The sequence below is a fragment of the Schistocerca gregaria genome, chromosome X (genome assembly GCF_023897955.1).
Source record: "Schistocerca gregaria isolate iqSchGreg1 chromosome X, iqSchGreg1.2, whole genome shotgun sequence".
Taxonomy (NCBI): Eukaryota; Metazoa; Arthropoda; class Insecta; order Orthoptera; family Acrididae; genus Schistocerca; species Schistocerca gregaria.
In genome coordinates, this window is record NC_064931.1 from 319,067,600 (window position 1) to 319,644,315 (window position 576,716).

Here is a 576,716-nt window from a genome sequence, read left to right on the forward strand (position 1 = left end):
GAGGGGTCTTTCACTGCTCACGATTCTTCGTGACAGTGACCTCAGAACTCACCAACTAACAAATAAACGTCTTTTATTATTTACGTACATGGAGAAAAACGCTAATCAGTGCTTTTATAAATACAGTGCACTGTATACATTGGGCGACAATAAAACGTACGGTGGACTATTTGTCCTTTCCTCAGTGTTCACTGTTGGACTCATCCTCAGGGACTGATGTGAAGGGTAAATCACTCCCCAAGATCTTCGCCTTAACTTTACGTTTGGCGCCTTCTGCTATGCTATCTACGTTTGCTGCTCGTAGAAATTGACTCGTTTGTTCCTTGCTAACTCAGTGAAATTTTATCGATTCCTTTTTCCACTGCCACTGCTGTTTGCTCTTCAAACAGACTCATGGTTCTGAATATATCAACGCCTCCAGAACACTAGACTGTGATTCTGCAAAAGTCCTTTGTTGGCCACACCTTCTACCACTTTGCGCTTTCTTTCTTTAGTTTGGTGGCATAACATGCCAAGGCTACCAATAGTCATTTCTTTATCTCCTTTATCAAGGTCACGTGCACGGCTTTCTAACTGCTCTGGCATGTTACAGCAGTCATTACTACCCCTAACAACATCTGCACTTCAATGTCAAGGTCACTTGTAGCTGCTGCTGGCTAAACTGTGAACACTCACCTTGCCAAATTTCCATTACACAATGGACCGTCTAATAATCTGCCTCTGGCCGATCCCACGTTGCAATTGCCGTATTGCGACCCTTCCTTCCATGGCACCAACTTCTATTAACCGATGAGTATGTTATGCAAGTGCCGTCTGCTGTGCAGAGTGCAGAGTCCGTACTGGCAGCACTTTCCTCGTCGGGCAGAGATGTTTTACTGCTTCACCGTCTCTGACATGCAGATGTCCCACCCGTTCCCGGAACCTCAACTACATCTCTTACCTGTAGCAAACTTTCTATTGTGGGCTTCCACAGTTGTAGAATAGCACGATGGTAAAAAAGACTGCTTTAGCTGTATTATAAGTCGTTATATATAGGATCCAACCAATTTTACAGCGTTAGAGACATATCAGGGACACATATTTATTTCGTAATTTATTTCGAACTATAACCAGTAGATGATCCAAAATTCTGTGTCCACAAACAGAATAACTTTGTGAACTCGTGCGTTGTGACCTTCAAAAACGAATTCAGAACAGAACTACGTAAATATATCCTGCCGTCTACCAACAATGAATGTTGGATCATCTACTGGTTATTGTTTGAAAAAAATATGAAATAAATATATATCCCTGAATGTGTGGCTCTAATATCACGAAACTAAATGGATCATAAACACAAATTTGTTGTACAGCTGACGTGGTCTTTTTCATCAAGACCTCGTAATTGTCCCTACGCGTCGCTACCAAATCCTTTCGAATATAGAAGAGCAATATTCGTTCTAAGCCGGCAGCGGACTATTCAGTAGTCATACGAGAGTCAAGATATTTTATTCCATTCCATCTATATACTCTGAATTCCTTCATAGTTCCACTATTTGCTTGATATTGGTTACCGCTCCAGAAATCCATTAGAAACTGCCTTTGAATTTTAGTTTAACAATACTCTTTTCTAAGCTAGACCTTAACTTCTGATAGAATGATACGAGATCTAGACATCTCTTTAGCCTATGTAACATCACCCCTTTTGAATGTCCTGCCACATAATAAATCTGTTCTTGCTCTGACCAAGATCCCGGTAACACATCCAGGAATTCCTCCATTAACAACTTTGGATGCACATTATCGTGCGGATCGAAGTAATTTAATTTTCTTCAGTGAATGAGGGCTGCGTCTGCTGAAGTATCAGACGAAACCAGCGCACTTATTCTTGACAACTCTGAGAATGTTTTTTTTTTTAATCATTTGTGCATCCACTGATCGATTATGCAGATCTTGTTTTCTTTAAAGCGATGCACACTCAATTCGCTCTGGAGCCCGAGCCTGATTCGCCCCTGTGAAATGTCCTATAACCTAATTACTTGCTTCAAAACTTATGCTACTACATAGTCTAGTCAACTCATCATTAATGTCAATTTCAAACTATACCTTAACTCAATCTCCACCATGAAGGGGTCTTTGCATCGTGTTCCAATAGGATACAAAATTTTGTAACTGTTCACAAAATAAACTTCGTAAAGTATTCACTAACGTCATATATTACATCTATATTTTAGTTCCTCATTTCCAGGGACACATGCGAATTTAACAGGTGTACATTGTCATTTATTTTGTTTATTGCTGTCGTTAATTCTGTCTGGAGATTACCTAATGTGGCAGTTAGTGACAACACAACATTTTCCCCACTAAGCTTTGTTTCTGGGGCCAGATGCTTCGCCACTTCATTGGTCAATATTAATTTGTGCCTGCCAGCACTGAATACCTCGAATTTATTCCCAGTCTTTCCACTTTCACTTCTGTTACCTCTGCAATGTTTGGAGGTTCTACTTTCATCGCCTAGCAAAGCAATGTCTTGTTGAATACATATTTGGACTACAATCAGCTGCACTGCTTAATTCTCTATTAACACTCTCCACGGTAACTAGCTCATCACTTTTACCTGGGTATCTACTGAGCCTTTATTTTCATCTGACTTTTGTAATCAAGAGTTACTAACGTTCCAACAGTCAGTAAGAAATATGAGAGCTTAGCTGTTGTCGCCGTTGTAGGTGCATCCATTACTGCTGCCGTTAAGTCAGCTGTTCCGTCGCAGTATGTTGAATCTGTTGCCCGGCTGTCTGGACACCTGACACGCTCACCATCTCACCATCTGAAGTCTGGCCACTTGATGCCCGGTTGTGGTGTCGCAGATCACCGTCAAGATTTTACGACCAACCGTATATCTTATCTGCACATGTACAGTACTTCGGATGCCACAACCCTCCATCCATGTGCCAAAAGCATGATCTGCTTCCAACACAGCTGTTTTATTTAAACATTGCTTTCTCCTATCTCACACTTAGAGGATGCCTTACGAAACCAACACACTGTATTCCTACACATTATGTGCACTTGTGTATACTATTCTGAAAAAAAAAACGGTTACTGTTTGTTCGGTCTGACAACAAACCGATACCTGGACGCTCGTCCACCATTCTGCAACATTTCAAATATCCTCATGTCGTCAGTTTAGGTTTCACTGTGAATCTGACATCTGTGTTGGTGATGAACTCAAACAAATTACATCTGCCGTCTCTGAGACAACATCGAATGAAAAACCCTGTATGACAATGTACGGTTGGATGTAAGTCACTGTTAGAGTAGGCGGCATTTTGCATGGGTGCGTGGTACGATGTTAATACTGATCTACATGACACAGTTGTGTCCATGTCACCCAACTGCATTGCTGCAACCTGTGAAACTTATCTATAGCTCAGTTACCCGAACATTTTGCTTGAACTTGTGCACACCTGAGGATTTTAAATACAGCTTCCAGTAAAGGGAATCGAATTCATGTAGACTTGAACTGTACTGTAGTGGCCCAGTGTCATCATATTAAATGGTTGTAAATTCATCAGTCTATCGAAACAAATTCAGAAATTACGCCTTTCATAATTCACAGAGTCTGCTAAAATGCGAGTGTGCTGTTACCAACGTTACAAATGTCACACCATAGAGTTCACTCGTGTAAGAATTTATGTTTCGTAAATACTACAACATATGTAATCTATGTTGGAAAGACGTAATAATGCTCACTGACATGTGGGACTTCTCACATCTTCCAAAGAATCTTAAAAAGGCAGTAAATAAATAGTCTCACATTCTATAAGTAAGAAAGTATCACAAATTATAAGTCGCGACCGAAGAATCATAGTCAAAGTCAATAGGACAAGGCTTCAGAAGGGAATAGCTAGCAGTACATCACACTCACCTACCTTCACACATGGGAGAACCGCGTTGCACTGCTGTGTGGCTTCAAGTAGATTACGCTACTAGCAGTTTATGTGCACAAACAAAGCTTATTGTACCATTAGGATGAAGCGTCACACACCTCACGTCTACAGCATTAAAATGCCTTGCAGTTTTTCTTCAAACAATGCTGTGTCCTAAGATGCTCAGGATTCTTGGGGCTGCGATGTCAGACCCCAAGGGTTAACAAGTATTCACTCTGCCTGTAATTACATATTGCTATATGACGTACTACATGGAGACAAACTCTAATGTATTTATTAACATGGAGAATTATCCACTGTCTGCCACAATAAAGTGCACAATTGGCTCTTGTCTGTCTCCAAAGGCGCTGCCTCGAGTACCAGCACCCCAGCCACCAATGCATCAATTTTGGTTGGCTTTCTTGATTAAAAGTTAAATACACTCCTGGAAATGGAAAAAAGAACACATTGACACCGGTGTGTCAGACCCACCACACTTGCTCCAGACACTGCGAGAGGGCTGTACAAGCAATGATCACACGCACGGCACAGCGGACACACCAGGAACCGCGGTGTTGGCCGTTGAATGGTGCTAGCTCCGCAGCATTTGTGCACCGCCGCCGTCAGTGTCAGCCAGTTTGCCGTGGCATACGGAGCTCCATCGCAGTCTTTAACACTGGTAGCATGCCGCGACAGCGTGGACGTGAACCGTATATGCAGTTGACGGACTTTGAGCGAGGGCGTATAGCGGGCATGCGGGAGGCCGGGTGGACGTACCGCCGAATTGCTCAACACGTGGGGCGTGAGGTCTCCACAGTACATCGATGTTGTCGCCAGTGGTCGGCGGAAGGTGCACGTGCCCGTCGGCCTGGGACCGGACCGCAGCGACGCACGGATGCACGCCAAGACCGTAGGATCCTACGCAGTACCGTAGGGGACCGCACCGCCACTTCCCAGCAAATTAGGGACACTGTTGCTCCTGGGGTATCGGCGAGGACCATTCGCAACCGTCTCCATGAAGCTGGGCTACGGTCCCGCACACCGTTAGGCCGTCTTCCGCTCACGCCCCAACATCGTGCAGCCCGCCTCCAGTGGTGTCGCGACAGGCGTGAATGGAGGGACGAATGGAGACGTGTCGTCTTCAGCGATGAGAGTCGCTTCTGCCTTGGTGCCAATGATGGTCGTATGCGTGTTTGGCGCCGTGCAGGTGAGCGCCACAATCAGGCCTGCATACGACCGAGGCACACAGGGCCAACACCCGGCATCATGGTGTGGGGAGCGATCTCCTACACTGGCCGTACACTTCTGGTGATCGTCGAGGGGACACTGAATAGTGCACGGTACATCCAAACCGTCATCGAACCCATCGTTCTACCATTCCTAGACCGGCAAGGGAACTTGCTGTTCCAACAGGACAATGTACGTCCGCATGTATCCCGTGCCACCCAACGTGCTCTAGAAGGTGTAAGTCAACTACCCTGGCCAGCAAGATCTCCGGATCTGTCCCCCATTGAGCATGTTTTGGACTGGATGAAGCGTCGTCTCACGCGGCCTGCACGTCCAGCACGAACGCTGGTCCAACTGAGGCGCCAGGTGGAAATGGCATGGCATTCCGTTCCACAGGACTACATCCAGCATCTCTACGATCGTCTCCATGGGAGAATAGCAGCCTGCATTGCTGCGAAAGGTGGATATACACTGTACTAGTGCCGACATTGTGCATGCTCTGTTGTCTGTGTCTATGTGCCTGTGGTTCTGTCAGTGTGATCATGTGATGTATCTGACCCCAGGAATGTGTCAATAAAGTTTCCCTTTCCTGGGACAATGAATTCACGGTGTTCTTATTTCAATTTCCAGGAGTGTAGTTTCACTGTACATGTTCCAGTCATTGTGCTGGTTTTACTGTTTTCACTGAAAGAATATCCTCCATCATTACGTTTCTAAATCTTATTCATAATTGTTCAATATTTCACTTATCAGCTTGAGCATGACAGTTAAAGGACAGGACACTACCACGTTGCATCCCATATCCATTGTTTTCATACTTACCATGAGTTTAACACAAAGGTGCTACAACTATATTTCTGATCCTTAGGATAAAAGGCGGTAATAATTTCACCACTCTTTCTGTCCTTAACTTTATGTTTCACAACCTTTTCGCCATGGATCTCTGCTTTTTCACCATATATACGAATTCTGCTTCCATTTCACCATTACGTGTGGACATTATTGCTCAACATCGAGTTAAAAACACTCAGGTATTATGGCCAATTCTCTGGCTGTTATCGTCCAACTTTCTTCTAAATCTACTGATGGTACATGACTTTCGGATTGTGTTGCTTCATTCTGTCACGTGTGTGTTTTGCTGAGAAAATACATTTTGCAATCATCATTTCCTATCCTCCACCTCTAATCGGTTTCTCACACGCTTCATCACTTTACACTGTGGACATATTTGGAAAGGTAGTCTATTTGTAATCTTTCGTGCCTACCAGAATCAGGCAATTTGAGAGTACGACGGTGATCGCCACATAAGTGTGAGGCTGTAGACTCATTCCACCCTCAGTAGTTCTGCATGCTGATTACTATATGTTAGCCCTACATCCCAATTGCGGTAATTACAATGTCGAAATACAATTTGCTATTTTTTCGCATCACCACCCATCATCTTAATCATTTGATATGTTCAGTAATATTCACCCTGTAACTGACCCTAAATTTATTTTGCATCCTGAGGCTTAATGCTCACCCTTTCTAATCTTGAAATCGTTTGAATGTTTTCTGTATGTCGTTCTTGTTACCTCCACAGAAAATTTTAAATATTTCCTTCCTACGAAATTGTTACTTTAGTTTGTTATGATAGCCCATTTAATTCCTGTATATCACGTGTGCTTGGACCATATGGCTTTTCTCGCCACTATATCTGAATACAAGTATCTACATTTTCTATATTAGCATACATATCATATGCCTAGAGGCCTGCTCCTCTGAATTCTCAAAATAACACTACTCTGAAGCTCAAGACACATCATTCCAAATGGCATAGGTTTTTATTCAGCTACATATTCTGATATAGGCTTCCCCATTGTCAGGCCCAGCCATTGCTACCCACTTTGCTTCAGGCTAAGCACAAATTCTAAATCATACAGCTTTTTCACATTTTACCACTATATTCGAAACAAATGTGGCGTGCACTTTCGCAGTAATTCATCCCATACTTCAGCTTTCAGACATTTCTCATCTCGTAGCAAAATTATCAACCATCTAATTGTAAAACATACTCCTGAACTTATTTCCACTTTCACCTCTTCTGCCTGTGCCAGTCATATACTGGTTTATCTGCATTTATTCTCCAGTGCTGTAACATTTCGACTCAGTCAACCGTTCCTTTTACCTTTCTCGTTAAATGTACTTCTCATATTTGAACATCTGCCTTTGGATGATCAACTTGACTCACATCACCCTTTTCTCACATTTCTGTCTCAAGTCAGAATACGCTGTCAGGAAAAATACCGCATCCCCTAAAAAGGGTTGTGCGAAATAGAAAAAGGTTGGTAGGCGTGTTTCTACATAGTAAAGATAACGTTTATTAAAATTTCGCGCCATTCACGTAAGAGCGGCGCTAGTGGTGCCACTTGGAGAATACAAATTTTTTATTTAAATACACACTGTGGTGGTAGTGAACATTAGTTACCGTTGAAATTGGATGTGGCGAGTTGATGTTAGTCAAGAATGGCTTTAAGATGACAGAACTCCATTATCACTGAACTGTTATAAATCAGTTGCTTCAAGGCTAACTGCGAACCACGACTTCAGTGCAGTCAAGCGAGACTCATTGGAAAGCTGGGTGGAAATCTGTTGTGTTTCCTGATGAAAGCTGGTGCCACCGATGACCACGTGTTCGTTACAAGGATGGCAGTTGAAGGACTGTCACCAACCTGTCTCTATCCTGGACACACTATAATAACACCTCGAGTTATGGTGTGGTGTACGATCCAGGGGCATTCTCGTGGTTTTCCTGGGCACCCTACTAAAAATTTGTATGTGCATCTGATGATTCGACCTTTTGTGCTGCCATTCATGAACAGAATTCCAGAGGCTGTTTTCCAACAGGATAGGACTTCCCCACATATTGCTGTAGTAACCCAACATGCTCTACAAAGTGTTGACAAATTGCCTTGACCTGCTCGATCACTAGATCTGTCTTCAATCGAGCACACATGGGATATCATCGGATGACAAGTCCACCTTCATTTACAAAGAACATTAACTGTTCTTTAATTGAGCGACCAAGTGCACTGGCATGGAACTCCATCCCAAAAACTGACATCTAGCACTTGTACAACATAATTAATATATGTTTTCATGCTTACATTGAACGTTCTGGTGGCTACAATGCCTTTTAATGAACCAGCATTTCACATTTGAAATGGCTTATCTCTTGCTTACATTAATCTATGATGGTGCAGTTTTAATCACTTAAATATTACTTACTCAAATGTACTCCCGAAATTTCATTACTATCTGTTAATTATTTTTTGGTATTGCTGTTTTTTCCGTCAGTGTATATTACAAAGTGAGAATCTGCTCACACTTCTAAGTTTAAAAGGCAGGAAATAGACAAGAGAACAGACCAGAACCAGAAAGTAAGAATGGCTCTAGCGAGGTGAGGAGCACACAGTTGAAATGTTGAGAAATCTTGCAAAGAGTGAGAGGCTTCGTGCTTTTTTCCGTAAGGATATCATATGATCCCTGTTCTCCATGCATCTGCTTCACCTTCATCTTTCTCCAATCCGCTTTCTGTGCGATAACGTCTACTATATACCTTTCCTGCTGCTCTTTGAATTCTCAAGCTGTACAGCTTTATACCTCACATTTGCTTTTCAATATTACTTTCGGACCTGCTGTACCCCTCCAAACGCTTTTTCATCTGGCTCCTTTTTCTCTAAGAACGTTACCACTACCGACTAATCCTTGCTTTAAATTTTCATGGAACACAGTTTAAAATTTACCTCACAGCAATACACATTGAGAACATTGATGATAACCATCAGGTTTACATTCAGCACGGTAATTATTAAGGATATGTAATGCCCTACATCAATCGTAGCTGTCATAGGTAATGTCACTTTTAGCCTTGTGTATCTTTCCATTAGTCTCGAAAATTTTCCGGTTGGATACTGGTCAAACAGCCCTGTCATGTTTACTTGGAAAACCAGAAAAATACTGTCTTGCAATGTCCGATAACTGAGAACTGCTGTCTACTAACAATTTACTGTCAAAACAACGTATACTTAATTCACTCTTAATAGTATCTATAAGCAACCAGCCATTATCTTGTAACTGAATACCTAACTGGTCTTTAATTTCACCTGATATTTTGCGTTCAAGAGTTATTAATACCCCAACAGTCGGTAAATAATATGAGAGTTCAGTTTCGTCTCCTGCAGCTGCTGCTGCTCTGCCAGCTGTTTCGACGTGGTGTGTTGAACGTGGTTCGCAGCTTCCTGGGCACCTGCCATACTTACCGCCCGAAGTCTGCACTGAAGGCCACCAGCTGTAGTGCGCCGACCACTGTCGAGATCTTATGACCAGTTGTATATCGTATCTATTCCCGAAAGGTGCTTCAGGCGCCACAACACTCCATCTGTGTACTGAAAGCAGGGCGTCTCTCCAACAAAGCTCTTTTACTAAATTATTGCTTCTTCCTATCTCACAAGTGGAGAATAGCTTACCAAACGTATATTCTTGTTGTTACTTATTCCATAAATTTTCCTTCATATTTGTTGTATCTTTATACACCATTGTACTTTTTATACAACCTTCTTCTCAACCGTTTCACAGACGCCCAGTCACCATTTTGAAACATTTCCTGTACCCTCTCATCTCTCATGGTCAGATCAGATTACGGTGAATGTGACAGCTGGTTTGCTGTCGAATACAACAACATTTCATCAGGCAGCGCTGAAAGAACATATAATGACAAACCATTTGACAAAGTTCGGTGACATATAACTCACTGTTACCATAATTTTACAGGCGTGTGTGGAACTGTGTTAGTACTGACCTTCCTGCCATTACCACGTTCACCCCTTCCAGCTGCACTGCTCCAGCCTTTGAAACTCACCTGATCGTACCTTTAGTGCAGTCATCGGCACACTGTGCTGCAACATGTGAATTATCTCATTTGTCGATTGTGAGTTTTTCGTTCCTGCCAGTTTGGATATCTGATTTTAATGGCACAAGCCCCATACTTGCTTACTCAGTGAAACTTTATCGTTTCCTGTTTCCATTGCCATTGGTATTTGCTCTTCAAACAGCCTTGTGATTCTGAATACATCCCCTCCTCCAGAGTTTCAGATTATAGTTGTGTGCACATCCTGTATTGGCCATTGTTTCTGTCACTTTGCACCCTCTTTTCTTTTGTATCTTGACAACACATGTCAAGGCTGCCTCTCCCCATTTCTTTATCACGTTCGCTCACGCAGCCATATAACCAAGGTTCCGTGCTCTCAACTGACACTACAACTATCCTTGATGCCAGTTTCACGTGCAGCTACTGCTGGCTAACCTGTGAGTTCTCAGCTTTCATACCGATTCCAAATTTCCGTTAACCAGTTGACTCCCGTATTCCGTTCCTCTGGCCAATCACATACTGAGGCACAGCTTAGATGAATAGGTCATCAGGGACAGATTGGTTACCATACTCTGAACGTTCCTCCCACTGTACCATCTTCTGTTGACCAGTACGTGTGTTACGCAACTGCCTGCAGCTGTGCATAATCCATAGAAGCAGAACGTCTCCTCACCGAAGCGGCACTTTCTGCTGTGCGCGATAGCTGACAAACAGATGTTCAACTCATTCTATGAACCTCACATACCTCACCAAATTGTCCCTAGCTACCGCTACCAATTCCTGACGAAGATAAATCAGCAATTTTTGTTCTATGTCTGCAGCAAAGAATTAAACAGCCATACCAGAGTCAAGCAATTGTATTCCCTTCCACCAAAATAGGCAAAATTCTTTCATAGTTCTTCTGTCTGCTTGATATTCGCTACTACTCCAGAAATCCACTAAAAACTACATTTGCATTTCAGCGGTCCAATAAACCCTTAAAAACTTGACCTTAAATTCTGATGCATCGATACAAGGCGTAGACACACCATTGGCACATTTAAAATCATCCCCTCATGAACACCAAATCACAAAACAATATCCTAGGATACAAGGAATACATCTAAGAACTCTGTATGCACAATTTTGGGTACATATTTGCATACCGAAGGAAATCATTAATTTTTTACAACGAATAAAAGCTGTCTTGGCTGAAGTAAAAGACGAAACCAAGCCATCCATTGATGACAACTTAGATATTGCTTTTTTATCTTCAATCAGTTGTGCACCCACTACTGAATTATACATAACATGTTCGCTTTGAAACGATTCACGTTCAGTTTGCTCTGCAGCTAGAGCTTCATTCATCTCTGTCTAACGCCCTTTAAAATAATTATCCTGATGCAAACTTAGGCTATTACTTGCGCTAGTCCACACATCATAAATATTACTAAATATTAGTTTCAAACTCTGCCCTAACCACATCTCCTCCTGAAAGGTGTGACATCGAGTCTCATCCTTCCACCATTTGAAAGATTTTTGTTACTGTAGTCTGTAGCGTTTGTCACAATTACTGCATACTGCCACCATATCAGAATCTATCCTAGTAAAGATCTTTTCCAGTTGGATCTCTAGGTGGTGTTCTGACACCAAATAATACTCTGTAAACTGTGTTCCAATCTTCCACTTTACTTATGCTTTAAATCTCGTCTTTTCTCAAGACACATGCGAATTTACTGCTCGAGCATTGTCATTTACTTTCATGATTGCTGTAGTTAATTCCGTCTGTAAAGTAACAAATGTAGCAATTAGTGCGAAGAACACTATGTTCTGCTCAGCAAGCTTTATTTCTGGGGCCAAATCCTTGGGCACATCGTCCATCATTACTTGAGTATCATCTATGCCTGCCATTTATGTCGAATTGTTCCACATTCACTTGCGTTACCTGTAGAATACATCGAGGATTTTCTGTCATCATCTCGTAAAACAATTCCCTTATGGCATACACATTTGTACTAAAATCGTCTGCATTGCTTAATTCTCTCTTATTAGTATCATAGCAGCTATTCCATAACTTGTAATTCGGTATCTTCTGGGTCTTTAATTTCATATTACTTTTGTATTCAAAAATTAATAACGTTCCAACAATCGGTATTGAATATGGGAGCTTAGCTGTTGTCGCCGTTGTTGGTGCATCGCCTGCTGGTGCTGTTGCTCAGCCAGTTGTTCCGCAGTGGTGTGCTGACTCGGCTGCTCGGCTGCCTGGACACCTGCCACCCTCGCCATCTGATCCCTGGTTGCAGTGTCGCTGTCTGCGGCCGAGATTTTTCGGCCAATCGTATATATTATCTGTGCTGGTAAATTGCTGTTGGCGCAAAAACACTCTATTGGTGTGCCGAAAGCAAGGCGTGTCTCCAACACAATTGTTTCATTAAAGCATTGCTTCCTCCGATTTTACACTTGGAGTAGACCTTACAAAACAAACATACCGTGTTATTAATTATTGCGTAAGCTCTCCTGCTTATTTTATTCATATGTATACACCATTTTAAAACGGACTTTTACAGTTCGCTCAGCCTTATTCCAAACCGTTTCCTAGACGCTCATGGAAAATTTTGTAAAATTTCAAATATTCTGTAGCAGGCAGTTTAATTTTTTAACACGTGTCCTGCTGCTGAGTAAAACAAAATTACATTGGGTGATTCTCAGAGAACATGGAATGACAAATCCTTCTTCACAAGGTACACTCAAGGTAGGTGGCAGTTTATAGGGGTGCGTGGTTCTATGTTAGTATTGACCTACTTGACAATATTGCGTCCATATTAGTCAGCCAGAGTGCTCCAACCCGTAAAACTAATCTGAATGTACCTTTAGTGCTGTTTCCGCACACTGCGCTGACTTACAAAGTCTGCGTAACGCATTGTTCAACACAGCCACGCTTCGGGATTTTAAATACAACTACCAATAAAAGGAAACTAACTGTGAGAGTCTTGAACTACACCATGGTAGCCTAGTGACCTCAAAGTGGCTGTACATTCAGCAGTACACTGAAACAAATTCAAAAACAGCTCCTATCAGAGTTCACAGAGCCTGCTTTGTTGCAAGTGTTTCATTAGCAGTGGTATGCATCTGTATACACCATTTTGAAACCGACCTTTACGGTGCACTCAGCCTTATTGCAACCGATCGTAACTTACTTTCTGGGTAGCCCTCGTACATTGGCTGATTCAGAGAGAACATGGAATGACAAACTCTTCTTCACAAGGCACAGTCACAGTAGGTATCAATTTACAGTGGTAAGATTTTATGTTTTATAAACACCAAAATCCAGGTAATTTATGTTGGAACGAGGTAACTAATTATTTTTACCATGTGAGATTTCCAAGACCTTGCAAAGATAGTTAGAAAGGCTGTGAATAAATAATCCGACATTACCCTAGCAAACAAATAGCAGAAAGTCCGAGTCGTGACCAGAGAATCATCGTCGATCACAATAGGACAACACTTGAGTCGAGAAGAGCTCGCCAGTTCACCACCCTTCACACACAGGAGTACTAAATAGCAGATGCCTTAAACTTTATAGATGAGCTATTCATGTCTACGTCTTCGTAGTTTATCACCAGCAGATTGTTCACTGCTTCCGTGACGTCGCTTACTAGAATGGTATGTGTGTAAACAACGCTTATTGCGCCATCGAAACGAAGTATCACAGGTCGCACGATCGTCCCAATCAACCAATGAGTCGCTTATCCTCTAATATTGACTTGTGTCCCACACTGCTCACAATTCTATGGAACAGTGACGTCAAAAGCCAACGTTTAATAAATATTCACTCTGCCTATAATTACATCATACTCTATAATTTACGATCATGGATTTGAAACTCTAAACCATTTTCCTTTATGAATAGGAAGTATTCTCTACTGTGAGCCACATTAAAATGTGTAACTTCCAACTGCGTTCGCTGATGGATTCATCAAAATGTATTTTTTAGTCATAAAATCCTATATACAGGATTTGTTACTAATTACGTTTCTGAACTTCAATTCTTAAATCTATAATTTGTTACCTACCAGCCTCAGCATTAGCATTAGAACAGTATAATGCCACATCTCAAACAGAAGGTAAGATTGATACTTACGTTAATATTAGTGGTTAACAATGTCCAAACTATAGTACCAGTATCATTTCGAATTGTAATTTTCTTTAGTAACAATATTTTTTCCAATAAGCGTCTAATAGGGCCTCTTATTTTCAGTAGCTTTGTATTAATTTCATTCAGCACCAGATAATATTACTATCGCTTCAGTAACTCAACTAGTTGGTTCCAGCTGCCATCCGGTCATAATACATTCTAGTGTGCCATGGACCAGCAATTCGGCCAGTGTTGTTACTATAAGCAGCTCCTTGTGAAACTGCGTTCTGGCGACGCTTCATCTGCAACTGGGACCGCATCTCGTGGTCGTGCGGTAGCGTTCTCGCTTCCCACACCCGGGTTCCCGGGTTCGATTCCCGGCGGGGTCAGGGATTTTCTCTGCCTCGTGATGGCTGGGTGTTGTGTGATGTCCTTAGGTTAGTTAGGTTTAAGTAGTTCTAAGTTCTAGGGGACTGATGACCTAAGATGTTAAGTCCCATAGTGCTCAGAGCCATTTGAACCATCTGCAACTGGAGTCTGTCAGTCACAAACAAATATAAACTGGAGTGTAGAGAGAAATATCCCCACCAGTAGGAGAAGGATCTGGCAGCCTACAACGGGTAGTACATCAGCTGGTGCGGGACTGTCTGCCTTATAGGAAGAACGTGCTACATTATTTATGAATGTGAAATCTCAGTCGTCGCAGTAGAGTTGACAGCTTTGATCATTCCGACACCCTGATACGAACGAGTGGATAAACCTAAAATCTCCAACCATTACAGCACACGACAAGCATGGACGTAAACGCAAAAGATGTCTAACATTCTTTTGTGTTAACACTACCGGGCAGTATTATTCATGTGCGATCTGTCACTTTTAAAGAAAATTCAGTTTTTTGCGTAATTTACTGAACCAATAGCATTGCTGGAAGACCAGTCCACTTCCCACTAACCCACTAACCATACTGCATCCGATAGCCTTACCTTTCCAATTAACTGAAGCCAACTGGAGAGAGTTTCTCCTTTCTTCCATATTTATTCGCAAACTGCAGATACGAGGGGGAGGTGGCGAAGCAGAGCAGGCGGCATGGGTGACGACGCCCGTTGCGGCGAGCCGTACCAAGCCTCGGTCTTTGCAGCAGACGACTCTATCGTTGAGACTGGAACCTTTATCGTGGCGAGGACAACGGCCTGCGCAGGGGAGCCAGCAGACAGCTCCAACGTCCCATCAGGTCATGGCACTGTTACTGCACAACCTACGGCTGGCGGCTGCTCGTTGCACCAAACACAGTCGAACATGGATGACACATCTGTCGCTGCTGTAGACGATGACACCGCCATCTCTGCGACCGCTATAACTACATCATAGGCTGCAGACGTCGAGGGAACTGACACGCTTTCGTTGTCGCTGTCACTTGCAGAAACAACGACAGGCAAGTCAAGTACCACATCACAGGTGGCTGTTGTCCTTTCTGACTTGAAAACTGTTTTGGATCAATTACTGGCCGTCGTAGACGTCTGATTTGTTTCTCAGAATGCTGAGTTAAAAGCATCTATAGATAAGGTGTTGTTGTTGTGGTCTTCAGTCCTGAGACTGGTTTCATGCAGCTCTCAATGCTACTCTATCCTGTGGAAGCTTCTTCATCTCCCAGTACCTACTGCAACCTACATCCTTCTGAATCTGCTTAGTGTATTCATCTCTAGGTCTCCCTTTACGATTTTTACCCTTCACGCTGCCCTCCAATACTAAATTGGTGATCCCTTGATGCCTCAGAACGTGTCCTACCAACCGATCCCTTCTTCTGGTCAAGTTGTGCCACAAACTTCTCTTCTCCCCAATCCTATTCAATACCTCCTCACTAGTTGTATGATCTACCCATCTACTCTTCAACATTCTTCTGTAGCACCACATTTCGAAAGCTTCTATGCTCTTCTTGTCTAAACTATTTATCGAGCATGTTTCACTTTCATACACGGCTACACCCCAGACAAATACTCTCAGAAACGACTTCCTGACACTTAAATAAATACTCGATGTTAACAAATTTCTCTTCTTCTGAAAGGATTTCCTTGCCATTGCCAGTCTACATTTTATATCCTCTCTACATCGACCATCATCAGTTATTTTGCTCACCAAATAGCAAAACTCCTTTACTACTTTAAGTGTCTCATTTCCTAATTTAATTCCCTCAGCATCACCCGACTTAATTCGACTACATTCCATTATCCCCGTTTTGCTTTCGTTGATGTTCATCTTATACCCTCCTTTCATGACACTGTCCATTCCGGTCAACTGCTCTTCCAAGTCCTTTGCTGTCTCCGACAGAATTACAATGTCATCGGCGAACCTCGAAGTTCTTATTTCTTCTCCATGGATTTTAATATCTACTCCGAATTTTTCTTTTGTTTCCTTCACTGCTTGCTCAATATACAGATTGAATAACATCGGGGATAGGCTACAACCCTGTCACACTCCCTTCGCAACCACTGCTTCCCTTACGTGCCCCTCGACTCTCGTAACTGCCATCTAGTTTCTGTACAAATTGTAAATAGCCCTTCGCTCCCTGTATTTTATCCCTGCTACCTTCAGAATTTGAAAGAGGGTATTCCAGTAAACATTGTCAAAAGCTTTCGCTTAGTCTACAAATGCTAGAAACGTAGGTTTGCCTTTCCTTAATCTAGCTTCTAAGATAAGTCATAGGGTCGGTATGGCCTCACGTGTTCCAATATTTCTACGGAATCCAAACTGATCTTCTCCGAGGTCAGCTTCTGGCAGTTTTTTCCATTCGTCTGTAGAGAATACGCGTTAGTATTTTGCACCCGTGACTTAATAAACTGATTGTTCGGTAACTTTCACATCTGTCAGCACCTGCTTTGTTTCGGATCGGAATTATTATATTCTTCTGGAAGTCTGAGGGTATTTCGCCTGTCTCATCTACTTGCTCACTAGATGGTAGAGTTTTGTCAGGACTGGCTCTCCCAAGGCCGTCAGTAGTTCTAATTGAATGTTTTCTACTCCCGGGGCCTTGTTTCGACTCCGGTCTTTCAGTGCTCTGTCAAAATCTTCTCTCAGTATCGTATCTCCCATTTCATCTTCATCTACATCCTCTTCCATTTTCATTATATTGTCCTCAAGTACATCGCTCTTGTATAGACCCTCTATATACTCCTTCCACCTTTTTGCTTTCCCTTCTTTGCTTAGAACTGGGTTTCCATCTGAGCTCTTGATATTCATACAAGTGGTTCTCCTTTCTCCAAAGGTCTCTTTAATTTCCCTGTAGGCAGTATCTATCTTACCCCTAGTGAGATAACCCTCTACATCCTTACATTTGTCCTCTATCCATCCCTGCTTAAACATTTTGCACTTCCTGTCGATCTCGTTTTTGAGACGTTTGTATTCCTTTTTGCCTGCTTCATTTACTGCATTTTTATATTTTCTCCTTTCATCAATTAAATGCAGTATTTCTTCTGTTACCCAAGGATTCCTACTAGCCCTCGTCTTTTTACCTACTAGGTCCTCAGCTGCCTTCACTACTTCATCCCTCAGAGCTACCCATTGTTCTTCTACTTTATTTCTTTCCCCCATTCCTGTCAATTGCTCCGTTATGCTCTCCCTGAAACTCTGTACAACCTCTGGTTTAGTCAGTTTATCCAGATCCAATCTCCTTAAATTCCCACCTTTTTGCAATTTCTTCAGTTTTAATCTACATAGGTAAGGTATCTGATGCGAAATTAGATGAGTAAAGTAATGAATTAACATAATACCAAGCTCATTCAGCAGACCCGAGCTCCAGAATCTGTAAATCACCATTTGAATGCTCAGGCTCTCTACCTTCAGGATCAGAGAGATGTTCTAGGCATAGTGTTTACATATAATAGAGAAGAGTGGGCAAATTTAAAAACGAAGCTGGATGGAAAAGATGTGGCCATAGAGAAAGATTTGAAAAATGCTCCCATTCAAAGAGAGGGTCAGAGTACATAAATGGAGTCGTTGAGGGAGAAATTAGAGGAAACTGAAGTCATCCTTTCAGGTCACTCTGAAGTGGCCACATAAGGTGCAGCGACCACCTTAGCTGATAATACTCCGCATCTCATGTTGAGGATTCTCAGCTGGAGTGGTCTCCGCACCTCTAGTGGCCACTTTTTCAGACAGCGAAATTACTCAGGCCGGCGTTGTGCAGGAAACGGCGTCACCACAGGCGGCCTCCTTGTCGGATACTAGTGCATGTCCAAGTTACCTTTCTCTCGCACTTGCGTCAACGTCTTTGGATTGCTGGCTACACACCAGCGGATTTTAGCGGCAGGCCACGGATGTTTCCGACGGATTCTGAAGAACCTGCTACGCCCACCTGTGCGTCAGTGGAGACATAACCTTCCGACCTCATCTGCAGTTCGCGATACTGGCAATCTGGCCTCTCGCCTGATACAGAGGCATGGGAATCTCTGAGATGGGCCTCCTTCAGAAAGTCCATGAGTTTTCGGGAAGCCGGTGGCTGATGTGCTACATTGGGAGCATGGAGCGCTCATGCTGGATACCCTGAAATCATTTTCACACGATTTAAAAGGAACTATAGATTAAAAAAATAATTTTATCTTTAGTTATGGCTTCATACATCAGTTTCATGATAAAGTACTTACTATTTAGTTGATGGTCATAGTTGTTACAATATTTTGCATATAAGAAACACACTGCGTGAAATTCGAATGCATTGCAATGGAAAATATGGGCCAGTCTGAAGCGTTTGGTGCATATATATTGTTTTGTATGGAATTTAGGTACATGCTGAATTTGTTTTATAGGCGTACTTGAGAGGAGATCAGCATACAACGCCAATCTCAAGGAAAAGGATCGTATATAGTGCGTTCGCTTCAGCTCGCGTGTGCTTAAGAGTGAAATATTCACCACTTACCTCAAATCTCAAAAATGGTACGATATATAGAAACAAGATTTTGGCAAAATATAGCACTCAATAAGGAGCATATGGTTAACAGGCAGACCTTTCTTCTCTACAGTGATATACGAGTTACTGCCGACTTTTGCAATGGAACGATGTATTTTTTTAAGATTCATCGGTATCTGGTGAAATGAGTATTAGTGTGGGGTTGCCACAAGATAAGTGCAGAAATTACACGTTTATTTTGATGTCGTGAAATACCTTGCTTGTGAAAAATGACACATGAATATTACTCAAACAAGGAAGTGCCAAACGAAGATATAACTACAAAACGTGCAAGCCGACGTCATTTCCTGATATGATCGATAATCGGACATAATACATCGTAAGTAACATTACAGTTCACAATGGAAATGGAGAAGGACGGACTACTTCCGTTCTTGGATGTTTTAGTGAAGAGAAAGGCAGATGGCACATTTGGACACAGTGTGTACCGCAAACCTACGCACACTTACTTATACCTACAAGCCAGCAGTTGCCACCATCCGACTCAGAAGAATGGAGTGCTCAAAACACTGGTCAGATCCTGATAGTTTGGCCACAGAAATAGAACACTTACGATAAGTGTTCAGCAGGAATGGGTACTCCTCTAGAGATATCCAAAAGGCACTTCAACCTGCCAATCAGCCAAAGGATCCAGAAGAGGCAAAGAAGGTGACATACTTGCCATACCCCGGACCTATCTCTGCCAAAATCAGCAGGAATCTCCATGAACTTGACGTCAAGAGCATATTTTGCCCACCCACCAAAATTGGGGCTATGCTGTGGCATGTAAACCACGACGTGGGACTACGCAAGTCAGGTATTTACAACATACCATGCCAGTGTTGGATGTCATATATTGGCCAGACCACCAGAACTGTGGACATACCAGATTCAGATAAGCAACTAAATCAGCCATAGTACAACATTGTCTGGAACTTAGTCATTCAATGGATTACACTGATACCAAGATTGTGACACAGACCTCAAGATTTTGGGACAGTTTCATTAAAGAATCCATTGAGATTAAGGTCACAGATAATCTAATCAACCGTGACTCAGGATACCAAATCAGCACTGCCTGGAATCCAGCACTTGAGCATGTGAAAACTCAACGCAGGACACTCCGAGATTCTACAAGAAATAGAGGTGGAGACCGAGAGAACAGCCGTGAGACAAGGTGTCCGACATTAGAGACCGGACTTGACACACCCCGGATCATGAGCTCGACTTCAGATGACGGCCAGGCCGGCGCGGACGGCGGTAGGAACAACGGCGACCAGAGAGGGCCAATGTAGCCGAGTCTGGCGAGCGCGGACCGCAGACGGAACATACGACGCGGCCCGGACCGATTATGGAGCGCCCAGCTCCTTCTAGGCATAAATACTGCACTCGATCGACCTAAGGACCAGTCTCAGATAGCACCTGAAGAAGACACCGAAGCACGCTGCAAAAATATCGTGCGAGGACGACGCGAACATCCGACTGGATGCCGAATATCCAAGATGTCGATAGATCGCCGGGAAAGCATGAAGAATTACAAGATTAACATATTTTGTAACGAACTGTTTTCAGATGTGGAAAGCAAACCAGATTATAGTCCACTCATGATGCTTAATTTCAATAAAACGGAACGGATTTGCTGACTAAAATACGCATTTTATTGCAGTTGAAAAGACAAATATACAATAACTTCAGTTATTTCGGGACTAATAGGAGAAAGGCGTTGGCCTCTTAAAAGAAGCGTGAAAGGTGGAGGGGGAGGGGCGGTCAACTGTAACAACCAACACCATAGTGAGCACGAATAAAAGTGTTGTTTATATTATGTTCATTACCGTACGCTTTTAGCCATACCTGTGTTAAGCTCATTATTTTGCTGGTGTCAAGAATTACTAGACTTCATAGAGACTCGAGAAAGCCCCCTACCTAATATAATCTATCTTAATGATTCGCAGAGCAATGACCAATGTCTGGAAAGTTGCCATTCTTCACTCAATTTTTTGACCTATATTATGTGATTTTTCTTTCGAGAAGTTATATGAGCAAGTATCGTAAAAACAACTGACGACTGCCACAGTTTTCTTCCTAACATTTTTTATACTTTCTCTGAAAGATATAAACTAGTGTCAAACAGTGAAAATATAGTACAATATATAAAATACCTATAAAACGTCGTTTTGAAAAACGTACGTGTGGTGAGGTGGAGTCGCAATTCCTGAAATCCGTCCCCCATGGTCACTGGCCTTTCGAGCACGCACCGCAGGCCTGGTCCATGTATACATGTAATCATGTACATGTACACATCCGCCGATTTACCCCCACACACGAAAGGAGAAAGCTCTGGAGCAGATCGGAGAACAGCCGGGGTCAGCAAGTTAGTGGGAAACGAGGGGCCTCAGATCCGTCACAGATGGCCGCAGTACTACCCCACGATTCTGGTCTGTCGCAGAGATCTGGTCTTGTGTGGCCAGTTAATTGTGTCCTCACTACCGACATCGATAGGGGGGAACTCGAATAAATTCATTCTCCTCACCAGAAAGGGCAGCAACGGTTCCATTGAGAACTTTTTCACAAACCTTAGTCAAAGGAGAGATAATAAATATTGCATCCACAAATAGTTTACAGTCTTGTCCTCTTCGTATACAAGTTTCACCCCACATTGCGGACAGTTTACTGTAAGGCGTTTAAGTTCGAAACTTCATCTGGTAAGCTTTCTACTGAACTTTCAGTCCTGGTATGAATCAGTAAATATCAGCCACCGTCAGTTTATGCGAGCGTTTGGTCAGCATGTTGCCTCCAAGGCCAGTCTGTCGTGGCTAATATGGGATGCTACCACGCTGACATCGCGCAACAGAACAGGGAGTTTTTGGCCAAGTACTGAAACTGGCATGTCAACGAACGATTTTTTTTCTTTGTCTGTCCACCCTAAACAAGTAGTGGCTTTGAGAAAAATTAGAAGACCTTGTGTTGGGACACTACATGAGCTTTTTCTTGTTTCAAGTGCACCACCTGCAGCCTTCCCCAGACACTGAGGAAATTGTGTCTTTAATCTATCGTCAAATGGTGGAGCAGGCACGGAAACACCTATTGACTGTTCCTGTTGTTACTATCGAGCAGTCACTCGAGTTCTGGTCGGCTTTGGATGGATTTCAGGAAGAACGGAATCATCGACTGCGTGGCCATGAAGCGTAAACAGAAAAAAATAATCTGTCACAAATGAGCAACGTTCATAACCAGAACAGGTCAAGGAGAGCAAGTGATTAGCCAGGACAAAATCAAGGTGGGAACAACCAGCTGACAAAACAGAAAAAGAAGAATGACATGTCGGTACAGTCCACGAATAGTAGACGAAGGAAGTGCAAAGAAAACAAGTGGAGACATGGGCTTTCACAGAACAATGGCGCAGTTGTGCCACCAGTAATTGGTACTGTCATCATTGAGATCGCAAATGAAAACCAGGTGTCACATATCTGTTACTCTTACGCTTGGGTCACAGAGATGCGGGAACGAGGAGTAGCCAGACTCTGGACGAGTGTGTAACATGCGGCAGAAAACTCCACGGAACGTTGCTTCAAAGTAGTTTGAAACCTGGTCTGATTATACTGTTCGTCCAAAATATGGCTTTGGGTCTAACACATACCTAAATTCTGGAAGACAAAGCATAAGTTGATTTCCCAATCTACCGGCAATACCTCAGCCGACCCGATGCCATATACACTCCTGGAAATGGAAAAAAGAACACATTGACACCGGTGTATCAGACCCACCATACTTGCTCCGGACACTGCGAGAGGGCTGTACAAGCAATGATCACACGCACGGCACAGCGGACACACCAGGAACCGCGGTGTTGGCCGTCAAATGGCGCTAGCTGCGCAGCATTTGTGCACCGCCGCCGTCAGTGTCAGTCAGTTTGCCGTGGCATACGGAGCTCCATCGCAGTCTTTAACACTGGTAGCATGCCGCGACAGCGTGGACGTGAACCATATGTGCAGTTGACGGACTTTGAGCGAGGGCGTATAGTGGGCATGCGGGAGGCCGGGTGGACGTACCGCCGAATTGCTCAACACGTGGGGCGTGAGGTCTCCACAGTACATCGATGTTGTCGTCAGTGGTCGGCGGAAGGTGCACGTGCCCGTCGACCTGGGACCGGACCGCAGCGACGCACGGATGCACGCCAAGACCGTAGGATCCTACGCAGTGCCGTAGGGGACCGCACCGCCACTTCCCAGCAAATTAGGGACACTGTTGCTCCTGGGGTATCGGCGAGGACCATTCGCAACCGTCTCCATGAAGCTGGGCTACGGTCCCGCACACCGTTAGGCCGTCTTCCGCTCACGCCCCAACATCGTGCAGCCCGCCTCCAGTGGTGTCGCGACAGGCGTGAATGGAGGGACGAATGGAGACGTGTCGTCTTCAGCGATGAGAGTCGCTTCTGCCTTGTTTCCAATTATGGTCGTATGCGTGTTTGGCGCCGTGTAGGTGAGCGCCACAATCAGGACTGCATACGACCGAGGCACACAGGGCCAACACCCGGCATAATGGTGTGGGGAGCGATCTCCTACACTGGCCGTACACCTCTGGTGATCGTCGAGGGGACACTGAATAGTGCACGGTACATCCAAACCGTCATCGAACCCATAGTTCTACCATTCCTAGACCGGCAAGGGAACTTGCTGTTCCAACAGGACAATGCACGTCCGCATGTATCCCGTGCCACCCAACGTGCTCTAGAAGGTGTAAGTCAACTACCCTGGCCAGCAAGATCTCCGGATCTGTCCCCCATTGAGCATGTTTGGGACTGGATGAAGCGTCGTCTCACGCGGTCTGCACGTCCAGCACGAACGCTGGTTCAACTGAGGCGCCAGGTGGAAATGGCATGGCAAGCCGTTCCACAGGACTACATCCAGCATCTCTATGATCGTCTCCATGGGAGAATAGCAGCCTGCATTGCTGCGAAAGGTGGATATACACTGTACTAGTGCCGACATTGTGCATGCTCTGTTGCCTGTGTCTATGTGCCTGTGGTTCCGTCAGTGTGATCATGTGATGTATCTGACCCCAGGAATGTGTCAATAAAGTTTCCCCTTCCTGGGACAATGAATTCACGGTGTTCTTATTTCAATTTCCAGGAGTGTAGATCAGTACTTAGACTCATTGGATCCATCGTGGGACCACTCCATTATCCAGAAGAGGATCTCCTAACTAAACTAGTAGTGGCATTGAGAAAAGTTAGAAGAAAGGAAGGCAAAACGTGATGGACCTACCATGAAATCCACTAACGGGAAAGATATTGACAAAAGGATTGTCAAGTCTTATGTATTGTAAGATGAGTTAAAAATATATTCGGTGATCACTCACACTTAGTCGTTGACCAAGATACAGGAAAATAAAGAGGCGATTAGCAGTATTAAAGTGTTTGCCGGCTAGAGGCTTCGCTCTTATAAATTAAGTCATGTTCTCAAAGAAAGTAGAACATTGTATTTTTTACACTTGCAAACCGAACAAATATCTTCATATTGATGTGGGAAAGGAACTAAAGGAGAAAGAGTGAGTATAAGTCTGAGTGCTCATACTTTTAATAATGTGTCTACGGTATGCAGAGTGTAATTTTCTTCTTATCAACTCAAGAGAGTAATGTAAATCGGAAGGAACTGTCCGGCACTGCATATCGAGAGAAAGGTACAACGTAGGCGATCTCAGAAGTAGGAAAAGAGTGGCTCATTTCAGGGAGAGTGGGAGTACATCCGTATGGTCATATGTACCGCAGTGGGTACAGAGGTTACAGAGGTGCTAACAGTGTGACTCTGTTCCCGTTAAGGATGAAGCGCCTTGAGGAAGGCCTTCTATCTGTGTCTGGTATACGAGCGGTGCACAGATCACCTCCTACACTGATGCTTTTCATAGACAGGTCGATTCTATCAGCTATTTTTTTTTCAATCCTCATACCCTCACCACTTGGTAAGCATTTTCATTTCACATAGCGCCAGTAGATAGTAGCCCACCCGCTAAATCACACTCTCAGATACGGATATTCATCAGGTACAATCAGTAATGTATTTGAATTGAGTCTTTATTATTATTTTGCTGTTGTTGTGAATATATCTATAATGTACGACAATGGGGACAAGGAAGACGAGGTAAACTGAAAGAACAAAACTGTAAGCAACCGGGCCGATGGAATCTGTGTCAGCTCGACAGTAAAAGTTTCAATTAAAGTGCCGGAACGATGATGAAGAACGTAAGAGAAGAGAAGGCGGCGAGACGACGTCAGCCAATGGTGCGCTGATCAGGACAGCACCACTACAGGAACGGCCTCTACAAGAAGAGAATATAAGTGCCCCTCCTTTGACCCTATAAGCTACGAGTGGGCAGGACCTTACAGAAAGAGACAGAAGTAAGCAGAAGTAGCGATTAATCAAATAAGAGTATGAGACATTGCTACGTCCTAAGGCTAGTTTGAAAATGCGACATTACTGCACTACACACAAGTGGACACACCGTCAGCACAGACCAGAGGTATCAGCTGCAGCTACCTATTAGGACAGCAACTAATGGCACATTTCAGAAGGAAAAACAAACGAGTTACATGATAATGGAAACCAGCCTTTTACTTCGTAGACACTTTGTCCATCGTACTCTCATTCAGGAATTTACATTATTTCAAATGATATGTCACCCTGACGAAGGAACATCGTACTTTCTTAGAAACAACAGTTACCAGTGTGCAGAATTTATGGAACTATACAGTAGATAATTAAGCATTAGCAGATAAGTCAAAGTGGAGGGAAATTTATACTCTAACGTATACACAGCTCATTGTGTTGAAAAAGGGGACGAACGCGACAACCAGATGCTAACTGAGGCAGAGTCCCTGTGAGAGAGAAGTCGACTGCAGGTAAAGAAGGAGAAAACATATTCCTAAAAATAAAGTGAATGAACATATAAATAAACTTGGGTTCTGAACAAGGCTGGTTTGCAGCTCAGCCTTCATAGCTGTATATTAAAAGGGTCCCATCCTGAGATTCCCTGAATCAGTCAAAGTTATTTGCCTGACTGAGGCAGTGACTACCTCATGTCACTTCAGACGACAACAGGTGATGGCAATTGTTTGATGCCTCCCAGGCCACACATGAAGAGCAGATAGTATGATGAGGAACAAAAGGGATGTGAGGGATGTGTTTCATTGGACACAGCATTGACAGTGAGCCCCTGTTTAACCACATACAGTGAACATACTTGCAAGACAGTAGCAGCCATTGAGTCACACATGTGGACCCCATCTGTAGCTTGAAGACTGATGACCTGCCCCAGTCCAGTGTCTGGGCTGCAGCAAAAACCTGTTGGATCACTTCTCGGCCTCTGCGGAGGCAACACAGCTGACTGATTCATGACGGCCAAGCACACGACCTACCTGTGTGTTGTGAGTAAGCAGTGGTCCCCGTTAGAAAGGAAAAGGAAAGTTAGGCCCTCCCAATCCAGAGAAGACGTGAACGCACCTGACGTAGCATAGTCAGACTTGGGAGCATGAAAGTCTCCAGGGTTTCATTATTCCAACCTTCATACCACACCGATATCAGATGTTCCACTCTCGGGTGGAGGGGCTTACTGTTTTCCCTGGTTAGAAGTTAAATAATGTTAAAATCTATCAATACGGTCAGTAGTCTTGAAATTTGTATCACTTACCTTCGTATATGTCCAGATGGCAATTGACCACGCAGAGACACCAATTCGTTGTAGGCCTCAGAGGTCTTGTGCCCAAACAGGTCCAGCAACCGGATCTTCGAACGCCAAGCCATGCCTCCAGACCGGAACACTGGAAACGTTGGCTCCACACCCTCCAGTTATGCTGGCATCTGACACCTTTATGTGTATCATGGAAGTGCACTGTGGGAAAGTGGTCGTGGTAGCAAAGGGCCTGAGAAGCTATCTCCATCCCAGTTGTCTTCATAGGTAGCAGCAAGGGAAAGTGGCCGCCACTTAGTCAAAAATATCTTTTCATCACTTGGGAGGCAGCCTTGCGCAGCATCTAATTGCCATATGATATCACGAATACTAATCTGGATCGTGCAGAAAATCCAATTGTTGGTAAAGCGCAATTACATGAAGTGCGACGCTCCGTTCTAAAACAACGAATACATCAGCAATGAAGTTCTAAGTCACATCGCGCCGCGTCTGATCCTGCTTTCGCACTTGAATTCCCGTGCTTTCCTATTACTATGATGGAGGCAGAACCCTCTCAGTCATTATCGCTCTCTCTATCTCTCTCTATGAATTAGTTCTCACTGTTAGTGCTTCCTTGAAATTCGCGTGTATTTCTCTTGTACAATTCCTGGTGTACAGCAAGATTGAAGCTCGCAGATTACGTTAATGTTTATAATGAATACCGTCACAGCTTTTGTAACAGGCTACCTCAAATTGTGTTTTTCTTTCGTATGAAAATATTTTCGAATTAACTTTTGAATTGGCCTCTCACTTTTGGTAGTTTTTCTATGACGCTTTCTATAACTCCATTCAAAGCTTCTACTCTGACTGAAATTATTTTGTAACTGACTATTCAGAGAGCCGAGTAGTAGGGGCCACACGCCATCCAATCGTGGATCTTTCTCGAGCGCCACGTGATCGCCGTTTTGGCAGTTCCGTTCGTATGTGAAGCGCCTTGTGAAGATGCACGCCGATAACACCGTCACCCGCTACTGCAATCTGTCAGAAACAAAACAGTTGTAATCGGAGTGTGGACAACCGTACCTCATGCCAGTAGGAGACGAATCCGACAGCCTACACGGCTAACGGCAGTACATCAGCAGGTGAGCACTGTCTCTGCCTGACAGGGGAAAGGTGGGAGGTCGTTTGTGAGTCTCAGATTTCACTGTTTGGTTGAATAGTTGGCCTCCAACTATCTGAAGCACTACTCTGAATTCACAGGCGCTATGCTGCCGTGCTACCTTTGATTGAAGTGATTGGTAGATGGCTCTCAAGTGTCTGAGGAGACCCTTCATGGCGTCCAGAATGTTCCTCTATAGATGTTCGCCCGCGGTGCATCTCGTTATCATGATGTACGGTATCTTCTAGGTTGTCTCCTAGACATGTACGCTTGCAGCTCGTAAGCTGATATTTTGACTGTCAGCAAGTTCAGCTTGAGCCATAGCACTTCATTCCGTGTAGGAGTATTGCCAAAGACGTTCCTGTCCTGGTCTGTAACACGTTTTCTTTAATGGCATATGCCCGGACTTTGGGCTCCAGGTCGCTGACTGTTGACGTTCACAAGTCTCTGAGATACACTGTCGTATTTTCAGTAAGTAGCTGGAATAAGGACTATGCCCCGATAATTAGTACATGGCGTACTTGACGTGAAGGATGTATGACGTTCTCCTCCTTAAATTCAAGGAAATATCTGGTAGGCTCCCCTCCACGTTACTGCCCTCTCGTACATTTCTTCATTCTGTATCATTGCACGCTTTTATTTCATTATATGAAGCCTCTCTTGTCACCAGTGTCACCATTCGCTTATCATATTCGCCTTTCTTCAGCAAATATTTGGCAGCCCTTTTCATTACCGCTATCCAATCGTAGTAAGACTAATATCGCCACATCACCTCATTCGGTGTTATGCTGCGAGTACCTGTCACGCGCAGGAGTACAAGTCTCTTTGACGAAGAGCCTGTGCTGCCTTTATCTTTATGCCTTTATAAGCCCGTACGCTCAACCTGTTGCAGCTGGAAGCTTCTTTGGCAATTTGTTGCTATTTTGATCACGATTTTAGTGCCTCTCTCGTAAACGATTTGCACATTTCAATGGAAATTTTTATTCTCGTCGATGTGTTTACCTAGGTACCTGCAAACTTTTTTTTCTCTTCGTAGTTTGGTTATTTATCTGACTGTTGTGATTGTAAACTTGGGTAATGTTTCTTTTAGTACCATATAAACTGCCTTGTGTGCTGCTATCGTTAATTTATTTTCTGCGTCCAAATGTCTGAGGTTTATAAAGACCTCCCCTATGAATTTCTTCTAATTTACCACGTGTGTTGGTAGCTACTATAACTAGCAGATCTGCGTAGGGTGTGACACCTCTAGTGCTAGTCGTATTTTGTAGGCCAACATTCCAGGACTCTGGGCCACATAAAAGACCAGCAGGCTGCCTTTGGTGATGTTTTTAAAAATTTTGTTTCTGGAGCTTCCGGTTTTACCTTCCTGTCTACGTAGGAAACTCTTAAGCTTTTATGTAGACATCTCGAAGAGACCATCTGCTTTAGTCTTTAGAACAGGACATGCTACCATACGCCCCAACTACATCAGTCGTTATTCCTGTAATTTACTATTCATCTGAGGTGTTCACAATCTGCATTGCGTGATTTACAGCATCACTGGAGAAGTTCCCTTTCCTGAAAGCGTACTGAAGGAGCCTCACCAATTACATGTCTCTGATCCCTCATGTGGAGACAGAAAAGCTTATGGTGTGCTTTTTCTTGGACATTTACCAAACAAATCGGCCTGTAAGATTTCCGTTGTCCTGGCCCTTTTACTTCGCCCTTTTTTAGTATAATGATTTAAGACTTTCCGGATTCTGGGCATCCACATCTACAAAAGACATTCGTTTGGTAATATTGTTAGATATGGAACAGTTGTGGCATAATTATACGTGGTCCAGGTGCTTTCTTCTGCTGTATCTTCATTATCGAAAACCATCCGTCTTGCTGGAAAAATGGAATCACACTTCTGTTATTCCCATGATGCTCTAGTAATTGAGAGCGAAGATACAGCAAAGGTACCTGCTGTAGGTTCTGCACTCATATCTCCCAGTCTGCCGTCATCGTGCCATCGCATCATCCCAATGTTGATAATAGCGTCGATGATTGAAACTGTGGGAAACCAGAAGTATCCGTTACCATTTAATCCTTGTCGTATGCCTATCATTTTTCTACTTTTGTTTGGTGTAACAGGTTGTTTGTATTTCTGTTTGACTGATCGATAGAAACTCACCATTCTCTGTTATTATGTTTCCCTTTAGGATCTCTGAGACTATCTTCTCTCCTACCTGGCTCGGCGTCTTGAAGGGAATAGGCAGGGCTTCTGGAAATCTTCAACCATTTTCACTTCCGAACAAGTGTCGGGATAGCCTGGCCTTTCGTCGTCTGCAGCGCTAGCACCACTTTGTTAGCTTTTGTATCAACATCAACTCCGCTTCCTTACTGTGGTTATATGTTGAATTCTGCTTTAAGAAGTTCACAATTCACTTTGCATAGACAGTCTATTGGCCCGTGCTGGCTGTTAGAATCTAAGCCATTACCTGCATCCGTAATTATGAAATAAATAAGATTATTATCCGCCGCAGACCTTCCAGTTGGTAAGCTGGTCACGACTTTCTGCTATGGTTAACACGTGTGTATCTCTAATGTAATCTCATTGCTGTTCACACATTTCGTACACAGGCCGCGGAACAGAATAGAAACATCTTCAAATTCTCATGCTAGGTCCATCACCATTAATTTTCTTTTTTTAATCCCTATTGCCATCTGTAGATTCTCCAGTGATCTGTTTCTATTCAAAATCTTTTTCTGAATAGTGTTGCACGCTGTCACATTGCGCTACTATAATTTCTTGCGTACTGTAACACTCTGCGTTCTTTACACTTTTAACTAGTTTCGGATTTAAGAGTGTATTGGTCTTTAAATCTTCCTTTTTCTGCAGGTATGCATAATGTACATTTCTTACTTTCCTTTCTTCTTTGCCTCTTCCAGAAACTTCAATCCTTCTCTCTAATACAATTATCAGTTTTTTGTTACTCATGTCATCGTGTCTCTTGTATGTATGGTCAGTCACGTTTTTCGTATTTGTGGCCATGTCTCTTCTCTTTCTACCTTTCTCATTGGACCAGAATCATTTGCCGATTTCTGCATCCTGCTATCTTTTCGACAGAGGTTTCCGTTTGCTATAAGAATGACAGATAATTTTGTAGTCCATTTAGTCAAAGGGGTTTGGTTTAATAGTTTTCTTCCTGTACAGTATTTGATCTTCTTCAACTGTCGACTTAATATTTGTTACGCACATTGTTACTCTGCTGTTTCGTCTAATGCGCCTTAGCAGGTTACTGAACGGTTCAAAATCCGTATTCCGTTGTTTGAATTTCGCACTCTAAGAACCTTTGGTACACCACACAATTTCTGCCTCTTTGGCTTTTCACACATGGTATGCACACTAGAGCTCACTTGCTATTTGTACAGCCCTCTTTTAGAAGGGCAGATTCTTCACAATGAGACCGGGTCTGCTTTTTCTCCTTACGGTACTTCGTAACGTGTCAATAGTCATGTCGTTACAGCATCTAGACGATTCAACATGGTCCTATACAATGGTTGCTGGAAATCCAGTGTATGTTCTGTTCTGAGTAACATAACCTACTCTCAGTTTCATATAATTTACTGTCTGCTTCCCTCATCGACGTGTTTAAAATGTGACCTTTAGTTGGTATAACAACTGCTTCCTAACTGTAGTTACCTCCAAGTTCAGTTCATGTGTTGGTGTTGTTGTGATCTTCCGTCCGAAGACTGGCTTGATTCTCCTTTCGAAACACAGTCATTCCAATCAACTGGCTAACGAAGTTTTTTGCTGTCTCTGTTGGAAATACAGTGTCATCGACAAACCTCAAAATTCTTTATTTCTTCTCCTTGAACTTTAATTTCTACTCTAAATTTTTCATTGGTTCCCTTTTCTGTTTGCTCAGTGTACAGACCGAGTGACATCGACGACATATTACAACCTTGTCTCACTCGCTTCTCAATCACTACTTCCCTTTCAGACCTCACGAATTTCAGAGAGTACTGCAGTCAACACTGTCAAAAGGAAACCTCTCTACAAATACTACAAACGTACGTTTCCATTTCCTTAACCTATCTTCTAAAATAAGCTGTAGGGTCGATAGTTCTTGGTGTATTCCTAAATTGTTCTGGAAACTAAATTGACCTCCCTTGAGGTCGGCGTCTACCATTTTCTCCATTCTTCTGTAAGCAATTCGTCTTAGTATTTGGTAACCACGACTTACTAAACCATAAATTCTGTAATATTCACGCTTTAGAGTTTCTGCTTTCTTTTAAATTCTAATTATTATATTGATCCTGAAGCCTCAGGTAATTTCAAATGTCTCTTATGTCTTTCTCACTTGAAAGGATTTTATGATGACTGGATTCCTAAGGCTATCAGTAGCTCTGACGGAATTTCATCTACTGTCGTGGTCTCGCTTCAACTTAAGTCTTTCAGTGCTCTGTTAAATTCTTCTTGCAATGTAATATATCTCATCTCATGTTCATATACTTCCTCTTCCATTTCTATAATATTGCCTTCAAGTTCATATCTCTTGTATAAAATCTCTATATACTCATTCCACCTTCCCTTCTTTTCTTACGATCTGAGCTCTTGATATTCACACACCTGCTACTCTTTACTCCATAGGCTCCACTATTTCGTCTCTCAAAGCTACCCATTCGTCGTCCTCCGTATGCTTTTCTCCTGTTCTAGTCAACTGATGCCGAAAGCTCCCTATGAAACTCTCAACAGCCTCTCGTTCTCTCAATTTACCCAGCTAATATCTTCCATCATTTTGCAATTCCTTTAGTTTTAATCTACAATTCATGACGTGTAAATTGTGGTCAGAATCCACAGATGCTCTGGAAATGTCTTACAATTTAAAATCTAGTTCCGAATCTCTGGCTTACCATAGTATAATCAGTCTGACACCTCCCGGTATCTACAGGTCCCTTCTACGTTTGCAACCTTATACAACCTTCTTTCGTGATTCTTAAAGGAAGTGTTAGCTGTGGTTAAACTGTGATCTGTACGAAATTCTACCAGGCAGCTTCCTGTTTCACTTCTTTCCCGCACTCCATATTCACCTACTACTTTTCGTTCTCTTCCCTTTCCTACTATCAAATTACAGTTCTCTATCATAATTAAACTTTCATGTTACTTAACAATCTGAATAATTCCTTTTATCTCATCAGACATGAAACTATTCATCATTTGTAGAGTCAGTTGACGTGTAAACTTGTGATATTGAAGTAGGTGTGACACTGTGTAGCCAAAGGCCCTGCCGCAGTGGTAACACCGTTTCCCGTCAGGTCACTGAAGTTAAGCGCTGTCGGGTTGGACTAACACTTAGATGGGTGACCATCCGGTCTGCCGAGCGCTGTTGGCAAACGGGGTGCACACAGCCCTAGTGAGGCAAACTGAGGAGCTACTTCGTTGAGAAGTGGCGCCTCCGGTTCGTAAACTGACATACGGCCGGGACAGCGGTGTTCTGACCACATGCCCCTCCATATCCGCCTCCATTGACGCCTGTGGGTTGAGGATGACACGGCGGCCGGTCGGTACCGTTGGGCCGTCCAAGTTTAGTAACATTGTGTATATCTTGGCTACGATAATGCGTTCGCTATGCTGTTCATAGTAGCTTACCCGCATTCCTATTTTCCTATTGACTGTCAAAGCTACTCCTCCAATATTCCTATTTAAACTATTTGATACTGTACTTATAACCCTTTATTCACCAGATCAGTCGTCCTGTTCCTGCAGTCTTCGAAATTTACTAATCCCAACTATCTTCAACTTCAACCTATGTATCTTCGTTGTTAAGTCATGTAACCTAGATACACGATTAGGGGATCTAACGTGCTATGCTCCGATCCCTATAGAACACCAGTCTAATTTCTGCTGAAGACGACCACTTCCTGAGTGGTTTATATCCAGAGATCCGAATAGGAGACTATTTTATCTCCAAAATATTTTACTCAGAGGGTACCATAATCATTTAAGGATACGGTAAAGCTGCATGCCTCGAAAAAAGCTACGGCTGTAGTTTCCCCTTGCTTTCAGCGATTCACAGTATCAGCTTAGCAACGCCGTTTTGGATGATGTTGCAAGGAAATATAAGTCAGTCATCTATACTGTTGTCCTGCACCTAGTGAAAAGGCTGTTGCCCCTCTGCAGGATCAAACTTTTGTCTAGCCTCTCGATATATATTCCTCTGCTACGGCTGCACCTACGGTCCTGCTGTCTGTGTCATGGAGGCAAGCAATCCACCACCCCAACGGAAAGGTCCATGTTTCATCCGGGAAGGGGGGGGGGGGGTTCGCTTCATACATTGACTCAATTAATTCACTTTTTGGCGAGGTCACTATGAGGTCATAGAATATCGTCTTCGGTCTCCGTTTCCTTGGTGGCTCGTACATCATTTTTTCATTTAGCTCCGACTTCCGACTTGCGCAAGGCGTTCGATACAGTTCCCCACAATCGTTCAATGAACAAAGTAAGAGCATATGGACTATCAGACCAATTGTGTGATTGGATTGAAGAGTTCCTAGATAACAGAACGCAGCATGACATTCTCAATGGAGAGAAGTCTTCCGAAGTAAGAGTGATTTCAGGTGTGCCGCAGGGGAGCGTCGTAGGACCGTTGCTATTCACAATATACATAAATGACCTTGTGGATGACATCAGAAGTTCTCTGAGGCTTTTTGCGGATGATGCTGTGGTATATCGAGAGGTTGTAGCAATGGAAAATTGTACTGAAATGCAGGCGGAGCTGCAGTGAATTGACGTATGGTGCAGGGAATGGCAATTGAATCTCAATGTAGACAAGTGTAATGTGCTGCGAATACACAGAAAGAAAGATCCCTTATCATTTAGCTACATTATAGCACGTCAGCAACTGGAAGCAGTTAATTCCATAAATTATTTGGGATTACGCATTAGGAATGATTTAAAATGGAATGATCATATAAAGTTGATCGTCGGTAAAGCGGATGCCAGACTGAGATTCATTGGAAGAATCCTAAGGAAATGCAATCCGAAAACAAAGGAAGTAGGTTACAGTACGCTTGTTCGCCCACTACTTGAATACTGTTCAGCAGTGTGGTACCGTACCATTTAGGGTTGATAGAAGAGATAGAGAAGATCCAACGGAGAGCAGAGCGCTTCGTTACTGGATCATTTAGTAATCGCCTTAGCGTTACGGAGATGATAGATAAACTCCAGTGGAAGACTCTGCAGGAGAGACGCTCAGTAGCTCGGTACGGGCTTTTGGTGAAGTTTCGAGAACATACCTTCACCGAGGAGTCAAGCAGTATATTGCTCCCTCCTACGTATATCTCGCGAAGACACCACGAGGAAAAATCAGAGAGATTAGAGCCCACACAGAGGCATACCGACAATCCTTCTTTCCACGAACGACACGAGACTGGAATAGAAGGGAGAACCGATAGAGGTACTCAGGGTACCATCCGCCACACACCGTCACGTGGCTTGCGGAGTATGGATGTAGATGTAGATGTAGAATTTTGTGTCAACTTACTGCTGTCCTATACCGTTCCATTTTCAGTTATTAATACATTGTTTCCTGTCTACATTTTCTCGATTCTAATCTCGTTTCTTTTTCAGATCAGTAGCTCTATTAGACGAATCTGTATTTGCTTTGCGTATGTCTTGTCCTTAGATAAGCGTGCTACTAAGCTTGGCTTGCATGCTTTCAGTCTTTGAATTTGTGGCGTCTGTCTGATCGAGTGTAGCAGTGGCTGCCGCAGGCAGAAAATACACTGCCTTGTCTTGGTTTCCTGAACCGAGCCTAGCATTTCTTAATGCCACGTCGGACTTCATTGGAACGTAGCAGCGACTACGAGGACGTAACAACTTCATCAACACACAAAGATCCAGCAGCGTAGCCATATAAAGACTTACAACCAGGTATACGAAGCTGTAGGCCACTATGAAGCAACGGATCGAGGAAACGTTTTTGTTTTGTTTTGTTTTTTCTTGGAAAAAGTATTTTCGGTTCCTATTCTAAGATTTTCGTGAAATACTTGACATGTATTTAACGAATCTGACAGTTCAAATAATGTGGAACTTCTGTTTTGCTCTTCCGTCTATGAAATAAATTTATGATCCTGTTTTCAGCTTTTCCATTTCATGACGATCTTTCAGAAAAGAAGAGATCTCTCTGTAATTAATACTATTGACCATGGAGCGCCATGTGGCAATTTACACTTAAAATAATCTGTTCTATTTATCCTACGTCTTATTTCTATTTGAAACACGTCGGGAATCCGCGCCGACTTCTTTCATAAGTAAGCAAGCACGCCATTCACCATTCCGCTGTTTTATTTTCTTTTAAACAATTACCATGTTTCTGGGAGGCTACGATGCCTGGCTGACTTTCACCCACCCGCTGTGTATTCGCTCTTGGTATTTCTCGTTGAGTTCAGGGATTTGCATACACTGATTAGCCAGGACTTTATGACCACTGACCTACTATCAATACAAACCCGTCCATGTGACAGCAGCGTCACCTGGCGAGGAATGACTGCTAGTTACACTCATGCACGGTGCATGTAGTATCAGTGAGCGTGCTGTCCGTGTGTAGAAAGGGAAAGGCGCACGATATATCTATGTTTGACCGAGGGCAGATGGTGATGGTCGGTAGGCTCGGCACGAGCATCCGAGGTGAAACCACGTCCAGACGTCGTCGGATTGGGCGACCACCCCTCATTACAGTTGTCGTACGTCGTAGGCTGGGCAGAGTGGTAAAACAGGACAGGTGTCGTACTGTAGAGGAACTGACATCAGACCTTAAGGCTGGGCAGAGTACAAGTGTAGTTGAAAATACTGTGCACCGAACACTCTTACTTATCGGCCTCATCAGCCGATGACCCATGCATGTGCCAATGTTAAAACCGCGGCATCGGCAATTATGACTGAAAAAGCACGTGACATTCGGCACTGGACGTTGGCGCAGTGTCAGAGCGTTGCATGGTCTGATGAAACCCGATACCTTCTTCATCATGACGATGGGAGGGCGCGAATCCATCTTCTTCCAGGGGAAGAGCTCCTTGACACCTATACTTCGGGATGGAGTAAAGCTGCCGGTGGCTCCATTATGTTCTGAGGAACATCCACGCGGGCATCGATGGGTCCAGTAAAGCTCATGGAATGCCCCATGGTATAACGTACTCTGTTTGCAAAACCACGTACACAACTTCATGACGATCATGTTTACCGACGGCATTCAAATCGTGCACCATCGACCAACGACCTACTTCCTGAAATGCTTGTGCCTCGCCTGGACGCTACATCGGGCTTGTAGTCTTCTTAGTACGCCAGTGCCATTCTCTGGTCATTTTATACTCCCAGCACTCCTTCTCTGTCTTGATACACAATGCGTCCCTTTGGTCTTCTTTTGAAGTCTACATTTCACCGTTTTCAGCACAACTGTGTGCAGCGGACAGTCTACGCTACACGTGATCACTCTGTCGTCACGTGGCTCTGCAGCCATATTTCTCTGGCAGTGATATTGAAGCAAACTGTTTCTGTAGGGGCCTCACCTTCTTCCGTAGGGCATGGCATTAAGATTACTTCAGTGGTTTTAATTTATTAGCCCCCCGTTGGTTTCTTTCTGAAGGCAAATTATACAGAGCCGCCACTACTGTCGCGGTAATTACCAGAACACACTTTTCAATAAACATTACTAATGATGACGCAGTTGAGTCTTTTTATCGGTTTTCTTGTCACGTAGCCAGTACCCAACACCGTACTCTGGAAATAAACAGGTAACTTCCATGTGAACCATCTGAACATGAGCCTAAAAAGGTTCAAAACAAGTTGATGGAACAAACAAATTTTCCAAAGAATGACTGGTCGCAGTTGCCTGCATTTGTATTGAAATGGAATATTACACCATGCACAACATTATGTTTCTGTTCGTAAATGATATTCTTTCGGTATGCTTAATAAAATGGTAACAAAACAATACCCCCACAAACTACCGACAACACTGCAGATACCATTTACACGTAATACTGTGTCGTCCTCCTCAACACGAGGCTTTGCTGTAACCTCTGGCATTTATATTCCAGGTCGTGATAACTACATTTACTGTAAATTATGAGGCTCCACAATATGCTTTACAGCACAAAAACTACTGACTTACAAATTCCAACTATAAAAGGTGTTGTTGTCTTAACAGACGAAGAGAATTGCAATGAGCTTCTTGCGCCTTTCTGTTCCTTTTTGTAACACTAATACATTTCACTCCTTTCCTATTCTATTACATGCTTAAGCACCTTTTCGCTCATTTCTATGTGTGATTTTAATAGGTTAGACAGATTTTTTTCTTCTTGATTTTGTTTAAAAGTCAATAAGAGCAGAAAAATATTAAAACGGACTTTACGGAAAACACCAGTAAATCATCATACCATCAGCAATAATAGCCCACCTCAACAACAATATTGAACCTTAGTAACAAGGTCTTTCCGAAACTGTGAAAACAAATAAAATTTAAACAATGTTGCTGCAACAGCTGAAACTTAAAGTCAGTCACTGCTGGCATGAATTTAACTGTTCCTAGCTATCGACTGTGTACTGTCTTGTTGGCCACGTTAGTGTTTTACCAGAACGGAATTTTACAACAAAATCACGCCGAAGGTTAAGAAGGAGAAGTTGTACTTCAGAAGACTTCAAGACTCAATTTATCGAAACTGATGAAATCATTCTGCGATGTGGCTTCTGCGAAGTAATATTGCAATTGATGACAAGCATCATACAAGCAGAATAAACCAGCACATCCAGAACACCATATATATAAAGGACATAGAACTCTGAAAGTCGAAACCTGGTACACACTTTCAGCTCAGGATCTGAAAAGTACCCATACTGAGTGAGTTTATCGCGAGTTTTTCCATAGCACTAATCAAGTCAGGAATTCCAATCAACAAGGTAAACAATCGTGCGTTCAAATCATTTATTGACGGATACACACAAAGGTCAATACCCGATAAGAGCACTCTGAGAAAAGTTACAAACAGCCAAATTATGATAACATTTTACAGAAACTATAGAGGTGGTCGGCAAACAAGAAGCGGGATTAGATCCATATGAAACTGTTGGTGAGCTGCAAAGATGTCTTCTGAATGTGTTGCTTTTTCCATTATCTGTTGAGTGGGTAAAACCTTTTGCTTTTTAAAGGGTACGAACTCAAGAAGACAAATGTCTGCACTATAACACAGTCGTTCAACAATTGGCAAGGTGCATACAACACGAAAACTTCAGGCTTGTGGTCACTGATCAAACACGCTACGTGCACTCGGCTTTTCAACAACTGAAGAAGGGCATGTGCCCCAACCTCAACCATGTGACATGTATTGCACACGGTCTGCACCATGTTTTCGGAAGTTTTAGCAAGAATTACTGTAGAGTAAATGGCTTAATTGCTGCTCCGAAGAAGATTCTGGTAAAGGTTCCCACTCATTATGTTTTATATCAAGAAATGACGAGGATCCACCTCACACAGTTCCTGTCATCGTGAGGTGGGGTACTTGGACAAAACGTGCAGTTCTCTTCTGAGACTTCTCTGATAAAATGAATCACCTCATATGTGCGCTAAACGCAATGGACACAGCGGTGAAAACAATCAATCAACAACAAAGGCCTGGATTTGAAACTATTTGTAGTATATGTTATTCAGCGTTTGGAAGAAGACGGTATGGAGAAGGAGGAAAAGTGGAAGAAGGTAATGAGTGTTATGGATATCCTTAATTAATTTGTAAAAGACAAACTCGAACTAAATTTGAAAATCTATACATATGCGGAAGCCCTTGCAATTTTGACTGAATTTCCTTTATGATTGCTAACGAGATATGCTCCATTGGTTTCTATAGGTGTCGGGTCGAGTTTCTCAGTATATTACAAGCTATTCAGTTCAGAGCGCCACGACTTATTTTCAACAAAACTGAAATGATTTGTGTAATCCAGTGTAAGAGAACCCTGTAAATCGGACAATGAAAGTTAATGTAGCTGCCTTAAACCCAGATAAAGTAAATTCATTAGCACCGTTTTCTACGTAATTTCAGAACCTTTTTCCCCTTTTCTCACCATAATATAAACCTCAGATTACTTAAATTAGTGATTTTTTTCTGGTACTCTTTTCTCCTTATGTCGTAACATCCTTTGTCTACATGACGTGTCTACATGACGTGTTGCCCAAGGAGTTAGGAGCGAAATTTTCAGATATTACAAATCAATGTTTAGTTTTCATTAAAAGTGTTCTTTTAGTCACTGTATTCATTCAGTAATAAAGGAAGTCTATTAAAAAATATGAAAAAGGAAATATTATAATATTAAATATTAAAAAGAGCTTGCTTTTCAAATACTTCAAAGAACAACTTAAACAAAAATAGCCATACATTTTCCCTTGAAGTGTATTATATCAACATTTATTGCAGTCTGAAATGGGATAACAACATAAAAATTACAAATTCCACAAGACATCATCATCATCATCATTTAATACTTTCACAATTCGCAGAAAAAATATTTCAGCAGGTACAGCTAAGGCCACTTACTAAATGTAATAGCAGGTAACATAATAGAAGTCTGATACATCGAAAAAAATGATAAAAATACTTTTTTGAACAGTAAAAGAGATTATCTGTAAATAAGATGTCAGGTCCTAGCTATCGTACTCCCTACTTGATGAATACTAAAATGTATTCTTACAAACTTCAAAAATATTTTTGGCAGTACTTTCAGAAAAGAAGTAGAAGCGTTTTCCTTAACCTTAAAGTTGGACACACACATGGTCACAAATACACACAGACATGTACAGATACAGCCACATGAAATGTATGCACATGGGCACACACACACACACACACACACACACACACACACACACACACACACACATCAATTTCACACATATTAAAACAAATACTATTGAATTACTACAACGATAAAGTACATTTAAACAATAACAATAATGAAGGAAGAACTGGTTATTTAAATTCTGAGGTATACTGGGTAATAAACAATTCCACAAAAGTTTTATGATAAGAATATTATTTAATGAACTGTAAACTATCGTCACACTCTACAATGCAGTCTGCAGGAAACACAATGTCGCTCATTGGCCCGAGGTACATTGATGCTTCAGTTAATAACCACTGAGACAATCTCATTGTTTTTATTCATTGTATTTTATTTTTATACATCAAACCAGTGCATCTGTATTATTAACACATAATTTCGTAACAACTGATACTCTACAATAAGGAACTGCTCCCCTTCAATTTAAAGTACCTTAGTGTGGAATGTATGGTAATTGTTCCTTCCTTGTGATCCAGTGCCTTGCGTCGTTAGTTAATGTTGTGAATCACATATTCATTATATCACAAGATACTGATAAAGTAAGTTCATTATCTGTAGCAGAAGAAATATTTTTATGGTTGTACATATTTCATAATATGTGTGGGTCCTATCAATATGTTCAATAAAAGATTTCGGAACGAATGTTGCAAAGACCTTTTCTGTGTCGTGCCTCAAGTGTTTTGCTGTCACCTTGAATATTTTGCAGTGATGGTATAATTTAGATGTAGTACATTTAAGAATAAATATTGTGACATGTAGGAAAATTTAAACTTTCTTCAGTTAATTCTCCACTAATCAACACAGTTGCTCATATAAATATTCCTCTGTAAATAACTCTTCATAAATGTTTCAGTTTGTGAAATAATTAATATAATAATCATTCTCTGCTCATATGATATCAAAGCTTTGTAGATACATCAATGAAGTGAGTATTTACAAAAAGGATTTTTGCACGCAAAAAGTACACATAAAGCTGAAACCTTATTATGGTTGGAACTTCATACTGCACATTCGCATGAGCAGTTATTATTAAGATTATTACGATAGATAGTAATCTTCCATAACCTATGGAACATCTCATAAACATAAAAACTTAAAATTATCGTCTTCATTTAACATTTAATCGAACATTTATTAACTATCTGCGACATTATTCGTCACGAACACATATATCTTCCATGCCTTACTGGTTGCATCAACGTTTCAGTTAAAACAATTAATATAGTGCAATGTGCTTCATAACTACTATAAAATACGAGTAACAACAAATGTGGCAGGATCAATCTCGTATCACAATGTTGCAGTGCTTTAGAAATTCGACGTGTCTGAATAAGTAGCTAAATTGTGCTGTTAAAAAGTGAAATAAATTATTAATTGGAATGTTAAAATAAAGTACACAAGAAATTGAACAACATTAATCAATGTAAAACAGTTACACATTTGTTTACAAACAAAAATTCCTAGAAACACATTTATTTAAAAGGAATATTTTACTAATACACAACTTTGAGTTCTAATATGTCTTTGTTATATGAAATATTCACAACTGAGTTTCCATAAGAATAGATTTTTTTGTAAAAGTGCTATAGGTCACATATATTTAGTACGTGCAGGACTACGAGTAGTTTTGAGGGCATATTGCTTCATTATTGTGCAAATACACCTAATCCAAATGTCACTATATTTGCTGACTTTATAAACTAATTTCCTCTTTGCACCATCTGCATATATTACGTAAATATTTGTAGACTATGAATGTTGGAGAATTTAAGAAAAATATCCTCGAAAAAGCTACACGGTATTTTTTCAGTCATGTTTTTTCCTAGTTTCTATAGCTTAGCGAGAATTTAGAGTGAGGTTCACATATCTGTATTTGTGGGGTAGGGTGGGGTGGAATTATGACCAAAATAGAGATCTATTCTTGCTATTCTCTTTTTATTAGGACCGTTATTTCACAATAGTTTTCTAGTCATGTTCAGATAGCTTCAGGAGATGACATCTTCATCTAGAACATACAAAAGCTCGTTTGATCAACCTGATACATGTTACATAGATGCGAAACTTAAAGTATATTGGACGTTTCTGACGACATTTATGTTCAAAGCCATACCTGCTTTTCAAAATTACTTCTGGATTATTGATACACAGGTTTGGAATGTAGAAGTTACTTTTGTTTCGGTAGTATTCGTAACTAGTCCTTGTGAAGATCTGTTAAGATAATGATTTACCGAGTGTATTGTGTTGAAACAATTGTTTCTGTAGCAGCTATAGATTAAAATATTATATTTATGCTAGTAAATTCATGTATGTAGCATAGTACTCACTTTTGGTTTGAGTAAAGATGTGACTCTGAGTACCGACTGAAACTTCCAACTTTCAGACGTACTTTCAGTCAAAATATGATGTACTTTTTTTAAAAAAAACTAAGGGTAAAAATGTTTGAACATTTGAAGTGAGGTATCACAATGATAGTAAATCCAGCACCATATATCCTTGATTTCTGTAAGGCATTTAGATTATATTAGAGGAATGAGGCACAATTCCGCTTAAGTGCATATAAGTTAAACACAGGAATGTATTCTTCGACTTCGAGGATCGATAGAAGGTGTATTAGAAATTAATTTCAGCAGCTTAAGTAATCTGAAAGTTGATTATTTAGTATTATATAAACGTTTTCTGTACTTTACCACTTATCTCAAAGCAGCATCCGTTGCACCATTTTGCTCACGTAGATTCCCATGAGGAATATTACGGCTTCTATTTTGCACCAAACCGCGTCTGAAGTCATACTGTGTCGTATACAGTAATGACTGACGATGCAGTTTTGCCCTTCTTTCACGTAGTAATATATGTCTTCCAGAGCTGACAGTGTTTAAATAAAATGTGTTTCTTTTTGATAATTTTTTCTTGTTTCACACTACTTGAGATTCATTTTTGTTTCATAGTGCACTGTTCATTCTTAAGATGGCTCCAGTGATGTGTGCAAAATAAGTGGCCTTCCACTTACATTGTTGCATTAACAAACTGAGACCAGTATAGCAGTCCTCAGCCTTTACATTATCATTTCATAAATCATAAGTCATGGAAAATAAAGAGACACTACCGTTATGTACAGACACATATTCTAATAACCCAGTAAGAACAAGTGCATGTAACTGATTTTACACAACCAGTTGTTGATGATGTTTATTCACCAGGTTCTTGTATTTATTTTACAACGTAGAAAACATATCTTGAAATTTTTGGCACTGCTCTGAAGCGTTACTGGACAACGCATTCTTAAGAAAGCGAGACTGCTGCCATCGATTTGCTCTACGAAAGCAAAATTTAATTTCACTGCGTGCACTAACAGAGAATACATGTGAATGTGGATTATCTACTACACTACAGCTTACATTGATTACTATTACAATACATTTGACGCAATATATTGCCAGGTAACAAATAAATATTCAGTAGCCCGTTGACATCACAATAGCGCCTACATACATTACAGCAATTCATATACATAAGCAACTTCTACTAGTTATCTCCCTCTCGATGAGAAATCACGTAATTTATTATCACATATTATATCAGTAACTACAGTATGGTTATCACATGAAGTAATTACTACATAAAGGAGATACTGATTGTATGGCACCCTGCTGAGGCTCTGGGCAGGCGGCTGACAATAAACCAAATGGATAACGAAGTTTTAATAGAATACAGAATTAGATGGCACTCTTTGCTTTCATAAAATACTTGATAATTTATTTCATAAAGGGAGAAAATACAAGGCAGTTTTTACATCTCGTATTTCTGAAGGGTAAGTAGGTACAGCCCAGACGGACAAGAACATTTCTGCTCGAGGAGAATAAAAATACCGTTTTCCACTTCTAGTGAGCCATCTCAAAATTGAACAAACTCAACAGTAAGAGATTGTTAGGCTATATATTGGTCTTCTGTGAACTTAAAGAACCGTGTCCATCGGTTTTTCCGTGACGTCTGATACCAGTCTCATAAAATTATAATAATGTAACAAAAGAAGACAGCACTATCCTAAATGTCTTTATTGAATATTTAAATTAGTTCAGCTAGAAACATATATATTTTTAAGTCGACATGCCTCAGACTATGAACGCCTCTACAACCTTTCAACAAAAAGTATGTAACAGACACGTAAACTTTTTATACATTCAGATAGAAATATTTCATCTCGTCTACAAGGGTCGGGACATTAGGATGAAAGCTATGAAGCGCCCAAAACATTGAAACAGCACAGTGCAATGCGTTTAGGATTGGGATCTCGCTCTTGGAACCACGTGAGGTATTGTAACAGACGAAATAATTGAATTTGATTTGTTTCTGGACAGAACGTCGCTGTTTAGCGACCTCGTGCCCACCGTAACAGCGCGTCCGCCAAGACGTCTAGATGAGCCTTAGTCTGAAACAAAGAGAAATAAAAATTACTAAGATTTGCGTTCACATTACACATATTATAAGTAAACCAATTATGGTAAATGTCGATCTTCAATAAATAAGGAATTCTCATTCATTTCTGTAACACATCAGTACTGTCGCTTAACGCAGTAAGTTATTAGATATGTGCAACCGACGAAATCTTCTTGTACTGTACGAAGAGCTTTTACACCTAGCAAAGGTGAAATTTTAATTTTTAACTCTCTAATTGAGGAATAACCACTTGCTTAGTCTTAATTCACTACAAGGTCGCAACATAGTTAATGTCTGACGATTGCTTAACATTGGCTCCTTTTATGATTTCTTCTACATATACCTAGATGCTCCTCAGGAAAAAGTGCCAGTCCTGCCTGGAACGAAGATCACCAGCTCTCTCATTACACCGACTTCGATTGGAATTGTGGACGGAGACATCAATCAGTGCACATGAGGCTTTTTAAGACACGGTATCAGCTGAAGAAAAGAACATGACTGTCAGCATTTGGTAAGTATAATTGCTGTAAAAAAGGTTCCGTTGAACTTTCTCCACCAATCTGTTGTACACCGAGATTCGACAAGACTAGGCAATGCTTATCCCTAAGAATCATCTGTTGGGCCCAGTCAATATGCTATGCTCTGCTATCGACACCGCACTAACTACGGCAAAAACTGACGTTACAATAATCGAGCGATATGACGCTGCAATAACCGCAGGCTTTTCTCTGTTTTAAGACGAACAGCGTAAAACCCTCGTCAGTTCCTAAGACAGGTTACTGATGGATTCCCTAAAAAGGTTTGTACGAATGTGTGGACGGCACTTAAATCAAATAAAGAGTCTAAATTTTCCTTCGTTGTTGTTCAGAGCAGTTCATCATTCCGACCATCATATTACAGTTAACAGTATATTTGTCAAAGCAAGCAACTTCATGGTACTAGCAGGGCGAAATTTGTCAGTTACAGTGTATATATAGCGTAAATCAAAATTAAAACCAAAAACTGATGAGAGAGAAAAGCATATGATAACAGTAGAAAAACAGTACAGCAAACTTGCGTACACAAGCGAGCAGTTCGCGATATAATTATCAGTGTGTGTTTACGAGCTGCTACTGACTTCAGTATGATATACACTGCCGCTAAAACAAGTTAGTACAGCCAGTTTATTCAAGATTTATTGTTGCAACAGAGTTTGTGGAATACATGAAATGATTACAGATGAATAGCACAAACGGTTCTGAGGTACACCTGTATTAGTGTGTGGGGAAGCCTTCACTGGCGCCAGTGCAGGCGCTGACTCTGGTACCCAGTCAACCGTACAGATGGCAAAAACTGTCCGGGGATACGTTACGCCACGCCTGCACGACCTGTTCGCGTCGTTCGCGTTGTTGTTAGTTGACGAGTCACACAGTTCACATCTCGCCTCGTCATATCCCGGGCCACGGCCTTGACGCAGTGGATACACCGGTTCGCGAGAGATCACCGAAGTTATGCGCTGTCGGGCGGGGTCGGCGCTTGGATGGGTGACCATCCGGGCCACAATGCGCTGTTGCCATTTTTCGGGGTGCACTAAGCCTCATGATGCCAGTCGAGGAGCTACTGGACCAAATAGTAGGGCTTCGGTCAAGAATACCATCATAACGAGTGGGAGAGCGGTGTGCTGACCACACGCCCCTCCTATCCGCATCCTCATCTGAGGATAACACGGCGGTCGGATGGTCCTCGTAGGCCACTCGTGGCCTGCAGACAGAGTGCCCGTGATATCCCACACGTGCTCAATTGGAGACAAGTCCGGAAATCGTGGTGGCCAGGAAACAGCTGTGCCTTGCAGAGGACATTGAGTTTTACAGACAGTGTGCGATCGAATATTATCCTGTTGGAGGAACACATCGCCTTCTTGTGGACGAAAGGCAAAAGAAACAGCATAACAGCACTCTGCACGCATCGAACGCTGGTTAGCATCCACTCCAGAAAAACCAGAGGTGAACGAAAGTTGTAGCTTATCGCACCCCAGATCATAAGCCCTGCGGTGTGGCAAGTGTGTCTCGGACGAACGCTCTCCATGTCTACGTCGCAAACGACCATCACTTCTGTGCAGGCAGAATCTGCTTTCATCGCTCAAGACTATGGTGTATCCTTCCACCTTCCAATTTATCATCTGACTGCACCAGTCGACCCGTGCAAATCGATGCTGTGAAGTGAGTGGAAGACGGGCTAAAGATGTGCATTCCCGTAGTCACACTACCAATAACCGGTTCGCAACAGCTAGTGTTGACACGTGTAGACTCAGAAGCCATTTTATCTGTGCTATGGTAGCAGTACGACCTGCCACAGCTGCCTTAACGGAAAGGCGAAGGCGGGGCGTTTGTACGGCGTGAACATCCAGAGCCTTGTCTACGGGTATGACAATGTTCACAAGATCGGTGATACCAGCTTCGTTACACGACTAACGCAGCACTTGTGTGGCAATTCTCCGAAAGGACCATCCCGCCACTGGAAAGGCTACAGTTTGACCCATTTCAAACTCGCTCATTTGGCTGTAGGAAGTATGTATGCGTCTACGGGGCAAGGTTGCCTGCTTGCTTCGCACAACTGCACCACACTGTGCGTACTGACTGTGAGCATTCCGTATTACAGGGGAAACGCAGGTGGCGCTCTGGTAGCTCTGCTGCTACGCTATCTGTTGGCGAACGACTTTAACCCCATTATCAGAACCTCTACCGTCCTCCAGGTGACATATGCCGTCATCGGATCAAAATCGACATCGTCTCTTCAGGTGTACTACATTCTTTCCCAGTAGTCTACACTACTGTCCATTAAAAATGCTACACCAAGAAGAAATGCAGATGATAAACGCGTATTCACTGGACAAATATATTATACTAGAACTGACAAGTGATTATATTTTCACATAATTTGGGTGCATAGATCCTGAGAAATCAGTACCCAGAACAACCACCTCTGGCCATAATAACGGCCTTGATACGCCTGGGCATTGAGTCAAACAGAGCTTGGATGGCGTGTAGAGATCCGGCTGCCCATGCAGTTTCAACATGATACCACAGTTCATCACGAGTAGTGACTGGCGTATTGTGACGAGCCAGTTGCTCGGCCACTATTGACCAGATGTTTCCAGTTGGTGAGAGATCTGGATAATGTGTTGGCCAGGGCAGCAGTCGAACATTTTCTGTATCCAGAAAGGCCCGTACAGGACCTGCAACATGTGGTCGTCCATTACCCTGCTGAAATGTACGGTTCAGCTGGGATCGAATGAAGGTTAGAGCCACGGGTCGCAACACATCTGAAACGTAACGTCTTCTGTTCAAAGTACCGTCAATGCGAACAAGAGGTGACCGATACGTGTAACCAATGGCACCCAATACCATCACGCCGAGTGATACGCCAGTATGGCGATGACGAATAAATGCTTCCAATGTGCGTTCTCCGCGATGTCGGCAAACACGGATGCGACCATCATGATGCTGTAAATAGAACCTGGTTTCATCCGGAAAAATGACGTTTTTACCATTCGTGCATCCAGGTTCGTAGTTCAGTACACCATCGCAGGCGTTACTGTCTGTGATACAGCGTCAAGGGTAACCGCAGCCATGGTCTCCGAGCTGATAGACCATGCTGCTGCAAACGTCGTCGAACTGTTCGTGCAGATGGTTGTTGTCTTGAAAACGTCTCCATCTGTTGACTCAGGGATCGAGACGTGACTGCACCATCCGTTACAGCCACACCGATACGATGCCTGTCATCTCTACTGCTAGTGGTACGAGGCCGTTGGGCTCCTGCACGGCGTTTTGTATTACCCTCCTGAAGCCATCGATTCCATATTCTGCTGACAGTCATTGGATCTCGACCAACGCGAGCAGCAGTATCGCGATACAATAAACCGCAATCGCGATAGGCTACAATCCGACCTTTATCCAAAGTCGGAAACGCGATGGTACGCATTTCTCCTCCTTACACGAGGCATCACAACAACGTTTCACCAGGCAACGCCGGTCAACTGCTGTTTGTGTATGAGAAATTGGTTGGTAACTTTCCTTATGTCAGCACGTTGTAGGTGTCTGTAGCACGTCATCTTCGTGGTGTAGCAATTTTAATGGCCAGTGGTGTATGTGAATCAATCGCAAGTTCTTCTCGTTAAGCAATAGATGTATTCCACCGGTCTGCATCGGAGTGGACAGGGATTCTATATACACTAAACCAAGCTCTTCTTACTTCACGATGTGGTATGGCGTCAGAGAAGCTATGTAGCTGATCACAAATGTTATATTAAAACATTTAGTGCTTGGTACGTCTCAATGCATACTCAAAATCTCGGTTTGATTCTTCTTGAAAAAATGCTAAGTCGATATCGGGGAAGATTATAGCAAATTGTCCACCCGTTTAGATAATTCTGAAAGCCTTAGAACGGTGGTGCTCCGTTAATGGTGATAACTAAGGCAAACAAAATACCACACCTCACCTTGACGTGCCGGTGTGATACGTTATAATCAAAAACGTGGCGTAATGCAGGCACAGATGCAAGGTGTCCAAAACGGAAAGTATGCACGCAAAGTTATGTGCGAGTGAGCAGATCCGTCTATGAAATTTCAAGTTAATGATCAAGAGATCAACTTACAATACAAATGTTTCAACCATCCGCCTGTGTACCGCATCACTCCCACAAATTCTCTAGTATTATAAGATATACTGGCATGGAGACTATGACTTTCCATAATCTTAACGTTGATTTACCACAGAGAAAAAACGTTCCTCTGGATCAGTGTGTGTTTTTCATACCTATATGTTAAGACCAATGTGCTATGTGCTAGGAACTCTCCAAGCAAAACACAAATCTAGTGTGAAATTTCCGTACTCAAAAAGTAAAATCAGTCGTACCTAAGTATGTTTGAAACACAGATATAAGCGCTGTGTAGCTACCAGATTCTTCTTTCTTTTTCCTCATAATATAAATTTAATTTCTCTGTTCAGACATGTCACTCGAAGATAAATGGCAGCGCCTTACAGCCATTACCTAGGGAGGTGCCGTAGAATAATACGACGATTATACCACCGAAGTTCTCGATCAAATCTCATGGGGTATTGTTATTTTGTCTTTAAATTTGCAGTACAGGTAAACGCCTGTATGTAAAAATACAGAGTGTGCACTTTTTACTTAGTGAAATGCTAGGAAGTACTCTTCCTATCTTCTTATTGTGAAATTCAAGACCTTCACTCAACCACGGCTCTTGAAGCTTCGCATATACAGGGTGTCGCATTTATCTTGGCCACCCTAAATAATTGTCCAGGTGCAATTCTGTGTGTGTGTGTGTGTGTGTGTGTGTGTGTGTGTGTGTGCGCGTTCGTTAGTATGTGTGTGCGCGTGTGTGTGTGTGTGCGCGCGCTCATGACATGAATAAAGTGCTCCATGAGTGTGTTTGTGTGCCGCATATACACACGACACTGGGCTCATCGGTCCTCAGTTGTCTATAAGAAGGCAGTAACAATTTTCAGAAAGACCTTTGGCGATAATACTGGTAGTATGGACCCATCACCATGGACTGTACAGCGGCCTGGGTGAAAGATTTTCAGAGGTACCTTCTTCCATTTCTGATATACAAAAAAAAAACACACACACACACACTTATTAGTTGGTTGTCATAATTCTGTGCATCAAGTACTATAGATCTTCTACAATGTAATGTATTGCACATCTGTTGCCTAGCTAACTGTAATGTAGTGTGCTCCGTAGCTTAAGTAGCGTGTCGCTGGCGCTCTAGTATCTGTTTTCTATAATACGTGGGTGTGACAGCACAATACTATTTGTACGAACACGCCCAGATCTTAATCCCCTAGTCTGTATAAGAGATATACGATGTTGAAGGTAGCATTATCGCGAATTACTTTGACTATCATCCTTGGAAGAGAATTTTAGTTCCACTAAAACCACACATATCGTTTAGTTGTCATAACCTACCAGCGTCCTTATAAATCTCTAACTGCTGTAACCCGTCTAATTTTCATTGCCTTTTGCCTGCAACTCAGAATTGTGACTGGACATACAACCATCAGTCGCGACCTCTTTCAGACTCAGTGATAACGCCGTCTTTGTCACCTTAAAGGCACTTCTGACTGACATCAACTCGCCACTTAGAATCACAAAGGTAACTAACGCTCATGATCGTTATAGTGTGAATTTAAGGCATATCTGTTACATCCTCATAGTGGCGCTGTTGGCGACTGGCACGAAATCTGAACAGACATCGTCTTTCAGATGTAGAAACACGCCTACCACCTTTTGTTTATCTCTGATGGTCAATTATGGCCTGGGGGACGTCTGCTGGTACGTATTTCTTGATTTAAAAACTTTACCAACAGCCGTAAGTTTTGGTTTATAGCCAAACATAAGATTATGAGTATTAATGACAATCTAGAGATAGAGCACATCATTGATAAAGGTGAGACATTGGATGTCATTTGAAGATATGGAAATCTACATCCATGCGGGGAACGAACATGGAAATCTTTTCAATGATCAAACTGAATCAAAGAATAAATTATTTTCGAAAATTTTCACGAACTATAGCGAATTGAAGCCTGATATATGGAAAGAATGGTGTATTGATATCATCTGCGCTTGTTAGGTCTTCCCATAGTTTGTTACGCGTTGTGATTCTGTATTGCAAGCGTTCTACATACCAACGATTTTACGTTGTATTGGCCATTACCGTTTACTGTCTTCTTTTAACCTTTGACTTAGTAGCACTACCTGTGACCTGTGAGCAGGCTCAGTCAATGTCAACCGTTTACAGGAATCTCTTGCATAACGTTAAGTTGGCATGCAATACGTACTTAATTGATGTCTTCTTGAACCTTCACGATTATTTTTAATGCTTTGTGTCTTTAGATAGGATTTAGGATTCCAGTTTTATGGCACCATTCGGTAACATCGTTAGTACTATAATACCGTGTGGTCAGTAATTTTTACTCTGTAGTACCCATTGATATGATGAATTAGATAATGGGATTTTAGTAGCGTTGCACCAATGTAGCCTCATTTGATGGTTATGGTTAGGTTCAGGCCTTGCACTAATATCATTAGTGTACACGTCTAGATACAGGTAAGATTATTTTATGATACGTTACTTGATACAGCTTTTTGTAGAATGTTTACTGTATTTTTACTGCTTCATGTCCCTACTGCTTATATTAGGTAGATGTGTGAGGTAATACACTACAGGCCATTAATATTGCTACACCACGAAGATGACGTGCTACAGACGCGAAATTTAACCGAAAGGAAGAAGATACTGTTATATGCAAATGATTAGCTTATCACAGCATTCACACAAGGTTGGCGCCGGTGGCGACACATACAATGTGCTGACATGAGGAAAGCTTCCAACCGATTTCTCATACACAATCAGCAGTTTACCGGCGTTGCCTGGTGAAACGTTGTTGTGATGCCTCGTATTCGTTTCCGACTTTGATAAAGGTCGGATTGTAGCCTACCGCAATTGCGGTTTATTGTATCGCGATATTGCTGCTCGAGTTGGTTGAGATCCAATGACTGTTAGTAGAATATGGAGTTGGTGTGTCCAGGAGGGTAATATGGAACTCCGTGCTGGATTCCAATGGCCTCGTATCACTAGCAGTCGATATGACAGGCCACTTATACGCATGGCTGTAACAGATCGTGCAGCCACGTCTCGATCCCTGAGTCAACAGATGGAGACGTTTTCAGGACAACAACCATCTGCAGGAACAGTTCGACTGCGTTTGCAGCAGCATGGACTATCAGCTCGGAGCTCGCGGCTGCGGTTACCCTTGACGCTGTATCACAGACAGGAGCGCCAGCGATGGTATACTCCACGGCGGACATGGGTGCACTAATGGCAAAACGTAATTTTTTCGGATGAATCCAGGTTCTGTTTACAGCATCAGGATGGTCGCATCCGTGTTTGGCGACATCGCGGTGAACGCACATTGGAAGCGTGTATTCGTCATCGCCATACTTGCGTATCACCCGGCGTGATGGTATGGGGTGCCATTCGTTACACGTATCGGTCACCTCTTGTTCACATTGATGGCACTTTGAACAGTGGACGTTACATGTCAGATGAGGTAAGAACCGTGCCGCTACCCTTCATTCGACCACTGCGAAACCCTACATTTCAGCAGGATAATGCACGACCGCATGTAGCAAATCCTGTACGGGCGTTTATGGGTACAGATAATATTCGATGCTGACCTGGGCAGCACATTCTCCAGATCTCTCACCATTTGAATACGTCTGGTCAATGGTGGCCGAGCAACTGGGTCGTCACAATACGCCAATCACTACCCTTGATGAACTGTGGTATCGTGTTGAAGCTGTATGCGCAGCTGTACCTGTAGACCCCATCCGAGCTCTGTTTGGCTCAATGTCCAGGCGTATCAAGGCCGTTAGTGTGGCCAGAGGTGGTTGTTCTGTGTGCTGATTTCTCGGGATCTATGCACCCAAATTGCATGAAAATGTAATCACATGTCAGTTCTAGTACAATATATTTGTCCAGTGAATACCCGTTTATCATCTGCATTTCTTCTTGGTGTAGCAATTTTAATGACCTGTAGTGTATTTACATACGCTCGTTCATTTTCTTTTCATAGAGATCAAGTTATCTACATGTAGCACTTGTTGCCATTGGTATTTCAACTCCCGGCAAATGGTATAGTTGACAGCTGAAGTGCTATCGTTAGCATTTACAAATCTTCCATTCTGTTTTCGGTACCAGCAGCAGTTTTGCCGTATTTCGAGGTTTATATAATTTTCCTGGCTCCACTTTACTAATAGTGAATCATTTTTTTTATTGTTTATAATGCAGCAGTACATATTGGCCTAAATAGAACTACCTTATTCCTATATTGAAGTAATCTGAGCTTGAGGTATAATAGGTCTTTGTTAAGTATTTTACAGCCATTGGTTAGTATATATTCCTATCAGTAGTCCAGTGGGACTGTATTACGTAACTGCTTGTCATATGAGAGATCGATGTGACTGATAACAGGGCACAGCGAGGTCGTAATTTTGGTTGCGTATACCAAGATATTGGTCATTGTTATTTCTGCCATCATTTCTTTGACGAAACATGTTCACCGATACGGGGTTTTCAAAGATGTTCACCGTGATATATTCGGACCGTTGAGTGAGACATATAGTTTGGTAGCGACTCACTAAATTCGAGTGGGACGCTCTCTGTCATAACTTTAGTATCGTTTCGGCTAGAATAACCCCAACTGATACTGCCACGTCAAGGTACAGTCGTGCGTAATTATTGGGGCTTATTGTAGTAAATTCATGTTGTTGTTTTGGGGACTTTTCTTTTGATGATAGGTGTAACTTCCACTTAGCAATATTTATGTACTTCTACATTATTTAAGCCCTTATATGTTGCACCATTGTTTCCGACATTATACAGTTCCTTTCCTACATGTATTGTTATCCAAGTTTTTTTAGCAAGAATTTAATTTTTCAGCCTTTCTATAACGCTCTAATTGTTTACCTGAAGCTTACTATCTAACTCTCATATGAACTCGTAGATCTTGCTTTTTGCAACTCTTCGTATCTGTTTTATAGCAGTCTACTACCATGAAAGACAGCATTTAACAGTTATCATGTTTTAGGTCATTAGTATCTTTTACGATCGTTTCACACTTAGGACAACGAAATATTTAGTGTTTCCTGGGCCTTTTACATCCAAATTGACACAGTCCCAATTAACTTGTGGGAATTCGGTATGTCTCGACCACACCTGACGAGTAGGATAAGTATCCGGTTAGTTTATCAGCGTGTCCTCCATACAGTTTAGAGACGTTCCAATGACATTTTTACTATTGATGGCTTTTGGTATTCATAGAGATAGATGGTACTTTGATTTTATCGATACTGGATAAGAGTTGGTGGTTATGATTGTTTGGATTTCATCCATACTGGATGAGAGGACTTAGTGTTTTACACTATAAACGAGTGGTTGTGCCGATATATTTTTTAACATAGATGGTACTGCTTTTATGGGCTTCAACTTCGAAAATATAGTGGAATTCGCATACTCATTCACCTTTTATTCGTTTCTCTATCCACTTACCATGTCACTACACAACTTGTTAGTCTTAGTATTTAGATGGTTTGACATCTATACATAGATCGTGTTAGGAATGCTTTATACTACAAATGATATTGTAAGAAGTATTCAGCCATGAACTTTATGGACTCGCCCTGGTTTAGTAGGATTTGAGTTCCTTGTTTTTTAGTTCACTGTGGTAATGCAAACCTCTTCAGGGATATAAATGAAACCAATCATATATTTCATTCTTAGCTACCAGTTAGTTGTCAATATTCGCAGTGTTCGATATGCATGCTATTTTTTCTTAATATGTCGCTTTCCATTGGATTTTGTGTCAAGTTGTTCTTGATACTGTGACAACTTCTTGTCTTACCATCCGGGATATTGCGTAGGCCGTAAATATGCAAATTATCGTAATTCATACGTTATTACGTGACATTCTACTTTAAATGAACGATTGTGACTCATATACACTAGACGATCCATCATCTAAAAGAATTTTATGGAATTTCATTATTAAAAAATGATGCACTTTGTTTGTACGAAACTCTGGACTGTACGCTGTCTAGTACTGATTTTTTTAATGATTTTGCATGCTCCGTAGTAAATCTGTCATGTCAAATAGTTTTATGAATAATAAATGTTTACACAAGTTTTAATCTGTTGTGCTAGATATACAGAGAGGTTTGTTTTAATGCTTTTAGCAAATATATACATATGTTTTAGCATATTTGTGCTGGACGTACACATAGATTTGATCTAACGTTAATATTTACATTGTTTTTAAGTTTAAGCGCCATTATGAATACCTGTCAACTGTAAACTTGAACTGTACACCCTTATATCACCACATGTTCACTCGGCAATACTAAGTTGCCTAAATGGAGTATGGGGGTTTTCCCTGAAATACGCTGTTGAATCTGGTGATCGAGAGAATGATCCAATAATAATTTTCAGCTCACGATCGTCATTCGTGCTGAAACCATGCCCCATACGGACTCAGTTTCTACCTTAAATTATTTAAAATTCTTATCTCTTGCCGAAAGTATAGCACCTCTCATTTCATGGGCCCTTTTTTCCGGGAACCCTTAGATTTGTCATGAAGGTCTTTATTTTGTGAGCTACTAGTTTTAGCCAACTATCGGAGGTAAGTAAAATGTAAGGTGTACATTCTGTCAGTTGTACTTTAATCCATGACAAATTTTTAAAAATACTACTAAAAATTAGCGCTGATATCTTCATATTCATGTTCAATTAGGACAGTTACTGAATTCCGATATGAGTATTTGGGAACCAGCTGAAGTAACGTTTGTCCTGATTGGAATGACGTTTACGCAAGATGTTATGATGGTGAGAAGTAGCTAATCAGAGTTCTCCTATATGTATTTCGACAGAAGAATTATATCCTTGAAAAGGAATAGCTCCCATAACGTTATAGGCAATGGCTTACTTGCAGAGCTCAAGAGATTAGTTACTGTAGCTCACACTGTTACTAACATTGTTCCAGAGTTCAGAACTGACCTGGGAGTGAATACTTCAAGTAAGAGTTCTGTAGTATATCCTTGTTTTAACTTTTTATTATTAAAACGAAACCACCTGTGGAGTTGTGTGCAAACAAAGTCACCTTAAGTGGAATAGGAATATTTCAACTGAACATTGTAATGCGTTTCCAGTATTAAATCGTAAAAGGAGCGCTTTCCAGTTAATGGTTAGAAAGAATTGTTAGGGCTGACATGTGAAACACATTTGTATAGAGAGACTATAGTAGGAAGATGACTTCTTGAATTCTTTATCTTCTACATTGTTTATTCGTTTAAAAACGGAATGCAGCTGTGCTCCATTGTCATAATTCATTTTGCTAAGATGTTGTGGTTAATGGATCATATTTTATGCTTCAAATTCTCACAACCCTCTCTACTTCTTATGTGGACTTGTCGAGAAAAACATTTATTACCACTTTTGCCGAATATGTTTGGGTACGTTTTATAGTAAAACTAGTCTTGCTTACCATAAATTTAAATGCAACATGTAGGTGTGGGTTCTTAAAATAGGTAAATACTCATGAAATTTGTTGATGTATGCAAGCAAACAGAAATCTATACTTGTTGCTAATCACCCGTTAATTCGTTCCTTTTAATTTCATATTGTACTTCCACCTTCATTTCCATAAATTTGCTGCAGTACGTAAGTGTGTCCCTTCCTAGCAGGTAGGTGCCCGTGATATTAAGCGATATACGCAAGGAAATAGGAATCCGTATGCGTTGCTAATCATCCGTTAATTCATGCCTCTTGATTTCATACAGTACTTTCACTGACACTGCAAACCTTGCGAAACGGTCTAGAAATATTTGACTGTATTTCGATGTGCTAATTGGTGCGAATGGTTGAGTGCAGCAGACTTTAAATATGCGAGTCTTGGAAGGTTATGTCGGTAAAACAGTAGTCTGATTGTGTCGGTACTTCATTGTGAAACATGGCAAACACACTTGTAATTTTTATCATTGTCAATGTTATGAAAAAAATATACCAGCTATACCGCACATAAAACGCCATATGTGTTACCTAAGAAAACTGGAATCATTTTCATGTTTTCGAAGCGTAATGACTGCTCCATTATACGAGAGGCGTTCAATATGTAACGAAACACTTTTTTGTGTAAGCAGGTTGGTTTTATTCAGGATTCCAATACACCGTATTATTCCACACACTTTCAGTTACAAAATGATATTTTTCAACGTAATATCCGTTCAATGTGACGGCCTTACGCGACCTTCCAGGGAGGGCCTGTATGCTCTCATGGTATCACTCAAATGGTACCAGTCGGAGCCAATGTCTTACTACATCAATAACTTCCCCATCAACCACAGACTGCTTCCCGCAGAGTACAACCTTCGGTGGACCAGACAGATGAAAGTCGGAAGGTGTGACATGCAGACTGCAGGATGGATGAGGAAGAACAATCCAATGAAGTTCTGTGGTTCCTCTCGGGTGTGCAGACTTGTATAAGGTCTTACTTTGTCAAGGAGAAGTTCGTTTGCATTTTTGTACCAACGAACACGTTCACGTTGGTTCTTCAGATTCCTGAGGGTAGCACACAGAATAACACCTTAATAGCCCAGAAAGTCGTCGCCATAACTTTACCGGCTGAGGGTGCGGCTTAGGACAAGTGGTGTGGCGCCACTCCATAGATTGCCGTTTTTCTCCGATTCGAACTGATGAACCCATACATTTTTTATCTTGAGACTCTTCCACTGGGGCCGGCCGCTGTGGGCGAGCGGTTCTAGGCGCTTCAGTCCGGAACCGCGTTGCTGGTTCAAATCCTGCCTCGGGCATGGATGTGTCTAATGTCCTTAGGTTACTTAGGTTTAAGTAGTTCTTAGTCTAGGTGACTGATGACCTCAGATGTTCATTCCCATAGTGCCTAGAGCCATTTTTGTCTTCCACTGGTCCGTGTTTGCATACAAAGGTGGTGACGGTCGCAGCGAGCACATGCCTTTGAGTAGCCCAGCTGATGCACTAGTAAGTCAATATTATCAACAGAGAAATTCAGTTCAAGCGCGGTGGTTGATTGTGCTCCGTCGACACCTCGAATATGAGTGTCCGCACGTTCCAACATTGCAGGAGGCACTGCGGTGTGTAGCCGGCCAGCACACTGGAGATTTACGTGGTCTTGTTGCGATGATGACAGACGCCCCGCCTAGGACTCACCGTGGCTTTGTTCACTGCCAGGTCTCCATAGACATTCTGGAAGCGCCTGTGAATATCTGGGATGCTTTAGTTTTCCGCCAAAAGAAACTCAGTCACAGCGGCCTGCTTGGAACACACGTCTGCTACAGAGGACATTTTGTTTGCTACGTATAGTCTCAGCAACAATCGTAACTTTATGCAACTATGGGAGCTGAAGCGAGAATATTCCACGACGTCCCACAACAAATTCCACATTTCTTCAACCGAAACTGGCCAAGGGAAAAACGTGTTGCATTAATTATTGAACGCCCCTCGTATTTCGGGCCTACTCCCGGATATATTAAGCTTATTTTTTCGGGTATTTACCGTTCAGGAATCTTCAGAGAGGGCTTCTGTTGACGACAGGTTTTTAGTGTGGTCCCATGGTGAAGATTCATTACAAGAATTTTTAAACCATCTTATTATATTCACAGATAAATCCAGTTTACAATGGATATCTAAAAATAGGAATACCTTTCATTCTAGGATGTTTTACTTCGGCAAAGATGGGATGTCTCTTTGGAATACTCATTACATTTAAAACCGACGCATACAAGTTTATATTTACGTGTAAATAGCTGCCACAATCAATAAAGACGATGTGTGTTCTCAGAACTTTGGTTCACAGAGCTGACGACATCAGTCTGCAGGACGAGCTACTGCACTTAAAGCGATCTTTTAAAGCTAACGGATATTCTCCACAGCAGATAAGTAAGGCGCTATGAATGAAATCGAAGGTGGGCGTACGGAACACAGAAGAAGACACAGAAAGGTTTGAATTCAAACTTTCCTGCCACACACGGTAAGCTTATCGTTAAGAAAAGGGCACATTCTCTGCAACCACAAAATAAAGGTGATTTTTTGCCCTCTCCCGAAGACAGCATCACTGCTTTAAAGATCATTTGATGGTAAGGAAATCTGAGGTTTCTAAGATCTTCTGCAAGTTTGGCCTTCCTTACATCGGACGGATGACTAGGACGGTCCATGAAAGATGCACAGAATACCGTAGGTACACTCGGCTCTTACAGCACAATAAATCGTCTGTGGAAGAGCGCTGTATTAATACTGGTCTCTCTATGTTTCACGAAAACGTCGGAAGTCTGGGGTCGACTTCATCTTTTGGGGACTAGTTGGTGAAAGAAGTTGATGAAGTTAGTTTGACGACGAATTTAATTACTTGAGAATATGGTTACACTTTGGGTAAGTCATGTCATCCGGCGCTTTCTTTAATAAACCTGCAAAGACATCGCCACGTTGCAACTCACCGTGATACATCGACTTTCCAGATTCGATCGATCGCCTAGTCACAGATCTATCCCGGGCCTAAGTGTACTTCCTTGCCGCCATGGACATACATGACAGGGAGTAGACATAGCGTCACAAAATTTAAGCCGATATACGCCATGCTATTTGCCACAAACATTCATTCGGGTTTTGATAAAAAAAAAGCCAAATTGCGTCGTTCACGGGTGCACTAATCATTGTGACTGTAGTGTGTAAAGGAATTCCAGTTCATTTTCAATTTCACTCGTTGTAGTGTTACATACTTCTCATTGAGGGTATTCGAAGCGTATAACAAAAACGACGCGACATGGGTCTTATTACTAAATTAAGTATGCACATAAGGCCGGAAGTGTCTGAAAACGCCTTCCTGTGTAATTCACGAAACCGTTGCGCGTACACGACAGAAATAACGAACAAGAATCAATCGTCTGCTAATGTTTTGGGGCATCTAACAGGGCAGCGCCGGTTTCAAAATAATGCACAATAAGTCTGTAGCCTCTCCTCTCCTTATTGTATCTCCATGGTTGCCACCGAGCAACGCCTCTGGCGCCTGTGTATCTTTGACCGCACGCTCACTGGCGCGGTCCGTGGGTTACAAAGGACACAGCGTGTGGTGTAGCATCATTCATTCGCCTTATTCAGAAGGAAGTTGAACGGTATGTAGTCGAAATATTCCAAGAAGAATCCTAATTTAAGCAGCTGCGCTCCCGAAATTTAATGGATCAAAACTGGAATTCAGTGATGGTGGCGGGTATTATTCGAGGTTCATAAACATTACAAGGAAATGGTTTGTGAATTGTGCCACAGCGTCATGACATCTCATATGTGCCCGTTGGTTGTTACACGTCGACTGAGGACGCGCGACGTCAAGGAAAATTTATCTTTATGGACCTCAGAACGTTATAGTATTTTTGTAATTATGTGAAACTGGCATTTCGCAGCTGTTAAAATATTTAAAGTATCTCCATAATGAAGTTATTTTATTAATGTTGTTAAAGGACTTTCAGTATCAAACAATATTACATCGTGTAATGTATCAATGTAAAAAATTTTACAGTCACTTTCAGTCAGCGAAATTCTGCAACAAGGGTAATATTATCACTAGAATAACGCATATTAGTACAGTCGGTATTCAGAGCAGGCTAGGTGCGATGCGTGTAGGAATTGTTGAAGGCTATGAATTGTCAGAGAGCGGCGCATTGTGGAACAATCACTCGTAGGGACACCATAATCGACGTGCGGACGACCTCGCTGAAAAAACCAAAGTGATGTTTCCTACAAGACTGGATTTTCTAACGCGAGTTACACTTCGATTTACACGATGATCATATTCTTCTTATACTTCCACGAATCAATATCGATGTATATTCAGTGTTGTACTCTGAAATTACTCAGTCTTCTTTTCCGTATAAGTATTGCAACACCTAGTTACCGAGCGAGGTGGCGGGACTCGCATTCGGGAGGGCGACGGTTCAATCCAGCCTCCAGCCATCCTGATTTAGATTTTCTGTGATTTCCCTAAATCGCTCCAGGCAACATGTATTTGAATGGTTATAGCACGAAAACGATACTTTTCTCAACATGAGTTCCAATTCAGAATGTTATATACTCAGTCCCCTCGATATGTCCTGTAACTTGAGAACGCCTTGTATAATTACGATGACGCTAATATTATTATACACATGCAGTAGATAAACACAGTTGACGAGAGAACAGTCTACACTTAAAATTAAAGATGCGCTGACGAATTTCATTGTGAACCGTCACTTGAATTTGGGCATAATAGGCTGAAATTGCTATCATGGTAAATAAATAGCTTAAATAACAGTCCAGGTGTCAAATGTTGTCCTTTCCACAACAATGCTGGCACAATTGAACGTCCGACGTGTTATGCTACTTTCGCGGTAATTTTAACGTGGCTGTGGCAAACAATTCTTAGTCAAACTCATGAGGGTATTAGTGTTGCAGCGAACATGGAATGGACAAGTACAATTCTTTTCTGCAGGCAACCGTAATGAATAAAAGATGATGAATTGCTGTGAGCGTCGTATTCTATCCGCATACTCTAAATTCAAACTAAATGCGACGTGGCGTCGGTAGTTTTGAAGAAACGAAGGCATATAAAAGAAATATGAAGGAGTTAAACTTTGCGCTAAATTAAATCTGCTGCTCTCTGCGGAGAAAAAGAAGCACTGAGTTTTACTAACCGTCTTGTAGAACATGCACGCCTGGCGGTCTTCGTCCTCCCCGCTGGGACAGTCGATGAATCCGTCGCAGAGGACGTGGTCATCGATGCACCGGTAGCGGCCCATGCGATCCGGTGTTGGGCACGCGAATCTCTCCATCCCGTCTTCCGCAGGGGGACATTCTGTAACAAAAGTACGGAAATTAAGAAATTAGTTCCAAATTAGCCATTAATGTCAGATAACAAATTAATCTGGGTCGTCTCTCCCTCGACGGCAACATCGGGCGATTAATTTTAGCTGAAACTATTGATCCATCATCGAGCTCTTCACTGTAAATGTCCGAATATCTCAGTTTAGTTGCAACGTACAAATCATCATAAAACTCGGTTCGAACGAGACGTTGTCACAATTTTTTTGTGACTCTCGTGAAATAATCGAAATGAGTCAATAGTTATCTAGAGTGGAAGTAAAATTTTACTTTAGGATGGCATTTAATGTCATCTCAGAGGGTAATGTGCGGCAGACATAATGGGTTTTAGAAATAACTCTCCGCCGTTCCGGCGGCGCACCGGTGAAACGGCCCTACGATCGCCGTGTTACTCATGAGCCAATGGCATCACTTGACAATGTATGGAGGGGCATATGGTCAGCACACCGCTCTCCCGACCGTTGTCGCGTTAGCAGATCTGGACCCTCCGTCAAGGAGCCTCAAGACTGGCATCACGAGACTGAGTGGACTTCTGTCTATTCCTTTTTCCGAGGAAAAATACCTGACAATGCCAGAAAACGACCTCAGTTCCTCTGCATGGTAGCCATTTACAATTACCGCCCGGCGACGGAGGCGGAAGGTTTTAGAAATTGTGTGTGAATAACTTTCTTTAGTCCAGAGTAAAAGAGTAACCGTAAAAATAAAAGGCTTTCCTGATGATTTTCACATACTATTTATTTGAGTACTAACCAGCATTCGGCTTTATAGACCTTCGTCAGTTGCCACTTGGCACAATTACGAACTTCATTGTTTGATTAAGCGTACGATGAACTGAAATTTAATCTTTTTAAACAATTTGAGACATGTATTTGCAAATTAATTCAGAAAACCTTTAGACGAAACTTCGAAAATAAACTCTGTTTTTCTTAGAGTTATACGCTAAGGCCAAAAAAGTAATACTATACTCCTGGAAATGGAAAAAAGAACACATTGACACCGGTGTGTCAGACCCACCATACTTGCTCCGGACACTGCGAGAGGGCTGTACAAGCAATGATCACACGCACGGCACAGCGGACACACCAGGAACTGCGGTGTTGGCCGTCGAATGGCGCTAGCTGCGCAGCATTTGTGCACCGCCGCCGTCAGTGTCAGCCAGTTTACCGTGGCTTACGGAGCTCCATCGCACTCTTTAACACGGGTAGCATGCCGCGAGAGCATGGACGTGAACCGTATGTGCAGTTGACGGACTTTGAGCGAGGGCGTATAGTGGGCATGCGGGAGGCCGGGTGGACGTACCGCCCAATTGCTCAACACGTGGGGCGTGAGGTCTCCACAGTACATCGATGTTGTCGCCAGTGGTCGGCGGAAGGTGCACGTGCCCGTCGACCTGGGACCGGACCGCAGCGACGCACGGATGCAGGCCAAGACCGTAGGATCCTACGCAGTGCCGTAGGTGACCGCACCGCCACTTCCCAGCAAATTAGGGACACTGTTGCTCCTGGGGTATCGGCGAGGAACATTCTCAACCGTCTCCATGAAGCTGGGCTACGGTCCCTCACACCGTTAGGCCGTCTTCCGCTCACGCCCCAACATCGTGCAGCCCGCCTCCAGTTGTGTCGCGACAGGCGTGAATGGAGGGACGAATGTAGACGTGTCGTCTTCAGCGATGAGATTCGCTTCTGCCTTGGTGCCAATGATGGTCGTATGCGTGTTTGGCGCCGTGCAGGTGAGCGCCACAATCGAGACTGCATACGACCGAGGCACACAGGGCCAACACCCGGCATCATGGTGTGGGGAGCGATCTCCTACATTGGCCGTACACCTCTGGTGATCGTCGAGGGGACACTGAATAGTGCACGGTACATCCAAACCGTCATCGAGCCCATCGTTCTACCATTCCTAGACCGGCAAGGGAACTTGCTGTTCCAACAGGACAATGCACGTCCGCATGTATCCCGTGCCACCCAACGTGCTCTAGAAGGTGCAAGTCAACTACCCTGGCCAGTAAGATCTCCGGATCTGTCCCCCATTGAGCATGTTTGGGACTGGATGAAGCGTCGTCTCACGCGGTCTGCATGTCCAGCACGAACGCTGGTCCAACTGAGGCGCCAGGTGGAAATGGCATGGCAAGCCGATCCACAGGACTACATCCAGCATCTCTAGGATCGTCTCCATGGGAGAATAGCAGCCTGCATTGCTGCGAAAGGTGGATATATACTGTACTATTGCCGACATTGTGCATGCTCTGTTGCCTGTGTCTATGTGCCTGTGGTTCTGTCAGTGTGATCATGTGATGTATCTGACCCCAGGAATGTGTCAATAAAGTTTCCCCTTCCTGGGACAATGAATTCACGGTGTTCTTATTTCAATTTCCAGGAGTGTATATTTCCTGATATCGAGTCGGACCTCCTTTTGCCCGCGTAGTGCAGTAGCTTGACGTGGCATGGAAACAACAAGTCGCTGGAAGTTCACTACAGAAATACTGAGCCATGTTGCCTCCACAGCCGAGCATAATTGCGAAAGTGTTGCGGCGCAGGAGTTCGTGAAAAAAAGACCTCTCGAGTATATCCCTTATATATTCGATGGGATTCCGGTAGTGCATTTGGGTGGCCAAATAATTAGCCCGAATTGTTCAGAATGTTCTTCAAACCAGTCGCGAACTACACTCCTGGAAATTGAAATAAGAACACCGTGATTTCATTGTCCCAGGAACGGGAAACTTTATTGACACATTCCTGGGGTCAGATACATCACATGATCACACTGACAGAACCACAGGCACATAGACACAGGCAACAGAGCATGCACAATGTCGGCACTAGTACAGTGTATATCCACCTTTCGCAGCAATTCAGGCTGCTATTCTCCCAGGCAGACGATCGTAGAGATGCTGGATGTAGTCCTGTGGAACGGCTTGCCATGCCATTTCCACCTGGCGCCTCAGTTGGACCAGCGTTCGTGCTGGACGTGCAGACCGCGTGAGACGACGATTCATCCAGTCCCAAACATGCTCAATGGGGGACAGATCCGGAGATCTTGCTGGCCAGGGTAGTTGACTTACACCTTCTAGAGCACGTTGGATGGCACGGGATACATGCGGACGTGCATTGTCCTGTTGGAACAGCAATTTCCCTTGCCGGTCTAGGAATGGTAGAACGATGGGTTCGATGACGGTTTGGATGTACCGTGCACTATTCAGTGTCCCCTCGACGATCACCAGAGGTGTACGGCCAGTGTAGGAGATCGCTCCCCACACCATGATGCCGGGTGTTGGCCTGTGTGCCTCGGTCGTATGCAGTCCTGATTGTGGCGCTCACCTGCACGGCGCCAAACACGCATACGACCATCATTGGCACCAAGGCAGAAGCGACTCTCATCGATGAAGACGACACGTCTCCATTCGTCCCTCCATTCACGCCTGTCGCGACACCACTGGAGGCGGGCTGCACGATGTTGGGGCGTGAGCGGAAGACGGCCAAACGGTGTGCGGGACCGTATCCCAGCTTCATGGAGACGGTTGCGAATGGTCCTCGCCGATACCCCAGGAGCAACAGTGTCCCTAATTTGCTGGGAAGTGGCGGTGCGGTCCCCTACGGCACTGCGTAGGATCCTACGGTCTTGGCGTGCATCCGTGCGTCGCTGCGGTCCGGTCCCAGGTCGACGGGCACGTGCACCTTCCGCCGACCACTGGCGACAACATCGATGTACTGTGGAGACCTCACGCCCCACGTGTTGAGCAATTCGGCGGTACGTCCACCCGGCCTCCCGCATGCCCACTATACGCCCTCGCTCAAAGTCCGTCAACTGCACATACGGTTCACGTCCACGCTGTCGCGGCATGCTACCGGTGTTAAAGACTGCGATGGAGCTCCGTATGCCACGGCAAACTGGCTGACACTGACGGCGGCGGTGCACAAATGCTGCGCAGCTAGCGCCATTCGACGGCCAACACCGCGGTTCCTGGTGTGTCCGCTGTGCCGTGCGTGTGATCATTGCTTGTACAGCCCTCTCGCAGTGTCCGGAGCAAGTATGGTGGGTCTGACACACCGGTGTCAATGTGTTCTTTTTTCCATTTCCAGGAGTGTATTTTGGCCCGGTGACGTGGAACGATGTGATCCAAAATAGTTTTGGGAAGATGAAGTCCATGAATGGCTGCAAATGGTCTCCATGAAACAAAATGTAACCATTTCCAGTCAATTATCTGTTCTGTTGGACCAGAGGAAACTATCCATTCCACGTAAATACAACCCACAGCATTATGGAAGCACCAGCAGCATGCGCAGTGCCTTGTCAGGAACTTGTGTCCGTGGACTCGTGAGGTCTGCGAGACATTAAGATCATACCGTCAGTTCTTACCAACTGAAATTTGGACCCATCTGATCAGGCCACGATTTTCCAGTTGTTTACGATGCAACCGATATTGTCAAGAGCTCAGGACAGGCGTTGCAGGCGATGTCGTGCTATTCGGATGCCATAGCCCATTAACACCAAATTTCGCCGTGCTGTACTAACAGATATGTTCATCGTACATCCCACACTGATATTTGCAGTTATTTCACGGAATGTTGTTTTTCTGTTAGCACTGACAACGATAAGCAAACTCCGCTGCTATCAGTCGTTACTTGAAGGCTGTCGGCCACTACGTTGTCCGTTGTCAGAGGTAATGCCTGAAATTGAGTATTCTCGGCACACTCTTGACATTTTCAATTTTGGAATATTGAATTCCCTAAAGATTACGGAAATGGAATGTCCCGTATGTCTAGCTCCAAGTACCATTCCTCATTGAAAGTCTGTTAATTCCCGTCTTACTGCCATAATCATGTCAGAAATCGTTTGACATGAACCACCTGAGTACAAATGACAGGTCCGACAATGCACTACCCTCTTATACTTTGTGTACGCGATACTACCGTCATATGTACTTTTGCATATCGCTTTCACGTGACTTTTGTCACCTCAGTGTATTAATGCAATCGAGAGTTTTAAATTATATTGCGTCCTCGTGCACATGGTAATGAAAGTTACTTTTTGCAAATGTGCCAGAAATTATTGAAATATCGCACCCTTGGTACCGCAATATTGTTCTTCCGGTGATGTCAGAACGACAAAACTGTAAAAGTGGCAAATACATTCATTATCTACGCCTGTGTGACCATTGTGCTGCATATGAAATTGGGTCTTACACTAAATCCGGACTACAACTTTTAATGCCAGATCAGCCATCGTTTGGGTAACATGTCATCAAAGTACTTAACGTTCCAATTGAAGCAGACATCGTCGTTACCCGCTTCATGAAATGTCTTTCAAAACGTTGGCTCGCGAACGAGTGTACGTGTTTGTAAGGTGGCTGACAGCAAGACTCGTGAATATACCTTTGACGAATGGTCGTAGCTTACGTAACGTAAAGAGGAGAGAACATGTTGTATTTTTCAAAGACTAAATACTGGTGTTATTAACTAACTTAAACCCCCAATAAAGGGCAAGAAGATATAGTGGATGATGCCTGGACATGGTACATGAAACCAGATGGATTCCATGTTAGTGAGAGAACAGTTTCGAAGTCAAGTGAAATTCTATGAAAGCTGCCGTGGAACAAATATAGAATACGGCCATAATCTTCAGCTGATGAGATTTCCTCAGAGACTGTGAAAACAAATAGTAAAATATCGCTCAGGCAAACGAGGTAAAAACAGATCTAAAGAAGGCACTGACAGTATAACAAACTTCGAGAAGAAACTGGCTACAAGACACATCGAAGCATTAATCTACATGATGAATTACAAAGCAATGCATTATAAGTAAGAATGTAAGTTGTCAATGTCGCAAACAGCATTTTTGAGTTAAAACGAAAATGTACATATACAAACCTGCATTTAAAGTGAAGTGAAACGCAAAAGGAGAGCTACAAAAATGAAATGAAATAAAATATTAAAATTAACAGTGACAGAAAAATATTCGCAAAAGAATGTATTCAAAAGGTGGATAAGAAAGTATGAATACGGGTAATGCAGAGAAAGACTGCTCGTAAATTATTTAACACTTGAAAATCAAGATAGACCAATATAAGAGAGTAGGGAAATCGACATGACTTGTGTGATTAAAGAGGGAAATAGCTGAAAGTGAAAAATAAATGCCCATGAATATAATCCAAGGAGTTTCTGAGGAAGGCGAGGTACAGAAGGGGTGATATTGTACAACCCACAATGAAAACCGAATTTGAACAAGCAGTCAAGGACTTGACGTCAGAGGAAGCGCCTTGTTAGGCAGACTATTATAATCAATGGTAGAAAAAATAAGAAAAGCTATTTTAATGTAATTAACAAACAGTTCATGACTGATGTTGAACCAAAAATCTTAGAATCTCAATATCAGTTTCAAAGAAGCCGGCCGCGGTGGCAGAGAGGTTGTAGGCGCTTGAGTCCGGAACGGCGCGACTGCTACGGTCGCAGGTTCGAATCCTGCCTCGCGCATGGATGTGTGTAAGTTAGGTTTAAGTATTTCTACGTTCTAGGGGACTGATGACCTCAGATGCTAAGTCCCATAGTCCTCAGAGCCATTTGAACCATTTTTTTCAGTTTCAAAGAAGAACGTATAGCGGATGTGCCACTATCATATGACATTAAGACGGACATCTGACGCCTCCAAAATATTAAGCCTAATAGTATTCCATCTTAAGATTACAAAAAGTGGGTAAAATCACCTATAATATTAGTTTAGATTTCTTAGAGACTGCCACAGCCTGGAAGTTGTATTGGGGTTTAGATTATCAACGGAAAAAGGTTTGACTTCGCTGTAATCATTGGTCGTCTCATTTACAGATATCGAGAAAGCTTTCAATCTAGTAATTGGGATGCTGCAGCTAAACTTTCTAAAGTCTGAGAACAGTCCGTCGAGACCACTGAACAGTTTCATGCCAATAAAAACCAACACCAAAAGAACAAACACTAAAAGTAAAAAGTAGTTAAAGTGTGCAACATAATGACGTTTCTAAACATTAACTTTCAGCAGTGTATCAAAGAACTAAAGGCAAAGAATAAAAACAGCACTGAAATTAAAGTCATACTCTACAATACTTTATAGTTTTATACATGTGTGATATCTGTTTATTCAGACATGTCGGAAAGAACAGACACCATTCATGATCCTGAGTGAAATAAGTGATTTCTGACTCGGCTGCAATTAGGCATTAAAATTACAGTGGTGTCCAAAATTAAAGCACCGAACGGAAGTTTTGCAAGGTTGCGTTTATTTTGCCACACATCTGTACATACAGGTGATAGAAAAGTAGAAACAACTGAAGGAACACAGAACCTAAACAACAGCAACATCCATAACGGCAGACGAAAATGTTCATTTTTTTTCCACGTTGCCGCAAGTGGTTAATGTGCTGGCTATGTGACCACCTCTGGTAGCAATACAGGCCTGACAACGACGGATCCTGCTGTGAATAACGCCACCAAAGTAATGCTGTGCATATAACGCCCATTCTTTCTGCGGATTTGCTCGCAAGTATTGGAGAGTGATTGGTGGATGCTGAGGTGATGCAGCTCGTCTCCCTATGGGATTCAAATCGGGAGAGTAAGCAGACCACGTCATGGCTGCAATGTCTTCCGTTCCAAGAAAACGTCAACCACTCGTGATCTATGAAGTGGAGCATTATCGTCCATCAGTACGAAGTCTGGACACACAGAACCTCGCAACAACCAGACATTAGATCCCAAGACCTTGTCTCGATACTTGACAGCAATTAAACCTTTCCTATTCACCCATATAATTTCAGAAGAGATGATCGAGTGATCAATATAATCCGTGCACACACCATTAGCAAACGTTCTCGATATAGGTCCCTTACCACCATGTTCGGGTCCCGAAATCGTGTTCCACGTTCCCTTCAGATGCGAATCCGTCAAAAACCACTCTCCAGACCAAATCGGAAATCATCTATGGAAAGAAGATTGGCCCAATTTTCGACTGTCCAGGTGGCAGGTGACAATTGCACTCTAGATATTCCCTTCTGCGAATACGCGTCAGAGGCACACATGCAGCATGTCTGCGACAATAAAGACCACACTGTCGAAGCCTTCTCTACACCGTTGCCTCGATACAACACGTACACAGGATGCTGTGAGGTCAGATGCGAATTGCTGCTCAGTAATAAGGCGGTACTGTCATGTCCTTGCAGACAGATAACGGTCCTCTCATTCTGATGTCACATGTTGTCGGCCCACCAACTGTGATACAGTTCCGGTCTCTATAAATTGTCACCACATCCGAGAAACGACAGAACGATTCACGTCAAGCTGTCGGACCACATGTGATTGCGATTGTCCTGCTCCCTTTCTTCCTATGGCCCTCTACCGCAGAGAGTTGGGTCCGTTGGCTCTGAGCACTATGGGACTTAACTTCTGAGGTCGTTAGTCCCTTAGAACTTAGAACTACTTGAAACTAACTAACCTAAGGGCATCACAAACATCCACGCCCGAGGCAGGATTCGAACCTGCGACCGTAGCGATCGCGCTGTTCAGACTGTAGCGCCTAGAACCGCTCGGCCACCCCGGCCGGCGCTTTGCAGCAGCCATATCTGCACGTGTATTGTCTTCCTAAAAAAGCCCATTACCTTCCTGTCAAAGAAATGACGGTAGCATAGGGATAACAACGTACGCAATGCAAAGAGCATTGGCAAGTAACCACACCCTGAAGCCTTAGGGGGAACCTGTGTGTTATGGGCGGATGCTCCCCAGAATAGGCCTCTCAACATGTCTACGCCGTAAAAGTGTGCATACATCACTCGCGTGCAGACAGACTCTAGTCGCATCACTGAAGACAACAGAGCGTCATCCCGTTCTCCAGTCGACTCTTTCACGACACTAAAGTGACCGTGCTTGGTGGTGCCGCGGTGTCAAAAGTGAACTAGCCAGACGCAAACGATATCTGCTTGCTGCTGCAAGCACACTGTTCCCAACGGTCCTCAGTGACACAGCAGGTGCAACATGTTACCGATTTTCTTGACTGCATGATTATGGTCGGCGAGTGCTGCTCGCACAATGCGTCGATCTTGGAATGTGTCTGTGGACGGACTTACAGAACGCTGCTGAAAGCAGCGACACACCACCAGCACAAAGTGTCCAACATGTGCACCAATTCGTCGATATGTCCATCCATTTTCCCGAAAGACCACATTGCGATCACTTTCTAATGGCTGAAGCTCTTCAAAAGGAGTACGTCCTCGCTGGTGATACGTGGTTTTCTCCTAGAATGAATATTACAAAAACACCTCACCTCTTAACTCAGCACATTTATTGCCTGGAGTGTCAAAGTACAGCGTGTAATGGCAGGGCTCCTGGGCACCCACTGATTCCCAATGGCCAGTACAAAAGAACCATACTACAGCCCTTAGTATCCACATAGTACAGTGAAAAACAAAGAAACTGGTACACCTGTCTAATGTCATGTAGGTACCCCGCGAGCACGCAATAGTGGACTCGATTAATGCCTGAAGTAGTGCTGGAGGGAACTGACACGTTGAATCCTCCAGGGTTATCCATAAATCCGTAAGAGCACGAGAGGGTGGAAATCACTTCGGAACAGCACGTTGCAAGGCATCCCAACTATGATCAATAATGTTCATGACTAGGAAGTTTCGTGGCCCGCGGAAGAGTTTAAACTCAAAGCAGTGTTCCTGGAGCTACTCTGTAGCAATTCTGGAGGAGTTGGGTGTCTAACTGACCTGCTGGAATTGCCCAAGCCTTCGGAATGCACAATAGGCATGAATGGATGTAGGTGATCAGACAAGTTTCTTACGTACGTGTCATCTGTCGATGTTGTATCTAGACGTACCAGGGGTTCCATATCACTCCAACTGCACAAGTCCCAAACCATTACAGAGCTTCCACCAGCTTGAGCAGTCCCCTGCTGAAATGCAGGGTCTATGGATTTATGAGATTGTCTCCATATCCGTACATATCTATCCTCTCAATACAATTTGAAACGAGACTCGTTCGACTAGGCAACATGTTTCCAGTCACCAACAGCCCAATCTCCCTGTTGACGGACCCAGGTGAGGCGTAAAGCTTTTTGTCGTCCAGTCATCAAGGGTGCAAGAGTGGACCTTCGGCTCCGAAAGCCCATATCGATAATGTTTTCGTTGAATGGTTCGCACGCTGACACTTGATGGCCCAGCATTGAAACATGCGGAAATTTGCGGATGGGTTGCACTACTGTCATGTTGAACGATTCTCATTAGTCACAGTTAGTCTCGTTCTTGCAGGACCTTTTTCTGGCCTTAGAGATATCGGAAATTTTATGTTTTAACGGATTCCTGACATTCACGGTACACTTGTGAAAAGGTTGTATGGGAAAATGCCTATTTCATCGCTACCTCCACGTACAATACGAGACTGGAATAGAAGGGAGAACCGATAGAGGTACTCAGGGTACCCTCCGCCATACACCGTCAGGTGGCTTGCGGAGTATGGATGTAGATGTAGATGTAGATGCTGTGTCCCATCGCTCGTGAGCTGACTATAACACTACGTTCAGAGTCACTTAAATCCTGATAACCTGCCATTGTAGCAGCAGTAACCGATCTAACAACTGCATCAGACACTTCTTGTCGTATATAGGCGTTGGCGACCGCAGTTCCGTATTCTGCCTATTTACATATCTCTGTATTTTAATATATGTGCCTATACCAGTTTCTTTGCCGCTTCAGTGTATATAACATGGTGCCACTCCGAGCTTAATACTTGAGAGTGTTGCATATTTTTTCCGGCATTTTAAGTCAAAACTTGTAAGAGATTCTATAGACGGAGAAGAAGATTGAAATGTTTGAGTAAGAGATCTAAATTTAGCTGACATGAAAGTGTTCTGTTCCCACATTTCATAAAAAAGCAAGGTTGCTAAAGCAACAATAAGACATGTCACATCAAGATGAAGATATATCCATAATTACTCCTGTTGACATTAAAAAGCAATACATCAGAAACTAAATTCTAAAAGTAGAATCACATGGATTGCAGAGTAGAAGATGGTAAAAATAATATAAGACTTACAAAACATGAATCAAATCGCGTGCACTAAGATAATCTGGTACTGTAAAATCAATAAATAAAGATGTGTTGAGAAGCGGAAAAGAGAAATAATCAGTTAAGTGAGATGTCAGAGAAAGGATATAGTTCACTAATAGCTCATTTATTAGGACACTGAAGATGGTACAGCAGTGTCCTGACATGTAAAATGGGGGCATATGGAAGGAAAAGTAGTTTGACGAAAAATTTTATTGATTCAAAGAAACAGTTACGCTCTTATGCTGAAGTAAAGAAGTTCGTACTGAAATTGTAATTATTATGAAAATGGATTACACATATTGCTAAACAACTTGACGGTGAAGGATGTACAGAAAAGCACTATTTAGTAGCAGTGGATCCCTTGGGAAAGAATTTCGTAAATTGGAACTAGTGAGGGACATCTATTTTAAATGGTTCAAATGGCTCTGAGCACTACGAGACTTAACATCTGAGGTCATCAGTCCCCTAGAACTTAAATCTAACTAATCTATGGAAATCACACACATCCATGCCGTAGGCAGGATTCGAACCTGCGACCGTAGTGGTCGCGTGGTTCCGGACTCAAGCGCCTAGAAGCGCTCAGTCACTGCGACCGGCCATCTGTTTCACTCCAGCTTGACAGTGGTTAGTTAATAGTCTAGTATTTTCTGGAATGTGATACGAACATCGACAATAACTAAAATTGGTCACAGTTATAGGACACATTACCGCTTGGTACGGACTATATATCAATATATGCAACTAATCTTTTTCCTCCTTGCTATAGTAGGGTCTACATGATAAACAGCTGACATTTGCGGTGACACTGATCTCCACATTTTCAATGACAACGCGTTTGGTTGACGATTTTTCAGCGCTGGCGTTATAGCGGTATGACTAGTTGGTTGGTAGGTTTGGGGGAGGGTAGCAAACAGCGAGGTCATCGGTCCCATGGGGGTAGGGGTGGACGGAGAGGAAGTCTGCCGTGCCCTTTCAAAGGAACCATCCTGGAATTTGCCTTAAGTGACATAGGAAAATCACGGACATCCAAAAACAGGATGGCAGGACGCTGGTTTGAACTGTCGTCCTGCCGAATGTGAGTCCAGTGTGCTAACCACTGCGCTACCTGGCTCGGTAGTATTACTGATACTGATGATATCTACGAAGTAGGTGGTAGAGATCGTATAGTTAATCGCCGTGCGTGAACTCAAGAGGATACGCTCTATGCCGAATGGTGCACAGAAATATCATTCAACTATCTAAATTTCATATCATGTTACAAATCGGAGAGTATAAGGTACCTTTCATGTGTCATAAAGTTAACCTTCCGATTCAATAAATAATCACCATTCCATCGTTGTCCGAAGAATATTAAGCAGAGGACCTGAACAGGAATGCTCAAACCCCAGATCTGAACCGTGTTGTATAATATGGGTATGGATTATGGCGTTGATTGCGTTCCAAATCTATTTGCTCAATATAATTACGACTGCTACTAGAGTGACGTCAAAATACATATAACAGGAAATGGAATTCAGTCCTTTCAGTCCTTGGAAAGTTGGTGGAAAGCCACGAACGGGAAATACACGATGTACTAGTTTTAAAAAGCTTTTTCACGTAACAACATATTTGGCTGACGCCTTTGAAGCGATCGAGAATTAAAGTACTTTCACGAATGGAAGTGGTGCGCAAAACATGTTCATTAATTAATCGAGCGTCCATATATAGGATGAGTCAGTGAAATCATACCAAAATTTTACAAGTTATAGTGGATGCGAATATTGAAAGTTAAGGCAATTGGTTAGTTGAATGTAACCATTCTGTTAGGCCCAGTTAACTCTGTGCCGTCACTATTGTTCCCAATAACTTTCCTAGTCTGACGGGTGAATAGATCGAAGAGGTATTTCATGAACGTCGGCCTCCACAATTGCCAGGTATGAATAAAGCATGGGTGTAATAAGTACGTTGAAGAGTGTCGTAAAACAGCAGAGAAAGGATTACGCAAAGCAGTTACGTTATTTACCTTAAAAAGGATCTCCAATGACTACAAAACGGTTTTGGAAGCTTTATAATGTAGCTGAAAACCGTCGACTACAATTTTGTTACGCAAACAATGCACCGCCTGTTATGTCCTCGATTTGACGGAACACTAAATTATAATCTTCGTTCTTTTTCTAATGAAAGCGTTGATGACGGAATGTCTTCGATGCACGTCAAAACGTAACGCAGACAGATAAGTATTGTCACGGTAGTGGTGGCCTACAGCAGCAAACATAAAAGTAATAGTAGCAGGCTTAGTTATCTGTGACAATATATGGCAAAAAATTATAACGTAAACTTCATCGTCATTTCTATTTTTCGCCCGTTTTGTCTTCGTCTTTTCAGTGAGTTAGTACAGCGGACATTCAGATCAAATCTACTGCCCTCTCTGACGTCAGTAAATGATGACGTCAAGTTCACGTTAGCTGTTCTCCAGTTCTTCTAGTGTCTTAGACAACCAACATTATTTCGTTCATGAGATTTATCACTTCACTTTGAATGCAGGTTTATATATACGTTTATCGTTTGAACTCAAAAGTGCTGTTTGCGACATTGATAACTTACATCTTAAATATAATGCATGGTTTTGTAATTCGTCATGTAGATTAATGCTTCGCTCGATCTTGTTGCCAGTTTTTTGTCCAAGTTTGTTCTACAACAAGTGCCTTCTTTAGATTTGTTTTTACCTCGTTTGCCTGAGTGCTGTTTCACTATTCGTTTTGTCAGTCTCAGAAGAAATCTTATCAGTTGAAGGTTATGACCCTACTCTATGTTTGCTCCACGGTACTTTTTATATAACTTTTTGTCGTTACTCCCGCTGACCCAAACAGTACTGTGGTGTAATAGGGACAAATATTTTTGGCGGAAAATCATAGTGAATTTTTGTGACCTTGCCATCAGTTATGTACACTTTTTCAACTGTCGTATGCCTCTGCGTCGACGTTTTTTGCTATGGGTGGCCCGGAACAATTAGGTTGAGTCATGTACCTTTAATTATAACCACGAAAAAATAAAGTTCCATCACTAATTTTTGTTTGTTTGCTGGTGCATGTCCGTAGTCTTGTTAGACATTGAAATCGCAGGCGGAGCCAAAACAAAATACCGCAATTCAATTGGATTATCGCATGTTAGTTTGTTTCCAGCATTTGAAGGGGAAAAACGCTGACATTTTGAACGGCACAAGTCACCTCCCACTGGATTCCACGACTTCTCACACCCATTGTAAACGCTGAATTAGCATCGAAAATTCTGCAGTTGTGTCAGAGCTATCCAGATAACATCATCAGCCACCTGCTCACAACGAGCGAATGCTCGTTACAATGCTACGACATCGAGACAAACGAGCAAAACAAGCCGTGGTAAAACGTGGGTTCACCACCGCCGAGAGAAGCGAAGGTCCAACCGTTACCTGGGAATGTGATACTGAAAATAAAGCCCTTGAGTGAGAGTTCGCAAAAGACCAGTAATGTTTACGGAATTCGACGCCTACCATGCAACCATAATACTGGCTGCTAATAGCAACAGGGAGAGTAACAAAGGAATCCAATGGTGAGAGCAGCATGAGGCTACTGAGAGTAGCTGAAATGCTTAGCCGACTAGTAACTCACAGCAGTGCTATACTACTAGGGGTGTTGATACAAAACAGAGTACTGGCAACGATAAATAAAGCAAACATTGCTTTCTATTTCCAAGAACAGTTGCTGAAGTTGACATTTTGTCGGAAAGGAACTCAAGGAAATTCGCAGATTGGGAGAGAAGTGGCAGATGAAATATTAGCATCTCTGCAAGATGAGTCAGTGGAATGTGTGGTGTCGTGTACGCTCCACTGTGCAGACAATGTACGTGAGGAGTACAATGATGACGATACGTGCTGAACAAGTGAAAGTGATGCTGATAAAGGTGTGGAGTAATATGGGTCATAATCCTTGGCCGACAGGGACCACAGATAATGTCTAAGGAACGGGTACTAAATATAATTACATTCAGGGGAGATCATCCGCAGCATAGTAATAAAAAAACATATGAAAAGCAATATGTCACTGTAACGCATAAGAAAAATTTTATTATTCCCTGTCTGCAGCTACGCCTTAAAGGACAGCCAGTTTCACAATAAGCTCCACGAAAGACAGTTTCGCATTAGGTTGCAAGCCATCACATTCCATCAGTTCTCAACATCCCTTTACGTCAATATGATTCTATATGCATTTGTTAAGAATGAATACCTAACTCAATGTCCTGCACGGTTTGTAGCTGCGAAGGAGCTGGCATTCGATTTTGATGGTCTGAACCTTTGCGATCACAGTGATGTGCCATTTTTCATTCGATGCTCACAGTGCGAGTTAATGGTTAGTTTTCCACATTTCTTGAATGTCGATGATGTCCATTTTGAGAAGTGTAAAACATACATCCCATACGAGGTTAATCTCTGCATTTCCTGGACACTCATGTTCGGTCGGCCTCCTGATAGACATGGTGAGTCATTTGCAACTAACATTTATGTTGTCATAATTGTTAACGGATCACTTACTGATGAGGCATACTAAAACTGGATTTTCGACCTCCCACTCATGGTGTTTCTTGTGAGTGAAGGACTCTAGTGACTTGGTGCTAACATACTGTAGTCGTAAGGAGCAAATTGTCACAGGATCATACAAATGAAATCCCTTGCCAGGGTTGCAGGAAGTTGTCGAGGCGGAGAGTCGTTTGAAGCTGTTCAGTCGGGTGTTTCCTTCTCCACTGGCCGCGCGGGTTAGCCGAGCGGTCTCAGAATTCTTGCACGGTTCACGCAGCTCCCCCCGTCGGAGGTTCGAGTCATCCCTTGGGCATGGGTGTTTGTACTGTCCTTAACGCTAGTTAGTTTAACTTCGTTTAAGCAGTGCGTAAGCTTAGGGAACGATGACCTCAGCAGTTTCGTCCCATACTCCTTACCACAACTTTCCAACTTTCCGGCTCCACTACCAAGCTTCGCCACAGCAGCACAGGACGTCACACATGCTGCTCTTTGCCCTATCAAATTTTGCTTCACTCCCCTTATTCTGCTGTTCTGGTGCTCTGTGACATGTTTGTCTTTCCTCAGGTGAAGAATCCATTGTGTGGCAGGCATTAACCGATAGATTAAGAGCTGATTTTCGGTTTAGCACGTCTTCTGAACTCCAAAATTTCAGATCTCTGTAATCAAAATCTTGTACGATCTCTATATCACGACAATGAGGTTGAACGGTAGAGTACTCATGTAGATATAGAAATTATCCATCGTGGAGAAAAATGCTACAACCTGAATGGTAAATACACGTATGTACTAACACTATCGCCCAACTTCACAGTCACAGATCAATTTTTCGATGTGGCGTCTAAAACTTCACGATTAACCTCATACAGGGTGATGTTACAATGAATGTCAATCCAAATAATCTCCGTAATGACGAATATGAGGACCATAGACTAGAGGTTGTGCAGTACAATAAATGTCAAATGACATATATTTATGGGAAGTCAAATATAACCGAAAGTATCCCTTCTATGGTCCGTCACTGGTAAGCCATTCAGAAACCCATATATACAGGGTGTTACAAAAAGGTACGGCCAAACTTTCAGGAAACATTCTTCACACACAAAGAAAGAAAATATGCTATGCGGACATGTGTCCGGAAACGCTTACTTTCCATGTTGGAGATCATTTTATTACTTCTCTTCAAATCACATTAATCATGGAATGGAAACACACACCAACAGAATTTACCAGCGTGACCTCAAACACTTTGCTACAGGAAATGTTCAAAATGTCCTCCGTTAGCGAGGATACATGGATCCACCCTCCGTCGCATGGAATCCCTGATGCGCTGATGCAGCCCTGGAGAATGGCGTAGTGTATCATAGCCGTCCACAATACGAGCACGAAGAGTCTCAGCATTTGGTACCGGGGTTACGCAGAAAAGAGCTTTCAATTGCCCCCATAAATGAAAGTCAAGAGGGTTGAGGTCAGGAGAGCGTGGAGGTCACGGAATTGGTCCGCCTCTACCAATCCATCGGTCACCGAATATTGAGAAGCGTACGAACAATTCGACTGAAATGTGCAAGAGCTCCATCGTGCATGAACCACATGTTGTGTCGTACTTGTAAAGGCACATGTTCTAGCAGCACAGGTAGAGTATCCCGTATGAAATCATGATAACGTGCTCCATTGAGCATAGGTGGAGGAACATAGGGCCCAATCAAGACATCACCAACAATGCCTGCCCAATCGTTCACAGAAAATCTGTGTTGATGACGTGATTGCACAATGGCGTGCGGATTCTCGTCAGCCCACACATGTTGATTGTGAAAATTTACTATTTGATCCCGTTGGAATGAAGCCTCATCGGTAAAGAGAACATTTGCACTGAAATGAGGATTGACACATTGTTGGATGAACCATTCGCAGAAGTGTCCCCTTGGAGGCCAATCAGCTGCTGATAGTGCCTGCACACGCTGTACACGGTACGGAAACAACTGGTTCTCCCGTAGCACTCTCCATACAGTGACGTGGTCAACATTACCTTGTACAGCAGCAACTTCTCTGACCTCGACATTAGGGTTATCGTCAACTGCAAGAAGAATTGCCTCGCCCATTGCAGGTGTCCTCGTCGTTCTAAGTCTTCCCCAGTCGCGAGTCACAGGCTGGAATGTTCCGTGCTCCCTAAGACGCCGATCAATTGCTTCGAACGTCTTCCTGTCGGGACACATTCGTTCTGGAAATCTGTCTCGACACAAACGTACCGCGCCACGGCTATTGCCCTGTCACTGCACTGACTGCAAAACCACGTCCCTGATGAACACTAACCTGTTGATGCTACGTACTGATGTGGTTGATTATAGTACTGTTGAGCAACGAGTCCCATGTCAGCACAAGCACTGAAGTCATTACCTTCCTTCAATTAGGCCAACTGGCGGTGAATCGAGGAAGTACAGTACATACTGACGAAACTAAAATGAGCTCTATCATGGAAATTAAGCGTTTCCGGACACATGTCCACATAATATCTTATCTTTATTTGTGTGTGAGGAATGTTTCCTGAAAGTGTGGCCGTACCTTTTTGTAACACCCTGTATATGGAGAAGATGTTCGTATTAATTGCTCTCACCTGAGCACATCGATTTTTTCCAAACTCAGGTGTCAACGAATGTCCGGTGGTAGGCAACATCAAAAATTTGTCTGGAAAATTACATTTCACCGTCAGCGAGCTACTCTTTCACACTGTGTAGGAGTACGCAGGCCCCAAGGGAGCCAGTAATGCAAAGCGTTAGAGGGATGTGGGCGCGAGAAGACGCGGAGAGGTGGTTGGCGCCGAATGAGGGTGTCGAGACGGCGGAGCGCGGGCGGGGCGGGCCGTCCACTTCACGTCGGGAAGCGGCGGAAGGGGAGAGCTCGGTCCTCTCGCCTCGCCGCCGGCTCATGCGCTGCGTATACGCAAATTCGCACGCAGTGCGAGGGCCTGCAGCGCAGGGCTGCGGCACCTGCACTACCATGTCTCCAACTTCCTCGAGAGCAACTTCGCTCATTTACTGTGGGTTCTGCAGCCTATGAACTGTTAGTGTGGCACAGTCTTAGACAGCTGTACTGCAGCTACGCTGTAACGCTGAGCTCCACTTTTAAACGGAATAAAGAAGCGAATTAGTATGTCATTATAAACCGGTAGGTACTTTATTTTTACGTATCGCCTGAAAAATATTACAGTTTAAATATTTTAGGTGATTACTTGTTTTCTTCAGCAAGTATTCTTATTTTGTCTCAAAGCTACAACTTATCACTAGTTCCTACACACGCTTTATTTATCTGCTGTGACAACTACTCGCCTGCATATTTAGTTTCCTGCACTAATCTAGGAAATTTTCTTAGGGGTCCAGGCAGTTTTATTCTGTGCCTTTAAACATTTGAGGGAAAGTTAAAGAATTGTATTGATCCCTGAGGCGTGACAGGACGGTGCACCTGGCTATGCAGTCCTTCGAAACACCGGTATCCTCCTTCCGGTCCTGATCCAGTAGACCGTTTTATTTTGTTACAAATGCGCTTCTCAACCTACATTTTGCCAAAGTGTTAAATTCTACGGTCCCACAAACATAACGCATTACGTTTAGTTCCTCCTATACTAAGTATGATTGTAGCCTTTTTTCAGCCTAGAAAGCACTTTCCTCAACTAGTACATGTTATTGTTCAAGCAGGATTGCATCTTTTATCTAATACTATTAGGCAGTATCATTTATCTAGACAAGTTAAAACACATTCTCTCATACATTTCATAGTACTTCATGTACACTTCAGCGTGTCTATTGAGTCGTGTCATCAACACAGTATCCTAATTGTTACGTGAACAATGTTTAGATTATGCCCGTCTACGTACAAATGAGCAAGTGGACATATAGTTTCGCCAAAAGGGTCCCGTCTTAATTAATTGAGACGCCTTCAGTGGCGTAAGGTAAATATATAGTCTCACTTAAAGGTCGTGTCGTGTGACTAGGGCCTCCCGTCGGGTAGACCGTTCGCCGGGTGGAAGTCTTTCTATTTGACGCGACTTCGGCGACTCGCGCGTGCATGAGGATGAAATGATAATGATGAGGGCAACACAACACTCAGTCCCTGAGCGGACAAAAGATCCGACCCAGCCGGGAATCGAACTCGGGTCCTTAGGATTGACATTGCATCGCGTTAACCACCTTTTTTTTTTAAATCTCATTTTGTTCTCTGTTGTTCGTTGCATCTGCTCGGGCCGGACGTCGCAAGACATCCCTTTAAGCTCGTTGTTGATCGGTTAACTCAGTTTTTTTATTGCAGAGGGCAGTTAACCCTCTGACCGAACTCGCTGAGCTACCGTGCCGGCACCACTCAGCTACCGGGGGCGGACACATAAAGGTGATAATTATAATTCACATATTATATCGGTGCACCTGTAAGTACCCAGTACTTCTTGTACTGGGACCCGGTTGCTCAATACGAAGTCTTTTGTGTACATGCTTGCTGTCCTGGTGACGCTGTTCATACAAATACATCGATAATAAATCTTGTCAGCACGTTGTCAGCACAGCATACGAATATTACACAAATTTTTTCACCATATTATGATGTTGCTTTTTGTCATGTGATCAACTATAGAGTACTTAAAAATGATACGCACTGATGAGCCAAAACATTATGACGTGTTGGAACGCAGTACAGCCGCGATTCTGCGTGTCATGGATTCGCTAAGTCCTTGCTGGGCCTTCGATGGGATATGACACTAGATTCCTACGCATAGGTCACGTAAATCCTGTAAATTACGGGGCGGTCGTTTGTAGGCTCGTAGCTGGTACCCAGTATTGTCAGAGATGTGTACCATCGAGTTCATGTTAAGCAAATTTGGTGCCCGAAACGTGAGTCCGTGGTTCACTGCAGTTAATGAGGCGTTCCCTGAAAAAAAAAAAGACTTAATGTCCCTTAAGACTTTTCTTCCGTTTCCTGCGGTAACTGCATCTGTACGAAGTAGTGTTTGTGCTCACAAATTATTACTACTCTCCGACAGACGCAAAGCGCTCTAGAAACATTTGACGGCCGTGCTGCTCCAAGTCGTTGTTCCTTCGAGCGCCCAACAGTTAGCAGACAAATTACTCGCAACTCGTACCAGTGGTGCATGTACTCTGTGCTGCGACGTATTTGTCAGAGACGGGATTTCTGTACCATGGAATTTACGTTTCCCAAGATCCCATAGGACGTAAACAGTGACTGTAAATGGGAAGTGACTGCGATAGGATATCCAGTACGGAGTGTGATTATGAGAAAGAAAGGTGGAACAAGGCCCATGTTCTAGCAGCACAAGTAGAGTATCCCGTATGAAATCGTGATAACGTGCTCCATTGAGCGTAGGTGGGAGAACATACTGACGAAACTAAAATGAGCTCTAACATGGAAATTAAGCGTTTCCGGACATATGTCCACATAACATCTTTTGTTTATTTGTGTGTGAGGAATGTTTCCTGAAAGTTGGGCCGTGCCTTTTTGTAACACCCTGTATATACACTCCTGGAAATTGAAATAAGAACACCGTGAATTCATTGTCCCAGGAAGGGGAAACTTTATTGACACATTCCTGGGGTCAGATAAATCACATGATCACACTGACAGAACCACAGGCACATAGACACAGGCAACGGAGCATGCACAATGTCGGCACTAGTACAGTGTATATCCACCTTTCGCAGCAATTTAGGGTGCTATTCTCCCATGGAGACGATCGTAGAGATGCTGGATGTAGTCCTGTGGAACGGCTTGCCATGCCATTTCCACCTGGCGCCTCAGTTGGACCAGCGTTCGTGCTGGACGTGCAGACCGCGTGAGACGACGCTTCATCCAGTCCCAAACATGCTCAATGGGGGACAGATCCGGAGATCTTGCTGGCCAGGCTAGTTGACTTACACATTCTAGAGCACGTTGGGTGGCACGGGATACATGCGGACGTGCATTGTCCTGTTGGAACAGCAAGTTCCCTTGCCGGGCTAGGAATGGTAGAGCGATGGGTTCGATGACGGTTTGGATGTACCGTGCACTATTCAGTGTCCCCTCGACGATCACCAGAGGTGTACGGCCAGTGTAGGAGATCGCTACCCACACCATGATGCCGGGTGTTGGCCCTGTGTGCCTCGGACGTATGCAGTCCTGAACGTGACGCTCACCTGCACGGCGCCAAACACGCATACGACCATCATTGGCACCAAGGCAGAAGCGACTCTCATAGCTGAAGACGACACGTCTCCATTCGTCCCTCCATTCACGCCTGTTGCGACACCACTGGAGGCGGGCTGCACGATTTTGGGGCGTGAGCGGAAGACGGCCTAACGGTGTGAGGGACCGTAGCCCAGCATCATGGAGACTGTTGCGAATGGTCCTCGCCGATACCCCAGGAGCAACAGTGTCCCTAATTTGCTGGGAAGTGGCGGTGCAGTCCCCTACGGCACTGCGTAGGATCCTACGGTCTTGGCGTGCATCCGTTCGTCGCTGCGGTCCGGTCCCAGGTCGACGGGCACGTGCACCTTCCGCCGACCACTGGCGACAACATCGATGTGCTGTGGAGACCTGACGCCGCACGTGTTGAGCAATTCGGCGGTACGTCCACCCGGCCTCCCGCATGCCCACTATACGCCCTCGCTCAAAGTCCGTCAACTGCACATACGGTTCACGTCCACGCTGTCGCGGCATGCTACCAGTGTTAAAGACTGCGATGGAGCTCCGTATGCCACGGCAAACTGGCTGACACTGACGGCGGCGGTGCACAAATGCTGCGCAGCTGGCGCCATTCGATAGCCAACACCGCAGTTCGTGGTGTGTCCGCTGTGCCGTGCGTGTGATCATTGCTTGTACAGTCCTCTCGCAGTGGTGTCCGGAGCAAGTATGGTGGGTCTGTCACACCGGTGTCAATGTGTTCTTTTTTCCATTTCCTAGAGGATATATATATATATATATATATATATATATATATATATATATATATATATATATATATATATATCAATGTTTGTACGTGTACAGCGCATCATCGGATACCTCAGGTTCTTCTCTTAGTAGCGAAGTTGAACTAGGTCTTACAGAATTTAGTCTCGATGTTGTTAAGAGGACTGCCTTCCTTTTTCAAGGGAGTCCTCACTAATCGCTTTATCTTCTGAAATGCTGCCAAGGAACAACGGTGTTACCGACTCGACTGGTATCTACGATATTGGAATGTCTGTGCTGTTAAGAAGAACGATCCTATGTTCCTTTGGAATGAAAATTTGTGCCGGACGGGGACTCATCCTTATTAGTAAGGGAGAGTTTGTATCTTGGCACATATGTCAGATTCTCACCTATAGCGAGATTTCCAGTACAACGTCAATATATTTTCTTATTTTACTTTTCAATAACAGCATTCACGTTTGGTTTTCCGCAGTCTTGTTCTGAAATTGCAAAAATTACTCCAGAGGAGTGTTCCTAAGTGCTACATGGTCATTCTCCAAACAAAAAATAATCTGTATCAATTTAATGGTGTTGCAGTCGAGAAGATATTGTGGGTAATACATTTAGTGATTTATGTGTCATATTATTACTCTACAGCATCCCAACAATTAGTAAGTGTAACAAAATTACGTAGAAGTGTTACAAAAACGTACACTACGTGATCAAAAGTATACGGACACTTCCAAATACATACGTTTCTCATATTAGGTACATTGTACTGCCATCTACTGCCACGTGCTCCATATCAGTGGCCTCATTGATCATAAGACATCGTGAGAGAGCAGAATGGGGTGTTCCGCGGAACTCACGGACTTCGTATGTGGTCAGGTGATTGGGTGTCACTTGTGTCATACGTACGTGAGATTTATACACTCGTAAACATCCCTAAGTACAGGGCTTCCGGTGTGATAGTGAAGTGGAAACTTGAGGGGTTACTCACAGCACAGAAGCGTATAGTAGCCCAAGGGCTACTATTGCAGTGGTTGACCTCTACCTGCGGATTATGGCTTGGAGGAACCCTGACAGCAACGCCAACACGTTGAATAATGCTTTTCGTGCAGCGACACGAGTCGTGTTACGGCTCTAACTGTGCGCAGTAGGCTGCATGATGCGAAACTTCACTCCCGACGTCCATGGCGAGTTCCATTTTTGCAACCACGATACCATGCAGTGCGATACAGATGAGCCCAACAACATGCCGAAAGGACCGCTCAGGATTGGCATCACGTTCTCTTCACCGACGAGTGTCGCATATGCCTTCTGTGGTGTCACCGCCAGACGCCACACTTGCTAGTTGGTAGCCTTTAAATCGGCCGCGGTCCCGTAGTATAGGTCGGACCTGCGTGTCGCCACTATCAGTGATTGCATACTGAGCGCCGCCACACGGCAGGTCTAGAGAGACTTCCTAGCACTAGCCCCAGTTGTACAGCCGACTTTGCTAGCGATGGTTCACTGCCTACTTACGGTCTCGTTTGCCGAGAAGACGGTTTAGCATAGCCTTCAGCTACGTCAGGTGCTACGACCTAACAAGCAGCCATTATTAGTTACCATTGATATTGTAAAAAATGTACCGTCAAGAGCGACGTTCATCCTTAATGGATTAAAGTTAAGTATTCCACCAGCTACGTCCGTTGTTTCTACATTCTAATTTCCTTGTCCTGTTCCAGACCTCACGCCAGCCTGCGTGAGCTAAATCGCGTGCCTTTCGGCCTCCTTTAGTAACACGGTGTTGGCTCTCCTGCCAACCACAACACCTTTAACCTGACATTCGTCGGAGATGTGTTTGGAAGCAACCAGGTCAGGCTAAACGCCCTAGACACACTGTTCAGCGAGTGCAGCAAGATGGAGTTTCCCTGCTGTTTTGGGGTGGCATTATGTAGAGCCGACGTACGCCATTCATGGTCATGGAAGGTGCCGTAACGGCTGTACAATACGTGACTACCATCCTCCAACAGATAGTGCAAGCATATCGGTAGCATATTGGCGAGGCAATCGTCTTCATGGACGACAATTTGCGCCCCCATCATGCACATCTCGTGAGTGACTTCGTTCAGGATAACGGAATCGTTCGACTAGAGTGGCCAGCATGTTCTCCAGACATGAACCCTATCGAACACGTCTGGGATAGGTTGAAAAGGGCTGTTTATTGATGACGTGACCCACCAGTAATCTACGCCGAATCACAGTTGAGGAGTGGAACAATCTGGACCAACAGGGCCTTGGTGAACTTATGGACAATATGCCACGACGAGTACAGGCATGCATCAGTGCCAAAGGATGTGGTACTGGACATTGCAGGTACCGGTGTGTAGAGCAATCTGGACCACCACCTCTGAAGGTCTCACTGTATGGTGGTATAACATGCAATATGTGGTATTCATGAGCAATAAGAAGTGCGGAAATTGTGTTTATGTTTATCTCTGTACCAATTTTTTTGTACACGTCCGGGAACTCTCGGGACCGAGGTAATCGAAAACTTTTTTTAATGTGTGTATTTACAAAATCCGCACGAAAGACATCCTCAAATACCACATCAAACAGCAGAAAATGCCGTAAACTGCTTATGGCTGTCTCTAGTGTGCTTACCGTCATGCGATCTTAAAATCGTCACTAGACTGAAACACCGACGATGGGACATCAGGTGTTACTAGATACACAATTCTTCAAGTATAACACTCTCCACTAATTGTAAATAGAAAAAACTTTATTTCGAATTTTCAGTCTCATCTTTGTGATATTAAAGCTAGTTCTATTTCTATTCAGAGTAAACCATCTTTTAACAAACGTTGGAAATTGTTTGTACACGAGAAAAGTGCTTCTGATTGGAACAGCTTGGTCTGGGACCGAAGAAACAGCTTATGCAACGGTAGGCAACTAAGTAAATGCTGTCACGCAACATACTTCACTGCCCACTGTTGGAACTGTAGAATTGTTTCAGAGAAATTGAAATTGTCATTGATAATCACAAGCAACAGTAATCGGAGTTTAAGAAATTACAGTTAGCTTTTCGGCTTAACTATGTAGAGCTATAAGAAAAGTGCACGTTCGAGGACCGTACAGTCCAGATTCGGTATGACAGTCGGGAAAAATCGCCATGGGCATTCAGGCAATAATGTCAACGACGTATCGGGATGAAGATGTCAGTTTGGTGATAGACCGTGTGCTACAGCGGGAATAACTCTGTAACTGCCTGCTGCAAATCCACTTCCAGCAACAGGATTGGACTCTTCAAGGCTTTTTTGAAGTGACCGCTTGGGGAGAGGTCAGAACTATAGGGCGCGTACTCGTGTGTGTCCCATTCTTGCGTTACAACATATGCGATTTGGGGACATGCGCTATTATGAAACAACAACCATTCCACAACGGCGATTTTCGACGGACTTGTTGCCTCACACACATTCATCATTCTCCGATAGATATCTACCGGTGTTTGTCTTTCGGCAGCCAAGAAAAGAATAACAGGACGTAGGTCCTGTTTGGCTGCATTTGGAAATCATGTTGCCATAGGTCACGTTTCCGCATTTATCGCACGCATCTCAGAAAGACACAAATGCCACACTAATACTCTGTCTACATGCTTATACACCCGCATCAGAGTTGAAATACGTGGCATACATGGTGTAGCAACGCCCTCTGATGGAAAATTTTTGATAGCTCCTTATGTTCGCCTTGTTAAAAATTTACCTTTCTTTTGTTGTATGAATTTGAAGCGTAACGGAAGACGATATCGTTTTCACACTTTTAATTCTTTATTAGCAAATGCGTAAATTACCTTCCAACTCTATTAACTCAACGACCTGTTCCCAGCTGTTAATTGTGTCTTCCAAAAACGTCCTAAATCGGTAAATGTGCTTCAGAATGTAGCACCTAATTTGATCTAACGATGCAGTATCAATATGTTGCAATACAGTTGTGTACAAGTAGTTCTGGTACGACATTCTTTAAATGAGACTCATAACACAGGTCTGCGACATAAAAATTGTTTCAGATTTATTAAGTTATTTTAATAGTGTTTTCAACGCTGATTTCGGGAAAAATAGTGAAGAAAGTCCATGACATACAGTTACTTCACAAACTGCTTGTCTAGTTTTAGCTTTCTACGATATTTCAGCACTGTAGTGAGTTTGAATTTTGGTTTTTAGGCTCTCCATAAACTGTTATTTAGCCGCTTTTATACTAGTTATACGCAAAATAAAAAAGTAATTGGGATAAACCAGCAATATTTTCATGTCAGTGCCTGTCCGTCGCGCTGCACCTTCCACCACCGTCACCAATCAGTGAGCTTCTGCTATTGTCCTTCAGTTCACAGCTCCTCTTCACCCTGTGATGTTCACGTGTTGTTGTTACTAGTGCTTTAAAGCAGTTACTGTTTTCTTATGTTGTAAAGTTGTTTTATGGACAATGGAAAATGACTACCAGAGGATGTATAAACTCGCCAGATTCCTTCTGCTACATTTGCGGTAAATACAAAGTTAAAAAGCAGCAAAGAAACATTTCCGATTTGGTTGAAAAGTATGTTTCTCCTATTTTGGTATAAAGTTAGGTGATCAAGGTAAGCCTTGCGCCCCACCCAAGTTTGTTCAGTGCGTGTTGAAGAACTAAGGCAATGGTTTCAACGTAAAAAGCAGTCGTTATGTTTTGGAATTCCAACGGTTTGGAGGGAGCCCAAAAATCATAGTGATGACTGCTGTTTTTGTTCTTGCAATCTACTGGGTTTCAATTTGAAAAACAAAAAGGATATTTCTTACCCTAACATTCAATCAGCCATTCGCTCGACTACAGTGGCCAGCATGTTCTCCAGACATGTATCCTATCGAACACGCCTGGGATAGGTTGAAAAGGGCTGTTTATGGATGACGTGACCCACCAACTACTCTGAGTAATCTACGCCGTAGAAAAATAAATGTACGAAACCATTTTCTTGGTATCGATCGAGGGATACAGTGTTTGTATCTTTCAAATGGTTCAAATGGCTCTGAGCACTGTGGGACTTAACACTTGAGGTCATCAGTCCCTTAGAACTTATAACGACCTAAACCTAACTAACCTAACGTCATCACACACGTCCATGCCCGAGGCAGGATTCGAACCTGCGACCGTAGCAGTCGCGCGATTCCCCACTAAAGCGCCTAGAACCGCTCGGCCACCGAAGCCGGCTTGTGTCTTCCTTCTCTCAAGAATGTGACCTGGTGTTTTGCAGTGATGTTTTTGGATTTATGACACATTTCAAAACAGAACATGCTCCTGATAAGTGGAGACTTTTTATTGATTTGTCAAAAAGTAGGTTTAAACCAGTACTTCTACACAATGGCAATAAGTATGCTTCTATACCAGTTGGACACCCGCTTCACTTAAAAGAGTGTTACGAATACCTTGAATTTGTTTTAAGCAAACTCTGCTATTCAGACCACAAATGGACAGAATGTGGAGTTTTAAAAGTGATTTCAATGCTGCTTGGTCAACAAAGTGGCTAGACAAAGTTCTCTTGCTTTCTCTGTGAATGGTACAGTAGAGACAGAAGGCTATACTACATAAAAAAAGTTGGCCCTTGAGAAAACCTTACAGTTAGGAGTTGAAAATGTTGAGAGGAAAAGTCTTGTGGATTCCAAAACCACTTCACATTAAGTTGGGGCTGATGAAACAATTTGTTAAGGCATTGCCAAAAGAAGGTGCGTGTTTCAGATATCTCTGTGGACAGTTCCCTGGTTTATCCGAGGCAGAGCTAAAGGAAGGAGTCTTTGTCGGACCAGACATTAGAAAACTAATGACAGATCCCAACTTTGTGGACAAAATGGAAACAAAAGAAAATGCACCATGAAAATCTTTTAAATTAGTTGTTACCAGTTTCCTAGGAAACAAAAGAGATACAAACTACAAGACCATCGTCACAGACATATTGATAGTTTTAAGAAGCTAGACTGTACCATGAGCATTAAAGTTTATTTTCTCCATTAAAATCTTGACTACTTCCCTGCAAACCTTGGTGATGTAAGCGAAGGGCGGGGTGAATGATTCCATCGAGACATAAAAGAAATGGAAAGAAGATATAAAGGAAGATGGAACATGAACATGATAGCGGACTACTCCTGGATGATAAAAAGAGATGATCCTCAAAGAGTCCACAGCCGGAAAAGCAGTAAAAGGAGCTTCGAAAGAATGCAAAAGCGTTATTATAAGAACTTATCAGCTTACGTTGTTGGAATTTGCAGCGTTTTCACACTTTGACTTCTTTGTTAGTAACTGCATAAGTTACCTTCCACCTCTATTAACTCAACGACCTAGCAGAAATGAAGCCCAGAACATGATTTATAAATAAAATAAAATTTTATAACGTTGGAAAAAATGTGATAAATTGCTTAAATTTTGTTATTATACCCAAAAATATTCCCTTTTTGTGAGAAACCCTGGCGTGGTAGAAAAAAAATGGATTGCATTTTTGAAATCAACGCTGAAAAGTACATAAAAGTCAGTTATCAAATTTCAAACAACTTAATTTTTTTTATAACCTGTGTAATCAGTCAGCTGCCTCTTGTCCCTCTGTGTAACACAGTATAGCAACTGCACCATAAAATCATTATGTTTGATTGTTTTTGTTTCGGATTCATACTCAACGAGGTAAAACTCCATCAAGATTTGGGTGACATTTGAATCCAGTTGTCCTCCATATATCTTCATTTCGCTTATTTGTATTTAAGGTGCATGATGACAATGGTTCCAGCTAATTATTATATCAATGTTCGTCCTCGATACTCGACCGCCTCTTAAGATCTCAAGTTTGTTGTGACTCTGGTAAACGATAGATAGTGAAACAGGCTCTCGTTCTCTCACTTGAGAGGCACTAAATCTCGTGAAAGACTGCTTATCGAATCCATGAATAATAATCAAGAATTCTGTGTACGTAACTTGTATAGTGATACATTTGGAAATTAAGAATTAGTTGGCAGCTTGACATACAGCGATGTTACAAGAACACATTCAGAGTGTTGTATGTCTTTTTCAGAGTTTGGCCAACGCAAAGACTTACTGTTAGGAACTAGGAGTTTTGTGTCTACTTACGGCAACAGTACCGCTGGCGCTACGCTCTTAGGAGGTCTGGCGCTGTCCCGGCGGTCGATGGCTGCTATTTTTCACTGTTTACTACATAAGTAGCTTTCTCTGGCGTGAGTGAGGTGAAAAATAAATGTACGAAACCCTTCTCTTTGATTCCGGGATTTGTTTAAAAATAACCATTTTCATCTTTCAACGAAAGCAGTACAGACCCAAGCATCGCAGCTAGTCTGACGAGTGCAAACAGCATAATGAAAAAGATACCTATAAGATCACTACAAATAATACGAGGGCGTGCTGAAAAGTGTCTTCGAATATATTTTGTGAATTTCTTACCTGAAAGCTCTTAAAGCTTTTCAAAGTAAAGAAACGTTGTAAACATTCTACATATTTATTTTTTATGTCTACATATTTATTTCTCAAGATAGTCACCTGGGAGACGAACGGATGATTTTAATGACAGAGCTACAGCCAGACCTCTGCCTACACCCCTTCATAAGTACGAATTGAAATCCTCTAAGTTGCTTTTTAAGTTTAGGAAACGGATGGGCCAAGTCGGGAAGAATGGAGAATGATCGATGACACTGAAAGCAAGTTGGCGGAACTTTGCAGACGTCGCAGTTGTTGTGTATGGTCTGGCACCGGCATGCTGAAGGAGAGGATGCTCCATGTGTGGGCGAACTATTAGAACTCTAAAATCCATTACAGTACGCTATTTCTCACGCAGCGACATAGATACGCTACACATCGCCATGCTACACGCAACGATTCGGAATCCTCTAGCGGCAGAGGGTTGCGAATATGTAGGCATGAAGAATAAAGACTTAAACTGTTAATAACGTTTGTTTCACTAAAATATCCTGAAAAGTTTTCACATAAAAATCGGAGGCATTACTTTTCAGCATGCTCTCGTGTGTTCAGGCTGTAATCCTCACTGGTGCCGGGACGTTTTTAACCCAATTAAGGAATGTTCTCAAATATGCATCTAATTGTAATGTACGAAATCTATGTCAAGATCCTGCAAGCCACCTGACAGTGTCTGGCGGAGGGCTCTTCTGGTATCACTAACTCAATCCCTGTTTCCCTTTCCATTCGCGAAAGCTTCGTGAAAGGAATGATTTTTGGTAAGCATCTGTATTGGCTCTTATTTCTCGATTTTTCCAGTCGTAGTCATTTCGCGAGATGTATGTGGTAGGAAATAATACGCTGTGCGATTCTTCCCGGAAAGTAAAATCTTGAAACTTCAGTAGTTACCCTCTGCGTGATGCACGAAGCCTCTTTTGCACCATCTGCCGCCGGAGTTTATTAAGCATGTCTGTAGCTCTCGCGTCGACAAACAATCCCTTGACGTAACGTGCCGCTCTTCTTTGGACATTTTCTACCTCTTCTATCAATCCTACCTCGTAAGGATCCCATATTGATGAACAGAACTCAAAGAATCGGTGAAAGAAGCGCCTAATAAGTCACTTCCTTCTTGAATGACTCGCATTTTCTTAAGACTCATTCTATGAATTTCTGCCTGGCACCTAATCTTTCCACTTCTTGTTTTATGTGGCCATTGAACTTAAGGACGGTCTGATACGATACTCCCAGATATATTACGGTAAATAAAGTTTCCATGAGTTTGTCGTCATTAGTGTAGTTGTACAGTAGTGGATTTCTTTTTCCAATGCGCAATATGTTACATTTATTTACGTTCAAGGTCAACTGCCAGAGGCTGAACCATACATTAGGCATTGGTAGGTCTTCTGCAAACTGTTACTGTTTTCTGCCGTTGCAGCTTTCTTATAGGAATCTCATCATCTACAAACAGTCTTAAGGAGCTTCTGGCGCTTTCTACTTCATTTAGGTACATTTTAAACAGTAACGGCCGTTTCGTGCTTTCTTGCAGTACTCTGGAAACTACATTTACGTCTCTCGATTTTATTTCGTTAAGAGCAACGTGTTGAGTTCTATCTGCAAAGAAGTCTTGAATCTATCACCTATCCGATCCAATACTCAGTAAGCTCGTATATTTTCCACTAGAAGGCAGAGCAGGACGATGTCAAATGCCTTCCTGAAGTCAAGGAACATGGCATCATCGTAACCGCCGTTACCTACAGAACTATGTATCTCATGGAGGAGCAGGAATCCATTGTGACTTTTATGCAGGAATTTTTCTTTCTACCGAAGCGTGATAATTCTTGAGCATAAAACATGTTCCTTAATTCTACAACAGATTGACACCAACGGTACAGGTCTACAATTGTGTGCATCTGTCCTACGACTCTTCTTGAAAACGATAATGACCTGCGCTTTTTTCAAGTTACAAGTTACTCTTCGTGGCTCCAACAATCTACGATAAACTGCTGCTAGAAGAGAAGCAAACGGTCTTCCGCATTATCTTCGTAGGATCTTACAGGAATCTCATCTGATGCTGAAGGCTTTCCACTACTAAGCGATTGTAGTTGCTTTTCCCTTCCACGGTCAGTTATCTCAGTATCAGCCAGTTAGATGTTCATACGATGATTGAAACGAGGCACCATATTACGATTTTCCGTAAGATTGAATTGAGTGTTTCTGTCTTCTCTCGGATATCTTTAATTTCCGTACCAGTTTTGTCACTCATGACTGATTGGGTGCTCTCGAAACCCTGACTGATTTTACGTAAGACTAAATTTTTAAGGGTTTTTAGTCACGTCTGTTCACAAAATTTTATTTTCAACGTCAATGAACGCGTCTCTCACTAATTTCCTTACTCTGATTTTCACTTAGTTCAGCTTTTGTTTGGCAGCTGGGTTTTGACTTCTCTTACATCTGTGACCAAGCTATTTCTTTGTTTACAGAGCAATTTCATAACTACGGTGGGTTTTCTCATCCCTTAAGACCTTGCTCCGAACATACTTGTCTAAGACGTATTTAACGACGCTTTTGAATTTTTCCCATTTATGCTCCACATATTCTCACTTAGCACTGAATAACTAATGTTGAGTACTCAGATACTCTGAAGCCTGTATCCTGTCATCCTTGATAAGAGAATATAGTTTCGTACGATTGATTACGTTTCTTTTAATATTCTCAGGCATAGTTGCTATCACAGTTTTCAACAAACTTTCTGTTCCTAATACTATCTGGGCATTATAATCTCCAGTAACTGATACAAGTTCTATGACATATGTCTGAATGCTTCTGCGGTTTACTAATATATTAACCTTTACTGTAACCGATCTACAAGGACGGGCGTCCTCTGGAAATAATATGCCTGCTGTATCTTCGATTTTAGCATGCTATTGGCCCCTGGAGGCTAAGGGTCCCTCAAACGTAATAAACCCATGTGCATGCCCCACATACACCACTTCCCTTGTAGTCGCTTCCTGCATCTAATGCACGCCGAAACCAACAAGCGGAGCTCTACAGTTCTCCAGCCGATAGCGGAGGTCGAGAAATTCGCATCCATTGCGGTTACTGAATTGTCTGAGCGTCTGCTTGAGACCTTCCACTCTGCTGGAAACCACAGGACTGTGATCGACCCTGGGAACGATTTCACAAATAGTGAACATACTGTAGCTTGCACCCTATTTGTGTCGGCAACTGCCTTCAGCGAATCAGTAATCCGCGGAAAGGAACCGAGATTTGCCTCCGAATCTAAGCGGCAAGAGTTACTTATGCCGGCATGTGCCACCCTTTGTAGCCGGTTGAACACAGTGTGCTGGTGAAGCCTCCTCCACGCCTCGAAAGAGACCCACACGACAAAGATACAGAGTGGACACTGGCATTCTTTCTCAGAAAGCATGCTATTTCCCGGAAAGACTCCATTACTTACCTAAATTTGTAGGTGCCAAACGATTAGCACCCCGACATTCAGTGCATGTTCGCAATGGGAAGGAAAATCGGCCGCTGGCCCAGCACGAATCGCAACCTGCGCTGGTTCAGAAGTATTATCAGCAGATCGTACCTACAGCTAATGCGTAAACAACCAGACGTGCGGCTCGTTCCTTCTTTCGCCTTCTGCCCAATGACACACGAACAAACGAATGTTCGCCACTTACTACCGAGTGAAGAGGGACGGATCAGATGTTGCATACTGGAAGACGCACCAGAAACGAGGGCAGTAGGGGATTACAGCAGCAGTGAAGGTGTCACAGGGGAACCAGTGAGAAGACCTGTGACACCTTTGTGTCGCCGCAGCTTTTAGCAGAGCCAACAGCCTGTAGACTATGGCCAATGCAGCTTCCAGCTGTTTATGGGCAGCATCAAAATTTCCTTTTGTCTTCTCATAATAAGCCCAGTCCCTAACCATATTATATTGCGTAAAAAGTAATAACAATAACAAAAAATAAGATCTCAAAGAAATACCAACAAATCAGTCAGGATTAACTGGAAATGCAAGTAGATCCCCACAAAAGAGATAATTACTCGACAGTGGCGATCCTGATGTTGGAATGTACACAACAGGCAAACAAAGAGAACAAACAAACTCTAAAATCTGCTCTGCCGAGATATCACTATAGCCTAGCAAGGAACTCCTTGACTGCGACGTCGCAAAAAACAATGATGATTACGGCATTTGACGCACCAAACATTGTCTGTCATGCAGCCACTATAGTGGCCGCTAATTGCAGCAAGGCGTGGGACTGGAGGTATAGAATGGTGAGCACAGCATGAGACTGCGGAGCGTAACTGAACAGCTTAGTCCACGAGTAATTCTCAACAGTGCTACACTGTTAGTGATGCTGAAAAAAAGCAGGGTAATGGCAACGATAAACAAAGCAGACGTTGAATTATATCCACAACAACAGTTACTTAAGTTTACATTTCGTCAGATAGGAACCTAACGAAATTCGCAGAGTGATAGAGAGGTGGCAGACGAAATATTAACGTTTCTGGAAGATGAATCAGTGGTATGCGCATGACTGTGCGGGCAATCTACATAAGGAGTCAAATTGTGGTGATACGTGTTAACATGTGAAAGTTACTTTGAATCAAGTGTCGAGTCATGTAGATCATCATCCCTGTCAGACAGGGAGGCTAATTTCCCGTCTCCAGTTAAGCGTAGTAAAGGGCAATCGATGTCAAGGAGCAGGTACTAAACGTAATTACGTACGTGGAAAAAGAACCGCAATATAATAGAAAACCAATTACCAACAGATTTCGAATAAGTCCACGGCAATATGACTGTGTAGTGCTTAAGGAAAAGTAAGCGCTTGTTACAAAAACTGGTGTTTGAGCGTTTCAGGGAAGCTCGACACATTTTACAGGATGTGTATGATAGGTTCCTACTACGTTATGCACATCAAAGGCATCCAAGATATGCTCAATAATGTTCATGTCTAAGGGGTTTCGTGGCCAGCGGAAGTGTTAAACACAGAAGAGTGTTCCTGGAGCAACTCTGTAGCAATTTTGGACATGTGGAGTGTCCCACTGTTCTGCTCGAATTGACAAATTGCTTCGGAATGCACAATGGACTTGAACGGATAATGTGATCGGGAAAGATGCTGACGTACATGTCAGAGTCGTATCTAGACGTATCAAAGGTCCCATATCACTCCAACTCCACACCCCCCACCCCATTACAGAGCCTCCAGCAGCTTCAACAGTTCCCTGCTGACATGCAGGGTCCAAGGATTCATGAGGTTCTCTTCATACCGGTACACGCCCGTCCGATCGATACAGTTTGAAACGAGACTCGTCCGACCAGCCAACATGTTTCCAGTCATCGATAGTCCGATGCCGGTATTGACGGGCCCAGGCGAGGCGTAAAGCTTTGTGTCGTGCAGTCATGAAAGGTGCACGAGTGGGCCTTGGGCTCCGAAAGCCCATATCGATGATGTTTCATTAAATGGTTCGCAAGCTGACATGTGTTCATCGCCCAGAATTGAAATCTGCAGCAATCTGCGGAAGAGTTTCACTTTTCTCAAGTGGAATGATTCTCTGCAGTCGCCGTTGGTCCTGTTCTTGCAGGATCTTTTCCCGGCCACAGCGATGTCGGACATTTGATGTTTTACCGGGATGCTAATATTCACGGTACACTTGTTAAATGGTCGTACAGGAAAATCTCCACTTCATCATTACATCGGAGATGTTGCGTCCTATCGCTTGTGCGCTGACGGTAGTACCACGTTCAAACTCACTTAAATCTTGATAACCTACCATTGTACAAGCTGTAAGCGATATAGCAACTGCGCCAGCCACTTGTCTTCAGAATGAAATTTTCACTCTGCAGCGGTGTGTGCGCTGATTTGAAACTTCCTGGCAGATGGGTGTATTGAATTGAGAAGTAGATCTAATCTAATGTAATCCCAAACCAATTATTTGTTACCAACACATTTTTCTTATGCAGGCAACAGGTAGATTTTACCAGTTTTAAAATCCAGTTTTAAGAAAACTGGAGAACCTATCGGCAGAAGCAGGTAGTGCCTACAAACTGATCTGATGAAAAGCTCATTCATATTCAAATGTATGGAAAAAAGACTGTAAAACAGAAACCCGAAATAAAAAACTTGAAAACCATTGGGCTGGCAAGGCATTAGGCGCAGGAAACAGACCACCTGGCTAAAAATGTTCAACATGTTAGAACAAGAGACGGCCAGGAAAAAATTAAATCTGGTAAATACAAAGAAGCAGGAAAACTTGTCTTTGGTCACAATCCACAAATCACCCAACCAACCAAAGCATAGTTCGAGAAACTAAATCGAAGAATAAGAGAATATGGAGTGTTTTCCAAGCGTATACTGATGACGAAGCCACCCACATAGGGGCCCGAGAGCAGGAGGTTATTGAAGAAAGAGGACCGTACAGGAACGCAATGAAAAGCAAGATACAACGCAATACAGAAGACAGAAGAACGTAGTCAACGGAAACCTAGGAGTGTAAAAGAAAGTTTTCTTATGGAATGACCAGAGAATTGGAAGGAAATATCCCACATAGAAATCTTGATATGGCCTACAGAACAGCAAACATGTTTTTTAACCAAATCAAACCAAAAATCTCAGGTGCTGTGGAAAACAATGAGGGAAAGTTCCTTCTGGAAGGCATTGTAAAGAGAGGGAAAGAGCACATTGAGGGACTGTGTGGTGGAGCACCTTTATCGCAGGGTGTAAAAGGAAAAGAAGAAGAGACAGACGAAGATGACAAAGGAAGGAGACGATTTTCTGTAAGAAGAATTTGAGGATGCTCCTAAAGACCAGCGAGAGAGCAAAGCCATTAAGATTTATGATATTTCTGCAGAAACAATCAAGAATGATGGCGTCAGAATGGAAATGATGGTGCTGAAACCAATTAGGTGCAATTATATCACAGGAGAGATACCAACTGACTTTCAGAAATGTAGCGTGGTTCCCTTAACGAATAAGGCAGCAGCTAAAGAAAATGTGAAGGTACAGAACCTTAAGCCTAATATCACAAGCAAAAAAAATTCTCATACATGTAATTCTGAGGAGAGTTGAAGAGAAGATGGAGAATATTCTGAGCGAAAACCTGTTTGAATCGGGAGAGGATTAGGAACAAGAGAGGCGATTACTTCACTGGGGCTTATTATTTAAAAGTAAGTCCATGTGGTCTTTATAGACCTGGAAAAGACATTTGACAATGTTATCTGCCAAGATATATTCTGAGATCTGAAGAAAGCAGGTGCAAAATACAAGGAAATGCTGGTTATGCTCAGATTCTATAAGAAAGAACTAGCTGTGATTAGGAATTTTGTTAATGAAGAAGAAGCAAAATTTAGAAAACGTGTGAGACAGGGATGCGCTCTCTCCCCTCTTACATGCAATGGTTATATCCCGGAAGCTATAAACCAAGATCAAGAAACAGCTGAGATGGGGATCAAAATTAATGGACAGAGGACATACATCCCGCATTACGCAGATACGCAGATGATATTGTTCTGGTATCAGATGCGGAAGTGTTGAAGGAGACGTAATGTCCACAGAAACCTCATTGTAGTCCTTCGGAATGGAGTTGTACCTCCGAAATGCGTTGGACTCAAACAGTCACATAAAATGTTGTGACTCAGATGGCGTATTACTTCTTCACACAATCTTCCAGAAACTTCATCTGCAGATCTAATCGTCATATACACAAATAATACTGTGAAGGTTTTAGTATTAATATCTATCTCGGGTGCAACAACCTGCTCTCGGTGCTGTTGATAGTAGTTCACAGATATCTCTGTTGTCTTATTTCTTCTTCAGCCTACCGTTTGACAACTGATTTTGTGGTAGTAACTCTGTACTCACCCGAGCATAAATTCTGTTCTTACTATCAACAAACATAATTGATTTCTAGTACATCTAAATTCATGTTACAGTTACCTTTGAAATGTCCACGCTATTTATTTCTCAGAAACAGATGTCAGTAGAACCTGAAGATTCTTTCTACTTCTGTACATTCTGCAGCCTATTATATTACATAGATATAGTTACAAGTTATGCGTGTCTTCTTCTTGGTTTTGGCTCGTATCTGTCACTGTGTCGCTTCAGATTCTGTGATAGTCATATGAGCACGATAATTACGACGTTAGAAAGAGAACTTAGTTGAAATGAGCTGGTCAAATCCCCTACCAGTTGGTAATAAACATAATTTTCAAAAATAGAGTGTACAAAACATGATCCGCCAAATTCCAGCAGCACCTGCTCTCCATGTTTCACGGTGAATGAAAGAATAAATAAACAGATAAATAAATTATTTAAATTTTTGCAGATCAAAATATAATAGAAGGTCAACGCTGAAGGATAACTGGCATCAACATGTTGTTCTACGCTTTGTTCGAAACAGAACTCGTGCTTACGGAAAAAGTAGCAATAAGTCTATGGCTGTAACTTTAGGAAATATAGACACTGCACTGGAAATGCACTGGAAATGCACTGGAAATGCATAATAAAAAGTTCACCAGCAGAAAACCTTTTTCTGTTGGTAACAGATACATGCATTAGTTTCAATTACCTTTTGTCTGTGTATATTAAAGGGTATTAATAGACAAAGCCATGAGCAAATATATGTGCCCATGGCTGATTATGACTAGCTTGCTTGGCAGTGAACGCCATGTAAGCCAGCTACAATTCCTTCCTCCCCCGCCCCCCTTCCTACATCTACAAGGAGGAGGCAGAAAGTGATGAACTTTGTGATTAATATAGTTCACCTTGTGACCAGCATGTACTTACTGCAGTATTTTTTTCCAGATATTCTTATTTTAGCAGCACAGCGGCGCCTCCTTGCTACTTCTCCTACGCCGTAGCCACTTCGCTACATCCACGCAGATCTGATCGCGTTCATCGAATTTCCAACGACATAGATGTCTGCAAACGGCTGTCGACTTGTTGACAGAGTGGCGAAGTGATACAAGTAAGTGCTCCAGATCTGGTTACAGCCGGTTTTGTCGTCATGGCGTCGGAACTACTCTGACCTCAGTCTAGACGGGGTCGATAGCTCATAGGATATAACGCATTTTCCTTCCACAGTTTGCGTTAGCAGTCGCTCCATAGCCAGAGATAATCACAACACACAATATTCCTGCGTGGCACATTAAAAATTTCTCTAACTATTGTTTGAAATATTTGATAGCCATGTTCACCAGCGGAAGCTACGTAAAATATTGTGAATCCGCAGATTTTCCCCGCGTCTTATACGTTTATGCTATTCACTGTTATGCTGCCGAACATGATCGTCTTCACTGTACGATATTTCGGCGATTCATCTGGTCGCCATGTTCAGATGCGATCATTGAGTACACAATCACGCAGGAACTGTATACGTAAAATATTACGTCCACTGTGTTAAGCGATGGGTTTTATTTTTAAATTAACACACGTCTCAACACATCATGAGCTTGTCACGTGTGCAATAGTTTCGCAGTATTTCTATACGTTAAACTGTAATTAATTTTTACGCTAACTGTACGATATTTGACACAAACTTGCTACAGTAAATCGCCATGCCAGAAATGACTCCCATGTGACGTAGATTCATGTTTCCAATCTTACTTTCAGGAGATTGGTGCTCCGACGTAAGAATCTATTTGGTAGCTCAAATCGTCTGTATGCTGGGTATTAATATAACAGTTTCCGATTTAATTGGAATGAAGTTAACCAATCAGCCCATTGCGCGCCCAATTCCAACCATATGCCAGACAGAGTTAGTCAGTTATTCTCATAGCGTAAGTGATAGCTCATGAAATTTCTCATTCTTTGGCTTGAGTTCAATTCTTACTACCATGCGACGATCAATTTTTGTATTTCTCTCCTGCTCGGTTTAGGGAAAACAAACGAAGAACACCTTTGGCGACTACGTCTCTGGCAGGTTGCTTGAATATGCGCACGCAATGGCCTGATTGGCTAACTTCAGTGCTAATTAACTCGGAAACGCCTCAATGTATTGAATTTTTTTCTTAACAATTACTTCCCAGCACAACCTACCCTGCAGCACTCTTAGAAGCTTTTCAGAATGTTTCTTACCAGCCTGTATAAGCCCATGAGCTTTACTGCATGTAGTCTGCTGTAGTGGTTGGCGTCGCTGGATGACGTGCTGCGGGATGCCAGCTCGAATTTGGGCCACCAGTAATTACTAAGTGTTTATAATTTCTGGAAATATCTTCAAATGTCTTATGTTTGTGATGTTTGTATATTCTCGAATATTTGATATGTGCGTAAGTTCTGAAATATTCGATGTTTACGTAAGTAGCTGCAAACTCCGTCGAGGATTCAGTTCTATTGTGGCTGTACGTTGTATTTCGTAATAAACTTGCTTTCAGTACTACGTTCTGTGTTCCAATGAGTTTCCTGCATTTGGATTTCGAGTTGAGTGTGGTTACGACATGACTATACACGCGATGAAAAGTATCAAGGCACATTTAGCGGACTTGCATGTATGCCTGCTTGAATTCTGCAGCTGTTGTCTCTGTCTATGAAGTATCTGAATATCTATGGAGGAGTGGTAGCTAATTTTTCCTCAGGATCCGAAGCCAGAGATGGTAATAACGTCGGTTGCTTGCGTCTACAACGAGGTTGACGTTCTAACTCAACCCAAAGGTGTTCCATTGGGTTCAGGTGGGACTTCTGGGCAGGTCAGTCCTTTCACAAATGTTATTGCCCTCAGCCCATTGCCTCACACATACTACTTTCTGAAAGCATGCATTGTCATGCTGATATAAACAGTTATTGTCACCGAAAGTTTGCCTTACTGTACTCAATACACAGTGCTTTAAAATGTGTTCGTGTTCTTCTGTATTTAGGATTTTCGTAAGCACAATAAGGGAACCACACCCCATCCACGAAAAACAGCCCGGTACCATAACACCACGCCCTCCTTGATTCACTATTGAAACTACATATTAAAGCAAGTTACTTTCTCCAGGCATTCTCCACACTAAGACGCTTCCACTGGATTGTAACCGAATACAGAGCTATACATTCCCCAGATTACTAGTTTGGAGTCATCCACCGTCCAGTCTCGTCTCTCTTTACACCACCTCAAGTATCATTTAGCACTGCCGAGTGAAATGTGCAGCTCACGAAGATCAGCTCGACCATTGTAACCTATTTCTTTTAACTTCTACTCACTGCCATTGTGCAAGATAAACTGCTGCTAGCACTAAGGCCCTCACGTGTTTTTTTTTTTTTTTTTTTTTTTTGGCTGATTTCATGCCATTGTTACGACTATCCCCTACAATTCTTGGCGGTCCGTCTTTGTAGTACATGATGTCTGACTTCGGTTTAGCTGTTGTTGTTCCTTCGCAGTTACGGTTCACAATGACATAATCAACTGCCGACATGGGCAGCTTTAGAAGACTTTAAATAATCCTGAGTGATTCGTTACTTAGGTGGTAGCCTATGACTAGTCCACATTCTATGTTAGTGAGCCCCATGAGTTGCATATTGCTAACGCAATTTATTTCTACAGGGACGGGGGAATATCAAACACCTATACTCAAATTGCCCTCATTTTCACAGATTCTTCCTGTTTTTATTTATAAATCACGAGTAGTGAAGCTAACGGTAATGAAAGTGCGAGTCTTGTAGCGAGGTATGTAGCATTGTGGAAGAAAGAATTGCTACATTATTCCTTCTTCCTAAGTTTACAACTAATTTAACTATCTTACTTTCTTGGAAGCAACTTCAGAAGAAAAAATAAACTGACAATGATTTTAGATGACATGGAGAGAAGTGCAGGAAACGTCTGAACAATATATTTCAGATCGCACGTGTAAATGGCCTAAAAACTTGTAAAACTGAAACTGGGTGGTGTTTACTACGTCAACGAGATAAAGGACTAATACCCACTTTTGAACATGTTGACTAAACGAGCGTCAAAAAGAAAGAAGGAAAGAGAATGAAGAAAACACAAGAACAGATGTGTTCCACATCTCCTTCTAAGCCACTGAATCAATGTCAGCTAAGCTTCCTGTGCATATCACTTACTGTCTGGAAAGAACCACTATGAGGGTAAGAACCACAAGGCGTTCAAAAGGCTGGATGTGGGGGTGGAAAAGTGTAGTAGCTCACGACGTGCAAGCAGACAGACTGTATTCATCAAGTATTTGAAAACGAGAGCATTTAGTGACTGGCGACAAACTTTATACATAATTTCAAACCTTTACGAGACATATTCTTGCTGACACTCATCACAAATTTTCCGAGAGGAATTTTTTTTATCGTTTACCACATTTTCACTTTTCATACACTAAAAATACTGCATCAGACATGAAATTTTAATTAATTTTACTACTTTTTTGCCGAATGAGATTTTCACTCTATAGTGTACTGTGTGGCAGAGCACTTGCGAAGAAAAGGGAAAGGTCCCGAGCTCCAGCCTCGGTCCAGCACACAATTTTAATACACTAGGAATTTTTATTACATCTTTACCACTAATTCTACTCGCAACACATTTTGCAGACAGTATTCAACTATACCTATGAATGTACCTGCAGAATTACATCTTTGTATGACACATAATCAAGGATATATGAAGTCAAAAACAACTAACAGCGTGAAAAAGAACCCGCAGGTGAAATTTCGTAGAGATACAGGTGAAATGCGTGTACTGATATGAGAGAAGTATGTTAAATATATCTGAAGCGTATGTGACAAGAGCGTACGTGGGCAAAGCCACAGGTTTTCTACCTAAACCCCTATATCGATTTCAGCCGAAGTTGGTACACATATTACTTACAGTTTGGAAAGAAAGAAATACCGCGGAGTTAAGAACCAGCAGCCTCCTGTTTGGTTTGGGGTTATAACGTGAAGAGAGATGGGGTTAGGGGCAATGGACAGAGCGATATGGGGAAGGAGGAAATTGGTACATATGTGGTGGACAGGGAGGGGGAGGGAGAAACGGCAGAGGAAGGTAAGAGAAGGAGGTGGACCGAGAGAGAGAGTGGAGGATGAGATGGACAAAAAAAGGAGTAACGAGGAAGTGGACCGAGCGGGTTGGAGGTGATACACAGTGAGAGACAGAGGTGTAGGAGGAAACAGACAGAGAGGGGAATGGGGAAAAGGACAGAGTGGGGAAAGAGGAGGAGATGGGCAGGAAGAGGGGGAGGGGGAAAGAAGAGGTAGCAGAGAAAGGAAAGTGAATCAGATGGACAGAGAGAGATGGAGGAGAAAATGTAGAAGGGGAGCCGGGAGGAGCTGATGGACGGAGTAACAGGGGGAAGAATGGAATAAATATATATCTGGGCAACGCCGGGTTCTAAAGTAGTAATAGATAAAGGAAAGCGAAAAATTAATAGGAGGCTACACGGTGCCGACAGGAAGAGCATCCGGCCTCCCCTAAAATTAACCACGTCAAATCTGAAAATCCGAGGGTTGTAACTTAAAAAGTGGCAACTATTTATTCACAACCGATACAAAAGTGTTACTTGTTTGCACCTGTAACTGTCCTTCAGAGTAGTCACCAGTGTTGTGTAGAAACCGTGGCCAGCGATATCTAAGACGTAGTATAGCGCTATCAGAGCCTGTTCTATTGATGGTGCGTATGGAGCGGTCTACTGCCTGTCGAATCTCTGGTACAGTTCTGAAGCGAATGCCACGAAGTGGTTCCTTCATCTTCGGAATCAAAATCAGAGTCACAAGGACTTAAGGCCGTGGAGTATGGTGGATGGTACAGTACTTCCCAGTCCCATCGACCAAACAGAGCAGCCACAGCTTGCGCTGTATACGCTCGCGCATTGTCGTGCAAAATGATGGGTGGGTTGCGCAGAAAGTGTCGCCGCTTCTTTCACAAAGCTGTTCGCAGATGATGCTCCAAAAGCGAACAGTACTACTGTGCACTGATGGTCTGCCGTGGAGAAACGCAATGCGTACACGAGAATCACCTTAACTTTAGACCGCTGCATTCGCACCATCAACAGAATAGGCTCCGCTAACGGTATACTAAGCATTTCACATTGCTGGCAACGGGTTCTACACAACGCTGGTGGCTACTCTGAAGGACAGTAACAGTTGCAAACATGCAACTCTTTTGTATCGGTTGTGAATAAATAGTTGCCACTGTTTAAGTTACAACCCTCGTAAACATGCCGAGTCTGCGCCGTTGCGGGAAAAGTTTCAAGAAAGAAGTGAAAAATAAGAATGAGAAACCATTAATAGAAGGCTAGTAACAGAGACTAACAAACATTTGCACTCATCTTTACGAGCACAAAAAACGCATGTGTCCTCTCTGGCACAAAGCTAGCTATCTCCACAGGCCCATCTCAGATGTTCCTAAGAGCAAATGTAGATGTAAGGGACTCATCTAGTATCAATGGCGTTTAAAAACATAAAGTGAAGAACGAATTTCAGAAGGCAACAGCGTCTTTGTGTATATTCCACACACCGATTGTTTCAACATATGTTACCACCTTATATTTGCGATACGCATACCTAACACGAAGAGATGTTTTCCAAATCATAATTTCAGTCATACCATACTAATGGGTAGTGACTGTGCATTGTGTGAAAAGCTTGGACAAGGTGTTCGCTAAACAAAATTGTCCGTTTCATCTTCGGTAAATTCAGTCGGCTGGACTCAACGGCACCAGGAACCCTCCAAAAATGATGAAAGTACCTGTGGACGGAATCTTAGGTACAAAATGTCTCATGGACTACGGTCATAGAACCTTGCAAATTCACCAGCAACTAAAGTAACCGGCCGTTAAAGTCTTCATTGTAAAATTCTATGAGTGTCCTGAATTTGTAGTAGAAAGTGCTCTGCCTACGTATCACTGGGAGAAACCCGAGAGATTAAGTTCTTTCTGAAACATAGTTAAAATGTACAGATTAAATTAGCGATTACTGATAATAATAGCTAGAGACCTGAGGGCTTTCTTGGCACGTGAGTAATATGCGAACTGGTCTTATTGCTCACAAGCTTTGAGTTTCAGAAGCACTCGGTTGTGATCGGAGACTGCTGTGTGCGTGCTACTTCCGACGTTCTGCACTATTTACGGGTCTTGCCCAACTTTACAGATCCTGCCAGGCTAGCGCACCATGGGTGAGATTGTCACAAGCCCTATTGAATTCCTAACATCTCATTGTACTCAACTGCGGCTGAACAGACATTAATATGCCAGTTAGAAAAGCGACTGCGTCTACTTTCATTCAGGGACAGTATTTTGGACTACCTGGGATAGAAAGAAAGGTTCCTGCATTCATGAGACGAGATATATGAAATCGAATTAGATGGATCAGTGCTAACACAAGTATAGCTAAACAACTAAGACATATCTGAATTGAATTCTAAGTCATTAATTTGACTATAGCCGGGGAGGGAATCGAGCAGTAGCTTTATTGTAAACTTTAAGTTTACAAACATTGTCGGGGATACTGAAGAAATGTCACTCACAATAGGAAAACTATCTTCAAAACTAAAAAAAAAAAAAGATTTTCAATGGAAATCATTCAAGTCTACGCACACTTGCTGATGAAACAGTAGCAGACTTCCACAAAGAGTCACAGAAGATGTTAAATGATAGCAACTAGCTCTGCAAAATGATAGAGAGGGATTCCAAAGCTAATCATAGCAGAAATGACAGATGTCATAGTTTAGTAGCATTAACTGGGAAAAATAACATATTCGTCCTCCACACAAACTTCGAGAGGGCACGCAAATAGAAAGTAGACTAAACAAGGACAAAGTTGAGGAAAAAACTATTTAATTACACTTTTTTCAACAATAAAGAATTGTAGAGCATACGGTGGTACTAAATCACTTCGGAATTTCCGATGGTGATAGTGCCGTACGATTTAGAGTGAAATTAGGTACAAAACTAGAAATAGGTCAAAGTTAGACACATAGATTATAGAAATATATTTGAAAGTAGAGAGTTATATGTCATTAGGTTAAGCAACAGATACAACACTTTAGATAATGAAGGGAAGAACGTCGTCCTCTTCTAGCAGAAATTTGTCGTAGGTCGCTGGAACAACTTGAGGTTCCAAGCGACTGGAGAAAAGTTGCAGTTAATCCTGTGGCAAAATTATGTAGCAGTTTTATGCTAACGTGTTTATGGTGTATCATCCTGGATTCTGCAAACTAGAAATTGGGAAACTCAGAGTGCTGTGTTCTTTCATAAGATCCGAGGGGCCGTAAATAGTGGCATTCAGACTTCTGCCGTGTTTTTTGTTTTCGGAAGACACAGGTACTGGCCCTTTACTTAGGTCCCATTTACCGCGAATCTCTCGTCAGAGCAAAGACCTAAGAGACTGGAATAAAGCGCATATGACCCCTGTATATAATGAGGGAAAAGTAACTGACCCACAACATGACAGAGCAATATATTTAACACTGGTTTGCTGCAGAACTCTTTAAAATATTCTCAGATTCAATATTATGAAGTTCCTTGAGACGGAAAAAATTCTGTCCACAAATGAACACTGTTTGAGGAAGCATCGCTCGTGTAATACTCGGCTTGCCCGATACTCACATGATATCCTGCGAACTATGGATGAAAGGCAGCAAGAGTATTCCATATCCCTTGACTTCCGGAAATAGTTTGTCACGATGGCCCACTGCAGACTGTTAATGAAGGTACGAGCAAACGGAATATGTTCCTAGATATGTGAGTGGCTCGGAAACAGTAAGTAACAGTACCCAGTTGTGCTCGATAGCGAGTGTTCATCAGAGATCAGAGCATCGTCAGCTGTGATAGAGGGAATTGTGATAGGACCGCTACAGTTCTCTGTATACATCAGTGATCCGATGGGTAGGGTGAGTAGCAATCTGCGGCTGTGTTCTGATGATGGTGTGGCGTGCGGGAATGTGTCGTCGTTCAGTGACTGTAGAGAACTACAAGATGAATTCTAGAAAATGTCTTGTTGGTGTGATAACTGGCAGCTAGCTCTAAATGTAGAAATCTGTAAATTAATGCAGATGATTAGGAGAATCCATCCCGTATATAGTTCGAATACAGCTTTAGTAGTGTGATATTTGAAATAGTCAGATCGATTTGATGTCGAGACCTACAGCTGCAATGTGATAACAGACATAACGAGAACGTAAGGATTGTAGTAGGGAAGACGAATGGTCGACTTCGCTGTATTGGAAAGTCTTAGGGAAGTGTGGTTTATCTGTGAAGGTGGCCGCAAACAGAATACTATTGTGACCCATTCTTGAGCACTGCCCGAATGTGTGGAATCCCCACCAAGTAGAAGTCAGGCAGAATATAGAAACAATTCAGCGCGGGCTGCAACATTTGTTTCTGGGAGGTTCGACCAACACGCAGGTATTAACGAGATACTTTGGAAACTCAAATGCGAATCCCTAGAAGAAAGGTGACGTTCTTTTAGAAGAACGCTATTGAGAAAATTTAGAGAACGGGCATATGAAGCTGACTGCAGAACGATCCTACTGCCACCAACATACATTTTGCGTAAAGGCCACGAACATAAGATAAAAGAAATTAGGTTTCGTACGGAGACGTACAGATTTTCCCTCGCTCTGTTTGAGAGTGGAATAGGAAGAAAATTATTAGTAGTAGTACAACGTACCCTTGGCCACACGACATACGGTGGCTTGCGGAGCATGTATATAGATTCAGATAAGATCATGGTTTTCATAAGTCGGTTGTCTGCCGTACCCCTTACATTTCTGTCATGTCATAATGTTCGAACACAATATATCTTCCAAAATCCTGCTGCATATCGACGTTAATAATATGGGCCTGGATTTAAGTCGATTACTCCTACTACCTTTCTGGAATATTGATGTGTCCTGTGCAACTTTCCTGTCTTTGGGTAAGGCTCTTTCGTGGGGCGAACGGTTGTATATGATTGTTGAGTATGCAGCTATTGCATCAGCATGATCGGAAACTAAGCTGGTTGGTATACATTGCTTACCAGAAGACATTCTTTTATTAAGTGATTTAGATTGCTTTACTACTCTGACAGTAGGCTGAAGTTAAAGACATTAGTCAGGAAGAATCAAGGCGCTAAGAAGTGGGAAACGGAAGTTCTAAGGAATGACGAGATACGTTTGAAGTTCTCTAACGCTATAGATACAGCAATAAGGAATAGCGCAGTAGGCAACACAGTTTAAGAGGAATGGACGTCTCTAAAAAGGGCCATCACAGAAGTTGGGAAGGAAAACATAGGTACAAAGAAGGTAGCTGCGAAGAAACCATGGGTAACAGAAGAAATACTTCAGTTGATTGATGAAAGGAGGAAGTACAAACATGTTCCGGGAAAATCAGGAATACAGAAATACAAGTCGCTGAGGATTGAAATAAATAGGAAGTGCAGGGAAGCTAAGACGAATTGGCTGCAGGAATAATGTGAAGACATCGAAAAAGGTATGATTGTCGGAAGGACAGACTCAGCATACAGGAAAGTCAAAACAACCTTTGGTGACATTAAAAGCAACGGTGGTAACATTAAGAGGGCTACGGGAATTCCACTGTTAAATGCAGAGGAGGGAGCAGATAGGTGGAAAGAATACATTGAAAGCCTCTATGAGGGTGAAGATTTGTCTGATGTGATAGAAGAAGAAACAGGAGTAGATTTAGAAGAGATAGGGGTCCAGTATTAGAATCGGAATTTAAAAGAGCTTTGGAGGACTTAAGATCAAATAAGGCAGAAGGGATAGATAACATTCCATCACAATTTCTAAAATCATTAGGGGAAGTGGCAACAAAACGACTATTCACGTTGGTGTGTAGAATCTATGAGTCTGGCGACATACCATCTAACTTTCGGAAAAGCGTCATCCACCCAATTTCGAAGACGGCAAGAGCTGACAAGTGCGAGAATTATCGCACAATCAGCTTAACAGCTCATGCATCGAAGCTGCTTACAAGAATAATATACAGAAGAATGGAAAAGAAAATTGAGAATGTGCTAGGTGACGATCAGTGCGAGAATTATCGCACAATCAGCTTAACAGCTCATGCATCGAAGCTGCTTACAAGAATAATATACAGAAGAATGGAAAAGAAAATTGAGAATGTGCTAGGTGACGATCAGTTTGGCTTTAGGAAAAGTAAAGGCACGAGAGAGGCAATTCTGACGTTACGGCTACTAATGGAAGGATTTGTCGACCTGGAAAAAGAGTTCGACAATATAAAATGGTGCAAGTTGTTCAAGATTCTGAAAAAAGTAGGGGTAAGCTATAGGAAGAGACGGGTCATATACAATATGTACAACAACCAAGAGGGAATAATAAGAGTGGACAATCAGGAACGAAGTGCTCGCATTAAGAAGGGAGTAAGACAAGGCTGTAGCCTTTCGCCCCTACTCTTCAATCTGTACGTCGAGGAAGCAATGATGGAAATAAAAGAAACGTTCAGGAGTGGAATTAAAATACAAGGTCAAAGGATATCAATGATACAATTCGCTGATGACATTGCTATCCTGAGTGAAAGTGAAGAAGAATTAAATGATCTACTGAACGGAACGAAGAGTCTAATGAGTACACAGTATGGTTTGAGAGTAAATCGGAGAAAGACGAAGGTAATGAGAAGTAGTAGAAATGAGAACAGCAAGAAACTTAACATCAGGATTGATGGTCACGAAGTCAATGAAGTTAAGGAATTCTGCTACCTAGGCAGTAAAATAACCAATGACGGACGGAGCAAGGAGGACATCAAAAGCAGACTCGCTATGGCAAAAAAGGCATTTCTGGCCAAGAGAAGTCTACTAATATCAAATACCGGCCTTAATTTGAGGAAGAAATTTCTGAGGATGTACGTCTGGAGTACAGCATTGTGTGGTAGTGAAACATGAACTGTGGGAAAACCAGAACAGAAGCGAATCGAAGGATTTGAAATGTGATGCTATAGACGAAGGTTGAAAATTAGGTGGACTGATAAGGTAAGTAATGAGGAGGTTCTACGCAGAATCGGAGAGGAAAGGAATATGTGGAAAACACTGATAAGGAGAAGGGACGGGATGATAGGACATCTGCTAAGACATGAGGGAATTACTTCCATGGTACTAGAGGGAGCTGTAGAGGGCAAAAACTGTAGAGGAAGAAAGAGATTTGAATACGTCAAGCAAATAATTGGGGACGTAGGTTGCAAGTGCTACTCTGAGATGAAGAGGTTAGCACAGGAAAGGAATTCGTGGCGGGCCGCATCAAACCATTCAGTAGACTGATAACAAAAAAAAAAAAACTACTCTGAGGATATTTACTTCTACCTTGTCTTTCGGTATATGCCCTGCAACTCGAGTTTTTAAATTTCTTTGCACGGCAATCTCTTGTTACATTTATACCTTGAAAATGACAGTTTGTGAAACTGTCGAAATGTCGGCCTTTATCTAAGACGGCATCCGGCTGCTTTCCCGTAATCTGTTTCAACATAGTACTACCAGCCTCCCATTTATAACATACATATCCGCCAATACGTTTGCAAATAAATTATTATTGTTTACCTTCCTTTTCGAACGAATACTCAAAACACGCTAACGTGCCTCGAATCGACAGTTAAATTTACTGTTGCGTATCCCATGGACAATATTTTGCACTTTTGGGCACAGTTTGCAAAACGGAACAATATGATAGTTCTACGGGATGTTATAATCGATGGCTGAGTTGAGATATACTTTCAGCTGGACCATTGCGTTCTCATGTTAATCGAATTCAGACCATTACGAAGGCTAGAGGCCTTAGTGATACAGCGTCTGTGAATGAACATTAGTTTTATTCCGCGAGTTTCTAAAAAGAAACGGGGACCGCTGAAAGAACAGAATATGCATATAATGTATTTTGTTTGTCCGTTAGTTAAAAAAAATGGTTCAAATGGCTCTGAGCACTATGGGACTTAACATCGATGGTCATCAGTCCCCTAGAACTTAGAACTACTTAAACCGAACTAACCTAAGGACAGCACACAACACCCAGTCATCACGAGGCAGAGAAAATCCCTGACCCCGCCGGGAATCGAACCCGGGGACCCACCGTTAGTTCAGTCACTAATTAGAGTCAAAGCTTTTGTTTATAGTAACGTGCTTCGAACACAGCCTGAGGTTGAACTGGCGCCCACATACTAACAACGGAGCCCGCAGGAAGATTTGTGTTTCAAAAGTCACGACTCTCTTTCACCAGGTTCATTGCTGAAACGTTATTTGTAAATTGCGACCGACTTCCATCATTATTTAAAGCAACGCCATTAAATGTTTCTAATGTGATCATTTTCTGTACAAACTGCTTAGTTTTATGTTCTTACAATTAGACAAAGTGCCGAGCTCTTACGATCTGTGTTAGTAAACACAAAATATTCGTGGACCTTGTAAATGTGAGGAATGAAATATGCCTAAGAAAAAGAACAGATGCAGAGGAGACAATTGCAAATAACCTTGTACCTGCGATAACACACAATCCACCAGCCACTATGAGGAAGATTTTATGGGCGAATGGGATCTGCCAAAGAAGAGTTTTCGGGTACTACCCGCCAAAGCTTTTCATACTTTCAATAGTTCGTACCATCAATAGCTTAATGATGATGACTTTTAGAATAGTTCATAATTATCTGAATGTTATCAACGAAAACTGCAAGGAAATGCTCCGTATATATGCAAGATTTTGCTTACTCATGAAGCATCGTTTACAAACCACGGAAAAATCAACATTTTGTGGTCAGTTGGTAAGCCACGCTCACTAAGAAAGCTAGATAAACAACAACCTTGGTCTGATAATGTGTGGGGCGGGATTTAAAAAAATTATTTTACTAATCCTTGTTTTCTGGACGGGTCTCAAAACAGTCACTAGTACCGATAGTTCTTAAAAGATACGCTGCCAGTGTTATCGTAAAGAACCCCATTGGACAAACGGATATCCATGTTTGAAGCTACATCATAGATGTCGCACCTATTCCTCAGAGGCAACAATGGTCAACAGTGGTTTTGATACAAAGTGTACGTTAAACCTATCTCCTTACCGTAATGCAATATCAAAGGTGAAACCAGAATGTGTACATGATTTCAGAATTAAAAGCTATAGGATGGAAGCGAACAACAGCTGGGTGATTAACTGTACAATTTTTAACTTCTTCGTGTGGAAAAATAAGCGCAGTTACATTTTTGTTCTTATCTCTAATGTGAACTATTGTTTAAATATAACATATACCACTGTAAAGATGTGATAGGTTTAATGAAACATTTAAACATACCACATCTGGCTGTAGCGTGGCACTTGTTTGTAGACGGTTCCAAGACCAACCTGAAGGCTGTACTATTACATAATGGCAATACATTTCCATCTATACGTAAATATTTATTAGACGTACTTGGATCTGCTACGTATAAAGAAGACAACTAGAAATTTTGTGTGTTGACTGGTTTCTTTACTAGTCTCCAGAGTGGTTTCGCCATATATTGATCATTCCTTTGTCTTTAAAACAACCGTGCAACAAATAAACATTATACAGGGCCCAGGGAAACAAAATGCGAAATTCATGTCTTTGATGGGCTCGCAAAATGTCTTCCTCTTCCGCTGTATATGAAACTCTGGCTTATCAAGATCTTTGTTAAGGGGCTGGGCAAGAATGGTAACAGTTTCATACATATACGCGAAGCCTTCCCTGAATTAAATGATTTTATTGGGCTATAGGTTAGGATGTTCCTGAGCGATTAAAAGTTTGAAGAAAAATGAAATCAGCCAGAGGTTGCACCTTTGTGTCCTTTTAACAATGTCGTTGAGAAGAAAACTGTCATGTATTAGTGGAAAATCTTATAGAAGATTAAATAGTCCTTGCATACGGAATGTATCTAAGAATGCACTTCCTTCATTTGCATTTAGATTTCTTCCCGGCCAATCTGGGATCGGTCAGTGACGAGAAAAAAGAAGGACTCCATCAGGACATAGTTCGGATGGAAGTCCGCTACAAACGTAGACAGAACTATACAATCATCAGTGATTGCTTTGAAGGATCTACAACACACAGAAGGAAATTGCCATCTGAAGGACGCAATTATCCAGCAAATCATCCAGGAAAGGAATGTTGCATATTTGTTTGTAAAAATGGGCATTAGACCGACGACACCACTGAAACTTGGTTTAATGACATGAAGTATGTTATACAGATTTAGTGTAGAAGTTATATAGACCACTGTAGTGCCAGCTTTTAGACATAGGTACCTTAAAATCTCTATAACTTGAGATTGGGGGCTGATGGTGGAAACTAACTATATTTTCAGAGGCAGCAGGTCAAAATTAATTACTTTCACCATGTTTCAACTCTGCACCCGAAAATCATTTTTTGTTGAACACTATAATCACACACCTTCTGTTCGAGCTCTGATATCTCTTCTTTTATTTTGATGATCATTCCTACCTATGCAGGTTGGGCTCAACAAAATCTTTTCGCATTCGGAAGAGAAAGTTGGTGACTGAAATTTCGTAAAAAGGTTTCGCCGCGACGAGAAACGTCTATACCGTAATGACTTCCATCCCAACTCGTGTATCATATCTGCCACACTCTCTCCCCTATAACGTGATAATACAAAACGAGCTGCCCTTTTTTGCACCCTTTTGATGTTCTCCGTCAATCCCACCTGGTAAGGATCCCACACCGCGCAGCAATATTCTAACAGAGGACGAACGAGTGTAGTGTAAGCTGTCTCTTTAGTGGACTTGTAGCATCATCTAAGTGTCCTGCCAATGAAACGCAACCTTTGGCTCGCCTTCCCGACAATATTATCTATGTGGTCATTCCAACTGAAGTTCTTCGTAATTTTAACACCCAGGTACTTGGTTGAACTGACAGCCTTGAGAATTGTACTATTTATCGAGTAATCGAATTCCAACGGATTTCTTTTGGAACTCATGTGGATCATCTCACACTTTTCGTTATTTAGCGTCAACTGCCACCTGACACACCATACAGCAATCTTTTCTAAATCGCGATTGTAAATTAAACTTGATTATACTAACAGACGATTCAGAAGTCTTCTCACTCTCATTAAGTGAAATGACGAGTCCTGGTTCGTGATTTGAATTTGAACCTATTGTTAACCAGACAAAGTTTGCGTCTCTGATCGAGACTCGCCTAAGCATAAAGGGACCTAATATATCGAAGTTTTCTACAGTATCAGTTTACAAGGCCGAATGTCCAAGCCTGAAAATAAATAACGATACGTTTGGCACTGCACTAGAAACCCCATGAAGCTTATATTGTCCTTGACAAATAACGACGAAATGTATCTTATTAAGTGCAGCGCACAAGTGCGAAACTCCATGAGGTAAAGCTGTGGTGATGGACACGAAATAGAACGCGTTACCCATACCAATTGTTAACTAAGCACAATCACAAGTAAGATATTAAATACGTTCACTAATAGCATGATATTGAAAACCGAACGACGAACCAAATGACTTTTGTCTGGCAGGGATTCGAATTCGGCAGCTTTTGCTAATGTCTTATAGCTTCGAACAGTTATGAAATATTAATTACTTCTTCACCAGTAGCGAAATATGCACATTTTCGCCAAGAGGTAACGCAACGAAGAGTTCTCTGCTGCCTGGGACAATAACCCCCTCATATCGTCGTTGTTGAAACCAAAGAAAGAGGTGTCAACTATCAAATTACCTTTCACTAGAAGTTAGGATCGCGCATTTCTTAGAGACCTGGAGGGATTTAGCAACGTGATGAAACAACACGATAATGGGACAGCATCATCTCAGACGGTTTAAATCCAGAGAAAATTTGGAATCGGAACTCGAACCATAGTCCTATACAATCAAAATCTCAAGGTCACTTGAAACAAGAAATTAAGGATCGATGACCGTACGTAACGATTGGTTTGTGATCTAAAATAACATTACTAGTGTAAGGACATATACTAAAGAGAGAGATTCTGCAATGAGCGACTTCCGCCTTAACAGCCATAACTAATCCAACTCTGTTCCAGTCAGTACCGAATGGTTGTTTAATGTTGATTTGTAAGCTCAGCACAATCCTGCTTTCTGTATTTGGCGTTACTTAAGATGACGAGGCTACGTTTGTGGCTGTTTAAACTTGTACCAACACCGGGCATCGAACACTCAGCTTAGTCTTTACAGGCTAGCCTCAATCCAACCAACCATAGAATATAACATGTGTTAGGATCATGTTTTTATCATAATGGGGTACGCAGCACTTGTTACAAGGAGTGTTGACTTCCACTCGAACTGTTGTCAACGTCATGCAGTGTGAAAGCAAAAACTGTGATATCAAACCCACCATTTTCCATCCTTTTTAAGCCATATTTCGACTGTCTGCTGAGAGAACCAGTCTGACAGAAATTCAGAGACACTTTCGCTCACTTTCTAACCAGCCATTAATAGAAAAACATTTCAGAAACATATTTGCGAAGGGGCTCGTATGTGTCTATCATGGTAAATCTAATTTGGCACCATCAGCCAGTGACCTCTTTACGCAGACCGGTGTGGACCCATTGGGCTCATAGCTGTGATCTCCAGTGGACTTTTCTGCCCTCGAATTAGCAAGTATAACATCATCTAACGTCGCGGATGATAAATACCATGCATCAGCAGCCTTGGTGGCGATTTTCTATGGCATGTTGCTATATACGTATTTGCTGTAGTCTTACTTTATTTAAGTTTCTAATATAGCCCTTGCCATTAAAATTTGAATATTTCTCATCTTTGACTATATAGGGAACGTCGTTTATGTATTAGAAAACGGAGTCTACAACGAAGTAAAGTTTAACATTACTGACTTGCTGTTTTTGTATTTAATAAATGGGTTGAAACAGTGGAAGCAGTTTGAAACTCCTGTGCCTGCATGGAGTGTGTGCTATCGAGAAAGTCAGGTTATATCGTTTCACGTAAGATTGTTTTGAGATAAATTAATCACCACATACAGGAAGACAAACGCGTTGATGGAGGACGTTTCTGCGATATACTACTGTGATCAATGACGGTGTATCCGATAACTGGCAAGAGTGATGACCAGTTAACGTTCATGTTACACTTGCCACCAGTAGTCACATTGAGGTTAAAAGAAAGGAAGTGGATCGTGTTACAAAGTCTCAACGAAAAACGAGATTACACATAAAGTAGAAACTCTTAAGTGAGAAGGAAGGGGAACTAAGTCGTCTATGCCATTTCAAAGGATTGATCCTGGCGATTTCCACAAAAGTTTTCAGGTGACCACCATAAACCTAAATCAGTGCTACCTGATGGCGGTTTGAAGTACCGTACGGTAATTGCATAAGGAGAGAATAGTGGGTAAGCCATGACAACAACTATCTCAAACGGTGGTCTGTATACGCCCACAAAATGTATTGCTATTGATATACATCTTGTGGCATAAAAAAAAATGTTTTGTGCTACAAACTACTTCACAGAAATGTGTCCTTTGCAGCTGATATTTTTTACCAACTAATTTTATGTACTATAGTCGCAGAACGACCTGGAAGGCAGCATGAAAGAGGTTGGCTGGCAAACACGCCTGCTGCACGTCTTCTAATGTTACACACGCATGTGTTTACCTTTCTCGCCCATTATCGCTGAACCACCAAGAAAGTTAATTTTGGTTTTCTTTGTTTGTTTTGATTGAATGTTGCGGTTTAAACGCAAGTCACTACATACATGGGAACAGAAAGCCATTTACGCATCACCAGACGGCTTTTTTAACGAGGTGGAGTATATAGTTGACAATTTCACTGATATTTCTGTCTATTTTGTTCAGTAACCTATCAGGAAACGCCATTAATGTGCCCTCCACTAATACAAGTGGTGAGTCATCATAATACCATACAACGAATGGTTATTTTAATTAAACGTGAAGTCTCTTGCCATACTCGTCTAGCTTTATGTAACTACAATGTAAGTACGGCAATGTTGCTGTGAGAGCAGTTGATGAATGAAACTAGTTAACAGAGTATCCAGTGATAAGATTTCATTATCAGATTTGTGTATTTTCAGCAGTAATTGCGTAGTATTTTATGTCTTTTAGCTCTAGATCTGCTGGTTACTGAATATGGCAAGACGTCTCATGATGACATAATTTTAAATACGTCGACCTGAATGCGATAAAGCTGTTTGTAGCTCTGTCACATTAGAGGTAAAATATTACTCTCGCGCCAGTTTGGAACTGCAAGCTACTGCCTCTTACTTCTTATAGAGCTTCGACATTTTCATGGAGCAAGCGACCAACTGCAGCGTTCATCGTCTCCTCAACGCCCTTGTGGTGGCTGAAGCAGATAATTCTCAATGTGGGCAAGACGATTAATTGTATTTGCAGCGTGAAAGTAACCTCTCCTTTACGTCAACATATATTTGATGAGTCGATGGCACACCAAAGTGTAATTCATTCCGGATCTTTGAGTGGCATACGCTGAATATAGCATGTGAATCTAGCAAGATAATTTTCTGTCATTCCAAGAAGAAAGCATCACCAGACGTGTTCTGCCAGGTTATCATGACCCTATCATATCCGTAGCCGGACAATAATGTTTCTACAGGCAATGTCTTTCTTCAATGGGCTGAGAATTTAGGAGTGCATCTTATGGGTCAACGATGGAGCTGCTTATTTACTGTTTATGTGACATCATTAGGAGTGTTCTAGTATGTATGGTGAAGGAGAAGAATGGAAAGTTGCCATAGCAATACATGTGAAAGAAAATCAATGTTATCCACTAAATTGCAGACCCATTTCCTTGACATAGACATGTAGCACTGCATTTGTACATATACGAGAGTAGTTCGGAAACTAAGTTCCGTTTGGTAATAAAAAATGGAATAGTATACAGATACACAAAGCAATTTACTTTACAAACATCTAACACAGTTTCATTACCTTCTAAGATATTTTCATAATTTTCCAGGCATTTCTGAGCTCACAGTGACTACGTAAAGATGCATAGAAAACCATGTCCCTCACCAAGTATGAGGGCCTAGTGAGAGATTTCGCCTGACGTCATGCAGGCCCCATAACGCAACTGCCAATCGGTTCTTTCTTCAAGACAGTTCACAGCCCCACTCTACAGGGGCAATGAAGATGCTCCTACGGTCTTTTCAATGGGAAGTGTAAGACACGCACAGAAAACTAGCTGATCCTGAGTTTCATCTCTGCTCACATGAACCGTTAGCTTGAAGGCAACATTTTGACACAGTCAAATGGTTCAAATGGCTCTGAGCACTATGGGACTTAACATATGTGGTCATCAGTCCCCTAGAACTACTTTAACCTAACTAACCTAAGGACATCACACAGATCCATGCCGAGGCAGGGTTAGAACCTGCGACCGTAGCGGTCACGCGGTTCCAGACTGAAGCGCCTAGAACCGCACGGCCACACCGGCCGGCTGGCACAGTCAACGAGCTGCAGGCCAATGTAGAGTGTTGGAGGAAAGCACAGATGGCTGCCTTCTATGTTTATTTCTAAGTAGGAACGCTGACTATGCAGTCAAGTAGCTGACACGTGTAGCTGACTGTTGCCAATAAAACGTATTTGGTTTTCACTGTGGTTTGCATTTTGCGGCTGATCAGAACTTACTTTTCGAATACTTTATGAAATACCTCAAAATATATTACCTATTGACATCAAACCAGGATGTATTTGGAAAGAGTAAGTGTTTTGCGACACAGCTGGACTTTATTTGCAGATACAGTGGCTCTCAAATTTCCTCAGTATTTATTGAGTTCCAAAAAGGCTTTTTATATCATTCCTTCCCTAAATAAAGTTGTGTGATTTTATCCAAATGATTGCGAGGAAGGTTTCTTCAAGCTTCGAGAATTTGATAAAGAAAGCAATTTTGAAGGTTATAGATCTAGTAACGTTCCTGGCGGTTATTAATATAACCAACGTAACTGGGAAACATCACACGTCGTGGCGAAGGTGAAACAAATGTTGGGTTATTGACACAACCCTTTGAAGAGCCAAGAGGTCTACTAAGGAGCATCACGGTTGTTCGACCCCTCCTGGAGTACTGCTGAGCACCTGACACGATTAATGGAGGATATCGAAAACTTTGAAAGAAGACAGTTGACTTTCTAGTTTTGGGACGTAGGTGAGAGAGTGTCGAAAATACTTCTCTTTATTTTTCCTTGAGATTGGAGGAGTAAGGCGTTAGGGAGACGAGTTGGGGACGCAATATTAAAACGAACGATATTTCACTGCGTCACGTTATTTCCACGATATTTCAACCGTCACCTTTCTCCTCCGAATGTAAACAGTTCTTGTTACCACTACCGTACAAAGGATGTTACTGCAACTGAATTGACACAAAAGAAATTAGAATTCGCGCATCAAGATTTTGATGTTCGTTTTCCTCGAGCTTTGTACATTAATGGAACGATCGAGAGGCTGAAACGACTCTGTGAACCCTTTACGAAACACGTAACTGTGAATTACAGAATAATAGTGTATCATTACCATGTAAATGAAGTGCATCAGCAAAACCTAATTATCGCCATGCTGCACTTATTGTTTCAGAGACTGTGAGTACACGTTACAAGTGCTCAAAACGTGAATGATGAACAATGTATACACAGTTATTTTGCAAGATTGCCACCAGAAGTGTTTACTTTTAAAATCCATTTAGTTATGTTGGTAAAATACGTAATTTCTTAAGGCGTGATCTAATGCAGAGCGCCCACTAGAAAGAATTGTTTTCTGCGTCATGCGATGGCTAGCTAGTTGAAAACTTTTGTGGTAGCTACGTTTATCATGAGTGTATTCTTTAACTTAATCTGTGTTAGTTTACACGTCAGACGTGGGTAGGGTGTATGAAACATTTGATCCTTCAGAGGCTGAGCGTGGCTTTGCGGCTTTGGTCTGCACCAGCTGCGGCTCGCGAGCAACAGGCCAGCCAGGCTGGACAGCTGACGGGCTGGCCGGCAAGCTACAGCCTGGTGCTGAGGCGAGACCAAAGCGAGCGAGCCTTCGGTGGCAGGGAAACAGCCCCCTCGCCAGGGGCGGGCCAGGACGGGCGCAGCGGATGACTCTGCCTCTGCCCCTCCATTTGAGGTAAATATGTTTACTTCCCCTCCTGCTGTCAGTGTAAGAGCGCCAAGCAGAAATACACGTCAGGCCGTCTGTTGGAATGACTCATTGGGAGAGGTCAACTCAAGATACTCATCGCTCTTATTGAAGAAGGTGGATGCCTCATCAGCGATGCTGGCAGAAGGTAAGGCGGTCGACGTGCTACTGCAACGAGATGGTGGTGGAACTACCACCCCCCAAAAACAGAGCTCGTGGCTCAGGCAGGTAGAGAGTGGACTCACAGCAGGAGGAGAGGTAGCTAATGTCTAAGAACAGAGAAAATTCCTTTGTGAACCGAAGCAGCTGTGGCGAAGGACCACGTTCCCCGGCTCCAGTGACACCGCCGAAGTCTGAGGGACGCTGGACTGCAGGCACGATGCTCTGCCGTCTCAGCGAAGCCAGTGTTTTGTACCGGCTGGCATTTGCAGAGCTCCATCTGAGTGGGTCGTGGGAAAACGTAATTTTCACTGATCGGAAGGTGTTTTCCACCGGTAACGACGGTAGAAGAGTCGTTTACAGGCCGCAAGGGACTCTCCATTGGCATGAATATGTAACCACGACGAGAAGAAGTGGGTGGCTATCTGTTACCTGCTGCTGATGTATATAAGGATAGAAGGAAATCTCGACAGCGAGCAACATACCCTGGCACTGGAAAATGTGATGCTTCAGTAAGTGCGAATGCTGTATGGAGAAGGGGACTTCACATGGCAAGAGGGCCATTCCCCGGTTCGCTAGACTGCTTTCGTTCAGCAGCAGCTTCGCTGTTTGGGGTCAACGTCACGGACTGGCAGACATGGGCTGCTAACAAGAACCCTATGGAAAACATGTGTTCTGAGGTCCCTAAAATGTTTAGAGAACTGGTCACAAAACCAGCCAACTGCAGCTGACGTTCTTCAGGACTGCGTTCTTGAGGCCGGGGAGAAAGTTGCTTTTCCAGGCTGTTACATCCGACCGTTTACAGATTGTATGCCAAGACGCATGACACAAGTAAAAGATAATGTGTGATTCTAGATAGAGTAATAGAGTCCTTTAAACGTTTTGTTATGTCGTCTGTTCCTTCGTTTTTCCTCTCTAAGAGCCAGTGGAAGATCGCTTGGCAAAATTGAGTTAGTTTCCCTTTGAGTGGCCCATGTAACTGAAGTGATTTTTTTTGAATATACTGTTTGTTATATATTCTATTTTTATTTCATCTGTACCCTGTATAGATATTTACTAAGTAATCAATTTAGACTCTCACTTCCCCTCCTTCCATTAATACTCTCTCCGTCCTCCAAAACTTAAGCAAACGACTACGTCTTACACTTATTCATTGTTAATTTCTCCTTCATTCTCTCTCTCACTCCCACCCGCCTCTTTTACATTAATAGTCTACAATTCAGAGTTAAGTGCTTGGCAGGGGGTTCTTTCAACCACTATCACATTATTTCTCTACTGTTCCACTCTTAAAAGGCGCGTGGAAATCATGAACAACTAAACCTTTCCGTGCAAGCATTGATGTCTCTTATCACAATGGTCATGTCTCCTATGCAAGATAGGGGAATACAAAATATCGTGGCATTCAGCGGAGGAGTTTGGCGATTGAAATTTAGTGAAAACATCTTTTCACAATATGAAACGCCTAATTTTCGAAGATTTCCATCATAAATCGTTAACAAAAATAACTATATCTGTGGCACAAGCTCACCTGTTTCGTGATAATACAAAACGAGCTGCCGTTCTTTGATTTTTTTCGAAGTCTTACGCCATTCCTACCTCGTAGCGACTCCGTACTGAGCCAGAATACTCGCGAAGAGGATGGACAAGTATGTTGTAGACGGTCACTTTAATTTTTTTGCATCTTCTGCGGATTCTGCTAATAATACGCGGTCCTTGGGTTCCCTTCCCCACAATACTTTCCATATGACGATTACAATTTAAGTAGTTTGTGATAGTAGATCCTAGATATTTAGTTGAATCTACAACATTTAAATATGACTGATTTATCGTGTAAGCGAACATTAACGGAATTAATTTGGTATTCATGTAGAGAGAACCTCGCACATTTTATCGTTTAAGGTCAGTTGCCACGTTCTGCTCCGAGAAGATATATTTTCAACATTATTTTTCAATTCGCTTTGCTCTTCTGAGGAGTTTCATGGCGGCATTATCTGCCATAAATCTAAGAGAAATTTTCTGATTGCCTGCAAAGAGGTTATGTGTATTAGAAACAGCAGTAGTCCTACGTCACTTTACTCGTGGAATAACGTTCATCACTTCCGTTTCACTTGGTGGCATTTCATCAGTTACTTCGAACTGCGGCCTTTAAGACAGTGAATCAAGAATCCAGTCGCACATTTGAGACGATAGTCCATAAGAAAACAATAGGGTTGGAAGACGCTTATGGGAAATGATATCAAATGCCTTTTTGGCGCTCTATAAATGCGGAATCAATTTGACAGTCACTGTATGCGGTACATAATGTGAAAATAGTGCCGGCTGTGTCACAAAAGAATTATTCTTTCCGAATCCATGAGGGTTTGATGTCAATTGGTAATATATTTCGAGGTATTTCGCTAAGTTGGATCAACGTGTTTGTTCACACATACTGCTGCATGTGGATGTCAATGAAATCTATCTGTAGCTCAGTAGATTACGTTTATTTCCATTCGTATGTATTGCGATGGAAACTTTCCACTCTTCTTCCTCACCATAAACACTATAATACCTCAAATGATACGGTGGGAAAAGTAATTCAGCCGCTGTATGACTGATGCACAACATACACTTCTACTTTTTTAGTCCACTCACGAAAGACATTTCCAGTAGAAACATAATCGTCCTGCAATGAATGTGATAGGTTCATGACAACATGGCAGAACATGCACGGCGGCGCCGTGATGATTTCGTAATTTCATGGAATAACAGAGAGCTATATTTCAGTATTCACTTGCTATACTCAGGGTATACCAATCAAAGATCCTGAATGAATTCCACTTTGGTGGGCCTTCGACTTATCAGATATCAGCTACTATCAATCTTCTTGTCCGCATAATGAACTACCTGTGGCAGACAACACAAGGACGATGAGGAGGCCATGGACGCTGCAGTTGATCGCTTGCTCCATGAAAACGCCGATGCTCTATAAAGAGTAAGATGTAGTATCTTTCAGTTCCAAACTGGCGCGAGAGTAACATTTTACCTCCTCCATGACAGATCTGCAAACAGCCTTATCGAATTCAGAACGACGTGTCTAGAAATTCTGCCATCATGAGACGTCTTGCTGTATTCAGTAACCAGCAGATATAGAGCTATGAAACATAAAATACTCAGGATCTGCTGTTGAAAATACACATTTCTGGTAATGAAATCGTATCAATGGATACACTGTTAACAGTGTTTCATTCAGCAACTGATCTTACAACCGCCTTGTCGTATTTACGTTGTAGTGCTGTAAAGCTACTTGAGTATGTGAAGAGACTTCACGTTTAATTAAAATAACCATTTGTTGTATGGTATTAAGATGACGCACCAGTTGTATTAGTGTATCTCTGACCTTGTACCAGACTGACACTCTCAGCAGACAGTCCGAAAATGGCTTAAATGGTACAGAAAAGGGTGGGTTTGATATTAAGGTTTTCGTGTTCACACGTCATGTCACAGACTACAAGACCACGAATAGGTTATTCACAGCGACAGCTTAAGTAGAAGGCAACACTCCTTGTACCATGTGCTGTGTACCCCATTCTGACCAAAACATGATGTTAACTCTTGATAAATTCTGTCGTTGGTTGAACTGAGGCTAACTTGTTGAAGCTAAGGTGTGGGTTTGATTCCCGCTGATTATACAAGTTCAAACAGCCACAAACGCACCCTATTCCCTTCCTGTAATGCCAAATACAGAACGTAGGACTGTGTCGTAGTTCCAAATCAACATAAAACACTTCCAATCCCTACTGTCTTTAACGAAGTTTGATTAGTTAGAGGTGCAAGTCCCTGCTTTTAGCTGCTCGGTCTCTAGTAACCTGTCTTGCACTAATAACGCTATTTTAGCTCACAAACCAATCGTCACATAACGTCATAGAACATTAATTTCTTGTTTCAAGTGACTGGGTTGGTATCCGACCTCCGATTCCAGTTTTTCTATGGATTTGAACCTTCTGAGATGATACCGTCCCATCGTTTCGTTGTTTGCTCATAATACCAAAGTCCACCAGATCTCCAAGAACAGCGCGAACCTAACTGCTAGTGAAAGGAGATTTGATAGTTGAGATCCCTTCGTGTGGGGTCAGTATATGAGGGGGTTGGAGTCCCAGGCAGCACAGATCTATTTGTTGCGTTACCTCTTGCCGAACATGTGCACATTTCGATACTGGTAAAGAAGTAATTAATATTTCATCTCTATTCGTAGCTATAAGAAAATAGCGAAAGTTGTCGAATTCGAGTCCCTGCCAGGGAAAACACATTTGGATCGTCGTTTCATGTTCCATTATCATGCCGTTGGTGAACATAATTAATATAATACATCTGACTGTGTTTAGTTAATAATTCGTGTGGGGAGTGGGTTCTATTCCGTGTTAATCAGCGCAGCTTTATCTCATGGAGTATCGCACCTGTGCGCTGCACTTTATTACGTGTCAGGAGCAATACAAGCTTCATATTGTATCCAGTGCAGTGCTAAACCTATCTTCATTTGTTTCGAGGGTCAGACATTCGGCCTTGTAAACTGATACTTGTGAAAACTTCGATATTTTATGTGTCTTATGCCTAGTCGAGTCTCGGTCAGACACGCAAGCTTTGTTTGTTTAACAGTGGGTTCAAATTCAGATCACGAACAAGAACTCGTCATGTCATTTAATGAGTGTCATAATACTTCTTCTATGTCATTTTTGTGACGAAGTTTAATTTACAACTGTTAAGGAGTGTCTCTTTTGCAATAACGTGTTTTCTAATATTTGTTGTATGACGGTAAGGTTTTCATTGGAACTGACTGCCATAAGGGGCAGTGTACTGTAGTAGTCTCTTGTGGTACCGATTGAATCAGTCGACTGTACTGTAGAGTGTTTAGAGGACCTACAACGCAGATCTGTTACGTCGGTTCCAAAGAGTCAGGTGAGGGCTATACATTGGAATTCAGGTGTGACATGCATTTTGTACTTTAGAGTGTACTCCGGAAAGTGTGAAATCCTTCAACGTACTGAAATGATGAAATTAATACAGACATAGTTATATGGAAGACATAAATGCCAAAAATGGAGAACCCGCAACGTAATATTTATGGAGAGTCAACTGAAATTTTGCGCCAAAGAGGGAATCGCACCTAGATATCCTGCTTATTTCAAACAGTTACTTAATACAAAAGGGCATTTGTGTTTGCTTCAAAGCATGACTGAATATTTTATTGACTCTGCTGTTTCACCTACGGTTATCGAACACTTCGGCCAAATTTCTGATCTTAAAACAGATACTGTACTGTCTCTTGTGTACTGTGCTTACGTGGCTTATTTTCGACTACTATCTAATGCAGTCGATAAAAACCACAAATTGTCCGCCTCGGTAACTGCGCGGTCAACACGACGGGTTGCTAAGCGAAAGAGCCCAGGTTTGATTCCCGGCTGGATGTTCTCCACACTGGATCCTAGTGTCGTGCTGACTTTAAATTCGTATTGTCATAATTGACTCTCCACTGTTGAGGTGTCTGTATAGGCACGTTCCGAATGCCAATAAGAATTTAATAATAAAAAAATAAACCTTTAGAGAACGAAATATTGGTAAACATTTGCTCACCACGTCATTCTCACCTGACTTTCCTCAAATTACGTGGCAGCCGGCACCACGCTGTCTGTTTGCTACGGCCATGTAGCACGGCGACACAATCACTCCTTATCTCGGTTATTCTTCGTGTTTTTTGTCTCTATATATCGTTAACTTAATACCCAATAGCACTAATTTTTGGGCTGCTACATTGAATGGGCCCATAAAATATAATTTTAAAAATCTCTTCGTTTAGAAAGAGAATATCACTTACTTATTCCTTTGGCTCTTGACATCCTATGAAACACGTGATGGGTAATGGTTCTCAAGGCTCACATCACCTACAAATTTCCCAAACTAATTTGTAAATAACTCTAAAAAAGGTTTATAAATAACTCTTTCCTGAGACGCCAGGTACACATAAAATATGCAACTAATTCTGGCTTTACATTTGCACCCTGTGATATACATTTTTAATAATTAACACGACATAAAAACTGAAAGGCATGTCTGCATATCAAAGATATAATTATGAAAAGGTTAAACTGATACCAAGTACATATTTCATTTAATTGTTTGGAGTTAGCCGGCCGCGGTGGTCTCGTGGTTCTAGGCGCGCAGTCCGGAACCGTGCGACTGCTACGGTCGCAGGTTCGAATCCTGCCTCGGGCTTGGCTGTGTGTGGTGTCCTTAGGTTAGTTAGGTTTAAGTAGTTCTAAGTTCTAGGGGACTGGTGACCACAGCAGTTGAGTCCCATAGAGCTCAGAGCCATTTTTTTTTGTTTGGAGTTAAAACAGAAAGTGAAATTTCAACTTGCATAATGTCGTTAATTAAATTAACCACTATTGCTGAAGCCAACGGAACATTGAACTTTTTCGATGACCTCTGTCAATCCTGTCTGGTAACGAATCCATACAGCACAGCAATACTTTAGAAGAGGACGCACAAGTGTCGTGTGGGTAGCCTCTTTGGTGGATTTGTTGCATCTTCTGAGTGTTCTGTCAATAAAACGCAGTCTCTGGTTCACGTTATCCGCAACATTATCTACGTTGTTATTACAATTTAAGTTGTTCGTAATTCTTCTCCCTATTTATTAAGCTGATATCTCTTAATCAAGTGTGCTCTCAATTGCTGCGCTGTATTGGGCATCACCAGCAACAGTTTCCTCTGGTTTGTTTCTAGTGCTTACTAGCGAGAGAGGTCTTTGCTCGCGACTGTCTCCCTTCTACCAGCGGTTGTTGTGCGGCTCCTCTTTCACTTGCTCAATTGCGGGAACACCATTTTCCGACCGGCCAGTAATCTTGCAGATTCTCCGTTGCCTTGAAGAACATTACTTGCCATTAATCTTAATTCTCTCTACAGGGTTACCTTTAGTACTGTATAATATACAGAGTTTCAGGTGTTCTTTCTCCCACTTTAATGAGTAAGTTTTATGGATATGGATCCAAAATCGTTTCCATCATATGACTCAAGTTCTACAACGTTTCATACCACGTTAACACATGGAACGTATTATTGCATGAAATGTTCGACGCACCTTCTTGGCTTGGTCTGCATCCGTTGTAGTTCTTAGACTCACCACTAGTGTTTTGTGGTCCTACCCCATAGATAGGAATTAAGAGCTGAACCAATTCCCAAACTTCCATTTTGTCCATTCTACAGTGTTATTTGTTGGCGCATTTGCAAGCACACTGAAGTCCAATACAAGATGCAGAGAACCGTGCCATAAATTTGAACGGCTTAGAAACCGTATACAATTCCTCATGTCTACATAAGCGCACTTGAGAAAAAATGCTATTGATCCATGTTTCAATGCTAACGATGGGCATTTGGAATATTTTATATAAGAAAGATTATTCTGTCATATTCCCGTACATGGCATTAATTTGTGTTTCGCATGTAAACCCATGTTTTCGCGTATTCAGGGAACAACACAAAAAGGAGACGCAACACTCCACGATCAGTTCTAGAGGTCCGTACGCTGGCGACCGGGAGCTGTGTCATGCTGTGCCACTGGCGCCACTGTGGAGAGGCATAAGGTCAGCACAGTATACCGCCGGCCGGTGTCGGCTTTGCAGACCAACTTCTCATTCATGTTGCCTCTCAATTGGCATCACGAGCCTGTTCCAGCCCTCCCACAAAAGAGAATTACCAGACAGTATGTTATGCCTGGAAATGGAACCGCACCCTACGCATAATAGTCAGACGCGCTTTTCACTCTGCTACGGAGATGGGTGGAATAGGATACGACACGGTTTAAAAATCTTACACAACCTGCACGTAGCTTTCTGTATCATAATTTATCCCTGCAACCCGTAAGACTGAAAATAATGCCTGAAGGTAACAGAAACGGGTATGGACAACAAATCTCAAACTTCGGTGAGTTTTAAATCAGCAGCGTCGAGGGACAAAAACCTGAATACATTGTGACGCAATTAGCACTGTGGTGGCGTATTGGTATTTGACAATAAAATAAGCAAACACGACCACAATTTGCACAACGCACTATTCAGTTTGTTATGAAGTATCAGATAAACATGAAAATCGTCTTCTGTGAATGTTAAACTAAATATTATTGATCGCGTGAAGTATGGGGATACAAAAGCAAGTTTATAACGTTAGTATGGTGTAGATCTATCTGAAGGAACAATCAAGGTATGGAAGAAAGAAAAGTCTGAATTTAGAAATTTAGTTCAAATGGATCAAATGGCTCTGAGCACTATGGGACTCAACTGCTGTGGTCATTAGTCCCCTCGAACTTAGAACTACTTAAACCTAACTAACCTAAGGACATCACACACATCCATGCCCGAGGCAGGATTCGAACCTGCGACCGTAGCAGTCGCATTGTTCCGGACTGCGCGCTTAGAACCAAGAGACCACCGCGGCCGGCTAGAAATTTAGTCAACGCAGTTGAAAGTAATATGGAAACGGACAGATAAAGGACGAAACTACAAAAAGAATGAACTGAATAAATATGGCAGTTGTTAATAAAGTGAAGTGGACGTTTGCCGCTTTGCGGGATAATATTAAAGATCAAGCTGCCAAACGTTACTTTGACTTCTATGGAACCAACACTACTTTGCTTTTGACGATTGGTTAGCAAGTTGTGATTTTCGTGACGAATTATTAAAACGAACGTTGAAAGAAAGAAAACGTCCTCTGGTGTTGATTCTGCTTCACCGTTTCTTGAAATAGTCTGCAAACTAATTTTAGTCAATATGAAAATTTTAATAATTGTCTAGTATATAACTGTGATTAAATGGAACTTTATTATCGACTACGTCCTACAAGATATCTCAATATAAGGAATTCTGGAATAATAGCGCGTTACAAAAGGAAGAAAGACTTAATTACCACCCTCTTTGGAGCAAACAAATCGGGAGGCAGTTCTCTGAACTCCCTTTTTATGGACAAGAAAAATAGCCCGAGATGTTTCAAGCATATAGACATATCATCTTCACAGTTAACTACATGCATTCACAGAATTCTTAGATGACATGCGACGTCTTGATAAAGTAGTTTCACGAAGAAATGTTCCCGCTAGTGAGAAAGCAGCTGCGATCACTTCAGCTGAAAGAAGAAGCTCGACTAATTCTTGACCATTGTCCAGTTCATTCTCTTTCTGATGTGTTGCAGTTAGAAGATAGAAACGTTGAAATATTTTTTTGCCTGAAATCACAAAGGCATCAATGCAGCCGCTGGATCATGCCATCATCCAGGCATTTAACGTTCACTACTATTGTAGACGGCTGGCTTCAACAGCAAATTCACATGTCGAAACGAAAATGTTGTTCAGATATGTAAATCTGCTGATTGTCAGCGTTCAGTAGCTCTTGCGTGACAATGCTACTATCTGATCACTATTACGAATTGCTGGAACTAGTGTGCCATTGAAGAAAACGTAATAGATGAATAATATAGTGACACAGGTTTCAACAGCAGTTACATACAGTCTGCACGCGATGTTCTGCAGTGTAATATTGATCTTGAATGCTTAAACCGCCTGACAGTCGTCTGCCACGACCCGATTTTAGAGGTCATAGATGAGAAAGACATTATTGGTGCTGAGAGTAGTGAATCGGTTGAAGGTCAGGATGATGATGAAGAAGAAAGTGTAGTAGATGTTTCTCGTATGTGTGAAATGTTGAGTCACGGGATTGTCTTTGTCAATAAACATCACAAAAGATGCTGAAAGTGGCCTCTGCAGAAGACGATGCAGCTCTACGGTCGATTTATCAATGTGTGAGGCACTCATAGCTGTTCTGCCTGAGGAATACCAACCATAGCGTTTTCAGCGTTATGCAATAGCTGTTCCAGTGTGTGAGTACACCTGACCCCTGGATTCACCCCACAGGTAAAAATCACAGGGTAAGACATAAGGAGATCGAGCTGGTCAGGAGATTTCATTGTCTGCTAACTGTCGTTTCAGCACCAGGACACCTCACGCACTTGTAACGTGCTCGTCGAGGCGGTGTGTGTTGTTCCTCGTCTTGATGAAATTATCCTTACAGTCGTACATCTTCTGTGAGTTTTTTTGTGGACATACCGGTTATCATTAAAAGCTTAAGGGGAATCGCATCAGACATTTCGCATCAGGCACTAACCTTGTGATTATGCAACGACTCTTCAGTGTACTGAGTGGGCTTTGGCACATATTCTGTGCGTAAGCATATCTTTCAGACTGAAACATGCCTCATCGAAAGGAACAGAAAGTGGGGATCCAAAAGTAATGATTCCACTCCACTCAGAAACTACCGACACAACGCAGCAGGTGAAATTTCGTCTGGGTACTTTAAAATATGCAAACCCGTAAATATATAAGGTTCTGGTGTTCAAACCCTCTACGGATAGTTACTGGATCTATTTGCTACAGAGCCCGTTTCGCGCCATTTCACCACTATGTTCTGCTTTGCAGACGTTGCTCTAGATTTTACCATAGCGATTACGCTCTTAAACTCTTCCGTAAACAGTCTTTCACACGTTTTCCATGAATAGCACCCGACAACGAACATGCTCTGTTTCATCATGAGCTCCATTTTGTGTTTCATTCAAATAGTCATTAAACACGTTTGCTCCTCTGAATTACTCAAAAAATTACACAGAGACGTACTTGATACAGAGGATGCTCCATATAGTGACTCGCAGCTTACCTGTATCAGCGCGAAGGCTTCCTTCAACCTAAACATATAACTGTGCACAAAGTAAGTGATTTTATAGTATGCATATCTTTCGTATCCTTCAGCGGTACACCAATAATGGAACTCTACCTACACAGGTGCATTACAGAACTCAAGGAGAGCGAACATATTTATTTTCTATGACCTGTAACTACAATGCTTAGATATATTCAGTGCCCTTAGGCCCTTTCTTTAAGGTACGTCTTGTATAGAAACCACAGTAACCCATAATATAATATGGTCCCCCACACCACATCGAATTCTTAAAATCTAGTAGCTAGACAGAAAAATATCTTCAAAAATATTTATAACGAACGCAAATTGTTTTCTCGTAAGAAAACATGCCTACTTCTCCAGCCTCCCAATAGTGATGGGCAACTGAAGTGAGGTGTTTGTGTGGCAAGATGTTGAGCGTATCGTTCATAATCATTCAAGAACAGAGAGAAGTGTGAGGGTCTTCTTCATGTGTTCGTTGTTCCGTTAATCGGTAGAACGTGATGCTTAAAAGAATGTAAGAGGAGACCATTTTCCTGCTCAGATCAGACAGGAGGTGGTCAGTGTGGTGGCCGAAGTTCCATTTAGGCACAGAGGGCTTTTTGAATATGAGTAATCGTATATGTCATCCACACTTGTGGAGTGCTCGTCAGACATTAAACTTCCTACTAATATTGTATGCTTCTACAACACTGAAGAAGGCACCCACAAGTTATTATTGCTTACGATGGCCTACGATGGTCTACAGTAGGATTGTGTTATCAGTTGTCCAATGATATACATGTAGTTCTTAATGGAAGAGCCTAAAGAAAATACATGTTAGTCACCAATTCGCCAAGGACTCCATTGTTGATCACGCAAACCATTAAATGGGATACTGAGCTACCTGATTCTTAAAGTACGGTTCTACCCTCATTTCAGAAAGAATGTGAAAAATGTACTATCCTTCAGGTAATCCGAGCATCCCTTGACCTATTAAATGGTCACAACATTTTTTACAGAGTTCATTTCCTACTACGAGCATTTTCCAGAGCTTTCGACTAATTGTACTCCATCATCTATGTGGATAAGCGTTAATTGCACGCTTGTTCAATGTTGAAAATGCAATTTCAACTACCCACCCCTACGAACTCTTTGCAGAGCATGATGTCTAGCTGTTAAGTATGCACGCCATTCGAACTAACATAATATTCTACTACTGCCTAAGTAATACCTGCATTGGTTGTGTGTAGGCTCCCACTGGTCAGTACAGCGATCTGGATGACGTATTTGAATTCGTACTGATAGCCTCCCACCTTTCAGTTATACCCGCAGTTCACTTAGTTGAGTTCAGGAACTCCAGCAGTCATCTTTCTTACTTTGATAAATAATTTGTATTTGCTTTCGTTCAAGCAAACCAAATTGCAGAAAGGCTTCCGCTGTTAGCCAGTACTTAAATTTCGCAGTACCACCCGTCTGTTCATGATCAAAGAGCGGGAATCTACATTCCACTATGGGACGGGCTCTCTTCTGAGTGAGTGTGAAGACTTTCGTGTGACTGTATTCAAAGAGTCAGTGGTACGTTCACACATTCTGACTGTGTCTTTCAGACAGGGTGCTGGAATACTCTCAGATCAATCAGGTGAACGGGAATAGTAACAGATAGTTATGCACCTTAGCGTTTCAATGCTGTAAGCAGAAGTTCTATAAACCCATTTTTGGGAAATCTTAAGCTGTCCGTTCTTCACAGAACTATGTGCCACTCAGGGACTCATATCCGGTTGTTCCCTTTCATGGACAAATATCCAGTTTTATTTTTGCATCAGAGACAGTTTCAATCAGACAGGCACAGATAAGGGCAGACACTGCTGCACAATGAAAAGTTAATTCACCAGATTCTTCACACTTTTCTTCTTAGACTCCAGAAAAAAAAACAGAAATAAATCGAATATAGTTTACAACGTGTAGCAGACGAAGGAAATGTCTAATGATTCGTAATATTGTGAAGTGAATCGCCGCAGTCTCAAAAGAGAGTATTTAGTATCGCTTAAGATAGTTATTGCTAATTTCTCAGGAAATATCTTCGGATATTCAAATCTCTGAAGCAGATGTAATATCAATCAATAACTAAATGCTGGAACTGGCATTACCACGGAACATCATTTCTTAAGAAGGAATCGCATTCTAGTCAAGGATCTGAAAGTTCTTCATCTTTTGACGCCGTATAGCAAATAAAATTTAGTCTTTTGATGATGCAGAGAATATTTCTCCTTTTTATATTAATTACGATCTGTGTTACAAACATCGGCGACGTCATTAGAGACGATGAGCGTTCTGTGATTACATTATACAGAGATACCGATCGGCTTGGGCGTTCTCATGAAAAAAGGCCATACCGCGCTGTTCTTGGATATCGTATCCAGCAGGTCTACAGCTAGAATCAATCGCTCATGGTGTCGGAAACATATCCATTTTAAAAAGGTAAATTTAGGAGTACTGATAATGAATCAAGGGAAAATGTAAATAACCGTAGAAGGTGTCCTCAATCTTTATATCTGTGTAACAAAATGTACACACAGGAAGTAACTGAAAACGCTTACGAAGATTAATCTATCACGGGTAAGAACTTCATTGATCGAGGCAACTGTGGTAAGAAAATAATGAGAGCTCCAGGGGACAGTAACGGTGCAATCAATCAAGACTTAACAAATAATACACGTTGCGGGCCCCATGATAGAATGTTCGAATCCTGCGACGAGCGCGGCCTGACGCTGGTACACAACTGAATTGAGGTCTGATCGATTTTGCAATTCAGCCGCAGGCTTCTTTTGTGTACTCTACATTCGACCCACTCTTGTGTTCCATCGCGATGCGTGTCTAGGTGCGAGGGGGAGTGCGTCCGTGCACGGGCGCGCGAGGACACACGCACGATGTGTGTACACGGCTAGACTGCGAACATCCCCGCTCACGCACGCTTGTGCGACGCAACGACCTGCAGATCACATGTCTTAAGACGGAATGTGGTGAGCCTTCTTCAGGGGTAGAATTATTCCGAAATACAGACAGGAGGACCTGGGATTAGATGGTTTCTTTTTATTTTCTGTTGAGGAAAGTAATACAGATGCTAAAATGGAATACATATAGATCGAAAACTCCACTCGGCAAGTGACTTGTAACGTTCGTGCAAAGAATAACTTTATTGAGGCTTTATATGAAGAGTTTCCTTGTTACCAGTAATTTATAATCCACGGATGTATGTAGGTTTTTTTTCCGACTTCCCCGTACATTAGGAAATTCAAGCTATCACATACGAGTTTATCATTCTTGCCGGCCAGAGTGGCCGTGCGGTTCTAGGCGCTACAGTTTGGAACCGAGCGACCGCTACGGTCGCAGGTTTGAATCCTGCCTCGGGCATGGGTGTGTGTGATGTCCTTAGGTTTGTTAGGTTTAATTAATTCTATGACCTCAGAAGTTAAGTCGCATAGTGCTCAGAGCCATTTTCTTTCTTGTTTCTTTAATTCGCCAAATCATTTTTCATTAGGTCGCTCCCTCGGTCAGTCTCCCTTACGAGGTATCCCACAGAGAAAGTCCTTCGTCCAGTTGCCGTTGTGTCGTGTAACTATGTGTCCAAACCATGGCTCTGAGCACTATGCGACTTAACTGCTGAAGTCACCACTCGCCTAGAACTTAGAACTAATTAAACCTAACTGACCTAAGGACATCACACACATCCATGCCCGAGGCAGGATTCGAACCTGCGACCGTAGCGGTCGCTCGGTTCCAGACTGTAGCGTCTAGAACTGCACGGCCACTCAGGTCGGCGCCCAAATCATCTACACTTCAATTTCGTAGCAGTAACTGTCACGCCAACTATTGTATTTCCTTGTATCCACATTTGTGATCTTCGGTGTGGCCGAGCGGTTCTAGGCGCTTCAGTCCGGAACCACGCGGCTGCTACGGTCGCACGTGCGAATCCTGCCTCGGGGATGGATGTGTGTGATGACCTAAGGTTAGTTAGTTTTAAGTAGTTCTAAGTCTAGTGGCTGATGACCTCAGATGTAAGTCCCATAGTGCTTGCAGCCATTTGAACCATTTTTGTGATCTTTGGTACCATTTTTATGCACGCCCAGCGTCTTACTATGAGTCTTCACTTAAGTCTTAAATATGACACTGTTCGTTCATTTAACCACCCTCTCCGTAGCCTGATTTTATTTTTATGGTATAACGAGAATGGTATGCTAGAGTACTAAGAATAATAGAAAGTATTACTCTAAAATGCAGTTCTCGATATTACGAACTAGCCTTTCGTGAGATATTACACGTCTTTCACCAACAAATTATTATCGAATTTCATTTATACCGTATTGATAGCCAGGGAGACAATTCACTTATTGCATTCTCCCAGATTGTATGTACTCGACGTGCTCAGTTACGTACGTTATCATGTATTTACTCCATAGGTCAAACCTGGGCTCTCACGTGGTCATGGAACATGACACTACGTACTGTGACTAACAATTAAAAATCGTAACAATACCAATACTGGTGACTTTCAGAATGTAACAAACATTGCCTTAGCTTGCAATGGCCCCACGGGATTAGCCGAGCGGTCTCGGCGCTGCCGTCATGGACTGTGCGGCTGGTCCCGGCGGAGGTTCGAGTCCTCCCTCGGGCGTGGGTGTGTGTGTTTGTCCTTAGGATAATTTAGATGACGTAGTGTGTAGGCTTAGGGACTAATGACCTTAGCACTTAAGTCCCATAAGATTTCACACACATATTTTTTGTGTGCAATGATTAGGAATATTTTGAATACATTAAATTTAGTTGGCTAGATAATGATATTTCTCTCTCACCCTCCTCTTCCTTTTTCTTACTCCTTTTCTTTCTCCAACTTCGCCTTCAGCCCTCCATGTCCCACCCTTCTTCCTTCTCTCCCTTCCCACTCCTGCTCGCTTGTTTCCTTCATCTCTCTCCCTCCCTCCCTCCTCTCTCTCTCTCTCTCTCTCTCTCTCTCTCTCTCTCTCTCTCTCTATATATATATATATATATATATATATATATATATATATATATATATATATATTAGTTTCTAGCAGCGATTTCCAAATTGGGCATGGCTGGGTAACACTTCAGGGCGGCAATCTGTGCCGCAAACATGTCAAGCAATTATTTCCTTTATGTGATCCTTCTGCTGACACCAAGAACCGACCCCTCTCTTTTGTTCCCAAGATTTACCCACCCACTATCTCCACTCCATATATATATATATATATATATATATATATATATATATATATATGTGTGTGTGTGTGTGTGTGTGTGTGTGTGTTAGTTGTGAGTCTATGTGGGTGTGTTTATGTGAAGTAATGAAGTAATTGTGACTGAAGGCGATGTTATTTAGAATGTTGCTTAATTTGCTGAACAAGCGTAAATTACCTTCTCAGCTAAAACTGCCCTTAATATGCCCATTTAACTTACCTCTGTACTGAGATGCAAACTCTAAAAAGTGATTATTATTCTGAAACCTTTCAAAAATGTTGATACAATAAAAGAGAGAAGATAAAAGTAAAAGTTAATGTATGGTGTTTCTGGCCCACTATATATGAACTTGTGTACTTTACCTGTATGCAGGGGCTGACGATGGGTGGGGTGAGTAACAGCTGAAGGCACATGCATTTTTTTAAGTCACATCTGTCCCAGTCACATTTTGCAACTCCTTCCGAAACCAAACATCTTTTATGAGAAACACAAGAATCAGAGGGTCTACTCAATTGTCTTTCCCTCTCTCTCTCTCTCTCTCTCTCTTTCTCACACACACACACACACACACACACACACATATACACACACATTTTGCCTTCTCAATCGCAAGCCAGTACTTTGACAGCTTTTAAAAACGAAATGGCTAAATAGTATCCACCAGTTGCCATGTAGAGCCAATCATCATATTTTCGTCCTCCACTTGGTCCAAGAGACAATGGACCTTCCAATTAAGTTGCAAAATGTTATTTCCATCTCTATATTGTCTGTATTGTGGCTCTGTAAGAATATTTAACACGTGTGGCTAACTTTACTGACACTACTGTTGTAGCTTAGAAATTAAGGCATACTTGATGCCTAAAACACGACCGTGGACTCAAATGAGGCGTCACAATGTTACTTCCGCTTCTATATTGTCTGTATTAATGTTCAATAACAGAAAAACACTTGTACAAAATAATATCCCCGGACAGCAGCATGCTCACTGTTAAAGTAGAAACTGAATTAATGAAATTTACGTTTGTAGCCAGTTTAAAGTTCATAAGTAATAATTCTCCAAGTCCACAAGTTTCCGGAAATCAGCTGCCATCCCTCCGACGTCGGCTACATGGTCAGGGATTTCAGATCGGCCCATCAGCTTTTTAGCTGTTTGGCAGAATGGTCGAGCCATGAGCAAACTATGTAGCACTCATAGAGCAGCATTTTCCAAGGACAGTCATAGAGAGAGTGGACTGCCTGCCTCTGGGATTTATCCCGTGACTGCCATGTTCAGTGCACTAACCCGGAGTGCAAGCAATAATATGCTGCTTCCTCGGTTGGAGATGCGATTTTAATGTATGCACCGGATTACAGACTTAGAAGTGATGTCTTTAATGTCAAGGACCCATCTCCAGAAATTTGGTTTCCTATCATAAGGCAGTCTAGCTATCTCTTCAGTCCTCGGCTAAAGTATAGTGTTTGCATCTCAGACAACATGTAAGCCTCAAACTCAGTAACGGATACCTGCCGATTCTGAACTACAAATTTCAGTCAAAGACTCAGTACCCTTTCCAACTGTTTCCTTCCTGCAGTCAGTGTTTCATCAGTCATCAACGACACCAGTGCCATTACCAACCAGCAAAGTGCACCTGTTCTGGAAATCGGAACATGAGGCCAAAGTGTATCAATCACCTTTGAAGATGTCAGTGGACTGCACCCACGTGAACCATCGGACATTGGGGTAGACATAGCATATATTCAGTCAATACTTCCATACTGCAAGGAAAATCTCTCTGCAATTGTCAAAATCAATAATGTACGCATCACGTTGTAGATAGATACACGGTCCACCGAGACCATTCTATTGTAAATCATGCTACAGCATTGGGGCGCCTCCCCTCCAACCCGTTTCTACCCAAATGCGAAGTTACATCAATGACGTTACAAAACTGAATCGACAATTCAAGTCACAATTACAGTATCGGTCACACAACGTCACAGCCAGGATTTTGTGGTGGACGCTCCAGGAGCAGTCAGTCTCTTAGTCATGGACAAGTTTAATGCACTGGTGTTAGATATTCACGACTCTGTCCCCACAGGCAACCCCCTGGGTACAAACACTTACATCAAAGACTTTTTTACGAAATTAAGCTGTGTATATACACAACCTTCTTTGGATGTTAGCGACTCTGAACCTTACGCGGCTCTCCTTAAATTGGCGATGCTAAAAATTTTGTAAGGATGGAAATGTTCCTTTAGTGCCCAGGGATAAGCTTCGGGGGCAATTATAGCGCCTACAAGATGAGGGCATCCTCATTAATGTCCCAAACAGCTAATGGGTCATATCTGTCGTCACTGTTGGAAATCGTGCTCACTCCTTTTCAAGGCTTCAGCCAACAATCCCGACAAACCTGCATGCTTCCTGCAACAGTAGGATATGTTCATATCGATTATAATGTTGATATTCAATATCGACGTACCACACAACATACTGATCCCTTTTCGTGCCTATCGCTGGTTCAGGACCTAGTGTTTGAAAAGGATCCCTAAGTGTGTTTCCACCTGGATCCCCTGCAGAAGAAGCCATGTCCAATATTACACTGGGCACAACGCTGATCGAACGTTACACCACAGGGCTACGATATCCTCTACCTGATACGCTGCGATAGGCCACCAGATCACTAACAGATACTGCAGCCACACGTCCATGCCTACTGGCACTATTGGAGTGAACTCTCCACACTGACCGACATCCTGCTGCTCCTAGGAGAATATGGCCGCACCTGAGTGGCCATTTCTGCAACTATCCAGCCGCGCATTTTGTCGCTTCTCCACGTTGGGCACTTGGGCAATGTCCGCCTGATTAGATGCATCGTAAGGTGCTCGCCTCGCATGCAGCAGGCCAAGGTTCGATTCCCAGCAGGGTTAGAGACCTTCTCCGACCGTGGAACGAAAAAAATGGTTCAAATGGCTCTGAGCACTATGGGACTTAACTTCTGTGGTCATCAGTCCCCTAGAACTTAGAACTACTTAAACCTAATTAACCTAAGGACATCACACACAACCATTCCCGAGGCAGGATTCGAACCTGCGACCGTAGCGGTCGCGCTGTTCCAAACTGTAGCGCCTAGAACCTCTCCACCACACCGACCGGCCCCGTGGAACGGATGTTGTGTAATCCTAATCATGTGCTATCCTCATCATGACCAACGCACAAGTCGCCCAATATGGCGTCGCCTGAAACATGACTTGCATCCGGCGGCCGAACTTACCTGGACGGGGCCTCCCGGCCAACAATGCCACTCGATAACTTCATTTTTTTTATGCAGGACAAAGTGCAATGTGCTCACTAAACGTCTGGCCCACAGCGTGTCTCTTGGCACGATATGGACTTTCCAGTCCTTGGTCCAAGCTCCATTTACATTTTCCATAACCTTTATCAGACCACCCTTGGCTCATTGAAATACACAGAGGCCGCAGGTTCCCATATGTTTCCCACATATCTACGACATTAAGTAGACAATCTACTGATACCTTTTCTCTAATTGTTTCCAAACAAGAACCTCCTGACACCATTGTCACAGCAGTGGTCCCCAAATTATATCTATGAAATTTTCCGCTCTCTTCACCCTAGTTCACACAGCACGCTTGCCTTCTGCCTCTAATGGACTAGCAGAATGTTTCGTTAGCACTTTTAAAACACAAACGCCTGCACTTCACTGTCACCATGCTCTGCACCAGGCTCTCACTCTTTTTCTGGCCTCCTAAAGGTCAGTCCCACAGGACAACTCGTCTCCTGCTGAGAAACATACTGGTCGATCTCGGTGGTCACAACTTTCTACCCTTAAACATACAATTGGCATTTCCCTACTAGGTGGTCTAACTACCACCGTTGTTCACTTAAAGACCCAGTTCGTGTTCTTGTTTTTACCAACAGACACCAACATTAGTTTCTAGCAGCAATTTCCAAATTGAGCATGACTGGGTAACACTTCAGGGCGGCAATCTGTGCCGCAAACATGTCAAGCAATTATTTCCTTTATGTGATCCTTCTGCTGACACCAAGAACCGACCCCTCTCTTTTGTTCCCAAGATTTACCCACCCACTGTCTCCACTCCAAACAGCGCCAGGCCATTTCAACTATAGCTAACAGCCAGCTCACTGGATGCGCCCCCTACAGCTCCACAAACCACCTCAGGACTGACATCAATGTATGACCGTCCTGAGGTGACGTGGATATAGCCACTAGACACTCGATAGGGAGTTCATGAGTACTCTGCATCTGCTCAAACAGTATTAAAAACTTGGCAGAGGGATCCACCTGATCCGTCATAGTCAAAAGTAAAGTTGTAATGCGCCCACTGTCAAGTGGAAAACACACGCTACTAACTACCTGGAACGAAGCGCATGCGTGAGTATGACGTGAACACAAATCCTTATCGCCTATTCGGCTACAAGACATTATTACTGGTGCAAGGCACAATTAACTCTCAAATTAAGTGCCACAAAGTTATTTACATTTCACATTGTCATGGTAATACACATTTTAGTATATTGCTGAGTCTCCTGCCTTCAGTACCAATGTTTTGTGAGCACTGTCAAGCAGGATAGCTATTTTCCATTCGTCTACGACAGTGGTTCCCAACCTGGAGGTAATTTCCTGAGGGATAAAAACTAAACTATTCCATTCTGTTTCATTCCCGGAAACTAAATTATTTTCAAAAGGTCATTACTACTGTCATAGTTTTGTAAGGCTCTAATACTGACTAAATAAGTTATCAATAATAACTTTTTCTCAGTTAGTAGCATTAATACTGTGGATGTTACGGGCTCATCAAATAGTCCACCCACGACGTAACGATGTTGTGCTTTGTTCCATACGTCGCTGATGATAGAACATAAATATATCAGTAACAGATGCTAAATATCTCAAAAAAATATGTTTCCCAAGTTGTAAATAGCACCTGCAACACTCCAGAAATGCTTCATTACTCGCTTCGAAACAGAGAAATGAATTAATTGGCAGAACGACACATAAGTAAGTTCATAAGGGCTGATATAGTGCTTTCCAATTTATTACTATTATTATTATTATTATTATTATTATTATTATTATTATTACTATTAGTGGGTGTGGTCAGGCACAAAGCATTAAGGGCCTAAAGTCTTCCACTTTTCGTAAGCATAGTGCACACGTTTCAACTCGGTTGATTTTAAAAGGGGGTTACAAGATGCAGGTCCAGCAAGTGTCACGATGAAGTGGGGAAATGCCGGGAAGTATGTTTTCTAACAAGTGTCTACCCTCACCCTGGATAGTTAGCTTCCTTGTCTGAGGAGTTGTGAGCAGCACTGGCGATGCACACGAATTCAATTCTCATTCATTCAACGCCTCCCCCCCCCCCCCCCGCACACACACACACTCCCCATAACACACACCGATACTAAATATCATTCATCTTCCACCATTTTAAAAATAAAAGTGTGCCAAGAAAAGTCGTTCATTCTATGGTTTTAGTTATGTGCTAAGATTCGTGATAATGTGGGCGTGGAAAGGGGGGGGGGGGGCGACAGACGGTAGGGGGCTGGGGGGGCGGGGGTACTAGCTAATGCCTAATTGCACTCAGGCGTAATGGTCTAAGAAAGGTTGGAGACCACTGGTCTATGGGAGTAACTACAGAAATTTGATGCCATAGAAGTTTCTGATCTTAAGGTTGATATCGTGGGATATCGTAAATAAGTAAAAAAAATAGTTATAACATCATTAACAATTTAATGTATTAGTGTACCTGTTACACTGGGAGGATGTTTTAATGTATTTTGGGGTAAATTATTCAACCTTCCAGTTGCGCACTATACCAGCAACATGCATATGCTTATTTGTCTTAGCATAATTGTAAATATATTTGTTCACTTTGGCAACAGTAAACTCAGAGGCGCTGGTGAATGCAAATGTTACTTTTAACGAGATGCTGTGTAGATAACCTAACAACTTTACGAACTTCACATATTTTAATTACGCTTGTCAAGTTGTTTTGAAAAATGAGCGCTTAAACCATCGCTGTTTAGGGCCCAAAATAAAATCAATCCATTCGTCCATCCTTATGAATAATTCTACAGGTGTTAACAAATACGTAAATTTTCTGTGTAATATATTGTAGTGTCACGGAATAGTAAAGAGTTGGAAACGTGGAATATTGTCAAAGTTTCGTTCCTATGCCGAGAGCCAGAGGCAGTAGGTTAGCCAAGAGGTAAGAGGATTGCACATATATCGGAATGTGTCGCCATGCAGGAACAATGGCCTGGTTACACACAACAGGCGAGAGAGAATTGCTTAGCATGCGGGTTTGTGTTGGACGGAGACTTTCGGGCCAGAGGTACAGCATCAGCTGAACTGCGTTTCACAACTTCACGCAACTCTGCCGTAACAACACGTAACTCTGTTACAAGAACACATAAGGGGGGAGTACGACAGATAAATCAGCAGTATACGTGGAACGAATGCATTCACTACAAAAGAGCATGATGTCAGGGCGTCGCTCGTGCTTCCTTTAAATAGGCCAGCTTTGATAGCAACAATGGACTTGCAGTTAGACTTGCAGTGAGATGTGTACTGGGTCGCTGCGTAGTGCTCAGCTCGGTGATCGACATGTTAATCATTATTAAGGAGATGTTGCAGTGAGGGCTGCCCATCCAGCAGCAGATGTGAGGGGACAGTACCAGCTCTGGTCCTCTCTGCTGCAGCTGTCAATCATCAACCGAGGATTAGCAGACATCGCGGCAGACTCGCTCGCCGCCAATGCTGACCACATCAGTGAGCCGTCGTCGAGGTCGTGCAGGGCCTAGGCCCTGTGCATCCGCCGTCACAACTGGGTGAGCCAACGACGCTGGGGGACAGCAGCCTGTTCTGCCCGTCCACTGTGGACGAGCCACCAGGAGCAGCAGGGAAGAAGACGGGGTGGGATAGAGTACACTCCGCACTACGAGAACGCCTCTCGTGCCGACAGCGCCGGGACTCCCACCCGGAGCCTCCTTTCCGCCGCCGAGCCAGCCGGCCAGCCGGGTGCCTCCAGCCACGCGCGGCCGAAGTACGAAGTAAGGACATTCCTCCGCTACGTCACAGCACGCGGCGCTGCGCTAGCAAGACTGGTGTGGCCCGGAGTTGGTGTCATCGCTATGAGTCAGCGAGGACTCGGGGAAGGTCATTGATATCACCAAGCTCAGCCAGCCTGTGTGCGGCCACATTGTACTCGGCAGGAATAAAGGTGTTACGAATTAATAATTCTTTGGTGTTTCTGAGACGTCCACAGTCATTTCCTAGCATCCTGACAACTGGAGAGGTCACTGCTCGGCCTCCAGTCCACCCTAAGTGACTGGGTCCACTGGGGCGCCTACAATATTACGATCTGAAAGGAGTATTCCCAGCTACATTCAAGTTAAAGAAAAGGATAGTCACCTAATCCAAAGAACATGAAATAATACGTTTGTGTGTTCCCAACGTAGTGAGCTGCATAGGCAAATAAATACAAACAAAGAATCCACCAGGCATTAGCCATGAGGTTCTCTCTTAACGAGACTGTCATAAAACTACCGAAGTGTTGCGCTCAGCCCTCATAAGTGTCTCAAAACCGGATGGCCAAAGTCTAGTCTAAAGACAATAGTGCTGAATGTGAAATTTTTAAGTACCACACGTATTACACTACCTACAGAGATATCCCTATCACTAGCTGCGTAGAAAATAACACGTATGGAATGTTCAAGTTTCAGATAGAAGAGACGAGGAAAATTCTTAGACACTCCCCTCTTTAATTCTCTTACAGGTCACAATAATGTGTGGCTGCATGTAAATACGTAATCATGGTGCTACATAACCATAAATTGGTATAATTAAGATACCAACAGGTTCATTTGTTTCACACTGGACGTTCTAGAAGAAGACTGCACTACTGCCACAAGAAAATGTTGCTCACAATGTGGTGGAGTAAAGTAAGCTATGGGACGGAACTTAATTTCCAACCTCATGGTCGAGCTTTCACGGAATTTCGGTGAGAAATTGGAATTTCTTCACATTTTTTTGTCACATGAGAGTCAATTGTTTCGGATTATAACAGTATATATTGGAGTACACGAGTAAGTGCAACAAAAGAAGAACATCGAACTCCTCGTCCAGCTGTTGTGCTCCAAAGGATGTCTACCGGCCACCATGTCATCCTGTGCCTTGCGGTGTCATGCGAATGTGGTATGGAGGGGCATGTGGTCAGTACACTGATCTGCTGCCCAGCTTGAAGACTTTACAGACCGTGAAGACGATCCCACTCGATCAAGTACTCCTCAACTGGTGTCACGAGGCAGAGTGTGCCCCATACAAGTCTGCCCACTGAAAAAAAGTCCTTAGCATTTGCTGGAATGGATACCAGGTCCTCCACATGGGAGTCTTCTACTCTGACCACTCAGCTCCTAATTTTTTACTGTTTTCCAGTTACTAGCCGGACATCTCAACGCCTTTATTCTCTCGATTTGCAGGCATGTACTTCACCGACCTTCTTATACAAATTGGATCTGTACAGTTACGTTCCCAGTACCCATCCATCACTGTAAATCGAGTCTCTATCACATAAGTGTTCTTACGCAGTTGTGAAACTGAACATGCAATCACATCTGGCCTAAACCAATGGCTCACCAGTAAAACACAAGGCTGAGCACATTGGCAACAGTGACCTGAAAGCGTGTGAAACGTCAAGTGATCGGCTCCCCCATCGCCAGCGACCACAAAGCGTATAAAATCATGCAGCAGCCACATTAATGTATTATTCTTCGTTCTCGGGAAAAAATTTGCTTAACGAACAATCCTGGTGAGTAGCGTCGAGGTGAAGGCCGTGTCAACAGATCTGGTAAGGAAAGCCAACTGTTTCTGGAGCCAATACCTTTTCGCCAAATGTTCACAACAGGTAAATCGATGCTGTTTGTTATCTAAAAGTGAACACTTACTACATTTATCAGTGTCGCTTAACCCAATATGAAGGCAACGGTCATTACTAGGAACAAATTATCTGCGAAAGTATACCAAGATGGGCGACTACCATGGAATGAACTGGGACACTAACATTGTTTCTCACTGTCTTCTAGGGGACACGCGACGACAGTAGTTCTATGGGACTGGGATAGACAACCACTGTCAGCGTGCGAGCAAAGGCCGGCTTGTAAGTACAGACCACTGCAGTACATCGGCACCTAATCAGACCACGGCAAGATAAACTTATCTGACATGGTGTAGTTTAAAATTAGGGTAACCAGAGTCAACACTTTAGAGGAAGCCCCGGTGGACGCACTAGTGTGAACAGTCGAGACGTGAAATTACGACAAACAGTGAGCTGAATGTATACAGCAGAAACCTTGGTCTTGATGTCAGAGGGGCCCAAACACGCTAACACCGCAGTTAGTCATGATCACATAGCGCAACAGAAATATGTAACATTTCCATAAAAACCACCCAGACAACTTCTGCAATTTTTTGCCATCATTGCAGGGAGCAGGGACAACTGGGCTACGTAACATTACGTAGACAACAAATAGCTATCCAAAGTGGGAAAGTTTTTGAGAACTGTAACTTGGCGCCGTTTTCATTTCATTATGGCCCACTGGATTTTGACAGCTACAATTTACCTGTTAAGTGTCGCTATGGTGATTTAAGGGAGGGAGAAGCAGCAATATACAAGGATGTCAGTTCCCCTTTAACAAGCGACTGAGGTTAGGATTTGACCAGTAACCCTCCATCTGATGCGGTCTGAGATGCATCAGCTTTGCTTTAGCACAGTGAACGTCTTGGATCCTTAGAGGGCCGTCACCAGCATTTTAATACAGGTCACGTAATAGAGTGTGATACAGTTCGTAAGTCTTCCTAAAGCCCCTCGTTCGTGCAACACAGTATGATATTAAGTAAGCGTCTGCTTCACCAAATTCATCCACCAATCCAACAGCGAACAGTAATGCACAGCGCAGCGGAGACAACGCTCCCACTCGACGGCAGCCTAGCAACAGATACCGAGAATTCCTGCGCAAAAGACAGACAACCTACTCTTTGTAAAACCGCGAATGCGCCACCGAATGACCCGAACCAAACGATGCGTATAAAACAACCAAGGTGAGGTCAAAAAGACGACACTCTCTCCTCCCATCAGAACCAAGTATTTCAATATCAGCATTGGTAATTTCTTCAAGATAAAAAAGGGTGATATCCGTCGCACATTCAGGGGCCACATTGAGAACGGTCTGAAATATAGGGAGAGCAAAACTGCTAAACAAAGCTTCCTCTAAAAGTGCAATATCAGCACAAAAATCATAAATAAACTCACGTAAGGAATCAAGACGCAAATCTGGTTTTATTAACATTTAGGGAAATATAGAGGTAAGCTCGAATCATCAATCATAATAAGAGAGAGGTGAGAACGGCGACAAAGAAATGCAACTTATTTCACCACTTTACCGTCACAATCCATCGCCGCATCAATTGACAAATCTGAGACAGGGGGTCTATTGCCGCGTCCTGGTGAACCTTTATGTTTCTGTCTTTTCCTTTCAATAGCACAATCCGACTGGATTCGTTGTTTCCGCCGGCTGTTTGACAAGTAATCCTCCGTCGCCTGTGAGGTGGGAGGATCGCTCACCACATACAAGTAAACTATTGTCGCGCCCGAATCGGATACTGTCTGTACAGGAGGAAGCCCCACAAAAGCTACCGACACACGTAAAAAAAGGCCATCAGACAGCAGACCGGGCGACACAGGACATAGATCATGTGAATCTACCCCGAGTCACGCTTCTCTAAGAGTAACGAGTTAGAGGCGCTGTCAGGTGAACTAGACAAGGGAAACCGACACCAAGTGTTCCGAGAGTTTGAGAGGTTCAGTGGAAACACCTGTGTAAATCGAAGGACCACCAGAGCCCTCCACTGCATCTCCCAATTTATTAGTCCTGACTCCATATCCACCACCCACCAGGTCCAGGGAGGGAGAGGCAGGACAGGGGGAATAATATCAGCCGTATCCTCCGTTCTGTGTACGATGCCTCTTATTTTGGATCACTCGAGCATCTGTGCAAGACCATTCACATCAGAACCCGTCTTCAGTCGTAATGGCGGATAGTCAACCGAAGCGCAATTCAATACCGTTCGGTGGGTCTCACTAGCAGAAGGCTGCCCGAGCTCTGAGTCATTGCCATTGGAGATATGGTCCGTCACCGTAAACTAAGGCCGCTGTTGAAGAGCAAATAGCAAAACGAAAACCCTTCGCGGACAATTGCTATGAAAATGACCGACCACTCTTGTCACACAAGAAGCACGTCCCCAACTGGTCATTGTATATAACGATACGGTTACCACATACTTGTAAATGAGACGGAATATTCTGTTTCACCGGTTTTTCTATGAGACGAATCCCTCTGCAAAACTGAAGTCTGTGCAGGCTCGATCATCGTTTGAGGCGAACGTTTTGACCTCACTGTACGTAAGTAAAGCGTCTTTAAATTAAACATTACCTACCCTAGGAGACAGGCTGGACACACAAATATTTGTGTATTCAGCGAAAGTTTTCGCTAAGACGACTGTAGTAATTGAGTCATCTGTGATATGCAAATGAACTTGAGAACTACGTTGAAGCAGTAATTTTTCGGCGTCTAAGGGATTCACAAATTCAGCGAAGAAATCATAGAAGTTGATGTCAAAATATGCTGCGTGTACCTGATCCGGAATCAAACCGAAAGTCAGTACCAGGCAATCGTGGTTTCCAGAGAACTGTGCTGCACATGACAGGTCGACTCATGACAAGAAAACCTCACTGTACCTTTGCGTAGAGTAGACCTGTACACCGTGGGAAAAAAGAAGCGGATAGCGCTGCTACGAAGAACACACTTAAAAGAACAACGACGAATTCGACGTAGTGTATACACTCACAAGGACCAAAACGTCACCTATATATCAATTTTGCGATACTCCTAGCGCTGTGGTGAAGCGGAAGTGAGCCACATACTGCCCGTACGTCGCCGAGAGCGAAACTGTGACAGCTAGACCACGACACAAGGTGCTTCTACGGAGGCGGACATTTTGTGTGTAATATCGTTTCACTATTCATAACAGCGAGCGTCTTTGTTTGCTTGAAGTTCTAGTGAAATGAATATTATAAAGTTTATTTCAGGGACAGATAATAGTTCCGTTAATAACAAGAATCCTTTAGCACTGTGGAGGCACTCACTGAAATGACATTTCGGTGAGAAATCGATATTTCCTGGGCTGTAACATGTCATGAGCTGTTGTAATTCATCCCATCCGCTCGATACAGCGGAGCAAGGAGTCCGCCAACTGGTTGCTGCCGCGTTGCTAAACTCTTGTAGGTATCTTTGCCAATTTATGTCTAATCATACAATGCAGCATTTCACGGCATATATTTTCATCCTTGGTGATTTTAGTTTCATGGGTATTAGCAAGCGGTCCAAGACATGTTTCTATGCCCAACGTTTGGTTTTCCATTGCTGGAGGCTAAAACGACACACAAAGCAGTTGCAATCTCAAACAAACTCAGCAAACCCAACTGTTTCCATGGATACCCGCAACAACCGTTCCGTGACATCGTCACAATCCACCGCATGTTCTTTTGTGAGTATTGGGAAATGAGTTCAAGATATCTTCATTTAATGTCACAGTGATTCATCATGTCACCTCACTGTCCCGTTGATATATCGTCATTGATAGATGGAATGCAGTTTAAAATTACTTTTATAGAGAGGTTTAATGAGAAATAATTATTTAGATTCATTGATGATCAGAGTGACCTAAGATTATTACCACCAGCGTAAGAATCTAATCTCCGGCTGCACGAGTTTTGAAAGTGGAAGAATGTGTATTTTAAAGTCGTTATTACAGGGGGCAGCAGGCAGTTACTAACTTCTTTATGCAGCAGGATACGGTGGTTCATCAAATGGGTACTTCAGCCTGGGATGATTATCTAAATGGTAACGGAGAGTTTGCCCGATTGTTAAACCGATTCAGCAGTACAAGGCTTTCAAATGAAATGTTTATATCGACCCTTATATTAACTATTTTCACTGTCAGCTCTAAAATTTCCTTATTTTCAACTATTATTTGAAAACCAATACCCTTTATTTTTAAAAAAATTTTGGTACTTTCATGAAAATACGACGCCCATAGTTTTATGTTTACAAGAAAAAGTTTATGAGGAAATGAATTCAGTGTGGTCTTTTCTAGCTTGACCCCAGGGGTCTAGCTTCAACCATTTTCCTCCTAATTTTAATAAAATAGTTCTGTACTTACAGTGATCTACGATTTCATTTTAGCCCCTGATTTTGTTGGGATCAATATGACTGCTTTTTCACTGCTTGTTCCAAATGCTTTACTCTTATTCACGATTATCTGAAGTTATACAGTAAACCTGCAGCTTCTCCTTGGTTCACGGCCTTATTGCATGCCTATAATGAGCTTTTCTGTTAGCGTTAAATTACATTTCTTAAGTTTAATCACTGCTTGTACTTTACGACATATACCGAAACTTACGCAAATACACGATCACAACTACTCTTCTATGGTAAGCATGAAAATCTAAAACCTTAAAGAGAAATCATTTCTTCACTAAATATCTTTTCTTAACATGCCATTCGTTTCCATTCTTAGAAGATGTACCGAATATACCCCTCTGCATTAATTTATTAATGAAAAGTAATGCACATCATCTTAAGATCCTGTACAAGTAAGTATTGCTTTAAGATGTGCGAACTATGCATTGAAAAGTCTGTTACCACATAAACGTTAAGAGTTAGGTAACAGCGCATTCACAGCTAGAAATTCTCTCGGGTATCAAAGAAGTTTCAAAGGAAATATTCAGATACCTCTTCGGATTTCCCAGCAGCAAAACATTTACCGAATATTTTATTCTGTTTTCTCACACTACTACTGATATCGTTTTGCATTCGAGTGGCTAATGTGAGACTTAACATGTGTCTCTCTCAGGATGATGATCAGATTCGAAAGTTTTCTTTTCATTTCACACACGGACCCCAAAATAAACTTGTTCTCCTAATAACAAACACAGAATAACATCATTCTCTTATTAATGGTTCCATTCACATTGTGGCAGTACATATAACGAAAAACATCGTTGATGACATGAAATACTTTGTGTTTAACCATACAGGTCTATAAATTATATGTAATTGATATCAACAATACAAAGTTCTAAGGGTTTTGAAATTCCCAAAAATACTTGGTTTGGCCAATTTGGAAAAATTATTCTCATATAAAAACTTAAAGGGATTTAGAAGTGGAAACGTTTTTTTTTTAAAAAAGAAATACACGATGCAGTCACATTAATGTGACCATCGCCTATCATCGGCGTCGGCGTGCAATTACCATCCACAGGCGGCAGTTGGCAGCACTAACGTGTCTTGGGGGGGGGGGGGGGGTGATATGGAAAAGAGTGAAGACCTTACCGTAACGAGGAAACGGAGCGATTTATCTGACGTCAAAAAGGTACCATCATTGGCTTTCGGGCCAAAGGTGGAAGCATTTCTGAAACATATAAGTATGTAAAATGATGGAGTACCGTAGTGGTTAAATTGTACAGTGCATGGTGAAACGGCGCTATCCAAAACCGGCAACTGTGGTGCACCACGGGCCATACATGAAGGGGCTGAACGACTGCGGATATGTGTACAGCTGTTGAACAACTGGCAGTCCAGATGGACCAAGGGGCTACGAACAGTATCTCATCAGCGACCGTCAATCCAAAGTTGCTGCTTATGGCAGTCCGCAACAGACGTCTGGTTCAAGCATCCATGCTGACTGCGTTCATCGAATGATCGTATAAAGTTGATCGACGGTAAAGTAGATGCCAGACTGAGATTCATTGGAAGAATCCTAAGGAAATACAATCCGAAGACAAAGGAAGTAGGATACAGTACGCTTGTTCGCCCACTGCTTGAATACTGCTCAGCAGTGTGGGATCCATACCAGATAGGGTTGATAGCAGAGATAGAGAAGATCCAACGGAGAGCAGCGCGCTTCGTTACAGGATCATTTAGTAATCACGAAAGCGTTACGGAGATGATAGGTAAACTGCAGTGGAAGACTCTGCAGGAGACGATACGGCTTTTGTTAAAGTTTCGAGAACATACCTTCACCGAGGAGTCAAGCAGTACATTTGTCCCTCCTACGTATATCTCGCGAAGAGACCATGAGAATAAAATCAGAGATATTAGAGCTCACACAGAGGCATAGCGACAATCCTTCTTTCCACGAACAATACGAGACTGGAATAGAAGGGAGAACAGATAGAGGTACTCAAGGTACCCTCCGCCACACACCGTCAGGTGGCTTGCGGAGTATGGATGTAGATGTAGATCGACGACGAAAGCTGGCAGTTGCAAGCCAACACCGCAACTGCACGCCCAGTGAGTGGCGATTGGTGGCCTTTTCAGATGAATCCCACCATTGGCGTGTACGGCGTGAAATGCCTGAAGGCAAACACCCTGTAACAATCGTCAGAAGGAGGGAGCGTTATGGTCTGAGGAATGTTTTAGTGGCATTTCCCGGGGTCATTTCGACATTCTGGTAGGCAGAGTGGACCAACATAAGTATAACCCCAAAGGTTTGCCTGTAGAATAATTATGGTGTACACGTACATGGAGACAGTGTTTGCGCAGCAATCGCCAACATAGTGTAGCTGAGGCAGAATAAGGGGAACCAGTCCGCATTCGCCGAGGCAGATGGAAAAGCGCCTATGAAATCATCCGCAGGCTGGCCGGCACACCGGAGCAAGACACCAACCCGCCGGGCGGATTACCACTGGGGACCGGCACGCCTTTCCGCTTGGGAAGCAACGCGTTAGACCGCGTGTCTAGCCGGGCGGGCTTAAGTTTGCCGCACCCACGTGGTCACGAGACACCCTGGCTTTCAACCCAATAGAGAAGCCGTGGGACCACCTCGTTCTCGGTGTTCGCGCCTTGGATCCTCAACCGAGAAACCTAGCGGAGCTGACCACGGCACTGGAGTCGACATGGCTCCACATATCCGACGCTATCTTCCAGAACCTCACTGATTCTCTTCGTACACGTCTCGCAGTGGGGTGCCCTGGTGTAGGTGGTTATTCAGGTTTTTATCAGGTCGTCACATTAATAAGACTGGATAGGGCAGATACTAATGGTATTTATCACTACGCGTGAAGAAACATGAGTCGACGATATTTTAGACATGATGTGTCTTACGTAAATGATGTAACGACGAGTAACAAATGGTGTTGTGAAACTGTCGGCACACACATTGTGCATTCGAATATTGAGCGTTGAGGCTGCCGAGTTCATCGTGCTGCTGAACTCAGAAACGATGCGACTTGGGCATACGCATGGTACGCATATCTGAACGTAGTCTTATGCGACCGCAGCACCCTCCAGCGGAAATTCACGACTACAGGTGAGGCGCGTGACCCAAATAATAAACACGTGTTTCCGAAATGAACAGGCTAAAAATGGCTGCTCTTGCTTTACTAGCGATTATCGATGATGAGAGAAGAGGAAAAAAAGAAGGCGGCTGTGAGAAGACAGTAGATTTAACGACGCAGTACTGGGACAGGGTCGTTAAATGTGCTCCGCAACGAGATGAGGTACGTAAACAGAGTGGCTGTTCGCAGTTCAGTTTCAATTTTCAATGTGTTTTCGGTTTAACCGGTATGTTCAATATTATTCAAGCTTAGTGTGTACCGTTAGCTTCCGCCCAGCTTTATTATTATTACTATTATTATTATTATTATTATTATTATTATTACACATGTATGCCCTTTAGACAGTGGATAACGTAAATGCTTCACATTTATTCAATTTTTTCTTGATTCGTTCTTCATTTGACCTCCCCAAAATCCTCCTCATTCTTTGACTGTGTTTCTCTTGCCATTGCTGTGTCCATATTTTTCCTATTTTCTTCCTTCCTTTGGCGGCGTATTTCATGTTCATAATTTTGTTTCTGAATCTGCTCCCTCCATTTATCATTTCACTACTGGTTCCTACTTGTTTTCTGTTTTTTTTTTTTTAATTTCTTGAAACCAGTTGGATTCTTGATTGAGCTGCTTACATCACAAATTCTGTTAATGAGTATGTTGTTGTTCATTCTATGTACGTGTCCATATAATGTTAGTCGTTTCTGATGTGTAAAGTGCTTCTGGTAGTAGAGCTGTAGTGTACTTCCTGATTTTGGACTGTCTTGAAATGTTTCTTTTATTGCAGTGCTTTCATATTAGTTTGTACGCTTTCTAAAGCTGTTTTGTTCTTTGTATGTTGGATGCCATGTGTGATCCTCCTATTTGTACATATAGTCTCCAACATATTTATTTTTCTACTCTGTTAAGCTTTCTACACTTTGTGTGCATGGCTTATATGTTGTTCTTTCTTTCCATATACTGCGTTTTATCATATGTTATCTGCATACCCGTTATAGCAGAGACTTCATGTAAGTGTTCCATTGATTTTTGTTCGCCTTGTTCATTGTTACTAAGTATCGCCAAGTCATCTGCAAATGTCAGGCACTTTGTGACTGTTTTGTTTGCACATGTTATTCCTTGCTGAGTCCCTTTTACTTTTTCTTCCCATTGTTTGACAATTTCGTCCAAGGCCACTTTCAATAAAAGAGGCAAGAGAACGTCCCCTTTTATGATCCCCTGCATCTCGAATGGTACTGAGATTCCCCATAGTAGTTATTTTGGATGTGGTGTCTGTGAGTGTCTGTTTTATGAGTTTCCTAGCTTTTCTGTCTGATCTATACTTTTCTGTTCTGTCAAAGAGTGTCTGTTTGTTTGTGGAGTCGTAGGCCTTCTTCAAGCCCACGAATTGTGACTACAGTGTTGTTCGTCTGTCTGATCTTCGATAGCATTCGCAGGTTCCAAATGTATAGGATCTTCCTTTTCTTAAGGATGCTTGGTACTCACCTATCTTTGTATGACCTTTGCGGCTCTAGCCTGTTGAGTAATACCTTGGAAATAATTTTATAAGTGACCAGAAATAAAGAGATCCCTCTGCAGTTATTGGGTTCTGTCTTTTTGCCCCTTTTGTAGAGTACGTGAATAGATGCACATTTACATTCCTCTGGAGTAATCTCTGTAAAACATATTGCTGTGAGAATTTTATGAATTTTTTTGTGATACATACGTCTTTGAGTTCCCAGATCTCGGAGAAAATGTGATCTTCATTTGGTGTTCTAATGCTTTCCAGTTTTTTTATTATGTCCTCTATCTCTGGGACTGTAGGCGGTATCAAATCTAGATGTAGTATTATGTTCGTTTAGTGTAATTTTTTCCTTAAGAATTTCGCAGTCGAGGAGATTACTAAAGTGGTTTTATTGTTAAAATTTTGCAGTTTTCTTTGGAATTTGTTGGCACAGATCCGTCTTTTCTTCTGATGAAAATATTTGGGAGCTGATTAAAAAATTATATTTTTCTTGAATATCCTATAGAAATGTCTCATGTTATTTCTCTTGAAATCTTTCTCGATGTCATTTAACCTACATTTTTCGTATGTCCTTTTCACTCTTCCAATATGTGTCAGGGATTGTTTCTGGATTTTGTGGAAATCCTGTCACGTTTCTGTTGTTGGGTTTCTGATACAGTTCTTCCGTGTCCGCATAATTTCGAGCTGCGTTCCACCATCTGTGTTTCCGTTTCCTAGGAGACTGTCACCGATGCATTCCCTTCTGAACTGTCTGCGCAAAGTCTGCCCAGTTTTCTGTTGTATTTTGATTGACTTCTTGAATAAATTTGTTTTTCTTTATTTTCAGATACTCTGGATATGGTCTTATACTTTTGTATGTGTTGTCTTTCTGTTTCTTGGGGATGGCTTAATCTCTAGCTGTAACAAGTGATGGCCGGACTCGAAGAATTCTTTACGTCTTATCACGTTGAGAATTTTGTCTGTTTTGGCTACGTGATCTATTTCGCATTCTCTCGATATGTTTTTGAGCGTTTTCCACGATTTTAATTTTCCTCTTGGCATATGAAATTGCGTTGACATAATTTTTAAGTTACAATTTTGTCAGTGATGTACGCAATGTTCGTGCGTTTGCGTGTCGTGTATGGGCCTTTGATTTGTTTGTACTTCTTGTCTTTGCCTATAGCCGTCCGCGGTGGTCTCGCGGTTTTAGGCGCGAAGTCCGGAACCGTGCGACTGCTACGGTCGCTGGTTCGAATCCTGCCTCGGGCATGGATGTGTGTGATGTCCTTAGGTTAGTTAGGTTTAAGTAGTTCTAAGTTCTAGGGGACTGATGACCACAGCAGTTGAGTCCCATAGTGCTCAGAGCCATTTGAACCATTTTTTTTGAACCATCTTTGCCTATATGTGCATTGAATTCTCCACATTTACGAGTGGTCACATTACCCACTTTGGCTATCCGTCCAAGGCTCACGGTCAGATCCAGACTTCCATATGTCGTCGTTCCTGCGTCACAATCTGCACCCTTACACTTCTTTTAATTCACTTACTGGAAGGACAACATATATATCTGGAAGTCGCTGCCTGGTACCGGCGGATGAGTACGATATTGCAGTGTCTGTAATTTTAAGAAGAGCGATGCAATGATCCTTCGGAAATGTCTTAATAACACATCCACTGCAGTATCGTACCTATACGTCAATACGTGGCAGCGACTGTCAATTAAAATGTCCTCCATTATGTTGGGATTACAGTAAGTGTAAGAATGCACGTTGTGACGCATGAAGAACGACATATGGAAGTTTGGATCTGGACGTGAGTCGTGCACGGATAGCCCAAGCCGTTAAGGCGATCGCTTGCGTAGAGCGGGAAATACGGGTTCGATTCCTTATCCGACACAAATTTTTAGTTGTCGGCTTTCCCTTATATAATTGCTGGTTGTACGTATTCGCAATGGCGAATATATTGCATATATTTCATAGCGGCTATAGTCGCCGCAGTGCTGGTTACTTCGGATATGCACGCATGTGCGAGGGAACATTGCATCGCCCTTCTTAATAACACAGGTTACACACTGATCAGTAGAGAGTTTAGAGTGGAATTTTATAGGTTGTGAATAACGGAAAGTCATCAGAACGGGAGTGGAAAACGGACGACGGAGCATGTGGTAGCGCCGGCGGCTGAACGGGTACACTGAAGCCACTGTAGCCGAAGGCCAGTTGTCCGTCAACTTGTATTCAGCAGTGCACCATCGCACAACAAAACCGTGGACCGGACCACGGAGAGAAGCGTCAAAGGCAGGCTGAGGGGAATACAATAGAACAGGTAGGGGCGCGGCTGGCGTTGGAGCAAGATAAGAAGACATGACGCTGGCAGCCAGAGGCTGTATGCGATCAGCACTGTGAGGTGACGAACGGACGGCTGAGAACTGCGGAGGGGCTTGGTGAGCAGCTATTTCACGCCACCGTGGATGCTGTGAAACCGATCCGAGCAGCACTGCACTAGGCGTGATAAGCAGGCTCCAGCAGAAGCAAGCCAGAGCACACATGATTGTTGGAATACGCAACGCATAGATTCATGCCGCAGCTCTGTACGAAGATTCCCAGCGCATTATAGAAATGCAGGGAGCATCTACGGCGACCTACGATGCGTGGCTTTAGACCACGATGTAGCTCCAAGAAGGGTATAGGGGCATGCCATTGTCGCTACCCACAGACGTAGCCGAGAACGGCTTTCTGCTGTGAGCCCAAGAAGAAGGACCTGATGTTGACTACTGAAGTGGGAGAGGCTCATAGACGTGTACGCTACTACGGGGCATGAAATGTTGCTGTTCACGGAACAGTGTAATATGTAAACTGTGCTGGAAGCTATCTGGAACAACCCGGAGGTGAGATATAAGAAAGATATTTAAAAATATTTCTATGAGTGTTTCATCGACAGTCACTCAATGGAAATTTTAATTCCTGTTAACTAACATATGATAAGGACCTTTAAGGAACGTTGAATGGATGAAGTGTCAGATGCTTACTTTCATCGAGGAAAAACCGATCCTTTTTCCGGATTTTTGGCTACTATGCTGTTCTCGTATTTCTTTATAATGTAATATTTGGCTTGTTGTTTAGGATCCTTACGCATTTACATCGCCATGTAACGTTTATGATTACATAAATCCATCCCAAATACATACTGCGATCACGCAGGTCGTGGGGCACCTCCCACTTCCCACTTTGCAAATCCAACGATGAAGACATTGGTTTTTAATGCTATCCCGGCCAGTAATATCGAATTGGCAAGACGCTCCGTCATGCTGAAGATATATTCTTAGGCAGGAAACAAATGTAACCACTAGCGTCTTTGACTCACATGTGGTGCCAGCAAGTAAAGCCTTATTGCACTGAAGCGCCGAAGAACCTGGTATAATATTCAAATACAGAGAGATGTAAACAGACAGAATACGGCGCTGCGGCCGGCAACGCCTATAGAAGACAACAAGTGTGTGGCGCAGTTGTTGGATCGGTTAATGCTGCTACAGTGGAAGGTTATCAAGATTTAAGTGTCTTTAAACGTGGTGTTATAGTCGGCGCACTAGCGATGGAACACTGCATCTCCGGCACTGCGATGAAGTGGGGATTTTCTCGTTCGACCATTTCACGAGTGAACCGTGGATATCAGAAATCAAGGAAGGCATCAAATCTCTGACATGTCTGTGGCCGGAGAAAGGTCCTGCAAGAACGGGACCTACCTAGACTGAAGAGGATTTACCACCGTCACAGAAGGGCAACTATGATTACTGAAAGAAATTCTCATTTACAATAACTAATACATTATTTTCTCATTTGATTTGTAGCTTACTTGGTGGTAAATTTCTTTTGGAATCTGATGTTTATGTGTTCCTCATCCCCTTTGTATTAAACATGCTTATTATGTCCGATGTAGAATAGCACTGTTTAAGGACTAGGTGAATTTCGTAGTGATGGTCATAGCATGTAATATGAACAACCTACGAACAGTCAGTGTTAGTAAACTTGCTATCACATGTTGTGATATCACAACTAATACTGAAATTCTGAATTGATGTAGACTCCTTTATGACACTACTGATCAACTAGTCCTAAAGCCTTCAGCTGAATAACTGTAACAGATCATAGATATTCATAAAATTAGTTATTTGAAATAAGGGAGGTCACTGTAGAAAACTAAAAAATAGTTTTTTTTAAATATGATACTCACTATCGAACATTAAAATTTAGCTTCTTTGTTGTGTTTCAGTACTGGATCATCAACAGCGTGCAAGCCATTCAACGAAACATCATCGATATGGCTTTCGGAGCCGAAGACCCACTCGTGTCCCCTTCATGAGTGCACGACACGAAGTCTTACCCCTCTTCTGGGCTCGTCAACACCGACATTGGACTGTTGATGACCGGAAGCATGTTGCCTGGTCGGACGATTCTCGTTTCAGATTGTATCGAGAGGATGGACATGTACGGGTATGGAGACAACATCATGAAACTTTGGAACCTACATGTTAGCAGGGAACTGTTAAAGCTGGTGGAGGCTCTTTGATAGTGTGGGGCGTGTGCAGTTGGAGTGACGTGGGACCCCTGCTACGATTCTGACAGGTAAAACGTACGTAAGCATCCTGTATAACCATATGCATCCATTCATGTCTCTTGCGCATTCCGACGGACTTGGGCAATTCCAGTAATACAATACGACACCCCAAACCTTCAGAATTGCTACAGAGTGGCTCCAGGAAGACTCTTCTGACTTGAAACACTTCCACTGGCCACCAAATTCCCCAGACGTTAACTTTCTTGGGCATATCTGGGATATCTTGCAACGTGGTGTTCAGGAGAAATCTCCACCACCTCCGTTCTCTTCCAGATTTATGAACAGCCCTGCAGGGTTCATGGTGTCAGTTCCCTCCAGCACTCCTTCAGTCATTAGTCGAGTCCAAGCCACGTCGTGTTACGGCACTTCTACGTGCTTTCTGGAGCTGTAGACGATATTAGATAGGTGTACTATTTTCTTTGGGTCTTCATTGTAATTTTATTACACAGTTCCAGCCAGCAAGTTAACAGAGAATCGCTGCTGGTGTTCACAAAGCAGAGTGATGTGAGGATTTTCACCACTCTAGGCATCGCTACTGCTGCACTTGAATCACGACTGCGGTATTCTCCTTCCGTGAAAGACGCAACCGAATGGTAATTCGACACTGTTTTACCAATACCATTTAATTAGAATGCATACAGACAGATTTCTTTGATTTTACAGATGCTACTGCAACTCAATGTTGGCGTGTAAAATGTAGGAATGCAATATGGTCAGCGTCTCATAGGCATGCATCTCGAATAACCACTAGTAATTCTTAGTCTTAAACAGAAATATGGACAATTTTCAATGCAATCTGAACAGGAAAGACCATGGCTGTTGTATGTGATGCCATACTTAGTGTCTGAAACACCAGTCATGTCTGTCAGTTGCAAAACAGAAAATCCTATTGACGATGTGGCCATTTCTTCCTCAGGAGCACAGTGACTTCTACCGCAGACTGTACAGAACCTGTTCGCAAGGATGCAGTGGCGTAAGAAACAGAAGTCAGTATTGAGAGATTAGTTCCTACTACAATCTTTCTGTACTTGCATTATCACAGATAAAACGTAGTGTCACAGCACTAATGGCACTTCAAACAAAAACTTTCTTATTGGTACATCGAACCAGTTGGTTCCTTGCTATGGTACATAGAACATATTTTATAATTATTTACTTTACAATTTGTCTCATTATTATTGGCAGTGATGAGGTGAACAGCATAATTCTGTGCTATCAGAATACGTTCTCAATACTTTTGGACACAAATATGTTATGTATAAAATGAGCTAGTTTGTTTAGTGACCCTTGTAACAAATCTGAGTTTAGACACTTAAAAATGCTTGACAGTTCCACTCTGTAGTTGTTTCTTATGAAGCATAAAAACTTACAATGAGTGACTCACATTCATTCACTGTTAAACAGAGATTTCGTATACCCAGATATCTCATTTCCTATCTTTGGAGTCTTACTTAAACCTCTGAGTGTAATGTCCCTTTTGTTTAGTTTGAATCCTAAATGCTTTGGACACCATGTATATACCAGTGAAAACATCTGAGGTAACATCTGATCTACTGCGTAGGAGAATTAATGTTGGAAAAACTGAACTTCGGGTTTCTCTTGAGGGACAGATCAGGTTTTACTTCAAATGAGATCACCAACGATACTAAACCACAATATTTTCTTTATCTCGGTGCAATGAAACTCAAGGCAAAAAGATACTCGCAGAAGGTTCCTAATCAAAAACGGATATCATTCGCGAACAAGGAACTTATTCCTAGCTTGAAGCTGCTAGGTTTTGTGCAAATGACCACAAAAACTGAGCCGCCACAAATCCAATACCTTTCCTTTAGAAATCCCCATGTCGAGACACTAAATGAGTGATAACTAGGGGCTGACAGAGAGAGGTCTCTTACTGTGATATTCAGTTCTTAATTACAGCTTCATGCAAGCTAAGTGAAATAACTTTTCTTTGACAGTTCGTTGTAACTCAGTATTACAAAAAGGCTGTCACATCACGAAACCTCATTTTTAAGGATCATAGCCAACGCAATAGTTACCAATGTAGTTAACTAGTTAATTTCACGGGAGCATTTATTGTGAACACTCGTAACGCTACCAAACATAGCATTTGTAGGCCAACACCAATGAGCTGTGTTTCATGATCAAAATAGCCCTTTACGTACTACTATAAACTCGTACAAGTAACAAACGTTTTGTGGTTCTGTACATTCACTTGTGTGAGATCAAGCACAAATAATGCAGTTACGCTAGAGTTTTACAATACCCTGTACATTTATTCAGTTGTCAGGGCCGTGATAGGAATAAATTGTGATTTTGTTAATTATTCGTTAACATTCTTTAAGCGATAAGTATGTATGTAAAAACAACAGAACTGTGTATTCCACGTCATCTACAGAGTATAGTGCATAAAGCTGGTTAACCAGTACATGAAGGAAACACAAATTTATGTTTGAACATTGCTAAGCGTGAATATTTGTCTATTTAAAGCTACTCAATCAATATCTTTTGGCTATAAAAGTTGCTTAGTGCCATAATTCAGAACAAATGAGAACAATATTTCAATATTGATATATTTTGTTGCAAATCCTTACCATATGTCATGCGTGACTTATCATTCGTGCTATTAATAATTACCTTCAGCACCACAGTTAAACGTCCACTCTTTAAAGCAGAGAAAGACGTGCTCCTAAATCACCTGGAACTGCAATGCTAAGCCGAAAGGCACTGTGAAAAGGCAAGCGTCTTACCCGACTCTTTTTCAGGTAAGCCATGTTTATATTAAGGCAGAGGATTCGAACAAAGTTAACACCGAAGCATTTTCAAAAGAGAATTTCCTCTTTCTCGATATCGTAGCCTGTCCATTGAATCTGCTGATCCTATTTTCCTTAAATAAAATAGTCTGATACAGATTTGTACATGATCCACCTGTTTGTCTTGGATTTACCGAATTCCATTTCCTTTTGGGATAATCTTTCATCTATAGTATGATCAGAACAACGTTTAACATTTAAAGCTGACCAATCGCCCTAAACAGGACTGATTTTGGTGTCAAACTTAGAGTTCGCACTTGACGGTCTTCCATCAGAAAATGTTCTAACTAAATGTAATATATTATCATTGTAGACTTGTAAATATAAGTATATGAAGCAGAGAAATAAACAAGTCACCTCTAAAACAAAACATGGTTTATGTATTCTGGAGGCCATCGCCATAATTTCCCGGAAAGGAGATGAACAGATTCTGCTAGGTAGTGTCGCTGTAGTATGCAGCAGAGTGCAACACTGTTAATGGTGATTCCACAGTCTGATATGAAATTTAATACATAACCTCAGCAGATCACTTGGCTGTTCTGGAGATGTTGTAAGGTTACGTGTATGTAGGCGAGCGATTTGACCGTGTGGAGGTGGTATGAGTGGAGGTGAAATTGTTGTATGGCTGAGCACTAGCGGGCTGAAGGCTCAGAGCGCAACGCGGCAGGTCCGACTAGGTGACGGGGACGGGCGAGTCAAGATACATAGACGAACAGCGTCGCCGGAAACTGATAAATTTCAGAGCTTCGAATCTGCACGGCTGTTGGTCGCTTGGTCTGTGTGCAGGAGATGTACCCAAAATGGCGGAGTGTCAGAGAAACGGAAAGCTAGATTCTTTCGGTTGTTTAAGAATCTATAATAATTTATAGTGAAGCATTAAAGGCCGGCCAGTGCGGCTGAGCAGCTCTAGGGGCTACAGTCTGGAACCGCGCGACCGCTACGGTCGCAGGTTCGAATCCTGCCTCGGGCATGGATGTGTGTGATGCCCTTATGTTAGTTAGGTTTAAGTAGGTCTTAGTTCTAGGGGCCTGATAACCTCAGAAGTTAAGTCCCACAGTGCTCAGAGCCATTTGAACCATTGTTTTGAAACATTAAAGCAAATCTGAATATATTTGCAATATCACAGAAATGAGGCATATCCGATGACGTAACAATATTTTCAATATCTTCAAAACTACAGAAGTTGATATATCACAGTGACTAAGCATTTTCACAACGAATCTCAGAATATAACAACTTTTAACCATGTTATGTGATTTCAACAAACGATATCTTATATGATAGCTTTACATGATAGCTATCATACCAGAGAGATATTCATCTGTATCTATTTTATTTATTGACTTATGGTGCCTTTTATAACTTTTTGGTATGCAACTGTTTGTCAGAACGTCATATTCTTCACAATTACACATTATATGAATGCAGCATGAATACCTCATATCCTAACATGCCTATGTAGTTATTTAATGGATGGTTTATTATTTTGTGAGTAAATTTGTTTAAATGTTGATTGCAAGTGGCCTTAAGATACTGTGCCAATTTAAAAGTGTCCATTCACTTATGATAGTGGACAACACCATTGAAAAGAGGACCGAAGAACACTCACGCCAACGAGGCATAAAGAATTGTTTAAATAAATTTTAACGACAATTCGTTGCCTTTTAATGTGAGTGCACTTGCACAAGAGCACTACCTTATTTATTAAGGAATACATTTTTATTTTTAATAATTGTAATTGATCTGAGTGTGACTGAATGCTTATAATATTTCTCTATTCCAACATTGTTATAAAATATTAGTTTAGGGTGGAATGTGGTCAAGTTAAGTCAGATCATGACTGTAGAACTTACGAACGATATATTATTGGTGGGGTGGGTTTCAGGCAGTGGAAAAGTGGACTGTATTGGAATACTGTTGGAGTAAGTGGATTCATGGACTTCTTGAATGAAGAGTTCAATGTTGCAATTCTAGACACTTGGATTTTGCATCACGGTATACAGCCTGTCGTATCGGCTTATATTTGATCGTGGGTGATAGTTTCTGGGAGGCGAACGGTCGGCATGTCTCCGCAATAACCGTTCTTTCAGGAGTGCTAGTTCTGCAAGGTTCGCAGGAGAGCTTCTTTAAAGTTTGGAAGGTAGGAGACGAGTTACAGGCAGAAGTGAAGCTGTGAGGAAGGGGCGTGAGTCGTGCTTAGGTAGCTCAGTTGGTAGAGCACTTGCCCGCGAAAGGCAAAGGTCCCGAGGTCTCGGTCCGGCACACAGTTTTAATCTGCCAGAAAGTTTTATAAAAAACATAGCAATAAGTTATATATTTCCTACATACCGTCAGTGTCGGTGCAATATAGTGTCGACTCTATGTGTACGAATGTACATTCAGACGAATACAATCTAACAAACATACGTACTGGAAGTAATGGTTACAAGTAATATAAGGGGAAGAGAACATTAACACCTTGTAGTTAAAATAGCCCAGTTTTATATATTTTAAGCAAGTTGAAAAGACAGGAAAAAGTGGGTAAGTTTGAGGAAGACTATGATGTTCGTAAACAGTTTGGGTAGGATTAGTGTATGTCGTTAGCTTTTAAAGAACAAAAGTGACATGTTCCTCTTAGACAATGCTTCTGATTTTTTGGGAAACAATAAATCGGGATGTGTCTACGAACAAATTAGTCTATGCCTGCAGGAATGTCGTCCAACGACTACTGTGTTGAAATTACAGGAATTAATGTGCGTTTACAGATAGCGGGATATCGATTTTTCCGCTTTTCATTTGTAAATAAAGAGAGAGGGGAGACCAATTATGGTTCGAGATACCTACTGCCGTATGTCAAACATTGAGATGGCAATCATTCCGGGGATATTGAAACCATTATAAATTTCCTTTTTTGTTCGTAACACTTCGCGCCATTCGCAGGCGGTATTTTCCGTTATGGATGAAATATTCGGCTTTCACTGAAAATTGCCCTTTGTACACCGTGATTTAAGGAAAATGGAAATGGAATGAATTCCTAAATATTTAATTTTCTTCTTGCACATTTAACGGTTTACAGTGTCCGAACTGTCAGACAAGTGGCTACTATTGGTTTTAGATTTTCTTTGACAATATAAATGGCAAATAAAAAGGCGATAATATTAATCACAATTCAGAGGAAATTTACCTGAACGTAGAATTGCTTTCTCTCTGTTTGTACTTCTATATTGACGTTAGGCAAATATTGGATAGATAATAGGTTACTGAGTTAGATACTTCTCCAGCACATGTACATCGTTCTTAAAGAATTTGCTGGCGGAAAGTCGTAATAACTCCACCTCCTTCATGAACCATATATGGTGAACCATTCACAAGATCTTTTAATACACATTTTTGCAATGGTCTAACATTTTATTCCAGACTCTTGGCCTTCCTCCTTACTCGTAGTTGGCGGAAATATAATGGGAAATGGGTTTTCCGACCTCCATCTAGGATCCCGGTCCTTTTAGGTTGCGTTAAGGATGATCCTGTTTTGCGAAAGACTGCTGTTTTATATTCCGTGTAGTTTTTACATGTCATACATTGGTCAGATTCTTCCTGCCTTCTCCCTCTTGAAAGACAGACGCACAGAGTTAATGCTACCTCACCCATTATTTAGTAATTCCCACTATCGATCATATCAGGCGTCAGTCATTTGTGGTTGTGTGAAGGTGCTTGTGATTACAGTGTGTGTGTGTGTGTGTGTGTGTGTGTGTGTGTGTGTGTGTCTATGAACGTGTGTGCATGTGTTATCTTTCCGGAATTACTCTGAAAACCTAGGTTTTAGATTCACTTGCACAGTGCTTATTTGTTGCGGTTTTGTCTTGATAGTGACAGAGTGGTAACATGCCAAAATATCGACAGTTGTCTCCACGTTACCCAGATGCATTCCTGTCAGACAAAAAAAAAAAAAAGGTTCAAATGGGTCTGAGCACTATGGAACTTAACTGCTGAGGTCATCAGTCCCCTAGAATTTACCACTACTTAAACCTAAATAACCTGAGGACATCACACACATCCATGCCCGAGACAGGATTCGAACCTGCGTCAGAAGTGGTCGCGCGGCTCCAGACTGTAGCCCCTAGAACCGCTCGGCGACTCTGGCCGGCCCTGTCAGTCACCTGAAAATGGTGTATATCGGGAGAAACTCAGGTCTCACACAATCAAGTACTTTTCCACAGACTACGTAGTTTCTTGGTCTCAGTTCGTACTTTTCGCTCTGTGAAGAATAACTGGAAAACGTATACTTCCTCCCAATTGGTTTGTTCATACAACTACTCTTCCAACTGCTGACACAGTGCATAGTACACATGTCAGCTTCGGCACAGAAAAAGTTAATTATTGAGTGCGTTTATTAACAATCCCCGAGGAAAAAGACTGTCGAGTGCTTTGCGAGAGTGTGCTTCCAAATACGACAGTTGTGGTATCTATATCGAAGATATTTTAAATTCTGTAATGTTGTTCCTTCTACCTAATTTCCGGAAGGGCAAACTCACGGTCGATCTAATAAAGAAACATGTACAAATTTGTTCGCTGATAATTAAAAAACTGTAGTTTCTTACTATTTTTAAATCCTCTTAATTGTGAGATGCCCATATTGTGTGATCGAGAGGACAGCTGACAACTGGCAAGCACTCTGAAAATTTGCCTGCAAATAAGCGTCAAGGAATAGGGCTTCTTACCAAAAGCTTTGTACTGTTAATAGTTATTAAAAACGTTTTATATTTAATAACTATCTTCCTAGACCCAATTCACTTGTAAACAACGATGACGACTTGAACTCAGTATGCAAGTCGTGAAGAGATCCACAAGAGGTCAGTGTATGAAACAGCTTTATTCACCATGTCGAGATTTTTCCTGTATGCTATAAGGGGCAGTCAACTGAAACGAGACATATGGAAAACAGTAAGTTATTTATTTATTTCAAAAGTAATTCTCACAGTTGTTCATAAATTTATCTCAACGTGAGAAAGACGGTCAAAGGTTCATGGGAAAATGTTTGTGTTAGCACTCTCCCATGAAACTCTTTGTACGGAGTTAATCGAACGCCGCTAATGTCTTTCTTCAGATCTAGAAAAATATGGAAATCGTATCAGAAGAGAACGGGACTGTATGGAGGATGCATAAGAGCTTCCCAGCGACACTTCCGCATAGAAGAGGAAACTGCATGGACAACAAGTCGGCCGGCATTTTTAAGCGAGTTGTTTCGACTGCGCTGCAGAAGTTTCACTTACGCATCCTCCATACCGTCCCAACCTCTCCCTGTGCGATTTCCATGCTTTTGGAGCCCTGAAGAAAGACATTCGTGGCCGTCATTTGCTTCAGCGAAGATATGCACCCTTGGGTACAATCATGGTTTCGTAGACAACTACACACATTTTTCCGTGAAGGCATTGACCGGTTTGTCTCACAGAGGTATAAATGTATTTTACATATATGACTACTATTTTTCAAATAGTAAACGATTGACTTTTTTTTCATCTGTCTCTTTTTAATTTGGCTGCCCCTTACACACTGTGTGACAAAAGTCACGGGATAGCGATATGTATATATACAGATGACTGTAGAATCACGTAAAAAAGGTGTAAAATGGCAGTGCATTGGCGCAGCTGTCGTTTGTACTCAGGTGATTCATGTGAAAAGATTTCCAAGGTGATTATGGCCGCAGTAGGTACTGGGAGATGAAGAAGCTTGCACAAGATAGAGTAGCATGGATAGCTGCATCAAACCAGTCTCAGGACTGAAGATCTCAACAACAACAACAACAAAAACAACATGGCCACACAACGTGAACTGGCAGACTTTGAACGCATAATACTAGTTGCAGCTAGAGGCATGGGACATTCCATTTCGGAAAATATTAGGAAATTCGATCTTCCGAGATTCTCATTCGCAAGAGTGTGCCGAGAATACCAAACTCCAATCCTCGCCTCTCACTGCGGACAACACAGTGGCGATGACCTTCATTTGATGACCGAGAGTGGTGGCGTTTGCATAGATTCGTCAGAGGTAACAAACAAGCAGAACTGACTGAGAGAAACGCAGAAATTAATGGAATAAGAACGGCAAACCTATCCGTTAGGACAGTGAGACGAAAGTTGGCCTGAATTGGCTGTGACAGCAAACGTGCGACTTGAGTGCCTTTTCTAACAGCATGAAATCGCCTGCAGTGACGCTCCTGGGCTCTTGACCATACCAGTTAAAACCCAGCGGAGTGGAAAACCATGGACTGATCAGATTCGTCCCGATTTCAGTTGGTAAGAGCTCATGGTGGTGTTCGACTGTGACATAGACCCCACGAAGTCAAGGACCCAAGCTGCCAACAAGGCCCTATGCAAGCTGGTGGTGGCCCCATAATGGTGTGGACTATGTTTACATGTGTCACTGAATGGAAATAGTTATGTTCGGCTACTTGGAGAAAATTTTCAGCCATTCATAGACTTCATATTCACAAACAATGATGGAATTTTTAGGGATTACAGTGTACCATGTCACCGGCCAACAGACGTTTACGATTTGTTTGAAGAACATTCTGGATTATTTGAGCAAATGGTTCGGCCAACCAGATTTCCCGACATGAATCCCGTAGAACATTTTGGGACATATTCGAGGGGACAGTTTATCCAAAAAATTCTGCACCAGCAATACCTTCGCAATTATGGATTGTCATAGAGGTAACGTAGCTTAATACACTCCTGGAAATGGAAAAAAGAACACATTGACACCGGTGTGTCAGACCCACCATACTTGCTCCGGACACTGCGAGAGGGCTGTACAAGCAATGATCACACGCACGGCACAGCGGACACACCAGGAACCGCGGTATTGGCCGTCGAATGGCGCTAGGTGCGCAGCATTTGTGCACCGACGCCGTCAGTGTCAGCCAGTTTGCCGTGGCATACGGAGCTCCATCGCAGTCTTTAACACTGGTAGCATGCCGCGACAGCGTGGACGTGAACCGTATGTGCAGTTGACGGACTTTGAGCGAGGGCGTATAGTGGGCATGCGGGAGGCCGGGTGGACGTACCGCCGAATTGCTCAACACGTGGGGCGTGAGGTCTCCACAGTACATCGATGTTGTCGCCAGTGGTCGGCGGAAGGTGCACGTGCCCGTCGACCTGGGACCGGACTGCAGCGACGCACGGATGCACGCAAAGACCGTAGGATCCTACGCAGTGCCGTAGGGCACCGCACCGCCACTTCCCAGCAAATTAGGGACACTGTTGCTCCTGGGGTATCGGCGAGGACCATTCGCAACCGTCTCCATGAAGCTGGGCTACGGTCTTGCACACCGTTAGGCCGTCTTCCGCTCACGCCCCAACATCGTGCAGCCCGCCTCCAGTGGTGTCGCGACAGGCGTGAATGGAGGGACGAATGGAGACATGTCGTCTTCAGTGATGAGAGTCGCTTCTGCCTTGGTGCCAATGATGGTCGTATGCGTATTTGGCGCCGTGCAGGTGAGCGCCACAATCAGGACTGCATACGACCAAGGCACACAGGGCCAACACCCGGCATCATGGTGTGGGGAGCGAACTCCTACAATGGCCGTACACCTCTGGTGATCGTCGAGGGGACACGGAATAGTGCACGGTACATCCAAACCGTCATCTAACATATCGTTCTACCATTCCTAGACCGGCAAGGGAACTTGCTGCTCCAACCAGACAATGCACGTCAGCATGTATCCCTTTCCACCCAACGTGCTCTAGAAGGTGCAAGTCAACTACCCTGGCCAGCAAGATCTCCGGATCTGTCCCCCATTGAGCATGTTTGGGACTGGATGAAGCGTCGTCTCACGCGGTCTGCACGTCCAGCACGAACGCTGGTCCAACTGAGGCGCCAGGTGGAAATGGCATGGCAAGCCGTTCCACAGGACTACATCCAGCATCTCTACGATCGTCTCCATGGGAGAATAGCAGCCTGCATTGCTGCGAAAGGTGGATATACACTTTACTAGGGCCGACATAGTGCATGCTCTGTTGCCTGTGTCTATGTGCCTGTGGTTCTGTCAGTGTGATCATGTGATGTATCTGACCCCAGGAATGTGTCAATAAAATTTCCCCTTCCTGGGACAATGAATTCACGGTGTTCTTATTTCAATATCCAGGAGTGTATTTCTGTAGGGGACCTCCAGCGACTTGTTGAGTCGATCCCGCGTCGAATTGTTGAACTTTGTCGGGAATAAGGAGGTCAGACACGATTTTAGGAGACATCCCATGTCTTTCATCACCTCAGTGTATATAAATATTTGAACTAGGGGGATTTCTGTAGCATGCGCAGTGAGGTTATGGAACATACTATTATAGATTTTGTCGCCACCGGGAAACGTGCTGCTTGTTGCGGACAATGTCGAGTTCAGTTCCACACTGAGGAAGTGCGAGCATATTGTTCATCGTCGAGGGAACTGAAGTTTAAACCACTTCTCTTAGCAATAATCGTGAGTTATAGAAAGCTGGATATTAGCTGCCAGTGGCAGTAACTGAGTCAAATACACAAACATTCTATGTTAATTTCATTCCTTCTGGTCTGGAGAGGACCATTCGGCAGTACAGCAAAAGTAGCATACCTTCTACCATTACGTAAGAAACTAGCGTAAGAGCCGTCTTATTATCTCCAGTACCTTCAAACGTTTGGTACAAGGACTACTTGCCTATCCTTGATTTCTGAGTGGCAACTTTTCCTCCAACAAAGGACAGAAAATCATCCTTAACTGTAGTGAGAAATTCAGAATAAGTGCATTAGTGGCTAGGCGAATCACAGTGGTAACGATAATTTCTCAATCTTGGCCGTTATGTGCACCCATTTTGATAACCTCGTCCCGGGCAGTGATATGCTAGATGGATCCAGAAAGGAACGATGTTGCATAAATGACAAACTCCAGGATGGTACGATGAAAAGAACAAGGGCGACTGCCTTCCCTATTCATTCATAAGTCATGCTTGGGCTCTGTCCGTAATGACACTGTTGTCGACTCGACTCCATAGAGTCAGCAAGGTTTTGGACCATGGAGCCTCTAGCCGGCTGACGTACGTGCCCTATCCAGTGGCTAGAAGACAAGTTTACACATTGCGCGGCGTTGTACATTGTGTGTGTTGATGTATTCATGACGTAGGAACAGTCACTTGATCTCCTAATGTAACATATGCTTGTAAGTTAACATTCTGTGGAAGGGACGAGTAGTGATACATTCCATTGAGGAATATCATTCCACTGCCGTTAGATCTAAATTCAAAAATGACTCTGAGCACTTAGAAATACTTAAACGTAAGTAACCTAAGGACATCACACACATCGATACCCAAAGCAGGATTCGAAACTGCGACCGTAGCGGTCGCGCGGTTCCAGACTGAAGCGCCTAGAAACGCTCGGCCACACCGGCCGGCCTGCCTTTAGATCTATTAAAACTAAAATGGTCACGTTCTTGGTAGCTAGAATTTCTTAACACAGGGGCAACGGCGTCTTTTACATGGGTCTCTTTTCAAAAAGGGATTATGCGTGCTGTTAATCTCAGTTCCTCCTCACAAACCCACTGAGGTTTTGCCGGAGTGTGGAAGCCATATTATTCCTGTCACAGGTTTGTTTTTCCTCTGTGTCATTCCTTCGATGTGAATGTTGTTTCCAACAGGTGGGTTAAGAATTAAAGTCTTCATTAAACACTTAGGGAAAATGGAAAGCCATATGTTACGGTTAATATAACGCGAGTTTCACAGGTCTCGTCTCGTAATGCCCTTCACGTTTTGTGAGAATGATGGTAGTTTTGCAACAGTGTGTTAATTGAGAATCACATTTTGCTTTTTTAGTTGCATTATTGATTCCTTCGTTTTCTAAAACTCCTTTGTCCTTTTCCTCTGTTTTGCAATAGTAACACACCGACCAACATTTGCATTAACCAACACTTTGGAAGCAGTTACACATACACGAGCCCTGCTCCCAGACAGTCTCATGCACAGGTGAGGATATTGACTCCATTCTCAATGACCAGTAACTAAGTTAGCGCATTACTTTAAATGCAACATTATTTAACGGTTTCAGCAGCATAAGGAGAAGCTAAGCTAGGTTCATGTGTAACCACGATGGCATCTTCAAAATTTTTACTAACCTCTAATTATCGAATTTCTCTTTCGTTGATGAATACTCGTACATGACACTCATTATTCCGTATAGTGATTTCCGCTTTATAGTTGACATTCTTATGGGGTGCTGTACATTTGCTTTAAAGGCTTTACAATCCTCACATGCAGCACATAGCTTCCCCATTGCATACAGCTTTGTGTAACTGAGTATCAGACGTTTGAAAAGGGATATACGACTGGATACAAACTAGAAGAATATCACCAACGACTCGATTTTAGATTTTAATAATATTCTGGAATTACGTTACACGTGTACCAACCCTCATTTCATGAATTTTTTCCCGGACATTGCCGTGATATCTACAATTTCTTCAGAACCACTCTATTTACATAAAATAGAGGTATAATAATCTTTGCAGTTCTTATTTTCTCTTTTGTTTGGTTGTGGACTAAAATATAAATATGTTTAAGAAACGAAAGTAACATTAGTGTTAATTAAGTATAAAATTTAATTTCACTGTTGGTTTTATCAAGTTCAGATTCAGTCAGACATACACCTACACGAATCGATCGTAAATTCTTTGTAGCCTGCTCTTCTATCACAGTAACTAGGGTGCCATTATGCTAAGTGCGTTAAAGGTGCTTACTGTTTCTTCTAAACCTTCTTTTCTCGATTATAATAAACAGATTATGGTGCGAACATGTCGAACTACTACTTGACTTTATTGTGTTTAGGATTAATTATTCTGCTTTCGAAATCTCGTGGTGGACAGTTTAGTGATTGTATTATTATTATTTTCGTATCCAGGACAGGATAGCACAGTTATTTACAAAATCTAAACATATCTACAATATGTAGAATAGACTTTGTACACGTCAAATCGCTTCTGAGACCCAAATTCGGCATTACCTGGTGTTTGAACGTTTGCTGAAACCAGGTCTACCAGAGTGCAGGCTTCAGGCAACTTGGTCAGACGAAGCGGATTTCAGCATCTTGAAGTTCTCCATATCCACAGGTTGCAAGTCTTCCACATCTGATAAGGTATTTGGAAACCAGCTGCGGGCTCTTCCTTTCCATTATGGTTATTACTTCCAGTTGCTTTGTTTCGCTACAGCTGTATTCGGTGAGCAGAGGGTGATGATGTAATGAAATCAGTTGTTTGAAGAAAAGTCTTTCTTGAAGAAAGCTCTTTCTTTACTTCAGACTAGAACATGATACTCCACTCCTAGATATGGGATGCCGAGAATCATTATCTTGTTTCCTTTCTTTCTTCTCAATCTCTCCCTTTGTTCTTCGTGTAATATCCGAGACTGCTATGCCTTTAAGGTGAGAGATTTAGTGAGTTGGAGTTCGTCTTAAGCAATCAGTTACAATGCGATCTGGTCACTAAGAGCGTTGTCAATGTATCTAGTGGTTAACTTACAACTCACATAGGTTTGCGGTCTGATATAACTATTTGAAATTGCTACCAGTTCGGCAGCTTGTATCTTAGGTTCCTTACGTGTAACTGTCTTGTGCAAGTGACTCCATGAGTGTGTGTATTGCGTTGTTTTTCGTATTTGTCACTGAGGAAATGGCCAGTGTTTATACAAGTGGAGGAAGAGGTGTCCGAGAGTTTGCCACTGACTACTGTATCGTCTCAATAGTCACCCAGTCCATCGAACGGTACAAAATCGAGACGCTGCCTTTTTTATGTGTAGATATTCGTCTCATTCCTAAGATCGTGGTATCAAAGCAAATATCTTATTTCCTTCTGAAGCACAAGGACCCGCAGTTGTGAGCAGAGTCATCGCAGAAGTAGCCCCTAAGTTTACCGTTAAATGGTTCAAATGGTTCTGCGCACTATGGGACTGAGGTCACCAGTCCCCTAGAACTACTTAAACCTAACTCACCGAAGGACATCACACACAACCATGCCCGAGGCAGGATTCGAACTTGCGACCGTAGCGGTAGCGCGGTTCCAGACTGATGTGCGTAGAACCGCTCGGCCACACTGGCCGGCTTTACCGTTAAAGACTGGCCATTTCCCTGAACCATTAATATTTTTCCAATTTCTTCAGAACCACTCTATTAATACAAAACAGAGGTATAATAATCTTTGCAGTTTTTATTTTCTCTTTTGTTTGGTTGTGAACTGAAATATAAATATGTAACAGAAGTAACACTAGTGTTAATTAAGTATAAAATTAAATTTCACTGTTTGTCTTCGGATGAATCGTTCCCGTTCGTTGTTTTATTCACGTTTTCAATTTCTACAGTAATATTACTAAATTCTGCTTCACCCAGCATGCATACCCACATAAAGTCGTTTACAGAAAGGTGGTGCTGAATTTCCTTTCTCTCCCTTTTTTTGATATTGGAATGTAAGGAGAATTAGAATAAATGGGAGAAGACTCACTAACTTGAGACATGCTGACGGTATAGTAATCAAAGCCAAAGAGATGACCGAATTATCATCATCTACATATAATTTACCATATAGTTGGAAAATGTTGACTCTAAGATTAATGTTTCCAAAGCAAATATAATGCACAAGTGGGTAGTCTACCTGGAACACAAATAACATCCATCGACAATTGTTTGCAAGAAGTTAATGAATTTGTTTACCTAAAATTTAGCACCTAGTCAAATTAGATTCGAGGGTGAAAGAAACGCAAACCGAGTTTAGTGTGTCAAGAAACTTAGAAAAGTTGCCAGAATTAAAACTGTGTTGGACCGAGACTCGAACATGGGACCTTTGCCTTTCGCGGGCAAGTGCTCTACCAACTGAGCTACCCAAGCACGACTCACAATTAATCTTCCGCAAGTACCGCCGCCAAGTTTCGTAGGAGAACTTCTGTGACCTTTGGAAGGTAGGAGACGAGGTACTAGCGGAATTAACATTGTGAGGACGGGTTGTGAGTTGTGCTCGGGTAACTGAGTTGATAGTGCACTCGCCCGCGAAAGGCAAAGGTTCCGAGTTCGAGTCTCGGTCCAGTACACAGCTTTAATCTGCGATGACCTCAGATGTTAAGTCCCATACCAGAAATGTGTCGTCCACGTAGAGAGAGCTTCCCATAGCAACGCCATCAATCAGCTCATAAAATTCAATATTAAACTGAAAATATGACGATTAAATCACATGTTCAAACAAGGCCGTAATATTCTTATCAAATTGTTGGCCGATAGAAGATAAAGAATCCTTGCAGGTACCTTCGTGTATAATGATACCACGTCAAAACTAACAAGCACATCCGTACTATTTAGCCTGAGAGTGCTAAGTCTCTGAATAAAATCCATAGAATTACGAATGTGGTGACTACATTTTCCTACCAATTATTTTAATAAGGAAGCTAAATACACTACTTTCATTTAAAATTGCTACACCAAGAAGAAATGCAGATGATGAACTGGTATTCATTGGACAAATATATTATACTAGTACTGACATGTGATTACATTTTCACGCAGTTTAGGTACATAGATCCTGAGAAATCAGGACCCAGAACAACCACCCCTGGCCTTAATAACGGCCTTGATACGCCTGGGCATTGAGTCAAACACAGCTTGGATGGCGTGTACAGGTACAGCTGCCCATGCAGCTTCAACACGATACCACAGTTCATCAAGAGTAGTGACTGGCGTATTGTGACGAGCCAGTTGCTCGGCCACCATTGACCAGACGTTTTCAGTTGGTAAGAGATCTGGAGAATGTGCTGGCCAGGGCAGCAGTCGAACATTTTCTGTATTGAGAGAGGCCCGTACAGAACCTGGAACATGTGGTCGTGTATTATCCTGCTGAAATGTACGGTTTCGCAGGGATCGAATGAAGGGTAGAGCCACGGGTCGTAACACATCTGAAATGTAGCGTCCATTGTTGAAGGTGCCATCAATGCGAACAAGAGGTGACTCCATTCCATCGTGCCGAGTGATATGCCAGTATGGCGATGACGAATACACGCTTCCAATGAGCGTTCACCGCATTGTCGCCAAATAAGGATGCGACCTTCATGATGCTGTAAGCAGAACTTGAATTCACCCGAAAAAAAACTTCTTATGACCTCCTTCGGTAGTAATGAAGCGTTCAGCAATGCCGCAGTCCTTATTGTCACCTTGTTAGTAGGATCTTTGTTAATCTTCCGGTATGCACCAGAACTAAGTAGACCACATATCTTTTCCTTCTACGCTTCCTGAGGTAAAAGGACGGTAGCATTGCCTTTATCATCACGCAGGATGACCGTGTCAGTATCCCCACGCTGCTTTCGTATCGCATATCTTCCTTCCCTAGAAACCTTGTTTCTTTGTGGACGACGCAACAGGTTTCTCGACCGATTTCTTCAGCAGAATCCTCTGATGGTGGTCGGACAGCTGCTTCAATGGCGCTGATGAAAGACAATATCGGCAAAGTCTTTGGAGTAGGGGCAAAACTTAGCCCTTTATTTAAGACATACAACGTTGCTTCGTCCAGATCTTTGCCCGTCAAATTTATGAAAGGACATCTAATAACAAAGTCCACCTGAGAAGGCTGGTCCATTTGGTTGTACTTGGTAATCTGTCTTTTTGTGGCCACTTCGCGAACCCAGTCAGACTTAGCCCATGTCGTGCCACCAATCCAATCACATGAGTCAGGAGATAAAACAGCTGCTACTTTCAAATGTAGATGATACAAGTGTTCAGAAATAATGTCCAACTTCCGACGAGTAAAACGAATTCTTTCTCCGAAAACAGCAGAACAAGCCCTAAGAAAAATTATATTTACTGCAGCGTTCTTAACTAAGTGAACCATCCTCGCAAATTTTGGGACAACTCCATGGTCCCGGCACTTTAGTAAGATACTCAAGGAGCTCAGTAGTTTTGCTCTCTGGTGCCATAGTTTGTCCAAACTGCGGACCCATGAAACCGTCTCCTCCACTAAGAGGTACCTGATGTGCATTTTCAACTTCTCGCGGCGTAATGAATATAACATTAAATTTCGGGCATGGAGCCGCGCAAATAACATTTCCTTCACTGATATTTCAGCCGCGTATCGTCCGGCCATCCTCGGAGTGAGTCACAATACTGACCACAAGATGCGAAGCGCGGCCTTATGTGCTCCGCCGCAGCGGTACTGCGCATGCGGGTTACAGATGCTGGTCGGCGGCAAATTATATGGATTTTATTCAGAGACTTATCAATGTCAGGCTAAATGGTACGGATGTGCTTGTTTGTTTTGACGTGGTATCATTATACACCAAGGTACCTTTGAAGGACTCTTTATCTCATATCAGCCATAATTTTGATATAAACATTATGACCTTTATTTGAACATGTGCTTTTATCGTCTTATTTTCAGTTTAATGGCGAATTTTACGAGCAGATTGATGGCGTTGCTATAGGAAGCCCCTCATCCCTCTAGTAGCTAATTTATTCATGGAAGTCTTCGAGAACAAAGCACTGGGCTCAGCAAGTTGTAAATCAACACTTCTTGAGGTACGTGGAGGACACATTTGTGGTATGACCGCACGGGATGGATGAATTACACTGATTTCTTGAGCATTTGTATTCCATCCATGCTAGCATCAAATTTACTAGGAAATAGAAAAGACGGTTGCCGCCCCTTTTTGGATGTTGTCGTTCGCCGTAAAATTGATGGCACATTAGGACATGCTGTATATCGGAAACTAACAGACAAAAATCTATATCTTCGTGCCAGTAGCTCTCATCCCCCTTCACAGACCATAGGTGTCCTTAAGACCTGAGTGCATAGCGCGCATTGTATATCCGATAAAACCAATTTGCAAGAAGAGGTCGCATACCTCAAGAGCATTTTTAAATGGAATGGATTTTCTCCACAACAAATTCTTAGAGCATTCAATGCAAAACCTAGAATGCACGTATGTGATGGGGATGAAGGTAGTAATTCTTTCAGATCTAGTGTGTTTTTGCCTTATGTGGGTGCTCTTTCCTCGAAGATTGGCCACATTCTTGAGAAACACTGAGTAAAGGTGATCTTCCGGCCCCTCACCAAGACTGCAGCTTTACTCGGCTCTGGAAAGGACGATTTACAGCTTCGTAAAGCGGGTGTGAATTAGATTTCTGGCGGAAATTGTGAGATGTCGTACATAGGTCAAACAACACGGATTGTGCATGAGAGATGTGCGGAGCATCGGACATACACACGCTTATGACTGCCAGAGAAGTTAGTTGTGGCCGAACATTGTATTGATACAGAGCATTCTATGAATTACAGTGATGTGAAAATTTTAACATCCACATCTTCCTATTATGTATCCGTCTTCAAGGAAGCTATAGAGATTAGATTAGCTAATAATTTAGTAAATAGAGATAATGGTTTCAATTCGAACAAGGCATGAAATCCGGCTCTTGGGGTAATTAAACTGCAGAGAAGTCGTCGTGGTGCCACCGCCGCCAATCATACATCGATAAGCGAATCGAATGTCTGTACGCCTTCGCTAGAGGCGGCACATGTGAAAGCCTATTTCTTTTCCGCCGACCAGCATCTGTGTCCCTCATGAATAGTACCGCCGCAGTGGAGCATATAAGGCAGCGCTTGGCATCTTGTCGTCGGCTCCCCCTCACCCAATGTGGCTTCCGACCCATCTTTTATGCTGATGATCTTCTCCTTCGTCTCACTCACCCCCTCTCCAGCCAACTCAATTCCCGTCGCACCGCCATCTTCCTCTCTTTAGACCTAGAACGTGCTTACGACCGTGTATGGCATTCAGGTCACCTCTTCAAGCTCCAAACCTTCACCCTTCCTGTCAATTACGTCCGTCTGATCGCCTCCTTCCTCTCTCATCGCCTTTCCTATATTACCGTCGACAATATCGATTGCTATACTTTCTACCCCTCCGCCGGAGTGTCCCAAGGTTTCGTCTTCTCCCCTCTTCTCCACCTTCTCTATATGGCGGACATGCCGTCGCCCCAACACCTCCCACCCCCCTCCACCTGCTCCAATATGCTGATAACGTCGCCTTCCTTGCCCTCGCTCAAACACTTCAACGCTCCCAACTCCTTCTCCAACCACATATTGACCTGTTCACCACTTGGTGCAACCAGTGGGTGCTCAAGGTCAATCCTTCCAAAACCCAGGCAATCATCGTAGGCAACACCACCCCTTCCGTCCGTCTCCTTGATTTTTACATCACCATCTACGGCTGTCCCATTGCCCTCACTCCCACCCTCAAGTACTTGGCGTCACCTTAGACCTCCGCCTTTCCTGGACTTCCCATCTGCGGACAGTCCAAGCCAAGGCAAGAACCTGTCTCTGCCTCCTCAAACCCCTCTCTGGGCGAACGTAGGGCTTGGACCCCTCCACTGTCCTCCACACATATACTCCTGGAAATGGAAATAAGAACACCGTGAATTCATTGTCCCAGGAAGTGGAAACTTTATTGACACATTCCTGGGGTCAGATACATCACTTGATCACACTGCAGAACCACAGGCACATAGACACAGGCAACAGAGCATGCACAATGTCGGCACTAGTACAGTGTATATCCACCTTTCGCAGAAATGTAGGCTGCTATTCTCCCATGGAGACGATCGTAGAGATGCTGGATGTAGTCCTGTGGAACGGCTTGCCATGCCATTTCCACCTGGCGCCTCAGTTGGACCAGCGTTCGTGCTGGACGTGCAGACCGCGTGAGACGACGCTTCATCCAGTCCCAAACATGCTCAATGGGGGACAGATCCGGAGATCTTGCTGGCCAGGGTAGTTGACTTACACCTTGTAGAGCACATTGGGTTGCAAGGGATATGTGCGGACGTGCATTGTCCTGTTGGAACAGCAAGTTCCCATGCCGGTCTGGGAATGGTAGAACGATGGGTTCGATGACGGTTTGGATGTACCGTGCACTATTCAGTGTCCCCTCAACGATCACCAGAGGTGTACGGCCAGTGTAGGAGATCGCTCCCCACACTATGATGCCGGGTGTTGGCCCTGTGTGCCTTGGTCGTATGCAGTCCTGATTGTGGCGCTCACCTGCACGGCGCCAAATACGCATACGACCATCATTGGCACCAAGGCAGAAGCGACTCTCATCACTGAAGACGACATGTCTCCATTCGTCCCTCCATTCACGCCTGTCGCGACACCACTGGAGGCGGGCTGCACGATGTTGGGGCGTGAGCGGAAGACGGCCTAACGGTGTGCAAGACCGTAGCCCAGCTTCATGGTTGCGAATGGTCCTCGCCGATACCCCAGGAGCAACAGTGTCCCTAATTTGCTGGGAAGTGGCGGTGCGGTCCCCTACGGCACTGCGTAGGATGCTACGGTCTTGGCGTGCATCCGTGCGTCGCTGCGGTCCGGTCCCAGGTCGACGGGCACGTGCACCTTCCGCCGACCACTGGCGACAACATCGATGTACTGTGGAGACCTCACGCCCCACGTGTTGAGCAATTCGGCGGTACGTCCACCCGGCCTCCCACATGCCCACTATACGCCCTCACTCAAAGTCCGTCAACTGCACATACGGTTCACGTCCACGCTGTCGCAGCATGCTACCAGTGTTAAAGACTGCGATGGAGCTCCGTATGCCACGGCAAACTGGCTGACACTGACGGCGGCGGTGCACAAATGTTGCGCAGCTAGCGCCATTCGACGGCCAACACCGCGGTTCCTGGTGTGTCCGCTGTGCCGTGCGTGTGATCATTGCTTGTACAGGCCTCTCGCAGTGTCCGGAGCAAGTATGGTGGGTCTGACACACTGGTATCAATGTGTTCCGTTTTCCATTTCCAGGAGTGTATAAGTCCCTCATCCACCCCATCCTTTTTTATGCCCACCACGTCTGGTCATATGCCCCTCCCACCTACTATAAGCCTCTTCAAGTCTCTGAACACCATGAGCTCCACCTCACCTATCGCATCCATCTCCCAGCCCCCACGTGGATCCTTTGCGACTTGATTCCTTTTTCGCACCTCCTCCTTTTCCCTCGAACAGATATGGATCCTTTACATCTCCCACAAACTTGATCCTCCCCACCCACTTGTCACTGCCATCCTCTCCCACACCAACCCACTGCCATGTCTGCACTCTTGCGTCCCATCTGCTCTCCATCTTCACACTCAACACACTCTTGCCCAAGGTGCCTTCCACCGACTCCCCTGTCCTGATGTTGTCCTTGTTCCCTCCATATACCCCTTCTATCAGATCCTATCCTCGCCTTCTCTTCCTTCCCCCTTTCCTTCAGGGCTCCCTTTCTCCGTCCTCACCAGTTTCCCACTTCCCTGCCCCTCTGCCCTTCCTGGGCCTCCCCTATCTTCACCCTCCCTTTCTCCCATTGGCATCTTCCCCCCACTCCTTCCCCCTGCCTTTCCCCTCCCGCTGGTGGCACTTCCCCCCCCCCCCCCCCCCTGTGTTCAGTGTTCCTGAGCCTAAGGTTGTCGCCAGTGTTTTGTGCAACAGTGTTTTTCGTCGTTATTGTGCGACAGCGTTCCCTTCGGTGTGCATCTTCGTTCGGTGGACAACTGACTGCCTTCATTTGTGTGCTCTGTCAACCTTGCTTACCTGTTATGCGCCATCCACCAAATATCTCCATCACATTCATATGTGTTTGAACTGTTTTTAAGATTTGAGCATATCTGTTTTTATGTCTACCTATACGATCTATGTTATTCTATAGGCCGAAGAGAGGCGTCTGCCGGCCGCGGTGGTCTCGCGGTTCTAGGCGCGCAGTCCGGAACCGTGCGACTGCTACAGTCGCAGGTTCGAATCCGGCCTCGGGCATGGATGTGTGTGATGTCCTTAGATTAGCTAGGTTTAAGTAGTTCTAAGTTCTAGGGGACTAATGGCCACAGCAGTTGAGTCCCATAGTGCTCAGAGCCATTTGAACCATTTTTTTTTTTTTTTTTTTGAGAGGCGTCTGTAAGCCACTGCCGCCGCCCCTCCCCACCCCCCCCCCCCTTTGTATCAAAGGGATTTACAATACAGAAAAAAAACATCTTGTCGTCAGTCTTGTGACTCATTCTGAGGATGGCCGAATGATACGCGACCGAAATATGAGTGGAGGAAATATTACTTGCATGGCTACATGCCCGAAATTTAATGGAGTGACAGGGTTTACACTTTGTCTGTCATGTCCATAGGGGGCAGCCAGACGAAAATAGCGTTGGTACAGGGGCCTTCATCTCGGCCTCATAGGACGATTCTTTGCCTGAGTAGGTCAAGGTGATGGTTTACATTGTGATGTAAAACTGTATGTTCTTCCCCACTCCCCACCCCCATGCACTGCTTTAAATGCATGAAACTAGGACACATGTGTTTACACTGCAAGGCAAGCCCAGTCTGTAGGGATTGTGGACGATGTTTATATGGGAATGTTCCTTTTGTACCTCCCCCTGTCTATCTCATCTGTAGAGAGCACCATTCTTCCTTCTCACCATACTGCACCATGCTTCAGAGAGAGAAAAAAATTCAAGTATATAAAGTTCTTAATACATTAACATACCAAATGGCGAAGAAAACGTACGTGCAGATACATCCTGCACTCATGAGAGTGACCTACGCTACAGCAATAACAATGTTGGCCTCTATGACGATGGTACACTTGCCCACGCCTGCCCCCATGATGGTTGGGGTCTTTCCTCCTGCCGCTTTCTTCACACCCACTTTGGTAGTAATGGCTCCCCACCCATCATGGATATCGATCCTCTTTCCTCCAGACAGAAACTCGTCACCCTCCTTTGTTTCCAGTGACGTAAATCACTGCCATTCGTGGCTATCTGGGGTATTTTAAGACTCGTGCAAACTATTATAGGATGTTGGGTGGAGTTTGCACCTATGCTCTGGACTTTGTATATAGTGTACTTGTGCTGATTAATACAATTTTGGAGGCTGTGGCTGTTCTTCAGGAAGAATGTCAGGAGCTATTGTCTGTAGTGGTTTCTCTGCTCCCCCCAGCTTTCCTAAGCTTAGGTCACTGCAACGCCCATAGCCCTTTGTGGGGTGGAAGCAGGATCATTGACCATGGCGAAGACATCGAAAACTTAATGGCAGATCGCTAACATAGTCTCTTGAATACTTGTGCCCCCACACAATTCAGTGTGGCACATGGAACTTAATCAGCCACTGAGCTCTCCATTTGCAGCACTGGTCTTGTTCCATCCATCCACTGCAGAGCCCACGATGACTTGTGTGGTAGAGATCACTTTCCGATTTTCCTGTCCCTTTCTCGGCGTCAGTCGCCTGGACATTCACCCATATGGGCTCTCAACAATGTTGACTGTGACACTTTCACGACCACTGTCGTTATTAGCTCCCCACTACATAGAGGTACTGCAGCAGCTGTCCAGATTGCAGCCATTCTGTCAGCAGCCATCTTAACAATGCCCTATTCTTCAGGATCGCCCATGAGACTACAGTACCTTGGTGCTCCTCAGAAATCGCTGAGGCCGTTAGAGATCTTAGGTGGACTCTCCAGTGCCATAAGCATCATCTTTTGATAAAGCATCTTTCTGCCTTTAAACAGTTCCATGCATGGGCCCTCCATATAATAAAACAACAGAAGCAAGAATGCTAATAGTATATTTCAACCATTTGACCTGTCCCAGTCCTTCTTATGTTTGCTCAAACATCAGACTCCTCTACAGAAACCAGTCCCCTGCAGGTGTACCTTGTATGTCCTTGAACAGTGCTCTCTTCACTGACCCAGACACTACCATTAAACATGTTGCTCTATGTTACACTGAAGTCCCTGCATCTGAGTACTATCAGCCTGCCTTTCATGTCCTCAAACAGTGGGTAGTGGGAATGCACTTAATTTTACTACACATCACCTGGTGCCGTACACTGCTCCATTGAGTGAGTGGAAACTCCATACCCAGTTTCAGACCACAACCAAAACCAAGTGCTCACAAAACTGATGGTGGACGGCAGTGTCATCTCCTTAACGTCTTCAACCAAATCTGGAGTGATGGTGAGCTCCCATAACAATGGCGAAAAAGCATTATCGTCCTGGTATTGAAAGCAGGTAGCACCCTCTAGAGATAGACATTTATCACTCAATTAATCTCATCCATGTTCTCTGTAAGTTGCTTGAGTGCATGGTGAGCCATCAGCGGAATTGGCTTCTTGAGTCTTGGGGCTTCGACCCAGGGCGGTTTTCGCCAATGCTGTTCCACTGCTGATAATTAGGTTATCCTGGAGTCTGCCATCTGGGTAGCTTTTGACCACCGACAACACCTTCTTGCGGACTTCATGGACCTACAAAAGTCTGATGACTCTATCAGGCGGCACCCCATCATTGCTACCACACATGAGTGGGGTCTCCAGGGCCCACTTCTTATTTTTGTACAGAACTTCTTGTGGCACAGCACTTTTTGTGTTGAAGTTGGTGCATCCCACAGTAGCTCCCATATCCAAGATAATAGGGTCCTGCAGGGCTCTTTACTGCATGTCTCTCTCTTTCGAGTGGCCATCAATGGTCTAGCAGCAGCTGTGCGGTATTCACTATCACCCTAATTGCATGCCAACAGTTTTTGATTTTGCTGTTGCTCGTCTAGTGTGGATGCTGCTGCAGCCCGCCTCCAGTGGTGTCGCGACAGGCGTGAATGGAGGGACGAATGAAGACGTGTCGACTTCAGCGATGAGAGTCGCTTCTGCCTTGGTGCCAATGATGGTCGTATGCGTGTTGGGCGCCGTGCAGGTGAGAGCCACAATCAAGACTGCATACGACCGAGGCACACAGGGCCAACACCCGGCATCATGGTGTGGGGAGCGATCTCCTACACTGGCCGTACACCTCTGGTGATCGTCGAGGGGACACTGAATAGTGCACGGTACATCCAAACCGTCATCGAACCCATCGTTCTACCATTCCTAGACCGGCATGGGAACTTGCTGTTCCAACAGGACAATGCACGTCCGCACATATCCCTTGCCACCCAATGTGCTCTACAAGGTGTAAGTCAACTACCCTGGCCAGCAAGATCTCCGGATCTGTCCCCCATTGAGCATGTTTGGGACTGGATGAAGCGTCGTCTCACGCGGTCTGCACGTCCAGCACGAACGCTGGTCCAACTGAGGCGCCAGGTGGAAATGGCATGGCAAGCCGTTCCACAGGACTACATCCAGCATCTCTACGATCGTCTCCATGGGAGAATAGCAGCCTACATTGCTGCGAAAGGTGGATATACACTGTACTAGTGCCGACATTGTGCATGCTTTGTTGCCTGTGTCTATGTGCCTGTGGTTCTGTCAGTGTGATCATGTGATGTATCTGACCCCAGCAATGTGTCAATAAAGTTTCCCCTTCCTGGGACAATGAATTCACGGTGTTCTTATTTCAATTTCCAGGAGTGTAGTTCGACTCTCGCCATTTGACAGGGACGTGTACCCTGAACTCGAATCTCTCTGTATTTATCTTTTTCCGTTGATACAATGGCTTTACACATCCCGTTCTTAGCTTTCCTCAATGCATGGTCGGGATGGGAAGTGGTATATACTGAGAGCTCACTGGTGGATGGGCTAACTGGTTTTGCATAAATACATACAAACTGCAGTGAACCACACTCCCTGCCACGTAGTTACAAAGTCTCCACTGCTGAATTGGTGGCCACCAAACGAGGCCTTTGCCGTGCTCAGTCTTGCATCGGTAAGATCTTATAATTTGTAGCTACTCCCTGAACTATAGTCACCCATTAGTCACGACTATCCAGGATCAACCTCCATGAAGATGGATCGCTGGTCGTCTTATTCTGGAGTGCTGGATATGTGGGGATCTTAGGGAATAAACATGTAAACCTTTTGGCAAAGCTGGTTACCACGATGTCGATTTGGGAAATGGGGGTCCCAGAGCTAGACCTTCAGTTGAAACTGCCCCATCAATTGGTGGATATTAGGATTTCAGAATGAAGCACACGATACCCCTCCCCAAACAAACTTAGGGCAATAAAGGAGACCATGACAATGTGGTAGACCTCCCTTCGCACTTCTCACAGGGAATCCACTGTCCTTTATTGACTACGAAATTAGCCACACTTGGCTAACCTAGGGGCACATCCTCATTCATGAGCACTCACATTACTGCCAATGTGGTGCATGCCTGATAGTGGCCCACATATACTGTCCAAATATGCATGGTTTGCGGCTTAACACGCTATGTCTAGTGCTAGCAGACGACGCAAAAGTGGCTGACCTGGTTTTACGTTTCACCAGCAAAGGTGGTTTCTACTCTTCTCTTTGAAGAGTGAAACTTTAGCCTCATTGACCGCCTGAGGCGTTGGAAGGGTACCCTCTGGGTGCTCTGGCCCTGGGGACCTCGACGGCCCTAATTCGGTGATACAGCCTGGCTCCTACGCTTACCACCTTGTTGTTCTCTTTATGATTTTATATTTGTAGCTTTTAATGTTGTGTCTTTCAAAAATTTTATCATCTTCTCTTTGTTGCACATTTCTTTCGGGTGACCAAGCGTGAAGTAGTATTGGTCGTATGCATAGGGTGCATTTCCCACAGTATGTCATGCCCTAAGGACATCCAGCTGCTGTCTAGAGAGAGCGGCTCATCTACCTTACGCCCTCTCACTGCTCTCCTATTTCTCCTTGCTTTTCTCTGTGTATTATTGTTTCGTGTTTAAAATCGGACTTCCCGTGATTTGCCTTTTTTATGCTTCCCCTGAGAATTATTACCGGTTCAATACGTGTAGGCTGAATTGATTGATGACCTCGCAGTTTCGCTCCTTTAACTCCAAAAAAACAACCAACCAGGAAAAAAATCTCCAGTAAACATGGGATATAAAATATATACCTCAAGAACTGAAAGCAGTTTTTCGGAGAAGACATTTGTTTCACAGCAGCAAGCTTTGCTGGCCGTAGTGGCCGAGCGGTTCTAGGCGCTTCAGTCCAGAACCGCGCTGCTGCTATGGTTGCAGGTTCGAATCCTGCCTTGGGCATGACTGTGTGTGATGTCCTTAGGTTAGTCCGGCTTAAGTAGTTCCAAGTATATACTGATGACCTCAGATGCTAAGTCCCATAGCGCTTAAAGCCATGTGAACCATTTAAGTAGCGATCTTGAACAAGTTGATGTCACAGTATGCACTTACGAAGCCATGTAAACTGGACATTTATTACTTTATTTGGTCCGTAATTCTACTACCTCTCAAAACATGGAAAAGAAGGAATTCATGTAGAAGAGCTCCGTCTCACTGTAGCAAAGATGAACAAATGCTCATAACTCTCAAGTTATGCATTTCAGAGTTCATGTCGATCCGATTTTTTTTTCTTTTCTGGTTCATACTACCAACTCTGAAATTTGATCAGTGGAGTTCTGGTTCATACAGTATGTACACTGGCAGAAAGGGAAATGCAGCACCAAAAATGGTCCAAATGGCTCTTAGCACTAAGGGACTTAACAGCTGAGGTCATCAGTCCCCTGAACTTAGAACTACTTAAACCTAACTAACATAACCACATCACACTCATCCAAGCCCGAGGCATGATTCGAGCTTGCTACCGTAGCAGCCGCGTCGTTCCGTACTGAAGGAAATGCAGCACCTTCAAGGGCAAGGTTATTTTATTGACAATGATGTGACACATACGTCTTCATCGTAGGAGTACATGCTAACAAATTCAGACCAAATTGCACACACATGTCACAGTGAAGGGTGTCCAAATCACGCATCAATACATAGTATCGTCGCCTCCCCCCCCCCCCCCCCCCCCTCTCCCCATATCCTCCTTGCGGGCCGGAGCGCAGGAGTTTATTCGCGCATGCGCCAAATGGCATCTTGATATAGATTGTGCCGAGCATTTTGCACCGTTTGTTGTAATTCGGAAATGCTTGTTGCTCTGGTGAATGAGTAAGTTCCCATTTCATCATATGTATTCCATTGACGAGAGATCTAGTGAAGTTGCTGGCCAGCCAGTTATTTTACACCATAAAGTGCACGTGACGTCGAATGCGCACCGGTACTTGCCTGCTGAAAAAGCATATCAAGAAATGGCAGTAGCACGGGGACAGCAGCCTGTGTAATGCAGCTCGCACTGATTACCTTACCCTACAGAATAACCAGAAGTTACCGCTAGTTGTACATGAGATCCAGTGCCTGTCATATCATTACAACCACAGAAATATGTCTCCTTGAAATGGGATCCTAGCAGTGCGCAAATATGACACAAAAACATTTTGTTCTCTATTGCTTCTAGGTGGCTCTGGAGCAACATACCCTTGTTGCATTTCAAGAAAACCTGAAGTAGTTCCTATTGTCAACCCAATAACTTTCCTCTAAAAATATTAACATATGTACTCAGTTCTCTCAACCAAACAGTATAGAAGATGTGCCCCTATTATCCTAGTTGGAATTATTTCTCTTTTCGTCTAGTAGTCAGACACGCCATTTTTCCCCCACTCTCTTCATAACTTACTATCTGCCACGTTCCTTTTTTTTTCTCCGTCTTCCACCTATTATTTTCCATTTTGTGAAATGTTTGACTGGAGCGAAAACGAAACTAGCCTAGATATTACACAATGGATTTTTGTCCGTATTTTCATAGCCAAACGAAGAGTGAGAAACGGAGAAACAGGGTATCAGTTTGCCCAACGTGATGTCCAGTTTTGTAAAAAACGATGTAATTGCTTGAAGTAATAGGGATGATAAGAAACACTGAAGTAGAAATTTGAGTCGCTCCCAGACACTTAAGTTTGATCGGTAGTGTAGCCATGTAGATGCCGATAAGAGAAATTTAAAATATTACTCGAACAGCTGCTGTTGGCTATGTAAATGAAATGTCAAAAATATAAACTCACAGCGTAATTGGAAACTTCTCTGCTTCCTCTCGGTCTATAAACTCTTGATAATAACAGTATACCGCCCAACATTTGAATATGTTGCATATAATACTTGCAAATAGAAAAGTTGAAAAAATATCAAATATTTTGTGAACGTATTTGTCTAAATGTAATGTGGCACGCTTTGAACGATGCTCGGAATGATATACAGCATATCAGGCGCCGACTGATAATTTAAGGTTCGATGTTGAACTTAGAATCTTGGAATATTAAAAAGTGCTAGAGGATATTTGCCTAGTGGAATTTCCCGCAGTGGTTTCCTTACGTCATAAATGTCAAAATGCATGAGCGCTACAACTGCTGTACGTGATGGCGAGCTACATTCAAAGACTTGTCAACTGTTTCCCTAATTTCTTTCATTTCTTAATTTTCGACAAACCCTTTCGCAAAACATCTGACCATCCTCTTCCAAAAAGTTCTCCTTATTTAACTGCATCTGCTTCTGTTTCCTTCCCCAATGTCATAATTATTTATAAATGTTGAGATTTTTTCTAGGTGTAAGACCTGTAATACCTTGTCTGTCAAAACGATTGTAATGTAAAATTTGTAGAATGTTTTGTCGGATGTAAGAGAGGAAATGATGACCTTACTCTTCCCAGTATAAGTAAGTACACTACCATCACAGGAAGTAAACATATATCTTGGACGGATCTGAGAATTCTTAAGCAATTCGCTAGTGTGCAAAATTTCTAGTGCCACATTACTTCTCCTTTGACTGTTGCAACCACCTCCACTTGCTAAATTTACTCATTTTGCCCTTCGCTGTCAGACTGAACATCATTCGCTGCAGGGTTGTTCCATGTCTGGTGTCACATGTAATGTAAGCTGAGGGTTTGCGAAGGTGAGTGGGACGAGTTTCCCTGCTAGCTGACGCTCGCCGCGGTTATGGAGTAGCGATGCGAGACACGTAGGCCCCATCAGAGGACGCTACCTTTCACGGAGGGGAGAAGGGCTACAAAGCCCGGCAGGGAGCAGGGGAGGTCGTGGCGGAGCGGCGGTTAGCTCTGGGCGCTGGGCGCAGTTCCCACTGCGGCCGATCGAAGGGCGCGAGCCTCCAGCTGATCGCCGCGCTGCGCTGGTGGGGAGGATGCGCGCGCCACCAGAGGTCGCTGACCTACTGGAGACGACACGCACAGGTGACTTCCACGTGGGTCGCTCCTCAAGATCACTAGCGAGGGTCAACGGGTCAGGAGGCGTACCTATTCCAGCAGTATTTGGCTTGCCCTTCTTCTCTAAACACACCTCTCCTCCCTCCTTCCACAGATTGTTCTAGTGCAACGTTCCCATATAAACAGTTCCTATCAACAACTTCCACACTTTTCGTAACACTGACTAGGTAGATTAGGGAGACACGTAGAAATATATAAACATTGACATATATTACCAGAAAAACCTAAATGAACTATCAGTAACTAGAATAAAGTTACAGAGGAAAAAGAGAGGTACTATGTATGTAACGAATATTTCATCCAAGACCGATTTGTAACAAACAGTGATTGTTCAGTTTAAGGACGAAGTACGTACTTACCACTCACTCATATTTCAGCATTTATGTACTGGGCTAATAAGACAATACTGACGGCGATCACTTTTGGCTCACGTTGAAGCCCGTATATACTGGGGTGACAATGGTCATGGGATACCTTATAATATTTTGTCGCACCTTCTTTTTTCCGGCGTTGTGCAACAGCTCGACTTGGCGTAGACCCAACAAAGAGTTGCCAGTGGAGGAGTTCGTGCACGAACTGACTTCTCGATTATGTCCCACAAATATCCGATGAGATTCATGTCAGGTGATTTGGGTGGCCAAATCATTCGTTCAAATTGTCCAGGACGTTCTTCAAACCACTTGCGAACAACTATGGCCCGCTGACAAGTCGCATTTTCATCCATAAAATTTCCATCGTTGTTTGTGCACATGAAGTCCATGAATGGCTGCAAATGGTCTCCAAGTGTCCGAACACAACCAATTGCACTCAATGATTGGTTCAGTTGGGCGAGAGGACCAAGTGCATTCCATGTGAGCACAGCCCAAACCATTATCAATCCACCACCAGCTTGCACATTACGTTGTTGATAACTCGGATCCCTGGCTTCGTGGTGTCTGGGCCGCACTCGACCCCTACCTTCAGCTCTTACAAACTTAAATCGGGACTCATCTAACCGGGCTAATATTTTCCAGTCGTTTAGCCTCCAGCTGACATCGTCACGAGACCAGGAGAGGCACTGCCGGCGATGTCGTGCTGTTAGCAAAGGCACTCATGTCTGTCGTCTGCTACCATAGCCCGTTAACGCCAAACTTCGCCGCACTGTCCTAACGGATACATTCGTCGTAAGTCACACAATGATCCCTGCGGTTATTTCACACAGCGTTACTTTTCTGTTAGCACTCATAACTCTACGCAAACGCCGCATCTCTCGGTCGTTAAGTAAAGGCCGTTGACCACTGCGTTGTCCGTGGTGGGAGATAATGCCCGAAATTTGGTATTGTTAGCACGATCTTTACACTGTGGATCTATAAATATTGAATGTCCTATCGATTTCCGAGCTGGAATGTCTCGTGCGTCTAGCTCCATCTACTATTTTGCGTTTAAAGTCTGTCAGTTTACGTTGTGTGGCCATAATCACGTCGTAAACGCCTTCACATGGAACACCTGAATACAAGTGACAGTTCCGCTAATGTGCTGCTTTTTTTATTGCTTCTGTACGCGGTGCTACCGCCATATGTATATGTAAATACCTCTATCGAATGACTTCTTTTTACCTCAGTGTATGGCAACCAACAAAGAAAACTTTATTCGCGAATTAAGCGGTAACTACCTTGGTGTCATGAATATGAACAGGTGGACCATGATTAGCAGGTATAATTTCTTGACAGTCTCAGCCACTCACGCTGGAAAACTTAATATTATGATTCGAGTAACCACCAGCTTGCTCGGTTCGCGTGGCTCCCTCCGTCGGCGGTTCGAATTCTTCCTCGGGCATGGGTGTGTGTGTTCACTTTAGTGTAAGTTAGTTGGAGCTACACTAAGTAGTGTGTAAGCCGAGCGACCGATGACCTGAGCAGTTTGGTCCCATAGGAACTAATCATAAATTTCCAAAAATTTTCATGATTGTTCTTTGCACCAATTCACGGTAAATTTCGTGTTCCATTTAAAGAGAATAAATGTAATTGTAAATTTTTAGGATGGCAATTATCTGTTAAAGAGCCACTCTCACCACAATTCTTTCCCATCGTCTTTTTTGGAGGGGAACTTCGATCAATTTGTTTAACTAACAGATTATGTAAGTGGCTATCCCCACCACGTAGGATTTATATCTGGGTCATTATAAGATTGAATTTGTGCTAATTCAAAATAAACTCACTTTGCGTCACTTGCATGTCATCGTGATTCTTCTCCCTAACTTGCACTTAAGGCTCTCACGATAGCAAACACACGGCTAGTTTCTAAGTGATATCATTAACCCACCTTATATCGCACATGGACTTATGAGCTCTGGCGTTTTCTTTGCGTGTGTCAACACCTCGCTGTTTGAAATATTGCAGCACCCGAGGGCGACGCCGCAGGGCCTACAAGTTTGCTCCATTACAAAAGAAGATTGTAGGCATCTTTGAGTCAAATTTAAAACTTTTGTGTCTTAGTGACAGAGATACACGGGATTTCGAAGAAGTGACCCTTTAATTGTGTTGCGCAGTTTATTCACTTAATGTGATAACGTGTTATTTAAAAACATCGTGGCCCACGGGAAGTAGTAGGTTTTCATTTCTTTATCAGTAGTTTCAGCTTATAATTATACCAATATAACTTATAGACAACTTTTCGTATTGCTGAAATCCTTCGTGGAAGGTCGCACTACGTTCTCGATAATTTCTCGAGGGAAGGCATCAATGTCATCCTTGCTTACGGCTTTCGGCACGTCATTATTGCGGAGTCACAGTGAAAAAGAAATGTGTCCTTTATATGACTCCACAGAATTAAATCAGAGGCTGAAAGATTAGGTCGTCTCAGCGGACATGGGATGTCATCGAATCGTGAGAGTAACCGGTGTGGTAAATATCTACCCAATGTCGACACTGAACTACAGACCGCATGGGCTCTAGCCGAATCATGCATGCTAAAACAGTATTGCGTCTAGATGACACTGTTCCTAAACCTGTGGAATGAAGAAGGTGTTATGGCTTCACATCGGACACTCAATGGGCTGCCGTTGTTGTCTTGAAAAAAAAAAAAAGACCTAATGAGTCCGATGTACTGTCCAACAGCACACCATACGATGACCTTTGGCCTACGGTTGGCCCTTTCATGAATGAGATGGAGATGAGGGTTTGTGTCCGAGTAATATCTGAACGTTTGTTTACTTATGAACTCATTCAGACGAAATTTGCCTTATCATGCATCACAAGACGCATAATCCCGGTCAAGTATTTCCAGTAATGCTGAGCCTCCTCGCTTTATCTCCTGGCCGTAAAAATGATGAAACCGTAAGTCCTGTTTCACGATCATCTGCAAAAACGTGCGAGGGATCTGTAACGTTGCGGAATGACGACGAACTGACCGCCGCCAGCTTCGCTGCTGAGCCGCACGAACTGATCGGATATTTTCCGAATTTCGAACATACATTTCCAGTCCATTAAGCTTCACATTGGTTACAAACACCTTCGGACGCCATTGTTTTAACCTCCTGAATATTGCCCTTCTGTGTGGAACATGGAAATAACAGCGTCTTCAATTGTGCAATGTTCGTTGGACCTACAATGCTCTGCACAAGACAGAACTTCTCCACTGCCCCAGTACGCACCTGCAGTGGCCAGCGTTCCATACTGAACTGAATGACATTGTATATGGCTCAGATGGGACGCGGTAGATTTCGAGAGCACATCTACATCTCAGCAGGATGTCCAATTGAACACGTTATATTTCCCGTGGAGGTCACCCTGTACTAATGCTATATGTTGTTAAAGATATTGACATAGGAGTGCATTACCAATATTCTTAAAATTTATGAGGATATTTCTCGAATAATGTCACAGATACCACTTCGTGAAATTGTATAACATAGATCGTGTGCACGTATGTCCTTTTAGGACATCCAGCTCCCCCTCTCTAAGATGGTTCAAATGGCTCTACGCACTATGGGGCTTAACATCTGAGGTCATCAGTCCCCTACACTTATTACTACTTAAACCTAACTAACCTAAGGACATAACATACATCCATGCCCAAGGCAGCATTTGAACCTGCGATCGTAGCAGCAGCGTGGTTCCGGACTGAAACACCTATAACCACTCGCTCACAGCGGCCGGCTCTTCTGTAAGAATACTAACTGATTTTACAAGCACTAATAATATGAACAGTAGGTTGCTATCATCATGAACAAGTCCCAGAAGGCTGTAGATAGACTATACAGTCAAACGTATTCGGACACCCTTATGTAATGCGGAAGTGAAAACCCAGATGTCAAGGAAGACGAAACCACTTCTGTGAAAGGAGCTGGGGTATACTGTGTAGTAAGAAAAGCAGCAACAGCAGAACAGCTCTGTCAGAAGAGCTCAGTGACTTCATACGTGGACTAACCACCTGTTGTCACATAAGTAACAGATCAACCAGGATATTTCAAAAGCTGCCCAAGTCGACAGTTTGTGATGCTATTGTGAACTGAATACGCGAAGGACCAACCACAGCTAAACTAAATCCATGCAGACCTCATGTACTGGCGGCCAGGGTAGTCAAGTACGGCGGAGAGTGGTTGTAAGAAAGTCACATACATTCAATAGAAAGAATCAGTCACTCATCCCACCGCTGTCCGGGACATCTTCGGACAAATCTTGGCTGGTCGTCGGGGCACAATTCGAAGCGTGACTCTTCGCTGAAGACAAATGTACTCCAGTCAGTGAGCCTCCAGGCCCCGATGACCAGTGAAGGCTTGTCTGGAGACACCCCAGGCAGCGGTGGGATACAAATTTGACTGTTACCCGCCATATGGCTCCAGAACCAGGAGTAACGATCTGGAGCACCATTTCATTTCATAAAGGCACCTCTTTGGTTATCGTCAGCAGCTCGTGATCCAGTGGCTAGCCTCACTGCCTCTGGATCTCGGGGTCTCGGGTTCAATTCCCGGCCCGGGGACTGGGTGTTTGTGTTGTTTTCATCATTTCATCACCATTCATGAAAGTGGTGAGACCGGACTGAGTAAAGATTGGGTATTTGTACGGGCGCTGGTAACCGCGCAGTTGAGTGCCCCAGAAACCAAACATCATCATCACCTTTGATTGTCATCCGCGGCACACTTATATCACAGCGACACGTCAACGTTATTCTACGACCCGTTTTACGCCACTTCATAACAAGCCATTCTGGGCTTACATTTCAGCAAGATAATGTCCGCCCACATACGGCGAGAGTTTCTGCTGCTTGTCTTGATGCCTGCCAAAGCCTACCTATGCCAGCAGGGTAACCAGATATCTCCTCAATTGAGAACGTTTGGAAAACTGTGGGCAGGGCCTTCCAAATATCTTGGTATTTTGGCGATATAAGGCGCCAGTTGGACAGAATTTGGCACGATGTCCCTCAGGAGAACATCCAAGAACTCTCTCCATCAGTGCCTTGCTTGCACAAGGGTGGATGACTTACTCAGTTTGAGAAAGACTTCCTCTTAAATAAATAATCCAATTTTTCGGAAATTGTAATTATTTATTATATGTACTTCACATGTACTGATTTCAAAACCATTCGGATAATTCCTCAGTAGCGCTTCTTTATTTGTCTTAGAGTGTAGATTTTATCTATTATAAGGTAAAACTTTTCGTACGAGATCTGATCTTTAGACGGCCACATGAAAAGCGTATATTTTATGCTCTAGTATTATTTACAGTATTGATAAGAAATAAAAGTAAACACGAAGAACTAATCCGTGAAGTAAGCGTGCTTGGTAATTTCAAGTACACAATGCCATAATGTATTATTTGCCAACCAGGTAAAGTTGTTAATAATAGGCAACCAGCAGTAAAATTTTTATAGGTGAAAGATGCGCGCAGAGTATTTATTTCGAAGTAAAGCACTTGGATTTAATACACACAACAGACATGGACGGCAGCAACATTACATAACGTCACATCTCATCCTCAGCGGAGAAGAGCAATTAGATCTTTCCTGGAACTGCTGCTCTTACTCGCAGTTCCACGTTTCTTTTGACGATAATCTATCTTTGCTTACACGGGTAATTCTGCTATCTCAAACAACAAGAGCTTTCTTATTGATTAATATCTACGTTGTATTCGGATATTGTCGCGGTAAACTTGTGTTGATCATCCGTTTCGAGATTAAGCAGGACGCTACAGATGCGTACTAACCCGACTTCAGCATTCTGTCTTTTGTTACAGACACACACAGAATAATGCCAGTGTAACAATTACTTCAAGCGTGTGCACTAAGCTGAGGCAAATCTGAGAGCAGGAGCCAGTGAATGACGTGAGTGGGAGCAACGGAGCGAACGTCTTGTGTTATTACAAATTCTGAGAGAATAAGCCATTGCGGTGCTTGTGATGTTGGTTCAAGTGTACCTAACTAAACATGTGAGTAGTTGATATATATACGACAGAAAAATAGTTACATGAGTCGCACCGCGTTACTAACGTAATGATAGACCACTTACAGCAAGTGCTAGTGATTTAGGATAAGAAAATGCCGCGCTAACGGCTTTAAATTTTATTATTATCTGTCTACTGACTCGAGATAGTGGTTTTGTACTCAAACGTTGCACTTATTTAGAATAGAATACACAACCAAGCGACGGTATTTTTGCTTTATTGTGTGTTATATGTTGAATAAACATCACGTATGACTACGTTAATGCCACGGCTTGTGAAAATTTTGCTCGGTGGAAGACTTGTTCCCGACCTGTTCTGCATAAACTACCTCACGTACGAAAGCCCAAATGTAAATAAACATAAGCAGAAATTTATTATAAGTTGGTCTGAGATACATATATTTTCTGCAGACGAGTTTTTGAATACCGAGGCCTGTTGCTGCAACTTAGATTCGGAGTATGGCATGCAACCATTAGATTTGAGCTGCACATTAATTTACATCGCATATTTACAGACACCTGAAGATCTGTAACATCAATAACTCTAATGATTACAGATCAAGTTCCCGTTGGCAGCGTCCATACATGTTTCCAAACGTAAACTGCAGCGAGTGGGGGCTAGTTTGAGTCTTGATAGAGATACTATTTTTCGATATCTTGTTTAAATGATTTTCCAACACCGTTCCATAAACAAATAACGTACACCTTCTAAGGAAGGAGGCAACGGCCTTGCTGCATTGGATACACCGGTTCCCATCGGATCACTGAATTTAAGCGCTGTAGGGCGTGGCCGGCACTTGGATGGTTGACCATCCGGGCCGCCATGCGTTGTTGCCATTTTTCGGGGTGCACTCAGCCTCGTGATGCCAATTGAGGAGATACTCGGCTGAATAGTAGCGGCTCCGGTCAGAGGAAACCATCACAACGACCGGGAGAGCGGTTTGCTGACCACATGCCCCTCCTATCAGATGACACGGCGGTATGATAGTCCCTATGGGCCACTTGTGGCCTGAAGAAGGAGTGCTTTTCTAAGTAAGGACAATTACCGTTTCAGGAATGTTATTATCTTATCTTCTTGGGGTCAGATGTCCGATGAAGTTAAGAGGTCCGTAATTTGACCTCGACTACTTAGTCTTCAAGATAGCCTCGTTCACTAGAGAGACGTAAACCGTAGTCTTAGCAACATAGCTTAATAACATATATTGTCAGTGATGTACTGATAGATAGTCTTACAGTATGCTGACTGCTGATGGATAATTGACCATTCGGTTCTATCTTGCTGAAGTTACTTTTCGCAAAAAAGCTTCTGGGGGTAAAGACGACTAAACGGAAATACCAATAAAATCACTGCCGCTAATGCCTTTTAAAAGATATTTCCCATTACACTGAAGTGCTGCCATTGCTTTGCATAGCTCGTCGTTTCTGCTAATTCCTCCTCCATTTATTGCGTCTTGTACCTTACTTAACAAGCAACTGTTCCCATCTTTCTCTTACAGCTTAATAACGACTGTACTGTATTTCAGACAGTGAGCATCAGAAGAGCATATACTGACACAAAATGTTGAAGGTAAAATCAGTAATTCGAATTTAGCTGTCATCGGTAAGGATACCTTAGGAAACTCAATGTTTCGTCATTTTAGAATGACAACTGCTCTCTCGCATTTTCATTCCTTAAAGTTAAATAGAATAGAGATTTACATCTACATCTGTGTAAATACTGCGCAAGCCACAGTATGATGCGTGGCGGAGTATAATTTGCACCGCTACTAATCATTACGTTTCCTATTCAATTCACAAATAGAGTGAGGGAAAATGACCGTCTACATGCTTGTGTACGACCCCTAATGTCCCTTATCTTTGTGGTTCTTAGGCCAAATGTACGTTGGCGGCAGTAGAATTGTTTTGCTGTCACTTTCAATTCTTCATAATACTGCTCCTCGAAAGTAATATCGCCTTCGTTCCAGGGATTCCCATTTGAGTTCTGGAAGTGTCGCCGTAATATCTGCGTGCTGATAGAGCCTATCAGTAACAAATCTGGCAGCCTGACCCTGAATTGCTGCGATGTCTTTCTTGGATCCGATCGGGTGTGGGTCCAAAACACTAGTTCACTACTGCAGTACTCAAGAATGGGTCGCACTAGCCTTAATCTACAATGCTTAGATACTCCTTCCGTTTCATATCCCTTTGCAACGTTACGTCTAGATTCTGAATCGTCCTGACTGTGAAGCAGCACACTACTAACTATTTATTCGAACTTAACGGGTTTATTTTTCCTACTCATCTACATTAACTTACTTTTTTCTACATTTACAGCTAGCAACCATTCATCATTCCAACTATAAATGTAGTCAAGTAATCTTGTAGCTTGTATCCTCCTACAGTTACGCCAACTAAACAAATTGCCTTCCAGCAGTTTGTAAGTCAATTATTGAATTGTGTATTGTAAGCTTTTTGTCGTTCAAAAGTAAATAAAAAAATGGTTCAGATGGCTCTGAGCACTATGGGACTTAACATCTGAGGTCATCAGTCCCCTAGAACTTAGAACTACTTAAACCTAACTAACCTACGTACATCACACACATCCATGCCCGAGGCAGGATTCGAACCTGCGACCGTAGTGGTCGCGTGGTTCCAGACTGAAGCGCCTAGAACCGCTCGCCCACACTGGCCGGCAAAAGTAAATAATTTAAGCCCTTCGAAATTTAGTAAAATAGAAAAACTGGAAACTGAGTAGTAGCTATGTGAGTTGGACCTAATGGGTTGGTTGCAAATATTTTCTGCCTATTGAGTTCTGGTGCTACCAGAAATTTTTCTGGGATTGGTGATGACTTTGACTAAATAAATTAGGTTTCCCATGTTTTTCTTACCCTTTCTAACTACATTAATCTACTGTTTCTCGATACTAGGATGGAGATCAATAATTACCATATTCTTCACCTAAAAATCTGTAAGTCTCTTAATTCAGTACCTCCTATTGAACATAGAAAGCCCTATGGTGAACCACTATCCGATTTCTCAGTAAAGCAAACTACTAGTGACAATAAGGTGTCCTAGAATCGCTGCCTACTTTCTCTCCTGTAGTTATTCTCCAGTGACTCGAGTTTGCTACTTATTTTTAAAAAAATACCTGTTTTCATTTATATGGACGAATGGCATTAATTCAACACGCGCATAAATCTGAGTTGTATAAAATTCCAACCACAATAATGCTCGTTTGGGTACACAGTTCCGCTTAGAAGACAATGATATACGTGTATGGTCAAGTAATGAAAAAGCTAGAATACTTTGAAAACCAGCTTTGTTAATAGTGAGAGTAAAGCAGATTGTTGAAATCATTAGTGATATTACAGTCATTTTTTTGTGTTGACGACATATGTGTGAAGAGATGAGACTCAAACCGATACATTATAAACACCATTCTCCATTTGATGATTACAGAAATTTTAAACCGCGTATTAAATGATAGAGTTATAAGGCAACACTCTTGCTAATGGCTAGATTATGTTCGTTTATTGTCAGTGAAGGTAAGATGTAACATGGTTCACGTCCTGTCTCCTTAATCATTTTTTATAGGTGCGGAACTTACACCTTTTACCAGATATTTTACAGTCAAGCACCAGTTTTAATGCGGTGTATTGGTAGCTGCTCCAATAAATTTTTGATCTCGGAGAGGAAGACAGCCGTACTGAGAACAACAAAGACTGGGAACAAATTCAGGACTGTGGCGTTTGATATGCTGCTCTACGTAGAATGTTCTCGTGTTCCTCCCTAGTACTGCATCCGGCGTACATAAATATCTTATGTCCATCGCAAAGTCGTCCTACGTTTTCCGATCAAAAAAGGATCAGAATTTGACATAATTTAAGAGATCTTCAAACTTATTAGTTGTCAATTGAAGGTTAATTGTTTTTGATATTCGAACAATTTTTGTGGAACAGTATTCTGCAATTTCTCTTTACAAACGTCTCTGAGGAACAATTCACCAATTCCAAGGCCAATATGAAACTTAATTTTAGCCAGCAGTAGCTATTTTCCACCATTATCTTTTTTTAAATCTGTATTCCACTTACTTGGATCCACATTGAGTCTAATGATCCACGGATCGATGAAATGGGATCTAGCAGACGCACTTGCACGAGGGCCTTATCACGTTCTTGAATTTTTTCTTTTATAGCAGTTCAAAGTAAAACACTCGTCTGAAACTCGATCTTCGAGTTCTTGGGTTAACAGCTGTATTTTTGATTAGAAAAATCTAAGGCAGCATGACTCATCAGAGAAATTTCTTTCATGTTTCACATATGAGGAACATTAATTCTAGGTAAAGTGTAAAAGGACGTGTTCTACTTTCAGCCAAATTCAGCTCCTTTTGTTTTAGTTGTTTTATTTTATGTAAACGTCCCTGCGTTCAGTTCGAATGAAAGCAACAGATTTTCAACTATCGGGCATTTCTATCACCTAGGTAATTCGTAATACTTACAGTTGCACGACTACAAGTTTGAATAGCTCCATTTTAATACACTGCGTACTGAACACCTGGTTCTCTGGGAGTACTGTTGTAAATTTATTTTTTACCGTCCAGCTCCCTTTTACATTAAGATAAATACCAAAAAATTAAGCTTGACCGAACCGTAGTTGGGGAATTCCTGAAAGGAGACTGTGTAGCAAGAACCAAATTTGACTTCAGTCTTCCTTCATACAGGTACTTTTATTGAGTTTTAGAAATCATGATATTGTTATGGTGTTAAAGCAATTGTACTTGATTATTTATCGGCGGTGCAGAAGATTTTCTGAATTAGGGATTTTACGCATCGTTAGTTTGCCCTGAGGAGAATTCTATGAAAAGACTCAGTGGACTTCCGTTTTAGGAAGGACATGTCAGAAGGCACGAGCTGTGTAACAAAGTTGAGAATTGGCCACCAAACACCAGTTATACTTTCCAGCAACCTAATTTACCGTACACGACTATGGACTCATTTCTTCATAGTTAATACGGTTGTTTTAGCCATCTACGTATTACAGTAATAAACCTATGGTGTCCAAGGATAATAGCAGCAATCGATATTTATGAGAAATATGAAATATACGTCTCTGAAAAATTTCACTCTATCCATTAAAAAGTTAGAGTAATTTCGGAAATAAGATTGGGGTTGCAGAGGATAGAACTGGGAATGATCCCAATCAGTAGGAATCCTTAATGCAAGGAGAATGACACTTTGTGTAACAATGTAAACTGTTCCGGAGTATTAATTAATTTTATTCTTCTCGTGTCTGAGCCAGGTAACAGAATATTTCAGGCCTATTTTGAGGCCCTCACGTGCAGATGGCGGACACGGATAGCGCTAATATCGCGTACAGAAGCTATAAAAGGGCAGTAAATTGGCAGACAGGAATCTCTCAGGTGATTAATGTGAAAAGGTTTCCGACGAGGATTGACAGTTGGAGCTAGAAGCAAGCGACATTCCATTTCGGATGTCGTTAATTAATTCAATATTCCGAGATCTACAGAGTAAAGATCGTGCCAGCAATACCAAATTTCAGGTATTAACTCTCATCAAGGACAATGCAGTGACCGACGACCTTCATTTAACGACCGAGAGTAGTGGCGTCAGCGCAGAGACGTCACTCCTAACAGAGAAGCAATACTGTGTGAAGGAACGGCAGAAATCAGTGTGGAACGTACGACGAACATATCCGTTAGGGAAGTGCGGCGAAATTTGGCGTAAGTGGGCTATGGCAGCAGACGAACAACGGGAGAGCGTTTGCTAACAGCACGACGTCGCCAGCAGCTACTCTGTTGCCTCGTGACCACATCGGCTGGACACTAGACACCTAGAAAACGGTGGCCTGGTCTGTTGAGTCCAGATTTCAGTTCATAAGAGCTGACGGTAGGGTTCGAGTGTGGTGCAGAACTCACGATCCCAAGGACACAATTTCTTAACAAGTCACTGTACAAGTTGGTGGTGGCTCCATAATAGTGTGGACTGTGTATACAGGAATCGGACTGGGTCCTCTGATCCAAGAGAGCCGGTCATTGGCTGGGAATGGTTATGCTCGGCTACTTGAAGATCAATTGCAGGCATTCATGGACTTCATGTTCCCTAACAACGATGAAATGTTTTTGAATGACAGTGCACTACGTCGCCGAGCCACACTTGTTCGCAATTGGTTTGAAGAAATTTCTGGACAACTTGAGTACATGATTTGGTCACCCAGATTGCCCGACATGAATCGCATCCACATTTATGAAACCTGTGCGAGAGGCTAGATTAAATTAGATTAGATTCAGTTTCCGTTCCATAGACCCAAAAATGTAAAAAAATGTGGAACATGTCAGGAAGAATAACATAAAAAAGTAAAACATTTGAATGTAGTACTTACTACCTTGATCATTTTTCAGGAGATTATTTAAACAGGTGAATACAAAGCGGTGAAGTGAAACAGCTAATATTTACAGAATTAACACACTATCTGAATGAAACATGGTTATGCACTATTAATAAATTTATCATATAAAATACCTAATCTTGACTGTTGCGACTAAGTGCTGTCAAAACTGTAATCCAACAAATATATTTACTTAAGATTGCTTAAGTCTCTGTTAAGATATTCATCTATGGAGTAGAAGGAGTTGCCTGTCAAAAAGTCTTGCAAACTCTGTTTAAATCGTGCTTTATCTGAAACCAGATTTTTAGTAGTTGCTGGCAATGTATTGAAAATGTGTGTTCCTGATTATTGGACCCCTTTTTGGACCAAGGTAAGTGATTTTAGGTCTTTATGTAGTACTGATGCTATATATTGAGCTGTTGGTTGCAAATAGAGGTATATTACTTGCAACAAATTCCATTAAGGAATAAATATACTGAAAAGCAGCGGTTCCTTGAACAGATTTCTACATTATGTTCTTGAATTTACACCACAAATGATTCTTATCACACGCTTTTGCACCCTAAAAACATTTGCTCGATTTGATGACTTACCCCAGAATATGATCCCGTATGACATAATAGAATGAATGCAAGCGAAGGATGAAAGTATTTTTATTTATATCTCTTGCATCTGGTATCATTCTCACTGAAAATGCAGACTTGTTTAGGCACTTAAGCAAATCTGTGGTATGTCCTTCCCAACCGAATTTATTATCGAGTTGTAATCCTAGAAATTTAGCACTGTCAACCTCTTAGATCTGCGTGTCTTCATATGTTATACAAACGCTGGAAGGAAATCTCTTACAGGATCCGAACTGCATATAGGAGGTCTTCTCAAAGTTTAATGACAGTGAATTAGCTTCACACCATTTATTAATGTCACTTGACTTGTTACTTATTGCAGTGTTTGTATCACCTGCAAACCAAACAAACTTAGCATCTGGCAGTGTAACAGACGAGAGGGCATTAATGTACACAACAAAAAACCAATGCACCCAAGATGGGACCTTGAGGAACACTACAAGTAATTAATTCCCAATCAGATGAAGACAGACTGCTTACTGCACAGGTATTTTGCAACGACACCCTTTGTTTCCTGTTACATAGGTAAGACTCAAACCATTTCGCAGCATTGCAGGTGACACCATAATATCCTAATATACTTAAGAGAATCCTGTGGTTGACATGGTAAAAGGCTTTTGACAGGTCACAGAGAAGGCTAGTAGCTTCTAATTTATTATCTAATGAATTAAAAACATACTTACTGTAAGTGTAAGTAGGTTTCTCTGTATCGGCAGCCTTAATAAGACCAAACTGTGACTTGGACAATATATTATTTGCAGTTAGATGCTTGAAGAGACACTTCAACACCACCTTTCAAAATATTTTTGAGAAACACGGCGAAAATGAAATTTGTCTATAGTTTCATGGTATCTCTGTATCCCCCTTCTTGTAAAGAGGATTAACTTCAGCATATTTTAGCCAGTCTGGAAATATTCCGCTGATAAGAGATTAATTGCATGAATAACTTAAGACAGAACTCAACTCACATAGGCACTCTTTGATTAACTTTGTTGATATGTTATTATACGCACGGGAATACTTTCATGTTAAGGATTTTATAATGGATGCTGCTTCTTTGAGAGACTTAAATGCCATTTACGTCCTACTGAAACCATTTTTAAAGACTGGTCTCATATACTCTATTGCACTGATCACTGAACCTCACAACCACAAGCTGTCAGTACTAGAAACGAAGTACTTGGTTAAGAGGTTTCAACACTACGTGCATTTGTTACCAAAGTCTCAATTTATTTTGGGGCTATCTGCTCCTCTTCCATTTTGGCCCCACCTGTCTCTGTCATCACTATATCCCCTACAGTTTCATTTTGTTGCCTGATGTAATTATCTTCTTCACATAATTAAGCTGCTGCGATTTCTGGATCACTTGCTACGATATTTTACAGTATTCTTTGCAGTGCATTGCAATCTAACATCAGAGAAGTTCCTAGATACTAGATATAGTCTCATTTTGTCCCATGTGATATCTTTATTCCTTATATTATCCATGGTTTTTTTTTTTTACTTCTGTGCGATTTGAGTTACCTATAGGGGAAAAGAGTTTCGAAAAGTGGAAGCAACATTATTAATGGATGCTTTGTAATTCCGCTTGAGTCAAAGGTACTGATTCCCTAGATTTGTCTACACAGATATTACCAATAGCAGTCTCAGAGCATTTACATATCCTAGTTGCAAAGTTCACAGTAGGAACTAAATTGAAAGATAGTGTTACTGACTGCAATAATTGTTCACTGCCAGAGCTATTCAATAAATCCACATTAAAATCACTAGCATCCACTAATTCCTTGTTTTTTACCATGAGAAGGGACAAAAGAGCATCCAAATTGTAAAGGGCTTATTATGAAAATGTTCTTCGGTTGCACAGGCTTCTAAGTGCTGTTCTGAGCAAAATTTATTATTATCAATATACTTAATATGAAAACAGTTTTTACAAATGTGGCAACTCTTCTTTTCTCCATATTTTCTCTACACCAAGAAGGAGCTAACTTGAATCCTGTAACATTTACCATATCCATACCAGTGGTCACAAGACGTTCAGAGAGGTAGATTACGTCAACTTGTTTGCTCAACTCTAATTCTTCTACGTAAATAAGCAACTCATTAAGCTTACCCCTCAGTCCTCAGAAATTCTGAAGCCATAAGGATAAGTGATTTTGTGCACTGGCTAAGTTACAACTGGATGAAACTAATTTTCCTATCAATTTTTGAGTATCTCCAGTTTCAATCAGAGGCTGTCTGAATGAAATGTGTACATTATAATTTGATTTCTGGCTGCCTGTTTTATCAGTGTGAATGTCATTTTCAGCCTGTCTCTGAACATCTTCTGCTTCTACCCTCACTACCCTAAAAAAACTGCTGATCTCTCGCTTGCAATCACCGGTACTTTACCACTTGTGCCAGTACACTGTTTGCTATTTTTCTGTTGAGGTGAAGGCCATGTCTAGTATAATCCCACCTGCTGATGGACTAAACAGGAACCACACTGATATGAGACCCCATAACTGATCCAAGCAGCCATTCCACCTCTAAATTAACTCTTCAAACAGAAGAGTTTAAATGAGGCCGGTCATGGTGCCGCAGAACAGACACAAGCCCATCGCCAGTGTGTCTCGTTGCTAAAGCTATCTTTACCAGGTCACTCTCAGTTTCTATCTTTGCTGTTGCTCACCCCATCCACTTTTACGACGGTGTCTTCCTTTGTGAAGTTATTGCAAAGTGAACCTACGTCCTCTGTCACCTGACCCAAACTAGCACTAGGTTTAAAAAAAAACTTGTGACCTGATAACCTGACACTAGTTCATCCTGCAACAGTTGGCCAACACCTCTGTCATGTGAACTACCTAACAACGAACATTCGTCTTCTTCAAAAAATTTTCTGACTTCTTACCTTTCAAACTCTTTTTGAAAGGTTTTTGTCTCCTGTAAACTCCTTCATCTACTTATAGCCCATCAGTTTCCAACAGTGTCACCAGGTCAAACCTGTTTTTCCACATTCCCAACCACACTGTCTGAGAACGTCAAATTCCCATTTCTTCTTTAACCTGTTGTTACTTCTCACCTCTCCTCTCCCCCCCCCCCCCTTAACCTTTCCAGATGTTGTTAATTTCATTTAGCTTTATCTTCTCCACCTGTCTCGCTTTCCCCCTATATTTGATTTTTACCCTCCACGCTTCCCTCCAGTATTAAATTGATAATCCCTTGATGCCTCAGAACGTGCCGTACCAACCGATCCCTTCTTTTAGTCGGGTCGTGACACAAAATTGCTCTTCTCCCCAATGTTACTCAGTACCTCCTCATTAATTACATGATCTACCCATCAAATCTTTAGCATTTATCTGTAGCACCAAATTTCGAAAGCTTCTATTCTCTTCTTGTCTAAACTACGTAAAGTGCAAGTTTCACTTCCATACATGCCAACACTCCATATAAATACTTTCTGACACTTAAAACTATACTCGATGTTAACAAATTTCTCTTCTTCAGAAACGCTTTCCTTTGCCGTAGCCAGTCTACATTTTTATCCTCTCTACTTCCACCATCATTAATTATTTTGCTCCCCAAGTAGCAAAATTTATCTACTACTTTAAGTGTCTCATTTCTCTCTAATCCCATCAGCATCATGCGATTTAATTTGATTACATTCCAGTGTCCTTGTTTTGCTTTTGTTGATGTTCACCTTATATCCTCCTTTCAAGACACTGTACATTCCACTCAACTGCTCTCCCAGGTCCTTTGCTATCTCTGATAGAATTACAGTGTCATCGGCAAACCTGAAAGTTTTTATTTCTTCTTCATGTATTTTGATTCGTACTACAAATTCTTCTTTTGTTTCCTTCACTGCTTGCTCAATATACAGACTAAATAACAACGGGGATAGGCTGCAACCCTGTCTTGCTCCCTTCTCAACCACTGCTTCCCTTTCATGACCCTCGACTCTTATAACTGCCATCTGGTTTCTGTACAAATTGTAAGTATCCATTCACTCCCTGTATTTTACCACTGCCCCCTTCATCAAAGAGAATATTGTAGTCAACATTGTCAAAAGCTTTCTCTAAGTCTACAAGTGCTATAAACGTAGGTCAGCCCATCCTTAATCTGTTTCTAAGATAAGTCCTAGGGGCAGTATTGCCTCGCATGTTCCAACATTTCTACTGAATCAAACTGATCCACCATGATTACCCATTTTGCGTTTCCTGTCTATCTCATTTTTAAGACGTTTGTATTCCTTTTCACCTGCTTCGTTTACCGCCTTTTTATGTTTTCTCCTTCCATCTGTTAAATTCATTATCTAATACCTCTTCTGTAACCTAAGAATTTCTACTAACCCTCGTCTTTTTATCTACTCGCTCATCTGATGCCTGCACTATTTCATCTCTCAAAGCTACTCATTCTCCTTCTAACATATTCCTTCCCCCTGTATTTGTATATCGTTCCCTAATGCTCTCTCTGAAACTCTTTAAAACGTCTGGTTCTTTCAGTTTATCCAGGTCCCATCTCTTTAAATTCCTAACCTCTTGCAGTTTCTTCAGTTTTAATCTACAGTTCATGACCCATAAATTCTGGTCAAAGTCCACATCTACCCCCTGGCAATGTCTTACAATTTAAAACCTCGTTACTAAATCTATGTCTTACCATTATATAATCCATTTAAAATCTTCCAGTGTCTCAAGGCATCTTCCATGTATACAATCGTCTTTCATGATTCTTGAACCAAGTGTTAGCTATGATTAAGTTATGCTCGGCGCAAAATTCTACGAGGCGGCTTCCTATTTCATTCCTTACCCCCAGTCCATATTCACATCCTACTTTTCCTTCTCTTCTTTTCCCTACTATCGAGTTCCAGTCCCCACCGACTGTTAATTTTTTATCTCCTTTAACTATATGAAGAATTTCTTTTATCGCATCATACATTTCTTCAATCTCTGCACCATCTGCGGAGTTAATCGACATATAAACTTCTACTATTGTGGTGAGTGTGGGATTCGTGTCTATCTTGGCTACAATACTGCGTTTACTATACTGCTGTTCGTAGTAGCTTCTCCGCGCTCCTACTTTTTATTCATTATTAAACTCACTCTTGCGTTACCCCTCTTTTATTTTGTAATTATAACCCTGCATTCACCTGACCAGAAGTTTTGTTCCTCCTGCCACCGAACTTCACTAATTCCCACTGTATCTAACATTAACCTATCCGTTTCCCTTTTTAAATTTTCTAAACTATATGCGCGATTAAGACATCAAACATTCGACGCTCCGATCCGTAGGAAGCCAGTTTTGTTGCTCCTGATAACGACGTCTCCCTGTGTAGTCCTCACCCGGAGATCCGAATGAGGAACTATTTTACTTCTGGAATATTTTACCTAGTATCAGCACAGCAAGGTCGTTTTCGTTAATGTTACAAGGCCAGATCAGTCAGTCATCAAGACGGTTGCCCCTGTAACTACTGAAAACGATGCTTCCCGTCTTCAGGAACCACACATTTGTCTGGCCTCTCAGCAGATACCCCTCCGTTGTGACAGCACCTACTGTACGGCTATCTCTATCGCTGAGGCACGCAAGCCTCCCCACCAGCGGCATGGTCCATGGTTCGAGTGGGAGGGGGGGGGGGGGGGGGGGAGGAAGGCGTGGTCAAAGGAAATTCGGGTAGGTGTTGATATTTTAGTTAGAGGTAGACAGGCATGTGCCCACAAAACTTGCCGACAGTATCCCAAAATTTTAACACAGATAATGTTGCTACATCCGTGTTTCACTTTCATTTACAAAGCAATATTAGTGGTGATGCTGAAAATACTGCGTTCGTAATACGTTTCTACTCTTCGTGCTTCAGTTTTTATCCGTTTTTCCTATTACTTCCCACTAGGTGCAGTGATCTAATATTCTACAAAAATAGAGAGGTTTTGTGTAGTTACAATAAAATTTTCTTAAATGTGCAGAAGAACCATTGTGTAGTCAATAGCAGCATGGATTTTAAAATGCTAGTGTGAGTTTAAATTACTTGTCACTTCGGTAGTGCGCGAAAATTAGCAGTCAGAAGCGAAAATATATTCCTTCATAAAAGATCGTAAATGTTAGAGTGTTTTCAGACTTGAATTACCGCCTTCTTTCAGTTAAGGAATTTAAGCTGATCAGCCATAACATTATGAGCACCGACCTAAAATCGACGTAAACCCCTCCAGGCGATATCAGCGTCGCCTGGCGAGGAATGACTGCTAGTCAGACACACGCAAGGTGCATGTAGTATCAGTGAGCGTGATGTACGTGCGCAGAATAGGGAGGGAGCGCGGTCTGTCTGAGTGTGACTGAGGGCAGATTGCCATAGCCCGAAAGCTTGGTACAACCATGTCGAAAACTGCATGACTTGTCAGGTGTTCGAGGAGTGCTGTAGTGAGTATATCAACACACGCAGAAACTAAAGTGAAGCCACGACCAGACATCGTGATCTTGGGCTACCACCTCTCAATAGAAATGTAGGACGTCGAAGGGCGGGCAGTCTAGTAAAAGAGGACAGGCGGCGAACTGTGGTGGAACTAACATCAGAATTCAATGCTGGGAAGAATACAATTGTGACTGAACAAACAGTGCACTGAACAAACTTAATGATGGGCCTCCGCAGTCGACGACCTATGTATGTGGCAATGTTCACAGTGCGACATCGGCACATATGATTGAAATCGGCACGTGACCATCTGCACAGGACGCTGGCGTAGTGGCACAGCGTTGCATGATCCGATGAATCCCGATACCTTCTTCATCATGCCGATAGGAGGAAGCGAATCCGTCGTCTTCCAGGGGAACAGCTCCTTGACACCTATACGCCGTAACGGATAACAACCAGCGGCTGCTCCGTTATGCTCTGGGGAACACTGACGTGGACATCCACGGGTCCAGTGAAACTCGTGCGAAGCACCAAGACGATCAAGGAGAATCGTACACTGGTGGCAGACCACGTACACTCCATCACGACTACCATGCTTCCCGACGGCAGTGGCACTTTTCAACAAGATAATGAGCCAAATCACAAGGCCAGATCTGTAATAGAGTGGTCGAAGGAACACAGTGGCGAGCTCCAGTTGTAATGCTGGGCCCCCAAATCGCCACATTTGTACCCGATCGAACACATCTGGGATGTGACTGAACGTGGCGTCAGAGCTCATCGCCCCTACCCGGACATTATGGGAATTAGGTGGCTGGTGTGTGCAGATAAAGTGCCAAGTCACTCCGGAGACCTACCAAGGACTCATACCACGACGCTTTCCCGCTGTTATTCGTGGCAGGGGTGGTCATACCGGCTATTAGGTACGTGGTCATAACGTTCTGGCTGACCAGTATATGTGGTTCCTAATGATATAGAACTTCCATGTCTCAGTATACACAGGGTGCCTTTAACCTATAAGGTCAAATAAGAAAATTTGCAGGCGGCTCTAAACTGATACAAGACTAGTAGTCAGACGTGAATGCTTAGTTATTTGTTGACAGTTTCCATTTTACAGCAACAGATTCAGTTCAATAGAAGATACTCGCAGTCCCAACCGCCAGTCTCTCTGCATGCAGTATCACGACGCATAAAATTCACTCAAAATACCCCTGTAGCACATAATGCTATACGTCACACAACTAGGATCTCACCAACCAGATTCTCTTCAGATTGTGCTGAGGTTTCAGGCTTCATTTATCCTCATAGGAATTAAATTTCTAAGAGTGCTTTCCGCCAGTTCCCCTGGCCAAAGGACATCAGCTCTTCAGCTATTCAAAACTACCCTTTGTACAGCTGCTCAGGATAACTAACATCGAAGTGGAAGGGAGCGTCGTGATGGTGAATCTATGTCGTCTTGCCGAGAAAAAGACTAATATCTCGAATGACCACTCGATGAAGTACATCATTCAAATGGGTGACGAGAAATCAAATCGTATTAGTCGATCTTGTACTGTTCCAGATCTCAAATTTACAGAGTATCTTTGCCGGTGGTAGGAGCGGAGGGTGGGGTATGACTTTCCGTTCCTCCAGGCATGGCACTGCGATAATTACAAATACCATCAAGGTTGACAGGTACTTCACCTCTACACAATAATAAATGTAGAATATACGTCCCTGTAGAAATTAACTTGATAATTGACACAATCAAATTTTAGGTTGTAAACCGTTTCACCTCATTGATTGCATACTAAGTAACAAGAGCATTATTGTTGCTCTATCACTGCTCTTCTTACTGTACCCTCGGAGGTGTGCATTTCATGCGAAATCTGACAATTTTCTCCCAAATTATCCTAAATAATTTCCTCATATTCTTCCATTTTCGTGCAGTTCTTTGACAAGAATCCTGACCAGCTATATGTTGCTTGAAAGACGAAGGTTAACATATTTCTATCCACAGCTTCTGGGCCATTGTATCACGTTGTATCACACATTAAATGCGTGTTTTCAAGTTCCTGTAACGAGTAATACTACATCTGCGCCAACCAGTCAACAGTGATAAATTTCAGGGTGGCCATATTTCAGATTGCTGTGTATTATTTTTTTAAGGCAATGGGACCAAAGTCAGTGGGCAGGAAATGGTTTGCTTTGAATAAGAACAGTTTACTAACACGTAGGTTATACACATTCTTCAGAGCAGACTTTGTGAAATATCAGACAGGGTTCTGAAATATCACCACTACTTTCAACATACATGTTAGGTATGCAGTGTACGAACTGTTACGAGGGATCGGAAGTTGAGTTACAGGTGATGAACATTACAGCTGCATAATTCAACTCATTGACCTGTTTAGTAAATATGAGGGACAACTGAAAATGCTAATTACTGAACTGGCAAAAGTATGTACTTAAGATGGGTTATGCGGATAACTGAGAAGAAAATAAATATCGTGACACGCACAGAAATGAGAAATGGAAAGAAGAGGAGTTTCTCGAAAGAAAAATGTTAAAACAAGTCACCACTTACTAAGAAACATTTATCACTCAAAAGGCAGAAGTACAAGTAAATTTCACAGCGAATTCAGTTATTTATTAAGAAGAGAAAAATGATAAAATTCCAAAGTATCTGCCTCGTAACATGAAAGCACTTCATCGAAAATCTCGTGTGGGTAGGTGGCATTTTTGCCTCGAAATTATGTATGTCAAGGAAGCCAGAAAAGAACATATTGGAAATTTGCGAGATGTTGCGCTGGCTAGAAAGTTTGAGATACCACGTAATGAGTAGCCAACATGGGCGTATTCAGACGATCAGGAGACATAACGCTTCTTAAACTTCTTGCCACAACGAGAAACCATATCTGCAGCTATAATAGCTGAAGCATTATTGTATCCTGATACACAGTAATAACAAATAGACAGGAATGCACATTTACTAGTTTCGGGGCGAGCTAGGCATCTCTGAAGGCGCTGACCTGAAATATGTTTTTCTGCAATAAACAGCAAATAGCTGGCGGCCATGATATAAAAATTGGTATAAAGGCAAATGTCCACAAGACACTTTACCACTAGACACAAATTAATTTATTCTATACCAGTGCATGCATGAAATAGCAGTTCATGCCCAGAACTTGCATAGACCGTCTTTACCTTCGACATGCAGCAAATTTATACTACGTGCAAGTTTACACTAATGTGCAACATGCAGAGAGCTACAAAAAGGTCTCTTGTTGTAAATGCAAATCCTAATAGTTAAAGAAGAGTTAATTTTTCAGGTGGAAGGCGAATAGTAGCCTGAGATGTAGTCAGCCCAAATTACAATCTTGGATAGACTCTGAATTTTTCTTTGCCTATTGCTGTAGCAGGAGGACATATTAGCTCACACCACATGAACAGCAATAGTGTGTGCTGTCTCTCTCCTAATCGCATTACACCTAAGCATGGGAATTCTGCATTATCAGCGAGGACCGGTGCCAAATGGTCGATAATCCGGCACGCGAATTTGGTCATGTACACGATCAAATGTCGTATATTTTATAGTGTACTGCAGCTCTTCTGAAATATTAGGATAAATTCTAGCATTTGCGAAAAAATTCTAGCATTTGAGAAAAACCGTTTTTTATTCCGCGAGCTGATGCGTTTCATATTATTTCTCTCTTTTTTTCGAACAGTTGTCGGATTTACAGTTAATGACTTTAGACAACAGTAATTGTCAGAGTTTTAAAATAGATAAGTGTTAATGAAAATAACCAATCCTATGCCATATTGTTTTGCCAACTTTATTTTAAATGAAATCTGTTACGTCGATGAGCGCCTGAGTGACGAAGGTAATTAAGTGCCAATAGTAACGATAAATAAACGTTTTGTTAGTCACATTACGTTCTTCAATCAGAATAAAATTGACTTGACCTATAACATTGTACTACCCAGAGCAGTCATGTATGATACTCCAAAAGTGACATACTCATTTTATGAAAAGGACATTCGAAGCTCATCAACGCTAACATTCATTCTGTAACACGCAAATGTACTAATATACACACTGCGAATATAATGTTCCTCGAAAAAAAAGGAAAAAGTGTCTAAGGTACTATCTATTAATCTTATGTATGAAGTATTTATACATTCTGTATATGAGAAAACCGACTTACGTGTATATCAGTAAAAATTGCATATTAGGAGGAACCTAGTAGTAAAAAATAATGCGTTTCAGTCTCTGCTTCTTGTTTATGAGACCATTTTAAACGCTATACTTGGCTATGTTCTAAATTCAATGTGTACTAAAAAGAATCGAGTAAAAGCATTTATATCCCAGTTATTTACTATACGAGTCCCATGAAATGTATGTCTAGTCATTAAAGTGGTATGTTTGACTTTTTTTTATACCTATGAAAAAAACACGGCACCTGAAAAAAAAAAGCAACGAAACTTCTCATGTTAGGCTTCTGTTTGAAGTTTGAAACGTTTCTCCTACTTTGTGAACCCTTGGACCAGTTGCGCAAGTCCCCAAATTACGTTCCGAGTTTAATCTGGTTTCCTCGTTGTAAAGGAGACGTCGAAATACCAAGTTAAGTAATGTTTACAAACAAGTTTCTACAACAGCAAATATCAAATATTCGAAACGAATTTACTGAATTCGTATGAATGAGTATTCAGGCACAAATTTGTTACCGACTTTCATCGGTGCGTGTCAAATACCAAGAAAGCTTTGGTTGTCTGTGTTACGTAAGTGGGGTGTTAATACAATCAATAGACCAAGAATTACTTATCACCTCCAGCTACTCTCTCAGCCGGTACAACGTACTTGCTCGTTACAAGTATCACCACTGCGGCTGTTAATAGTTATTTTCTGGTGTTAAATGTAACTTGTCGAAAAGTTTTAATATTGCAGGTTATATTTAGTAAGCGATGTGCATTAAATATTATTGCAACACCTAGTCAATATTAAATAACTTCGGGTGAGATTATTTCCAGTCACACACTTAAATTGCAATAGTAGCCTCTTGAATGAAAATACTGTACACCCAAAATCAGTATAAATTCAACATTATCTCTTGTTACTATACAAAATAAAAACTTCCATTCTCAGAGATATTTCTGCAGACACATTGTAAGTAACAGGCTAAGAATTAACCGTTTATCGGTGTCAGTAGATGCAACATACATCTCGCATGGAAACAGTGCTAGAAAGAAGGACGAAGCCTTAAAAGATTAAGGAGTTGTCTAATAACTTAACAATATATCAAAAATATTTTATTAGATGCAAGCAGTCAACTCCCTACGTTGAATTTCGGGCTGCCCTGTATGTTGTATAATGAGATTTATGAAGAAATGTTGCTTGGTAGTTGAATGTAAATCGTATTTTAGCACTCAGATATGTCACCCAATCAGACACCCCTTATATCTGGATCTCACTACAACGAGAATCACGTATTTCACGTGAGTCTTTACCTTGAAGTATTTAATTTCCTGTATCTCGTAGTGGTTTTTAGCAATACATATACGAATAGCACGTTGGAGCGTTGCTGTTCCCGGTTTATGCACTGTACTTATTTAGACATTTATATTTAGGCCAGTTCATTTCCAGAGATATTTACTGTACAATATTTTCCTAATAATGTCTTAATTTGAGAGTCAGGTAGGTATGAGTGTATTAAAGAAATTTTTATGATTGCTCATAGCCTTACATGTTGTACACTGTTTTTCAAGTTGAATAGTTTAAAACTTGTAGTTATTTTCCTGACTTTTAAGTTGAAAGATACAATTTTTTGAATGTTGTTGAATTAATCCGTAATAAACTAGCTTAACCCGATGAACGGAACAAGGAATATTTCTGGAAACTTATTACTCTCTAATTTTCATATCCGAGCAGCATATTTGTTTTTCTCAAACTTAATAGGAACATTTCTGAAAACGCATGGTCTAGGTATGACCTTACAGAATCAGATATCCCTAAATCTGATAGGAGCGTTACTGAGTTGATGGCATCGCCAGTTTCCTGGTCTATCTATAGCCAACCTGAGCTAGTAGTTTGTCTGAAATAACCCCGTCGTCAGCAGGATGTAAATGCCTAATCAACTTCTTCTTGTATATATGCAGACTGAAACTACGAATGCAACTTTGTACCAAGCCCGGGATTCGAACCCAGACCTTCTGTTCACTATGCAGACGAGCTATCCATTACGCCACACTGGCATAGTGACATTGCATGACTACACGGACTATATACATCATAGATGTTTGAGATTTGAAATTGTCTGTGCAACGGTATCGTTTCAATTTAACGTCCTTTTTCTTATAACTACCAAATACCACCCGTGTCTTCTAAAACTGCATTACATTAGCTCACGTAAAACTTAAAATAAAAATGACGTCTGTTAACCAGGACACGGAGACCTGCTATATAGTATGGATGATATAGCGAAAACCAGTCTTACATGTTAATGACACAGCAAGGTTGTGAAATATCTTTATTTGTACAATAAAGAAAGTATTGGAGGTACGCTCTGGCAGAAAACACCAATGCTTTGAAAACAGTTGCTGAATTCAAGGGAGCTGCATATTTGGCAGATGAAGGCCACGGGCGGTCTCTAGCATGCAGAAATATTTTTTGTAAAACATGTTTTAACGGAATATAGAATCAGAACACGAGAACATCAACAAGTATTGATAAAAATTAACCTTTCGAAATATAGGATACTGTGGTTAAGGCCAAATTTCAGGTTCATGAAGACAAAAATATCAGTAGGTCGCCTGATTGAGGTCCCCGCGATACGAGTTATAGCCTAAAGAATCAGAGCAACACGAAGTGCGCACGAGAACAAAAACTTACAGTTACTGGCATGTTCAGGCACTGGTAACTAGACACTATCTAGTGGCACAGTCAGTTAAGATTCACTTTCTAACAAAATCTGCTTTTTGGTTGGCTTCTGTAAATTTATTTCATCTGCCTATGTATGCCTTGAGTAAATATTATTTTACCTCTAATGAAATAGGTCTCAAACATGTATGATCTATATGTCTTCATGTATGCTGCCCGAGAATACGCGGGGGAGGCAAAGGAGAATGGGGTGATAAGTCGGGCCGCGCTGAGTGGCCGCGCGGTTTGAGGTGACATGTCACGGATTGCACGGCCCCTCCCGCTGGAAGTTCGAGCACTCCCTCGGGCATAGATGTGTGTTGTTCTTAGTATAAGTTAGTTTAAGTAGTGTGTAAGTCTAGGGACCGATGACCTTAGCAGTTTGGTCTCTTAGGAATCACACAGATTTGAACATTTGGTAAGTCGGTTGCTGGTATCATTTCTCCCATCTGAAGCTGCGTTCAAGAACGGGCTGCGTGAAGAAAGACTGTCGAAAATTTTCCGGAAGAGTTTTAATTTCTCTGAATTTACTTTTAAAGTCATTCCGCGTGAAGTTATGGGAGGAAATAAAATATTGTTTCTTGGAACGTACATTCTCGGAATTGTAGTGCTAATTCGCTCCACAACGCAGATAGAGGTTCTAGCATTTTCTGCCACTGACAATGAATGAGCATCTGAGGGCTTGCTAAATGAGTCTCTGTGAGAAAGGAATCACTCTTCTTTACATCCCCTATGTTAGTAGCCCCCGGGAAGGTTTCCAAATTGGTGATTATTATTTTTAAATCATTCGTGATAGTAGCCTAGCATTTTGTGGGATGTTTCTTTCACCACTGAATTACTATTGCTTCAACTTCTTCAACTGAATCGTACCGTACATATAGCTTGCAGGCTATTAGCTTCTGCAGTCCCTTCGCTACAAAGAGCTCCAGATGCGTACCCATACATATTTTACTGTTATTAATATCCACCTGTTGATTACTAAATGAATATTTGAACAAACAGATCATCGAAGAATCAAAAAATCTTACACTTAGGGTCTCTCCTAAGAGCCATCAGGTGTTTTTTTTCTGGTGTTTCGAAAGATATTATCAACTTCGTTTTTGCTATGTATATCTGTAGTCATCCCAAACAAATACTGCTCATCGTATCTCTCATGCGGACTCTTGAGTGTCGACGGAAATTGTCGGTTTGTCTCCCGTTAAGAACAAAATTGTTTATAAAGCCGAATTTTGCATGCCCGTTCGATAGAGTGGTTCTAGGTTAGCCTAGTGCGATTTTTTTATCGACAGTAAAACACGAAGAATAACCAGAATTCCAGGAGCGACAGCACCGGCAGAAATAGTCCAACAGTTTTGGGAAAAAATTGAAAATGAAACTTCAAAACTACGAACTCACAATATAAAATTACTCGTAGGAGACTTCAACGTACATATAAGAAAAATACAAGGCAAAAGTAGGAAATCTTTTGCACACAGACGCACCAGTACGAATGGAGGAAGCCTCATCAACTTCTGCACACAATTCGAGTTAAACCTAATGTCAACCTTTTTCAGAAAATTACCAAAGAGGAAGAAACCAGAGCTTCCCTCAATACACCCACAGCACCATATCAGCTATATCATGTGACAATAACTAAACAAAACCGTAGATAAATCATGAACGTGAGAGCGAGATGGAGACTAATCACAGATTCTGACTATTTTTTAAATCAAAGCCAAATTTCAACCTAAAATACCAAATCCCAAACTTCAGGAAGTCGATAAAATTGAAACAAAATTGCTGTCAGACAACAGCAGCAAATTCGTTAAAAAGCTTCACACAAAGAAGATGGGAAACTGGGACGAAGTCAGAGAAGCATTGATACAAACGGTGAATGAATCGGAACAATCACCAACAAAAGCAAATGTAGATGGTGGAGTAGGATACGTGACCAAGGGATAGATCGTCGACAAACAGCTTTGGAAAAAATTGATCTTCTGAAAAAAGGAGAAAGACTGGAACACATTCAAGGAGATCAGAAAACTGACGTCAAAATAATTCGAATAAACAAACGGAAATATAACAAAAACGAATAAAGACAATAGTTACAAATTTCAACAGAACAATACCAGAGACTGCTACAAAGTTTTCAAAGTTTCCAAGTAGAGATGGGATAATAGCAGAAACGTGTAAACTGGGAGCGGAGCGGGCCTCTGAAACCGTGTTTTATGATGTTATTAAGATTTTTGGGAGAAAGGAAGACCACTGGAAGGCTGGGAACAAACCGATATCTATTTGCGACATGAGAGGCGACAAGACAGACATTACCGAGGTATATCTCTACTTCCACTCACCGACAAAACTGTATCCAAAGCTCTACCGAATCATATAGAAGACCAAGCAGAACACACAACTGACGACTGCCAAGCAGAGTTCAGAAAAAGTTTATCGTGCCCACAGCAAATATTTAAATAGAAAATAATCCTCAGGATAAGAACAATGCGGAACCTTAACGTAGTTGTTACATTCGTTGATCTCAAAAAAGGCTACGATTCGGTAATCAGACATACAGTATTCCTAACATTGGAAGAAGCAGGTATCGACAAAACCATCAGGCAATTAGTCACAACTTCAAAAGTTGAACTCCTAATAAAAGTTTCCGAACCCTTCTAAATTAACACTGAATTTAGGCAAGGCGATCGTCTCTCGCCGAGTCTCTTCAATCTGGTCTTAGACAAGATCATGAGAAAGTGGGATAAGGAGCCAAAGAGATAAAATTCGAAAGAATACATCTAGAAGAAGGAAGAGGAAGTTTCGAGATCAAACTATCACGAAGTCACAGCAAAAACTGGATTAAAAGTGTGATATTAGAAAACGGAATAGAAAATGCTCAGTAAAATTTTAGGTCCTGGAGTAGTAATATGCAAAATAATGATTAGAACACAGTGTAGGCAACCTTAGGTGAACCGTTTCAGTAAATGCTAGGAAACAGCCGTCTCCCACTCCCGGACAACCTTGTTCTCTATCTCTGGTGACTCGAAGGGAACGAGACGTTGAACTCTAACCCTCATCTTAAATTGTTTTTTGTTTGCTCGTACTATCTTATTTCTCTGACAGTTCAATAAGTTCCTTTTCCATGATGTTGCCACGATACATTGTATACATAAAATGGTTTAAATGGCTCTAAGCACTATGGGACTTAACATCTGAGGTTATTAGTCCCATAGACATAGAACGACTTAAACCTAACTAACCTAAGGACATCACACACAGTCATGCCCGAGGCAGGATTTGAACCTGCGACAGTAGCAGCAGCGTGGTTCCAGACTGAAGCGCCTATAACCGCTCGGACACAGCGGCCGGCTATGTATACTTGAACTGGAGCATGTACTCTCTAAGACTGTGTAAGAAATATGATATTACGCAGCTTATTTATTTCATTCCTCGTGTTGGTTTCGAATATTAGAGAAGTACCAATTCTATTACTTAACATCCCTTCAGCACAGAGAACTCTAACTTCCTTTCGAAACTGGGAATATTGTTGTCTTTAGTTAGACTGAAGCTGTTTATAAAGAAGTATTTAAAAAATCAGTACAGCCACAGCTCGTAACAAACATATGATTTCTCAAGTTTTTTTAATGTAATTTATTTCCGTTAAAGGGAAAGCGAAATCTGGTCCTTTATTGTTGTTCATATTTTGTTCAGAGTAAATGAAAACTAACATATTCCACAGGACATTCTGAACATTCAGCTACTACACAATACAGTAAATCTAAATAGAGTGCTCAGAGAGGATGCATGCGGAATACTAACGTATCTGTAGTCGAGCGGGAAGCCGTCCCCTCCGGGACGACTTTGCGGGCTCGGACGGGGTAAGCTGAATTCGAGTCTGTCGCCGGCTCATTAGCTCACGTGCGCCTACAGGAGCAGGGCGCAACCAAAGAAAAAACCAAACGAAAAAGTGAAAAAATCAAGCTCAAAACATGATCGCTACATTAAGTAAAATATGTCTAAAACTATTTCTACAAAATTTTGATAGATATAACTATTATACATATTTCTTCATTCCAAAAATATGTAAAAACTACTTAATGATTAAGAAAATATACAAACCTGAACCATTAATGTCTGGAAAAGAATACAATCTACAACTATCTACATTTTCTTAAGGTATTATGCTTTGTAAACTAGAATGTGAGGTGCATCTTTATCATAGCTATTATTATTATTATTATTATTGTTATTATTATTATTACAGTCTAGATAAGTGTGGGCTCAGATTTATATTATTAATAATATTAATAACAATACGAATAGTTAACTACCTATGTGGGAAGTGTTTCTCTATCACATACATCACTCCAGATAAATGAAAATTTAGAGAGAGAATACAATTTCGCTGTTAACATGAAGTAATAAAATGCCTTTCTTTCATTGTCATAGCTGTAGCATTTATAATTTTGAATGCAGTAAAAGTTACAGCAGGATCTAAATCTGAAACGTTCTTTGTCTACGGTAAGTGTGTTTTAGCACAAACTTATAGGCACTAATAGTATGTGGTTAGCTACTATCACATTAGCATTATGCGTTTCGTACAGAAGCTCTAATCTAATCTTAGAGAAAAAATAAATAAATTTCTCGCTAAAGCTTAAAATGCATTATTTGAATCTACATAGTATTTTATGCATTTCTACTAAGACAACATTATGGTAAAGATTTTCATTAATTTGAGCTACGTAAATATTCTACATGAGGAAAGAAGTGGGTCTGTAATGTTGAGGTGTCTGTGCAGAATTGTAGGACTCGATCACGTGTGCTGAAGGATATTCCGTAAAGGGCCTCTACCTATAAGGAACAAGGCGACAGAGTGGACTTACTAGTTGGAAACATATATATGAGTGAGTTCTTCATTGTTCAAAGCAATTTAGAATCAAAGCCTTGATCGTAATAAGAGATTTGTGGCAAAAGCCTAGCTTCACATGCACAAACAGCGTTACAGCGTTAAAGTTCAGTAGAAATAAATCTACGAAGACAAGAAAAATTACAGTATTAGTTCTGATGTACAGTGGATACGAACTGGCAGTTAATATAGTACTCATTAAGAGATATAAATTATAACTACGCTTCATCCTTACCGTGTTACTGATGAGGCAATATTCTTGCATGTTCAAGTGTATTCGACATCAGAACTAAGCCGAGTGGGCTTGTGTTACATCAGGCTATAATATGTAGTATCAGCGGCAACTTTTTGGTGTCGTCAAAATAGCAACAGTCCCATCTGCTTACACATGTGTTAACAAAGACCTGATATAGGACGTAGTTAAATTACGTAGTTGACAGTATCGAATATGACGCGCATTGTTAAATTACATAGTTGACAGTATCGAATATGGCGCGCATTGTTTGTGATCCCTAAACTAGTGTCAAAGATAAATCACCGCCATTAGTGGGTTTTGTTGAAAACATATAACACGTGGATTACTGCATAGCAAAATAAAGTTAATTTCAAACATTTCTTGTGATTAGTTTAATGCTAACATTCACTGAAATGCATTTCGTCATACAACTTGAGCCTCATAATAAGTGACTAATGTTGCAACTGACTGCTTCATATTTGCACTTAAAAGTTCAGGTGATCTGTCCACTCTAATTGAGTTAGAGGGTATCTGCCAATCTGTGTTTGCAAGTTATACTGAATTTCAAACCTCGTGTTAATAGCAACTGCGCTGTTATTTTCCGTATAAAAATGCCCTTCTCCTATTCACAATAATTTATGTCAATGTTTATTGGTTTGACGAAGACCTTAATTATCGCAGGTAAGGCTCCCTCTTCGTAAGTTAACTCTCCGTGGAATCTACTCACCGTAAACAAGTACCCTCAGGTTACTACTGACGAAATGTGCACTTGAATAATGCAGCCATTTGCTACAGTACTGCCATGGTAATTTGATCATAACAGAATTTTTCTTTCTTCTTTTTATTCTCTTAATGTATCTAAAGTTAGTCCCTGTTGAGATCAAACAGCTCTTACAAGAATTCTAGAAGAATGACAACTGCTGGCCACTCCGGTAGAGTGATGGTTTCAGTTGCATCGATACTCTGTTTGTCCAAAAGCCTGCGACCACTCTATGCTCCTCGTCATAAAGATGTCATCAATCTGGAAAGTAATATTTAGGGCTGACTTTTGCAGTTACTACAGGACTTTACATGCTGTAAAGTATTTAGACTACTTACTAATTCAGATAACGCGATTTCTCTCTTCGTCATTCAGCCAGATTTTTTGCCAAATTGGTGAGTCTTGAAAACGATGGTCCAGTTTGGTGGATAAATGACTGGGATTATGTGAGCAGGGAAGCCTAGTAAAGCCACTAAAGTTTTCACTAACCACTATGCTGAGAGGGTGACATTTTCTGGAAGAGCATTTTAAGATGAATGTTGAATATTGTATTTTAACTTAGTCTCAACTGTTTCGGAAACACTAACGTGAGTTGATAATACCTGCGTTTATTTGGCCATCAATGGAAACTGGAAATAAAAAAAAATCACCTATCGTCTCACAACTTTCACCGAAATTTTGTATGTACACCGTGTGGGCCTGTTGCTATATTCTCTCTGTAATCTGTCGTACTTTATCAAATATTTTGCTTATGAACGATTCTATAATGAAATAAACCATATGGTAGTCACAATATTGCATGACGTAGAGTAAATTACTAAGTATAACTGCGAAGTGAAAGTAGTTTTAACAATAAATGCAACTAATTATAGGAAACCATCCTTAACGACTTGTATTACTTAGGTTTCCATAAGTCTCGTAATGAAAATACTGGAATAATTTCTAGGACAAAGCAGCACAGAATTTTTACCATCAATCCGACTGCGTATTTTAATGATCTCTAATGGACCCAATTGCTTGGAACGTTGAGCTAAAACTATCCTCTTTTCATTTCAAAGGGGGTCAAATGTAGCTGGTCAACTGCTGTATGATGACGAACCGTACTGTAAAACCTTCTTACTCACCGGAAAATGACAGTGACTACCGTCTGCTCCTTGCGATGTTTCCCAGAAAAGTTATTTTTCAACACTGTTGCTGTTTTTAACCTTGAACCTTGTGGACAACTGACGTAACAATTGATTTGTCTAACTCAACATATGGTGTGCACCAATGGTAACCGTTCAGGAATCTCATCTGTATCATCACGAAATACAAAATAATATCTGATGCTCCATTCTAGGATAGAAGAGTGTAGAGATAACCTTCGTTACGCTACAGGGGACTCTTATGTTTTCAGAAACTATTACAGCAACAGTGACCACTAAATGCGTTCAGCTATCTGACTAAATCAGTGTCTTGTCTAGATTGAGAACAAACCACAGAGAGGAACGTGATAGTTCTCAGCGATTTATGTGTAATACAGACCCTATGACATATTATAAATTACTTGGTTATTATTTATTGATTTATCGTACACATGAAATACACTCGAGAATACATAACATTAAAGAGACAAAAATACAAGTAGTACATTAAAAACTGGTATTATATTCTAATGTCCAGTCACATAATTAATTCAAGACTTGATGCTGTGGCCAAGTCGTTTGGGTCACCTAGTTAAGCTCCCAGTTTACACTCGTCAACAATGTGACAGACGGTCGGGTTCGGTGCTCCACAGCAACAGCTGGGGCTGGGCAGCTTGCAGAGTTTTTGCAGGTTGTATGCATGCTATCCGTGTCCTGTTCTCTTCCTCTCTTGCCGTGGGAGTTCGAAGCTTTTGGTCTCTGTACAGGATATCGCACTTCAGGTGTATTATTTCTATTCCATATTTCATGCCATTTGTTTTCAGTGGTAAAGTTTCTATCAAGAAGCTGCTTGACCGCTTACAGGGTCGATTTCTGAAACGAAGTGGGTTTGTTATCAAGCTGGGAATACATTTATGGTCGAGAAGTTGAAGATTATTTATTCTTTTGGGATAATCTTTCTACGGGTTCTCCTGTGTTCTTAACACATGAGGAGCTATGTAACTGAGTGTTGGAAACCAGCATAAGATAGTAGTTCTTATAATTTTCATGGTTGTATTGAGCTGAGTGTCTATCTTATTTACGTGAGGACAGTTTATACACCCTCTAGCACCATATTCAACTGTAGAAAACACTAAATTGAGCGCCCAAGTTCGAAGTGTATCTGTTCATGCTCCCCAGCTAATACTGCAGAGTTTCCGGTTAAGGTTGTTTCGTTTCTTAATTTCCAAGAAGTTTTTTCTTGATGCTTCATGGAAGACAGCGTCCTATAACGAATAATTCCAAGAAAATATGGGGGACTCTGGTAAGGAAGGACTGTGTACACATCTCAAAAAAGTTTTGCATCACAACATTTCCCAGGACTCTTGAAGATAGACGTTGGCTGTGGATGTTGTATTACAGACACAGTACCTTTGACTGTTCCGAGATGTCACTAAACCCGCTTACAGATGTAAAAAACCATGCACCTTTGCAACCTCGACACCACTCAGCGCGATACAGATTGGTCCAATAACATGCCGAATGGACTGATCAGGATTGGCATCACGTTCTCTTCGTGATGAGTGTCGCATATGCCTTCGAACCAGACAGTCGTCGGAGACGTGTTTGGAGTCTGAACGCCGTAGACACACTGCCCAGCGAGTGCAGCAAGGTGGGTGTTCTCTGTTGTTTTGGGCTGGCATTATGTGGGGCCAACGTAAGCCGCTGGCGGTCATGGAGGGCGCCGTAACGGCTGTACGATACGTGAATGCCATGCACCGATAGTGCAGCCATATCGGCAGCATATTGGCGACAATTCGCTCCCCCGTCGCGCACATCTTGTTAATGACTTCCTTCAGGATAACGACATCGCTCGACTAGGGTGGCCAGTATGTTCTCCAGACATTACTGGTATGGATTGAAAAGGGCTGTTTATGGACGACGTGACCCACCAACCACTCTGAGGGATCTACGGCTAATCGCCGCTGAGGAGTGGGACAATCTGGAGAACAGTGTCTTGAACTTGTGGCCAGTATGCTACGACGAATACATGCATGAATAAATGCAAGAAAACGTTCTACTGGGTATTAGAGATACCGGTGTGTACAGCATTGTGTACCACCACCTCTGAAGGTCTCGCCGTATGGTGGTACAACGTGCAATGCGTGGTTTTCATGAGCCAAAAACGGGGCGGAAATGATTTTTTTGTTAATATCTATTCCAACTTTCTGTACAGGTTCCGGAACTCTAGGAACCGAGGTGATGCAAAATTTTTTTGGTACGTGTAGTTCATACGGACCTCCATTTCATAATCTGCCGCTTTGTTGTTTATGTTGAACCTGCTTCGGTTTTAGGAAGACTGAATTTGAGTCTCCACATGAGGAATAATTTACGTATTTTGTTGAGATCATCAGTTATGAGAAATTTCGGCACTTTTGGACTCGGTGTGCTGAACCGCAAGTGCTAGATCGTCAGCATACCCAAACTCCTTTGCGCTGGTTTCAGGGAAATCACGAATATAAAGGTTGAAAATATATGGGATATTACTAACCCATGTGGTTGCCCATTATTTAATTGTCTTTTTTTGCATATGAGATTACCCTAAACTACACGTAAGTGCCTGTCTGAGAGCATTTTATTGATTTTTGTCAATACGGTTTGGCAGAGAAATACTATGATCAGCTTATATCAGAGCCCTTCTTTCTACACTGTATCGTCAGCGGAAGTTAAGTCGACGAAAACTGTAGATGTCTTCATTTGCATCTGAAATCCCGTTTCGATGTGTGTTGTTAAGTTTAGAAGGTGATCTGTGAGCCTCGTGATTGGTCTGAAACCTGCTTGTTCTACAGGCATGTTTCCCGGTATTTTTACGCCTTAATATAAGTCTCTCCAAAAGTTTCTAATAACAACTGTGAAGTGCTATTGGGCTATAACTTTCTACTAAATGTTTATTCGGTTTCCGGGCAGTGATACATTTGAAACAGTTTGGTAGACATCCTGATTTTGGAACTGGTACAAAGTTTTGTCAGCCGAAGCCTAGTCTCTTCCTACAGCATGTTAGAAACGCAGGCTGTATCTCGTCAAAAGCAGATGACTTGCTTGTCCTTACACCCTGGAGAAACGTTTTTAGTTCCTTCAATGTGAAGTCCTGAGAGAATTGTGTACCAACAGGTGTTATTTGACGAATGTTACCAAGCTCCATTTTTATTTTTATTGTGGTTTAGTTTCGTGGGGCTTTCGAAAATCAAATAATTCTGTTTGCTATTTGGTCTGGCGTCACTGAGTGATCTACCCGAATTGGCAGGTTAGTTCCACCGAACGTCTTCAGGAAGCTCCAGGATTGGCGACTTGATTACTCAAAATCCAACTTGGTTACTATTTCTATCCACTTCTCTTTTCTGGATGCGTTCAGTTTTTGAATCAGTTTATGAGCTAGATCAGGATAACAATTCACCATATATGACTCACAGAGTTCTTCGCATTCATGGCTCCACCCTGGAATATATTCCTTACTTAACCCTTTGGCACACATTTCTTTGCAGTAGAGATTACGGCACCAATAAATCTGTCATAATTTTCAAGTGAAGCAGGAATCCGTCTGATAGTTTTATCAAGTTCTTTCGGGAATGTTTGCCAGTTTTCCCTTTGAAAGTTCCATCCTCGTCTAGCAATAGATTGAGTAACCGGAATCTATCTACCCATTTTGTAAATAAATGGTCGGTGTTGCCTGTTTGGAAAGTCAACTATAACATTTGAGAGATTGGTTTTGAGAACTTTTTGATGAGAAGCAGGGATCTGTTTGTAATCTTGTTTCCATGTTGCAAATCTACAGTTAGTTCGTATCCAGGTTCCTCGAATATATATTAATGTTAAATAGGCACTTTTATACATTAGTAATATAATCGTGTATGTAAAAGTATACATTGCTCATTCACGTTTAAATACATGATTCAGCTTGAAAGCGGTTTCAGTATCATATCTTATTACTGTAAATATGTTACAGGATTACAAACAAATTACATCTTTGGAACAGAGCTAGTAACACAAAGATGTATGTAACATTTTCCAGTATGTTTTCTGCGATTTTCTAAATGAAACTGGTTCTTGGAGCAGATGGATTTTTCAAGAAGATATATTTTCTATTCGGTCGTAAAGTTAACACTTCTGTACGAAATTTTACAGCAATGTATATGATACTAAACGCTTCATCGCAGAACAATTTTTCAGATTTGCAGAGAAACTACTCGTAGCTCCTATGGCATATGAGTCAGGTATACATGTTACCACTATTGTCAGTAAACCAGGCGAATTAGCTAATGCAATCATAATTAACGATTTGTTCCGATTGTTCTGACATATTTAAATGTAACGATCGCCTACAGAACCAAGTTGAGCTTACTTATAAATATTGAGTTAACTGATTATGTTCATGGTTCTGTTAGTTGTTGAGTCTTCAATAAAATCACAGAAATGTGGCGTAGAGCGTAGAAAATTTCAAACGTGATTTATGATCTTTTCCAAGGTTACGTGAGGTATATTCAATGACAGTGATCGTTATCTATCTTAACAGGTTCCCAACTATAACGAAAAAATTCATATGTGTATACTAACTCACGAACGTGTTAAGACGTCTGCAGCGGATGCGTTGTTCATATTTATGGGAAAATTTCAATTTTTTGTTTATGGATCAAAAACTAAAATGAAGTGAAATTACATTCGTTTTACAGAGATAACTCATTCTCATTCAAAGTTCATTACTACCTGCGATCATGAAGGAATACACGAATTTATGTTTACATTACACTTAATCTAAATTCACACTTCTTAACTAATACGCACACTTTTGCGTACAAATTTGTAGCCTGAAATTCTGCTAATTGTGATTACATTTCATCACAAAATTATGTCAACTTGTTTCCTAACGTATTCATTTTGCGAATAATTGTAGTTGGACTGTGACATGTTTCCTGTGTTGTCAGCAGTATTCCAGTTTTATCAGCTATTAATAAAATAAAATGAGATGAATACTGGCTTCAATTATGGATGTATGTACCACAGGTGTGTCAATATGAACTCTGAAACGTCATAATGAAACCAGTGAATGTACCATTCTCCTCCTTCCTATAAGCCACGCAAAAGTATAGTCCATAATATCTCTGTGTCGTGGACGTTTTATTAATTCATTGGTTCAACTAAGTATTTTAACGTAGATTCCAAAATCGAGCAACTTACGATCGCCGGAATTTGAAAATGAACTCACAGCTCCCACAGAAAGTACTTTATTGCGTGAATTCTAAAGTATAAACGGAAGTGATCTGCCAGCCCAGGAGAGAGTGTTTATACATAAAAATACACATAATTTCCAGAAAATTTGAATATTCCACTAATATGTGTCTCCCAGAAACATCTCACGAATGTTTTATAATAAATAACTGCAGGAAGCGGGAATCATACAGGGGAACCCAGCCAACCTGGGTCAAAGCTGCACCACGACAGACGAATCACACCATTTCGCACTTTTCTCCTCCATCGCAGAGCAGTGACCTGCTGTTTCAATGTGGATTAAAGATTCTTGGATTTCGATCGAATCGATGATTATTGAGGATCCACGGGTTCATGTCCTCATGGTCACCTTGGCATCCAAATGTTCTTACTTCCGGGTAGTTACCGCGGTTATCGTTCAGGTCTTCATGTTCCTCATATCGAAAGCTACTATCGGCAGTCAGCGCCTCAGGATTGTGTTGGGGGTTTATTCTAAAAATACTGACGACGTCTCTACGCTTTTGTCACCTCGATGTAGGTCATCATCGTCAATTTCGTAGACAATGACCAGCGAGCGATGTAGGATTTTATACGGACCAAATTAGCTAATCCTTTTTTTTTTTTTTTTTTTTTTTTTTGATAGCCCGACTATCAGGACAGGTGTAAAAATCCATGCAAGGCCACATTGGTTGTAGATTAGAGATCGATATTTCGAGTCTGGCAGCTGACCACTGTGCCACAGAGCCGCACTAGGTCACATTACGAACCATTTAGTTCCACTTTCCGATGTGGGTAACCACACCAAGAGGTCGATAACAGTCCGGTGAAATTAGGCAACTGCTGGTGTAATCAGTACAACTTGGCCTGGTGAGAAGGCTAAGGGAGGGGGGAGGAGGAGGTGAAAATGAGGCCTAGGTTTTCGTCACTGTCATTCCTTATAGGTGCTTACATAGCGTCCGACAAATCTATGGGTACTGACTGGTAGCTGCTTCTGAGTCAAACAGTGGCATATAAGTACAGTTGGTGAAAGTGAGTTGTGATAACGAACAAAATTTTCAATTCCATTTGACTGTAATTTTTTATGCACTGGTCCAGAAATTAATCTGAATCCCCTTTAGGAGCTTCTCTCTTCTCGAAGATCTCACTGTCTTCAATGATGCTAGTGCTTCCCTTTTCTCGACTGCAATTGTGTGGTAACTGAGGTATCACCTGCCTCAGCTGCAGAGAGGGCGCCTTTGTTGGGCCCCACTGACGCAGCCTGTGCTCTGCTGAGGTCGAGTGCTGCTTCCTGTGACTCCTCCACTACTGAGGTGTGACACGACAGCAGTCCTCCGTTTCTCCCACACGTCAACCGCCAGAGGCTTCACAGGTTGCAGCCAGGGCCACCTGTTGGTATCGTTGCTGGCAGACAGCCGCTCTGATTGCCTCGCCGGCACCACGTACCTCGGAAGCTGATTTATCTGAAGTCCTTAGTTCAAGATCTCATCCTCAACGAACTGGAGTGTTTGCCGCCACCAAAAGCATCTTCATTTCTTCGGTACATCCATTCCAGCTTGATATATCACTCTTAAATGCCATATTTAAGGACATTGCGACCAGCCAGAATTACAATAGCCCAGCCGCAACTGTGGCGCAGTGCTTAACGGAACTATTTAATAAGCAGGAGACCCCAGGTTCGAATCTTGATTCGACATTCATTTTCACTCGACACCGCTGATTCCACCTAAAGTCTCGATGCAGCTCACATCAATAGTTTCTTTCCTTTCTACCCCCTCTACCTTTATTTTACGTAATTTGGAAGCAGCTTATACGAGAACTTCAACAACATTCAATGTATGGGACTCGATCAAATAGTGTCAAGATAAGAGTGTGGCAAACAACTGTCCCGCCGTCAGGAGAAGAGGTTACACATACGTTTTCCATATCACACCAAATTCAAGGAAAACCTGCAGTCAGGTATGGTTCCTGAGTTTACCGTGCTCTTAAGAACCGTCTGTCTGTGTCCTGCTCTTTTAGCAGTCAGTTAACTTGCTCGGAAAGCTGTTCAGATATTCACGATGTATACGACAGTCGAAAAAGTGAATATCAGTTATAGCGAATGTCGCCAAACTCTTAGAGCAGCGGACAGTTTCATGCTGAAGAATATATAGATTGTGGCAAGCACTCACGATCTCTCTTTACAAACATTACAAAAGGTTCTAGGAACTAGAAGTGGAGATAATAAAATATGCCAAAGAAAACAAAGAGCAGTTGTTGAAAGAAATGAAACTAACATTTGAGCGGCAGTGACACACAATGAAAATGTCACTAAGAGAGATCTCGGAAGCATCAGAGAAATCAACCAAACGAGCAATTGGCGAACACTACATTCCATTACATTTCGCTGAAACTGCAGCATCATAGCAAAGACTTCCGAAATTTGTTACAGTTCTTCGAATGTTATCTGTGAAAAATACGAAGTGATATGGCACAGACATGTAAAATTTTGTTTGAGGAAGGATCATTGGCAAGTCAGTCTTCGGAGTATTCACTATTATCAGTGGAAAATCCACACTGACTTAAAGAAGTGAATAAAAACAACGTTCGTCTATCAATGTTTGATGTGCGTTTTGAAGATCTCAATCGCTGGTCTTGTTTTATAGATGGAAATCTAAATGCTCGCAAATATCTCGACTTACTGCCAACATGACGGATGGCCCTCCCATCCCGCTTAACGAATGGCAGATCACATTAAGAGAGCATTTGTAGAGCATTGGAACGGTCGTTCGGGTAACGCAAATCGTCTGCACACCCACCAAAAGCTGTGGCGAAAATTAAAACAATAGTTGTAGTAGGACATACCCAAAACTCCCAAAGGCATGAAATGGTTTATAATACGGGTCTGTGCTGCCGTTAACACTAGATAAAATTCGACGTGCAGTATTATTTTTCAGAATCACTTCGTAGGGTGTAGATATGTTCAAGATCAAAATTTTGAGGATTTGGTGTGACAGCCATGGTAATAAACGCACCAACCGTACCTGAGTTTCTTGTTTGCTTACATTTGGTGTAATAGGGCCGACGTTTAAGAAATCACCTCTTCTGACGACGGAACACTGATTTGTGGAGCTGTTATCTTGATACTTTTTGATCGAGTCCCATACATGTTACGTCACTGAAGTTCTCTTAGAAGATTCTCTCTAATTCCATGGAAAAAGTTCTATATTTTCATAAATAAAAATGCTCCGTACGATAATTTGACAACTATTGATGATAAAAATTACTTGTCAATCTACGAGAATTCGCCACCTTGGCGAAAATGCATCTCCATTTAATTATTCATTCTGGCTATATTTGGGGCTGCCTGTCTTAGCTACCTCAAGTTGTATGTTCACGTTATGAAATCGTGGTTCTTATAGTAACCAATAGTTCAAAAATGGACAACAACAGTCAGTATTTCCCCGCGATTCATAGAACGATGTGCCTTTTGGCGGATTAACAACGAGGCTTGGTGTGCCAGCCAGCCCGGATGTAGTTTTCAGGCGGTTTCCCACATCTCATTAGGGAATTACCATGCTGGTACCCTCTCAGTCTGAGTTTCCGATTCGATAACATATATAAATTTTTCGCCCACTTCCACATGAATAGCACCACTCACATATAGTTAATGTACACATAGTCGTCCCTGGCGGCCGTGGAATTTTGAATGGAAGACACCTTACTTCACTACTGCAAGCACAGAATTAGTACGACTTCACGATTTCTCTCGTTACTCATTGTAAATGAGTAACAGAAATTAACTAATGTGAAGAGAACACTTTTTCCCTGAAGTAGAATATATATTTCTTTCACCCATGCAATGATGAAGTTTGCTACCTTAATCATCCAGCGGACTAGGTTACGAACTAAGTAGATGATTTTAAACACAACTTCACCAATGTATCTGTTACGAAAATGTGCATAGGTTTTCTGAGCAATATTATCAGTCACCCATCACGACCCATCCACAACTTCTGCAATGTATATGGCCTACCAGTTTTCATTTACACTACTGCCATCCGGTTGAAACAGATGAATCATACGTATTACATTAAAACGTTGCAGATTAGTACTGATTTTATCCATGTCTGTATTGAACTTATTACACGGATATGTCTATAGTGATCTTATTCACGCAATAGGGACCCATCTGAAAAGCCGACGTGTTGAGCGTCCAGTGTTGTGGTTGGGTGCACGACCATCTACGCGTCTCTCTTGGCGGCCGTGTCAAGAGGATCTACAACAACGGTTATCGTCCTGACAGTCAGCAGTGGTTCAAATGGCTCTGAGCACTATGGGACTTAACATCTGAGGTCACCAGTCCTCTAGAACTTAGAACTACTTAAACCTAACCAACCTAAGGACATCACACACATCCATGCCCGAGGTAGGATTCGAACCTGTGACAGTAGCAGTCGAGAGTCAGCAGTGCTCCAGGCTTCGTTGTACTGTCTTGCTGCAAACAAACCCACTTCCTGATTCAAGTTACGTGGCGAGGCTGTGTTATACTGTATGGCTGAGGAAACAGTTTCTGCATACTCTTGGGTGCTAGTCTCATACACGACGTTGATTATCGTTCCCCTGAACCCATCGATTTCATATGGAATTAACAGTCTTGCGAAAGCGAGAAGCAATATTGCGAAATGCTATACCGTAATCTCAATAAGCTAAGATTTGGTGGCTGTTGAATTCCGACAGGTGACGTTAAATGTTTCTCCTTCATAAACTAGGTATAGAACGATCTTTTGACGAACAACCAACATTTCCCCAAATACAGGTAGAGTCAATCCTGTCTACATATTACGATTGTACTGAGATGCTAACCATCTGTATAAACAAGAATCTAGTAAATTTTCCTGCCGTTCTGACGTTAGTTGAATGCCATATTCATGGTGTTGCAATTTTAATCACCAGCTCTCTATAATCCCCAGTGGGCTGAAGCCATTCGCGTATTGGAAACTACACAAAGAAGAAATTATGTTCAGAGTGAAGAAGCACCAAAGAGTAGATATGTATTCCATTGAACTGAAACGAATCTTATCTAGAACAGGAGTGGGCAATTTCTTGGCTCAGAAGCCACTTTGTGGACACGGAGTTTAGTGGAGGGCCACACCTTTTAAAATGATTACATTCATTTGGTAACTCTGCATTTCTGAAAAGACATAAATTGTGTCATAAAAATTAACGAACATAAATAAAATAAAATTATAACACCTTTACTCAATTCATTTCTTGTGCTAACTTCTAATCGTCTATAGCTGCAATAACATTCAATTTTCAATCAGTTTAATGAGACAATCGTTTCCTATCTCTCTTACCAAAGATACTTTTTTTTAAAAAATCTAGGATCATACTGCTTGTTTAGAACTTAATCACAACCTGCAACTTAATTTTTGTCATAGAGCTTCTATATCCAAAAGTATTGAGGTACACGCAAGAAAAACATAGCTTACAAATATATGTAAACCCAAATATAGAGAGCATTCTCCCAGAAAATTGTTTCATACACGGAAATTTTTCAGCCTACAAAGATTTGTAAAAGACAAACACTTCTTTTACAGTGTAGTCTGACTGCATTTCCGTAAGTTCAAGTTCCAGATCCTTAGGTGCTGAGTCAATACAATCAATGACAGGATGAGAGAGCATGTTAAACTGAGACTCAGTTTTCTTAAATTCCTGGCTTCCTGTGACCTCGTCCTCCAGACACTGCAGACGATTCATACTCTTAACAGATGCACTTTGAGGCACGTTCTGTTTTCCTAACATATGGAAATGACGGAAATTATCTTCACTTAATAACCTTGGAAACAGATTTAGTTTTGCTTTGAGTAGTTTTACATGCTTCACCATTTCATGTATAAACAAATCCTTTACCTGCAATGTCAAATTCAGTTAAGTTAGTTTCCTAAACATATTAGCTGCAAACGTGATCTCATATCTCCACTCCTCACATACTATTTTTGTGATGAAATCATGAGATATCTCCCTCGTGTCCATAAATAAGAGGCTTTCATTCTACAGTGCCAAAAAGCATTCGAAAACCTTGCGAGAGCTCTACCGCACCTCACTGTTGTGGCAAATTACGTTTTTATACTCTACTTCGACAAGAAACGATTTGGACAGTGTATGGCGGAGTGACGTTGCTCTTCTTGTGTTCACCATAGCAACAGCAGGGTATACCACATGCTTTAAGACCAGTGTATCTTTACAAAGGCTCCTCTGACACAAAATGCAACGAAAAGCGAGTATTTAACTGTCTGTGTTTTGTGTTTGTAACTTGTTGTTTAAAGGTTACATTATTCCCACTAACAACTCTTGTCCAATCTGTTGTAATTCCTGCCTTTTTGTTTAAGGACAGGCTACTTTTATCCACATAAATCGCAGCACACTAAGCATATCCTGACCAGCGGTTGTCTCTTTCATTGATTCTAGGCCAAGTACTTCCTCTGTGGTGACGAAATTTTCATTAATTCGACGGATAAAGATGAGTAATTGTGCTGTTTATTCGTGATCTGTGTTGACGGCTATTGCCAAAGGATACAAAAGAAAATCTTTCATGCAGTCTTCAGCTGTTGTATGAGTTAGTCACTTCGTCACTGAGGCAATGCGCAGCACTTTAGTCGTTCTTAACGGTGGAATGATTTCAAATTTGCTTCTAAAATCATGAAACAATGTGCCATTACACTCTAGCATACAATGCTTAATGAATTCGTCACCCGAAAAAGATTTGATGTGTTTAACAGGGTCATAGGTTACTATGCAGCCTGCTTCAGCAGCGCTATGTTGAACTGTTGATTGCTTTCTAAATAATGTTTGTTACTTCTTCACAGCTTTTTTTTTCACAAACTCAGCAGCTTTTATTTTGCGTTCTTCCTTGGAAAGTTTACAGCCATATTAGCAACGTTTTATTTCGTAATGTCTTCGGGCATCCTAAATATGGTTATCGTTTCATCACAAAATGAACACAGAGAGTCACTTCCTGTATTAATAAAGAAATAAGTGTTTCTCCACTGTTTATTACACACATGATACTCATCAATGATTTTACACTTTTTCGGTAGGCTCATGGTTTCACTAAAGTTGGGAATTTATAGATTTACTGTTGCATAGACCAAATAGAAGTAAACCAGATCAATCAGAAAAGCACTACGCATCGCGCTATTCGCTCAAACGGTGACACTCGACGTGGTGGCTGATGGGAGCAACTGTAAAAGGGAAATGCTGTTACGGTCGTTTCCGTCTGCCGCCGCACCGAATGTCAACTTAGTTTGCGCGAATAGAATTTACAATGCGCATGTGTACGAGGCAGCTTACCTAATAGGAATCTTCGCTCGCGCGCGGGGAGGAAATTCTATTCAAGAAGGATTTTTCTGTCTTCTGAGGGCGCACAAATATCTTCAGTGGGTCGCTATTTGCCCACCCTTCCTATAGAACTTAACAAGGTGAAATGTGCGTTCGCTGCACAGAATATGTCAAAACCGTTAGCCTGTGTTAGCACTAGAAGCAACAGGAAACATTATAATATAATAACATAGCATAACTGCAGAAATTAATTTAAAATTTAGGTGCAACATGATCTACTTCTTTACTCTGTTTGTGTGTTTATTTTAAGTGACCACATTAGAGTCCTCAGGCACCCTCTCATGCCTATCTGTACATTCTGGGACATTCTCCTGGTACTTGTCCGACCCATTAGCTGAACGGTCAGCGCGCTGGATCGCCACACACGGGGGCCTAGGTTTGATTCCTGGCTGGGGAAGGAGATTTTCCTCCACTCAGGGACTGGGTGTTGTGCTGCCATCATCATTTCATCCCATATGTGGTGTCGCACTCAGTAAGATCTGCCCTTGGCAGAAGAACTTCCCGCCCGCGAACTCCCGGCCATTGACGCCATGCGCTCATTTGCATTTCCTGATACCGAACTTTGCACTACGCATAGTTCAGGAATTTCATATACTAACAATAATAATAATAATAATAATAATAATATTGTAATGAACGTAATAGTAACGCTAACGACCACCCTTTTAGCATTGTTTGCAGTAAATTGCTAATAATATGACGTTCCTGTGCGGTGAGAGTAGCGATGTACAAATGAAACGGCATAGAAACAGTGTAAGAGAATCCAACAAAGTATAGTAAATGTTAGAAGTTGGGCTAATGAAAGAGAAACCATTCGAGAGAAGAATGTAAGAAACAGAAGTAAACAATAATGAGAAAATTTGCCGAAGTTATGATAATGTGAATGAGATGCACTTTCGTAATTGGAGAAGACTTCATCTGTGGTTTTTCGATGGGGAAGCTTCATCTATTCCAACAGAAATACCTCTAGTCTTATCTAAAACGTAGGGAGATTTTTGGATCGGATGCACCTTATTTGGTATTTTTTTCCACATATGTGTGGATGAATGGGAGAAAGAGATTGGGGAATCACTTATAGTAATACATACACATAGCCAATGTATGGACTTACTAAATATTTTACTTATGTTACTGAATGGTGACGGGTATTGGGCATTTGGAGAGACTATCCAGAGCAGTACTAAGGAATATCCATGCAGCGATAGTTTATTGTGCCTAATTTATGTGCTCATCCAGGACTATGACACTAACTTTTAATATTTTTATATGGTAGTTTGGTACCATCCGGGAGTACTGAAAGGAAAGCCATTCGATAATGTTCACTTATGTACTTCCACCGCAATATATCACCTATGGCGTTTTTGAGATTAATTTAAAAACATTGTCTTGAGTCCAAAGAGACCCTGAACTATACAAAAGTCATTGTTTATGAATAATGTGGCCGATGCGATATTCCTAGGGCTAGTATTAAAAATTGTTGGATGTTGTCAACATATATGTGAGAATCTAGCATTATAAATAGTAGGACAGTATACATTTTTGTGAAGAATAACAAGCACCACGTAAGGCAGTCTTTGATTCAGAACATGAAGGAAGCGTAACAGACTACAGAAAGCGATGAGATTTTTAAGGTGCGACGTGCTAAAATATTTTTAGTAGATTATGGAGATACGAAAATAGGTGACCGTATAAGAGACTGTCTGTCGCAGTTTAGGTTTAGTGTAGTACCCTAATGATATAATGTCCGGAAAGGTAACAAATAAAAGATTAAACAACTTAGGGGGAATGGAGCCGGTTAACGTCCTAGACAAGCACCAGTATATGGAAAAGTGAACATCCAGTCACTTTCAATCCAAAAATGAAACGAGAGATTGCTGTGCATTGCAGCTTAAATCCTCGATCCCTAATGCAGAAAGTATTTCCAACGAGACTGGTACTATTTAGAGGAAACATGGCGTGAGGTGTGTCCTAATCAACCAACACAGACGGAAATGTCTGCTTACTCTGTTCCTAGTACTCTATCCTCCCCTTGGTCATGGCGCAGAGGGAACAATTAGAACTACTCATCCATCCAATCTTAACTAAAATGTTACTTTCTACAACGTCTAACGTTGGTTTCATTTGCTTGTGAGGTGGCGCTATTATTTATGGTGTCTGATGTCTTGCCATATACGCCATATTTTGGTTCCCGGTTGGTGTAGTGCTGTCAGCTGAGGGTTTAAGTTGCCATGCACAGCGATTTCTCGCTTCATTTGTGTCCTGAAAATTACGGTGTGTTCGTCTGTCGAAATATCGGCCGGTATCAACACGTTCACCGACTATTCCCTTCTGTTGGCTGAATATTCTGCACCTCAGGATAAAAGATCAAGTTTAAGAAAAGAAAATGGTGGCCGAAATTAATAAGAATTACCTTTCAGGACACAGTATTGAAGTTGGAACTTAAAAAGACGTTTATCAAGTCACAGGTTAACAACTGTCAATATTACGGCAGGTGAAACTACAATCGCCAAGATGTAATTGTGAGTTGTTTGATTGCTCTGGGAGAAGACTCATCAGAACTACAACATATGTAATATTAGTTCGCATTATTACATGTATAACACAAAAGATTTACTTAACTTCATACAGTATTTTGTTACAAGAGGGCTGGATAATTTACAACTATCATTGACTATTAAAGCATCACTTGATGGACTAATTAACAAACACTTCTCCTGACGTTCAGTTTTTAACATTTACAAAAGTACATTTCCACCTGAGACTTGAATAATTCTTTAACCGTACTCAGTGATAGAAACTGCTTGAGCTTTGCTTACGCATGGGCAGGGCGTTTCCAACTTCAGCTCTATATTGGCCTCTGTGCAAGGGCGCTGCTAGGCTTAGAGAGGGGACGTATTTTCTTCTGCCTCTCCCATTCTTGTTGCGGATTGCAGCGAAACAACGTTAACGCCTGTGGTATCGATATACGTTGCCGGCTTTGAAGTGGCATCGCGCTCTCTGGGCAATACCACACATAAAATTATAATATTTGGGACTGGCAGAGCCGAGATACTTTTAAAACACACGTTTCGCATTTGGAGGAGTCTAGTCCTCTGGAAATCCAGACATAAGCATGCAGTGATTCCCAAAATTTCTTAAAGCTAATGCTTGTATGGTTCCTTTCAAAATAGACTCGGGTGATGTTCTTCCCCTTTCTTGCCTATTCAAAGGATATTGCTCCGTCTCAAACAATCTCGTCTTAGAAAAGGTATTAACCGCTAATAGCGCTTCCTTTTTGCAGCGTTTAAAGTTATAGAACATTGACATAAATTAGAGTTTATTCTATATTTTCCGGGATTAACTGAGTAACCATACAGCAGGAAATTGTGTCGGAATATAGTCCAGCACTCATTACAAATGAGTTCACCTTAGTGGGTAACAGCAGCCAAATTATAATACAAACCTCAGGGTCGCAACTTGCTGTTAATGTCTAGTGTTTCTTCTTTCATTTGACGCTTTACAGTGTGACTACTGTAGGCTTAGTAAATCTTCGTCGTTGATCAGTGAAGAGTAATGATTTCGATCAGTATATGCACTGATAATTGATAAGATCTTCCACCGACGCTAATGCATAGGTGTGTAATAAGGTTTTTGTAAGGGCGAGCTGGAATCGATTAATGTACTTACTCAGCTCTAATCGAAAGCGCTGACGCAACACACCGTCGTTCAACACATATTATGTCTGTCTACCAAGTTGTTCTTAATTTCGCTGATTAGTTTGCTTACTTAATTGCTCCAGGGATCGCCAAATTAGGAATTAGGGTATTGTCGTTTTTGCGCAGTACTCATAGTCGTTATTTGAAATAGGTAGTGAGGCAAAAATCGACCCAGTCAATCATTATTTTTATGGAACAACAAAGAATCACTAATGAAGCTTCATACGTAATAGCCACATTCTGAGTTAACCGGTTCTGTATAACTTTGTCCTTATAATTACAAAAAAGTTTTCAGAAAGTAATTTAGCAAAAGCAAATGGAGAGATTTACAAGACACAGTTCCTACAATAATTAAATATGATCAATAATATTATTTTCTCTTCCACTCTGTGCCATTCTGTGGAATAAGTTTTCTCTTAAAGAACTGTCGATATACATTTGTAAATTCAAAGTGGAGTTAAAAAAATGTTTATCCTTTTGTGAGACAAAATAAAAACGCATTCTCCATTGGTCGTCATCTATTGCTGTAAAAATTATTGAACCTGCGGGAAACTATAAGCGAATACCACTTTTGCAACTGATCGAAGGGAAGATGTCACTTCCCTTTAAATATCTAGTATGCCTGCAGAATGTATGTCTTCCAAGAGTCGCTTGAGGTGAAGAATCAAAAGGAATTTTGTAAGTACAAGAACCAAAGAGTGTGACGGATAATAGAGAATAATTGTTTTACGCTTAAATGAGGAGGTACAAGAATCTCAATGTGCGGGCGGTGGAATTAGGAGGCGTGGTATGTGATGCGGTTTCATTGAAACCAATTCCGTTTTCCAGTAGTCCGGCAAAATTGGTCTCATCAGGAATGACAGCTGTATTCAATTGCAAATTCACGTTGGGTCATTCAGTTGCTGTCTATAAGTGAGACGAACAATAATGAATATTATTTTATGGTGGCGATTCTTTCAAACATTTCTGTATCCTGTCGAACTCATTGCAATGACTGAATTCTTACAGCACCGGGTTCATTTCCTTGTGGTGCCCGTAGAGAGCCCACATCTATAGACATATTACCATGACCTACAGTTTTGTTCCGAGAACCTCTGAATCTGGCCCAGTCACGCTTTATTCTCAGTTTTTATTCTCCAGATCTTTTGCCATATGTAAGAAAAACTCATCTTCAGGGCTTTTTGTATTATGCCGTGATGTGAGTCTGCACTTTCAATACGGTCAATAAAGGACAGCAGAAATGTGCTTCATCTTGGTATGTATAAATCATAAGCTTAGTTTGTATCCTTGTTTATGCGCAGGCATACGATGTGTTTAACACAAAGTGTGGTTTACGCAACTGTGTGTCCGCTGAACATTATAGGTGCGCTTTTGAAATGAACGCACTGGTGGTAGTGCAATAACCGAGTGGCTAACAAGGTCTCAATGATTTTGCCTGCTATAGAATAAACAATAACTTTCAGAAATGCAACTGAATTTGTGCTTCCGCAATTCAGGAAATAAATCGATGGTTGTGTACTAATTTTGCACCATTACGAGAGATAATAAATCGAAGGCTTCATCGAATGAGGAGAAAAAGTGATCACAGCTATGGACTCGTGTTCTGAATCTTAGATTTTTTGCTCTCTTCCCCCTTACTCCCTTCCCCCGCCCTTTCTTTATCTCTCAAGCTAATATTGGGAAGGTACCTTCGAACAGACAACGGCTGATTTCTCACTTTAGTCGAAACAAAGCATTTACTGCAATTTCAGTGACCTCGTCGTCGACAGATGATCAGTTTCCACCACTACCGTCCTTCTAATACCAAATGTTTGAAGCTTCTAAATTAGAAAAATTCATATTGGCACAGATAATGAAATAGCTAAGAGCTAGAGAAATCATTTCTAAGTTGTCATCTAAGTTTTCACATATAACTGAAAGCCTACGGATCGGTTTTGATACTGTTAATACCAAACTTTCAGGTCCTATATCGCTACGGACGAGTTCTATTAACTGCACAGACATGTTGCCTTAAATAATGTTACGATGTATAAATTCATAGTTGCTAGGAAGACGTCGACCCCAGAAAACGTATGGAAAGAGAATTAACTGTAACAATGTGAACTAATTTCCGTACATATATTTTCGAGTATGAATTGCAGTGGCAGGCCCTAATGTTATTTTTTTTAATTTCATGTAGAACTTGACTGAATTTTAAGGTTTCGAGTTCGTTTGCCTGCATATATAATTTGAACAGTACCTCATTTACACCATTCTGTGGCACCGGGAGCCACTTGAACTATACCATTTGATAAGGAACAAATTAAGTATTGTGTTCAGAAACACCATTTTTCCATGGCACATTGATAGATATATATGAATATAGTATCTGTTTTTTAGGAAAGGTCCGAAAGTACAGATACAATCTTCATATATACAGGGTGGTCCATTGATCGTGACCGGGCTAAATGTCTCACGGAATAAGTGTAAAACGAAAAATCTACAAAGAACGAAACTTGTCTAGCTCGAAGGGGGGAACCAGATGGCGCTATGGTTGGCCCACTAGATGGCGCTGCCATAGGTCAAACGGATATCAACTGCGCTGTTTTAAAATAGGAACTCCCATTTTTATTACATATTCATGTAGTGCGTAAAGATATATGAATGTTTTAGTTGGACCACTTTTTTCGCTTTGTGATAGATGGCGCTGTAATAGCCACAAACATATGACTCACAATTTTAGACGAACGGTTGGTAACAGGTAGGTTTTTAAATTAAAATACAGAACTAAGGTACGTTTGAACATCTTATTTCGATTGTTCCAATGTGATACGTGTACTTTTGTGAACTTATCATTTCTGAGAACGCATGCTGTTACAGCGTTATTATCGGTAAATACCACATTAATGCAATAAATGCTCAAATTGATGTCCGTCAACCTCAGTGCATTTATCAATACGTGTAACGACATTCCTCTCAACAGCGAGTAGTTCCCACATGCATTGACAATGCGCCGTGTCAGGCGTTGTCGGTGGATCACGATAACAAATATCCTTCAACTTTCCCCACAGAAAGAAATCCGGGGACGTCAGATCCGGTGACCGTGAGGGCCATGGTATGATGCTTCGACGACCAATCCAACTGTCATGAAATATGCTATTCAGTACCGCTTCAACTGCAAGCGATCTATGTGCCAGATATCCATCATGTTGGAAGTACATTGTCATTCCGTCATGCAGTGAAACATCTTGTAGTAACGTCAATAGAACATTACGTTGGAAATCAGCATACATCGCACCATTTACATTGCCATCGATAAAATGTGGGCCAATTATCCTTCATCCCATAATGCCGCACCATACATTAACCCGCCAAGGTCGCTGATGTTCCACTTGTCGCAGCCATCGTGGATTTTCCGTTGCCGAATAGTGGATATTACGCCGGTTTACGTTACTGCTGTTGGTGAATGACGCTTCGTCGCTAAATAGAACGCGTGCAAAAAATCTGTCATCGTCCGGTAATTTCTCTTGTGCCCAGTGGCAGAACTGTGCACGACATTCAAAGTCGTCGCCATGCAGTTCCTGGTACATAGAAATATGGTACAGGTGTTATCGATGTTGATGTAGCATTCTCAACGGCGACGTTTTTGAGATTCCCGATTCTCGCCCAGTTTATCTGATACTGACGTGCGGATTAGCCGCGACAGCAGCATTATCATTTGTTGCAGGTCGTGGTTGACGTTTCACATGTATCTAAACACTTCCTGTTTCCTTAAATTACGTAACTATCCGGCTAACGGTCCGGACACTTGCATGATGTCGTCCAGGATACCGTGCAGCGTACATAGCACACGCCCGTTGGGCATTTTGATCACAATAGCCGTACATCAACACGATATCGACCTTTTCCGCAATTGGTAAACGGTCCATTTTAACACGGGTAATGTATCACGAAGCAACCACCGTCCGCACTGGCGGAATGTGACGTAGTACCACGCACTTACGCCTTTGTGACTATTATGGCGCCATCTATCACAAAGCGAAAAAGGTGGTTCAACGAAAACATTCATATTTCCATATGTACTACACGAATATGTAATAAAATGGGGGTTCCTATTTAAAATAACGCAGTTTATATCCGTTTCACCTATGGCAGCGCCATCTAGCAGGCCAACCATAGCGCCATCTGGTTTCCCCCTTCAAGTTAGACGAATTTCGTTCTTTGTAGTTTTTTTCTTTTGACGCCTATTTCGTGATATATTTGGCCCGGTCACTATCAATGGACCACCCTCTATATAGTTAAGGCTCAGCGGCCATTTGACCATCTTCTTCTGTGCAGATGCACAAACAGTGCCCGAACTCTTACGTGAATCGGCGGTAAAGCCGCGTGTAATGAGTATAATGGGCAGGGGCACTATGAATATAGTGCGGGACAATAAGTTGCGAATGTGGGTCTCACGGGAGGCGTGCCAGAGATACGTCCCTGCAGTTGAACTATCCTCCGTGTCCTCGGTGTCTCAGATGGATAGAGCGTCTGCCATGTAAGCCGGAGATCCCGGATTCGAGTCCCGGTCGGGGCACACATTTCCAACTGTCCCCGTTGACTTATATCAACGCCTGTATGCAACCAGGGGTATTCGTTTCATTTTAATTATATTGACAGATGGTAGCAAAATGTGTAGTATTGTTTCCGAAGTAAGAAGCACCTCCTGTACGTTGAAATGGTGAATGTATAACCACAAACTTAATCTTACTGAAAGTGTTTATTCATGCAAATTAGTGGATTATTAGGCGTTGTAGGCAAGCCAGCACGCCGTCGACGATCTCTGTACTTGCAGGATATATAAACGACCTGCTAGACGCTACATGCTTATAACTTACAGTGTCCATGGATGAAAAACGAAAACATTCTCGTTATCCAAGTATCGGATAGCGGTGGCAAATAATTTCATGATTGACGGACTCATCAGAAGACAGGCACAGAATATCGACTGGCGACTGCAGAACAAAATAGGCTGATCGTTATATATGGACTGTCAGCTTCGTTCGTCACGAATTGATTGGTAAGTATGGACTAACAGATAGTTGGAGCGCCCAATATTACGTTCAGTACTTCCTCGCTGTGCAGTCGGCTTCTATGAGTATCGCTGCGCATTATTAGAAGATTGCCTTATAGATACGGCAGTGATACGAGCTAGTGAAATAGTGATCAAACACAGTCTGCCCCTGTGCCTATAAGCCTCACGTCATAACAAGTGTAGGACAATGGGTCAGTGAGTCCTCTTTTCATTCTCAACTAGCGTACTACAGTTATCTAGCCCAATTATCTAACACTGCCTATACTAGAATTTCTAATTTAAGCTGTTGGTATGTGTAAGTCAGTTGACGTGTACGGCTGATGTGGTTAGGTGTAGTGTGTTTAACAATATGACGGTCAGACACGATTCATTTTCGGGCCACAATATCCTAAAACAGCTTGCATTTTTGGCTATGTATCTTTCGTTCCTCATTACTGATCATTAATTTTAAATAATTCTGCTTACCTGTCGTCTGTACAGGATGAACCTGAACTCCACTGTCAAACTTTCAGATGTTGTAGTATGTACGAAAAAAGAAAAAAAATGACTAGTAAACATAGGCCTCAAGATGCATGTCTTCTGAGCTATAAGTACTTTTCATCCTCACTACTGTCAGACACATCTATTCTGGTGTAAGCTCTTTGCTTTCTATTTTTAGAGAGGTGTTAGTATGGACTAAAACTAAAAAACATGTCTAGTAAATACGGGCTCTAAAGGGCATACTTCAAAGACTAGGAGCACTTACTCGTCTTCGCTACTGAGAAACACATTACTTCTACTGGAAGCTCTTTGCTTTCCATATTTTTCGAGGTGGTGGTATGGACCGAAACAAAAGAAAAATGTCCCATAAACATGGGCTTTAAAGTGCATACCTTAACAGCTATGAGCGCTTGTTCGTATTCGTTACAGAAAAAAACATCTCTTCTACTGAACAAGTGCTCATATTTGTCAAGGAATGCGTTTTAGAGTCCGCATTTAGTAAACATTTTTTCCTGTGTTTAATCCGTACTACCACCTCTCGATGTTTGTCTGTGGAGTTCTATTTCACCCTGCAGACATGTTAAATCCCAGTCCTCACAGGGAGACGTAATGCACTCGCTGAACAGTTGGATTGTCATAATGTTACCTCGGATAATACCCTATGATTGTCAGCTACCATGAGCAACTGTAATTTTGCCGAGTCGCCACCATTTCGGGCTCTTGTGCGGCTAAATTCGGCGTTCTAGTCCACTTTTAGCTCACCATCGTTGATGCCTCCGAAAACGCGCGCATGCAGCAGGCACGCAAAGCGTTCACCTACAGACAGCAACGTAGCTCTGATGCAATCTATGCCTAGCCGATCTCATGATAAAGAGACATAAAATAAGAGGAAAAACGTCGTATGCAGTAGCAGCATCTGTAGAGGAATTATTTCATTCCTTTCACGTGGCTAAAATTTTACATGCTCCGAAAAGAGCAAACTACGATGTAAATGAAAAAAAGCAAACCATTCTGTGGAGTTAAATTAAATGCTCCTAGTTCTTACTGAGTATGGGCAAAAAGTTTCAGTCAATTTGCCACTCAAATTTATCACTTAGAAGTGAAGTTTGTGAGTCTATTCTATTTTTCTTCGTACTGAGCCCGCCATTGATAATATTCAAATATGAACTAGAACGTACACAGTATTGTGTCTGAAATTTACGAACTTCACAAAAATGTTTTGCAACATCCTATGACTTGTATATGGTGTATCTAACTATCTTAAGGCTATTTATCGATACTTTATTGACCCTAGGAAAATTGCCCTCAAACCTTAACGCGGCTTCCGTACGTTGTCCAGTCTCTCAAAATGCGTCGAAGGCTCGTTTCTACCTTAGCCACTGCGCGCATTGTCTCTTTACTGTAAAAACGATAGTCAGAACGTAAAGCTAACAGCTGGATTACCGAAAACCACAGTCAAGTCTGCCGTACATTTAACTGCGATCCTGAGTCACAAAACATTTCAGAACTGTCGCATAGCGGCTAACATCACAAGCTGATTGGCTCTTACGGAAACCGAGAAAACTGCAAAGGAAATGAGCCTGGCAGCCAAATGGAAGGGTTTTCGTCGACCTACACACTACGCAACCTACTCCACACATTCATTTAGGTCTTTATTGTCAATTCTAAGTAACAAAGTAAGTTGGTGTGCGGTGAAAGTGTGCAAGTGATCACCTGACTTAGAATGTGGATCAGTGACGTCGGGTTCTTTTCACTAACGAGTGTAGGTTTCGTCTTGGCCATTCAGGTCTGACGTTAACGTGACAGGGTCATGATATATCATTAATCGCTGAAAGTTAGGTGGACCTAGGTAAGGTGCCTTATGAAATTGAACGAGTGTTAGGTGATAGCCATAACAGACGTATAAAGAAATCGAAGACAGAGACAAGGGAACACATTCCACGCGGGTGTGCTGGATGGTTTAGTTTTAAACATGTAGAGGAGGTCATGGAAGATGAAGAAAAATTTATGTCTAGGAAGCATAATAAGTAAAGAATGAAGATTAAATGCAGACATAGTAGCAAAGATTTCACGAGGCAAATGAGCAGCCTGTGGAAAGAAACAATAGTAAAATAAAAATATTAGCCTTCATTGGAGAGAAAGGTTTACAAAAGGTAAATTTGGAATACAAGATGTGAAACTTCATCAATAAGTAAGACAGAACTGGAACGATCGGAAGAATTTAGAACTTGATGTAACTAAAGTATGTTGAACGTCATGTGGACTGGTCAAGGAAACAATGAAAACATCCTACATCGAGACAATGAGAAAGAAGTGTCTGATAGAAAACATCATGATAAGAAGAAACAGAATGTCTGAGAACACATTACGACGTGAATCACTCCTGGAAACCGTTGATGAGGCGATGGACGGAATGAAGACTTCCAGGGAAAGGCCTAAATATAGGCATTACAAAGTATATCATCGATTACGTAGGATGCATCAGGTAGGTCGATATAAAGGGATACTTGGAAATAGACGAATGGAGAACTTAATGAAACCAACCTATGGAGAATCACCGAAAGAAGAAAATAGGTTTTACAATAAGTAAGAACTAAATCTGGAAACTTGAAGAAAAGAAGATAACTTGAGAATATCAGGAGAGATCATGGTAAAAAAGAAGTACTGTTAAATCATAGACTCCTTGTCGCATATCTCGTGTTTTCGGCCCAGAAGGTTTCTTAGTACAGGGTGGTTGTAATCCACTTTCGCTACTTAACAGGGCAGCCATGAAAAACGAGTGATCACAGAACAATTAAACTATGTGGAAACATTTGTAACTGCACCTGAAAGCGAAATAACGAAGAAACCATAGAAAGAAACACATTTTAATTTCGACATGAGAGGGAACCATTTGTTAATTGCGTACCATGTTTACGATCCAGGTTACAAACGTTGCTTAATGAGACGACGATCTGCACCCAAGGCAGCGTGGAAACGGACTAGAGATATCATTTTACAATTGCTCGCATCATATTTTGAACGGTGGATAATGGAATTTTCAGCTGCCGAGACACAGCTACTGCACTTCTTGAAGATCTCACATTGCCTCCATCATTCTCAGCCTTGACTTCTTCAACAATTTGTGGCGCAAGGGGCCGTCGGTCTCTCCCAGAAACAGTTCCAAAATCGCCAGCTTATTCCAACTTCTGAATCATGTTCTTCTCCCCCGGCGCGTAAAAATGTACTTTCCGTATTCCTTTGATGCGTCAGTTTTTCACGAAGAGCTGCAGCACTGTTGCTGTTGTTTTGACAAAACAGGTTTGTGAGTAAAGCCCTGCTCGACTTTTCTGGACTCTTGTTGACTATATGAGACTGTAATGCACACTGATGCTTGTGTTTCAACCCTACGTCGCCGTACCGGAAAGGACGCCTAACAGCAAGTCATTACAGTATGCAAATCACGCAGCCCATAGTCTGAACATCAGTCCTGTAAAGCTGAAATTACGTTTACGGAGAACGAAAGTCTCCTCAAAGAAACTCAACATGGATTCTGCAAACAGGCATCTTTAGAAACTTTGTTCGCTCTGTTGCTGCAAGAGACCCATAGTGCTATAAATAATGGCGCTCAGAAACGATGCCGTATTCCTTGACTTAAGGACGCAATTTGACACCCTCCTGCGCTGCCACTTAATGAACAAAACACGAGCTTATCGAGTATCGGACTAGATTTGTGACTGGATTCAAGACATTCTTACAGATAGAACTCAACACGTTGCCCTTAATGGAACAGATTGGACAGATGTAATGGTAATTTCCGGAGTACTCCAATGCCGTTAGTATTTACAATGCATTTAAATGGTGAACTTTAAAGCGTCGGAGGCTCTTTAAGACTGTTCACATGTGGCGCAATTGTCTGTAACAAAGTATCAACACCAGGAGACTGTATCGGTTTGCAGAACGACCTGCAAAGGACTGCTCAACGGAGCAGGCTCTCGCAGTACACTCTGAACGTAACAAATTAGTTTACAAAGGAAAAGGAAGCCACTGCTTTATAACTACACAACTGATGAAAAATTGCTGGAACCAGTATCTTCCGTATAATATCCAGAGAGACCTTAAGTGGAATGACCACATAAAACAAATTGTAGAAAAAGCAGATCCTAGACTGAGATTCATTGGAAGAATATTAAGGAAATGTAACTCATACACGTAGGAACTGACTTACAAGGCGCTTGTTCGACTGATTATTGAGTATTATCCGTAAATATGAGATCATTATCAGGTAGGATTAATAGAATAAAAAGATAAGATCAAACGAAGAGCGGCGTGTTCTGTCATGGGATCGTTTAGTCGGTGCGAGACAGATATGCTCAACAAACTCTAGTAGCAGTCGATGCAAGAGAGGCGTTGCATATCACGGTGAGGTTCACTACTGAAACTTCGAGACAGCACTTTCCAGGAAGAATCGGACATCTTGTGATATGACCACGGCGAGAAAATTCGAGAAATTAGATCTAATACAGAGGCCAACAGATAATCATTCTTCCCAGGCACCATTCTCGTGTGTAACAGGGTAGAGGAGATCAGTTAGTGGTATTAGAAGTACCCCCACCATACACCGTTTGGGGCTGCGGATTATGATGTATATGTAGATGCAGACACACGGTAAAGAGTTTTCCGCGTTCGCAGACTGAAGTAGCGACGGTTTAATTTTAACCATCCTGTATATTAAGCCAATTAGATTGCATGAGTTAACTATATATAACTCTAATTCAGTTTCTTTCCTTATCCACTTGTCAGTGCAAGTAGGACAGTTTTGATGATTTAATGACATTAAAGAAATATTTAAAAAATCCGAGCAGGAAAGAATTATCAGCTCTGAGAGCCCGATGTTCTGCCACTTTTGCCGGAAAACCTACCAATAGATGTCGAGATAAAAAGCTGGTCCATATCCATGACAACCGGCGAACGATCCAGAACTGTCTCAGTTCGAGCTAAATGAAGGCATCTCGATGTTTACAGGAGCTTCACAACAGGAAATATCAATGGAATTGGAATAAATATAGAAAAAATAGCCAAGGGATCTGTATACGTACTGCAGAAAGTTAAATAATCAGTGTACTGTGCATTTCAGTAATGTGAGAGCATAAATTATTTCATGAATACACACTTATAGGTTTACTACACAATTACACAGTGTTTGTAAGTAAAATGCAATTTCCCGTGAATAAATTTATTTATAAAGAAATATCAAACCCAAAAAGTGAATGACGCACAGTTTCCGCTTCAGGTACTATCGCCCTACCCGAGAAGCAAGTGCTGTCTTACTTTTTCCAGCGGTCATACACCTGGTGTTTAACTTAAATGGTTTGATAGTCCTTCTGGAATCCTTAATTTTATGTTGCGTGAGGTGAAGTTCCGGCAGAAGGACATTTCTCATTTAGAGCTAGCACCTATCTCCAGCCTTCTGAGAAGGCAGTGTCAGCGGCCGATAAGTGCTGGAATTAACAACATGTAGGGCTATATGTATTACAGTATTCAGAAACAGCGGCATTGTGAGTTTTGAAGGGCTCCAGCTACAGCCGTGTGAGCAGATTGCGGCGGCAGGTTCAGCATATACCTCAGATCAAGTTTCTCGGCTCATCACTTCATGGAAAACCTTACGACTTACAAGTATTAGCGTAACTTTCCCTCTAACAGGGCTCGTACTCACTCAGTGGATGTATCACGTTGCGTTTCATAAACAAAGTGCGTCATATGCCGTCCGTATTCTCGTGTGTTGCTGTTCGCGGAAATAGGATTACTTGGTTCACGTTTAAACGTTTTACGGAGTAGCTACATAAAAACTATGAAGCAGAAGGAAAGTTCAGTACACATTAACGGATAAGCGTAAGACTGTGCAGTATGCTAACAAGTGCATAAACTTCAGTAGATTCGTAACCACCTACGGTCCTCTACAACGTTATTATTTAGATTATTTATTTTAGCTTTCAGAGTTACTGGATAGTGTCTTGATGTTTGGGTGACTGAACGTCAAGGAATTCATTTCACGATCCTAATCCCACTGGTTTTGTGAATGATCTCTTTCGCAAACTATTATTAACTACGAATAATGGTTGTTCCAGTAGGAGTTGTATGAATGCATATCTTAGACAATTTTAGAAGACTGCTGGAATCTCCATAAGATAATGAATAAAAGTAACTGGCAAAATGTATTCCTGACTTTCGATTCGAGCCACTAAGGCATTCAGCTTGTCGTAGGGGGTGAATGGTATAAGTCAGATATAAAAGTCCTGGATTGCTTGAGATTTTAACATTTCATATGCAGAGTAGTCGTTGTACACGTGAATATTTAAATGTGTTTCCTATCTCAAACCCGCTAAACAGTGAAACGAAATATCGTCTTTAGGATATTGACTAAATCCTGAACTTTATTTTCAAACCAGTAAGTGCGTACAACCCAGAAGTAGTTTGTGCTGCAATAGATGGTACCAAGAGGAGGGGCTGTACCGTTTCCTTTCTTACGTGGCAGTAAACTTGATACATCTTTTAATGGAATTCCACACTGTATACATTGTGTTCTGTCTATCTGGACACTTCGATGAGGATGATTAGACCCGTACGTACACAGTTTGAGGTTAACTTTTTTCATATATTTCTGCAACATTAACATGTACCACACATGACATCGTAGCAGCAGAGACCAGGATTTATATGTGTCATTCATATTTGCTCAGCACCCTATGAAGGCTCTCTAGAGTGATAAGCACGCTCTTCTCTTGCATTTAACTACATTTTCATGAACAGTCTCTGATGGTTTAGATTATAGCGAAGTGGTCACTGAAGCAGATGCTCGAAGAATTATAAAAAAATTTTCTGACCTAGGCTGTATCCAATTGTTGTGAGGAGTGAGAGTTTCAGAGAGAGCTTTTATAGGCCACCTACGCCCCTGGACTATGATCGCACACCAAGGACGATGTTTTAAAGTACAGATTAGAAGTAATACCTTTTAATTAGTCGAAGAGATAGTTTTTGAAGTTTACGAAGTGAGCATGACCGTATAACACACCGATACAGTAACATGGTTGGATAATGTGATCCGATGTTAGCTGTGGTTTCTGCATCAGCTTGCCACGCAGAGAAACAATGCGTTCTTCCATTCATTCTATCTCTTTGAAAGTGTTTACTCTGTTTGGTGTGGTTACAAAAATCAGTCAAATCAATTTATGTCATTTTCGAAATAGATCCATGTATTATGAATTTAGAGAGATAATCCGATTTCGTTATCAAATCTTCAACGTCTATGCGGTACATACGACGTTTTAATATCATGCTTTAAATTTATCATAAACTGATGTATCAGTGATGAATGCTGAAGGAGGTCTTGTCCAGATATTGAGATAATTGTTTTCTTAATACAATACGTTCATGTAAACATAAAGCACCATAATAATTACTTTCTTGTGTTTGTAGAGGAAATATTTGTTTACTCAGAGAGACAATATTTCATCAAGGCGGCACACAGAATTCCAATCGCTCATCACACGTCTGTAATTAGAGAATTTATTGTTTTTTGGTGTCTCACTTTACTCCTTTCATAAACAAAATTTGACTGAATTTGCCGCAGCAAAATACTGATGATTCGTTCCCTAATTACAATGTTTAAGATAAATACTATAACATGACATTGCATTTTTAAATAATTTGGTTTTTGATGTTTAATTTATTGGTGCTATTTCGATGTTCAGTATCAAAGCGAGACGTAAGAAGGTGCCATTTGTCTCATGTGCAACTAAATGTACCTGTTTTCAGAAGCAAAGTGTATTACTGATATAATGTTAAAAGTTTATCAGTCGGATAGCGACGTTGTGTTATGAGCTTGTAACTCCGGAGGATTTCATCAATGAAGTTCTTCCAGAAATCAAGTAGCTCTTTTGGACTAATATACATTTTAATATTCACTACCATTTCCAAAAGCTGTATGTGTTACCCATTTCCATGTAATCCGAATATTTTACGATGGCTTAAACGTATCATTCAAATTGTGATTCGTTAATGCCAATGCTAATAAATGCCAGACAATGAAACTTATGCTTCGAAATGCTTTTCTTCGGTAAAACTGAGTAACAATGTAAAGGAAATGCAATTCATAGCAGATATTTAGGTTATCTCTTATTTATAATCTGTGGAAGCCTACAACAAAACAGATGCTATTATAGGACATTTCTCCCATAATAAAAGTACACAACTGCTGAGACAACTAAAGAAAAAGACCAAGGTCAGTTTTGCGTTTGAATAACTTCGATTGTGGTCCAGTGCGTGTGGAATGCGTTAACCATTTCTAATATTTAAAAACAAGTTGAACACTATGGCAATCGGTTACTCGTACAGGGCAGATAGTGGAATTCTGTAATAAGGGAGTCGCGAGTTCCAACGATGTTAGTTTAAAGAGCGATGTAGCGGCGCCTGGCGATGAAAGACGACGCTGGAGGCGGCAGAGTTCATTGTGCGGCAGCGCGGAAAGCGACAGCGCCGGCCAATTTAGTGCCAGCTAATAGAGCCACAGCGCCGGCATCCCACAATACTGCCGCCTGAGAATGCTCGCCGGTTTCGCGTCACAGCTGAGGCGAGTTTATCAACCGTGTTGATTAAAACGTCGCCGCAAATTAAAACTGTACAGTTGACTGGGACACGAATCACATCTTTGTCCTTACCGGGCAATGAACTACCGATAAGCTACCCATGTATCCCCGGCAAACCAACTCAAAGCTGTAGGCTGCCACCACAGTTTCCGTACATTGTTGTAAGACAGCATTACCAACAGAAATTCTACAACTGGAAACTGTTGCCTTAAAGTCTGAACATAGATCCTGACTGATCTTTTTTTAACTCGTTGGCTTGCGATTGTGGAAAGCAAAATTTGTGACAGGTCACTTGGGGCTCAAGGCAAGGAACGAATGATAGACTTAAAAATGAGGGAACGCACAATTGAGGACTTTAAAATGAGAAACTTTCCGGCATGCAGTTCGAGAAATTTACAAAAGGAATCTATATTCCGTCTAGAAGTTAGGATCCGATCTCTCTTGAACAGCTTAGCAATTGAATCATCTAGTTCAATGATGAAAAAGATTTAGTGAGTAAATTAAATTTTCAGCGTGTTCCGATAAGTACTACGGCGACACAGGTCCCACTAAAACTACGATGGCGACTCAATTTGATATGTCATTTATTCAAATGTTCAAATGTGTGTGAAGTCCTAAAGGACCAAGCTGCTGAGGTCATCGGTCCCTACACTTACACAGTACTTTATCTAACTTATGCTAAGAACAACACACACACCCATGCCCGAGGGAGGACTCGCACCTCCGGTGGGAGGGCCGCGCAATCCGTGACACGGCTCACCAGACCGTGCGGCCACTCCGCGCGGCTCTCATTTATTCAGAACCTTATTTATGAATTAACAGATCTTTCAGAAACGGCGGCAAGTATCCATATGGCAACTGTCTGCATTGAGAACGGTCTTGCTATGGAAATATTTAGGCTTCCAGTGTCAGATGACGGTGCTATTAAAATTCTTCTACTTATACTGTCATCAAATAAATACTTAAAATGTTAGAACACTAACATAACCGATCTTTGGGGCGATATTCTCTGATTAGAGACGGCCGTGTTTAAAAATATTTTAATTTTTGTCAGACAAAGACGGTAGGAGACTATTCGTATCTTTCGTGATTACTCAAAATATGAGCCTTACGACTGAAAGGTTTCTTGAACAGTTTCGCTACTGATTGATAATATGGTACCTCTAAAATCGATTCAGCACTTCCTCTCCGATCCCATCGCAGAAAACTAAATATTGAAATCCTGAAGAAAATTACACTCACTAGTTCAAATTTAAAATGCCTAAATAGCGTTCCTGGCGAGTTGCTGATGCACAGTAAAGACGGATAACTGTATTAGTTTAATTCCCCGCTGAACACATATTGGAAATTTATATGTACAATAGTGAACAAGAGGCGAAGGGTGTTCGTCATAATACCAAACAAACGCTATTTCAGTGACCACGAGGGCTAACAATAAATTGTCTGCTAGTTTGCGGCAAAGCTTTATCAGACATTCTGTTCTAGGGACAGTAGTATCAGATGAAAAGTAAACTTCGTGTAGAACAAACAAGATTCAGGAATAAGTAAGTCGAAACTCTTTTACAGTAAAAATTTTTATTGGACACTACATAAATATCCTGAAGTTATTTGCGGTCAACTTCATGAATTACTCGAAATCATCCCCCCAGCCCAGTTCATAATAATCATAGCACATTGCAAATAAATTCTAAATGGATTTATTAAAGTCAGCAAATCAAGTGTACCCATTATATTCAGTGTCTACATTATGGACGGTCCATTTACTTAGGAAAATATTTTGTTTTTAGCTGCGTTGTTACAACTTAAACAGGTAGTTACCGCGAAATTCGTTTAAGGGAAAGAAGCCCATTTTCTAATTCCATCATAGGCCACTTGTAAATCAAGAGGGTACAGCAGCGTACCTGTGATACTGAAGTCATATGCAGATGTGATCGGGATGATGTATAGTAGGGAAGAGCTGGTGGTTAAAATTCTTTTTAAAAAGGAATTTCTAGAGAATCTGCAAGTGACTCAGCAGTATAATTTAGCGCAAATACTGTGTGTTATACTGATTATTTTCCGCTACCAAGAATAACAGTTGCTATAAATCATATCTGTTTGCGAAGTGTAACAATTTACCCAACGACGGGGAGAACTGTTACTCTAGCTGGGTTCAACTGTTATACAAAGTGCATCCGGAAAAACACTGATCACAATGGTACTACTTTAGAGTTATTCTATGTTCCTGTTTCCTAGATGTAATTTGTTATTAATACCTTAGAAAAATATTTTTTGTGCTTAAAATTTAAACTCAGTTTATTACATATCCTTCCTCTGGTAAATTATTTAGAATAACACCATCAGCAATGCACTTTTCGCTAATATGATAGCTGCTGAAATTTGCACAGAATTCACGACGTCAATCTGTACATCGTTTTGGTGGCCTGTGTTTCGAGAATAGTTTAGGATACTGGTTGCAGAGTCAGCCACCTCCTTCGTCACAAGACAATTATCGTTTTACGTATTTCTTATGGTTCTATGTTTTGCTACACTTTTCTTCGCTTGCACTGAGACATGGTTATAAAGAAAACTTTATCGACGTACGCAGAATCCATCTCTCATTCCGAAAATAGCTGTCTGCTGTGCGCTTCTTACAACCTTGCTGACAGACTGAAACTGTGTACCGAACTGGAATCTAACCCGGTACTTGCACATTTGGTAAGGTTACACGATATAGCTTCGCTGCAGCGCACAGTTACAAACCAACGCGCTTCACCTTGCGTAGAGTAAAATACATCTAACGCGACTAGTAGATTTCTTTCCGGAATGTAACTTTGATCAGTTTTGTAAATTCCGGAACGAACTGTATTTCACGCACAAAAAAAAGGTACTGTATAAAGAGTCAGATAACTACGTAGCACCGGCCAGACTGAGCGTAGATGAGCCTGGTGTTTTTTTGCCCGGCGACGCGCCTCGCGGGCGTGGCCTTATACTGTTTGTGGCAACACCCCCGAATATCGATTTGACACACAAAACGCACAAATGTTGTATCATCACAAAGATGGCCGAGGATAATTTCTCACACACGAGACTCATTGTGTTAGACTTAATTATGCCAGATGTTCTGATAACCGGTGCTATATGGTATTATTTTTATTTCCAGATTACATTGAAGAAGTGTATACGCTTAGTACAGCGTAGCAAATGTCTGCGGCCACCAAAACGACCCATTGCACACAAATTTTGATATCTGAAAAGAAATCAGCCAGTGCTTTTCAGGTTAGGGACCCGTAGGGAATACAGCTTGGTATACTTCGCGTAAACGGCTCTTCAAGAAGAGTATAGGTATATGAGAAAGAGTCATGGAATATTACTATCAATATCTTAATAGTTTCTGACAGTGGTGCTGCGCTGTGTCAGCTTTGAATTTACGTGGTTCATCTGGCTGTTGCTTGTTCCACATGTCCAGAATAGTATAAATCGCCGAGAAGAAATGAAGGCGAAGGAAACGTTTCAAAAGTATTAGTCACCTATGTTAGGTATTTGGATAACACCTTTAAGTAATTGAGAAAGGGTGTTGTATGTACACTATCATATCAGAAAGCGAATCAAATACGATCATGTTTCGAAATAATTTTTTTCTAGCTGTTAAGAATATAATATTAACACATTACTGTCACCAAAAACTTAGAGCACAGCCTATCGCTAGTGATATTAACACTTAGTTCAATGTTTCTCTTTTTTAACACTGGTTAACACTATATTAATAACATAAAAATGTTAATAACTCTGCCAGCCGGGGTGGCCGAGCGGTTCTAGGCGCTACAGTCTGGAACGCGCGACCGCTACGGTCGCACGTTCGAATCCAGCCTCGGGCATGGATGTGTGTGTCGTCCTTAGATTAGTTAGGTCTAAGTAGATCTTAGTTCTAGGGGACTGATAGTCTCAGAAGTTAAGTCTCATAGTGCTTAGAGCCATTTGAACCATTTCTGAATAATTCTATAAACAACTGGGTAAGAAATATTTAACATAATGGTTTTTCGCAAGTCCTGTTACAGGCTTCTAGGGGTTGTAGAGGGGATGTAGTAGATATATCTTTGCTAAGGAAACCATGTCCACTAATCTCCCGTTTGAATGTAAAATAATACTGAAGGCCGAAACACTTTCTAATCTCCCGTTTCAAGTTACGCATAGAGCTAAGACAATGATCCGTGACCTGTGTTCTCAACTGGTGCCCATTGCATGGCTCATATTTCAAGTATTTCTGCTCCGGTTTTCTTCTATGGGACGAAGAACGTCCTATTCAAAGTCGAGAGCGCGGGGCGTCCATGAAACACAATAGTCACCCTCCTAGTTGCGAACGTACCATTTAATCGCAGCCGTTACTGGACGAAAACGCTACGTGATGGCATAAGCCCCACAGGGACTGCCGACGTTAGCCTCTTCTTGGTTTGTACGGTTACCGTGAAGCGGGATATTTTAGAGCTCTAGACAGTAAATTTATTTTATATACAAACGGTACATTTCCGGGCATGAAACCCATATTAAAACTGTATGTCCTTTTAACTTTATCTACCGTGTCCCCTCTAAGTTCCCAAAAAGACTGTAATGGGAATTGTGAAACACCCTCTCTAATGTCAATAGAGACTCTTATTGAAATTCATAAAACATGTTAGAATTGTTTGGACACTAAGTGTTATACTTGCGCAGTTCTAGAAGAAACGCTTAATCCACTCCCCTACATGCAACTATGAAAATATTTATGTCAGAATCAACCAATCACAGTGCTCCTTAGGGAACAGCGAAAGAACTCTACTGCAGTCTACTGTATTCATATATACAGGTTTCTCTGTCACATTTTGGAAGAATAATTTCATGAGTAAGATTATACATCAAACCGAGTTTTTGTTTCACGAATATTTCTTTCTTTCGAACGAGTCGTTGGCTTATTTAGCCATTGTCAGGAAACAACTGAATACCGTCCACAAGAGACACTTGCGGTTTCGAAACCAGAAATGGAAAACAAAGATACCGTCAACCCAGTCAGAATCTTGAGCGTTATACTGCATGAGAAATGTCAAGTCGAGCACTCATCTCTCGTATTATGCACATGCATGTTCTATTACAGTGTTAATTCAAATTTACGAAATAGATTATGTCAAAAACAGTAAATAACGCAAACACAAAACTAAAGTATACTTGTTAACGAAAACACACGGTATTAAAGTATCCTATTCAACGAAAACACACAAAATTAAAACATAAAAAAAACGAAACACACACTATTAAAGTACTTTTGTAAGAGTAAATTTCGTAACTAAAGACAAAGTAAGATACAGAGTCCGATAAAAATATGGAAAAACCAAAAACAAAACACATTAAGAAGCCTAATACGATGTAGGAAACGTGTTGCCATTCATAACAGCTTCCAGTCGTCTCGGACTGGATACATGCAGGTGCTGCATAGTTTTAAAGGACATATTATATCATTCTTCTTGCACCCTTCTCTCGAAAGTAAGCCACAAATGCTCAGTAACATAGAGATCAAGTGAATGTGCTCACCAGGGGAGCTGCGACAGTTCATCGCCGTGCTCACTAAACCAGTTCTGGATGTTGCGGGCTGCGTGACCAGGGTCCCTGTGTCCTAGCAACAAACATTATACCATAGGCTGGACCTCATCTGCCAAAACTAGTTACATAAACCTTGTCAGTAACACGGACTTGCGGAGTATCTCTGGGACCCACGGAATTGTAATAAGTGGCTGTAACATAACCGAACCCCCGCCGTGTTTCACTCTTGGGACGTGAACTCGGTCGAAGGTGGAAACAGTGTGAGAAACGACTTAACTGACCAAATGACTTTCCTCTTTTGGTATATAGTCCATGATTTATGGCTTCGGCATAACGCATTCCATCTCTGATGCGTGAGTTTGAAATTCCAGCTCACCTTGACGTTCTCAATTCATTGAGCTCCTTTTGTTTTGTTTTCGTGCTGACAGGGTTAGCGAGTGTGAAACTCAGTTCTGCAGCCCTCTTATTTTTCGTTACAATCCTCTTCAGGAGATAGTCTGTCACGATCACTCAACACTCGCCCTCGCCCTCGCTTTTACGTAGCACATGATGTTTTTGCCGCCTTCTCTCCATGTGGCACAATTCTTGGAGACGGTGCCTCTTGGAACAACAAACAATTCCGATCCTTTGGCTACAGAAGCACCCACCATACGACCACCAAAATTTTTCCCACATTCTTATTCACTTAGCTCCGCTATAATGCACTCACCACTCCACAGAACGACGGCCGGAGTGGCCGTGCGGTTCTAGGCGCTACAGTCTGGAGCCGAACGACCGCTACGGTCGCAGGTTCGAATCCTGTCTCGGGCATGGATGTGTGTGATGTCCTTAGGTTAGTTAGGTTTAATTAGTTCTAAGTTCTAGGCGACTGATGTCCTCAGAAGTTAAGTCGCATAGTGCTCAGAGCCATTTGAACCAACTCCACAGAACGCTGTTATGACCATGGCTGACGCTTGTAACGTATTGAGGACATTGCACAGGTGAAATTCGTGGTCAGTTACAACAACGCAACCTTCAGGCTTGGCCAGTGTCTGTACTTATGTTCAGGCATAAATTTGTCGCGGTGTTTCCACATGTTTGTCCAACTTCTCTACATGCCAGTTATATTGTGGTACAAGTTTGCGATCGTTGGGACTGAAGCACTGTAGTAAGTCGCCGATTGACTGGAACCTGTCACCCTTAAGAGTGGGGTGCACTCTGTAACTGATTAGATACGTGTAAATGTAACCTTACTGGTCATACGGAATTTTGTAACTTCTGATATAGCTAACAGTAAACCAGAGTGTATTTGATAAGACAGACTTTGATTGTGTTGCTGTAAACTACTCATCACACTGTATACATCTGTGTATTTAATGGTATAGTTTCGTGTAAGACATTTAAGATACCGGGCAACCAAATTACAACCACCGGTTATCACGAAGAGGAATTTTTAGTATGTCACACACGCACAAGTAAGATCCACCTGTGACTCAGGCACTGATAGACCTTTACTTGCATTTTGAGCCACGCTGTCAGCAGCGCTTGCCACCGGTCTTGAAAAGGGTTTGATGACGAATTCACTGAACGACAGCGAAGAGTGAGATATTGCTACAGATACTCAGTTGGCTTAAAGAAAAGAGAATTTATGGTATTTAGAATGCAGGATGTTACTGCGAAATGTTCATACTTTTTCCGCCATTTTCGATATTTCTATCCATGTATAAACAAGCATTCTGAATGGACGGAAATCTTGAGCTGCACAGTCATAAAACGATGAAATATGGCTGAATGTGAATTAAGATGATAGATTTGAATGCAAATTGAACACCTTTCGATAAAATGTCACCACGACATAATCTTTTGCTCCGGGGGGAAACGAAAGGCTGAATAGCCACTGATGGCACATTTTGAATTGCACCTGATGGACAGCCGAAATTAATATACTCATCCGACATACGGATATAAACCACCAGTCCCACTTCCTTTCACCGTATTAGATTATGGTGAGACTTAGAAAATAACCCAAGTGAAAACTAAATGCACTTTAGAACCTTCCCACAAGAACCAGTAGCCTGCAGGACAAGCGACGGCCCAAGTCGGTGGGTTAGTGACCTCGATTCCGGACTCTTACATTGAAGACTGCATACGCTTTATAGTAATGATCTCCGCATCCGAAGGCGTACAGTCCTAAAGTGCTAACCATAGTTCTTTACTTTGCAAAACACAAATCTGTGAGGAGATTCTGTTCAATAATCGCATTTCACATTGTCGCGGTTTCTGAAAGTCAGTGGAAGTTAGTATAGACACGGACGCTTCGGCAAAGTCATTCCTTTTGCCTACAGCTGCGGTGGCAATATGGAGAAGGCGCCGGACACTTGTCCACCCAGACGACGGTTTAGCTTCTTGTTAAGCTATACAGTCCTGGATTTTCGATATTGCTCTGTTTGATGAATATACGGAAGATTTCTTCAATGAATTTGTCAATCGTGGCTAAAAGACTTTTTCTACTGACCTCGAAGTGGACAGGGTGTAAAATTAAATACAGTCAGTTGAAATTTACATAAGACTAAATGTTTGCCATCGATTCCGTAATGCCGTATGTAAGTAGCTATTAATTCCGAAGCAGTGCAGACGAGAAATGTAAAACAAGTGAAGGATGTTGTTAGATGACCTTCTGTTAGACAAATTTACAATTACAGCAATAAATTCACAATGGAAGATAGACTGTTACTTTGCAAGGTATGAGGCAGTACATACATCGCATGGCCGTTAATTCACTGACACCCTACTAGAACGCGCTCTTCGTGATTTTGGCTGCTGACGTAAGACTATGTTATTGTATGTACAGAGATTACGTTTTAAAAATTATTTCATAAATGCTGTAACAGTGGGGATTTAAATGAAAAGTGAAATATAAAGGGTTGTAATCACGTGTGCCCACAGGTTTTGTCTTCTTCTTAGATAGGGTTCAATACCTTACATGTTTTCAAGTTGATTGTTAATGAAGTTATAATGAAATAGAAGCCTCAGAGCAGTGAATACAATTATAGCTGTGCTGTGTGTATGTGATTAATTGTTAACGTGTACTCTACAAACAAGTGTCAGCCATTCTTGCAAGTTATTGCAGAGAAACGTTATCGTGTACAACGTATACAGCCAGATGTCATCAGAAGAAATATACATTCCATGTAGAAGCAGAGGGCAAAACAGTAAGGCCAATTCATTGTACGTAAATGCTGGTGGATATTCAGAATATTGGTAGTGTTATCAAAAGGTAAAGATATACATCAGTTTCCTGACAATTTTATCAACGCTTCCTGATAGCCATACAGTTAATGGACATAATCTTTGGACCATAGAAAAGATCAAGTACATTCTGTTGTCCTTAATCGAATTTGTACCTGAAGTATCGTCATTTATGCTATTAATATGCTCTATTTTTAAGTTCGCAAGACTGTTTTTAGGAGAAATTTATTGTTACCCCTCTTAGGCTTTCGGTACAGAAGTCTTACACCGAGAAGCGAGCCTGACGTCCATTGCCTCGTTATTATGCGGACCATGTTCTTGACTGTTTCTCGCTTGTAACAAATCTCCTTCTTCCAGGTTATAGCCTAATAGTGATAAATCTAGATTTTATGCGAAATGAATGGCCTGTAGGCGATACTTCAGTGGTCTCTTATTACCATTCGCCCTGCGTTCCTTCACTCTGTCTATTTGCAACCCGGCGTAAAGCGTGTTTGTGGCCAAACTCTTTCAAATTTTTTATGCATGTTTTGATCTACGGACTGAAATAATTTAATTAAATCAAATGTGAATATTTAACACTATGGCCAAAGTGTCATTATGCAGTACATTCTGATGAAAACGAAGTATACGCAAGTGATAATGGACTAAATTTGCAGTGTCTCAGATTCTCATTCTAATGGCTTTTCCGTGGTGATATCAGTAAAAGGAAACAAGAACTACCATGAAATTAATGCGAAATTTTCCTATTTGATATTCGGTAGAAAGATGAAAGGCGTGATATATATATGTTGACGGATATTTATCTCATCAGAAAAGGTTTACTCATTGACCATTTACTTCAAACTAGTTCAAACCATAATAAAATATTCGCCTGAAAAATCGAGGGAATACGCAAAAAAAGGTTATTTTTTCTATTTATTTATAATTTTTGTAGTCATCGCTGTCATTAATCACAGAACCTAGTACACTCTTATTCTCACACATTCTTGATAGAATAAAGTTCAGTGTAGAAGGAAATATCCAGCATTAGACATCCGTTATTGAGGCAAATCAGAGTCAGATTAAATCAGGATTGTGCAATGGGTATTTGACCAGCTTTCCACTGATGAAAAGTATCATGTAAAAATATTGTACACTCACATTAACATACTACGTTAAAATCGTTGTACGTAACTTGATAACGAATGTAACGTACAGCCAGTGCTACAAAATCTCCTCGGTTGGCCGGAAATTGCTTTGGAACGAGAAACACAGAATTAGAAAGTAGGCGGGGCTACTGGTAATGGATGGTACCTATTTCAAGTTAGACTACGTGAAACGCAAGGAGCGATCTATAGACCTTTCACAATGCTTATTGTGCAGTATTAAATTCAGCATAAAATTTAGTGGCCAGAAACGGAAACAAATTTGGTATTCAGCGCACAGTTGTGAAACTTCAATCTTTACGCTTTCAGTCAAATTTTTACTGAGAGATACTTTCTTAAAGCGCAATTTTAGGGAAGAAGTGAACAACAGTGTTGCATCTTTTAATATTTTAACGACTCTAACGCGCCGTATATTTTAACAAATCCAGAATGGCTCTGAGCACTATGGGACTCAACATCTTCAGGTCATAAGTCCCCTAGAACTTAGAACTACTTAAACCTAACTAACCTAAGGACATCACACACACCCCTGATCGAGGCAGGATTCGAACCTGCGACCATAGCAGTCCCGCGGTTCCGGACTGTAGCGCCAGAACCGCACGGCCACCGCGACCCGCTAATCCAGAATGGTATAATAAGTTTATGACAAGAAAATTATCCTAAAAATCCTTGAAAACGAAGCTACGCCTTGTTGGTTCCTGATATTTGGGTGACCCAAGGAAAGAAAGTGCTTTAAAATTACACTCATATCTAATAATACTACTCAGCCTATCTAGATGGGCCTAATGACAGAATCTAGTTTCTGAAATATTACGCAAAATTTTAAAGGAAAGCGGCACTGTAGAATGTTAATACCACGTCGTAAAATGAGACTGCAAGACATATAACTGTGTTAAAGATTTATGTCTTAGATTTTTGCCTACTGAATTTACTAAAACACCGAAGAACCTGACATTGTGCTTCCTGACTCATTAACCTCTAGTGCCACTGATAATGTAATACGAAAGCGGTTGGCCTTGTGAGTAGGAAAAACAAGAATTTTCTAAGCTATGAAGATAAGATTTACAGATTTAGCTGTCATTCGAGTGGACTATCTTGTAAGAGATTTGTGCTACTGGCTTCTGGTTTATGTTGTAAATGAAAATCTGTCTCGTAAAAGTTCAAGTTTATCGTCTAGTTTACTATCTTAAAAGCATACGAGTATTATTTGTAGTCATTATTTTAGACTCAACCCTTATCTTTCTTACACGACAGTTCGGCATCTGCCAACTTCCAAATGAATGACATGTTCTGCTGCCGTGTACCTCACTGCTCTGTCTAAAACACCATGGATGCGTTACAGAATTTGTATAAAATTATATAAGCCGATCTTGACATTAATCATATTAAATAGGTTGAGTGTGATTTACACTGAATGTCAAGTCTATTAGGTAGTTGACGTAATCTTAGCTTTAGTATGAGTCTCCTTCAGGTTTATTCACATGCATATGAAAACGTGATGTACGTGCATTTAGCGATAGACGAGGTTTACATTCATATTCTCGATATTTATTGCAGAGCGGATAAAGCCATTCTTCTTCCAGTTTCTGCAATACATTTATAATCAGACAGTCAATAAGTTTCAGTGAACATTGAATGTGTTCCTAAATGAAATATGACAGTTACACAAATATAGAACATATGAAATGGACAGTTGTCAAAGTTTGAAACATTCTGGAAAAAGATTTAATGCTGCAGAAACAAGGTAAAATCATGATTAATATGAGCGAAATTTATGAGAAATTTTACTTCTATTTTGATTTGATTAAGTTTTCCACATAACAGGATCTCCCAGTTGATATCGTATGACCTAAATAAGAAAGGGGTCATTCCGAAATGCAAATGAAATGTAAATGAAATACCTTTTCAGCGCAATCTCAAACATCCTTTTATGGTCGTATCTCATTTTGCCTTAGAATCTAGGACGAAAACAGTGTACTGTTTATCAGCTGATAAAATGTATGACCTCATAAAATTCTGAACATAATATATAGATGAAGGAAAAACTCTCTATTACGCTAACACGAATGATGTGCTCATGTCTGTACACTTAGCATGGTGAATGATGTTTTACGATTATGTGTTGGTTTACAGTAAATGCAGGTATGTATCGCTGTTCCTCTTTACCTTAATACTTTTGTGTTCACTTGGAATAAATTGCACTGCCATCCGCTAAGGTAAAGAATGCTATAGTTGGTCAGACTTATGTTATGCATGAAAGTGAACTTTTACGCATACATACGCTAAGATATGAGAACGAATTTCCTGTAGGAAGTTCATATCAGAAGGCTGCAGGTTTCTGCTGCGAATGGCGAATACACAGAGGATGAGTAGATAGTATTTCTGGGCTTGAGAGAAATAGGCATTTGGAACAAACTTGTTACATATATGAAACAAAACTAAATGGTTTCTGAGATGGAACACATTTCATGTTAGTTACTCTTTTCTATACTGGCGTTCTTTCCATCTCCGCTGCCTGTCATCTTCGCCCTCAAAGTTTGTGCGCTGAATATACTTGCTGATGTGTAGTCATGCAGCTGAAATTGGAGTTTTATATTGTTTGTTGCTACAGTATGGATTCGATCGTTCTTGAATGTACCACGTTGTACTATCTGATTGCTTTGCTTCACTGCGCAAGCTGGCGCAAAAAATACTGTAAGTTTCTCTGAACCATTATAAAATTTCAGTTATGGGGTTAATGAATACACAAGGAAGGTGACTTGCGAGGTCCCTCGGTGTAAGTTGCTGCCCACATACAGCAATTTTAGGATACGCTGAGCAATGAATGCAGTCTATTCTTCTTGTAGTACGCAAATCAAATCTTAAGACGATCTTTCTGAGGCTTTCCTGTGGGCAGCTCAGAAGATGTGAATTGTTGAAAATTAATTGTTGTCTACGGAAATCAGTGAACTATTGTAAATGCATTAGGATCTGTGGTAAATTTGTAACATACAAAGTAAATTACAATATCTACTATAGAACAGAAGAAACAAAAAATAAAGGTTCGTAATCATACCATATATCTAGCAGCATTTATCTCGAAGTCCATTCAAAAGATGTCTTCAGTCTTATACATCCATTTTTGTCACCTCCAGATTTGTTGACCTTTGTTTATGGAACTCCTTTTCAACGAATAATTCATTACCATTAATGATGTTATTAAGGAAATATTTAGCTCAAACTTTCTCAAACATTTACTGATTGTTTGGCAGCCATATTAAATGTATCAGAAGTTTAAGCTGAACACTTATAGTGAGGTACATAGCACTCGCCCTCTATTTCCCCTTGGCGTTATTACTCACGGCGACACATCTTCACAAGGGGATATTATATGTCCATCGACCTCTCATCATATATTATGTTTGATATGCACTGCGGCACACCATTCTCTGCATTTCTAGCATCTCAACGGAATCAGTCCGAAGATTCAGTTTATCATGGACGAGGAGGGAGGCAGAAGATTGAATTCTCTTGATGTGCTAGTTTTCGAGAAAGAAGATGGTAGGTTGGGCTACACACTTTACTGAAAACCCATTACCAAAGGCCGTTACCTAAGCCGGAATTACAACCAACACCCACAACAAAAGCGAGGCATCATAAAAACGTTGGTTAATAGAGCAACGAAAATCCGCGAACCGGAGCTGCTTGACGCAGAATTAAAACATCTCACCAGCGCACTGCTCGAGAATGGTTATTCGTTCGCTGAGGTGAAGAGAGTGTGAACACCTCCGCGTAGAAAGCATAGTGATGCTCAAGTACCGGTGAAATCGAACATATTCCTGACCTTCCATAAGGACGTTACTGACTGCATAGAAAAAAAAATCTTAAAAAAGCGGAAGATCGCGATAATCTACAAGCCCACCCGAAAGATACAAGATAACCTAAAATCGAACAAGGATGCTTGCCAACCGCTGAAAAAGCAGTAACTTGTAGGATTCCATGTAGTTGTTCGGAGGTGTACGAGGGTACTAAAAAAATAACGGTGAAAAAACGTCTAGAAGAGCACAAGGACAATTGCAGAAGAGGGGAGATTGGCAGATCAGCTGTTGATTGGCAAGCAGGAGGCCATCACATTCATTTTGATAGGACTCAAGTACTAATTGTCATAAGCGGATACCATGAATAGTTACACAGAGAGGCCATATAGATTGTGAAACACCCCAAGAATTTCAATAAGAAAGAGGAGCGCGTGAAACTGAACGACATCTGGATTACGGTTCTGAAAAAGATATATATCAGCCTTCCTCCACGGCGTAATAGCAGCAGCGGACGATCGCAGGGGACAACCGCCAACTGCGCCGCCGGCCGCGGTGGCCGAGCGGTTCTCGGCGTTTCAGTCTGGAACCGCGCAACTGCTACTGTCGCAGGTTCAAATCCTGCCTCGGGCATGGATGTGTGTGATGTGGTTCGGTTAGTTATGTTTAAGTAGTTCTAAGTTCTAGGGGACTGATGACCTCAGATGTTAAGTCCTATAGTGGCCAGGGCCATTTGAACCATTTTGAACCAACTGCGCCCTCGCATTCAAAACACTTGACGTCACGCCACTTCGCGTAATCACGCGGAAGCGGAATTCGCTGTAGTCAGTAGTGCGCCAGGAAGTGAATCGGACATTCAAACGAGCTACGATCTCCCTGGAAAATTTCCTCCGCAGATGGGGACGAATCGTAGTGTTTTAAAGTGAAATAGAGTAGACTACGGCATAACAGCTCCCCAAAATTTTATAACTGAGATGCCCTTTCCTTTTAATTAATAAGAGAAGTAGCGAAGGAAGAGGAACTGGAAGCCCAAATTGAATCATGTATTGGGAAAATGACGAACGTTCCTTAACTGTGAACTCTCCAGCAATTTTTTATGAGCAGTCTACTCCGTATTGTCTACCATCAATTTCCCCAACGATGACACAGAGTGAACGAGTTGAATTTCAAAGTCCTTATACGTTCATATAAATTTTTCTGAGGAAATAGTAAAATCAGAAGAAAGACGCCCTCTACGTAATAGTTACCAACTAACTTCTCCAATTAACAGCTAATGCTTTCTTTAAGTTGGTTTTGAGGGTGGAAATTTATACAAGCCTAGATTTCCTTTATATGAGAGGACTACTAACGTATTGATAATAAAATTGTAAGCTTATGAATAACGAGCTCTACTGTCGAGTTGAAATTTTTCTGAAAATGATGAACAGTATTCTTTGAGTACTCTGTATTACGTACTGTATGAAAATCTATATAATGTAAGTTGTGATGCGAGTTATTATAGTAAGACATTATTAGAAAACGCGCTACACTAAATACTGAATAATTCTGAGCCACTAATGATATTATCGACAACAATGGTACATCGATGAAGGTTTAACTTTCTATCGAAAGACACACAGGTCCGATTATGTATCGATCATGTAAATTTTTAATTAAGGAGAAGGTTATTAAAGATAATATATCCCACTGTTCAGTATTTAAATTTCGTAAAAATAAGCACACGATACAGCGATCCTTGCAACTGTCTCAGCTAATGTTTGTGCCTTGCGCATTGTTCGCTTTGTTTTGTTTTCCTAAGTTTTTCTACTAAAAAGAAAGCAGTGAATAGTTTTTGCCTTAATAGTGTCTTTTAATTTCAACACTTGTTACTGTGTTTAACAGAGCTAGGCTCACGTGTGTATGACTTTGTATTTGTACGTCACCACATACGTCACTGTTTGCCTGATGCAGCTTGAACCAGTGACTGTTAAATAACACTTAATATGACTGATTGTTCTCAGGTTTCGTGCTGTAAATTATCAATATGCCCATGGCGTTTCCTCCATCTTGCTGCAAAATTCCAATCCACTTTTCTTAACTTTGTGTTCCTTGCAATTGGTGGGCTGTCAGAGGATATAACGGCCAGTCAGTCAAAGGCTTCATATGTTCAAGCTAAAAGTTTAATTATTTGAAATATATGAGATTAATTCATTTTCTAGAAATGTACACATATGGGTGGAAAATTTAATTATTTTTTTTAAAAACGAGGAATTGCATCAAAGTTGAAATAGAATCACAGATGTTGATGGTGCTGGTAGCTTATGAATACTTTATGGTGGAAGTGGATACGTCATCCCTACAATAAGGCCCCATGACGCTGCAGAAAGCAGCCAGCAGTTTTTGAAGACGGGAATGGAGGAGGGAGGAAATTGAAGAATGGGTTGAGGTAAAGCTTTGTTGACTAAGCCTGGAAAGATAAGTCCGCAGTATACAAACTGTAAAGGAGTGTCGACAGGGCAGAACCCTGGGGCACATTGGTAGTCGCGCGAAAGGTGCTGGCGCAGGTGTAGTTGACTGTAAGATTTGTAGGAGTGTTGTGGAGAAAGGATGGTAATAAGCGGGTATAGTTCATGAGTGCACAGGTTTCTAGCTTGAAAAGCAGTCTAAAGTTCTTTAAACTTTTTCGATGTTCTCCGTCAATCCTATCTGTAGGGGATCCCACATCAATGAGCAGTACTCCAAAAGACGACGGACAAGCGTAGTGCAGACAGTCTCTTTAGTAGATCTGTTTCATTCTCTGCGTGTTTTGGAAACATACACGTAATAAACATTTGGTTCGTTTCCCCTAACTTTTTTCTGTTTTTTCGTGTAGATTAAGATATTCGTAATTGAAATCCCTAATTACTTAGATGAATTCACAACATTTGCATTTGTGCGATTTATTGTGTATTTGGGCTCCTTGTAGTATTCACATAGATTACATTAAACGTTTTATTGTTGACAGTCAATTGCAAGTTTTTGCACCATATATATTTCTCGTCTAAATTATTTTGCAGCTGGTTTTTTATCGTCTAATGATTTTACGAGACTGTAATCGACAGCATCATCTGCAAGCAATCTAAAGGGGCTTATCAGATTGTCTCCTAAATCTCTTATAAGGATCAGTGAAAGCAGAAGGCCTGTAACACGTCCGTGGAAAACGACAGACATAATTTCTGTTTTATTCGATGACTTTCCTTCAGTTCTTATGAGCTGTGACCTTCTTGACCGGATATCATGAATATAGTCGCACATTAGACGATACCCTGTAGCCACGCAATTTGATTAGAAGTATTTTGTGCGGAACGGTATCAAAAACCTTCTGGAAATCTAAAAATATCGAATCAGTTTGAGATCCTCTGTCGATAGAACTCACTACTTCATGAGAATAAAGAACTAATTATGTTTCACAAGAACGTCATTATCTGACTCTGTAATGACTGTATTTCTGTAAATCGTTTCTTTCGAGGTAATTCATTATGTTCAGCACAGCACCAGGCTCTTTCACAAATTTCGGAACTTTGTCCACAGAAATTTTCTACGCCTACCTTCTGCTTATTCTGCATGGTCTCGAAATACTCTCCTCCACGATTGATACACGACGTTTCCACTACCGGAAGCGGACTTCATACGTCTTTAGCTAGATCGCGCGAAGCGCTGTCTTCAAATTTTGTTTTATTTCGTCTACGAACGCAGGTTTTCGTCCTTTCAACATGATTTTCAACTTTGGAAATAATAAAAAGTTCGCAAGGGCCAGGTCTGGAGAGTACGGAGGATGAGGCAGCACAATATTTGTTTCATAATCCTGTTGAAAATCGACGTTAGTGAAAGGGGTGGGTAATTCAGCGGATTACTCGGATTTCCTTTCTAGGGTATCGCTGTGACCAGTGCAACTTTCCATTCTATCGGCACAGACCTTTCGGTGACCGAGCGTTTGTGTATGATTGTTAGATTTGGACCTATTATATCAGAACACTCTGAAAGAAACTTTTCTGTTATACAGTCGTGACTGAAGGCCTAGCCTTTATCAAGTGAATTAAGCTGCTTCGCTGCACCTACGTCAAAGTTACTCGAATTTACAGTTGTTCTTGGGGTAAAAATACGCACTACATACTCTTATCTCAGGGATAGGAGTACGCAAAATTATTGATTAGGGGAACATTTAGTAGACCTCCAACAATAATTGGATGACAATGAAAGTTTTGCACAATTTTACCAAGACATAAAACTGCATATTGCAATCGTAATTTGTATAAAATTGCTGTAAGTTATTTTAAAATATTTAAGATAATCAACAACGCGTAATTTTACCACCACTTATACAACTGTTCAAGCAGTTTCTTCAGTAAAGACGATATCTTTTGGTAGTACTCTGCCAGTAAAAGCCAAAAAAACACATTCTGAAAAATATAAACACCCACACCACATGGTTGGATGTCAAGGTAACTTCCTGATCAAACACACTATCGGAATGGCTGTAAAAGAACAGAGCTGCAGTTCTTCGAGACAGGTAGAACGGCGACCTGTGTGCTCCTGTGTCGCTCTTCTTAATTTCGTTACCAGATCTGGAAGGCTATAGAAAAGGCGCGAACAGCGTCGGTTGCTCAGTGATCGCTGTGAAGGAGAGAGAGATACAGACTACACTTGTGAAAGAGCGATGTCAGCATCTTACAGAGCGTGAACCGCACTTAGGCCACCATGATCACAAACTGCTGCTTTTGGAATGGTGACCTAATCGTGTGGTATGGACTAGTGAAGAGTGGTGTTGCACTGTGTATAGCGATAACTTGTAACATATAATCAGAAAAAAGTAAAATACAAAAAGAAGCAGAAATTCAATAACCGTCGTATGAAATACGTGCTGTGATGTGGTTGCCGCGGCCGCGGGAATAACTCAGCATAGCGTCGTTGTGTCACGCTCTGATTGCATTCAGTGAATCAACACACGAAGTGCAAGCTTGTGGGCGAAGAATAAAGTGGGAATTACTGTTGTCGACAGCGACTAGCGTGAGGGTACGAAACAAGATTTTTTTTTCCAAACAAGACACACAGAGCATACTGTGGACATTTGCATTATTGTGCAGGTATTATTATTGCAGTACAGATAAAACAGCACATGGGAGGTGGGGGTAAACAATCAAACGAAATACAATTATTCTGTAGCGAGCGACCTAATACTAAGAGTCCTTTGTTCCACAGTGCTTCGAAAATGTTCGGAAACAACATAAAAATTTTGTCAGTTGAGTTCAGGTTCATCATCTGTAAGGAAATGAAGTCTGAGACACTGACACTCCTACATAAGATGAAAGGAAAGAATATGCCGTTTGATCTGTCGCGGATACACTAGGAACTGATTCACCGAGAAATGCGAGAGGTTAATATTGTAGCACTGACTCGCCACGAAATTCTTTGCTTGCATTATTCTCAACAATGATTCAGCACAAAATACAGCGGGCCTTGCTGCAAACCGGAGTTACAGTTCGTGCATTATGTTTAGTTTAGTTATTTCTGTTATTGAAGAGCGCGGTTCCAGTGTACATAGCGCTAGAGATTGTAGCCATTGTGGGATCGGGGTGTTAAGTTGATGTTCGCGAACGGCTGGAAGGTATATTTGCAATTACGCCCCTGTTCATATTGCTGCTGTGAATTGTCCTGGTGACCAGGTATCCTCTTGCGAAATCATCGAATAGCTTCCCAGGTACTACTGATGTCAACGTCATTTTCAGAGAAACCATTTCAGGTACAAACATTCACCCAATGGTGACCAGCGTATCATGTTCTGATCTAGAGGTGTTTCGCCGCGTGTATTAGTATGTGACTTCAAACGAGTGGATACGGGAGTATGCATCCCGATAATATTTACTCATTAGCAACGATGGTAGACTCGATTGCTCTAGCTGTAGTAACTCTGTCAAAATACAGTCACCCAGCCGGCCGGTGTAGCCGAGCGGTTCTAGGAGCTTCAGTATGGAACCGCGTGACCGCTACGGTCGCAGGTTCGAATCCTGCCTCGGGCATGGATGTGTGTGATGTCGTTACGTTAGTTGTGTTTAAGTAGTTCTAAGTTCTATGGGACTGCCGACCTCACATGTTAAGTCCCATAGTGCTTACAGCCATTTGAACCATCCAGTAACCCACGGAGGGGAAGAAGGAACTGTTAGTTACAGGCTATTCCAATAATAGTCACTTGATGGCAGCTATTGAGCTTTCCTGAGAATACCGGAATTGGTAAAGGCAAATGACTTCACTCGTGAGGTCTGTCAACAGCTGTTGATTTGCAGCATCTTTCCTAGGACTGGTAATGGCTGTCTGGCTCGGAGCCGATTGCAGGTTCTAAATCAGATGGTTCGTTCGTTTTGTAATGATGTAGGCTGCAGATTCTTCGACGTACGTTATACAGTGAAAAAGTGTAAAAGCGCCTTAGAATGGTCAGGAATTCACTAACGGCCACACTGATGGCACAGTACGTGCGGAAAGAGCACCTCTTTTTTAGGCTGTGGCCATTAGATTGCAACAGAAAAATCAGTATCAGAGAAAGTAAGTATTATAACAGACTTGGTACTAAATGCTCAAAGTGAAATTCTTATAACAGTTTCTAACTCACAGGGTAACCGCAGCTAGTAATGCGGCAGTAAGAAAATTTTCAGCAACATGGTGTACATATATCAGAAAGACAGATCGGAGTACCGACGGGAAAGACGGTTTTCAGGAATAAGCAGAACATTAGTTGTGGTAACGTCCTAAATAAATAACGTCCTAAATAATTGGGGCAAGAGTTAGCCGGATAAGTAGACTTAGATTAGTAATCACATGTTTCCACCGACCATCAAATTCAGAGACATCGATCTTAGAGCCATTCAAAGATAGCTTAAACTCAATAGGCCGGAAATACACCGAGCATCCGATAGCAGTTGGTGGTGACATTAACCTGGCAGGTATTGACTGGGAAAATTACCTTATGTCATCGGCAACAAGGACTAAACGCTTACAAAATAATACTGACTAAATTGTCTGCAAACTCGAGCAAGTGATCGAGCAACGTGCATGTCGATGATATATTTAGACCCCTTAGATGCATACAGATCTGATTTAGTCTAGAGGGTAGCCAGTGTGAGGGGAATTACCGATCACGAAGCAGGTACAGTGAAGATGGTTATCATATGTAAAATGGTGACCGAGAAAACTACTTGGTAGAACTGAAAGACAGTAAATAAGAACACCCTTAAGAGACGAACGGAGGACTTCATTCGAATCCAGCAGACGAAGAATAGTTGTGGATAAAAATTAACACACGTCATAAACAGCGCTGTAGACAAAATCATACTAGTCAAAGTAGTAAGAGGCAGCGACGTCCCACTTGGCATAGGTGGTATCGTTCGGAGAATATTACAAAAATAGAGACTACTAAAATTTCACTATAAAAGATGAACTAAGCACGTAGATTCCGTCTTCCTAGATTTCTGAAAGGTATCTGATGCTGTGCCATACCGTCTACTATTGTTTAAGATGAGCTAATATGGCAGGAAGTAAGGAAGGAGGGAAGGTTAACGTTATCGTCCCATGGATAGCGAGGCTACCAGACGGAGCAAAAGCTCGCACTGTTTTAAAGATGGAAAAGAAAATCGGTTGTGACCTTTCAGAGGAACCATCCCGACACGTGCCTGGGGCGTCTTAGAGATATCGTGGAAAGCGAAGAGCAGGATGATCGGATGCGGATTTGAGCCCGTGTGCTAACCACTGAACCACCTTGTTCGGTCACAATAGCACCTACTACCTTCGCAAATGTGAGATTAAGTTGGGTAATACCTGACTAGCTGAACACAGTACACTATACAGGGTAACTAATTATAGTCAGAAACGAAATTGTTATAGGATTGTGCCAATTAAGTGTAATATAAACTCTAGCGTTTCCAATGTACATATACGGCTTATTAATCTGCATCAGTGTCACTATACGACTGTTCAGTGAATGCTCTTTTTGGATCAGTGTAAATAATGCCTGTAACGAAGTGAAAGGGATTTTGGGAAACCATTAACTATAAGGCAGGATGGCTGGCTAGCGACGATTATCAGATCACTGTTGCTGAATAAGTAACCACAATTAAATTCTTAAAACTTTAATATATGGCCTAAGATTTCAATATAATAATCGTATGTATCGACCTTCGACAAGCATTAAACTGAGGTAGTCCAACCTTCCTACGCTGTACAGCCAAACAGTTAAACGTGAACAAACCATTTAGTTAGACTCTGTTAATGAATAGTAGTCTTATACCTGTATATCATTTCTATCTCTCAAGGCAACATGAGGTTTCACTCACAGTTTTTAGCAAATAGGGTAGCGGCCAATGAAAGAAGTTTCCATGATCTCAAAATTTCAATAAGGCACTTCTGGTTATGAAGTCGCTGTTACGAAATTATGTGGAACGACAGGACATGTTAGAGCACTGAGCCAGCTATATCTACAATACCAATAATTTAGTAACCAGTTTTGTGTGAGAGAGTAGTGCTTTGACGTTATTCCGTTATGGTTTTAGTACATTTCTTAGATCCGTGTCGACAATTGACGTATAAAAGTCTTAATTCCTGCTTCGCTTGCTCCATTTCAAACTTCCAGCGAAGTTCAAATGAAAATTTGTTATGATTTACATTCGAAAATACTACACCTGTTTATTTCCCCCAACGAAATAAATCGTGGTAAATAGACTAAATTTCTGTCAAAGAATGCCAGAGTAAGAGAAATAATTTACTGGACCATTTACTTTATATTTCTTTGAAATATAAATAGTTGTCTGTTATACGGTGCAGAGTATTCCTGGATCATGGGAGTAAGTGAAACTACTTCATACCAATTCCATCCTGATTATACATAGACACGTTAAAATTTCAGCTTAAAACTTAGTAAAACTTTTCAGTTTGACTAATTTCTGTACTACAGTATCTGTATTGAAATGTCAGTCATCTCTCTTTCATAGCTGCGTAATTACGATTTACAAAATATCCAATAATAAAGTACATGTAATACGGGAGTAGCTTGTTTTTCACGATGATAGTGCTGCGTTGAAGTGATAGGATCGTCAATATTTTCGTTGTAAATCAAGGGGCTACTCGATATACCCATAATAGCTGTGGATCACTGTACAAGCAACAAATGAGGGCGCCATAGTCAATTTAGATTTCTGTAACTATTCGATTACGCTCCGAAATCATATGTAGCAAAGTTTTCTAACACAGCTGTCACTGATTCTCAGGTGATTCATGTAAAAAGGTTTCCAATGTGATTATGTCCGCACGACGGGAATTGGCAGACTTTGAACGCTGACTGTTAGTGGTGCTAGACGCACGGAACATTCCATTCCAGAAAACGTTTGAGAATTCAGTATTCCTAAATCCACAATGTCAAAATGTGCCGAGAATACCAAATTTCAGGGATTACCTCTCAACCATCGAAAACGCAGTGGCCGACAACCTTCACTTAACGACCGAGAGCAGCGGTATTTGCTTAGAATTGTAAGCGCTAATACAAAATACCGTAGCAGAACGCTTTCGTAAGTAGCCTCAACATCAGTTCCAGAAAGAGGAAAGTAATGTATAGCCCAAAAATCAAAAAGATATTAGAACAAATTAAAAATAAGTCATAAATCCAGTTGATTAATTTTTGTAACTCAATGGGTGTGGCTTGGAAGACCTTTTCTGAACATAACAGAATTTTCGCAATTAATTTGCCGATGTGAGTGATTCGGAAAGCTTACAATTATTAGGTATAACTACCATCAACATACATTCGAAAATAGTACACCTGTTTATTTCCGCCAACGAAATAAATCGCGGTAAATAGACCACATTTCTGTCAACAGAATGTCAGAGTAAGAGAAATAATTTACTGGAGCATCATTTAGATACGGTGGTCGTCTTAGAGAGCATTGGAGGGACACATGTTGAAAAGACTAGGAAAGGCAGGAAAACAAAGAAATGCATCAGGGAAGAGTAAAAACAACAGGAACACTAAATAGCGGTGAGGGGACATGGAGCCAGGCGAATGGAGCAAGGCTCAAGCTGGATTCACGGACATACGGAAAGACGAAGATAACGACATGATAAAAGGCTATTAGATGACATTGTAAGACGTACAGAAGCAACATGGAAGCATGAAACCAGCAGTGACAGTCGAATGGTTATAATGATAATGAATACGTTGTACTCGTATATGTCTCCATGACAGTATTAAACTAAAAGCAGTTATTACACGTTATTAGTAACGTATTCTTAGTGCAAGTAATTTAAGTGTTCTTGTGTTGCGTGCAAGGCAGTATCAACCGTCACTACTTTTATGTTTCAGGACATTGATGATATATACCTCAAGAAATGGAATGTAACTTGATTTTCAGCGAAAGGAGAAATGGGTGTTACTACGCTTATTAATACTATGGATAACGAATAATGAGAGTATGTTTCTGATTAGTAATGTCGAAAAGCATTTCTTCATAGTCTGAAAGACATTGTTCTCAATATCAGAAGAACAACGAACGTAAACAATATAATTGTTTATGAGTAAATATGGCTGTTCGCTAAATATATTACGGGCAGTGTGATGGTAATCGTGAATAAACTCAAATACCTGTTCTAAAACTGACATAACCATTCATAGTTGACGAACATAGGAGACGAAATACACCTCGAGAGTTATTCAAATCGCAAGTGACTATGAAAGAGGCGAAACCAGTCCCCATCCATTAATACACACTCAAAATGAAACATGAAAGGTAAGTAATGTTTTCTTTGTAAAATTACTCTGACATAAAAAGACTGAAATGTCAGACAAAGTGACAACAAACAAAAATTCAAAGCTTTTGTTTTCTTTTCAAGAAAAATTTCTGTTGTAAAGTCATAGCTACAACTTGGCGGCTGATGGTATTGCGCAATTCGTGATTAAAAACAAATTAAACCTAGTGTGGGACTAGATTGTAGCAATTGGTAGCCACGAAAAATTTTTGCTAATACATATGATTACTACTTTGGATTAACCATAGTCGTCGTCAGTGTGTTAACGTCAGTTTAGCGTTTCCGATACTTTTGGAAATGTACCTGAAGGCAGAGACACTCTACATTTATCGAGCAAGCATATAACGTTCCGCTTTCTGACCTAGGAGGATCAGTATGGACATATCGACTGTCATGTCGTCCTCTGCCAATGGCGTCATTTGGATGTGGCATGAAGGGACATGGGATCAGCCCTCCGCCCTACCAGTCGTTGTGTGATTTCTTGACGTTGAGGCTCTAACTCTCAATGAAGTAGCCCCTCATTAGGCCACACGAGGCTGAGTGCACTTAGCTGCAGTCCTTCAACGAAGGAAAATACCTAAGCAAGATCAGGAATCGAAATAGGGTGCATCGCATAGTAGCCAAAGACACCGACGAAGGTGGACAACCACGTGCCTCCTGGTCGGCACACCGGCCAATATTATTAATCCGCTGATCGTAATCGAACTAGGGTCGGCACTCGTCTGCGTTGGATAGACGAATGCTTTATTTTATCTTTAAATTATAAAATATTTGCTGCTGTGAATATTAATTATTGGAAATTCTTGATGGTAGAGGGTTGGGGTTGTTAGGGGGGAAGAGACCAAACAGTGAGGTCATCGGTCTCATCGGATTAGGAAAGGAAGTCGGCCGTGCCCTTTCAGAGGAACCATCCCAGCATTTGCCTGGAGCGATTTAGGGAAATCACGGGAAACCTAAATCGGGATGGCCGGACGCGGAATTGAACCGTCGTCCTCCCGAATGCGAGTCCAGTGTGCTAACCACTGTTGATGGTAGAATACAGGGATTTATTGTCTTTCTTTTCGCGCCTTACATTTTCCAGATTATACTCACTGGACATTGACGCCGATGTGGTGGTTGTAGACTACCCTAAAAGTTATTTACTGTGGCCAGTAGTGCACCATATGCAGGTACTGATATGTTGTCTTCTTTGGCCGTCTTAGCATCACATCACCACGTTCACAGAACTACTGATGGCTCTAAAGATTTCGTCAGATGTCGTTGTTCAAAGACAAAAATAAATACTTCTGTTCGCGACAGAAGTGTCACAGAAAAGTTTCCTAAAATGAAGAATTCATGCGAGAATGCTTGCTGTATTTGTCTACATTGTACATTCGCGATAACGGAGAACAAGCAGCTGCCCTGGAATATCAACAGCTCCCGTACAGAGTGTAAAGCACGACCAACGTCAATTGACCGCCCGGTCTCAGAAAGGGAGCTGAGGGCGAATGGGGAACTGACAGCGGCGAATAGCGAGTAGCGAGTAGCGAGTAGGGAGTAGCAGTGTTAATTGAATGGAGCGGCGCGCCAGGAAGTGGCCGCTGGCCGCTGCCGCTTCATTAGGCAGTGCCGCAATTAACGCCGGCCTATCCTCTCACGCCCAGCATCGATCACACTTATTCTGATACACCGCTAATATGATGATAACCACGCCAGCTGCCAACTACGTCACTGCACATTTATTTAATTACTCGCCGCCTGTGCGCAGTGACAATTGCTGGGAATGACTATCATTCTGTGACGATACATAGCTTCTTTGTGAAAATGTTGTACTTTCTTGAAATTATTGTCTTGGCGTTTGTTTTCACGTGTCTATTTGTATTCTGTGAATATACGACTAACGATCGTCTTCCGTAGCCATATTAGCCAACAGAAAGAATCGGTGCAGCATTTATACTCCTTTTTCTGTGGTGTAAAATAAGGGAATGAATTCAATATTACTTACTGATACAACTTCTAGATCCCCTGAATTTATTAATGAATAGCTTAACGACCGCTAATTCGCTCGCATTTGCGTATTAATTATAATAAAAATAAACCATACATTTCGTCTACTGAAAAATTAATGTAGTATTGAGCAGTTTATGCGCTTCTAACAGTTACTATGTCGTGATGTCAGTTAAATAGCTTTCTTTGACGTAATTCACAAACTGTAACACCTTCTAAACTTTTCACGCAAATTAAGGCTTCTAAAGCATGGTCTTTTCCGAATGTGCTTCAGACCAAAACGCGAGTCTGGTAGCTGGAGTCCAAGGTTCTTTTTAATAATGCATTTTGCAGTCTTGAGGTGAAATTTCCGTAGAAACTTTCATCCCCTGGGTCTAACACATACACTCCTGGAAATGGAAAAAAGAACACATTGACACCGGTGTGTTAGACCCACCATACTTGCTCTGGACACTGCGAGAGGGCTGTACAAGCAATGATCACACGCACGACACAGCGGACACACGAGGAACCGCGGTGTTGGCCGTCGAATGGCGCTAGCTGCGCAGCATTTGTGCACCGCCGCCGACAGTGTCAGCCAGTTTGCCGTGGCATACGGAGCTCCATCGCAGTCTTTAACACTGGTAGCATGCCGCGACAGCGTGGACGTGAACCGTATGTGCAGTTGACGGACTTTGAGCGAGGGCGTATAGTGGGCATGCGGGAGGCCGGGTGGACGTACCGCCGAATTGCTCAACACGTGGGGCGTGAGGTCTCCACAGTACATCGATGTTGTCGCCAGTGGTCGGCGGAAGGTGCACGTGCCCGTCGACCTGGGACCAGACCGCAGCGACGCACGGATGCACGCCAAGACCGTAGGATCCTACGCACTGCCGTAGGGGACCGCACCGCCACTTCCCAGCAAATTAGGGACACTGTTGCTCCTGTGGTATCGGCGAGGACCATTCGCAACCGTCTCCATGAAGCTGGGCTACGGTCCCGCACACCGTTAGGCCGTATTTCGCTCACGCCCCAACATCGTGCAGCCCGCCTCCAGTGGTGTCGCGACAGGCGGGAATGGAGGGACGAATGGAGACGTGTCGTCTTCAGCGATGAGAGTCGCTTCTGCCTTGGTGCCAATGATGGTCGTATGCGTGTTTGGCGCCGTGCAGGTGAGCGCCACAGTCAGGACTGCATACGACCGAGGCACACAGGGCCAACACCCGGCAATATGGTGTGGGGAGCGATCTCCTACACAGGCCGTACACCTCTGGTGATCGTCGAGGGGACACTGAATAGTGCACGGTACATCCAAACCGTCATCGAACCCATCGTTCTACCATTCCTAGACCGGCAAGGGAACTTGCTGTTCCAACAGGACAATGCACGTCCGCATGTATCCCGTGCCACCCAACGTGCTCTAGAAGGTGTAAGTCAACTACCCTGGCCAGCAAGATCTCCGGATCTGTCCCCCATTGAGCATGTTTGGGACTGGATGAAGCGTCGTCTCACGCGGTCTGCACGTCCAGCACGAACGCTGGTCCAACTGAGGCGCCAGGTGGAAATGGCATGGCAAGCCGATCCACAGGACTACATCCAGCATCTCTACGATCGTCTCCATGGGAGAATAGCAGCCTGCATTGCTGCGAAAGGTGGATATATACTGTACTATTGCCGACATTGTGCATGCTCTGTTGCCTGTGTCTATGTGCCTGTGGTTATGTCAGTGTGATCATGTGATGTATCTGACCCCAGGAATGTGTCAATAAAGTTTCCCCTTCCTGGGACAATGAATTCACGGTGTTCTTATTTCAATTTCCAGGAGTGTATTTCTTTATATGCAATCGAGACGTGGAACAGTTTTCATGGATTTTACTTTTTTTTAAAAGATAGAAATATTTTCTTAAAAATTTGTATGCCCTGTTTCATCCCCTTGGTTGTTGCATTTCCAGAAACAGTTAAAAATGCATTTTCTTTTTATTTCTAACACAATTAAGAAATACAGCCTTTTCATAGTTTTAGCTTTGAAAAGGCTTTCATAATGAGTAATTTCATAAAAGTTTTCATCACTTACTTCACCCCCTTGGAGGCTGAATTGGCACAAACAGCGAAAAAGGGATTTTTTAAAAATATCTAACCGAGAAGCCAAATACCAGTTTAAAAAAAAGAAATTAAAATGCAGTCGCCATAATAAACATTTCATAAAATATCTCTCATCCTCTTTCATCCCGTCAGGGGTTACGTTTCTAAGAACGGTGTAATGTGTATTTTTTATTTCTTACAGAGAAGCCAAATAAAGATTCTCGTAGATTTGGCTTCGGAACTGCTTGCATAATGAAATGAAGTGCAACTATTCCGCTAATTGCGGAAATTATTGGGCCTATCTGGGATGGCTATCCACGAGCCTTTAAAAGAGATGTCCCTCCCCTCGTACTATTACGCACTTATGGACAGTCCTGCAGGATTTATGGTGTCAGCTCCCTCCAGCACTACTTCAGACATTTTCAGAGTCCATGCCACGTCGTGTTGCACTTGCTAGCGGGGGTCCTAGACGATTTTATGCAGGTTTACCAGTTACTTTGGCTTTTCAGCGTATATAAATGACTGCATGTATGAATTATATATTTATTGTTAAACTGTAATACCATGACACAACCATTATCGGTTTAAAACTAATAGCAGGGTAAATTACTACTGCCACTACAACTACTACTACTGTTGCTAAACGGCTGTTCAGAACTACAACTTAGGAACTTACATAATTGAAAGTGATATGATCGTTACTTTGTTTGAACTGTAAAATCATAACACATAGTACCAAATGGAGTGAACGAATGTTCAAGAAATATCTGTTCGTCAACGTACGATTTCTTCTGTCATTCCTTCCCCCAAAAATGGGAATGGAATACAACCAGAGATCAACGAAAACCCCAAGGCAGTCACGCATTCTGTTAATAATTCCGATCTAATCCGGCATGATAGAGCACAGTTTCGCAGAAAAAGTCGATAGGAACAGAGAGGACACAAAAACGAGACTTTTCTTTTTGCTCTGCCTTTACATGCATTAGAAAATCATGTGTATAATTAATTTACTAGTTTATGTGTGGGTATGATAGTTAAATTTGGACCATTGTACACGTCCCATAAAAAATTCAAAGGGTTGCTTAACATAAGATTTGTCATTTTAGGTTGAACCCACTGAAATGCCACCACTGCTGCCACTCTTACGGATGTTGGCTTGATAAGCGCAGCAGACCAGAATCTCTTTTTTGTTGGATTACTAAGCTTGAGTCCAGTTGAGAGCACTACTGTCGTTTGAAGTGAAGCTTCACTTCAGTTGCCGGCCACGGTGGCCGTGCGGTTCTAGGCAATTCAGTACGGAACCGCGTGACTGCTACGGTCGCAGGTTCGAATCCTGCTTTGGGCATGGATGTGTGTGATGTCCTTAGGTTAGTTATGTTTAAGCAGCTATAAGTTCTAGGGGACTGATGACCTAAGATGTTGAGTCCCATAGTGCTCATAGCCAACTTCACTTCAGTTGAAGTAGAACAGACGAAGAAAAAGACCCTACTCTTCGTGACGGAATCATAATGATATTGACCTTAAGTAGCGTAGAGCAATAATGAGAACCGTTAAATTGGATAGCTAGACAAGGGACTCAACTCAGCTGCTCTTAAACACAAATGCATGACTACCCTTACATGAACTCAGTGCCATATGGATCGGTTAACATCACTGTTCCTCTAACAACTTTCCTGATGGAAGATGAACGGTCGAGCTATGTACGCTACGTCTGCCATTTTGGCACTCACTCGGTGCGACTATATCTGTTTGCTTTGTTACTCAATGATTTAAACTGAACTTCGAGTTATACAGCTTTCTTTCACATTTCTGCGAGGCCGTGGCAGTGTAAACTTAACGCAAATTTAGGAAATAGCCATTGTGCATTTCAGAGCTCCAGTTCGAGCTTCACTCTTCCTGTGATGACTCCTGAGCGAGGATAACCTTCATAGGGATTACCGGAGGGATTTGGGAGGGGACTGCATGCTCCCCATCAAGCGTATAATCTGAACCGGAGCCTTTAGCAAGAAGGCAGAAACTAAATTCCGCGTCGCGCGAGGCGCCGCAAGAAATCGATTGGCGGCGACGGCGGCAGCCCGCGCCGGTGATAATGGGCTGTTGCGCCAGCGCTGACTCGTGTTTACGCGCCGATCATTCAGTTCCGGATAGCGGATATTTTGGGATGCACAGGCCATTGCGTGCAATCGGCGCGTTTGGAAGATGTCTTTAGGCATGCAGTTTATAACCTGCCTTCTTAGTTGGGCTACTTACAGGGGTTGGACAAAACAATGCAATCACCGTGAGAACAAATATGCTGGTGCTAGCCAGATCTGCAGGTTGCGCTGTTGTATTTGACCACCAACGACATCCATGAAATGTCCTCAATACGTCTAAGGGGTTAGCAGTGGCTAAACAGTGTTCTGTGTTCTTGACTGTATATTATGTCGGGGCTAAGTGAATTCGGATTTGAGCAAATTGCTGATGTTCGTATAGTGGGTGCCTCCATAAACAAGGGAGCTGCAGTGTTTGGTGCTTCAAGAGGCACCGTCTCCAAGAACTGTGCCAGATACAGACAGAGGTGCAGAACATCATGTGCTAAGTAATAACGCAGACGAAAGGTAGTATCCAGTAAGCGTCCCAGATGCTCACCTAAGAAGGACTGTGGCAAAAAATAAGAAGGCAACAGCTACACATGACACAACAGAACTGCATGCCCCATTGGCTAACTTTGTCAGCACCACAACAACAGGAATGAGCGCCTTTCGGCCGCCCTTGTGTTTCTGCTGAGATGCGGAAAATACCGATCATACAATCTTTTGCGAAGGTGTTTCATGACATCAGAATTCCCGCTGCCAACTGGATCATCAGAAGAGCCAACCTGGCCCTAGTCAGGGAGAGGATGCGGGACACTCAACGCAGACTCGACGAGACCTCAAGAAAACTCTTATCGTTCCACCTGTAATTGTTGTTGATGGTCTACCCTGACTCGTGGAAGTGGGCAAACGACGTTAGCTGGACTCAAGCCAACAAAGTATGGCACTCAACCATCTGCGGACAAACTGCTAAATACGAACGCCTTGCGCCTAAACCATTGCAGGAAAAACCGCAGAAAATAATCGTTAACTGCACCTAGAAAATAACTGACGATATTATCTTTTCATTACTAGGAAACTGGCTAAATTTCTCACCAACAACAACGGCTATAGAAACACGACAATTTATCGGAGAATTGAACAGATTGCGACTGCGCTTCCACGGGAATCTGCAGAGGAAATACGACTTCAAACATGCCGTACATTTACCAGGGCGGCTACACCGAAGCCGAACATCTTGAAGGAATAGAGAAAATTAGTTAGGTGGCTGCGAGAATCTTCTGCAACAGTCATCCCCTCAGCAGACAAAGGATACTGTATGGTCCTCCTACCAAGCCATGTTCACAAACAAAAACTATATGACTTATTAGATGTGTGTGTGTGAATCCCAAAGGGATCAAACTGCTGTCATCGATCCCTACACTTACACACTATTTAAACTAACTTCAACTAACTTATGCTAAGAACAACATAGACACCCATGCCCTAGAGAGGACTCGAACCTCAGGCGGAAGCAGCCGCGCAGTCAGTGATATTGCGCCTCTAACAGCGCGGCCACTTCGCCCTGCTGACTTATTAGAAGACGACACATACAGCAGAACTGAACACTAGCCTACCGACCGAGTGAAGACGAAGGCCATTGTGCTTCACCAACACATATTCCCAAACAAGGAGACAGTGAAAAAACTTAATCCACAAGCAGCTGCGCCATCTAGACTTCACCGACTATCTGATGTCCACAAGCAAGAAGTGTCATTTTATCCAATTGTTAGAAACACTGGCGCAACAAAGTATGAATTTGTGAAATACCTGACAGCGATCCAAAGCCCTTTGTGAGCAAATGCCAGCACCACACACCAAATTCGGCGCATTTCATTCAGCAGCTCCACAACTTTCGAATGAGCCAAGAAGTCCTCATGTGCTGAGTTTTGACATGGTAACTCTCCTCACAGGATTGCATCTAAGAGAATCCCTAAGCCTCAAAGGAGAAATGTTTGTGCCAGCGCTAACAAAGCTTTTTGATTATACGAATGCGTGGTGTCCGTTCTTTCGGACATGTCCAAAAGGACAGAAACCAATCATTCATATAAGTGATTTGACTCGATGGGTAATGAATACACCACATTCAGCGTGGATGCACAATCACGTTAGACTTCTTGAGGGAATCTGTAAAGAGGGAGCATGGAGTAAATGGACGGGAACTGCTGATAGGTGGCGCAAGGTGGGAATGTGGGTGGGCCAGGGGCGTACCGAGGTATTTTGTGCAATTGCAGTCAACACTGTGTGTCGGTGGCTCAAAAGTTAAAGCAAATGCGTAATAAGCAGAAGATTCTGGGTTCGAATTCTGAAACCGGCACACGTTTTCACTCGTCACTCCCGATTCCGCATAAAGTTCCGCTGCAGCTGACGGCAGTAGTTCCCTTCCTTTCATATCCTTTCTCCGCGCTCAACCTTCAGTTTACATAAAAGCTGTTTGAATTCTTGCTTACGTCAACCAACTTTCTGGTTCAAATGGATCAAATAGCTCTGACCACTATGGGACTCAACTTCTGAGGTCATTAGTCCCCTAGAACTTAGAACAAGCTAAACTTAACTAAGCAAAGGACAACACACACATCCATGCTCGAGGCAGGACTCGAAGCTGCGACCGTAGCAGTCTCGCGGTTCCAGACTGCACCAACTTTCTGTCTGACGGGAATTATTACTTACAAACAGACGGAGTAGCGATAGGCAGCCCTCTGTCACGAATGGTGGTCAGTGTGTTAATGTGACAATTTAACAGATGAATTGCAGCACTTGCAGGTCGCGTTCCTTACGAGCGATTACAGCAACCGCCAGATACAACGTGCCTGAAAACCGAAGCCGAGACCACAGCTTGCTGAAGACAAAGACAAGGCGATAGCGACGGCGATTATTCCAAATACCGGGAACACATCAGAAAAGATCAGAAGAATAATCCCGAAACACAACGCCAAGTGCGTGTTCCACCTATCGACCAAGACGAAAACCTTATTAGGATCAGTCATCGATGAATTAGGACCACGGAAACCGAGAGTCTATTGCATCCATTGCCACTGTGAGAAAATGTATGTAGGCCAAACATCCGGACATCGAAGGAGAGATGCGCTGAGCATAAACGCCACGCAGACAACGTTCAGCAGACAAAGTCTGCTTTGGCAGAGCACCTACGGACGTAACATGAATACGACGACACCAACGTTGCAACGTCCGTCACCTTCGGGGGCTGTATTCTCCAACAAGCTGTAGAGATCCGACTGCATGATAAACTAATAAATTTAGGACAGCTGACGTGAATTAAGCAAGACCAGGGACCCAGTCATGACCATGACCAGGGCACATTTGGAGTCTACGTGGAGATACGCTCCCTTCACGACAACTGAAGATGACGATGAAGCATTCTCGACACGCCAGCAGACATCCTCGTCCATCGCCGGCTGCGGCGCTGGAGCCGGAGGGTTGTGGGGGCGGGGGGGGGGGGGGAGGGGGGAGGGAGAGGACAGCGAAAAGTCTTCTCGCTTTTTACAGGAATTTGTAAATAATAATTGAGGAACAAATAGCAGTTAGGCTCCTGAGGAGTTCAGCATGGTGCCGAAACGGGCTGTGATAAAAAATATAAAAAATAAGCGTCTGAGGCTGAAAACTGTTACTTTACCTGTATCCGTGATTAAATGTATAGGATGTGAAATTTATTACGCAGAACTGCCACATCTGGCAGCAACAGTAGCTGTCACATGGCTGAACACTGAGTGTTGTGTGCAAAACTTAAGAACGAAAGAAACCTTAGCATGCTGTGTCAGTGCCAAGTAACTTGATGATACCGGGACCACACGTAGAAAAACCTGCCATAGTATAGTATAGTATTGTATTGTATTTTAAGTTAACCGGGGACCTAGAAATGACGGAGAGGCTCCGTCCCTGCCGCAGCCGCAGTGGTCCACAACCCCACGACTACCGCAGTCCACTTCAGCCCTCCGCCGCCCCACACCGAACCCAGTGTTATTGTGCGACTCCGCCCACGGTGGACCTCCCAGAGAACGTCTCACACCAGACGAGTGTAACCCATATGTTTGCGTGATAGAGTAACGGTGGTGTACGCGTACGTGGAGAACTTTTTTGCGCAGCAATCGCCGACACAGTGTAACTGAGGCGGAATAAGGAGAACCAGGCTGCAATCGCCGAGGCAGATGGAAAACCGCCTAAAAACCAACCTCAGACTGGCCGGTTCACCGGACCTCGACACAAATCCACCGGGAGGATTCGTTCCGGGCACCAGGTGCTCCTTCCCGCCCGGTAAGCGGTGCGTTAGACCGCACGGCCAACGGGGCAGGTTATAGTAGAGTATAGAACAGAGTGTAACTGAGAGTAATACTCAATGGCATGAACAAAAATGACACTCCTGTTCAAAGACAGTAATTACACCGAAGTCACCACGATTTATAATTGTCCACTTGGACATTAAAAAAGGCGGGACATGATTCTTAATATGGTGTGTGGTCACCACAGTCGGCCAATGTATGCTTTGCAAGGAGCCCCTCCCCCTTAACCCCTCCACCCACCAACCCTACTGGCTACAAGTTTAGTAAGGAGTTCTTGCAGTAGGGCATTATATTCTTCCACCAGCTCGGTTTCAATTGGCTGGATGGCTGCAGTACGTCTCTTCAACGCATCCCACACATCCTCAATGGGATTGAAGTCGGCAAAACGGGCATGCAGGTCCATTTGCCGAATATTCTCTATTTCCAAGTGCTCCTCTACTAGCGCTGCTCGAAGCGGCCGCGTATTATCACCATTAAAAATGAAGCCAGACCCGAACGCACCCCTGAAAAGACGGTCACGGGGAAGGAGTACAATCGTGAGAATAACGTTGACCGAGGAGAATATAGTGTTCAAAAACTCAGAGGTCATGGCCACATTATGCCTCCGCACTCTATGTAAACCAACAAAACGATCGTGTTCAACATCGTTCCGAGGTACTCTACGTGTTCCCAACTCATGTAAGGGTACACCCAGAATCACTACTCACACTATCACCTATCATCTGAGTACAGTACGCGACCACACTCTTCGTCAGTCCAGTTCCTACGTTCTTGGCACCATTGGAAATGGTTCCGCGGATGTGTGGGTGTCAATGGAACACTACTTACTGGTCGTCGGGCAGAGAGACTGTCCCAGTGTAATCGTCGTGCGTCTACAGAGCGTGAGATTTCGTGCCTTGCAGACCCGTCAAATGTGACTGCAGCTGCACCCGCTGTTAGACGTGGGTCTCTTCTTGCCTGTTGCACCATGTAGCGGTTGTCTGCTGCTGTAGTTTGACAACCTTCTCTCCTTCAGGCAACAGTACCTGTGGTTCGGAAGGCTATGAGCAATAGAAACTAGTGCGCTACAGTCGGAGTGCTTCATCCTTCCAATTTTCCGATGATTCTTCCCCGTCTCAAGTAATCCAAATGTTGTCTCCGGACCATTTTATAATTAATAACACCACCTCAGCGCACCTCAACCGCTCGCTGACTGAAATACTGTCTTTTCTAGTTCCTTGAACTGCCTCTTGTTGTGGGACCAGCCTCATTCAGCGCTATAGTCGCGCTGACCTCACGTCCAGCTCACTGAGTACGTTTGAGAGACTACTGGCAGCACACTCCCACAACTATTAATTTTTCGCAAAGGATAAAATAAATAAAGGTAAGAAATTTAATTTGTAATAATTTTAATGGAGAAAAAGTTATGAACAACCTTTCGTAAATGATGAGTATTAATGAATTTATATTGGTAATGAAAACTAAATTTTGTGTGTCATATGTAATTACAAAAAACAAGACGTGCAATTTTTATAAAGATGACAATAAGAAATGTGTTAATTAAAGTATATTTGATGAATGAGATATTTAAGCCGGCCGATGTGGGCGAGCGGTTCTAGGCGCTTCAGTCTGGAACAGCGCTACGGCTACGGTCGCAAGTTCGAATCCTGCCTCGGGCATGGATGTCTGTGATGTCCTTAGGTTAGTTGGGTTTAAGTAGTTCTAAATTCTAGTTGACTGATGACCTCGAATGTTGAGTCCCATAGCGCTCAGAGCCATTGAGCCAGTAAACCATTTTTTTAAATTTTTTTTTTGAGATATTGAAACTGTACTGAACGGCAAAGGACCAAATAAATAATCATCAAAACGAGACTTCAAGAGTTTTGTGATCGGCCGATTTTATTCATATTTATGCATTTTACGCATCACAGAAATGCTCGTTGAACATGTAACATTGTTCAAAACTTTGTGTCGGCGGGGAATCGAACACAGTTCACCAACATGGCAGACAAGCATTGTCATGAGATGCTGCAACAATGGTCGTCATGCTGACAGGCCATGGTGCACCAAACGTGTGTTCGTGTACGTGCTCGTATTGCTGCAAACAAGCCAATTTCCTGACTCAAGCTACATCACGAGCCTGTGGTATCCTATACGGACGAGCAAACAATGTGTCTGCCTCCTCGGGTGTGAGTCACTTGAGGCCACTAAGATCCTGCATTACTTTGGGTGTGGTACTCCTGAACTAATCGATTCCATATTTACGATACAGCCGGCAGCAGTATCTGTGGAACTAACCAACGGTGCGATGTAACACGATAATGCTGCTGTCAATTACCGACACGAGTTGATTGACACCTCTTCGTCCTACAGGAGCTATAACTCCACCTTGTGACAAAAACTAACATTAAAATGCGATACATAAATGAGAAACCCGCTTTGTAATCTTTGTGGTTATACAGAATGTAGGATGCGTTACTCCTAAGAAAAAATGTGCATACTGATTGTTGCCAAAGATGTCGATAACCCGGACTATATTGGGTGGTGTTGTGCAAAGGCTTCGATATTAAAGATGTCTGTGATAACCTTATGGCCGAAGGGTAAATTAGGAAACTGCCGTGTGCTTCATTTAATGCTGAGTCTGCCATAATCAGTGACGTCCAGCAAGGATTGGACGTTCAAGTGAAGGTATGGGTTCCGAAGAGTTCTGACACCAGTATCGTTGACATTAATTAAAACTTGTTTGACACATGAGTTTCTCATCGTTACGTTCCACATACTATTATCAAAGAACTCTCACAGGAATCAGGAAGTGGAACTGACACCGTAGGCTTACTCACTGCTGGGATACAAAATTCAACACCCAGGACCCCGTCATTTTACTGCAGGTGACGTGACACGTACTTCATCATTGCAGGAGTACATGATAAATTCAGATCAAATGAAATACACTTGTCGCAGTGAAGGGTGATCAAACAGTTGCATCCATACACTGTTTACCTCTCTATGGGCGCCACACTGGCTTGTATTCTCGCATGCAAACTGTCAATATGGTAACGAATGGTATCCTACGATAATTTTCCCAAGTATCTTGCTCCTTTTGTTGCAGTTCTGCAATTTTTCTTACAGGCCCTGGTGAACGAATAAATTCCTGCTTCATCTTGTCCCACACACGTTCAGTAGGCGATACATCTGGTGATTCTACTGCCCAGGGCAGTTGTTACACTCAAAGAAGAGGTCGTTGCATCGCAGCAGTCGTATGTGGACATTCATTGTCCTGCTGAAAAGACACAGCTGGTGCATGAGGTAATCAGCCTGTGCAATGTACCGTCCACTGATTACTTTACTTTGCAAAAACAACAGATGTCACTGCTATTTGTACCTGATGCCACCCCACAGCATGAAACCTGAAATGGGTCCTACATTTCGTGAGCGTATGCACTCTGGAACAAGCAGCTCACCAGGTCTGTGTCATATACCTGTACGTCCATTACGTCCACACATACAAAACGTAGTCTCATTACGGAAGCCCCTGGTGACACAGTAGGTGCAACATGTTCTCTGAGTTCTTCCCTGGATTATGTTCGGTCGTCCGCCGCTCCTCCCACACTGCGCCCTTCTTACTTGCGCATGTACTGCGTGCAGATTCAGTAACTTGTCTACAGGTGTGGGGATATTCAATAGACCACCGTTGAAAGCAGCGACATATCACCGACACATTGTTCCCGATTTATGTAGCAATCCTTCGACACGCCCATCCCAGCTTCCCACAGGCTCACAATGCGACGACCCCGTTCAAATGGTGAAGCTGTTCAAGAGGAGTAAGTATTCGTCTATGGCACATGGTCGTACCCTAGAATGAATGTTACAAACAATGGTCACTTCTACATTCAGCGCAGTTACTGCCTGCACAGTCGAAACGGATGGTGCAGAGACAGGCCTTTTGAGCGCCATCTGATCGTCGGCGACCGGAACCAATTAATCACTAACACTACAACACCTCAGCGTGCAGATACCTGGTGCCACTAAACACAGTCCGTGAGGTTATTACATTTTTTTCCGGCGCTGTATGCAGCACGCTATGTGAGTGTCAGTTTGTGATGAACGCACAGGGAGGAAATACAAGATACTTAATCTTTCGAATTCCGGTGATCATCTTTCATGAATGAATGAACGAAAGTCCCTCTCGATTAAGAATAGAATTAGGACAAATCAGTTTTTATTTAAACAATAAATGAAAATCCACTGACACTTTGTTTAGTTTGTACCTAATGAATAAAAGCTAGCAGCCTTGCCTCTGTGGTAACACCGATTTCCGCCTGATCACTGAAGTTGAGCGCTGTTGGGCTTTGCTAGCACTGAGATTGATCACCGTCCGGGTCTGCCGATTGCTGTTGGCAAGCAGGTTGCACTCAGTCCTTGTGAGGCCAATTGAGAGCCTACTGGATTGAGAAGTAGCGACTCCCGAAGCGAAAACTGACAACGGTCGGTAGAGCGGTGTGCTGACCACACGCACCTCCATATCCACATCCAGTGTCGCCTAACAGCTGAGGACGACACTGTGGTCGGTCGGTATCGTTGGGCCTCCCGAGGCCTATTTGGACAGAGTTAATGAACAAAGCTATATTTGAAATCATAGCTTACACAAAATATTCGCACAATCATTTATCCTTTATAATATAGGACTGAAGAAGTTGTATCGGACGTTTAATCACGAATTTGTCTCTCACATCTATGCACATAGTGTCGTACACGATAATGTGTTTCATTGAGCGGATGATAACCAAAGATATCATGTACAGTAATGAGCAGTTGAATTAGACTCAGTTGCTGAGATGGAGATGGAATGTTCCAATCATTAAGCTCAATGGAACTATTCGGCGAAGGTGTTTGCCACTCAGTGAAGGCCACCGACAGTGGAGTGCAGGATGACCAAGATGCTAGACATTAGCTCAGATTATCTCGGACAGCTCACTGATGCTCTATAACCTTCAGTGATCCCGAAATTGAGCCTTTTTCAAAACATTGATTCCCTGTCGACTATCACGAATTTTAAGATTAGACAAATGAGCAACACTGCAATGCATCCATACCCTTCAGAGCAGCTTCCTCGCTATAGGATACAGAAACCAGCGCCGTACAGTTGTACCACTGGTCACTGTACGTCACAGGACACTGAGGTTACCAGGGAAGCTCGAAGCCCTGACTGATGAGACACTATATACGTTGGCATATACCGATTGAAGGATATGGGAATATTGATGAACACGTGAGGCGATGCATCCTGTTTATCCACATGACACCAATGAGACAGTTAGTGGAGATACAGTCTTGTTGGTTTTGTTTACATGGACCGAAACCGGACACGTGACACGTCTGCCATCGCCACTGCCCGGCGGAAAACATATAAATCCACTTTCACCTATAGTTGTTCTTGATCGACCTATATCTTAAGCAAGATAGTGAACCACCTCATTGTTCCTTAACTGTCATCATTGTTTGAGAAGCGCTCTTGATTGTCTGAATTCAGTCATGACGCAATATGGTGAGATGTGCATGCTTTTGGGGACAGTGTCAATCAAACAGCATGAGGTATGAGAGGTGGTTAATTAGTCATGTGGTGTCTCATGAAGAAGTGTCAGCATGTGTCAATACTATCATCAGTGCGAAAGGTGTGGAGACTTGCCTCTAATGTAGACTCTCGAAAATTTATTTATGTTGTCTCTGTTGTGTTGGACAGCACAATGGAGCTGGCCTTAGGCGTCAACAGGCTCGTGTAGTCGACACTGTAATGACAACCAGAGGTGTATTCCACTCGTTTAGCCTCTATAAATATCGCCGCTACGTAATGTTGCCAGGCAACATATGCAGATCGTTGTCGGTGACTCAAAATTGCGACACGGAGCGTGCGAGCTGTGGCACGCTGCTGCCTCTACCGGCCGCTTTCACAATGAACACATTCTTAACCTGCGGCAGCCAGGAGTTCCCGCAATCGATGAAGCAGCCACTTGTTACGTTGCTAAAGATAGACGAACCAAAAAAGAAGATGGTGTTCAATGACCCGCAATCTGTTGTTGAGACGCCACCACCGCTGCAACTGCAAAAGTTCGTGCACTTTTCAGACAATGATACTTCTTGTAAACACATTCATTTTATTTCACCCAAAGTAAGTGAGAATACCAAAAGATAGCAATTTTTTCATGAGCAGAATTTTAAACGAATACATTTCTTGTACTGTTATCGAATATGTTACAGTATTTTATTTCAGTTCTCTCTTTCTCTAATTCGTACGACATTCACGAAAATGATACGTTTCTGTCACATTAACCTTGTGGTAAGTGCCTTAATTATTTCACCTTCACTGGGCCGCCCACATGTTGACAACGTTCTTTCGAGTACGTTGCAGAAGTTACACTGGGAAGCCTTTACACATTCTCAATATAGTCCCGATCTCTCTCCATCTCATTTCCTTATTTTAAGAACCTGAAGAAAGACATTCGTGGCGTCTAATTTGCGTCGGACAAAGAGGTGTACGCCTGGGTGCAATTATGGTTCCATGGGCTACCGCAAACATTTTTCTGTGAAGGTATTGAACGCCTTGAATCACAATGGCATAAATGTGGTAAGAGTTATGCCTTTAGTTTAGAAATGATGAACTGGTTACTTATTTTTACTCCATCTGTCTCGTTTTCATTTGACTGCCCATTATACATTTGTTTTTGGGTTCAGCCGTACTTAACCTAATCGTAGTGGTAGTACAGTTAATTGGCCATCAAGATTTCCGTCCTCTCTTCCTCTAAGACGTATGACATTCACAGCAATGATACTGGTTTGTCACATTAATCTTGTGTTAAGTGACTTAATTATTTCCCCTTCACTGGTCCGCCCACATTTTGACAACATTTTTTCGAGTACGCTGCACAAGTGTTGCTACGAAAGCCTTACACATCCTCCATACAGTTCCGATCTCTCTCCATGTGGGTTATCCGAACATCTGTTGTGAACTGTACAGCGACTGTACTTTTCAACTGATAATTTGTGAAAACCACTTTGCAATATTTTCTAACTGTTGCATGTGTATACATGTGTATACGTGACGATGTATTGAATTACACGGATAACAAATGAGAGTGTACATTAAATGTGTTTTATCTCTGGAACGATTCGGAATGGAGCACATGACCATATGAAGACTTTGCTTCAAATGATACTTCCTGTCATATCCCTGTAGATTGATCATTCCTCCTGGGACTCCCTATATAAGAGAATATAAGTGCATCAAAGTGATATTACGCCTTGCAAATGAGGAAATACACTTACATAAACGACTTTAGGAAAGGGCATATTCTTTGGCCCGGCACCTGGGAACGAGAAGTTTCTAACCGGTGAAGATGGTCGGCTGTTCGCGTACTACTGTCGTTGCATTAATGAAAAGTGGTTAAAGGTCGGATAATCCACTAGTAGATGGCAAAGTGTAGGACGTTCATGACTCATCGAAGTCTTATCCGCTATGAAGAACAAGATAGTCAGAGATGCGTGGCACATATGGTGACAGAATACAATAACGGTGCAAGCAAAAGAATACAATACTGGTGCAAGCAAAAGTATTTTCGGAGTAATCTTTTCAGCGCAAGTAGTTGAACACTGGCTCCGGTGAAGACGACCTCTGCGAGTTACCACGTTGACCAGACAACATCGACAATTACGGGTGCTGTGGATATGGAATCATCAGGACTGGATGGTGGATCAGTGGAAATGTGACATCTGACGGGTGACACACATTCCATGTCACACCAGGGGGATTGTCATGGCTGGACTGGTCGTCATGGTGCCGTGTTACGCGATACGGGATGTTCACTTCGGATTCCATGGCATCTCTGGTAGCAATCGAAGGCACCATGACAGCTGTCGACTACTTGAACGTAACAGTGGACAACCTGCATCCCTTCATGTTTGATGACTTCCCTGACGACGATAGCATCGTCCTAGAAGATAACTGTTCTTAATACAAGGACAGAACTCTGCTACAATGGTTCGAAGATCATTAAGTTCGTTTTTTGGCGTCCAAAATTGCCTTATCTGGACGCGATGGAACACATTTGGGACGCCATTGGTCGTCAACTCCGCGTCCGAAAACGACCAGCCAGTAATTTTCGGGAACTGTGTGAATGTACGTAGACATCCGGTGCCACGCACTTTCTGAAACCTACGAAGTACAAGTCGAATCCACGTTTCGCAGAAACGCTGCAACTCAGTGTAAATTAACCAAGAAGCGGTTCATAATAATGTAATATGATCAAAGCTTACGTTAGGAAACATCGACCATTTCTATAATTTAATACAATGTTGTAGGAGTGTTGGGAGGGCCTTGATTACAGTACAAGTACAGTGGATCGTATATGTCCAAAAATACAATCTTCAAACAGAAAAGAGATTGCTTCCATAATTAGGAAACAGATTTTGGTCATGAACTGTGCCCCTACACTGTCATAAATTTGACAAAAGGTGGTTTAATCTGTGCTATGGACTGGCAGTTTACAAGAAGCTTCTTATTAGACTGAATCGGTAGAAAAAAGCGGGGGTGTTCTGGCACAACTTGGCGGAAAACTATATACTGAAATATTCTCAACAGTGGAAAGAACTAACAGAACTATGAAAAGAACTCAAACGGGTTCTACGTTGAACTAAAATAGAGTTGATTTAACATAAATTGCATTTACTCAAATCGGCGACGCCAGGCTCGTTTACTTTTGTATCTGTTGTTGTACACCTCTGTAGTGAACTACTCGTGCACCACAACTGGACTGATCTACTGTTTTGAGTCCTACGGCGCAGTTAAATAAGTTCGTATCAATAAAGAGGCTTAAACGATGGTTAGTGTTTAACATATAGTCTCTAGTACGTTCATTACAGTCGAAGCACTAGCACTGTCCTGCGTAACACCACTCTCAGATCCGCTAATAAGCTGACGTCTAGAAAATTGGAACAGGAACACTCAATAAATATGGTTCAAATGGCTCTAAGCACTATGGGACTCAACATCTGAGGTCATCAGTCCTAAACATGTTCGCTGTTCACGTTTACGCCGACTGACTGGCGACGTTTTACCTTATGTGTATTCAATTTTCATTCTGTTTGGAACGCTGGACATAAGAGCTGTGAAGCATTTGATAGATTCTCTTAACTCGACAAGCGTGAGCAAAATTACTGAATTTGACGCGTGAATTTCGAATGAGAAAAGAAAATAGCACGTGTAAACGTGTCTGTGCTACCACCCTCTTGTTTGTTCTACCTCTGTAAACATGCAATTCATGGAAACTGATTAATTCATATTTACTACGGAAACACTCCCGTAACCGACGAAAACAAGCGTTTATATCTCGTGTGTTACGAATGCTACATTTTCCGAACAAAATATTTTGCGGAAAGCACCATAAAATGCAACACAAAGGAAAGCCTTCGTCATAATCAAATTTTCGCTAGTGGAATCATGGAGACTGTCATGTAAACTTGGTGACGTTCTGTGACTTGTGAATAATTGTCTTCACTTGGCTTCTTTCTTACTAATGCGCAACACATGGAGGCCTTACGTAGCAGAAAAGGCTCTGGGAAAAAGTACATATTTCGCAGTTCCCTCAATTTATATGCACCAACATACCAGAAATTTGTAAACAGATTTTATTTTGGCAGCTAATCTCTTACCAACGACAATTAATAATCAGAACCACTCATACGAAGTTGTTAATTACTGTACTCCAATACTTGCAATATTATTTGCTTCACACGACTTGACGAACTTTAGTAAATTAAACTGAAAACAGTCCGTTTCAGTTCTTAATGTTTTCGGAGGCACTGCAAATGCGTAACTAAAATTTTATTAATGTTAATATTTTGAATTGATTTCTACTAAGTGAGCGTCGTTAAACACTATTACTCTGAAGTTCACCTCCATAGCTGATGGGTCAGTGGGGCAGACAACCATGCGAGAAGCCCGGGTCCGATCCCCCGTGGGTGGTAGATTTTCTCCGCTAGGGTGTTGTGTTGTCTTCATCATCATTATCTCATTCTCATCGACACGCAAGTCACCGAAGTGGCGTCAATTAAGAAGACTTGCTCCTGGCGACCGGTCGACTCGACGAGAGGCCCTAGCCACACGACATTTGAAGCCACAAACACCATAAGTTTTCCACAGATCATGGCAATGTGTGGAAAAACCTCAGAGGATGCCCGGAAGGTGGAAGTATTCACTTAAAACTCCTTTTGTAAATGTAAATGTGTTTGTTTAATGTACCATTTTTGTGTCTAGAATAATACATCGTTTCATACGAATCACAGACTCAGATGATATCAGATGCGAACTTTTCGACTTTCCCTACAGGATGGAGAACTGTAACCCTTCGAACCCTAAATAGGTTAGGTATGCACTACACATAGAAACTGGACACTCGGGTGGCAGTGTACATGCGATGTCCATATGGGGATAGAGGAGATCGTCCGTTGGATTACTGTTGAGTTACGTGCCGAAATCTACGAAAGACCAGCCTCGAAAACTTTCAGAGGGGTGTCGGAAGAGGATATTCAGCCTAACATAAATCGGAAAAAATAAATGTGGTATTACCAAACTGCAGGCTTATCCACAGTAAGTTTTCATAAGTTGTTTTGCTTATTAAATGGAATAATGCTAACCTAATATTTGGAACCAAAATATATCTCTAACTGGGAGTAGCAGCGTACCATAATAGCAGATTGGAATCTGTATTGGTCGAACTGACTAGGAGCCAATTGTCGAGACGTATTTATGGCCGTAAGGAACTCTAGCGAGCACCAGTAAAACGATTTTCTACTTCAGTCATTTATTTTCCTACTGCGCACTTTAATGGTTCACACTATCATCTTCAGGTGGACAACTGTTCAGTACCACAGCTGCTGTTAGTGTGCAGAACAAACACCTTCCCGCAGCAGCAGTCGCAGTGTAAGACAGGTTACGATGCGTCTTTTGCTGGTGATAAAATTGGGTTTTTAGAAAAGACACCGTTTATGTTTTAAAAAATGTAGAATTTGTGAGAGTATATTACACTTATAAGCTAATTTGAGACGAAAAAAGGCTGCATACTCCTGATTGTGTCACGTGCTCTCAATTGTTCATTTGTTTACAATTTAACATCCAAAATGTAAGAGATATTCTTGCTTACATTCAGTATGGAGTTAATTGAAATGTGTAACTCGTCGAACTTCGCTTTCATTGCTGTATACCACAATTCAGTAATTATACTAAATGGTTGTGTATATAAATGTTTTTGTTTTTCAATTTTATGTAACTAAACAGTTTGCTATCTGACGATCATGGTGTGAACTATCGAAAAGCGTAGTGGCAAAATAAGAAAATGACTGACGCAGAAAACTATTTTATCTACTTTTATCAACAGTTGCAGTCCTCATGATGCCGTCCTTTTTGGACGAAATATTCAACTATAGTGAGATTATTACGGATTATAAATGTGAAATTGTCTGTGAAACATGGTAACAGTCTGATTTTAGAGACCACCTTTCTCACGATTTGTAGTGGCAGAACGTTTCAGAGGAAGGTTGGAAAATATTGCGGGTACGTTTCCTTATCATGCTATTGTAATAGAAGACTTCAATTTGCCAGCAGCAGACTCGAAGAGTGATGACGAATACTGATGGCTGAGACTGGTTTCATGTGAGACTATTTTGAACGTTTTCTTCTGAAAATTCTAGTTTGTTACAAAACCGTCAAGTCAGGGAAATGTCATATATGTCCTACGATCACACAGCAGTGAACGTTCTCCAAACAAGTTGACGCAGAGGAGGAATTAGTGACCAAAAGCTGTTATGACAAAAATAACTACAAGTTTCACAAAGGAATGTAGGGATATAATTTTGCTTCACAAGAGAGACATAACAAACTGTAAATTACTCGGGCAGTCAACATCAAACAGTCAGCTCTGGGGACGTAGACATCGAACATGCGTACGTAAATTCGACAGAGTTGCACAATTGCCTTGCGTCCTTATGTGCGTGGCAAGACAGATAGGGGTGTGAAAGACCCAAAGTAGTTCAACAGCCACGTAAAGAATTTTCTGCGAAATATTAACAGATTCCAACGTCATCTTCAGACGGAAAAGTTGAAAGAAGTACAGATGAGTCTGAGGAGAATAATACAAGAATCGTCCAAGGAAGCCGGCCGCGGTGGCCGTGCGGTTCTAGGCGCTGCAGTCCGGAACCGTGGGATTGCTACGGTCGCAGATTCGAATCCTGCCTCAGGTATGGATGTGTGTGATGTCCTTAGGTTAGTTAGGTTTAAGTAGTACTAAGTTCTAGGGGACTGATGGCCTAAGATGTTAAGTCCCGTAGTGCTCAAAGCCATTTGAACCATTTCGTTCAAGGAATTAGAAGGCAGAATTTGGCTAAGCGATCTGACCTAAAGTACTTTTGGTCTTACGTTAAGTTAGTAAGCGGCTCGGAGTCATACATTCATTTGCTCAATCACCACACTGGCACAAGAAGTGGAGACGACAGAAAGGACGCCGAAAAACTGAATTCTGAGTTGTATCACTGCAGAAGATTGTAATACGATATCTCATTTCAAACTTTCTGCGGACACTCCAGTCGTAGAACTCGTCTAATCAGATTGCGTGTGAACAGAGTATCGTCTCACTTGTGAGAGTGAATTCGTAATTTCCTGCCAGAAGTATCACAGTTCATAGTAACCGACAGATAGTTATCGAATGAACCAAAAGTGACATCTGGTGTTCTCCAAAGAAATTATGTAGGCCCTCTGTTGCTTCTAAACGATTTAGTAGACAACCAGAGCAGCCCTCTTAGACAGTTTGTAGATTCAGTCACACACCCTGGCTGGTGCTGTTGCCAATGGGTATCATTGTGGGGAACGGGACGTGTGGATGCAAGGGAGGTCCAGCACGTCTCACATGCTGCCGATCGGGCCACTGCTGTTGATGCCCCTGTTACTGTCCGCTCTGAGGCTGACCCCTCACCTTTCGTCGTGTGGGAATTTGTCCCAAGGATGGGATTACTGGTGGCCGGGAGCTCCAACGTTAGGCTCATAATGGGGCCCCTTAGAGACATCTGTCCACCGCTCACTGGTGACGGCTACACGAGTAGCGGTGGTTATGTGTAGTAGAATTGGCGGTTTTTTGGTTCAGAGACTCTTGAGCAAGAACAGGGAAGGTTTTAACCTCTAAATGTGCAGCTGATAAAAAGGACAATCGACAACCTATAAATCACAGGTATTATCGTAGTAAACTGTCGTAGCTGTGCCGGTAAGAACCTGAGCTCCAGGCGCTAGTATAATGCATTCCAACGCAAATCGCTACAGATCTGGCTGAAGATGGAGATCATTTCAGCCGAAAGTTTTGCAAAGGGCCGAAGGGTGTTCCCAAAGGGAAATTAAATACAGTTGGTGGTAGCATGTTTACTTCTGTTAGCACTAGTTTACCTTGTAATCAAACTGAATTAGATAGTTCCTGTTAGTTAGTGTGGGTACAGTTTGTACTTGGCAAACAGAATAAATCAATATTTCATTCCTTTTAGCGACCTCCCGACCTAAATTAAACAGTTGCTGAGGACTTTGGTCATTTTTAAATTGGTTCCCAACTCACAGACTTATAGTTGCTTGTTACTTCACTCTCCCCTTTATATGTTAGCGAAAATTCGTGTGTCAGGTCTGTGGTAGGCACAAAACGTCGTCCGAAATCGTACTAAATGTTTTCTCCGAAAATAATTTTGAACTATTACTCCAGTAGGTCACTCGAAATATATATGGATGCGAAAATGGAGTAGGCCCTTAGGCAACAAATAATCCCGAGGAGATAGGGAGCATCATGACGGATACACGGATTAGTGACCCCAAGGTCGTTGTATCGAAGCTGAAAACCGTGACATAAAAACGTACCAAAAATAAACGCAAATAATATCTAGTTATTAAAGCAGATGGATATTCGTTTGACTCTTTCCTAGGACACAGCCTTCATTGCTTCCGAAATAACTTTGAAAGTGTACATGAAATGTGGCTTAAGTTCAAAGAATTAATATCGGTAGCAGAGGACAGATTTATACCAGAAAAATCAATAATAGACTGATCTTATCCATGTTATACAAAACAGGTAAGGACACTGTTGCAGAAGCAATGGAAAAAAGTATGCCAAATTTAAAAAATGCAAACACCTCAGGATTGGCGAAAATTTGACAAACTTGAAATTTAGTGCGTACCTCAATGTGAGATGCTTTTAATGGTTTCCACAAAGAAACTGTGTCTCTAAATCTGGTAGGAAATCCATAGACATTCTGTTCGTGTGAGAAGTACACTAGCGGCAAGATACAATACCGTTACTGCGGTATAGAGGCCGTAATGTTATCACTAAATCGGAGTTACTAATTACGGTTTTTGAAATTCCTTCTCCAAAGAACACGAAGCATATATTCCAGAATTCGAACCAAGACCTTCGGCAACATGGGTAATTTAGAAGTAGATATCCTCGGTGCAGCAAGGTAGCTTCAATCACTTAATAAAAACAAGTCCTCCATTCCAGACTGTATGCCGATTGGATTCAGCGTATGCTCATATAACAGCTCCATACTTAAAAATCATATACTGCCTCTCTCTCGACGAAAGATCCTTAGCTCAAGACTGAGAATGGGCACAGGTCACACCATTACTGAAAAAAGGAAGTAGGAGTAGGCCGACTAATTACAGATCTGTAACACTGAAATCGATTTGCAGTATGATTTTCGGATATATACTGTGTTCGAATGTTATGAACTACCTCGAGGAAAACGATATGTTGACAAAGAGGCAGCACTAATTCAGGAAATATCGTTCTTGTGAAACACAACTAGCTCTTTACTCTCAAGAAGTAATGAGTGCTGCGAGCAGCGGATCTCAAATTGATTCCATAGATACAGATTTCCAGACATACTTTGACACAATTCCTCACAAGCGGTTTTTAATAGAGTTGCGTGACTATGGCGTTTCACTTCAGTTCCAAGACTGGATTCGTAATTTCCTGTCAGAAAGGTCACAGTTCGCAGCTGTTGTAGGTAAGTGATCGAGTAAAATAAAAGTGATAGATGGCGTTCATCAAGGAAGTGTTATTGGTCCTCTGCGGGTCCTAATCTGTGTAAACGTTTGAGGAGATAATCTGAGCAGCCCTGTTACACTGTTTGCAGATGATGCTGTCATTTACCATTAATAAAAGTCATCAGAAGGTAAAAACAATTGAAAATAATATAGTCACGGTTGCAAAAAGTGGCAAATGACCCTAAATAATGAGAAATGTGTGGTAACGCACATGAGTAACGAAAGGAATCCCATAAATTACAGTTATTCGATAAATCAGACAAATCTAATAGCTGTCAATTCAACTAAATACCTAGGGATTACAGTTAAGAACAACTTGAGTTCGAACGACCACATTGAGAAAGTTGTGGGACAGGCAAAGAAAACAAAAAAAGGCCGTTTTTCGTTGCGGCGATATCTTTTCACGAAATTTCTATCTTCAACATTGTCTTCCGTATGCGCAAATATTTTGTTGACACGCATATACATAGGGCGAAAAGATCACTGTAACAAAATTAGATTAATCAGAGCTCTCCCAGAAGGATTTAAATGTTCGTTTATCTCGCGAGCTGTTCGAGAATGGAACGCTAGAGAAATAGTGGGAAAGTGGGCCGATGAACCCTCTGACAGGCGCTTAAGTGTGAACTGCACATAAGTGATGTAGATGACGCTGCCGTTTACCTTCCAGCAAAGTCGTCATATATTCAAAGCCAGTTGCAAAATTAAAAATAACTGTGTGCTTCGGGCAGCCACAGTTTGCCAATACAGCTTGCAAAAAGAACATTACTACAACTGTATGATAATCTTCAACGGGACACGATCGGTTTCGTAGCCTATAGATACATTCTTAGGTGAACATCTAAACAGAAAAGAAACTAAATGACCATCCATATGGTGGACCGGAGTCACGTCATAACATTACAGTCGCAAATCTATATAATAATAATCACTAAAGATACAATACTTTCAGTAATTAAAGACATCGACGTAGGAAAGGAGAAGACCCAGCCTTCCATCCTTCACTGGTAAAACGAATTTTCCAGACAAATGCATATAGCCTGTTATAAAATGGGCCGAACATTTTGTATATCATCCTCCATGGAAGCGAGGAATAATTTACTACCAATTATAAGAAATTTGGAATGGAGAAATTCTGGACCATAGCCCTCTGCAAACCAACAGACTGAGTACTTACAGATTATCGACACTTCTTACTGATAGCCCCCCGCGAACGGTAACAACACACCAGCCACAATGAGCACGTAACAAACCATTGATACTCAGAGAATACCTCTTGCGTTGCGGCTGGCGACTGGCGATGACAGGGCTACCACGACTTGGAAACATAGCATCCCACGTACTTGTACGCACCGAGCAAAGCTTGACACCCCCCCCCCCCTCCCCAAAATCCCCTGTTACAACGGAGCAACGAACGTTACCAACCACAGCAAAAACTTTACAGTTTGCTCACTAGAACACATACGGCCCCGGACACAAGGGCATAGAAAGATATCCCCCTCCAAAAATGATATACATCACACACCCTCTCCCCTTTTTCATTATAGGTAGGATGACATCATAGACAACATGTCAACGTACACTCTAAGTGAAAACGAAAACAAGAAACAAAACAAAACAGAAAGGAAAAAATGGACAGAAAGCAGTAGATGTGTTGTACATTTACAGACCAACGAATAATTACAGTTTCCGAAAAATTGGATGACTTATACTAGAGAAAGAGCTTCACAAATTATAAGCAGCTCAATAACGCGTTGGTCCTCCTATAGCCCTTATGAAAGCATTTATGTGGCATGGCATTGTTTGACAGACCTGTAGGGACGTTAGTTTGTCAAATGTCCGAAACGCTAGGAGGTCCCTGCCCTCAATGCTCAAACATTCTCAACTGATGAGAGATCCGGCGACCCTGCCGGCCAATGTAGGGTGTGACAGGCACGAGGACAAGCAGTAGAAATTCTAGACGAATGCGGACGGCCACTATCCTGCTCAAATGTGAGCCCAGGATGGCTGGCCATGTAAGGTAACAAAACGGTTCATTGTATATCGTAGACGTACCGCTGTGGTGTAAAGGGCAGCGGATGACAATCAAAAGCGTCCTGCTATGGAAAGAAATGGCATCCCAGACGATCACTCTTGGTTGTCGGGCCGCATGGTAGGAGACAGTGAGGCTGGAATGCCACCGAAGTCCTTGGTCTCTCCAGCTACGTATTCAGCCTGCAATGTTACGTGGAATAGAACTGACTTCGGTGTCGAGTCCCGCTTCGAAATGAGCCCCGACGGCCAGCGAAGGCGTGTCTGGAGACGCAGCGGAAAGCGGAGGAGTTCGAACCCGACAACCTCCCACCGTACGACTCGACAACCAGCAGTGATCGTCCAGGGTGTCATTTCATTTTATAGCAGGACTCTTTTGCTTGTTATCCGCGGCACCCCTAAAGCACGGCGATACGTCAACGATATTTTACGCTCCGTTCCTTTGCTCTTCATGATAAGTTATCTTGGACTTAGATTTCAGCAAGATAATGCCCGCAGACACATAGAGAGATACTCTACAGCTGGCTTCGTGCTTGCCAAATAACATTTTGGCGTGCAAGATCGCGGGATGTCTCCCCAACTCAGAACGTTTGAAGCGTTATGGGCAGGGCCCTCGAACTAGCTCGCGATTCTGGCGATCCAGTGTGTCAACTGGGCAGAATCTGGCACAATAGCTCTCAAGAATACATCCAATAACCTCATCAATCAATCAATGACACTGAGGGTCTGTCTCATACCCTCTCTGTGCAGAATTTTTAGGTTGTTCGACATGATGGTTAATTAACAGCTTTGCTCAAGGTAAATAAGTACTCAATAAAGACCTAGAATTAGTCAAATTTAAATAATCACTAAGCATAACAGCGACGCCACGGCCAATATGCCCCACATATCGTGTCGGACAATTATCTCAAGAAACGCGGTACAAACCCGTGACGCGATACTTTTGACAGCAAGTCTCATCTCTATACGTAACTTTTTCCCGACTACCCAGGTATGAAAAATTCCGATCTTATATTTTTGTTCTGAGCTGTTTCCCACTTTTTCAGAGATCCTACAAAAGTACGAATTCTGTGATAGCCATTGTACTCATTTTTTTCGATTCGTCTGCCCTCTGTAACGTAATAACGTCACCAACATCTCCCTGCAACATACAAAACCCCTCTTTTTTCTTTAATATGGCATTATTAATATTGTTTACGAAGTTCTTGTGGTTTCTATTTACATCGGAAATCTACATCTACATCTACATGGATACATTGCAAATCACATCTAATTGTCTGGTAGAAGACTCATCGAACCAGCTTCACAATAATTCTCTGTTATTCGAAACTCGAACAGCACGTGGAAGAAAATAACAACTATATCTTTCCGTGCGAGCTCTTATTTTATTATTATGACCGTTTCTCTCGATGTAATCGGCGTTAACAAAATATTTTCGCATTCGTAGGAGAAAGTTGCTGATTCAAATTTAGTGAAAAGATTCCGCAGTAAAGAAAGACACCATTGTGATAATGATGTCCACTCCCAATCCTGTATCACGTCAGTGACGCTCTCTCCCCCATTTCGAGATAATACAGAACGTGCTGCCCTTCTTTGAACTTTCTCGATGTACTCCAGTAATCGTATCTGGCAAGGATCCCAGACCGCCCAGCAAAAGAGGACGGTCAAGGGCAATGTAGGCTGGCTCCTTAGTAGGTCTGCTACATTTTCTAAATGGCCTGCCAGTAGAGCGCTGTCTTTGGTTTTCCTTCACCATAACATTTTCTTTGTGTTCTTTTCAATTTAAGTTATTCGTAATTGTAATTCCTAGGTATTTAGCTGAATTTACGGCCTTTAGATTTGTCTGATTTATCATGTAATCGAGGTTCAACGGCTTCCTTTTAGTACTCATGCGGATGACCTTAATTACTTAGGCTCAGTTGCCAATTTCGCACCATACAAATATATTTTCTAAATCGTTATGCAACACATTTTGCTTCTCGAATAACTTTACTAGACGATAAACGGTATCATCATCTGCAAACAACCTAAAACGGCTGCTCAGATTGTCTCCCAAATCAATTATATAAATAAGGAACAGCAGATGGCCTGTAATACTACATTGAAGAACACCAGAAATCACATTAGTTTGCTCTATGACTTTCCGTCATTACTATGAACTGTGACCTCTTTGACAGGAAATCACGAATCCAGGAACATAACTGAGGTGATATTCCATAAGCACGCAATTCCACTACAAGCCGCTTGTGTGTTTAAGTGTCAAAAACCTTCTGGAAGTCTATAAAGAAGAAAGTAATTTGATGTATCTTGTTAATACCACTCAACACTTCGTGTGTGTAAAGAGCTTGTGTTTCGCAAGAACGACATTTTCAACATCCGTGTTGACTGTGTGTCAATAGACTGTTTTCTTTGACGTAATTCATAATGTACGAACACAATATATGTTCCAAAGCCCTTCTGCCTGTCGTTGTTAGTGACATTGGCCTCTGATTTAGTTAATTATTCCTACAGCCTTCTTGAACATTTGTGTGACCCGTGCTACTTTCTAGTATTTTGGTCCAGATATTTCATCGAGCTGGCGGTGGTATATGATTGTTATGTATGGATCTATTTGCGTCATCATACTCTGAAAATAACCCAATTGGCATGAAGTATGGACCGGAAGACTTGTTTTTTTTTTTTAAAGTGATTTAAGTAGCTTCACTACTTTGAGGACATCTAGGACATGGAAGATAACTTGATACTCTCTATCAAGGACTTCCTTGGGCGGGGGAACATTGTGGAGTCTACGCAGCACTGAATAGAAAGCCTCCATGTAACATGCAAGAGGGTGGTTAGAGCTCCGATGGATAACCAAATCAATCCACTGGACCACATGGATATTCATTCACTGTTTCTCTGTTTAGGTGTATACCTGAAGATGTGGGTATCGTCTACAAAACTGGGTTATATCGCATTAAGGATTATCGTATAGCTGTACGTCGTCTTCTTTATGAAAGATATTTGCATTGTGCGGAAATTGGCAAATCTCTATAAATAATGAAAACTGGTAGATCGTTCACATTACCACTGAAAGGATCTCGTCAAATTTCAGTTACACGGTGAACCAAACAAATATAAAGACTGTAGATTTGACTAAATACTGGGAATTAAAATTACTGACTGCTTACACTGTGATTATCTGATATACGATGTTGCTGACCATACCTGCCAAAAGTTCCACGGTCTTTTTGTGGAAGGGCTTCCCGTCCAGTGGCCGGATCTGAGGGGTTTTCTGAATAGCAGTCAGGTCGTAATATTGCTCATGGCAGCAGATTAGGAGTTGTACCTACTTCACTTTGTCTCTTGGGTCATAGAGACATTTATGTAACACCAAAGCTATAAGTGGAGAAATGCTGCAGAACTACCAGTTAATGTTGTGTATATCGGCGGTGTATTTGTGTGAACTTATATTGGCTGGGACTCGTGTACTACGGCAACTCAAAGCGTATTTGATGACCTCGTGCAAGAAAGTAACATTTGATATTATGCGTCATTCTGTAGAGAAAGCACCATATCTTTACTCTACCGCTCATTCTTGTTACGGGATTTTGAAACTGACATTGTGCTGAACATTTACAATCCCAAAGTCTCTACCGGATTCTTCGAAACTGTATACTTCTTGGTTTTCGTTACTGGAGTCATCTGCAGCTAGTAATCCAGATATCTAGAGGCTAAGAGATGGGACGGAATTTGCTTTCCCACGTACGAAAGGCAGAGCTGCTTTTTAATGAAATATATGGTCAGGTCTGATGAGTAATCCAATATCTGGGTACGGCAGTTACAAAATGCCGGTCAAATTATTACTTTAGAAAATATTTTGTAATGGGAAATAAACGTGTAACAACATTTAAAGGTTATAATTTAGTGTCAACTGCGCCGTTTCTCTTTTGTAGCTAGAAAACCACTAAGCAAGAGTAGGCATTAATATCATAATTTTCCTGTCTAATGGGTAATACGAATAGTGATATTATTGTATGGATGCCAGAACAATGGGTTCCATGATCGCTGTTAATGAAGAACTCCATTGTTTTTGGAATTAATATGCTTCAGTTTAGTGTTTTTCTTCTTCTTGCTGTTTTAGATAATGGGAATGATTAAAAATGATCTTTGTTTACTTCAGTACTTCACGAGATTTTGTTGCTTGAAAAATTCTAGTGGTTTGCTGTAACAAATATCATGCACCATGTCGCAAGTTCATAAAGGGTGACAATTATTGAACTGTACGAAAAAAACCCGTAAATTAGCTACAAACTACGGGGTGTAAACATTTTATTGAGCACGTAAATATCATTAAAGATGTTCGGATTTAGGTTATGACATGTTCGATATGCCTGCCATCATTGGCGATGATGTGGCGCAGGTGAATAGCGAAATTCTGCATGACCCGCAAAAGTGTTGGAACATCGATGCTGTGGATGACTTCCTGAATTACTCTCTTCATCTCAGCGATGGTTTTAGGATTATTGCTGTACACCTTGTTTTTAATACAGCCCCACAAAAAGGAGTCGTATGAGTTCTGATCCGGAGAATATTGCGGCCAATCGAGGCTCATGCCAGTGGCATCTGGGTGCCCCAGACCCAAAATGCGGTCCCCAAAGTGCTCGTCCAGGACATTAAACATTCTCCTGCTTCAACGGGGTAGAGCTTCGTCTTGCTTGAACCACATCTTCTCGAAAGCAGCACCCCTACGGATAATGGGGATGAAACCACCTTCCAAAATCTCCACGGAAGGTTCGGTAGTCACTGTGCCATTAAGGAATATCGCACCGATTATTCCCTGACTGGACATTGCATACCACAAAGTCACCCGTTTATTGTGAAGAGTCTTCTCGATCGCGAAATGCGCGATCCTAGCCCCCCAAAAGTTCCAATTTTGCTTATTGACGATTCGCTAACATGAAAGAGAGCTTCGTCGCTAAACAACACAACAATGCGCATACAAATTCCCATCATGCCCCGTGGCCAACCCTGCAATTTCAACCTCCGAAAGCAAACCGTTCAGGAATTATGACGATTTTATTTCAAATAATTCAATAACTATCACCCTGTAATATTTTCTAGCTTCTTCGTGTCACACAGTTTTCATATCGTTACCAGTTTGTGTATGCTGCTAATACGTGTTTTATTTAAGCTGACATCTCTTAGGAAAAACATTAAACGACCTATCGCTGTGCGACTAAGTGCATCATCCTACTTTGGGCTAGTTGTTTGGTATCATCGTTCAGTCTTCCACACATATGCCGAAATATGACAAATGAAGCTGTTACAGTACTAAAATTAATGTAAGAGCTATGATCTAATATGATTGTAGGTAATTCTGAAGAGAGAAGTAATACAAGAAAAGCAGTGTTTTGTTAATGTATCGGTGAACAGCGCATCCAAAATTGGTGCTTGAGGGAGGGTGGTATGTAAAGGGAGCGTGTGGCCTGCGCCATGAGGCCACACCCATTAACAATACAGTGTGACAGCATCACCTTAACGCGGTCTCCCCTCCACACCCCCCAACCCCTGTCCCTTCCCACCAACCCGCCCCTTCTATCGCAGCTGCGTGCACTGCTTTCGCGTCGCGACTCATAAGCGGCTTTTGCAAAATGAGATATACTTAATATTAGCTACTCCGAAAACCCCAAGGGTAAACGTCGATATATTCTACAGCCTACGCACAAACCGTTCATGCAAGAATGTTTCAGCCGCTGCATATTATCAGCAGCGGCTATCATCATTTAACTTCAAGGTTCCTCGTTACACCTAATTATAATTCAATATGCTCGTTCAATAATTCGGTCTCACACTATTTACACGATTACACTGAGCATCTCACATAAGATGGCAACTACTGTGATTTCATAAAACATAGAGAACTTCAGAAAAATGTTAGTGGCATGTCATAGTAAATCGAGGGACTGTAATTTTGCAGTGCGCATATTAGTGCAACATCTCCTACACATCGAAATTATCTGTGTGTACGTTTGGTAAGGAAATTCGGAAGTTCTTTAAAGGAGCTATACGGTGGTACAATGTTTGTAACTGACTGCTATTAAACGTATCCAGGCATAGCACATATCCGATAACGTGTCAGATACGTGGTTGAAGCCTACTGGAAATGCGCACATTCGGCCCATTTATACTCTGTTTGCATAGAAATGAAGGCAACTGTTTAAATGTTCATCACATTCTGTGGATGCGCAATTTATATTGTAAACTTTGTGTCATGTAGTGAGAACTATATCCGATCAAAAATTGACACCTTTGACGATTTTATGGTGTGTAAAAAGGACGAGTGCTTTTCAAAATACAGGGCTTGATAATAAAAGTGAATCATCCATATGGGAATGAGGAACCGTAATGGATCTTTATGTGTTGGGAGGATATATGATGTTATTGCACTGATTACAATTTGATTCAAGTTTCCATAGAACTAGACAATATTCGCCCACTTATCAGTATTACGCTACAACTTCTCTGGCCTAAATGATTCCACAGATTTTTGTCGGGATGGTGACAGCAAGCCGCTATATTCTTTCCTTAGACAAGCTGTACGAATCCTCTTGTAATTCCTTTGTATTCGGGATACTGGCACTGAGACGGCGTTGATGCCCGAGCTGATCCCACACATGCCCTATTGAAGAAAGTTCTGGCAATATAAACTGTGGTTAAAATGGCTCCTAGCACTATGGGACTTAACATCTGAGGTCATCAGGCCCCTAGATTTAGAACTACTTAAACCTAACTAACCTAAGAACATGACACACATCGCCGGCCAGAGTGGCCGAGCGGTTCTAGGGGCTACAGTCTGGAACCGCGCGACCGCTACGGTCGCAGGTTCGAATCCTACCTCGGGCATGGACGTGTGTGCTGTCCTTAGGTTAGTTAGGTTTAAATAGTTCTAATTTCTAGGGGACAGATGACCTCAGACGTTAAGTCCCATAGTGCTCAATGCCATATGAACCATTTGACACACATCCATGCCCGAGGCAATATTCGATTCTGCGCCCGTAGCAGCAGCGCGGCTCCGGAATGAAGCGCCTAGAACTATTCGGCCAAAGTGGCCGCCAATATACACGGTGATCGAAATTATCCGGACAGACCCCAAAACATACGTTTTTCATAGTAGGTGCATTGTGCTGCCACCTACTGCCAGTTACTCAGCAACCTCAACAGTCATTAGACATTGTGAGAGAGCAGGGCGGGGCGCTCCGCGGAAGTCACGGACTTCGAACGTGGTCAGATGATTGTGTGTCGCTTGTTTCATACGTCTTTACGCGAGATTTCCACACTCCCAAATATCCCTAGGTCCACTGTTTCCGATGTGATAGTGGAGTTGAAACGTGAAGGGACACGTACAGCACAAAAGCGTGCAAGCCCGACCTCGTCTGTTGACTGACAGAGACCGCCGACAGTTGAAGAGGGTTGTATTTTGTAATAACCAGACATCTATCCAGACCATCACACAGGAATTGTAAACTGCATCAGGATCTACTGCAAGCACTATGACAGTTAGGCGTAAGGTGAGAAAACTTGGATTTGATGGTCGAGCAGCTGCTCATAAGCCACACATCAGGCCTGTAAATGCCAAACGACGCCTCGCTTGGTGTAAGGAGCGTAAGCATTGGACGACTGAACAGCGAAAAACATTTTGTGGAGTGACGAATCACGGTACACAATGTGGCGATCCGATGGCAGGGTGCGGGTATGGTGAATGCTTAGTGAGTGTCATCTGCCAGCGTGTGTAGTGCCTACAGTGACATTCGGAAGCGTTGGTGCTATTGTACGGTCGTGTTTGTCATAGAGGGGGCTTGCATCCCTTCTTGTTTTGCTTGGCACTATCACAGCACAGGCCCACACTGATGTTTTAAGCACCTTCTACTGAAGAGCAAGAGATGGCTATTGCATCATTCAGCACGTTGCAGCACTTTTCATAATGCACGGCCTGTGGTGGAGTGGTTGCACGACAATAACATATCTGTAATAGACTGTCCTGCACAGAGTCCTGACTTGAATCCTATAGAACACCTTTGGGATGTTTTGGAACGCCGACTTCGTGCCACGCCTCACCGACAGACATTGACACCTCTCCTCAGTGCAGCAATCCGTGAAGAATGAGCTGCCATTCCCCAAAAATCCTTCCAGCCCCTGATTGAACGTATACCTGCGAGAGTGGAAGCTGTCATCAAGGCTAAGGGTGTGCCAACACCATACTGAATTCCAACATTACCGATGGAGGGTGCCACGAACTTGTATGTCATTTTCAGCCAGGTGTCCGGATACTTTCGATCGATCCTCGGTAATGGGCTACATCAACATTACGCATGCACAGATATACATGCCGTGTGTGAACGAGCACTGTCCAGTTGAGAAATGGATTTAGGATACTGTCACATAACAGGTAACACATGACGACGCCGGATGTCCGTGAGATACTGTTGTGGCTCAGAGTTCCCACGTTCACTACCCGCCGTGACCTGAAGTCATTCCTGATGTCACGCCACACCATAAGGCCTGGACAGCTCTGTGCCTATTCAAGTTATTATTGGAAGAGAGGGACATCTCCCTTAGGTGCTGGTGATGATCATCAAGTGTAGTACAGAACAGAGACTCAGTGCTGATCATACTGTGACACCACTCATCATCAGTCCAAACCACTCAAAACGCAGTCGTTTGAGTCGTTATGTTAATGGCAGCCAGTTCCTTAGTCGGGCTATTGCTAGTCTCCGACCAGCCCTGCAGGCTGGCACATAACGCACCAGGATGTGCGTACTTGTGGGGAAAATGCGGCGAACCTCGCTTGTGTTGGTCACACGTGATTGACTGGAACCTTGAAGACGAAAGCACCTGGCTTCAAGTTCCCATGCTGCCCTACGTCGTGCCACTGTCACATCAAAATAACCCACACAGCTGAAAATTGCGCGAATTGAGCAACCATCCAAATGCAGACGTACAATGAGATCTTTTTCAAAATCTGTAAAGTACTGATAACGCTCTTTTACACAAGTATGCGGCATCTCCATGTTCTACACAGTGATCACTCAACATCTAACGCTGATCATACGCCTATTGTACTCTACCAGGCCCGGTAAAAATGCTAAGCACGAACTACACTCATGCACTCTTTTGGCTGTTCTACCAGAAACAGAGAATTGCAAATCTTACTTTCATACTCGCCGATTATATGTACATGTACAAAGTTACAGTTACATCTGACCAAGTATTGTGGGAACTTCATATTTTTCAGACTGTGTAAGTTTTAGTGCCTTGTCAAAGCTGAGCTAGAAGTCATTATATGCTAAATATACACTGAGTAGTTTGTGTGGTATCGTATAATCCATGATTCAAACGGTTGAAATGGCTCTGAGCACTATGGGACTTGCAACTGAGGTCATCAGTCCCCTAGAACTACTTAAACCTTACTAACCTAAGGACATCACACACATCCGTGCCCGAGGCAGGATTCTAACTTGTGACCGTGGCAGTCGCGCAATTCCAGAGTGAAGAGCCTAGAACCGCTCGGCCACTGCAGCCGGCCAATCCATGATTCACAATAATAGAAATAAGCTCCTGTAAAATGAGCTAATCTAAAAAAATATTACAAACGAGAGTCATATATAATACTAGCTTCATGTCAGCCATCAAAGATAGATTGAAACACTATACATTTATGAAACTCAGAGACATCGTTCAGCGTAAATACTCATCTGATGATTAGGCTATAATGGACTCCAGGGAACGAGAACTATGTAATTTAAGATTAACATATCGCCGCTCCACGCAAGAGCGGAGTTTAATCCTTAAACTCACATTAACAATATCTTTTTGCTATCATGTATGATTAAAATTCCTTTCTTGACTTTGTACTCAGTTATAATGTGTCTACAATCATCATTCTAGTATAACATGCGCGATAAGTGACTCACATAGGTCAAACACCTGCAGAAAGTCAGATCTTATACTGCTAGAAAGGACTGTTGGGCCTATGTTTACCTACAAGACATAACAGACAGTGTTTCAACATTCAGTGAGTTACAAGTTACTGAATCATTCATCATCATAATGAATGAAATACAAGCCGTGCCATTTGCCCTCATAATCCTCAAGTAGCATCATTGAGGAAAAGAACACTTCCGATGGACATAGGAATGACAATACCTACTTATATGTCAGCCACACCTACGTGTGAGAGCATACTTTGCCCCCATGTACATTTCAGTGGAGTACACGTTACTGCAAACATACACGGTTGTTTCCTTGACATTATACGTCATTCAATACAAGAGAATTGTTTGAAGTTTATCATTGCAAGAGATTGCATCTTTATAAATCACACGAAAGAATATGCCGTTAACGTTGTGATTATCATGGTTGATCATTCACGTTAGTCGATCATTCAGTAGTGATATAGCACTAATAGTTCCCGCAAAGACTAGATAGTATAGGCGTGACACTAGGGAAATCGTTGGATGGCCTTCAGGCCACAGTCTGCCTTGAAATATTTTCAAATACCCGAAGAAATCTTCAAAATTGATGTACATTGAACATTATAGGGGCCCTCAGACGTACGATTTTAACCGCACTTCTGAGGGGGGCGCATCTGTGGGCACGCCTGAACGCTCTCAGAACTGTGGCGTGCAGGTGCGTGGAGTAAAGTTTAGGGGCACGTTCCTATCCGTGTGCAAGTCGGCGTTTAGGAGTGCCACGCGCAAGCGTTTGCGTTTAATTGGTGAAGCCCGCGCGCAGGTGCGCAAGAAACCGTATCGTGTGAAGTTTCGTCAGTTCTAAGTCCTTCGTAGCGCGAACGCGGCGAGTACGTTATTTGCAGCCATGTTCCGTGTGAAAACGGACCGAAAATGCACTATTATCGCTACTACAGCATTAGGTGTTGCAACTACGAACACGAACATGGACATAACTCAAACAAAACGCGGCACTTGTGTAGAGGAGGACAATTACGTAACAGCCATAATTCTCTGATCAAAAACATTGCGAGACATTTACCCAGAAGACCATCGGAACTATTTAGGAATAGACAGTGAAACAATTGATACATTTTCAGGGAAAAATTGGGTGGAATGTCTCAATAATGAGGAAGAGTGTTTCTGCAGAAGTATGACATTCAGCTACGATTAGATTTCCAGCTACAGGTCACTCCCTTGAAGATTTAAAATTTGCCACAGGAATAGCCACTTCGTCGCTACCTAACACAATTCGAAAGAGGAGCTAAGCGCTTTATGATGCAGTACGGTTAGAGGTCATGAAGGCTAACAATTTAAAGTACAAGGGGCGGTCGAATGGAAACGCGGCAGATGTAAGAAAAGTGAGTCGGTTGTTTATTATTTCAAAAGTAATCGCCATAACTGTTAAAACTTTTATCCTACTAAGAGACAAGACAGTCAATGCTTTCATGGAAAAATTCTAGCCGTTTCCTACGGAACAATGATTGTACCCAGGCATGCACCTGTTTGTCAGAAATAAATCGATGGCCACGACTGTCTTCTTCAGGGTTCCAAAAGTTTGGAAATCGCATTGGGAGAGATCGAGATTGTGGAGGGTGGGTAAAGCCTTCCCAGCGAAACTTCTGCAGCGTAGTCGGAAAAAAACATGGAAACATATAGGCTGTCATTATCGTGCAACTAACTAATGCCGTCCTTCAACATTCCTGTGTGTTTGGACTTGTTGGCGACCATCGATTTCTGCGTAGTGTCCATGTGGACATTACTGGATATTACTGTTGAAATAATATACAGTTTACTTACTTATTTTACGTATGTATCATTTTCATTTCACTGCCCCTTATATTAGTTATTGTATTAATATCTTTTGCCTACGAAATTACTGAAAATTACGTGGAAGAAAGCTCAAACAGACACCAAGTACATTTTTTTGCGTCATCACTGCTTACGCACCAGACGACTTGACACTGTTACTACTCTGTTGGTCGTAAAATGCGTTAACGGAAGTAGTGACTTGATCTGGAACAGAAGTGTGGCAGCCTGCACATGTAAAATGAGATGAAGTACCATGGCATGGTACTGGTAACACCACTTTATTACTGTCTGACAAATCAGTGTCTGTAGCTAGAGCTTACAGCAAACCTTGGCAACTATTGCTCAACAATAAATAAAGGCAAGTCGTAGTAATTCTAAGTTGGAACATAACTGTAATCGAGAGATCTGCCGCTATGGTTACTGTCAAAATATTTTCAGTTCCTTTTCAAATGAGTCCCGTAAGCCCTGTATATTTTTGAAACATTATCACGATTCAACTTCGAGAAAAACTGGTACGCTAAAACCAAATGGTTTATCAGAAGCTTCAGTTTTCAATTATGCTAATTTAGTGGTGGCGGGGGACGGGAGAGGCAAAAGACCTCGGAATTTTCATCCTTTTTCATTATTTCGCATTATAACTCCTAAACCATATACTTTAGCGCGGAAAATACGCAAGTTTGAAGGGCATTAAATTTCCTTTATATCTCCCTGTCCAAAAGTATTTTTTTAGCCAATCGTTACAGAGATACAGTGGTTCAAAAATACAATAAATTTCTCAGATTTAGAAAAATAGCAACAAAACCCATGTCCTCTGCCTTATAACTTTGATTTGTCAGCATTTCAATATCAACTGTGTTAGGCGCAAAGTACGTTCTTAAAGCAGGGATTGTTTTCAATTCATGTAAGTTTCGTTGTACCTGCTCGATGTGAATGTTTGTTGGTGACTACTTTATTGAGTGTCATTACAACGCCCTTTTCTTGATATTAGAAAGCGATTTTCTCGGTTTTGCTCCAAATCCAATATTTTAGTTGTGGTGCTAAGCTAATATGACATCTTCAGTAATGTTAGAATGGTGTTTCATATAAGATTAACGTCTGGAAGTACATGAAGTTGTTGTAGATAAAAAAGGAGGAGTTGCTATGCGTCTAGCTTCCAGTGTCAAACGCAAAAAGCCTGAACATCAACAGTTCCTGGCAACAGTGGAAGAAATTACAGTTTACACGGTTTGTAAAAAAAATTGCGACAACGAGAAACTGATTTTGGCCTCAGTACGTCGGGAAAATGACATGGCTACCACGGCCCCCAAACAAATCTGCTCAGGTAAGACGTCATTATCGTTTGGTTTGAAGAAAGAGTTCCTCTTATGTGGGAAAGAGGTTACTGAAAAGTACAGACGAAGACAGACCAATTTACCAAATTGAAAGTGCAATCCCGTGATCAATGTATTGCTCCCTGAGGTAGTAAGCACAATTTTGTGACATGCAAGACTGCGATGCGATGAATAGGGTCAAAAAACGTAAGACTGTATGAGCACGATGGCTGATATGGACATAGATTTAACCGTGATTAACGCGGAATATCATCAAAAGTATGTTCATAATTTCTAAAAAGTATTTGCATGTGTTCACAAATAAGCCGGGACAACCTACTCTCAACGTAGATGAACAGGAAACAGTTACAAGTGGCCCTTTCCCTTGGACAGTCGATTAATGAGGTCCCTGATAATTCTCCTCCACGTTTTAAAACAGTGAAAAGGAATCTGGAAGAGAAGTATAAAGACAACATAATCACCTCTGCTTCACCCGACAGAGAAGGTGTGCTCTTCCGTCATGCAGTCTGCGTGTGCCCCACTTCAACACTCTTCGCAATTGGGAAGAAGAAAGTAGCACAAGTTTATGAGAAAAACACTTGGCTCTCAGAAATAGTTTGTGTTTTCAAAGACCTTGAAGCAACATCATGTGAGATTCCTGAGACAGGAGAGAAGTTTCTGCTGAAACTGTAAAATGGAACCATCGATGCAAATAGTTTGGAGGAGCCACGATACCGAGTACTCTCACCCAACGTTGTCGTAAAACTGATATTTCAACTGCCACCCACAAGCGATGCCGCCATGTACCACTCCTACAGGACATACTTGCTAGTTCGGACGTGGGTAGGGAGCGAAGAGCGCCTACACAGATTACCATATGCTTGGGACTGGAGTCTGACCAAACGAGGTTAGTACTGTATTTGTCATCTGTTAAATTTTCACCGTTCCTAACTGATATTTGACGACTGCTCTGCTTTGTAATAATTCATTGTGGTATGCCCCATTGAACGTAATTATTTACTTATTTTGTACCCACAAACAACATATCAAAACACAATCAATTTCGGAATACTTTCCACGTAGGAAGTACCTGACTCCTGTACCGGTAAGTCTAAATTCGCTGGCGGACAGGTACGAACGCATCTGACCGGCAGCCTAACTGCACATCTGCCGCGTCAACGACACTGCGTTAAAACGGATATTCTTGCGCGCAGATCTGTGTGGCTTGCCCTAAATCACGCGGGTAGAAGTGCCTGTGTGATGGACCACTATGTTCACTTTGACGTCACAAACAGATGATAATGGTTTGCGGGCGACTTACAATATGTGACTACTTGTAACAAGTTCTGGAAAAACACATACTATCAGGGTATACTTATTTTGCCTGCAATTGAATAGGTTTTGAACACTCTTATACAGAAACCTGCTTATGATACACTCAAAAGAATTCCTCTGACCAACAACACAGCTGAAAGACGTGATTATGAATTGAGTTATGACAATGAAACCATCTTCTATAATCATCGGCAAACGACGACTTCCCCTATAAAACCAAATGAGTCAACTTTACTTGACTAACTATCACTATCACATAAGAGTTTTGTTTTGGACGAAGAAATCTATGAACAACTTCTCCTCGCTAGAACTTTGACAACAATCGCTGGAGTTATATCAGTATATTACAGTGCTACTGAAAGATTATTTCATGGAAAATGCAATATCTTTATCAAACATAAAACCAGGGGCAGCAGATGGTGCACCTACCATGTTTGGGTGCTATATTGGATATGTAAGCCATTTAAAACAAAATGTAGCCGAGGTGTTTGCAGTACACAGCCTCGTCTATCCATCAGATTTAGCTGACACTATTCTGGGCGGTCGATTGCTTCAATCTATGCAATATGTCATTAACGCAGTAAACAAAACTAGAAGCAGTGCGCTAAATTGTATGTTATTTGCATGGCTATGTGAAGAAAATGACGAGAGACATGATCGGTTATTCCTTCACACTGAAAGGCGCTGCTGTTAAAATTTGTTAGTTTGATGAGGTCCTTCTTACTTTTTGAAACTGCTGCAGAGCTTTTGTGCGCTAAAAATGCGATTTTAAACAAAGTTTAATCGAGAGGAAACCACATTTTCCTTATTTAACAGATTTATTGATTAAATTTTATGATCCGTTCTTGTGAAAATTGGATCAATGAATCAAAACAATGGACGGGACGAATTTTACCAGTTTCCCAATTCGTCACAGATAATCTGCAAGTATGATATCGTCTCGTTCTATGTTCACCATTTAAATGTCCTTCGCACAGACTTTGAAATTAGTTTTGAATGTGTGATCTGAGACATTCCTGGCGCATATGCAGCTTACAAGGTTCTCTGGCGAACTGTCTTATCCAGCTGTCGGAGGTCCACGATATTTCGGCGAACAACCGTTGCACCGTGGTGTGGTGCTAATCCATCGTCCTAGGAGTTAAGATTAAACCGAACTAAATTGAAGCTAAATATTGAAAATTAGCTGATAAGGCATCAAGATTATCTCTCTCATTAAAAGCATCTATGTATTAATTATACTAGATTAGCATTTTTATTGCTTCAAAAAATAAATATTTAAAACTTAACACGTTTTTTTTTCAGTTTTTCGTTTACGCTCTACAGTTATACCTATCAAAGTTAGCAGCTCTGTATCAGCTATCAAAAACACATTTTAAGTTGAAGAATTTGTAATAGTTCAAAGTGTGAGAGGCAGGTGGTCTGCCCAAAAGAGATTAAAATGGCATGTGCTCTACGAGAGAAAAGAGTTTGCGGAGCTCTGTTGTTGTGTGACAGAAAATAACAATCTATTACAGACTCAGCTCTGGATAGAACTTAGTAAGGACTATGCACCACTCTTTTATCTGTGCTCTGATTCAGCAAAATTTACATGTGTCAGCGAATCTGTTAGCATACACTCGCCTGTAACAGGTTCTGACCAGTACAGGAATTGCGTCTCGGAACTCACGAGTAGTGAGAACTGATAAGCTAAAATAGTATCCAGTATAAATGCAGGATATTCCAAACTACTTAGTTATTCGAAACCAAGAAAACAAATGCCTAAATATTATTGACATTCTTGTACTCACGATGCTTGTTAAGGTATTACTGTTACTACAACCACTACTACTGCTAGTGCTATTACTTTCCAAAAAGTATAAGATTACTTACGAGTATAATACTAAGAGAACAGATATTTCGTATCGTTGAATTCATCTAAAAGCTGAAAATCAATTATTACAGTATAATACTCAATGTTAATCTGAAGAATAATACATTCCAACTTCCAAAATCTCAAAGTTGTCATCTGAATAATGCACGTTATTAACTCAGGCTGGTACTCGAATGAAATGCTATCATTACGTTTCAATGCTTAGTATGAACGAGAGGTATAAGTCCTTATGCAAGGCAAAAGCCAACGTAAGATATTGTGACCAGATTAATGGTATGAACATCGTCAGTTTAGAGTGAAAATATGCTATCAGAGTAGTGTTACAGTCTGGCAGTGATTTATTGCTCTGTTAACATACTTTAATAAAACTCAGCATTCGGTTATAAGATTCAGCTGTTAATAATGGCTGATCTGTAATGGAACTCCATTAAATTAACTCATTACGCAGATAGGAGAAGTAGCCTTCAATGCATTTGTGCCGATTTTCCATTTACGAGTCGAATATGCGTGGATTAAATAGTTAATAATCTAGAGTTTAAGAACCAAAAGCCATTATACGATGCATGTCTTCGAAAACTGAGCTGTATCGCCCACTTCAAATAATATCTTCACTTGTGTGTAGAATATTATTGCCACGTCCCGTAAAATTACGGAAATATATTTGGATTTAAGAAATGCTAATATTTCTTTGTCTGATAACGGTACAGGCCGACGTTACAAAAATAGGGACAGAAAGAGATTCCTGTGAGTGTTAAAAGATATTTTGGAACTTCGCATTAATTAGTCAAGAGCCGGTCCAGTTCTTATTAATACCTTTATTAAGTTCACAACTGGTATCGGCCATTACATTAGGCCATTTCCAAGCGGTTCTAAAAACTGTGCTGTAGAGAAGCAACGTGAAATGAGCCTTATGCAAAGGCCGAACCTGGACGTGGACTTAATGAAGTTCTTATTAGCAGCGGGAGCGCCTTTTCATTACGTGAACATAGACCTGCGAAATCAGCACCCTCCGAATAGGGGAAAACTAATAATTTAGCATTAATGTGAACATTGACAAATAAATTTATGTTGGAGTCCATTTCAGTTTTTAACAAGGTATGTTGCTGGTGGAAATCTCTGAAATTAAACACTTTTACAGTGGTAAGAGTCTTAATACGATTATTATGCTATATTTGACCACATCCGTCGCTTTTGATAAATTATAAAAATAATAGCATGTGAAAGAGGAGTACGCTATTCACACATAACCATGTATATTGGTGTTATGTTCTGTATTTTCGGATAACTCAGTAAAATCAACTATAAAAATATGATTCACTAAGAGCCGGCCGGAGTGGCCGAGTGGTTCTAGGCGCTACAGTCTGGAACCGCGCGACCGCTACGGTCGCAAGCTCGAATCCTGCCTCGGGCATGGACGTGTGTAAGGTTAGTTAGGTTTAAGTAGGTCTAAATTCTAGGGGACTGATGACCTCAGAAGTTAAGTCTCATAGTGTACACGTGTGTGTGTGTTTAAATATAAACACTTAGTTATTTCTTTCTCGTACGCCGTCTCATTTGTGCATGCGCCTCGAATTGGTATACGTTATGAAATTGCTTGTACTATATAATAATTAGCACTTCCTCAGTTAAACTGATTCTGTCACAAATGTGAGAACGTTGTTAGAAATCCCTGTTATTCTTGAAACTTCCTGGCAGATTAAAACTGTGTGCCGCCGGACCGAAAGAAGAACACTGGGTTTCGCGGCAAAGTGCTCTAACAGGATTCGTTTTCTTTTCTCATCTCGTAACTGGGCCTCTGCCGACCCCTACAGTCCGTCCTCACGCTCGCCTTATTATGCCTCCTTCGGTTAGCTTCTTTCACAAGCATACTTAATTTATCGAATTTACAAAACTATTATTCTGGAAATGAAATATGAACTAAAACTTATGTCCTTTCTGAAGTGTAATTTATGAGTGAACTGATCTCTGTGATTTTTTTTTATATTTTGAGTCTATTTTTTTTTAATTTTGTGTTACCTGAAGAGCTTATGCTGTTGCTTCATACACACGTGGCAAGAAGTGGTAAACTGCTTGGGATGCACTGAAATAATCTATTTGCACGTAATTAATTTCTTATTAAGCAAATTAATGAAGTACAATATTGTGCATTTTCGTCGGAAGTGTCTTCCTATGTTCATGGAGAGAGCAGGTGACGGTATTACTAAAATAAAACTTCTGAATACAAGCTTAATACGTTTCTGTTGTCCCAAGTCATTGCAACTTATTCACATCATTATGTCAAAGTGTAAACAAGGAAATTTTGAAAACACTGTTTGTATTTACCCTCAGATAGCTTTTCTGTTTGGCTAGCAGTTTGACTGGGTGACCGTCCGGGTCTGCCCAGGAACTACACGTCTGAGAACTAGCGGCTCGTGTCATGAAAGCTGGGAGAGCGATGTGCTGACCATGTGCCGCTCCTTACCCGTAGCCATCGGCTGAGGATGGCACGAGGCTGGATAAGTACCGATGAGCCTAACGAGGTTTGTTCAGACGAAGATAGGAAAGTGGTCTTCTGCCAAAAAGATCACAAAATCTTCTAACGCTGCAATTTAGTTTCTAATGACATAGTTCGCAAATGCCGGGATGTTTCCTCTAAAAGGGCACAGCCGATTTCCTTCCCCATCCTTTCCTTATCCGAGCTTGAGCTCCGTCTCTAATTATCTCGTTGTCGACGGGACTTAAAAACTAATCTCCTCCTCCTTGTATAGGTCGCAACATTTCCAAGCAGCTGAGCGTAACTGTAGTGTTTCGTGCTGAAGTATAAACTCCAGTCCGTATAGAACACCTCCTGTGTAAAAATCCGGATCCCGCTGTCCTGTTTATGATGATGATGAAGTCTCATACTTCTTGACAGAGCGTAGTGGAACGATGCCGTTCTAGTCAACGTTCTGGTGGAGGTGGTTTGCCATTGCCTTCTTCCGATCATAATGGGAATGAATGATGATGATGATGAAGACGACATAACAACACCCAGTCATCACAATGCAGGTGAGAATACCTGACCACGCCAGAAATCGAACCAGGGACCTCGTGCTCAGGGAGTGAGAACGCTACCTGCGGACCGTCCTGTTTATAACTGCCAGTTTCTTTCTTGTGCTGTTCCAGATCTCAGTGTGATCTCTGCAAACAAAGGTATGGGCTAGCGTGTCTACCAGATGGCAGCGATCAGAATGTGGGTCAGGCTTTAGATTAATCTTGTACAGTTTTTCCCCCGTAAAATTTTCTCATTGACAATATCATATCATAAAGACTTCACATCAGACATGAGGATATTGTTGTTTATTTTCCTCCAGAGATTTTTTAAAGTTATTTGTTCGATATATCATCTGTGTAGGGTTTTGTATGTGTACCGTAGTCAGTGAGATGTATGACTGGTAAGTGACATACCGATAAGGGGCTTCTCAAGTTAACTCAATTTCGTATCATATTTACGAACAATCGACAGTTGTCAGTTAATGTGTCCCACGTTTACTGGCGCATGTCTTCTTTCGATGATAAGCTAGTGAACATGTATTTGGCCAAGCCGTTCTGGTTTCTCTGCAACATTTTAGAAGTTTGTTTTACAAACATCACAGCACACTGTGAACGGCTATACTCGACCTAAACCGCCATCAGTGCGAGCCGAACTCATTGAAAACAGTGGGACTCTGTATATGCTGCCTCTCCCTAGATACCAGTATATACCTTTCGAAATTTTGTATGCCATATTAGAGGGAAATGGCAGCACACCTACCGTGTAGTGCGTCTTGCTGAGAAAGTACTGATAAATAGCACACTCTGAAATCGAGTTAGTGACCGGTTTACCTTGTCTTTCAGCGTGGCTCTTAACGCAATGATCTATTGCCCCCAATTGAACTTAAGTATGTAATGCAGATTCGGTGTCAAGGTCGTTCCTCACCGGTTCACTCTCTGTGTAGCCAATATGCTTCCATATGGCCGCTGGTGTGTCCTATGGGCAAAATCTTGGCTTGTGTTCATTTGACTTCGCACCGCAGGCGTTGGCATAAGCTTTATTAATCCCTTGAATTGTTTCTATAACTTGGCTTGTGTTGACAAGAACGCTGACGTCAGCTCCGCGTGCATGGCAGTCGGCTTTGATGTTGAAAACTTTTTATTCCATTAGATTTAATAGCCGATATAAGAGTGGTGGTTGGGACTATGCCGTTCAGAGTAGTAGATAAAGGGCAGCCTTGTCGAACAGATTGATTGACCGGCACGATGTTTCTTAACTGACGATTTATCTTTATTTTGAACAGTGTTCTCACTAGGCACTTTCGTACCAAATGTGAGTACCGAAAGTCAAAACCACTCTACGTATCACACTTAATAAGACTTTGTGGTTAATCATGCAAAAAGCTTTGTTAAAATCTCAAATCATCACTGCAATATGACACTTGCATGACCATATTAAATGTAAAATATCTCTATATTCGCATAAAATGTGTGTAATTGATGTACCTGTGCCAGCTCTCGTTTGGTGCGGCCCAGGTATCTTCTCAAGGAGTAGTTTCATTCCGGTAATCATCATACTTGTTAAAATTTAGAAATCAGAGTTAAGCAGAGTAATCGGTCGAAAGTCACACATCGTGATGCTTTGTGAATTTTTTGGCATGAGAGCACGACCACTTGTTTAGTGACTTCCGCCGGAAAGCCATTGTCTGCCAACAGTTCGCCATACATTATTACGAAAGAATTGCATATTGCTTTGCTGGTAAGCCATGTGCTGTGGCTGCTTTGTTCCGTGAAGATTATGTAATTATTGTTTTTACTTCTTCCTCCGAAAAGCCTTTCATGGAATTACTGGTGGTCGTATATTGGAGAGGCAAACTTCCTTCATAGGCGGCGAACACTGATTCAAAATAAATATCCCTGTAGTAGCTTACAATATGCTGCTTAGTTGCACTTCGGTCATTGTTGCTATTTCCTTGTTCACTGTGAAGGTGTTGAAGGATTTTCTGGTTGCTCTGTTGGCTTCTCTTGTCATACGGCATACGAAAATATTTTCTTGACTTATATCAGGTGTAAGGTGAGCTCGCACTTTTATGTCCTCCAAAGACTGCCGTACCAAAGAAGTAATTCTCGTTGTTGTGCATTTTATCCTATGACTGTTTGCTGCCATATTCGTTAGTTCAACGTAGACGTCTCGTAGGTAGTAGGCTTCTATTCGGGCAAACCGAATAATAAATTTTCTTATTTGTGGTTTTACAGTCTGAATCATACAGGTAATACTCCCAGAATATTTTGGCTGGCTCCGGCGTGGTCGTGTCCATGTCTCTGTGGTTGGTTGGTGCAATTCCTAGTCATCAAGGGGCGAAAGGTTTAGTTGTCACTCCTCGCCCCAGGAAGCTTTACTGTTTGTAGAAGAAATGTATTCGCAGTTGCGAATACGAACAACCATCAGCTGTATAAGGGAATGACGGCAATGAAATTTTCTGCTGGACCGGGACACAGAGCCGGATCTCCCGCTTTACGAGAGCGGTCACCGTAACAGGTATGGCTAACAGTGCACGATCCACAACGAGACCAAAACTTCCTCATGTCTTGCGTTGCAAACCAGTACTCGAACAACCATTATCTAATTCTCGTAATTATCGTACAGACATTGTAATTGAAAGTCGGTGTCTGTTACCGGCAGATAAATACAATATTACAGTACCTGTGATGTTAAGAAGAACAATGCCTCGTTCTTCTTAATACGGAAGGCAGTGCTGGGTAGCCGCGCAGTCTAGTGCGCCCTGCCACGGGTCGCGCGGCTTCCTACGTTGGAGGTTCGAGTCCTCCCTCCGGCATGGGTGTGTGTGTTGTCCTTAGAGTAAGTTAGTTTAAGTTAGATTAAGTAGTGTGCAAGCCTAGGGGCAGATGACCTCAGCAGTTTGGTACCATAAGAACTTACCACCACCGCTATATCGCATTGCGGTTTGGTGTAGTGAACCGTGATTTTGTAAACACAATGGTCCGAAAAATTGTATTGGATGTATCTCGTGGTCAACTATGGTCTGTAGAATATCTTTAGTGTCGTAGATCTTGTCTAGTCTACTTGTGGTGGTGCTATTGAGATATGTATAACCTACAGAGCCGGGGGTGCAGGTGGATGCACGTGTCTTTAAGTATAATCCCGTCGTTAAGACACTGAACTCTTCACAGAAATTAAAATTAGATCATTGATCGTTCAGACGCAAAACACATCTTCTCATAAAATTACACTAATTCAAATTTCCCTTACTAGATCCACTATTCCGTCACGAATCAAAGAGCGTCTGCCACTTTTGCTTGCTGAGCCGTCGGGACATAAATATTTACTAAGAACAAGCCGTGTATATTTACCGGAATCTCTCTGCCAGTATCAAGTATAGATTGGGGTTGGCTTGGTATACCCACCTTATACAGTATTCCTGTCCCATATTCATGATGACATCGTATCCAGAGATGTTGGTGATACTATTTGTGACCACCTAAGCCGTGTATATTTACCGCAATCTCTCTGCCAGTATCAAGTATAGATTGGGGTTGGCTTGGTACACCCACCTTATACAGTATTCCTGTCCCATATTCATGATAACATCGTATCCAGAGATGTTGGTGATACTATTTGTGACCACCTCTTGAAGCATAGCTGCGTCTGCATCAGCTGCATATAAATGATCACGAGGGCATTTCACCCTTTCGTCGGATTCAGTTTCGTTAATATTAATAGTAGCTGTCTTATATGCTTGCTCGAATGTGCAGCGTTTATTCTTGAGAGGTGTCGTGGGTCCACGCAGTCGTACTTTCTGGAACTTCTTTTGGAAATTTGTGGTAAGGACTATGGGACCAAACTGCTGAGGTCGTCGGTCCATTGGCTTATGCACTACTTAATCTAACTAAATTAACTTACGCTAACGACAATACACACACCCATGCCCGAGGAAGGACTCGAACCTCCGACGGGGGGAGCCGCGCCATCCGTAACGAGACGCCCTAGACCACCGCACGCCTGGGGAACATTGGTGTCTTCTATCAATGGGTTCCTCTATCTCATCTTTCACGGTTATATTTACATCGTCGATACTGATGTGGTGTTGCCTTTTCCGACATTTTCCACGTCGAAAATTTCTGTGCTGTTTTTCTTAAGGATAATCTTAGTGCGGTCCAGTTTCTTCTCTGATTCTTGTTTTATCGATTCTCTGCTTCCGGTTACGTTTGGCAATCGCAGGCTGCTTGCTATGACGGTTTTTATCAGTTGTCGGCAGTCCTATTGACATATCATCGTTTACAGTCGCTTTGCCATCTTCTTAGGGGCCGACGACTATACCTGATGAGATTGCTGCCGCCGTTTTCGCATGAATACTCAATGTCTGAAAGGCACTATTGATCAGACTACGATAAACGTCCGTCTGCTCGGCGCTCCTCCCCCAGTCTATTGCAGGCCTGTCTCCTGGGTCTTCATTGTGAAGTTGCTGTTTGTCGGAGTGCTCCGTATGTCTACTTGGATTTTCCTTAGAGGCAGCCAGCTCGAGCGTTTGTGCTGTGCTGTTTACCGCCTCGCCGAGTGCGGATGGCCCCATTGTACTCGAACCTGGTATCACTGCTCCTGGCAACGGCGGATCTACAAGCATTTGCCTTATTCTTCCTGCTTTACTGAATCGGCAGTTACGTTGCGATTCGATACGCGAGTATCCGTGAATGGGTGTCCGCCTTTTTGATGTCCTATGGAGCCGCAAGTGAAGCAAGTCCGCAGTTGCCCATTGTACACCACAGGATCCATGAAGCCTCGAATCGTGAGAGAGAAAGGCGCAAGTTTCATTACATTGATCTTAACATTACCGACTCCAATGTCAACATTAAAGTGTTTGTATGCTTCCCATTTGTGTGCTTGCCATTTATTAGCTTTGCAGACAATGAATTAATCTTTGAAACCATCGTTATTGCAAGAGCAATTGACAATTTGGAACACTTCCCACAAGAAAAGGAATACTTTTAGTAAAACTTCCTGTACTTCTTGTCCATAGTGTGATTGTAAAGTCAGTACTCACAAATTGCACCTGTCAGCTATCATCAGCATCAACGGCAATGGAGCCGCATACCACCACCGCCGACAGCGGACTGCGAATAACTGAGCCCACAAGCACGACTCACGACCCATCCTTACAGCTTTCCTTCCGCGAGTACCTGATCTCCTTCCTTTCAAGCTTGAGCAGTTCACTCGGTAGAGCACTTCCTCCAAAGCAAAAGTCCCTGGTTCGACTTCCATCCTGGCACACAGTTGTAATATAACAGAAAGTTTCATATCAGCGCACACTGCTATGCAGAGTGAAAATTTTCGTTCTGGCATGTTTTTCGCGCCGCTGCTCCGGTCGCAGGTTCGAATCCTGCCTCGGGCATGGCTGTGTGTGATGTCTTTAGGTTAGTTAGGCTTAAGTAGTTCTAAGTCTAGGGGACTGATGACCTCAGATGTTAAGTGCCATAGTGTTTACAACCATTTAAACCATTTTTGAAAAGTGTGAAGAGATTGGCAGACAGTGACCTAGCGTACTTGTTCAGCGTGCAACTAAACTGAGCGTTCCTGAAAGAGCGGTGCGATGTGGGACGGCGGAGGGGTGAAGTGGACTGCGGTAGTCGTCGTGGGGTTGTGGACCACTGCAGCTGCGGCGGGGACGGAGCCTCTCCGTCGTTTCTAGGCCCCCGATCAACATACAATACAATACAAACTGAGCCTCTGAGAGATTCTTGTGACCACAGAAGGCCTGTACACTTTCCTAGTGACGCGGGCTCCTGGCACATACGTAGGTGAAATGAAATCATTGCTTTGCAATCACTCAAGAGAGTCAAGTGGAGCGCGTTGAAGAAACGAATAGCGCGACGAACACAAATATAATTCAAATAGTGACCATACTAGAACTGGATATAGAACAAACTGGCTAAAATAATATAGTCAACACAGTCCAGGAAATTAGAATGAGCTTGAACAAAACCAAAATCGAGTAGCGTGGAACAAACTGAAGAATCTCAGCAACGAATCCTGGAAGTGGACAGGTACCCCTGATCACGAAATCAGTGCGTCATCAATGAATACCGGAAAGGGGAAGGAAATTATAGAAACGACTACTGCGTAACAAATGATTAACAGGCGAATAATCCACGAAGAAACGAGAAAAGACTATGAGAAACGACACTGACACTACAGGAGTTAGTAAAAAGAAACATAAAGTTGAAAACATCGATCGAATAGGCGTATCAGCCAAAGCTGTGGCTTTCAGAGGTATGGATCCTGGGCGTATGAACCTCCCAACTCAGCGAGAGATTTTTAATTCTTCTTCTCTGTGCATCCCAAACACACTAGGAATTAATTGAGCAGAACTATATATTGCCACAATAAATGTAAATAAGCTAACGGGTAACTTAAAAACTTCATTATTTCCTAATTTTCGTTATTGCTATGCTGTGGACCTAGCATTGTTACAATAAGTCTGTACATATGAAATCCAGCCAGAACTGGTTGTAGCGTGACAGGTATACTAGTGAGAGAAAGAAATCATTTTTCTGAAATAGAACAATTGGAATCAGGATGTGGAATATCTGGACTTCTTTTTGACACCCTAATGGCGAATATGCATGCCCCTTCTGGATCAGATAACCAAACAAAGAGAGCAAAACTCTTTCAAATCGAAGTACACCACCTGTTGTTTATGCAGGTGAAACGTTTATCTACCTTCTAGACCATCTACCTTTTGAACTATGATTATAAGATATGAAATAGAGCACTAAAGATTAGGTGGACGCAGGTGATGAAGAAAACCATGTCAGACAATCAGACAAACGCAGTTCCAGGCAAATCTATAATGAATGCAGTAACTGATTATAAAAACCAGATGTTTCAACGCCAACCACAAAAGTGAGTGCAGTCATACTCTCAGTTGACTTCTTGATAATATTTGATAGAATAAGCACAAGTACCGTTACAGTATGAATTCAAGAAGTCGGAAACCTCGTTAAAAGACGATACAGTTCGTCCTGCTCGAGAAATTTTATAAATGGATATCTGGTAGATTTAATACACATAAATCGATCCGTAAAACAAGGATGTCCATTTCGTTTATTTGGCGGTATAATATCTTCAAGGTCAAACGCCAACTTTATCTATACCGTAGAGTGAAGGAGGGTTGAGACTGTGGGATCTTAAAAGGCTACGTCTTTCATTTATTTTGTACAAACTGCGGAAGATAACAAAAGCGCTACCGAATGGTTTAACAAAACGAATTTTGAAACAGATGCGACCACAAAGCCTGAACCCTAAGAGTGAGTATATCTCACATCGGTCACAACTTGGACTGAATTAGGTCATACTACATAGAATACAGTGAGGTTTCGAGCGATAGGCATACTTTTTTATTTAACCAAGGCGTTTGATTGTGTCGATCACTAAATATATCTCCAGAAGTAGAATAACTGTGGAATACTGGGAGTAACTCACAATTGGTTCTCCTCTCACTTTGTGAGCAGAAAACAAAAGGTCATTCTCCACAGTACAGAGAACGGCTATTATTTGGGTGTCCGAGTTGGGCACGGTTAAATGGGGGCTGTTCACGGATCAGTACTGGGGCCGATCATGTTCCTTATTTATATAAATTATATATCTTCTAGTATTACCAGTGATTCTAAAATATTTCTCTTTGCTGGTGGAAGTAGCTCGGTAGTAAAGGACGTTTTGTGCAAATTTGGTACTGTCTGAAATAGTGCGGTTCAAGCCATAAGATCATGGATGGTAGAAAATAAACTAATTCTAAATCACAGCAAAACTCAGTTTCTACGGTTTATAACACACAATTCAACGGAACCTGACATTCTAATTAATCATAATTGGCATGTTATTAGTGAGACGCAATATTTCAGATTATTACGTAGATAGATAGTAAACTGTCGTGGAAATTCCATCTTCAGGATATTGTTCAAATACTTAATGCTGCCATTTTTACTATTGGAACAAAATCTGAAATAAGTAATAGTTCGTCACGAAAAGTAGTCTACGTTGCTTATGTTCATTCGCTTATGACGGATGGTATTTTGTTTTGGGATAACTCTTCCCGTTCTCAAAAGATTTTTGGCTCAGAAACGAGCGGTTCGGGCAGTGAATGGTGTAAGTTCGAGAAACTCTTGTCATCCCCTGTTAATTAGTCTCAGTAATCTGGCGTTTGCCACAGCTTACACTCAGCAGTATTCTGCAGCATCCATTTCAATAAGCTACAACGAGAATTCAAAAATGTTAGCTGTAATCCACACTGTTTCAAATCCAACCTGAAGAGATTCATCATGGGTCATTCCTTATATTCTGTCGAGGAGTTCCTTGAAAAATTAAGCTAATTCCCATGTTGCACTGTTAATTACGTTTATGTAAACTTATAGCTTATGTTCTTTTTAGGATTCATATACATTTTCTTTGATCTATTATTACTTTCCTGTTGTAATCTGATGTACTGACACGTTCCATGACACGGAGATTTGCTCCTGAATTTAGTTCTACGGAGCTAGAGCTGTAAAATAAAATAAAATTCTGGACCAGATAAGACACAAGACTTCCATAAAATCTGTAGACGCGTATAAGGACACACTCCATAAACTCAACGTGAATTGGATGGAAGGAAAATAAGCTGTAAAAGCTGGACTGCAGTGTTGGAAAACATATCCAACAAACTATTTCACTGCTCAATTCAGTCAAAGTGGTATCGTGTGGTGAGTGAAACACAGTCACAAATGAAAAGCTTAACGCAATTAAACTTTGTGAAAATTCCAGATGTTCGTATTGTGAAGAAAAAGACATTCTGAACCACATATTTCTGTGCGTCAGATATAAGCAGATAAGCCTTTGGACAAAAATTTAACTTGCCTTAATCAGTAGAACAGATCAAAGATAATATATAGGTAACAGAAATTTTTGAACCTGAGAAGAGACATTGTCTGCCAACAACAAAACAAAATAAAAATGCTGTACTATGGCTGATACGAAACTTTGTTCAGTACATGATAAGTGAAAGTGATAGTGACAAAGAATTGAAGCATTTCCTTCATTATCTAACAATATGGAAGCAGAGAATGAGAGGGTTTAAGAATTAGGTATTTGGAAGTTATTTTTCAGTAACTTCATTACAGAATATTAACCATTTGAAGGTTGAACAGATCTTTCCCTTTTCTACGTACATATGCCTTTATTTATTGGTTTATTAATTGTTTTCCTTTAATCAAGAAGAAGTATTTACATATAACTAAATTTTTAAACTGTAAGGTTACGTGAAGAGAGAAACAGACGTGACTTTAAGAATAAGAAGGATCTTAGTTAGTAAGAAGAAGCAATGCAGTGTCATAGTAGGATAATCCGACGTCAAAGAAGTAGAAATCATTGAGTGAAAAGAGGGTCTGTATAGGACGAAGGAGGCCCATCACAAAAAAAGAAAAGAAATGTTGGCAGAGCACATGTCCATGAAACACGAAGGTCACGAGCTAGAATCCAAGGCCGGCACAGAGTTTTAATATGCCAAGAAGATTCATATCAACGCACGCTTCGCTGAAGAGTGAAAAAATTTAATTTTGGCTTTATATTCTTGATTTCAGGAGGCTATGGCTGTGTTGCTAGACGTAAACTGTTTACTACACTGTTAGGCAAGCCCACATTTGTTCGCTGTTCGGGTATCAACTCATCCCATAACAGTTACTTTTATGTATATTTTTCCAGTGATTGCATTTTTTTTGTAAATAATGCTGATTAGTAAAGCAATTTCCATTAAATCGTTCTAAATTAGGTAATATAGCCGAGTGAGAAATTTTTAATCAATAAATACTAATATATGAGGTGTGCATAACATGATGTATGTACATTCTCATTACTTTAATGTATAACACAATCAATAGTTTTTTGACAGTGGCTACCTTGAAGTGACTTAACATTTGCCACATCTCATCTACTGAAGTAAAACAAAATCCTGCCGAATTCTTGCATCGGCATTCACAAACCAAATGTGGTCTCATCACAGGCATAAATTCAAATATCTGACAAAGGGAATTTGAGAAAGTGTCCCTTTTCAGTAGTACAGCTGAAGTGAGTATTTTTTCCTGGCATTATTGAAATTTATTTACTGTGAATGTTCTCACTTTACAATGATTGCTGACGTTGGATTACCCATTCCTCTCACCGAGGTTTTTCTTCCAAATACCTCAGTCCTGAGTTATGTGCATTCAATGACCGATAGTTATCACTTGATTATCCAAAGGTTGCCGGTGCCTCTCCACAACGCTCTGTTACAAACTAGGTTCATCTATATTATTTTCTTCTGATGCCTCTTTTACCTCTATTAAACAAGGTCCTTTGGCAATTTGGAAGCAATATTTCCAATAATTCATCACTAATTCAATTATACCTCGCATTTTCGTTCCGGTGATCTCGATGGATCACTTTCGTAAATCCCTGCTCTTCTCCGCACATATACCTGTGCTAGTAAGTTTCCTTTTAATTGTTATACTCACTCTGGAAATAGCATTGAACATGTTGTTACCTCTACTAACTATCTCGCATTTCCATTCTGATACAGTGCTGTTACTATTCGCACAAACCTTCATTATCCTAGTGCCAAATGGAGATACAACAATAACCCTGTCAGTGACCTCCAGCTGCATGAGTATATTTGTGTTCTGTATCTATTTATTGACTTCAATTATGTGTGTATTATCGACATTTATCTGACATTTGCGTCATTTCTCAATATCTCTTCTAAAAATTTCTACATTTCACTTTTGATCCATTATGTATTGAAAATTTTGTTTACATCAGTTAGTTAATGTTCCACCAACCACACCAACACCTTGTCCTTCTTCGCTTGTTCTATTGTCAGCTCGGTCTGTGCAGAGCTTTACATTTTGTGTTGACCTTCACCTGTACGTACAAATATGTTTCTTGTTAATAGCAATATTAAGACGATCACTATTATTTTGAGTCTATCCTTTGTATTCGTTTCATTCTATCGGAGCTGTGGTTACGCGCCTTATAATGGTTCAAATGGCACTGAGCACTATGGGACTCAAAATCTGTGGTCATCAGTCCCCTGGAACTTAGAACTACTTAAACCTAACTAACCTAAGGACATCACACACATCCATGCCCGAGGCAGGATTCGAACCTGCGATCGTAGCGGTCACGCGGTTCCAGACTGACTCGCCTAGAACCGCACGGCCACACAGGCCAGCGCCTTGGAATGCTTTCCCTATTTCGTATCGTTCAACGATCCAACGGCTTCGTAAATTTCATTCTTTTACTTTGTGGATATTAGTATATGTTTTAATTATATGGGAAGATGTGAGTTTATACATTTTGCAAGTGTCTAATACATGCAAGCATATAGTGCTGGATACCCTGATACGGCCGCTCTTAGATTCAAACTGAACTTTCATTATTCATGACTTACGTTTCGAAGCGAAACGATATAGGCAAATTATTAACATACAGAGCTCAACGTTGAGAGCCACACTATGTGAGTATTTAATGCACTTCGCATAATTCCCCGTTGCAGAGTTATTTATTTAGAGGCTTATTTGTTAAGCCCTATGCTGTGGAGATAACGTAATTAGTACTGGGTTGTGTGGACTCCAGTTTAGAGGACTATTTATGTAATATTTACTTTTTTAGTCACAGTTACTTCATACTGGAAACCAGGTTTCAAGTGTTGAGCGAAGCTCTTTTTCAGACCTTATACAGTAACTAAAAATTTGAAACTGGAAGAAATTTTACAATCACAGTAAATTGCATAAGCATCAACAGAACATAACCTTTCTATGATCTTTACTAGAATCGTAAGCCTTTGGTCGTCCTAATAAATAAACAACTTAGATTTATAACGGATAATGTCAGTATTTATCAGCAGATGGTCCAGTAGGACTGGCTGTCATGAGTTTTATAATACGTAAGAAGAAAAGCTTGAGTTCCTTTGATGTTGTTGCTTATATGATATATTGCTCTTGTGCTGTTATCTTTCATTCTTTAATTCTTTTTTTCTTGTATCAATCAAAAGATTGTCTTCGCCCGTGACTTGTGACACATTTGGTCAGTAACAGCTGACTTTGATGAAAACAATTTTGATAAAACTTTCATTTATTTCGACAGTATTACGCCACTTTTCCAAAGCTAATTTATGTGTTTCTCCATCATTTGATTTTAGTAAACGTGAATGAAGAACCACACCAAAACCAGGAACAGCACACCTAATGTATTGGGAGAAAGGGACCATCGAGCATTGCAGAGGATGGTTGTACAAAATCTTGTAGGCTGTCGCAATCCGCACTTCAAGTGTGGTACGTATCAGCTAAAAAACGAGTTGGCGTAAACACGTTGAGCGAAATGCGGTTATGTCAGAAAGTAACTGTACTGTAGACCTAAACATCAACATCTTTTCATGCATGGTATAGAGATGTAGACACTGACTTTGTAATGGATCCTCTACGATGTGCACCAAAAATTAAATATCGCCATTACACTTGGCACAGTCCAACTGGCTTTTTTGTATTAATCGATATGAAAATAAAATAACTTAGATTTCGATGGACGAAACTCACACTATTGGTCAGTGACCGCTTGTGCAACTGTGTCCGTTCTGCGTTCTAATAATTATGTCAACTTACCTAAATTTCCGTAGAGCGGTGATTGCACTCCACACAGTTTCCATAGTTTGTTTTCGCTTTCGTACGTAGTTCTATTAACACATACTTAAAGCCAAAGAGTAAGAGTGTATTAAGTATGGGACAGAGTAAACGACGCGACAGCGTTGCTGAATTAGGCACTCAATTCTAATTCAGCGATTCTCCGTATTTCTGCCGCACTTTATTATAATCTCCACATGGATATCTCTTTACTCCATGTGTCGTACTTGTAAATGTGTATCAGTGGCTGTTCTCATTGCGTCTCGGCTTCTATTTATGTACTGCTGAGAACTGCGGCCGGCCGGCTATACGTATATCCGTTTCTCGCGTGCCGGAGCTGGTCTCGCGTGTATGCCCGGCTTGTCGGTATCTTGCGTGCCTTCGTGCGTGTAGCCTACACCGCACACGATTCACGGGATACACAACGGAATACTTTCTCTTGCACACAAGATAAACACTGGTAGGCGAACCGGGGGGAACTTTTGGGTGTGATCCACATACCAACAATGTGGATAATACATGTGTAATTTTTCGTATTCATGAACTCAAAAAATAAATGACGTTTTCTCATTTAACAGATGGGAGTGAGTTCTCTTTTTACAGTCGTGTATTTTGTGGAAAATTTAACTGAAGTGCATAAATTTTAGTTAATAATAGTTAAAGTAAGAGAATACACGAATCCAGGAGTATCTTAACATACAACTGCAGTACAAAGACATCACGTGAAGAAGGGACGAGACACGAAGCCAAAATTACGTCAGAACTCGTGAAAATATAAATACGTATTTTAAACTAGTCGTAAGCCACAGGACTTCCATGTCCTGAAACATGAAGCAAAAATTAATGTACGATCCAGTAGATTGCTGAAATATTGGGATGGAATTAGAAGAAAAGTATATCATCTGGCGTAAGAAAGGGCGTCATTTGTTTGCGGTGGAAGAAGGAATTTTTGAGGTCGGTATTACATTTTTTGTTGACTATTATCAGCAATACAATTTTAGTCGCCAAAGTAGAACGTATTTGAAGGTAAGTAAACGTACTGAGGTTATCTGTGCACTTCGTAGTTTCGGACTAACATGACGTAAACCTAGTGTCAACCAAGATCCTACTTTTTGTAAATTTCAGCCCAGAATCTCAACCTGTAGACTAACTCAGTCGGTCTGTGTGTATCCTCAACACAAATCAATGTGACCGATACCTTACCCGCAGCTCGAGCTCTGTTCGTTCACAACACGCAGAACACTCTCGTTAAAGATTTCTACATTTATGTGATTCTTAAGTTCCAAAATGTTTTCGATGTAGTTACGCACCGTCGGCTAGTATGCGAAATATGTACTTGCAAAATATCTGGAAGATCGATTGCACTGGAGACTCTCTCTCTCTGAGCATTATGGGACTTAACATCTGTGGTCATCAGTCCCCTAGAACTTAGAACTACTTAAACCTAACTAACCTAAGGACATCACTCACATCCATGCCCGAGGCAGGATTCGAACCTGCGACCGTAGCAGTCGCGCGGCTCCGGACTGTGCGCCTAGAACCACGAGACCACCGCGGCCGGCACTGGAGACTCTCTAGCCAAGTGATGTTAAATAGTATACCGACAGAACAGACTCTTGCATTCTGCGTGAGTCAAAAATGCGTCATAGGATCTTTGTTGTTCACGTTTCATCGTCTGATAGTCATAGGCTGTGATACTCTGAATCTGATTTTAGTAAAGCAATGATGTGAGGAAGCTTTTGTTATTATAAAACCATGCCAAAGTCCGGAACTACATTCAGACGACTGGCGGGCTACACAGCCTGTCAGCTGATGTGGAACGTTAATTATTGTAATGGAATGCACATAAAATGGGCAAAATATCCAGATAACGTTCGATTATGTGTTCGGTGATCGTGGTACTTGGATCAGTTAAACAATTAATGTACTGTCAGTTGCAGTCCAGAGTGAGTGAATGTGGAACTACCATATGAATTTAACCAAGGCAAGTGAGATCCTACACTGGAATTCGTAAGAATATACGTAAGGAAGTGTCACCCCGACGACAGAGGTCACTCTCAGCCAACAAATCTAGAATATTGTTCTAATGCAACGACCTAGATCTGTACAATCAATTATCAATAGTCATAGAATGATAAATTATGTGAAAAACATTTTCTCAGTAAATGATTTGAAAAGTCAAAGTAAACGAAGGACCAAAAGAAAATATTGTTATTTCGTCCCTTCGCTTTACAGCCGTCAGCCTGGAGTTCTTCGGAGCTAAACGCTTGCTCTCCATTGCCAACTTTATATACACTGAAGCGCCAAAGGAACTGGTATAGGCATGCCTATTCAAATACAGAAGACAGAAAACAAGCAGAATACGACGCTGCGGTCGATAACGCATGTATAAGATAACAGGTGTCTGGCTCAGTTGTTAGATCGGTTACTATTGCTTCAATAGATGGTTATCAAGATATAAGGAGTTTGAACATAGTATTATAATCGGCGCACAAGCAATGGGACACAGCATTTCCAACACAGCGATGAAGTGGGAATTTTCCCGTACTACCAGTTCACGACTGTACCGTGAATATGAGGAATACGGTAAAACAAGAAATCTCCGCCATCGCAGCTGCCGGAAAAAGATCCTGCAAGAATGGGGCCAGCAACAACTGAATAGAATCCTTTAACGTGACAGAAGTGCAGCCCTCTCGCAAATTACTGCAGACCTCAGTTGTGGACCACCAACAAGTGACAGCGTGCGAACCATTCAAAGAAACATCATCGATATGGGCTTTCGGAGCTGAAGCCCCACTCGTGTACCCTTGATGACTGTCGACATAGAGCTTTACGTCTTGCCTGGGGCCGTCAGAGCCGACATTGGACTGTCGATACTGGAAACATGTTGTCTGGTCAGACGAGTCCCGGTTCAAATTGTTTCGAGCGGATGGACATGTACGTGTGTGGAGACAGCATCATGAAGCCATGGACCCTGCATGTCAGATGGGTACTGTTAAAGCTGGTGAAGGCTCTGTAGCCGGCTGCGATGGCCGAGCGGTTCTAGGCGCTTCAGTCCGCAACCGCGCGACTGCTACGGTCGCAGGTTCGAATCCTGCCTCGGGCATGGATGTGTGTGATGTCCGTAGGTTTGTTAGGTTTAAGTGGTTCTAAGTTCAAGGCGACTGATTACCTCAGATGTTAAGTCCCATAATGCTCAGAGCCATTTGAAGGCTCTGTAATTGTTTGGGGCGTGTGCAGTTGGAGTGATATGTGACTCCTGATATGTATAGATACGACTCTGACAGGTGACAAGTACGTAAGCATCCTGTCTGACCACCTGCAACAATTCATGTCCATTGTGCATTCAAACTGACGTGGGCAGTTCCAGCAGGACAATGCGACACCCCAGACGTCCAGAATTGCTACAGAGTGGCTCCAGGAGCACTCTTCTTTGTTTAAACACTCCCGCTGGCCGCCAAACTCCGCAGACATGAACATTATTGAGTATATCTGGGATGATTTGGAAAGTGCTGTTGAGAACGGATCTTCACCCCCTTGTATTCTTACGGATTTATGGACAGCCCTGCAGGATTCATGGAGTGAATTCCCTCCAGCACTACTTCAGACATCAGTCGAGCCCATGACACGTCGTGTTCTTGCATTTCTGCCTGCTCGCGGGGGCCATACACGATATTAGGCAGGTGTAACAGTTTCTTCTGTTCTTCAGGGAATTATGTCACGCTTCAAGTCCCTACAAGGAGAAGAATGTCATGAACAAGTAGCATCTCACTTAGCAACACTACAAACGCACGATTTTACTGTGTGCTGACAATTTTACTCGACTTTTTCGTCATAAGCACGTTTAGTAAGTTGGCCACACTTTACAAATATTTAAAACTATCTGGTTGATCAGGAACTCGAATGTCTTTCGGTCAGTCCAAGTGTCACACACAGTTTTAACTTGTCAAATAGATAGCATATCCGTATGTTTCTTGCTAGGCGATAGGCTGCTGTCAGGCAAAGTAGTTTTCTAATATGTAAAACTGTCTTTTATTCTAATTTGAAAACAACAAATGGTTTCCTAAAACTACAGTTGTAGTTTTATGAGCTTCAGAACGCAGTAAAATCATTATGACTATGATTATAGCTACCTCTGGCTTTTCCGAGGATGACGTAGATGTTTTAATAGTGTATCGGGATGTTTCATCTGTATGGATGATATTACATTTTATCCTAGTACTAGCTGAGTATCTTCTCACGAGAGTTCCAAACAACTAAAAAATATCGGCTTGTAGAACTGGCACTGAAAAATACATCACTAAATATTGAATGTGGGATTCTCTTAAGACGCGATGCCAAAGGATTATATTTGCATGGGATACTGTTACAAGACAATAAGGGGCATCGTTAAATGCTTCAGTAATGAACAAACTAGAAATATCGCTCTCTGCATGAAAACCCTGAATTCATAACAACTGTATTCGAAAATCTATAGCCATGATTTATTATGTGGGAGCTAGTAGGATCTGAGATAGAAGACTAGGCGGCCTCTCTCAATTCCTCAACGCGTAGGCCACCTCTGTGTATATAGTGAAAGAACTAACAGCAGAAGTAAAGGGTTCTAAAATGTGTTTAGACTCCTTCCTGGTGGCCACTGCCGGTTGTTCGCAACTACGGGATGAAGCAGGATAACAGCAGCAATCAGAGATACTATAACGTAATGACGTCATTGTAGGAAAATTGGGGCCTATGAAAATTACGGGCCCTGCTGCGAACTTGCGATGTCATACCAAATGCCTTGTTTGACATACGTCGCGAGCGCTCGGCTACTACGGTGCTAAGGCGGGAAATCAGTACCTCCCTGGAACGGTGCCCACTACAGTCCTCAACTTTCTCATACGTTATCGAGAGCGTGCGTCTGTTTAATAGCGCGGCTACGAAGCATTACGAGGCGCATTCAAGTTCTATGGCCTTCGCTTTTTTTTCTAATTAACTCCTCTCCCGAAATCGATGAAACTGGTGTTACTTCTTGACGTAATCGCCTTGCAGACGTACACATTTTTCACAACGCTGACGCCATAATAACACGGCAGCGGCGAAGGCTTCTTTAGGAGTCTGTTTTGACCGACCACTGGAAAATCGCTGAGGCAATAACAACACGTCTGGTGAATGTGCGGCCACGGAGAGTGTCTTTCATTGTTGGAAAAAGCCAAAAGTCATTAGGAGCCAGGTCAGGTGAGTAAGGACCATGAGGAATCACTTCAAAGTTGTTATCACGAAGAAACTGTTGCGCAACGTTAGCTCGACGTGCGGGTGCGTTTTCTTGGTGAAACAGCACACGCACAGCCCTTCCCGGACGTTTATGCTGCAATGCAGGAAGGAATTTGTTCTTCCAAACATTTTCGTAGGATCCACCTGTTACCGTAGTGCCCTTTGGAACGCAATGGTTAAGGATTATGCCCTCGTTGTCCCAGAACATGGACACCATCATTTTTTCAGCACTGGCGGTTACCCGAATTCTTTTTGGTGGCGGTGAATCTGTGTGCTTCCATTGATCTGACTGGCGCTTTGTTTCTGGATTGAAAAATGGCATCCAAGTCTCATCCATTGTCACAACCGACGAAAAGAATGTCCCATTCATGCTGTCGTTGCGCGTTAACATTGCTTGGCAACATGCCGCACGGACAGTCATGTGGTCGTCCGTCAGCATTCGTGGCAACCACATGGATGACACTTTTCGCATTTTCAGGTCGTCATGCTGGATTGTGTTCACAAAACCCACAGAAATGCCAACTGTGGAGGCGATCTGTTCAACAGTCATTCGGCGATCCCCCAAAACAATTCTCTCCACTTTCTCTATCATGTCGTCAGACCGGCTTGTGCGAGCCCGAGGTTGTTTCGGTTTGTTGTCACACGATGTTCTGCCTTCATTAAACTGTCGCACCCACGAACGCACTTTCTACACATCCATAACTCCATCACCACATGTCTCCTTCAACTGTCGATGAATTTCAATTAGTTTCACACCACGCAAATTCAGAAAACGAATGATTGCACGCTGTTCAAGTAAGGAAAACGTCGCCATTTTAAGTATTTAAAACAGTTCTCATTCTCACCACTGGCGGTAAAATTCCATTTGAGGTACGGTGCTGCCATCTCTGGGACGTATTGACAATGAACGCGGCCTCATTTTAAAACAATACGCATGTTTCTATCTCTTTCCAGTCCGGAGAAAAAAAATCGGAGGCTTTAGAACTTGAATGCACCTCGTACATTGGTCTCAAATAGTAATTCGCTCCGCGCTGAGGACTTTCACTGCAACTCGTAAGACGGTGCACCACAGCGCCCGTGCATATCGCTGTCCCCGTTGGAAGGCAGCAGCTTGGAATGAGAGTACAAGTATAATGGTGCCTGGGGGAACTTTGAAAAGCTTAACAAAGAAGTTAATCTAGCCTATTTTCTTATCTTTCCTACAACATCAGAACTATGTGTTCTGTAGAAAGACAGTGCCACTGCATATACTTCTCTTACTTTTGTGCCACGATATGACTATATTGTTCGATGGGGCATCTACACATGGTGATGATCAGTTATGCACCCTTCTCTCCTAATGAGATGTGTATGAATTGATCTTACAGTTTCTGCTCCAGTCTGCATTCCTGGTAACATTCCTCGAATAATTTTGTCAAAAAGCATAAATAGTATGAAATATCATCCCGCAAGATGGCATCCAACACCTCTATGACCATCAGTAGGCACCGTTGCAGAACTGAAGAGTAACAACAGAAATCTAAATAGGCAGTATAAGATCCTGTTATCGCCGGCTGAAGTGGCCAAGCGGTTCTACGCGCTACCGTCTGGAATCGCGCGACCGCTACGGTCGCAGGCTCGAATCCTGCCTCGGGCATGGATGTGTGTGATGTCCTTAGGTCAGTTAGGTTTAAGTAGTTCTATGTTCTAGGGGACTGATGACCTCAGAAGTTAAGTCCCATAGTGCCAGAGCCATTTGAACCATTTTTTGAAGATCCTGTTATCGTTATTCTAGATCACTTGTTCACAGCTGTAAGTGCCTGTATTCCTATTCTTATCATGCTTACTCTGTGTAATACCATGTTCTTAGTTATTGCACGACTCGTAAAATGTATTTGTCAGACACAATTTAGTGTGCAGTTTTCCTCTCCAACGGTACAGTGTTATGTGGAGCCAAATGCTGTTTATGAGTACTAACCAGTGGCATCTTCGATGTACGAAGTTTTCAGAACCTGTAGATAACCAAGTTACGAAGGAAAAGTTATCAGAAGGGAAGACCTGGAATTTATTGCCACGTTAGAGAGAAGCGTGTTCTAATGTAAAGCTTCCAGGTAGAGCATAACAAGTTCGGAGAACATGGAAGAGAGATTGGTAGAAGTAAAGCTTAAGGTGAGTCGTAAGTTGTTCCTCGATAGCTACTCCGTTCCTGTCGCTCTTCTAGCACTGACGGCTGGAGCAGCGCTCTGCTTGTTGACCTGCAGGCTGCGAGCGGCAGCGCGGGTTGCCGGAGGGTCTACATAAACTGGCAGTACAGCGCAACGCAGCATTTACAGTCGTTCGAGGAAACACCCTGAAATTCGCTTTCTCCACATGGTATATGAAATTGAAATGTCGTACGATTACAGCAAAATGAACTGTTTGGGATGCAGCGTGACTTCCTCGCGAATGCGGTATATGTCAGGCAAGAATTGTACGGATCCACAAAATTCATTAGTTGCACCGGTAAATTACCAGAGTTTTGTTCTCGCAAGTAGAGTCTGGATTGCGAACAAATCTACCTTTTCCAATACATACTGTTGCATTTACAGAGCCCCTGTCACGATTCGTTTAAGTTCTCCAAATCACTAATGTCAAATGACGGAATAACCACTTTTTCAGTGTTAATAAAAGGGACACATATAGTTAAAATTGAGCTAGGAAGAGACTATCTTCATATGTAAACATTCAACCTTTCGAGCGTCTGTTGAGCGTCAAGAGTAGCCTGGCACTTGTCCGACCTATGGATAATGAGTGCCTTACGAGCCCTATGCCGTTAAGTGGTGAGCGCAATGCAAACAACAATTAATTGTGCAGAAACGTGATGAAATGTCATATTATGAAGCAACACATTCACTGACATAGTAACTGATCGGAACCAGGTATAGAACCTCAAAGACTACGACACTGTAGATACTAACAGTGAGGAAAATATTTTGGAAATTTGTGGTAAGGACTAAGGGACCAAACTGCTGAGGTCATCTGTCCCTTGGCTTACACACTAATTAAACTAACTTACGCGAAGGACAACACATACACCCATGCCCCAGGGAGGACTCGAACCTCCGCCGGGAAGGGGGGGGGGGGTGACCTTCAAGTATACAATCCCCTCGTTCCTGTTTGCTTCAGGTTTCTTAGATGAAGTTACGATAACAACACCACATCTCATTATCGTGATATCTACTCTGGCACGTCCTTGCAGAGGAATATCTCAACCTTATCTCAGTACTTAAGTACTTCCTATTTTTTTTGCGATCGTGAAAGAAAGAGGCAATTCTCAATTATGGAAGCTGTGTTCTGGGCTTCTGAGTAGGAAGCATGGAATCATACTTCCATTTATTTCATAGAGAGACTGCCAAAGAGAGTTTTTCAGATAGATCCCCGTGCATGATCTTCGGTGGGGCATGTGATAAAACAGTTAAATAACTTGAAACCTTAAGCAGTGCTGTAAATCACGGAAGTCACCTCAACGGCACTATACTGAGACAACCACCTGAGTACCTGACGTTGTTCAGGTATATATTTAATCCAATCTTCTACTTGTCGTCCGTCACCGGTAGCTGTGTGGTCAACGCGACAGGATATCAATCCTAGGGGCCCGGGTTCGATTTCCGGCTGGAGATTTTCTCTTCACAGAAACTGGGTGTTTTGTTTTTCTGATCATCATCATCATCATTTCATTCCCATCGACGCGCAAGTCGCCGAATTGGCTTCAAATAGAAAGACTTGCACCCGGCGGACGGTCTATCCGACGGGAGGCCCTATTCACACGACATTTACATTTTTCTACCTGTCCATCTCCTCCTTCCCCCTCTTATCACGTCCATGTCCTCCTTCGTCCTTCCCTATCCAAATTGTCACTGGTGGTACTCAATAGTATTTCCTTTCATATCGTGACTAATATGTGTATAAAATTGATTTGACTTAAACCGTTCTCGAGGTTCAGGATGAGCGTTTTATTTGTGGCTTTGCTCACATACGCGCATGTCAAATATATTTCAGATATATTTTAAATATTTCAAACGTATTAGCATATATATTTCACCTGTATCACTAGCGAATTTCTCCCAGCAGTTTCATTATCACAAATATGAAAATTTTAATGTTGTGTTTCCTGAACTATGTGTCCTACTATACTTTTATATGCACATCCAGCGGCATATGTGGATACTATCTGCGAAATGTGTTGCGAATACAGTAGGTAGTAAAGAAGTAATAGATTAAAACGTCATACTTGAGCGGCAGTTTTACTGCATGAACAGTGAAAATGTAGTATGAGATATACTTTTTTGCTGTCATCACTTTGTGGCGGTTGTTAGTGAGAAAATGTTTCGTAAGAGTTTGAAATTATATAAAATGTCTGTTCCAAGTTACTAAATGCTCCGATTCTCAAACAATGGATGAATAAAGTATTGATATTAGCGCGTCGTGGGTTAGACTGAATTTTTTCCTCCACCGCCAGGCCATTATAAGAAGAGGGTTATTTCTCCCACAGCGATAATTTCCAAACACTAAGTGATGTGTGTCTAGCTATTGGTTGATATTGGTCAGTGCTTTAGGTGAAGATGTGGAACGTAAATACATACATATTCAGGAGTCCATGCATTGAGACTGGCAGTCACTTTGAAGAGTTACTACGAGCTACGTTGCCGTTATGCGGTGGACGCTATGTATTTCCATAACGCAATAAATAAGCGTGTCTGACCATTGGTTCTATGTCTCAATATTATCAGTTGTGAACCTACTATCATCTGTTTCAGAGTGACCCAAAAGGTTTGAGACACTCTGTATAGACACATACGAACATCCATTTTTATAATGTGTATGGATGTATCTTAGAAGGGTAGATAACACTACCACTTGAGTTGAAATTCAGTGACTTGAATAGGTGCTGATGATAAAATAAGTAGCTGATTAGTGGAAATGGAGGAAAAATGAGGTGATTATAAAATAATGTTGTCTGTTAGTGAGAAAATTTTATGCTGAGATCAACATTGAAGTTATTTTGTGCATGCTGGTATGGGACGTATTAATGAAATCGTGTTACTATTCCGTATACTAGATTAAGGTTCCTGAAATGGCCATCATATCTTACGCAAGTGACCACAGAAATGGGCTTCCACTCCAGTAGTAAACTAGAAACTAACTGATTCCTAGCCAGCAAATAAAAATCAACTCCAGAAATCTGGAGGACAGGTAAACACTACATTTACTGGAGACTATTATGACGTCTATCGTCTTGAGCAAGTATTATCTAGCTAGTCACAAGCATTTACTCAATTTTAATAATAGTTAATGACGCTAATGGAACTCTGAAGACTCTCATGTACAGCTACGTTATGAGTTACATTTATGTATTGTGATGCAATAACATTATGCTCTTTATTCCACTCACTTCATACAATGCAAATGATACATATTATTTCGTATGTTTACAAAAGTTATTGCATGCCTAACAGAGCCGGAGTGACGATTTTTTTAATCGGTTTGTGCCCTTTCGTATGTCGCTCATTCAGGCAGTGCCCGCTTCTGACGGCGAGGTCGCTACATCGCGATAAGGCGGTAGCACTTGACCAACGAGTGGCCGGTGATGTTAGATAATATATTCGTCGCTAGACTGTACTTCACTACAACGGGATAAATTTCAAACCTCTGCATAAGTCCTCATACAATGAGGAAGCAATAACTTGTCCACGATTATACAACGGTATATAAACCCTGTATTTATTTCCTCAAGGCAATCAGGTTATCTAATGGGAACGCTTTGCTTCTCCAGCGGCCTGCGACACACAGCAGCAGGAAGAGGAGCAAGTTCTTTCGTATATTCCATCTAGAATCGCTTAGGAACCCACCAGCTCCAGTCGTATTTAGTCTGCTGAGCGATTAAAGTTATTTGGCGGACACTGATTTCCATATCTGTTATTTTAACGTTCGTGCGGCGATAGAAGAGTCGCGGTACGATCTTTCCCAGTGAAACAATTTAGGAAAAAGAAATCTGGTTCATCAGCAAGTCCCCGGTCATCCTGAATTTCGACGCAATTATTGTCATAGATGGCTTTGATCTTTTTACTGATTTAACAAGAAACTAAAACTCCTCAGGATTTTCTGTCAGATCGTTAGATAGACGCTTACCTTAGAATTTTTTTAAACTCCTCACGAATGATTGTCCTTACGCTAAATTCGACCTCGTTCAGCCTTGATTTGTCTATGAGGCTTTGGCTTGTTGACTAATTAAGTAATCTGAAAACTGTTTCTAGTCGCACATGCTAAGCTGAAGTAGCTTCCTACCGTTCCCTTATTTACGACCATAATCATTGAGATCTAACACCCTTATGAACACTAATTCCCTGTTCTACGGTGACTGAGTAAAAATGTTCAGGCCTGTCTGTAACCAGGAGACCATCACGAGTCGGTTCTCTAATTCACTGTTCAAGACAATTTTTGGATAAGGTATTTGAAACATTTTAACATTACTCCATGGCCTCACTACACGCCCCAATAACTGGAGACATCCAGATCGTGAAGGGTAAGATGTAACCTCTCCCTACTGTTTACTGTAACGTGACCAGGAAACTCACGCGCCACCTTCTCCATATTATCCCTCAAATGTTCCGCCAGGACCGGTCTTCAGGCACGGGCTCTACAAAAGCACCCGGTTACCATATTTCATCCAGCTATATCACATATTTTTACTCAAGTTGTTTCAGATTCTTATTTTGTAAAAATCTCATGACATATTATTGTGTTCTTTACAGCAGTAAACCCACATTCATATACCGGCGGTCAGACAACAAATGGTTCAAATGGCTCTGAGCACTATGGGACTTAACATCTGAGGTCATCAGTCCCCTAAAACTTAGAACTACTTAAAACTAAGTAACATAAGGACATCACACACATCCATGCCAGAGGCAGGACACGAACCTGCGACCGAAGCAACCTCGCGGTTCCGGATTGAAGCGCCTAGAACCTCTCGGTCACAATGGCCGCCTTTCAGACAAAATATTTGATACAATTCCAATAAGAGTTTAAATTTTTATTGCTTTACATTCCTATTTGAGACAGAATCCCGCCCGTTTCACTATGTGGGCATTATTACCGTTTATATACGAGACTAGTTCTGCTACCGTTGCGAGTGCGCTTCTGCTGTTAACTAACAGTGTCTTAACAATTTCTTTCTACGATCTACTGTTGCAAATGTTACTTTCTTTACCTACTTATTACGAATTCCCCCAATGAAATACAAATTTTCTGTGGTGACAATATTAAGCAAGGGCCCAATTCAAAGATACACGTCATAAGTTCCCACTGCAATTTCTCTAGGAGCTGAAAGAAGGGCACACGTAAAGGAATAAGCGAAAGTGTGAGATGAACTGCACCCTCCGAAACAGATATGTCTTTCCTGTAGTTGTACACTGATGTAGAAGCACAATAGAGTATTACTTTTTCTGCTTTAAATGGCCTCTGGAAATCTTTCTCGAGTCTGATCCTTAAAGTGTAACGTCACAATGTGTATTGTAATATGTATGGATTCTGTTCAGATTTCACACACACACATACACACACACACACACACACACACACACACACACACACACACACACACTCACTTGACAACTCACAATACGCACTCATCCATCGTCGTTGTAAGTAGTCTCCACTCATTTATTTTAGATCTGATCGTAATTCTAGCTCCAATGAAGCTGTAACACTAAATCAGTGAAGCTATTCTATACTTCCTGTGTCAGTAAGCAAGCTGAATAGCGCTTGTAGTTCTAATTTCAAACCACACGGACCGTTACCCTGTCTGTGGTCAATAGTTGTGCCCAAATGACGATTTTATTCGTATTCTCAGAGATAATATTTCAAACTGCTTCAGAGCCCACAGAGATACATAGCAACAAATAGTCTCCATTTTATAATAATCTCTGTGTGGGCGATGGTTGCTAAGTCTTTCGTCGTAAATGAACGACCACATTTGAAGGAATAAAAGTGTCTCCAGTATTATATGACTGTAAAAACTAATCAAGTAATACACTGAGGTGACAAAAGTAATGGGACACCTCCTAATGTCATGTCGGACCCCCTTCTATCTGGCGTACTGCAGCAGCTCCCATATGAAGAAAAAATGGTTCAAATGGCTCTGAGAACTATGGGACTTAACATCTGAGGTCATCAGTCCCATATAACTTAGAACTACTAAAACCTAACTAACCTAAGGACATCACACACATCCATGCCCGTGGCAGGATTCAAACCAGCGACCATAGCGGTCGTGCAGTTCCAGACTGTAGCGTCTAGAACCGCTCGGCCACGACGACGAGCCCATATCAAGAAGTCGCTGGAAGTCCCCTGCTGAAATATTGAGCCATGCTGCCTCTATAACCATCCATAACTGCGAAAGTCAGTGCATGATTTTTTTGTATGAAATGGCGAGTCGATTATGTCCCATAAGTGACTGATGAGATTCACGTCGGGCGAACTGGGTGACCAAGTGCTTCGCTCGAATTACCCAGAGTATTCTTCAAACCAATTGCGAACAGTTGTGGCCTAGTGACATGCCGCTTTGTTATCCACTATATTCCATTGTTGTTTGGGAAAATGAAGTCCATGAACGGCTGCAACTTGCCTCCAGGTAGCCGAATATAACCATTTCCTGTCAATAATAAGTTCAATTGGACCAGTGTTCCCAGTCCATTCCATGTACGAGGAATGTGTAAATACAGCCTACAACATTGTAGAGCCTTGTCAACATCCTGATTCTATGGCTTCCTGGGGTCTGCGTCACACTCAAACCCTACCTACCATCATCTCTTACCAATCGAAATCGGATCTCATCTGACCAGGCCCTCATTTTCCAGTCGACTAGGGTCCAACGGATATGGTCATGAGCACAGGACGGGTGCTGCAGCCACTGGCGTGCTGTCAGCGAAGGCACTCACGTCAATCGTCTGCTGCCATAGCCCACTATCACCCAACTTCATCGCACTGTCCTAACAGCTACGTTCGTCGCTACGTCCAAGATTGATTTCTGGGGTTATACCGTGCAGTTTAGCTTGCTTGTGAACACAGATAAGTCTACGCAAACGCCGCTGCTCTCGGTCGTTATGTGAAAGTCGTCGGCCGACGTCTTCTCCGCCGTTAGAGATAAGACATGAAATTTGGTACTCTCCGCACATACTTGGCATTATGGATCTCGGAATGTTGAATTCCCTAACGATTTACGAAATGTGATGTACGATGTGTATAGCTCCAACTGTCGTCCCGTATTCAAATTCTCAGTTCCACGAGTGCGGCCATAATTACGTCGGAAGCCATTCCACACGAATCTCCTGAGTGTAAATATCAGCTCTCCGAACGCAGTGCCCTTTTATACCTTATGTAAGCGATACTGCCGCCATCTGCATATGTGCATATCGCTATCCCGTGACTTTTGTCACCTCAGTATAAATTAAATTATTTCATCGAATTTTTGAATGTGTTTGGACCTTGGAAAATTTTAATAATTTTAGTTATCTGTCAGATTATAACGAAAAGAGCACAAAATGTTCCATAATCAAGATGATCGACGTACGTTACAGGTGGGGACAAACTGGTTATCGGGAGAAGATAACGTCTAACGAAGCAGCTGAACGCTATTTTTTTTTTCTAAGGGGCTGGTCAAACACACCAGTAAGCATTACACCAGACTCCTCGCCAAAGGAGCCGAGGCTGCAGATCAATGGAATAAGACGAAACATCCCAAAGCGCTTGGTGGAATAATCGTCAGGAGCATTATAACGTTAATCAAACATTAAGACGGTCACATATCGAGCGAAAGATCCAGGGGATATTACAAGCAGGTAGTGCAAAAGGCCTTATGTACCCAGAACCAATTAAGAACTGAATAAAAGGTTGTCCATTAGTCAATAGCCACCAGTCAGTTTCAGAACCAAGATTCCAGAAGGCAGTGACGCTCGGCAGCACCAACTAGTCACTGACGCTTCACGTACAACAAAACGGTGATAGACTCAGGTGGACACACAACAACTGCAAGTTACGTAGAATTTGATAATACGTACTGGAATAGTTCTGAAAAGTGACTGTCTGCCTCCTTCTCAGAGAGTTAGAGGAGAGGAATTTTAGTGAATAGCGGGAACAAGACCCTTGTCTCTTATACGGTAGGCCAAGTGGCCCATGAGTACTAATGACTTATTTCTAACTGCTGATGATTGATCAGGTAGGATGAATGGCTAGTATTTAGCAGTACAAGCAACTGCCTCTGATAGAGATCCTTCCTGATAAGGGGCTCAGGTCCGACACCTCACTAAACAAGGGTATTTGTTAGAACAATGAATTTATTAAAGAAAGAGTAATAACGTATTACTTCACCAAACGATTCCTGCCCACTACGTGAATTTTACCAATGTTGTGTAACCTGGTCTTCTAAAACCAAGGCGATTTATACCCTCTCATCTCCACTATAAAGACTGACAAAAAGTAAAACTAAACATGCATTGTCGTTAACGTTCGAATGCGTAACGCACATCAAACTGAGTCCAGTTTGATTTGTTGAACCTGTTCCGTAGCGTGACATAATAATTTAGTGCTAGTGTGTGTGCGCTGTTAGAAAATTGATGTAAGGTGGTTAATGAGGATAATAGTGATGAAAGAATAGGAAAGAGGAGAACAAATGTTAATATTTGTATGACTGAATCTCGGATCACGAAGAAGACTTCCTTACGAGTGGCAGCACCTAATATTCCGGAGAGCCTAGAAGAAGGCGAACAGTGCAATTTGCAGTGCCCAAGACTCAGTGGCCCAACGGACCAGCGAAATAATGCGAGCAGCAGGATAACAGAATAGGCAAATCAGGGCGACGAATTAAGAAGAAGATCTCTCTGATTGAAACACAGTGACGTCGTCCAGCAGCTATAGCTGTAGTGTAAGTGCTATGGATGCATCAGCTGTAGTTCCGAGGACATTTACTGCTAACAGAAGAATACGGTATTACTAGCATTTATTGAAAACGTGAATGCTAATTTTGAGTTAGTGAACACTGAAACCGTTAAACTATTAACTCAGCATGTAAACTCCAAAATACCCAGAATGCTAGAGCAAAATCTCTTGTATAATATAACACGAATAATTGGCCGGAAGTGAGAAACATGTTGGAGGATAAACTACTCTGAGGAAAAGCCATTGATACTTATGCATCTAGGATATTTCGAGACAGAAAACGTCTGGGATAATCAATTGCCTCCTCGGGAAATAAGACAGCTGAGCTATCCAAATCGTTCGGGTTTGGTGTGACACGAGTAACGTATAGGAAATAGTTAACTGTGGAAACAGGTTATGCTCTAGGCTGTACACGTTTTATTCATTGAGGGAGTACAGACAATGGTAGACAGTTAAGGAGAAAAGATCAGCTGAAGCTAATCCGTGGAAATAGCCTGATCATATCAATGAAAGAGAAGAATCAAGTTTCAAGGGGAATAATTTGCCTAATTGGTAGTAAGCAAAAACCCAGACATGTGAAATGTCGTAACTGTTGTGATACTGGTCATGTGGCCAAGCACTGTCGCAGCAGTACTAAAGTAAGATGTTTGTAGACTCCCATAGGGGCAGAGGAAGCAAGGAAGTTAAAGAATTATTCGTACCATTGTGATGAGCCAGGATATAAAGATGTGGACTGTGACAAGGTTTTTGGGACATAAAATAACCGATACCCGAGTACGATCAGATAAGCGGAAGGTAGAGATGATTAAGATATTCCCATTACCAAACACAGAAAAACAATTAAAAAGATACATGCTTTTAGTAGGAAACTATACAAAATTCCTTAAAAATCAGAAAAGTTGCAGCCCCCTGTCATAAGTTGCTAAAGGTCAACAAAATAATAATAAGTGGATAAGTCAACAGCTACGAGTAGAAGCGTTCGAAAAATTGAAAGAGAAGTTAATCTATCCCACCATACTGCTGTATCCTGACTCTGAGAAGACTTTTATTATTACGACAGATGCAGCTGGTGAGGCCGTTGGTTTATTGTGATATCAAGACGATGTTAAAAGCGACCTACTTATAGTCAACGTGTCTACGTCACTGAATAAAGCAGGCAGAAACTACTTAGCCACTAAGTTGGAGTGTTTAGAATTAGTAATGGGACCGAAAAAATTTTTGCTATAAGTGTAAGGGGATCCATAATAATAATCGATCAGAAGAGATTAACATGAATCTTTAGTGTAAAAGACCCATTATAGCTTTTACGAAAATGGAGACTTAAACTGGTAGAGTATTCTTTTGAGATTATATAGAAGCCGATCGGTTTGAATGTCAATTATTTGCATTAAGTAGAATGTGACAAAGTAAGAAGAGGCACATGTAAGGGAAAAAAGAGAGCCCGCAGTGAGTTAAGTGAAGACGTGGTAGAGCTAAGTGAGAAACAGAAGGCCCAAATTATGACAGAAGTGCTCTATAACCCATTAGGTGGTCATCAAAAGATTCACTGAGCACTGGATCGTTTAAAGAGGTATGTTTGATGTAAGGGATTGAAAAGACATTCAGAATGTGCGACGAATTCCAACGAAATAACGGCAGAAACCGTATTTATCCAGCCTTTTATGGATACACTCAGTCCAGTAGATGTAGCAGTAGCAGTGCCGTTGGACAGTCAAGACGTAGACACAGTAACAGTAGAGTTCATAGAAGTAGTTTTCTTAAGGTATGGTATTCTTTCGATATTGTTATCAGACAAAGGTTCAAATTTCTTAAGACAAGTTTTTAAGGGAGTATTCAGATTATTTAGAATAAGCAAGACACAGGCAGTTGCTTTTCATCACCAGCTAAATGGAACATTAGAAAGGACACAGGTTGCTAGTGGAATATTTCAGTCATTTTATAGATGTAAATCACAGCAAATGCGATAAGTAGATTTCCCAGAGTATTTCGGTTTTCAATATCGTACCACATAGCAGCACAGGGTAAAACCCTTTTCAAATAATGTTTGGAAGAACAGTTAAATTACCAAGAGTGTTACAATAGGAGGCAGCCAGAATACGAAGTAATTATGATGATTATATTTATTAGTTCAAAACTAGGATGCAAGAATAGCATCGAATAGGGAGAGATAAAATTAAAGTAGACAAAGGAAAGAGCAAGGTCTATTATGTCTAAACGGACAATACAGAACATTTCAGGTAGGCGACATAGCGTAACCGCGTGATGTGGTAGTAAGATGTGGTAGATCAAAATACCAGTATTCCCAGTTCAGACGCCCATATGAGGTAATAAAAATAGAGTGGCCTAATGTAGTAATAAAGACGACTAGAGGGGACGTACATGACAAATGGAAGAAAGAAACTGTATCTGGAGCTGATAATGAAACCCGAAGCAACTGGACACTATTTCTTTCTAAGAGACTGGTAATCTACTTCAGTAAGCACTACAAGTGACATATCGCCCAAAAGCTCCAAGGGTTGAGGTCAGTGAAAAAGGAGGAAATGTTGCAAAACGCCCAACGAAAGAATTGGACGTGGAATCTAGAATGATAATCAAACATCAAGACGATCACATGTCGAGGGAATATTCAAGGGCATTATCCAGACAGATAGTGCAGATTACCATGTTCACCCACAATCAATTACGAACGAAATAAAGGTTAGCTGGTAGTCAGTAGACAGTTTCAGCACTTAGCATTCAGAAGACACAGACGCTCCTCATCAGTAATTAATGGAGCAATTGACACTTCAACTACAGCAATATGGTCATAGACTCTGGTGGGCACACGACAACAGCAAGCAAAGTACTATTCGACATCGTTTACTGGAATATTCCTGAACAGAGACTGCCTATCTCCTTCTCATAGAGTCTAAGGAGAGGAATTTTGGTGAATAGCAAAAACAAGTCCCTTGTCTCTTATACGGTAGGCCAAGTGGCCCATGGGTACTAATGAGTTGTTTCAAAGTGGTGATGATTGATTAGTAAGGATGAATGGCTAGCATTTAACAGACCGAGTGAAAATACAAGCAACTGTCGCTGACAGAGATCCTTTCTCATTATTATTGAGTACATATAACATTCTGATAGGCGGCTCTGGTTCGACACCTCACTAAATAAGTGTGTTTGATAGAACAACGAATCTATTAAAGAAAGAGTAATAACTTGCCACTTCAGAAGACGACTCCTGCCTACTACAAGAGAGTTACAAACCTCTTGTAACATGGTCCCCTGAAACCAAGGAGATCTACTCCCTCTCATCTCTACTATAAGGCTGACAAAAACTAAACACTCATTGTCGTTAACGCCCTGATTGCGTAACGAAGGTCACACTGATTCCAATTTGATGAGATGTATCTGTTCCAGAACACGACATAATAATCTGGTGCCAGTGTGTGCGGTGTTAGCAAATTATTGTAAAGTGGGTAATGAAGATAATAATTATAGAAGCATAGGAAAGAGGAGAACAAATGTTAATATTTGTATTACTGAATCTTGCCGCACGAAGAAGACTTCCTTACGAGTGGCAGCGCCTAAGATTGCTGAGGGCCCAGCAGACTGAGAACAGTGCCATTTGTATGGACCAAGACTCAGTGGACCAGCAAGTTTGCGGATAAATGTGAGCAGCAAGAGAACAGAATAGGCAAATCAGGGCGACGAATTAAGAAGCATTTCTCTTCGACTGTAACACAGTGACGTCCTTCAGCAATTATAGATTAGGTATAAATGCAATGGATGCGTTAGCTGCAGTTCCGAAGGCATTTGTTGTTAACAAAAGGAAACTGCAAGAATTGATTGAAAACTTGAATTCTGCTTTTGAAATAATGAACCAAGGGGATGAAAAATTATTATTTCAGTATGTGAAATCTAAAATTAATAGGAATGCTAGCGAAAAATTATTTCTAAGAGATAATACAAATAATTGGCCAGAATTGAGAAATATTGTAGAGGAGCACTATTCCGGCTAAAGAACCATAGATTTTAATTTGTGTAGTTATTTCAAAAAGAAAATATCCGGGGAAAACAACTACTTCCTGTAGAAATATGGTAGATGAGGTATCTAGATTATTCTTGGTCTTTGAGACGTGAGTAACAGAGACGGAACGGTTAAAGGGTGCAATAGAATAAGTTATGCCCTAGCCATACATATTTTATTGAAGATTTAGCCACTGAGTGAATACAGATTATTGCACAGAGGCAAAATCATTAACTTAAGCTAGGCCGAGATAAAAACCCAACTAGAAGAGAGAGTAATCATCTCAATGAGAGAGGATAATCAAGCTTGAAGGGGAATAATTTGGCAGAATAATAGTACGCAGCGACACAATCATGTGAAATGTTACACCTTTGGCAAAATGGGACATGTAGCCAAACACTGCCACAACTGTGCCAAAATAAGATGGGAACAGATAGCCCACAGGCCAGAGAAAGTAAGGAAGTTTCATTATTAGTAGTACCATTGTGGTGACCCATGACATACAGATGTGTAATGTGACAAGGTAATTATGTGAGATAAATGCCAAAAGTGTGCTGACAGAGCCTTTCGAGCTCCTAAGTGTTACAGAGATACTAAATAGGGGCACACTGGGATCCTATATAGAGAAAAGCTCGAAAAATTCTGGGGGAAAGGATGGAAACGAAACAGGTGGTATTGATGGAATTCACGTGTAGCCAGTGTTAAATCGCCCAAGGTGAGGGCAGTAGGCTGTGAGACTAAAAATGATGTAATGACGGCTTATTGCAGAGATTTCGGCAAGTAATTAAATATTTTCATAGATATAGGAACCCATATCTCTTTACTCAACGAAGATGCGATAACCACAGATCACCAGAAAGTAAGCGAGAGGTACAGAGGTTAAAAGGGGTAACGCATGTTATTATGAACACACTGGGCACAGTGGCACTAAATTTCAGAATAGACAGGAACATGCTAGGCAAACATATAATCCATGTTTTAAGAAAGGGAGAAGATGTACCGTATAATCTGCAGTACAGTAGGGATTCCCTACAAAATTAGAGCTCCATCGTTGTCCATAAACACGAATAACTGTGAACTACTATGACATTTAGTTGTTGACAGTATGGTGTAAGGACGTACGTGTAACCGGGGTGGAGGGAGCCCCGAAACTCTCTGATACAGACAGGGTCACGAGAAAGGAAGCAAGACAAACATCAAGTACAAATATCGGTAGATATTATTATGACGTCTTTCATCTAAAATAGGACAGATTTTCATTTAAAGAGACAGTAAAACATAGATTCTACTATTGCCTGAACATTCAGGCGAGATTATAAATGTCAGCCCATATCAGAATAAAAGAGGAATGTATTACGCGAACACATAGAAAAAGTGATGGATGACTAAATTATAGTAGGGAATGCGCCAGTATTACTAATTCCGAAGGAAATAGATGCCAGTGTGCAACTAAAATATAGAATGGTGACTGAATATCGTAAATTAAATGAGATTTCGGTAGGGGAGACCTTTGCAATCCCGAACATATCAGAAATTCTGGATCAGTTGGAAGAAGGTAAGTATTTTTGAACATTGCATTTGGTCAGTGGGTGCCACCAAATATTAATGGACCCCCAAGACAGGAAGAAAACAGAATTTACTGCCAATTAACAGCAGTGTGAGTACAAGAGGATGCCAATGCGATTTAAAGGTGAACCTAATAAGTTTCAAAGACTGCTGAACGATGCACAGTCAGGATTACGAGGAACAAAGTGCTTAGTATATCTAGATGAAATTATCTGCTAGAAAATTTTTTTTAAGAGAAAATAATAATAAACTATGAGAGATTTTCCACTGACGTAGGGCATACCGGCTGAAGTTGCAGCTAGACTAGAGTAAATTTTTACGGAAGGAAGTAATATTTTTGGGACATAAAATAATGAATAAGAATGGCCTGATGAGCGGAATGTTCAGAAGGTGAAGATATCCCCAACTTCAAAGGAAAAGACACAGTTAAAAGGTGCTTTTGTTTAAGAGGGTACTACAGAAACTTTCTAATAGATTTCAGTAAAACTTAGCCCCTTTGCATAAGTTACAGAAGGCCAACAACAGTTACGAAAAGGGGAGCCAAGAGCAAGAGGTATTCGAAGAATTAGAAAAGAAGTTAATCAGTTCGCCAACACCACAGTACCCTGACTTTGAAAGTTCTTTCATCATTGCGATAGATTAATATAGTGAAGCACTCGCTTCAGTCTTATCACAAGCAAAGATCGAGAGCAACGAATGAATAGCATATCTGTCTAGGTCACTGAATAAAGCAGACATAAACCATTCAGCCACCAAGCTGGAGTGTTTAGCATTAGCACTGGCAAAGAAACTATTTCTACCATAAGTGTACAGAGATTCCCAATTATAAGCAAACAGAAGCTAGTATCGTGGATGTTTAGTGTAAAAGGCCCACTTTCACCGTTCTTGATTTGGAGGCTCAAACTAGAAAAACATCCACAGAAGAACTCAACACCATTGCAGTTGCATTAAGTAGAATACGACAAAATGATTAGGATTCACAAATGAGGGACAGTAAAGAGCCCAAAAGACGGATAACAGAAGTTAATGCGTTACGTGAAGACACAGAATAGGTAAGTGGGGAGCAGAAGAACAAAATTATGAAGGAAGTGCATGGCAATCCGTTGGGTGGACACCAAACGATTCGTTGAACTCTTAATCACTTACAGAGATAATGCCTATGGAAAGGAATGAAAAGAGATATTGAGGAATAGTTTCAAAATGTGTGAAAAAAGTCAATGATGTAAATTTACTGAGCATAGGACCAAAATGCCATTAGCTATTATGAACACGGCTCAGGCCGTTTTTGGTCAATGTTATATCGACAGAAGTCGCTCCAATAGCAACAGATATATATCAAGGTTTGAGGACGATTTGAGCAAGTGTACCGTAGCAGTCATATTCGACAGACAAGATTTGGCCACCGTAGCGGGAAGGTTCATTGAAGAAGTTATATTAAGGTATAGTATTCATTTGATATTATTTGCAGACGAATGTTCAAAGTTTTTAAGACGAGTGTTTAAGAGAGTATGCAAGTTATCAAGAAAAAAGAAGATACAGGAAACTGCTGTTCACCCTCAGATAAATGGAGCATTAGGAGGAATGCATCGGATGCCAGTGAATTATTTCAACAATTTTATAAATGTAGATAATTTCAGCTCTGATAAGTGGGTTTCCGAGAGCATTTTTGATTCGATACACCACACAGCAGCAGAAGATATTCACCTACTGAATTACTGTTCCAAAGAACAGTGACATTGCTAGGAGTGTCACAAAAGGAGGCACCCAGAATAGAACAAAATTATCATTTTGAAGCTAGGAGGCAAGAAGCGCATCAAGCAGGAAGAGAAAGAACAGAAAGGCCAAAAAAGCGAGCAAGGTACATTACGACTTAATAAAACATTACAGAACACTTAAGGTAAGGCACAATGTGTTACTGGACAATGAGAAAGTAGGGCACAGGAGATCAAACAAGTTGGATTCCCAGTTCAGGGACTCATATGAGGTAGTAAGAATTGTACTGCTTGATGCAGTAATAAAGACGCCTAGGAAGCAGTAACTCAAAGTGAATATCCGTAGATTGAAGCCTTATTACTAAGATGATGTCTAAAATGTAAGGGGTCTAGATCAGAATAATTGTTGAAATTACCCAAAGGTCAAGAGGCTGTAGCCTGAACCACACTGTCAGATTTGAAAAGAATCGTAGATTCAATCACCACAAGTGAGTAATGGCACAAAAATAGAATGAATAAACTGGAACAGTCATGTGCATACTCTCTGAGGACTACAAATCATAATCTAAGGAGGACTACCACATTCATGACAAGCAAAGAGCAAGTCTTCCAAAACAAATTTTACTTAGTAAATTAAGTATGGATTATGAACAAACAGTAAATGTAATTATTAACATGTAAGGCTGTCCTATCCATCACATTGAAAATCCCATTCAAAATGACGCATAGTTGACGCTGATTCAAAATTAATTATGAGAAGTAAAGTTTCCATTAATTCATACGGAAGCGTACATGAATACAGTTTTAAATTTTATGGACCTTGATGTATTTGTAACTAGCGATGTTTTAAGTTCTGTAATTAGTATTGCACTAATGGAGAATAAGAATTTTAATGCTTACACAATATCAGAGAAATAATATTTGTTGAGAGAAAGCTACAAGAAACTATGTGCTATGCTGTCACCTGATCAGTTACATTATAAAGGAATAACCAAACAACGAAGTATATGCCGACTAACATTTGGGTGCATTACATTGTACAGCGAAAAGGACTATGAAGTGAAATTTTTATAAGACTGACACATACCTAGTAACTGTGTCAAGAAAATGCTTCGTTAGAAAGAAGTGTATTGGTGAGTTTAAGCACTAATGAGTAGTAATACCTAAGGAGAACGACATGATCGTTTTATGTAACGAGTATCGATTTAAGAATATTAAAAGGAATGAAATATGAAAAATTAAATTTTAGTAAAACTGTAAGGGATATGATCAAACGTAGATACTCAATCAGACAAAGAAAGAGACATAATAACAAATGCAGATATGAACTAATATTGCTCTGATGAAATGTATACGAAAATCAATACATCCAAAATACAATTTGAATTACCTCTGAAGCGTATCACCTAGGTGACTTAAAAGTAGCGGGGTAACGAATACATTAATTGTTTTTGTTACTGTATTTCTATGCTGTGCAAAACGCCGTTGTAAGTATTTCTAGAAAAGTTTGTTTGATGAGTCTGGAGATGGGAGTTGCTGTTGATCTGTTAGTGTAAAACTGACACTATTACATTAATGCCTACACCCAAAATAAATAGAATACACATGGTATCACCAGACAGAAACAAGGAAATGGTCGTATATAAAAGACATCCGAGAAACGCGGATAACAGAGTGGTAATATCAAATAGACGCTAAGAAGTTTTCTTTCGGGTGTAGTGTAAAGAAAATTTATGTAAAACTTTGTAGGTGTATTCTGAATCTATCAACAGCACTTTGAATAATGCACATTAATATACTTTTGGGGAGAGGCGGTATCATCTCAGAAAATTTCAATAATTGTAATTACATGTCAAATGGTTCAAATGGATCTGAGCACTATGGGACTTAACAGCTGTGGTCATCAGTCCCCTAGAACTTAGAACTACTTAAACCTAACTAACCTAAGGACATCACACACATCCATGCCCGAGGCAGGATTCGAACCTGCGACCGTAGCAGTCGCACGGTTCCGGACTGCGCGGCTAGAACCGCCAGACCACCGCGGCCGGCTACATGTCAAATCATAAAGAGAAGAATGCACAGGGTTCCCCAGACAAGCCGACCTATATACGAGACAAATGGATCGCAAACACGATATCGAGAGAAGACAACGCTAAACAAAGTGCTTGGACACTGTTTCTTTCTACAAATGCATCACTAAACTTTACACTTAAGACATCGTCAGAGACATCAAAGGTTGAGGACAATGGAATAAGGGGAAACAATACAACACGCGTAATGGGAGAATAATGAGTGGAATATGGAACGATAATTAAACATTAAGGCTGTCGCATATTCAGAGAAGGGTCCAAAGGACGTTCCAGATACGAGGATTGTTTAGACAGTAAGTTCCAATTGGACACGAAATGTAAACCACCGGTAAAATCCCTTGAAGCTTTGCACAGGTGTGTTGGGAAGTGTCTCTAGTATGCCCGTCGATCGTATCGCGTCGCTCTTTTCAGTTTTGAGTGAACAGTGAGCACGTAAAGATGCGTAGGGAATAACGTCTCCCGCCAAGTAGGAGGGCGTGATTAGAGATTTCGCCTATGTCATGCAGCCTGCATAACACAACTGTCGAACAGTTCCTTCTTCATACCAATTCTAGGCCGCACAGTGCAGTGGCAATAAAGATACTCCTGCTGCGTTTCCTTTGAGAAATGTTTGATCACCCAGATTGCAGTCCCTAATGGGCTCCCCCCGAGTCTCATCTCTGTTCACAAGAACCGCTGGCTATGAAGAAAATTTTTTTCCCCAGACAACGAACTGCAGACCAGTGCAGGTAACTGGCCGAAAGCCCAGGTGGCTGCTTTCTATGATGGGGATATTGGAAAGTTGATACAACACTACGACAAAAAACGAAGTTCGAGCGGCGACTATGTAGAGAACTAGGTGGAAGGTGTACCTTATTCTTGCAAATGAAACGTTTCTGGTTTTCGGTGTGGTTTCCATTTCACTTTCTGGACAACTCTTGTATATAGTTCACATCATCATTTGCACGCACAGTCAATTAAGAACGAAATAAAAGGTTGGCCGTTAGTCTGTAGTCAGTTTCAGTACCAAGCATCAAAAGGCAGTGACTCCCCACAGCAGCACCTAATGGAGTAACAGGCACTTCAACAATGATAAGACGGTGATAGACGGGGAAACACAGCAACTGCAAGATAAGTAGCGTTAGAGATTGTTCATTCTAATAGTGCTGAACAGAAACTGCCTGTATCCGTGTCAAAGAGTTAGAACAGAAGAATTTTAGTGAATAGTAGGAATAAGTTACAGCTTTGTACTTGTCTACTGGATGGTAGGCCAAGTGAATCACTTCAATGGCTGATGCTCGAGTAGCCAGTAGTTAGCAGTTCGAGTGACAGCGCAATCACTCGTCTCTGATACACATCATTTGTCGTTATTATTGAGAGTACCTCACATTCTGGTAAGAGGTACACGTCCCGCGCCTCACTAAAAAAAGTAAGTTTGTTAAACGAATAAATTTGTTAGAGAATGAGTAACAACCAGCTATTTTAGGAAACCATTCCTGCCAACTCCATGAGAGTTGCCAACGTTCTGTAAGCTAATTTCTGCAGACAAGGAGATATGCTCCCTCTTTTCTCTACTATAAATGTTGAGAAAAATAAAGCTAAACCCACATTGTCGTTAACGTCCTGAATGCGTAGCGCAGGTCACTCTGAGTCCATTTTGATGTAAGACATAGACATAGACATAGAAATTTGTTTCCAAGCGTTGCAGTCTTAGAAAATTGTTGTGAGATGCGTAATGGGGATGTTGATGGTAGGAGAATAGAAAGAAAGCAACTGTATCACTAAGCCTCACCGCAAGAAGAAGACCTCCTTATTTGTAGCAGCGCCCAAAATCCTGGAGAGCCAGCAGACTGCGAACAATGCGAGTAGCAGTGGCCAATACTCAGTGGAGCAGCAGAGTCTAACGGACCAGCATGAGAATGTGAGCAGCAAGACAACACAACTAGAAAATCAAGATATGATTCCGGAAGGTCAAGAAGTAATAGTGTTGAAATTCTACGACACTGACAGGGTCGCGATAAAGACATCAGGTTCAAATGGTTCAAATGGCTCTGAGCGCTATGGGACTTAACACCTAGGGTCATCAGTCCCCTAGAACTTAGAACTACTTAAACCTAACTAACCTAAGGATATCACACACATCCATGCCCGAGGCAGGATTTGAACCTACGACCGCAGCACTCGAGCTGTTTCGGACTGAAGCGCCTAGAACCGCTTGGCCATCGCGGCCGGCAAAGACATCAGGAAGATAAGAATAGGAAAACGAGTCTCACTGTAAACTAAAACTCTGATTTAAAGGAGACGATGGGTCTCAGAGAAAGAAAGTTATGAGAATCCGACTAGGAAAATGTGTAAAGAGTGACAACACCTATAGTAGTTAGAACGGATATAGGGAGATGAAGACGTGTACTGTTAATAAGATACCATTGTGTGTGGAAGTCTAGATCGTTACATGTATCTTTAGACTGCATTACATCCCCTCAGAAGCATGCCACCACGATCGTAAACGCCGCTGGAGAAGACGTTATTTCACGTCTATAAAGAATCACGAACAAAATGGTCTCCATTTCCTTAAGTTGTAACTTCCACAGATGATACTACAGGACTAATGGTATACTCACACATGATATGAAAATAGGGACATACATGTTAGATAACTAATGAGCTTGCGGTCTCAAAGCAGTGATGAACTTGCATAATACTCCTGATTTCTAGGAGTCGAACTGATGTTCGGAAAGTTGTTGCTGATAAGAAAATACGTGAAAAGAATAAAAAAAGGAGTAAAACTTGCTTGATGAAATGCCGGGATAGAATTAATGCGTATCCACTGTCCTCTCAATGAACTTAAATTACTGAGATATAAACCCAATAAGGGTTGTCTGCCATATCTCATAGTTGACATGCGTAATAAAGAATAGAGAAATAATACCATACCTTAGGAGAGAGTGACTGACAAATATAAAGTGTCAGGAACAGTCTCTCCGTTGCTGCAATTTTCCCAGGACACGTCACGAATCTAGGACAATCGCTTATTTGGTTGTTTAAATCACGCAAATATCAAACTGGCCTTCTGGGAGCATGAAATCCGACGCGAATGGCAAGTACGAAATTTGGAACGACTGACACTGTCAGGGAACGGTATGGTGGTACCTTTGAGACGAACGTCGGTAAGGTGCTACACTATGAGACAAAACAGTTTGTGGACTGAAGCTCTTCTTCTATTGCGTAGAAAAACATAATATCTTGAACCTTATGGCGCAAGGTATAACCAATGACAAGCTAGTAAAATTCAAGTGAACTACGGAGATAGAAAATACAGCAAAACCTTGTCACCATTGGAGTGACTGGTGAATCAGCCAAAATGTGTAGAAGTAATAAAGCCACCGTGCAAGAGTGTAAATTCTGGAAAATTGTAAAAAAAAAATACCACTGCCAGATCTTAATACCATGACCTTGTAGATGGATATCCCCGCGTGAGCGTAGAAGCTTCTATTTTAATTTGAGTGAGTTGAGATAGCAACGATTAGTCTCTTAAATATTAAAATTTAATTTTCTGACGGGGGGGGGGGGGGGGGGGGTGTTGGTGGGTGGAGAGAGTAGAGAGTATGGGGGATTTTAAGTAAGTAAGATGGTAGGACGTTACCTTAACACTATCATACGCACTGAGTATCCTTACCACCAGTAGCTCTGTTAATGCACTACTCGGATGTAACTACAGTGTATTTACTGGCTGTCAGCAGTTCCTAAAAGAAGGTAAATCACATATTAATATCGTAACGAAATGTTCGTAAATATGTAGAAAAATGTGCTAAACTGAAAGCAGAAGTTTGTTGGCACATTACTGCTTTGATTCCAACAATGTGTAAATGCAGGGCATTAGAGCTTGAACGACGTCGTGCCGGCAGGCTTCCAGTGACCTTCGGGGTGTTTTTAGGATTTTACGCTCGTAATTTCTCTACTGATGTTGCTATATGCTTTATTGCTGAATCCCTCTTTTTTGAGCTATACAGTGGTTCACAACCTCTGGGTAATTACCCTCTCACGACTAATATGAGTCTTTCTAAGGTGTACATAACCAAAAGGGTATACTTTGTTTCAGTCACGAAATTAAATTATTTTTAAAACATCATTAGTGTTATCACCAATTTGTAAGTCTTTAATACTGATCATGCAAGTTGTCAATAGTTACTTTTTCCTCAGTTACTAGCATTACAGCATAACACCATGCAGTGGTGGTCACAGGCACCTCACGCAGACACCCATTCCACACGTACTTTGTACATAGAACTGTACATCTGTGAAATTAAAAGGATGGCCTACGTAAAAACTCTAAATGTCTCATGAAAATGCCTTCTGCAAGTTGTAGATAGTTCCTGATACACTAGAAATTGTTTCATTACTTACGTTGAAACAGATATATGAACTAATTGCCGGGACAACATTATATTTCTGTATACAGAATTACCATCATTATGGTTGTTATTAGAGCGATCAGTCACAAAGCGTTATGAGTTTGAGGTCTTGCAATGTCTGCCACTAAGAAGTAAGGAGCCCAGCAGTCAAGTGATTTTCAGACAACAATATAGTGCACACATTTTAAGTAGCTTGATTTCAAATGGGGATGCAGGGTGTCGGTGAAGCAAATGTCGTTAGGTAGATGACCAGCGCCGAGAAAGAACGTTTTGTAGCAAGTGTGGATAGTTAGCTCTCATGACTGTGTTATAGGTAGCACTCGTTATACACCAGGATTTGCTTCATCATTCATTATAGCACGCATACACACACAAACTAAATATCATTCACCTTTAATCATTTTAAAAACAAAAGTTTTCATTGAAAATTCTTCCTCACTTTTTTTTATTTCAGTTAGGCGTTAACGTAATGATGTGATGGCGGCGGGGGAAAGCGGTTGAGAAGTGGGAGTGGTGATGGGATGGGGCAATTACTAGAAAATATCTTATTTCACTCAGGGGTCATTGTCTAAGAAAGGTTGAGAAGCACTGAGCTGCTTTTAAACAGCGACACGTTTTATGAAAGACTAACGCAACTGCTTCCTTTGGACAGGCGGAGTCCCACAGCTCATAAATATTTGAAGGAAGTCATATTTGGTAACTAACAGGAGCTGCTGATGGAATAAACCTTCATTTACTACCCGTTTATATCAACCGATCATCATTAAGTTACATAAAAGTATGCCACTATTAAAACTTGCTAATACAGTCAGTGGTAAACTTACTATGCTGCCAATATTCCGATTGAATCATCCGGTGTGGTGTGCAGGCTGGCATATTAGTCCAAATGTAAACAGCGTAGTAATTCTTATTCAAGCATAAGGACTTTTTACTCGTGTTGGAGCAACATTTTCAGCCGAATATGAGGCGCCGGCGGCAGGGGCTGTATGCTTCCTCGCCAGCGTTCGAAGAAAACAACGATTAAGTGGCTGCCAGGAGCGATGACGTCAGCAGGCCGCGGCCGCGTGTCAAACGCTGCTGTTTTTAAATGGCCCGTCCCTCTGGTGGCGGGTTTTCACACCTGGCCGTTGTGCAGCATGAACTCAAGCATCTCAGATATTCACTTCATATGTGTATTTTTAAAGTAATGTTGCAAGCCTCTTGCCACTACTGTGTATCTGTTCGCCATCTTAAGTAATGAAATATTGTGTATACCCAGCTCAAGATATACTTGTCTCTCCTTCATAGTTTCATTGTTTTCAGTAATTTAATATTTTCATTCCACCTCTTTATATTCTCCCGAAGACTTTTCAGAATAGATTTCTTTATTTCAGTAAATTCTATCCCACCTCAATTGTCGTTGAGTTGAAATTCTCGCCATTTGTTTAATAGCGCCATCTACATATATTTTGCAGGTTGCTTAACTTCCTTTGTTAAATCATTATCTCTTGCGCCTTAGCTTTATTCTGCATAACCTTCTCATCAGAATATTCTGAAATTGTTATTTCAATCTGCAGTAGCTCTCTTCTCTTACATGAAGTCTGACATTATACTTACCTCAATTCCAGTCTGATGAGTGTGTGTGTCTTTCTAGATTTATTTATATTTTGTGGTCTGCATCTTACAGAATCTATAGCTCTTGGAATCCGAAAATTATTCCTTACCATAATTTTGTAAATTTTATTTTCATTTTATAAAAGGTAGTCAGTTTCAGCTTTTGTACCAGTTAATGCTTGTTAACTACATTTTGTAGTTGTTTTGCTGTATGAAAAACTATTAGCCTTGTGGTGGACTTTTCCACTGCAGTGCACAGCCGTTATTGTCGTTTCCTTGAGATTTTCAATCAGTCCTGATGCTGCACATGCACGTAGCCAACTTCAGTGGACAAACGCCAATGTTGCTATGCCCTGAGTGCATTTATAGCTTCAGGACTGACTGAAAACGCCAAAGACGTGACTATTAATATATGTTCATTGCAGCTGACATTCGCAAGACTGGGTGAAGGAAAAACATATTTTCCTTTTTGGCGAATTCTCCGAACGTGTGAACTTGGCCGGTCCTGATACCTTATATGAAGCATCTGAATGAAGAATAGTTCATAAATATTGGTGCTTTTTGGTATTATAATATCAAATTACTTTCCTGTAGTGCGATTTGCATTCATTTATCAACTTCCTTAGCTGTTCATGTGTATCTTGGGCCCCATAGTTAGAATATGAGTTAATTAATGCATCGAATCTAATGATTTCCATGAAATATCTCTTTAACTGTAAAACAAATCTTAATATTGTGTCTTCATTCCTTCAAATTGTATAGCAGTATTATAATGTTCTTGTTGTATCACATACTATGCCAGAATTTCTTTCCTGCTCACCTTATCGGTATTAACCCAAATGACCCGATTTATATTGTATTTATATATTGGTTCACGACAGTATGATAACCGTAAAATGTCCCCCTTGATATCACTTAGCTTCCCTATCACATCCAATTATATTTTTTATGGTCCAGATGTCATTAAATTACTGTCCATAAGTAAAAATTAATTGAAGAACGTGAGTGTCTAAAGTCCAAGATACTATTTAGGAAAAATTTGCGTGTGAAGCACTGGGACAAAAGACAAAAGCAGAAGGTGGCCTTTAACCCTAAGCCATTGCCTGAGTTCCTTCAGTAAACTGCTCCCAATATTTCTTCATTCCGGCTGAAAGACAGACATCGCTGTAACTGGCATGTAGTACCTAATATACACTAGCTAGATGTGTTCCGAATCGTTTGATGAGACAGGTGAAGGCATTATGTTCACAGCAGTCTCAGCACATTATAGACTGCTTCTGAACCAACAGTCATTAAATCTTTAAGTCACCCTAATAGCGTACGTAGTACACATTGACAGAGTTTGTTCAAATGGTTCAAATGGATCTGAGCACTATGGGACTTAACATCCGAGGTCACCAATCCTCTAGACCTTAGCACTACTTAAGTGTAACTAACCTAAGGCCATCACTCACATCCATGCCCGAGGCAGGATTCGAACCTGCGACCGTAGCAATCTCGCGATACCGGACTGAAGCGCCTAGAACCGCTCAGTCACAGCGGACGGCGACTGATGTCGTTGTTTGCTGGTCTGATTAACAAACAGTTCATTCATATTTGATCTCCAAACAGCAAAACATGATAATTTTGGCCCGTGGCACTTCTGCGCGACGCAAACTTCTGGACTGGACGCCATGAAGTACCTTAGCTGATGTCCTTAATGTCCACTGAAGTTTACTTAAGAATTAGCCGTCTATTTCAGTATTCACCATCTGGACCCGTGCAAAGCATACAACTCAATAAATAATCCGAGCTCGCGTCTTCATCTGGCGTAAATATCAAGGAAGGCAGGGAGGAAGGAAGATTTAGATTTTAACTTCTCGTCGGCAGTGCGGTCATTAAATACTGAACACAAGTTTTGCTTACGAAATGATCACAGTATACTGATAAAATAGGTCATATTTATCAATAATATACAACCGGTCCCTCATAGAAAGGTCCATACCTAAAGACTGGAAAATTGCTGAATTCACACCAATACCCAATCCGCTAAATTACAGGCCAATATCGAATGGTTCGAATGGTTCAAATGGTTCGAATGGCTCTGAGCACTATGGGACTTAACATCTGTGGTCATCAGTCCTTTAGAACTTAGAACTACTTAAACCTAACTAATTTAAGCACATCACACACATCCATGCCCGAGGCAGGATTCGAACCTGCGACCGTAGCAGTCACGCGGTTCCAGACTGAAGCGCCTAGGACCGCACGGCCACACCGGCGGGCTGGCCAATATCACTAACATCGAATTGCAGTAAGACATAGTCAGCACGGATTCAGAAAATATCATTCTTGTGGAACACAAGTATGTTTTTATACTCATGAATTAATGAGTGCTATCGACAGGGGATGTCAAATTGATGCCATAGTTTTAGATTTCCAGCAGGCTTTCGACACCGTCCTTCGCAAGCGCCGTCTAACCAAACGGCGTACGTATGCAATATCGCCTCAGTTGCGGCACTGGATTCATGATCTCCTGTCGGAAAGGTCACAGTTCGTAGTAATAGACGGAAAGTCGTCAAGTAAAACAGATGTAATACCCAGCGTTGCCCAAGGAAGCGTTATAGGCCCTTTATTGTTCCTGATCTATATAAACGACATAGGATACAAAGTATCCGTCTTATGTTATTTGCAGATGTTGCTGTCATTTACCGTCTTGTACAGTCATCAGATGACCTAAACGAATTGCAAAATGATTAAGATAAGATATCTGTATGGTGCGAGAAGTGGGAATTGACTCTGAATAAAGAAAAGTGTGAACTTATTCACATGATTACTAAAAGAAAGCAGCTTAATTTCGATTACACGATAAGTCACACAAATCTGAAGGCTATAAATTCAACTAAAGACTTAGGGATTACAATTATAAATAACGATCACATACATAATGTTGTGGGTACAGAAAACCAAAGATTGCGATTCATTAGCAGAACACTCAGAGGGTGCAATAGACTTCTTACACCACGCTTGTGCGCTCTGTCCTGGAGTATTGCTGTGCGGCGTGGGATACGCATAAAGTGGGACTGACGGATGACATCGAAAAAGCTCAAAGAAGGTCAGCTATTTTTGTATTATCGCGAAAAAGTGGAGATAGTGCCACAGCCATGATACGTAAATTGGAGTGGCAATCACTAAGCCTTTTTCGTTGCGACGGGATCTTCCCACGAAATTTCAATCATCAGTTTTCTCCTCCGATTGCGAAAACCTTGTGTTGGCACCCACCTACATACGGAGAAATGATCATCACGATAAAACAAGAGAAATCAGGTCTCGCACAGAAAAATGTAAACGCTCCTTTTTCCAGTGCGCCGTTCGAGAGTGGAACGGTAGAGACACAGCTTGAAGGTGGTTCATAGAACCCTCCTGCCTGGCACTTTATTGTGAATAGCAGAATAATCACGAAGATGTAGATGTAGAAGGAGGATAGGGACAGGCATCGTCCGTGCCATTTCCCAAGGAACCGTCCCGCCATTTACGTTACTAGCAAATTTCACAGCCTCACATGAAGAACAATGGATTCGTGACCTGAGTTCTACTTCTGCACAGGTTCAAGGACTTCTTTCTAACACATCATATTGGTAGATGGCTATAGAAACTCACTCTGCCGCTCCGATACGACAGGGTGCCAACAGGCTCGACACATGTACTGCATTCGCATTACAACTGGGAACAGATAGATGACATCCGTGGCAACACAGAGGCACTAATTATGGTGATATTCAGCTGCATAGTGCTCTACCGTTCTTTTTGCCATTACATGTCAATAAGAAAAAAAATGTTTTGGTTTACTGTACGAGCAAGGTGGTGAAAATAAAGGTTTAATTTAGTAATTTTAAGAATCCCCTCTCGAAAACCGAGTAAGGTGGTAAAGGGGTTAACATAATTGTTTGCACTGTGAACTATCACATCTAGATGTATGTTTGATATTGGTTTCTCTAAACAAAGGAAACGAGAACGTGACTGATTTCATTCAGTATGACACTGCTGACCTTGCCCCGGATCTGTAGCGAATTGTGATAATTCCTATCTCTATTGACACGATGTCAACGAGATGAAAACTTCAGTTCTACTCTGTAGTTTAAAAGCAGGGAATCATTTGAAAATTATCTGTTCTTCTTTTATTATCTTACGGAGTGAAAGTTATCGTCGGTGATAAAGCTTTTATTATAAAAGATAACATTTTAAAATTTATAAATATTTAACGGATTTTTATGTGTTAAACCATATTCGGATATGAGTTCAGTGGAGAGCTTTCCGCGACGGAAATGAGCGTAGAATGGGGTGTTAGTGTGATTGTGAAGCATCCGTTTTTGACTTTAGCGTTAATAGAATAAAGTGGATATTGACCTGATGGTTGGGTAGAAGACACGATCTGCAGTACGGATAGCGCGATAATGCCGAAAGTTTTAACTGAAGTTGCAGCAATTAGCGACAATTTAGCTGTTACTTTTGTAACGCATTTGTTTAGGGTATGTCGCTCACTCCATCATTGTAATTTGCTTAAACTGCACATGTATGTTTTCACAATCCTGGAAGCAGAATATAACCTTCAACCTTTGGTTCTCGTCTTTAGTTTCCATTCTGCTGATCGATAATATCCGATGATATTACAACCAAATCTGATGACGAGTGATAATGACAGCTGATTCATGCAACCTGGAGAACATGAAGGACATATCATTCCGATGCCACTCACGATTGTACAATGGTCACTAAATATCTTGGCGCCAATGCCTGTATAATTAATTCATGACAGGTACTGCAAATCGCTTACTTTTTCTTATTGACTGATCTAGTGCTAAAAATGCAGTGCACTTCAGAATTAGCGGTATATTAAATCATAATATAATGTAGTGGCAATGAATGAACGCAGTGACCTGAATGCTTAGAATAGTCATATATTCCTGTTACCGGCAAATGTCGGTAGTCAGAATTAACATAGCCCTCCTGTGCTTAGCGGTTTCAAGCAGCTCATTCGACTGCCTTTCTGTTCACAGATATAGGAGCGTGGCCTTTAGCTTCGCCTGTGATCACCGTGTTACTTCCCGTTATATTTGTGCCCCTTTATCGATTGATCAGCTCGCTTTCAAACAAGATACCATTCCTGCAGGTCGTTTGAAACACTCGTACAGTGAGTGGGTTTTCATTCAGTACTAGCCTGAATACCGATATGACACTTTCGTAGAACAATAAAGCTATTACAATCTCCAAGGTTCGAAGTGAGATCTCCGTTTATTAGTGAACGTTGTAGCATCATTGATCATTGTAAACACTCTGATACACGTCATTGCCCCCTATCACCCCCTCTCTTGTGGGACCGGCATATCTGCGACTAACGCTATTGCAGTGACTCCCGTCCGAAGTGAAACTATATGCGCGTAAATAGCGTTACGTATGGGAACCACGCCGTTCAACAATGATCTGATTCCCAACTTGGCGGTGCAGCTCAACTTTACTTGACGCAGTTCACTTAGAAAAGCTTTTAACTGTTGTTTAGATCCTTAAAAGCAGAAACACAATATGTAACTTGTACGACTCTATTACGTAATCCTACAAGGAATATTCCTTTCTCTAGACAGAATTACTTAACATGCAGGATCCTATTATTTGATCCTAGAAACAGCAATACCTTCACTAGACACAGCACGTAGCAGTCATGTTAGCTGTCTTTTGGGAAACAGAAATATCTAAAAAATGTTTTACAATGATCCAAAAAACAGTGGTCAACAGAAGTTTGAAAGTTTTAAGATTTTTACTCTAAGTTTGTACATGAATACCCACGTCTACGACATACTTTGCAAAACAATATGAAATTAGTTATAAGGTACACTGTTCTTGTACCTTACATTAAGGTTCCTTAGTTTTATAATTATATATGTAAACTGGGAGGAATGAGTGTCACAATTTGGTCTGTTGCTCGTCTTACATTTTTCATCACACTCACAAAAGGAGCTATATAAAAGGGGTTAAGAGTTTTCATAGTTTTTCCTCAAGCAAATGCTTTCTTTCAAGTTAAATATACATGTTTTAACATGTTAATACTCTCTTGACATCCAAGAGCCCCATTTGGCAGGTTTATACCCTCTCGATATTATCCGTTAGTCCTTAATAATTATGTGCGTCAGTTTTTATGTCGTGGGCCCATGAATGTTTTATATGTTACCTGGGTCGGAGAAGTACAGCATTTTCCTAAATATGATATGAAGGAACTGAATCCTTATATTTCCATGATCTAAAACTGAGAGTATGTAATGACACCCTCATTCATTAAATCATTCAGGTTTCTGTATTAGAGGTCAAAAACAGCCAGTCTTACGTTTTATGATAAGTAAAACATTACATTTCTCTATATTATTTGCACTAAGTTTATTTTTGGTGGTGATCTGTCAGGTTGTTTGCAGCATTCTTTTTTTGGCAGCTTTTGAAATGAATGAAATTACTAACAGTAACTTCCTCTAAGTGTGTAATGTATAACGCAAGAAGTTGTGGCCCTGAAACAAATAATGGGAACACGTTTGTGTATGTGAGTAATTATTCTCCCACAAAAAATTTGTAGTTATGCTTACCTACCAACATCAGTGTAACACAAATAAGCCAATACAAATTAGTTATATAAGAATAGTCAGAATGATACTGAATAGATATTTTTAGGTAATCTATAAGCACTGAATCCACTTTGTTATCTTTATATATTATTTTGTTCCTGAGTTTCTATGCTGCTAAATAACGTACTTAATGCTACATATAATTTTTACTCTGTAGTACCAATTACTTATTTTCCTTAAATAATGTTAGTAATAGACTCAAAGGTATCTTCTTCAGATAAGGGAGTCTAAACTAATCATAGCATCGGCCAAAACACAAATCAGAGCTTTATATATACGGAGGTCAGTGAATTAAAATGTGCGAGAGAGCATATGGTAAAACTCGATCAGCGAAGAGGTGTTCAGGATCTACCTCACACAAAACCATAACTAAGTGGGTCGACTGATAGAGTAAAAATTTATCGATAAAAACATTACTCAAAATTTTAGTAATAATGCCACAAGCACTCTGCTCAGTTGAACTATAGGAAACACATAAGCCAGAGAAGCCAAGGCCGTTTTTAGAATTGTGCAAGCTGAAATACATGCAGCTTCCATCTGATAAACAACAAATAAAATCGCAGGAAAGCGGATAAATGGAAACCGAAAATTCTTGAAATATCTGGTGTAGACATCCTAATCACCTTGAAATAAGGTCTATAACTAAACATTCAAAGTGTTAAAAGACAAGAAGGAAAAAAAGAGACACATGAATCTACACATACGAACAAAATGAATATCGAAATGAAATAATGGAAAAAATATTACGAAGAAAAAATAACAACCTACTAAGGAACATGGATTGCGCTACGATTTACGTGATACTCAGTTCGTCTAGTCGCCGTTAGATATTAGTAGATTCTGTTCAAAATAAAAACTTCTGTATAATAAGGAAACCCATTACTCCTCTCGGCTATATCTGGATACTTTAAGCATTTAAATCCTCAGAGGATGATTTTGGGAGAGTACAGAAGCTGGCACATAAATCGATTGAACTGAAGAAAACTAGAGAGAAGCAGTGCGCTGTTGACGTAAGTGCTTTGGAAGCATCAGAATGAGGGCTATGGTTATGGAAACTATTCTACACACTTGCAGGAATGAAATCACCATGTATGAGATACGATATAAACATGTTAGTGATTGAAATTTAATGTGCCCATGAAGGGAAGGAATTCACAGAACTTCGTTGTTAGCTGCTATTTTTGTATTTTAAATATTAATGATACCTATAGAAATGTGCTTAATAATCATGTAGTGTTTGCAGCAATTCATATGGTATACGAATTCCAACAGTGCATTGGCAGCCAAAGCTCTCGGAGAAAGACTTTATTCTATCTGAAACTCCTTGCTATATTAGCCAAGGTAGCTAACGTAACTACTGATATTTTTGTCATAGTGAGTTAAGTAGCCAAAAGAGATCCCTTAATTTCTCGATATAAGTTTCTTGAATTCTTAGGTCTGTCTTTCTTATCGACCATTAATTCTATCAGTTTTGAAGGGGCCCCTGGACATATGTTAATCTATGAAACAATGTGTAGACTTATCTATATATTCGGAAGAGTTTTCATGAGGGTGACAATGAGTGCGTAAAACTTGCGTCCAGATTAAGTAACAAGATTATATTTGAGAATAGAATAACAGTTACATTCACCAAATTAGACGAATAGTAAATACATCACTGAAAGACATCACAACGAGTATAAAGAAGAAACCTGAACCATATAGGATGTTAACTTTTATAAATGGTAAGGTATGAAATTTGCCCTAATACGTCAACAGGTGTGTGACACGGAACAGCTCCATCTACACAACGCTGTAACAGAGATTAATGTTTACAAAGTATTAAAATTTAAGATTCGGTAGACTCTTATAAGTCGGACATATTAATTAAGTGTACGATAGTCGAGGAAAGTCGCTACACCATGCTACTTGAATTTAACTCAGACAGATTGCCGTCAAAAATATTAATAGAAAATCTTTACTATTTTATTTATTAAATTTATTTCATGGTGATTAAAAGAGTTATGAAATTGGACACAGGTCCTGTGTTTAGGATTTAATATAATATAGACGTTGACATCAATTAAGAGGAATAGGGTTTCATCATCTCCTATGCACGAGGAAAATGAAAGACAGAGCTTGTAAAGCTTAACTGGTGCCCAATACAAAATTTTTAATATTGACACCATATATTAAGAAGCGACATATTTCTGTCTCATAGTAATCTAAAACTTCCCTAATTTAAGAATTTAAATTTTGATTATTGAAGAGAGATGTGATACTCATTACAGTCGGAAACTTAGGCAAAAACTGAATGCTGCTATCCTAGCTCTCAATAATGAGGCAGGTTGTTAGATTTGTTTACACGCACACTATCATTTCCTCTGGGAACCTTTTTTGCAATAAGTCTAGAAATTTGCAGGGAAAGGTCTTAGCCCAGTAAAGGACCGTTAGAACCTTTCATGGAACAAGCCGTTGTTTTGTATCCTTGTCGTCTCTCTGCGTGTAGTCTCTTACGGAGTTTGTGGTTAACAATAAAGACTCATTGTAAATGTACTGCATCATTCATTCAATGAACGCTCAACATCAACACGATTTGTACTTGCTAAACACTGCCATAACAATTATTCACAAAGTTGAATCTATATTGCAAGTTTAATTTTCCCTACAGAACAGACAAAAAGGAGAGAGCACTCCCGGTTCTCAGACACAGTTTGAAAGGCTCCCTAAGGACAGACTCGTTTTATTCTATAGAAGAATTCATCGCAGTAATGTATAACTAATTTGTAAATAATATTTGAGAGATATTTTTGTCGATTTACTTTTTTAGTTTTTTAGTTGTTAATAATTTTAGTGTTTATCTTTGAATTACTTATGTAGTCGTTCGATGAGCGAGAAGCTCTTTCTCACAAGATGCCTCGGAACCTAAAATAGTAACTAAATAAATGCTGTTCCTGTCTAATGATGGAATTATCTATATTTTCATTTCACATCTGTGTTCAGTCATAATTTATTGAAATTTCAGAACCACTGATTTCTATTATTTTAACAACTTACGCAAATGAACACCTCGAGCTACGAAAAGGGGAAAAGGGAACGGGTGGGAGGACTTGGAAAATGTGACTGAGCTCGAATATTCCTAGTGTTTACTCGAGTACTTAACAACGATTAAATTCTAGGAGTACAATGTGTAGCTATGAGAAAAATGTCATTTCCCAACGTAGTTGAGTTTCCACATTACACTGTAAATTATCGGATTTTTAGGAAAAGTGAAATTAAGATGCGCAAACTTCAATCGAATCATATCCAGTGACTCACTGAGGTGCTCAAACAAGCTTACGGGCCGACCACTGCTTTATAATTTCTTTCTATGGAACAGATCCCAGCTGAAAACCCACGCCTTTGAAGTGATGAGAAACACGTGTGTAACTCACCTAGCGGTTGATAGACCACTGACGTGTGTGTGCTACAGACGAAGCAGTCATCATGGTACCTATTTTAAGTTCTGGTTAGTGGCTGTACAACTTAAAGACTCGAGAAGTTTAGCTCAGTAGACGGAACTTGGGAAGCTGTCGGGTGCTGCACCTGCGGCAGAAGACTGCGCTCCTCCGCAACTGTAATGATTACACAAATGTTCCGCACTTCAATTAGTACAAACTCTAAGTTTTCCCATTACAATTTAGAGCTGCAGTAGTTTCAGAGCTGATGAGGGAGCTTACGAAACAGAAACAGATGACACAAAAAAAAGTTCGCCGTAATGAATTGTGGAAGTTCGGATACATTGGAGTACAGGTTGTTCGGAAATTCTCATTAGAAAGCTTCGACGACTTGTAGAGGGGAGCGAGTACATAACATTTTGAACAGGAACCCATGCCCGAGAACTTACTGTTTCCGTTCTACGGCGGTTTCAATTCAAATGTTTAACTCTTTGAGCGGCAGGTAAACACCACTAAAATTTACCCTTGTGGGGCAAGAAAAATGGTTTGCAAATTTCAAATTTCTTTTACTTGTAACACAGTTATTTTATTCTCTTGACATGTTTCATATAATGAATTTGTAAAAATTCACTTAAACAACAACTAAATATGAACATTAAATGTGGCCACTACAGGTAACCACCACCCCATTAGAGTATAGAAATTCGATATTTGGTGGTTGAACTTTGAAATAACTAGTTTTTAATTTTCGTGGTATATCTTGAAACAGTTCTTGCCTACTCTCAGACACAAATGTACTTTGCACACTGAACACATCCATACTGTTCGCACTGGATTTTTCTTTGAACTGCAAACTGCGCATCTTCTAGATGATGAGTGAATTAGTTGATGTTTACTGCTTTCGTGGCGAATACTTTCGTCTACGTATGGTTTGTCTGATCTGATCTATCTTGCTATACTACTTTGGGATACAGAAGCAAAATTGGCTGCCACTGAAACTATTTTATTAGCCAACAAGACTTTTTGTACACCTCTAGACGGAAGTCTTTATTGGAGAACTGCTCCATTTCCATTTCTTTGTGCAGAATGAACACGTTTGTCACACTGCAGTCTAAAAAGTGAAAAAACAATCCCATCCACCATTTCTTGCTTTTTCTGTTAGTAGCATAGTCTGACTTTAGTCGATCAAAATTATTAGAAACTGATTTTTAGTGGGACACTTGAAATGATAGAGGTAATGAATTAATAGAATCAGACGAGTAAAACATATTTGTCTTCAACAAATTCTTTCAGAAAAAATAGAATAGAAAATGGGCTTGGAATCAACCAAATGGAACTAAGAATGTACCGGATATCTCGTAGCGCAACTATGGCTTCTAAGTGGAGGACTTCGGTTCCATTAGCAACACTGCCAGGGATTTTTCCCTGGTGGGTCGAATGGAACGGGCTACAGTAAGCCTCGTGATGCTCACTGAGGTGCTACTGAGAGAGACTAACGGTCCTAGCACAAGAAAATTGACAATGGCTGGGAGAGCGTTGAGATCACCCCACACCATTCCATGCCGTAGTCAGTCACGCCGTTGGCAGCGCATGACACGGCACCTGACGGAGCCGGCTGGCCTATTAGGGCCTGAATTCGGAGCTTAACTGTTTTTCTATCCATACTACAACCATAAAAAGGAAAAATAGACACAAATGAACAAGAAATACTCTCATTGCTATCTCGTCATGTTGAAAAGGGGCCATGTGTATTACGGGAATTTATATAGGACTTGTTAAGAACAGCCGCTTAAATTAAGTGGTATGTGTATGATTAAAATGCAGATTATACGAACACAGAATAAATGAGCAATTTGTTAACAAATGTACTGAAGCAAACAATGAGAGACGGAGCTCAAAAAGTGGTATTTTATCTGAATACTCCTTGGACCACTGGATATCGCAACGCAACGACACCTGTGTTATCGAGGTTAACTTGCATTTTCTGCGCCGTTTAGCAGGGCTCGCTCTGTGTCCAGTCTTGAGAAGTATAATGCAGTATGTGAACATTCTTTAGTCTGTCAACATGCCAAAAGAAAAGACTGAGGAAGCATTGCGAATTTCCTAGAAGCTGGGTTTTCAACGCGGAGGCTGATCGCCGAATTGGCGTACATCTTTTTGATGTTCTAATATTTAGTCACCATCATGAGACACGTAACACTGAAAATCTCCTTCGTGATGGTCGCCCACGGTCAACTTCAGTATCTGTTGACCGCTACCTATAAGAGAGGTACCCCACGGAAAACGCTACAAAATCGTGCTCTGCATTATTGGAGGCAACTGAGAGGCATGGTTCAGCATAGAAGATACGCATGCGTGGTGCGTAACGCAGTTGAGTAAGAGGGTGCCTATAATGGAATTTAAGATGAGTTTCATGCATTTTCCTAAACCGACGAATGCAGAATTTGTCTGACGCGTGATGATCGTTGCAAAGGAGTGTCTATGTGTTCAGCTCCTAATTAATGTCTCAGGTATGTATGCCATGGGATGAAGAGGGAGATAGGTTAGTGATGCTACTATATATCGATATGTGACGTCTCTTATCGCTACCGTAGTAAGTCGTGGGCTGCGCAGTATCGGCAATGGGTTGAGATTACAAGACGATAATAGACAAACTCGTCGCGCGCACGACGTGAACTTCTGTCTCCACAAGACAGGAGCCAAAGCAAGACATTGAGCTGCCGTAAATGGTAAAGTGAAAGCTATTCATAATGATTGTCTCGGTATCTTCGGCCGACGTTTGTGTAACGATTTTCCAGACATTTCACTAGCATGATTGACTGGTATTGTCAAAGTTTCGCCCTCCATTGTTGGTGGCGGACTGCAGTCAAGACAGCTGCCAGAGATTATATGAAACTGTCGCGCTAAAGTCTTAGGCTTTTCCCTTCTCGTTACCGTAGTGGTTCTCCCCTTACTACCTGTAAAGCTCGTTTGCTGCATAACGGGAATAAGGGTTCCTTTACCTTGAGGCCTTCTTCTATCTTATTGAATATATCGTCATATTAGTAGATTTATGCGTCTTCCCTGAAAACACGTGATAAAGACTATTTGCAAAGCGTCTGAAAAGATCAAACGGTGTCTCAGATGCGCAAAGTGCAGAACGGACCTATTCACACTGTCGGGAATGCATTGCACACCGTCTGTATTGGGGAAGTCAATGTTGTAGTAATTATCGAATAACAACGGTGTTGCAGGTCGGGCTAGGTGGAGAAATCGGCCGTAGTGGAGCATTGCTCTGTGAGACCGACCATATAGAAAATTCGCCAACACGGAGACTCTCGCTGTGGGAAAGATATAACGCGCTCGCTTGCCAGTGGCAGCCACAGAAAATCACAAACATGAAAATTATTTCAACAATAATGAAAAAGGATCAAAGTAAACCAAATCTGGATCCTTGCGAAGTGGCGGACGACCGCTTCAGGTAGCGAGAGAAGAACTTCTACGGTAATGAATAGGGAAAAGGCCTTAGATGTAGGGCGACAGGTGCATATAATCTCCAACTGCGGGATCGATTCCAGCCCGCCACCAGTAACGGAGGGTGAAATTTTGACCATTTAACGATGCCAGCTACTGATGATAGCGCAACGTCAGGAATATCGTTAAACAACCGTGCGTCGTAGAGCTCAAGACAGAAGCCAAAATGCAGTACATCAACAAGTGGTCATGAAATCCTTAACAATTTCATTCTACAGAGGATGGGTGGGACCTGTAGCAACTTGTATGCCTTCGTAGGAACCTTTCCACACAGTGCGTAAGCTGAAGAGGGTGCCGTCGAACAGTGAGAACTGAGCAGCCGTTTCTCTAAATCACTGTGTGAAGATCAGATAAGGTGGAAACGATCCTGTAACAGTACATTGGAGGAACACGTTAGTGACTGTTACCCATCAGCATATTTTAGTTTCACTGAAGAGCCAAGATGTTGAATTCGGTGCATACAGTCGTTATTACGATTATTGTTTGGTTTTCTTTCCCCGGTAAAGATACTGTTCTAGTTTTGAAAGTTCGTCTTTTCCTTCCTTTCTACTCTTCTACCCACAGACGATCGTTACAGGCCAATTTATGGGGAACTCTGCGAGGCAGCCAAATGAAAACGAGATAGACGAGGAAAAGTAAGTTCAAATGGTTCAAATGGCTCTGAGCACTATGGGACTTAACAGCTATGGTCATCAGTCCCCTAGAACTTAGAACTACTTAAGTCTAACTAACCTAAGGACATCACACAACACCCAGCCATCACGAGGCAGAGAAAATCCCTGACCCCGCCGGGAATCGAACCCGGGAACCCGGGCGTGGGAAGCGAGAACGCTACCGCACGACCACGAGATGCGGGCAAAAAGTAAGTAAACTGTTTATTATATGGAAATCAGTCCCCATAACTCTGAACACATTTATCCCACTGTGCGACAAGACGGTCGATATATTAATGTGAAAATGCCTGCTGTTGCCCACGGAACCATGGTTGTGTCCAGAAGTGCAATTCTTCGTCCGAAGCAAGTCAACGTCCATCGATGTCCTACTTCAAGCATCCAAAGTATGGCTATGGAATGGTGACAGATCGAGACTGTATGAAGGATGTGTAACGCTTCCACGGGGACACTCTGCAAAACAAGCGCGCTGGCAATTCCAAACGTCTAGGAATATTGACGGGCGGCTTCCTTCAGTTGCCTGATAATGACCGCTAACATGTTGTCAAAGTTGTTGCAACGACGCTGCGAAGCCGTCACATATCTTACATACAGTCCCGATCTCTCCCCATGTGATATAAAAATGTTTCAATCCCTGAAGAAAGACATTCGTGGCCGTGGCTTCGGACGAAGGGGTGCACGCCTCGATACAATCATGGTTCTGCAGACAACTGCGAAAATTTTTCCATCAAGGCACTGACCGTCTTATCTCACAGTGGGGTAAATGCATTATTAGTTATGGTTTTTTTTTTGAAATAATAAACAGTTTACTAACTTTTTGTCCATTTGTCCCGTTTTCATTTGACTATACGTTATAATACTGCTGCTTAGTATCACACATTCCTTTTATGATGTTTTCTATTTGTTTGCCTATATTGCAAGTCTAAAGTTAGGCCTTGAGATCAATTACAATCAGACTAAAGTAACTTATCTACTTGTACAGCCACACACATTCTCCGCAAGAGACTGTATGGTGTGTGGCGGAGGATACATTGTACCGCTACTAGCCATTTCCTCTCCTATCCTCTCCACAAACAGAGAAGGAGAAATGACTGCCTATCCGCCTCCGTACGAGCTCTAATTTCTCTTAGCTTATCTTCGTGGGCCTTACATGGAAATTAGGTTGGAGGCAGAAGAATCGTTCTACAGTCAGCTGTTGTCTATATTTTCTCAATAGTGTTCGGCAAAAAGAATGTTGGCATCCCTCCAGGGACTCCCACTTAAGTTCAGGAAACATCTCCATAATACTCGCGTGTTGATCGAAACTACAGGTGACAAATGTGACAAATCTAGCAGACCATCTCTGAGTTGCTTCGATCTCTTCCTGCAATCCTACCTGGTAGGGGTCCTGAACACTCGAGGAGTGCTGAAGTAAACAACAAGTGGGACAGAAAATGGTACAGATTTCCAATGGAAGCATTGAACGTGTGTACAATATTTCTGTTCAGGCGTAGGAAACAGGGGGCTGATCTGGAAGGGAGAGGAGAACGTCTTTGCATTTCATTCGTAGTACAATTAAAGACAGCGACTGAATGGACGCTATAAAAAATTTTCTACAAGGATTAATACTACCTGGAACGCTTTTGGTAAGTTAAATATAGTGTTCTCAGTTAAGTATAGTTTACTGTCAGTGTGCAGAACAGGACTGCCATACGGCAATGAGACGCTGACTTCGAGCCGAAAACCCTTGGAATCTGAAAGTTGCTTAGCGAGCAGTGGAGAGTTGCTTCTTCAGCATTATTAGGACATACAGGACAACTTACAAATGAATGATGGAGCAGTGCAGCAGAATATTACGGTTTGTAATGGAAACTGAACAGGCTCCCTAGAACTTCATCGCATTGACATTAATAACACGTGAGAAGCTTGTTACATCCTAGAAATTAAGGTTAGTTGTACTATAGTCCAAAGAAAGAAAGTAAACGCATAGCAAGTACTTTAATAACCCTGCGTTGTTGTAGGAGATCCAACAAGCAGAAGAGGTATGCCATTATAAACACTTTCACTATATGAAAATATGCAATTTTTCGCAATGTACTTCGTTTGTGCTAGACTCATACTAGAGGTTAATACTTTTGAGGAAAATGATACTTCCTATACACTATTCTATGTAGCACTCGTGGCTTTTGCTTGGCTAGCCTGCAGCCTCCTCTGCAGTGTGTCAGTCTCCTGACCTCGCCGACTTTCCTTTCTTATTTCGGCTACGAGATAAGCTCATTCACACCGGGGAGGGACTTAACTCTTGTTTCTGTGACGTCAGCGCAATTTTCAGGGACGTATCTGCAGCCAGCCGAGCATCGATCCGTCAAATAAGTGTGCAGATCTCTTTCTTGCCACCTTCCTAGATTTTACTCCACAAAAATCTCTATCACATTTTCTTTTCCAAAGAAATTCGTTCCCTTTAAGTTCTTGCGTCACTGGTCGACGGATGTATTAGGACTAACTATGCGTTAATTAATGCTGTAGTCAATGAAAAGAAACTGGTTTTCATTCATGAAACTAAACGAACCTGCACTGGTCACAGGAAGTAATCAGAAAAGCTGATTCATCTTAACATAGGCTGTACATATCTGAAGATTTGAACAATGTTATCTTTCAGTTAAATCCCCAATCCTTAGGAGGAGATTCACAGAGCGATCTTCGTACCTCAACTGTCGCATAAGACGAAGTCCCAATTTTTAAAATATAACCGATTCTAGTAAATGGCACCAGTCACATTTATAAATGGATATACGTGGGAGCGAGTATTAAGTTAAGAAAAGGCCCTTGGCACGTTCATACAGTAAGTCATTTTTATACATTAAAGGGAAAGTCTTAGCAGCAGTTTCCTTGCGTACTGACGATACCAACAGACACGTTATTGTAAGGGAAACCTGTAGTGTATAAAATTTGACGCAAGATACTTCAGTCATTCAGTTTCTCGAGTGGGTACTAAATTTGATCTTTCTTATGGTTTTATTGTGCGATAGATCACCTACAAGGTCATTAACATTCTGTTGTCAAAATTAGTATCTCATTCAGAATAACAACAGGATGAAATAAAAGCAAAACATTCTCTATGTACATAATGTCACAATGAGAGGTTGAAAATGAGGGAGACTGGCAGGAGTGAAATAAATGGGACGGTACTACTAGACAAAGGCATAACGAAAGACTTTGTCTGAAATGGATTACTTCCTGCTAATACGCTGATTAACTTCACTTCATAGAGTTGCAGAAGAACCAAAAAGGACCACTGTCGTATTTCCGTCTTTCAAACAGACTTCAAGATACCATTTCAGTACGCTTATGATTAAGTCTTCTTGCACTAGTTAATTATTTAGCAGCCACTATACACGGTCCAGAAAAAAATGGAAATAAGCGTTTGGCGTCATTGGCCGGCAGGCCCCTGGCGGGGCAGGTCCGGCCGCCTTGGTGCAGGTCTTGTGACATTCGACACCACATTGCGCGACCTGTGCGCCAGATGGGGATGAAATGATGACGAAGAAAGAACGACGCCTAGTCCCTGAGTGAAGATCCCCGACCCAGCCGGGAATCGAACCCGGGCCAGTAGGACGGCAGTCCGTCACGCTGACCACACAGCTATTGGGGTGGACACGGTCCAGAAACATTACTGTCACCAAAGCTTACTTTATACGTCAACGTGTAGTAACCAGCCACAGGCGGGAGCTGGCAGCACTACCAGTGGAGGGTACATGAAGCGTGTCGGATGACGCGGATCATTATGCAATAGTTGTCGTACAGCGGAAACGAAACGATTTGTTTGACGTCCTACAGGGATTGATGATTGGCTTTTGGGCCAAGAGTAGAAGCATTGCCCAAAACGGCTAAGTTCTTAAACTGTTCGCCTGCCGCCGTGGTTAAAGTACACCGTGTATGGCAGAAAGGCGCTATCTAGAAGTGGAGCCAAGGCAACTGTAGTACACCATGGAACATAGATGACACGGGTGAATGATGGTTGCGGAGGTGTGTACTGGCAATCAGATGTGGAACTGCTGAGCAACTGAACGCCCAGCTGAACCAAGGGACTACCAACAGTGTCTCCTCAACGTTCGTTCAGCGAACATTGCTGAATATGGGCATCCGCAGCAGGCACCTGGTTCGTGCGTCTGTGCTGACTGCTGTCCATCGGCGACGATGGCTATAATTTGCCCCCCAGTACCACAACCAGACGTCCACTGAGTGATAACAGCTGGCATTTTTAGGTGAATCATATTTTACCCTTCATCGGACACATGGGCGTTGGCGTGTACGGCGTGGAAAGTCTGAAAGCAAAAGGTCAAGGCCGGAGCAGAGACCGTTATGGTGTGGAGAATGTTTTCTTGGCATCTGTGTTGTCGCGTCATTCAGGATGGCACAATGACTCAAGACAAGTATGCGTGTATTCTTGGGAACATGTCCATCCATACATGCAGTTTGTTGTTCCTCAGCACGGTGGCATTTGCGAGCAGCACAACGCGCCACACAGTTAGCTTTGTACGTGCGTTTTTTGAAGAGCACCAAAATGAGTTTGCTGTACTCCTCCGACAAACAAACTCCCCAGCTTGAAGCCCAATCGAGGAACTATGGGACCAGGGCGAGCGGGCTGTTCGCTCCAAGGATCCTCAATCGAGAAACCTAATGCAGCTGGCCTTGGTACTGCAGTAGGCATAGTTCCCTATCCCTGTCGGTAGGTGCAGATGACGCTGTCGTTTATTGACTAATTAAGTTGTCAGAAGATCAAAACAAACTGCAAAACGATTTAGAAGAAATATCGGAATGGTGCGAAATGTGGCAGTTGACCCTAAATAACGAAAAGTGTCTTTGTTTTAATGATTGCTACCCCAATTCACGTATCGTGTTCGTGGCACTCCCTCTCCTATTTCACGATAATACAAACCGAAATGTCCTTTTTAAAACTATTCGATGTCCTCCGTCAATGCTATCTGATGCGGATCCCATTCTGTGCAGCAATAAACGTCCAAATGTGTGTGAAATCTTATGGGACTTAACTGCTAAGGGCATTAGTCCCTAAGCTTACACACTACTTAACGTAAATTATCCTAAGGACAAATACACACACCCTTGCCCGAGGGCGGACTCGAGCCTCCGCCGGGACCAGCCGCACATTCCATGACTGCAACGTCTGAGACCGCTCGGCTTATCCCGCGCGGCTGTGGAGCAATACTCCAGAAGAGTATAATGATCTATTTAGGCTTCGTTCATGCTTTCCGTAGATTACTGTGAGCTCCCCTAGTAGTCTCGACTTGAACGTTAACAGTGCTGCCTACCTGTTTCTTGCCGTTGAGCAACATTCTTCAATTCATCAGGAGACAGACTGCAATTTTTAGTCTTCTGAGAACTGTGGGATAGATGCATCAGCTGCACAACGTGTCACGCTTGTAATGTGTTCAATCCAGTCTTGAATGGTGTCTTGGTGTTCAAATACCGCCAGTTTACTATACAGAGCTTAGTTTACCCTACTGAGCACCCACGCTGGACTCTGTTGCCGAGGTGAGTGAGGTACATCGTTTTATCTTTAGTCAAATTAATTCTTCCAATCCATATATGGCATACAGAAAACCAGTGCTTAACAGTATTGGTTAAAATAATTATCCAAAGGGTATATTTCTTCTGATAAGATGAGAATTTCTGGTTCTAGGCCTCTGCGGCAGGTGCTTGTGGAAGCCGGGTATCTACTGGACATTAAAATAGCTGAGGACGAGGAAAGGGAAAAGAAGTACATAATGGAACTCTTTAAGAGCGTCCGTGTCAAGTGAGCTTTATGATGGTAGCTACACCGAGAATTGGTGATATTTCGGTGATATAACGGGACACATGAATAACCGCAGAGACTTACAATAAGTAGTTGGGGAGGGAGAGAGGGCTGGAGTGGCGAGTATCACTGACTATCAAAGCCTCTCTCACCAAAACGGTTGTTCTGCCTGTAGAAGGTATAGCTTAATACAATGGAGCGATAGGAGCTTTAAAATGGATGTCTTGTAGGCATATTTGTATTGGTTAGTCCTGTGGTAACATCTTCAGCTTCTTTAGTTAGTTATGAGACGTTTCATAATCCACTAAAGTATGAGGCCATTTTACGGTGTGGATTTTCTTTTCCTGCTCATTCTACTATGCTGAAGTGCACCGGACGTGAGGGCAAGTGGTAGATGGGTTTTCGTTTGCTTATATAAGTATCGACATCTAGAAAGCTGTTTTCGCTTTCTAGGAGCAAGAGTGCTCTGCGATCTGACGGCTTTACGGAGACTACCATTACTTCTTCTTCACATTTCCTGCTGATTTCTCTCCAGTTCCTTGAGCTGTTGCCGCTGCTTCTGAAAATGAGATCGTAATGTTTCGAGGTTTCATGACTTGAACACTTTTTATGCATCACCATATAAGGTTTTACGGAGTACTTTAAGCTCTTTCTCTTACCACTCTTCGCCGAAGACATTGCTTTCTGTGGTAGACACTAGATGGCCACTCACTATATTAGCGCACATTGAAAATGATGTACACAACGATACTGGCTCCAGACCAACTTGTCCGTATGATCCATAAGTAGGTTTGCCATTAAATGAGCTATGGTTCACCCAAACGTCTGCTATTTGAAACTCCAGACTGGATTTGGCAAAACTGATCTTCTTTTAAAATTTATACACCTCTATATAAAATTAAAATGGAAGTTGAAGTTCTTTCCGGCACGTCGCCTACTTTCTTCATTTTATCTGATTCTTCAGTTTCTCTCAACTATGAAAACTCTTCTTGTTACTCTTTCGCCTCGATGTCCTTGTTGTTGTGTCAAGCAGAAACGTATTTCCCAAAATTTTATGTGTTTTGTATTTCACAAGCGATGGAGCTATTATCTAGTTTCTTTCTACATCTACATCTACATGGATACTCTTCCAATCACATTTAAGGGTTCATCGAACCACATTCACAATTCTCTATTATTCCTATCTCGTAAAGGGCGCCGAAAGAATGAACACCTATATCTTTCGGTGCGAGCTCTGATTTTCCTTATTTTATCATGGTGATCGTTCCTCCCTATGTAGGTCGGTGTCAACAAAGTATTTTCGCATTTGGAGGAGAAAGTTGGTGATTGGAATTCCGTCGCAACGAAAAACACCTTTCTTTTAATGATTTCCAGATCAAATCCTATATCATTTCTGCGACACTCTCTCCCATATTTCGCGGTAATACAAAACGTGTTGCACTTCTTTGAACTTTTTCGATGTACTCCGTCAGTCCTATCTGGTAAGGATCCCACATCACGCAGCAGTATTCTAAAAGAGGACGAACAAGCGTTGTGTAGGCAGTCTCCTTAGTACGTCTGTTTCATTTTCTAATGTCTTGCCAATAAAACGCAGTCTTTGGTTAGCATTCCCCACAACATTTTCTATGTGTTCCTTCCAATTTAAGTTGTTCGTAATTGTAATACCTAGGTATTTAGTTGAATTTACGGCTTTTAGAATAGACTGATTTATCGTCTAATCGAAGTTTAACGAGTTCCTTTTAGCATTCATGTGGAAGACCTCACACTTTTCGTTATTTAGGGTCAACTGCCACATTTCGCACCATTTCGATATTCCTTCTAAATCGTTTTGCAGTTTATTTTGATCTTTTGATAATTTTATTAGTCAATAAACGACAGCGTCATTTGCAAACAACCGAAGACGACTGCTCAGATTGTCTCCCAAATCGTTTATATAAATATGGAACAGCCAATGTCATATAACACTACCTTGGGGAACGCCAGAAATCACTTCTGTTTTACTCGATGACTTTCCGTCAATTACTACGAACTGTGACCTCTCTGACAGGAACTCACAGATACAGTCACATAACTGAGACGACATTCCATAAGCACGCAATTTCACTACGAGCCGCTTGTGCGGTACAGAGTCAAAAGCCTTTCGGAAATCCATAAATACGGAATCGATCTGAAATCCCTTGTCAATGGCACTCAAAACTTCATGTGACTAAAGAGCTAGTTGTGTTTTACAGGAACGATGTTTTCTAAACCCATGTTGACTGTGTGTCAATAGATCGTTTCCTTTGAGGTAAATCATATGTTCTAAGACCCTAATACTGTCACTAATTTTGCTGTGTGCTATGCTGTGGAAGTGTTTATCAGAATGCCACCAGCACACATTCTTTCCACAATTTTCTGAGTACTTAACGGCTCTCTAAGCAGTTTTGAGTACTGAATGGAGAAATCTATTTAAATTTACCGTCTTCTCTCTTCATGACTACAAACGGATTATAACACAATGGTGACTTCTCACTACTGTCTGCATCTATTACTTTTGAAGTATGATCACGTAGTTTCTCTGTTGAGCTCTCTTCAGCGTATAATTTCTGGTGGTCCACCGACGCTGGTGGAAATATTGTACGAGGAGCTATGGATATTCACGTCGAGAGAAGCGTAGCTCCACTTACCTAGGCAAGCCGCATACAAGTGAGATGCGGCATATTTCCCGATACAAAATTTTGACAGAGGGAGAGAGATAGAAAAATAGTGTGACGGGATGGAAGAGGGGGGGGGGGGAGGTGTACCTTCCGGATGATTCATGATCCGGGTGGTTAAGGAAGGTTCGCACTCCTTGCGACACACAACCTCAAACAGCCACGCCATTGGTTACTGAAACATACACCACGAAACCTACGGTTACAGAGGACTGGCGTCGCTCAACAGTTCTCTACTCAGAGCATTGTGTTCTTCAAACCCGTTTTCAGAAAATTATTGATTTTCTAATGTGCTCGTTATCTGCCAAGACCGGAGAGGCATGTGTTGCTTATCGAATTTCACTCACGCGGGAAGCGTTACTCAATTTGTCAAGCTATCGAAGTCACAAAAATAAAGAGACAGTGCATCATAATATGGAATCTATAGCCGCATGGAAGAGATCGAAGAATAAGATACCAAAATATCAGTATCTCAGGGGACCACCCACGTCTTGGATTATCGTTTTATAGATATCTTTAAGAATATCTAAAATTTGTGATTCGTCGTGAATTTCAGTCCAACTAAATTTCTAGTAGTCCTTCTCACAGATTCCTGTAATCCCCTTGAGGCACATTCTGTAGAGCGTACGAGAAAAGTCTGAAGGTACTTTGAAGGTTAAATACGAGTAACACAACAGTACGTAGATGCAATGTGATAATGAAGGATGTTACTTTTCTCAACGACACTGGCTCCGTTAAACTGGAGAATGCTGGTTCCTTCGCAGTTAAAAAAGTTATTGTGAAACTTATCGCAGTAATTAAGACTGAAGTAATGGAATATCAAATTAAGAATGAATCTACATCGAAAATATTTCAGCATGTGAAATTTGCCAACATTTATCTCAATCAGTTTATGAAATTATCAAAAATTCCTGTCCTGCGTGGTCACCTAAGATTTAACTATCAGTTTTTAAAAATGTAGGTGCCTCTAAAATAATCTACAGTCAATGTTAATTTCGTTGGGACAAACATTAATGTGCCTTGTACTCGTCATCTTGTCTGGGTGGCTTTGACAAAGATTGAACATGCCTTTTCCTTATTGAGAAGTAGTAAGAAGTTTTCTGTCACACTTGTTTTAACATCTTGCGAACGTTATATTCGTAGGTCAAACGCTGGACGATAATTCAGTCGTTCAATTAGATAGGATATTGCAGCATAAAAAGGGAACTAGTGCTAGCAGCGAGAGAGGGTTCTGGTTACGTTCTCTTAATGCATTACCGCTATTATCCGTCGGAATTGTGGACAGCTGCGATTTCACTGTTATCCCTGCTAAGCCTCTGCCGCCAGGCGTAACAAAAGGTCGCTGCAGAACCTGGCTTTGGCTTTCATTCCGGTATGTCTTCGTAGCGTTTTGAGTGAGTCAATCCGGATTACTCCTGCTGAGTGGAGACTTAATGGAGAAACATCGACGGCTCCATGGCGTGAAAAAGCCCCATGAAGCCTCCAGGCGAACACAGGTCGTATTTCACTTTGCCGCATTGCTTACTTCGTTTTGTTTCGACACTTGACACGCTGTACTGTCTCTGATGTGCTCGTGTTACTGCAAAGCCTGCCTCACTCGTTTACCTTCACTATTTCGTCCCGTGTTTCTTTCTCCGCCATCTTTGGCATTTATCGTTGTAGATGGATAGTCAACTCTTCTTCTTTACCCTTTCTTTCGCTACTGTAAATAAATATTTACGAACTTGGTTTAAAGATTGTTTTGTGTTACATGCAATTTTCATCTAAAAGCAATACCACTGTTAAACCACACGATAAATTTACTTACAATATAGACAGCTCACTACGTCTGTAATAACCTCATCGTCGACACTATGAAAACTTTGGCTTTTACCTAGTCAAAACACGCAAAAAATGCTTAACGCTATTGTCACTAACATGTAAACAAGTATCAGGGACATTATGCCTTGCTAACACAATTTGTAGCATATAACTTATAAAATGGTATTTTTGTGCACAAGAAAGGGCTACAGCCATAAGGTGAGTAATATATGAAGGAAAGACGAGCAATTAATTTTTTTTCTTCCAAATGCTGTTGTGATTAATACTGCTTACAGTTCACCAACTGAATTGTTCTTCGTGTTAGCTAAAACATTATACTGATCATAATTAGGATACACTGCTTCTTGATTTCCTTCACATATTTTTATTTCACCGTGAAAATGTTTACAACCGTTTACATCACGTCACGTTAATATACAAAGCACTGCTGCAGGTGCTAAAGGAGATTATCATTGAGGAGATCATTTCCAACAATTATTTTTTTAGAGCTATACCGTAACACAGTTCCTTTTTTTCTGCAGCAAAATATTTACCATGAGCTGTTAATTCCTTACTAGCCACAATGATGACTGCGAGTGAATTACAATTCATTCAGAGTTTCCTGTGATAATCGCGGCCACAATGTAAAACAGATGGAATGTTCGAAGAGACTACTGAATGAAAGAATGTTACTGGTGCTTAGACTGCAAGACAAAGTACTTAGTTTCTGAGGGTAATTTGTAAAAGCTGTTGATCATATGCCCGTTCGCTAACCTGAATAGATTAGTAGACTGAGGAGTCAGTTACCGATTTCAAGTAAGTCTCAGCCATTTCATACGCCAATGGCTTGCACAGGTCAAGTTACGTGTCATTTCTGATGTATGACCTACCACACATACGTATAAGAGTATCGTTAAGAAATAATATACTTCACTAGGAATTTTAGTGACAAGTGCCAACAGCTGGATCAAATTATTTATTGTAACACATGTGTGCATACACAACAGCTCGGTAACGAGAACTATGTAATTCTGTTTCATAGAAAATATAAAATAGTGGTACCCGAGATGCCCAAATCGATGCATTAATACTGACGTTACAGGACCTACATTTATAAAGTCAACATTTCCTTATATTCAAGGGTAGTGGCGCTGCAGTAAAGCACTACACTCATTCATTGTGAGCAGTGTTCAGATCAATGAGTAACAATTTTGGTTTGGGTATTCTGTTTTTTTCTGTAAATAGTTTAGGCTAATGCCAGAACGGTTCCTTTGAAGAGGTCACGGATATTTTTTATCATTTTGAAATACGAACTTATGCTTCATCCCTAACGACTATCGTCGATGGCTGGGCAATGCGTAAGTCTCCCTTCTTCTAAACGTTAAAGAATAACAAGGGCCGCATTTAGATGGTGTTCTGCTCACATTAATCCATATTTTTGTGGTGTGGTAGAAGAATGCCCATTCTCATAAATGAGAAGTAAATCGCAAAGTTACATTTTTTTATTTTACATTAGGAAACGGTAAAAACGCTCGAATTACAATTCGTAACAAAACCAAATTTGGTGCATTTGTCTACGTTTGGTCGTCGCACAGCAGAACCATTTACTTCATCCAGCGACGATATTCCAGGTCCATATGTATGCGGTTCAGCATTTCGTAATAGGACTTTTAATGCTTTGATTCATGCTTGACTTCCGAAGTAGCAATTTCAAGTACGTTACTGCAACGAAAGCGTCTTTTTATATCTTGTCACATAGCTGGCTGATATTGTTTCACTATCATTCGTGCACAAGGTGTTTCACTTTGCTACTTGCTGATAATCGAATCTACGATATCGTGTCTTTTCGTGTGAGTACCGTTGCCACACGGACATTTGACTGCTTACTTGGAAGCCATAGCTCTCGATACTGCAACGACCGTTTGGAAAGATATAAGAGGTATCAGTATCAGCCTAAATATTTACGCCTGTATTCGGTGTCAGGCAGATTTGAAGTGTCAAAAGGTCAACTCTGAGGTGGAGAGATCACCATGCGCTGCTCTTGTCGCGCGCGGGGGGGGGGGGGGGGGGGGTGCTTCTACTTTCTACTCCAGAGGACCGAACCGAGCTTTGAATCCCTTTTCAAACGTACATCGCAATCTTTGCCAGGTCTGATGATAAAAACAGCTTAACAGAGCTTTTTATAATGGTTTCGCCTTGAAACATAAAACCTATTTTATCGACCAGACGCATATCGCACGCAAGAACTGTCTCAGCAAATTTGTTGGTAATACAGACTTATAATCAATCGCGTCACAGCACCTGGCCAGTGTTTGTGTTTGGTGCTGTCCAATCTCCACCGAAAAAAGAAGGGAAAACTGAGAAGATATTAAATTGTGGTTACTATGCATGTTACCTGAATGTATCTTGTGACACAGTGAAAAATTTGCTTTATGGGTAGCGAATATCAATGAATGGTGTAAAAAAATATAGAACTGTTGACAATATGATGCTGCGATTGTTATCTAGAAGCCGAGGGTAAGTTGTAAGCTTTATTTACAGGAAATTTTAAGTACCATGCTAGTGTTTAACGTCCCCTGTATCTCCAAGTTCAGTGCAGGACTCAGCAATGTGACTAATGACATAGGTGCTACATGTAAGAATTCCACACAGGAAAATAAAGCAGTGTTGTCGTGGCCTACAGTGTGGACAAGAACAGGATATACAATATTTTAATCACCGACTACTATTTCGTTAAAAATCACCTGACGTTTGCGTAAATGAAAACGTACCTACATGAAACAATTGCATAATTTTAGTATTCTGATGTAACGTTGAGTACACCATCATTTTCTTGGGGTTAGCATTTCATGTAGTAAATTCTAATTTGAGGTTTTTTATCATTGTTTGTTATTCTAATTAAATTAATGATCAGTTTCTACTTAACTAAGTTTGACTCTTAACATGATCCCAGTATCAAATGGTGCTTACGCTTACTCTCTATTCCATACTGCATAATTAGTCGTTACTTATAGTTTACCGACATCAGTAACTCAGCTTGTATATTCATCACATAAAATTCAAGATTTATTGCATAGCATTTGTACACCCTTTTTAAATGACATTTCTTTTGTGCTGTTTCTATTAATATCCCACAACATATTAAATTTCGAGGCGTATTTATTTAAGTTAAACTTTCCTTATTTTCACGCTTCAGTTGCGCTGCGTCCATGTTCAATAGCCAGCGCGAAGACAGTGATGTAATAAGAGTCAGAGGTTTTACGGATAAAAATAGAGATTAACAATAGCCGAATAAACAACATCCGCAATACATCCGCATCAAAACAGACGGACTAAAGATAACCACCAGCAGAAACGGTTGCACCCAAGCAACCGTCAAACCAGCAAACAGCACTGCCGCTAGATTCGAAAGACGTTCTGGTCCAAAATAGGATAGATAATTACTGAGTTAAACAATGTAAGAAATATGTACTACATATATTCTTTACGACTGCTGTACCAGAATTTAGAAGATCCAAGTAGCAAAGCAGAACAAATTGAATGGTTCTTTGATGATTATATTAATCACGTGTCAGAGCTGCGCATCAATTAGCATTGGATATGGAAACACAGATATGCATTACAATAATTACTGATTCGGAAATGATTTCGTACTTCTGCAAGCAAACGTATAGATGTGATGGATTATGTGATTTTGCTGGAAATGTCTGTAGATTAAAGGGCACAGAACGAAAATGTGGGACATGCATTGGAAGCGACTTTGAGTAATACGTCTGAGCGCACAAACGGAGGAGGACCATTTGTGTGTGTAGATATCACAAAGAATTAATTATTCATGGATGTAAAGAAAGTGGAAATCCTTTTAAATGAAATATATCTTTAGTCAAAATATACAGTTGCGCACAGGACTTCAATTTAAACTTCAATTTAAACATGAGAATTGCAGTTCATGAGAGGGGTCACCTGATTAACCTGCTAATCCGTCCACAGAACGAGAAGAAACGACCAAATAATAACATGAGGCTGAGTCGTCTGTAGAGTAGGTACTTAAATGCAACCAAGTAAATATGAAGTTGTGGTCAAATACATTAGTTTTTCAGGTCATTAAGGAATTTAATTTGTGCATAAAAACCTCAAAGTATTAACTGTAAGGTAAGCGAGAACTAAGCTAGATGGTGTGTCATATATGTAGACAAGGACCTTCTTTTGAATTTATATACTAGAAAATGATAATTAGAAAACGTTGTCCCACGGTAATGTGAAAAGCGCATTTTGCTTTCGTGTAGAATTTCTTGTAATGAAGTTTGAAGTTAAGAGAAAGTCAGATAGATAAATAATACAGAGCATAGAAATTAGTTTGAAACTCACATAGAGTTTACTATAGCAGCGAAGGTAAATGCAACTTTGAATTCATATCCAGTAACCTACAAAAAGGTACACAGGAATACTTCAGCATCATCCGAAGTGGTATCAAATGTTTCAACTATTAAACAAAGAAGTAACAATATGGAACTCAGTTTAAAATAACGTGAGCAGGAAAAAAGGAGGTAACAATATATCCAACAAAAAATGTGAAAGGAAAGCTACCGAAAACCTTACGCGGATTTCTAAAATATTTATTGAACATTATGTAAATGTAGAACCATATGTGATTAAAAATCTCTGTAATCAAAATGATGTGAAAATTCTCCAGTATGGAAATAGCGTGTTCTTTATCCTGTGATTATAAGTATGTTAAAAATCCTGGCAGCAAGCTAAAGAATAAAACACCTTTAAGTACTTACCGTATACCAGTTAAGCTCATTAAACAACGTTGAAGAGAAAGAGACCCGCAGCTAACTAACATAATCAGTATTTCGTTTCGTATAAAAGCGTCCTCAATAAACCAAAATTTATCAATACGTAAAACAGTGTACTGCTAAGTTTTTGTTCCCGTACTAAGCAAAATATTTCCAAGGCCTATCCAGTCGGTGGTCAAAATACTCTGCATAAAATGTAAACAACAATTCTGCTGAGCATCCGCAAGAGCAGCATTAATCAATCACGCCGTGACAGCCTCAGACATCAAAGTACCTACATGATATTTTAATGATACGCTATTCATGGAAAACTAAAGACCAGACTCGCTATTTTCTAAGATTTCCCAGGCTACGTGTTCTCTTGGAACATCACCTGTCGAAAACATCTGGAATGTGGTTGACTGTGTCTGAGTTCGTCACAGTCCTCTAAAAACGACGGATGACGCTTTGTAGACTCGCAAACAAAGTGGATAAGGGACATAACAAGTTTTATCGTGTCGCGCCCATAAGAGGCTATAATTTCAACGAATGGCAGGGTTCTCAAGACACCAAATTTTCAGTGCTGGAGACCATTTGCGTATCATCAGATATGTGAGTTCATTTCTGTCACATGAATCTGTCTTCTTTATACATTTTCCAGAAACTTTTCCGAATTTATTAGATGCTATTATCACGTATAGAGGCAAACTGAAGAAATTTTAAACCCGGAAGGCGGACTGATCTGCATTCAGTAATATAATGCAAATGAACGTCTGCAAAATAATGCGCAAACACGTCTTGGAAGGAAGGAAAATGTTGACAGATACGGCATCGACGATAAGAAAGGCGAAGAGCTCATTTCCCACTGCTCATTCCAGCGTCCGTGTCGGCACGCGTTAACGTGTCGTGGCTGGAGGTCGAGAGGTGCGGTCGCGCGCGCGCGCCCGGCGCACAGGCCTGCTTTTCCCAGAACGCCTGTTGCTCTCCAACAAGAAGAATGGGTATTAAATGTTTGTAGCAGGGAGTCGCCGCAGGGATCAATGGGGAACCTGGGCCCTGTGGTCGGAAATAGCTACCTCGCCGCCAAACACGGCACGCTACAAATGGGACTGCATTAGCCCCTACCCCGTGTCAATACTCGAGCACGCCACTGACGCTCTTTTGTTGCCATGTTTACTGACACATAAAAAATAAGCGTCGGTTATTTTCTTTGTATTTACTTTACTAGTGCTGTGCTGGATAAGGCGTGGAACCCGGTGACTTCTTTAACATCTAAGGACAGAAAATGTTTTATGAATAGCGGCACGTGTAGCGACAATAACGTTATTAATCCGACATGCGTATTTTAAATCCACGGGCCCGCATTCCGACAGAGAGCGCGCACTTAGTATCACCACTACGCATGCGCCTGCTTGTCACAGATGGAGCAATATTCGATGAGGGCGCGAAACTCGATAGAAGTCGCTGAAGTAGCGGCTGCCTCAGCGCATGCGTCTTCGCGACAACTTTTAGTATAAAGTTAGTGATGTGAAGTAGCAATCCCCAATGCAAAACACTCATCTGAGGAAGCTGGATGCTGAATAGTTGTCAGCCGGAATATCGTGGCAATAAGTTGACGTCATCAGGCTGCAATCCCGAAATATCATGGAATACACTTTACGCCGGGAAAATTTCAAGAATCACGGTTTACGTAGTCTTTCCATACCCGATAAGAATACGTTTCACGAGCCAGGTCCAAAATATATACTGTGTTCGGAAATCGCCATTACAAACTTCTAGGATTTGTAAAGACGAATGAGTACATAATATTTTGAACAAGAGCCCATGTCCACAAAAGTACCGTTTCCATTCTACTACTGTTTCGATTCTGATGCTTAACTCATACACTTCTGCCTGAGGAATTTCATTATCCGTCACGCCGCAAAGTTATTAGGAAACAATTTGAAAGGAAACATAACGAAACTTCCATTTATCACTGAAGCACATTTGTTTGTGCTACCATTTAAACATTACGTGCACACATTATTCCAACATAAAAAACAGCATACTGTACGTACAGGAAGCACGCGGGAATCGGACAGGTATGTGCGACCTTGTTGCGATGACGACAGACGCCTCGCCCAATGAACCACTGTGCTTTTTGTTCACTGACAGGTCTTGGCAGACATTCTACAAGTGCCTAAGAATATCTGATATGTCCTAATTTTCCGGTGTAAGAAACTCAGTGCCAGCTCTCTACTTTGAACGCACCTCCATTATAGACGCCATTTTGAAGGCTACGTATAGCGCCGCCACCTATCGGAACTTCACGAAACTACAGCGGATGAAGCGGGAATGTTCAAAGATGCCCTTGAACCAATTTCGCTTTTTTTCAACCGAAATCTTCCGAGAATGAGTGTTGCATTACTTATTGAACGCCTCTCGTAGGTGTAGCTGGCTCTGTATTTCTATCTCGCACGTGGCCTATATATTTGCGTTAGATCTGTGTAATAAAATTCCATGCTAGTGATTATATTGATATTTGTTTTAATCTGAGCGGCCATCTTATATCGTTTTCAGGTGTTACTGTCATTTACCTTCTAGTAAAATAATCATAAAATGAAAACCTTGGCAAGATATCTGTATGATGCGAAAATTCGCAACTGAATAATGAAAAGTGTGAGTTGGTCCGTGTGAGTACCAAAAGAAATCCACCAAATTTCGGTTACTTAATGAATCACACAGATCTAAAGGATGTCAGAACTAAATACCTAGAAATTGCAATTACGAACAACTTAAAGTAGAACGATCATATAGATAATGTTTTGGGGATGGAGAACTAATGACTGCATTATGCTGGCAGAACACTTAGAAGATGCAACAGGTCTGATAGAGGAACTGCCTATACTACGTTTGTCCGTCCTCTGCTAGAATACGGCTGTGCAGTATGATATTCATGCCAGATAGAAATGACGGAGAGCATCGAAAAAATTAAAAGAAGGGAACCTCGTTTTATATTATAGCGAATTAGGGGAGAGAATGTCACGGATAGGATACACGAGTTTGGCTGTCAATCATTAAGACAATGGCGTTTTCCTTTGCGGACGGATCATTTCACGAAGTTTCAATCTCCAAAGTGGTCCCAGAATGAGGAAATATTTTTTCGACGCTCGCCTACGTGTGGAGAAATGATAATTGCAATAAAATAAGAGAAATTAGAGATTCCGCGGAAACATTTGTGTTCGTTTTTCTCGTGTGCTGTTAGAGCCTGGAAAGGTAGAGAAATATTGTGAAAGTGATTAGATGAAACCTCTGCTAGGCACTTAAGTGTGAATTGCAGAGTATTCATATATTTAAAGGTGCAAAATTGTTCAGAATATTTGGTTCTCTCACCTCCATCTAATTTGGTTCGAACTGTACCACGTTAAAAACATTTTCCATGTTTATCATATTTCCACGTGCTACTGAATAAGATACAAACGGTTACTTTTCGAGTAAATATGTACTATTTGTGCCTTCAGCACTTATTTAATAACTTATTTAGTTGCAATGTTTTGTTGAATCTTTGGTTCTTCTTTGTCACCACGTGTATTCATGAGTCCATCACACCCTTTTTTTATTATTAAGAATGAATCACTAAATTTTTCAAGCCTACTTGTGTGAAATGAAAATAAAGTGAAAGAATATTTTTAGTGATATCTGGTACCGTAATATATCTTTTTCACGCGAAATCTCTATGCAGCGAGGAGCACGTTTTTCTCTTTCGTTGATCAGCACCTATGACTCATCATTCGACGTACAATATACGGCATTCTGCACAGGACAAATTAGCATGTGTCTATACAGGGTGTAATAAAAGTATTACATATATTGAGAAGTGGTAGAGTGGAGAAAAACAAGGAAGAATGTACAGTAAACTTGGGCTCTAAAATGCATATCTTAAGAGCTGCGAGTATTTATTCATCTTCGCTACTGTGTAACACATCTTTTCTACTTCAGGCTCTTTGCTATTACGAACGACCTACGGAATGCAGTAATCAAATTAAAAAAAAAGAACTGCTTGCCATTATATACTATCTGTATTTGCGAGCCATCACTAAAGAAGATGCTCAATATGATGATCATTCGTAGTGAGGTGTGCTTCAGTCCTACGTCTTAGGGAATCAAACTCTCTCTGAAAGTCTGAAGGTTGACCGCGGATGGGCTGAATGGCATTGGCGACGCGTTCCTATCGTACTCTTACATCGTTAATGGGGTTATACTCCAAGTGTCCCCACAATCGAAAATCCAAGGTATTAAGTTAATGGAACGGGCTGGCCAATTTCGGGCCTGCTGGTCCTCCCTGATCAATCCAGTTGCCACTAAATGTCTGTGAGAAGGGTTCCCGGACATTTTTCAGGTAACGGACTAGTGCTCCATCAAGCGAGAACGTTTTCAGCCGTTGTTGGAATTTAACCTCCTTAAGAAGGACAGCCAAGTCGTTTGATAGGACCTGAAAATACCGTGCACCAGCCAACCTGCTTGCCAGAATGTGAGGTTCTCTTATTCTTTCGTCAATAATTCCTGCCAATACATTAATTGAAAATCGACGCTGATGACTTCCTTCTACTGCTGCGTGTGGTTTTGAATCAGCCCACACACGTTGGTAATGAAAACAAACAATCCCATCTCGCGTGAAATTGGCCTCGTATGTGAGTAGTATATTTTTTCTGAAAAGTGCACGACTTGAGTTTCACATTGGTGAAGACGAAAGAGTGCTCGTAGTTCTTAAAGTATGTATTTTAGTTCTCAAACATTGGGAATGGTGTTTGATTAGTTAGGCAGACAGCTAGTATTCACTACACAGCAATCTTCCAGTCATTAAGAATAGTAACTCCCGTACATAGGGTGTTTCTAACAAACTGAATGCACTAAGTCAGCGACAATCGTTTACAATCCTGTTTTCCTTATAAAGTACGTATTATCAAGTACCTAAATTGTAATACAAATAGTATTCCAATCATTTTTGTCCTTTCTGTTGTAATTTTCGCTCATATTTCTCCATAATAAAAATGGCTATAGTAGTTGCACGAAACATCTCGTCGCCATTATGACTGTAGTATCAGCGCAAGTTCATTAAACTTTATTCAGGATCACAGGCTAATACGAACGGGCATATTTTGTATGTGCACTGGATTACATCATGTGGAAACGATCCCTTCAGTAATCTATAACGCCTGTGACATTTCGCTGTAGATGTAGCAGCGATCTATATATAGTACTCCCGTAAATATTTTAGGCTCAGCGGTCTACCACACAGCACTAGATTTCCTTGTAAGTGGAGCAATGCTAATGAAATCTTCCGTAAGGACAACAAAACCCTTAGAGCCAATCACTTGCACTACCGGATGTCTAATAAACGTAGCCAACAAGTATGGTCCTCATCTTTCATATAGTGGGTCCACAGGAAATTTTAAATTTCCTTGAAATCGTGTACTAAGGAGGGAAAAAAGTAAGAAGAAAAGAGAAACTGGTCCGAAATTGTTTTTTAAATGCACCAATGGAAACTACTAAATTGTGGTAGGTTCTATGGGACCAAACTGCTGAGGTCATCGGTCCCTAGGCTTACACACGACTCAATCTGACCTAAACCATCTTACGCCAAGGACAACACACACACCCATGCCTAAGGGAGGACTCGAACCTCCGATGGGGTTAAACGCATAATTTCTTAATGTTATATGAAGAAGATTAAGGGGTATCTGAATAGGCCTACTGATCGTATTTTCTAGCGATTAAGATTTATCTTTCCTGCAAACTGAAACTTCATAACAGATATTCGTCGTTTCTCTTATCATAGCGTGAAGCACATGGAAGGAACTCAGCTTTGCAATAGTGCTACCTAATGGCACTGAAAATGACATTCATTACTTCATATTAAGGTTTTATTTAGAACGAAAAGGTGTGCACAATGCAAAAAGAAAAATATGAAAACAAACTGAAAAATTTCCCTTTGACAGCTCCTTCTATTTCAAAGAATATTTTCTATTTTTGTAGTGTATATAAGATAGTGGGAAGGAATTCGTAACTCGCGTATATGTATTTTAAAAATCTTATTAATTTGCGATGTGGATGTAAAACGTCTCGTTCCATTATCAGTGGACCACGAAATTAACTGACTCACCAGTGCAGTTCAGAGCAGGGTAGGCAGCCGTGACGCATGACACGTCCTTCTGCATCACATTTCGAATGACGACCACAGACAGGTGATGTAAATGACTCGACTGGTTTCGAAGGAAATTACCGTATTACTATAGCCTTATAAACGTTACCAAAAATGTAGCATATAGCAAAATTTGACGATGCACCACACTACTAGTCATGGCATCTTCACATCATGTCGGTCCACAATGCAGGCTGCCAGATAGTATTCTTCAAGTTACCTGCTAGTGAAAATGCAGTCACCACTGTAGAACAAACCACGACCAGCCACAGCGGTCACGTCGCCAATGCTCTCTGTGGTAGCTTAGGACAATAGCAGTCAACGTTATCGCAGCGGCCAACAATTCCAGCCCATAGCACTCGTCGAACAGTGGATGTAGGAAGGTCTACACAATATGAAGAAAATTGTATTGTCCGTAGTAGCCTTGCCGTTTTATGCTGTGTTAACTTCTTCTGTTTTGTACACTGCTGGAATTACTTTTGCATGACGTTCTTTTGGTGTTATTGTTATACAAATATTCACCGTCTGAACGCATCCTAGTCATTTTTTCCTAGGTGTTCCAGTTTTCATGAAGTGTACTATACGTCGTAAATGTTAAAAGTTTAGTGTATGCAAGATTCAGTAAAGTTGTTCTGATAAGTGTTGTATGGACTCACAAAAAAATTTATAGCAGAAAATAAGATTCAGTAAAGTTGTTCTGATAAGTGTTGTATGGACTCACAAAAAAATTAATAGCAGAAAATTAACACCATTTAGATCTCTCTGATTTTAATTTCTCTCCTAATCTGTGTATATTGCTGCGAGTAATCAGTTGAAAGGCTAATGAAAAGGGGCAATGGCAGCACTAGCGCTGATTAGTCTAGGACCGGTAGCGCACAGCCAGGTCGGACACGGCGATTCGCACCAGTACCAAATTACGTTGCGTTCAGTGGATTTCGTTGAAGCTCAGAGACTTCCCACACCTAACGGTTTCCTATCGTTAGAGGTGAAATGAATTATTATACCTCTGCAAAAAATGTCCGTTCCCAACACCTATTGAGCACTCTATGGCACAATAAGATAGGAAGAATGTTACAGATGAGTATGAAAGAAAGGCCGATCAGAGTTTAAGGTTTCAATGACGAAAAGTCATTAAAAGTGGAGCCATCAACTATGAAGATGGAATGAAGGTGTTCTTTTCAGAAAAAGATTCCGGAATTCGCCTCAAGTGATTTAGGAGAAAACTAAACCTGTAGCCTGGCGGGTCTGGGTTGGGGGAAGGTGAATCGAAGTAGCGTCCATACGAATGCCAATCCAGTGTCTTATCACAGTGCTTCCTCATTCCTGAGACAAGGATAAAATAAAGTTCAGTGTCATCATAAAGGGTAAACCTGTCGAGAAACCGTAAGGGTTTGCAATTTCCGCCATGTATGGGAAACTATCCACAGTGCTTCATTCCCACACTCAGCGTGTCACAGAAAAAACGAGTTACAGTATATGAAAGTCTGGTGAGAAGGAACTTTACACCATCACTTTATCTCCAGTCTCAAAAGTAATGGATAAATGTTCTGTTGCCAAAAGGATTTAATACGGCTGCAGCAGCTCTGAGTGACACCACATTAGCGGAAGTGTATTATACTCCTTACTAACACATTTGTAAGACTTTTTTGATTTACGAATAATCCTGCATTTTCAAGAACAGTTCCGGGTCGTGAAATCTAAATGATGTCAAGTAAGAATGACACTGATAACTACTTATTTTAGAGAGAATAATGTGGCCGGTATTGTGAACATTTTAGGAAATATTTTTAATCAACGTGCAAGTCACCTTTCTATCAGCCATACTTAATATAGCTGTTCTGTTCTAGGTATAGAACATAAAATATCGCCCATCAATTCATCACATCAGTTTTCTAAAACTTCGACTATATGCAATGAAATGACATCTTCAGTGTTATACAAGATAGCACTCTAGGCATAAGTTATTTTGGAATTACAGAAAATATGAATTTAACGACTCTGATAGCTTTTACAGAAGTTCAGAAATCACAAACAGTGGACAGAGGAATAAGAATATGCAAAACGTTCAGGATACGGAACAAACTCAGTATTTTCATACCTGTAAATTGTTGAAGCCAGTTGATTACATAATAAAGAGGTTACTGGAATATGATAATACTCTGTCTCAAATAACTGAACATGTAACAGTAACATTTACGTTCAGATTATAACGAAAACTCTGTAGGCCGAAAATGGATTACCACCCTAGAAAATGGAAATCAGAACAGCGAATAGCGGAAATCATACACCAAACACTGGGTTTTATCAGTAGGGAGGAGGGCACGGCATCTCAAACGCATATTGTAGCTATCCAATTGTGGGGGCTTCTATTTTTCTAGTACACAATCAAGGAATCTGGTTACTGAGACTGTCCTCTTATTTAGCTCCTGAATGAGATAGTGATTCCAGAAATTACAACCACTTTTAAAGCGTAATTTTGTTTCGTTTTAACGTCATATGAAACTCGTGCAAAGCGGCTTGGAATTACAAACAAGTAAGTGCAAACCTGATTCAAGGAACAAGTAACTCTACATCATTACGCGATTGAATAGCGGTATCTCATGTGTATTTCGAACCATTAATTTATAAAACAAACTCCAAGTGCGACAATCTCTTGTGGATTTCGTCGGAGGCATAATAAAACGTTAAAAGAAAATATATTTGTGGAGCTATAAACGTAAGATACAAACCCTTAGGCTCACTTGCGTTAGTTAGACGGTTCTCTTATCATTCATTACTTAAAAAGCTGCCTCGCAGGGAGAAAAACAGATTTGGTAATAAGACGAACGATTTGAAAGCTAATGCGTGATTCAAAGTTTAAAATTTTGAAATTTTCCTTACGTTTCCTTCAGTTCAACGTTCATCACATTTACCTCTTGACATAGTACCTAACTTACAACACGGTTCTGATTATATATGACAATAGAATAATTAGCTGCACCACGCTGCTCGGACTGTTCAAGAATAGCAACACCCTTTGCCAGGCGTACTCGTCCATTCGACATGTTGCTGTCTATACACGCGGGGAAATTGTTTACACAAACGGTCTTCCAGTAGTCTTCGACGACTTGCATTTCTGTGTGGGACAGAACGAGTTTGCACGCGGTAAGCGCGCTAGATTCGAATCCCCTTACGATCATCGAGAATTATGTTTCCATTAGTTTCTCCAAATCTCATAAAATTAATATCAGGATGGTCCCACTTAAAATACTCTCCAGATTTCCTATCAAATCCTTCACAAATCCGAGCTTTTGCTCCAGGTCCGAAGGTCTCATTACTTAAATCCTACTCACCCTTCCATTTATGTACAGACAATTTGTAGCCATCACAAGTTGCTTTTGGCGACGTTGCCTACTGAATCTTATTCGTCGTGCACGAATACATGTAATTTTTATTTCCTCCCTGGATAGTTCTGTCTTCTGGTATCTGTTAGAGGACATCAGCAGCTCGTCGCTGCTGATCTCTCAAAAATGAGATCGACAGGAACTGCCAAATGGCTAAGCAGGGATTGCTAGAGGACAAATGTAAGGATGTAGAGGCATATATCACTAAGGGGAAGGACAGATACTACCTACAGGAAAATTAAAGAGAACTTTGGCGAAAAGAGAACCACTTGCATGAATATCAAGAGCTCAGATGGAAACCCACTTGTAAGCAAAGAAGGAAAAGCAAGATGGTGGAAGGATTATATAGAGGGTTTATACAAGGGCGATGTACTTGAGGAATATATTATCTAAATGGAAGAGGGTGTAGATGAAGATGAAAAGGGAGATATGATATTGCGTGAAGGGTTTGATAGAACACAGAAGGACCTCAGTCGAAACAAGGCCCCAGGGGTAGAAAACATTCCATTAGAAGTACTGATAGCCTTAGAAGAGCCAGCCCTGACAAAACTCTACCATCTGGTGCGCAAGATGTATGAGACAGGCGAAATACCCTCGGACTTCAAGAAGAATATAATAATTCCAATCCCAAAAAAAGCAGATGTTGACAGATGTGAAAATTACCGGACTATCAGTTTAATAAGTCACGGCTGCAAAATTCTAACACGAATTCTCCACAGACGAACGGAAAAACTGGTAGAAGATAAGTTTGGATCCCGTAGAGATGTTGGAACACGTGAGGCAATACTGACCCCACGACGTATCTTAGAAGATAGATTAAGGAAACGCCAACCTACGTTTCCAGAATTTATAGAAGGTGGCAGGGGTCAAATACAGGGAGCGAAAAGTTATTTCCAATTTGTACAGAAACCAGATAGCAGTTACAAGAGTCGAGTGGTATGAAAGGGAAGCTGTGGTTGGGAAGGGAGTGAGACAGGATTGTAGCCTATCCCCGATGTTATTCTATGTATATGTTTACCAAGCAGTAAAGGAAACAAAAGAAAAATTTGGAGTAGGTATTAAAATCCATGGAGAAGAAATAAAAAGTTTGCGGTTTGCCGATGACATTGTAAATCTGTCAGAGACAGCAACGGACCTGGAAGAGCTGGTGAACGGAATGGACAGTGTCTTGAAAGAAGGATATAAAATGAACATCAACAAAAGCAAAACGAAGATAATGGAATTTTGTCGAATTTAATTGGGTGATGCTGAGGAAATTAGATTAGGAAATGATACACTTAAAGTAGTAGATGAGTTCTGCTATTTGGGGAACAAAATAACTGTTGATGGTCGAAGTAGAGAGGCAAAGGCAAGGAAAGCGTTTCTTAAGAAGAGATATTTGTTAACATCGAGTATAGATTTAAGTGTCAGGACGTCGTTACCGAAAGTACTGGAGTGGAATGTAGCCATGTATGGAAGTGATACATGTGGCACAACTGGACTTAAGAGAGGATCTGTTGGTAGGACATGTACTGAGACATCAAGGGATCACCAATTTAGTACTGCAGAGCAGCGAGGAGGGTAAAAATCGTAGATGGAGACCAAGAGATGAATAGACTTAGCAGATTCAGAAGGATGTAGGTTGCAGTTGGTATTGGGTGGTGAAGAAGCTTGCACAGGATAGAACCATGGAGCGCTGCATCAAACCAGTCTCTGGACTGAAGACCACAACAACAACAACAGGTTCTGATGTGTCAGTAATAATCCCTTCAATATTTACTGCTTCCCCGCCACTGCCCTCTGCTTTTCTTAAGGTGTTACGTACCGGTCAGACGTTCCCCTATAGTAAAATGACCAACTCTACAACAGCAAATGTTATGTAATGCCAGTGTGCCTGAACTGGTGATGTTTCTGGTTTCCACTGTTCCTTAGTCCAGTCTCTATGTTGCTGTACTCATTTCTACCACTTTATATGCATTAATGAGTAAGGGTGTCGGTCACTGCTGACGAGGCGTTGGAGTATAGACTTTACCGACTAATGGCTAAAATCTAGGAATTGACAAAGCTCAAAGGTTACTAATTTGTAAACGTTGCATCTGAACTACATGTATCCTGATTTAAATAACTAAAAAAATTGTACCATTCACTTATCTTCTTATGCTTAGCACAACGTGTATTCTGATTTTCAAGTACATTTGTTCACATTAATAACTTCTGTGATGTTTACCTGTGCCATTTTCCACCTCACTTACATTGTTGATGTCTTTTTGAATTTATAAGGGATTGTGCCTCCTCCATTACACAAAATGCGACACATGCAAATAATCATTTAGACTATTTGTTTTAATTATCAAAATGTGCTACAAAGATCTTTGTAGAATGATCTGATTACTAACACAAAGAGTGTAAGATATGATTTTTCATCCGGGTGTCATTTTGTGTAATGGAGGAGCGAAAATGCCTCGTAACCGCAAAAAGATACCTGCAGTGCAAGAGAGGCAGAAAATCACTTACACAAACATCACCAAAAGAATTAATGTAAGCAAATTCACTTCAAAATGAGAATAAATTCTCGAAACACGGAATGCTAAGCATTAAAAAATAAGTAACTGCTGCTATTCCTCACCACTTAAATCGTGAATGACACAATTGCAGGCTTTTCGAAAACATCGAATATAATGGACAAAATTAAACTGATATCTATCCTTTTTACTTGAAACGAAGTAATAAGGTAATCGTTTATCACGTGATTGCGTTCTGTAGTTATTTGCGCTCCTATCTTAGGCCATCAGAAAAGTTTCAAAACCAATTTAAATAATTCCGGTAATACATTACTTCCTCTTCCACTAATTTTTGGGTTTCTTCATTTAAATGTGTTGTCCGTAAGTAGTGTTTTTCCACAGTTATGTCACTGCCAACAAAACATTAGACGAGTTAACGTTCCAGTAGCGTGTTACTGTGTTACTCGTATATAGTAACTTTTATATCTGTATTTAGAAAGACTTTTTCCAAGCTTTTTGTGTCTGTTTTGAATTTAACTTTATTGCCTGCAGTAAAAAACTGCAACTAAATTGTAATCGTCCATGATAAGATTATGTTTGTATTACTTCCCATTTTTGCAGATCACAGTGACAATGATGACTGTTTATTAATGAAGACTTCATGCACTGATCGCGAAACAGTCTTCTTCTCTTAGCAATATGGAGATTTTTCATCTGTAATTGCATTTCATGGAACACATTGCTTTATATTATAATCAGAATATAAGAAGAATCTGATAATGTTTCTCATACTTTTCTTCAGTGAAGTGACGTATTAACAATTCATTTCTTACCTACTGTGATTTTGTAGCAAACAAAAATACTTTGCTTGAATTCGTTTTGTATCAGTACATTTTCTCCGGTACGTTTTAATTGTAACTGTCATGTTATGTACTTGGTACGAAAATGGGTGTCAGTATTTTATTTTATACTATTAAAGATGGAAAGAAATTGTTAGTTAAATAAACACAGAAGTAATGAATTAAAAGGGACATACACAGAACGCAGGCGTAGCCTTCGCATCTGTTAAATCAGTGGAACTGCAACTGCCTGCGGGGTATACGATTTTCAAAGATGTCAAAGTTCATGTTCTTCCGTATTTACTGTGGCCTGGGTGATATTTTATTTAGACTGCAACTTGAGCATGGCAATCCGTGCCTTCTCCTTTGTTATTTTCTATCCATCCATACTTTTATAGTATTTCATGTGTTTTAAATAATTACCTACATAGTTTTCGGAAACACACTCAATATGCACCACTTCGTAAAGATACTAGTTTACTTTCTAGACATTACAGATAAGCAGTGTATAGTGGGGCAACTGTAACCTGATTTATCCTAATTCCATTCAGAGCAGCACGACCTCACCCACATGCCTTGATATCATATTACATAACAATGGAGCTGACGACAAAGTACCTGGTTTACAATGTAGGTCTCTTTACGCTTGTGGCAGGCTCATAGTCGTGCATTTACTGTTGTATACTAGAGAACCCACGCGTACTTCGCCAACCCTCCGGACATGCTCATCAGACCTGCAGAAGAAGGAATCACTTCATTCACTGACTATTTCAAGTGGACAAAACCAAACGGGATATCACTATGATATACGAGTATTTACATCCATGGCATTATCTCCTGCAAAGAGTTTTAAACGATTTGTCTTAATCCGTTAAGATGCTGGGAAACACGGGAGGGTACTAAGGGTGCGAAGGAAGTAAATCAAGGCAGCTGTCACTGCGATTTCTTATACTGTTGTTGTTGTTGTTGTTGTTGTTGTTGTTGTTGTCTTCAGTCCTGAGACTGGTTTGATGCAGCTCTCCATGCTACTCTATCCTGTGCAAGCTGCTTCATCTCCCAGTACCTACTGCAACCTACATCCTTCTGAATCTGCTTAGTGTACTCATCTCTCGGTCTCCCTCTACGATTTTTACCCTCCACGCTGCCCTCCAATGTTAAATTTGTGATCCTTTGATGCCTCAAAACATGTCCTACCAACCGATCCCTTCTTCTAGTCAAGTTGTGCCACAAACTTCTCTTCTCCCCAATCCTATTCAATACCTCCTCATTAGTTACGTGATCTATCGACCTTATCTTCGGTATTCTTCTGTAGCACCACATTTCGAAAGCTTCTATTCTCTTCTTGTCCAAACTAGTTATCGTCCATGTTTCACTTCCAACATGGCTACACTCCAAACAAATACTTTCAGAAACGACTTCCTGATACATAAATCTATATTCGATGTTAACAAATTTCTCTTCTTCAGAAACGCTTTCCTTGCCATTGCCAGTCTACATTTTATATCCTCTCTACTTCGACCATCATCAGTTATTTTACTTCCTAAATAGCAAAACTCCTTTACTACTTTAAGTGTCTCATTTCCTAATCTAATTCACTCAGCATCACCCAATTAAATTCGACAAAATTCCATTATCTTCGTTTTGCTTTTGTTGATGTTCATTTTATATCCTTCTTTCAAGACACTGTCCATTCCGTTCAACTGCTCTTCCTAGTCCTTTGCTGTCTCTGACAGAATTACAATGTCATCGGCGAACCTCAAAGTTTTTACTTCTTCTCCATGAATTTTAATACCTACTACAAATTTTTCTTTTGTTTCCTTTACAGCTTGCTCAATATACAGATTGAATAACATCGGGGAGAGGCTAGAACCCTGTCTCACTCCTTTCCCAACCACTGCTTCCCTTTCATGCCCCTCGACTCTTATAACTGCCATCTGGTTTCTGTACAAATTGTAAATAGTCTTTCACTCCCTGTATTTTACCCCTACCACCTTTAGAATCTGAAAAAGAGTATTCCAGTCAACATTGTCAAAAGGTTTCTCTAAGTCTACAAATGCTAGAAACGTAGGTTTGCCTTTTCTTAATCTTTCTTCTAAGATAAGTCGTACGGTCAGTATTGCCTCACGTGTTCCAACATTTCTACGAAATCCAAACTGATCCTGATCCTGATTTCTTATGTAACTGATTAAAACTCTGTTACTGGTTTTTGCTTGTGTTTTAGAAGCTCTCTTCCAAACGTGCGAGGCGTTTACACATCCTCTCAGATGCCTTCTAACAAGATAGCATTTTTTATGTGCAGTTCACAAATTCCGTGATTCCTGAGAACATGTTTATCGTATATGTTGTACACTGAACACCGTAATCATCGTTTGCATTAGAGGCCAAAGAATGTTGAATACCCACGTTTGATCTAGTCACTTAACGCTGCAACTACGTACACAAAAAGAATTTCACAATGTTCCCTTTACTTCATGGTTATAGTCTTTCCAGGACTGCTGCTTTAGAACTGCCAGAAGTGGGCATACCATCTTAACTCATGTGATTGTCCCAGCCTTATCTAAGATGCAGCAGGAAAGAAGCCACGCGTCATAGTAGCACAATAAGGTAATTTAATATTATTTCAAAGATACGCAAAATGTTCCGTTATAGTAGCTATACACCATGTCTTCCTTGAGTTTGCCGCAGGTAAATTTTTTTAATACGAATTTATTATCAGAGGAATGACATGCGATAACAGCTGTCATTGACTCATATGTGAACAAACAGCTTTAGCTTAATGTGGGAAGCTCCCTAAGACCAAAGAATACCGTGCTGCAAACGTTTTATTTTAATTAACTATTTTAATAATTCATAATCCACGAGGTACCATCATCTATGGACGCATCATAAAATGTATTTCTTATTGCGTCCAAAGATACAGGAATAACCGTGAATAAAGTGGCATTCAGTGAGACACAGACTTCAAAAATGTTTTCATCAGCTCATTGATTCATTCAACGGAGACATTCGCACACTACTTGACATAAGCAATCCGAACAAGCAAACCAAACTAAATGATTATATTAGCATTGACTCTACCGATATTCGAGTGGCTACTGAAGTTTAAAAAATCGCTAGATAAGATGTGTACTGTGATATTTTTGAAACTCTTAAAAACGACTTTGCAGATTCTTTTCAATCCAGTGAGTTCTTCACTTTGTTTATAGTAGCGTTCCACATCATTTTAGTTTCAGCCATCTGTTTCGCCTTCATATTTAGGGGAAGGGAGAGTAAGATGGCGACAGTAGGCTTTCGACCTTTTTTATCCTCATGTTTTTGACCTGATGCCCATACAGATACCTCAGAACAACTGCCTTCCATCTACTGATTTCGTAGTTTTTCTAAATGTACCATTAGCGGGGATTTCTTTAACTTTTTTCAAATGATGTAAACTTCGTTATCTTACGCTAGTTTGCAAGTAGGTTGACGTAAGTAGAAGGAGAAGTTGGTGAAGGAAAACAAAATTGAATAAATATAAAAAATCATGTTATTTTAAGCACAGAAGTCGCATAATGTGCGTTGCACTGCGCTTCTGCCGCACTGAGTTCGGTACAAGGAGCATGAGCCCATTTATGATAGCGAGCATAAGCATACCAAGTCTCTGATTTATCACAGTCATTCCAGATTTCACGAAATTCTTCTCCAGGGATATCATGATCATCAGCGTCTTCAGTGTAGTTGACTGATCAGGGGAATCTGAAGAATCTTCTAAAGAGTGTTCCTTATCAAGTTCTTTTTCCTCTTATCCCGTTGTTTGGCATTCCGCTTTTCAGCTCTTCTCTTTTGGTGTTCTTCTTCCTTCTTCTCTTTGCATTTCATCTCAGTATGTTTATTTTATAAAGCTCATTTGACAGATGTGGTTGTGAACTGCAATGACGGCAACTTTTTCCTCTGTTTCCTTTCCTCTGGAGTAGCATTAGGTAAAGGAGCTAGGGCAGAGTAGGGTAATTCAGCACATGATGCCAAGGTACTGCAGTTTGATCAGCGTTAACGTCAGGAGCACAGGATGATCCATCTAGGCTTACTTCGGTGTCATCTGCGTCACCTCCTGAGGCTTCACATTATCCAATTTTTTTTTTTCATCCAGAATGACCACTGAGGCATTATGTTGTCTCTCTGTTGTCATCAATGGCTCAAAGTCAGAATCACTGAATAAAGTGGAACTTACCTAGTTTCTCTAAAGCCTTCTAAGGCGTTGTTTACTGTAGCTGTCTTGCTGTATGCTACGTTAAATAACAGAGCGACATCTTTAAGAGTTATCATTTGTCCTGTGTGTTTCATTAAGTTATCAGCACAAGCTCAGCTCTAGGCAGTTTTAAATGGGCCACAGAAAGTCACATCCAGCGGTTGCATACGATGGCTGGTATGCGAAGTAAAACCTAGCAAATTAATGTTTTCTTCTTGACATATATAGACAGATTTGAGTGAAACATGTGATATGTGGTTATCTGTGAACAAAACAGTTGGGTTTCCCTTGCTAGGCCTTACATTTTTTATGGAATGTTCTAACCACTGGTTAAAGGCTTCAGCGTTCATCTGCCTACTTTCATTTCACAAATGTAGGAAACAGGGAGTAGCATTGTTCATAAAGTGCTGCATCTCCAACCTAGGAAACTGATGAAAGGTTGAACGTAATGGCCAACAACATTGAAGCTGAATGTTACTTTGACTTTTACACCCTTTCAGAAGAAGATAATTTGAAAACCCTGTGAATTCTTTTAGGGCTGAAGACATCCTAATTTTTAGTGTAAACAGTTGAGCAGCCAATCTCACCTACACTGTAAATCTGATGAGTCTCATACTTTTCTTCAGCTAAAATCTTGAGTACAGATTAAGAATGCTTCATCGTCTGTTTTTTTAAAAGCAATCAGTCTCGCAGCAGCTGTCACTCCTTGTTTTTTGAGAGATAAGTTGAGTGCGTCCATAAGAATGTGTATGGTGTTTTACCCACATTCTTTCTTTCTTCGTTGACGCGATGTTGTACATTCAGGACTTCGACATAGACAAAGGCCATTTTTGGGAACGGTTCCCTTTTTAAACGGATAGCTCTTACGTCCAAGTCCTGGAAATATTTCTTGAGGTTTTGCAGCTGTTCGTTAGTGAATCTACATCGAAACCGTCTAGTGTTTGCCGATAAAGTCTGAAAAATAATAAAATTTTCATTAGTTTAAACATAACACATTAATTATAAGTCATGATATTTTGTTCATACGGTGCTTACAACCTGAGGTGTATTTAAACATACTTACTTATTCTGTGTACTTCTTGGCGTAACGCTGTAACGTAGCTTCTGGAAGATTGTACTTTTTAAAGCTGCATACACCGCCGCACCATACTTTGCCTCCTCCACAGCTACAGTCATCGATTCCCTTGGCCATTTCTGCCTGTTGGTCTTTATTTTATACTTGTTACCCATGTTGAATACAGCAGATTAAACTGAAAAGATCACTAAAATGATTTACGAGTTGTTAGGGTAAGGTGACGAGTCCATCGTCTTGTCCGCTCAGTAAATTAGTCAACTTAGCCGAAGCGGCCATTTGTAATGTAAATGTAGGAACGACACTTCATTAAATTCTCTTTGTAGATTACTACAAGCGCTAAAGAAACGGCATAGCTTGTAGTTTGCGAAAAGCTTGAATCCATGTTGCTAAAACTTACTACACATGATCCAAATTCTATTTAGACGCACTGAAAAATTACAGGGAACGTTCCTGTAAACACAAATTGTGCTGCCTCATGGCTAAATCCTGGCGGTTAGGCGTAGGTCATATTGTAGCAGACGTACAGTGCTACCCACCAGCAAGTCATTCTCTCAAAGCAGTCCCATGGAATTAATGATTCGTCATCTACCCTCCATTCCCCTATTAATCATTCAATTTTATATGATACTGCCATAGTACAACAAAATCTGACGGCGATAAATACCATTGCAATTCCGTAGTTTTGTATTTTTTTCACTTTTTACGAACGATTTTCTGTTTGTTTAGCAGTAGCTGCTAATTATATGATTTAGTTTTTACAGTCTTTGTCATACTTGGGATTTCCTTTGGACTAGGCTGTGTAAAGTAAATGTCGATTGAAAAGTAATTTGTCAACTGGAGGGTAATGCTCTGAACGTTTTTGTTTTTGGAAAGGGTTTTATGCACGCAGGCTCTGATTGTTTATAAACAAAACATGGTAATCATAAGGCGAGTAATTGGCTAGGAAGTCGCTGTAGCGACCCTAAATCGCACGCTCCGGAGTTAAATTATTCGAAGTGTAGATATCGCGCATGATACGAAATGAGGTACCTGCTGTTGAACAAAGAACTGAATAGTTATAATCAATGGCCTCACAGAAATACGAGAAGAGAGAGTGTTTTATATTGTACTGTAACGCTTTGAACCAAAACAGTTCATTGTTATTGAATAATCAGATTTATGTTGCTTTTAAATTGTTCTTGTAGTTTACGTTAGTGCAGAACACGTCCCATTTGTAGTGCCAGAGGAAATTACTCGGCTGTAGAATCCTAATTGGCCTCTTAAGCAGATTAATCCAATCATTGCTACAAACAACCTATGGAGTGTGATGTACATGGTAGTTACGATTACACCAACGTGTTCCGAGCGAGTCGCATGCAGCGCAACGACGCCGAACACTACCGTGTAAAGAATTAAAGAACATAATGCTCATTAGAGGTCTGCCACGGTGGATCGGTAACGAGTCGAGCAGAACAGCCAGCGACACAGCGGAAATTCAGCCGCCATGAAACTTCTTCCAGTCGAACGTTATTCTCAATAATAACTAATAATTTCAGTGGTGCGATGAAACACTGCTATTTAAATATACACGGGTAACAGTATTCACATGTTACCCAGTCACTACTTGACAGCTCATAGCTACCCAGCGCTGAAATAAAAATGCCATTAATATTGTAATCACGTTCATACCCCGAAAATATCGACTGTCATAAAATTTGAGAACAAATGAGAAGGCATTTAAAAAACGCAGGTGCCAAACATTCAGCGACTGGAAGAACTCGGTACCCTGCAGCACATGCATGGCTATGGAGTAACTGAGAACTGAACTTTATTTCCAGAGAGTTGGATACCAGAAAAGTTGTATAAACATATCGTGCTTGAAGACTTTGTGATGTTATTAAATCCTTTAATGTTAGAGTTGTAGACACTATACATGCACGTAGACGAATATATCTTCTACTTCTCTTATCTCACATATTCTTCACACACGTAAAAGTGGTGCCAAGAAAATAAATCTGTTACATTTCTACATTCATTCAGTTCACTCGTTTCGCCATCTTAGTATTTTTCTGACTGTCCAGTTTGACATTTAAATATTAGGGTGGGAGTGTGATGACGCTTCTCACTTTGCTACAAATTACTTTGTGTGCAAACCTAGTCTTATTAAGTTCAAGAAAGAGTTATGTGGTACAAAACTATTGGACTAAATTCTTTACTAAAATACGTAGCCTTGTGCTAAACATTATTCTCACTAGAACAAACAATCTTTGTCAGGTGCAACTTCGATTAAGTGACTCTTCATTTAACTGCAGTAGAGGCTGTCTACGTAATTATTGCAGGCCGCAAGTGCTTTACACACTTACGAGTGAAACAGAATATTTGAGATCCATAATGCATATAACTTTTACGTTTCTTTAGTTTATGATTTCTCTGTGTGACCCTCCTTTACGTAGTCTGAAACAATGTCAACCACAGTGTGTTTCTATAATACCTCGAATTCTAATCTGAGCTGGGTTTGTGTAGAAGAGATATAACGAACAATCTCATAACCAGAACTAAGAAAATATTCACGCGACTGGTGAAGTAGATCGATGAATAACCGTATGAGATATGAACATAGCATTACTGAAACCTAACTGTTAGCCAACATCGCAGGTACGACTTGATATAGTGTAACTGCGTGCGTCATATTATGAAAGTTTCCGACACGGAATATTATCAGCGATGAACGCAGTCGAATCTTATACGAGTGATTTGAAGGCTGAAATGGTTTTTTTCAAAATGACTAAGTTCTCCCTAATGATGCTACCGACGAAATAAGAGTACCTATGTAAAAATTGGAAAATTAACCTACATATTACGTAACGATATATGACCTTAAATTTTATGGTCTCCGTGATATTATTTATTAAGAGCAGAAATTACTAACCCAAGAAAAGATCCAGTTAATCCCGCAGGCCATAATTTTTTTAAATTTTAAATTAGATATTATGAAGTAACCGCCAAATGTAAACGCAAAATCCCATTAAACAGTTTGTGTATAAAATCTGTTTAAATTGTGATGTAGTGATCCACACATTTAATGGAAATATTCAAACACTAAAATTTGCATGAGTCTGAGGATAATTAAATAACTTTTCGATGTCAGGTTAAGCAATCGAGCAACGCCTTGCCTTGCATTTCATCACGAAGGGTAGTTTATCATCGGAAAGACATTTTAGAAGCCAACACGTATGAGAATCGATGATGTCAAGCTCTAATTACTACGATGTGTGAGGAAAACTACTGTGCGCAGGTCGACGATGGTCTCAACTCTTACGAGGTCGAATGAGGTCTCAATGCGATGAACTTCAAAATGGCACGATGCGTGTAGAAGTGTCGTTTCATGGTATGCCGAGAGTGACATTTGGGACCGTCAAAAGATGTGCGAATGCCAATGCCCCTAAAGGACATATGAAGGAAATAACTGGCTGTCCTTATGGAACTGAGACGAAACCAGAAAAAGAGAGAAAGCAAATGACGACGAGGGCACCACATAAATCACGAAACGTAATACTTCTTAAAAATTATATGTTTTTTTCCATGGCAGCGATTTATTTCATAGAAAATGAAACCACAGAGTCCGCCATCTGTATAGATTTGGGGTAAGGCTATTTACACCACAGTGACAATCCTTGTGAATTTTTACTCATTCTACAGAATTCTGTGGTTAGCAGTCAGTTAGTTCAGAGACCTGTGCCACTGAGTCCTATTTCATGGCACTGGTCGTGCGTTGTTTCCTGGAGCATCTCCGAGTGATATCATTGTACATAGAGTCACCGACCGAGGTGGCGCAGTGGTTAGACACTGGACTCGCATTCTGGAGGACGACGGTTCAATCCCGCGTCCGGCCATCCTGATTTAGGTATTCCGTGATTTCCCTAAATCGCTCCAGGCAAATGCCGGAATGGTTCCTTTGAAAGTGCACGGCCGACTTCCTTCCCCATCCTTCCCTAATCCGATGAGACCGATGACCTCGCTGTTTGGTCTCTTCCCCCAAGCAATCCAATCCAATCTAGAGGCAAGTTTCTCAGTCACGACTTTTGGGAATAGATCAATGAACTCAAAACTTTCGTTCTACATATTTCACTTTCCTGTATGAACTTTTCATCCGCCTACCGAGATGGGCACCATTTCTATCACATTGTCGTTTGAACGCTTAATGAACCGCAGCTGCATCTGTTAACAGATACATGAAACGGCGAACGTTGAGATGTACCAAGAAAACCAATATACTTGGAAAGGTCTCTTCAGTAGTGCATCACGGAAACTTAATTACGTAACAGCATAAATGGTTCGGTAATAGAACGCACGCAAATTTAAGATTGTTAGTCAACGTATCAGCTTCTGGCCTTCGGGAATCGCATTTGAATACTCAGTATAGGATCATGTTAATTCTGTATTATGTATGTGAATGACATGCGATCATGTAATAAATATGACATGAGGCTTGCAGTTCAGTATGAAGGGCAATGGAGCGTTTGCAGCGAACATCCCTTTAAAAGTCTAAAAGTAATGATGTCAGAAAACATGGAATTGTGTATGTAGTGGCTTACGATTCATATGAAGTTTTTATAGTCGGTCACACTTTACAATTTTCGTGATGTTTAAGAATTATTTGCTACCACACAAACGTATAATTATTGTCAGCCGAAGACAAGGAACGCAGTTATAATAAATTTAAAAACAATGCAGTTTCTACATTCTCAACTTCAGATACAACGTACACACCTGCTGACACACCTTTCACAGCTGTTATTTCTTTATTGGCATCCTTCACTGATAAAGAACGATTATATCGTCTCCCATATTACTTGTCCTCCACAAAGTAAGACTGAACCTAATCTCAGTTTCAACAACGTTTTGTTATTACCAGTATTTTGTTTCACATTTCACTTCTGTGACTGAGAATATTGCTTCAAGATGCAAGTTATTTTATAATAAAGTCTATGTACCATTTTTAATCTCTTAGGAATTCTCTGAAACTTCGCTAGAAGCAGTACATTCAAAACCAACAGAAATCGGAGGCACAATTAATATGGTTGATCATTGCGGTATCCCCTCCAAGATTCGCCGGTATTATAGTGCTGTCTCTGCACAGAACAAGATAGACAGAAATAATGAACAGTATGTTGACTTCTTACACCATACCCGTATACGCTTTTCGGTAGAAGTGCGGCCCAATTTTTGTTATTTTTATTTAAATGTGCAGAAAATAAATTCTGCCGGAGTGGCCGAGCGGTTGTAGGCGTTTCAGTCTGGAACCGCACGACCGCTACGGCCGCAGATTCGAATCCTGCCTAGGGCATGGATGTGTGTGATGTCCTTAGGTTAGTTAATTTTAAGTAGGACTAAGTTCTAGGCGACTGATGACCTCAGAAATTAAGTCCCATATTGCTCAGAGCCATTTGAACCCATTTGAAAATTTACACAGAAATTCTGTTAATTTGATGAATGGCAAATTTCTCTCAATGTATAAAAATGTAAGTTAATGCAGGTAGGTGGGAAAAACAACACTGTAACGTTCAAATGCAGTATAAGTTGTGTACTGCTGGACACAGTCATATCGATTAAATATCGAGGCATAACGTTACAAAGAGGTATGAAATGGAATGAAGATATAACGACGATAGTACCGGCGGCGAATTTTTGACTTCGGTTTGCTGAGAGAATTTTAACAAAATTAAATTCCCATGTAAAGTAGCCCACATATAGAACACTCTTGTGATCCATTCTTCAGTGTTACAAGTGTTTGTCACCCCTACCACGTCGGATTAAGAATAGGCAGCGAAGCCATTCAGGGGAGGGCTGCTAGATTTGTTACCGGCAGGATTGAGTAATACGCGAGTGTTTAAGACATGCTTCATTCAATCAAATGGGAATCCCTGTGAGGAAGAAACGTTCTCTCCGCAAAAGAGAGTTGGGGAAATTCACATAACAAGCACTGCCGATATCTACAGAACGATTCTACTGCTGCCAAAGGACATTTCACGTAAATACCGCGAAAACAAGGTAAGAGATATTAGGGCTCGTACAGAGACATACTGATAATCGTTTTCCTCTAGCTCCGTTTGCGAAAGGAATAGGAAACAAAATGGCTAGTAAAAGTACATGGCACTCTCCGCCGTATACAATACGGTAGCTTGTGGAGTGTATGTGTAGATATGGATGTACTCTTCACAAGTGGCTAAAGTAACCATCTTTCGGCAAACAGGAACTGAAAGTTTAGCAGTTTTTATACACATAATACAGCGTACTACCAAAAGATGTCAGGCAAGCAGTTCTTATACACCCAGTTCATGGTACTACCACATACAAAAGTGGCACGACATTATTTGATGAGCGTAGAAAAATAATTAATTTGGAAGAAAGTATGCTCCCTGCTTTCCACAAAAGCAATATTAATTTTGTGTCAAATATACTTCAAATTCCTCTCGGAAAAAATACTTTGTTAGTGTGCATATAAACGACTGGCCCATATACAACATTGTTTGGCGATCTATGTACTTCGAGCGTCCCTGTACAGCACAAGACACATTTTAAGGCAACTGAAATCTATATTCCACAACAAACACGAACCGCAGATAGTGTAGTAAACTACCAATAGGTGTTAGGAGCGTAAAGAGGTGCTACAACGTATTACTACGAACGCTATTAAGTAATACAGTTGGTGGGAAGTACACTTCTCGGTACCTGGGAAAGGGAAATTGATCCATATAGATATTCCTAGATACGTGATAGTTTCGATCGATTCCAGAAAGAGACCATCAATCACATAGTAAAAATGGAAATGCCTTGTCGCTAGGGCCTGCCGCCGGTAGACAGTCCGCCTGGTGCATGTCTTCCGAGTTGACGCCACTTCGGCAACTTGCGTGTCCGTAAGGATGAAATGATGATGATAAGGGAAACACAACACCCAGTCCCTGAGCGGAGAAAAATCTCCGACCCACCCGGGAATCGAGCGCGGGCCGTTACGTATGACGTCCCGTTGCGCTGACCACTCAGCTACCGGGGGCGGGCAACCACATAGTGATACGATCATTTCAACTATTTACGCGATTTACGTAACATTTGCCTAAAGAGGGAATCTTCACGTTTGCAACTACCTCATCTGAAAACAGCCTCATAAGGCTTCGTACCTTGTCACCAGACAATATACGGGGTATCATAGGAGGAAAGTTAATATTCAGGGATATGACAAGGACGACCATTCTGAACAAAAATATCTGGTACACATGTGTTCTAAAATGCACATCATAAGAGCAATGAGCAAATCTTTATATTCGATACTGAGAAACACGTCTCTTACACGGCAAGGTCTTTACTTTCCATATTTTGCGAAGAAATAATATTGACAAAAACAAGAAGAAATTGTCTAGTGAACACGGGCCCTAAAATGTACACCTTGAGGGCTACGAACACACCAGTGGAAGATATGTTCACAGCAATGAAGTGCTCATAGCTCTTAAGGTACGCATTTTAGAGCCCATGTCTTCTAGAGGTTTCTGCTTCGAATGGTCATTGCTGTTACATTCCTTATTAATGACCATTCCTTGTGGGACACCCTGTATGTGGATAAACAAACACATTGGTATGGAGGTCGTAGTAATAACCCTATTGAATAGGTAATACCGGAGAGTGGAATATCCAACCAAGCGGATAGATAGCAGCTGCAATATCGAAATTACGAGGGCCGTATCTATCGTCTTCTTTTTTTTCTGCGTCCGATCGTACTATACTGTAGCAGTCCATTCTACTTATGGTCCAAGCTTCGTCGAGCTATGTTACTTGGCAGGAACACATCATGCCACAGTTACTCTCCTCCTTAAATTTTGTACTCAGAGGTATTAGCAAATTTTTTGTCTGAGTGAGATTGTTCTGAGTTATTATAATGCGTACGTGTACATTGTAAAATGAGACAAGGATCTCAGAACGTTTAAAAAATTAAAAGACGCAACTTTTCAATTGTAATATGCCATATTTTTCTTTCCTTCGTCGGTTGTACGTTGTCGATATTTGTTAGGAAAATGTTTACAGAGCATGAGATTCGGGAGTTTGACAACAGCGTCATACTATATAATAACGAATGGTCTTATAAGTGTTCTTACGGAAAATTTCATCATCTAGCAACTTACGTTATTCGTTTCATTTCGGTAAAATTGCTCTTTCGGTTAATTATTCACCAACGAACCACTCTGTAATGTTAATGTGACACAAAGCCAAATAATAGTTGTCTATTAGTGACCGTTTTATTTATTAATAAGGCTCGATGATGAGAGATCAAAAACAATTCTCTCATATTCCAGTAGATCAAATGGCTATGAGCACTATGGGACTTAACTTCTGAGGTCATCAGTCCCCTAGAAGTTATAACTACTTAAACCTACCTAACCTAAGGACATTACACACATCCATGCCCGAGGCAGGATTCGCACCTGCGACCGCAGCGGTAGCGCGGTTCCAGAATGTTCTGCCTAGAACGGCTCGACCACTCCGGCCGGTCCATTTAGAATTGTAACTAAATAAAGTCATGCTTCTGCTTCATGAGGGTCATTTGTTCTTTCGTCTAATCCTGGAAGCAGTGTTTAACCACCTGAATAAAAATAACGTTGAGTTGTTCAAAATGTGTATGAAATCTTATGAGACTTAACTGCTAAGGTCATCAGCCCCTAAGTTTCCACACTACTGAACCTAAATTATCCTAAGGACAAACACACACACCCATGCCCTAGGGAGGACTCGAACCTCCACCGGGACCAGCCGCACAGTCCATGACTGCAAGCCCGAGACCGCTCGGCTAATCCCGCGCGGCTATAACGTTCAGTATAAGCTATTCAGATTAAAGTAAACTATTTTAATTAACTGAAGTCAGTGGGCTACGTGGTTTTCCTGAGTGTCCAAGGGGTCTGCCGAAGAGCATATTTAGTGTTAAAAGTTGGCTCCACGTTAAATGGACCATTTTTATAGTTCACGTGACACCAGATTCACTGATGAACTACTGTGTACTCATTAACATTAATTTATAATGTTCACGTAGAAGCAAGTTTCTTGTTACTGATGTTAATACTGTTTAGAAATAACATAAAATTATCATTACATTATTAAAATTTTTCAAATCTCGACCTCATTGTTAGGAAATAGCTCACTGTTTTTAGAAGCGGTTTCCTTGCTGCTGGGTTCTGTGCTCTCTTAAGCAACACATTTGGATCCTACTCGACTTCATTGGCGTATGTGTGGGCAGATTTTAACATAACATTACCGAAACTGCACCTGAAATGTTATTCTCAGTATGTTAATGTTACTTACATTCTTGTTTACAAGTTTAGGACTGAACCAGTAATGGAATGATGCTCTGAATAAAAACTAATGCTGAAAGTGAATATGTTTTTCTGAGAATAATGGTACTACCTGAAGTTGACGTTAGGCTATACCCATGGCGGTCAATGTTCGTCAAATGACAAGGGAAAGGGCTTGATTTAGTTATTCTATTGACAGATAATATCCTCTTCTTAGTAATTAGAGCAGAAATAATATTCTCAAAATGGAAGTTACATAGAATTCAACCATAATTTTAGAGATCTGCTGCCAAGTGATACAGGTCACAAGTGAAACAATCTCTCTCATGACGCTTTGGCTTACCAATCAAAATACAGCAATCACATCTGCGTTAACAGTACTTAGTAATCTTTTGAGTATGTTAGACAACTTAACATACAACAAATGAATGAATGCATTACTGCGTTAAGGATAATTAAAACTGAAGTAGACACGTTGAGTAGCCGCGGGGTCTAGAGCGGCTAGCCACGGTTCGTGCAGCTGTCCCCGTCGGAGGTTCGAGTTCTCCCTGGGGCAGGGGTGTGTGTGTTGTCCTTAACGTAAGTTAGTTTAAGTTAGATTAAGTAGTGTGTAAGCCTAGGGACCGATAACCTCAGCAGTTTGGTCCCATGAGAGCGTACCACAAAAAACTGAAGTAGAAAATATTCACTAGAAGATTTATGCAGTTCGCTTCAACGAGCAGAAAACAGTATTTACTGCACTTCTTAGCTGGTAGCCCGCAGGTAAGACTAATTAAGCAACTGCTAGAAAAAAATAATATTAGCCTAAATATGGAGTCTTTATTACATGCCACCTCCTGATGATTCGAAGCATGTATTTACGTTGCTCCTACATGTATTTAGCTGCCATACATGAGGTTCTGTCTTTTCCTTTATTTTGAATTCCAGATACGAGGACGATTATCTTTTCAATTTTCCATGTGTCACGAGATTAAAGCAACAGTGAAAATTAAAAATGTTATAATTGCAATATTTAGCTACACCTTCCAGCTATTTGTCTACATAATCGCCGCTCCGATGCAGACATCTGTCGTAGCATTGCGACAACTTTCCAATACACTCGTCATAGAAGCCAGTGCGTGTGTTTTCCGCCATTTCCTTACAGTGGTCTGCAGTTTCCTGTCTGTGTCAAAGTGCTTTCCTTATAGCTAGAGGTTCATATGAGCAAAGACACGAAAATTAAGGGGACTATGTCCGGGCTACACGGCGAGTGTTCAAACACTTCCCATCGAAAATGCTGCAAGAGCGTCATGGTTGCCGCTGCAGTGAGTTTATGCAGTACTGCCGCACTTTGCTGTTACAAATAACAGTTACTTTATGTGAACGCCATGAAAGACGGAAAACCTCAGCGAAAGACAGCGTATGATTTCTCTAGGCATCTTTATTTGCTCAGGGTGTGTTCAGAACTGAGAAGTGTCTTCTGACGCAATCGACAGGCATACTTGAGACCCTGCGCAACACATTTGCGCAAAACATCGTCGGATTTTCACTGTGATTTTAATTTTGCGACCAGTAGGAGGTTGAAAATATAATCTCTCTCGTAATTGCAGGATTCATGATGAAGAAAAAGACTCAGACGATGGCCTCATGGAAGGTGGGTAGAAAATATGTAGGAGCAACGTAAAAGCATGCGGCGCAACATCAGAAGGCGGCATAAAATGAAGTCCCCACATTTATGCTAATACGATGTTTTCTAGCAGTTGTTTAGCGAGTAGTACCTGTGGGCTACCAGCTGATATATTTCGAGAGTTATTTTACTTGAGCAGTGCAATAAATACTGTCTCCCGCTCTTAGAAGCCAACTGGATAAACCTACTAGTGAATATTTTATACTTCAGTTTTAATAATCCTTGACAAAATTATGTAATCATTCATTTGTTGAATGTTAAATTTCCCAAAATATTCAAAAGACCATTACGTACTGTTAACGGTAGATGTGATGGCTTTCTTTCCCTTGGTGAGCCATAGCATCATGAGAGGGACTATGTCGCTTGTATATTCACTTCACAGCATATCGCTAAAATTATGATTCAGTTCTATGTAAGTTCAATTTCAGAATATTATTTCTGTTCTAATTACTCAGTAGAGGCTTCGGTTTGTTAGTAGAAAAATTAAACAAAGCCCATTCCTTTGTCATTTAACAATATGTGTAAACAGACTTCTGACGTTTGTGTCTCCCTTTTCTCAATAGCAGCAGAGCCTTCTACGCAAATAGTATTTGCCATTACCGCAGTAAATTTGGCTTACATTCTGTAACATATTTTGCAAATTATTCATAGCTCATCGGCCACGGTCCGAGGCTTACGGGCGTCATGATTATAGTGAATCGCCAACCTCAGAAACTACCATTTCCCCAGAAAATTGTTTTCGTTTTTAATTATCAGTTTTTATTGAATGCCTTCATTACTGAATAAGTTTTAAACTTGTGGAGAAGAATGTAATTAAGATGAATATACTGAGAATCACATTTCAGGTGTTGTTTCGAGCATGCAGTGTTAAACTCTGCTCACAATCATGCTAATGGGACCGAGTAGCACCCATGTGTGCCGTTTACGAGAGTACAAAACTCGACAGCAAAGAACCTTGTTCTGAAAAGAGTGAGCTATGTTCTCTTTAGGATAGTTGTGTAGTCATCATTTGTGACCTGCATTTCATTTAAGACATGACTTCATTTCATGAAGGAAATACATTTGAGACAATATTAACTCTGTCTCCACAGGGACTAATTTAACACGGGGTATCCCTAGTTGGTTAAAGCTATTAATCATCACAAACTACAGAAATCTGCAGTTGTGTGGGCTGTAAATTTCATCTTCTTGTTTGTAATAGTGCTCTTCGAATAAATGAACCACATCAACTGTAACACAGTGCTGCTCTCTGGTACGTTTCCCATATGCGCTTTTTCTGAACAAAACGATTTAGCACTTTGTGAATCAGTTTAACACAAGAACGACAACCAATTGTTCCCTTATAAGTCTTTCTCAATTGTTCTGAAGATGGTGTCCGAATTTTCAAATTTGTCAGTCATCGTCTCATTTTATAATGTACATGAAGCGTTGTAATAACTCAGAACAATCTCACTCATACATACAATCTGCTAATACACTGGAGGACAGAACTTAAGGATGAGAGTAACTGTGGCATGATGTGTCCCTGCTAAGTACCATAGCTCTACAAAACTTGGATTATACTTAGAAAGGACTGCTACAGTGTAGTACAGAACGTATTTGAAAGAAATACGAAATGAGACGCAAGGAAACGACAGTTTTAGTCAAAACTAATAATCACACTGAAGTCATCGCGATCGATGATGCCCTCTGGACGTTTCAAAAGTGGGGACATAGTTCTTAACAGGCTATCTGATCACCACGGACGGCCATCATTCTCTGCAAATAGGGCCCATGCTGGCGGGGGGAAGGAGGGGAGAGACGGGCGCCGAATATTCTCTCTTTCCAAGGGATCCTCCACCTACGCTGTTTGATGCCCGCGTGCATTGTCTTCCATAAAAGGTAAGTCAGGGCCCAAAGCACCCCTGAAAGACGCCCACTGGAAAATAATACAGCGCCATAGTAACGGTGATCGGTGATTGTACCGTCTTCAAATATTTGGAGGTCAGTACGTCTATGCAGAATTACGCCTCTTTACACCATAGCCCTTGGACAACCAAAACGATCATGTTCGAAAATGTAGGACGTACTCTCATATGGTGAGACATGGTAATACGTAATGTACCCAGGAACAGTGTCGAACACGATCATTTTGAGGTCCATTTGGCACGGAGTACGAAGGCAAAATGTTTCATTTTCTTACTGACTCCAAATGTTTGAACACGATTCAGTCTCCGGTCAACGTTGATATGACACAGCACTTCTTCTCCACCTTCGTTTACGCAGGTGATCAGTCGGTCCTGACCTAATTTTTAGGGATGACAACACGCACAACATCGAACAGTGCAGGTCGAAGAGATCTGGGAACGAAATGGTATTAGACGAATGTAGTGTCCTGCCCGTTGGCCGATTTAATCCGTTTGAGGACGTGTGGGACCTGTTTGGCAGACGTAATGCAGTACGTCCACATGCACCAACGACTATTCAGGTACTGACAACCTCTCAGTTGAAGGAAAAGAAGGCCCTACCACAACAACTCTTTACCAACCTTGTGACCATCATGGGAGCATATTGCAGAGCACGTTTTGCCCGCCGTATGTTATCCAGGGGAAAATTACGAATCATATTAATTATTGTGTCCGAATAAAAGTGTCATTTCTGTTCGTCTCATTACGTCTATGCTTGAGTTATCTTCTGTACTACACTATAGCAGTTCTTTCTATGTATGGTTCACATTTCATTCACAGTTACGCAACATGTCACATTTAATTTCGTCCTTAAGATCTTCACATCCATATATACGACGCATATGCTGTGTAATAAGACATTTTCGTCATTCTCTTTCCGTGGTACTAATGGTTTGTACTTTTTCACGGACCCACAGGATAACATTGATCAATTTTATGGGGGAACTAATTGGTGTAGGAGTTAGCGATTTTTATTACACGTTGGAACAAGCAACTTAGAATCCATTTTAAACCTTCAGTCTGTGAAAGTTAAAACTGTGATGTAGGGCATTTTACATAGTAGTACTACTGTGACAAAAGTGTTTTGGAACTATTAGATATTAATGGCAGCATAAGTTAGTCCGCTGCGTCAGATAAACTCTTCCTTTCATTATCTACCTATGACCATCCAGTTTTTTTAAATCTTTAACTCATTCTCCAGCTTCTACGTCTTCTACTATTATCCCCATACCTACACAATCTATCTTTTTCTCGGTAAATATTACACAAATTAGTTAGAAAGGTTTCGACGATCTGTAAGACATGGTATATTTATCGGTTACTGCTATTACTACAGCATGCCTTAGCCCATGGTCATCCGCAGGTGGTACAGGAATTATAGGAAGGTCATATTGTTGGGTAGTCTGTGCACAGTTTGATACTATGAACATGAGATGTCTTTATTTCATATATTTTACCGCCCATTTAAACAATTTACATCTTCATTTGAATTCAGAGTCAAAGAGTCAACGTACATATTAAATGTTGTCGAACGTAAGTAAACCGCTAACGAATGAATAGTAAAATAGTTTCATGAAATATGTAAGGTTTTTAAAGTTATTTCTCTGAAATTCTACAGCAATGATCTTATTTACAAATATATTTTGAGTCTACGTGGTTGTAGTAAATCCGGCTAAACGGACAAGGAGAATTTCGAGAGTAAAAATTATATCGCGTCGGCTGCCACGCCACGAACATATAGGCGAACTGAAATTGAAGGTCTATAAATTTTCTCGTCTTTATTATTTACTGAATCGCGAAAGTTTAACTTATAATAAAGCATTACACCAATCGTACAGTTTAGCGAATTATCTCACAGCGGCGATAACCGATTTTAACGATACCCGAAAGCAGCCTGTTTAAGTTTTTTAAACAATGAAAGATCTTCTCTATTCATCATGGAACACGTAAAACATAGTCAATCAACGTGCTTTACACGTCTTCCATACAAGAACGGAGATTTTTATAGACTACGAGGAACTTGGAAATCCTCGTCACCAAGAAATAACTGTCACACGAAAATCTGAATTGCATAGAGTATTTCTGGTTTTAACATTATATATGCTGACCGTTGCGGCCGAGCGGTTCTAGGCGCTTCAATCCGGAATCACGCTGCTGCTACGGTCGCAGGTTCGAGTCCTGCCTCGGGCGTGGATGTGTGTGATGTCCTTAGGATAGTTAGGTTTAAGTAATTCTAATTCTAGGGAACTGATGACCTCAGATGTTAAGTCCCATAGTGCTTAGAGCCATTTTCAATATTATATTTACTTATAAATTCCGAAGTAACTTTCTCAGTATCGTTCCGGAACTATTTGCGTGCTTGGGGTAGGTAGATTTACTATTATAAAAAATCTCTGTGTAATTTGACTTACACAATCTCCTCATCCACTTTTAAATACCGCAGATAATTTTTGCTTGTAATTGTAACACTTTAAAGGACTTAACACTGAAAATTGGCCCTAAGGTTGTACAGACATCTTCGGTTGTTAACAAGTGAGCGGGCTGGAGCCGAACCAATAGTGCAGGCTTGTACTCAGGTCCACGCAAAGTCAGTTATTACGCGATACTTGGGAACATCTTTCAGGCTGTATCCCTAATCCACTTCGTGTAGAATGAAGACCTGATATCATCAGTACTCAAAGAAGAGTTTTTGTGATATGTGAATTTAACAAACTCAAGGGATGCATGACATCGTATTCTCGCCATTAATGCGTATATCCTGGAACCTACGCTTCGATGTTTCGAAGTAGTGTTCAAGGTATCTAATGTTGCAAGTCAGCTTCCTCAAAAAAATTACTTTGTGTTCAAGGTTATTTAACAAACTATACCCTTAGTATAATCTAATGAGTTTCTAATGATGCCAGCAAGGGAGTTAAAGAGGGAATGAACAAAGCTGAATTTCAGCAGTCACTCAAGTTCACTCGTCAATTTGTTCACAGACATAATATAATTTTGGGAATTCTAAGAGGTTAAACTTTAAACATTGCTTCTTAATCTGTAAGGAGACCGATATACGTGGCAGTTTTTGAGGTACTGTGCGCCACAGGCAGTTTCTCCTCAGACGTGGACATTGTTTTTTCCCCTATTGGACTTGTATTCGTTTGTTCTTTTTCACGTTTGTTTCTCGACAATGTTTATTAGAGCTGAATTTAGTTCTTCGTGATTATCATTCAAAATTTCTTCAAAATGACTTAGAACTATTTGTCATTATGGAGTGAATATATGTGAAAAACAGGTGTCTCAACACTTCCATATATTATGACACTGGTCGTAGTTACCTTTTATGTACTCCACTATCTTCATTTCTTGTGCGGAATATATGCTCAACGACTTATTTTCTGAAATTTATCAAGAAAAGGATGTAAAATGGTAGGAAGATATTTCTGGGAATGGCTGGTACAGCCTGTTGCTGCCGCAGGATACTTATGGATGTGTATAGCCCAATTTCTGGCAAATTAATGTACATAATTACACAGACAAATTTTATTTGGTGAAACTATCATGCATTTGATGACAAAGGGTAGACGAATAGTGCACACAGAAACAGAAAACAACGTTAGCAACGGCCCATGCTATCTTGTATGTCGTGCTTTACGCTGTCTCCGTTTCTTACCAATTACTTAATTTGAATGTGCTGATATCTGTTCAACAAGTGTCCGGACGTTATGAAAACTTACAACAAATTAGTATGTCATTGCTTAATAATAAAGACAGTATCAATTTATATATAAATATATTTATATCTATATCTAAAATTTAAGCTACTTAAAAGTACGAATCTTATGCTGAAGAAATGAATATAGGAAGTGTGGGATTTAGAGAAACTGATAGAAGTTATTTTGTACAGAAGAGGAGAGTGCTCGAAAGGTGAGGCTAACTATACACGTGCAGTAGATAAATTTTAAGAAAAACAGTAAAGCAAGTGATACAGAAGTTTTAGTGAAAGTAAGATAATTGGGGATGGTCGCTTCATCGTATGAGGCAATATGTCACTTGTTGTTCATTGAAATTTGACACGGCGAGCCAATGGAGAGCTTATACGTAGCAATAGGGGCCTAATCACCGCAAAGACGAACATTAACTGAGGCTCGTCAAGTCACCAGTATAAAAGACACAGCGAGTTATAAAAGTCCTAAGAGCGTCTATTCCACTCACTGAAACACTAAATCATCAGAAATGTTAACAGTTAAGCGTGCGACTAAGGTTGATGAGAAAGCCAATGCAGTCCTTTTTTTTTTTTTTTTTTGTAAGATCATAGGTAACTGACACCAGAATAACGACACTAATTCAGTGACGACAAATGAAATATTATTTACGTAAGAGTGACGAGCCTAACGCTGTCATATACAATGAAGCTCTCGACCATTTAAGAGAAAGATATAAAATATTTATAAAACAAGCGACAGAGAATAGAGAGATATATCTACTAGAGGGGAGGACGCCACAGTCGGCAGCGGGAAGGGGATGAGGAGTGCGTTGCGAGGAAACGGCGTCGTCGGGACTGAGCGCCATGTGGCGCGCCGACACTCACCGATCTGCGGGACGTCGTACTGGCGGTTCCCGCGCTGCGACCGGATGATGAGGTGCTCGGTGAGCGCGGTGGGGATGTCGGGGTGCTGGTGCGGCTCGGCGGCCTGCCGCTTGGACCACGGCAGCGGCAGCCAGCGCTCGGCCGCGGTGCCGACGCCGATGGGCACCGCTGCGGCCGCCGAGTCGCCGGTCGCCGCCGCCGGCTGCGCTTCCGGAGGCTGCGCCAAGCGAAGACGCGGGCCCACGCCTGCACTCGGCAGGAGCAGGGAGGCATCGCCGGAGCCCACCAGCATCAGCACCAGTGAGGCAGAGAGCACAGCACCTGGTCCCTTCTCCATTGCTGGTCGGTTCCCAACTGTCCTGTCGGAGCGTCACTGAGCGACTGACGACATCTCCGGAGCAGCACGTGGTGAATGCGCGCTCAGCCGCCGCTCGCGCAGTGCCATGCCGGTTGGGCCCGGGCCTTCTCCGCCACTCCCGCCCACGCCGACTGCGGCTCTCCCAGCAGGCCCCCGCCCCTCCCCGCCCCCGCAGACGCTCTCCCACCCCCCGCGCCGCCCCCGCAGCGCGCTCACCCCCTCGGTGGGCAACGCGCCGGCGCCGCTGCCCCTCTGTCGCCGGTTCCCCGAGCCGGAGAGCCGGCGAGTTGCCGAGCCCAGCCGAAGAGAACGCCGCGGGCAGCGACGCCGTCAGTAGCGCCACCTGCGCCCGTGGCTGCTGCCGCACACGCCACCCACCTGCTTAAATACAGTACTTAGCCGCTTCGTCACGGTAAATATACCCTCCTCCGTAATCCACCCACAATGAATTTGAATCGCTTTGTACTCGCGGGAGGTTTTATCTAAATTTGCACTCTGAAACTCACCGAAACCTGTCACGAATGGTACATAGTGCACCACTACCACTATCCGCGACTAGTTCAGGTCTCTAAATGCGAACGTCAAAATATTGTATTAACTACAATATCTTAAATTAGAAATTTTGGCCACTTGGAGGGAACATTATGGGAAGGAGTAATAAGTTGCCGCCTTCTTGTTAGAACGAGCGCTCGTCCGACGTCACCAAAAAATATCACCGTGACGCTGCCATTCTCACTAGATGTATAACGGACTAAACACCCAGCTCTTTCTCGATTATTCTTCGTGTCTTCTATTGGCGTGTACGGTGATGGAACGAAAATGACGAATAATACCCAAGACTATGTGTAACTAAGATTGGGTGAGCTGAGGTTTCGCTGATGAATTACTTACTGTCAGAAATCTTCCAGTATACTTTAATAACGTGTCTGCCTTTCTATTGTTGCGCTCAATAGGCCAGTAACTTGAATAACTTGGAGAGCTGTATATAAACAGTCTTTCTATCTCTGCTTAGCTACTGCTATCTACACACATTTTAACTGCTTACTGTAGTCTAGTCTTTGTCTGTCTCTACATTGTATCCTCCCATCCCTAAAACTCCCACTATTTCCTTCATGCCTCTGGATTTCCCCCATCGTCTGGCCCCTTCTGTTATCATGTTCTGCCACATGTATTTTTTTCCCTTTTCTATTCAGCCGTTGTCACTAGTTATCAGATTTGTAAAGTTAATCTTCAGCACTACAGTCTTTCTAACGCTTTAATATATATTAGATCTTAGTAAACTTACCATTTTCCTGAATTTCTTTGCTCGAAATTGTCATTCGGCATGATACAGTCTCTCTACTTTGGCAGAACGGATCTACTACGTTTGGTGTGCCGTTTCCTATTGTAATTGCCGCAGCGTCGGCTGGTTTTAATTCGACTATGTCCCACCACCGAATTTTATTTTTGTTGGTGTTTTCTAACCTGCTTTAGAGATAGTATCCGTTCCTTCAACTGATGTTCCAAGGCCTATGACGAATCTGACATAATTATGGTGTCGTTGGTAAACTTCGAGATTTTAACTTCTTTATCCTAACATTTAGTACATACTCCAAATGTGTAATGGGTGTCCTTTACAACTTGTTCAGCGGAGTAAGTGAATAGCATCAGGAATTTCTAGAAATCTACCTCACTCCCTTTCAAACTATTTCTTTCCATTCGTATCCTACGGCTCTCATAACTCCAGTCTTGTTTCCACACAAGCTGTCGATATCTTGACCCTCCGTGTATTTTATATCCTCAGCGTCAGAATTTCAAACAGTCTATTCCAGCAAACATAGTCAGGAGCTCTCTCTAAATCCACTAATCCTATACATTTAGGTCTCATAAAGGTTGGTCAGACACAGACAGAAATGCTTCTAAGGGTGTTGCATGGGAGGTTGTGCTGAGAAATAATTGTTTAAAAAGTTCGATACGTTGCGCCGTTTCCAAGGTAGCTCATCAGGTCGTTGCACGTTCAGATTCAAAGAGCCTATCAGAGGTAGTGTTGCCTCTCGTGTTCGTCGTTGGTTTTCCTCAAACTGAACAAGAGAGCAATATAAAACTTAAAACACATACCGGAAGCATGGTATTCCAACCCAAGCCTATGAATCAGACGTCTCGTACGATACCATATACGCTATGAGAACAAGTGATATTGCGTGGAACAGTTTGTGTAGCAGACTTTTACATGCTAATTATTCGATCATCTTTGGAAATCGTATTGACGCAGTCTATGGTTTTCGGAAGTGTTCGTTTACCTGCGGAAGTACCAGTAAAGAAGTGCGATGGGTCAACGAGGGAGGCAGGTTTGGCGTGGACACACTTTCACAGCGGTGAACGTAACGGTACCATGGCGCGTTATCAGTATTACTTCGACGATATGCATTTAGCATACGGCATTGCGGGTTTAAATGCACCGGACGCCCGCACAATTTGCAACGCCAGATTTCTGAGCCGCGTTATTCCCCGCGCGAACACGATTGTAGCGGCTGATACGCGTTGAATGAAGACCGAAAGTTTTGAGGTGAACAGAGTTGATACGGGACGACAACGCTAAGTGCCGACCGTTCAATTTGAAGAAAACATTCTTCATATGGTTGTTGAAAATCCTACAACCATTTCGAGGGCCAATGGCAATTCATAGGGGGTAAGTAAAGTTTATCCGACGTTCTTCAACTTAGTTTGAAAACATGACATGGTAAAATGTATCAGTTTGCTTGTCCCTATAGTTTACGTACGCTGTACTATTAAATATCCTACACGACGAAAACGTATTTCCGTACCTCCTACAGGGAGTGCAAGATTTGGTGGAAGCGGACTATTGTTATCGGAATGGTATTCCCTGCGATACTTGAAATCAGTGCATCTAAACTCGAAATTTCGAAACGAGGGTGTTGTTTACAGGTAAGACATTTTATTCTCTATCTAAATCTAAATAAAAAAGCCACATCCGGAACGACGAAAGTACGCGTGGAACTTTGTGAAGTCATATCAGTTTGGTGCGAACGTTTGAGCAGGTATGGTAGGCAAAGTTTGTTGGGTGCCTTCCTATTTCCTCCTCGTTTAAACGGACGACTTAAGAAAACGTATTTATTGCTTCATCATTATCACTTTTTCCCTGTTTTTGTTACATTTCTGCCTGCTGACTATAAAGAAGGGTCCCCAGCCGCGTGATCCTGATTTTGAAACCGCCTAGTAACCAAGTGCGTTAAACATAATAGCGCTGCAAATATTAGTGGAGCAGTGAAGTGGTGAAGCGATATTGTTTATGTGGTAAATGTTGTGTGATTGAGCCTCACTTGGTATTTTCCAATTATTTATTTTTTTATCAATATCGAAACTACACTCCTGGAAATGGAAAAAAGAACACATTGACACCGGTGTGTCAGATCCACCATACTTGCTCCGGACAGTGCGAGAGGGCTGTACAAGCAATGATCACACGCACGGCACAGCGGACACACCAGGAACCGCGGTGTTGGCCGTCGAATGGCGCTAGCTGCGCAGCATTTGTGCACCGCCGCCGTCAGTGTCAGCCAGTTTGCCGTGGCATACGGAGCTCCATCGCAGTCTTTAACACTGGTAGCATGCCGCGACAGCGTGGACGTGAACCGTATGTGCAGTTGACGGACTTTGAGCGAGGGCGTATAGTGGGCATGCGGGAGGCCAGGTGGACGTACCGCCGAATTGCTCAACACGTGGGGCGTGAGGTCTCCACAGTACATCGATGGTGTCGCTAGTGGTCGGCGGAAGGTGCACGTGCCCGTCGACCTGGGACCGGACCGCAGCGACGCACGGATGCATGCCAAAACCGTAGGATCCTACGCAGTGCCGTAGGGACCGCACCGCCACTTCCCGGCAAATTAGGGACACTGTTGCTCCTGGGGTATCGGCGAGGACCATTCGCAACCGTCTCCATGAAGCTGGGCTACGGTCCCGCACACCGTTAGGCCGTCTTCCGCTCACGCCCCAACATCGTGCAGCCCGCCTCCAGTGGTGTCGCGACAGGCGTGAATGGAGGGACGAATGGAGACGTGTCGTCTTCAGCGATGAGAGTCGCTTCTGCCTTGGTGCCAATGATGGTCGTATGCGTGTTTGGCGCCGTGCAGGTGAGCGCCACAATCAGGACTGCATACGACCGAGGCACACAGGGCCAACACCCGGCATCATGGTGTGGGGAGCGATCTCCTACAGTGGCCGTAAACCTCTGGTGATCGTCGAGGGGACACTGAATAGTGCACGGTACATCCAAACCGTCATCGAACCCATCGTTCTACCGTTCCTAGACCGGCAAGGGAACTTGCTGTTCCAACAGGACAATGCACGTCCGCATGTATCCCGTGCCACCCAACGTGCTCTAGGAGGTGTAAGTCAACTACCCTGGCCAGCAAGATCTCCGGATCTGTCCCCCATTGAGCATGTTTGGGACTGGATGAAGCGTCGCCTCACGCGGTCTGCACGTCCAGCATGAACGCTGATCCAACTGAGGCGCCAGGTGGAAATGGCATGGCAAGCCGTTCCACAGGACTACTCCAGCATCTCTACGATCGTCTCCATGGGAGAATAGCAGCCTGCATTGCTGCGAAAGGTGGACATACACTGTACTAGTGCCGACATTGTGCATGCTCTGTTGCCTGTGTCTATGTGCCTGTGGTTCTGTCAGTGTGATCATGTGATCATGTGATGTATCTGACCCCAGGAATGTGTCAATAAAGTTTCCCCTTCCTGGGACAATGAATTCACAGTGTTCTTTCAATTTCCAGGAGTGTACTTTGTTTATCACGTTAGTTCTATTATGTAGCTTAAATGTAATTTTTACTTCTATTCCTTTGTCACGTCATTGTAATCATCGTAAGCACTCTCTCACATGCTCTCGTTGTTACATTCTATCATTCGTTTTTCATTTGCAATCTTTGTTCTTGTGGTTCTGATTATTTTTATGGGTTAACGTCGATTTGACAATCGTATGATTTGATCCATGTTTCTGCATTCAGTATTTCCATTCCTCGCTGTGCCTGAAATTCAGTTTTACTTATTATCCCTTATTTCCTTTACACGTTTATCTTCGTTATTTTTTTCCATGGTGTAACAGGCATTTATGTTTTAACAGTTTGTATGACGATTATCATTCACAACATCCACATCTTGTCACGAAATGTACATTTTTTGCTTCACTGTACAGACTGAGCGAGGTAGCGCAGTGATTAGCATACTGGACACGCATTCGGAGGACGACGGTCCGGCCGTCCAGACTTAGTTTCCCGTGATTTCCCTAAATCGCTTGAGGAAAATACCGGGATGGCTGCTTTGAAAGCTTCCCTAATCCGATGAGCCTGATGACCTCGCTGTTTGGTCCCCTCTCCCAAGTCAACCGACCATTGTACAATAAGTATAAATTGATTATCTTGCGTTTTGGTTTTTAAGCGATAGATTGACTATTTCAAATGTTTCAGTGCTGTGGTAGACGAATAAAAATATTCCTTATTATTTGCACGTAGATTCGAACAGTTAAAACTCTGGTAGTAAGAAAAAACGAAGACAAATGAAACGTTACTGTGACGATTAAAGTGACCTTAAAAAGAAGCATTAACAAAAAAAGTGCGTTTAAAGCAATTAATTGCATAAAAATAATGCGCAATGCCATTTCGATAACGAATTACAAATAAAAGTTTCCAATTATCCGACTAGATTCAAAACCCAATCTTCTACGCATGCACAAGAGCGATTTATTATCTCGAGCTCTCCGCATTATTTTGTCTCGCGTTTCAGCAGTATATGTGAGTCAAGGGAGCCGCGCAAGCTACGGCAGTGAGCTGCGTAGTAGCCGCGAGAACGCGGCGAGGGCAGTCTGGTCGCCAACCAATGCTGTATAGCAGCGATCTCGCCGTGATGAGGCTCCCTGGCTCCGAATGAGTAAACAATAACAGTTTAAATAAATTCTGTTACCTCATCCGGTTCACTGCAACCAATGCTTAATTCTACTGCAGCCACAAAATACATAATTTAACACGCTTTGTAAGTGATACAAATTGAAGTCTCTCACTTGCGGTAATAAATCGATTCAGTGTTCACTACAGTTGTTACCGACCAGATTTAGATCCATTTGTCTTGCCATGGTACTTTGCCGGTACTGTCTATAAAATAATCAGTGAAACCATTTCTTCTAATGTTCAGTGAAGTACCTCCATGGGTTGACGGGAGTTCTTGTACAGATCACATACGTCGCTTTGGAATCCCACTGGCATAGCTGTGCGGTAAGCGTGGGGATCGCTAACCGTAGGATTCTAGATTAAATTCCAAGCCAGGTTGGAGATTTTATCCACTCGTTGACTGGGTGTTGTATTGCCCGCAAGTACGTATCGTCACAATTGACGTTCCGCTATTGAGACGCCTGCATAGGCATGTCTCGAAAGCTATTGATTAAAAATTAATTTAATATTTCAGGCACCCTTCTTGTGTGATTTACGGTATACACTCTTTATGCAAGACTTCCCACACAGCTTTATGATCTTTCGTTACCATGTGTAAAATGTGCACTGTCACGGCCTTAAATGTCACAATTAATAAAATTTACCGTGCTATTATGCCATGGTCAAATGGATTTCACATTTAAAGGCAACGTTTCGTCCCCATATACGGAGGCTATTTTCACGGGGAACAGCCCGAAACACTTCTATAATTGTGGTTTCGTTTCTACTTTACAAAGTGTTGTGTAGCCTATTCTGTATTCATTATGCATATCAGTTGGGCTGCAGCTAACCAAACATCTGGAAAAGGTGAGCAGTTTACATTACAGCTGTTGCTTCACGGTTAATTCAATAGACGATTGTACATTCATTTGGAAATAAATAAATTAATTTCATCTTCTCTTGAATCTATAAAAAGTGTCATGCGCTCCTTTCGGCAGCCGTGAACTAACCACTGGGTGACTCCGAATCCACCTCTTGTGTATCTTAATGTATTCATGAATGAAATAAGCAAGCACTGTCTGCTTTCTTCTGCCTACGTGCGTACTTGTTTGCTTCGAATCTAGCACTGCCGTGCGACTATCACTGTGAGGGCGCCTGTGTGCACTGAAACGATTTCTGACGCCGCAATCTCGCTGCGAGCCCGCGCCGCTGTTACTCGCTCGTGTACATCGAGCCTTGACCACCAGCACTCTCTAGAGTATTCTTATTATAAAGCACGAGATTATCTGAAACTTTTTTCCGTATATTACTCACAAACGAGACCTAGCAGGGTGACTGGCTGCGGGTTCGATCCTAGATAGCGTCCAATTATTCCTAGTGGTTTTTTGTTGGGTTTCAGCAAACCAAAAGAAGCACACGTTTAGTAACAAACACCACCTCTGACAGGATGCTTGAATGTTAGCGCTAGACGAAGTCACTGACTTATCCGACTGTTTACGACCATGCCGTATATCGTACATTCCAAGTAGAATAGGTTTGCAGATCTCGGTAATTCCGATAGAATACCATATGCTGTTGGTCACCTTGTTTTGACCTCGCTACGTCAGTGCCCGTCAGTTTTCCTCATACCGTGCATATTTTCTTCATAATATTCCTCTTTATCCTCTATAGTTTTATCTACAGTTTCATTTCCCTTGTATTACTATTCTCTACACAGGGTGTATCATAATTTTTGGGTCAAATTTTAATAGGTGATAGTGAGTCTACGATCGATTATTCTGACATAGGGAACCGGTGTTTGGAAATGCACATTTATTGTGTTATGGACATACACTGCTGGAAACTGAAATAAGAACACCGTGAATTCATTGTCCCAGGAAGGGGAAACTTTATTGACACATTCCTGGGGTCAGATACATCACATGATCACACTGACGGAACCGCAGGCACATAGACACAGGCAACAGAGCATGCACAATGTCGGCACTAGTACAGTGTATATCCAACTTTCACAGAAATACTGGCTGCTATTCTTCCATGGAGACGATCGTAGAGATGCTGGATGTAGTCCTGTGGAACGGCTTGTCATGCCATTTCCACCTGGCGCCTCAGTTGGACCAGCGTTCGTGCTGGACGTGCAGACCGCGTGAGACGACGCTTCATCCAGTCTCAAACATGCTCAATGGGGGACAGATCCGGAGATCTTTCAGGCCAGGGTAGTTGACTTACACCTTCTAGAGCACGTTGGGTGGCACGGGATACATGCGGACGTGCATTGTCCTGTTGGAACAGCAAGTTCCCTTGCCGGTCTAGGAATGGTAGAACGATGGGTTCGATGACGGTTTGGATGTACCGTGCACTATTCCGTGTCCCCTCGGCGATCACCAGAGGTGTACGGCCACTGTAGGAGATCGCTCCCCACACCATGATGCCGGGTGTTGGCCCTGTGTGCCTCGGTCGTATGCAGTCCTGATTGTGGCGCTCACCTGCACGGCGCCAAACACGCATACGACCATCATTGGCACCAAGGCAGAAGCGACGCTCATCACTGAAGACGACACGTCTCCATTCGTCCCTCCATTCACGCCTGTCGCGACACCACTGGAGGCGGGCTGCACGATGTTGGGGCGTGAGCGGAAGACGGCCTAACGGTGTGCGGGACCGTAGCCCAGCTTCATGGAGACGGTTGCGAATGGTCCTCGCCGATACCCCAGGAGCAACAGTGTCCCTAATTTGCTGGGAAGAGGCGGTGCGGTCCCCTACGGCACTGCGTAGGATCCTACGGTCTTGGCTTGCATCCGTGCGTCGCTGCAGTCCGGTCCCAGGTCGACGGGCACGTGCACCTTCCGCCGACCACAGGCGACAACATCGATGTACTGTGGAGACCTCACGCCCCACGTGTTGAGCAATTTGGCGGTACGTCCATCCGGCCTCCCGCATGCCCACTATACGCCCTCGCTCACATACGGTTCACGTCCACTCTGTCGCGGCATGCTACCAGTGTTAAAGACTGCGATGGAGCTCCGTATGCCACGGCAAACTGGCTGACACTGACGGCGGCGGTGCACAAATGCTGCGCAGCTAGCGCCATTCGTCGGCCAACACCGCGGTTCCTGGTGTGTCCACTGTGCCGTGCGTGTGATCATTGCTTGTACAGCCCTCTCGCAGTGTCCGGAGCAAGTATGGTGGGTCTGACACACCGGTGTCAATGTGTTCTTTTTTCCATTTCCAGGAGTGTACATTCCGCACTCCGCGTAACGACGCCACTCATAGTAATTTTTTTATGTGACCACCAGCACCCTAAGTGCATGCATGGAGTTCTGTCGCACTCTCTCAATGACCCCTGGGGTCTTTTGTACAAGTAGACAGACCATTGCGACCCTAGCTAGTAGGTCTTCATCCGTTTCTACGGGGTTTCATACACCAACGTCTTGACATAGCCCCAGAGGGAGAAGCCCAGAGGTTTGAGACCCTGTGATCGCGCTCGCAATGGAACAGGTCCTCCCCTTCAAATCCAACTATTAGGATACGTTTTATTCAGACATTAACTTTAATGTGGGCTGGTATTCCGTCGTTTCACTGACAAAAAGGACTGTAGCAGCACATCTCGCAGGCTCACCATGTAAAGTGCACCAATCGAACTGGAAGATAACAGATAAGGTCCTGTAAGGTGATCTTGGATAATGCTCGCTAACATGTATACAGGGAATCGTTGCTGGTGGCCATCGATGTGGGTACCGTAGGGACTGTCCTAACTCCAGATTTGGCTGTTGCGGCTGTTGAAAAAACTATCATGGGAGACTCATCCGTGAACAATACAAACTGTACGAAGTTAGACACTGCACCTCTGTGGTGGATAACACATTGAGAGAGGTTAACGCTGGGCTGAGAATCCGTCGGTCCCAGTGTTTGCCCATGTTCTTCATGATAGGGGCAAAATACTTGTTCCACCAATACTCTCCACACTATGTCCTTCGAACTGTGCATTTCATGGTAAAGTTGAAAAGTGCTTATTGCTGTGTGGTCGCCTCACTATCCAACACGATCTCCTCTAAGTTCAGACATGTCTTTGGCGTGAACCTTGGCCGACTCTTTGTGGTTTGAACCACCCCGTCTCTCGTAAGTTGGTATCCACGGAAATAAACTTCTTTCAATTAATGTGACGGCTGTTGGGAAAGTGGTGTCTGTAAATTCATGCTGCTTTACGGACGCTACATCCGGCCACACTGTACATTTAATGCCACGTGAAGTGTCCCCGTGGTTTGAGGCGCCATGTTAAGGATGCGCGGCCCCTTTCGAGTTCTCCCTCGGGCATGAGTGTGTGTGTGTTGTTCCTAGCATAAGTTACTTCAAGTAGTGTGTAATTCTGGGGACCGATGACCTCAGCAGTTTCGTCCCTTAGGAATTCACGCCCTCACTTGTACATTTAATGCATGTCTAACAACTCTTGTGACGAGTAACGTTCCATCTTCAACTACGCGTCATGCACTGTACACACTCGCCATGGACACATGACAATCTGTTTGATGCAATAGACAACTGACACTAGAAATAGTGGTGTGCGTGCGGCACAGGTTAACATGCGGGGCGATGAATGCTTCCTTGACATGACAAACGTGCTATGAGCTAAGTTAAACACAGTATTATATAAAATGAAAGTGAAGGGCAGAAAGGAAAGGAAAGGAAGGAAATAATGACATCAGCTGCGTCGGTACTTCATGGGGAATCAGTGTCGACTACTGAAAATGCCTGCCGGAGTTGAACTCAAAACCGGGATCTCCTGCTTACTAGGCAGTTACTTTAACCACCCCCCACCCCGACACAGTATTTATTGCAAACGTGGCAGATATACCGGCGAGCAGGCTCCCTACACCGTATTACGTATGGCAAAGAGTTGTGAGTTTGGTGTTTCCGTATTTTAGTCCACACCCAAGTAGGTTTCTTTATTACAATTTCTCCCTAGTTAGGACGATAAAATAAGTTCTTTGTTACACTGTAGGAAATAATGCAACCATCCACAAATGGTTAGTTGCATTATTTTCTACCGTACAACGAACGTAAATAGCTGCGCTGTTCTCTAGCAAAAATGGATAAAATGAGTTCTTTGTGCTGAGAAGTTTTCAGTACAAACAGATATTTGGTAAGATCACATTTAGTTTTATACTGTAAAGTGCGGATTGGTCCTGAATACCTTTGAGAAAGCAAGTGACACGTTATCATCCTGAGTTTCACTAACTGGTATGTTTGAAAATTACGGATGTTTTGAGTTTCACATGTTCGCAGCTTTGGGAATCCATGTAGTTCACTACATCAGATGGTCATATTACGCAACCGCAACCGCAAAATATATTTCGCTCTTATTCAACAGGCTCAGATCAACAACATAGTTGTACAGGTATGCAATCTGGGTGGTGCCACTTGGAAAAGAGTCCACTTCCTTAACACTATTAGTCACTCCAATGACATACAATGAACACTTGCTAGCAAAAGAGTGATATCTTTGATGTAGCCTATATAGTATTGACCACGTATATCATGAGAACCACTTCTTGCCTTTTATCTGTTAAGTGACTTTATACGGATTTTCATTTCTGTTATTACATTTATCTACATGTGCCATTTCAGCATTTGTGTGAAGATGAAAATAACTGTACTACTAAATACATCAATCAAACAATTCCGCAATGCAGAATCAAGTATAACCGGCTTCTGTCTGTGAAACTTCGTTGTGGTGCAAGAATTGTCGAAGAGATTATGGACAGGTGATTATGACTTTCCAACACTTTAAGTAAGACCAGAACTCCTAGGTTATTGGATTGAAATAACCCACCACTTTGACAACTATTTGCTGTATCTAGGGATCTTGCTTACTCGGTTCCCTAGACAAACAATCAAACAGCTAGTATTATTGAGTTCTATTACAATTAATCAAATACAATATACAATACTTAACTTTGGCCACTACACCGATGTGTCACAAACAAAGGGCAACATACGAAATAATCAGTCTTTGCAGTGACTGTTGATCTATAACTGACAAAAGTCAGTACTGAACGGCAATCCAAGTCGCTATCGTTGACGCTGCTATCCACGTAACTAATCTTGAAGCTGCTGTTGAACTGGGCCACCACCAATCGGCCGCGGCGCTTATGTCCTCTTCACCTATGGGCCGCTTCAGTCGCGTTGTCGTCCTGGAAGGGAGGTCGGTCAGCGTGCCGCAGCCTTCGCTGCTTTGTCTTTCTCGACTGCCCTGCCGGCGCTCCACTTTACGTCGTAAAGTTGTTCAGGTTCACTATATTCACATCGACGGAATCAAGAAAGTGGTCTGCGGCACTTGTGAATATGAAAACGAGCTCTTAACCAGGCCGTGAAGGCCAAGAGATGTCTACTAGCTGCCGTGTCATTCTCTTCCTTGCGGCTTTTTGCGGATAGGGTATAGAGGGGCATGTGATCGACTTACAGTTCTCCCGGTCGTTTTTCAGACATTACAGACCATGGATCCACTACTAATTGGCCAAATAACTCTTAAATTGACACCACGAGTCTCGTATCATTCATTGCGCGGAGGAAAAATCCTAGGCAGTACCGGGACTCGCACCAAAGTCCTCCGCTTGGCAGCCACCTACGCCGCCAACTCAGCAACGGATGTGGACATTTGGGTGTGATATGATGTGTTAGTTTTACTGCACTGTAGTGACACACACATACAGGGTGTTTCAAAAATGACCGGTATATTTGAAACGGCAATACAAACTAAACGAGCAGCGATAGAAATACACCGTTTGTTGCAATATGCTTGGGACAACAGTACATTTTCAGGAGGACAAACTTTCGAAATTACAGTAGTTACAATTGTCAACAACAGATGGCGCTGCGGTCTGGGAATCTCTATAGTACGATATTTTCCACATATCCACCATGCCTAGCAATAATATGGCATAGTCTCTGAATGAAATTACCCGAAACCTTTGACAACGTGTCTGTCGGAATGGCTTCACATGCAGATGAGATGTACTGCTTCAGCTGTTTAATTGTTTCTGGATTCTGGCGGTACAGCTGGTCTTTCAATGGTCCCCACAGAAAGAAGTCACAGGGGTTCATGTCTGGCGAATAGGGAGGCCAATCCACGCCGCCTCCTGTATGTTTCAGATAGCCCAAAGCAATCACACGATCATCGAAATATTCATTCAATAAATTAAAGAGGTCGGCCGTGCGATGTGTCCGGGCTCCATCTTGCATGGAAGCACACACATTCACCGCCACCAAAAAGCTTTCGGGTAACCGCCAGTGCTGAAAAAATGATGGTGTCCATGTTCTGGGACAGCGAGGGCGTAATCCTTACCCATTGCGTTCCAAAGGGTACTGCGGTAACAGCTGCATCCTACGAAAATGTTCTGAAGATCAAATTCCTTCCTGCACCGCAACAAAAACGGCCGGGAAGGGCTGCACGTGTGCTGTTTCACCAAGACTACGCACCCGCACATCGAGCTAACGTTACGCAACAGTATCTTCGTGATAACAACTTTGAAGTGATTCCTCATGCTCCCTTCTCACCTGACCTGGCTCCTAGTGACTTTTGGCTTTTTCCAACAATGAAAGACACTCTCCGTGGCCGCACATTCACCAGCCGTGCTGCTGTTGCCTCAGCGATTTTCTAGTGGTCAAAACAGACTCCTAAAGAAGCCTTCGCCGCTGCCATGGACTCATGGCGTCTGCGTTGTGAAAAATGTGTAAGTCTGCAGGGCTATTACGTCGACAAGTAACGCCAGTTTCATCGATTTCGGGTGAGTAGTTAATTAGAAAAAAATCGGAGGCCTTAGAACTTGAATGCACCTCGTAAACTGAGACGGAACAGTTCAAGTTCCTAGGCGTTCGGATAGATAGTAAGCTGTTGTGGAAAGCCCATGTCCAGGATCTTGTTCAGAAACTAAATGCTGCTTTATTTACCATTAGAACAGTATCTGAAACAAGTGACACTTCAACACGAAAGGTATACCAGTTTCCTTGGCGCTTCAGGGTATAGTCATTATTATAACTATAACTATTAGTAGTAGTAGTATTTCCCCTGTGACTGTGCTCAGACATAAATTTATAATTAATCAGAACATGTAAATACTTCAACAATGTTGAATCGCGGTGTATTATATAAATACAGATCAAGTCTAAAAGAATGAATAAAATAAGTTCATTTCTTCTTGTTCAGAATCTGATGAGTTCTTCAGTTACAAATTTGGTCATGATGACGTTAGAACTTCACACATGCGGGAAAATGTGAAATTTTATTTTCTCAAATGATTCGTCGGGTGGTAAATTATGAATTGTTCAGAAGAAAGTGGAGACGTTTTGATAACGATTTTGATTTAGTTCGTGAAGTGCGATAAGTGAATTCAGTTTCTAGTGCACTTTTGTATAATATGGTGCTTCCCTTTTCAGCCTCTTTTTACATTTGGTAGATGTTTGTGTGTGTCTGGTCCACTTCTTGTTCTAATTAACTTTCATTCGGCATTGCAAATTTTGGAAGGATGAGCTGATGTGGGATATATTCGAGAGACAGTGTTGACCGGCATAGCAGTTGAAACAGCAACGTGAACGTTAATCTATTCGTCAGCTATGAGTGAATATTTGCTAAATTGATGTAGCTATACAGGGTGTCCCATTTATCCTGACCACCCTAAATAACTGTTTGTCCAGATGCAAAGTACAGAATGTTTCAAGCAAATGTTCTTTAACCGGCAGGGGGCATCAGTAAGCACGACTGCCTTCGTTGTAGCTTTTTTTTTTTTTTTTTTTTTTACAAAGATATGAACAGCGCTATGACTTTTTTTAAATGCCACCCTGTATTTTTCGTTCGGTAATTCATTTCCTCTCCTAAAAACCTATTCAAAAATGTATCACAATGTACCATTCACTTATACACAACCTTATTAATTACATAACACAACATTGACGTTGACTCTCCCAGCGCTTAGTGCAGGTACTCGGGGTAATCATCTGTGGGGAATGTAAGTTAGCAGAACAGTAAATCCAATACTGTTTCTTTGTGTACAGGTGGATTTAGAAGAGTAGTTTAGTCGTTTTAAATACTGTTGTGTGGAGTAGGCATACAGTAAAGGCTGTCCTTCCTAGCCGGCCGGGGTGGCCGAGCGGTTCTTGGCGCTACAGTCTGCAACCTCGCGACCGCTACGGTCGCAGGTTCGAATCCTGCCTCGGGCATGGATGTGTGTGATATCCTTAGGTTAGTTAGGTTTAAGTAGTTCTAAGTCTAGGGGACTGATGACCTCAGATGTTAAGTCCCATAGTGCTCAGAGCCCATTTTTTGTCTTTCCTGCAAACTGCATCCACATAACGTTGCTCTTATTGTTGTTGCTTTTGTTGTTGATTATGGTAGGCGAAATGCTACACAGGCAGCGGAACTGTACGGAGAGCAATATCCTGACAAGAACCCACCTTCCCGACGGAAGTTTTCTCGTCTTGCGACGCTTCAGGAAACGGGAAGTATCAACCCACGACAGCGCAATCATCGCAGCACCCGCACAGGCGAAGTTGCTGAAATTACTGTTCTCGCATCCATTGCTATGAATCCACATGTGAGCCCGCGACAGCTGGAAGACGAGATTGGCAGTGTACGTCGTATTCTTATACGTCACCGGCTCCATCCTTATCATGTACACCTACATCAACAATTGCATGAGAATGATTTCCAGAATCGTGTCAGTGGGCACAGCAGCAAATCCTCGCCCACCTGAACTTCTTCTCCAGTTTTCTATTTACCGATGAATGTTCCTTCTCAAAAGAGACGTTTAATGCACAACGTTTTCATCATTAGTGATGTTTGAACATGTTTAAACTTGAAAATACCACGTGATGGGAGCTTTCGTGTGCGATCATGACTTAAACACAGCAAGTATTGTCATTAATAGTTAGACATAAACAGGCTTGGAATACCGAACTTTTCATCTATATAGAAATGTTGCCTACTCTGAACTATAAATTAGGTAACAATGTTTTTTGTGCTCCGCTGCGATACATATCCAGCACGATTCTGCCGGTCAACTAAACACTAAGGGATGTAAAGTACGGTTTTATGCAAAAGTAACGGAATGCATGCAATTTTATCTTGAAATGGCATGATATAAAATTTTATTCCGAACAGGGATTTGAGCCCTTCACCTCATCATATTTTTAAATTAGCAGAGTCACACATTAGTCATAAATAATTACTGGTTTTTACCAAGAGGTGATATCTAAACATGAAGAGATGATATGCCATAGTGAAAGGTGTACGTTTTAAAAGCTGCAATTAACCAATGAAAATATCTGTGTCTTACTAGAACCCAAATCAAGCGCATATATTCGTAGTTGACTTCATATAAATTGACACTAGACATGATGACAATTACCATACCGGATCAGATGTCGAACCCAGACGCACGCCTTCTGGAGACCTTCAGGTGTCTGGAATATACGGGAAAACAGTTATATCGTGGAACTGTATCGTCACAGGAGGGACAAATACCATAAATGGGGAAGTCTGAATTCACATCCCAAAACGGCAAACTGTTTCATAATGTTCACTTCAAATAAGCATTATATGATGGTCGGTCCAAAAAGCAAAACGTAATTCCTGGTGTAGCAACCCTTACTAATGATACAGTACCTACATGCCGTGACTTCACCTATGTCACGGCCTATCCTAAATCAGATCTACACGAATCTTTAGCCAGGGGACACATTTTTCGTGGATTCCGAACTGTGGGGCAGCTAGGCGTTTTTCATTTGTTATTGAAAGAAATGTACTTTTTGTGCGTGTGGAACATTATCGTCTGAGGGGAGAATCAAACACGTACCTTCGGTATACAAAGAAATCATTAGTCCACCAACCCAATTTTTTTTAATTCTCCAGCGTCCATTCCCTCCACTCGAATCATGGAACGTCATACTGTGTGGTGATTTGTGTGCCATCCTAGGTGGAGCAACATAGCAGGTTTACCTATAGAAAAGGCAAACTATCATGTTGTGGTCTTTAGTTGTAAGATGGTTGTAATGTAGCTCTCCAAGCTACTCTGTCCTGCACAAGTCTCTTCATCCGAGAGTGACTACCGCAACCTTCTTCAATTTGAACCTGCATTATGTATTCATCTCTTGATCTGCCTTTAAAATTTTTGTCCTTCGACCACCCCTCCCCCCACCCCACATACACACACATACACTTCCTTATAGTACTAAACTGATGATTTTTCGATGCCTCGGAATGTTAACCATCAACAGATGCTTTTTTCAGTCATGTTTTTCCACGACTTTCTTTGCTCCTCAGTTCTGTTCAATACCTCGTCAATAGATGCGTGATTTACCCAACTAATCTTCAGCAATCTTCTGAAGCCAATATTCTGTTTTCTTCCTGTCTGAACTTCTTATGGTCCAAGTTTCACTTCGATAGATAGCTATACTCGAGAAAAATACCTCCATAACAGTCCTCCTAATATTTAAATTTATTTGTGAAGTTAACAGAATTATCTTCTTCAGAAGCTGTTGTTATCTTGCCATTATTAATCTACATCTTATATTCTCCCTACTTCGGCCAGAATCAAATATTTGGCTCCTCAAATAGAGAAGCTCATCAACTGCGAAACCAACATATTTCCTAATATAATTCCCACAGCATCGCCTGCCTCAAAAATTTGGAAAATTGTAGTAAGTTCTTATGGGACCAAACTACAGAGGTCATCGGCCCCTAAGGCTACACACTACTTAATCTAACTTAAACTAACTTACACCATGGACAACACACATCCATGCCCGAGGGAGGACTCGAACCTCCGACGAGAGGAGCCGCACGGACCGTGGCAAGGCGCCCAAGACCGCTCTGCTACCCCGCGCGGCCGCCTGCCTTAATTCGACTACATTCTGCTGTTGTTGTTGATGATCATCTTATATAATCCTCTGAAGACACTGTCCATTCCGTTCAACTGCTCTTCCAAGCCCTTTGCTGTCTCTGATAGAATTACAATGTCATCGGAAAACCTCATTTTTTATCTCTTCTTTGTCAGCTTTAATTCCTTGTCCAAATATTTCTTTGTCTTCTGTAACTGCTTGTTCCGTGTACAGGTTCTGGGATATTCTATAGCCTTGTCTCACACCTTTTCAAACACTTTTTCCGTTCGACTCTTGTAATTGCGCCGGCCGCGGTGGTCTGGCGGTTCTAGGCGCGCAGTCCGGAGCCGTGCGACTGCTACGGTCGCAGGTTCGAATCCTACCCCGGGCATGGATGTGTGTGATGTCCTTAGGTTAGTTAGGTGTAATTAGCTCTAAGTTCTAGGCCACTGATGACCTCAGAAGTTGAGTCGCATAGTGCTCAGAGCCGTTTGAACCATTTTTTCTTGTAATTGCAGTTTCGTTTCTGAACAAAAGCGAGGACTGCCCCAACTGACCCCACAAGGATTATCTCAGGTGTCCTTGAAAAATTCACTCTCCTAATTCTACCAGTGGATTCTGCAAGACGAGTTCAAAAATTTATTTCTTTTTAACTGCAACATTAGAAAAAATTCAAACTTTGATTATTGGACAATCATTGTCTTCCTTCGCTGTATACCATCCTCCGTTGGTTTACGATAGGGAGAAAACTGTGTTTTCTCCGGTGTTATACAGGTAGCTTCATTTCATTTTCATCTACCACAGAAAAAAGGTTATGGCGGCACATGAATGCAATCACAACGCAAACCACCTGAAAACACTTAAAAAGGAAAAGATTGAGTACTAAGAAGGACTCACCTATATACACTCCTGGAAATGGAAAAAAGAACACATTGACACCGGTGTGTCAGACCCACCATACTTGCTCCGGACACTGCGAGAGGGCTGTACAAGCAATGATCACACGCACGGCACAGCGGACACACCAGGAACCGCGGTGTTGGCCGTCGAATGGCGCTAGCTGCGCAGCATTTGTGCACCGCCGCCGTCAGTGTCAGCCAGTTTGCCGTGGCATACGGAGCTCCATAGCAGTCTTTAACACTGGTAGCATGCCGCGACAGCGTGGACGTGAACCGTATGTGCAGTTGACGGACTCTGAGCGAGGGCGTATAGTGGGCATGCGGGAGGCCGGGTGGACGTACCGCCGAATTGCACAACACGTGGGGCGTGAGGTCTCCACAGTACAACGATGTTGTCGCCAGTGGTCTGCGGAAGGTGCACGTCCCCGTCGACCTGGGACCGGACCGCAGCGACGCACGGACGCACACCAAGACCGTAGGATCCTACGCAGTGCCGTAGGGGACCGCACCGCCACTTCCCAGCAAATTAGGGACACTGTGGCTCCTGGGGTATCGGCGAGGACCATTCGCAACCGTCTCAATGAAGCTGGGCTACGGTCCCGCTCACCGTTAGGCCGTCTTCCGCTCACGCCCCAACATCGTGCAACCCGCCTCCAGTGGTGTCGCGACAGGCGTGAATGGAGCGACGAATGGAGACGTGTCGTCTTCAGCGATGAGAGTCGCTTCTGCCTTGGTGCCAGTGATGGTCGTATGCGTGTTCGGCGCCGTGCAGGTGAGCGCCACAATCAGGACTGCATACGACCGAGGCACACAGGGCCAACACCCGGCATCATGGTGTGGGGAGCGATCTTCTACAGTGGCCGTACACCTCTGGTGATCGTCGAGGGGACACTGAATAGTGCACGGTACATCCAAACCGTCATCGAACCCATCGTTCTACCATTCCTAGACCGGCAAGGGAACTTGCTGTTCCAACAGGACAATGCACGTCCGCATGTATCCCGTGCCACCCAACGTGCTCTAGGAGGTGTAAGTCAACTACCCTGGCCAGAAAGATCTCCGTATCTGTCCCCCATTGAGCATGTTTGGGACTGGATGAAGCGTCGTCTCACGCGGTCTGCACGTCCAGCACGAACGCTGGTCCAACTGAGGCGCCAGGTGGAAATGGCATGACAAGCCGATCCACAGGACTACATCCAGCATCTCTACGATCGTCTCCATGGGAGAATAGCAGCCTACATTGCTGCGAAAGGTGGATATACACTGTACTAGTGCCGACATTGTGCATGCTCTGTTGCCTGTGTCTATGTGCCTGTGGTTCTGTCAGTGTGATCATGTGATGTATCTGACCCCAGGAATGTGTCAATAAAGTTTCCCCTTCCTGGGACAATGAATTCACGGTGTTCTTATTTCAATTTCCAGGAGTGTAAATTAAATAAGAAATTCTTTTTTCATCTCTTTTAACTTGTGTCTACATTTCTTTTATAATACTTATGTGAGTTTGACCATCCCTATTCTCACCTCCTCCGCTTCCTTAAAGTATCACAGCCTGTACTTGAAACAAGTCACCGTAAAAGATAACTGCGGATGCTCCAATCTTCTGCCGAACGGTAATCTTCCCTCCCCCCCGTAAATTAAAAACGGACAGTTCTTTTCGGTACTCTACATCGCACTGCAAATATGGCGTCTCTCCTCTTGTCCGTCGCTGTGCAGCTGTCGACCTCTTCCTTCTTCGTGCCTACGCACTGAATCTATTACCGTTCTCTTCGTCTTCTACACGCTGGTCGCTCACACGTGCCCTACACCGACAGCCCATTCTTCTCACCTGTCCCCGAAGTATGATACATTTCTGGACGTCTTGTCGTTTTAGTTTTCCCGCAAACTTCCTTAAAGCAGTGCCCCCAATGGTCACACGACCCCATTCTATCTTGCAGCGGTGGAAGGTCCTCCTATGTGAATTTTCCGATAAAGCAGTCGTTCGGATACCGCAGACTTTCAAAGAGAACGTAACATTTTGCAGGTAACGAACGTCATCCTTTTGTTGTTCATGAATAGCCTCGGAGTTCCCGGAGACGGTATATTACGATAACTACGTCAGATGGACGGAGTAACTTTACCTGTGTCGAGCTCTCTCAAGTCTCTGAGAGCGAACGCTTCTCGTCTGGCTTCAATGTGCTGCCGGTCACTCTCTGTCACAGAGTGTCGTTAGCCAGGAATATGTTATTCTCCCTGCCGTCAATGTTCCTCCACTAGCCTTTAACAAACGAATGATCGGTACTGAGATGGAGCATATCATCCGATTGATATTCTGATAAATAAATAATCACACGATAGGTTGTCTTTTATGTACGTAATAACGATGTTTCGACATAGTCGAGGTATTCTTGCTCCACCTTATTTTTCTCCATAATGTGAGTTACTGAATTTAACTCAAATTTTGTGTTGTGCAGTCCCCTCTCAGCTTTTTTGCTGCGCTGGTTATCAATATTTCCACACTCTTACGTATGTTTACAAGGTTAAAAATGACATCTTTTGGATCGGGCAATAGCGAATAGAAGTATTTACACAACACGAGAGAATAGATCACAATAACAGACTCGAAGTACTCATTCCACGAACATATAATAGGTATGACGAAATATCTGTCCATTGACCCACTGATTAAATGTGTATCTCATACAAAACCATTGTGTTGTTGTCTTCAATCCGAAGACTGGTTTCCTGCGGCTCTACACGCTGACTTATTCTGTGCATCTTCACCTCTGAATAACTGCTGCAAGTTACGTCCATTTCAACCTGCTTACTGTATTCATCCCTAAGTCTCCCTGCACAATCTTCCCTTACCCCCACATCCCCGTCAAACTTACCACAAATTTCAAACAGACCATTCCTTCATCCCGCAGACTATGTCTTCTAAACGTATCCCTTCTTTTAATCAATGTGTGCCACAAAATTCTCTTCTCTCAAATCTGGTTCAGTACCTCCTGACTAGTTCTGAGATCTAATTACATAATCTTCTACAGTCTTCTATACACAATATTTAAAAATCTCCTGTTTTCTTCTTTCCAGAACTTTTTGTTGTCTACTTCTCATATCTGTACACGACGAACTCTTTAGACCAGATCTTCCGAAAAGACCTCCTATGACCTAAATTTGTTTAGATGTTTACAAATTTCTCTTTCTTTAGAAATACTTTTCTTCGTGTTACTGGTCTGAATGTATACCCTATAACTACTTCGACCTTCATGAGTTATTTTTCTGCCAAAATTGAAGAACTGATCTACTAGTTTTGGAGTCTCGTTTCCTAATCTAATTCACTAAGCAGTACCTGATTTAATCCCACTACTTCGTTCTCCCTTGCTTTATTATATAGATATTCTTTTTGCAAATGCTCTTCCAAGTCCTTTGTTGTCTGTGACAGAACTATAATGTCGGCAAACCTAAAAATTCTGACGCCGCTTCCCCCTACTTAAATTCATTCTCCAAATTATGGGTATATTTCCCTCAACGATTGCCTAATGCACTGACTGAATAGCATTGGGTCTCCCATCTAAAAATAATCTATGTTGTTAATTTGCAACCATGAGCAATTAAAGAAATAGTTCTGTAACTTCCACAGAAGTTTTCTTTTGAAGTGGAATTACCAGGTTCTTCTTCAAATATGAGGTTACTTCACTTGTCTCATACGTCTTGCACACCAGGTGGAATTGTTTTGTCATGGCAGACTCTCCCAAGGTTTCCGTAATTCTGAGAGAATGTAATCTGCTTCAGCGCCCTTGTTTCGACTTACCTCTTTCAATGATCTTCCAGTTTCCATCGTAGTATCATCTCTCTCATCCCGTCTTCGTGTACTTCCTCTTCCCTTTCTATAACAAAGCTCACAAGTTCATTTACCTTGTACAGTCCCTTTATTTGAGAGTTCAACGTTTCAGCTTTACCTTCTTTGACCAGTGTTAGGTTGGTATGTTGGCTAATAACATTCATATGGTTTCCTCTCTTGTCTCTGGTAGTCTCTTTAATCATCCTGTAGGAGGAATCGATCTTTCCTCTACTTGAACTTGATACTACAGCGTTCATTTGTTCTCTAGTCATTGCTGTTTACCCATTTTGCACTTACTCCGAAACTAATTTTTTGACTTTGCATTCTACGGCTTGTCATTGTTGCACTGCAAATCACTTACTGGATACGGAACATGAAAATTGAGACCCAGGACTAATGCAACAAGACGTGGTAGCAGCCCAGTTGGGGTCAACCAGGAGAAGTTTCATCAGGGGATACCGGATGATATGATAGGTACTGCCTCCAGAGTGTCGAGACAGTTAACACTGGCTACTTCTAAGCAGGGGAATCAGGGACATAATATACTTCAAGGGAAAAAAACCTGTCACGTCATGAAGGAATTATCTTAATAGGACGAAAATTAGTAAATGTGATGTACTATCATGCACGGAAGTATGCGAGTGAGCTAAATTGCATTTATTATTGTATATTAATACATTCAGCTGCTGACAGGCGTTGATATATATTAACGGGGACAAGTGAAAATGTGTGCCCTTCTTTTTATTGTGGGAAATTTATCAGGTAGTGGGGTGGTTGAAGCAAGGTGGGCAGGGGTCGAACCCGAGGCCTGGCCACGATGTGGTACAAAGGATGCAATGGGTGTATTATTGTGAATGTTTTTTTGTTATTTTATTTATTTATTTATTTTTCATTTTTGTAATTTTCCTAATTTTTGTTTTTTTAATAATAAGTAAATGAAACTAGTAACTACACTCGTTGCGTCAAGCTAGGGACGCACATAACTAAAAATCATGCTCATAGTTGCAGCAAAGGGCATAAAGAAGGAGAGCAAAGTGTGGGGCTAAGGAAGCCATGAAACAAAACCTAAGGGTGGAATCCATAACATTATTAACCGATGCTACATCTTGCACCGAATGGGAAACAAAAACAGCGAAGACCTTTCTGCACCGGGGACAAAAAGAGGAAATGGGGCAAATACTGGTATAGAGTGCGAGGCGTCCCGATGAAATTCTCCATCTGCTGCATCATCCAGGTATGGTTGAAATGGCTCCGAGCACTGCTGAGGTCATCAGTCCCCTAGAAATTAGAACTACTTAAACCTAACTAACCTAAGGACATCACACACATCCATGCCAGAGGCAGGATTCGAACCTGCGACCGTAGCGGTCACGTGGTTCCAGACTGTAGCGCCTAGAACCGCTCGGCCACTCCGGCCGGCGATGTGTGTCATGTTCTTAGGTTAGTTTGGTTTAAGTAGCTCTAAATCTAGGGGCCTGATGACCTCAGATGTTAAGTCCCATAGGGCTTGGAGTCATTTGAACCACAGTGTATATTGCCAGAACTTTCTTCCATAGAGCATGTGTGGAATCAGATCGGGCATCAACACCGTCTGAGTGCCAGTATCCTGAATATAAAGGAAATTGCCGGAGGATTCGCACACCTTGCCTAAGGAAAGAATATAGCGGCTTGCTGTCACCACCCCGACATAAATCAGTGGAATAATTCAGGCCAGAGAAGTCGTGCGTGGATAATAGGTCTCATCTGTGAATAATATAGTTATGGTGTCGATATGATTCGGCGTCACTCGAAGGAAGCATTCTGACATTTACTTCACTAAGTGCCACACTGCCGTAGACTCGCCACGCCCAAGACGGTGTTCGTCGTTGTCTTGAACGCCACAGATCGTGCACGTGTGTGAGGCTACCATATGTAGACTTGATCTGGTCACCTGCTTACCGTTGACAGTGATATACCACATCGCCGTGACGTCAGTGCCTAGTGTTACGTGGTGAATTGACCTCCACACTACTCGCCAGTTGACGTTCGGGTGCTTCCTCTCCACGACGTTATCGGGTCGTCGACGTTGCAGGACCCGATAACCCGTCGTTGCCGTCGCCAGTTGTGTCGCAGGTAAGGTAAGTCGAACGTAACTGAGTTCGAGGTAAAAGACACCGATGTAGAAGACCGAGGAGGGGGCGTGGTGTATCGGCACAGGTGGCAACAGGGAGGGCGGTGCTAGTTCTTCTATTAACAAACTCGCCAGGTTGTCCGGACAGCATTGCCATAGTTTGACTAACGTGCTCACAAACAGGGCGAACGATCTGTCACAAACGTGATAAAGGTCAAGCTCTCCCCGATCAGGGGGAAGGGTGAGATTCTTATATTTGATCTTGAAATGCATTCCTGAACTCACGAAGGACCCAAAAGCTGTCAGTATACGGCAAGCTAACATCACCGGGGTAGGTAGTATCTGGGCGATGTGCGGAATGCGTGACGTTAAATGTGTGTTGATATACTGGGTCCGTTGGACGATGTCCAGGGCTTGTAGGTGGTTGTTGGCTATCCCAGTCTGAACATTTCGTAAAAGCTGTCGAAAGCTGTAAGGAGCGGTGCGTCGTATATCGTCTGTAAAATCAATGCCGAGACATTTCAAAGCATCTCTGAGGTGTAAGGGGGAGACGCTGTCCTCAGACAATCCGACCCCGATGTTCGTCGCCAACGATACGACTACCAGTGGCCTTGCTATATGACGCTATTGAATTCAGTGCGCTACCGGTGTCGTCGCCGTTGCGGATGACAATCACCAGGTCGTCAGCGAACGCTTTACATCGGGATGTGTTGCTTCGTAACGTCATAGCCGTTAGTCGTATGCGCAGGCAGCATAGCAGTGGTTCCATGGCCACAGCGTAAAGTAAAGTGGACAGAGGACAGCCTTGGCGTATCGATCGAGAAATGGTCAGGGGCTGCGTAAGTCGGCCATTGACGATCACCTAGGATGTCGGGCCACGACGTAGTCGCAAGACGACATTGACGAATGGCTGTGGATACCGCATATGTTGGAGGACCGCTTCCCAATAGTCGTGGTCCACTCGGTCGAAAGCTTGACTGAAATCGATTGCCGCCAGTGCACCCTTCATACAACATGCCCTCACCAGTGAGATCAAGTCACGAGATTCACTGAGTGAAGTTTGAATGTTATTATCACCTCCTAACGACGTCTGATCGGGCGAGATGACGTTTCGTAAGGTCTGATGTATCCGCGCTGCCAACACTCAAGAAAAGATCTTAATGTCGCCGTTCAATAGCGTCAACGGGTGGTAGTCCTGCAGTCGTGAGCCACCGGGCGGATTGTGAGTAGGAATAATCATCCCTTCCAAAATGGCCGCAGGGAGCGGCACATCCGGTGATAGTAGTTCGCGACAGATGTCCGTCTATCGGGTGGCTAATAAATATTGAAAAGTCCGCTAAAATTCCAAGGGGAGGCCATAAGGACCCGGAGATCTGTTAACAGCTCCTATTCTAATGGCATCGATCACTTCTTCTTCTGTAATTTCTTCCATCAAGGCCACTTCCATTGCCGGGGTGACGGTGCCGTAAATCGTCTGAGAGACGTCCTCCAATGCTGTCGGATCAGGGGTCTGAGAGGAATAGAGCTGGGAATAATGATCGTAGAACGCTGTGTTTATGTCTTGTTGCATGGTGAGGCGACAACCGTCCTCCGTGTCGATGAAGCGTATTAGAGGTCGTTGGCGTCGTTTACGTTCACGAATTAAGTGGAACATAGACGGGCGTTCGCTCGGTATCCGATCCTGCGTCCTCGAGAGGATGACCACTCCCTCTAGGTGGCGTCGCATATTAGCGAGGATCTGAGCCTTAGCACGGTGGAACGCCGTATGTCGTTCCGGAAACGGCGCCATACCATCGCAGTAGGGCAGTACCCTGAAGTAAAAATCGATTGTATGTTTACGCCAAACAGCGTGGTCGCCACCGTAGGTTATCAACGTTCGCTACAATCCTGTTTTGGAGCAGTCCAACCACCAGCGGAATGTTGTGAGATATGCAAGGAGGTGATTTTCACACGTATGCCACGTATCCTCAACGGCTTTGCGGCAATCCGGGTACGAAAGGTGAGCAATATTTAATTTCCACGGGCTACGGCTTCCCCACACTTGCAGCAGCAGGGTGATGGCACAAATGTAAGCTGTGTGGTCCGAGAAAGCTGCACTCCAAAGTTCCGCATACTGTGTTCCAGCGGCGATAGAGCGTGAGACATAAATCCGGTCGATGCGACTGGAAGAATGACTCGCGCAGTGTGTGAATCCCCGTCGGCGGCCGTGAAAATGTTCCCCATTGTCCACCATCTGCAGGTCTCGAATTAGCATCTCGAGTTCCGGGCACGGATTATGTCGTGGGAGTTGGTCTCTGGGTGCCAGTACGCAATTGTAGTCACCTCCAAACACCAGATGGTCGTGGCGGCCTTGAAAGAGCGGGGCTAAGTATTCCGCAAAGAATCGTGAACATTCGCGACGCTTGTCTGTCCCAGAAGGTGCGTAGATATTGATACGGCGGACACCTAGTACTGTGAATGCCATTCCTCTTGCCCCAGGCAGAAAGAGAATATCCTCCGCCACTATCCGTTCCAGAAAAGTACAGCGACACCGTTGCCTGTGGGGGAAGCTGGAGAGACGCAAGCATCGTAACCGTACATGCCTGGGAAGTCGTCTACGTACACTTCTTGGAGAAGGGCTATATCAATGGAGACAGAATTCAACATATCCTGATGAAAGGATAACTTAGCGTGGGTCATTATAGTGTTGATGTTTAAGTCGCAACGCGATAAGTTTGAGGTCTATCCATAGTACCCGTGTTGGCCATCAATGCCCTTGTAAGGCTGTCTCGTCGCTGTATCTGATGGCGGGAAAGGATCAACACTGGTGGGTAAATTCCCCCGCGTGTCATCCGACACGATGGGCAAGTTACAGTAGTTTCCGCTCTATGAGCAGCAGGTTTCGCTGCTCGCTCACACCGAGAAATACAGAGGCGGCTCTGCCGCTAATTTTATTGCACGACGCGGCCGGCCGCGGGTGCAATAGACCCCATGTGGACGGGTGGAAAGAAATGCGTCAGGCTTCATAGTACGTATTTATATGTGGCGTCCATCATGCATTTCTTGTACGTGAATGTGAATCTGCACATTAACTTCCCTAATCCTCCTCACACCTTTCCGTAAAGCGTGGCCAAATCTTAGTTGGGAAGTGGTTGTGTAGAATAGTAGTGCCAACCTCACTCCTGGGTAGGGGATCAGAGAGACATCACAGGCTGGTGAAAGCCAAAGACGTTCCAGTGTCACAAGATTTGGGGAGGAGTGGTTGGTCACGGCCAAGTGGTTCGACCATCCCCTCTACCAGGGCCCAGGAAGACCTCCGGGTGCCCGCCATATTCGAAGACTGTTACAGAAGACGGGTAAGTGAGCAGACGTGACCTCAGTGCGTCTGTCTCAATGTTCAAGCATGGAAGATACGTATCTCAATATTTGTACTAATTCTTTTATTTCCAGCTTCACATTGTGTAAGGAAATGAATGTTCTCGTTTAATTTCGGAAATTTGACCCCCTGTGTTAATGTATCTGGTCCCCAGTTTGCCCGTTATCCTACTCACGTAGCCGTCCGCAGTGGTCTAGCGGTTCTAGGCGCTCAGTCCGGAACCGCGCGACTGCTACGGTCGCAGGTTCGAATCCTGCCTCGGCCATGGATGTGTGTGATGTCCTTAGGTTAGTTAGGTTTAAGTAGTTCTAAGTTCCCATAGAGCTCAGAGCCATTTTTTCTTACTCACGTAGTGGATGTCCTATGTAAAATATTGGGGGACTTTGGTGGTATACATTTAGTCAACGCAATTCCGTCTTTCCAGTAGAAATGTGCGTGCGGATTAATATATAGTATACACGAGCTATACGTTTTCAATTGTGATATCTGTAAACTGGAACAATTGCTGCAATTGCTATAAAATCGAGTGATGATGCTTAAAGTAAATAGCTAATCAACTGTCATCAATCTTTAACATACCTTAAAATCACGAAGAATTCAAGTTAAAGGAATTCATTAAAATAAAAGATATAGAATGCAGGGACCCACACATCAATGTGTGAGCCCTCCAGCCCCTTGGCTAGTATCATACAGAAAGGGCACGCTCTCCAGGTAGCGCTCTCAAGCTCCCCTCCCCAGATATCCGTTGCACAATTTTCATTCAGGGCTTGACGACATCAACTTTCATCTGGCGTCCCTAGGCAAGGAGGTTTGACGGTAATTCCCTCAGAGTTTTCCTTACTGTCTTCCGCCCAGTGGCCATGAAATACCATTAGCTGTTGGTGGTTGTTTGTGGCTGCTGCGGCACTCAGCGCTGACACCATCAGCTCTACTGGCTAAGAATCGGCAGTGGCTGTCTGCTTGTGAGCATGCTGTTCTGTGGGGTCGGACGGACAGAAGCCTTCACCATGGCGATCAGTTGGGTGGGATGTTACTGCGGCCTCTGTACCGTCAGTACTATCGTCAGAGTGTCCAAAGCCCATATCAGACGATCGCTGCAAACACTCGTCCGATGGAGCACGCCCCCTTCTCTTGTGTTTCCGCGGGGAATGCTGATTACGGACGTGTGTTTCAGTGGGTGGATTTCTTCAGCTGCTCCGGTGTCTGGAAGAAAACCCGCTGTCGGCACAACCCGTGGGTCAATGTCCATCCTGGCATCCATGATTTCTTGCAAGGTCAGTCGGTGATTATCTTCAGGTGTGGGCGCCGTTGTAGAGGCCAGTTCAAAATGTCTCTGAGCACTATGGGACTTAACATCCATGGTCATCAGCCCCCTAGATGGTTGAAATGGTTCAAATGGCTCTGAGCACTATGGGACTCAACAGCTGTGGTCATCAATCTCCTAGAACTTAGAAGTACTTAAACCTAACTAACCTAAGGACATCACCCACATCCATGCCCGAGGCAGGATTCGAACCTGCTACCGTAGCAGTCGCACAGTTCCGGACTGCGCGCCTAGAACCGCGAGACCACCGCGGCCGGCAGCCCCCTAGAACTTAGAACTACTTAAATCTAACTAACCTAAGGACATCACACAACACCCAGTCATCAGTAGAGGCCGGATCCGGTATCGCACAGTCCATCATGGTCTCGCTATAGGGGGCGGCTATCGGACGAATGTGGTCAGTATCGGAAAGGGGTGCTGCCCGTGCAACCTCGGTATAATTTAGAGGAAGGGTCGTCACCGTAGAAGGAGGCATAGATTCACCTGTCGGGATGTGAGTAAGCCGTCGTCGGAGACAATCCGACCGGACGTGCCCTTCTTGGCCACAACCTGAGCAAGTGCGTGGCTGACCGTCATACATAGTGATCGCCCTACATCCGCCGATGACAAGATAGGATGCTACATGTTTAGAAAGTTCAATTTTGATCTGTCGTACCGCATTAAGATCCGGGTACGTTGTAAAGGTGGTCCATTTTTCGGCCATATAGCTGACCGCTCTGCCGTAAGGCTCGAAAGCCAAGGTGACTAAGTCTGGTGGTACTTCGAAAGGGAGTTCGAAGACGCGTATCGTACGGAGGCCAAGCCCCGCGTGATCAATAGAGACCGCCCCAATATTGCCATCAAAATGTTTGAATTTAAGATCGTTCGCATTTGCGCACTTCCTCACTTACTAACTTGACGTAGACAACACTACTCGTGATAGAGAGATGGATACCAATTATGTTCCACGGTTCCATTTTAACGTAATCACGTAGAAATCGTTCCACTTTAAAAGCTGGCTGTCGTGCGTGATCGGGTTGAAAACTGATCTTGATGATGCTTTGCTTGCATGAACGTGCAATATTCCGTCGGTAGTGATGGACTCTAAACTAGCGACGACGAAGTAGTAAACAACTACGGTCACACGCGACCGTTCATACGGGACGTATACAAGACATCCTCGCCGCAGCTCTGCTGAAAGCCTACTGATCTGAGCCACCGAGGGCACAGAGAATAGTACGACTGCAGTGATTATCTCGCGCACGCCCCCTGCGAGACCCACATTCTCACCTTATATGTCCACACACTATATTCGTAGTGTGTGGTCATATAAGGTGAGAATGTGGGTCTCGCGGGAGGCGTGCGCGAGATAGACCCTGCAGTGGTACTATCCTCTCTGCCCTCGGTGGCTCAGAACAATAGACCATCTGCCATGTAAGCAGGAGATGCCGGGTTCAAGTCACGGTCGGGACACACATTTTCACCTGTCCCCGTTGATATATATCAACGCCCATCAGCAGCTGAAGGTATTAATATATAATTCTAATTTCGTCCTAGACGGTTGCAGGTCATCAATGGTGTCCGTTCATATCCATATAAGTATATATGAATTGCATTTCGCCTAATTTGCATGTACAGGTAGCCCACATAACGTTACTGTCTTGCAGGTTTTCTAATGTAATCTCGTTTTGGTACAGGCGCTTGACTACACAAAACGGTTACCACATGTGACCAGTACAAAACACCGCTCTGTATGGCAGTTATATCCAGGTTTAAATTAATACAACGGTACTAAAAATATCATGGAATACCTCAGACAGTCCTTAACGCTTATAAACACAAATTTATAACATGAAGTGGCATTTGTAAAGTGTTACCACTCTCATTAGGACCTGACACAAATAATGCCCGTAAATCTAACACAACAGTCATTCTTGAATTCTTCTCCTCTAAAAGATTTTCCGACGATCTATTAACCGTCGTTCACTTGTCGAGTCTGATTAATGAAATTAACACTTAGAAAAACCATCATTAACAGCGTCAAGCGGTCTATTGAATCCTCACCGTCGACAATGTATCACTAGTAATTTCACTACCTTCATGATGCCACCTTAACTATGTGCAGTTTGAAAACCGCTTATCGTAATAGTTATCTAACACAAAGTGGCATTAAATATGTAAGATACTCATACGTTATGAGACTCGACCACAATAGTAATCGTCATGCTGACTAGCCACAAAGAGACGTGATGTAATACATTCATAGCCAGTAGTAGTTAGCAAATCTGAACTTTAATTTACATGGCGAATTTTCTGTAATGTATCGGGTCAACTATCCAAAAACTGCTGTCCCATTTAACGAACCATGAAGGATGTTGCATATGGCTTCATTCCAGAGTAACAAACTTGAAATGTGGAAATGTATGTATTTAATTGCGATTCTAACGCCGCATATAATCCAGTTGTTATGCCAGATACCCAATTTTCTCAGCAATAGCGAGAAGTGTGGAACTGCAGTAACGAGAAAATTAATAATTTCGCTCTTCCCGGGATTCGAACAGGGCAACTGTCGCTATAGCTTTCTAGCCACCAATGGATACTAGATATAGGTTTCTTTCACGAGAAGCGAGATGTGCGTACGTTTGAACTTAAAGTGACACGACGAAGACAATAGTGATGACTGAGAATCTAACACCGCAAACATCGTCGTTGACTACACAAGAACCCAGGAGTGGTATGTGTGAACTTGAAATGATGTGACGAAAAGATTTGCGTCTCTCTGGAAGTCTAAGCCATCACATATCGTTATAATGAATTAAGAGGTGTTAAAATTGAAATCAACTTCCATCAACAGTTAGGTGTATTCATGCTAAAGCTTGAAAGGACATTAGAAAAGGTTCCGAACGTGGAGAGGTGTTTGGAGCCTTGAGCTAATAACAGACTAATGGCACTATGACGTCATGAAGGGGTCAAATCCCGTGAAACCAAATCCAATATCTTCAACATCTCAAATTGAAATAAAACATAGAATAAGTGCTACGTGACCTTACGTGGCGTTTCTTTCCTTTAACTAAGATAAAAACACTATTCTAAGGTAGATTACTGGTTACAGAGTTTCTAAACGCTGCCACTTGCGCCTCTATTATGGCCAACGTAATGTGAAGTCGGCAGCAAAGTAATTTCACATTTAATGTCGATCTAGAACTACGATCGAACCCCATGTTCTTTATTTGGTGTAGTGCCAGTTGAAAACATTCACCTGAAGATTGACCTGAAGTTTGAATCGAACCCTTAACCTACGATTCTTCACCTAAATCGGTGAGATATTCCTTGATGGTACGGTGACTACCAATCGGTATGTGAAGGTTCCGAAAGATGATTCGATCCCCATTGTCCAAAGTGACCCTGATTTCCACTAGATGTGGTTCATGCAAGACGGAGCTCGACTCCAATTTAAGCAGGAGAGAGTTTGATGTCGTGGAGGAGCCCTTTCGGAATCGCATTCTGGCTATGGGGTGCTCAGGGCCACTGGCTTGGGCCTCGACTGGTCGCTGCATTCTCCGCATCTGAACACATGGGACACCTTTTTGCGGGGAAATAACCCCAAAACCATTGCTGACGTGAAAACAGCCGTTCAGCAGGTCACCGACAGCATCGATATTCCGACACTTCAGCGGGTCATGCAAAATTTCGCTACCGTCTGCAACGTCAATGCCATTGATGGTAGGCATATCGAACATATCATAACCTAAATAAGAATATCTAAAGTGACTTTCACATGTTGAATGAAGTGTGTGCACTCCGTAGTTTTTAACTAATTTACGTTTCTTTCATATGGTTCAATAACTGTCATACTGTATTATGTGACTGAAGATGGCCTTTTTATTGATTGAAACTAGAAATCTATGTGGCCTTCCTTGTGATCTTGGCTAATAAAATTCTGTAGTAAAGAAGATAACAACACTAGATTTCATATACTTACACAGAAATGAATTCTGTTGTAATTTTAATCGCAACTACAGTATAAGAATAGAGATTTACGATCGGTATGTTAGATTATTCAATTCTATGCTACCTTCAAATTCACCTTTGAAATTCACCTTTTGTGGTACTTTGAAAACAGCGTTAAAAGACTTAATTCCAGTGTGAGCAATAATTAATTTTGTAATTAATTTTGCAAAATTATTATTTTTTACGTAGAATTCGCAAACTGGGCATTATTTATTTGGAATATAATACTCGTGAGGTAAAAGTTGTCTCTACGCAGGCTATGTTGCACAGAACGTGCTTAATTATAACTGAACAGCAACTACTTTTAAAATGTTTTGGATGTGTGGCAACAATGTCGGGCAGCACCTGGACTGTCGTCTGACGTGCCCCAGTGGGACCACATATACACCACAACTTCATGAATGCTCGCGACCGCGACTTTAAGCTTCCAAAATAAGACTCCAAACGAGACCAAGGGGCTCTGTTGACATTATTTGGCAAGTCTGTTTACCGTTATGGTTTTTCTGTATTGGTGTGACCCCCATTTTTTCAGTTAAAAAAGGTCTGATCAATAATAACATTCACTGACTTTTTTTACTGGTTTTAGACACATGTAACACTTCATGGGTTGAGATCAAGTAGATTTGTTTATCTACCAGTGACAAGCCTTTTTTACAACATCTCTTCACCAAAAACTAAAACGCGTGAATACATTCACATAACAGAACATGATTTTGCGTTCAGAATTATAATTTACGAGAAATCAACAGTCGAAGTGCAGAAGGCAGTGGTGGGGGTGCACAGTAATGTGATAGCCGGCTTGAGTGGCCGAGCGGTTCTAGGCGATGCAGTCTGGAATCGCGCGACCGCTGCGGTCGCAGGTTCGAATCCTGCCTCGGGAGTGGATGTGTGTAATGTCCTTAGGTTAGTTAGGTTAAAGTAGTTCTAAGTTCTAGGGGACTGATGACCTAAGAAGTTAAGTCCCATAGTGCTCAAAGCCATTTTTTTAGTAATGTGATAACCTGCTACTCTTATGACCTCCACAACGAACTGCTATGGAAGATATTAAATCACGTGCTGAAATATGTAAGCGTACGGCATACTGCTGTGATCAACAAGCGTGAGCATCAGCTGTGACATATAGTCGGGCAGGAATCCAGCCGCTGGTATGTAAATACTGAAAATTACCTGCTCTCTATTTTATTCAGTCTCTAACAACTTGTCAACTTGTCAAATATTTATTTGTTTACGCTTATCGGGCACAGCCCACAGTCAAAACGTCACATAAATGGACTCATTACACAGTGCCCTGCCATATGATGACAGTCTTAATATTGCTGCCCAGTTACGATTAAAATGACGTGACACGAATCTATTGCGATTACAACGTCTAGATCATTTAATACGACGGAATTCAATAACTGAAGTTACATATTGATGCGAAAAAACTGTGCATTTTTACAAAACTAGACTTTTGGTGGTTCTCAACATGATCTCCACCAACATTACTACACTTCTCCCAACAGTGAACTATTTCTTTGTGTACCTGATGCAAAGAAGTATTTTTATTGTTGTTTGTGCGACCCTCCCACAAGTCATTGTTCCATGCTTTGTCTTTTCGACTTTTGTTCAAAATGGTGAGTCGAAGTTTCATCACACGCTAAAATCTTGTTTAGAAAAGGGTCACATACTCTTCCACACTTTGAGTCTTGATTCCTTTTGTTATTACATTAACTCTTTGGGGGCCGCCTTGCACTTGTTTTGCTGAACTTGAGCTTGTTATTAATAACGATATGAACAATGTCGATCACTGAACATTGTTCAACTAGTGCGGATAGAGTTTAAGCACGCAGGTGACCGTTAAATGCAATATTAAGTTGCTGAGTTATGAACAACACCGTTTTTATCCGTCAGATATTCTCAGATAATCCTAGTGATGAAAATTGAAAGTATGAAAGTAAAAAGTGCGTTCAAATTTTTCACTCCTACACCAGTTTTTCTCTTTAATTATTGAATCTCCCTCCTACGTATTGTCATTCATCACCTCTCTTCGGCTACTGCCGTCATCAGAACAAAAGCTATGTATGAAGTTCTTTTAAATGATGTGATGACGGGTTACGCCGGAAACGCGAATACAAAAAGATTTTTAACAATAAGTAAACCGTTGTCATTACCTACCTAATAAAGCAGTGAAAACAGATTCTAAAATGAAAATATGGTGAGTCCATGGTGTTCACACAGTGTTGAGGATGTCTGAATAACAATCTGGTTGACAATGAACACTGTTAAAGGTAGTACCTTAACATAATATAACTACTGACTCTCTATAATCTGTACACATTGTGACAACTTCTGACCTCTATAGCGTCGCATTGTATTCACAGAAATTGATAAGGGACGCTAACTGTAAAGGCCACATCAGACTCCTTATTTTCAATTTCATTTCATTTAAAAAATGGCTCTGAGCACTATGGGACTTAACATCTATGGTCATCAGTCCCCTAGCACTTAGAACTACTTAAACCTAACTAACCTAAGGAAAGCACGCAACACCCAGCCATCACGAGGCAGAGAAAATCCCTGACCCCGCCGGGAATCCAACCCGGGAACCCGGGCGTTCGAAGCGAGAACGCTACCGCACGACCACGAGCTGCGGACACACTTCATTTAAGGGCTTCCTGTCATTGAGTATTTTATTATAAATAACACTAGTTTTTTCCTGTCTAAATGTGACAATGAAGTCGATTCAAACAATCACTCCTCAATAATTCTCATGAATGTTCTGGTAACCTACAGACTAAAACAGAAATAAATTAATAACAGCTATGAGGAGGGAGGACATCCATTTCATTTTCCTTGCTCTTAATATATGTTGTTTCTAATGAGTTACACAGATTTGCTTACACATATTTCAGGTATTTGTCAGTTAGCGAGATGCCTCCACTGCGTCATTGAGGCGAAAGATTTACTTCCGTGTAGCCAGCCTTATGAAGATACTCATCGGCTGTGCAAACGTACTCCTTCCTATTACGAGCATAATGAGAACTTGGCAACATCGTAGAGTAAGTCTGACAACCCTGTAATAGTCGAGATACTTCCTAAAGTGACACAGAAGTATCCTCCTAAATTCACTTGTTATTATGTACTTATTTCAGTTACGTATACTGAACTATTTTCACTTACGATGTCATTTAACGATGTAACGTATGTTTTTGGTCCAGGAGGGTCATCCCACCTAGAAAATACAACTAATTTCGTGTAGATTGCGAATTAAGTTTCATAGCTATCACTAGCACTATGAGGGGCAATAAGCATTAAGGTAGTCCGCTAGGCCAGTGAAAACGACGGCGCCTACCGAAAAGAAAGTTACGTTAGTTCTATGTTCTAATCTCTAAGAGGATTAATATTTTAAGTCTTCTGTGGCAGAAATACAGCGGCACAGCCTACTGATTAATAATTCACGTTCAAATTATCTCAAATGACACGAGAAAGCTATTATTTGACTTCATTTCTTCGATAACACTCAGCACGTACAGGGCACGGATCTTCGAGCTTCCTGCCTTCCCTCTTGTATTAAATCTAAAATCGCCACAAACCTATGCGCCAATCTCTTTTTTCGTCGTAATTTTTGCACGCAGATACTTAGTATTCCTTAGATTCTCTATAGATGCTTAGTTTACCTCGCGTTATGTGCTGTGAGAATACTGGTTCCTACGTTGTTGCTACTGCACTGTGTACACGCAGTTTGTAGAAAATACTTCACGCTGAAGACGAAATTACCATATTAAATAACCTTATGTTTGCCACTGAGAGTGTACAAACGGTCGCTGTGGATCATAGGTTCATCTGTTGCGATTTCCTGGGCTGACGCAGGGTAGCGTCCAGCAGCCGTAGGACAGCGGGGCAGATATTGTTCTTTTCAGAACAGGCAGCCACGAGTTCTTCATGGAAACGTTTTCCTGAGCATTTGCTGTTACTGCAGGGTTTTAAAAAGAATTAAATTATTTCTGAGCTCCCAAGAGACCGATATTGTCACATGACCGAGGAATTGTAGTTTACTAAGTTACGGAAGAATCGGGTTCAATAACTCAGCTTTCTTTCTGTACTGCGCGACGTTACCATGGAGAGTACCTTAAGTGAAAGCAACATTTGCTTTCGAAACTTTTGCATCCTACAGTGTGTGGATATCCATCATGTGATTTTATGTCATTGATTACAAAATCAAGTTGAATGTACACCCTGGGTAGCTGACGCAGCTGCTTAATGGCGATTCTGTCGAGGATGAAATGACTGCACTTAACAGACTGCAATCAAATCCAGAGAGTCAGGAACATAGAATTCACAGAGGTCTCTGGCACAAGTGCTACGACAAAATCATGACACTGCCGTATGAGGAGTTAAGTGGTCTTGGGGCTTGATGCTAGTTTGGTATTGGTAGGGTCAAGGTTTGATTCGCACTTCAGGAGGAAGTCCTTAATAAGCAGTGGTATAGCCTATTGAACCCTGAATACACCAAATGAATGTGCTTCCAGATCCACATTAAATATAATGTTACTCCACTACCGACTAAATATTAGGTTGGGTCATGACAGAGGTGTAAGTGGCAGCATGTATAAACTCTATCACCAGTAATCTATCTTACAACAATGATTTTATTTTAGTTAAAGAACCAAACGCCATGTAAGGTCACAAAGCACTTATATTATCTTTAATTTTAGCTTGAGTTATTGAAGATAATGTATCTGGTTTCAAGGAATTTGAGCCCTTCATGACGTCATAGTGCCATCAATTCGTTGTTTCCTCAAAGTTCAAAACTCCTGAAGTTCTCCACTTAACGAGCGCGTCAGGGTTCAAATCCCAGCTCGGCACAAATATTTTGTAATGTACTTTCAGGCTTTAGCAGGAACCGACGTAACTATTGATGGAAGTTGTTTTCGATTTTTAACATATTTTCATTCGTTGTCAACAACAATATGAGATGTTCCGACTTCCAGAAAGACGCAGATCTTTTCGTCACGTCACTTCAAGTTCAAACACTAACACATCTCTCATCTGGTGAAAGAAATCTATACGTAATGTCCATTCATGGCTAGAAAGCAACAGAGATGGGTTCCCTACTCAAATCCTGGGAGGACAGAAATTATTAATTTTGTCGTCACTGCAGTTCCAAACATCTCACTACTGTTGAGAAAATCAGACATCTAACCTCTGTCTGTGCTTACATAACAATTGGATTAGGTATGATGCTCGAATCACCAACCAGTACATACATTTCCTCACTTCAACTTTGTGACTTTAGAATGAAACCATTTTTAACATCTGTTGTGGTTTGTTAACTGGGACAACAGTTACTGGTTAGTTGTCCCGATACAGTACAGAAATTTTCGTCATCTAAATGAAAGTGACGATTACTGTTATGGTCGACTCTCATTACATGATAATTTTTAACGTCACTTTGTGTCAGATGACAATTGAGATAAGTGGTTTTTAGACTGTATGTAGATCTACATGCTATCATCAAGATAGTGAAATTACTAGTGACACGTTGTTGACGGTGAGGTTTCGATAGAGCGCTTGACGCTGTTAATCATAGTTTTTCTAAGTGATAAGTTCATTCGTCAGTCTATGAAAAAGTACTGGCCAGGTCAAAAATGTTTTATAGATGGTTGGAAAGCCTTTTAGAGAAGGAAAATGCAAGAATGCCTAATGTATTAGATTTATTGTCATTATTTGCGTCAGTTACTAATGAGAGTGGTAACATCTTACAAATGTCACTTCATGTAACAAGCTTGTGTTTATAAGCGTTAAGGATTTCTGAGGTGTTCGTTGATACTTGTAGTACCCTGGTATTAATTTACATCTGGAATTAACAGCCATACGGAGCAATCTTTTGAAGTGGTCACGTGTGGTTAACATTTTGTACAGTAAAGCGACTTTACCAAAACTGTATTAGAGGACATAAAAGGCAGTAACGTTATGTGGGCTGCATGCAAATCAGGTGAAACGTAGTTCAGGTAGTTCGCATACATTTGAGAGTGATAGCACATGTACAGACAAAGGAATCTCCAGAAAAATTGGGAGATTAATTCTGTGGTGTCATGTATTGATACCACCTCAGAGACGTCAAAGATGGCATTAGAATTATAAATTTCCGTCAGATGCCTATAGCAGTTGCGGGTAATCTTGTGGACCCAATGGTGCCCACCTGCAGAGCCACGCCTCTGAACCACAAGCTACCTTTTGCTGCTACAATATAGGACGGCTGGCGGCAACGACACAGCCCAATGGCACTTACAGCCTTCTCGCTGTGCGACGCCACACACACGCTGCATAGTCGCAGCTGCAACACCATCGTTCGTGCTTTATTTCATAAAGCTTCATCCTTGTTGACACTAGAAACCATACACTATTTCTTGCTGCATTATTTGTAATCAGTCTTTGTGGGCTTGGAGATATACTAGTTAAGTAAGTCTTCTGTTTGTTAAATTGTTCGATAATCATTTTTGTTCCTGTTCACCTTTCCTACGATGACAGTTACTGCACCACTTTGTTGTCATCTCTCCTTACCATTATGTACGAAGTCATACACAATATACCGAGCGAGGTGGCGCAGTAGTTAGACACTGGACTCGCATTCGGGAGGACGACGGTTCAATCCCGCGTCCGGCCATCCTGATTTAGGTTTTCCGTGATTTCCCTAAATCGCTCCAGCCAAATGCCGGGGTGGTTCCTTTGAAAGGACACGGCCTATTTCCGTCCCCGTCCTTCCCTAATCCAATGAGAGCGATGACCTGGCTGTCTGGTCTCCTTCCCCAAAACAACCCAACCCATATACACAATATATTCAAGACAAAGGGCTTCAGAAACTGAGTAAGTCAATTACATGTGGGTCAACATCCGGCCCTTATCTAAGCAATTATTCGGCTTGGTATTGATTGAAAGAGTCGTTGGATGTCCTCCCAATAGAAATCGTTCGAAATTCTGTCCAATTCCAGCATTAGATGGCCAACATTCCTAGCTGGTTGCAGGACTCTGCTTGTAATGCTCCACATCTTCTCAGTTGAGGATAGATGTGGCGACTTTTGTGGCCAAGGTAGGGTTTGGCAAGCACGAAGACAAGCATTAGAAACTCTAATCATTTGTCGGTGAGCATTATCTTGTTGAAATGTAAGCCCAGAATCGCTCACAAAAAAGTGCGAAGAAACAATGCAGAGACTATCGTCAATCATTTGCTTTACTGTAAGTGTTCCGCAGACGAAAACGAAAGGGGTCCTGCTATGAAATGGCTCGATAGAGCATCACTGCTCACTGTCAGACCGTATACTCGGCGACAATCTGGCCGGCATCCCACCTCTCTCCAAGGCGTTTCCAGCCACGTCTTCTGCCTGGAATCTCGTTAACTGGAACGGAACCGGCTTCAGGGATGATTTCCGCTTCGAAGTGAACGCCGATAATAGGCGAAAAAGAGTCTGGAGACGCCCTGGACTGGGGAACAAACATCACTGTCACCCAAGTGATGGCGTGACAACAAGGACTTACAGTATTGGGTGCCATTTCATATCATGGTAGGACCACTTTGGTTGTCAACCGCGGCTACATTACTTCACAGTGGTACGCTGAAGATACTTTACGCACCATTTGATTGTTCTGCATTGCAACCTATCCTGGGCTTACATTTCAGCAAGGTAATGAACACCCACACACGGCTCTTGTCTCTGCACTTGCCAGATCCCTACCTTGGTCAGCAAGGTCGCCGGATTCCTCCCCAAATGAGAACGTTTGCAACATCATGGGCAGGGCCTTCCAACCATCTCTAGAGTTTGACGATGTAACGTGGTAATAGGACATAATTTAACACGATATCCCTCAGGAGAACATCCAAAAACGTTGTAAGTCAATGCCAAGCCGAGTAACTGCTTGCATAAGAGCCAGAGGTGCACCAACGTGTTATGAGCTGCTCAATCTGTGAAGCTTTTTCTATGGTTGAATCATCAACTTTTTTAAAATATTATTCATATTTTTGTTTGTATGAGTAGAACACATCTACCGAATTCCGTTCCATTCCGATAATTTCTCCTTGGAGCTTTTTTTTTTGTTTTGTTTAGCTTTCTTGGAGTGTAATACTGACACAGCAGAAAGAAAGGGAAGAGCTGCTACTGCATGGGTCACCTGGCAGCTTCCTGTCGGAGACATGGTTTTGTTATGGCTTACTTAAGCATAAGTAGAACGAGCCAAGTCCATATATATACTGAATGTTTCTTGTCAGAGGGTCTGCAGTGATCCAGGCACCAGCCCCAAGGGCAGGCCTACGGTAGTCTACAAGTCTACATGGATGAACAAGTCCCAACCTCTGACTCTCCCACTGCTAGCTGCGTCACGGCTGCTCGCACTTTGACCAGTATTGTGGAATTAGGGACCTGCATCCGGCCGGCCACAGCTTTAGTTCGGGGCGGTGCAATCACTCGGCTAGCTTGTCAGGTCTAACTCCTTGCTGCCTTCGTGGGCTCCTATGGGCAGGCATTACAGCTGCTGTAAGCCATCTTATCCACACTAGGTCCACTGCGCACCTCAGTCCGCCCTATCCTTTGCAGCGGGGGAGCGTCTAGTTTGCGCTTGGGGCGGTTGCCCGTTCCTGTTGTCACAGGCCTTGCTCAGTTGCTGGCATCATCACTTCACCGGTTGTTCGACACTACACGCTGGCCGCTAGTGTTTGCAAGCTGCTTACTGCTTATATCGAGGGGATATTGGGCACTCTGTGTATCGTCTTGGTTATTGTAGGTGATCAACGATCATTAAATGTTTTACCAATGATGTTTTCATGACTATACATTTTACGACTACTATGCCTCCACTCACCTCTTCATAGCCACTACGCCCAAGGCATTGAACTGACCCCTGCAAACATGGTTTCATCATCCACCATACAATCCTACTGCACCTGATTCTGTATTTTGATGGGTAATTAATATTTACTTCTAATTTCATCAGTGGAATTAGTTTCCTATTATCTATCTTTTAATACAATGTACTTTTTATGTTACTTTTGTTGTTTTATTTTCGCAGTACCAGCGTAGACACCTGTATATTATAAATACGGAAAATCTTTTTTGATCAATTTTTCTGTGATGATGATAAAAATGGTGTAGCAAAGCTAATGCAGTGAGTGCTCAGCTACGATCTACTCTCTTGTGCAAGAAGGAAGTCAGTACCAAGACTAAGTTATCTATGCACCGTTCAATCTTTCGACCAACTTTGTTGTATGGTAGCTAAAGCTGGTGGATTCAGGTTACCTTATCAACAAGGTTGAGGTTACGGATATGAAAGTAGCTAGGATGATTGCACGTACTAGTAAATGGGAACAATGGCAGGAGGGTGTCCACAATGAGGAAATCAAAGAAAAACTGGGAATGAACTCGATAGATGTAGCAGTCAGGGCGAACAGGCTTAGATGGAGGGGTCATGTTACACGCATGGGAGAAGCAAGGTTACCCAAGAGACTCATGGGTTCATCAGTAGATGGTAGGAGGAGTCGGGGCAGACCAAGGTACCTGGATTCGGTTAAGAATGATTTTGAAGTAATAGGTTTAACATCAGAAGAGGCACTAATGTTAGCACTGAATAGGGGATCACGGAGGAATTTTATAAGAGGGATTATGCTCCAGACTGAACGCTGAAAGGCATAATCAGTCTTAAATGATGATGATGATGATGATAGAAATGTGGTTCGTCTCTGGTAAAATCGTGAAATTAGGTCCCATGTGTACCGGACGGTTACAATTAAAGCGCAGCTACTCATGGAGGTCAAGTATGAGCTGTAATTATCGTATGGCAGCGATACTTGGTAGATATGTAATGCGTTAATGTGGATCGGATTACCGATGAAAAAAGTTTCAATTAAGATCACCAGGTGCAAATCTGGCGCTATACAGCATCTCGTCGACGTGTGAGTTTTTCATATTGAACAAATTGTGTACGCGGAGGCAGACAAAATTTTTTCTTTCTCACTTGTTTGACCTTTCTTTCCGAGGTGTCGTTCCTAATCCATTACATCTACATCTACATCTACATCCGTACTCCGCAAGCCACCTGACGGTGTGTGGCGGAGGGTACCCTGAGTACCTCTATCGGTTCTCCCTTCTATTCCAGTCTCGTATTGTACGTGGAAAGAAGGATTGTCGGTATGCTTCTGTGTGGGCTCTAATCTCTCTGATTTTATCCTTGTGGTCTCTTCGCGAGATGTACGTAGGAGGGAGCAATATACTGCTTGACTCTTCGGTGAAGGTATGTTCTCGAAACTTCACCAAAAGCCCGTACCGAGCTACTGAGCGTCTCTCCTGCAGAGTCTTCCACTGGAGTTTGTCTATCATCTCCGTAACGCTTTCGCAATTACTAAATGATCCTGTAACGAAGCGCGCTGCTCTCCGTTGGATCTTCTCTATCTGTTCTATCAACCCTACCTGGTGCGAATCCCACACTGCTGAGCAGTATTCAAGCATTGGGCGAACAAGCGTACTGTAACCTACTTCCTTTGTTGTCGGATTGCATTTCCTTAGGATTCTTCCAATGAATCTCAGTCTGGCATCTGCTTTACTGACGATCAACTTTATATGATCATTCCATTTTAAATCACTCCTAATAAGTACTCCCAGATAATTTATGGAATTAACTGCTTCCAGTTGCTGACCTGCTATTTTGTAGCTAAATGATAAGGGACCTATCTTTCTATGTATTCGCATCACATTACACTTCGCTACATTGAGATTCAATTGCCATTCCGTGCACCATGCGTCAATTCGCTGCAGATCCTCCTGCATTTCAGTACAATTTTCCATTGTTGCAACCTCTCGATACACCACAGCATCATCTGCAAAAAGCCTCAGTGAACTTCCGATGTCATCCACCAGGTCATTTATGTATATTGTGAATAGCAACGGTCCTATGACACTCCCCTGCGGCACACCTGAAATCACTCTTACTTCGGAAGACTTCTCTCCATTGAGAATGACGTGCTGCGTTCTGTTATCTAGGAACACCTCAATCCAATCACACAATTGATCTGATAGTCCGTATTCCGTGCACCATGCGTCAATTCGCTGCAGATCCTCCTGCATTTCAGTACAATTTTCCATTGTTGCAACCTCTCGATACACCACAGCATCATCTGCAAAAAGCCTCAGTGAACTTCCGATGTCATCCACCAGGTCATTTATGTATATTGTGAATAGCAACGGTCCTATGACACTCCCCTGCGGCACACCTGAAATCACTCTTACTTCGGAAGACTTCTCTCCATTGAGAATGACGTGCTGCGTTCTGTTATCTAGGAACTCCTCAATCCAATCACACAATTGATCTGATAGTCCGTATGCTCTTACTTTGTTCATTAAACGACTGTGGGGAACTGTGTCAAACGCCTTGCGGAAGTCAAGAAACACGGCATCTACCTGTGAACCCGTGTCTAAGGCCCTCTGAGTCTCGTGGACGAATAGCGCGAGCTGGGTTTCACACGATCGTCTTTTTCGAAACCCATGCTGATTCCTACAGAGTAGATTTCTAGTCTCCAGAAAAGACATTATACTCGAACATACTACGTGTTCCAAAATTCTACAACTGATCGACGTTAGAGATATAGGTCTATAGTTCTGCACATCTGTTCGACGTCCCTTCTTGAGAACGGGGATAACCTGTGCCCTTTTCCAATCCTTTGGAACGCTTCGCTCTTCTAGAGACCTACGGTACACCGCTGCAAGAAGGGGGGCAAGTTCCTTCGCGTACTCTGTGTAAAATCGAACTGGTATCCCATCAGGACCAGCGGCCTTTCCTCTTTTGAGCGATTTTAATTGTTTCTCTATCCCTCTGTCGTCCACTTCGATATCTACCATTTTGTCAACTGTGCGACAATCTAGAGAAGGAAGCACAGTGCAGTCTTCCTCTGTGAAACAGCTTTGGAAGAAGACATTTAGTATTTCGGCCTTTAGTCTGTCACCTCTGTTTCAGTACCATTTTGGTCACAGAGTGTATGGACATTTTGTTTTGATCCACCTACCGCTTTGACATAGGACCAAAATTTCTTACGATTTTCTGCCAAGTCAGTACATAGAACTTTACTTTCGAATTCATTGAAAGCCTCTTGCATAGCCCTCCTCACACTACATTTCGCTTCGCGTAATTTTTGTTTGTCTGCAAGGCTTTGGCTATGTTTATGTTTGCTGTGAAGTTCCCTTTGCTTCCGCAGCAGTTTTCTAACTCGGTTGTTGTACCACGGTGGCTCTTTTCCATCTCTTACGATCTTGCTTAGATACGGAAAAGTTTCTATACGTCTATTTTGCATTCACCGCACCAGAGTTGCTCATGGCGACCAAAATATGAGTAAATTTTTTTCATCCTAAGTCGGTTCCGCATTAGTACATTACAATATTTCCCAAGTTTCACCCCAATAAAAGAATTATCGCACACACTGAACCTGTGTAAGTATCTGCACTTTGATTGTATCCACCTAGTCCCTCTGGTTACTTTCGTTCTTCATTTTTTACTTCATTGGACGCTCATGTATCTTTTAAATTCGTGTTTCCGATATTAATATATTCTTTCTTTTCTCATCATCTATATAATAATTTGTCTCTCCCGTCGTGGTATCCCCTCACGCCCATTGTTATTACAAGTGAAAAACGCAGTCGAAGATTTTTATTCCACTATTACTACTATTATTTAGATTATTATGGCTATTATTGTTATTGTTTGCCTTATCTGTTGCTATTATTACTTTCTACAACCACTTTTCATTTTATACGTCACATCTTGTAGGTGAAGAAATTGCGACCAATGCTTACCAGGTAAAACAGATACAGAAATAAATCAATGAAGAAAATAAGTATATTAATAATTCAAGTGCCAAGTACTATCACCTCTACTGAATAACGCTCGTTGACAGTATTGTGATCCCAAATCACTTCATTAAAGACGAATAAATACCCAAAGATTGAGTTCTCATTTTGTAGGATAAATTAAAAGACACATATTACAATGAAATAGCTGCCTGCCTCTAACAGTAGGTGCTCAATAAGAATTTTACCCAGACGAGTTTTCCTAACTAGGTTCGGTGTTTGTATTTTTAAGAACACGATCTGCTATAATGAGTGCACAAACGTACTTTGTATTTCATGTACCTATTATTGCCAGTGCGCCTCGAGCCTCGACGTGTAGGTGCTCAATAAGAGTTTTACTCAGACGAGTTTCCCTAACTAGTTTCGGGGTTTGTATTTTTAAGTACATCGTATGCTATAAACAGTGCAGTATTTCATTTATCTGTTACTGCCAGTGCGCCTCGACTCCATCAGAGACGACGGGTGGACGCTACACACGCTCGATCTAAACACAGTGATTATGTGGACAGCAGTACGGGCCTGATATCCGACCATACGTAAATGTATGCACAAAGCAACATTCGGAAAACAAAGGCAGAGCGTAGCCCGAAACTACAGAGAAGAGACAGAAGCAGGGAAGGAAGGGATAAAGTCCTTTGGTGAAACGTTACGGCGGAAGGGGTGGAGACGCCATTTATATTCCGAACGCAGACGTCGTTGAGGAATAAAGAAGTAACACAACGTTTTTGACGGCTAAGCTGCTAGCGTTGTAAGGAATTTCAACTGGAACAAATAACACGAAGAGTCTGGGAATAGGTGGCCTGACCAGTTTTAAATGGTCTAACCGACCAAAGCCTCCTTGTTTACTTTTCAGTCTATTTGCTCTGCACAGAAATAATTTACATACAGCTAACATTATCTGCAAAACAGAGAGTTACGTGACAACCTCAAGTGCTTAAACTAGATAAATATAGCAATATTCAGCAGTTACATTCAGCGGCTAGATACTATAACGATTTTGGTTCTCCCGATCACTCTCGGATTGGGATTTTGTTTAATAATATCCGAAACAGCAGCACACCTTAGTAAGGATATTCATTCCTCATTTCCACTGTTGTCATATATTAATCGATTGTAAAAAATTTGCAGAAGGCTGAACACTTGAAAAGAATGAAGGAGTACTGAGGAATAAAAATGTGTTCCACGAGAATGATTCATACCTTAATTTGTAGGCAAACCACTACACTAGATTTATCAATACATTTATGTATAGAAAAGACTTCAGATGACATATTGCTAAAATTATCTGTCATTGGGGTAATATTTCACATTTAAAACCGTCCATCACAACGTACTCTATGTGTTGCGACCTATGCGGGCTAAACGATCTGGAAATTTGAGACACACTATGAGAAGCAGAACACTGTTCGAAACTGTGATAATAATGATATATGTGTCTTACTGTATACTAAACCAGGCGTAACATAGTTCAGTGAGATGCAAAGAAAAACGTAATGATAATGTTAAATACGAAAAATAGCCTGATATTCAGCAAAATTTTAGTTATTTGGTCACGAACCAACTTTCAGCTTCTTAAGCCATTCTCAGGTGACAACTCCAGGAACACATACAATGACGTGCGATTTAATATGGATATTATTTTCACAGAAGAAACAAAAATGATAACATTTACAGGGTTTCCATACGGAAGCATTATTTTTTCGTCACTCAGAAATAATTACTTTCACTAAAAAGGGAACATTTTTTTACATGTACATTTAACAACTGACGGAAAAGTTTCGAACCTACGACTTCAAATTATTATTTGTAACTAAAACTTAATTTGGAAGAAGGGAAAAAGGAAACTGAGCCTGATAATTTAACACGAAGCTGGCATTTTTTGTCAGATGTTTCTTGATTTCCAGTATTTCCAGTAGGATCATCATTTTAGATACCTATACAGAACGTAAATCTTCACTTTCTACGTCATTTCAGAAAACAACTAACGCACCAAAAGATGGTTTGTGACCAAATAAGTATAATTTGGCGGAATACCAGAAAGCATTTCCTTTTTAATTTTATGTTATCATGTTCTGGCAGGCATCGACGGAAAATTCAATTAAGGACATAACAGGGAGTTCAGCACGATAACAGAGAAGCACTACGCAAATAAGGCGATCCGCAACAGAAGAGATCTCTTCCAATAATGTGAACAGGTTGTGTAACACTTCATATAAAATCTAGAAAAACTGTAAAATATATTTCCACTAACGTAGATCATTTCTGCCACACATTTATACATATATAGAATAACAGTGTACGTGAAAGTTACGCTACAAATTAGGCAGCTGTACATAAGCACATCACCCCCATATCAACCCTCCTTAACTCACTGAAACGTACTCGTCAGTTATCATTAAGGAAAACCATTATAACCTAAAATCAAACTGCTAGTCACTGATCTTACCTTCGCTGCTCCAGAACACGAGGTAAGTGAAGCAACACCTGCGTAACCTTACTCGCTTCTTCAAACGAGGAACCGGCATACGAGTGAACTGAATACTTCATAAATTTTATTCTGTCGGACAGACCTTATGGGGATGATAGAAATCTCGTCTAACGACTCACGTGCTTTTCTTCACTACCAAGTCTCAGTACACTTTCTGCAAGCGCTTATGGATATCTGCGATGCTCTGGTTACCCGCCGAAAGAAACTATATAAGCTCTCTGCTTGGAACGCACCCCTGTTACAGACGCCAATTTGTAGGGTACGTGTAGCGCCACCACAAATCGGGACTTCATGAAACTATAGGGGCTGAAGCGGGAATGTCTGCCGATGTCCCGCAACAAATTCTGCATTTTTTCTAGAGAAACTGGCAGAGAAAAAATTGTAGCATTACTTTTTGAACACCTCTCGTACGTGATGCTTCAGCTGTACACCACAGTTCGCCAACAGTAGAGGCTGACGAGAGGTGCCGTATCTGTCTCTTAGCAACCCGTCATCATTTATTTCCATGAACAAATCAAGTGAAGAACGAGCTACCCACTGTACAGTGGAACACCCTCTAAGTCCACACACCTCAAGGCAGCACAGGTAACATGCGATGTGCGCATTACCTTGTTGGAAATTAACGTCACGGGGACCTCGAAGATAAGGCATAACCAGTGGCCGTGACAAGGTACAAATGTAGCTCTTAGGATCGACATTACCGGTTATATTAATCGTTGGTGATTAAAGTTTCGTACACATATCGTAACTCTGCTCCTCTATGATGATGACGAATTCACACTGGCAACAGTCGTTCTTCGCTCAAAAAATGGTTCAAATGGCTCTGAGCACTATGGGACTTAACATCTATGGTCATCAGTCCCCCAGAACTTATAACTACTTAAACCTAACCAACCTAGGGACATTACACAACACCCAGTCATCATGACGCACAGAAAATCCGTGACCCCCGCCGGTAATCGAACCCGGGAACCCGGGCGCGGGAATAGAGAACGCTACCGCGTGACCACGATCTGCGGACGTTCTTCGCTCAATCATCACACACTCATATGTACATCGTGATGCTGTACGCATAACGGGACACGTCTGGAAGACAGCGTGGTGCCATTCGTGTGCACAGTTTGGTCACTTTCGGTGCGACTCTTCTTCGCCGCGTGAAGGAAGCCACAAACAATGGGTGCCCTTCTCACAGTTGGTAGTACTCCACAAGTCACCACACTGTCAGCGTCATGCTGCAAACAACCCAATTAAGAGTCAGTATTGTGTGATGTGGCTGTACGACGCTGCACATGTGAGTGGATCGTACGCTAGACAAGTGAGGCTCTTGAGCTCCTGCATGGCGCTGCGGACGACTCTGCTGAACCAGTCGGTTCCATCTTAGCATGACAGTCGTGGAATTCCACTCAACGAAAGCAGCAGTATGGTGAAGCGATAACCCACTTTATCGTATGTCGCGATCTTAACGCTGTCTAATTCCTACACGTGCTGGTATCCGTTATTCCGTTCTGCAGGAGGCATAGGGTAATCTTGTAACACAAAACAACTTACCCAATGTCAGCTACTTGTGACACAATTCCGCACCCATTTCCCATTGTCCTTAGCCACGGAGAAAACACAAAATATCCCACTCCTGCAGCCACTAAAACAGGGATTTTTTCCCAGAAGGTTGTGGAACCTAGTACTGACAATGAGTATCATTTGTAATTTTTTTTTCACTGAAGAGCCAAAGAAACTGCTTCTCCTGCCGAACATTGCGTAGGGCCCCCTCGAGCATGTAGAAGTGGTACAACACGACGTGGAATGGACTCGACTAATATCTGAAGCAGTGCTGGAGGGAACTGACACCATGAATCCTGGAGTACTGTCCATAAATCCTTAAGATTAGGGGACGGTGGAGATCTCTTCTGAACAGCACGCTGCAAGGCATAATGTTCATGCCTGGGAAGTTTGGTGGCCTGCGGAGATGTTTCAACTCAAAAGAGAGTTCCTGGAGGCACTCTATAGCAACTATGGACGTGTGTGGTGTCGCATTGTCCTGCTGGAATTGCCCAAGTCCGTCGGAATGAAATATGGACACGAATGGATGCAGGTGGTCAGATAAGATGCTATCACTCCAACTGCACACGCCCCACACCATTACAGTGCCTCCACCAGCTTGAAGAGTCCCCTGCGGACATGCAGAGTCCATGGATTCATGAGTTTGTCTCCATACCCGTACACGTCGATCCGCTCGACACAATTTGAAACGAGATTCGTCCGACCCAGCAACATGTTTCCAGTCATCAACAGTCTAATGTCAGTGCAAAATTTGTGTCATGCTGTCATCAAGGGTACACGACAGGGGCTTGAGCTCCGAAAGCCCATATCGATGATATGTCGTTGAATTCTTGATAAAGCTGGTCCATAAACACTGACAATAGAAAACATCCACTTGTGCATTCAACAGCAGTGATAAGCCATAGAGTAAAGGTAGGGTTTTGGAATTCTGGGAGTCATCTTTCAATATTGCAAAGCTATTTGCCCATTCTTTCTTAGGTGGTATCCTGCTTGATTGTTATACCTAACCTTAAAAACCTGTACTTATGATAATCCAGTCATCACACTCCGCAAAATGATCAACGTGTTGCAATGCATAACATCAATGCTTCCCCACCACACTTAATTAGGCACGCTAAGGTCCATTATACATGTCACAATATTACACATTTCTAGTAACAGAATTCTTACCTACAAGTTCCTTTCACATTTACCTAATCACACAGTTACCTAAACCAAAATATATTGTTTATCTTAGTATACAAACCTCTTGCATAAATGCAGTACCTTCTTTGATCTGAATCTCGGCATTCCTAAATGCATTCAAATACAGACATACCTGTAACACATACAGACTGATGATCAAAAGAGGATATTAACGTGAACTCCTTACTATATGTAGGTAATACGTGGTAGAGTCACTACAATGGCAGATATATGTACGTAAGAACACGATAACTATCACTTAAACCTTACATTCTATCTCTCACCCCAAGAGTGGTGTCCAGTGTGTGAGGTAAGGGGCGAATTGTGGCGCCCTGAAAATATTGTAAGTCGGTGTGGCCGCACTGGCCGCTCTGCCAACCGTGCCTCGGCAGCAAACACGTGGTGCCAAACGTTAGCCGGTCGGGTGCATGGTCCCGCCGCGAGGTTGGGAATTCCGCTGTGAAGAGGACGGTGCTTTGTGTCGATGCCGGGAGTCCCAAAGATGGAGGACTTTGTAAAACCTTAATGGCAGACATTTCACAGTTCGTATAGAAATTAATAGTTGCCAGATGAATCATGATACCTCAAAAAGAAACATGTACATTACTATTATTTGCACAACGATTCTGATGGTGTAATCAGATTTTCAATACCTTTATTTGTCTAAAGTTTAGTATCTGACGGTAAGTTACACAAGTAACACCAAGCAACGAATTTCCAAAACATAAACGCTTTGTTGGATTTTGTCGCTCGCCGTGTCTTTAGAAAGCTATAAGTGTAAACCTAAATTGGTATGACTTACAGGTATGTAACTTAAATAGTACACAAGTTATTGGAAGTCAAAGTGGCCGATTACTATCGATCGCGTCTACCACGAAAAAACGGTAGCAGCATGCTTATATATATATATATATATATATATATATATATATATATATATATATATATATATATATATGTCTTTGTTAATATCGGATATATGCTACTCATGAAGAAACAGAGACGTTAATCTTCTGGCCCACTTTTTGCTTCTTTTCTTTTAATCTATTATGTGTGTTAGAGAGTGTTTATGGTCCAGCCGTAGGAATATTTATTTAATTTAAAGTATTTACATGTAAATCCCGTATTTTGAATATGTTTCATTATGTTTTTGAGTGTGCGTTGGCTAGAGACATGGGGGGGGGGGGGGGAGCGTTCTAGCCAATCACAGCACACGTTAATGGTGAGACTGTATGGAAGTGGGGGAGGAGGATCGTTTCGAGAGAAGACAAGGGGGCAGTTCAGAAGAGTGCGGCGCGAGGGACAGTCTCACAGGACACGGGAAGGACTGGCGCGACGGACGCACAGAAAGACTTGGAGAGTGGAGCGGTTTGCCCGTGGTTGCGGGTGATAGAAATATTTCGGAGTACCGACTTTTGCACGTGTGTGATTTCCATTGCTTCATTAGTGAAGACGTAGTGGGCGTTTGGAAGTGAATATATCGTGAGCTGTGTTGTTGTTCATAAGTAATTATGTGCTGCAGGAATCTGTTGTTTCCCTGTTATTCAACGTATATTTATTTATTTTGCTGGACCATCGACACCAATAAGTGTTTTTCTGAAAAATAACGCATTCTCAAAAGTACTTCTACTATCTTACTCATAGTTTAAAGTCGTTAAGATAGTACTTGCTGATTTTATTTAATTGCAATCTTTCATTTATAAATTTATATGTTACTTTCATAATTCTCAATTTCCGAGTGATATAAACTTTCGACCGTCCGAATCATGTGTGTATTGTTATCGTATTCTATAGACTCAGCAGTATTTGACCTGCAATGCGGCAACTACGTATGCCAGCCCCTAGACAACGAAACCAGCCAAAATTTTTATATTTTAACTTTGAGTCTGAGGGTACATAGTTGAGAGCCACATGCTTTCATTCCATTACTGAAAGCTCGCGCGTGTGATTTGCTTCATATGCTCTGCGATTCCTCTGAAGTATTTATCCACAGAAGCCCTCCTAGCTAATGCATGTGCCTCTTAGTACAACTATGATACTTCACAAAATTTTCTAGTGCCCAATACGTTCTCCCTTACTCTGGTTCTTACTCCTAAAAGTATCATGTGCATTGTTTCTGAGCAAACATGGAACGGTTTAATTGTTGATGTCAGGGCGAATGACTTGTCTTGCATCTATGAGGCGTCTTCAGCATATTTCTACTTTGAATGAATGCCACATAATGCAAAAGCAAAACACCTTGTGATAAGATACTTTTGCAACAACGATCTCAATTTAACTTGGTTAGCACTGTCGTACAGTTTACCATTCCATTACCAGAAATTAGAATGAGCAGTAGGAGTGTGGTACAGAAACGAAAGAAGAAAACGAAAACGTCCAATACAACTCAGGCACTCTGTGAACCTCAAGCCTCATGCCTTCTAGTGTAGATCCTTGGTATACTCTTAATCTTATGAGACTGATGACAAAAATAAACGACAATAACACTCACCTACTATTTATACAACCGACTTACACTTCATTAACCAAACCCCATGTGCACTCCATCTTCAGGCCACAAGTGGTCCATCCTCAATTCAGGATGCGGATAGGAGGGACGTGTGGTCAGCACACCGCTCTCCCGGTCGTTATGATGGTTTTCTTTGACTGGAGCCGCTACTATTCGGTGGAGTAGCTCCTCATTTCGCATCACGAGGCTGAGTTCTCCCCGAAAAATGGCAACAGCGCATGGCGGCCGGGACGGTCACCCACCCAAGTGCAGGCCACGACCGTTGGCGCCTAACGTCGGTTATCTGACGGGAAACGGTGTATGTACTGCGGAAAGGCCGTTGCCCTAAACTCAATATACACTTGACTTCATTCCTGACGCATTCTAAACCACAACGGAAAAAGAAGACAAACACAAGACGAAGAAAAACGTCAACGAAGAGCCCATCAACGGATATAATCGACACATGTTACCATTTACTTGCACTGCTGACTACTGTGCATCTTTGACAGTCCCACTTCTGTCACCGAAAAGTAGTAGTACTGCAAGATGAATGGTTACGTGTCGCTTTGGGGGTCACATGTACCATCATGTGCGAAAGTATCCGAACGACCAGAATTGTGAACCGTCTGATTTGCATGCTACCAACATAACACAGCTGTCTAGTGGGTCCTCTAATCGCTTTGCGGTACAGTCGTTCGACCATACAAAATGGATACCACGAAAGACCACGAGACAATACTGTTTTTTAAGGCAGTCAGTGCGATGTAACATCACATCATGATACTGCGAAAACTAGAAAAACCCGCCATTAGAGATAAGTTAGCCCCTAATTCTTGTACAGGATACAATGATTTTCAAAAGCGTTACTATCTCATTACAATCTGAAACAACTGACAATGGCACATAAACTATGTAGCAGTACTTAAACAAAGTTATGTTTGCATGAACAAGATATTCTGAAACAATGTCTGGACCGGTTCAAATGGTTCAGAACACTATGGGACTTAACATCTGAGGCCATCAGTCCCCTAGAACTTAGAACAACTTAAACGTAACTAACCTAAGGACATCACACATATCCATGCCCGAGGCAGCATTCCAACCTACGACCGTAGCGGTCGTGCGGTTCCAGGCTGCAGCGCCTAGAACCGCCTGGCCACTCCGGCTGGCAATGTCTGTACTAATAAGACTCTAAGACTGTTCGAAGTATTTTATTTAGTAAGCACTAAGGCTTCTGAGAGATGCTTAGTCACTTTTAGTTGCAGACGCTGCAACAGAGGGATCCGACATGGCGGTATGCACGACTCTATATCACCGAGAGCTTACGACACATGAATAGTCAGCTAATATATGGATCCTCCAACTTACATTACGCAGGAAGACCATGGGGATAGAATTAGAGAGATTCTGGCGCACACAGAGGTTTACTAGCAATCGTTCTTCCTACGAAATATTCGCACCTGGAATAAACAAATGGGGAAATGATAGTGGTATATATACTCCCCTTATCACACACCTTAATGTGGCTTGTGGAATATAGATGTAGATGAAATAATGAGTTATTCGCAGTTTATGAAGTGTCTTTGTTGACGTTCGCGTTTTGTAATCAGTGTCATGTTGTGGTTTCAAAAAATGCCTTTGAGCACTATGGGACTTAACACTAAGGTCATCAGTCCCCTAGAGCTTAGAACTACTTAAACCTAACTAACCGAAGGACATCACACAACACCCAGTCATTACGAGGCACAGAAAATCCCTGACCCAGCCGAGAACCGAACCCGAGAACCCGGGCGCAGGAAGCGAAAACGCTACCACCCGACCACGAGATGCGGACTGTTGTGATTTCATCTGTTTGATTATGTGTCAGCGGTAGTGCCAAAGAAATCCTACGTAATAAAAATTATTTAGTAGCAAAAGGAATATTATTTACTCATTCTGTTAATGGCGTCAGGTGATGCTACAGAACCTAATATCTGCTGGAGAATATTTTTTTGGTTTGCAGTGCTTATAACACATAATAAAAAAAATTGCTACGACAGCTTCTTAAAAGGAGGACCCCGGAAACTATTTCCCCGATATTTATATATGATTTTCAAGCTGCAGTTGGTAGCTTATTGGCCTTTACGTTTGTTAATTCAGGCCCCTGTCAAAGTGGTTGCAACCGGCCCGGCCACGTCTGTGTGTCGTGAGCTTGTCCTATGTCTACAAGCTGAAGAGACTACTCGCGTTAGCAGGCGTCTTCTACCTGTCACCAGACTAATGGAGACTTGCCAACATTGCAGCATACATTTGGCAGCAATGTGGCCTTCGAATCACTTCCTGGACTGGTGCACACGTTTCCTTCTAAATTCACTCACTAATATCTTTTCATTCTCATTAAATATCCTGAATGATTCTCTCTTAGAGGATGATATGGAAGGTATCAAACGAATAATTTTGATTCCAGGAAGCTCGTTTCAACGAAAACTGCAGCTGGTTTCGCTATTTGCGTCCCTGTTTAGCTGAAGAATCTACGATTGAGGAAAGAAAGAGGGAAGGTTTGTTTCAGATGGCTGCTAGCGTAGGGATCAAGTGTTTGAACATAAAATTCCAAATTGCGCTTGCTGTTGTTTCAGATACTAGTGGCGACAATACTTTCTCCTCCTCTGTAAAATACAATCTCGAAGGCAGATCAACAATCAGTAAAAGCATCGAATGAAAATCTCTCCGCCATTATATCGCTGCCTGAATTCTCTAGTCCGTGGATGTAAAGACACAACATTTACAGAATTGCTCACATGTTAATCCCTTTTTTCTGCTTCTGTCAATAATATTGACCTAAGTGTGGCACTGAACTATTTTTCTTTTTTACTTTCTCTTGCTAATTCGGAATGATCTGGGGTATTTTGCCTTAAGAAGACAGACTTTTCTGTACCGTTATCATGATAACTTGTAATCAGTTTTTTTTACGATATTATTTACTGCACAGAGCGAGGTGGCGCAGTGGTTAGCACACTGGACTCGCATTTGGAAGGACGACGGTTCAATCCTGTCTCCAGCCATCCTGATTTAGGTTTTCCGTGATTTCCATAAATCGTACAGCAAATGCCGGGATGGTTCCTTTTAAAGGGCACGGCCGATTTTCTTCCCCATCCTTCCCTAACCCGAGCTTGTGCTCCGTCTCTAATAACCTCGTTGTTGACGGGACGTTAGAAAACACTAACCTAACCTAACCTGTTTACTGCAACGGTCTTTTCGGTAGTTTATTGAACACGACACACAAAAATGAGGGAGATATTAATCTGCAGCAATGTAACACCCATATGATTCACAACAGTCTGACCAAGTCATCTGTAAAGCATACACTTGACATTTAACGGCAGAAATTAACATCCCTGCATTTTGAATAATGTTTTACGTACAGATTTCGCATTTACAAGCATCTTTGCTAAGCGCAAATAAATAAAGGAAAGCAACACGATTTCTGCTCTCAAATAAAGGTTTCAGAAATTAATTTAATTTTAATGTGATTAACGAAGATTTGGAGACTTCCGACATTAAATCGAAAAGTATTCCCTATACAAGGAAGGAACTACATAATTACTATATTTGGGCATAAAGAGCATAAGCCTTTCCTTCCATCACATGTGTAGTAGCAGCATAATGAGGATAATAATAGCAATCATGACAGAAATCATCGAATTATCTGTTAACCATAAAAGTTGCAGTTGTATTTCTCGAACTAAAACATTAGTTGTCCTAGAAAAAATTTCATATTGGCATCAAATCGGAGCTATGAAGACTAGAATGGTCCTTATATCAGGCAGTCATGAGATTAGAATAATACCCGCATTGGAAACTAGCAGGTAATTAACCAGTTAATTGAGGGAGCCGGATTTTTTCATAGCTGCTAGGCGCATCGTCGGACACAACAACACAATCAAGACGTTTCCAATTGTGAGTTTTAGTGGTGTGTAAGCCTAGGGACTCATGCCCTCAACAGTTTGGTCCCATAGGAACTTACCATAAATTTCCAAAAATTTTCCGTTTACACTATTAATTGTGATATGTTCTGTATACCACTGAGACGATAAATACTCTTCTTGTGTGTCTACCTATACGCTGAATTGGGTCTCACTAGAAACTTAGTGAAAGATGTGGAACAAACGACAAATGAATTGATGTACTAGCGAGAGAAAATACAAATCAGTAGTGAAGCAGATATAAAGGGAAGAACATTTGCATATCAAACAGTTGTGAAAGTTTCCTTGACTTGCTGATGATGTTGAAAGAAGGGCACGTCGGTACACCAACATGTCAACAGGATAGTTTCCTCACCATGTGGCGGAGACCTAGTGCGATATCCCTCATTTTCTTCTGAGAAGGTCCTACTCATGTATGCCATCTAACATGTACTTAATGTACGCGTCTTGACCAATCAGATATTTCTTCTCCGGATACCGAACGCACATGGCGATTGGTAAATCCATAACACTCCTCAAAACAAAAAGCGAGATCATTGAAAATTGTTGACGCCATATTGTCTGATTGCTGCTGGACGTTACTCATAGACGTTACTGTACAGAAACATCACTGGAAATAATGAAGGAAATATAATAGGGGGTATAGAAGTGCCTGTGTTATTTCGAATTACAATGCAGTGTTCCTTTGGATATGCATCCGTGTCTGAAAGAATAGGTACGGCGGCTACTACAGCCTTTATAAAGTACATGAAATATATTAGCATATATCAGCTGTATAATGGAGTGACAATGATGAAAATTTGTGCCCGATTGGGGCTCGAATCCGGATTTCCCGCTTATCGCTAGTGGTCGCCTTAGAGGTCGAATGGCGCGTCCGCTGTGTGTGTTTGCGTCTCGCGTGAGGTTCGTGATTTCGTGTGTGCCGTAACAACGTTCTGCAAGTAACATGTCGAACTTAAATAGAACAGATTGCATCCAGTGTATCTTCGATCGGAACGCGGCACGTCCTACTGTTTTACACATCCATGAATGGATACGCGAGGAACTTTATCAATTGGATTTCATTTTGGACCTTCTTTAAAAAACTGAAAACTTCTGAATTATGTGAAACTGTTGTAACTTCCACTGGTCGCAATCGATAATTATACAAGTTGATGGCTCAGTTTGTTACGTCTGCCATAGACGGACCGTGCCAGGCACACCCCTGTGTACCATATAAAATACACAAACACTTGCAGGAGCAACCGAGAGGAAAACAATTCTTAAAAATAAACAGAACTTGCTAGAGACTAATGCGAACCTTTTTCTCCATAGGTCGCCTCACAGACACAGGGAATGTTGGAGTACTCCGCCGACCTCCGCAGGCTTTATAAGAAAAGCGCAGCAGCAGTACAGCCAGTTCCTCGGCGAGCTAGGACCAGCTCCGATGGACCTCACCGACTTTCTTGATGAATGGTCGTCTACATGTTATTTTTTTTCTTTGTGTGTATATATTGATTGTTCGAGAAGTGTAGTTTAGTTTCAATAAACGACATTATAGTGAGTGTTCTACAATATTGAGTATTCTCCACGATTAGTGATGCAGAACTTGTGCATGCCTCTATGTGGTCCGTAATGTACACAAATTCAGTCTGCCTTTCGAATTTTCGAGTGATGATATGTCACGATGACTACATGCCTATGGGACCGTCCCCAGCGTCACTAATGAAAAGTGGTCGTCTCCTTTCATCTACCAAGTACACAGCGGTGTTAGGAGTGTTGGAATTGACTTGAAGACTCATAAACCATCAAATCTGTCCGATGGTGGTATACGGATTTTCATATAGTGGACAGGCCTCACCTGCTCTTTTTGCGATCGACTTAGCATTTGTGGGCAAACTGTAGTAAGGGCAGGACGGCACATCTTCCCCGCGATGCGAGGCAGCCACTGCTCCACCAAACAGCTATGCTTCCTCATTCTCGAGCCGGGACGGTCGCTGACGAGAAACCTCGTTGCTGTCACCAACCTGCCCGAGCCCGCAAGGTTAACGCACTGCTTTTCCACCGGGAACGAATACGCCCTGCCGATTAGTGTCGAGGTCCAGTGTGCCCGCCAGTCTCTGGATTGTTTTTAAGGCGGTTTTCCATCTGCCTCGGCGAATGCGGCCTGGTTACCTATATTTCGCCTCAGTTACACTATGTCAGCGATTGCTACGCAAACACTTCTGCAAGTACACGTACATCATAATTATTCTACCAGACAAACACTGGGGCTACAATCGTCTGGTGTTAGACGTTCTCAAGTGGAGGGGGGAGGGGGGGGGGAGGGTGTGGTCTGCTGGAGGCCGAACCGCACATTAGTCCTGCGTTTGCTATGGGGCAGCGGTGGGGTAAGTGGACTACTGTAGCCTGTTGTGGGGCTCTGTACCACTGCGGCCCACAGCGAGGATGAAGCCTTGACGTCGTTTCTAGGTCCACAGCTCCCTAAAAATACAAATTCGACCAGCCAGAGCCGGCAGCCACACATTTCATTACCGACGACCGCACATGTGAGTCGGAGGAAGCCATGGTGAAAGAGAAGTCAGAGTCAGACGCCTTCACTCTCGGTAATCCCAAGTGACCGTCCGGAGGCCGGTGTTCTTTCGACCGTAGTTCCCGTGAACACCACTGCCAGCAATATGTATAGTAGCAACATTCCTGCCAAGACTTTCTGTAATACTCCAGAAGCAACGTGCAGCCTCTCGTAACCATATTACACTACCTCGTTCAAACAGAGTGGAGTGCGTTTGTTTCTTTGTTTGTGTGTGTGTGTGTTTTGATGTTCCTTATGACGATAATGATGACCAAAGGGAGAGGGTCAAACCCGGTCCGGCACATACACTACACTTCGCGAATGGCACCAAGGCAGCCGCCAAGATTAACTTTCCCATCTGACGGGCGGAACACCATCAACAGTGTCTCATACCCTCCCCTCCTGACGCACTGGCGGAGGCGTTTGATATTTAAATCAGGCCATTTGTCCAAAATATAGTGAACAGGAACCTTACGCCACTATCTCTCATCCCCTCGCCGACCGAATACAGGCACTGAAAATTTTTGTCCCCAGCAGGATTCGAACCGACTTACACCTTGATCGAAGGCCATCTCACGGCCGTGCGATAACGACACTTTCTTTGTTGATCTCAGTTTGCTCTATATACACTACTCGCCATTAAAATTGCTACAAAAAGAAGAAATGCAGATGATAAACGGATATTCATTGGATAAATATATTATACTAGAACTGGTATGTGATTTCATTTTCACGCAATTTGGGTGCATAGATCCTGAGAAATCAGTACCCGCAACAACCACCTATGGCCCTAATAACGGCCTTGAAACGTCTGGGGATTGAGTTAAACGGAGTTTTGATGGCGTGTACAGGTACAGCTGCCCATACAGCTTCAACACGATACCACAGTTCATCAAGAGTAGTGACTGGCGTATTGTGATGAGCCAGTTTTTCGGCCACCATTGACCAGACGTTTTCAATTGGTGAGAGAGCTGGAGAATGTGCTGGCCAGGGTAGCAGTCGAACATTTTCTGTATCCAGAAAGAATCGTACAGGATCTGCAACATGCGGTCGTGCATTATCCTGTTGAAATGTAGGGTTTCGCAGGGATCGAAGAAAAGGTAGAGCCACGGGTGGTAACACATCTTAAATGTAACGACCACTGTCCAAAGTGCCGTCAATGCGACCAAGAGGCGACCGACACGTGTAACCAATGGCACCCCATACCATCACGCCAGGTGATACGCGATGACGAATACACACTTCCAATGTAGGTTCACTGCGATGTCACCAAACACGGATGCGACCATCATGATGCTGTAAGCAGAACCTGGATTCATCCGAAAAAATGACGTTTTGCCATTCGTGCACACAGGTTCGTCGTTGAGTACTCCATCGCAAGCTAACCTGTCTGTGATGCAGCGGCAAGAGTAACCACAGCCATGGTCTCCGAGCTGATTGTCCATGCTACTGCAAACGTCGTCGAATTGTTCGTGCAGATGGTTCTTGTCTTGCAGACGTCCCCGTCTGTTGACTCAGGGACCGAGACGTGGCTGCACGATCCGTTACAGTCAAGCGGATAAGATGCCTGTCATCTCGACTGCTAGTGATACGAGGCCGTTGGGATCCAGCACGGCGTTACGTATTACTCTCCTAAACTCACCGATTCTATATTCTGCTAACAGTTATTGGATTTCGACCATCGCGAGCAGCAATGTCGCCATACGATAAACCGCAATCGTGATAGGCTACAATCCGACCTTTATCAAAGTCGGAAACGTGATGGTACGCATATCTCCTTCTTACACGAGGCATTACAAAAACGTTTCACCAGGCAACGCTGGTCAACTACTGTTTGTGTATGAGAAATCGGTTGAAACTTTCCTCATGTCAGTACGTTGTAGGTGTCGCCACCGGCGCCAACCATGTGTGAATACTGTGAAAAACTAATCATTTGCATATCACAGCATCTTCTTCCTGTAGGTTAAATTACATGTCTGTAGCACGTCATCTTCGTGGTGTAGCAATTTTAATGGCCAGTAGTGTAGTTAGTTGAATTTGTTCGGGGTGGACGTCCGATTACACCTGTTCATGTTATTCTTTCATCCGTTCACTCAGTTGTTTCCATCGCAGATAGGAACCAACCGTCAGAGTGAACAGCTGAGTTACCGTGCCGGCTAACGAGCTCGGCCAAGCAGGAGGGACTCAAGAGTTTTGATGATGGCACGTTTATCGCCTTAAAGGTGTTGTTGACCAACATCAACTCACCAAGTCCAATGTCAAATAGTACGAGTACTAGCGCTCTCGACCGCTACAGCGTGTATTTAAAGAAAAATGGATTTGCATCGTTGTAGTGGCGCTATTAGCATTACTCTTACGCGACTGGCGAGAAATCTGAGTAAACATCGGCATTCAGTTGTAGAAATACGCCTAACAACTTTCGTTTATGTCGCACAACTTCATCATGGTGTTGCGATCTTTTTTCGTTATTGCTTCTGTATTTGTTTTGTCATGTGTCGTTTCAGAGAACTCTGCTAAAAATTTTTAAGGTATTTGTTGAATAATGTATAGAGTGACCGTTATTGAATTATATGAAAACTAAACTCGGTCCTAACAGGCCTTGGAAGGCCCAACGGCCGCCGTGTCATCGTCAACCCACAGGCGTCACGGGACGTGGTTATGGCGGGGCATACGGTGAGCATACCGCTCTCCCGTTCGTATGTCAGTTTACGAGACCGGAGCCGATACTTCTAATCAAGTAGCTCCTCAGTCTACCTCGCAAGGGCTGAGTCCATCCCGCTTGCCAACAGCGCTTGGCACACAGAATGGTCACCCATCCAAGTGCTATCCCAGCCCGAAAGCGCTTAACTTCGGTGATCTGATGGGAACCGGTGTTACCACGGGTCAAGGCCGTTGACCACTATACGAAAAAGATGTAAATTAGTTACAAACTATGGCGTGCACAAAGTTTTTTCAACATGTAAACGTCACTTCAAATATTCGGATTCAGGTCATGACGTGTTCGATATGCCTGCAATGAGGATGTGGTCCCCAGAGTACTATTGCTGGACATCAAATACTCTCCTGCTTCGATAGAGTCAAGCTCCGTGTTGTAAGAACCATATCTTACCGAAATCAGTGTCACCTTGGATAATGGGGATGAAATCACCTTCCAAAACCTTCACGTTCCGATCGGTGGTCACCGTGCTATCAAGGAATATCGCACCGATTATTCGGTGACTGGACATCGCACACCACACAGTCACCCGTTGAGAGCGAAGAGACCTCGCGATGGTGAAATGCGGATTCTCAGCCCCCAGTGGGCCAATTTTGCTTATTGAGTAACCCATTCAAATTAAAGTGGTCTTCGCGGATAAACCAAAGCATACAGCACATACTAATCTCCATCATGCCTCGCGACCAACCGTGCTGTTTGAACGACCTAATGCAAACCTTTCAGAACTTATGATGGTTTTACTTCAGATAATTCAGTAATTGTCACCCTGAAATTCTTGTAGCGTTATATCTTATTGTGTTTTATTTCACATAAATATCTCGTAGTCTAACTATGTGGAAATACATCAGCGAAGTTAATGTTGCGAAATTATGTTGAATATCACCCAGATTAGGATGATTATTTATACATCTTTAGAACCGGAAACCACTGATGACGTGAAAGTATGGGGTAACGTAGCCATCCCGCGAAAAATCTTAGTAGTCAGTCATTTGTGTTGGCAAAGAAAAGTGTCATGTGCATATGTGAGCCTGTGGTTATCCTGCGCCGAAGGCAAGAAGAATATAAGAGCAGATAAAATGTGGATGCTCCTTGCTCTGAACTGCAATTATCGACATTGTATGGTTGGTTTGTACTACGTGCAGCTGTCGGAATAGTAATTTCATTTAAGTGTTTATGTGGAAGTAGCGTTGGCGCACTTCGAGTAATTGTTTCGTTAATAAAAATAATAGATTACCTGTGCGGCTTAACAGTTACAAACGCAAATGTGAGTAGTTAAAAAGGGTACCTTCTAACGTAAACTTGGGACAGATTAAATATTAGAAGCGTGTAGTTAAGCATTATGTTAATAATTTTGGTTCAGCTTATTGAAGTAGAAAGAATCTCTTCAAGTGCAATTACGACCAATTCTGACTGTAGCATGTGTACTAAATTTCACTCTGTCAAAGTTCACTGAAAAACTACAGTATAAAAGTGCATGGATCATTAACGTTGACATGGAGTGCAATTGTTCGGCTTTCTTACTAAGTTAATGCAAATAGACACTTCGAAGTTCACACAATCCTTACCATTGTTATTAGCTGAACTGTTTTAGGTTTCCTCACAAAGTTCATTTAGTTACGCAGTGAAATTACAATGAAATGAACAACCTTAACTGCTTACAGGCGTTGACGTACGTCAACGGGGACAGATTGAAATGTGTACCCCGGCCGGAACTGCAACCCGGGATCTCCTGCTTACGTGGCAGACGCTCTATCCATCTGAGCCACAGAAGACACAGAGGATAGCGCGACTGCAGGGATTTATCTCTGCCACGCCTCCCGCGAAACTCACATTCTCAACGTAATGTCCCGCACTACATTCGTAGTGCCCCCGCCATGACACTCATTACTCGCGGCGCGTTGCCGATTCCCGTAAGAGTTCGGGCACTGTTTGTGCATTTGCACAGAAGAAGAATATGGTCAAGTGGCCGGTGAGCCTTAACTATATATATTTACTAAGATGGTATCTGTCCTTTCGGACATGTCCGAAAGAACAGATACCATCGGTGAGCTCGTTAGAATGAAATTACAATGAAATGAACACCTTTAGCTGCTGACAGGCGTTGATATACATCAACGGGGCCATGTAAGCAGGAGATCCCAGGTTCGAGTCCCGGTCGGGGCACACATTTTCATCTGTCCCCGCTGACGTACGTTAACGCCTGTAAGCAGCTAAAGTTGTTCATTCCATTGTAATTTCATTCTAACAAGTTGCTTGGTCACCGAAGGTATCTGTTCTTTCGGACATGTCCGTAAGTGAAGTGGGTAAGTTTTGACTCCAGATACATGAATAAGAACATCAGTTCAACCTTGTTGAAAAATAGAATAAATCTGATGCTTCAAACTTAATTTATTCGATCATCACTAAGATTCTGTACAGAATACAAATCTTACATATCATTGCTAAAATTGTAAACTCACGGACCGCTTGTCTAACGGTTAGTACTAGTTTCGAGCTTAGTCTGTTTGTACTACACTGCCACAAACTGTACTGACGTTGTTACGAAGCAGCTTAACACACTTGAGAAAGGCAAGACTTCCGGTCCAGATTGTACACCTGTAAGATTCGTTTCACAATATGCGGATACAATAGCTCCATAATTAGCAATCATATACGACAGCTCTCTCGTAGAAAGATCCATACCCAAGGACTGGAAAGTGGCACAAGTCACACCAATTTCCAAGAAAGGAAATATGAGTAATCCACTGAGTGGCACACCCATATCGCTAACGTCTATTTGATGTAGGATATTTTGGAACATGCATTGTCCTCGAACATTATGAATCACCTCGAAGAACAGGATTTCTTGAGAAACAGCCAACATTAATTTAGCAAATATCGGTCTTGTGAAACACAACTAGCTCCTCATTCTCACCAAGTAAAGAGTGTATCGACAAGGGAAGTCAAATACATTCCATACTTTTAGATTTACAGAAGGCTTTTGACACCATTCCTCACAGGCGAATTCCTATTAATTTACGTGCCTGTGGACAGACGGAAAGTCATCGAGTAAAGCAAAATTAATATTGACCTTCCCCAAGGTAGAGTTATAGGCCCTCTGTTGCTCCTGATTTACATAAACGAATTAGGAGACAATCTGAGCAGCCCTCTTAGATTGTCTGCAGATAAATATGGCATTTAACGTCATTTAAATGATACAGCCATGATATCTGTATAGTGAAAAAAGTGGCAATTGACTCGATATCATGAAAAGTACGAAGACCTCAACATAAACACTAAAACGAATCTACTAAATTTGAATCAGACTAACGTGAATTAGAACGATAACATAGATAATGTTTTCAGCAAAGCAAATCAAAGACAGCTATTTATTGGCAGAACACTTAGAAAATGTAGCAGATCTACGCTTGCCCACCCTCTTCTGCAGTACTGCTGTACTGTGTCGGATCCACATTGATAGGATTGACGGAGGACATCGAAAACGTTCAAAAAAGAGCAGCTCGTCTTGCATTATCGCGAAATAATGGAGACTGCCAGTGATATGATACTCGATTTGAGGTGGTACTCATTAAAGCGAAGACGTTTTCCGCTGAAGCAGGACCTTTTCATGACATTTTACCCACTAACTCTCTCTTCAGAGTGTGGAAATATTTTGTTGGCGCCAACCTACATAGGAATAATTGATCATCACAATAAAATAAGAGGAGTCATAGCTCGCACTGAAAAGTTTATCTGTTCGTTTTTCCTGCGAGATACTCGAGAGTGGAACGGTAGACAAGTTGCTTAATTTTTGTTCGATGAACCCTCTGCCAGGCACTAAATTATGAACTGCTGGTAATCATATAGGTGTAAATGTAGGTGCGGGACGATAGACGAAAACAAGAACGTTGGAAGCGATGTTGAGTAACGCCCATGGTTCAATGTCTCACTGTGTCTTCGGATATCGATTGCCTTTTAATGTTAACGTAGGTCACGGCGCACTGCAACAGTTTCATTGATTAACATGTTAGATACTGTGTTAAAACAGGGACAGATTACAAGCATTTCGTTCTTAAATAAGTGACTTCACTGCAGCAGATTTATTAGGTGACTATATAACCAAATAAATAAAAGTATTTAATGACAGTAGCTGCACATTACGAAGAGCGAATTTCGTTTTGGGCATTTTTCTCACTGCCAAGTGCAAGTAGTTAAACCATAATTAGAGGATGGGTCGACGTAAGATGTTATATTTCTATCTATGACCTCTACCAGCTGTGCTTTGCTCTCCTCCAGTTCCCACAAACACGATGCCCAACGTTTGTTTCCCGTCTGGACTGATACATCCTAAAAATAACTTAATAAAACGCTACAAACGAATTACAAATCAGAATATATACAAGAGAATTAACATGACGTAATGATACTGAGATTACTAAAAGGCTTTCAAACGTCAATTTTCCACATCTGGCATTAGAACATAATTTTACAGATTGTTAAAAAAGCCTGAATCGTTGTTCTTATTTTTCATCACTGTTATTGAACAGCATGTTGACAATAGTCGTTCTACACTTAAATGCCCTTTCACCGTAGCTGATCGACATTGATTAACGGCAGGACGGCCATTTTGTGCTGTTTAATGAGTAATGTTCCACACTTCCAGGAGTTCTCTGCTCACTTACTGATAGCTGAATGTTCGCTAAAACAAACTATTTAATGACCTCAGACCAGTGTTTCATTTCATTTAACATCAGCTAGTTGCTAAATTTGAAATCTCCACATCATTAAACAATTATTGGTGCACAACTGTGTTTCAAACATTACATTTTTCCTATAGATTGCTGTTATGGTAAAAGTTCATGTCGTACTTTAGGAATTCATCTTTTTCCCGGTTGGAACTAATTTAAATTTTTTTCAAGTGAACCTGTACCTTTAATATCGTAAGACGTTCAGCTGTAGATATGTTTCGTTGACAGATTATCCTCTAACTTCAACCTGAATATCGCCTACTCAAGAGAACAGTATCCATTATTACATTACAATGTTCTTGAAAACTATCAGTTTTACTGTAAAACTAGAATTGTGTCTTATTTGTATTCATTACACCCGTCGCTGAATTTCACCTTCATCCCAAACACCTCGTAAGCCCTCTGGTTCATTTTCTTTTTCCTTTTACTTGACTGTACGGATATCTTAATTGATTTTTTTTTCCTCGTGCAGATTTATGATTTTCACATTACTTTCTTTATTTGACTGCATTTTTACCTGAAAGTTCGGCACTTATATTCTGCAGCCTATTTCTAAAAACTTAATAGATACTTTCATTTCAGAATATATTTCATCCTTAAATTTTACAGAATCCTCGGAAACATTTTATGTGAACGACCAAAATTTTAAACCATGTGACAGTACTTGACATAATCCTGCAACGTCCCTCTATTTCATTTGCAGAGGTCTCTAACCAGATCTGTCATGCTCCTGTGATGAAAGTCGCAGGAGTGTCAAAATAACTCATTTTATAGTACATCATCATCAGAGGTAGTCGTAGCTACTAAACTGCGTTACTATAGAATATTCAGTTCACTCAGTTCTCATCTTCCATTAGCCGCCTTTCTTCAGCTGCTATGATGTATTACTAACTTCTGTGCCTGAGTTAGTGCTATTCAGGGGACAAAATTAATTGTTACTCCATCCCTCATTACACTCAGATGCCACAGCACTTCTAGCATAAGGGGATCTATTGGTAAGACAATTCCTTTATCTAGTTTCACATTCCATCAGATGTATTAAATGGCAATATTCACGATGTCCATATGCTACACAACTTCCTTTACATTATACAACTACGGCCAGTTGCCCAAATGATGTCCTATGACGTTCACACTAAGGTTAATTCATTTTTAACTACTTTGAATGAATTTTCCAGCCCTCCAATATCCTCATCCGGCGCAGGTCCTGTGTAACTCCTTCCACCGGCCTCTATCTTGGGCTGTCTACTCTTCTCTTCCGATGTGATACCATATCCATTGACATTATCGACTACTTTTCATCCCTCACTTTTCTTATATGGTCACTTAGTTTCAGGCTTCTAGCATTCATCTATCCCGCAATGTTTGGTTCATTGCATAGCTGCTCCAGCTCTGTATTTTGCCAACTTCTACGTTCACCGGTGGCTGATTCCTGGATTGTCCAACTCATTTTCTTTAAGTTTCTCCTCTCAAAAGGTTTGACGTTGTTGAGGTACACTTAACGAATACTCCATGTTCGAAATTTGCATAGTACCACTGACAATATTTTCATTTATGCAAACTGAGCTTCATCACATGTCATACGACGCTGAATTTCAATGATTTATATGGAGAATGGTATTGCATGTTCGCAGCACCAAATCTTATTGGTATTTCCGAATGACTGTCAGTGAATATTCGCAAATTCTTGGTGTTATTTTACTGGTTGGTGCATTTGGATACCAACCATCGTTTCAATTAATTTATGCGGAAGTCTTCCTGCGACTATGTACTCAGTATTAGGGCTGACAGGAATATTTCGTTCTAGAGATACGAGAATGTACTCAGTTGGTTAAGTGTGGTTCATAAGATGAGTGCCCGTCCGCATCGGCCAGATACGTAAGACACTGGTGAACAATATGAATGCGTTGGATATTTTTATCGGAACCACCCATATCGAAAAGTTGATTTTCCAAACTGGACAGAGCATCTCAGCAGCAGATTTTTGCCACAGAAAATTGAGATTTTCTAATAAAAGTAGAAGCAGCTGTAACAGAGGAATATTTAACATCAATAACAGTTGCGCAAAATATGAAAAAACACTAAACAATGAAAATGGAAAAATAAAATTCAAATTTCAGAAGCACCTAAAGTGAGATTTTATCTACCTTCATCATTGGAACATTCCAAAACTTTAAACGAACGAACATGAATGCAGAAAGTTTGAACCAAAATTAAAGAACTCAATTTCTTTTCTATAGAACAAAAGAGATTGAAAAAGGTGACAATTAATTAAAGAGGTGACAAAATGTGACAACATTAAAGAGTACGAGTAGTAACATAAGGTGAGAAAGGTGACAGCATTCTCGCAGTGAGTGTAGCATACTTGATGCTAACGAAGTAGTTGGAAGATTAGGAAATAAATAAACACAAAACTTCTACGTCGAGCGTTCGCTGATGAAGTTGCTTTCTTAGTAAAGAGTGTCAATGACGTGGAGACCACATTGCGGGTAATACGGCAGTATGAAACTGCTTCAGAAGCTAAGTTAAACTGTAGGAAATTTAGAAATGCGACCATCTGCGCTGGCATAGCCTTGCACTACCAACGACCAACTTACAGAAATCCTAGTTGTGAAGTTTCTAGGAGTATAGCTCACATCCCACCCGCACACAGCCGTTACCAGTTTCAAATGTATAATGAAGCAGATAAAAGACTGGGACCTATCGTAAAACGTGAAACAATTACATGCATTTAGAAAAAAAGTCCAGCTGGATCACATTTTGAAACACAATAATCGTCTCCCACTGCAACGCATAAGTTCGAAATTTAACTCAAATATGCCTACAACCTTCCTCTGTGATGGTGGAATAGCGTGGTGTCCTCCGACGTCACCCTCGAGGTCGGCGAGGCTTCAGACAGCTAGGTGTCGATACATGCGGAAAAAAGCCACAGCAAAACTGTACTGTGAATTACTGACGAAAAATGTAGTGTTTATACTTTTTCACAAAAAAATATAAGATGGAATTTAATGACGCGACAGAAGTACACAAACACTTACGTGAGATGAGATTTAATGTAAGATTTATATAACTAGACTGAACAGGTCGTAATTCCATGGAGAGAATTCGTCGCAATTTCTGGGAAAATTGACAGGAATGGATTTATAATAAGGTGTGCATTTAAAGTTCGCAGTATATTTTCCGTATGTAATGCAAAGCAATGTGTGTGAGGCAAAGGAAGCGAGAGAGACAGACAGCGTATGATTAACAGAGAGATCACAACACTTGATCTATTAAATACAGAGATATGTGTGTGTGTACATATATAACGCGTATCTTTAATCTTGGAATCATTAGAATGTTGCGCCAGAGGTATGTAAATGTAGAGAAATAGTGCATAACGTTGACTTCACCTTAATATTAAGCAGCAGGTATGTGACAGTCGCGGATATATTGGTCACATCTTTGACTTTAAGGTGAGTGGTGGGTAATTCAGATGCAAAGGAATTACAGGCGTTGGCTTGTAGAGGGCGTCTTTAAATCAATGGGCAATGTTGAAAATTTGTGCCGGACCTGAATTCGAAACCGGGTCTCCTAGTGGTTAGGCAGAAGATCTGACCACTTTAGCCGGCAGGAGTGGCGGAGCGGTTCTAGGCGCGCGACCGCTGCGGTCACAGGTTCGAATCCTGCCTCAGGCATGGTTGTGTGTTATGTCCATAGGTTAGTTAGGTTTAAGTAGTTCTACGTCCTAGGGGACTGATGACCTCACTAGTTAAGTCCCATAGTGCTCAGAGTCATTTGAACCATTTGTCCACTATGCTATTCACACACAGCGGTCGTCGCAACTACACGGACTACCCTTGCACGCCTCCCATCAGACCCAAGTTATACATTTATCCCCACACTACTTTTATAGTCCCCATTGCTCATTATCCTCATTACTCCGAGCCCGTTGTAGATCCGCCTTGAAGAGAACATTGGCCGTCCTTACATTAATTGTCACTAACTATTGCCACCTAGAATAACACGGACAATATGATAGATGCTGAAACGTTTTTGGGTCATACGTTGCATGGGACAACGGGGACCATAATATAACGCTGGTTTTTTGTTTGTAGATGGAGTCGCGTCAGAGATATGAAGGTCAAATCTGTGTCTTTCTTTCTTTCCTTCTTTTTAATGGGATGCTATAATGTGGTACTTATTTTCTGATAGTGGCTATCGAGACGAATCCATTGATGTGTAACAGTAAGGTCTTTGAAGATCAACGAAGGTCACAAAGCTGGCTTGAACGTCCATTTACAGAAGGTGTTCGAAGTGATGACCGTTGATATCAAGGTAGTGCTGCAATCTTCTTATCATGGATTGAATTGTATTGCTTATCACTTCGGCACTTATCGAAGCACACACTCTGACAATTCTCGCTCGTATATCGTGCAAATATTAAATATTCGCCGAATACGGCGTATCCATCTAACATGACATTGACATGTAAATACTATCCCACGGTTTCGTGATACAGCGCAAATAAGAACGGTTAGACTAGTATCGTCGAATGAAGCAAATGTGGAGTATTATTCCTTCTTAAACCGAGTCGATATGCTTCTCATTTATGGCGAATGCCAGTGAAATTCAGTTAGAGCTACAAAGATATCCTCAACGTGCTCAACATACACGTCGCACATTTAAATATGTGTATGATAAACTGACAACAAATGGATCTTTAATGCATCGGAAACATATCCGGAAAAGGAAAGTTACTAAGGAGGAAACGGAAATTAGTACTAAAGCCACTGTGGTTCGAGATCCGCGTGTTAGTACGCGTCAGATCGCAAGGGAATCTGACATGAGCCAGAGTAGTGTTGTTCATGTGTTGCATCGCCACAAATATCATTCTTACCACATCGTTTTCCACCAAGAATTGACTGGTACTGATTGTATGCGTCGCACTGAAATCTGCAGATGGGCTCAACTTCAGATTCAGAGAGATGATACATTTATTAATTTTATTTTATTTAGTGATGAGGCTACATTCACTAACCGTGGAAATGTTAATTTGCATAACATTATTGAGCAACTGAAAATCCATCTTGGATGCGGTAAGTTGCACACCAAAAATCGTGGTCCGTGAATGTGTGATGTGGTATTCTGGAGGATAGAATTACAGTCCCCTAGTTCATTTAAGGAAATATTAAAGTTACAAGTACACCACATTTCTGCAAGAAGTACGAGGGTCGGTCAAAAAGTAATGCCTCCCGTTTTTTTTCTACTTAAAAAAATTAAGTTAAGTGAAAAATTTGAATTTGGCGCCATTCCTCAAACCTTCTTCTGCAATCCACTGCAGTAGTAACTTTCTGTGTCAACAGGTGGCAGCACAGCAGAAGTTTGTAAGATGGCCGACATCGATGTTCGTTTGAGACAGCGTTGTGTGATTGAATTCTTGAATGCAGAAGGTGAAACGCCCATACGCATTCATGAAAGACTGAAGAAGGTGTATGGTGTTGTGACAGTGGATGTCAGCACTGTTAGACGATGGGTTCGTCGTTGTAAGGAAGCTGAAGGGCAAACACCGTTGACTGACGAAAAGCGGAGCGGCAGGCCGGTGAGTGCAGTGACTCCACACAACATTCAGCAAGTTGATGACATCATTCGTGGTGACCGTCGGGTGACTGCAGATGAAGTGTGTCGCATTATTTCTCTTAGTAAAGGCAGTGTGATCACGATTATTAAACAATTGGGGTACTCAAAAGTTTGTGCACGGTGGGTTCCAAGAATGTTAACCGATCAGAATAAAGAGGCAAGGAAAACAATAGCCTCCCAACACTTGCAGCGCTTCCGTTTGGAGGGAGATGAGTTTCTGAAAAAAATTGTGACCGGGGACGAAACATGGGTGCATTTTTTTGAACCCGATCAAAGAGGCAGTCAATGGAGTGGCGTCACACAAGCTCGCCGAGGAAGAAAAAATTCAAAACTGTGCGATCGGCAGGGAAAGTTATGGCAACAGTTTTCTGGGATACAGAGGGTGTGATTCTGGTTGATTTTTTGGAGCAGGGATGCACAATACGAGAAATTCTGTTCAATACGTCACAACCCTCAAAAAACTCAAAGCACGTCTTCAGCGAGTTCGCCCAACAAAATCAATGGCAGATGTTCTTCTTTTGCATGACAATGCAAGACCACACACCAGTCGTCACACCTCTGACGAGATTGTCAAAATTGGATGGGAAGTTTTGCCTCATCCCCCATACAGCCCTGACCTGGCACCATCAGACTTCCATCTGTTCGGGCCACTAAAAGAAGCTCCTCGTGGGATTCATTTTGAAGATGAGGAGGCCGTCAAAACATCCGTGCGTCAATGGCTTAGGAAGCAGAGCTGTGATTTTTACCGTGCTGGGATACATGCCCTTGTTCAAAGATGGACCAAAACTGTAGAGATGGGCGGAGATTACATTGAAAAATGACAAAATGATCCTCAATGTTGTGGTTTTCAACCTATGTAATTGCATTTAAATTTCCTGACAATTAAACGTAGAAAAAAAATAGGAGGCATTACTTTTTGACTGACCCTCGTATTAGGTCCGTTATTGGAAGAAATGTCTGTAGGAACAAGGAACAAAATGTGATATCAACACGGTGGGGGCCCGGCACATTTTTCGCTGATGGCTAGAAATGAGTTGAAGAGACAACTCCCAAATCGTTGGATAGGATGCGGAGGAAGTGTGTGGTGACCGGCTCATTCGCCAGACTTGACGCCTCTCTACTTTTTTCTTGTTGGGATTCGTACAAGAACTTGTTTATTACGACGTTCCAACTACACCCGAAGGTATGTAAAAGAGAATTGTCAGACCATTTGCTTCGATAAGAGTTGATGTGAAAAGGAATACCACTCAATCCATGATAAGAAGATTGCAGCACTGCCTTGATAACAGTGGTCATCACTTCAAACATCTTCTGTAAATGGACAAATGGTTCAAATGACTCTGAGCACCATGGGACTTAACATGTTAGGTCATCAATCCCCTAGAACTACTTAAACCTTACTAACCTAAGGACATCACACACATCCATGCCCGAGGCAGGATTCGAACCTGCGACCATAGGTAAATGGACATTCATGCCACCTTTGTGACCTTCGTTGACCTTCAAAGACCTTACTGTTACACATCACTGGATTTGTCTTGATAGCCACTATAAGAAAATATGTACCAAACTATAGCATGACATTTAAAAAAACAAAGTTGACCATTATATCTTTGAAGCGACCCCACTTAGCAACAAAGAACCAACGTCATATTATGACCCCTGTTGTCCCATCCAACTTTTGTCGAACAAACTTTTCAGCTACTATCATACTTTCGGGGTTATTGTTGGTGCCAGTAGATAGTGACTCACTCTAAACACACAATATATATATATATATATATATATATATATATATATATATATATATATATATATATATATATATATAGGGCGGTCCATTGACCGTGACCGGGCCAAATATCTCACGAAAGAAGCGTCAAACGAAAAAACTACATAGAACGAAACTTGTCTAGCTTCAAGGGGGAAACCAGATGGTGCTATTGTTGGCCTGCTAGATGGCGCTACCATAGGTCAAACGGATATCAACTGCGTTTTTTTAAATAGGAACACCCATTTTTTATCACATAACCGTGTAGTGCGTAAGGAAACGTGAGTGTTTTAGTAAGACCACTTTTTTCGCTTTGTGATAGATGGCACTGTAATAGTCACAAGCACATGGCTCACAATTATAGACGAACAGATGGTAACAGGTAGGTTTTCTAAATTAAAATATAGAACGTAGGTACCTTTGAACATTTTTATTTCGGTTGTTCCAATGTGATACATGTACCTTTGTGAACTTATCATTTCTGAGAACGCATGCTGTTACAGCGTGATTACCTGTAAATACGACATTAATGCAACAAATGCTCAAAATGATGTCCGTAAACCTCAATGCATTTGGCCTGTAAATACCACAAATGCAATAAATGCTCAAAATGATGTCTTGCATTTGGCAATACATATAACGACATTCCTCTCAACAGCGAGTAGTTCGCCTTCCGTAATGTTCGCACATTCATCGACAACGCGCTGACGCATGTTGCCAGGGGTTATCGGTGGATCACGACAGCAAATATCCTTCAACTTTCCCCACAGAAAGAAATACGGGGACGTCAGATCCGTTGAACATGCGGGCCATGGTATGGTGCTTCGACGACCAATCCACTTGTCATGAAATATGCTATTCAATACCGCTTCAACTGCACGCGAGCTAAGCCCCGGACATCCATCATGCTGGAAGTACACCGCCATTATCACGCAGTGAAACATCTTGTAGTAACATCGGTAGAACATTACGTAGGAAATTAGCATACATTGCACCATTTAGACTGCTCAAAATGGTTCTGAGCACTATGGAACGTAAAATCTATGGTCATCAGTCCCCTAGAACTTATAACTACTTAAACCGAACTAACCTAAGGACAACACACAACACACAGCCATCACGAGGCAGAGAAAATCCCTGACCCTGCCGGGAATCGAACCCGGGAACCCGGGCGCGTAAAGCGAGAACGCTACCGCACGATCACGAGATGTGGGCATTTAGACTGCCATCGATAAAATGGGGGCCAATTATCCTTCCTCCCATAATGCCGCACCATACATTAACCCGCCAGGGCTGCTGATGTTTCACTTGTCTTAGCCATCGTGGATTTTCCGTCGCCCAATAGTGCATATTATGCCGGTTTACGTTACTGCTGTTGGTGAATGACGCTTCGTCGCTAGATAGAACGCATGCAAAAAATCTGTCATCGTCCCGCAATTTCTCTTGTGCCCAATGGCAGAGCTGTACCCGTCGTTCAAAGTCGTCGCCATGCAATTCCTGGTGCATAGAAATATGGTACGGGTGCAAGCGATGTAGCATTCTCAACACAGAAGTTTCTGAGATTCGCTACTGATGTGCGGATTAGCCGCGACAGCAGTTAAAACACCTACTTGGGCATTATCATTTGTTGCAGGTAGTGGTTGACGTTTCACATGTGACGGAACACTTCCTGTTTACTTAAATAACGTAACTATCCGGTGAACGGTCCGGACACTTGGATGATGTCGTCCAGGATACCGAGCAGCATACATAGCACACGCCTTTGGGCATTTTGATCACAATAGCCATACATCAACACGATATCGACCTTTTCGCAATTGGTAAACGGTCCATTTTAACACTGGTAATGTATTACGAAGCAAATACCATCCGGCCGGCCGCGGTGGTCTCGCGGTTCTAGGCGCGCAGTCCGGAACCGCGCGACTGCTACGGTCGCAGATTCGAATCCTGCCTTGGGCATGGATGTGTGTGATGTCTTTATGTTAGTTAGGTTTTAGTAGTTCTAATTTCTAGGGGACTGATGACCATAGCTGTTAAGTCCCCTAGTGCTCAGAGCCATTTGACCACTATGCTATTCACACACCGTCCGCACTGTCGGAATGTTATGTGATACCAAGTACTTATACGTTTGCGACTATTACAGCGCCATCTAACACAAAGCGAAACAAGTCGTCCAACTAAAACATTCACATTTGTTTACGTACTACACGAATATGTAATAAAAATGGGGATTCCTAATTTAAAAAAACGCAGTTTATATCCGTTTAACCTATGGCAGCGCCATCTAGCGGGCCAGCCATAGCGCCATCTGCTTTCCCCCTCTAGCTAGACAAGTTTCGTTCTTTGTTTCTTTGTAGTTTTTTCGTTTGACGCTTATTTCATGAGATATTTGGCCCGGTCACGATCAATGCACCACCCTTTATAGTTCGTCTCGTATATATGCGAACTATAAAGGGTGCTCCATTATCATTTGTTGCAGGTAGTTGTTGACGTTTCACACGTGGCGGAACACTTCCTATTTACTTAAATAACGTAACTATCCGGTGACATATATATATATATATATATATATATATATATATATATATATATAGGGTGGTCCATTGATAGTCACCGGGCCAAATAACTCACGAAATAAGCGTAACTGTCCACCGTGAACACGTTTTGTGCTGGTCACATGGAAATTAATAATCCGATTTGGTTAAGATTCATGCTTTTTATGCTGTTTTCGGCCTCAGGACAATTAAAACCCGATTTTTTCATCAGATGGGCTTATGTAACAAACAGGATCACACCTGTACACCCATGCACACTGAGTAGTACAGTTTGTTTAACGTCAGACGTACACTTTAGGCATTGTTGTATGATTTATTTGTCATCTGTAGTCGACCACTATTAAATTGTGATGCTTACAGCACCATCTATTGCTACATTTTGGGACTATTTATTTTTCGTCTGACATACGTTTCCCCCTTCCCCGATAATATTCCGTTGAAATTTTACATCATTCTGACCAGTGGTGTTATTTCTACAGCGGTTTAAAAGTTTAACTTTATTTGTAATCACCCTGGACTTCAAGTATGCATCTTCAGAGTAACAGCAGAATAACCACTCAAAAAAGCTGACAACAACAAGGCGATAAGGGGTTATGAAACTGCAGCCAGTGCCTTATTTTCAGAAACATCCAACGTTGTTGTCGAGATTGAGCAGAAAGGGGGAGGGTGTGAATTATGGTGTGGTAGACTGTAATAACTGTTTATCGCTTCTATTATGAGGTGAGAGTCTACAGAAGGAGAAGAAACAAGAAAGAAAAGGAAAAAAAACGCGCTGCCAGAAATACGCTAGCATATAGCATTTCGTTTGATTAACTGGCATAGTATTGGTTTATGTTATGCGTGTAGATGCTATTCACCCGCTGCTGTGCATCTCGTTGATGAACAGAAAATAATACTGAGCTACAATCCGAAGCAGTAGTAGCTTAGCGTCATGTATCAGCTGTGCATAGAGAGTCCCGCAAGTATTATAATTGTCTACTCACCTGTGTCATCATATTAGACCCTGATAATTCTCATCTCAGTGTTGTGAGTGACAGGATAGAGGCGTCGTTTATAAATGATACCACCAGCGACTCAGTTAATAACACCGTGCACCCGACTGTGAAGTGCTACATAGAAAATAAGCACAACGCTCAACATGGTGAACGTATTAATACATTGGCATATTTGTGTCTTAAGCATAATGCAAGTAAAAGAGCTCTTCTGCATAGATGCCCTTCGTTTTTACTAACAAAAAATCTGCAGTGGTTATACTGTAATCATCATGAGTAGCTACTTTTCATTCTTTCCGTATTTATAGGCGTAATGAGAGTTTTGCTTAAGGGTGATTTATTCCAGACATTACTGTCTGTATTTTTCGTTTCTCATTGCTTGTCCTGATGACAACTGCTTCTCATTTCCGTCAGAAGCAGTTCGAATGGAACTGACACTGATCATATTCTCTGGTGTCTGTTTTTACACAGTTTTAGAACCTGCTTTTTCTGATAATTCTGGGTTTGGAACGGAATTTTATTTTTAGCTTACGAAGCCTCTCATTGGACATTGACTTTTCACAATGAAAGCGGAGCTGTACTTTCATTTGTGTTCATCTAAACACGTCGGTGTTTGATCCACCGTTTTCTGCAACAAGTTGAACTCGAGAAACAGCATGTTCGACAACTGATCGAAGTGTTTCCGGAGTCACGTTCACAATATGTTGCGCAATGCGTGCCTTCAATGTAGGTAAGTTTGCAATCGGCACACTGACACACCATCTTTCAGATAGCCCCACAGCCAGAAGTCACACGGATTAAGATCAGGTGATCGGAACGGCCAGGCTGCAGAGAAAAGGCGGCTGATAATTCTCGCAGTTCGGAAATGGCCCTTCAGCAGCTGCTTAACTAGATTTGCAATGTGCGGAGGTGCGTCATTTTGCATAAAAATGATTCCATCCACACATCCGCGCTGTCGGAGAGCTGGAACGAGGTGGTTGCGCAAAAGACACTCATAACGCTGATGTGTGTGTGGATTTTCCGTTGCCCATATTCGACAACTCTGTGCATTGATATATCCTGTCAGATCGAAGTGGGCTTCGTCTGTCCACAAAATCCTCCACGGCCAGTCATGGTACACTTCCATCCGAGCAAGAATTTCTAAAGCAAATGTCTTTCTTGCTGACAGGTCAACAGGAAGCAATTCGTGCACATGGGTAATTTTGAATGGATAGCTAAGAAAGATGTTTCTTAGGGTTTTACGCACCATGCTTACGGGTATGTCCAATGTTCGGGCAATTCTCCGTGTGCTACACCTTTGCACACCACCATTCGTCTCCTCCTTCACTGCTGTGGCCACTGCTTCCACTGACGTCGAATCAATTCGTTTCCTCCCTCTACCAGGTTGCACACCAAAATAAACCGTCTTTGAGAATTTCTGAATCATTTTCTCCAGACCCACGACAGTCATCGGTCCAGCGCCCTTATTCAAACCCTTCAGTGTCCGAAACATTGCAGAGCGACGTGTGTACAGTCCTCATTCTTGTAATACAGCTTTACAAGCAGAGCGCGATCCTGCATTGAGACTGTCATGGCGAACGTAACAGACTCGAAAGGAGGAAAAGCCGCGTATCCGGCGTGTTTATACCAACTTTTGTGGGCCTTGCGAATGACAGGTGCTTTCATTTAATTATGCTCACACATACAGCGCTATCTATTGATCAATTCTCAATCCATTTCTTTTTTCTTCTGCCATACGTTTTCCCCCTTCTCCGATAACACTCCGTTGTCATTTGACGTCAATCTGACCAATGGTGTTATTTCTATAGCGTTTTGAAAGTTCAAGTTTAATTATGATCACCCTCTAAATAATATTTTGTTGTGGTCAACATCTAATGTCTCCATTCCTCCAGCTTTACCATTCAGAATGCAGTGAAAATGAGCGACATAAATCCACTTATGATTGATAAACAGTATTACAGCGGTTCAAATGGTTCAAATGGCTCTGAGCACTATGGGACTCAATAGCTGAGGTCGTCAGTCCCCTAGAACGTAGAACTACTTAAACCTTAGTAACCTAAGGACAGCACACACTTCCATGCCCGAGGCAGAACTCGAACCAGCGACCGTAGCGGTCGCGCGGTTCCTGACTGTAGCGCCTAGAACCGCTCAGCCACCCCGGCCGGCTATTACACAGTAACAGGCAAAGTGTGGCAAACTCCATCAGTCATCTGACAATTACGAACTCATTTGGATTCGATCGTTTTCAACTAAAATAGCGGAAGGAAAAAAAATCTGGTTTTTAACATTCGTTTGCAGTTGCGACATAAATGTATGGCTACGGTTGCAGCAGAACACAGCTACTGAAATAGGTTCGAAAATGCGAACATTCTCTCATTGCTTTAGTACCAGCTAAGGTAGACATTATCTGTTATAATTGTTTTTTAATGTCTAATTTAAAATATTGTAACCCATTTCCAGCATGTTTTGCTTATCATCAGACGTTTATGCACACTGAAGATTGTAATCTTAAGATTGTTACTCAGAGATAATTAGTCTTAGCATAGAATTGTTTTGTTCACTGTTCGCCGATTGAGTGGCTGTTGAGTATTTGAGGGGAAGGGGTGCAAGTGCGTGGCCATAAACTGGTCGACAGCGGTGCCTTCCGCTGGCTTGGAGCCGTGTTTCGTCGTTTGTCCTGATTGACATCACGGCCTGTGCAAATTTGCGGATACTATTTCTTCGGCTGTGTTGGTGCCTTATCGTGTGATACACGTTTTATGTCAGATGTTCACTTACATTTTTGGCATCGCACGCTTCTTACACATACAAGGCACACTGAATGAGTGGTGTATGACATGACACTACACCACTTCTTAATTTGACACTGATTTGGGCGTAATTATTCCACACAGCCGCGGTCCTTAAAATTACCCTGCATGGTAATAGTTAATTAAGAAAAGAGGAGGTTTTCAATAGAGAAAATTACGAGAGACATTATAATTTACTCCTAAAATGACCACCTTGTAAACTAGTCGTAAACATTAACTTCCAGCGCGCTATTCCTTATGATGCACGAATTATTACGGTATCAAAATTCCAAACAAGTATCTGATAAACTATGGAAGTTCAGCTCCAGTCCTGAAAGTCCGTCGACTATCATTAGGTTGCCGAACATTGTTGAGATGGCATTTTATGAATAACTGTTTTTGAGACAATACATTAATGGGACTTTGACGACATCCTTCTAAAACGTGTCAAGTACTTGTGACTCGAAGTAAAACGTGTATTGTTACAATTACCTAATGGGCAGTATATTTCTTAAGATTGGATGCAATACCGCAGCAAATTGAGTGCTTAACTGACTGTAACATAGCCGGCCATGATTACCGGGCGGTTCTAGGCTCTTCAGTCTGGAACCACGCGGCTTCTACGGTCACAGGTTCGAATCCTGCCTCGGGCATTGGTGTGTGTGATGTGCTTAGGTTAGTTAGGTTACAGTAGTTCTACTTTCTAGGGGCTGATGACCTCAGATGTTAATTCCCATAGTGCTCAGAGCCATTTGAACCATTTGACTGTCACATACAGAACCGGTGTAATGATTGTCATTTCAGTTTCGTAGCAGACAGTCATTTGCCTAAGCAGCTGTCTATAGGGATTAATGTAGTTACCATAAGAATTAATTCTGTGTCTTCTTAGTACCAATGAGATAGGTGCTTCGTATATTCGACTGAGCAGATTAACAGGGTTTCCCTTCAAACGTTAAGAGTTTTTGTTTCCATTCTCTGCTTGTTGTTGATGGAAACGTGAGGCGGTATGTTAGCGAAGGTGTTCATAATCACACGGCAGTGCATAGCTTGTGGAGCAGGATGATATAAGCAGAGGCTCATAACAGGTGCTTGTTACAAGAAGGGAAGACAACAACACGCTATATTAGTTTAAGTAGTCAGCGCTTGATGAAGTGCACCAACACTAATGTCATGGGAAGCCGGTTGACAGCTTCAGTAGTAGGGCAAGGTTTGTACCACCCTACTTTCCATTCTTGCAAAATTTATTAAAGATGGCGGCATGTAGACTTGGCAACAGCGCAAGACGTCATCCAAGATGGCGGATCTTGGCGGGAAAGTAGGCCAATTGGGCTATGCCCACTAACTTAACCCTCGAGGAAATATGGCGGGAATTTTGAATTTTGGCGGGAAAATAGACCAATTCAACTACGTCCACTAATCTGAGCCTCCAGAAGAAAAAATGGAGGGAGATTTGAATTCCAAGAGGATAATGCATGCAAAACTGTACTTGTCTTATTATTATTCACTATTATTGATTATCATTTATTAACATTCACTATCATTTATTATTATTTATATCATGCACATGTGTATGCAGTCCAACTGTGAGAGCGCCACTGTGATGTCATTCAAGATGGTTGATTTTGACGCAAAGAAAGCCAATTTTGCTACCTCCACTGAATTACCGTTACCGTTCTCCTGCACTTTCAGTCTTTGATGAGCCGTCGTTGCCTTGTGTGCGATCGTAGAGATGAATATGGGTGATGGAGCAGCCTTCAACAACTGCATTTCATGTAGACATTCGAGGGAGGACTGTAACCACAGTTCACTACACGAGGTGTGGAAGCGTATGACAATGGAGGAGTGTCGGAGCAATAAGCACAAGAAATCTGTTCAGCAGGTTTCGGCAATGCAGAGGGATGGAGCCAGGATGCATCTGGTAACCAGCATATGCTCATGCGCATGCGCAAACTGCAGGCTTATTTACCATCAAACATTCACTCTTCCAAAACGAAAGAGACGTTCAGTTGACACCAACTCGCTTCAGCGTAAGCATATTCGTATGCAATGTATATACCATTGAAGACCATCCTGCAGAATGTGATCAATCGCTGAGTTATTGATGTTTCACCGTGAGTTTAACAGCAGTGTAGTTTGGAAGCATACAACCGAGGACTGCCCCCATAGCCTCCTACATGCTGAATGGAAACGTGCATTAATCCTGGAACATATAAGTAAGAACAAGAACACAGTCTTCCAAATAAATACCCTCCAACGAAAGGCTTTAAAAATACATTACCCATCTCTTGGAAACCTCTGCTACTGTTGGAACTGTCTACCTTTCCGAAAGCCCACATATAAGCTCCCAGCCCACAAGAGACGACTGCCTCCGATCCAGCAGAGCGACGAACTGATCTAGTTCACGAGTTCTCCACTAGAGGGCACTTCCATAGGTGACGTGTTCACTTCATTCAACCAATAGCAGCACAGCATCATGATGACGTAGTTGCCTTCTATATAAGGAGCACTCAGCAGCTCCTCCATCTCTGTTCCAGTCGGTCAAGATGAAGCGTCAGTCACCAGCACAGCAGAGTAGGAGGAGGATCAAGCAGCAGCAGAAAAGTAAGTCAACAAATTATTATTATTATTATTATTATTATTATTATTATTATTGCTGTTATTATTATTTCCCTACCAACATCATATCGTTTCTTATGAATAATCGCCTTGGTCCTCCAGCAGTTCAGCCTATGATGCCAGCATCAGAAGGTCCCAGCATGTCCCGGTCCACGCACGTGAAGGCCTCGGACTCGTCCACACAGGATCCTGTAGCTCAGCTTCTCAGCATGCCGGAGCAGGATAGCCAGGTGTTATTGTCGGTGCCAGAGGCTGCGCTTGATGGGGCTTCATAGTACTGGGCTCCTTCGTACGCACCGGTCACTGATCATAATCTCACAAGGGGCATCCCACCATCAGTGCAAGAACAGCAGGCTAACAGCGCTGGTGCGGATGTCGTCGATGAGAAGATACCGACCGCCGCTTCACCTCAACCTTTACTATTCGCCTCAAGCTTTGTGTTAACAGTTATCGGTTCAAAACGTATCCATGTAGGACTTGAAGCTTCACAATATGGTAGCCTCTGAACTGTGTTAGTCTCGAAAATGTGCTAAAAAATATTAAAGTGAAATTTTCTGAATGTGAGTGGGATGAAATGTGTCGTTTAAAAAGACACATCAAGAATCATATGACTACCGAATATTATCCATCCCACTCCAACCAGGATATGTACTGTGGAAGTCTAACTGCGAGTGTTCTATCACTGTATGGTGATGCTACGCTAAAAACTAAAAGTGCTGATGGTTATAGTATTTTCATGCATCACCCCACTGTTGATAACTTGTTGAATTTAGACATGGCTCTAACTAGTACGATAGAGGTACCTACTAGATGGCGCCCATTTGTTCAGACAGTGTACAACGACATCATTAACTGGCTTCACACATGTAGCATCCACAAAGATGATATAGAGCACTGATTTAGTTTGTGTATTACACCAGTGCCCAAGTCTTGTGCTATTCCTCGAATAAGTGTTGAAAATGTCGCACTCAGATTTACTAATGGAAAACCGGACTATTGTAATTCACCTTTACCAGATATACGTGCTGAATTTCAAGCATACAATAAGCAGCTATTTTCCAAATACTGTACTTCTGCTATATCGCTTAAAAAAGAATATACTGGTTTTTTCTCCTGCTGATCATTTTGTGAATATTTTAATAAATAAATATATTATTTTATAATATTAAATTTGTGATTGCGTGTTTTTTTTATTTTTCAAGACAAAATGTCACCTACATTAATCTATATGACAGCCTTCCCTTTAAATATGCCACCTGGAGTTCGTTCTATTGTATAGCCGTTGTAGCTCAGTTGGTAAGGTGACTGCGCTATAGTGGCTACACACAAACACATATTTTTAATCATATAAAAGGGTATTCCACACCTTGACCTACCACAGTAGGTATCATGACGGGCTGGGTGAAACACACTCGCCTCAAGGACTTTGTTGTAGGTGACTGGTCCTGTGATGATGACCAAGACCAGAAGACCAACAAGAATGGACGACTCTTTCCTGACAGCATGCGAGCTATAATTGTAGGTCCATCCAGCTGCGGTAAGACAAATGTCCTCATCGCTCTGTTAACGCACATAGACGGAGTCCGCTTCGAGCACCTTTTCGTCTTCTCCAAAACACTCTTTCAGCCCAAGTACCAGTTACTGAAGAAAATATTAGATGGAGTAGACGGTGCAACGTACAGAGCCTTTAGTGCAAGCGACGGTGTCCCCCCACCTGAAGAGGTAAAGCCTAACACTGGCTTCATATTTGACGATGTCGCTGTTGAAAAGCAAGATCAAATCCATAAATATTTGTGCTTTGGCCGTCATATGGGTGTTGATGTATTTTATCTGAGTCAGACGTATTCCAGGATCCCAAAACAGCTGGTGAGGGACAACGCAAATCTCATTATAGCATTCAAACAAGACAACCTCAGTTTAAAGCACATTTACTATGCTCACGTAGGGACCGACATGTCATACAATGAATTTGTAAATGTATGTGCTGATTGCTGGAACCACTCACAATACGGCTTTCTCGTTATTGATAAAATACTTAAACTGAATGACGGTAGGTATAGCCGGAACTTCCAAGACTTTCCCCATATATAAACGTACGAAAATACCTTATCCCATCAGTTAACACTTCACCATGGACAAATTCGTACGCATTGCGGACCCTCAGTCTGAGAGAGTAGGTGTTCAAAGACAGAATGCCCTAATGTACACCGATATCAAATTTTAAAATCTTGAGTCCAGACTAGTTAAATTTGCAAGGGAATTAAAGGACACCCATAAACTTTTTGCCATTAACCAACAGAATTAGCGCAGTTGAGGGCAAGATAGAAGCCGAGGCCGTTGTTCTTGAAGATGGTGGTGTAGGAAAAAAGGAGAAGAAGTACAACAAAGCATATATAAAACCACGTGATATTCAGAGCTCTGATTAGTATCCTTCGAGATGTCGACAAAGCAAAAAGTCATTCAGGCGCGCAAAGCAGTTCGAGAGAAATTACGTTTGCAGAAGTTGGGACATACAGATCGCGACCAAACGCTAAACGAAACTTTAAAACCTGTTACCGAAACTGTCGTCAAGACAGCTTTCCATAATAATGACCCAAGCGCAGAATTCACCAACCAGTATCCGACCGTTAAGATAGATAGAACATTTGGTGTCAGCAGGGCGAGACCGTACATGCTAGGCTCTCAAACTATAACTTTATCCGATAGCACAATACGCATCGGGGATACAGAGTTTAAAAGAACACCTGGCTTAATGAACCTAATCTTCCTAAGGCCACCAAAAAACTTAAAGTACTCTGCCGATGATTCAAATTCTATCGGGAAATACTTAATTTGACTGATCTGTATAAAATTCCCGACGGAACACCGAAAAAGCCTGATAACTCTAAATACACTACCATTATACAACCTTTACTCATTGAGTAAGCTAAAAGCGTCGGTGTGGGTGTAGACTTTCAGCATAAAGGAGTGAGCAATTAAGTCCCGCAGAATATATATTACGATGACCCAGATGAACTAATAGACAGTCTTAGACTGTCGATGGCTTCGGCTGCTACGGGCAATATAGCTCATTCGAATGAAGTTGTATCCATAATTTCCGAGCTTCGAGAGAGAGGTATCATAGAAGGAGTTTGGAGACGGTGGTTCGAGAAATGCACAAGCCAGCACGCAACATACCCTCGTAGGCATGTCATGATTAAAGGGCTGGATTACCTGTGGCAAGCTGATCTTGTAGATATGAATCGATATACACCTCACAATAATGGATTCAAATACATTTTAATGGTTATTGATACATACTCTAAATTCGCATGGGCATTACCTGTGAAAACGAAAACCGGTAGAGATGTTGCTGTGGTGTCGCAGCGTTTGCTGCAAACAGGAACGAATCGATGCCCGGCCAATCTTCAAACCGATCACGGTGGAGAGTTTTACAATGAACATTTCAAGACTGTGATGAAGCGGTATGGCGTACACCACTACTCCACGTTTACCCACCATAAACCTAGTGTCGTCGAGCTGTTGAACAGAACAGTCAAAGCTTAAATGTGGATGAAGTTTAATCTTCGCGGTTCGTACATGTGGGTAGATATCCTCCCACAGATAATTGCATTGTATAATCTAACCAAACATAGTACAATAAAAATGGGACCGATCGATGTTCGCGATAATTCACTCATGGGCACAGTATATTTCCGGATTAAAATACTCGACCCTCGCTAACAGAGGTACAATATAGGCGACTTAGTACGTATTTCAAAACACAAGACAGCGTTCGAGAAATCGTACTTACCAAATTTGTCGGCTGAGATATTCATAGTATCCAAAGTGCAGTGAACCAACCCTAGGACATATATCTGAAAGGACGGCAAGGGCGAAGAAATTTGCAGGTTCCTCTTACACGGAGGAATTGCAGAAGAGCTCTGAACCAGATGTATTTCTCATCGAGCGCGTGATAAGACGTCGTGGGAATAGAGCGCTGGTTAAATGGATAGGATTTCCATTATTAGAAACAGTTGGATCAAAGCTGACAAGTTAGTATATAACAGGGAGAGCAGACCTCTATCTCCTCAGTAGCGTACCGCGCACTATAGGAGGCACATCATAATAAGGGGTTGAGGTGGTGTTCTCGACAAGTTGCCTGTTGAATTGCACGTTCCCGGATATAACTTCTGTGGGCCTGGAACAAAGCTTCAGAAGCGCCTGCCACGAGGTGATAAAGGTTTTAACCTACTAGACGAAGCCTGCCTTGAGCACGACCTCGCATTTGCAGCAAATAAGGATCTACCAGCACTCCACGTCGCCGACCGGATATTAGCAGATAAAGCCAAGCAAATAAGGCGAAAAAAAGATCTCGGAATAGGCCAACGCGTTGCTGCATTTGTGGTTGATAAAACCATGCGTGGAAAAATTAAGTTGGGCTTGGGTGTGATGAATTTCTAACGAATTACGAAAGCAGCGCGAACAGCTTTGCGAGCGAAGAGGAACAGGAAGAAGAAAAACGAACAGGTTTTTTGAAAACCTGTCTTCTCACTTCGATTTCTGCAGCTAAACATGTGTTAAATGGTGGGAACAAGAAGAAAAACACGACTTCAATTAAACCACCTAGCGTCCTACCACTACCAAAGACTTCAGGCGGAATTATCCGGTTCCTCGTTCCAGCCCTTATAGCCCTGTCCGCTGTAGGTTCACTCACAGGCAGGGCCGCAGCTGTCGCCAAAACGGTCAAAAATGCACAGAATGCACAAGCCCAACTAGAGGAAGCCAGAAGACGTAATCGCGCTATGGAGGCAGCAGCTATCGTAAAAGGCCTCTACTTGAAACCATACAGGGAAGGACTAGGTCTCTTCATAAATTAAAAAAAAAGTCCGTTAGTTATCCTACACGACCGAGCGCTCACGAATAAATATCTAGTTAAAATTCTTAAAGAAAAACTTCACATTCGTGGATTCCGCCTCGTCTTTATGCGGAATACATTACCGAAGACCAGGTGGTGGACTAATGAGTTCGGAATTGTAAATATGTTGCTGGCGTTCCAGGGACCCATTGAGTTGCGTATGTTAAGAAAAGTCCAAATACAGTTCAGTATTTCGATTCATTTGGCGATTTACAGCCGCCTGAAGAATTACAACGCTACTTCACCAACAAAATACGCGTCTTCTACACTACAATTTCCACTGATATCAGGACTTTAACACTTATCTGTGTGGTCATCTCTGCGTTATGTTCCACAATGCGTCATCGTCAGATCATGCGCGCGATATATAAAACAGCTGTCATTGAACACATGACCATCATTTGATGTTTAGATGCAATGTCGTACACTCTGACTTTAAAAGAGCGAGGATCAGTGTTACGCCCAAATTACTTTCCGCCGATTGATTTAAGTTCAGGGGACTGGAGTATTGCACTGATTGGTCTAGAGACATATAACAGCATCCCAAATATCACACAGAGCAACAGTAAACTACATCTTGAAATTGACGGCCGGAAGGAGATTCTACAAATAGAACCTGGTGCCTACGATACTGATGAGTTAAACAAACTCTTAAAACAGTTAGGAAAAGGTACTGAACTATGGGCAAACGTTAATACCCTTAAATCTGAAATACGGACAGAGAGTGCTACGATCGACTTTACACAGAGACATTCAGTTGGTCCACTGCTAGGTTTTGCGAAGTATCCTGTTTTGGTGAAGGACGGAAGTAAGTTTTACTCATCAGATCATGCTGTAAATATACTCTTAGTGAGTACAATCCACGTTGAGTGTAATATTGCCACAAACTCATACCTGAACGATAAATTGATTCACTCAATTTACGGATTCTTCCCTACAGTCGGCAGAGGGTATAAAATAGTTCAAGCCCCCACAAACGCTATATATCTCCCGGTGACTGTTCAGACACTGGACTACCTTGAACTGCGTATTGTGGACCAGCATAATCAGCTTGTTAACTTTAGAGGAGAAGAGATCATTGTACGCCTGCAGCAAGGCGAGATGGGAATAATTTATAAAGCTAGCACACCAGGCTCACAACCCATCAATGCAACGCGGAAGGGCAAGGTGATAACACGCCTTAATTACGAATTCCTCATTTCAGCAGGCTTAAAACCTCAGAATGACGTCGCTTAACGTAACTCAGTCAGTAGAGTATGATGACCGAATTATTCGTCATGAATACCACTCACACAAACCCTACGCTTCAAGCACATTTAACAAAAATGATGGAATTAGGATTGTTATCAAGAATCAGGACGCGGTAACACTGCCTAGCAAGAGCTTCCTCTATCTGGACTACACATTTAAGAAAGCTGACGGGGCTGCCGTAGCGCTCTCGAAGCTCACTCGAAATGCCGTAGCATTTCTGTTTCAAGAGATACACTGTGAACTCAGCGGAAATGAAATAGACCGTACACGCAGTGTTCATCAGCCATTAAGACGTACGTTTCAGCCTCACTCTCTGATTCAAACCTTTGGAAAATGCTGGGTGGTTCATAGATGGGGAGGGTGGACAAAGCTGATTTACCGCGTGCGTGCCACTAAAAATGCTAATGGGTTATTTAGAGGATATGCAGCGAATAATTATCAACGCTAAACGGGAACTTATTTTGGTGAGAAGTGCAAGTGACGCGAATTCATTCTCTCAAACAGCTGCAGAGAATGTTCAAATCAAGATTAATAGCGTATCATGGAAAATGCCTCACATCACCGTTACCGACGAGGAGCACTTGAACCTCTTAACAGTTCTGAATGCTGGCACATAGCTACCACTAACTTCTCGATCCAGGGAGCTTTTTGAATACCCTGTCCTACCTACAGCGTCCACACGTACTTGGGCTATTAAAACGTCAGTGCAGTTGGAAGCACCTCGATTCATCATACTCGCATTTCAAACTCAAAGTCGTGCTAATGTATCAAAGGACTCAACTGAATTTGACCACTGCACGTTAACTAACGCCAGATTCTACTTGAATTCAGAATACTACCCATATGATCACATATTCTCTGGACCCTGCCTTTTATTACATGGCACCTGGGTTGTCTTGGGACGCGATACTCAAGAAAACGAAGTGCAGTATCTCAATATATATATACATATATAAAACTAAAGCAGAGGTACTAGAACGTAACTATAGTAATTATAGTATCACTCGTTTCAAAATGAAGAATTCAAGCTGCAATATTCTTTTACCATTTTACTGTCATCTGGTAATATACTTTAAAGGCCGACTGCAAACCGGCGGACTTGGTTTAACCTAACTCCATACTGGCCACATCCTACCCAGCAAAGCAATAGGTTTGGGAATGACATGCCCCTATATACCCCGGGCTCGTCTTATTGTACACAGGGAATATTCTAACTGAAGAACTTTTAGCTTAAACGTGTAAGTATAGTGGTTGGGGGAGGGTGGAGGGGCGGGGGGGTTGGAGGTGAAACTAGATGATGCTGACTACAGTGTTGTTAACAAAAGAAATTATTTAGTAGAAAAAATCACTCCATACTTCTACTCATCACAAAAATATCAGCAGATGTAGGACGTTAAGATTCTACCTCAAATACGCTTCTCATACGTCGTAAAAGTTCCAACAACAAATGTTGTCGATGACAACCAGAGATCATGTAATACCGGGGCCTAATATCTCTGACAGGAATGGTTGCAGAATCTATCTACACAGCGATATTTTACAAAGTCGATTGTACCAGGAGAAATAAATGTGAGAGAGACATGCAGAAACTTGGTTCATCGATGTATCGCAAGACAAACTCATACAGTGTTTCCTTGGAAGAAGAAAAAGAGAGCTATGATCAATTAATGTTTTTTATAAATGTGCTGACTAACTTCCTATCAATACGATTTGGCGCTGTAACACACTCGTTACTAAGTGGATGACTTCTCCTATGTCTAATATTTCTTCAGAATTATACGTATGTAAGCAGTGGAATACTGGTAAAAAGTAGACTATGATGTAAGTAGCTCTTGTGATAATTGTAGCCTATAGCCATTAAACCAGGCTGGTAAGGGTCTTAGACTGCTGATGAAATTCCGTATTTTGTCGTAACACGCCACAGTAATCATAAACATGTTCGTCATAAATAATTATTGATTCGAAGACCAGTCGTACCTACCAACGTAGGGCATTATCACTGTGTAGTAGAACCGAGACACATCTGGCAAGACAATAGCTGAGAGTGCATAAAAAGCTAGCCTCCCAGTCTTGAGTCCATAGTAAGTACCGTGGGCAGATGAGATGATTTCAGTCATGTGGCTGAGTAACTCAGAATTCTACCATAAGTTCCGCTACCAATATAGGTTACATGCGTCATCGATTCAAACTGAAGGTATACTTGTTTATATAAGCTACTATAGGTCCTGACTGGCTTTTTTAAGTAGAGTATCAAGGTTTTGCATCATACCTTGACCCAATAATCAGTTAAACCTGGTCTTCCATAACATATACAGATCCAGCTAAAAAATATAAGATGAATTCGAATTTTAGGAGTTATGAGCAGACAGACGTCACGATCAGTTCCTTCGGAGCTAGTATTACTCACTTTCAGAATATTAACTGCGGAACGATCTTAGATAAACATATTCGACAATTTTAATAGGTCTGCTTGTCAAACAATGTCTCCAGCACGTATAAGGAAAACATAAATTAGTCTAAAGGTGTGACTGAATATTCATATGAAGCTTCGTTCAGGCTGTACTTTGCTGTACATAACAACATCATTTGCGAAAAATCTGAGGCAGTGTTGGAATATAAGAAATCCATCTATAGAGAGAGTAACAAATAGAAACATCTTTTTTTTCAACAAACAGATCTTTGTTTTATATTTATTAATTCACAGATAATCAATGTCGCCGTCCTCTTCTCATGCAATATCCATAGCCTCAATATACTTCTCAAGTAGGAGGTACTACTGCCGGAGTGTAGTCTCCAATGCAAATAATAATAACCTGAAATTTGCTTTACGGATTACACACTCACACACACACACACACACACACACACACACACACACACACAACACACACACACACACACACATACAAGAAAACACCGGACATAACTGCATTTACTATCGTTCCTCGGAATCTGCTATGATTTTACCAGACTAATACTAGATCGCTACAACCTGTCTCTAACATACCAACTTACTGACGCCCCTGCCACTGACTTAGAATCAAAACAAGGATCTATTTAGTACCGTACTGATTCAGCTTTTACGTGGTCATCATAAGGAGCATAAATACAGGCACTTGACGAACAGACCTCATAACGACGGTTCTGCTTAGGACATCGAATGCATTGTTATGGAGGCGGGATCATCAAGGTGTCCTATATCCATCATTCAATATATCTGAGAGCCTCACAAATTTGCGGGGTGCTGTGTGTGTGTGTGTGTGAAGTTTGATGTGTATAATGGAGAGTAACTTATAGTCACATCTTTCCTACCCGTAAAATGGGATGGTGAAGAGAACCCGCTATAATGTCTTATCTATAACGCAAAACACTTACAGTTGACGTGAGAGATGGTTTAACATCGTTTAAAAATGCAATGGCGGAGATAAGTTACAGGCGAAGAATAATATCGTCAACCATCAAAAGATTCTGATATCAGAATGCTGCAGTAGGCTGAGAAACTGTGGTCGATCCCACGAACTTCAGAGCTACTATAGAACCTTGTTCTGCAGAAACACAATTATAACTGATTATGGTTTGAGGATGAGCACTCTTAATGATAGCCGTCAAATTTCGAATGTATATGTATGAACGTGGGTATTCTACATCCTCATTCCTATATAACGAACTGCTGACACCGATTCTTAACACATGCTTCACAATTAGTGTGTGAGAGATGGGATGTATGTAGAGTACAACATCTAACGGACGTAGATGTCATAACCGTGAACTGTGTTTTTACAGAGCAATGTAAAAGTTTGATCAGATCTGTCAGCTGTGATTCCATGTTCATCATTCACCAAATATAGCAACATGAACAGTCTGTCATTTGCACTACGCTGGATGGCTCATAATAAAATAAGTAAATAAAGAAATCGAATCAGCATTGTAGGTATGTTGAGCTGAGATGGAGGATAGAGTTGAAAACATAACGTCATGTATCCATTCCCTTTCAGGCTATCACGACTTGTTGATTTCGCCATTACCGAACGTGTAAAACAATAATCGCCGTCACAACTGCTATACTTTAATGTATATGTTACGCAGTGCACGTCACCTGCAGTATTTCCGAATCGATAGCTAACATGTAGCAGGCGTCATCAAACATCGATCTGTGGAATATCTAGTGACCGAAACCAGAAACATCATTATCTCAATGGTTTTTTTTTTTAATCCTAAGCCAATAAGATATCAAAGATCTATAGAATTCGCAACAGTCGGCCGGAGTGGCCGTGCGGTTCTAGGCGCTACAGTCTGGAAACGAGCGACCGCTGCGGTCGCAGGTTCGAATCCTGCCTCGGGCATGGATGTGTGTGATATGTTTAGGTTAGTTAGGTTTAATTAGTTCTAAGTTCTAGGCGACTGATGACCTCAGAAGTTAAGTCGCATAGTGCTCAGAGCCATTTCGAACCAATTCGCAACACACAAATAGATTACACCACTCCATTGCAACCCCTGTGTCTACGGTCGTTTTCCTACCATATCTAGGGTCACCGAAAATTGCGCGTACTCATCATGTCCACTAACCACTACTAGTACACCTGTCACCATGTTGTAGCCATATGCTGTGGAGTACACATATCCGCTGTGTGTGCGTAAATGAAGGATTTGAAAGTGATCCGAACTTCAGATACTAGATCTCTACTACCGCTAGATGCCTGTGGCAAGAGCTATGAAAACGTAGTATATGAGCAGAACAAAGAATCACTGGATTCATCATTCAGAAGTTTACAAGTAACGAAGCATTACTGGTGCTTTTATAAGCAGCTACAATGAGCACTAATGTTCAGTAGAAGAATGCTCGTTCCATCTTTTTCAAAGAGAACTTCCCTAAAATCGTAATTTCATAACTACTTTGAATTAAACATGGCTCAAACCCAATCTCACTACCCACTTCGGTGGTTATGAGATGACATGGCAGAATCGACTAGACTGTAAAAGGCACTTCTGCTCTTCTAATAAGCTCTGGCCTTCCAGGTACTGGACTGTGTCTGAAATTAATTTAAGGTCTGATATTTTAATAAGTGTTTCGAACCTGTGAGACAGCATAGGAGCGACGTCAACCCAGACACCTCAGTGATAGACTGCTGGATATGTGTCAAACGAGTACAAGGAGAGCTTTAATGAATGCGTTAGTAAACACGATCAAGTACTCACTCTGTGGTATCTCACCTCCTACCATTTTCTTGTCCTCCTCATCATCCTCCTCCTCTTTATCTCCCATCTCACCCACGACATCTACGAGGGTAATCCCAAAAGTAAGGTCTCCCATTTTTTTGTAAGCACATAGACCTGTTTATTTCTACAGTGGTTTACATCAGTTTACAGCTTGAACATCTAGCTATTTTTCGACATAATCACCATTTCTGTCGATGCATTTTTGTAGACGCTGTGGCAGTTTTTGTATGCCCATGTCATACCAGCTCGCCGCCATGCTGTTCAGAAAGTTATGAACCACTTCTTTCACCTCGTCGTCGGAGCTGAATCGCTTTTCAACCAAATGTTCTTTTAACCTAGGGAACAGGCGATAGTCACTGGGCGTCAAGTCAAGACTATAGAGTGGGTGGGTGATTATGTTCCACTGAAACGGTTGCAGGAGAGCAACAGTTTGCCGAGCGATGTGTGGGCGAGCGTTGCCATGGAGAATGTGTACGCCCTTGCTCAACATTCCTCTTCTCCGGTTCTCAATTGCCCGTTTGAGATTTTTCAGAGTCTCACAGTACCTGTCAGCATAAAGGTGACCAACAATACCCCTCTCCGATCCCAAAAGACGGTTGTCATGACTTTGCCGGTAGACTGTGTTTGTTTGTATTTCCGCGGCTTTGGCGAAGAAGGACGCCGCCACTGGCGTGATTGTTCAAAAATGGTTCAAATGGCTCCGAGCATTATACGACTTAATTTCGGAGGTCATCAGTCGCCTAGAACTTAGAACTAATTAAAAGTAACTAACCTAAGGACATCACACACATCCATACCCGAGGCAGGATTCGAACCTGCGACCGTAGCTGTCGCTCGGCTCCAGACTGTAGCGCGCAGAACCACACGGCCACTCCGGCCATCGGCGTGATTGTTGCTTGGTCTCGGGTGTAAAGTGGTATGCCCAGGTTTCGTTCCCGTGACAATTGAGTTCAGAAAGTTGTCCTCTTCGGCAGTAAGGCGGTGAAGAAAAGCACGGGAAGCATCAATTCGTTGCCGCGTGAGGTTCCTTAGTCAGCATGCGTGGCACCCATCTTGCCCACACCTTCCGGTAGTTCAATGTTTCGTTAAAATTCTGTGAGGGGTGCTTCGTTCAGAGATCTTCCAGGGTGATCCGCCGATCTTCATGGATCCATTGCTCAACTTTCAACGCTGTCTCCTCAGAAATTGACGGTCTCCCGCTCCTTTGTTTGTCGTGAATTTCGGTCCGACCAGCTGCAAACTCTCTTCACCACTTACGAACATTGACATCCATACACAACTCACCACACATTTCCGTCAATTGACGATGGATTTCAATCGGCCCTTTGCGTCCAAAAACCGAATAACTGCGAGAAATTCGCACTTCGTGGTAACATCTAACGGCAGCTCCATTCTCAACGGCTGCCAAGCCAAGACTGAGCGCCTCAGCGCGGCGTGCGCATGTTAACACACAGCGCGTGAAGCACTCTTCATAACAGTCTGACCAAGTGCCACACAAACAGAGACCTGTACTTAAAAAAAAATAGGAGACCTTACTTTTGAGATGACCCTGGTAATATTTCGTTCGTGCCTACAGATAGCAATGAAACTTTACATTACATCAGTCCGCATTTGATATTCCATCCTCCTCACCCACCTGTTCCTCTATAAAAATGTGAAGGGGTGCTACTTATACATCGAAGCATGCTCGAAAAGAAGACGAACGAATCACACACAAAAATCTTTCAAATTACATATGTATGTAGACGAATAAACGCACAGCTTTGCTGCTAAGTGGATAATTACAGAGAACAAGAGACTTACAGCAAATCCTCCGAGCCATGATGTGAACTGCTAGACGACAACGTGTGTAATTGATTCAGCTGGGGGTGTAGTTGTAGGACGAATACATCCCCACTGGATGGTCGGAGCTGGAATTACCCGACTAGCTGTGGATGGGGCTTTCTCATCTACCAGAATATGTACTGAGTGGCTAACCTAAGACTTTTAAGTGAGGAGCGCTCCATAACAATTTAATTGACTCGATGAAAATGCTGGTAATTTCCAGAAGCAGTGAGAATGGTGTTGATCAACAGCGATAACTGTGTAATTCACCAGTGATTAAGTGTGTACTTATGCATGTACTAATCTCAATACCGAGTTTCTAAAGAAAATTTCTTTTCGTAGATCATTTCGCTGAGGTTTAATGTATGCATATAAACTCCAAGACGCAGCTTGTGTGTGTGTGTGTGTGTGTGTGTGTGTGTGTGTGTGGTGAAAATCAACCCAAATCGGTGCACAAGCATACACACAGCGCCTCGCCAACTACAGACAACCTGAGAAACGACGCTACTACAAGAGAAAGAGTGGTTGGTACCTTCCCCCGTCCCGGTCCCCCACCCCCTCCCTCCGCCCGTGTAGCTAAGGCTACCAACTGTTACACAAACAAACAGCTCACCGCTTTGCTTGTCCACTGACGAGATGACTGCTGCCTCGCACGAGGAACACAGTGTTCGTCTGGCGTCAGGTTATGCTAGAGACGTCTACCTGAGATTCTACATAGCTGACCAGAATAAATAGTCATCGTTGTTTAGGTCGCCCAGAGACCGATGGAGGACTAAATGGGCCCCGGCACTGAAGACGAAAAGGCAAGTAATGGCATCCGCAACTCCCGACGTCTGCTGATTGCCTGCTATGGCAACAGCAATATCTCCCTCACTATAATTGTGTGTACTTGGGTTGTAATAGATCTTCTGCCGTAGCAAGAAGTTCACTTCACCAGCTGATCTGCATTGTAACCAGAGAGAGAATTCAACTGCATATTTACAGTCTGAAAAGTATCAGAAACAGGTAGCTGAAAGTATGGCAACCATCGGATCTTGCTTCGAAAATCTCATCTGTCATTTAATTTTTAGACACTGGGTGCCTCTCCAGTTCAGGAGATGACACCATTGTCAGTCTCAATAAGTTCGCTCTTCCTATTTCACTAAGTGTGCAGTGACATGTTGATGTAATGAAGTATCGGACAGATGCAGTAGATGCGTGTGCTCGTTGCAATCACAGCTGGTAAACCGAGCTTTAACATTTTTCAGTGAATGTCAGATATTCATCACAATCCACTCTCAGACACACACACACACACACACACACACACACACACACACACGCGCGCGCGCGCGCGCGCGCGCGCAGACACACACCGATATTCATGCATGTAACTGTCATTTGAAGAGCACTCCTTAACCATGGTATTAGTCGTAGAAATTTGCGCTTTTCTCACGACCTCAGTCTCATGTCCAAACTAGCGCTGCATTTTCAGTAATTCATCACATAGCACAGAATCTGTTGTCCATGATCTTTCTCCATCCAGCATTATTATCCGTGACTTACAACGCTGTGTTCATATCATCACTTTATAAATTCGGTAAAGTGGATGATTTTAATTATGACCTTACACCACGTGGCGTCCTGCTTTCTGGTGGCACAATCCTGCTCATCCGAGCGAATGGATAATACGTGATTAATGGGGTCACCATCAACGTGCAATGAGGCTTTTGTAGCTGGAAGCGGAAGATCGAGTTTTTTTAATGAATCATAGGAGGTGGTACGGTACCTCAATACTACATTTACAACCATGATTTCTAAAATCACGTACATTTTCAACATGAAAACTGATACAGCGATACTCACATCTACTTTTTTGTTTCGTTTTCCTATGGCATCAAGGCTGGTGTGAACATGCAGCGTAACATAGAAATTTCTATACTGTTTCTTTTGAGGATTACGTCTCTCTCCTCCTAAGACGCACTGTTACCAATCAGAAGTACGTCTATCCATTCCGGAATGTTCACTCAGTGTTCGTTATTGTGTTACTGTTTGGTACTACCAGCACTGCTTTATTGGCGAAGTTTCCTATCCACCATAGTGTGTGGAACCTACTAGCTGAATGTACGTTTAAGGACTGTTGGATTGCGTTAAATGCTTATTTTGTAGTGTATTCAAGGCAAGATTCAATGGTCTCGGTCCAATATTCATTGTAGCAAGCATTTGTTCACACCACGAGAGTGAATTCACAGTTACTTAGCAAGAGATTTCATTGATTTTAGTACTATATTCGCTTTTTCCATTGTTGCCATCACAGTATTCATTTTAAAAGCTTAACACTACAAACTTTACACGATGCGAGGTGAGATCTGTGGGTATGATATTCATTGTAGCAGGCATAAGAATCCCACCTGCAGGATATTCGATGGTAATACTTTATGCAACATATGAGTGTTCGCGTTACCTATTTTTAATGTAAATTAGCTGACATTACACAAGTTGAGCTGTTAACAACAGCAACAATGTAGGTAGACACGCAGTATGTTACTTCACTAGGAGCAAGTGAATTGTATAAAATTCCTCCATCTTCTCTTCATGTACCGTCTGTACAACAGGAATGCCGCTCTTTCAGTAACATCCCCCAGTGGTCGTGTGTGCGTATTCTTTCCAGAGCAGAGCAGAGCAGTGTTGGCAACAAGCTTTCTACTTAGGTAGATGGTCGGCCGAGGTGGCCGAGCGGTTCTAGGTACTACCGTCTGGAATCGTGTGACCGCTACGGTCGCAGGATTGAATCCTGCCTCGGGCATGGATGTGTATGATGTCCTTAGGTCAGTGAGGATTAAGTAGTTCTAAGTTCTAGGGGACTGATGACCATAGAAATTAAGTTCCATAGTGCTCAGAGCCATTTGAACTTACGTGGATGTTCCTAAAGGCGACATTCTGTGATGAGGCGAGCGGGATATCTCATTCTTCCACAGTATATAAAAACACAAAGAACACATAGACGCATACGAGAGGCTGTTTTTCAGTACAGTGGAGCGTCTGATACCTCTACCACACGGCCTTCGTACGGTTTACATGAAGAGGTAGAATAAGTGTGAGCAATGACGGGTTATAAAGAAATGCAGCGGTGTACACGGCTTTCCACCTGTAAGGGGGCAGAGCGGGCGGAACGGTGCGTGGTGCATTACTAGTATAAAGATCCATGCGTATATCATTTAAGGAAGCTATATTATTCCAATGTTTTTCCTACATGATCCTCATTTTACTTATCTGAGTGCCAGCAAAGTCAGAACGTTTGAAAGCACGGCGCTGTTGAAATGTTCAGTTCTTCGTCTGTGACAGATAGTCAGATACTTCGCTATACAACAGCGAAGTGTCTGAGTCTTTTGTCCACCTGTCACTGATTTCTGCAGACCGGAAACAGTATATCTGTGCCAGCAAATGGATCTCTTTCTGTACAATCACCGACAGGATAGAACAGGCCTGGAAAACCCACATCCGTACCTACAGGGAGGAGACGCGGGTGAGTGGAGGTAGCAGAGAAGGTAAGACTGGTTCTGAGATGGTTAGTCCATGACCGCACATCCCGCTGAACACAAGTGCAGGTGACACTACTCTTCTGTCGTGATATTTTGGGGTCGGTTTTTGGGATAGTTGTGTTGTTACAATGATTTTTTCTGTTCACAATCTGTGTGTTGCTTTGTGACCTGTTTTCTATGAGTGCTGGTTTTTCACGATAATTTCCATGTGTAATTAGAGCAGTGAATCATTTTCCATCAGTTGTGATAGCGCGCATTGGCCTAACCACACTTCAGCGATAGTTTGCTGCCCTGTCCCTTCTTACCAAGTGTCAGTGTACACGTTCCTCAGTAGCTATACTAAGGTGACCTCTCGGGGGTCAAAGAATATGACGAAGTTATCAAGAAATAATGACAGCACCGTTTATTTGAATTTCGATCACCAGGGCACGAAGTCATCTCTTGCCCTGTGCACTGACCGCCATTTCAGAAACACGAACAGCTCCAGCACAGGCAATAGTCTCTGTGAGTTGTGAAATGCATCTTCAGTTCGTCCCACTGCATCAACATTATTTGATGAAAAGTGTCCCTCTTACACTGGTCCATTATCATCTCTTTACGTTCCTCGTGTAGTAGACTTATTAAACTCCTCTCTGTTCAACACTAACATCTCGTCGTTTGAATACCCGTTAAAAATAAAGATAATACCATCCACTAAAGCCAGATTCCTGCTCATTCACAAGTGGGGACGGGTATGCTGTGGTGGCCGTATTGTGGACTAGAGCAGCCGGTGTCCAGACTTTGAAGCGAACGTACACACAGGCGAGAAATTTGGGCAGGGGGGGGGGGGGGGGGATGTAGGGGCGGTGGCGTGTGGCGGCAGCTGTAGGAGAATCCAACAGCCGCATAATACCACCAACAACATATATCCCGAAAAAATAAATAAACAAATAAGGATAGTACCTACCTCCCAGCAGCTCAGCAAACACTGAGTCTTTTTTCCCGCCCATATACAGGTGGGGAAGTGGAGAAGGGGAGGCTGACAGTGATCTCTGGTGTTGGTATTGTAAACTAGGGCAAAAAAATTTGAAATTCTCGCCATTTTTTGAAATTCCCACTATTTTCAATTGAATTAACTTAATTAATTTTCCTATCAGTTTAATTAATCATGCAATTAATTTGATATCAACTGGACAGCGATGTTGCCACATCTACCACCCACCAGGAGGGGAAGGAAGGTGGCCGCCATTTTCGATACATTTTCAACAATGCAGACTGTGTCCGCTGACGTTTGGCCCTCAATAGTATTATGGCAACTGCAGAATGTACACAGGTGCAGAGATATACGCTGCAGTAAGTGGACGGGTTGGGGAAGGGCTACCCTCCATCCTTATATGTCCCCATACCATACCGAGTAAAGTAAGACAAGGTTCAGTCACAAGAAAAACTCGATGTCAGCAAATTCATAAATCGCACCGAAACAAATGCTTCGATGTGAGAGAAGGAAATGAAGTATATATTTCTCAGAAGAGCTATTTACTTGTCTACTACTATCGAGTGCTGTAAAGCTCCTTAGTTCCTCGTGTATGTGTGTGTAATTTTCGATGTCACCTCGTCTTACTTTCGTGAAGCGAGGATTGTGCAGACAGCGATGTCGGCAAACTGTGTTCAGAGCCAAGGCGATGTCTTCCTGTTTGTATCTTAACGTGTGCTGGAGTATCCGTCGGTCAGTTAACAGAGATGCATTGAGCAGTATTTATCGCTGCACTTGTTGCGAGACGTGATATCCAGAGCGCAATGTATTTGTTAAATATATTAGAGACGTAATACATTCAAAACGAAATTAACGTCCGTTACCACTGTAATAGGCTCTGCATTGCCACGTAACCAATTATTTTTTTAATACAATCTCATACTATATATCTAAAAGCAATATAAAATGTATTTATTTTATAAGTAAAGGGTTAAATTTACTCTCGTGAATCAACTATTTTTGGGGCGCACTAAGGCCTCAGTGTCATATCAGGCCACATTCTATAGTGGGTGCCCATGGACGCGCTAGGGCGTCTCGTTAATTTTTCCTGAAAATTGTGGCACTTTAGAGCACTACATTGTATTTTTATATTCAAAAATAAAACAAAACATCCTACTGGCAAACGACATTTTTATTGAATAAAAAATATAGTAAGGAACAACATTCAAAAACAAACACCAAATCTTGAAGAAACTTTTGAAGTACAATGTATGTCAAATCTCAGAAAAGATACATTCAAGAACTTTCCAATTACACTCAAACAAATAAAATAAATACAAAGTTGAAGAACAGTACCTACACATAACTGTCGCAAAATGAATGAACAACGAAAGTGCTATCTGCCTTTAGAGGTGGTGAGTAGCACAACAATTAAAACCATACCCTGCTTTGTTTGGGCAATCTGGGCACTCGTAAATCGTGTCTGTTCGTTGTTCTCGGTTGTTGCATGATCTGCACTTTTTTCATCATATTTTTTATTTTCCAGTTCATTCTCGCTTGGGAATATCTGACTGGCCGTTCTACCTGATTTTGTGGCAATAGGGCTCTTATAATACTGAGTCTGAATTCTTGGAGGGGCATTTTTGTCCGAGAATATTTATTGTGTAGGGCATGTGCGTTTAGCAGCATCATTTCCATACCGTGGATAAAAAGTTGTGTAGGGCATGTGCGTTTGTCAGCATCATTTCCATAACTTGGATAAAAAAAAAGGTTCCAATGTACCAGTGTATGGTTTTTCGTTCGCCGGCCGCGGTGGTCTCGCGGTTCTAAGCGCGCAGTCCGGAACCGTGCGACTGCTGCGGTCGCAGGTTCGAATCCTGGGGCATGGATGTGTGTGATGTCCTTAGGTTAGTTAGGATTAAGTAGTTCTAAGTTCTAGGGGACTAATGACCACAGAAGTTGAGTCCCATAGTGCTCAGAGCCATTTGAACCATTTGTTTTTCGTTCCGAGAGGTAATATGATAACATCTGATAGTCCGATCAACTCCCGACATAAATTTATTGTGGTGTACAATGGCCAAGGGCTTACATTTCTTCTCATTTCTTTTGTTTTCAACCTCAAGCATTTCATTTGTAAATGCATTAGAAATGTAACAAACCTCCCTCTTATCACGCCACTTAACTATCAATTCTCCTTCCGCAAATCTGGCAACGGCTTCACCTTCTCGTAATTTTGCCTTCTGTATTTCCTTGGGTGTATCCTTCCTATTCATCCTCAGAGTTCACGTGCAGTGAGTCTTCATGTCAGGAGCAACTTAGCCAATGCGAAGCTATTACAGTGTTTGTCCACGTACACGTGGTGACCAGCATTCAACTTTTCATCCAGTAATTGAGGAACAATTTTTTGAGCAGGGCCTCGTCCTCCTATTGTCCGACAGGCCAGTATATGCCGCGAATTTTAAGATTATTCCAGTGGGAGTTGTCAAAATATATATCTTTATGACATATTTGTGCATTTTACTTTTGATGTATTGGCGGTAAAGTAATCTTCGACGCCAAAGGATCATTGATTCGTCAGTTCACGTCCAGGGTAGTACAATTGGCACATCCATTCATTCATAAAATCGATCACTTGACGTATTTTATACAACCTGTCGGATGGTTTTAGTTCGCACTGTTTTGGATTTTCAGAAAAATGCAATGCACGTAGTATTAGAAGCAAACGATTTCGTGAAACACTATCGGCGGTTCCTTTCACGTGAAATAAGGGGTCCTTTTTCCAACAGTCCTGCAACTTCCTCATCATTACATTTCCCATGTGCAGGAAAACTCCCGAGGACACTAATAATTCGCCAAGTTTCACATCTTTCCAACAATTTATTCGTGATTGTTCTCTGGCTCCAACAGAAAGGAATAATTTAATTGCGTTTCGATTTGTTACTTCTACAACTTTCAATAGAAATTCGTCCTTCAGCAAAAGACGAAAATAATCTAAGGGAGTGTTTCCCGTTGGTTGAATTAGCAGTCCTTCATTTTTTGTAAACGGGCAGTTAACCATTCCAACTGGCTCGCTTTACCATGCAACAGCTGTATCAGCTACATTACCACTCCTTCTGCCCTTTCCTTGTCGCTTGGATTCACAGTCATTTCTACAGTCTCATCTAAAGCAAACTCGGCTCCATCAGACTCTTCGCTGGATTCCCACCCGTCCTCCCCACTGGACAACTCCGTTTCCGAATCGCTTTCTTCGAATACTCGTAATAATCCCAAATCCGTTAGTTTTTGTACGTTTATTGTGTCCCGTATTCTACGTTTCTTAAGTTCTGATGGGCCCGAAGTGTCACGATTGTTTTCCATTTTCTATCCCACAACAGAGAAAAACTGTAGGGAAAAAACGAGAACCGCACCCGTAAAAAATGAAAACAATACGTTCTTCGAGTGCCTGCACAATAAACCACACCGAATGGCTGTGCCCGACTAAACCGTGGTGCCTCGCAACAGCTGAGTCTCTCGTCGCGCAGGCGCGTCCACGGCATGTGCACCAGTATCAACAGTATCGGCCGGGCGTGCTGGTGCGCCGCTGACAGCGAACGTGTTAATGTAATTTTTATTGTTGGTCGTCTTTTAATCACAGACAGACAGGCAGACACACACAACACACATAACTCACACACACACACACACACACACACACAACACACAAACACACACACACATCACGTCCAGTGTGAGAGAGAGACTAAACGACTGCCCGACAACATACGCTACAATTCAATCCTTGGTTGCCGTCAACTAGGAAATATTTCTCCTATTCCTGGAAGTGGAGGAAACTGAGTGAGATAGGTTGGAATATAATGGACTTTTATGACAATGGGCTGCTTTCAAGCAACGCTTGACTTATTATGAGAGCAGTGACTGCATGGCTTTTACGGAAGAGTGCGCTTCTAGCAGTCAACCCATCCACTATCATTTCGTTCGATTTCTCCAAGGCGTCTTGGAACTGATTCAAATAATTGCCTTGACAATGTTTCGTGATTGTTTATTTCCCTACACATATTTTGTATGTTCTCCCAAAGGTCACTGTCACTTCTAGATCCAACTGGCAATGACCTCGATATCTCCGTCTACGTCTAAGTCCGCTGACCGTGGAATGAACGCCATTAATTTTATTCTGTCTTGGTCGTGAAACCATTCTTGAACGGCTCTGCTTTGATGGATGGGGCTGTGATCCCGTAAATAAATAATTATCTGCTTGTTTCATCTATTTATGTATGAATAGCAGATCTGTAATTTAAACACTGTATTAACGTTTCTTATAGTGTCTGAGACTTCAAGTCCAGTCATAGCTGAGAGGTATACTGTAAGTTAAATAATCCGATTCGAGCTTGTTTTACCATGTCCCGAATGTGATGAGAATAGTAACCAGATAGCCAGATTGAGAGAGACTTCAAAAATGGTTCAAATGGCTCTGAGCACTATGGGACTTAACATCTGTGGTCATCAGTCCCCTAGAACTTAGAACTACTTAAACCTAACTAACCTAAGGACATCACACACATCCATGCCCGACGCAGGATTCGAACCTGCGACCGTAGCAGTCGCGCGGTTCCGGACTAAGCGCCTAGAACCGCTAGACCACCGCGGCCGGCTGAGAGAGACTGGCTGAATCATATCAAACGATGTTGTATCTAATTGGCAAGGACCCCATCGGACCTGTTAATCACAGATTTTGATGAGTCTTAGATATGTTGGAGAGGAATGTGTTCTGACTACCTGGCTAGCGGCATTTAATCCAATGGCTTTTAGTATAAGTATTCTGCGTACCGCCTATGCCAGTAGCGAGATCTCTGTGCTTAGCAACTGAGAGAAGCGCAGCGGCTATATTTTAAGGTCAACATGCAGACGGTACAGGTTCAAGACCTGCCAGATTACTTTTTCCAATTTAATCGCACAGACTATCATTAAATATTATATATCATGCAAAATTACTCAGAAATAGTCATTTTAGACGTAGTAATTTCATTGATAAATCAATCGTTATAGCAGATTCTCTTCAGATGTGTATTCCGTTTGTTACGGAATGGATTACAGAAATATCTTACTCACTATCGCTTGCAGAACTGAAACAAAATTACTTAAGGTATTTACCATAGAAGCAACTGAAACATAAATTCATAGTGCACCACGCACACTTAATGAAAGTTACTGCATTCCAGGCACACGGATTTTTCAGAAGTGACACAGGGAAACATAGTTTATTTAAATTCCAAACATTGTTATTACTGCGGTCAACTTCGATATGACCACGCATATTTCATCATTACTGTGAAAGCAGGCACACTAGAGTGATGAAGAATTGAAGGATGTACTTTTATGGAAACTCCCCTCGCTTAACGCGCCCAGGTTCCCGGGTTCGATTCCCGGCGGGGTCAGGGATTTTCTCTGCCTCGTGATGACTGGGTGTTGTGTGATGTCCTTAGGTTAGTTCGGTTTAAGTAGTTCTAAGTTCTAGGGGACTGATGACGATAGATGTTAAGTCCCATAGTGCTCAGAGCCAGAGCCAAACTCACCTCAAAAGTGCAACCAACTTTCTGAAGACTGCTTCAGAACGTTGGTTGCATTTTGAATGTAACCATTGTATACTGTGCGTCTGGTGCTCCCGCAGCACACTTAAACAGAAGACCTTTTACTGCTGGTAGGAGGAACACAAATTTATTCAATAAAAATTAAAGTTTTATAGGGTATTTAGTGAGGGGGGACCCAAGTTGGGTACAAAACTGCTCTTGAGTGGCTAATTCGAGCGAATAGTAACTGTGTGCTGTAGTGTCAGAGACACTACGAACGAACGGTAATCTGAAACGTACTTTACAGTGCGGAATGGGTTGTTTGTGGGAGGAGACCAGACAGCGAGGTCATTGGTCTCATCAGATTAGATCAGGACGGGGAAGGAAGTCGGCCGTGCCCTTTCCCAGGAACCATCGCGGCATTTCCCTGGAGCTATTTAGGGAAATCACGGAAAACCTAAATCAGGATGGCCAGACGCGGGATTGACTCGTCGCCCTCGCGAATGCGAGTCCAGTGTATCAGCCACTGCGCGACCTCGCTCGGTAGTTCTTTACAAATTACGATCAGGGTGTGTCAGGTTGGCCGGCCGGTGTGGCCGAGCGGTTCTAGGCTCTTCAGTCTGGTACTGCGCAACCGCTACGGTCGCAGGTTCGAATCCTGCCTCGGGCATGGATGTGTGTGATGTCCTTAGGTTAATTAGATTTAAGTAGTTCTGAGTTCTAGGCGACTGATGACCTCAGAGGTTAGGTCCCATAGTGCTGAGAGCCATTTGAAGCATTTTTTTTTTGTGTCATTTTTCCTGTATACAAATGTACCGCCTACCTCGTCTCTCTCTCTCTGTGTTTCTCTCTCTCTCTCTCTCTCTCTCTCTCTCTCTCTCTCTCTCTGTGTGTGTGTGTGTGTGTGTGTGTGTGTGTGTGTTTGTGTGTGCCTAGTTGCGCATGCACTGTTCCAACAGCGCCACGAGTGTGTACATTTACACCGCCGCCTGGCATGCAACGAATTTGGCCATTTTAAGCTATTTTTAAAGCTTGTAGCGTTTCTTACCAGCTAAAATTTTGACAGGGTTTTTCTTCATTGTCTTCTTCCCGTGTAAAAAATTTCAGGGTAGGTTTCGACATGTCTTATTCGACCATTCCCTTCTAAGACTGTACATAACATTGACCTCGCCTTCACTTTAATATGAAACCAGAGGCATGCGTCTTTCACGGTAGTAATACAGATATTTTTAACTTAAAAGTGAAAAAACTGTAATGTGAATATTATAAAAATGTTAATACATGAAAAACTTTCTATATAATCATTGTACGTAAAGTTGATTTTTATAAAGAACTTTACGTGTAGAATTTTGTTTCTGGTTTCTGTTCGAATTACCCTTCCATCCCCTCTGTAGTCCGTTTCCACACAGTGTTTGCAAATGTGTCTCAGCTGTACTGCAGCTTATCAAGATAGCTGTGACGTGTAGAGATGTCTCCCCTTTCTCTGCACTCGACGTCCCTGTCTGTCCTCAGGAGACGTGTACCGTCGTTCCATTACATGTGTACTGTTTGCGTGTTTGTGAGTGACTGAAGTAAAAGCTTGAGACTCGGAGAGTTTATACGTTTTGTAAAAGCGTTGTGAGAGATGACTTACTAACGAGACAGCGTTGAAGATGTGCACAAACACATATGTGAGATGAGATTTAATGAGCAATTTAAAATGAGAAAAAACAGTGCTTATTCATGGGCAATATGTTGCAACTTATGATAAAACCGACAGAATTTGTTTACTGATCACATATTATGTTTAAGGAGTATGTAAGTATATCGTGTTTGACATATGAAATGCAGTGATGTATATGTGTGTGTGCGTGTGTGCTTCAAACTGAGAATGATTACTTTGCATTAGAGGGACCGCATTTGTACACATTACTTCTAATATATAAAATACAAAGAGGAGAGATTACTTAAACTCAGAGAGATGTTGAAGAAGTATAGTATTTGACTTAAGAAATACAGAGACATTACGTGCTTGGATGGAGCAGAGAATTTATCACACAGAGATGACATTTAATAATGAGACCAATACTATGCTCTGACTGGCTGGAAAAAGAGGACGGGGATGAGGTATAAAGCACTTACAACTGGTCTGTTTCCGTCACCTCTTTCATTTTTAATACTGCGCTTTGATTTGCTGGAGAAAAGCCTGATCTATTGTGTACAGAAGTAATGTAATTTCACACCATTTTTGTGCACCGTTTTCATTCTAAGCTCTGATTTGTTGGAGATGTAGAGGGCCGAGGGCTATGAACCACACAATTGGTCTATCTCAAAAATCGTGGGATATTTATTACTGTGTTGCGGTTGGATGAAGAAGGGGTATGGAAGTGGAAGAAGATAGAGGGGGAGACTAATTTTTATTATCGCAGACTGCTTTTCTAACGCTACACTCTTAAAAGTAGAGGGAGGAGTGATATAAAGTACACAATTGCTCTGTTTCCAAAAGTGATAAACTAATACACGGCGAGAAAAGCTACGTTTGTTCGCTTTGAGGGAACCAAACGAAGAGCACATTTGGCACCAGCGCCACGGGCAGGCTGCTTGAATTTGCGCGTGCAGCGACCTGACTAACTAACTTGAATGCTAAATATCTCGGAAATGGGGCAACGTATCGAATTTTTATCTGAACAGTTACTTTGCAGCACAGCCTCCCCTGCAACAACCTTGCAGACTTTCCAGTCTGTTTCTGACTACCGCGTGTACCGAACACGATAGGGTTGCGTCTGTTGGTTCCACAATACCGCAGTACAAATACGCCCTCGGAGACACTTGTAATCGTCGCATGCTTTGTATTCAAGATCTCATAAAACCATCAAATTGAGAAAAACAAGCCTTTACATTTGTTATTCCAATGGTATGGAGGGTGGAGGAAGACAAGAAACTTTCGTGGATCGTGGTGCTCATGCACCACTGATGTTGTTGGTTACAATTCAGAAAGTAAGTAAGCAATAACGTAACATAATTCTCCGTCTAACGTTCGGCCAGTGAGCCATGGTCTAGAAATTTTGATGATTATCCTGGATATTTTTGATGATAAAAAGTTTGAAACAGATTAACAAGATAATGACAAGTTGCAATGTATTTTGAACTATTTTGAAACATAACTCTTTTACCCAACCCAGCCAAAAGATACATTTAGAGAACTGTGTTTAACGAAATTTCTCTGCTGCTTAGTTCCAAACTCAAAGAAAAGAAATTTATGGCAGAAAAAAATATACATTTATTGGTAAAGGACATGACAGCAGACAATTCTCATTTCTTCAAAGAAGGAGCTGCGTGAATGCATTGTTGATAGCTATCCGATATGTTGAATAGTGACTGCGTGTATGGAGTGTTTCGGTGAGGATGTTATAAACATTCAAGAATATTGGAGAAGGGTAAATTTATCAGTTTGACGTAAGGTACACTGGCCTCGAAACCACCGAGTTGAAGGTTGGTTATAAGCTAAAATCGTTTTGATACCTCTGACAGTGGACGATGTGTACTGGTACTGTTGTGGCGAAGCTTGTGCATTAGGGAACTTTCAGAGTTGTTAGCAGTATGGTCAAAAACAACAAAAATGTCTAGTAAACAAGGGCTTTAAAATGCATACCTTAAGATATATGAGCATGTGTCCATCTCTAATACTGTGAATGACATCTGTTCTACTCGTTGGTTTCCATACCCTGGGCAGAGATAGTATGAACTAAAACAAGAAAAAATGCCCATTCAGTTTGGTCTCTAAAAGGATACCTTCAGAGCTATGGGCGCTTGTTCAATGAAAGCGATGTGTTTCATAGGTGCGAAGATGAGCAGTACTCACAGCTCTAAGGTATGCATTTTATTCGATTTTTTCTTTTTTTCTCAATACTTCTACCTCTGAATGTTTTCTACCGTACAGTCTTAGTAACAACAGTACCGGTAGACGTATTCCACTTCCAGAGGTGTTACTATACAGACTTCAGCTGATAAAAAACTGAAACCTTTGTTTCCTAATTTGAAGAATGTGACATGCTTGATCTAGGTCCATCGCAGGGGTTGTGAATACATAAGGAATGAAAGCAAAATCGCTTACCAATTTTTCTCTGTCCTGAAGACGAGTCTACTGAAAGCTCCCAGTCGTATTGCCGCTCTTACAGGGTTCTTAAGTGGCCTGCCCCTTCCAAATTTTCTGGTCGTTACTGGCTGGGGATTTTGGACTGAATCTGCTACCAAGTCGTGCGAGATTTTTTATGAGATGGAATGGTCTATGCCTTCTGTGGTTCCAGCCAACGAAAGTATAATTTCAAAGACACAGTAACCTCTACTACCGGAGAAAGTACATTATCTGCAGACAAAACTGTCTGGTGTCCGTAGTTGCAAGTAACTCACTGTACTGTCTCGAAAAGGAAAAACCATGGGATATTTTTACTTCCGAGAGGGAGCAATTAGAGTGCTTTGCCTAAGACAAACTCGAGTCTTGCCATCAAAATAATGCAGTTGTTGAGGAATTTGCCACATTTGTAGATTTGCCTTCCAGAGTAAATAGAAAGTGTGCCGCATTGGTTTCTGTGGATGCTGAAAGAAGCTTTAGCGTCTACAAAGGCATTCTATCACCTAATAGGAACAAAAGGAACAAACTTATTTTTAAAAGTGTAGAGATGTCTTAAAGTACAATAGCCTTATGTTATTTTCTTCGTCTGATGAGTGATGGTTTGGTGTACTTGTTTGTAGCTTAATACAATGAAATAGGAAAAGGAGAATTTATTGGATTAGCTGAGTAAACCAGCACCATCTAGTCTCTTTTTACCATAATTTAGCACCTTTCACCATCCTTTTTCCATCTGAAATTTGCGCAAAATTCCTAACCGTGAACATGAGAAAATTATCGTAAACCTCCTTATTATAAAATATTGTTTATAATAAATATTCTCTAGCCATTCACACAACGTGGCGTCAGAATAGCATGTACTGGAATGAGATTAACGATACTTGAATGCACACACCTGCCTTTTATTTTCGCAGTGATCTGCAAGTCATTTATTTTGTATGACAATTTTCTGCAGCTATGTGACTGCTGCTTCATGGATAGTTAAGTTACACGCACCGGAACTTTAACAATGATTATAATTTTGAATGGATGTGGTAAAGCTTTCATTACTCGCAGAATTAAAGAAAACTGTTTGTCTAGGAAAACGTTTTCAATTTAATTGACGTCGTTTCATACGAACGCTAAGACGCGAATCCCGTTGAATAAAATAATTCTTGCTGCTGTACGTAAAAGTAAGTAGTATTTTCAGTATATGCCACCCCACGGCAACAAGTTCAGGCATCAAGCAAACTAGGCTGACCGATATTGTGGTCACTGGTGATTTTCTGGGTACAATGCTATTTGTGCTCCTCCTGCCAAGGTAGCGCTCTAGTTGCCGTCGTCGACGTTCCTCATAAAGCATGAGCTTAGGCGGAACGTGGGATTTGGTGCAGCTGGCTGATGGGACGAATTTCCCACAGTTGCTTCCGCCCCAACGAGCGACTCTGTTGTTCCACTTTGTAGACGGAGCTAAGGCGCCACGACAGGTGCTGCGTTGTTCAGTATTTGGAGACATGTTTCCCATGTTATCAGCAATTATCTTTAGTCTTGCAAAACAAACGAATTTGTTGTTTGTGATTCGATGGAATAATGGATATTCTAAATTTACTTGTTGTTAAAGTGATGGATATAACGTAAAAAACTGGCACTGTTATAACGTAAATAATTTATCTGGTAGCGCAGAACGTAAGGAAATTAAGTTTAAGTACCTGTGTACTGTCTTCTGATCAATGACACAATATCATGACACAATATCACATGTGTGAAACCACAAGGTGCTATTCCATTACTTTTGTCTCAGTGTTCCCAACTGATTAGTGGAAGCACATGCAACAAATATTTTGTAATCTGTTACGTAAATTACCTAGGCGCCATATCTCTTGTCACTGAAACTTCCTGGCAGATTACAACTGTGTGCCAGACCTCCGCCACACACAGTCAGGTGGCTTACGGAGTATGGATGTAGATGTAGATTCGAACTCGAGACCTATGCCTTTCGAGCGCAAATGCTCTGCCATCTGAGCTATCCAAGAACGACTCACGACCCGTCCTCACAGCTTTAATTCCGGCAGTACCTCGTCTCCTACCTGGAACTCTTGTTACAGTTTCAATACGCTAAAATTCATACAAGGAGTATAGCCTTATCGGGTAACCTGTAACAAGTCTGAGAATTATTGTAACCCATTCCAGCTAATGTGTTTTTTTTTCCTCACTTTAACCAAAGGATCAGAATTATGGTGCTAACTCTGGGGGAAAATATTAGAGCGCCACGCTCAGAGTCTGATTAGTTTGTCCAAGGAATGATTAGTTGCGTTGCAGAATTTGTTATAAGTTCATATTAAACTAATTTATTGTCTGTTGATGGTAGAGCAAGTAAAGGTTTGCGGTAAAAATCAATTATGCCGTTTGCTTCAAGGTTGTAATCTATCCGAAACTTTTGCGTCAGCTTTACCTCTTGTATTGTAGGTAACGAACATTCAGTGGAATGCTTGTATTCTGAAAACGCAATATCCGTCTACATCTACATATACATCTACATGATTACTCTGCAATTCACTTTTAAGTGGTTGGCAGAGGGTTCATCGAACCACAATCATACTATCTCCCTACCATTCCACTCCCGAACAGCCCGCGGGAAAACGAACACCTAAACCTTTCTGCTCGTGCTCTGATTTCTCTTATTTTATTTTGAAGATCATTCCTACGTATGTAGGTTGGGCTCAACAAAATATTTTCGCATTCGGAAGAGAAAGTTGGTGAGTGAAATTTCGCAAATACATCTCGCAGCGACAAAAAACTTCTTTGCTTTAATGACTTCCATCCCATCTCGCGTATCATATCTGCCACACTCTCTCCCCTATTACTTGACAATACAAAACCAGCTGCCCTTTTTTGCACCCTTTTGATGTCCTCCGTCAATCCCACGTGGTAAGGATACCACACCGCGCAGCAATATTCTAACGAGGTCGAACGAGTGTAGTGTAAGCTGTCTCTTTAGTGGACTTGTTGCATCTTCTAAGTGTCCTGCCCATGAAACGCAACCTTTGGCTCGTCACCCCACAATATCATCTATGTGGTTTTTCCAACTGAAGTTGTTCGTAATTTTTACACCCAGGTACTTAGTTGAATTGACAGCCTTGAGAATTGTACTATTTATCGAGTAATCGAATTCCAACGGATTTCTTTTGGAACTTATGTGGATCACCTCACACTTTTCGTTATTTATCGTCAATTGCCACCTGCCACACCATACAGTAATCTTTTCTAAATCACTTTGCAACTGATACTGGTCTTCGGATGTCCTTACTAGACGGTAAATTACAGCATCATCTGCGAACAACCTAAGACAACTGCTCAGATTGTCACCCAGGTCATTTATATATATCAGGAACAGCAGAGGTCCCAGGACGCTTCTCTGGTGGATACCTGATATCACTTGAGTTTTACTCGATGATTTGCCGTCTAATACAACGAACTACGACTTTCCTGACAGGGAATCACGAATCCAATCGCACAACTGAGACGATACCCCATAGGCCTGCAGCTTGATTAGAAGTCGGTTGTGAGGAACGGTGTCAAAAGCTTTCCGGAAATCTAGAAATACGGAATCAACTTGAGATCCCCTGTCGAAAGCGGCCATTACTTCGTGCACAAGAACGATGTTTTCTGAAGCCATGCTGATTACTTATCAATAGATTGTTCTCGTCGAGGTGATTCATAATGTTTGAATACAGTATAAGCTCCAAAACCCTACCGCAAACCGACATCAATGATATAAGTCTGTAGCTCGATGGATTACTCCTACTACCCTTCTTAAACACTGGTGCGACCTACGCAATTTTCCAATCTGCATTTACAGATCTATCGGTGAGCGAGCGGTTGTATATGATTGATAAGTAGGGATCTATTGTATCAACGTAATCTGAAAGGAACCTAATCGGTATACAATCTGGACCTTAAGACTTTCCCGTATCAAGCGATTTGAGTTGCTTCGCAACTCCTAAGGTATCTATTTCTAAGAAACTCATGCTAGCACCTGTTCGTGTTTCAAATTCCGGAATATTCCATTCGTCTTCCCTGGTGATGGACTTTCGGAAAACTGTGTTCAATAACTCCGCTTTAGCGGCGCAGTCGTCAGTAACAGTACCATCAGCACTGCGCAGCGAAGGTATTGACTGCGTCTTGCTGCTTGTGTACTTTATATACGACCACAATTTCTTCGGATTTTCTACCAAATTTGAGACAATGTTTCGTTGTGGAAGGCATCTCGCATTGAAGTCCGTGCCAAATTTCACGCGTCTGTAAACTTTAGCCAATCTTCGGGATTTCGCGTTCTTCTTAACTTCGCATGCTTTTTCCGTTGCCTCTGCAACAGCGTTCGGACCTGTTTTGTGCACCATGAGGGATCAGTTCCATCCCTTACCAATTTATGAGGTATGAATCTCTCAATTGCTGTTGCTACAATATCTTTGAATTTGAGCCACATCTCCTCTACATTTGCATAGTCAGACCGATAGGAGCGAAGATTGTCTCTTAGGAAGGCTTCTAGTGACACTTTATCCGCTTATTTAAATAAAATTATTTTGCGTTTGTTTCTGGTGGATTTGGAAGAAACGGTATTGATCCTAGCAACTACGACCTTGTGATTACTAATCCCTGTATCAGTAATGATGCTCTCTATTAGCTCTGGATTGTTTGTGCCTAAGAGGTCAAGTGTGTTTTCCCAACCGTTTGCAATTCGGGTGGGTTTGTCTACTAACTGCTCGAAATAATTTTCGGAGAAAGCATTTAGGACAATCTCGGAAGATGTTTTCTGCCTACCACCGGTTTTGAACAAGTATTTTTGCCATCATATCGAGGGAAGGTTGAAGTCCCCACCAACTATAAGCGTGTGAGTGGGGTATTTATTTGTTACGAGACTCAAACTTTCTCTGAACTGTTCAGCAACTATATCACCGGAGTCTGGGGGTCGGTAGAAGGAGCGAATTATTAACTTCGTTCGGCTGTTAAGTATAACCTCCACCCATACCAATTCGCACTTCACTACAAGATACACCACTACTGACAGACACAAACACTCCACCACCAATTCTGCTTAATCAATCTTTCCTGAACACCATCTGAGACTTCGTAAAAATTAATGCAGAACTTATTTCAGGCTTTAGCCAGCTTTCTATACCTATAACGATTTCAGCTTCTGTGCTTTCTATTAGCGCTTGAAGCTCAGGGATTTTCCCAGCACAACTACAACAATTTACAACTACAATTCCGACTGTTCCGTGATCCAAGCAACCCCTGTATTTGCCATGCACCCTTTGAGATTGCAACCCACCCCATACTTTCCCGAGGCCTTCTAACCTAAAAAACCGCCCAGTCCACGCCACACAGCCTCCGCTACCCGTGTAGCCGCCAGCTGAGTGTAGTGAACTCGTGGCCTGTTCAGCGGAACCCGAAACCCCACCACCCTGTGGCGCAAGTCAAGGAATCTGCTGCTAACACGGTCGCAAAACCGTCTGAGCCTCTGATGAAGACCCTCCACCCGGCTCTGCACCAAAGGTCCGCAGTCGGTTCTGTCAACGATGCTGCAGATGGTGAGCTCTGCCTTCATCTCGTAAGCAAGACCGGGAGCCTTCACCAAATCAGATAGCCGCTGGAATCCAGAGAGAAATTCCTCAGATTCAAAGAGACACACGTCAAAAGTGCCGACATGTGCCATCATCGGCAGCTGGCTGCACCCTGTGCTCTTCATGGCATCCGGAAAGGCCCTTTCCACATCAGGAATGACTCCACCCAGAATGCACACGGAGTGCATACTGGATTTCTTCCCCTCCTTAGCCGCCATATCCCTAAGGGGCCCCATTACGCGCCGAACATTGGAGCTCCCAACTACCAATAAGCCCACCCTCTGCGTTTGCCCAGACCCTGAAGGCTGAGAATCAACCTCTGAAACTGGGCAGGCACCTGCATCTGGCTCAGCCAGAGACAGTACCTGAAACCTTTTTGTCAGACGCACCGGGGTCGCTTTCTGATCAGCCTCCGGGGAGGTCTTTCGTTGCCTGCCACGCCTTGGAACGACGTCCCAATCAATCACAGGCGAGGGCTCAGCACCACTGTGGGCAGCAACCGGGGCAACCACAGCGGCAGACCGATCTGGGGACAGACGGGACGAGGTTGAAATCCCCGTGATACCCAAGTCCGGCTCCCTACAGTGGTGCCCATTAGCAACAGCCTCAAGCTGCACGACCGAAGTCAGCACCGCCTGCAGCTCTGAGCGAAGGGATGCCAACTCAGCCCTCATCCGAACACAGCAATCACAATCCCTGTCCATTCTAATCGATGTCGAACAACAGTTACCCTAGATAACGCAAGGGAAACACGCAAAGAATGTATGAACTAACCTGCACAAATGCCTAACGACTTCCCTACAATCTGCCTCAATTTACGATTACAGTAACTAAAACTCGAAATTACACCTCCTATACGAAACTATGCAACAAATACGTGAGCCAGGAGTACACGACTTGCTGCTGGCAGCTGCTTTTCAATGGCGGCAGGGAGCACACTGGCTGTGACCAACCGACACAGGCCGTTCAAAACAAAAACTGAAGACAAACGACTACGTGAATTTACACTATTCAGGTACTAAAAGGAGATGCTACAACTCTTAAATACTATAATACGCCCGAAATTTATGAATTAAACAATGCAAGTACCCAAAAACACGCAAAGAAATTAAGAGTTAAACTATGTAACAAATAAGTGAGCTAGGAGTATACGACTTGCTGCTGGCAGCTGCTTGTCCAACGGCGGGAGAGGAATTTCTGCAAAATCAGTGAATTGCCTTTATAAAAATATCACTGTACCACCACTCGTCATTCCCTTTAATATTCCACTTGCAAAGGGAGTGAGGAAGAAACGCTCGTCTATATGCCACCACAGGAGCCGTAATTTCTATTATCTTATCTTTGTGGTCCTCACACTGTAGTAGAATCTTTCTTCATTCAGCTTCATTCAGCTACGTCCTGGAAACTTTCCCGGTAAGGTTTCGCGAAATGAACGTCCTCATCCCTCCAGGGATTCCATTTTATTTCCCGAAGAGTCTCCGTAATAGTTGCGTGCTTATCAAATCTATTGGCAAGAAATCGAACAACAAGCCTCTGAATTGCTTCGATGTCTTCCTTCAGTCCGACCTGATGGGGGTCCCAAAAACTCGAGCAGGACTTAAGAACAGGTCCCACTGGTGTTTCATACACGCTCTCCATTATAGATGAGCTACACTTTCCTTAAATGTTCCCAGTAAACCGAAGTAGACCATTAAATTTACTTACTAATGTCCTCATGCACTAGTTCCATTTCAAGTCACTTTGCAACGTTGCGCCTCCGAGGAGCAGCACGCTACTGATGCTGTATTAAAGTATTACAGGATTGTTTTCCCTATTTATCTGCAGTAACTTACATTTTTCCGCATTTAAAGCCATCCTTCATACCAACCATAAATTTTGTCTAAGTCGTTTTGTGTGTTCCAACATTCACTCAATGACGACACCTTCAAGTACACCACATCGTAATCGACATTCAGACGCAGATTGCCGCGCACCGTGCGCTCAAATCACTTATTTATACTGAGATTAATAGGGGTCCTATCAGACTTCCGGGAGCACATCAGACGATACCATTGTCTTTGATAAAGACTTGTCGTTTTGGACAGTGAAGTTATTGGACCCATGCTGGGCAGATATTTGTGTGGTGACGGACAGTTTTATGTTACTTAAATTGAAAAAGTGATTTATGTTAACCAGCGGCTACGGAAGTGTGCCACTGCAGCGGAACTGCGCCGCGTCCAGAGTGTCGCTGACTGCTGCAGCAGTTCAGTACAGAACTGCACTCGATGAGTTCGACTTCTCTACAGGATTTCAGACATATTCGTGTTCATTGCTTAGATGTAGTGGAATAAGAAATTCATTTGATTTGCATTCCACATCTAAATTTTCATGGTGCGTAAAAAGCTCCAGAGATCCGATGTTGAGGGATTCTGAAGAATCTCTATAGAGACAGAAAAAACAGTCTTAGTTGCACAAGACAGATTTATTTGATCTTCACATGTGACGCGTTTGCCCAGTTCTAGGCATCGTCAGAAAATTTGGGGAAATTACAAATTGGTAAAAGGATAAATTCCTATTAAATACAGTAATAACTGTATGAATTAAAAATAACAGAATGGAGACAAACATCGGCTGGACTGTGGAAGACAGGACCACAATTATGTTCCAGGGGTTGTGAGGAGTATAAATTTCTAATCATAAAATACTGTATTATAACTGAGCTTTCCGATAAAAACTCTTGCTAATCGTGAGCGAGGCGTCGAACGTAATTAAAAGGCCCATAGAACCGGGAAGTAACAATCAGATAGCCGCGGTCTATGGTTCAGATGGCTCTGAGTACTATGGGACTTAACATCTGAGGTCATCAAGTCCCCTAGAACTTAGAACTACTTAAACCTAACTAACCCAAGGACATCACACACATCCATGCCCGAGGCAGGATTCGAACCTGCGACCGAAGCGGTCAGGTGGTTCCAGACTGAAGCGCCTAGAACCGCTCGGGCACAACGGCCGGCCGCAGTCTATTGTTCCCACTCGCAACCGAGGCGTCTAACGTGGGAGGAAGCTGGGAGGAAACAGCCAGAAAGCCACTTTGAATGCTTCATCACATCACCTAGAAGCAACAAGAAAAATGGTGAAGACAGTAGGAAAAAGATAACTACTAAGGCGTGCAAGGGGTACCTAACTTGGGCAAATATGCAAATTCAGTGATCAGAAAAAACCCACGAGTGCAAAATACGCCCATATAATGGCAAGGCTAATACACGTTTGACAAATGAATGGGCGCTAATAAGAATAAAAAGCTATAAATGTTAGTAAAAACCCTAAGCAACGGTAAACCGGGAAACTGACTGTAACATTGATAACTTACCCATGGAGAAACCGCCCCGTAAACACAAATATGGTCTGTTTATTACACTACGAGCACGCGCTGTCATGCCAGTAACCAGACTGCCAAGCAAGTGTCCAGGCTCCGTGGAGCCTTAGTGAGAAAGCGCCCACAAGGTGGCTCGCTAAAAACTTAACTAGCTGATTTCTAGGGCTTAAATAAAATATTCAGTAAGTAATATAGGTGGCAACCCCTATTTGAAGACACGCATCATTATATTAAAAAAATGTTTGATTCGAGTTTTTTCTGCTCACTGAATTTGCCTATTTGCATAAGTTAGGTGCCCCTTCAACGCATTATCAGCTTTCTTTTCTGCTGTCGTTACATTTTTTTCGTGTTGCTTCTAGGTGATGTAATGAAGCATTCACAGTGGCTTTCTGGCTGTTTCCTCCCAGTTCTTTGGAACCCTTAATCACGTTCAACGTCTCGGTTACGAGTACGGGCAATTTTATCGGTGATGTAACGAAGCACTGATTGTGGCTCTCTGGCTTTTACCTCCCTGTTCTATGGACCTTTTAATTACGTTCGACGCATCGCTCACGATCAGCAAGAGTTTTCTTCGGTAATCTCAGTTAAGAGTTGAAATTTATACGCCTAACCACCGCCGAAATAAAAATGTGGTCCTGTGCTCTATAGTCCAGTCGGATTTGTCTCTCTTCTGTTGTTTATAATCATTCAGTTGTGATTGTCTTCAATAGGAATTTATACTTATAACAATTTGTATTTTCCCTGGATTTTCTGAAGACGCCTGGAACAGTCGAAACGCGTCATATGTAAAGATTAAATAAATCTATCTTGTGCCACAAAAACTGCCTTTTCATTATCTAAAGATATGTTACGGTTTCTGAACTAGCCCTCCCGCTGTAGCTATGGATTGGAGTGTTTCTCATTGAAGAATCTCCATGTTCGTCAGCAGAGGCGGATTCGGAAGAAGAATCTAGTATGAACGATATACGATCCGTACTTTATGATTCTCAGTTTTCACGATGCGTTGCTACTATAGCAACGTGTACGTGATCAAGAAGATCAAGTTGCTATTTAGAGCCATATACCGCTCAGAATCCCGGTATGAAGAAACAGTGCAGCCAATAACATATCACAGATGAAATAGAAACATGTAGATATAAATCCAAGAAATAACCTGATGATGGAACCTCATCAATTCCGAGAGCTCAGGTAAAGGCAAATGACAAGTGCCAGTGAGTGTCCAGACTTCTATTAAGTTTAGGATTCCTTGAAGAAGAATGCCAAGAAACAAGTAATTACTGTACCTACTGATTAGTCGGTGCTGACGCAAAGAGATATTCCAGAATAAACAAATTGAGAGGCACAAACGATTCTGAAATATATATTCTTCTTGCTCGTCTTTCTTTATGCCAAGGAAAAAAGCAAAAACTATATACTGGTCAGCCCATCAATAGCTGAAAACACGTTCATTCCAAAATATTTTTCACAGATCGATATCTTCTTTTACTGAGTCTGCTGCACTCACATAACAACTTCTTTCCGCAAAACGGGGAGCATTTATCGAAAACCCGACCTATTGCAGAATATTACAGAAAGGTTTTCCAGAGATCTCTACTTCTATTAAAAAACTCTGTGTAGACGAATCACTGATATCCATCAAACGACGTCAGAAACAAAAGCGTTATACTCTGTAAAGGCAAAGTCTATTTGGTATTACAATTTTTGAAACTTTTGTGTGTGAAACATTATATACTAGGTTGTAGGGTTTGTGTTGGTGCAGAAACCGATATCGGTAAACATGATAAGGGAAAATCTGGAAAGGGAGCTGCCTCATTACTCGGAACATATAGGGATGAAGAACATATTTTGTTTTCTCGATAACTGGTATACAGTCCCAGTTCTGTTAGACTGGCTGTAAGACAGAGCAGAAAATACATGCGATATACTCAGGCGAACACGCAAAGAAATGCAGCTAATGAGTAGAAACTGAAGAAGGAGGAATAAATTACAGATCGTGAAAATCAGGGAGGCTAAGCCATCAGCAAGATTAGCAGGAAATTTGGAAACTGTCAACATACAAAAAGCTTCAATTCAACGGTGGAAAGAGTTTAGAAGACTGACGACCTGAATTTGAAACGTAGTGTGGTAACTGGTAATAACAAATGAACGGGATAAGTCTGGCTAAGCGACTTAGGCATCAAAACGGTGAAAAGTAGGAATATTCTAGGTGGTATGGAAAATTATTCCTCTGAATTTTGGATAGGGCGATACTCAACAAACATTGCGTGTTTGGGAAGTACAGTAGTGGAAGTCAGTATAGACAGAGGGTTACTGCGACAGTATTAGTACAATGTGTGTGGCATACTGTACCGAAGTTATTACGAAATTAGTAGGTACATCTAAGATATAAGTAATCACGGCGGGATTGCAGAGTTTCTTTCATAAAAGGAGTAACAGAATAAAGCGATCAAAAACTTCATCGCAATTTTCAGCTCACATACAGCCTAAAATTGCCTTCCATTGTGATGAACGCGCCTTGCAAATATTTCCAAAAAATCTTCCACGGGATTCATAACCGGGTACGTGCAGGCCAGCACAAAACATCGATATTTTTATCTTGAAACCACTTTTTTCTTGTAGTAAAAACATGCACAAATGCATTGTCTTTTCGAAACCTTATACTTTCGTTCCCTACGTTCTCATAGATTCTAATCAATTATGTCTCTAGCATCTCAGTATACATGTTAGGGCCCGTTATAGTGTTCCGCCAAGCAATACGTGATTTGCCATTAGCCCAGAAGGCTGCTCAAATCATGACACCTCCACCACCACGATTTCCGCTCATTCTTACTTGTTCCTCTGTGCTCAGATCATGCCAGTGATACTGAAACCTTCCGGTGCACTTAAATTAAACTTCTTCTCATCGCTGAAGATCATTCTAACCCATATCCATGATATATGTCTTTCAGAAAACTCTAATCTACGAGTACCCTGTTCATGTATGGGTGTTAGAGCAGGTTTCTACAGTCGTTTCTTGAATGCAATATGTTTGTCGTTTGACACCTCTGTCAGTTACTGATAGCTGTAAATCAGCAACAACGTGAGGAGAATATCTGTTTGTGACCCTCGCTTGGCCCAAAAGGAACCGTTTTATACCTCAAATAATTTTCTACTTAATTCGTATTCTACGCTCGAATCACGTTATCTTCTATGCATCGATTTTAGCTTTCTCATCTCATGACAACTTTTCTCTTTGTGGTGTGGCATTGCCACAGTCTTAATTTACATACACAACATGCTCTGTCACTTATGGTGTCTGTTTTCTACCTGTAGTAGAAGTTCATACGCACACAATATTACCGCAGATAGATGACTGTCTGTATACTGAGTTCCAACCTCTATAACTTGAATCTATGATGTCTTTTTTATACTGTACTGCTGACGTCAAATGCGACATCATTTGACTGAATTTGTCATTATACTGGATCTCCTACTATTGGATATACACTGCGCACAACTATTCCAACCAACAATGTTACTTTGCCTACAAATATACATGCTTTTATTCTGATTTTCACTACTACTTGCGACGAAAGCAATGTACAAATCATTTCATTTGAATATGAGTAGAGAAATACCTTGAATGTTCCAGATCGAGCTAAAGAAAACAGGTAATAACATACCTCGGGAGTGCCTTATAAGACTCACCGAATCGACACTATTACCAGACCACTGCGAAACATACCATAATTGTCTACTTTGGCAAAACTGTTGTGTTTGGAAAACAGAGTTGTGGTGTGAGAATTTCTATGTAGCTCCTCGTTCTTGTAGGTGTTTCAAACGTCAGAAGCAAATATGCATGTTATGCCTGCTTTGAAAGAGGTGTACGAACAGGCGAAAATTTGAAATGTGTTTTATGTGTGTAAAAATGCTTCGGAGACGAATTAAAGCCGTGTAGAGATTGCAAATAAATACCATCACCTCAATCAGTGTTCATCTAAAGCCCGGAAAACAAAAAAAAAGATTAAAAACAACGTGCGTGTCCTGTAGTTTTCAGCACCCGAGGCAAAATATATGAGTCCCCTCGCAACAGTCAAAGAGTTAACTGAATTTATTAATTATAACAGAGACACATACGTGTTGAAAATGCAGTTAATACAAATAAAAGGACTAGGGGCACCAGCTGTAGTCAAATAATTAAATTTAATTATAAATACACCTGTTTCAGCAAAACTGATCTCTTTCGTACCAAGGTTTAACTGAAGGTTGTCACGCTTTACAAAAGTTATTTTCAAGCAAATAAAATCTTTCCAGCGCATAACAAGTTTGAAATGGAAACCATTATATGCCCACTTAACCTCACGATTATTTTTCTATGTACTGAAAGAATCCTTGTTTACGATCCCTCGGCATAATACTAACATAGCCACTGATACTAAAATTGAGACTGAGCTACGAAAAGAACGTGGTAGTGTATATGACAGTCAGCTTATGGTATAACTTTTTCAGAGACAGAGTTATTTTGTGTTATTATCAATCAAGGTCTTGCAAGAGACCAGGCTTGTGCAGATCAGGAAAACCAATCGGACAGTTACACTATGTGATCAAATGTATCCGGACACCTGGCTGAAAATGACTTAGAAGTTCGTGGCGTCCTCCATCGGTAATGCTGGAATTCAATACGGTGTTGGCCCACCCTTAGCCTCGGTGGCAGCTTCCACTCTCGCAGGCATACGTCCAATCAGGTGCTGGAAGGTCTCTTGGGGAATGGCAGCCCATTCTTCACGGAGTCCATCAAGGAGAATAGATATCGATGTCGATCTTTGAGTCCTGGCACCAAGTCGTTGTTCCAAAACATGCAAAAGGTTTTCTATAGGATACAGGTCAGGACTCTGTGCAGCCAGTCCATTACAAGGATGTTATTGTAGTGTAACCAAACCGCCACAGGCCGTGTATTATGAACAGGTGCTCGATAGAGTTGAAAGATGCAATCGCCATCCCCGAATTGCTCTTCAACAGTGGGAAGCAAGAAGGTGCTTAATCATTAATGTAGTCCTGTGCTGTTATAGTGCCACGCAAAACAACAAGGGGTGAAGCCCCCTCCATGAAAAACACGACCACCGTCTCCCAAATCTACTGTCCTGTTATAGCACCACGCAAAACAACAAGGGGTGCAAGCCCCCTTCAAGAAAAAGACGACCACACTATAACACCACCGCCTCCGAATTTTACTGTTGGCACTACACAGGCAGGCGGATAACGTTCACCGGGCACTCGCCGTACCCCCGCCCTGCCATCGGATCGCCACATTGTGTACCGAGATTCGTCACTTCACATAACGTTTTTTCACCGTTTAATTGTCCGATATTTACGTTCCTTACACCAAGCTAGGCGTCTTTTGGCATTTACCAGCTTCATGTGTAGCTTATGAGCAGCCGCTAGATCATGAAATCCTAGTTTTCTCACCTCTCGTCCAACTGTCGTAGTACCTGCAGCAAATACTGTTGTAGTTTGGAGTTCCTGTGTGATGGTCTGGATAGATGTCTGCCTGTTACACATTACGAACCTCGTCAACTGTCGGTAGTCTCTGTCAGTCAACAGATGTCTGTACGTTTCCCTTCACGTTTCCACTTCACTATTACATCGGAAAGAGTGTACCTAGGGATGTTTATGAGTGTGGTAATCTCCCGTGACACCCAATCACCTGACCAGGTTAGAAGTCCGTGAGTTCCGCGCAGAGACCCATTCTGCTCTCTTGCGATGTCTAATGACTACCATGGGTGTGTGGCAAGTGATACCGTTCAATGTAACCCCTCCATAAATTCTAGCAATTCCTGAATGGAAGAGATTTTTGCAGTCTACCAAGGACACAGGTAATGTGACGTTACGTGCAGTGAGTTTCTGGTATTGCATTAATTCAAATAAAATAATTAAATCATAATTACACAGCCTTACAATATACTACCAACAATAAACAGCAGCAGACTGAGACTTTTACCAACGCTATCCCATTTCCACTAACGTTAGAAACTCACTGACAACATCACACTAATTCTACACTTCTCAGCCATTGATCATAGGAACGTATTTTACATTGGAGATCACTTAACCACCGCCAGTAAATATTCATTTACTAATCAGAAAATAACTTCAGTGTGGGCATGTGCACAGTGAACTTATTTTGTCTACTCACATAACACAACTGTACAGGATATCTTGGGAATGCACGATCACTCTACACAACGTTAACTGCTCACCATTTGTGGAGGAGGTTGTCTTTTTGTCTTCCCCGGAAGAACGCTGCAGCTGACTTACAGAATGTACGAGAATGAATTTCCTCTCTAGCACTGTACACCAGTGTGTACAGGGTGACAATTATTGAACAATATGAAAAACCCGTAAATTAGTTACAAAATGTAGAGTGCACTAACTTTATTCAGTGTGTAAAAGTCATTACAGATATTCGGATTTAAGTTATGACATGTTCATACGCCTGCTATCATTGATGATGATGTGGCACAGACGAAGAGCGAAATTCTGCATGACCCGCTGCAGTTTCGGAACATCAATGCTGTCGATGACTCCTCGAGTAGCTGTTTTCAGCTCAGCAGTGGTTTTGGGGTTATTGCTGGACACATTATATCTTTAATACAGCCCGGCAAAAAAGAGTTGAATGTGTTCAGATCTAGAGAATATGGCGGCCAATCGCCGATCATGCCACTGGCCTCTGGGCACCACAGAGCCAGATTGCGATCTCCAAAGCGCTCTTTCAGGACATCAAACAATCTCCTGCTCCGATGGGGTCGGGTTCCGTCTTTCATGAACCACGTATTGTCGAAATCAGGGACACTTAGATTAATAGGGATGAAATCATCTTTCAAAACCTTCACTTAACGTCCGTTACTCACTGTTCCATCAAGTAATATCGCACCGATTATTCTGTGACTGGACATTGCACACCACACAGTCACCCAGTCAGGGTGAAGAGACTTCTGTTGTGGTTGGCAGGAGAGCCAACACCGTGTTACTAGAGGAGGCCGAAAGGCACGCGATTTAGCTCACGCAGACTGGTGTGAGGTCTGGAACAGGACCAGGAAATTAGAATTTAGAAACAACGGACGTAGCTGGTGGAATACTTAACTTTAATCCATTAATGACGAACGTCGGTCTTGACGTTACATGATTCACAGCATCAAAAGTAACTGATAATGGCGCCTTGCTAGGTCGTAGCAAATAACGTAGCTGAAGGCTATGCTAATTATCGTCTCGGCAAATGAGAGGGTATTTTGTCAGTGAACCATCGCTAGCAAAGTCAGCTGTACAACTAGGGCGAGTGCTAGGAAGTCTCTCTAGACCTGCCGTGTGGCGGCGCTCGGTCTGCAATCACTGATAGTGGCGACACGCGGGCCCGCGTATACTAGAGGACCGCGGCCGATTTAAAGGCTACCACGTAGCAAGTGTGGTGTCTGGCGGTGACACCTCTATCACGAAATACGGATTCTCGGTCTCCCAAACGCACCAGTTTTGCTTATTGAGGAACCCATCCAAATGAAAATGGGCTTCGTCGCTAAAGCAAACCATACAGCGCATACTAAAACACCTCATGTCCGCGGCCAACAGTGCAGTTTGAACGTCCTAATGCAGAGTGTTCAGAAGTTATGACGATTTTATTTCATATAGTTCTATAACTGTCACCCTGTAGATCCTATCCATATACACTGAGGTGACAAAAATCACGGTAGAGCCATAGGAACACACACAGATGGCGGTAGCATCGCGCACAAGGAGTATAAAATGCCAGTAAATTGGCGGAGCTGTTATTTTTACTCAGCTGATTCATGTGGAAATGTTCCCAACGTGATCATGGCACACCATGGATTTTAACAGACTTTGAATACGTAATGGTAGTTGGAAGTAGACACATGTGATAGTCCATTTCGGAAATGTTTAGGGAATTCCGAGATACACAGCGTTAAGAGTGGCCGCGAATACCAAATTTGAATCATTACCTCTCATCACGCACAACGCAATGGTCGACGGCTTTCACCTAACTACCGAGTGATGCAGAGTTTGACTTAGAATTGTCAGTATTAACCGACAAGCAACACTGCAGGAAATAGCAACAGAAATCAGTGTGCGACGTATGACGGACACATCCGTTAGAACAGTGGGGCAAAATTTGACATTAATCGGTTGTGGTTCAAATGGCTCAAAAAATGGTTCAAATGGCTCTGAGCACTATGGGACTTAATGTCTGAGGTCCTCAGTCTCCTAGAACTTAGAACTACTTAAACCTAACTAACCTAAGGACATCACACACATCCATGCCTGAAACAGGATTCGAACCTGCGACCGTAGCGGTTGCGCGGTTCCAGACTGAAGCGCCTAGAACCACTTTTTTGTTGTTTTTTTTGTTTTTTTTATTTTTTTTCAATTGCTCCACCAACTTTTTTCTTTTTTTTGCGGACGCTCTATCTATCCTTTTTTTCAGCAATCAGCCATTTGCCAGGGCGTCGAGGCCCAAACCCGTCACACCCCTTTTTTCATGTTCACTGTTGGGTCATAGCACTAGGTGTGCAGAAATCTTAACACAAAATTCCCATTCTCCGATGTACGAAAGACAAAGAAACCTCTTCTCTGAGTAGAAACGGAACTCTGAAAAAAATTTACAATTCTTCTTGAATCACACAAATACTTTGGAAGTCGAACACGAGTAATTCTGAACAAAATGTTTTGAAGAAAAGAAAAAAAAACTTTTCGTGTAACAGAATTTCCGGAATCAAGGTAATAGTAAATAATCAGAAGAAACCAAGTGTCTTTCAATTTTCTTCTGTTCGTTCCACATATTTAACCAACACCCATTCTTTCAAAAATGATCTTCAGCATGTTGCCGTAATGCTTCTTGTTGAGATAAGTGCTGATTTTTGCATATTCACACTTGATGTAAACGCGGAATTCTATTTCGTTCACTCGGCCACTCTGGCCGGCTAATCGGTTGTGGCAGCAGAGGACCGACGATAATGTCTTTGCTAACAGAACGACATCGCTTGCAGCGCCTCTCCTGGGTCATTACCATATGGGCTGGACCCTAGGCGACTGGAAAATCGTACCCTGTCAGATGGGTCCCAATTTCTCTTGGGAAGAGCTGATCGTAGGGTTCGACTGTGGTGAGAAGCCATGGACCTAAATCGTCAGCAAGGCATGGTGCAAGCTGATGGTGGCTCCATAACTGTGTAGGCTGTGTTTACATGGAATGGACTGCAAACGGTTATGTTCGGCTACTTATAGACTATTTGCGGCCATTCATGGACTTCATGTTCCCAAACAACGATTGCATTTTTATGAATGACAATGTTCCATGTAAGCGGGACACAATTGTTCACAGTTGCTTTAAAGAATATTTTGAGCAACTCGAGCCAATGATTTGACCAATTAGATTGCCCTACATGAATCCCATCGAACATTGATGGGACATAATCGAGAGGTCAGTTTGTGCACTAAGTCCTGAACTGGCAACACCCACCCAATTACGGCCGGCTGTGTAGGCAGCATAGCTCAGTATTTCTGCGGAAGATTTCCAACCACTTGTTGAGTCCATGCCATGTCGAGTTGTTGCAAAAAGTTGTTGAAAAGGAGGTCCGGCCAGATATAGGAAGTATCCCATGACTTTTGTCACCTACGTGTACGTTTCTTGCGTTAGTATCATTAGTAACTTACATCTTTATTCCATGTAGTGTTAACGCATTTCGTGGAAAAGAAACACCTCCGGGTATGTCTGCTGACTGCGTCACCAATGGTCCATAATGTGTTCCCAGAGGGTCGGTACAATTTTGAGAAACACTTTTTTTCTTGTGTCTTGTGATGAAATGGGCTAGATAGAGTGGAGAAGCAGCTGATAGCTCTTCAGTTTGCAGACACTTTGAATATTTGTGCTTATACCACTACAGTTAACAGTAAAATTATTTTGTATCCTTAAAACGTTGCTTTTTATTTTTTAACTGCGATTGTTCCATCCCCTGGAACACGTACACTGTTAGTCCAAAAGAAAACTGAGTGGGACGTTATTTGTATGAAATTTATTGTAACTGAGCTTTGTACTGGGAAACATTTTCATTACATTTAGAGTTATTCAAGAAAGGCTGAAACAGTGACTGTTAAAGAACCCCTCACTAATACGCTCACACCCCATCTGTCGGCATGTTTAGTACGTTGTTCATGACACTCGTTCCTGCCACAGTAGAAAGTTTGCGATCACATTATTTTACTCTTAATTTAGCTTCGTTGACTGGACTACCTTGTAACATCCAGTGGTCAATTACGCATTACGTAAGGGTTTCCAGACAATTTTGACCAGATAGTGTCCCCCCCCCCCCCCCCCCCCCCCATGAACCATGGACCTTGCCGTTGGTGGGGAGGCTTGCGTGCCTCAGTGATACAGATGGCCGTACCGAAGGTGCAACCACAACGGAGGGGTATCTGTTGAGAGGCCAGCCAAACGTGTGGTTCCTGAAGAGAGGCATCAGCCTTTTCAGTATTTGCAGGGGCAATAACCTGGATGATTGACTGATCTGGCCTTGTAACAATAACCAACACGGCCTTGCTGTGCTGGTACTGCGAACGGCTGAAAGTAAGGGGGAACTACAGCCGTAATTTTCCTCGAGGGCATGCAGCTTTACTGTATGCATAGAGAGCTGCATCAAACCAGTCTCAGGACTCAAGACCACAACAACAACAACAGTGTATCTGTTATTGTGGAGCTCTTAATCATTAGGTATAAGATCTTCTAAACCAGTAACAGACAAACGTCATCAAAATTCCACACTAAGATTTATTGGTTGCGGACCTATTCGTATATTTAGAAAGGTATTGCACATGTTGGACCTGTTAATCTAAGAAGCGTTTAAAGCGGGCAGATTGAACCTCCAGTCACACAAATGACTTTTATTATATTTTCTTTACTGTGAATGAACCTAGCACCTTTGTTTTATGCTATATTATATCATTTTTCCATCCTATGCTTGGAGAAAGAAGTAGTACGGACCAATTTGCTTTATTTGGCTCTCGCGTCAGCATCCTCTATCCTTTTTCTTAATCCATGTCATGAATCAGCTATGTGTTGTGTAGATGAGTGGATAATAGAGTGTGCATATGTATCTACAGAAATCAGAGCAGCTTATTTATTTTCTCTGCAAAGTGTTGAAAATTTTCCTTAGAGTTAAAGTAAAACATGCCCTGTCACCTGATGTGATGTAGAGCAAGGATCATCCCGAATTTTCTTATCGTCATTCGAGTGACTAAGCTCCCACCAGCTCTTTTAGCAAAGATTTCGACTGGTCCAGCTGTCTCCTACTTGGTAAAGAGGTCAGCTGCAAAACCTGGTGGCCAACGGCTGTCAGAAAGTTTTTTGAAAATATTTCCTGGGGCCGTTGCCGTTATCTCGTGCTCTACTCGGAATAGTAGCCATAAATTTACATTTTGTCTGAATTAGCTGAATTTTCTTTCTGAAATTCACACAATTCCCGCATTTACTTGAATTAAGAGTCAAAAGATTCATTCCGGAAAAGCCATAATTAAATTCCGAGGAGATTCTCAGTTTGACAAACTGCCTATTGGCTTCTGTCTCGGATTCTTCGGCCGACGTTCATATAATGATTTTTCTGACGTTTCGCCAGCACGAGTGGCTTGCATTGTCGAAGCTTCACCCTCCATTGCCGGTGGATCATTATAAGAACGTCGGTCCAAGAACCCGAGACAGAAGCCAATAGGCAGTTTGTCAACAAGTGGCCACGAAAGCCTTAACAAGATTCTCAGTTTACCTTAACTTTGAAGTTCATAATTTGTGAGCTGTCTGGTGCTGAACCAGGGCATTCAGCACAACCCTTGAATTGTGGGAAGTGAATACTTATATTCAGTTTTATTCTCTATGTGATCTATGTGTGTGACCTTGTACAGAGAAACTATTGTTTAAATTTCTCAAGTCACTCTGTTTATTGTTAGCATTCACCGTAGTATTTGTAACTCTATTTTTCTGCACTGTACAACATAATTAAATGATCACTTTTCCGAAACCCCGTTATCATTTCCCATTCCGAAGCGTAAGGCTGAAATTTGGCTGAAAGTGGCTACAACCGTCCTCTGTAACGATGCAAAAGCGTTGCGCCCTGCAGTGTCGCCGTCGGGCTCGGCGACATTTCAAACAACAAGATGTCGACACAAGAGAGAAAAAAGGTGTAAACTGTTTTAAATGATGTCACATTGGCACCAAATTTAAACACAACTCTGTCCAACACCGCAGTGGACGTGTCATACGTTGGGAAGTTCACGCCTTATTTCGACGCTTCCGAGATGAACGTTAGAAGCGCAACGTCCTGCATTGATATCATGTGATTTCTTATGTGTGGTCGAGGAAAACATTTCAGACATACCACCGCTCAAAATCGACACGAGAAAGCTTCAGAGGGTGACACACAGGGCGTCACTGAAACCGCCCCATTCCACGAGTCTTTGATTCCCACACATTTTCAGCCTAAAACAGCAGTTCACAGTGAGAAGAGCAAGAGGGCGACGGTCCTGTAAACCTATGACACTGTGACACACCAAGAACGCTTTAACACTTGTCTAAAACCTTGATGGGCCAGCACCCACACTGAACGTGATCACATCCCTTTGGAGAGCAATGCGACCACAATTTTTGCACAAAATGTGGAACCACAAGGGATCGTTCAAAACTATACGACGGAATTTGAATGCCATTGGGGCAGCAAAGGTTGCTTATGTTTTTCCAGCCCTCTTGTTCACCCCTTCCTCTGATGTGATCTCAGAGGAGTGCAACATTGCCATATTTCTGAACAAAAGGGCAAAGAGACCGTCTTCGAACCCCAGCCAGTCCGGTGATACCGTCATTGTCACCCATCCACGGTTGTTGAGCACTTTAAATATGAACCTGCACGGAGAATAATCGTAAGGGAGTCCTGGTCACCTGCTAGTTGGCATGCCGGAATGAAGAGGTGTATTGTGGTTCCTTACCTACATTCTCTTAGGATCCTCGTCATAGGTTTTCCCAGCACAGGTACTTTTTCAAAGTGCCAAACAAACTCGGGCATGTAGCAACGAGATTGTTGCCGAGCTGAGGGGCCTTAAAGAGGCCCTTCGCCGTTTGACTCACTCATGTGTCAATGTCTAAAGCCTCCATGATCAGAACACAAGAGGGTGCTAAGCAAGAGGGCTGAAAAACATAAGCATCCTTTACTGCTTCAGATTTTCTTCAAATTTCGCCGAATGATTTTCAACGGTCCCTTGAGGCTCCACATCGTACATGAGAGCAAACCGTGCGCTCGCACTGTGATCACATTCAAAAGGTTGCTAGTCCATGATGTCATTAGAGAAGAGTTTAAGCGTCTGGGGTATGTCATCAGTGTGAAAGATTGTCAATAACATCGTCCTGTCCGTAATCGCTCCGTGGACGGTCATTGCCGACCGCAAACTGTGTAGGAAACAACGCCTTAGGGGATGGGGAGGTTTCATTAACTCCTTTTCCGACACCCTCTGAGGCTTTTTCGTGTCGACTCTGTGCGGCGGTACGTCTGAAATGTTCTACTCTGCTACACATAAGAAAATCGTTTGATTTTAACTCTGGACGCCTCGGGTCTATCTTCCACCTCGGAGGCTTTAAAAAGAAAAGTGTCAAATGTGGATGAGAAGCGATGGGACTAACCTCCCATCGTGTGACACGAACGTGGTGGTATTGGGCAGAATTGCAGTCAAGTTTAGTGTCAAAGTGTCATCATTAACTTGCGTTACACCTCACATGAACTTCAGAGCTATGGACATTTTTTTCGCATGTGTCGACATCTTGATGTTTGTAAAGTGTAGGCAAGCCCGAGAGTGATGTCGGAGGGCATCACGATTTGGTCACTACTGAGGATGGTAGTAGGCACCTTTGTCCAAATTTCAAACTAACACGTCTTCATGGGAGACAAATATGCGGTTTCGAAACAGTGATAATTTAATTCTGTTGTGCAGTGCATTCGAATCTTTGTAATCGAGTGTTTTTTGTGTGACTATTCAGGTTGATCTTAAACGTCTGTGTAGTACCAACCACCACGTGCACATGCAGTACAGCATGTTCCACTATTATGCTGCTTTCTCGAATAGTTCACAATTCAGAACTTTCCGATGGATTAAAACTGTGTGTTGAACTTTGGCTACTGCCCTGGATATTTACCTTTCACGGGCTAGTGTTCTACCAACTGAGCTAACCGAGCATGATTCACGACCCGACCTCACAGCTATGTTTCTATCAGTACTTTATCAGCTACTTGCAAACTACACAGAAGTTCTCCTGCACAGCTTGGTGGACTAGCACTCCTTGAAGAAAGGATATTGTGGAGACATGGCTGTGAGGACGGGATGTGAGTGGTGATCAGCTAGCTGAGTTGCTACAGTAATTGCCTGTGAATGTCAAAGGTCCCAGGTTCGAGTATGGTGGCGACCTGTGGAGAGGTCTCTTTCGTAAAATGTTCTGGAGAGGCACAGTGGTTTTTCTCCTGGTGGCATGACGTGGTACTCCATTATATATGATTTCAGGTTTCTGCTGCTAGTGATTCAGCAAAATCATTGTGGACCATCTATATGTCACAGATATTCTGCTTCCTCATGTGTTACCTCTCGTGCGATCGTATCGTGGTGGGATTTTTCAATAGGGCAGTTTGATGTGGTACTCTCGTGGCGAACAAAATCCCCCAGATGCGTTCCTAATACAACATGGAACATGTGAGGGACCAACTTGGACTTTAGTTCCGTGCCACTTCCAGTATCCAGGATATCTAGGAGCAGTTCTGCAATTTTATGGAACAGATTGCCCCAGGAGAGTATGCAGCGTCTTAATGACCACCTGCCACACCGAATCAGTGCATGCATAAGGCCATCGCGGGTTCAACGTCATACTAATAAGTAAGCTCTAACTAGCATGTCCTTTGAAAATTTAACTCGATTTTATAATTACTGAAATAACATCAGATACCCTCTCAAATGGGTTAAGTTACAATCTTTCTCCACCCCCCATCTTATCTTCCCCACCTCCCGTGTGCGACTTTCCGATAGTTGCCTCGATATAGACGATGCAACGAGGTGGACCTTCCACCTCCCTTATATCATCGTGACTGGGGGTGGGAGAAGAAGCCGCTCTCGAGTCATGGTGTGATCAATCCACCTTGGATGCCATTTGAATGTCTACTAGATGACCGTGCTCGCAGCGTATTGTTGCCAGCAGAGGCTCACACGCACAGCTTATTTGGTAGCCAACACTTGATTAGGTGTCCATCGCTAGTCCAAATTTCTATGGCTTCATTTAGTATGATGCAGAGCTCCCTCGTTCCTTCAGAGTCAAACAGATGGCTTTCTCACGCGCTGTGGTCTTCTACTACCGATTTGTCTTTCACCCTCAGGTGAAAGAAATGTTGGGCTTCAAGCCGCTCTGCAGAACCCAGAGTTGTGTTTGCCAGATTTACTACTGCCTGTGCTTATATAAAATACTGTAGACGCCAGACACGCGCCCTCCCACTGGACCCTTGGCCGAGCCAACTACATCATTAATCTTCGGCGGTGGTAGGGAGATTATTTTAACATTTACCTTTATCATCCTTGAGATCTTGGTTGTCGATAGTCTCAGCTACGGAAGAAACGGCAGTCGTTTGTCTTTTCCTGCGTTATTTCGGAGCTGCATGTTGTTCGCATGGCATTTTTAATTTGTGCTTCACTGGAATAATTGGTCCAGAAGACGTTACACAGGTCTTGTGGTAACGTACATAGAAAGGTTTCGTGGTAACGAACGGTCCGGGAACTGTGGACAAAAGTTCTCAAAATAGGGCTGCAGTGAGTTGACCATTGGCAGCTTTATGCACGTGAATATAAATCCGTGTAGGTTGGTTTCCTGCATACAGTGTGTTCTAATATAGCATCTTGCTTCCTCTGTACATAGATTTAAAGGAATTTAAACTGCCATCTTTCAGCAACTCAGTGGTGGAGTGGGTTGATATGTCCAGGAAATACACCTTGTACTCCTTGCCACGTGGCCACACAATGAAGATGTTGCGACGTATCTATAAAGTGTTCGATTTTGAGGCGTGCGATCTCTACAGAAATATGCTCAGAATGTTCTTCCTCACTCCAGAGTAGATGCCATAGCCACACCATCGACATACTCTTAAAAACGCCCATTTCTCTCAAAGTAAGTAGTATAAAGAGCATGTGGGAGAATGTCACCACATATGGCTCGAAATTTAGGCAGCGGGCTCAACAGACATATCAGGTACACTAGGGTGAACAACGATGTTAAATCGAGGCTCACAGTCGAGACATCGATACGAGACAAATGCCCTTCATCAATTTCACGCAGCTGTATAGGTTCTTAGCGCAATGGACACGATGCCCCAGTAAAAGCTTCAGTAATTCTACTACATATCTGACCAGACCATACGTTGGGTGTGAAGGTCTCGTAATACTCATGTCCTTAGAGTAAAACAGTCTCCTAAAATTCTCTGGAGAAAGAGATTTTCGTTTCAGGTCTAGGTTTCTGACTTCCATGGAATATATTCGTTGTGTGACACCAAAATGGACAAATCAATGAGGAAGTATGATTTCGCGACTATTTTGTGTGGTTTGTGGATAACGCTGATGAAACATTTCGAATCAGATCCAAGTATTTCGAGGAACAAGGGCTCTCTTTTTCTTTCACCTATTAAAGTCCGAGATGCTTCAGGTCAGCCATTCTGAAGGGTTACATGATGGAGCCTCAGAAGGGTATAACTTATGATACTAAATGAATCTGGACGCTGCTTGGTCTGAGATACGTCTCAGAGCAAAGCATTGAAGAGTTGTTCACAGAAAGAAGCTTCGCGAGTTTTTAATATCTTGGTATTAGCACAGTCTGATAGCTATAATCCGTGACGCACCATTTTCATTAATCAAATATTATAGAAATAGTCCTTCGCATGAGTTACTGCTGTTCGAAAATAGACTTGGTAATTTGACAATGATTATTCTTGTGTGGAAGTTGGTAACAATGCGATGTGAATGTTTATTGCTGCTTTTCTACAGGGCATTCAGATTTTTTTGACAACTTTGCGGAAAATATCTTACATGGTGAACGGAAGCTGCGGGGAAGTTTTTTGAGAAGAAAATTTCGATAGTGGAGAAGTTGGAGAAGAATTTTATTGGTCTAGCCTTACTACTAACGCTGTCTATGACATTTTAGTTCAGACAACATATACTTCGTTTTCTAGATACTCAATAAACTTTAATCTCTCTTCAAATCACGTGATACACGTTTCCTTTTGTAGGGGACGTTAGGCTCACCACAGTGATACCTCACCGTGACATCACTATGGCGTGTGCATACCCAGTTTCGACCGTCTGGAAAGTCTATCCACTTTCGTGGTCGTATCGATATTGAGGAGAAGGCACATTGAATTTCGCCGTTTTAGCCGAAGATTATAGTTCACGGTTTCGCATGATAGAGTATGTCCTATGAGTATGTGTTGTTTCAGATATTGAGGCTCTCTTGGAAACGTGTCGCTATTTCTATAGTTTGCTATAATTAAACATAAAGTACATAAAGTAATGACTTATCAGCGGTTAAGAGCATTCAGTAGATGTAAGTAAAAACTATCGGCACAGATTTTGTGTGTTCACCTTTCTGTAGTGGATAGAGGTGTATGTGTGATGTACCTTTAGATGGTACGACAATGGTAAATCAACAGAACACCACAAATGGCACGAAGAAAGCAAATGTGGCATCCTTGCAGCAGGTTTTCCTATTCTTCTGATCAGGCTATTGTTGTTATTTACACGATAAAATTTTACTTTCTGTACTATAATTTTTTGATGAGCGCGATAATTTTACGGCCGTGAACACAAAATCCTAACTCTTCGAACTGTCACCACTGACAGCAACGAATATTTTAAGGGAATAGGTAGGTTTAAGCTATTTGGAGAAAAGTTGTCGAGGTGGTATCACACAATTAGGGGAAATTTTTGCGTGTTATGGGGGAATTTTTAAAACTTCACCTGGAAACGGTGCCTTCCTAATAATTGATGAAATCATCACGGGCTTGCATCCGGATAGCTGCCTCAAAAATTCCCGACGTTTCGATGAGTGTCATTCTCATCATCTTCGCCAGAAGATTTCATCAGTAGTACTCACCAGGAAAGCATACATTCCTAATAATTGTCGGTTCTTTCAGTTAACATCTTGCCAGCGTTAATATTTAGTGTCTATGATTTAATAATGAACTCCGAAGGCGGTGTTCTGTGGCTTAAAAATCTCGATCGTCAAAAAAGAAACTAAAACGTCATAAAGAAGAAGAAGCCGATGAGCAAGTAACACGCAAATCATGTTGGTAGATGTGTTTCCCTCCAAATGTGTTGCAGATAACTGAACGTAAGTACTTTTTCCATTCCTTATCTTTTCTCACCAGTAAAGTTTCCCATCTGCTCTTCTTGACAGGTAAATGTGTAGGCGAAATGATACCCGCTACCTTTGGCTGCTGATGCTGGGAGGAATTCAGCGCTTTTAGTCGTCAGTGGATAACCAAAGGGAACTTCTTTTTTCAGAGCTCAGTTGAATGTACTTAACAATTTCACAAGACGCTTATCCGGTCGATCTTACCAAGGTTGGTAATCTGAAAAAGCTAAAGCCCCAAAAAGCAGAACTTGATGGAGTAGCAAATGGCGATGATACTGCAAGTACACTATCAAGTATCCATTTTGTATGATACCTGCTTTTAATATAAACTGCGACGGACTGCTGATACTAGTATACCAGAG

General features: G+C 42.0%; 1 protein-coding gene across 2 annotated transcripts; it reads right to left on the reverse strand.

Moving 5' to 3' along the window:
• Positions 1-40,392: 40,392 nt before the first annotated feature.
• Positions 40,393-437,574, reverse strand: LOC126299208 (uncharacterized). 2 transcript variants are annotated; one of them, XM_049990993.1, is made up of 4 exons: positions 437,082-437,562; positions 222,732-222,836; positions 62,520-62,680; positions 40,393-45,197 (listed from the first exon to the last, which is right to left on the reverse strand). In XM_049990993.1, exons 1-4 carry the CDS (start codon positions 437,416-437,418, stop codon positions 45,138-45,140), a joined length of 663 nt encoding a protein of 220 aa, XP_049846950.1. In that variant the 5' UTR covers positions 437,419-437,562; the 3' UTR covers positions 40,393-45,137. The 2 variants fall into 2 exon arrangements, with proteins under 2 accessions (XP_049846950.1, XP_049846951.1); XM_049990994.1 differs by lacking the exon at positions 222,732-222,836 and having other exon boundaries at positions 437,082-437,574.
• Between the last annotated feature and the right edge of the window lie 139,142 nt (positions 437,575-576,716).

Bases quoted from the DNA above. Each gene is read 5' to 3' on its own strand.
- LOC126299208 (XM_049990993.1), bottom strand. From the start codon at position 437,418: ATGGAGAAGGGACCAGGTGCTGTGCTCTCTGCCTCACTGGTGCTGATG. The intron at 62,681-222,731 runs GTTAGTATTCCG...CTTTTGTTACAG, and splicing joins TCCCGCTCGACTACAGATAC to AATGTCCCCCTGCGGAAGAC. The intron at 45,198-62,519 runs GTTAGTAAAACT...TCTTTGTTTCAG, and splicing joins CGTGCATGTTCTACAAGACG to ACTAAGGCTCATCTAGACGT.